Source organism: Typopeltis vanoorti, chromosome 18 (assembly GCF_054136105.1).
Source record: "Typopeltis vanoorti isolate ZY-2024b chromosome 18, IOZ_Tvanoo_1.0, whole genome shotgun sequence".
Classification (NCBI taxonomy): domain Eukaryota; kingdom Metazoa; phylum Arthropoda; class Arachnida; order Uropygi; family Thelyphonidae; genus Typopeltis; species Typopeltis vanoorti.
The window spans coordinates 56,090,931-56,667,646 of NC_143566.1; the positions used below are offsets into that span (position 1 = coordinate 56,090,931).

A 576,716-nucleotide genomic window follows, 5' to 3' on the forward strand; every position below is an offset into this window, starting at 1 on the left:
AAAGGATAATTAATGTATTATTATTAGTAATAATAATCAGAGTAATAATTTACAATTATAGTTCCCAGTCAGACAAGGTAAATAATATGGATGCATTTGCAGTTTTTCCCTCAAGTTTAGCCAAGTGTTATGATACAGATATACCCAATTAACATGTTCTCATACGATAAAACATTCATTCATTATTTGGGTTTTGGTATTGATAATTAATTATTATTATTACTAAGTAAATTAATAATAAAATAATAATAATTCAATAATAATTATTAATAACAAAATTTATTAATGATAATTTTGGTAATAAGGAATAATGTTAGATGTGGACCGAGACAAAAAAAAATGTTACAATGTACACAAAGACAGTGAAGTACAGTATATGTAATCATGGATGAATATCTATAATGTTATAAATACAGGGACAATGTTCTGTAGATGATATTGGTTAATGTAATGTGATCTGGATGTTAATTGTAATAATAGGATTATAATGTGGCGTTATAATCCCACCGTCGTCGAAATTAGCTTAAGCTGATGTGAAGAGAGCGAGATTATTGTTCACTGTTTGTGTTTTGGTGTATATATGTACACATGGTGTTTTCCTTTAATCTCCTAGGTGGCTGATGAAGCTTAGTCTTTCGGATCTCTGGACGTGATTTACCAATTATGTTGATACCACTTCCATAGTTCTTGTTTTAGTGTTTAAAGATGTGTGCAAGATTTCTTAGAAGAATAGGTATGAGATCCTCTCTCACAGCAAAACCATATCCGTTATTGTAATGCAGAAGGTAGTCGTAGCCGTCGAAGTCGCTGTTTAGTATGACAACATAGTGTTCCAGGTTTGATATGTTTCAAGTTTCATGTTTAGGAATTCGTCAGTGTATCTTGTATATTGGGTATTCAATGCAATTGTGGAAATTTCCTATGAAATTTCTTATGAAGGTGTTCAATGTGTTTGGTCTATTTAAAGGCGATAGCCCGTGTAAAGAACGAACACTTTTAAATGTTTCAGGACAACGTCATTGTCAATTAATAATATAATGCAATTGGGTCATAATGTAACTGGTGCAGGATATGCGATTCTTAGATTTTTAATAACTAACATTTGGGTTTTCGTATTATTTATTAGGATTGAATTGTTATCAGAGCATGCCGTTAATGCATTCAGGTCTTGCTGCGCTTTGGAGAGTGCCATTTTGATGTCTTTGTGGATTGATAGTAGTGAGTTTCGTCTGCACACTGACATATCTGGCTTTGTATAGGAAATTATGAATATCATTTATGTATATGTTGAAAAAAAGGTGGGCGATAAAATATTGCACACTGAGGAATTCCGTGTTCGGTTTAAATACCTGTGCTATGGGTTAGCATTTTGTTACCTGGATTCTGTTTGTCAGATAATTCCTGAACCATAAGTGTAGCTTTCCGTGAATTCCAACGGGGTGTAATTTGTTCAGTAATATTTGATGGTTGAGAGTATCGGATATTTTCTGTTTAGATCTAACAGTATAACATGGCGGATTGATTTTTATCGAGAACTTTCTATGTGGTGTCAGTAATATCTTCTAATAAGATGATTATTTTTTTTTAATCCGTATTGTTTCGGAAAGATTGCATTGTATTTATATAAGTAGTTTTTAATCTGATGTGTATGATTTTTTTTTCTAGTTTTGAGATGACAAATAATTTAGCAATTAGTCTCTGGTTTTATATGCCATTTCTTTAATCCACGGGGGTAAAAGAGTAGAGCGATGTAATTACTGCTGTGTTTAGTTTTCTAGTGATAATACTCGTATCGAATATTGCATTGGTCGATTCAAAAGTACCGGATGTAGCTGGTCAAAATGTGTTATAAGGCATTTTAGCTCGATGTCTACTCCTGGGATAGTTTTGTAGTTTAAATGCAAGAGAGCATCTTTCTATTCGAGTTTGGTGACTATTGGAAAAAATACGGTTTGTTGCTGACTGTGGGTTCGCTTTTGAATGGTATAATACTATTTACAAAGTTACGGTCGAAGAATTCTGCGAAGAGCTGTGGTTCCGTATCTTGGCTGAAGTTTTTAGAAATGAAGTCTTACAAATATGTTTTGTATTTTCTGTCAAGAAATTCGTTGAGTCGACTATTTCTTTCATACTGCCACTGTATGCTGAAAATTTCCAAAAGTAGTAATTTCGTTTGGCTTTGCGTATGTTGGCTATTAGTTGGTTTCTTTGCATGCACATATAATGTATGTCGTGGGTATCACGGTGATTTTTTAATCTCTTCCACAGATAGTTCTTGATGACGGTATTGTTTAGTATTTCGTTATTTATCCAGGGTTTTACGTCTGTTTGCTTTCTTTTCTTTAAATGTTTCGTTCAAATTTTGTATATCTCTGTAAGACGGAGGAGCAAGTTTTCATGTAATAATAATAATAATAAATAACAAAAATAATTACACAATAAATAAAAAATAAAAAAATATAGCTGAGTATTGAAATAAATCAGGATAAAGTGCGAAAGCATTTTTGAAAGTGTGAAATGTTACAGCATGGAGGAACGGGGGGGGGTGTTTTTTATGTAATTTCACCCATGAAAGGTTGCAAACCTATAGTATATTAGTACCATGGGTGAACTGAGGGATTACCATTATATATTTAATTTATTTCTTAAAACCTTTTTATTTTCGGCATAACCGAAAACCCTGTTCTAGAGAACAAACATAGAACTTTTTTTAAGCCCTTCAGATTTTCTATAAGCAGGTTTAGGGGTCTCATACAGGGCGATAAAATTCATCTCCCATCTAAATTGAATCTTTTGCTATTTTATCCTTTTACCTGTATGCTGTGAGAAACTAATAGTACAATTTCTTTGTTTGTGGATTTGAGGAGAGTGTTTGCTTCCTAAACTTCCATCCTCTACTCCCCATAGTTGTAATTCTAGTAATAATTTCTTTTTAAATTAAAGAAAATAATATAATCTGGATATAACTTCTTCTGTTATATTCTGTTTAAATATTTCTTCGTTAAAAAAAATATTAAAAAAAATTTTTAAAAAACTGAATTCATTCTTCAGAACATGCGCATGATTACGTGGTACAATTAGCCTAAAAGATCCACATGTTATTTATATTAATGCACTTGGGGATAGAGGGATGCCCCTTGTGGGAATTGCAAGTTTATAGACATATTAATTTATTATGTCCATAAACTGCGTGTCCTCAAGCTCTGGGTTTGCCAATTTTGTGGAAGGTAATACTCTTCTTCTTCTTCGGTATAAGATGATAAGTTGCTTTCAGTTGAAGAGCCCTTATAAAGGACTGCGTTTCAGATGGGATTCAAACTTAGGGCTTTCTCTAACCGAAAGTCAAATACTGCAAAGTCTTCACGACTGTGCTAAGTAGACACTGACAAAAGGCAGTCAGAAGTCCTTCTGCAGTTATTGCTGAGGAATTAGGAGCACTAAAGGCATAACCGTTATTATAAGCTCAATACGGGCTTTGATAAGAAAAAAACTCGATTGTTTTTAACCAAAGTATAGCACCTTCTTATGCTTGAAAAACTATCCCAGTTTTCTATAAATGGTGAACGTATAGACGTGTGTAATATCTTTCAACTGATAGTCGGATGGATAGCAACTTCACTTTCCAAAATCGTTCATTGCCGGTTCGAATCTCACTGGATACAGAAGTTTGTGAATGTCTTTTGGCGGCACATCAATTTTCTCTCTCGGTGTGATGAAAGCTTGCAAAAGACCATGATTGGTAAATGTATTATTTTAAAAGCCTTTCGAAGATAAGTTTGCTACAAAAAATTTGGGATAATGGAAAGAGTGGCTAACAATTTATCTGACTGTACTTCACCCTAGAAATCTTCAATAGAATTCATATCATATGACGAAACAGATAAATGAAGCAGAAGAACGCATGTCCTTGAAACTGACCTCTGCACAATGCGAGCTGTCTGTGATGTCTATTTGCTACAAATATAATCACATGAATAAATAAACAATGGGCATGCTGGGATGGATCTGCTCTATCACAACACACATTAAGTTTGAATTCTGCAACTATGTATATGATAGCCGACTGGTTAATACCAAGAACTAAGTATATTTTGGAATTCATGCTAGAATTCAGACTATTGCTTCCATAGTTATAGTGAGGTGTTATTGAGACACCTCAGTATGCAGTAGCGTCTGAAATCATTCCTTATTTGAAAATATGTCATAAATCGGTGTTCAATCTTTATGTTATATCCTTTTATATGTGACAAATTAGCAGAGGAATCGATAATGTCTAGTCTTGCAGAAATTCATATCACAGACGGGAGGGGTGGTTAATTAAGCAAGTAGTTGCTAAGTGCATATATTCTAACGATAGTTGACTTATATCAGAGGGGATCTAGAAAGTTCTGATAAACACCTAGAACAAAAATGTTTTTTTCATATAAAATTTTTTCATAACTTTGTTTTCATATAAAAAATGTTTTTAAGAAAATATCCTTTCTTTTAGGATATATATAAGAAGACATACAATTAATTCTTGTTTGTTCTAAGTGTTTATCAGAACTTTCCAGATCCCCCCACCTCGTATTCCAGACCCCCCCCCACCTGTTCGTCCAAAAGCTTCTATTAAATTTCAATAGGTCTTATCACTCTTTCAAGAAAGAAACACTTTTATTTTAATTCACTTTAGAAATATTTTTTCCAGGTTTGAAAAATAGGGTGAAAAAAAAATCACGCATAAGAACTAATTCAAAATGCTCTATAGACTATCCAGCGAAAAGACTGCCAAATACTATTCAGGTAGATCTACTTGCCTCAACCTGCATGAGAAGAAACAAAAATTCCCCAAAAGTCAATAAGAAACGGAGATTTGTAAGTGTCTGTAAGAAAATTAATGACACCGAAGGGTATGGCTCAGTGATAAGGACAAAAGCTGTCACTAGAACGGCTAGTAACAGAAGATGTATGTTCGGGAAGATGCATGGTCCAAGAAGATATATGATGGGTGTAGTGTCACCACTGGCACTGCGGTGACGTAGATGGAAACTCAGAGCATCCTTTTATCTTAATGGCTATACGTCTTCACAACTTAGCAGCGTTAAAAGGCCTAACTCACCTTTTGGATAAAGTCCTTCAGAGAAATTGTTTTCATGGGTAGGTTTCCGTCCCCAGTCTGTTGTGGTGTTTAACAGATTATTGTATGTGTAAGAAATCCATTTATTACTTATGACAATGTGGTTATCTTGCCTCAATACTTAAAAAAAAAGCCACTATGCCACCCCTTTATTCTGTATAACTGGATACACAATTGTTAAGGTTGCTAGCTAGGTCTTTCGCCTGTCACTTTTGTTGAAAGTAATTAAACTGACTTTGTGTCAATGTTACACCTCAGTGACGTGGAGTTGGTGTTATTTGGAATTATTCCAGCAGATAAGGCCATGAAGCGAGAGAATTATTCTGTATGCTTACCAGCATCTTCTAGTCTTATGCAAAGACATAGTGGCGAAACAGACGGATATAATTTATTCATTAATCCTAAAAATCATTTTTTTATAATCCCACAAAGGAAAGGCTGGCAACTATAGCACATTAATACCACACATGGGCCAAAGGTTAGTTGATCCATTACTCATTACTCTACAGATAATACTTGAAATCGTTGTTCAAGTCACATCAGATTTCCAATAAGCAAAGGATGCAGCCTCACACATATAATAGGTTACTATAAACTCAGTAATAATTGAGTGGCCGCCTGCCTAGATTTCAAATTTTCCATGTATTCTTCTACCTTTATACTGTATGCAATCGAGACAAGTTACTATACGATATTTAATATGAAAAGTAAATACTACTGAAGAACAAAATAGAAAATTGGTTGTGTATCTTAAGTATTTCATCGGTGGGCTCAAGAACACCCAAACAAACAATCAGTGCTGGGACTGCTTAAATATTACAATTTAAAGCTTGTAAGGGTTGGGCCCAGCTGAGCTTTCAGGGTCCTTCATTGCAGAACTAGCTTTTCCATATATATATATAATGGGAAATATACAACACTAATATGCTATAGATGCAGAAACCTCTTGTGAAAGGAATCACACACACACACACACACACACACACACACACACACACACACACACACACACACACACACACACACACACACACACACACACACACACACACACACACACACACACACACACACACATCATCATCATCATCATCATCATCATCGCCTTGCTTATTGTAGGCGTGAACATAAAAATACGGAGGTGTCTGTAGAACAGAGCTTTTCCTACTGGGTTCTTATCCAATTTGCTATTGGTTCCAATCTGTCGTGGATGAATCGTCATATAAAATATAAATTAAAAGGTACAAAAAAAGGACTGTTTTGTAATTTGATAAACATAATTTTGCTATATTGCCATATAGTAGTTGTACCATTATGATACGCAGCGTTCAACGTTGTATACTATATTCTTAGAAACTTTGAAAATATTATTTAACAAGTTGAATATATAAATAAAATATAAGTTACATTATTGCATGCGAGAGAAAAATTAAATGAATATTTTTATACACACACGCACGCACAGAGAGAGAGAGAGAGAGAGAGAGAGAGAGAGAGAGAGAAATAACAAAGCAGACTATTCATCCATACATTTCACTAATATAACCAAGTATATGAGATCATTTTCAGCTGTCTGAATAGTTTTATTAGAAAATATACTCTCCTATTATAGATTGTATTTTTTTTTTCACGTTCATGAGACCTCTCGTGTTTAACTTATGGATAGCACAGATCAGTTCTGGTAACCAACCAACAACACTCGAAATACCAGCAGCATATTCTGCTCATTTATAATCCTGTCACTGTGCTCATTTATCCGAACCATCGTTTACCCGAACTTGACATACCAATTAGTTCAACAATTAATGCTCTGTTGCACTAATTTTAACTTCATTTTTCTACTCATTAAAAAAAGTTCATTCACTCGCAAATTAGATGACCAAGCTATTAACTATAAACTTTATGAATTTTTATGCTAATATCCAGCATTATTCCTCATGAAGATAAAATAGATTATTAGTATTCCTTTATTCCGTTTTTGGAATAATAATTAACGGTTTTCTTAGGAAAAACTGACTTTAATGTAAACTACTAACAATGAAAAGTTTTATATGAAATTAGTATATACAGCAGTTAACCCTTGAACAACGAGGGGGTTAGGGCGCCAACCGCCCCGGGTTGTTCGAAAATCCGAGTATAAATTTTGATTCCCCAAAAAATTAATACAGTACTAATATCCTACTGTTGACCGGAAGCCCCTTACCGATAAAATAAACAGTCGATTAACACATATTTTATATGTTATGTGTATTATATACTATATTCTTACAATAAAGTAAGCTAGAGAACAGAAAATCTTATTAATAAAATAATAAGACAAAATACATTTACAGTACTGTACCGTATTTATCGATGCTGTAAGTTTATCGTCTGTTTACAAGATGAATCGTCTGTCTATCAGCTATGATACAAAACACTATGGATGTTATACGTATTACTAACACAAGAGGTATAACGATTCATGCATTGAATAACAAAGCAGCAGCAATATGATTGCTTTATGGTAGCCTAGTGCAATCTCCGCGGCAGCCTAACCTATACACTAATCAATGAATCGTTATAAATATTTTATTTTATTCTAGTTAGATAAATATATTTAACTAATTAATTAATAAGTTAATTTTATGCAGTGATGATGGTTTAATACTGCATGTTTACATTTCTCTCGACTGTGAATGGCGCCATACACGGTCTGTAAGCGGTTGTGTGCGTACGTTTTGATCAATTTTAATATTTTTTATAATAGGTCTGTGTATATTTTATGGTAGTAAATGATAAAATCGTCTAAAATTTCAATAGTTTATATATGCATGCTCTAATGAAAAGAACAAAAAATCCAAACTCCTTTATGTAAAAATCATGAAGAATGAAGGGAGGGAAAAAAGGAATCTTATAAATATAATTCTTTGTTGACATTTGGTTTTGCGAATAAAAATTTGAAACAAAAATACACACATATTAAGGCGGAACTACGAGACGAGATTATTTTTTCCTTCCTGAATACTTCCTCTTCCTGCTTTTAAAATCAAGGTGAGTGTAGCCGATCACATTTAGAAGTGATGGGATTTTCTCTCGCTAAATGTTGCTCAGAGCCACCATAGTGCTTGTCAATATTTCAAACAATGGTCAAAATCAATCTTTCGTAGTACGTTCTTATCCTCAAGCCAAGCCGTAGTAGATTTTGTAGCTCTACAGACCAAATGGAATATTTTCTGGCTACCTCAGAAATCCAATGTGTAGAGGTGGTGGTAGTGGTTCTTCAGCAGACGATGAAATTCGTTTGTCACTTAAAATGATATTCACAAAACATCATCTCCGATTCGGACCCACATACTGTTGGTTAGACAACAGAATCTCTCTTCACTCGGCCAACGAATAAACTGTAAGAAAATAGCAACGAGCATCTCCTACTTTCACGTATTAGGCCTAGTGGCCCGTTACGTTCGTATTAGGCATGGCCTATTACGATTTGAAACCGCGACCACTTCGAGGATAAGATGGTTGGTCATATGCTTCCAAGTGTGTCCTATGTCGGTAGATGCGTGAATATCATTTTAAAAGACCAGATAAAGGTTCTTCACATCTTGGACGGGAATCGAACCGTCCAACGGGCTTCGTCTATACCGACTGAGCTACGGAGGCTCTCAACCAGCATCTACTTACAGTTTACTATTTTCTTATCGCTAGGCTGGTTGCAGCGACTATTGCTTAAAGAAGAAATGTCCACGGTCGGTTTTCAAAAGTTCCGAATCAAAAAAGGTGTTGTTTGGAAATATTGACTGAATGGAGTTTGCGGGCGAAGTCTGTAAGGAATGGTTGATTTCCTGTAGTGTGTGTGTGTGTGTGTGTGTGTGTGTGTGTGTGTGTGTGTGTGTGTGTGTGTGTGTGTGTGTGTGTGTGTGTGTGTGTGTGTGTGTGTGTGTGTGTGTGTGTGTGTGTGTGTGTAAACACTTTATAGGCGAGAAAGGCGTATTTATATTTATGAAGACTTAATCATAACTGCTTTATGATTTATTATAACACTTAAGCAACCATCTGAACACTATTATCTTTTTTATTTCCCCAATCATTACAGTTTTATACCAGGTCTCAACACTGAAGAAAAATGGGTTTTGGTTTCCCTGGAATCAATGCACAACGGAATAAACGGAAGTGTGCCGCAGCTATTTTTGTAAGCAACTCCAAAGCATTGGACTGTGCTCATCACGATCTACTCTTACATAAAATTTATAGATATGGTATGAGAAGAGTTGCGAATAATGGGTTTAAATCGTATTTAGCAAAAAAAAACACAATTCATTAACTTAGGCAAACACAACAGTGAAATACAAAATATAAAATATGGCGTACTGCAAGGATCAGTATTAGGATCTGTTCTGTTTTTAATCTGCGTAAATGGTCTCTGTGGCTGCAGCTTATTTGGCAAAACACTGTCCTTTGCTGACGACACCGTTCTGATTTATAATGAAGTTAATGTCGATGCATTAGAAGACCAAATAACTGAGGATGTGGCAAAATTCAACATGCTTTCGTAATAATGGCCTCAAAATAAATTTTGATAAAACAAAATATAGGTACTTCAGCTTAACAAATTTTTTCCCTTGTGACCAGTATTGGCAATCGCCCTTGGCTGCACATGTATTTTACGTTTATTCTTATAAATTGTACCTTGCAAATTACATTATCCTGTTTTGTAAATTTTGTCCTGTTTAAGGAAATGAAAGCTCGTTCGTCGATGAATCCGCGGGCAGAATATAACGAATTTTTATTTTATTTTATTTATTTATTTTTAAACCGATCCTTTTGGGAGCCTTGGGCTTTCCGTAACCATCAGTTTTTTCATTGCTTTGGTCGAGTGTGGTCAGAATTATGACCAAATCAACTAAGCCACGAGGTCAAGTGTATTAACCGTGAAAAACTTCTAGTAGTAAAAAGCTCTGCTGAGGTTATTTTACTTGCTTTCAGTCCACAGGACTCTATAGAAGTTCCGTAAGACTTAGATGGAAATAGAGCCCAAGTATTTGAAATCGAATAACTGTTGAAACACAAATCATTTATATACATTAGTTGGTGGAATGATTCAAGGTAAACGATGTGAAATAAAAAATATTTCAAGCCTGCAGTTGTTGCATCAATGGCACATGTCTCATTTAAAGGATGCTTTTTATTGTTGAAAAGAAAGCTAAAATTCACTTTTACCAATTTTAGATCATTGTATGGTTTCGTTTGTTGTAATTCGAAAGTGAACACCGCAGTCATCACAGTTCATGGATCAGAAAATAGAACTCGAGTTTTCCAGAGGTATCGTTGCTATGTCACAAGCGAATTCACCAAGATGGCAAAAAAAAGTGGAGGGATCAGGGTTATAATGGTAACCTGCATGCGAGTGAAATGAATGGAGTCATAATTATGTCTCTGATGCATAATACACAGCAGACAGCATATTTTATAAATTATTCTTAATAACAGCATGTGATTTATTTATGTAGTTTTTACTTACACTTTAATGATAATTTTGCGTATCAGTTAATTAGGAAAGTCAATGTTGTATAGGTTTTTCTTATATTGTTTTTGAAGTCATGTAGTTTTTGTAGTTTCATGTTTTTGTAGTCATTTTGTTTTGTATGAAGATGATCATTCTCATTCGTTGAGAAGCCCAAAAATGTGATGAACAATGGACGTGCTGGGTTCGAACTGAGCAGTACTTTGCTGTAGTCGAATTTTGATCGTTAGGAGTTGGAGGATACGACCACTGTTCCTACACAACGTCTTGCGTAGTTGAAATCTGACGTGTCCATCCAGAAGGGGTTCGTCATAGTAATATTACAGGCCATGTAGAGCCGCTCTTCTGAGCTGGCAGCCACGAGCCAGATTAGTTCTTTAAGATAGGCTAAGTTGAGTATCGATCAGCACAACTGGATTCGAACGATGGGGTGGGGCCACCAGTGCAGCATATGTTTGCCTGTTAGGAGGGTGAAGGAAACGGTGACACTCATTGTTCGTGCTGATGTCCTTCCGCAAGGGTAATCCCGTCTAAAGATCCTGGTTGAATAATTATTTTTTTTTTTTTACAGTTGGCGCAAACCTCAACACCCTTTATTTCTCAAAGGAGTAAGCGGAGTTCCTTTAGCCCTTACTTTTTGAAAATAGCTGGGAGCCGGTCTTCATCCTTCAAGACGTCATTAAAGCGAGCCTAAGCCAGAGAATACGAGAATCAGAGAACTGCGGTCAAAGATAGAAAATCGCCAGTGTTCAATCCAGACTTTTTCAAAATATAAAAGAAATTATTGTTGTGACTTTTAGAAATATGTTTGCATAATATGAAATGTTGACTTGCTGTAACCAAAGTTTTAGAAAAAATAATTTTTTTTTTAGAAATTTATGATATCTGTTTCACTTTAGTTTTGACTCCTTTGTTTACTCAACATTGTACTGAGAAATCTTTTAGAGGTTGTAGAGTGACAATTTGATAAAATATAAAAATACAGTTGACCCTTGAACAACACGGGGGTTAGGGGCGCGGACCCCTCCCGCGTTGTTCGAAAATCCGCGTATAACTTTTGACTCCCCAAAAGCTTAATATTAATATCCTACTGTGACCGGAAGCCCCTTACCGATAACATAAACAGTCGATTAACACATATTTTGTATGTTATGTGTATTGTATACTATATTCTTACAATAAGTAAGCTAGAGAAAAGAAAATCTTATTAATAAAATCATAAGAGAAAATACATTTACAGTACTGTACTATATTTATCGATACCGTAAGTTTACGTCATCTGTTTACAAGATGAATCGCCCGTCTGTCAGTACCTACATCAATATTGTCTTATATGACAATATTGATGTAGGTACTGACAGAATAACAGATACAGGAAGTATTATAGAAGTTCATGATGAAATCCTTCTATATATCTTACAGTACTACTACAAAGACATACTGTATACAGGGTGTCCCAAAATTCACACAAGAAGTAATTTTGATAGAAAACACAGCTTTTAAATTAAAAATTGTAATTTCTTATTGATTCATAAAGTATACAGTATAGGGTTATGCATGAAATAGCATATCGGGTAAATGGCTTCCACGGCTTTGCTGGCACATACGCACTCTTTTGTTGAAATTTTCCATGACCGTTTTGCATAGATGTGGCTGAATTTCGTTGCTACAGCGCTCAATTTCCTCCTTCAAGGCGTGGGTGGTCGTGGGCTTGTTGGCATAAACCTTAGACTTCAAAAAACCCCAAAGAAAAAAGTCCAACGGCGTTAAGTCACATGATCTGGGCGGCCAATTCTGATCACCAAAACGGGAAATTACACGACCAGGAAATGACTCATGCAGTAATTGAATTGTTTCTCGGGCTGTATGGCATGCGTTGAAACCACATGTCGTCCACATCCATATCTTGCAATTTAGGCTCAAAAAACTGGATTATCATGTCGCGATAGCGAGCACCATAACTGTTATTGCCTTACCAGCCGCATTTTCGAAGAAGAATGGGCCGATGATGCCTCCAGCCCAAAATCCGCACCAAACAGTGACACGTTGTGGATGCACTTGTTTCTCAACAATCACTCGTGGATTTTCTGAACCCCAAATGCGACAATTTTGTCAATTAACGAAGCCATCAAGATGAAAATGAGCCTCGTCGCTGAAGATGATTTTGTTCGAAAAATAAGCATCCACTTGTTGTTGTTCCATAATCCATTCAACGAACTCTCTTCGCTGTGTGTGGTCATTTTTAATAACCCTGAACTCTCAGCTGTCACACTGTCATTTTTTTCTCGTTGGCAACACTTTACCGCACAAATGGCGCTAAATTTAAATCTTGCGTGAATTTTGGGACGCCCTGTACAAGATTAATGCAACATTCAGCGATGTTATCAAATCTGATGTGAAAAGACTCTTATCCTCAATGCAGCGTAATACAGAGCTTCCCATTATGCTACATGATTTAACAAATGCCTGTGATTCTCTATCAAAAGATAAACTTCCCAGCATACCCTGCTTATTACTGAGTTTTACCAATCCTTCTGGGAGCAGATTGGACTTTTCTCCATAGGGTATGTGTCGAAGCGACTATCAACGGCTTCCCACCCAGTATGACATCTGTCATTAAGGTTATCCCAAAGAAAGGTGACCTTAAAAAACTAGAAAACTGGGGACCTATCTCCATTATAAACACGACTGTAAGATAATATCAAAAGATTCAAGATCGCTCTAAACGAAATAATACATAAACATTCCAGGACGATCCATCCCCGAAAATCTACACCTCGTAAGGGATCTGATAAGTACAGAACAATAACAATAGAACCATGGGACTCTTGGAATACTAGACGAAGAAAACGCTTTCTACCGCATTGAACATTCCTACTTATTCAGCTGTCTGAAAGCCTTCGGTTTTGGCTTAGGCATCATTCAAGCCTGTATTTTCTGGCATGAAAATAAACAATAGACTCACTATACCATACTATCAATCTTTATATCGGTCTATACCTATACCATACAAGAGAGGTTTTAAAAAAGGCTGTCCTCTTTCTGATTTTCTTTACAGAGTTGCCATAGAACCCTATGGCAACTCTGTTAGCGTAACGGGTTAGCGTAAGCAAACAGGTTGCTTACGCTAACCCGTCCTAATCTCTCTTATCCAGCTCTAACCTTCACAACATATGCTGATGGTGTTACTGTTATAGCCCGCCAAGAAGAGGATTTCTCTAACTTAACAACAGCATGCCAAGAATATCAAGCAGCCTCGGGAGCCAAACCAAATGCACATAAAACTACAAGACTATGGTGCAGTAAATAGAGAAGCTGAACAGTCCTTATGTCTGGCCATTGGTTTGAAGAGAGAAGCAAATACTTGGAAATTGACTTAGGAAATACACTCTTTAATGTGGATAAGAACTGGGATATTCATTAAATATTTCAAGCAAGTGCTGGGAAAGTGGGTGACAGTACGAGCCTCTAATACCATAAAAGGATGGCCAATAATAATCAAGCAAATAGTTACCAGTGCCCTTTGGCATACATTAAAGATTCTTAACCGGTAGTGCAAATTGTCAAGAAAATACAGTCAACTACCTATCAATTTATATGGAACAAAACAAAGGAGACCAAAATTTGATATCCAGTGACTACAGGATAACAATGTTTCGGACTCGATTTTTTCCTTATAACGTTTCTTAAAATTCACATGATCTGATCTGATCCTATGGATTCCTCTCTTTGAGAAGGTTGCACCTGATTACTAGGGAGATAATGACGCAAGGTGATTTCCCGTTGCCTTCCTTGCCGTACTTCTATGACTGTAGCCTGTGTGTTCACGGGGTCCGGTTTGCCTGCCTGCGGGATGAAAACCCCCAGATAAACTGGCGGAAAAAACCCTGCTGTCCACGTCCAAGACATGACTAACTTGGCTATGGCTGAAGAAGATCCTTAAGCTCCTCGCGTCGTCGACGGGAATCGAACCTAGGACACTCCTTCCACAGGTATATGATTGCGAAGCGCAAAGCCACTAAGCACCGCGCGGACTAACATTCACATGATGACACAAAAAAAATGATGAATAAATGTTATTAAAACGTCATATATTTCGATCGATCGATCTGAAAATTAAAGAAACATTAGAGAGAAATTACCTAATGGCACTGAAAATTCAGTGACAGTAGATAATAAAATACAAGGTAGAACAAGAACAATACAGAAATACAGAAACAAAACAGCGCAAAGCAAAAACTGATGAAACATAGCATTATTAGCTAGTACTTGTCTTATTACTTTTAAAAAAAAAAAAATTCATTATGTGTGATTAGACAAAGACTCCTATATCTTTGAAAGTGAGCGGCAGTCGTTCCGATTCACTTCTGAAGATGGAGCAAGGCTTCAGCGCGTTATTTAAATAAACGTTCGAATTTATGTCAACACCGATGGAGTAGACGTGTTTCGAACCATAACATATTGTGATGGTATCCATTCCAGGATGTGCAAGGCCAGATTTCCCATTGATGATGTAGGACTGCTGTCGTATTCTTTTCTCACGGGACGTCCAGTTTGGCCGAAATAAGAGAGGTAACAGACGCCAGGAAGAGCCAGAAGGAGGCTAGTACTTAATAATACAATTACAGTATAATACAGCCTACCTGGAGTGTCACATTAATAACAAATTGATCCATTCGTCTCGATAAATTACAGCCCTGCGGCTATCTGCATTCAGATAGCCACATATCAGCAACATCTGCATTCAGAAGAAGAAGATCTCAATCTTGTACATGGACAGCCAAGAAATCATTCAATCTGCACCTACATTATCTCTCCATCACTGTGAAAGTAGTGATTTACAACTTTTATCTTCAGCAGACAAGAGGTAAGACGACACAATACCTTCAGTGAGAGAGGCAGCTGACCTCCTGCTTAGATTCCTCAAACAAAAAGGTAAGAAGCCATCTTCTCCATGAGCATCATCACCACAAGGAGAACAACACCTTTGATCTCTTCCACAAACATTGGAATAAAAGGAATAAATTCCTGGCTGAGCTGGGCGTGAGCATCGCTATCTATCTTTCAACTTGGCAGTTCCCCCTCCAAAAAAAAGGGGTAAGAGGAGATTTTCCTGCTTATTTAATGGACTAAAGTGATGTGAACGATGATTCTAAAATTGACTTTATCATTTCTATCAACCGTGTAATTTTATTTTATTTACCAATCAATGCCAGTCTATCTTTGTACATAAGATTGTTATTTTTAATAAAATAATAGACAAATAAAAATATCAACGATTATTGCAATTCTGTAAATAGAGGAGACTGCAGAGCAGTTTAGAGATGATTTCGATTCTGATGATGAGGCCACTCAGATTCATTAATTTTCAATGTAGAACAGTTTTGCATTGTAAGCACAATCGCTTACGGAAGGAGGAGGAGGAGGAGGAGGAGGAGAATGAGAAGACGCGGCGTGGGCTGGGGGAGAGAGAATATTTCACGATTTTTCCTGCAAATGAAGTTTCAAAATAATGTGTTTGAAAATGATTAATGAATCGAATTACAATGTTAATAGCCGTTTAGATTTAATGTACTATATTTATCAAAAGCAAACACGCGCTGAGCCAAAATATATTACCAAAATATCTTTATATCAAATATTATTAGTAGAGCAAAATAAAACAATTCATCTAATCAAAGTGAGTAATCTCTGCTCCTTATGGAGAGTAAAACGCTTCACATAAGTTCTAGAGAGAGAGATGGTTGTATAATCAAGTAATACTTGGCCAGAGCATAATCCCGAAACCAAATATCTGTTGTTGAATTTCTTTAGTTTTCGCCAAATTTATAAGAATATTTTGATTAATATCAATTTTTATATGGAGTAGGGAACTGATTGGCTCTGAGTATAACTGCATTCCCTTCGACCCACTAAATTGATTGAATTTTTCTCAAAATGTACGAAATTTCGATCAATTTATTTCTACCAATAATTTTTATACATAAAGAGAGTTGCCCAAGATGAATACGCAGATTAACTCGGTGCGATCACCTTTATCTCTGTACGGATTAACTTCCCGCTTTCTGCTTAATTCATTTCGGAAGAAAAAGAAGAAGAAAAGAAGAAGAGTCTTGTTTCTGATGAAACTAAGATAGTTTTAAGAAATATGGGCGCAAATGTTTGCATCCAATCTAGGGAAAACATATTAAAAAAATTCGCAGAACTGATTTTTACAATAAAAAATTAGTATCCTGTTTGGAAAGCATGCTCACTTCCGACAAACTTGACTTCTGAAATAAGATGATACGCTGAAGCGACTTTTAGTAGCAACAACGAAGACTAAAACTAAAAAAAAAAGCGAAGATAATCTGGACTCTAAGGTGAATTTATTTAATTTTACAAGTAAAAGACTTCGAAGTATATATGTTTTCAAACTTGATATATTAACAAAATACACTAGTGATTGTGACAATTTTTCGAGCCGAAATTCCAACAGATTTCTAAATATTTGGATAATTTGTTGCCATACTAGAATGCATCAAATCCTCTACAAAAAAAAAAAAAAAAAAAAAAAACTGCACTAATGACGTTGGTGCTTGAGATTACAGAAAACGAGCTGCATTTTTTGACTACTGCCACTGGCAGCTTTTCTATTACGACATCATTGCACCTATTGATGCTGATCACCCGAGGCAAATGAGCATTACTGAAAGGCGGTGCCAATCGAAAGATGAATACAGCGCTGAATAATCCTCGCCTGTGATTGCTATTCTAACATGAAGGCGTGCAGTTATACTCCAAGGTAAGCAATTCACTACTTCGTAGAAAGTTTTTTAACTTGGGTATATACTATGTTAAAGATACCAAGCAATTTTATAAGCTAGGTTTTAATCCCTTTTCCCAAGTAAGCAAACAGACAAGGCAAGTTTGCGCCTGAACATAGTCCACGTCTGAGGCAACTCGTAGTAAAGGTGGAGTAAGCTCCGATCACTTTCCTTAGTATTTTCCCCTAATGCAATCGAAACCGGACTGGGTAGTGGCCCTTGCCTTTAATGCATAGAATTATACATTCCGCAAGGGGATGTGCTTTGCAATAGGGGAAAATACTAAGGAGAGTGATCGGAGCTTACTCCATCTTTACCACGAGTTGCCTCAGACTTGAAGTATGTTGAGGCGCAAACTTGACTTACTTGTCTGTTTGCTTACTTGGGAAAAAGGATTAAAATCTAGCTTATAAAATTGCTTGGTATCTTTAACAATTCACTACTTCATATAAAAACGGATATTAATCAAAACATTCTTATAAATACGGTGAAAACTAAATAACCTTAACAGCAAACATTTGGTTTCGGGATTATGCCAGAACCAAACGTGAAATACAAGTATTGCATAATTATTCAGCAATCTCTCTCTCTCTCTCTCTATTTATTTATTATACATATAAAATATATGCAAAAAAAAATCAGAGCTATCAATATTTCTAATTTCACATACATTCTGCATACTCAGTTATCTGCATCAACCGTCAGACAGTAAATGCTAGACACGTGCCGTGAAAAACTCTCTGTTATTAATTATATATTGGGTTTTATCCTTTATCCAAGTGTAAGCAAACAAAGTTTGCGCCTGAAGTACTTTTAGGAGTGGGGCAACTTGTGGTAAAGGTGGTATAAGTTCTCATCACTTGCCTTAGTATCTCCCATAATGCAAAGCACATCTCCTTGCGGACATGTATAATGCTATGCATTAAGGGAAGGGTCACTACGCAGATCGGTTTCGACCTTTATTGAGGTCTCATCAGTGGGAGCAAGACCCAGAAGTGGTGATACTAAGGTGGAAGTAATGGAGAAGTCATATTTACCTATACGAGTTGCAAAAGGGTCTGGGTCTAGCTCCCACTGATGACACCTGAATAAAGGTCGAAACCGGTCTGGGTAGTGGCCCTTCCCTTAATGCATAGTATTATACATGTCCGCAAGGAGATGTGCTTTGCATTATGGGAGATACTAAGGCAAGTGATGAGAACTTATGAGTTGCCACCTTTACCACGAGTTGTCCGACTCCTTAAAGTACTTCAGACGCAAAATATGTTTGCTTACACTTGGATAAAGGATAAAACCCAATATATAATTAGTAGCATAGCCAAGTGAAAAAAACTTCCATAAACTCTCTGTTGTCTTTCAAATTTCCTAATTATTTCGAAAAGGTCCACGAAGTGATCTTAATGTTATAAGTTAAAACTTGTCACTTGGAGTCAACAAAAAAATAATAAAATAAAAATAAATGGATCTCCAATAAGAATTTCAAAGCGAACGGAAACATTTCGGCAATCATCTAATGGAGTTTGAGCATCAATTTTGCTGTTTGAGTCTTCAAAATGCTGCATTTTGTAATAAACGAAATAAGTTCATGAGTAGAACAGAATGTGTTGAATAAGTTTGCATCATTGGTGCTATTTGTAATACAAATAAATCTAGCGTATGACAGTTAAAACATCTAGAGTACATATTATCCCCATGTGTGTGTGTGTGGTTGTGTGTGTGTGTGTGTGTGTGATTTTGGCCCCCTTATAATGGAAATAAAACCGGGGCACTGTGGTCTTTACCAACTTTGGAATTTAGTTTTACTTCTTTATTACATAGGAAGTTTTTATTGCTTATTTCAAAATGAGCAAAGACAGAGAACAACAACTTTTTTCTAAAATATATGTTTATCTCTGTCTTTGCTCATTTTGAAATAATATCAAAAACTGGATCATGTTCAAACGAACAGAATCCTATTTCTCAGAAATAGTTATAAAGTGCCGCTTTATTAATTGGAAACACTTTAATAAAATATTGTGATTCATTTATGATATCTCATTGTTTCAGATATATACTTCCTTCCTTCCTGTTAAAAATGCTACATTTTTTTACACCCATCTCTAGGAGCGTGATAAGAATTACCCTTAAAATAATCAGCAAAGTATTAAATGAAGTTAACGAATGCCTGCAGACACACACTATTAACTACGAACTAAAAAGTGGTTTTTCAATATTTTGTGTGAATTTCACATTAACTTGAAAAATAAGCAATAAAAACTTCCTACGTAATAAAGAAGTAAAACTAAATTCCAAAGATGGCAAAGACCACAGTGCCCGGTTTTATTTCCAGGAGTTACCTAGGTCCACTTATCACTGAGCATAGATAAATGGACAAATGTATGTTGTTCATACAATTTTCTTGCTGTCGACCGATTCCAGTGAATGAACTCAGGCGGAAAACGAAACTGTAGTCCTCCTCTCCCTTCCCCCCATCATTTCCTCCCTCGGCGCTAAATTTTATTGTCGCCATGGTAACGACGAGAGTGGAGGATACCGTAAAGGAGACGAAACTATTCGAACAACACTGAAATATAGTGATGTTTACCTTTCGGAGATAGCCACAGCGTGAAGCTTGTGAGACTGCAGATTCGGCAGGCGCAGTATTGATGATAAGAGCGAGCGAGAGAGAGAGAGAGAGAGAGTCATATCGAACTCCAACGACCGAAAAGACGATTGAAGTTGTTATTTGCGCATTTCTCGCAGGAATACCAAAACGTATTCCAAGTGCACAAAAGCCCTCGTGGGTAATAAGCGAAGTCACCAACTACAGCAATATTTAAGTCGGAATTTATTTCGACGCAAAGACTAGTTTCATTTAAAAAAAAAAAAAAAAAGTTTATATCCATGAATTTGGTTACTGCATATTGTACAGTTAGGTACGTCCTACTTTATAAATGCACTTCACCTCTCTAAAGCACCGATATTAACGCTATTAAAATAATGGCAACGGACATCATGTTTTTATCTGCTGTTGCGCGTGCCAGAAGGTAGATGGAACACGTTCTTGCTCAACGGCCATAAAATAGAACTTGAGTAAACAAAGACGTCAAAGCCAAAATGACCAAAGTCTAAACCTTGCACCAATTCACAATGGGATTTCTGCAAAAACTGGCGCCCGATTATTTTTCTGGGTGTATAAATTGCTTTCATTATTTCGTTGTGGGAGAGAAACCAACACACACCTCATTTTATGTTAGTCTAACTCCACCTCAGTTGAAAAGAACAGTTTCGGATTCTAAATATCTCCAATAAAAGCTTAATATATAAATTATAATTCATGTGTGATTACTGTTAGATGGTAGATGATTTTCATCTCCGATGTAACACCACTACTTGCTCATTAGAAGCCTGAAATGACATGACAGGCTATATTTGGTGTCTAGAACGGAGTTTCCATTTATATAACTTTAGAATTCATCCATACTACTAAATACGTTTTGAATTTTCCGAAGTGCGATTGTTATAAAAAAAAAAGCATGATGAAAGCAACAAGGTTCTTTATCTTCTTTACAAAGATCATATTCGATCGATGCTCTAGGCAACATTTGAAAATTACTTCCCACCCCAAACGTTACTTCTCAGAAATGAATCGTATTTACAATGTTCACAAGAAGAATAAGATTAAAACGTGTTTTATGTAAAATTACATACTTAGGCAAACCAGTATAATTTTTCGCTTTGATAAGCACAAAAAAAAACCATGCTATGTATACATAATTTTGCAATATCATTCGCAGCTGAAATATGCCGATCCTGAGCTAAGGATTCTTATTTTTATTATTCTATTTTTAATTTAACCAAAGCTCCATTCATACAATGTCATAGTAAACAGAGAAAAATTAAAAACGAAACAGAATAAAAATACGCATCGATATTCAGAAAACATTTCTAAAGCAGGATGTTTTGTAATGGATAACAGCAAGATGCCCACCCATAGAGTTTAAACGCAAAATACAGGGTGGCCATAAAATAACTTTTCCTCTTCGGAGGCATCTGTAGCTAAAACCAATAAACGGAATGAGACCAAATTTTATATTGAGACTTTTGAAGGCATTGGGGAGATGATTTCCGCGAAAAAAATATTTAGTACCAAAAGTCGCCGATAGCGGAAATTTTGGCGCTGGTGGAGCCGAAAACAAGCGGATAATTACATTAAAGGCAGATAAAATGGAATAATAACATTTCGACGGTGTAAGCGACAGCGTCACTCATTCCAGCTGGATATCTGGCGCGTTACAATGATAATAATAATAATAATAATAATTAAACTAAAACAACAACTTGCGAGAGAAACAGAAATTAAAGTAGTGATTGAACTCACAGGAAATAATATTTTTCGGGCGAGACCTCCATTTGGGCAAGAAACGTTAGCGTGAAGGTCATGCGCTTATCATAATCTGCGGTAGTTAGTGCTTGCACACGACTGAACTTATACGGATAGAAGTGAAGCATTTTCCGTAAGATTTTACAGAATGTACCATAAGCCATATCAAGTTTGCGAGCTATGGCACGAGCGCTTGGACCAGTACTGGTCCATGTGTCGTCGAACACCGCAGTAGCAACGTCTGTTACTGTCTCTTCTTGCACTGCTTTCCGTCTTCTGCCAGGTCTAACTCCTAGTGATCCAGTTTCTTCAAACTTCTTAATCATAGCTCTCAGTGCTACAGCTGACATAGGACCTGTATGCAGGTTATGAAGCCTTCTAAATTCCCGAAGGGCCACTACGGCATTGCACTGTTTAAGGTAAAACAACTTAACAAGTGAAGCACGCTGAGGCAACGTAGGACATATTGAGCACAATTCCTCAGTGAGAATAACTGCCTGAACGTTCCCAATCCCTTTTCCTTTTTAAGTGGAATTGGTCGCGCTGCTGTCACATACGCACAGTAAAATTTGCATAATCCTTTTTACCTGCGTTTACTGCAAATATTTGACTGCTTTCGGCTCCGCCAGCGCCAAAATTTCCCCTATCGGCGACTTTGGTACTAAATCTTTTTTTCGTGGAATTCATCTCCGCATGCCCTCGAAAGTCTCATTCCGTGTATTAGTTTTAGCTACAGATACCTCCAAAGAGGGAAAGTTAATTTATGGCCACCCTGTATATAACACGGAAAGAGGAATTTTGAATTTTCTGATATTAAAATATCTTTGGGATAGCAATAGTTTGTTGTAATGCATTAACATTAAAGGTTTCGATTATTGAGTATGTATGACAGCTGATCAAAAGTATAGAGTGAGAGCACGCAGCAAATCCAGTAATCCTTTTATTGCTCGACGCATTTCTAATAGGCACAGTTGGCAAGTTGTATTCAGCAGGTTGCATGTTATAGCGCTGTCTTGAAATCGTTTCCCCTTTAGGAAACAGGAAGAAGTTGCATGGGGCCAATTCAGGTGATTAAACTGGAACATTTGGCATTATTAAGTTAGCCGTAAGGCCGTTATTATGCCTATTAATTATGTTATTCTGGCCGGTTTGCCAGAATTTTCGGGAATGAAAATCCCATGTTTCAAGCCAAATAAGAGTAAGATGGATGCGGAGTACTAAAGGGATCCTGTTTTGGGTTAACAATTAGCCCAAGCACTCAGACCGTGTTGTTGTGGTGCAGAACAACAACACGGTCTGAGTTGTTGTGGTGGTGCAGAAGAAACCAGATGCCAGAAATTGCATCTCGCAGATATTGAAGAATAGTTCTGTAGAAAGTCATTCATGGACTGGCTATGAGGGAAAAATTCCTGATGCACAGGACCCTCCACGTCAAAAAAAAAAAAAAAAAGAGAGAGAGAGAGAGAGAGAGGGGGAACAGCGGCGCTTCGATATATGATCACTCTCAACGTCTTCAAATGATCCAACGTCGTTTTTTCGACGCATGTTCGTTAATATTGACTAATAATAATATCTCATTCTGCCAATGACGCTAATGTTATTAAGTTTCTGGCGCGGGTTTAACTTTTAAATTTGTGATGCCGAAATATCATATTAATGTCGGAATAATGAATGTGAAATCGGGAAAGTGCCAAGAATTCAGGCACGTCAAGCCACCCTTATTAAAACTATCACTCCATATTCATTGCTTGCCTATTCCAGGTTCCAGCTGTGTTTGATAAACACCAATGCTCTACAACACCCCCCCCCCCGCAACAACCCACTCACCCACACACACAAATACAAAGCGAATGTAGCATCTTTATTAATTTTCAACCATTCCTAAATGCAATTATTAAAAATAATGATGTGCTATCCATATTACACACGTAAAAAATATGCTAAATATCTTTGCATCTCTCGTGTATCTCTTGAATAACCTATGAATGCAAATGAAAACATATTGGCAGGTTTACAGCATTTATAATTCTTTTTTTCCTTCCGAATTTAACTCGCGAATTTCTTTCTAAAGGAAACTAATTAAGACGCACGCGCCTGATGTAATCATTACGGAGTTAGATGTGATATGCAAAACAGAGTTGATTATTTCAGAAGAAGGAACGCCTGCTTCACTATTCAATTTGTCACATTAACAGTCAATATACCTTTGGGCCGTTTTCGTGAATTTCTTTTAGAACGAAAAGCTGCTGGAAAACAGAGATAAATAATCAAAATCTCTTTAAACTAAAGCCATGCGAAACGGGAAGTAACTCCGGGCAACATTTGTAATTTCGACACTTTTTACATACAGACAACATTTGTCTGACATCAGTCAAACTATCATTTTGTTATCTTAAGAAAAAAATGTTTTCATCATCCAATATCGCTACTGTGGAAAACTTACACTAAACGAGTCAGGTTGTATTATCTAAAACATCAAAAGGAGGTCATCCCTATTGCTTTGGCAATAATCAAGTCGAAAAGTGTTCTGTTGATTGTTCTTTCTGTAAAGCAGCAATGACGCGAACTTCTGCCTTTTTCTTTCTTTCTTATCTTTCTTCGCACTTTTGGTTCATTTTCTTTCACCCCTATCTTTCCCCATCCATACATGCAGAACTATCGATTGAGGCCACGAGCAGAAAGTACCAACACTGTTGATGCTGTGCTCATCATAGCAGTGCACGCCGAAGGGAAACTAACACAACAGCTTGCAGACATAATCATCACTGTTCCCATGACGGCAGTAGAGCTGATTGAAGCAAGATTTCCCGATATACCTTTGTTTCCACTTGTATAGGAAATGTAGAATTATTTCTTCTCGGCGAATGTTTTCCTTTCTGTGTTTTCTTCGAATTGTAGACATTTGTTTATTTTAAGTAAGACTTCTTCGCACATTGGTTATTTATAAATAACTACATGCTTGCAGTATTATTTTTTCTAGAGGTCACAGTGCTCAATATTTTCAGAATAGCCTGGTACAAAGGTCATACTGAGAAAATTGAACACACACTCACACACTGGTCTCGTAGATGTAGAAGCTTCAGTAGTAGCAACTAGAAATATCTAGTAATATATTGTTATTTGGAGGGGGGGGGATATAATAAGCCTGATGCTAAAATATGATCATCTGTCCTCTGTTTCATTGGTGATGACGGAATTGTATATTTTACGTCACATATTTTATTCGACAAAAACAAATAAATGCTTATATAGACAGCTCGGATAGGTTTTTGACTGGAATAAAAAGAAAAGCTGAATAAGCACAGGCATAACGGCAATAAAACAAAACAAACTATAAATCAAGAAAATGTGACAAATAAATTTTTTTTTGTTAACTCACAAATTTAGTGACAAGTGATAAAGGAATGACCTCCGTGTGAGTTGCGCTCTGATATATTAGCAGCTGGCTGCACGATATTTAACAAATTTAAACATCACTTTCATCCAATTACTTGGAAATTAAAGACAAACCTCGTGATTTATTCGAGACTGAGTTCAAAGTGATATCCAGGATGATTTTTTTTCCCCAAAAATATCCTCATTCCAGGCAAAGCTCTTTTAGGGATGCATTTTTTTTTAATAACTTTTGAAAATTACTTGTAAAAAAATATTTACCATTTAAAAAAAATAAAAGTTGTATATTAGTTGCATTACTCTATATTAAGAATACTGACTTTAATTATAAGTTAATTCTAAAAATGTCATTATAATAATTCATGCACCTTAAAAAGAAAGAGGACGGGGAAAATATGCAACTTATTGAGAAGTGACGCCAGTTAAAAGCTCTGTGAATTTCTGCTTTAGTGAAAGAATTAAGAATCCTAAAACCTTCCTTATAATAAACCACTACTGCCTCATTCAGAAAAAGGAATGCCAGATTTACATAAGTTACACTATTATTACATTTCTCCCACGTACACTAGTTTCTGACAATGATTCCAATGCCACTTCAGGCATCCAATAAGCATGGTGTTTTGTCACATCGGAAGGATGAAAATCATCTACTGTTGAGCTGAACTATCGTCGTCATCATCTCTTATAACACAAATATGAAAATGATTCAAGAAGTTTATGTGGGCATATACTTTTATGACAGTACAGTTACCAAACAACCTAATGAAATGCGATCTGTAAGCTTATAAATAAAGCGATATCCCTGACACCAAAGAGTAAATTGCGCTAAATACATAAAGACTTATAAGAGTCGTTTTGTCCGTCCGTCCGACGATATGCAAGTAATTCCAGACTCTGGCACGATGGATTTTTCATATTTAGTAAATACGTACAAAAACGTGTTTAAGACTTTTCAATTTGGTTTAAAACCAACCCAGGCTTCAAGAGCTTCAAACGATTCTTTTTTTATGTTTCATTATAATTACACTTTGATCGAAAAACAATTTGAAATAATAATAATAACCTTGCATATACATATATTATTATTATTATTATTACTACTACACAGAGGGCACTGTGTAGGCAGACGGATGCACGCAAGCTGTTATCGCTGCTCCCGTTTTTATAGGTTTAAAGTGGTTTTAACTCATGTTTTTAATTTGAAAGTGCTGCTATTTAATTCTTCTAGTCACGCTGAAGACAGGGACGTTTAAATCATCAAACTCGGCTAAGTAATATCCAAATTTTCAGTGCTGAAAGTCATAGAGTGAACTGCTGTCACCAACCAACAAAGGACGTCACCATTTTAAAAGTCGCACTACAGTCGCTAACGGGAAGAAAGTTTAAAGGTCACCGAGACAGTCAAGCACAAGGTCAAGCACAATGAGCTGTAACAAGTGCAATAAGAGCCATTAAGCGACGAAGGGGACGGCCGCATTGTTCTGGATGTGGCAAAAGACAACACTACTAATGCTCTCGGATCTCAGAAAGCACGTGGTAAGCAAAAGGAGCCACGAAACGGACCGAATGGTGCTGTCTACAATGCCGTGAGAAAATGAAGAACAAAGAACATACACCAAAGAAAAGCAACGACATACATCAAGGTAAGCCACTTCCTTATCCTAAAATTACAGATGACTCTGATACATTCAAACTCATGGTTAAAGACTTGCCAAATACACACATGGAACAAATCAACAAACAATTTGAGGAGTATGAACATTACATACAGTTTAATAACGTGACCTCTGAAGAAATGTTAGGAACCATGCGAGAAATAAAGACAAAATTAACAGTAGCGATAGAAACACAAGAAACACTCAAGAGCGAAAATGAAGAATTGAGGAAAGAGGTAAACACACTCAAGTGTCAAATGGAGCATATGCTACAAAAAGAAAGAAAAAACGAACTTCAAATTGAGGGAATAACAAAAGAAAAGACAGAAGATTAATTGGCAGAAGACAATTGGCATTCAAGTCGCAACTACAGACATCGCCTCTATTAACCGAGGCCCACAAAAAACAAAGAAAGACTGCTACCAATCATCGCTCGTTTTACCAGCAGAAGTCTGAGAGACTCCATTCTTGCAGCAAGCAAGAAAACAAGGCCGACAACATCGATCCTAACTGACAAGAAACTCCCAACACCAATCTATATAACTGAAAACTGGACTGCATACTTTTAAAATCTTTTATACCAAGCAAGGAAGACAAAAACAGAGAAAAATTACAAGTTCCTGTGGACTAAGGATTCACAGGTAACACTGGCTTACATTGATAACACAGCTCAACTACACCATGACAAACATAGATGCGCTAATACTGACCGAAGTTGTAATAAACGACACAGAAATTTGCGCATACAACATTAATAATTACCAAACCTACAACTTATGTAGACCAAACAAAAGAGGAAGTGGCATCATGGCATTTATCAAAGAAAAATACAATGTGACTGAAAAACAAACTCATTTCGAACATGCGGAAACACTAATTTTGGAAATCACAAATAGCCACAAACATAGTATCAAATACACAATAAACATAATATACAGAACTCAGCTTTCTTCAAGAGCTAGAAGCATGGCTAAGCGGCATCGAACCTCTTACAACACATAGGCTGATCCTAATAGGAGACATTAATATAAATACTCTTGACCACGCTTCTTCAACCACTAACACATCCCTTGATATACTAAGTCGGTACAACATAAACCCTACCTTTAACTCCCCAACAAGAGAAGAAATACTCAACAATTCATTAACACAATCATGCATTGATCATATCAACATATGGGCTCCCATCCATACATATACATCATCAGTAATTAATGTCAAAATTGCCGATCACTACTTTGTTTTAACTTTGTTTTATTACGTTACCTATCCCCCCCCCCTTCCCATCACCACAAAAGTCGACAAAACTCGATCATATTAAAAAGCATTGTCGATAACCATGTGAAAAATACAGACTGAAATTGCCTACTTAAAATAAATGATCCTGTAGCATTATATGAGAATTTCCAACTAAAGTTCACAGAAATATACAAAAAGCAACAAAGCCTACACAAACGAGGCGACAAACAGACAACGATCCATGGATAAATGACGACATACTAAATAGTATTACTGTAAAAGAAAATCTATGGAAAAAACTAAAAAAGTCACCTAATAGCACACATTTACAAACTTTATACAAAAACACAAGAAATCAACTAACAACAAAAATTCATAGGACAAAAATACACTACTACTTCCAAAAATTCATGGAATACAACGACAAAATGAAGCAAATATGGGCTACTCTCAACGAATTAGTAACTCGAAAAAAGAAAACTTCAGCACAAGATTTTATTGCAAAAAGTTTCGGTCAGGACACAAACAAAGAGGAACTAGCAGACTCATTCAATCATGCTTTCACAAACAACATCACACAACTCAAAAAAGACAATCTACCACCGATCAACAAAAAACTACACCTACACAAAGTCAACAACAAACAATGTATTTTCCACCCGTAACAAAACAGGAACTGAAAGAAGCACTCTTACAACTAAAACCAAAGACCACTCCAGGAATAGACAAAATAAGACTCACAAACCTTTTAATACACTTTGAAAAAATAAATCGAATACCTTTGAGACTCGTGAACATGATATTCGACACTGGCATTATTCCACAACAACTAAAAATTGCAATAATTACGCCAATTTACAAACATGGTAAAAGAAACGATACTCAGAACTACAGCTACCCTACCAGTCATCTCAAAAATTCTAGAAAAAAATAACACACACCAGACTACAGAACTATTTACAGAAGTACAACATCATCTCACAAAATACGGCCTTCAAAAAAAGAAAAAGCACCATCACATTATTAGAAGACATCGCCGACGCAATAAATAAAGCTCTCGACAAAAACAAGTACGCCGTCCTTATACTGCTTGACTTAACCAAAGCATTTGATTTGAAACACTTGAACATGACATACTACTCACCAAACTATACTCAATAGGTATAAGGAACACAGCATATACCTATTGAGGGATACAGCATACATAGGAACTACCTCTCAAACAGAACACAAGTAACAAAAATAGGTACATGTCACAGCCGGTGTATACAAATAAAACACGGTGTACCTCAAGGCGCCATATTATCACCCACTCTATTCAACATATACATTAACGATGTTCACAACATGGCCATAAGAAATCAAATATTTCAATGCGCAGATGACACAGCACTACTAGCAGTCCACACAGACATCAACACGGCTCTCTCGGACAAAACATATAGACATCAACACGGACAAAACATATAGAATACCTACATACCAAACTCCGGATCATCGCATCAAAACTCTTCCAAGTAAAAGCACAACAAGACCTAAATGAAATCACAACATACCTCTACCAAAACGCAATTGTAATCAACGGCACCAAAACACAGACGTTGATAATACACAACCCAAGAATCATGCGCTCCGCACCACTATCGATACACTGTCACACATACCGCTGCATTAACAACAAAAAAACCTGCCAATGTCCCGAAATCAAACCTGTAACACATGCAAAATACCTTGGTCTCTACATAGATTTCCACTTTAAATGGACAAAACATATAGAATACCTACATACCAAACTCCGTATCATCGCATCAAAACTCTTCCAAGTAAAAGACATTATTCCATCTAACATAAAAAAAAAACACCTATATCACGGTATCTGCGAATCCTTACTCAGATATGGTATAACAGTCTATGCAAAGACATCAAACAGCCACCTAACAAAATTAGAAATATTGCATAGGAAAATTGTGTCAACAGTGATTTGGAGACCTAATACGCAACAACCAATATCCGACCAGCACATGACGATACACAGAATCTTGAGCATTAAAAATCTGAAACACTACATAACATTAACAAGGAATTACTTCAACATCACCTATCGAAACAACAAAGACACATATCGTATAAAACGACCTACAACAACTCTCTACATCCTTACACCCTTCAAAACTGATACAGTTCTTTTGTGAGATCACATTAGATCACAAGTGAGATCTTTTGTGAGATCACAAGAAATCTACAGAACATTAAAACACGAAGTCTGGAAAATATACCAACAAAGTTAATATAGCATTAACAAGAGCAAGCGTGAATTTCAAGACCGAATTCGTCCCTGCATTTGATACACTTGAACATGTCATACTACTCACCTATATACACATCACCAATCACCAGCATCCAATGCCTACATCCCATCCGTAAACAGTAACAACAACAACATAAATAGCGAAGGCTAATCCCACTCTCTTCATAAAAGCTAACCCAAGCTTCGAAGTAGGTGGGATTAATCCGCCTCATTCATCTATACGTAATCCTCACAAGCAAAGACTGCAGATTATGTAACAAAACATACGTCAGTAAGGTGTATAACAATAATGAAGATACTGATAACATTATTCAGATAAGCTTTGCAAAGCTTCGAGGAAGAAGCCACCCAAAGAAACAAGTAAATATTATAATCGATTTAATAAAAAAATAATCATTGTAAATTTAAATGAATCATTGTAAATATGAATGTGAAAAAAGATGTAAAACACATTGTTAATATCATTATTTATGCAATTTAAATAAGATATTTTCCTAGCATTCTGTACTGTAAAAAAATAAAAAAAATAATAAAATTATATAGATAGACAGATAATTGTGTAATCTGTCCTGTCTAACTGAACTATAACTGATTATAAACTATTACTAAAATCGTTATTATTATTAATAACGCACGAATTGTTGAACTATAATTGTTGAACTTGCGCACTGTACAAAGTATGCGATAAATTGGAATCTGAATTGAACTACAAGTGAAAAAATTGTAGTATTATCTTTAAATTGCATGTAATTATATTAAATTGTATGTATTATATAAATGTGTATTACATGTATTATATAAATATGTGTATTATATGTATTATATAAATTGTATGTATAATTAAATTGTGTGTATATGTATATAATTTATTTGACAGATAATAAAGAAAAAATAAAAAAAATTTAAAAATATTATTCATTTTCAATAATAGGCCTAGTGACCTGTTACGGTCTCTTCCCATCTTCTCAAAGGCCGTCTTCTATTCCTTTCTCCCTTGAGGTCGATATCTCTGTATCTCCCTGCGGAGTCTTCCTTCACTCATTCTTTTTTTATTATTATTATTAAGTACATATAATAAACAAGAAGGAAGAAAGAAAAAAACATGGATAACTCAAGAGGTAATCAATCTTATTGATGAAAGAAGAACATGGAAAAGAGGAGCAAATGAAGAAGAAAAGTTAAGATATAAAACTTTGGATAAAAGTATCAAACAGTTATGTAAAAGATTGAAAGAAAACTGGATAAATAAGCAGTGCACTGAGATAGAAGAATTACAAAATAGGAACAAAACCAGAGAAGCATTCCTGAAAGTGAAAGAACTTAATAGAAAAGTAAAATGCACAGTCTAATAACATCAAGGACAAAGATGGAAACATACTCATTGATAAGGAAAAGATAAATGGAAGATGGGTGGAGTACTTATCAGATCTCTATGATGATGATATTGGTAACACGTTAGATGATTAACGACACCTTAAGTTAAACATAAAAACAGATACCACTCTACCCACAAGAAAGGAGGTAGAATACGTAATTAAGAATCTTCCTAATAATAAATCCCCGGGGTGTGATAATATTCCGGCTGAGCTGCTGAAAGCTTTGACTGGCAATAATAACAACTATTTAGTGGAATCCATTCAGGACATCTATAAAACAATACAATTGCCTGAAGTTTTTACAACATCTATCTGCATACCAATTCCAAAGAAACATAATGCACAAAATTGTGAGGATTACAGAACTGTGAGCCTAATATCACATGCATCTAAAATTATTTTAACCATCGTTAACAAACAAATTGAAAGAGCCATAAGCGGTGAATTGAGTGAACAACAGAAAGGCTTCAGAAGAGGAATGGGAACCATTAATGCTATCCTGGAACTAAAAACACTAATAGAAAAACACTTGAAAGAAATAGGAACATTTACATATGCTTCATAGATTTTCAGAAGGCTTTTGACCAGGTAAAAAATAATAAACTGTTCAATATATTAGATAAATTAGACATAGATGATCATGTACTTTAGATTATAAAAATGATTTACACCAAACAGAAAATGCAGCTGATTAACTCTGAGACCTCTGAAGTGAAAATAAAAAGAGGAGGTAGACAAGGTTGTATCCTTTCACCAAATCTATTTAATATCTATAGTGAGACAGTGATGAAAAAGATTGAAAAAAAAAAAACAGGAATTAGTATCAATGGTATAAAATACAACAATCTTAGATATGCTGATGATTCTAATAGCAGAAAACAGAAACAAATTAATCAAATTACCGCAGCTACTAATTGAAGAAGGTAAAGAATTTGGATTAGATATTAATGCAAAAGAAAACCAAATTTATGAAAACCTCAAAAGAAATCAGATGAGCCAGAAATATGAAAAATGAACACACACAACAGAATACAAATATTTAGGCACCTACTTTACTGCAGATGGAAAGCAAGATAAAGAAATAAAAATAAGAACAACAGCCATAGCTAAAGATGCATTCTGAAAAAATAAAGATCTGCTCAGAAGTTCTGTGCGTATCGAGACAAAGAAAAGAATGATAAGAACATTCACATATGGAAGTGAGACCTGGATGTTCAAGAAGAGAGTAAGGCAACAGATAATGGCCTTTGAAATGTGGTGCTATAGGAGAGCTCTGAAAATCCCATGGACAGAACATGTGACAAATACAGATGTCCTACAGAGAACGAGAACACAGAAATCGTTATCACAGGAAATGATCCAGAGAAAGATGATATTGGCAGGATATGTACTGAGAGGTTCAGCAGGACAGAGGACACTAACAGTTTTAGAAGGAAAAATTATGGGAAAAGGATCAAGAGGCAAAAAACGAAGGACATGGCTTGAAGATATAAGATCATGGACAGGATCACATGGCTATGCAGAAACAAAAAGGAAAGCCACCAACAGAGAGAACTGGAAGGACATGGTGCTGCACCCTCTCACTGAGGAGCTACATGAAGAAGTACATATGCCAAAAATGAATGGCTATACATTCAGTTGTAATAACGGATGGTATCACTAAACAATAATGTTGTTGCGAAACGTACCTTTTTTATGAATGCGATCATTTCCTTATTTGAACATTTTCTAATTAATACGTTTACATGTATAACTCATAGTTAACATCCTTATTAACAGGCCTGTACTGGAAACAACTCAGAAACATTACAAGAAAGGCGTGAGGTGTCTTGATAAACACATTTGCCAACATCACACTATTATTATTATTATTATTATTATTATTATTATTATTATTATTATTATTATTATTACAGGCAACTCCAAGAAGTCATTAGTCTCATTGAGGGAGGCCCTAAACATCATATCAAAAACAACATTCGCACAGTATCTATCATACTTTGCTTTGAACTCATTTACAGTCATGTCACCCACAACAAACTCGAGCAGCTTATTCCACTCATTCACCACTCTCCGAGTAAAAAACCTAGTTCTAACATCCTTGCTAACTAAACTCTTGCTCAGTTTCCATGGATGGCCCCTAGTTCTCTCATCACCAGACCTGTTCTGGAAAATTTCCTCTGAATTAATCTTCAAATTAATGTAAAAACCCTTCAGCAATTTGAATGTCTCAATCATAACACTCCTTTTCCGCTTATAAACCAATTTCCTTTTCTCGTAAGGTTCATTCCATAGACCAGCTATCATCTTGGTCACTCGCCTCTGGATCCTCTCTACCTCCTCCCCATCAAGAATAAACCCAGGGTCACAGATCTAGGCACAGTAGTCAAGATGGGGTCTTATCAAGGCTCGATAAAGAGGGACAATAACTTGCTTATCTCTGCTCGTCAAAGTATTCTTCAGTAACCAAGCGATCTGATGAACTGATTAGCCACTTTTGCTATGTGCCCCCTAAACGTCAACTCCCTATCCACCAACACACCCAAATCTCTGGCTTCGTCAACCTCCTGGAGTACAGTTCCACCAATGTGATATACTGCTGCTAATTTTTTCACCCCAATATGCATAACCTTACACTTTGCTACAAACCGACATCCATTCTCATTAGCCCAGACTGCTAATCTGTCCAAATCATCTTGCAAAATTTTGACATCATGTGCACTCACTATTGCTCTACCCAACTTTGCATCATCAGCAAATAAATGAACAGTTCCTCTCAGATCCTTTCCTATATCATTAATGAACAAATTAAATAGCAGTGGTCCAAGAACAGAATCCTGCAGCACACCACTAGTGACACGCCTTCTTTTGGACTCCACTCCTGAATAAACTACTCTCTGATATCTCTCATCAACCACCCTCCTATCCATCTCACAACCTATATCCATCCCCATGTGCTGCGGTTTAGTGATTAGAATTCCATGTGGTATCCTGCCAAAGGCCTTAGCAAACTCCAGCAGTATCACTGTAAATCCATTATCCAGTTCAGCAGTCACTGTATTATAAAACGTGAGCAAATTACTGAGGCATGATGTATACCCTTCACAAAACCATGCTGTCCTCCATACAGTATCCCATTTTCATCTATCTATTCCTGTATTTTCCACTTGACTAATATCTCCAAAACCTTGACAATGATTCCTGATATGATATGCTGATTTGTAGGTAATTTGCAACAGTAGTCTTGAACCTCCTTTATGCAATGGAACTATTTTCCCCTATTTCTACCCCCTGGGGACTAACCCAAAACTGAGACTTAAATTAAACAATATGGTCAAGGGAATTGACAATTCCTTTGCCGCTTCCCGTAAGACTCGAGCTGGTATACCATCCAATCCCACAGATGTATTTACATTAAGGTTCTGTAATATACTATTCACCTCCATTTCATTCACTTCAATTCCTGTATCAGCCATTCGTTCTCTCATTTCTGCAATATTACAGCCTGGATGATATACTCTTGCAAAGTGTTCGCTTAGTAATTCTATTTCATCTTATTCAGTTACTTCCCTGCCATCGGCATTCCTTAGAATCATTTTGTCGTATACATTTTTTTCTTTTACTTGCAGCATATCGAAAGAACTGTTTGGGATATCACTTTAGCTTGCATTGCTAATTTCCTTTCATCTGCTTTTGCTTTTCTTACCACACTAGTTACCATTCTGGCCTGTGCTTTATACTGTTCGTGTGCTTGCAGATCACCTTTCTCCTTAAATTTCATCCACAATTGTTTCTTTTTTTGCAGCTCAAGCTTAATGGTGTTATTCATCCATTTAACTCCCACTTGATTTTCTCTCCGGACTCTAGGTATCCAGTCAGCCATAACCTCTTGTAAATGCTCCTTGACCACTTCCCATGCACTATCAACATCCAGCTCTTGCAGTTTAACATGCCATGGCATTGATCCAAGCCATCTCCTAAGCTCGTCATACTTACCAGCCCTGTAATTCCATATGTACTCTATTTTAATTGAAAATTCCACACACCACTTTCCAGGTCAAGACCTTATGATCACTCTTACAAATTGGTGGCAATATGGTCATATTCATAACAGTCAATTTCTCAGATGCAATTACTAGGTCAAGCACTCTCGAACCCCTAGTATATTCCGCTACATGCTGTCTTAGGTAGTTATCCCTTAGTAACTGCATAAGATTCATTTCCTTCCTCCCATTTGTCCTCTTCTCCCTCCAATCAATGTTACCATAGTTGAAATCCCCCCATAATAATCACATATCATCTACTCATTCAGTCTATTTGCCTATGCATACTGTCTCCATCATCTATTCCATCGTCTGGTCTATAGCTGCATTCAACTGTAAATTTTGTTCTGCTGACCTCAATCCCACACCAGATAGCCTCGAATGTGCTATAAATATAAATGTGTTGAAACAGAAGTTGCTTCCGACATTTGCCTACTTAGATAAAAAAAAAAAAGCAGGTAGGTAAATAGATAATGCCAATGGCCGCGGCCTTCTAGTTATTATTAAACTACTATTAACCAGTAGCATACCTCACGTATCATATGATTTGCAAACTAAACCTTATCCTGTAATACTGTTTGATTTCTCAAAGGAAGTAGTTGAAACTCTTTTAGTCCTAATTAACTTTGGAAATTAATCAGCAGATTTAAAGCCTTTAGTGATTACCAATTATTGTATTCGTTGCTACCGATAACTTTTGAGATTTCAGGTCAAGAACACAGCAGGCAACTACCACCGTCTCTTAATCCCAAACTCTAACTGGTATGGCTGCTTGAAATAATAGGAATTATAATGTAGATTTTTCTAAGATGCGGGGTTAAATATCTGGGAGAAAATAAAAAAAAAGAAAACTGTTTACCAGCCAAAGATCGGCTAACAAAACGTTCCGCTAGTCGATGAACTGTATAAATTGTGATTACCTGTATAAATTTGTAATCAGGCGGGAAGAATTAATCCGCTAACTTTGATCCGCCACAATATATCATATTATAATAGACTTCTTTACATAAAAAACTTCTAGTTCTCTAAAATATTTCTCTTATGCACAGGAATACCTCCTGGATATTCCCTTAGCTTGTTAGTTCGAGTCAAACAACAAATTCACCCGTTACTATAGTGAAAAATAAGTTTCCGGTCTGTGCAGATGACGATAATATTTCTCCATTTATCCCGTCATTGACTTGTGTATACTTTCTGCGGGGGTCAGCTCCTTTTAGCCTTCAAAATGTAACGCTTACGAAAGATAATCCGATAAAGAATCCGTTTATTTTTCACTTCATCCCATTCAAAAGCTTTTCTGTCTCGACTCCCAGAGGTATATAGAACTTGGGTAAAATTCCGTCAGAATGGCGCGTGCAAGGGTCGATGGATAGGAATTAAATTTGTATGTCTGTCAGCAAATACAAAGAACGCTGCAGGGTACTGGTCCTATAAATGAAAGCAACTTTTCGATATAGTCTCAAGAAAAATAAATCTGTCACCGGAGGGAGGAGTAAGTGTGAAATATGACAATCTTTTGTCGGTGAAATGAACGCAGTGGCTCACCTTGTCAAGAGGTGGTGAACATCTTTTAAAAAATAAACTCTTCTCGACTAAATTCTCTTAAATTTATCGTATACATCTCCTGGTAAGAAAATTAGATGCCATACTTTCAGGAATCGTTTTTTTTTTTTCTACATGAGCCTATGGGGATACAGGCTCAGGCTCTTGGGCTCGAATTTAAAATGATCCATCCCGAAAGTGTAAATATTCCAATTTAATTTTTAGTTCATTATTTGTAATGAGATATTTTCAAACGTTAATAGTTTAATAAATGTCCCTGAAATAATGTTAAACCTGATTCCCTTGAAGATGACTCTGCCTATTCGATAGAAAATCGGAAGAATACTTAAAATGATCAGATGTTATTCTTGATATCTTAAGGACAAAGTGAATAAGAAATATGGACAAAACATATATATATATAACTTATTTCATAAAAGGTCATATTCTTAATACCACAGAATGTAGGAAAATTATATGAGTGTCAAAAGAGCATCACAAAAGTGTATGAAAGAAATGGTTAGAAGGTGAGTAATATAAAATGCTGGATGAGATTGAAGAACTTTTTAGGATGAAGCGTTTTCTGATGTCCGGCAGTCGACTAATGCCTCTAATTTAGAGGCAAGTTCAATCTATATGGATTCGACCCATACACATATGAAGTCAGGCAGTCGTCTTAAACTACTCGTTTTAGAGGAAACAGAAAAGACTTCTTTTGTGGTGTCTGCGGTGGTAACCATCGAATCTTCATGGTGCTACGATAAGATGAATTCAGTATGCTTGAAGAGCACAACTGGAGGAGCTAGAAAGCAAAAACCACTACGTATAGTAACGGATCATTCATATTTCCCACACCTCTTCCATGTTAAGCCAACTAATATCACTGAAAGGTTGACAAAAGTTCTCTGCGTATTTAAACAACATTCCAAAATATATTTCTATCTTGAAAGCGAGCGACAGCGTCTTCTTTTTCATACATGACCATGTTCTTCATCACTGAGCCAGATATCCCCCGTCAGTTATTCACCTAAGGTATGTAGGATGTAATAAAAGTTGGTACACGCATGCCAAGTCGACACACGCGCACACAGCATTTAGATGAAAAGCTTATTATTAGTAAAGAATTCACAATTTTGTGTAAAATGTGTGGACAAAACAGATAAATCTAGCCAGTTTGTATGTTTTGTTGGATGAAATACTCTGCTCCCCCCCCCCTCTTCATCACACCGGCTAATTCGCGTTTAGATGAAAAACACTCAGAGATTATTTGAATCCTAGAACGGAATTTGAACCAGGATCTTTTTTAACCACAGGCCATCGTTGTTAACGACTGAGCTATGGAAGCTCGTTTCTGTTCTTTCATTTATAAATGAAAGAACAGAATATTCTGCGTTGTCTGCTAAATAAAAAGTTTCAAGGTTTTGAAATAAATCAAGGCAATTATATGTAGTAAATTTAATAGATTACTGTATATTAATTTAAATAAATCGTCTAATAATATGTGTATATATATATATATATGTATATATATATATATATATATATATATATATATATATATATATATATATATATATATATATATATATATATATTGGAAATCACTAGGCAACCAGACCCATAACACCAATAGCTAAGGCACATAGCTACGATGATTTTCGTTATTGGCCAGAGTATGGTAGATAACTGCCGCCAATTTGTGATCTTCAATCATGAAACAAATACTCTATTACTCTCTGAATTAGTGTGATTTGAACGGTCGATTTTTTTGATATGCGAGATTAAAACCCCGAGTTTCCAGGATTGTACTGCTTTGGAATTACGGCTGAAGAAATTAAAAATGTCGTGCGTTTTTCTAGACGGTGTGCCTTCTATGAGGGATGAAAAATCCGAGTCTGTGTGGGAAGGAATCAACTAACTTAGGCTTTAAAAAGGCGACTATATCGAGTCTATTGTATAATGGTCTTTCTTCTCGTGGTCTAGAATTATGCTGTAAGAAACGTTGCCAGAAGCCTACACGGGCAATTCTGTCGATTCACAAGAGATATCAAATGCAAGTTACACATTCGGAGAATTCCTCATCTTCGAAGCAATTATATATGTATAAAATTAATTATAAGAAGTAATTCATATTCATTGATGTGGTTCGCCAAACGCCGGAGATTTTAGTGGTGATCACAGATTCCGAAGATGATGAAAGTCCAAAGCTGGAATTCACCGTTTTAAACCCAAAAATATAGGAACCTAGATAGGAACCACTTCCTATGTAGAGAAGGCACTCTGTCTACGCGTATTTATATCGTTTCACGTGAAATTTAATGAGAAATTCGCGTAATTGGAGGAAAACCGGTATTTCGTTTTACTATAAATATTAATGAACAGCATTAATAATTGACAAATGGATCGTATAGCCTAAAAATCAATCGTTGAAATTTATCGAAAATGCTATTATTATTATTAGTGGACACCTCTAGGGAGTCCAAGGACTCATGGAGGGAGGGCACCTACACCACAACTTCTTCTCCGCCATTCAATCACCAACTAACTGCAAGTACACCAACGCCATCTACCGCCGACCACCACTGGTCTTTCCACAGACAATCACAAACATCCATGCCCACGGCGGGATTCGAACCCGCAGCTTTTGGGTTGGAGAGCGGATACGCTATCCACTCGGCCAACCAGGCCGGTATTAATATTATCATAGGTACATATATCTCTCTGAAGGTGTCATGTAAAGAAACTCATCGCGGGATTATTATTATTATTATTAAACGGTGACATTATTCTTATCGCCATTGTTAACAGATTTATACATTTGAAAACTGATTAACAAGTAAAATTAGAAAATATAAAATAACTCAGTGATAATATTAAAACACTGATATATATCAAGTTTGATTCTTGATAACATAGTTGTAAGCTGTCTTGTATACAATTAGGCTTAGAAAAGAAACTCTGTAAGCGATGTTTTTTTTTTTTTTTTTTGTGCCACTGGCGCGTATTTCTATTCAAATAATAAGTAAGTAGTTCTAGCAGTTACAAACAGTGGTCTCGTAGCGTGTACACATATATCACTATTACGAATATCGCTTCTGTCATGGAACGTTAATCCCGGGACATTTTTCCGCTGCAAGGAATAATTTTTCACTTTGCTCACATGTCTCAGTGGAAAGGTGCACAAAGAAACTCTTCCGAACTTGATAAGTTCAATAAATCACAGTGTCTTAGCTTACGGCGATAAACACACACACACAACTACTTAAACGGAAACAAACGTATACCAAAATCTGGCAAGTAAAGGAAAAATTCAGTTTCATGAACATAAAAGTATTTGTAGCTAGCTACAAGTAAATGTTGATTGTCATTTGGTACACTTCGTTTCTTACAAAAACGCAAGCGCCATCGAGGCACAAACTTGGGAATGAGTTAAGAAATAAAAATGGTTGTTATTGTTCTGGATTATGCTGAGTAAGCTAAGCCCATCGGATAGTATATTAGCCTGTCAACTGCGTGTGTTCTCATATGTCTATCTGCCTGAGGTAAGGAGACTGCTAAACTGTGTGGAACAGAATAATGCACAATAAAAACAGTAAATTTGCAAGTGCTATATTTAACATAGCACCTGAGGTTCGCCATTTTACTTCCTTACAGGAGAATAGTATGTGACGTAATGCAAAGTCATACTTCTTGACGACTCCTGAAAATTCACAAAAAATATAAAAGAGAAAAAAATGGAAGACATTATTTAATACTGCAATCAAAGAAATAAGGTTGTGAGCCACGTGTATAATGTCACAATCACTACACGAGATTCGAACCCAAAGAGCCTCCGTAGTTCAGTCGGTATAGACAAAGTCCTTTTTTCGGAAAGACCTGGGTTCGATTGCCGTCAGTGACGAGAGGAACCTTTATCTGGTGTCTTTCGACTAAAGGTGAGTTAGCCGGTCTTATACGGAAGTGGAGGGTTTTTCACCCGAAACTCAGGTTTTTCGTCTCTCAGAACAGACAAACCAGCCCGTGAACACACACACGGATCTACAGCCATAAAATATATACTTAATCCCTCATTAGGAGGGCTCAACCAGTCCTAAGGAACGGCGAAGGAAAGGAAGAAATCCCACACGAATAAATAAATAAATAAATTCGAACCCAAGGGACCAGTCGGTTTCTTCAAAACTGCGCCAAATAGACATTTGGTTGCTAATAAACTACCGTATACAAATCAAATGATGAAATTACATTTATAATAACATGATTCAAAAGAATGGAATTGTATTGTGGGTGGGTAGTTTAATGAAATCATTATCGCGGATTTTAAAGGTAAGGTTGAACATTACTCAGATCTCTGCTCCTCAAACCTCAGAGTAATGTTCACAGTACTTCTTTTGTGCTTGTTTGAAACATTTCTGTCTTATTTTCAGGTATCAGGTCGCTAAGTCGTTGTTTGTCTGTTGGTAGGCTCCAACTTATATCTCTGTAAATGATCCCATGTATTCTGAACTGGAACATTATAGGATGAATCAAGATATACTACGCAGTTGACAAATTTTAAACAAGTTGGATCCATTTGAATCCACTATTTAAGTGAGATGCGCGTTTTTCTAAACAATTACATTCATATTAATGAAAATGTGAGGATTACTTACTATAAATAATTAATCGTTTTTCAACGACAAATATTTCGTATTTAAGTAAGTGAATGATTAATATTACCTTATAAGGAGTTGAATTAAAGTTATTTACCGACCTGGTTGGCCGAGCGCTTAGCATATGCGCTCGCCAACCAACACGTCACGGAGTCGAAACCTACCAGGAACAGGTTTCGAAATACACATACACACTGTAAGTACAGTGTATACGTGTTTGGATAAAATATCAAAATTATGGTAAAAATTAAAAAAAAATTAAACATGAAACAATATTGTTTATTATCGATAAAATTATACAGTTTAGTATAATTCAAAATTACTTAAAAATTACTATAACAAATGTTATGCCTTTAATTGTAATGTCCAAATATTTAAAGAGACGGAGTAAACAGGATAAGCACTACGAACATCTACTACTTGCGCAAACTGCATATAAACAACAGTGGAACTGTGCGACGGACAGTGCCGCATTACGCTAATAGCTCGCATCTAACTATGAAGTGCATATGCTTGCGCGTAGTAGTATGACACTGTGCTGCTAGCGTCCTTTGCCCTCCTAAGCGCTATAAAATGGATTTTTATTATTTTTTATACAAAATAAGAGAATTGAATAGGATTATTGATGATCAAATTAAATATTACAAGCAAATATAAATAAATTAATAAATATATTTATATATCGAGAAAAATTGGGGGTGCTACAGTTCCGTAGCGCCTATGCACGAGCCGCCCCTGAAAGGGATCCTCTTCATTTGGGGGACGGAGAGGAAATGCCCCTTGGACGCCTTTTTCTGGGCTCTGATAAGGGGGGAAGGGGATTTTACTAATATCATACCAAATAAATGTTGCGATGCAAACGATCTAAAAAGAAAAGAATGTTAAGGGGTGAACTAGCATAGCATGTACAATGTATATTTTCTGACAATTCTAAGATATTCTAAGAAAAAGCGAGGCCGTTAAAAAACCGCTAAACAGAATGAAATTCTCTCTCTCTCTTTTGCGCCTGAAAATGTTCAGGCGCAAACTTAATTGCTTTGCTTACTTGGGAGAAGGAGTAAAAAAACCAAGTTTATAAAATTACTTGGTATCCTTAATATATATTATACCCAAGGTAAAAAACTTTTCACACACACGTACGCGCGCGCACACACACACACACACACACATATATATATATATATATATACCTCCAACCACTCAGTAGTTGTACGAGTCCGATGACAGCAAGGTCTTGTTGAAAGATGGCATTACGGTCGGGGTAGACCTCCTGCAGATAGGGATGGAGATGATCGTTGGCTAACAGGTCCCTGTAGCGTTCGCCATTCAGTGTTTGTGGGATGATAACCATCAGATCTAGGGTGTGCCAGAAAAAAGCTCCCCAGACCATAACACCACCTCCTCCATCGGCCTGTTGAAACCCACTGTGCAACCCGGGGATAGGGCTTCATGTTATTAACGCCAAATACGAACCCGGCCATCAGCATGGTGGAGAAGGAAATGGGACTCATCACTCCAGACGACCTTCTTCCATCTGGCGAAGGTCTGTCGCCACCTTGGCCCATGCGAGGAGTTGTTTACGATGCCTAGCCGTCATCATGGGTACCCTTGTTGGTCTCCGGCTGCGGAACCACAAGAGAAGCAAGGTACGGTGCATGGTGCATGTGGAAATAGGTCGCACTTTCCCGCTGTTGTACTGGTGGGTGAGCTGTGTGACTGTTGCACATCGTTGATGAGATACCAGTCGTAACACCCGACGCTCACCTCTAGTACGGGAGCAACCAACAAGTGCGGCTGTTTCCGAAATACTGGCACCTGCCCTCTGGGCCCCAAGTATTCCTGCGGTCAAATTGGTACGGTGCTATGTTTCCCCATTACTGGCAATCGTTTACTGATTATGTACAAAGGATACGTGTGCCCATTTATAGTAGCCGCATGTGACATTGGTATCACGTGGTACTTCGTTATCCTGCCGAATATGTAAATTGGGGGGGAGGGGGTCCTAATGCAAAGATAACTCACTGTATATATATATATATATACACCTGGTCGTCGTCCGTACTTACGACCACAAAAAAATAAATAATAAATTAATGAATAAATTAATAATGAATCACGCAGCTGCGCGTACGATAACTATGGGATACGATAGTTATCGTACGATAACCCGCGTACGATAACTATCTCTCACATACACTCAGTCGCTTTCAAGCATCTGTTGTGTGTGGTGTATTAATTAAAATTTTACTGAAATACTACCCATAAAATGTCTAGTAAAACGAAAATGCCTTCATCTACAGATACGCCAGCTAAGAAGTCAAGGAAAACTATTGATTTAGAGTGTAAAATGAAAGTTATCCAGAAGTATGAAGGCGGAAAGAAAGTGCATACGATAGCACGTGACTTGAAGTTATCACATTCCACGATATCGACGATACTTAAGGACAAAGAAAGAATTCGGGAAGTTGTGAAAGGTTCCGCACCTATGAAGTCTACAATTTTAACCAAACAACGACAGGGACTCATCCATGAAATGGAGAAATTGTTGTTTATGTGGATTTATGTAGAAGATTTAATACAGAAAAATTCACCCGTGAGACTTTGCACAGTGCAAGCGAAGGCTAGAAGTCTGTTTCTGAGTTTAAAATCACCCACAAGAGACGATTACGCAGAAGATTTTCAGGCTAGTACTGGATGGTTTAAGCGTTTTAAAAAAGATTTGCTTTGCATAATGTACGTGTCACAGGAGAAGCAGGAAGTGCAGATGAAGATGAAACCCAAACATTCGTTGATAGTTTCGACTCTTTAATCAAAGAAGAAGGTTATCTACCGGAACAAATATTTAACGTACAGTAGATGAAACCGGCTTACAATGGAAACGCATGCCTAATCGTTTCCATTGTAAGTACGTACATACACCAAGAAGCAAAAAGGATGCCAGGATTCAAAGCTTTTAAGGATCGGTTGACTTTGTTGCTTGGTGGGAATGCCGCGTTTTAAGCTGAAGCCTTTTCTCATTTATCGTTCAGAAAACCCTCGTACATTTAAGCACATCAACAAGCACACACTGCCCGTTTACTACCGTTCGAACCCTAAAGCTTGGATGACTGAAGCACTGTTCGAAGACTGGTTCATGAACTGCTTTATTCCCCAGGCTCGTGAATATTGTGCGGAGAGAGAGGTATCCCTTTCAAGATTTTATTGATTATGGACAATGTCCATGGCCACCCTCCTCATCTGGACGACCTTCAACATGATGTTAGGGTAGTTTTTATGCCACCTAACACAACCGCTCTCATTCAACCCACGGATCAGGGTGCTATTTCAGCATTCAAGGCTCACTACCTCAGAACGACATTCGCACAAGCCATCGAAGCGATAGATTTTGATGCTGATTTATCTTCGCGAGACTATTGGAAGCAGTACAACATTCTTCAGTGTATCAAGAATATTTCGACGGCATGGGAATGTGTAACAAAGAATTGTATGTCGAGAATTTGGAAAAAGTGTCTAAAATATTATGGAATACATTTGAAGGAATTGAAAAAGGAGAGGAACTGGAAGTGATTACAGAAAAAATAGTTAAACTTGCAAAAAATCTTAAATTAGAATGTGAAATTGAAGACGTAGAGGAGTTGCTAGATTGTGAAATAAAATAACTTTCGGATGAAGAGTTGATTGAATTGGAAGCACAGAGAGTGTCAGAAGAAAAAGCGAGAGAGGAAGAAGAGAAAGAAGAAGAGGAGCCAGAAAAGAAATTCACTGCAAAGAGTTTATCAGATTCTTTTTCGCAACTGAATAAAGCTCTCGCCAGTTTCGAAGCAATGGATCCTAATGTCGAACGATTCACAAAGGTTGAACGTATCATTCAAGATGCTGTGCGTTGTTATCGTGAGATATATGAAAAAAAGAAACAAACTGTTCAAACAAAGCTTAGCATGTTCCTCATCAAGAGAACATCTCCTACCTCAATCCAAAAACATGACCCTGACGATCCACAACCCAGCACAAGCAAAGATTAAAAATTGATTTTGTAAATTTCATTTGTATTGATTTTTACATTAATTTTAGGTTGTATTTTTGTGTTTACAGTGCAGTATGTACAGTATTATTTTTCACATTATGTACAATATACATAATTATAAATTTAAAAGATTATAAAAATAAATTATAAAGATGATAATAAGATTAGAAAGGTTAAAGAATACTGTTAATAAATATATGGACATACGACCAGTCAGCCAAAACGGAAGTTGGTCGTAAGTCGACGACCAAGTGTATATATACATACATAGGACACACCGGGAAGCATAGGACTAACCACCTTATTCTCGAGGCGGTGGCGGTTTTGAATCGTAATAGGCCATGCCTAATACGAACGTAACAGGCCACCAGGCCTAATATACGTATAAGGAGGAGGAAGAAAGAGTATGTGGCTAATGCTATTGTCTTGCTTGATTGTTTTGTATGCTTTGGGCTTTGTGTTGTAATGATCATGAGAGCGTAATGTTGTGAGATAATATCACGTGTAGAAAAGGATGAGCACGCTTCAGCTACGGGATCAGCTGAATTGTCATATGAGGATTAACAACCGTAAAATTATTTTAATCAAAGTACTAGAGGAAATAAAAAAATAGCCTACAGTTGGTGTACTTGAAGCCTTATAGTTCGCAAAGGAACTGGAATAGAGAAAAGTAGAGTGATATGAAACTTTCTGGGGAATAGAATGGCTTTGTTAAAGAGATCTTGTGCCATACACTCATTTCATAATAACGTGACAAATGACATAGATAAGTACAGAGACTGCGCAGTGATATTACTGGTCTCTGTCAAGAATTTAACAGAATGCTGTGCTATAGATCATTACACAAATTAGAGAAGTAAGAAGTGGGTAATGAGATAGTGGCATGGATAACGATGGTTATCTGATAGATATCAAACAACACCATATAGAGAAACAGTCAAAGAGAATGGAGGTGACAAGTAGAGTGTCAAAGGTCTCTGCACCTGTGCCATGTCAATTTGCATATTATTACCGATAATGTGGATATGAATGGGAGGTATACGGCTGGACCGGGTTGTTGTTTATGAATTAAGACCGAAGCAATTAAGGCGATGATGCCCGTGTATTACGTCCGTTAATCGCGTGTGTTCTTCTGGCAGGTTTGCCGGTTTTTACGGGATGAAAAAAGAGGTCCATAAGCGAATGAAACCAGCTAACTCACTTTCGGTTGAAAAGGGGTGTACATTGATAAGAAATGACTCCAGCACAGTATCACTTCAAGATGACTGGATTGGATTAGTAGCGCGGGAATAAGTTGATGGATATCATTAAATGGTAATCAGGGTAGGATTTTCCACTTTGGTGAAGAAACTACAAGCTATATGTCTTGAGGAGGCTGAAGAAAGTGGTACTTAGATGTAATGGTTATCAAGGAGTTGAATCTCTGGCATCTGGTCATAAAGACAACCCAAACCATAACTATACATAGTGCGCTGACGAGGAGAAATTAAAAAAAAAAAAAAAAAACATCCTTTTCGTAAGGCTTTGATTTTACAGTATCCGCAATATTATGCTCATGTCTCGTTGCCTGTGTTTGATGTAGATGCAAAACAGCAGTGAAGAGAATGCGGAGGTGAACAAACCAAGAATTACTCCATTCCAGTGTCTTGATGCTATCAAGAAAAGAGGGAATACGACAGTATCATAGTTTGTTGAAGGGATTTAATAGGACAGATTTTTTAATACATGCTAGAAGAAGAAAGAACGCGGGATCAACCTTGGAAGTTGAGTAAAAGTAGTTAGCAATGGATGAAGTGTAGATTTCCCCATGGTGAGTGTACTGACGGTGATTATAACTGTTAAGAGAGGTAAGGCTGGCATTTTATGAGACAAATCCACAATGAGTCCTGGACTACAACGGCAGTGCCTGGTTAATGTTCATAATGCAATTCTGCAATTCTCTTGTCATAGCAGACTTCCATTATATGCAGGTCATATGGCAAGCGATTTTGTTTTGCATAAAACTCAGCATCAGCAGCCAGGGTGTGTCGGGAGGAGGGAACTGGGGTGTTCTTACGATTTCGAAGCATTCCTTTAAATTCTTAAAAGCTCAAATTATATTACAACACTTTAAATTCATGATATGCAATTACTGTTAGGTAAAATTAACAAAATTCCAAAGAATTCTTAGATAAAGCCCCTCTTAACTGCAGCCCAGAAAAACTACTGAGTTCAGTATTATATTTCTCCACAGCCCCTCCCCTCCGTTACAGTCAAGGAACACGCGGTATTTGCTCTTCACTGGAAAGAACAGGGTTTGAATCCTCTCAGAATGGGAGGAATCTTTATAAGAAGGTTTTATTTGTTTATATAACTGAAAGTGATTTAGTTATGTCTCATAAGAGGAAAGGAGAATTTTCTCTCAACCAAACCAGTGGGATAACAATAATAGCATATAATATACGCCTCCTAGCGTTAGCTGCTTCGGGAGTGGTTACAACCAGTACTTTCCCACATCCACATACACGAACGAAAGAAAGAAGGGAATTAAAAAAAATAATAAATAAATAAATAAAACTTGACTGTATCTGTAGATTGTCCCTCCATTAGTGAAATTCGGTTAGCTCCCCCCGTTATACTGACGTAGTTGTTTCAAATAGCAAACTCACAGCTTGTCTGGATGCGTGCTGCCATCTAGCAGCGAATGCTCGCACACTTGAAAGGAAAACATCATACATCAAATTATTAATACAGTACTCCTCGCGGAAAACATGTTCTGAAAAACGACGAGCGGATCGGTAACAGATGGGTAATAAAGATGATAAAGATGGGTTGTTCATCAAATTAAGATCAATTCAAGAGATCAAAGAAAAATAAAGAAATACAACATTTATTGCGAAAGGCACAACAAGATAAGAACAGGGAGGGAAAAAAGAAAGGGGAAAAAAAAGAAAATCCAATTCCTTAGGAATAAGTAACTTTTTTTTTTAATTTGAAATTCAAACATGAATCTTCTGTACCGAGTGTAAAGGACTTAACAGTAAACCAACAACAAAAAAAAAGTCAAGATTAAGTTTCTGAACGATTATTAACCCGGATGATTTCAGATATTAAAAAAATATTTCTTTCCTTTTTATTTATTTATTTTCTACTTCAAAACGAGTGGAAAGCTTCTCCACTCACTAATCCACAAACTGTGGTTTCGAATCTCACTGTAGGCACGTCGCTGTTTGTGAATGTCTGTAGGTAGTAGACGAATTTTATCGTACGATATGAAACCACACCCTGCATTCTGGAGGTCTGAAGAGCCTTCGAGTGTTTAAGAGTTTAGGGATTATCTAACCGTCATCCACTCATGGCACTTAATGTAGCATAACTTTGCAACCTTGTGACAATGGCAGAGGGTTAAAGTTACTGTTTGAAAGGTGAAAGGAACATTTTCTCTCGTCTTTCAAAATTCACAAATTATTTCTCAGATTTATTTTTCTATATGAGGTAGGGAAGAGTTGCCTAATGCGTACCGGTTGCCTAAATCGTACTTTAGATATTTTTCATAAACCAATTAATATAAGCGGTATCTAGCGGCTGGCACATAAACTAAATGACTAGTCTGTATTGTAGGAAAAAAGTTGAGAAGTTACATTGTGATTTTCATGAGTTACTAAGGTCGAAAAAAAATCAGGTAAGTTCAATGTAAAATTTGACTTTATTTATTTATATAGATGATATTGATCGAATAATAACATTTCACGGTACGTTACTAGAGTTTTTTGATACTAGACTTGTTATATTGTTTTCAATATTTGTTTTATAAAAACCATTTAACTCTTGTTAAGGTTATGTTAGGTTTTTTTTTTTTACGAAATGCATGGTACCACTGTAGTGTTTCTAAAATCGTACTGATACGATTTACGACATTACATGTACATTTTTATTACATACCACACACAGATTACAGCCCCTGGATGTTGGTGTATTTGGTCCCATGCAAACATACTACGAACAATCTCTTGACCAGTGGATGATAAATCATGCAGGCCAAAACATTACTCAGTTACATCAGTATGATGTAACTGAAATAATAACTGCAGCTTATTATAGAGCTGCATCTGTTGGAAATGTAGTGAATGCTTTTAAAAGTAGTGGATGCTGGCCAGTTAATCCTCTCGCTTTTGGTGATGCAGATTTTGTTCCTAGTAATATTTTAGTACATGAGGAAAATGTTGAAAAAAATTCTCAAAACGATATTGCGTTTTCCGAAAATGAGTTAAATGAGACTGAAACCGAAGATCCTCAGATTGCAATTGAATCCGGCACTGTAGAAATTAATGAGATGGATGAATCAAAAGAGAATATTCAACCTAGTTCTTCTTTAAAAGTTCCTATTGCCGAAATATCACCAATTCCAACAAATACTGGTAAGAACCGACGAACAGCTCAACCAGCAACGTGCTCATTAGTAGCCCTCAAAAAATTAGTTGAAGCTCTGAAAGAAAAGAACCTAGCAAATATTGATTCTATGAGCAAGAAGTTGCAACATCTAAAGAATGCCTCCAAAGGACTTTAAAAACATTGGAGTTCTGATAAAGTTCATTTTAACGCTCCATCAACAAGTACCGCTTCAGCAATTAATATATCCGTAAATGAAGAAGAGTGGGTTATGCTTCCTTTGTCGATAAGCACGTTTAGAAAATATGATTCAATGCGTTACTTGCAAGTTATGTGTTCATGAAAGTTGTGATGGTGTACTGAAAGAGGACAAAATATATTACTGCCCCAAATGCGATTTATAAAAATCCGTAAACATTTTGTAATTTTTCAATTTTGTTTAAAATAAATTGACTTTCTAGAGTAAGTTTCATATTACTGTCATTTCCTTATTCACAACTATTAGGTACGATTTTGGAAACAGACCAGTACGATTCAGGCACCGGGTTTCCTAAATGTACCGATTGCGGGGTCATAAAAAAAACGTTTAAAACACTTGCAAAAAACGAAAAAACGTGCTAAAAATACAGACATGAGATGCATAAGGAATCAATTTGTAGAAACAAACATGATTTATCATTTAAAAGCATATTGGGCAATAAATATGTCAAAAATGTCTTAAGTAGTACGATTTGGGCAACTCTCCCCTATGACATTTTAATTCCCGGAACGACCGCGTAGTGTCGCCCGTGTGGTGATTACGTTGGAGTCACGTGAGTAATCGTGTTTGTACGTTTTAACTAATGCGTGCATAAACCTCTAACCATTTGATAGTTGGCTACTGCAAAAACAACAGAGATCTGCGTGTAAACTTTGGCGCAAAAATTTGTGATCAAAATTTTGAGCAGCGTGTTAAATCAAATTTTGTGTGAAAATCGACAAAAACTGCTACTGAAACGTTGGAACTGTTGAAAGTGGCATATGGTGTAGATGCTTTGAAAAAGTCGATTGTCTTTGAGTGGCATAAGCGATTCAAAGTAGGGCGAGAAGATGTAAACGACGACCATGGAAGTGGGCAGCCAAAAACAAAAATGACGGACGCAAATGTGAAGAGAGCGCGAGATTTGGTACGGTCTGACAGACGATGAAGTGTGCGATTAATGGCTGAAGATGACTTGCATATGAATCGAGAAGCAGTCAGGATAAGCCATTAATCGCACACTTCATCGTCTGTGCGATGAAGTGTGCGATTAATGCAAATAAGCACATTTCCGAGAGTAATTACGGGTGACGAAACCCGGTGATTCCAGTACGATCCCGAAACAAAACGCCAGAGCATACAGTGGAAAACCCCGAGTTCGCCACATCCGAAAAAAGCACGCATGTCACCTTCGTTAGATCAAGCATGCTGGTGTGCTTCTTTGATCACAAGCGGATAGTCACTATGAATTCAATGAACAGGGACAAACGGTCAGCCAACCATGCTATCTAGAGGTGCTGAAAAGATTACGAGATTCTATTCGGAGAAAAATACCTGAATTGTGGCCTGACAAGTGGATCATCCATCACGACAATGCGCCAAGCCGTAGTGCGCTCATCGTGAGAGAGTTTCTGGCCAAAAAATCGATTACCGAATTAGGTCATCCTGCTTATTCACCCAACTTAGTTTCCTGTGATTTCTGGCTGTTTCCAAAATTAAAGGCTGCGTTAAAAGGACGAAGATTTTCTGACATCGCTGATATCCAGCATAATGTGATAAAGGAACTCAACAGTATTCTGGAAAAAGAGTTCCAGACCTGTTTCCAAAAATGTGAACACCGCATTAACCAGTGTATAAATGCACAAGGGGACCACTTCGAAGGCGACAGTAGCCACAGATAGTGCAGTTTTATAGTTCCGAACGTAGATTTTTTATAGGTGGATTCCGGAAATTAAATTGTCACACCTCGTACAGTTTATGAACACATAGTGGAAATGCATAATGAATCTTCAGTCATTCTATTTTTAATTAAACTCACATTGAATGCATGCTTAGTTTTTGATATTAGATTTAAGTTTCAAATATAAAACATATGTTTAAAATAAATTTAAAGTAAGAAAAATAAATTCTTTGAATTTCTGAAACTTTTGAAAATGTAGTACATATTTTACGTTCTCTCTGCTGATGTACTCTGTACAGCACTACACAGCTCTGTACTTTCACGTCTTTTATACTGAATCACGTGATATTTTCCCTAAAATCCCACAAATAAAGCCAATACTATCACGGAAAGAGTCGATGAAAAACAAAACTGTTTAATTCAACAAGTTTTCCATCAATTGTACAACAGTTCTATTTATGGAAGTTTATATTTAAGGAATCACTCTGTTAAGATTATGCTTAACAGCAAACCGCCATGGAGTCAAAAGACTCACAAAGCTAATCAAACTGTGTTTTGAATTCATTCAATATGTCCGCATTCACCACACTGTCAGGCAATGCATCCCACTCGTCAAGCACTCTCCTTACAGAGAACCTGCTCCTCACATCCTCTTTATACAGTTTTTAGATTAGCCTTGTTCTATCTCCTTCTCCCATTCTATTAAAACTTTTTTCCCGCATGAACCCAGTAACAACTCCTTACAACATAAACGTTTCAATCATATCCCCTCTCCTCCTCCTATTCACGAGGTTTGGCACACTGGATTTCCTCAATCTGTCTTCATGCCCCACATTCCAAAGACCAGTTACCACCTTAAATGTTCTCTGGACCCTTTCCAATATACCCTCATCCTAATGAAAACCAGGTGATAAAATCTGCGCACTTTCTAATATAACTTTTCTAAACGAAAACATTTTTATTCTTGATGAAGTTATGCCATAGAACATAGGAAACTTGTTGATTTAAACAATTTTTACTTATTTTCTCCTTTTGAGTTCATACCGAAAATGATGCCATGAACAATGGATCTCACCACAGAAGCTTAATATATGTTAAAAATAATTATTGACAAAGTCAATCAACTTATATCAACAATTCGATTACCGTAAATGCATTCAATTAAAATAGTGAATTTGCCTTACTGTAAAAAATCACTCTTTATAAGCTACAATTGATATAAACAGAAAGAAACGAAATTTGAGAAATTTGAAACGATAAATAAATAATTAGAATTTACTTGATTACATAAATGCTCAAGGAGACTTGTCCTAATAAGAGAGAAGTTCAGTGGATGCAACAAAAGGAATTCTGTATAATTCGAAGTGCCCAAACAAACGTTTCTAAGGAAGGAAATTAGTAGCGATTATTAAAATTAAATGGGGTGAATGGGAATGAACCAAAAACGAATAAAGACAAAATAAAATAAATAACACGATGATAACAACATGAAATAAAATTACACTTAAAAGGCAGACCGAGATGTTGGAAAAACTCTCTTAAAAACAAGATGATTGTAAAATGGAAAACATCCAAAAATAGGTAAGAAATAGAAATGGGCAGAAAACAAAGCAGGATTTGCTTCTTTCTAATATTGAAAGGAGTAAATTGGGCAAAAGGTAGTGCATGGACAAGTTTCGTGACGGGGAGGCCAAACAGTAATAACAAGCCAAGGGTGGAATCGCTAATGAGCGACATTTCTTAATTTTGAGGTTTCTATGACAAGGCTTCTAACATTCACGGGGAGTAGAAATAATTTAATTGCTAAAATTAATTTAACTGCTTATCACTAATTAAAAGGAGGGCAAACAAAAAAAGTTTGGTAGCAACTAATTTTTTGCTACCAAAATAAAATATAAATTCTCTCATTTTATTCCCTGAAGAGAGTCAGGCAGACGTCTTTCAGTGCTAGTCTTGGAAATAAGACGAACCTTAGTCATCACCAGCAGTTTTGAGTTCACAGCTATCGATAATTTTAAATACTACAAAAACAAAAACGTTTTTGTAGTCCGCGGCTAAAATCGAATTTATAGTGGTTTTAATTTTGTGGTTTAGCATTAATCTTATTATTATGTTACATTACACGTGAACGTCTATACAGTTCAAAGGCTCATTGCAGAGGCCCATACTAATTAATTCACACAATACTTATAATTATCATTCCTTTCTCTCACAATGAGTGTGATGCATTTTCATACGGAGGAAGGGGGGGGGGAAGATCACGAATCCCACTCATTCGTCACCCACCAAACAAACAAATGTAGTCCTCACACCCGTGTTAATCAGACTCTTATGATCTCTTTTTTTTTTTCCTATCTTGTCATGTATTCAAAAATTTCTTCAACATCTATTCCGTGAAATCCCTTTCTAACTTTCTATCGTAATCTCTAATTTCCGCCTATCAACTAAACTTTGTAACTCATAAACTTCCAGTTGCTAATGTGGTTACTAATCTCTGGATCCATTTCAACATTTCCGCATTTCCAAGAAAGTCAGACGACCAAATCTGTGCGCAGTGATTCTGATGTGGCTGTATCAAAGCCTCAGAGATAGAGAGAGAAAGAACTTCTTATCTGACTTGTTAGTTAGCTCTTCAACAGATGTTGAAGAGCTAACTAACAAGTCCTTTGAGCTATTTAGTCCACTTCTGCAATGCCACTTTTAAGTCTCCGCTTCATCAATTTCTTGGATCCCAATTCCATCAATGAAACACCACTTGTAATCTTTTCATCCCAAAGTGCATCATTTTACCCTTTGCTGCCCCAAAACAACAACCATTATGAATAGTGGCGTTACATGAAATTTAATTTAAAGAAAAAAAAGGAGGGGGAAACTATCAAAAATATATTGAACACTTTGTAAGAAAGAGTAGGCATTTTATATCTATCTATCTATTCCCTTCTGCCATACGGCCATGGGGGGGGGGGGGGAGGGTAGCTATATGCTACCATACTAAGTAGTTGATTATGAGCAAGGTGGTTTCCCGTTGCCTTCCTTGCCGTACTATATCCTATGGCTGTATCCTGTGTTCACGGGGCCGGTTTGCCTGCTTGCGGGATGAAAATCCCAGATAAACTGGCGAAAAAAACTCTGCTGTCCACGCCCAAGACCAGCTAACTTGGCTATGGCTGAGGAAGATCCTTAAGCTCCTTACGTCGTCGAGGGTAATCGAACCTAGGACACTCCTTCCCTAGGCATATGGTTGCGAAGCGCATAGCCACTAGGCCAGTGATGGCGAACCTTTTTACCCAGGTCTGTCAAACTTTTTTTTTTATTGACGTTGTTGATGTGTCACTTGCATACATGCATTATAAATGTAACAACATAATCATAGATGGTAACTTATGCATATCATATTAGGCTATTTATTTAATAGGACATTGATATAAAATCTATGAATTCATATTATACAATTAATTTAATAAACTGAAATTACAAACTTACATTACATTTAATGACTTTTCTGTTGCTGACTACTGGTAGAAAGTTCTTTCAATGAACAAACCTACCTTCGCCTTAACTGAAAGCGATCTTACACGATTTATCGCAGTTTTTTCATCAGAATACCAATATTTTTCAACATCCAAGGTGTGTCACCCCCAAGTGTGTATGTGCTGACACGCGTGTCATAGGTTCGCCATCACTGCACTAGGCTAACCGCGCGGACCTGGCCTTTTATACATAAAACTAAATTAAGTCTCATACCATATGAACTGCCAGAAATCATTGCATAACATCTCCATGGAGTCCAAGAGCTCATCGCAGAAAGGCAATCTATCCGCACAATCAACTTACAACACTACTTACTCCTCCGCCTACATACACTACGCCATCTGCCGCCCGGCCGGCTAATAGTATTTCTGTTAATTGAGTTTGTTGTGTGGCTGATTTTCCTATATTTAGGAAGAAAAACTCGAGATTCCAGAAGAAAAAACCCTGCTTCCTACTTAAGCGATCCACTAACATAACTCACTTTCAACTGAGAAACCCCATACACAGAGGCCTTTGATGCAAAGTCATCTGCCTCTGTAGTAGGTCCTCACCTTACGACGGAGTTATACATATGTGTGTGTGTGTGTGTGTGTGTGTGTGTGTGTAGTATGTGCTTCCGTCGAAACCAAAACCAAAATCCAGGGAGGGGAGAAATCGATTTCAGAACACATTAGAAACCAATAATTAGGGTAATTCTATATTTGGTTCGTATATTTAAACTAACATAATAGCAGCGCCTGCTTAATTGGTAGCTCAATAGTGGAATGAAAATTCACCCTGCCCCCCAACTGTACAGACCCAAACGATATCCTTCTTCCTAAAAAGACATAGTACGCAGCTGCAAGCCAAACAAAAGTACCATAGAAAATAGACGTCGTAAGTCCAGAACTGACTGTACATGGAGCCTAGTCGTGAAGATACTTCAAGTGTATTTGCTTACACTTAGATAAACGATTAAACAAGAATATAATTTCTCGGCAAGTTCAATTTAATATAAAGATTTGCATATAAACTCGGGTCATTTCTAATTCAAGATATGCATGTCCAAAACACGTCGTTCTTCCAACTTCGCTATATCTCTTATGCTGAAAACGTAATTTGAATATTTCTGCACTGCATGTATGCAGCGAAAATGTAATATTAACAGTAAACATTCATTTAGGGTTAACTGTGATAAAAAATGAAGTAAATAAAAATAAACAATAAATTCTCTACCCAACTTTTTATTTTCCAACGAGAGTGGGCAGTACTCTATCCCTAATTTTCTGCAAACGGGTTCGCTGTTATCAAAATTTATTATCAGGTATGCACAGGGTTATTGTTTTCTTAAATTCTTCTGATTCAGAGATAAGCGAAAAAAAAATCGATTTATTTTTATTTTTTAAAAATGCATATTATATAATAGAAAACAGCAGACACAAAACATGTAATAATACTACTACCACTAACACCAATATTAATAATAATAATAATAATATTTACAAATATTTTCCAGTCTACATAAAAAAAAAAAAAAGTCTGAATGAGTAGAAATGACATGCGTCATTTTAAAACGCGGTGAATATAAAATTCCAATCTTAACCTCATTGCTAAAATCATGACTAACGAGCAACGTATCAGGGTTTAAGCAACGAAAAGATTAACTCAAATACAGCTATTCTTTGCATTACTTACCTTAGTCGCTGCTGTCAAAAGGCATACCGTGCAAGTTTGCAATTTGTTTATTAATGATAATTTAATAAGTATACCAAATATGTCTTTAACATTTCAAAAATTCTTCTTTCTGGAATAATCACACAAGTATAAGTTAATTATAGACAGTAATTATATTACTAATAGATGTCGCTCGCAAAGATGTTTAATTTCGAAGAGCCAAAAATAAATATTTCGCTATAAAATTGAGGAAAAAAAAAAAAAAAGAAGACGGATTGCGAGGAGGTCACATGACAGAAAATAGTGTATGATTTTATTGACTATCACTTGAAAAAAAAAAAAAGGTTTGTTAGCATCATTCATCAGGTTTGAATTTTCCCTCATGATTCCCCAGTTTTCACAAATGTTTAAATTAAATCAGCTAGTTTAAAACCTTTTTTGTTGTTAACTAAATTATGGCACAGATCATGCTAAACAAAAATAAATAAAATCTACGAAATTATGACATTTTGAACAATATTTTTATGGAAAATTTAGCTGTTATGCCCCCTTAAAACTTCACCTTGAAAACCTTGAAGAAAATTATGACCATAATAGCACAAACATATTCAAGCATTCTCAGTAAAGACCTGTATGTTTGTTTATAACGAGTGCTTTTAAGTTTCCTGATAACCGTTTCAAACTATCAGTGCTCATCAGAGACTAGGCAAAAATCTGAAACGGGAAAGGGTAAAAATTCTCTATTTAATTCCATAATAATCCCATGACAGAAAGTTAATGAACTCTTAGTACGTACATAAATAATACTATAGAATATATATATAGCTTAAAAGGCATCAGTATATAAGTTAAATTACGAATAGTAAGGATATTATAAGGTGAGATTTCTGAGGCAAGAAAGATCTCTGTTTTTCTAATAAATATTTTTAATAATTTCAATGTTTTAATACCTAATAAATTTCTGTTTTGTACCATTTTTTTTTACCTTCCAACACCTAAAAAGTACTATTAGTGTTTATCTCCCCATCACCAATCAGATGCAAATATAATTTATCAGTAGGCAACTCCTGGTCAAGCATGTTTTTCTGAGTATGTTTTGTTTTCTGATGTTACAAAGAGTATTACAGACTAGATGCACGGTTTACTTGTCCGACAAGGTCACGTTCAACAAAATAATACACTATGAGTGATTCGTATAGCTTCATTTGCCGACTTAGTTATCCGAGTAAATTTTAAGTAGGAATCAGTGTACGATTCCTACAAGGTGGTCTGAAACGTTCTCGGCCTAACAATGAAATAACGAATTTATAATTTCAAAATTATTTTTCAACATAATTTCCCTTAAGACTAATACATTTATTCAAGCGATGCTCCAGCACCATTATACCGTCTGTGTAGTGATTCTCAGTAAGATATGCAAAATACCGCTCTACAGCTGCAATCACCTCTTGATTCATAGAAAAACGCTGAAAAACGAGGAAGAGTTTTAGTTTTGGGAAGAGACAGAAGTCAGAGGGAGCCAAATCTGAGGAATAGGGAAGATGTTCCAACAATTCATAGTGCAGATCCCTTAATATTTCCATTGCCAAAACACCTTTGTGAGCAGGTGCATTGTCCTGATGAAAGCTGATTTTTTTTTCTTCTGCAAACTGGGCCTTTTCTCACGAATTTTTTGTCGTCTGGTTAAAAAATCTGAATAATATTCCCCAATTATTGTTTTACTCTTTTTAAGATAATCAATAAACCAAATGTCTTTAGCATCCCAAAATACCTATGCCATGACTTTTCCTGCTGATGGAACCACCTTTGTCTTCTTTGGCGCTGAACAACCAGCTTCTGTCCACTGTTTTGACTGCTGTTTGGATTCTAGTATGTAATAGTGAATCCAAGTCTCATCCATAGTAATAAATCGAGACACATCAAATCAGTTTTATTTTTGTTAAAACGCTCCAAGCACTGTTCAGAGATTTTCATGTGAGTTCGTTTTTAATCTGCTGTGAGCAAGCGCGTCACCCATCTTGCGCAAAGCTTTTCATATGTAATTCTTCATGCAATATATCATTCACATTCTTTTGAAAATGCCTATAGTCTCAGCAATTTCACGCACTGACTCGCAGGTCAACCAATACCATATCGTACACTTGATCAATGATTTCTGGTATTATTATACTTTTTTGGACATCTCTTCATGTGCATCACCTTCAAGGCTAAGGTCACGTTTAAACTCGGCAGCCCATTTCTTAATTGTCGAAAACGAAGGAGAAGAGTTCCCATAAACTTTTATGAACTTCGTATGAATTTCTTTTGCCGTTAAACCTTCTTTTGCAAAGAATTTTATAACCGAATGATACTCAATTTTATCCACTTCAAGGAAACAGACATTTATGCTTCAGACAGTTGTATAAAACCAACTACTTGATAGAAAGACTTGCAGTTTCACACAGATGCTTATGACAGATGTACCAACTTAGAAAAAAAAAACATCTTGCGATAATGTTGCCATCTATGTTCGAGACCGAGAACTTTTCAGATTAACCTCGTATGTAACAAAACGAATAGTTAAATATTTATTTGCAGGCGTAGACTTCTGTGGCTAATTGGTTCAAAAGATATATTTCGGTGACTACACCATACGTTTTATTATTCAGTTATACAAAATACTGAAATAATAGTTCCGACAAGTTTCGTAAATCATAGGATGTACATCTTCAGGGGGTAAATAGTATAACTTAAAGTTTAAACAAATATACCATCCAGAGGTGTTTCGGATACTGATTACATTCTAAAACAATTAAGATTTTAAAAGCAGCTTCCAATCAACCATTTCTTCCTGCACAAGTTTCTTATATTCAAGAGTTTCATTCAATCTTGCATTTTGATTTTCTTAAGCACTCTAAATTCTTCAACACCCACCTACTACTTGTTCTTTTTTCCAGTCATTTTCCTTCAACGGCTCGTTTTCTCCTGATCTTTCGCTTCTCATTCTGTTAAATTGACCATCTGAGATTAGCTCTCCTTATGCATTCTTGAATATTAATAATAGCCACTTATTTTCTGATAGATCTTTTTAATATGGTTCTGCCAATCATATCACCTATTCATTTCTGTAATGTAATTTTCTTCAAAATTTTCATATATATGATCTTCATCTGCTTTTATTTACCAGTTGAAGCTAGTCTTCTCTCTGAACTCTTTTCATCTCTGCTACTCAACATCCTTCTCGAATTGAGCAATCCACTTCACAACCTTTACAATACGTTCTCAAAACTTCGAATCCCTTTCTACAATCTCTAAATTCATTTGCTTCGTCCACTCTCTTCAGTATGTTAAACCAAGAGAATCTGCAGTCTCCATCTGTGGATCTTTAAGATCAAAACCTTACACTTAGCTACATTAAAATAATATCGCCATTTATTTTCCTATCTTTCCTGCTTATTCAAATCCTCCTGAAGAGCTAAATTAGCACTAATAACTTTTTTCTCAATAACATGGGGAACTGTTATGAACCACTGAATACCTCCCCGAACAGTAACAGGCCTAGCACTGAGCCATGTGGAACCCACTTGTAACCTTCCTTCTGCCAGATACTGCTCATCAATATACAACTCTTTGATATCTATTAGAAAGCCATTTTCCAATCCAATAACTCAGTATTTAATCCAAGTTATAACTTAAATGCTAAAATTAGTATTGTGTTTATCTTGATGTTATCATTCTATGCTAAATTTTCTACTTCTTCTGCTAAGATTTGTTTGACTTGTAAAAGTCCACATTATTATTAGACAAGCATCTTCGTGAAGTCTGACAATTCCATCACCAAAGGCCCACACAACCCACCATTCCCACAATGCCCATCACATATCGCTTTAAACTTATTCATTGCTGAAGCACTCATGACTGCCTCTGACAAATTTTCTAATTCACCACTCTCCAAGCAAATAAATCAATAAGTAAAAATAGCTCTCATGAGCTAATTTTACTTGCAACATATCCTCTAAATTTCAAGTTAATGTCAACTATTACTCCCCCATGCAGACACACCTGAGGCCCATACTAATCATCATTCACACAATAACAATCATATGGCACTTTAAACTTATTTCCTATAAAGCACTCATTACTACTAATTTGCCACTCTCCAGTGGCATACCCAGAATCTTTCTTGCCCGCCTTTCCGTCCGCCTCCAAAGAAAAACACATCTGTTTTAACTTTCAATGCATTTTATTTTAAATTCTGCAGCATTTAACATTTATGTATTGATCAATAATTACTTTGTCAAATTTATCTTGCTGGCACAATTATTTTCTGTAGAAAGCATGGATAAATTATTATTATTATTATTATTATTATTTCAGGAAACTCCAAGGAGTAGAGAGACTCATCGAGGGAGACCCTAACATCATGTCAAGAACAACTATTCGACATCCACACAGTATCTATCATATCTCGCCTTGAACTCATTCATGGTCATAGCACCCACAACAGACACTGGCAGCTTATTCCACTCATTCACCACTCTCCAAGTAAAAAACCTAGCTCTAACACCCCTGCTAACCACATTCCTGCCCAGCTTCCATGTAGGCCCCTAGTCCTCCCACCACCAGTCCTATTCTCAAAAATATCTTCTGGATTAATCTTATAGAAACCCTTTGGTAATTTGAATATCTTAATCATATCACCCCTTTTCCACCTATCAACCAATTTTTGCAACCCACAAATCTTCAATCTGTTCTCATAAGGTTCATTCCACAGACCTGCCACCATCTTGTTCACTCATCTCTGGATCCTCTCCACCTCCTCCCCATCAAGAAGAAACCCTGGCGCCCATATCTGGGTATAGTATTCCAGATGGGGTCTTATCAAGGCTCGATATAGAGGAACAATAACATGTTTGTCTGTGCTTGTTAAAGTATTTTTCAGTAACCAAGTGATTTGATGACCTGATTTAGCCACTCTTGCAATGTTCCCCCTAAACTTCAACTCCCTATCCACCAACACTCCCAAATGCCTGGCCTCATCAATTTCCTGGAGTATGGTTCAACCAATGTGATATACTGCTGCTAATCTTTTCACTCCAAAAGTATAACCTTACACTTTGCCACATTAAATTGACATCCATTTTCCCTAGCCCAGTCCTCAAAACTATCCAAATCATCATGCAAAATTTTGACATCCTGCACACTCACAATTGCTCTACCCAACTTTGTATCATCAGCAAACAACTGAACAGTTCCTCTCAGATCCTTTCCTATATCGTTAATGAACAAATTTGAAAAGTAGTGGTCCAAGAACAGAACCCTGCAGCACACCACTAGTCACTAGCTGTCTTTTGGACTCCACTCCTGAATAAGCCACCCTCTGGTATCTCTCCTTCACCCACCCTCCTATCCATCTCGCCAACTCTATATCCATCCCCATCTGCTCCAGTTTACTGATTAGAGTAACATGTGGTATCCTGTCAAAGGCCTTGGCAAGGTCCAGTAGAATCACTGTAAACCCATTACCCTTATCCAGTTCAGCCGTCACTGTGTTATAAAACGTGAGCAAGTTACTGAGGCATGATCTACACTTCACAAAACCATGTTGTCCCCCATACAGTATCCCATTTTCATCTATCCAGTCCTGTATTCTTCTCTTGACTAATTTCTCCAAGACCTTGACAACAATTCCTGATATGCTAATTGGTCGGTAATTTACAACAGTAGTCTTGGAACCTCCTTTATGCAGTGGAACTATTTTCCCCTCCTTCCACCCCCTCGTGACTAACCCAGACCCGAGACCCAGATTAAACAAAATAATCAAGGGTACTGACAATTCTTTAGCCGCTTCACGTACGACACAAACTGGTATATCATCCAATCTCACAGACAGATGTACTGACATTGAGGTTTTGCAATAGACTACTCACTTCCACCTCATTCACCACAATTCCTGTATAATCTATTGGTTCATTCATTCCTGCAATGTCACCACCTGGATGATATACTCTTGCAAAGAGAGGACCTCCCCCTCCCCTTTCTTGGTACACGACTGCCACTTTCCAAACAAAATTCTTGCCACATACACAAACTTCTAGTAGGAATTAACCTTGTCCTCTCCCCCTCATGTCATGCATTGAAAATTTTCTTCTGCATTGAACTATAACACTCCTTTAGTAATGTTTGATCATATACCTATTTTTACCACTTTTGCAACACATCCTTTGAACGTCAACTTAATGCCCTACCACACGCACCAAATCAGTAGCTTCATCAATCTTACACTTTGTTACATTGAAATGGCATTTATATCATCCTTTGCCCATTTTTACCTCAGCTTTATTAACTATCCTCTACAATTTAGCATCATAAAGTGGGTTATTCGGAATTATGAGCAGAGAAAGAGTACACCTTAGCAAAACTGGGCTTCAGCTTTGTTGTGAGGCCAGTGTATTGTCTGTTAATTGTGTATATTCTCTCACCAGTTTGCCTGTTCTGTAGGATGAAGTCCTCACATCTCAGTGGAAGACCAGCTTCAGTGGAAAAGTTCTATAGACGTTCTTTGTCTTAGAATTCCAACCAAGTCTGTCAAGCAATACCCCTTAATTGAATCATCAACAAACCATCCCTGAATTCATTTAGTGCATGGAAAGTTCTGAAAAAGTTGCCTAAATAATATGGTATTTATTATTATCATTCCTGACACCTCCAAGGAGTCCGAAGACTCATCATGGGAGGACACCTACAACTGTCTCAACCACTACACCGAACCTCTACTACGAATTATCTCCATCAACGGCATCTACTGCCCACCTCCACCACCACTCTAACTAATATTCTATGTCTGTATGCGTGTATTCTGAAGGGCCGATTTGTCTGTATGCGTGATGAAAAACCCAAGTTTCCGGGAGGAAAAAACCTGCTATTCAAATAATATAGTATTTGAATGTTTCCCCAGAGTTCAAAGAACAAATAGAGTGGTACAACCTAATAAGGTTGCACACCCAACAAGTGATCCATAAAAAGTGAATGACATGGAATGAATATCATGAAAATAAGGGCAAAAGGAGTTATGAAACATATAAAGTGCTGGCCAGAAAAGTTATTAGTATTGTATGGAAAGCTAAGCAGCACTGTGTTTACCAGTGTCATATTGCTATGCACGCAAGCATATGCACGTCATAGTGATATGAGCGCTATTAACATAATGCGGCACTGTCCGTCACGCAGTTCCACTGTTGTTTATACGCAGTTTGCACTAGTAGTAGTGTTCGCAGTACTTATTGTGTTTACTCCGTCTCTTTAAATATTTGGATATTACAATTAAATCCTTTAATTGTAATGTCCAAGAATTGTAAATCCATTTCTTTAATTACAATTAAAGGAATGGACTTTATTTTAAAGTAATTTTGAATTATACTAAACTATATAATTTTATCGATAATGAACAATATTTTTTCATGTGTATTTTTTTAAAAATTTTTACCATACTTTTGATATTTTATCCAGACACATATACACTGTACTTACAGCGTGTATGTATATTTGGAAAGTTGAGCACCCCCACGATTTCAAGACACGAGCTGCCACTAGAATGTTGCAATGCAAGTAAAAGAAAGAAAAAAAAAATGAATGTTGTAGAATAACTTTACTGAATGTACACAATATCCTTGTCAGAAGCAACTGTTAAAATAATGAGTGCTTACTTTGTAAGATCTTTGTAAGTGTATGTAGTAACATATTGCACAGTTGGATGAAAAGATAGAGATGCATAAGAAGGTTCTAGCACTGTCGGTGCCAGGTTATTTTGAGCCCCTTATTTCATAAACTAAAATATTTCTAATTGATATTAAACAAAATAAAATTGTCTTTCAGGTTAAATTAATATGTAAATTAATAGGGCTTTTTTTATTTTCTTTTTTAATTTGTTATAATTCATTTACAAAAAAAAGTTATAAAATACCAAAATTTAATATTTTAAAATATTTATCTTAACTGAATTTTAAATAGCAGTAAGTTCGAATCATTTAGGTAAGGAACAAAAAGAACCAAGAGTTAAATAGAAAAATAGTGTGATGTGTGAGGGATAAGGAAAAAGAATCGATACCTAAATCATATATCACTATTCAATTTTGATATTTTAGTAAAGTATGAATAAAGCATAGCTTAAAGTTTTGTGCCCCTTCATGGCTTGCACCCTAGGCGGTTGCCTAGTTTGCAGAGCCGGGCCCTAGGTTCTAGAGCTGTTGAATAACCTTTATAAAACCTCGGCAACAGGGACAGATGGGATATCAGCAAACTGAAAGTTTTTCCACTTGCTAATACTATAAATTAAAGATGGCAAGAAATGATATTCTTGGTTTAATCGCTTATCCAAGTGTAAGCAAACAAAGTTTGTGAGTGAAGTAACTTCACGACTGGGCAACTTGTATATAGAGGACTTCATGACTAATGACTTTTGGCTATTTGTATATGGAAATACAGTATATGACTTTTGTATTACTTCAATCTTGGTATCACTTCTAAGTCTGGATCCTGCTTATGCAACATAAATAATGGCAAAAAACATTCTGGGTAGTGACCCTTCCCATAATGCATAGCATTATATGTCTGTAAGGGGTGCTTATGCATCATGGGATACTAAGGCAAGCAATGTGAAGTCATTAGCCTCTTATATGAGTTGTCCAATGAAGTTACTTCACATGCAAACTTTGTTTGCTTACACTTGGATAAAGGATTAAACCAAGAATATAATTTCTTGGCATCCTTAATTTTATGGAATATCTGCACATATGCTAAAGGAATGTTCAGCTGAACTGGCTAAGCCTTAACACATTTTAATAATTAAAGAGTTTCTCAGGAGATATCCTATGGGAATAAAAGAATGTATAATAGTTCTGTAGTACAAAGGCAGTGCAAAAAATCACTGTGTCTAACTACTGACTTATCAGTATATCTGGACTGGTGGTGAAGATTTTAGAGAAGTTGTATATATCAGAAATGGATTGACAACAAGCTATACTTTGCAAGAAACAGCAAGGATTTATATATATATCCAATTACTTCACTTTAACATAATACAGATTTTGGAACCAGTGGTGTAGGAATTGAAATTAAAAATAATAATTTTTGCTCTGGCTCGATGAGATTGAATTATATGGACAGTCTGGCAGAAACGTAAAAAGCTGCAACATTAGGGCACACTGGAAGACTGTATGAGATGACAAGAAAAATATGCTCTGAATAAAAGAAACAAGTAAATGCTATAAGTTATAAAGATGGTTTTCTGCTAATTGAAGAGGATGAGATTGTTTGAAGATGGAAAGAACACTTTGATGAAATTTTAAAGATAGAAACCAATATAATGACATAATTAGAAGTTAAATATGGAAGAAACTCTTGCAAGCATAATTTACATTAGAACCTATATCTAAAAATGAAATAATGAACATAATAGAGAAAATGAGAAGTAGAAAGGCTTTAGGCAATAATATAGTAATGAAAATGCTTAAGACAACTAAAATAACTAAGATAAACTAGTCAACTTTCTACAGAACTAAAGAAACTACAGATCTTTAACAATGTGCTAGAGACTGAAAAGATACCTAAATGGTGGAAAAAAGCAATGATAATTATAATCCCTAAGAAAGGAGATCTCACTAGATGTGAGAATTGGAGGGGAATTAGTCTGCTGTCACAGTACCTGCAAAACTTTTCTGTAAAATAATGATAAATAGGATTAAAAATGAAGTAGAAAAGATATTAAGGAATAAACAAATCGTAAGACTTGCATCAAACAGCTGAAATGGATGGTCTTAAAATAAATATGACCAAAACCAAAGTTCTTAAACTAAACAACAAATGCCACAAAGAAATCAAAATAAATTAGCATGCTATAGAAGAAGTTAAAAATTTTACATACTGGGGACCAAATATATATACTGAAGGTGGACTGACTGGGATATGATGCAAAGACTGACAAAAGCTAATACTGCTTTAGAAAGTTAAACAATATATGGAAATTTTCAAAATATCATAATAAAACAAAAATATGGATCTTCAGCAATGTTAAGGCTGTATTATTATATGAATCAGAGACATGGAAGCTGACTAAAAAAAAGGAAGCTAAATTAAAGTTTTCAAACAAAATGTCTGTAAAATATTAAAAATATTTTTGCTCCAATGTATAACATACAATGACCTATATAAGCTGACTTAACAAAAACGTATCACCAATGAAATAAAAAAAATGCAGATAGAAATGGATTGGACACATACTGAGAATGGAGAGCAGAGAGATTCCTATAGTGGCTTTGATATGGATCTTGGAAGGGGAAACAGAAAAGGCCTAACCTGGCAGAGAATGACAAAAATGGAAAGAATGGCTGGCTAGAAGAGCTGGAGAGAAACTGAAGTAGTGGCTCAGGATAGAGATATCTGGAAGAAATCTCTGTCCTGAGATTTGATTCATGGATCTTGGCATGTGTCATGAGACATGACGAGGATAAGTAAGAAAAATATAACTGAATAAAATCTAGATTTTAGATTTAGAATCTCTACTGAATTTGCTTATCTATCTCAATTTCAGTTTCAATTAGATCACTTTTAGTGCCAAAATTAGATAAAACAGCATTATAGAACAGAGTAACAGCAGCAGCCTGACCTGGCAGAGAGTTCTAAATAACTTGAATGTTATTTAGAGAGCTCTAAATAACATTCAAGCTGTGATAAAGATATCCCTGTATGGTAAATGCTATTACAAAACACAACTTTTTTTCTCAATCATTTCCTTACTTATTTTTATATTAAAATCCATTCTTAATTTCTTGTCTATCCTCTTGAAGTAAACTATATATCATCATTTTTCCCCCCCATATAAATCTTTTATTCTTTTCTAGCAAGCAGACTTCATCTAAACTTCTATCCTTTATTTTTCACTGTCATTTTCTATCATCATTGTGATATTTGTTTTGTAAAATGTTGATGTGTCATTGCTCATATCATACTACACATCATTAAATGGCAACTACACACACACACAACACAATTCTCAATAGTAGATGATACATAATTTTTTACAGTTTGCATGCAAAGGCACCTATACATTATAAAACTTAGAGTCCTATTTAAAAAAAAAAAAAAGAGATGGAGAAATGTAGAGTTCTTAGGAACTATGGATGCCTTAACACAGAAAACTCGTGCACATTAAAATATATTCTCCATTGATTATTGAATGGCATTTTCAATTTATATTTTGACATTGAAGTGTTCTCCTTCAGTTGATCATTCATGATACATATCAGCTACACATCACATATATACTCTAAGTGTTTATTAATTATATGGTCGTGGGAACTTTTTTTAATGCACTTAGTGCAGGAAACAAGTATCTTAAATCAATCAGTTATATTACATGAACATTTGTATGAATAAAATATTAACAATCATTGTGGTAAAAAATATATATGATCGAAGAAGATTTATTATTTCTATACGAAAATTTACTTTGATTCAATTATTCTTTGAGAAATACAAGTTGAAATTCTGTCATAACCATTATGGAATAATATATGTAAAATAGAATATCAAAACCAATTTAACACAATTATTTTTTTAGTACTTAATATTGGTTAGTAAAGCTTAATGGAATATAGAGCTACTATATTAAGTAGTATTAAGTGAGATTTTATCAACCTACAAAATCATTTAAATAAATTTATTAGCTCGTGGGTTGATAATATTGGGGTAGTTCTATGTTCTTAAGCTTTGCACCAAATATGAAGTATTGTGAAAAAGGAGCTGTGTGAACTTATGTTCAGAAATCCTAATTTTCATTATTTTTTTTTATATATATATATACTGACATGCTGAAGGAATAATATAGTACTAATAATTACAAACCAGGAATATAACTGTGGTGCAAAAGTTTATAGTACTTGAAGAAATTAAAATTACTGCAACTTTTAGCTCCAGTTCAGCACAGGTAAACCTAGACCTCTAAAACAGAGCATTTCTCAAAATTCAGAAAGAAATAGGTATGCAGCCATTTTCAAACTCTGCAAGTTTTTTAAAATCATAAAAGGATGTATGTATATTACATATTTTGTAGGTGCACTTAAAGAACTTTTAACTCTTTCATGTGTGTACATGAATATTTTGTAGGTAGACTCTGGAAGTATACCTGGATTTCCACTTCATCAGAATGCACAATTTAGTTAATCAATCCATTATGAAACTCAAGAAATAAGTTCTCCCACTTTATTATATTTACAAATGATCAGACTTTTTAGTATTGTATAATAAATGCAAAAGTCCCAAAAATCAAAGTACAAGTATTGTCACTTTCAGTAATGACAGTCACATAGACAGCATGGGCTAATCCAAAGTGAAGAAGGGACAATAATGCAAATTGGGAATATTGTAAAAAACAAATATCTGTCAACGACTTCAGCAATCAATTTATGGTCAATTACATCTACAGGACTAATTTATTAATTGCTATGCTGCTCCTTTCCTGTAACAAGCATGAACAAACAACAAACTTCATTTCTGGAAATAATTAAAATCCATTTAAAAAAATATGCATTGATTGGGTGTAGGGAGTGCAAAACATTTTCACATGCTGCTTTCTATTTTTATAAAGCTTCAAATTACTCAGAAAAAAACTTTCTCCACTATAGGGAACATGCAGTATCAGAAAACTCATTTATGAGAGTTTTAGTGCTTCTATTTTGAAAATACGACAATAAAAGCAATAAGAAAGCTTTTTTTGTTTTTCTTCTTTTCAAGATACAGAGATAGTAACAAAGAATATATGAAATTTTCACAAACCAGAAAATCACAATTCATATGCTATTTTGTTGACTACATAGTAAACTGGAAAAAGTGGTGTACGCATAAACAAGTTTTGAAGGATCTGAATCTAGAGAGATTTTAAAAAATCTTTTCTAAAAAATAAAAGATGTAATGAATGCAAAGTCAGAGGCTGTAGCCTAGATCAATTTGTGCAGCTTTTGAGCTTGTTACTTATGCTACAACACTGTGTTGTATTCTCTTTTTAGCTAAAGCACTGCATTATTCTCAAAAGATGTCAACATCATGCTTTCCTATATATATATATATATATCATCATCATCATCAAATTCCTGCCATGTACCCTCAAGGGGTGTACAGGATATGACAGTACTACATGAAAAAATTACATCATTACTAACTTCCTATCTACAATTTTCCTCCAAATCAGTCTGTTACTTGTCAAGACTCCAACATTATCAGATCTTATATTTCTATCGTCTAAGGCACTTTGTACCGTATCAATCCACCTATATCTTGGTCTTCCTCTGGGTCGTTTTCCTGCCAACCTGGCAGAGAACACTTGTTTTGCTAATCTTTCCTCTCCCATTCTATTTAACTGACCATACCATCTGAGATTAGCTCTGCTAACGCATTCCTGGATGCTGACAATGTCAAGTTCTTTCCTAATATCCTCATTTTTAATATGATATTGCCATTGATGCCATCTGTTCACGCCTCTAATCTTTCTCAGGACTGTCATATCTGCGGTCTCTAGTCTTTGGTCAAGTGTTTTACTTCTGACCCAGCTCTCAGATCCATAAGTTAAAATTGGTTTGAACACTGTCTTGTATACAGCTAATTTAGTGTTCCGACTAATTTCTTTCTTATTCCATATGAATTTATTCAATTGACTTCCCACCATACCAGCTTTGCTGATTCTGTTGTCTATTTCTATATTTAGTTTACCATCTTCAGTAAAAATTGTGCCTAAGTAGCTGAAATGTTTTACTTGTTCCACAGGTTCTCCATTCACAACACAGTTGACATTTTCAATGATTCTGCCTATTTTCATTGTCTTTGTCTTTTTATTGCTGACCTTCATACCATATCTATTACAACAGCTATTCAATTTAGTCAGAGAATCTCGCAGACTTGTAGCGGATTTATTTAGAAGTATAACATCATCCGCATAAAGCAAAGAGCTGACATTAACATCTCCAATTTTGATATCAGGTTTAATACCACATTCCTTCATAATGTGATCCATATAGATAATGAATAACAGAGGGGATAATGTACATCCTTGTCTCACACCAGATTTAACATTAAACCATCTTCCTGTACTTCCTTCAATTCTAACTGCTGACTTATAACTCAAATAAAGACTAAGTATTGCTTGATATAATGCCCCACTTACACCATATAACTGCAGCGTATTGAATAGCTTCTCTCTTGGCACCTTGTCATATGCCTTTTCCAAATCGACAAAACTTAAATACAGATCTTTGTTATATTCCCATGCTTTCTCGACTATTTGTCGTAAAGTGAAGATCTGATCCTGACAGCCTCTATTTGGCCTGAATCCAGCTTGTTCTTCACCAAGCTTTTCTTCCACAATTCTTCTCAACCGTTTCTCAAGTATACCTGCATAGATCTTGCCAGGAACACTCAGTAGGGAAATACCTCTGTAATTCTCACATTCAGTTTTATTTCCCTTTTTATATATGGGTACTATGAGAGCTATACTCCAATCATCGGGAATTCGTCCCTCTGTCCAGGCTTTCTGAACTATGCTGTGCAGCCACTGTAAGACTCTTATACCACCATACTTCAGCATTTCTGGTCGAATATCATCTACTCCTGCTGCCTTTCCACATTTCAAGCCTTTGATGGCTTTTTCTACTTCAAGTATGGATATGTATTCCTGACTGCATGCCTGGTCAGTGTTTTTTATCACTGTGCTGTCATCACTGCTTGTTTCATTTAGCAGTTTTTCAAAGTAATTACTCCATACTTCAAGGATATCTTTTTCTCCTGTTTTCATTTCACCTTTATCATCTCTAATTCCTTTTACAGCACTCTTTTCTCCATTCCTAAGCTTCTTCAACAACCTCCAGAATATTTTGCCACCTTCTTGATATTTATTTTCTATATTCTTGCCAAAGTCCTCCCATGACTTTTGTTTAGCAAGTTTTACAAACTGTTTAGCTTTCTTACATTTGTCTCTGTATTCTGTAAGAGTAAAAGCTGACTTATTTGCCAGGAACTTTTGATATGCTTTCTTCTTTTCCTTCACTGCCTCTTTAACTTCCTGTGTCCACCAGGGAGTTCTGATTTTTTTATCCTTGCACACAACCTCACCACATGCCTCTCTGGCAGAATCAATCAATGTTTCCTTCAGAGTTTGCCACTGAATCTCCAAGGTTTGAGTCCTGTTCTCAAACTCTTTCATTTTCTTTTCAATAATATTTCTGTATTTTAGTCTACAATTCACATCTGAGAGCTGCTCAACTTTTATTCGCTTTAAAACTTTCTTACACGTTATTCTTTTCAATATGAAATTCAATTTTATCCTGCTCAAGACTAAATAGTGATCACTTCCAATTTCAAATCCTCTGTACACTCTGGTGTCCTGCACCAGGGAGAAAACATCACTATCAACAATAACATAGTCAATGAGACTTTTCTTATTCCTAGCCTCTTCTCTCCATGTGAATTTGTGCACATTTTTATGTTGGAACATGGTGTTAGTAATAACCAGTCCATGTCCTGAGCAGAAATCCAACAGATATTTGCCATTATTATTAGCTTTGCTCTTTTCTCCAAATTTTCCCAAAATATTTTTGTATGTCTCACAATCATTTCCTACTCTGCTATTTAGATCCCCAACAAGGACCAACTTTTCCTTTTTCATTGTGCCAGTTGCTTTTTCTAAAGCCTCAAAAAATTCCTCCACTTCTACCTTAGTAGAACCTTCTGTGGGACCATAGGCACAAATAAGTCTCATTTTCCAGTTCCCCACATTACTCTACTTGAGACTGACTGCCATTCAAGAAGATTAGCCTCGTATTTTGTGTTGAATACTATGGCTACTCCTTCTTTTCCTTGATTGTCATTGCCTGAATATAACATTTTGTATTTATTGCTCAGAAAGATCTCACCAGTTTTGGTCTTTTTTGTTTCAGTCACATACACAAGAAGTTACAAAATCTATAACACAAGTGCTATATATGTATGCGTAAATAGTAAACAAGAAAGAAGAACCTGTAGATGCATTTGTTGAAAATGCTAGAAGTTTTAGTCCTTTGGGAAAATGGTGTGAGAAAGGTTGTTCCAAAAAACAAAGTAGATGGAATAAAAGAAGAGGATGAAAAGTTGGTCGTTTTTGGTTAAGTTGCACAGTGAGCTGTGTTGACCACTACTGTACATGTTTTTACATGCTTAAAGAAAAGATAAGGAGGAGGAATGATAGTGGCCACTTTGGTGAGGCATCCATGAAAATACTTGTGGAACAGGCACAAGGAAGAAATAGAACGTCCATGACAAAGTGATTGGAGTAATTCTGTGAGGGATGAGTCATATATTAACCTGATTACCTTCTTGATAGAATTAATAAATTTTATAGAAGTTTTGGTTGCATCAACAAAATCATGAAAATGGTATTCTGAGGTAAATAGAATTTGGAATTTTTATAGTTAGTAGTTGTTGAGGTGAGAAGTAGTAGATTGAACAAAATGATAGGTTGTGTTGATGGTAGTAGATAGCAGTAGTTGGTTGGTTGGCTGGTTGATTTGGATTTTTAAGGCCAGAGCAATTCAGGCTATGAGGCAGTGTATTATGCCTATTAAAAGCATGTGTGTGTGTAGTTGGAGAATTAAGTATGAGAGACAGTGAGTTGTATGTGATGCAGTAGAGTACACTCCCATCATGATTCTGTGGACTTCTTTGAAATGTCATGTAATCATTATTATGGGCGATTCCAGGGAGTCCTTAGACTCATCGAGGGAGGGCCTAAACACCATGTCCACACAACTATACGACATTCTCACAGTATCTATCATACCTTGCCTTGAACTCACTCACTGTCATAGTACCCACAACAGACCCTGGCAGCTTATTCCACTCATTTACCACTCTAAAAGTAAAGAACCCAGCTCTAACACCCCTGCTAACCACACTCTTGCCCAGCTTCCATAGGTGACCCTAGTTCTCCCACCACCATCCTGATCTCAAAAATATCCTCTGAATTAATCCTATAGAAACCTTTTAGCAATTTGAATGTATCAATCATATCTCACCTTTTCTGCATATCAACTAATTTCTGCAACCCACAAATCTTCAACCTGTTCTCATAAGGTTCATTCCATGGACCTGCTATCATCTTGGTCACTCGCCTCTGGATCCTCTCCACCTCCTCCCCATCAAGAAGAAACCTAGGTGACCAAATCTGGGCACAGTCGAGATGAGGTCTTATCAAGGCTCAATACAGAGGTACAATAACTTGCTTGTCTCTGCTCGTCAAAGTATTTTTCAACAACCAAGTGAGTTGATGGAGCTGATTTAGCTACTTTTGCAATGTGTCCCCTAAACTTCATCTCCCTATTCACCAACACTCCCAAGTTCCTGGCCTCATCAATCTCCTGGAGTACAGTTCCACCAATGTGGTATACTGCTGCTAATCTTTTCACCCCAAAATGCATAACCTTACATTTTGTCACATTAAATTGTCATCCATTCTCCTTAGCCCAGAACTCCAATCTATCCAAGTCGTCCTGCAAGATTTTGACATCTTCTGCATTCACTATTGCCCTACCCACCTTTGCATCATCAGCAAACAAATGAACTGTTCATCTTAGATCCTTCCCTATATCGTTAATGAACAAATTAAACAGCAGTGGTCCAAGAACAGAACTCTGCAGCACACCACTAGTCACAAGCCATCTTTTGGGCTCTACTCCTGAATAAACTACTCTGATATCTCTTCATCAACCACCCACCTATCCATCTCACAAACCCTATATCCATTCCCATGTTGTAGTTTACAGATTAGAATTCCATGTGGTATCCTGTCAAATGCCTTAGCCAGGTCCAGCAGTATCATTGTAAGCCCATTACCCTTATCCAGTTCAGTCGTCATTGTGTTATAAAACTTGAGCAAGTTACTGAGGCATGATCTACCCTTCACCAAGCCATGCTGTTCCCCATACAGTATCCCATTTTCATCTATCCAATCCTGTATTCTTCTCTTGACTAGTTTCTCCAAGACCTTGACAACGACTCCTGATATGCTGATTGGTCGGTAATTTGCAATAGTCTTGGATCCTGCTTTATGCAGTGGAACTATTTTCCCCTCTTTTCACACCTTCGGGACTAAACCAGACCCGAGAGTCAGATTAAACAACATGGTCAAGGGCACTGATAATTCTTTAGCAGCTTCACGTAAGACCCATGCCGGTAGACCATCCAATCCCACAGATGTACTCACATTAAGATTCTGTAATAGACTATTCACCTTCATTCATCACAATTCCCATAGAAACTAATGGTTCCTTCATTTTTTCAATGTCACCACCTGGATGATATACTCTTGCAAAGTGCTCACTCAGTAATTCCACTATATCGACTGATTCAGTGACCTCCTTAACATCGGCATTCCTTAAAATCATTCTGCCATGTATAGTTTTTTTTTTGCTTGCAGCATATTGAAAGACTGTTTGGGATTCTCTTTAGCTTGCATAGCTACTTTCCTTTTAATCCACTTTTGCTTTTTTTACCACACTCGTTACCCTTCTGGCCTGTGCTTTATACCGTTCGTGTGCCTGCAGGTCACCTTTCTCTTTAAATTCCCTCCACAGTTGTTTCTTTTTTTTGCAGCTCAAGCATAATGGTGTTATTCATTCATTTAACCCCTACTTGTTTTACTATTCGGACCCCAGGTATACAATCAGCCATAACCTCCTGTAATTGCTCCTTGACCACTTCCCATGCTCTATCGACATCCAGCCCTTGCAGTTTTACATGCCATGGCACTGAACCAAGCAATCTCCTAAGGTTCTCATACTTGCCAGCACAGTAATTCCACATATACCCTGTCTTAATTGAAAATTCCACACCTTTAGCCACCTCCCAGATCACTCTCACCAATAGGTAGCAATATGGTCATATTCATTACAGTCAAATTCTCAGATGCTATTACCAGGTTAAGCACTCTCAAACCCCTAGTATTTTCAATTACATGCTGTCTCAGATAGTTATCCCTTAATAATTGAATAAAATCCAGTTCCTTCCTCACATGTGTCCTCTCCTCCTTCCAATCAATGTTACCATAGTTGAAATCCCCATAATAATTACCCTCCTTCCACTTATTGCTACTATTTGCTTATGCAGACTTTCTCCACCATCTATTCCATCACCTGGTCTATAGCAGCACCCAACTGTATATTTTTTCTGCCAGTCTCAATGTCACACCAAATAGCCTCAAATGAGCTGTTTTCACTATCCTGCAATACAACTTCAATTCTCCTTGGCTGCAGTTCATCACCTATCATCAATAACACTCCCCCCCCCCCACCATTTTATTCTCTGTCCCTCCAAAACACACTATAACCTACACATTCTATCCCGCTAACTATATCATCTTCCATCAGCCATGTTTCACTAATGCCAATAACCTGTGGCCAGGAAGAGCCAATCAAGGCCAAAAATTCTTCCTTCTTTTCCTAATACTCCTAACATTAGTATACATGAAATGCAGAAGTCCCTTTGTCCCACCCCTATCTTGATGCGTTATTCTAACTATCCCATTCTGATTTCTTGTCCTCAGTACTAGCTCGGGTACATTATATACATTCTTACACTCAACTGTCTCACTGATGTCCGCATATCCACCCGCCCCCCTCTTTGGTAGTTCTCGTTTCCCTGGTTCTGCATCCATTTTCACTTCATTCAGCAACACTTTTTCTAGTCTCTGCTCACCAAATCCATTCAAATGCAGGCCATCCATCTTGTATAAATCCTTTTGTCCATCAAACTCATTCCACACGTCCACGAATTCTACACCACACTGTCTGCACAACCTGCGTATAGTCATTTGCAATTATGGCCCTCCTCCTAAACTCCTCTCTGTCATACTGCGGCAACAGACTCACCACCCTAACTCTGTCACTCTTTTCTTTCGCTACCTTTAACAATACTTTCAAGTCCTCGCTCATAAAAAATGTATCTCCTTTCAATTCATTCGTACCCGCCACAACTATCAATTCTTTCGCCCTCTGTTTTTGCGCTCTAATACTCTCACTTACATCCTTAAATTTCGCACCCGGTAAGTACAATTTAGTTAAACTCCCATCTATCACTCCTCTTAATAACGAGTCACCACACTCTTTCCTTAATTTCAGAAACTCTCCCACTCTTATGCTTATTTAATGAGAACAATAATAACAGATATCGAGTTTTTAGGCGGTGAGGTGGCTTAATAGATGCAATGTATTTATGCCAATAAAGCTAGAGGTTAAATCAGCACAAGAAAGGAAATCTCTTCTTGACTAGAGATATGAGTATAGAAATCCCATACTTCCCGGTTTGCCCGGGATAGTCCCGGTTTGCCCGGGATAGTCCCGGTTTTATTACTTCTGTTCCAGTGTTTAGCGTCCCGATATGTTTAGCTCGGGACTCTAAATTTCCCGGATTTTTTAGAATAAAAAAATATTAACATTTCTAATAAGAATAAGTACAAGTCGTAATATTTTTGGGTGCTATAAAAATTTATGTTTACAAAACAAAAAGCAGAGACATATTTATTTTGTAGTTCGGTGAATTACCTGAATGTTAGAATTTTGGGAAAATGATTTAGTTCCATACATTTTATTCAGCCAGAGAAAAGAATGTCAGAATGAGGGAGACAGTTGCCCAACTGTATGTTTAACTAATCGCGACTACGGCATCTATTTTGTTCGTCTGGTCAGCCGTAAATTTTTAGCAATCTTTTGTCTCAAGCTTAGTTGCATAGCATACAATATCCGTTTCTCATTGGTCGACATGTTTTTGAATATTAACGCACCACGATAGTTCATTTTCTTTCAACCAATGAGAAACATTTCGGACCGTTGGATATCGTACGCTATGCAAACTAAGCTTCACACGTCAGGAGCTAAATTGTTTTTATATAGCTACAGGGTTTGTGATATAACCTAGTTTTGAACTGTTCATTTTGTATTCTTGCAAAAAAAAAAAAAAAAAAAATCATCTAACGCCTTTTTATTCCCGTATACGGGGAGTAGGCGAGGCCATTTAGCCCTATCTAACTTTTGGAGACTGAGTGGGCAGTTCAATCTCCACTGGTACCAATCAGAGGTAGATGGCCCAAGGCTATCACTAATTAAGCGGTACACAGTGAAGAGAGACGGCTCAGATGTGCCGCCATCTCGTGGTCCCTAACCCTAACACAATATATTTAATGTCCGAAATAATGTGGGTTCTACGGTCGATTTTCTTGAGTTTACGGGACGAAAAACCCGAGTTTCCGGGAGGAAAAACCCGAGTTTCCGGGAGGAAAAACCCGCTTGCCCGTGCCAGAGATCGACTAACTCGGGAACCGGTCAAAAAAAGGCTTAGAAAAATTTCCTCTAGTCGCTGACTAGACTCGAAACCAAGTCTTCCTTCATGCGGCCAAGCGCCGTGGTGTGTAAACGCCACATCCACTGAGCTACATTCTCATATTAATTGTGAATATCGTATTTTTTAAATTAATAAAGTTATACCGTTTGTTACAAAATGCCCAAAAGAAAGTGTAATTTCAATGAAAAATTGAAAGATCTCTTTATTCTATGTCTTTATATTTCATATACTTATTATTGTTTGATTTAAGTGTAACGTGTTTAAGTATTGTCATCTGTGTTTAAGTGTTATTATTAGATTTCTATTTATTTGACATATGTATAAACATTTATGTTATCTACATTAATAAATCAAATTCAAATAAATATTTAATTTTTTTATTTTAAAATACATAATGTTAAATAATAAAATTTATTTCTCTTAACCCTTAATTCTACAAAATTTATTGTGTCCTGTTTTTTGTTTTCAAAAAATGGGATCCCTATATGAGTATTACTAAAATTATGAGGAAGTGAAGTGAGATCTTATGAGAAGTAAGACAGGGCTATGCTTTGGCAGCAGTGAAAGCGCCCTGGGTTGTCTTCACCTCACTGGAGAATGACAAGATCATGAGTTCTTACAGAATATATGAAGCTTGGGTAATTTCAATTTAAAGTATTTCACAATCAGATAACTTAAGATAATAAGACAATCAGATAATTTCACAATCAGAAAATCTAAAGAAAATCCTAACTGCCATTTGGAAGACTAGTCATGAAGGACAGAAAGCTGGCCAAATACAGATAACTTTGAAAAGAGGCTTCCATGCCAGACCTGATCAAATAGATTTTAAATATCAAGCAACCAGACAAGTTTCTCCAGATATTTCCATTCATTATGCCCAAGGTGGCTAAGGTTAGCTAGTAGGTCAGTTGTGAAGTAAAAGTGGTAGAATCCATGTTCATCACTGATTAATTAGCAGGACTCCAGGTAATAATAAGTTGGCTGTTGATGACATTCTTCATGATTTCCAAAGAAGACTCAAGTGAGAACAACAAGATGATGGTGTGATGACTAACTTTTTTGGGGAAAAAGCTATATATAAGCTTGCTTTTCATATTATTGGGTAGTTGTTAGATATAGAATAGGTATTAATTCTGGAGTAAACAATTTAAGTTAACTGAAGGAGATTCTTTTGATGACCTTCTAGTAATAAAGATCAGATGAGACATGCAGTAAGCTGTTCTTGATATAATGGGAAGTGATTTGCCTTGATCATCTATACTACACTTTGAGAAGATTGATGTTAAGAGCTCTGCTTATCTTTGGGTGGTATTGCTGTAGTATCATCTTGATGTGTGAGAGAGAGTTAAGGGAAAGATGGAAAGGCTGAACTTGCACCCAACAGCCATTGTGAGGGAGCATACAACTGCCATTTGGGTAGGAAGCAGGGTTTAGTGCATCTGATCTATATGAAGCTTACGCTAGTGGCTGCAGAGTAAGCTGAGTGATTAACAGTTGTTTATGGCATGCGTTACATGAGATAAGCTGAATTTTTATCATGCCAAATGTACAGTCAAACAAGTTACACATTTTAGCTGTTTCAGCACAAATTAGTGAGGATGTCAACTTAAATATGGTAATACATAATAACACAAGTAAAGCTTGTATGGCAGGAAGCCAAACTGAATAAATTGATATGGAACAAGAGAGAAATCAGTCAAAAGACCAAACGATCAAAGACTGGAGACCACAGATACAAATCCTATGAAGAAAATTAAGGGAATGAACAGATGATGTTAATAGCAGAACAGTATTAAAAATATCTATCAAAAAAAGAACTTGACATTAATAATATTCAAGAATGCAGAAAAAACAACTAATTTAAGATGGATGGTCACTTAAAATGGGAGATGATGGTTTAACAATACAAATGTTTAAAGTAAAAATGATAGATAAAAAAGACTAAGATATTATTATTGTTATCTGAGATCTCCAGAGAGTCAAGGACTGATCAAGGGAGGTCAGACATTACCCAGCTCATACCTTCCCTTGTGTTCCACGAGGACCAAGTCAACCATATCATTAATTGCATGTGTGTGTGTGTGTGTGTGTGTGTGTGTGTGTGTGTGTGTGTGTGTGCATGCACACATGCGCACGCAATTGCAACAACGAGTTGTTGCAGTTGCTAAAAACTGAATAAATGGGAAGAAGCATACTTTAAATTAGCATTTCTTTTTTGTTTTGCACTGCATTGTATTTGTAAAAAAATAATCAGAAAGAATTTATGGTTGAAGCTATTCAACATTTTCACTGGTGGTCACTACAACCAGTACGAAATATCCTTTAGATATGATTAATAACATCACACTTTAAATATCCAGTGTATCTCAGTCATTTGCTTCAAGCTGTTTTGATACATATGGCAGTGTAGTGTAAGACTAATAAAAGGCTCTTTCTTGACACTTATATTCAAGGTGTGCAAATTATCCTACATATAGCTAGTGTGCCAGAGTGCAAAACTTAAAAATTTCAACATCAAAATTAGCAAAGAGGAATAACTATCCAAAAAGATTTTAAAAAATGTGTATATCAATTATTTCATAATAATGTAAAACATTTTATAACAGATTCTAAAAATGCAAACACAAACATTATCCACAGGCATAAACGTTAATGTTGACAACAATCAGTGACATTCCATATTTCAATTTTTTTTCCATTTTTTTTAAATTTTGTGAAGTGATTTTTAATAAATTAAGGTATACAATTATTAAAAAGTTTTTATAATATGAAGAGATTTATTTCATTATATAATCTAAAAATAATGAAATCCCAAGAATAAGCAGCATTATGCATGCCAAGAATATCTATACCAGTAGCAAAAATTTTATACCTGGAAATATTAATGCAGAAAGGAGATTGAATCAGTGGCGTAGCTAAGAAGGGGGAGCGGTCCACCCCGGGCAGCACTTTTTACGTGAGACAATTTTATTTTTCGACAATTATTCTATGTGTGTTAACTTAGTAATTTCATTACTTAATTAATAATTAGTTTTAAACAACTACTGTATACTTACATTTAAAATAAACAGTGTTTTAATTTCTTTCCCTACGTTGTTTTGACTTTTTGTAGTATTTTTGGTGTGTATTGAGAGGGGCGGCAAACTCAGGGACCGCCCCGGGCGGCAAAAGCTCTAGCTATGCCACTGGCTTGAATACATGCAAGCCACTCTCAGTTTTTCCCATTTATAAGCATATCAAAAAATTTATTCATATTTATCTCCACAGACAATATATATTGACAGTTTATTTAAAAATGCTTATTTCTAGAAAAAAAAAAAAAAAAAAGATTAAACAACTCGCTTTATTATTATTATTCAGGCCTCCATGGAATCAAAAGACTCATCGTGGGAGGTCCTTTCTAAGAAACACAAGTCTATCAAGACTCATTGAAGGGAGGTCTCTCCTAGGAAACACAAAGTCTATCATACCACTCCTTAAACACATTGACCGTTCTCGCTCTCACCACTCTATCAGGCAATGCATTCCATGGTTAAACCACCCTCCATGCAAAGAAACTACTCCTCACCCTCTTGCTCAGTTTCCTTTTGTAACTTCCAGGGATGGCCCCTTGTCATGACTCCTTCCCGCTGTTCAACCAAGCAAAAGAATGCCCCAGTGTCAATGCTGTAGCCACCTCTCAACAATTTAAAAGTCTCAATCATATCTCCTCTTCTATCCACCAAACTCTGCAGTCCACACTCCCTCAGCCAACCCTCATAACTAACATTGTACAGTCCTGACACCATCTTTATTATCTGCCTTTGTACCCTTTCCACAGTTTATCCCCTTTAAATCCTGGGGACCAGATCTGAGAACAATAGTCTAAGTGTAGTCTGATCAGTCTTATACAATGGAATGATAACCATTTTATCTTTGCAGGTCAGTGTCCTTCTCATTATTGCAGCAATCCTCTGTGTTACCTTCACTACCTTTGCAATATGTCCCCTAAATTTCAGGTTTCTATCAATCATCAACCCCAGAATTACATTATGTAATAATGTACATGCAACATCAACCAAAATGGTCTGTGCTTTATCTGAGAAAGAAACTAATCAAATTGTGTATCTGAACATACTAAAAATGTGGTTTTGTTCTACAAATATGAGAAGCAGCATGAATCTAACTGCATTTTTCAGTAAGATGGTGTATATGTCTGCACATTATGCTCAGTTTATGAATATGTTAACTGGACTTTCACCTTTAATGGAAGTTAATTTAGGAATGAACAGGTGTCTGATATGATATATCCACTTCAAAGTCAAGATATAACATGTGATAATTCACTTTTTTAAAATTCATTTATGAATATTAAATGTACATTTTTTGAGGTTAGTTCCTTTTTTTTGTGAAAAAAGAGGAATTCCTGAGAATCAAAACAATCTCATGGCTATAACCCATCCAATGAAATCAGAATTTGGGATAATGATCGACTGTCAGTTAACATTCCTTGTCCAACTTTTTTTTTTTTCTTTAATATAATGTGATCATGAAAACAAAATTTTTTCATAAGGGAATAAAGACCAAAATTTCACTATTTATGTTTATAACTCTGAATTCTTGTACAATTTAAAACACAATAAAAAAAAAAAAACAAACTCAATTAACACAATAGCAATTAACAACTTTAACATTTAACCACTTGCATTTAGCCATCCTTCATATCACATTAAATTAGTTTTATTAAATAACAAAACATCTATAGCTGTTTTAATTTTATTAACAATTTGAATTAAAAAAATTCATAGTACATTTTTATGTTTATGAAAGTTAAAAGCTAGTTTCACAATGCATTACACACAGGAGATGAAAAGTAAATTATTTTGGAAATGATATTTTGCTTCATTACTTTTCTTTTATTCAACATTATACATAACATAGTATAACCAATGTTATTATTATTAAAAGTAAAAATTCTGTAGAAATGAATGGTAGTATTTTGGAAAGAATAACCTTCAATAAGACTGCACTGAAGAAATTTAATATAAACCCATTTCTTAACTTGTGCACATACAAGGATTCAAGAAATCAATTATACAGTATATTATACAAGTATAATCAAATATCAGAATTCATAAAGTATTTAAATTGAAAATTAAAGCATGAGGAAAATTAATCTAAGTTAGTAAATATGACTAGACATATTTGACAAATTTACTAAATCTGATATGAAACAACTTTCCCTGATATAGGCCCAAATATGTAGATTATGCCTAAAATTTTTTAGGCATTTCTACATATAATCTTTCATAAAGAGCGAAGTGTTTTACCAATATTTTTTCTATATAATAATAATAATCAACAGTTTAGGAAATTAGAATTCATCTAAATCATGTAACAAAAAATTTTCTTAATGCATGAAATATCTAATTAAAAATTATTTTAAAAATAACATTATTTTATAATATGTTTTTGATCTTCTTTACAAAAATAACAAATTTTCAAAATCGTTACGTTTGAATTCAGTACTAGTCCTTAATTGATGATAAACTGTCTAGAGTTTTAAGTGCATAAATATTCCGGTTTTTTTTTTAATTATTCTTTTTATTTTTATCAATTTTCCCACAATATTTTTAAAATGACTATAAAATCATGATGCTAAATATCACCTTCTATAAGCCATATTATTTTCTTTTGAAGTTTTTATCAGTAAATGTATCACAAAAGTAGAAAGTTATCACATATTCAAAATGTCAACATATTAAATTTCATCACCCAAAAAATTTCCAGCATCTCTGAAGAAACTAGCAAACCACCTACTTGCAGAAGGACTAAGCCATATTATACACATCAAATAATATTCAAAAAATCCTAAAATAGCACCAACAACTACATCACCAATATAGTGACGACCCAACATCACTCTAGAAGCACATGTACTAACAGCCCACAAAAATAACAGAGGATGCAGAATGTATATTGATGGACAGTTACTAATCATTATATATACCAGCATAATTACTCTTGATGTATGTCCTGATGGGCAAGACATCTTATCAACAGCCAATGTCAAAAACATATCTGGTTCATTGAGTGCAGGCCTCTTTCTCCGGAAGAGAGATTTTAAAATTGCAACAAATATAATGTCAAGAAGCAAGGCTGTAATAAAAAAAAAGGATTCCAAGTTAATTTGTTGAACATATTAGAGTCAACAAAAGTGAATAGGTCAATAATTTAGTAAAAAATGTGTTACTCTCTATGGCAACACTGTAACCTCATAGCTCTCATACTATTAACTACATAGATATTAAATACCCATGTGTGTGTGTGTGTATCAAATCTCCCATTAAACAAGGAACAACAAAAGCTAATCAGTATTTCTGGTAGGAAGTCCAGATTAAGAAACCAAAAGGGAGGAAAGAAAGAGATTCTATTTCACATTTTCTTCATTTCTACTGATGAAAAGATATAATTTCAATAAACTATTGGCAAAAGATCTTTATTGTCAGAAGAAGAAAGATTTCACTAATAATACCTAGATGTCCAGGCAAGATTATATGTTTCATCTCATAATGACTTACACCTCTAGTCTAGTACAAACATATCACATCCTCAGTCTCCAAAAAGACTAGTGCAATTTTGTTGCCCTTTCCTCTTGTTTTTCCGTTTACAGCTAACCACAGTTCCTAAATCTGCCTAATCTTAGAATATTATTATTATTCCTAACACCTTCAAGGAGTCCAAAGACTTCATGACTTATTTTTCACGGTATTAACAACACCACAAACACTTTTATCAACAAAGTTGTTTTATTAATGCTAATATTTCGCTGATTTTCAACTCAGCATCATCAGAGCACAACACACATGTAAACGCGACAGTGAGTGAGTGAACAATATAATTGCAAAAGACCAAAGATCTAAAGTCCTATTTTTGGCGCCCTCTAATGGAAAAAAAAAAAAAAAACAGCAGTTATCCAGGAGTTTTTCTTAGGATAACCGTCTCCCAAATTTTCGGCAAATTAACGCAACCATATTTGTTAAGGTTGGGAGAATTCTTCAAAGCCATTGCTGACTCAAAAAATAATCTTTCAGATCTATAACGACTCCTAAATAGCAAATTCGTTTTCCTCCATCTAATCCTGTGTGAAGGAGTGTCCAAAGCGTGGTCTGCCAGTCTCGACTTGCCATAGTAATAGTAGCGAATGTATCTTTCATGTCCTTCCAGGCGAATGTTCACTGATCTTCCTGTTTGCCCATAACAGGCCAAGTCACAGTCACATGGAACTTCATACACTCCTGGGTGTGCTAAAGGGTGAAGTTTATCCTTTGGCGAGCAGATCAGAGTTGCCAGCTTGACATGAGGTTTGAAGGTGGTGCGAAGGCCATGTTTCAACAATACTTTGGCTATCTTTTCCGATGTACCTCAGATATAGGGAATAGAAATGGTCATGTTGTATTCTTGTGTATTAGGGGAGGGCAGAGTAATGGGCCTATGTAGTATTTTATCTATTTTGTAGGGATTGTAGCCGTTGGCTAAGAACGTATGGTGCAGGTACTGGAGTTCAGAGGTCAGAGATGTATCGGTAGAACAAATGGCTCTGGCTCTGTGTGTAAGTGTTTTTAAAATGCCATACTGTTGGACTGGATGATGATGTGATTGTTTATGTAGGTATCTTCCTGTGTGTGTATGCTTTCTGTAAATAGAAAAAGATAGTGATCCATCTGAAAGGCAGGTGACTAATGTGTCAAGAAATGGTAAACAGTTATTTGATTCTTTTTCTACTGTGAAGTGAATTTTGGGGTGTTGGCTGTTTAGGTAGGTGACAAAAGCATCCAAAGTGTCTTGTCCATGGGGCCAGATGGCAAACACATCATCTACATAGCGCAACCACACTTGTGGCTTTTATGTAGCTGTGGTAAGTACTTTGTTTTCAAAGTGTTCCATGTAAAAATTTGCTAACGGGGGAGAGAGGGGGGAACCCATAGCAGTACCATTAATCTGTTTGTAGAATTTCTCCCCCCCATGTAAAGTAACCTGCATTCATGGTAAATTGAAATAATTCAAAAATATCTGGGGGAAATTTAGACTTGATTAAATCAAGAGTGTCTATAAGTCTATAAATAACTGCCCTAAAAAAGTTATATAATAATAAAAATATTATTATTACAAAAGCCGATAAAGGAAATGCAACAGCTATCATGAATAAAGAAGAGTATAACAGAAAAATGCAAGGTCTCATATGTGACAGTTCCACATATCAAATTATACATCGAGACCCTACGATGTCGCAAAAGAAAAAAGTCCGAAAATTACTGAAAAAAGTGACATCATGGCCCAAAGAAATCATCAGGAAAATAAAACCAATTCATGTTAAAACATCCCGTATTTATGGATTACCAAAAATCCACAAAACTAATATTCCCCTACGCCCCATAGTTGATAGCATAGATAGTCCCATATATAAACTGGCCCGGCATTTAGCTAAGTCGCTTGCCCCTCTTACTGGCAACTCCTCTACTTTTGTAAAAAATTCAATCCATTTCAAAACACTGGTTAAAAATCTAATCCTAAAAAATTCAGACATTATGGTTAGTTTCGATGTCACCTCCTTATTTATCAATGTACCACTTATAGACACTCTTGATTTAATCAAGTCTAAATTTCACCCAGATATTTTTGAATTATTTCAATTTACCATGAATGCAGGTTACTTTACATGGGGGGGAGGAATTATACAAACAGATCAATGGTACTGCTATGGGTTCCCCCCCCCTCTCTCCCCCATTAGCAAATTTTTACATGGAACACTTTGAAAACAAAGTACTTACCACAGCTACATACAAGCCACAAGTGTGGTTGCGCTATGTAGATGATGTGTTTGCCATCTGGCCCCATGGACAAGACACTTTGGATGCTTTTGTCACCTACCTAAACAGCCAACACCCCAAAATTCACTTCACAGTAGAAAAAGAATCAAATAACTGTTTACCATTTCTTGACACATTAGTCACCTGCCTTTCAGATGGATCACTATTTTTTTCTATTTACAGAAAGCCTACACACAGGAAGATACCTACATAAACAATCACATCATCATCCAGTCCAACAGTATGGCATTTTAAAAACACTTACACACAGAGCCAGAGCCATTTGTTCTAATGATACAGCTCTGGCCACTGAACTCCAGTACCTGCACCATACGTTCTCAGCCAACGGCTACAATCCCTACAAAATAAATAAAATAGTACATAGGCCCATTACTCTACCCTCCCCTAATACACAAGAATACAACATGATCATTTCTATTCCCTATATCAGAGGTACATCGGAAAAGATAGCCAAAGTATTGTTGAAACATGGCCTTCACGCCACCTTCAAACCTCATGTCAAGCTGGCAACTCTGATCCGCTCACCTAAGGATAAACTTCACCCTTTAGCACACCCAGGAGTGTATGAAGTTCCATGTGACTGTGACTTGGCCTGTTATGGGCAAACAGGAAGATCAGTAAACATCCGCCTGGAAGAACATGAAAGATACATTCGCTACTATTACTATGGCAAGTCAGGACTGGCAGACCACGCTTTGGACACTCCTTCACACAGGATTAGTTGGAGGAAAACGAATGTGCTATTTAGGAGTCGTTATAGATCTGAAAGATTATTTTTTGAGTCAGCAATGGCTTTGAAGAATTCACCCAAACTTAACAAATATGGTTGCATTAATTTGCCAAAAATTTGGGAGACGGTTATCCTAAGAAAAACTCCTGGATAACTGCTGTTTTTTTTTTTTTTTTTTTCCGTTAGAGAGCGCCAAAAATAGGACTTTAGATCTTTGGTCTTTTGCAATTATATGTTTTACTCACTCACAGTCGCGTTTACATGTGTGTTGTGCTCTGGTGATGCTGAGTTGAAAATCAGCGAAATATTAGCGTTAATAAAACATCTTTGTTGATAAAAGTGTTTGTGGTGTTGTTAATACCGTGAAAAATAAGTCATGAATAACCATCAACACCTAAGCTTATCTGTTAGATTGAGTTCGAAGACTCATTGCGGGAGGATACCTACAACTGTCTTAGAATATTATTCTTGCATCTGAATACTGCACCCCAACATTTCTAAAAATTCTTCACATTATCTAAAAGAAAGAAAGAAGGCATCAGTTAATCAGATTGATTAGCTGATGCCCTCTCCTCTCTCTCTAATTCATTCTTTTACAGAGGCTCTGCCTTTTCTATTTTTAAGACGCTGTTCAGTTTATGATCAACATCTATGTACAGCCCACCTTCAAACCAAATGAACCAATTTCATGTCCTCCTGTTTCACTCCATAATACCTTCATCCAGTGAAAGAGTCTTCCTTACATTGTTTGTATGGATTACAATCCCATCTCTTCAAGTAAAACATCAACTTAACCCCTTACCATACATGCCACTGATGTGTGCCATAAGTTTTTCAATCTCTCATGTGTGTATAGGGAGAGGTAATATAAAAAAACTTAATCTAATGCTATATTACCATATAAAGATACATTCTACATAAAGGTCATTTTATACTTTTTTTTTCTAGTGCTGCATCCCATGGTTCCTCATTCACCAACTTCTGCTTCAATAGATAAAAACCACTCTGAAAGGGATATACTTTCAAAATACTGCAATATACAACCGCATAAGACATTAACAACTGCAAGCTATCAAACAGCCTACCAGAAGTGCAATTAACAATAGGGCTGCTCAGAATAGTAATTTGAAGGACATAATTCAAAGCAATTTTTATATGCTTTAATTCCCTATATTTCACTTACCTGAAATAGCTCCTTCAAAGAACTAGAACGTGACAAGGAAGAGGGCAGGAGGTGCTGTTGATTACAGAAGGTGAATTATGTCCACGCAAAGTAAAGATGCAAAATGTAAATAGTGGCAGTGGTTTTGAGTTGGTATGGTGTGAGATAGAGGTTGACAGGAAGAGAGAGAGTTAGATGGATCCTACTAGGCAAGAGAATGTGGAGGGTGGTGATGAAAAAATGTATAAGCAACTTGGGTTAGTGAACAAAGGAAGGGCGATGTTAATTATGGCAGTATAGTTTGGAATGAAGATATGGTATCTGGCTGTAAGGAAAATGAATTTCTCGAGTTCTTGAGAGACACTTATCTCAGGCAATATATGAAGGAGAACACACGAAGATCGAGAGGTTTAGATCTGTTCATTTCATCAGAGAATGTGATTGTGAGTGGGGTTTTGCATTTTCCTCCAATTGGTGAGAGTGATCATGAAGTGATCACCTGGATTGTGACTAGCCATATGAAGACTTGTGAGGAAAGGATATATGCAAAAGTACAAGGCTGGTGATTATGAAACGCTTAGGAGTTATAGCATGGAATGAGGTGTTAAGCAGAAGGGAGATAAATGCTGCGTGGGAATTGACCAAATGATATTTAACAACATTGATGTGCAAATGTATTCTAAAGGTCAAAAGACTGAATAAAGTAGAGGTCAAATGTATGAATAAGGGCATTAAGCATGAAATTTGGAAAAAGATACTATGCAGGCAGCACAAGATGAATAATAGCAGCAATCAATTGCATGAGGGTGATTTGATTGGTAAGAACAGCAAAACTACAGTATTAGCAGAAATTAGCAAATCAGGCCAAGAAAAACCCTAGAGAGTTTTTCAGATATGTGGCAAGTAATAGAAGGAAGAATAATTAGTAAGATGATGTTAATGGATGAAAATGGTAGAATGGTAAGTGCCATAGAAGACATCATGGAGGTATTCAGTGAGCAATTTATAAGGGTTGGAAGTTTTTTCCCACTTGGTTAGACTATAATAAATTTAGTTTAATCCTTTATCCAAATGTAAGCATACAAAGTTTGCACCTGAAGTATCTTCAGGACTGAGGCAACTAGTGGTAAAGGTGGACTAAGCTCTCATCACTAGTCTTAGTATCTCCCATAATGCAAAGCACATCTCCTTGCAGATATGTATAATGCTATGCATTAAGGGATGGGCCACTATCCAGACCGGTTTTGACTTTATTGAGGTCTCATCAGTGGGAGCCAGACCCAGAGGTGGTGATACTAAGATGGAAGTAATGGAGAAGTCATTTTTTACTTATACAAGTTGCCAAAAAGTGCAAACTTTGTTTGCTTACACTTGGATAAAGGATTAAACTAAATTTATTATAGTCTAACCAAGTGAGGAAAAAAAAAAGCTTCCAACATCTTTCCTCTAAATCCAGAGTAATTTAATAATAAGGTGAGACACCTTTTGGCAACTCGTATAGGTAAATATGACTTCTCCATTATTTCCACCTTGGTATCACAACCTCTGGGTCTGGCTCCCACTAAGGACCTCAATAAAGGTCAAAACTGGTCTGGGTAGTGCCCCTTCCCTTAATGCATAGCATTATACATGTCCGCAAGGAGATTTTCTTTGCAATATGGGAGATATTAAGACAAATGATAAGAGCTTAGTCCACCTTTACCACGAGTTGCCTCAGTCCTGAAGATACTGAGGTGCAAACTTTGTTTGCTTACACTTGGATAAAGGATTAAACTAAATTTGTTATAATTTATAAGGGTGTTTCAGGATGAAATAATGAAAAATTCAAGTGCAGAGTACATAGGAGAGGACGGTTTAATTGTGAGTGAACAGGAGGTATGAGGAAATAAATAAACTTGATGTCAATAAGGTGATAGGGTTTGATGACACATCTCACCACGTGTCTTAAGGGAATGTTCCAGGGAATTAGCAGTAGTGCTGGCATGCCTGTTTAATAAGTCTTACAACAGGTTCCAAGAGAGTGGAAAGAAGGTAAAATTGTTCTGCTGCATAAAGGTGGTGATAAGGCTGTGGCTACAAATTATAGGCCAATTTGTATATCCCGAGTTATGTGGGATTGGATAACCAACTTTTGAGTTGGATCAGTGACTGGCTGTCAGATAGGTATAAGAAAGTTATATATAGAGGTGCAGTATCCTGAAAGAGGAAGGTCACTAGTGGTGTGCCACAGGGGACAGTTTTCAGACCATTGTTGTTCAATTTGCATATTTATGATATTGGGATGAGTTTAACTGAAGATATCTAGCTGTTTGCAGATGATGCAAAATTGGGGAGAGCAATGCAGATGTTATGGCCCTATAGGAAGACTTGAATAGATTGTATGAATGGGCAAGTATATGGAACTATCAGTTCAATGTTGAAGGGTAAAGTTTTGAAATTTGATAAACAATGGTGGGATAATACAAAGTATACACTTAGTGGGGAAACTTTAAATGGGGGAAAAGAGGAGATGAGGGATCTGGGAGTGGTGATGGACAAGGATCTGAAATTCAGGAGCCACATTGCACAAGTTGTGAAGTTGCCACATTGGATAATGGTAATGATGCAGAGAACCCTGATGTGCAGAAATAAAGAGGTTATGATTCCATTGTATACGGCTTAACACGGATTATTGTGCACAGATTTGGTCATCGGGTTTTCATGGTGATGAGGACATATTAGAATGGGTCCAGAGGTGGTCAGTGTCCTTGGAATAGGGAATATGAAGACATTACAAGAATTTAAACTGCAAAGCCTCATAAATAGCAAGAGAAGGGGAAATATGATTAAAACATATAAGTTAGTCAAGGGTTGTTTTATCAGGTTGACATGGAAGAAATATTTCATAAAATGGGAGAGGGGGATAGAACAAGAGGCCATTCCTGGAAACTGTATAAGAAGGATGTAGGCAAAGGAGTGAGGAGTAGGCACTTTGCATGGAGAGTGGTTGATGAGTGGAATGCATTTTGAATGTAAACCCATCGATTCAATTTATTCAGTTGGATGAGATTTGTATGTAATGGTGTGTACCTCCCACAATGAGTCTGACTCCATCTGACCTCTATGGAGTCAGAGATTGAGTACCATAAAAATTATTATTAATAATAATTTTATTATTAATTTAATTTATTATTAAAATTATTAATAATGATAATTTTTATGATACTCAAAGAAAAATCTGAAGAGTAATACTAACTGAAACGAAAGAACTACATGAAAACATAAAATTAGCAAGTATTGGACTGAATAAATGGAAAGATTATTTTCATAATATAATCAAAAAAATGATATTTATGAAAAGGATAACATAACTTTTGAAATAACAGAAAAGATGTTGAAAAAATCTAAGGAACTAAAAAACCAAAAATCAGCTGGGATCCAAAATGAACTATTAAAATATGGTGGTGGTGGGGGAAACAATTAGTAAAAGAAATACATGATATATTAAATATGATATTTAAAATAAAAAAAACACCAGACTGGTGAAAGAATCTAAAATATCAATCATCAAAAAAGGAGACAGGACAAATCCAGGGAACTACAGAGGAATAAAGCTGCTTTGCAAAACATTAAAATTATGCACAAATACATTTGGAATATACTAAATAATTTGAGTAAATTATCTGATGAGCAACAAGGATTTAGGAAAAACAGATCAACAATAGATGCCATATTTATAGTAAAGTAAACAATAGAGGTCTGCGTGGTTAGCCTAGTGGCTGTGAGCTTTGCAACCATATGCCTGGAGAAGGAGTGTCCTAGGTTTGATTCCTGTCAGAGACATGAGGAGCTCAAGGATCTTCCTCGGCCATAACCAAGTTAGCCGGTCTTGGGCATGGGTAGTAGGGTTTTCCCCCCAGTTTAGCTGGGGTTTTTTCATCCCGCAAGCAGGCAAATCGGCCCTGTGAACACACACACAGACCACAGTCATGAATACCTCCACTATTGATGCAGCAGAGGAGTGGTGTGCTGGCTGCATTATTTCACCATGACTCCTCATTAGGAGGAGACCCAACCCGTCTGAATCAGATGGACGGTAGAGATAGATAGATAGAAATAATAGAGAAGTCAATGGAATACAGAGCAAGAAGAAAGAAAGGTATTACAGATGACATAACAGATGCATATTACATGAAGTAAGGCATGGTCCAGCATTAGGTACCTTGGGTTTGCCATTCCTGCACTCACTAATATTAATCCTTGAGGGAGATACTGCACTAGAAATATATTGGTCTATAATTTGCTGCATCAGTTCTAACCCCATTCTTGTATAATGGAATTATCTTCCTCTCCTTCCACTCATCAAGAATCATATATGTGCAGAGACTCAAGTGAACAACCAGGTCGGGGACATGGCTAACTGTCTTACACATTCCTTCTATACCCATGCAACTTTAATTGCTGTGCTCAACTGTGCCCACTCTTGAAATAGTTTTAATACCTCTAACTCATCCACCTCTATTCTTTCATCCAGTTCTGCTCTCCTCCCCACATTCAGAAAGCTAATGCATCTGCCAAGAATATATACTTGACTACAGTGAACACTTAAAAGCAGTCATTTCTAGTGCCTCTTATACTTTCCTACCATCCACATTCATTATATTATTCTTCCACAATCATTCTTCTTTTTGCCTACTACACACTGATAAAATTCATTCAGATTTTCCTTGGCCTGCTGAAAGGCCAAGGAAATGGCCATCACTCTGGTTTGATCTTTATACTGTTCATGAGACTCATCATTCATCACTCTTCTCATTATATCAGATCCAATGTTGCCTCTAATTTTTTGCTATGAGTGTGCGCAGAAATTTGTGTGTGTGTGCGCGCGCAAAATTTGCCTTCTTTTGAAAAGTATGTGCGCACCCATACGAGTCACCATACTGATCATTTAAGCAAAAAAGTTAAAAGATTTTAGTTCACTCTTTACCTTCTGGTGTCAATGGGACGTCAGCCAGGTCACCCCAACTCCCCACCGTGTTCCCACACATGGCAGTAGCCTCCCCAGTAAACAGTCGGAAATCACAATTCACAAGCCTTGGGCAGGACTCAATCCGAGGACTTTGCGCATGCAAGGCCAACACGATACCGACTGTACTAGATAGGATTCTAAGTGTGTGTATTATTACCATCACCAAGTAAGTTGTGTGACATCAATCACAGAGCTAACATAAATATTTTATATGTATTTAATATTGATCTGATTAGAAGTAAGAAATAAAGTAAGAAAAAAAGAACACTAGTGACTGATTGCCTTTAATTAAATTTTCTAACTTTGCAAATAACTCTAAACATACATAATAAAATATTCCCATTTCTAATTCTACCTTGTTAAACATTCATAATAAGCCATTACTAATTCTCATCTTGTTTAGTTCTAGCTTTATTTTTCTCTCTCTTCCATCTTTTGGCATTCACCCACTCTTTATACACATTATCTAAATTAATTGAATTTCCATATAATTGGTAACTTTTCACTCTCATTAGCATATCCAAATGACATTCTCCTAAACGGTTTCCAAGTTAGTTTTTTATTTGATTCATTAGACTAAAACCTCGCTCACAGTCTTCACTAGATGCAAGGAAGGGTCCTCCAATATCCATCAACTTTGCCAAATCACAAAACTGCTCGTTTTGAAGAGCAAATACAGTCATTTGTGTAAAATTTGATATCATTTTGCATTTAATTTTTTCTTGTGCCGAAAATTTGAAATCATTAAACTGACTAATTATTTCTGTAGTAGTATCATCCAGAAAATCATGATATTTAAGACAAAGGGAATTACCATGTTCACTACCAAATGAGAAATCACAATGTGAAATAGAGGAGATATCAAACACTGACCATTCTTGTATCTCAATCTCACAGAATCTGTCCTCTAAATGTGCACATAAACAATTTATAAAATTTAACAGGGACTTAGTATCTACTGGTTCAGTCTCTTCTTGTTTAAGTAAAGCATTTACTCTGTCACTCCAGCAAGCATCACCTTCTAAATACTGATTCCTGATTTTGTTAATCTTTCCTCTGTCAAAATGATGACTGTCTAGTGGTATAAGGTTACTCCTTTGTAAGATTTTGCAAAGGAACCATTTCTTCAAAAACATCAATTAAAACATTAACAGCTACTTTGAATGTCATGTTAGTTAATTTATTGTGACAATAATTAACCACAGGATCATTTGATTTGTCTTTTTCAAAATATGTGATCAGTCCTTCATAGTTTCTTATTATTGCCTGTAATTCAAAATGTCTGGATAGCCACTGCACTTCATTGAGTGGTCTGAAGGCAATAGCTGCATTTTCAGACACTCGACAATTTCTTTAAATTCATGTCTTTTCACTGTGGAACAAGAAAAGAGTGTGTACACTGTTCTCATTAATGTATCAATATCTCTGATTAGTTTAATTTCCTTCCACGTATCACAGATCCCCAGATCCTCACGGTGAGCTAGACAGTGTAACTGGACAAGATGTGGAACTTCTAATTTAAGTTTTGCAGCGATACCATTAACTTTGCCCAGCATCACTGCAGCTCCATCAGAGGTAAGCATCACCATTTTTTGGAGATCAAGTTTCTTTTCTTGATAAAACTGTTTAATAGCTAACACAATGGAGAAGGCATCACATGCCTACAACTGAATTATTCCAGCAAAAAATATGTTTTATATTCATTACAATCTTTAGGTCTAAACTTAAAATAGAGAATGAGACATTTGTTAACAGTTATAGCAGTGCTTTCATCAATGGTTAAGGTGTGGAAATTTGCAGATGCCATTTGCTCAAACATGTCATTTTCAACAATTAAATTGATTGTTTCCAGAAATTCAAACGCATAATTTTTGCTTTGCCAGCTGTCTGGGAGTTGAACATACTTTTCCATATGTTCATTAATATGTTGAACTGAAAGTGAAGAGTTATTCATCTTAACAACTAATAAGACACTGTAAATAAGAACTTTAATCTACTCTGGGTTTGATCGTTTTCTCTCTCAGTCATCTGAACTTTCACGCAGCATACGCAGTACTCCTGTAGCTGGCAATGAACAATTTTGATGCCTAAGTTTGTGTACACCATCCAGATGTATTTTACTTGTCAAATGGCATTTCAAAAAGTCCAACTTCCAAGTTACATCAAACTTCTTCCCATTAGCAAAATCCCATTAGAAAATGAGAGAAAAAGGCTGTGGGTTCAAATCCCGCCATGAATGTTTGTATTGTCTGTGAAAATACTAGTAGTGGACAGTAGATATCATTGGTTTGCTGTAGTTGGTGGACTGAGTGGAGACGGAGAGTTGTAGAGTAGATGCTTTCCCTCAATGAGAGTTTGGACTCCCTGGAGGTGTCACATAATAATAATAAAGGATTAAATAAGAATATAATTTCTTGGTATCTTTAATTTAAATGCTGTTGTTAATATCTTTGATCTTCCTTATAGACAGTGAGTAACTATAATATTTTGACCCTCTGCAATAAGTTTTTTTTTTAGCAAACTCCTTTGCAGTTGAATGACCTCTTGAGCATTTAAATGTTTTAACAAAATTTTATTATTTATTATTTATTTTTTTTTTGTGGCATGACAATTATAGAAATGTATTCTTGCACTGAACTACTATCTTCTGAAATGGGCTGGTTATTCTATATGGAAAAATGACTCCATATCTACATAGAACAGTCCTGATCCTTTGCCAGTCCATAATATAAAATATTATAGCAAATTCTAATAGTCGACTGCATTTACCTGATGTTTTAATTATTTTGTCCACCTCTTCAAGTATTCATTTTTGCTAGTATAATTTCTATATTAAACTACAATTTATAAATTTTATAATATCATGCCAACATTACTTGACAAAGATATGCAAAATATTACAAAAAATTTCAATATTCAGATTTTATCTTAAATATAACATGGTTTCATCATAAAATATTTCAGATTTCATTAGCTACAAAAAAATAAAATGGCATACATGGTCATCTTAAATTTCTATGCTTCAAAAACATCCACTCACCGATGAAGATACAACTGATCATATTGGTTTCCATCACCAATTTAAAAATATTGCTAACAAAAGATATGGAACTTTATATATCAATGAAAATAATATGGTAATATAGCAAAATACTGGGTTAACGTTAGGCTCTTAGTCATATCTTGCCTGTACATTTCTTTCGTGTACTCACTTTTTTTTTTTTTTTAGGAAATACTCATGCTCTCCCAAGAACAGAACATTGTCCTCCATTCAGATGGCCCCTCATCACTACCCACATTATTCAGTACTCGATTCCAGCATGAGGAATCGAGTACTTTTAAATACCATTTCCTTTAAATCTAAGTTATTTGTTTATAGTAAAATTTTATATATTTGTTTCCTGTAGACCAAGAGAAATGGAAAAATAACCAGGGTGAGAACCCACATATTTTCTATATGCATATAAGTATTATAACAATTAATTCTGTGTTCACACACTGGTTTGCATGTTTTAAAGGATGAAAAAGTTTATCACACATCACAAACTGGCTAATTCAGACTTGATTAGAAAGGCACAGAAAATAATTCCTTGTATCCTGAAGAAGCTTCAATCTGGAATTTTCAAACTCACAATATATATCCTTCTTCAGAGCATTCATTAAGATTGAAAGCTATAGTCCAACAATGAACTGAAAAATAAAAATTATGGCTATCATCACATGTACCACTATTATAATGCCAAACACAATCTGTAAGAGACCAACTACATAAGAGAGAAATATACACCTAATTATGATTTGAATTGCCTTAACATCTACAGTACAATGGAACAGTGAGCAGGATTATAAGGGATTCCAGTGGATATTAATGGAATGCAAATACTTGGCCATTTCTTCTTGCTGAGTCAATGGAAGAAGAGAAAGGATTGGATTGTTGTGACTTAAGGCCAATGCAACTAAGGCTGCAAGGCCAGTGTATTGTGTCCATTAATTGCATTCATTTTTCTAGCTAGTTGAGGGATAAAACATTCAAGAGGAGGATAAAACCTTTCCATCTCCATATGAGATCAGCTAAAGTCACTAATAAGATTACATCCTAGACTGTATTCAAATCCAGATTTTTCCAGTTGAAGGGCATCACTGTTAATGACTAAGGCTGCAGAAACTCGGAAGAGAATTGAAGCCAGATGGAGATGTACATAGAAGAGTCAACAATTTTGCTACTGGAAAAGTTAAATTACTGCAATGTCTAGACTTCAGGAAAACTGAGTGCTGTGCTATTTTGGTGAGGAACAATAAAAATAGCAAACAAAACTGACTAAATGAGCCAAGGAAATTTTGTTGGAGGGAAAACTTGGCTGCCTTGAGCTGAGGCTAACTATGTGAGATTCAGCTAAAAGCTCAGAAAATCATGACATTTTCCTAAACAGGATTTAAATCCAGGATTTTCCAGTAAGGAATATTACATGCAATGATCTTTTGCTAATTTACGTATATAATACATTCTTCTAAATCATAACTTAATCATAATTACACTTACCAATTAATATATTCATGAAAAATGCTTCTGTCTCACTGTTATTGGAAAACCAAAGAACTATCATGCAAAGCGAAAGCCAAGGAATTCCATGGCAGGAGATTTCAAGACCTTTTAGATATGGCCGTAGATAAGCTAGCTGCGATTCTTTTGATGCACACACACTACAAGCAGCACTTAGTTTCATGTCCAGCTGTCGAAGAAGCTTGATGAATGAAGGCATTTTTTCAAGTTTGTTGCTGATTTCTGTATTTGTCATCTTCTTGGTTTAATGATGAATTTATTTTTTATACAATGAATTCTATAAAGAACATATGAAAAAATTAATATATGAAAAATATTCACAGCATTACATTATCTAAAACAGCCACCTTTACTGAATTACTATCATAATAAACTTCATTCAAACTTTATTTACAAATTATGCCAATTCAACAATAACTTGCAACCCCCACCCAGGTAATGACAAACAAGCAAGAATACAAAGGTGCAGTTATTTTTCCTCATATCCAAGCATGTAACAGACAAAATTTATGGAATACTTCAATACTTCATCGTTCTCCCTCCCCCATCCAAGAGCTTAAACTTTTTGCATTCTTCTAAACCATCTCATCCACTCCTTAACCCTTTAACTGCTGAGAATGTATTATTACGGGCTCGGAAATACACGCCTGCTTTGCTGAGCCCATGTGTGTGTGTGTGTGTGTGTGTACACACACACACATGGTTGGCATGCCTCTTATATTCAGACAATTTTTTAGTATGGAAAGAATCGTCGTAAGATATTCAAACTTCGCAGGTAGGTTCCTCCATCTATTGCAAACCAATTGAAGTTTATTTGACTTGGGTTTCTGTCCTTGTATGACATCTAAAGAGAAAAATTTGAACTGGTGCAACTAATCATATGCAGCACGATGCATAAACCATGTAACTGCGAGGATTTCAGCGATGTCACAATATGGCGTCTACCAGTAAATATCTGCGTTATCTTACTGATGATCAAATTGATGAACTGTTACTATGAATGGTCACTTCTGTTGAATGTATGAGAAAAACTATGAAGTGGTACAAAAAACTATTTTTCCACCTTCTGGATATGACCATACTAAATTCCCACTGTCTCTATAATGATTTGGAAAAAACAAAATTAGCAGACTACCAACTCATGCTTATCAGGGAAATAATTCAACTACCATATCCCCAGAACAACAGAGAGGTTGAAAGGACATCCATCACCTGGAGATCAACCACTGCATCTCAAAGAAAGGCATTTCCCTTCTCTTGTACCTTCTACTGAGAAGAAGAAGAATGCAGCTCGGGTGCTAAATTTCTAAGATTTTTTGCGACTTTTGATATCTAATTCCATTAGTACCAAAAGTCGCCAAAAGGGAATTTTGGCACTGGCAGAGCCGAAAGCAGTCAAGTATTTGCAGTAAACGAAGGTAAAAAGGATTATGCAAATTTTACTGTACATACACATTACTTATAATTAGAAGTGTATATAGCCAACTTTAATGTAATAAAGCAGTGCCATCAATTCCACTTAAAAAGTGAAATTTCAGTAATGCATTTCAGTAATGAGAGGGTTATCAGTCAGTTCTTTCTGATGCCATGGCCCACTCAATCCCCGGACATCACTCCATGTGACTTTGGGCTGTGTGGGGGGTATATGAAATCCGTTACGTATGTTGGTGGTGTTCCCAACTTTCATGTCTCGAAAGAGAACATAAAATGGGCTGTTATGAACATCCAATCCGACTCCTTATGCTCAGCTATAGAGTATGTCGCACACTGGATGCAATTTGTTGTACACAAGAAAGGTCAGCCCATTGAAAATCATGTATGTGGTCCAGGGGACCCTGATTGTAATGAATAAAACATTATTTCCTGTGAGTTCAATCACTATATTAATTTCTGTGTCTCTCGCAAGTTGTTGTTTTAGTTTAATTCTTATTATTCTTATTATCATTGTAACATGTCACATATCTAGCTGGAATGAGGGGGCTGTCGCTTACACTGTCGAAGTGTTATTATTCCATTTTATCTGCCTTTAATGTAATTATCCGCTTTGTTTTTGGCTCTGCCAGCGCCAAAATTTCCCCTATCAGCGACTTTTGGTACTAAATCTTTTTTTCGCAGAAATCATCTTCCCATGCCTTCAAAAGTCTCAATATAGAATTTGATCTCATTCCGTTTATTGGTTTTAGCTACAGATGCCTCCAAAGAAGGAAAGTTATTTTATGACCATCCTGTATATTTTGATTAATTTCTACATAAATTAATGTGTGTAATTTGCATAATCAAGCGGACACCCTCGATTATGCAAATTTTATAAAACACTATTATTGCCATTTTTGTAAGTGAACAAGTGTACATCAAGAATGTATGATGCTGTCTGGACTTCTTACTTCAATAAGAATTTTAATTGATTTTATTTATAAATTTTTTGCTAAATTAATTCAGCACATGGGAGAATGTCAGTAGAATATAAAATCAGCAGTTAAAGGGTTAAACACCATGGGTTTAAAAAACCACTGTTCATGAAGCATGATATGTAGGACAAACAAGGCAATTTGGAAAGATCCCCATGTCAGAACATGTTAAAGATGTGGAAAAGAAGATAAATCAAAAATCCAAATTAGCTTATACTATCAAACAAAGCAACAAAGTCATTGTAAAATCTCTTATGGTGAAACATAGAAATATTTTTTACCTATATCGATTTTACATGGGCCATAAAATACTTATAATTAGAAGTGTATATAGCCAACTTTAATGTAATAAATTTTGTACTATAATGTAAGAATAACTGAATGTAGAACCACAAGCATTTGTAACAAAAATGATCAGACAGGATTAAGCTAGTAAATTATAGACGTTTTGCTGCCAAAACCTAGCGTAAGCATGGGTGACGTCAGTTCGCTTCCAGAAAATCTGGGAAGTTTTAGAAGGTAAGCCAAGGGACGTCCAATGATATAAAAGGCAGAGATTGGGGTGGCAATCTCTCTCTCTCCCTCTCTTTTTTTTTGTTTTTTGTTCCTGTAGAAAGCTTTTTGGGGAGGAGAAGAGACAGAGTCCTGCGCGCGAGTTGTCCGGAGATCGTTAGCAGGAGAGGTCGTATTTTCAAGGTATCCTTCCAAGGTATTCTTCGACGAATGTACAGATCCAAGTGCATGCTGATTTGTCGCAGCCGGAGCAGTTTCTAACATCATGGAGAAATACATTATTTGTCCTAGGAAGGAAATTGCAAGATGACTACCATCGGATAGTACCCGATCACAGCTGTTGTGCAAGACTGAGAAAGGAACCAGCAAAATTCACTCTTAACCTTTTAGGATCCAGGAGTGTGCATGATATTGTGAGCTTGTAAGTAAATTGCCTTATGTTAATAGCGTCTAGATTGTGTGTATAGACGATAGATGTTGATTCTGTTTAACTAATGGCATAATGTGTTGAAGAGGTCAGAAAGCCCGAACGCGAGTTTGAATGTCCTTAAAAGAATACTGTAAACTTGAATAGTGCTTGTGTTACATAATGCTTAGAATGTGTATAATATAATTTTGCCTTATATTAACAGGATAGAGAGCAGGGATATGTTTGTTAGAAATCCATCCATGTGTCTACTAAGTTGAGTGTGAAACGTTTCTTTGTTTAGTACCTTAAGTGAATTGTCTTACCGAATATGTAGAGAGTCAGGCACGTGATATGTCCCATTACCTTTGTATATTAATTGTCTTAGTTAAAATAAACATGTTCGGTTTTGTTAATAGCTTGCCTGATCTTTGTTCACCAATGCACTGTCTCACAAAAAAAAATAATCGAACTTGTGTGACCAAAGTGAAGTAAGTAACCACCACGACTGAGTAATTCGGAATTGCTTGAGACACGGATTGATTTAAGGGTTATTATATGTGCTTAGCTAAATTATTCTCATGTATGTAAAAGAAATAAAAATTCTTTTACACAATCCTTAATTGTGCAGTTCTTAACAAAAATAAATTTTTAAGGATTAATTCACTTGAATTATAGCAACCTAGATTGAGGAATTTGCTCCATACAAAGGCTTTTCCACAGTCGATGTTACTAGCACGTGTAAGAGTATACTTTACGACACTGAAAGAGGGGGGGGGGCAAGCTAAGTAGATTACGAACGGACTAAAATAGCATAATAGTATTATAAGTGAGCTTAAGATTAGAGCATAGAGGCATTTTTGTATTAGCTCAAGCACACTCGAAAATAACGAAGTAAGAGGGGAGATACATACATATATATATATATATAACATAAAAATAAATATTACAAATGGCGCAATTCGACATAATAATAAAATAATAATTAATAATTATTACATCATTGTGTACTAAGGCAGAAATCAGAAATACCATTTATGGACAATAACTGATGGTCAGAAACTTCAAGGAAGCTTCAGAAATGCTATATATACTTATTCAATGCACTAAAAACTAAGGGATCATCCTACATCAAGTATTATGTATCAAGTATCCTACATCACATACACACATCATCATACTGTGTCTTAAACACACTCAAACTCCTTGCAGACACCACACTCTCAGGCAAGGCATTCCAATCATTCACAACTCTGCACGAAAAAAACCTGCCTCTCACTCCCCTACTCACACCCTCTTTATACAGTTTCCAGGGATGACCTCTGGTTCTCCCCTGATCTCCCACTATTCTCTGTAGAACTTCTCCACCATTGATCCTATAACAACCACTTACCAACTTGTGGGTCTCTATCCACCAGACTCTGCAAATTACCTCTTCCCAATCTTTCCTCATACTCGACATTCCAGAGGTCAGAAACTACCTTAGTCAGTTGCCTTTGGACGCTTTCCAACATCTCTTCATCCTTCTGAAAACCCGGTGACCAAATCTGGGCACAATAATCCATGTGTGGCCTAATCAAAGCCTTATACAACGGAACAAGAATCTCCCTACTTTTACAATTCAGTGTCCTCCACATCATTTCCAGAAGCCTTTGTGCTGTCCTCACAATTTTGGCAATGTGTCCCCTAAATTTTAGATCCTTATCCACTATCACCCCCAGATCTCTTATTTCCTCTACCTCCAATAATATATTCTCACCAAGCATAAATTCTGCATCCCATCTTTGTTTTCCAAATTTTAAAACCTTGCATTTTGCAACATTGAACTCACATCCCCATTTCAGTGCCCAATCACTCGATTTATTCAAGTCTTCTTGTAAGGCCACAACATCTTCACTACTCTTTATGGTTCGTTCCAACTTTGCATCATCTGCAAACAACTGAATATCTCCATCCAAATCTTTGCCAATATCATTAATATACAAGTTAAATAGTAATGGCCCTAAAACAGACCCCTGAGGCAGTCCACTAGTGACTTTCCTTTTCATGGATATCGCACCCCCATACACAACTTGTTGATACCTATCAGATAGCCAGTCTCCAATCCAATGCACTAATCTAATATCCAACCCCATCTGCTCTAGTTTAACTGTCAACTTATCATAAGGTACTCTATCAAAAGCCTCTGCAAAATCCAAGTATATTACTGTGCATCCCTCCCCTCTGTCCAAGGAAGCAGTCACTTTATTGTAATAAATAAGTAGATTACTAAAACATGACCTCTCTTTAGCAAATCCATGCTGTCCAGCAAAGATAATACCATTGTTGTCAACCCAACTCTGGATCCTAGTTCTCACAAGCTTCTCCAACAACTTAACCACAACACCTGACACACAGATAGGTCTAGTTTGATGCTTGAGTTCAATCACCTAATGCTGGTCATCATTCATCAAAAATCATATGCATACTGACCTTGCATATGATATGTTAAGTTTTGAAACATGAAAATACCAGCTAAGTACATGCACTACTGTAACCTCACGTGAGGTTATATATGCACATGAAATACCCTCACATGAAATTTTGTTGTATCGTGTTCATTTTTACAAGTTTTGTCTAAAGAAAATATATATAAGGAATTATCAATGTTTATAAAATTATTCAATTCTTTTATATGTAATAACTTTGTTAAAAAACTTTGTGTTATTCAAATTGCCATCATGTGAGTTGTGGTATATATCTCGTGGCTAACATGACTCCAAGATGAGTATGCACACTAGTTTTGATACCTTAAGTCTTGCACATAGTAGGTATAAGACTTAAGATATCAAAGCTTTTGCTTCAGGAAGAAAGAGGTCTTTTTCTTCCCTGGGATCGTCACTATGTAAAGTCTACTACCAGTCATCAGAACGTCTAACACGAGGAAGTCCGCACATGTTGTCAGTGAAAGCTTGGCGGTAAGGAAATATGGTCGTTGGCAAGATGGATATTCATCAGCGAAAAGGCAATTGAGTTCAGCCATGTCGTACACCCAGGAAAGGAACTCTGAGGATAAAAGGAAATCGGCAACCAAGACAAAGAAATTGGTGGGAAGGACAAAACAGGTAGACAACAAGAAGAAAAGGGACTTTATCACTAGGACAAGAAAACGAATAACGACTGTCTTGCAAGAATGAATTCTATGGACATTAACTCATCGTAAAAATGAGTAATAGCTCCAAATTAATGCAAATTACGTGTTCTTGTTCCCTGTTCAGTAATGCTAATATCATCATGTTTAGGAAGTGGCACTTACGTCCTCTGTGCTTGGTCGCTTGAAGTTAGACTTAAGTTCAAGTCTAGTCACCGCTTGGAGGAACTTTATCTAAGCCTTTCTTTGACCGGTTCCCAAGTTAATCGATCTCTGGCACAGGCAAGTGGGTTTTTCCTCCTGGAAACTTGGGTTTTTCATCCCGTAAACTCAAGAAAATCAACTGTAGTAGTCACATTATTTCAGAAAATAACATCTTGTTGGGTTAGGTACCAAGAGATGGCAGCACTTGTTTGCCAGCCTCTTCATCGGTGGATTTTATAATTAGTGATAGACATGGGCCAGCTAACTTTGATTGGCTACTGGTGGAGATTGAATTGCCCATTCAGTCTCCAAAAGCTAAATAGGGTATAAAGGCCTTGCCCAAAGGACTAGGCCTTTATACCCTATCTAACTTTTGGAGACTCCCTATAAGGGAATAAAAGGCATCAGCTGACAGCTGATAAGTCGGTGGACTATTAAGTATAGTGAACCTTGATTAATATTAACTGAGCTCACGCTTGTCATGCCTAAGTGTTTATAAGTAGAATTGTGTCATAAATTGTTCTAGACTGTAGATGAGATATAAGAATGAATTGTGAAGAATTTAGGAAACTTGAGATGGCTAAATGTGGATTTTTCAGTAAAGAAGGGTTTCATGTGGAATTACAGAACTGGAAACAAAAAATCGATTGGAGTGGTACCGTGGAAGGATATACTTCAGGGAGAAAAGTTAATAGTGCATGGGAAGCGGTAAAGGGATGTTTGAAAGAACAAATAGCTGACTGCATACAAAGAGTTAAGAGATTAATCAACTGGGAATTAAATGGAAGAGTTACAGCATTAAGTAGGAGTTAAAAAGAAAGAAAAGCATGTGGAAGAGATTCAAAGAGGATTTACAAAATCTAGATGCGAATACTGCTATGGGTTCAGATGGGATAGCAGCTCGTGTATTACGAGAATATACTAGAGAATTGGTAGTGCCCTTGACTAGATTATTCAACCTGCATCTCAGCTCAGACAGAGTCTCACGAGAATGGAAGAAGATGAAAATAGTTCCATTGCATAAAGGAGGTTTCAGCATTAAGGATAACATTTCAGGAGCAGTGGTCAAAGTAATGGAGAACTTATTTAAAAACAAAATTCAGGAATAGGCAGATAAGAATGGGATATTCTATGGGGAACAGCATGACTTTGTGAAGGGTAAGTCATACTTCAGTAACTTACTCACTTTGTATAATAACGTGACAGCAGAGTTGGATAAAGGTAATGGCTACACAGTGATATTATTCGACTTCACTTCACAAAGGCATTTGACAGGATACTGCATGGAATCCTAATATATAAATTACATCAAATGGTTATGGACATAAAGTTGGTGATTTGGATAAGAGAGTGGTTGTTGGAGAGATACCAGACTATAGTTTATTCAGGAGCAGAGTCCTGTCAGAGCTTGTGACTAGTGGCATGCCACAGGACTCTGAACTTGGGCCACTACTATTTAATGTGTTCACTAATGATACAGGAAATGATCTGAGGGGAAATATTCAGTTGCTTTGCAGATGGCGAAAAATTAGGTACAGCAATAGTCAATAAATATGATACTGATATTTTACAGGATGATTAAAATATCTGAGGGGAAATACTGAGAATCTCAACAATGCCAGTTATGTCAACATCAGTAATTATTTAATTCTTCTGCTTCTTTGCTTATACTGATGGTGCCTATCCTCAATTCTACTGGTGGTAATTTGAATTTGTTCCAGCAGTAGTCAGTGTTTCTCATTTCCTGACATTCTTGTTTAATTCCAGCTAAACAGGAATTAAAATACATAAGAATGGGATTCTTGTTTAATTCCTGTTTAACCAGATGATGCCTCACTGGCATGACATTTCATCATGTTGTACCATCATTTTGTTTTTAGTTTAAGCCAATAAAATAATGGAGAAGGTTATCAACAGTCAGCTTTCCCAACACCTAAGAAATGTTATCTAATTAGTGACCATGAGTATGGATTTTGCCACTCCAAATTCACAGGAAATATCCTGACCTCACTCTCATTTAGATTCATTTCATGGGAAGGTTTGGAGAAACCTGTGCTGTTGCAATTGACAACACCAAGGCATTAAAAAGGGTCTGGCATCAAGTGCTTCTCAACAAGCTATCATCGTATGGACTGAATTCATCCTTGTGTAAATCAATCACCAGTTTTCTCTCAGATTGATCCCTATGTGTGATATGTTCTCTCCTCAGATTTTTCTATCAATGCTGGTGTCAAGGCTCTATCATTTCACCCACCCTCTTCCTACTCATGATAAGCCTTGCAGTGCTCAAATATCTCATGCTCCAAGATCATCTATAATAAGTTTCCTGACCACTGATCTTCACAGTATCCTTGATTGGAGTGAAATCAACCTAGTCAACTTCAATGCTTCTAAAATGCAGTTTTTTTTTGTTTTCCCATAAAAAAAAAAGACCTCAGATCTTCTCCACTTACTTTTGATAATGCTGAGCTCAACAGTCGAGACCAAATCTCTCTTCTCAGACTGACTCTTACTCCAAACCTTTCCAGGCAAAATCATATAATTTCTATAGCATCAACAGCTCACAAAAAAGTTGGCATCCTTTTCCAGTCAAGACAGTACTTCTCTTCTGAACAGTACTTACTCTATACAATCAAATTAAACCAAAATTGGAATACTGCTCTCGTGGATGGGGAGTGCACCAAAGACCTCCCTAAGCTGTTCAGAAAAGGGGAGTACAGTTGATAAATGACACTTCTCTTACGGATTCTCTTCAGCCACTATCCCACAGAAGATCAGCTTCTGCATTGTGTCTCTTCTACAAATACTTCCATGGCCACTGTTTAGCAGAACTAGCATCCATTATGCCTCATATTTCTGCCAGATCTACAGGAACTTGTATTATAGCTGCTCAGCATCCTTTTACAGTTAAACTGCATATTCACCAAATCTACTACTCCCAGTCATCTTTTTCCTTCCACCTCAATTCTGTGGAACAGTCTCCCTCATGAAGCATTTCCAAAGGTCTAGAATCTTCAACAGTTCAAGAAGAATATCAACAGATTACTGTATTCCTGACCCCACCCTTACATGGCATCTGTTTGTTATGGGCTCTTCTGCCTTTCATGTGGATATTAAAAAATATATTAAAAGAAAGATATTAAAAAATAAAAATAAAGTCTCAAAATGCTGGCCCATCCTTGTTCATTCAGTATCCAGGTGGATGGATACCAACTAAGGGTATGCACTGCACCATGACAAGATAAGAATTGGACATCAGGTCAGAAACCCCAGCCATCTCTACATCTCTCCTTTTCCTATTTATCTAGCTTTAATCTTTAGGAACTCATAATGTTAAATTCAGATATAATAAGGAATAAGGAAAAGGGCCAGTTTGCCTATTCTGAGGGAAGAAAAACCCGAGTTTCCAGGTGAAAAAAAAACCCTCTATGCTACAAATGCCATTAAAAACTCATACCTATACAATATGCTCTGGCACTGCTTTGACTGATATTAAAGTAGAGTAAATCTTTTTTCGTTGAAAAGATCAGAGTATTACATTTGGTGTTGAGTTCTTTAGTCCCTTTAGATATATTGTTGTGCTGTCATTTGGAATATAAGTTTGAGTAAAAATCACTTTTATTAGTAAATTGAAGAGCATAAAATCCAAGCAACACAATCCAGCTAACCCATCTTTAGTCAAAAGAGACCAGATAAAGGTTCCCTGTGTCAGTGATGGAAATCGAACCCAGGTCTTTCTGACCAAAGGGCTTCATCTATACTGACTGAGGTACAGAGGCTCACGAGATTAATACTGAGACAATTTTTCAGAACAGGTCTGGTGGTGGGAGAACTGGGGGTCATCCATGGAAAATGAGCAAGAGAATGTTGGAACTAGAATTTTTTGCATAAAGAGTGATCAATGAGTGGAATGGATTGCCACAGTTGTGGATGCCATAACTATGAATAAAATCAAAGCAAAGTATGATAGATACTGCACGAATGTTGGATAGTGCTTGTCATAATGTTTGGGGGCTGCCTTGATGAGTCTAAGGACTCCATGGAGTAGCCTGTAATAATAATAATAATTTATCTAGTTTTGCATCAAAACGTGGATGTTGGTGAGAAAAGCCACCATGGATTGAAAGTAGCAAAACCCATATTAATGGTCAAGGATTAACTGACCATTAATATGGATTTTAATATGAACTTCACCACCATCCAGGTGGTGAAGGCGATACTTGGTTTTCTCCACTGTTTCCAAGAAAAGTGAGATAAAGACAATGCAATAACTGCTTGATGGCTGACAACCATCTCTACTCTCTATTACGTATAAATGGTATAAAGTGCAGGCCAGAAGGGTAACGAGTGTGGTAAAAACAGCAAAAGCCGATTATGAAAGGAAACTAGCTATGCAAGCAAAAGAGAATCCCAAACAGTTCTTTCAATATGCTGCAAGCAAGAAAAAAACTGTACATGGCAAAATAATTTTAAGGAATGACGATGGTAAAAAAGTCACTGAACCAGTAGATATAGTGGAATTACTGAGCACGCACTTTGCAAAAGTATATCATCCAGGTAGCGACATTGAAAAAATGAAGGAACCATTAGTTTATACGGGAATTGTGATGAATGAAGTGGATGTGAATAGTCTATTACAGAACCTTAATGTGAATACATCTATGGGATTGGATGGTATACCGGCACAGGTCTTGCGTGAAGTGGCTAAGGAATTATCAGTGACCTTGACCATGTTGTTTAATCTGAGTCTCAGGTCTGGTTTTGTCCAGAAGGTGTGGAAAGAGGGGAAAATAGTTTCACTACATAAAGGAGGATCCAAGACAATGGTGGCAAATTACCGACCGATCAGCATATCAGGAGTCGTTGTCAAGGTCTTGGAGAAAGTAGTAAAGGGAAAAATACAGGAATGGATTGATGAAAACGAGATACTGTACAGGGGACAGCATGGCTTTTTGAATGGTAGATCATGCTTCAGTAACTTGAGAACTGGATAAGGGAGATGGGTTTACAGTGATACTGCTGGACCTGGCAAAAGTGTTTGACAGGATACCACATGGAATTCTAATCCATAAACTACAACATACGGGAATGGATATAGGGTTGGTGAGATGGATAGGTGCGTGGTTGATGGAGAGATATCAAAGAGTAGTTTATTTAGGAGCAGAGTCCAAAAGACGGCCTGTGACTAGTGGTGTGCCTCAGGGTTCTGTTCTTGGACCACTGCTGTTTAATCTGTTCATTAACGATATAGGGAAGGATCTAAGTGGAACAGTTCATTTGTTCGCTGATGATGCAAAGTTGGGTAGGGCGATAGTGAATGCAGAAGATGTCAAAGTCTTGCAGGATGACTTAGATAGATTGGAGTTCTGGGCTAAGGAGAATGGATGTCAATTTAATGTGACAAAATGTAAGGTTATGCATTTTGGGGTGAAAAGATTAGCAGCAGTATACCACATTGGTGGAACTGTACTCCAAGAGACTGATGAGGCCAGGGACTTGGGAGTGTTGGTGGATAGAGAGATGAAGTTTAGTGGACACATTGCAAAAGTAGCTAAATCAGCTCATCAACTCACTTGGTTGTTGAAAAATACCTTGATGAGCAGAGACAAGCAAGTTATTGTACCTCTGTACTGAGCCCTGATAAGACCTCATCTCGACTACTGTGCCCAGATTTGGTCGCCTCGGTTCCTTCTTGATGGGGAGGAGGTGGAGAGGATCCAGAGGCGAGTGACTAAGATGATAGCAGGTCTATGGAATGAACCATATGAGAACAGGTTGAAGATTTGTGGGTTGCAAAAACTAGCTGATAGGCGGAAAAGGGGAGATATGATTGAGACATTCAAATTGCTAAAAGGATTCTATAGGATTAATTCAGAGGATATTTTTGAGATCAGGACTGGTGGTGGGAGAACTAGGGGACACCTATGGAAGCTGGGAAAGAGTGTGGTTAGCAGGGGTGTTAGAGCTGGGTTCTTTACTTTTAGAGTGGTAAATGAGTGGAATAAGCTGGCAGAGTCTGTTGTGGGTGCTATGACAGTGAGCGAGTTCAAGGCAAGGTATGATAGATACTGTGAGAATGTCGAATAGTTGTGTGGACATGATGTTTAGGGCCTCCCTCGATGAGTCTAAGGACTCCCTGGAGTAGCCCAAAATAATAATAATAATATTATTATGGATTAAATACATGCTTGTTTCCATGTTGTAGGATTAATCAATGCTGAGTGAGTATGAAAGACTGTAAAGATGATATAGGATGGGTATTAATTCTGAATTGTGTTGCTTGGATCTTATGCTCCTCAATTTACTATTAAAAGTGATTTTTATCCAAACTTATATTCCAAATGACAGCACAACAATATATCTAAAGGGACTAAAGAACTCAACACCAAAATGTAAATTACTCTGATCTTTTCAACAAAAAACTTTTACTCTACTTTATTATCTGCCAAAGCAGTGCCAGAGCATATTGTATAGGTATGAGTTTTTAATGGCAACTGTAGCATAACAAAGTTTATTAGATGCAAATTCACAAGGATTATTCAACTTGTGATTATGATGATGCACAGATGATGATCAATTATTTTCAGGTTAAAAGATTTGCAATAATAAAAATTATTATTTATTCTTTTGAATATGTGTGTCTAATAAACATTGTACAGATATGCCTACAGCACTAACTAAACATTTCTCCTCCTCTTCATCCATGCCCTCCACTGCTGTGTTATGGAATAGTCTGCCATCTTATGTGTTTTTCCCAAGGAATATAATCCACAGCTCTTAAATATTAATCCACTGTACTAATGTACTATATAGTTGGACGACAAATGAGAGACCAAGGAGTCCCCCTCATTTGTGGTCCTGAGAGACACTTCTGGGCATGGTAGAAGAAGGTGAATCCATTTCATGGGATCAGTGTTTATTATTACATGTTGGAAAATTAGCTTTTCTTTTATGAACATTCTAGTTTTTAGGGTGGTAACTATATTGCTTGTATAACAGTTGGAAAATTTTACGTATAAAGCACGTGATTTCACGTGTTGGTAACAAATTCGTACATTTCTTATTCTTTTTTTTTTCCCATTCAACACGAATTGACTCTTCTTGGCACTCTGCCAGCTATGGTTCTCTTGTGGAACTGTATGGAGACTATAGGTTAACTAACCTCTCGTGGATGGATTCTCCATAAAAAAATTCTGAAAAGCAAGTTTTAAGCATAAATAAGGAAATGCTATCTCTAGTATCTGAGCAATTCAAGGATTCTTCTGATGTATTTTTAAGAATGACTTGAGGAGAATGTAATGAGCTGCTCTTAGCACAGTGGGGTATTTGTCTTGGTCATCTAAGCAGGACTTGAAGGATAATACCAGGAGGTCAGCCTCGTCTTTGAATAATGCATGAGAGGTGGAAACACAGATCAGCAGAAGCTGTGACCCTGGCAAGAGATGTTGCCTACCATTTAAACAGGAGGCAAATCTCAGGTATTTAGTTCTTTCATATTCAGATCTGGATTTGCTGCTCTTTTTTATAGCTACTACACACTACAGTGTAGGCTGAGTTTTAGTTTCTTTGTAATATGACAATCTTTATTTTATTTTTTTTTCTCCCCTTGCTCCACTTGTTGGTAAACCAACTTGAACAGTAGTTAATTTTTGAGTGGAATGGGAGATGAAAGTCTTCATCTCCCAGTACTGAAATTAAGGATATTTCAGTTATTTGGGCAGAGCAGACATTTGAATCAAAAGAGCAAAAACAGTGACAGCTCACAGAAAGGAGCAAGAGAAATCATAGAGATATCTCATTTGGAATCATTAAAGTGCTTGAAAATATAGATTGAAAATGACTGATGAAGGTTGTTCCACAGAAAAGGAAACTTGAATGAGGTTGTGGTCAAAATTAACTGGAGGAGAGCTGATGTTTCCACAATATATCTCGAAGACAAACAAGTTACGAAGAGATCAAAAGAGTTAGAATAGTAGAGATGATTATATGGCATTCTGGTAAACAGTTTCTGGACAATTTTGAAAGCTCAGTGCTGACCAGAAAATACTTCAGTATCTCTTCCACTTTTAATGAAACGCAAGCAAGTACACATTATTGTTAAAGACAGGTAATAACATGATATAATAAATGAGAAAAGGAGTTCAAGGCTTTTATCATGCTCCCTCCAAGGAAATCAGGCAGTCAAGGTTTTTATGTTTATATGATAATAAATTATTTTCAATATTAATAATTATTTCATCAAAATGAAATAATAATAAAATAAAATAAAAAAATTTCCATTAAGATATTAAACTTTCTCCTACTGTGAATTTGAACACTCTCCTTTTTGTTGATGATGAAATAATAATTACAAATTCTGAAAATAACTTACAGAAAGATATTTCAAATTTAAATGAAATAGCCAAAGATCATGGTCAAATGATAATATCAACAGAAAAATCAAAAACAATGGCCTTTACAGGACAAGTTCCAATAACAACTAAAATAGTAATAGATAATAATAAATTTAGTTTAATCCTTTATCCAGGTGTGAGCAAACAAAGTTTGTGCCTGAAAATATCTTCAGGACTAGGGTAAGGTAGTACAACACCAGGCAACTCGTACAAAGGTGGCCAAGCTACCAACTCTCCTATCTCAGTATCTCCCATAATGCAAAACCCATCTCCTTGCGGATATGTATAATCAGAACCGGTGCTAGGGTCTTTGCTGCCCGCATGCAATTTCTATCTCAGCGCCCCTGTAATGATCTGGGGATGTGTGGTTCTTTTATGATAATAAAAATTTAAATTATTTGAAATTTCTTAAATAAATTTTGACAGAACAGCCACACATTGGTTCACTAAATGTAACGAACCGGGGGGTGTTGACTAGGCAGGATAATCGTTAAAAACCCAAATATTCAAAAAATTCTCAAAAGTTTTGCAAATTTTGATAAAGCCACTTCACTTTAATCATTGAATATAATAATACAGGGATTATAGCCTTCTCACAGACCCAAATCGCTAACAAAATTAAAATGAATTTTAATTAAAGTTAAAATTTGTTTGAACTAAAGTTTAAAAAATTCTTGCATTTTACAAGTTACTAAATTCTTAGTAACTTGTAAAAAATTTTTATAAGTGGAACAACCTTTCAGGAAAATAAAAACAGAATTCAGAAATAACTAGAACATTTAATATAAGTATTCAAAAAATAACATCTTCACAGAATAACAGAAAATAAATTAAATTACATAAATATACTTGAAATTTTTTAAATTAAAATTTTAAGGTTTTTGAATTTCATATTCACATGAAAAAGATGGCACACCTTTTGGCAACTCCTATAGGTAAAGATGACCTCGCCATAGCTTCTGCCTGGTATCTCCACTTCTGGGCCTGGCTCCCACTGACGAGACCTCAATAAAGGTCTAAACCAGTATGGGTAGTGGCCCTTCCCTTAATGCATAACATTATACATATCTGCAAGGAGATGAGTTTTGCACTATGGGAGATACTGAGATAGGAGTGTTGGTAGCTTGGCCACCTTTGCTACGAGTTGCACTACCTTACCCGAGTCCTGAAGATATTTTCGGGCGCAAACTTTGTTTGCTCACACTTGGATAAAGGATTAAACTAAATTTATTATAGTCTAACCAAGTGAAAAATAAACTTTCAACATCTTTCTCTAAATTCATAGTAATAAATAAGATTTTGAAAATTTATTTTTCACTTGGTTAGACTATAATAAATTTAGTTTAATTTATTGTTACGAATTCATTGTTATTATTAGACTTTAGAGTGTTAACTGGTAGATTAAACATGGCGGTGGCTTTGTCATTCCATGACTTTAACTTAGATTTCAGTCGTTTCGTTAAGTGTGAGGCATGTTATATGTATTCTTTCGATTACATAAATGATTTGTGGATGTTTAGGGAGGATGGAAGGAGGGTGTGTGCAAAGTGTGACCTGAACGAGGAATTGATGAATGCAAATATGAAATTGATGACAGAAAGTGTTAGTAGCGAGAATGTCGCAGGGAAAATGAGTGCACATTCGAAAGAGAGGCGAAAGAATGTCAAAAAATCAGTAAAAAAAGAAAACAAGTGATTTAAAAACCGTAATGGATGTTAATAAGGACGAAAGTGAGGCAAGAGTGGCAGAAGAAAACGAAAGTGAGAGAACAAATGAAACTGGAAACGGCATGATGCAGGAATCAAAAGTGGAAAAAATCGAAAAAATGAATGATAGCGAAAGTCGGACTTTCGCTATCATTCGATTCCTGCATCCAATGAGCCCCTGATTCCCTGGAGATCTCTCTTAATAATAATAATGGTAATATTTCACACAAACACATTGTTTGAAAACTATTTAATTTAGCATCCTGTTTCTTTGTCAATTTATAAGTCTCTGATCCATATAATAATGTGGCCTTGACATTACTGTCAAAGATCTTTATTTGGATGATTTCCATATATTATTCAATCTTCTAAAAGCACTATCGGCTTTTGTCAATCTTTGTGTTATATCCCTGTCAGATCCACCTTCAGCATCAACATTAGCCCACACGTATGTAAAAATTCATAACTTCTACTTAATTTGTTCAATTTCTTTCTGGCATTTCTTGTTCAACTTAATAACTTTTGTTTTTGCCATATATATATATATATATATATATATATATATATAAATATAAATAATATATATATAAATAATATATATGTATAAATAATATACATATATATATATATATATATATATGTGTGTGTATATTATTGGCACCGCTTCACCAAGCATCAACCTCCACAAGCTGCCAGCAGAACCACTTCTCTCCCTGGGCAAGGCACCCACTAAAGGGCCCCAAAGGACATATCAGTAGAGGCCAACCATAGGCAGGCATATAATGGAATACAGTGATCAAAACTACATCAGCAGAACCCACATCCATGGAAGCCAGACCTAGAAGAGATACAAAGGTTGAAGTAATGCAGAAGTCATGTATATTCCATATGCAAGTAGTGTAGTGAAAAGATATCACACCCTATTATTAGAAAATCTGGATTACAGCAAGTTGTAGAAAGTTTTTTTCACTTGATTATAAAGTAAGGTATAATAAATTAATAATTATAAATTAATAAAATTTAATTATAAATTACATTTTTTTTTAAAAAGTGAAGAAATTATATTCTTGTTTAATCTTTTATCCAAGTGTAAGCAAAAAGTTTGCATGTGAAGTTTCTTCATGACTAGGCTACTCGTATATTGAAGCTAATGACTTCACATTAATTGTATTAATATTCCTGAATGGAGCCTCTGTAGCTCAGTCAGTATAGATGAAGCCCTTTGATTAGAAAGACCTGGGTTCGATTCCCATCCATGATGCGAGGAACCTTTACCATGTTTTTCGACTAAAGGTGAGTTAGCCAGTCTCATATGTAAGAAGAAGGTTCTTCCCCTCAGAAACTCGAGTTTTTCATCCCTCAAAACAGACAAACTTGTTCTATGAACACACACATCTACAGTCATAAATACTTAGGGCAAGGAAGGCAATGGGAAATCACTGTTTCATAATTATTTCCTGGTAAATAGCATATTGCAATCCAACCAACCATAAGGTTGAGGCCTAAAAACACATTTCTTAATGTAAGGCACACATCCTTTTGAGTGTGTATAATGCTATGAACTGTGAAGAAATTTCACACACAAACTTTGTTTGCTTACCTGGATAAAGGATTAATCAAGAATAGAATTTCTTGGCTTTTTTAACTGAATTTAAAACCAAGTTAAAAAAACTTTCTACTTTCTTTATGCATTTCTTTTATTATTCTCCAGCTTTAATAATTCCATCTCTCTTTTAATACAATGAGTCCTTGGACCCATTGGAGGTTACAAAATAATACTGAAAGGTTCAGCAAAATCTATAAAATTTAGGTATAAGGAGGTTTCCAATTCTACCTTGGTTCAGTGATATTCCTTACAGTAAAAAATGAAATGTACAGTTCAGATGAAACATCTGTTTTAAAATAAACTTGCTCATGCCTTAATATCTTTTCTATTTCCCTTTTAATCCTATTTAATAAATGTGTTACAAAAAATTCCATAGTGACAGTAGATAAGTTTTCTTTCACATTCAGTGAGACCCCTCCCCCTTTTCATTGGAATTATGGTTATCATTGCTTTTTCCATTGTTTGGATATCTTTTTATTCATCAGCACATTATTAAATTTAATTAAGTAATAAAAGAACTAAATTAAATTAAATTTAGTGGTTAAACACTTCTATGGCTATATTATCATTACCACATGCTTTTCACCTTCTCTATTAAGTTCATTATGTCATTTTTAGATACTGGCTACAGTGTAATATTTAAATCCATAACCACATGGGGCGCCTCCATTATTTTATTATTATTAGACACCTCCAGGGAGTCCAAAGACTCATCGAGGGAGGGCACCTCTGCTCTGCTCGACAGCTCTGACTCCACCACTCAATCCACAAACTAAGCAACCACACCAAAGCCATCTACCATTAAAATGATACTAACATTTCCACAGACAATCACAAACATCCATGCCATGGCAGGATTCAAGCCCACAGCCTTTTACCTGGAGAGCGGATATGCTAACCACTCGGCCAGCCAGGCTGGCTAATTATTGAACCTCTTATGTCAGTTAAATTGTTTTCTACATTTAAAAGCTCATCAAAGTGCTCTCATCTATCAACAATCTTATCCTTTTCAGTGCAGCACATCACTTATATCCATTATGGCATTTACTTTCTCTCATCTTTCAAAGCACATTTTCTTGTCACTTCATACAATTTTCCAATATGGCCTTTTCTATTAACAGCCTTCTGTGCTTCTTTTACCATGATGACAATGTAATTCTAAGTTCTCTTGCTGATCCTTTATGTAACTTTTCTTTCTCTATAATTTCTCAAATGAATTCCTGTAATTCTCTGACATTTTGCATTTGTAGTCAGTATTTAATGCTTATCTTCTTTAAGTTTCCAGATCCTGTTTCATAACTAATTTCTAATGTTCTTTCCTTTCATTGTATCAAAACAATCTCTTACCACCATGTTAAATATTATCCTAAAAGTTTCCTTCTGTCATGAGAGAGATTTCCATATCCTTTCGGTGTAGTGGTGGAGACAGTTGTAGGTGTCCTCCCGCGATGAGTCTTCAGACTCCTTGGAGGTGTCACGAATAATAATAATAATGTTTTCTGGGCTTTCTTCTTTCTCACTTTCTAGTTTCACATTCTTCAAATTTTGAAATTGATTCTTTATCATAACACAAAAAATTTCCTTCATTTCATTCATTTTTAATTTATACAGTATATATCTTATCCTTCTGTTTTGATTCAATTTTCTTATTCCTAAAGAGCTTTAATTTAAGTTAAGCAATGATCATAACCTACACTAGCTCCTCACCTTACTTTAACATCTAAGTGTAGGCTTTTAAAGCCACCCTTGATTGAAAAGTAAGAAAGAAAAGCCAAAATTGTAAGAAACAAAAGCCAAAGTGTGATCACACTTTGGCTTTCATTTCTACCATCTAGTGATATCCAGGTCATTTTATATATTTTTTTTAATGTTGAATTAAGCTTCCTCTTCTGATCTGATTTTCTTTTTCAGCCATTTCCGGCCATAGTTGACTTTGCAGGCATTGCTTACAAAGTATTCTTGGTGAGATTTTTACAGGGTAGTTCACATTGCTTTCCCCAATCTCCCAATTTTTATCCGGGCTCAGGACTGGCATACAGCTGGTATGTATTCATGACTGTAATCCATATGCATTCACAGGGCCAGTTTGCCTGTTCTGGGGGACGAAAAACCTGAGTTTTCTGGGTGAAAAAAACACCCCACTTCCGTATGAGACTGGCTAACTCACCTTTAGTCAAAAGAGACCAGATTAAGGTCCCTCACATCACTGACGGGAATCAAACCCAGGTCTTTCTGACTAAAGGGCTTCGTCTATACTGACTGAGCTACGGAGGTTCAGCTTCCTCTTAACACAAGATTATTCATTTCACAAAATACTACCAGTAAATTACCATTCTCATTTCTTTCTTTTAAGGTTACACGGTGGTCAGCATTCATAGATAAGAATTTATGGAGATACAACACACGTGTTAGAATAATTACTTTACTTATCATTAAGAAAGTAACATTAAGAATTTAGACCTCTGTGTTGAGGTCATCATCAGGAAAACATACATATGTACAGGATATAAGGTACATGACATTACACTACACAAAAAGCAAGACGAATCTAAATGTTTGTTGTCCACCAAGAATGATGGATTAATTATTCCAAGAATTTGGAGGCCCCATATAGCACCCAAAACAACCCCAAACAGAAGAAAATCTTAATACGAGAGGACTTTAGAAATTGTTTAATGTAGTTCTGTTTGTTTTTTCCATCAGAGGTCAGGATAGGGTAAATGATTAACAAACGTTTAAATTCATCTTATTTTGTATAGTGTAGTGTCATGTAGCTAGTACCCCGTAAATACGTATGTTTTCCTGATAATGACCTCAATGCAGAGGTGAAAACATCGAATGTTACTTTCTTAATGATAAGTAAAGTAATATTTTAATATGTGTTGACTCCATAAATTCATTATGAATTCTCATTTCTTTGACCATGTGCTTCATTACTTACTGTTCTCTCATCTTCATTATTATTATTTATTTTGTTTTATTTTTTGCCAACCTTGACATTCACATCACACATAATAATCATGTGTATGATATTCGTTTTATATAATTATATAATTAATCACATAAGATCTCCCTTACATCAACATCTTCAGTTTATTGGTGCATAATTCTGTATGATGATTAATTTAATACAGCCTGAACATAATATAGCCATTATTATTTGATTACTTATAGGTTTCCAGTTTACCAAGCTTTTACTTGTGTGAATACAATATTTAATATTCATCTACAGCGTTACTTTTCTAAAACCTGTCCATCTTAGTTCACTAATTCCTAAAATTTCAATTCTTCACTGTCTCATTTCCCTAATAAGTTATGTCTTTCCAGTTTGAAACTTAATTTTAACTTTCCATGTCGAAATTTGTTTTTTTTGTTTAGGTGGAAAGTGGTAACCTCAGCTGTTTCAAAGGTTACTGTAGTAGACATTAAACTTGAAACTTCATCCATGCATTATCCCGTTGCCAAGTTAAACAGCAACTATCTGGAATCCTGCTGGTTGTCATACCCAATATGCGGTATATTAGGTGACATGGACTCTCGGTTTCAATAATTAGGAAATTTTATGGGTAAGGTTGCATCCAACCTTACTATTTTATGTGGGCTTGACAGCGGCATGGCAAAGCTCATCATAGACCATTAAAAATTACAATAGACAGATTTTTTTTTTTTTTTTTTTTTTTTGTACTTGTAACAATTACGCCAATTCTGCTATAATAATCAATTATATTGTCCCAGCAAAGATTGGTAGAGCCTCTGCTACTAATGGCTCGCAAAAAACTTAAGCACGTTTGAGTGCGGTTAATAGTTGGAAGGGAAACAATCGTGTTGGCACACTCTCCCAAGATGAGTCTTTGGACTCCCAGGAGGTGTCACATAATAATAATATCTAATATTTAGTGCATGTAATTAGAAATATAAACTGTGTTATACTGAAATTAAAGTATTTCGAGATTTTTATTTTATTTCATTTATTTTTTATTTTCTGAAATATTGATAGGAAGGCCATGCATTTTACTTACGTTAACGGAATTGGCCGAATAGAACACTTCGTGTCTTATTTCGAAGTTAAACACATAGTAGTCTACACATCAAAACGTCCCCTTTTTTTTTTTCAAACCTTTCGCTGTCTTTATCGCAACCACTACGGTTACACCTCTTCGACTAGTGATATCGTGCTATGACTTACTCTCATAGTGCAAAACGTGTTTCTTACCTTTGCCCATGAATTGAAAAACTTCCTTCTTAGAAAGGAAGTAAATTATACTAATCCTAGTTATCGCTTATCGCCACTTCTCTTAAGACTTTCAAGTTGAATAAAACTTCCTTCTTTGGGAAGCGAATAACCACTGTACACCGCGTATTACCAAGGCAACTTATCAGTGTTTGCCAAAATGTGTGCGTGTGTGAGCGCGCGCGAGTTAATATAATACTGTATATATATATATATATATATTTTTTTTAAACACAATATATACACACTATTTTTTAATGAAGCCAATTGTTAAAGGTGGCATATTTTTTAAATTAACTTTTTTGTTATTATTATTATTTAAGCAAAGCGGCAAATTGGCTAAGCGAACATACGCAATATACAGGGGATCAAAAGACTACTAGTCGGACGATAGATGGCGATGTGTGTAAATAAGGAAGACTGCCATCCCATTTTAATGGAATTATCCCCTTTTTTTTTTTTCAGCCACTGATTCCATTGTCCAGAGAAATGCAAACAGGATGTCAAATGTCCCGTATTTAAAAACACACGTCTCTCGTTTTTCTTATTTTTTTGACGTGATTGTGATTACGTCTTTAAATTCAGAACAGTACTAGGGGGAGGGGACGAAAAGTTGAGTGTAACGAAATCATTCGATAAAGTTTGGCTTAATAATTTCTAAAGTATTAAAGGTCGCCAAACGAAACTTATATAGTTCGCCAACCGTTTGTAGGTCTCTCCTTGGCAGTTTGCCAAGAATAGTTGATTCATGCTGAAGGGGAGAAAGAAATGAAAGATGTACGAATTGGTCGCCAACATGCGAAATCACGTGCTTTCTTGTCTGTCGCTGTAGTAGTATATACTAGATTGATTTTTGTTATCGCTTTTTTGCATTCTTTTTTTATTATTAATTTGTATGATGGATCCAGTACAGTCAACAAGTTCTGTTGTTAAACGTTTCAGTAGCGCTTGCAAACGAATATTGAATAATGTGCTGACATTCTGCGAAAAGAATCGTCAGAAGGCCGTCTCCTTGTTCCCCTTTCTCAAGTCATAAAACGTGCAAGTGCAATTGCGGGCGTATCGGGTCTAATGTTAAAAGAATTCGTAGGGAATCAAAAGATGAAAAAAAAAAAAATCAGCTAACGCATTTTTTATTCCCGTATATACGAGAGTAGGCGAGGCCATTTAGCCCTATCTAACTTTTGGAGACTGAGTGGGCAGTTCAATCTCCACTGGTACCCAATCAGAGACAGATGGCCCAAGGCTATCACTAATTAAGCGGTACGCAGTGAAGAGAGGCGGCTCAAATGTGCCGCCATCTCGTGGTCTCTAACCCTAACACAATATATTTAATGTCTGAAATAATGTGGGTTCTACGGTCGATTTTCTTGAATTTACAGGACGAAAAACCCGAGTTTCCGGGAGGAAAAACCTGCTTGCCCGTGCCAGAGATCGACTAACTCGGGAACCGGTCGAAAAAAGGCTTAGAAAAATTTCCTCTAGTCGCCGACTAGACTCGAAACCAAGACTTCCTTCGTGCGGCCTAGCGCGGTGGTGTGCAAACGCCACATCCACTGAGCTACACAGCCAAATTTTAAATCTCCTTAAAAAAAAAAAAAAAGCGCCATAGAAAGAAAACCATCGAAACCGTAGCTTTAAATGATTTTGATGTAGACGTTATAAGAAGAACTATTCACGAATTTTACGTGGTCGAAAAAAGAGTGCTAACTGTTCCGAAATTGATTTCTGTGCTTAAAGAAAAAATTACTTTTCCTTGGAAAAGAGACACTTTAAGGAAAATACTTCATGAAATCAGATTTTGTTTTAAAAAGTCCCAGAATAAAATGAAACTCATCATGGAGTGAAGTGACATTGTTTCATCTAGAACGCAGTATTTGAGAGCAATAAGACGTTTCAGGGCCGATTGTGTATCTAGATGAAACTTTGATTGATAGTAATTTAACTTATGGAAAATGTTGGCAGACTAAAGAAGAATGTGGAGTGCTACAAACCGGAAATGCCTCGCGGCGCATAATAATTTTGTGTGCGGGTGGAGAAATGTTTTTTTTTTACCGAATTCAAACTTACTATACAAAGCCAATTCAACTACTGGAGATTACCATGGGCAAATGAATTCTACGATCTTCGAAAAGTGGGCAGAAGAAAAACTGATTCCAAACCTTCCTAAAAATGCTGTTGTTATAATTGATAACTCTTCATATCACTCTATTCGATTAAACAAAATTCCAAATTGGTCTAATAAGAAGTAAGTTCTTATGGATTGGCTCTCTGCAAATAACATTACTCATTCCCCAGATATGCGAAAAATTGAATTGCTTAATTTGGTCAAAAAAGAAACTCGCCCACAACTAAACTATTTAAATTCGATACGATGCTCAAAGAGCATGGATTTCTAGCTTTGAGGCTACCACCATATCATTGCATATTAATCCTATTGAGTATGTTTGGGCAGAAGTGAAAAGTTTCATTCGCCATCGCAACGTATACTGGGGATATTGACATATCGAAACTTTTTAAGCTTTCAGAACAGGCGATTGAAAGTATTACAGTTCAAAACTGGGGAAAATATTGCTCTCATGTCACCTCATTAGAAAATATGTATTGGGACAGAGACGGACTTATCGAAGAATTATGCGAACCTTTGGTGATCAGTTTAAGTGAAAGTGATAGCGATTCGGACACCGATTTAGATGACTCTGAAGATTAAAAGGATTTGATAATGGTATTTTATCCAACTTTTTTTTTGCATAGGTTAAATCACAAGTCATAAATAATTAATCGGTTTAGGACATTAAAGGGTCTCAGTTCTCTCAACTGTAAGTTTAGAATATCTAAGTTCATTTGAAAAAATTTCTGTTTTTCTGTATAATTATTTTTATTTTAGAGAAAACTTTCTTAAAAATAAACTCGTAAACTTCCACTCAGTATAACTCCGCACTCTGTAGTGTCAATCAACAGCTCTCGTCAAGATCTATCGATTTAACATATAATTCTTAAATTTCGATACAGTGTTGGTGAAGAAAATGTGGATTGAAGTTGAAAACCTGTAGAAATTTCACAATGTTCGCCTATACTCCCGGAAAGCCAGCCAGAAATATGCCGAACGCATACGACGGGAAAGAGCAGCTCCTGAGCTTTCCAATAATATCCCAATGTCTGGGTCGGAACGAATACGGAAGTATCGGGAGCGAAAGAAATTGGAAGCAGTGCGGCACGCGGCTGAGCACGAATGGATGTAAATGACGTAAGCGACTTATGCCACCGCTTCTGAAGATGGATTGAAAGAAATGGATGTGGGTTTCGGAAGATCGGTGACAATGGAAGTGCATTGGAGGTCTGCGAGCCCGCTTGTGCCATTACTATTCACACATCGCAAGGAGGCACTTTCGATCGAGTCGTCTTTCAGTGCGACAAGTCCCAACAAAATCAACTGATGTACTTTGCGCTGAGCAGAGTCACTTTTATCGACGGGCTGTATTTGAGTAACGAGAGAGACGATTATAAATTTTATCACGGTTACGGAAATTCAGCATCCCGACGAATACGAGAGAATGAAGAAACACCACTTGCCGACGCTGGTTAACCGAGTGGACAGTTTCTGTGGTTGACGATCGTTGACTGCTGCGATCATAAAGAGGTCCAAATATTAAATACGTAGATGATGATCATGACAACGGCGTAAACTCACGGCTGGGAGTCTTACTTGTCTCAGCGATCAGCGCACAGAGTTTGGTAGAGCACGCCGAAGATATCGAAACTGAGTCCATTATGAACAGATCCGACTACTTGGTCATCAGTGAAACCTGGATGGATGATACCACACCTGTGAATGTATCTGGTTTCGAACTTAAAGCACGTAAGAATACAGCCATAGAAAGGCGACGCAATCAACCGTCCACTTCGTCGTCATCGTCCAAACGCACCGCCGGTGGAGTCACCATATACAGGAACCTCAACAGCTTCACCGATTATCAACGTATCGTTACTATTGATGTCTGTCGCAAGCTTGGAGTCGAAGAACCATCAGTGGTAGATATATTCCTGGACAACGTAACAATCAACTGTGTATCTATATTTGTCCTCGGAGCTGTGTACATTCATCCTTCACGGTCAGCGATAGAATGTTGTATCTATCGATCCCTGCTGCAATACTCGAAAAGCATAAAGAAAATAATCCGCAGTATCGAGCCAGACCTGCATACGCCCATCATCATCACTGGTGACTTCAATATCGATGTGTCACAAAACCGATCATTGCAGGACTTTATGGAACGCGAGTTTAATCACACTTAAGTTCAGACCACGCTAAGTAACACATTGATTTGACTTTCTCCAGAAAATTTGGATGTATCTTGTCTACCGTTTGTATCTTACTTCTCTTACCATAAACCTATGATAAATAAAATTATAATCGATTATTAATCTTGTTTTCATTTATTTACACTTCCGAACACATATATAATCCGCTAGCGTGACGTATTCACGTAAAACCCCTCCGACCGGGTTCCGACACAGCCACATCCTTTTCTCTTTTAGCAAAGAGGTTTACCCTATTCCATTCGGGTGGCTTCCACATAGTTTCCACAAGTGGTATTGTATTGCACACAAGGGCGACTTTCTTGTCCGTAACATGGCTTCACTATAGACATCTGGGAATGAATTGTAGTATTTTTTTTCGGTGTTTTTCAAAGAATTGATGTGTTGGTGGTGATGAAAACTCAGTAAACATTATTTAAAAGGTTTAGTAATTATAAATTCAGTCCGCGCGGTTAGCCTAGTGGCTTTGCGCTTCGCAACCATATGACTGGGAAGGGTGTGTCCCAGGTTCGATTTCCGTCGAAGACGTGAGGAATTTGAGGATCTTCCTCAGCCACCAAGTTAGCCGGTCTTGGGTGCGGGCAGTAAGGTTTTTTCCGCCGTTTATCTGGCGTTTTTCATCCCGCAAGCAGGAAAACCGGCTCCGTGAACATACGCCTATACAGCCAGAAATATATCCCCCCCCCCCAGCGGCAGACTAGGCGACAGGTCGGTTGGGAGTGGTACTAATAAGTAGTCGCATCTATGTAACACGCGGACACTGCAGAGGAAGCGGGAATAACGCGTAGTGAAAGAAGAAGTAATTATAAATTCAATTTGTTGAAAATGGTCGTGCGATGTCCAAGCGAGAGTGTAGCTTCACGGGTACATTGAAACAAGAATTCCCTTTCCTACTCGAAAGTCATAACGTTAATGGTAAAGTGTTATACACTGTTTATAAAGAGTTGACTTTTCTATTCAACATGGTGGTCGTTCACATATTACATAGCAAGGAGTAAACTAACTTCTTTCAGGACAAAACGAGATGTAAATGAATGGAAACGTCCTCGTTGTACAAGGACGGCTAGCTTTCTATAGTATCATGTCAATTGGTACCATCATATGAAACTTAATCTCAAAGAGATTGAGATGTGCAATAACAAAAATATGAAGGAACAGTAGTCAATGTATTAGCTCCTTTTGCATTTCATGATATTATTATTATATCTTCATATATAACTTTTCAAGCAGATACATATAAATAGTTAAATCTACACCTTGCTCGCGATGGGTACTGAAACAAAACCATTGAAACCACTGCCATCTATTATCATGCTGGCCTGGTTGGCCGAGAGGTTAGCTTATCCGCTTTACAGCAAAACGGCTGTGGGTTCGAATCCCACCGTCGGAATGGATGTTTGTGATTGTCTGTGAAAATAAAATGGTTGTAGGCAGTAGATGGCGTTGGTGTAAATGATGATGGCAGTTGCTGTTTGCTGTAGTTGGCGGAGATGGAGAGTTGTGGAGTGCATGCCTTCTCTCCATGAGTCTGTGGACTCCTTTGAGGCGTCACGTACGTCGAACTGAACAGACAAAAAAATACAGGTGAGTCCCGTAATTTCAACTCTTTAAATAAACTAATAGAAAACGGTATAGAGACTATAAAAGCCAGCTTAGTAGATCTTGTGCAAGAACTCTTTGACAAACAGAACGAACAAGTAACAAAAAAATCTAGCGAATATGAAGATTTGGTCAAACATAATAATTTAGTAGTGATAGAATTGTTGCAAACGGTAAAAGACATTAAAATCAGCATTAACGCACTCACTGACAGGCAACACAATTCAGTGAAGGAGACATCCGAACTCCGTCAAGAACTTCATTCTCTAAAACTACAATACGAACGTTTAAATCAGCAACAACAAAAAGATCTTCTCATAAACGGTCTTCCTAAAACTGCACCTACAAAAAATCTCAGAGAGGTAGTTTTAAAATTAGGCCATGCAATTGATATCTCCCCTACAGCTTAACGACATTCAGACCGTAAATCGGATTACTAGGAAGAGCAAAAACCAAGGCTTGCCACGACCTGCACCAGTCATAGTTCGTCTTACAAGCAAGTCCACAAAATCTCATAACAGCCAGTAGACAGAAAAAAAACAGTTGCCAAGGGTTTGAACGCATTGCAAGACTATACGCCAATCTTCCTATCCGAATATTTAACACCATGTAACCAGAATCTGTTGTTGGATCAGAGATGCTAAGATATTCATGAAAAAGTCACAAAATTCAAAGCCGATACAAATTAAAAGCTCAGAAGACATACAAAGGCTGCCACAGTTATAAAAAAAAAGTCTCCTAACTAGTTGAAAAAGAAGACCACACTAAAAAAGAATGTGAACCATCAAGACAGACACGATAACACCGGGATATATCGGCAAATTCACTTCAATCAACCTTTCAGATCATTCGTTTGACCTCCCAAACATCAGTCTACTTCCAACACAGCAATCAAATAAAAAAAAAAAATGCGTTTGTGTGTGTGTGTGAAGATTGATTTACTCGGTTGTCATGCATATTAAAAAAAAATGAAAGAAAAGAACTGAATGACTTCAACCGATTGAAATGGAAAAAACAGTTTATTAGTACTACACAACTAGTTTCAGCTTTTTAACAGCCTTCGTCAGGTGCACATTATAAAAGAAATAACCAATAAACATGGAGGAAAAAACTGTAAACATCACGGAAAGTAAATGTATATATTTAACGTTAAAACGTTGAAGTCAACGTATTCAAAGCTGTTCCCTCGTTGGCTACATTGTTATTCGTGTGCGTGCGTATAGCATCTCGTGAGCGCCAGTATTTGATCACATCAGAATGACAGTCTGAAAGGTTGTAGCTTAGGTTGTTGTTTAGATGTACAGAGTTGAGGATGATTTCCTTAGATTCTATAATATTCCTTTCCAATTCGTCATGGCAAACTGAAAATGTTAGATTTGTCCCAAAGGATTGTATGGCTATAGTTTTCTTCATCAGAATTGGCTGAAAACAGAACATGGCTAGATAAAGCACTGGCACTTGTCCTCTTGTAAGCGATGTCTCTCTTGTGCTCCTCAATGCATAACGCGATTGACGTATCTGTTTGGCCAAAGTAAGGAATGTCACAGTCACACCAGATCTGATAAACATTAAGATATTTAAGATTATGATGACCAGGTTTTGGATGGCTTACTAGAGAACGGATTTTTGGAAGAGGAGTAAATAAAGTTCTTATGTTGTAATTTTTAAGAATCTTGGCTAATTTGGGAGAAACAGAGCTTATGTGTGGTATAGAGATATTACCTTTTACATTATTCGTCTCTTCATTATGGCGACCAACAGGATTAAATAGGAATTCTTTAGTAATTTTTTGGGAATATCCATTTAGTCCAAAAGTAGATCTAAGAAAATTGATTTCTTTATGAAGTTTAATCGGGTCATCAAGAAGAGAGCGAGCTCTATGTCCCAAAGTAGAAATTATTCCAAATTTCTGAGGAGGATAATGATGGGATTGACTATGGAGATATTTGTTGGTGTGGGTAGGTTTCCTGTAGATCGAGATTTTTAGTTTTTCATAAGAACGGGTCAGTTTGACGTCTAAAAAAGGAAGGAAACCATTAGCTTCAATCTCAGCCGTAAATTTAATATTTGGGTGTTGACCATTTAGATGTTCAAGGAATTTTAGGAGAGATTCAGCCATGGCTCCAAATTAGGAAAATGTCAACATATCGTTTCCAAATTCTTGGTTTTAAGGGATAGGAAGAGATGGCTTTAACTTCCAAATCTTCAAGATAAATGTTGGCAAGTACAGGAGATAAAGGATTACCCATACCAAAACCATGATTTTGTTTATAGATGGTATCCTGAAATTAAAAGTATCCTGGCTTCATGCAATGAGTAAGTAAGGCTAAGATCTTTTTAGATAATTTATCCTTGAGTAGTACTAGAACTTCGTCTGTAGGAACATTTGTGAACAAGGAGACCATGTCAAAGCTAGCCATGATTTAATCTTCCTTGCCAATAATATCTTTAATATATGACACAAATTCTGCAGAGTTATACATTATCTAAATATATAATGTCTTTTCTTCTGCGACGCCTTTGTATATTGCACACTTCGCACTCGCCACCAGCCGGGCCTGATGGTGTATCAGTGATGGCTATTAATTTAATTTCTCGCATATACAGTACTCACATGCACTGTAGGTGCCAAGTATTTTGCGCCGTAGGTAAATTTTACAAGTGAACCCCTTATTTCATAAACTAAAATGTTTCTAATTGACATTAAACAAAATAAAATTGTCTTTCAGGTTAAATTAAGAGGTAAATTAATAGGGCTTTTTTTTTCTTTTTTAATTAATTTGATAAATCTCTGTTATAATTCATTTACAAAAAAAAAAAAAAAAAAAAAAAAAAGTTATAAAATACCGAAATTTAATATTTTAAAATGTTAACGTTTTAAAATATTTATCTTAACTGAATTTTAAATAGCGGTAAGTTCAAATCATTTAGGTAAGGAACAAAAAAGAACCAAGAGTTAAATAGTAAAATAGTGTGATGTGTGAGGAATAAGGAAAAAGAATCAATACCTAAATGTACATATCACTATTTAATTATCAAAATTTTAGTATCAAAAATATTAATATCAAAATTTTAGTAAAGTATGAATAAAGCATAAATAATGCATAAATGAATATAAATAATGCATAAATAAATAGCATAAATGAATAAAGCATAAAACAGAATAAATCAATAAAGCAGGTTTTTCCTCCCGGAAACTCGGGTTTTTCGTTCTGTAAATTCAAGAAAATCGACCGTAGAACCCAAATTATTTCCGACATTAAATATATTGTGTTAGGGTTAGAGACCACGAGATGGCGGCACATTTGAGCCGTCTCTCCTCACTGCGTACTGCTTAATTAGTGATAGCCTTGGGCCATCTGTCTCTGATTGGGTACCAGTGGAGATTGAACTGCCCACTCAGTCTCCAAAAGTTAGATAGGGCTAAATGGCCTCGCCTACTCCCGTATATACGGGAATAAAAAGGCGTTAGCTGATTTTTTTTTTTTTTTTGATTTTTGAATAAAGCATATCTCGAAGTTTTGCGCCTCATCATGGCTTGTGCCCTAGACAGGTGCCTAGTTTGCCTAAATGGTAGCGTCGGCCCTGCTCACATGCTTACTTCTAGTCGAATAAATTCTGGAATTCGCTGGGAGAAAAAAAAAAAAAAAGCCTAGAAAGAGATCCTCTAATTATATCTAGAAGGTCGTTCTTCTACAGATTTAGCATGATGCGAGTTCCTGAGATGATGGTGGCATATATATATATATATATTTTTTTTTAATTTTTACATTTATGAAAAGATAACATAAAATAAATGGCAGCAATCCAAAGAGAGAGAGGGGAGTTAAAATATTTCTTACCTTATTCAAGTAATCATTGTTATTTTCTTGTTTTCCTTAGGATACGTACAAAGTAATCTTGTAGTATTCCATCAAATGTCTTTAAAAAGTGTAAGTTCACCAAGTTCAGCATCTCCTGAACTCAGTCTGGGAAGTTGCCACAATATTTCGTCATCTTTTAGCAAGATCTAAGTTCGGATCCAGTCTATAATGCTAGGAAGGTATTATGGACTTTATATAGCCTTTTTGCAGAATTGAAACGTAAGTAGATTTTATTAAAATTAATACAATGAAACACTTCTTGTTAGTCGTTTAGAATAATCATCCTCGGTATTCACAGGTCCTTAAGATACATAACCTCCCCAGCCTGATTTTTATAACCATAATGTGAGGATCAGGGGATTCATATTAATTGCATCTGTTCTCTTGACAGGACAAAAACCTGAGTTATGAGAGGTAAAACCCTGCAACTTCTGAATGAGATGACTAATTCAGATTCAAGTAATGATTACAGATAAAGACATTTTCACATAAAGATTGTTCAATAACTAGACAGGATGTGAACTGTGGTCTTTCTAAGAGGACATAATCGAATTTAAGTGGCTACAGAGGCTCTCCGTTAAAAATGCTTTTAAAATTTTCACTCAAGTATAAAAGGTTAAGGCCTGTGCAGCTCAGCAGAAGTGGGGCTTGAATCCTCTGTCCTAGGCTGTCCAAAGACTAGACTTAAGTCTAGTCGGCGACTGGCGGAACTTTTTCTAAGCCTTTCTGCGACCTGTTCCCGAGTAAGTCGATTTCTGGCAGCGGTAAGCAGGCTCTTTCTCCCATAAAGTCGTTTTTCTTCCCATAAACTCAAGAAAATCGAATACAGAACCCACATTATTTCAGACAGTAACACATGCTGTTAGGATTAGTTACCAAGAAATTGCAGCATTTGTTTGCCAATCTCTTCATCTGTTGCCGCTAATAATTAGTGACAGTCATGGGCCAGCTCTCTTATTGGCTACCAGTGGAGATTGAACTGCTCATTGAAGTCTCCAGAAAAAAAAAGCTAGATAGAATTAAAAGGCTTCACCTACTTCCTATAAGGCAGTGTTTCTCAAACATCAGATATCAGCGAACCCCCTTCTTAAATTAAATTTTCATTATTACGAAATATCCCCTCATCAAAATAATAATAAATAAATAAAGTATATTTCATTGTAAATGTCTATTTTATTTGAATTTATATGTTCATGTAAACAAAAAATATGATTTCTTTTTAATAGAACAAAATTTGGAATTGGTTCCTCTTCATTTCCCGTCTATGAAAATCCACATTTCAAGTAATTCATATCATATTTATGAAGAATTTTCTTCTTCTTCCTAGTTGGTTCTCTAGAGATGTCAGACGACACACCCTTATCAATTTCATATGATCCAGACACAATATCAACGTTTTCTTGTTGCTTACAGCTACTTGTATTTGCTATATTGCTCTCTTTTTTACGTTTTATATATCCAGTAGGAGAATTCATACATAATTTATTCAGAAATATATACGTTTAAAATATTTTTTTCTTAATGATTCAATGCGTTAATGATGCATAGCGGAAAATTGCCACGTACCCCCGGGGGTCCACGTACCACACTTTGAGAAACACTCCTATAAGGGAATGAGCCTCTGTGGAGCCCTTTGGTTGGAAAAACCTGGGTTCGATTCCCAACCATAACATAAAGTCTTGAAGTTGGGGATACATCGATGGGAGGCTGCATACTCAATTGAAGGAGCTGTAGTGGAGGAAGTAGGGGAGACAAAAGATCTGGGGGTTATGATTGATAGAAAACTGAAATTCAGGGAGCATAGTGCTAAGATGGTGAAGGTAACCCAGAGGATTGCTGCAATACTAAGAAAGACGCTGACCTGCAGAGATAAAAGAGTTATCAGTCTATTGTATAAGACTCTGATCAGACCACATTTAGTCTATTGTTCTCAAATTTGGTCCTCAGGATTTGAAGGGGATAAATTAACTGTGGAAAGGATGCAGAAGACGAAGAGGTGATAGGATCGAGACTTTTAAAGTGTTGAGAGGCAGGTACAGGATTGACACTGGGGAGTTCTTTCACTTGGTGGAACAGTAAGAAGGGGTGATGACAAGGGGTTATCCCTGGAAGTTATGAAAGGAAGCTGTGAGCAAGAGGGTGAGGAGTGGTTTCTTTGATTGGAGGGTGGTTGAACCGTGGAATGCATTGCCTGATAGAGTGGTTAGACACTGCGTTTCCTACAAAGGTCCTCCCACAGTGGGTCTCTTGACTCCATGGAGGCCTGAATAATAATGTGAAGACCCTTTATCTGGTCTCTTTCAACTAAAGGTAAGTTAGCCAGTCTCATTACGGAGGTAAAGGGCTTTTTCACCTGGAAACTAGGATTTTTTTGTTCCTCAGTACAGGCAAACCAGCCCCACAAACATATGGATCTACAGTCATAAAATACGTACCTAGTCCTTCACTAAGACAGCTCAACTAAATAAATATAAGGGAATATGAGGCATTGGCTGATTATTTATTTAAGTACCAAAGGTATCTTCAATCTGCATTCAAAAAAATTATGCACATATACATAACCAAAGAATCAATAATGGAAACATGTCAGTCAGACATAAATAATGTAGCGATAGCTCATTCCAAACTGTTCTAATGTACTAACAATGTTTTTCTATGCAGTATATTTAATGCCAAAGTAATAAAACAAAAATAAATGAGATGTGTGAAGAATAATTTTCCATAAGGAGTGCAGGCAGAGTTCCTCCAGTCCTCATTTCCTGAAGATAACTTGGTAGTCAGTCTTTGAGCCTTTCCTGATATTGAGCCCAAGTCATCATTGAACAAAGGATTTTGGTAAAGAATACGATCGACAACTGCCACCATCTTGTGCCTCCCAACCGTGGCACTTATAGTGTGTAATAACAGTGATTAACCAAGGCCTATAAAAAGTTTCTCTAGTGAACGATTAGATACGAACCTTTAATCTTTCTTCAGTCATCCTAGCACTATGGATGTAAACGTCGTTCTCGCAGCGCTAAAGTATGTGATGAATTTAGTAGTCTATAAGTTTCTCATGACTGACGGAGGATAGACCACATGTATAAGTAATTTGATAGATGCCAGGATAAGCCAAAGGGGGAAAACTCTGTCTTTTGTGGAGCTTAGAAATGAAGCAAGTTAATTAATCAGACAAAAGGCCATTCTGATACCAATGAAACCAAGAGATATTCGATGATTTGTTTAGAGACATCTTTGCCACATGGGGGAGCGATACAGTTGCTTCTTGAGAGACAACAAAAGAGAAACTTCGTAACTGTTAATGGCATATTGACAAATGACTCAGTGAAGCTAGCAGACACAAGGGTAATTTTGATAAACTACATTTTTTGTAGTAACTTCTAAGGTCTTCTGTTGTTTAATTTTTCTTTATAGGACCTTTCATCTGAAGTGAGTTAGCACATTTCATAAAGAGGTTAGCAGTGCTTTATCCTCCAGGAAACTTGTTTTTTTTCCATAAAAACAAATGGCCAAAAGAACAGACATAATAAACTAACTTAACATACTAACATGCATTTAACAGACATAATAAACTAACTTAACAGTTTTGGTTCCCTCTACTATAAATTAAATCATATGACTTTCTGTTCAATACAATTTTATATTATTGCAAAATTGCATAAATAAAACTTTAATAAACTCAAACTCTCTCTCTCTTCCAGGCATTCACATAGCACTGTTTCTCTTGTGGGTGGGTGGGGGGGATAAACCCCACCAGAAGAAAGGGCCATCATAGGTTCAATTGTAATCAGCAACTAGAAAAGAACCTAGAATTCCTAGGCATTTTTACATCCAGTTTCTGAGTGTCTTTGGCAAGGGCAAGCAGAAATTTTTTTTTTCTCCAAGAAATTCTGAATTTTAACTTGCATCTGAGACAAACCAACACTATTTCAGACAACAGTACTCGTAATAATTTCAAGACCATGAGTAGTGGCAGCTGACTATCATCCTCTCACCCGAGTGCCTATAAAATCATCGAAAGCCATGACTCAGTTTTCAGTTACAACTAAGGCTGGATACATTTGCCCCTTTCTCATTTCTGAAAAGTTAGTTAGGGTTAAAAGAACTCCACTTACTTCTATTTGGTGCATAAAAAGGTATCACAGGATTTCTTTCTTTTTAACTCTCTTCCAAAAAATATTCCTATCCTGACTTCACCAAAATCTTTCACATCATTTCAGAAACCCAAAGTGATCAGAAATACTGAGATCTTAGTTTTAGTATTCTTCAAGAGCTTACACAGCTAATGCTTAAGCAATGATCACTTCATTATTCTCCAGTTGGGTGAGGATGCCCTTGTGAATTTCCCTGTTACCAAATGCAATCATAGTTTATTCCTTGCAAGATAAATTTCATTTCACTTTCCCTTCCATGATGATATCCAGATTCACAAGAAAGATCAGATATCTCATTGTGGACTGATATACCCCTAGCCTTTCCTGGTACAAACACATCACATCCATAGCCTCCTCAACCTCCAAAAAGCTTAGTGAGCTCTTCTCTTCAAGATACTACTTTGCTGTATGGCTAATACTGTGCCACAAATCCACTCAACCTTAAAGTACTCTTCTCACATTTGCATAATGTGATGGATGATGCTATCCATCGTTTTGGCTGATTGACAGACAGCAATACGATCAGGATAATCTGATTGACAGATGATCCCCCTTTACAGACTCACTTCAGAATTTCTCAAAGATGTTTTGTTCTGTTTCTTCTATAGCGATTTTCTGCTGAACTGACTTCCACCATCCCCCCCACCCCACATGCAAATGGACTAATCAATATCACTTCACTGTCCTGCTTCATGCCTATTTAGTTAGCCTTTCATCTTCCTTTTTCATTCCATCTACCTCTACAAAACCATCTGCACTCTGCTCACACGTGGCAGTGATATCCCAGAAGTTTGTAGCCTATCATGTGTATGGGGTTGATATAAAGAAAAACTGATATAGAGGCAAAGGTTTCTTTTGCGCTTTCATTCAACAATCATCGTGATATCTCTTTTGGTGCTACTATATGTTATTTAATCTGACAGTAAGATGTGAAGTGCACTATTAATAATGAACGTTTCATACTTCAAACAATTACCTATTTGCAGCCTCTCAACAATCTGTTCAGTGGCGGCTCGTGGCTTGAAATCGTAGGGATGCTGCAACTTTCGAAATATACATACACACGCTAAGTACAGTGTATACGTGTTTGGATAAAATATCAAAATTATGATAAATATTTAAAAAAAAAAATTATGAATGAAATAATATAGTTTATTATCAATAAAATTATACACTTTGGTATAATTCAAAATTATTTAAAAATACAATAAATTCTTCTTTTGTTTCATGAAAAAATATTGTTTATCATCTATAAAATTATAGTTTAGTATAATTCAAAATTATTTAAAAATAAAATCCATTCCTTTAATTGTAATCAAAGGAATGGATTTATAATTTTTGGACATTACAATTAAAGGATTTAATTGTAATGTCCAAATATTTATAGAGACGGAGAAAACACGATAAGTACTACGAACACTCTACTACTGATGCAAACTGCATATAAACAACAGTGGAACTGCGCAACGGACAGTGCCGCATTACGCTAATAGCTCGAATCTCACTATGACATGCATATGCTTCCGCGCATAGCAATATGACACTGCGGTAAACACAGTGCTGCTAGCGTCCTTTGTCCTCCTAAGTGCTAAAAGATGAATTTTTATTATTTTTTATACAAAATAAGAGAATGTATGGGATTGTTGATGATAAAATTAAATATTACAAGCAAATATAAATTAATAAATATATTTACATATCGAGAACATTTGAGGGTCGTGCAGTTCCGCAGTGCCTATGCACGAGCCACCCCTGCATCTATTGCTACTTTTATATCTATCGATATTAACTACAAGGATGCCTCACTTGGCATCTTAATCTGTTTAACTGAAGTTTCAAGAAAATACTTTAAGAGTACTGTTTTTCCTTTCCTCCATGCCATTTTCATTTCACCAAGCAATTTGATTATAAATTGCTCCAGTTATCACATTAAAAACAGACTTCATGGGTAGTGACCCTTCTCATTATGCAGCATGTTACACGTCCCAAAAGGTGTGTGTTTTGCATTATGGGTTACATATTAAGGCAAGTGATATACAGTCATTAGCCTCTACATACAAGTAGCTCAGACGTGAATATATTTCACATGAAAAACTTTGTTTTGCTTCCTTGAGTAAAGGATTAAAAACCAAGTATACAATTTCTTGGTATGTTTAATGTATCATAGAACAAAGATAAAAAAAAAATTTCAACAATGCATCTGTTATTATCTCCTCTCCTGTATTTCTATTATTATTATTGTTATTACAGGCAACTCCAAGGAGTAGATAGACTCATTGAGGGAGGCCCTAACATCATGTCAAGTACAACTATTTGACATTCACACAGTATCTGTCATACCTCGCCTTGAACTCATTCACGGTCATAGCACCCAAAACAGACTCTGGCAGCTTATTCCACACATTCACCATTCTCCAAGTAAAAAACCTAGCTCTAACACCCTTGCTAACCACATTTTTGCCCAGCTTCCATGTATGGCCCCTAGTCCTCCCACCACCACCACCAGTGCTATTCTCAAAAATATCTTCTGAATTAATCTTATAGAAACCCTTCTGTAATTTGAATGTCTCAATCATATCACCCCTTTCCCACCTATCAATCAATTTTTGCAACCCAAAAATCATCAACCTGTTCTCATAAGTTTCAGTCCATAGATCTGCTATCATCTTGGTCACTCATCTCTGGATCCTCTCCTCCACCTCCTCCCCATCAAGAAGAAACCCTGGTGCCCATATCTGGGCCCAGTAGTCTAGATGGGCTCGATACAGAGGAACAATAACCTGTTTGTCTCTGCTTGTTAAAGTATTTTTCAGCAACCAAGTGATTTGATGAGCTGATTTAGTCACTCTTGCGATGTGCCCCCTAAACTTCAACTCCCTATCCACCAAAACTCCCACATTCTTGGCCTCATCAATCTCCTGGAATATGGTTCCACCAATGTGATATGCTGCTGCTAATCTTTTCACCACAAAATGCATAATTTTTTGCCACATTAAATTGACAACCATACTCCTTAGCCCATTCCTCCAAACTATCCTGCAAAATTTTGACATCCTGTGCACTCACTATTGCTCTACCCAACTATCTAAGGTTCATTCCATCATCAGCAAACAAATGAACACTTCCTCTCAGATCTTTCCTATATCGTTAATGAACAAAGTGAACAGTAGTGGTCCAAGAACAGAACCCTGCGGCACACCACTAGCCACAGGCTGTCTTTTGGACTCTACTCCTGAGTAAACCACTCTCTGATATCTCTCCGTCAACCACCCTCCTATCCATCTCACCAACCCTATGTCCATTCCCATATGCTGCAGTTTACTGATTAGAATTCCATGTGATATCCTTTCAAAGGCCTTAGCAAGGTCTAGTAGAATCATCGTAAACCCATTACCCTTATCCAGTTCAGCCATCACTTTGGTATAAAATGTGAGGAAGTTACTTAGACATGATCAACCCTTCACAAAACCATTCTGTCCCCCATACAGTATCCCATTTTCATCTATCCAATCCTGTATTTTCCTCTTCACTATTTTCTCCAAGACCTTGACAACGATTCCTGATCAGTCGGTAATTTACAACAGCAGTCTTGGAACCTCAGTTATGCAGTGGAACTATTTTCCCCTCTTTCCATCCCCTCTGGACTAACCCAGACCCGAGACTCAAATTAAACAAAATGGTCAAGGGCACTGACAATTCTTTAACCGCTTCACGTACGACACGACCTAGTATACCATTAAATCCCACAGATGTAATGAAATTGAGGTTTTGTAATAACTATTCACCTTGACTTCATTCACCACAATTCCCATATAAGCTATTGGTTCATTCATTCCTGCAATGTCACCACCAGTATGATATACTCTTACAAAGTGCTTGCTTAGTAATTTTACTATATCAAATGACTCAGTTACCTCCCTACCATCTGCATTCTTTAAAATCATTCTGCCATATACATTTTTTCTTTTACTCACAACACATTGAAAAAACTGTTTGGGGTTCTCTTTAGCCTGCATGACTAATGTTCTTTCATAATCCGCTTTTGTTTTTCTTACCACACTCGTTACCCTTCTGGCCTGCACTTTATACTGTTCATGTGACTGCCAGTCACCGTTCTCCTTACATTCCCTCCACAGTTGTTTCATTTTTTTGCAGCTCAAGCTTAATGGTGTTATTCATCCATTTAACCCCTACTTGATTTATTATTTGGACTCTAGATATACAGTCAGCCATTGCCTCCTGCAAACACTTCTTAACTGCCTCCCATGCACTATCAACATCCAGCCCATGCAGTTTTACATGCCATGGCACTGAACCAATCAAACTCCTAACCTTGTCATACTTACCAACCCGATAATTCCACATGTACCCTGTCTTAATTGCAAATTCCACACCTTTAGCCACCTCCCAAATCAAGACACTATGATTACTCTCACCAATTGGTGGAAACGTGGTCATATTCATTACAGCCAAATTTTCAGATGTAATTACTAGGTCAAGCACTCTCTGACCCCTAGTATTTTCCATTACATGCTGTCGCAGATAGTTATCCCTTAATAACTGCATAAAATCCAATTCCTTCCTTCCATGTGTCCTCTCCTCCTTCCAGTCAATGTCACCATAGTTGAAATCTCCCTTAATAATTACCTTCCTTCCACTCTAATAATAAATTTAGTTTAATCCTTTATCCAAGTGTGAGCAAACAAAGTTTGCATCTGAAAATATCTTCACTACTGAGGTAAGGTAGTACAACACCGGGAAACTCGTAGCAAAGGTGGACCAAGCTAACATTACTCCTATCTCAATATCTCCTATAATCCAAAACACATCTCCTTGCGAATATGTATAACGTTATGCATTAAGGGAAGGGCCACTATCCAGACTAGTTTCGACCTTTATTGAGGTCTCATCAGTGGGAGCCAGGCCCAGAAGTGGAGATACCAGGCAGAAAAGAAAAAGGTTGCAAAAAGGTGTGCCACCTTTTTATTAAATTACTCTGGATTTAGAGAAAGATGTTGAAAGTTTATTTTTCACTTGGTTAGACTATAATAAATTTAATTTAATCCTTTTTTCAAGTGTGAGCAAAATATCTTCAGGATTGGGGTAAGGTAGTACAACACCGGGAAACTTGTAGCAAAGGTGGACCAAGCTAACATCACTCTTATCTCAGTATCTCTCATAATGCAAAACACATCTCCTTGCGAATATGTATAATGTTATGCATTAAGAGAAGGGTCATTACCCAGACTAGTTTCGACCTTATTGAGGTCTCTTCAGTGGGAGCCAGGCCCAGAAGTAGAGATTAATTTAATAAAAAGATGGCACACCTTTTTTCAACTCCTATAGGTGAAGATGACCTCGCCATTGCTTCTACCTGGTATCTCCACTTCTGGGACTGGCTCCCACTGTAGAGACTTCAATAAAGGTCGTAACTAGTCTGGGTAGTGGCCCTTCCCTTAATGCATAACGTTATACATATCCGCAAGGAGATGTGTTTTGCATTATGGGAGATACTGAGATAGGAGTGATGTTAGCTCGGTCCACCTTTGCTACGAGTTGCCCGGTGTTGTACTACCTTACCCGAGTCCTGAAGATATATTCAGGACTCGGGTAAGGTAGTACAACACAAACTTTGTTTGCTCACACTTGGATAAAGGATTAAACTAAATTTATTATAGTCTAACCAAGTGAAAAATAAACTTTCAACCTCCTTCCACTCATTTCTTCTATTTGCTTATGCATACCATCTCCACCATCTATTCCATTACCTGGTCTATAGCAGCACCCAACTGTATATTTTGTTCTTCTAGTCTCAATCTCATACCAAATAGCCTCAAACGTGCTCTTTTCTCTATCCTGCAGTGCCACTTCTATTCTCCTCAGCTGCAGCTCATCAGCTATCATCAATAACACTCCTCCCCCCCCCCATTTTATTCTCCCTGTCACTCCTGAACACACCATATCCCTCACATTCAATCCCAGTAGCTATATCATCTTCTGTCAGCCATGTTTCACTAATGCCAATAACCTGTGGCCTGGAAGTGCCAACCAAGGCCAAAAATTCTTCCTTCTTGTTCCTAATACTTCTGGCATTAGTCTACATGAATTTCAGAAGCCCATTTTTCCCATCCCTATTTTGATGCCTTATACTGACTATCCCATTCTGATTTGTTGTCCTTCGTACTTGCTCGAGCATATTACACACACATTCATACACTCTACTGTCTCCCTAAAGTCTGCATATCTATTCCCCCCCCCTTAGTAACTCCAGTTTTCCTGATTCTGCACATCCACTTCATTCAACAATCTGAAATTCATTCAAATGTAAACCATCCATCTTATATAAATCCTTTCGCCCATTGAACTCACTCCACACATCCACAAATTCCATACCACTCCTCCTGCATAATCCGCGCATAAAGTCATTAGCAATTTTGGCCCTCCTTCTATACTCTTCGCTGTCATACTGCGGTAACAGACTCACCATCCTAACTCTCTCACTCTTCTCTTTTGCTACCTCAAGTAATTCCTTCAATGTTATGGATGATGGTACAATAGTATGCCATAAGGAAAGATCATTATCTAATCTAAAGTATGTCTCCTATAGGCACAAACAAACTGGCTGATGCTTCTGCAGGAGAATCTCAATATTATCTTGTTTTGGCAGAATCTGCAGTAATTCCATTGTAAGTTTTATGTTGATGTTTAGGTCCATCTGTAGCTTCTGATTTTGGGAGGGCTTTGCTATAAATGTCTCAAGTCTATTTTGCATACCTATTCTTTTGAGCGTATAATAATGTCCAGTGTGGAATCCTGTCAAATGCCTTAGCAAAATTTATCCATTTCTCTTATCCAACTTTACAGTCACCACTATAAAATGGGAACAAACTGTTAAAGCAAAACTTACTGACATGCTGACATACAGAAGATCAAGGTGCCATCCATCCTCCTCTGAATGCAGATCCTGATTAGCCTCTCTTCAACACCTTAATGGCTACTTCAGAGATACTCATTAGTCTATAATTGATTGCTTCTGTCCTAGTTTCACTCCTTTACGATGGAATTATCTTTTAACCATTAGTAATAGTGCTCACAAGTTGAATAACCATGGCAGAGGCACTGCTAATTTTCTTGTATATTCCTTCAGCACACTTGCTGATTCCCATGCCATATATTCAAATTAAGCTATTGCAGAGAACTAATTAGTCAGCTTCTAATTATACCTTACTAAAGTGATTGCTTCACAATTTTCTGCTATTTCTAAAGCTTCTAACACTTTCCTGACTTCAGCACAAACTGAAGTATTATTTCATGGCCATTTTCAAATCCTTTCATGTACCAAATACATGCCTGTCACTCTCATAGCCAGTTTTTTTGGTCAAGATTGCCCCACATTGATGGCTATAAAAAAAAAAATATAAAAAAAAATGTCATGAAATGACCACATGGTGGGAGGAAAGAAGTAGTAGAGCCACATAGCTGTTTATGGTGTCAAAGCATGGGTGTCCAGTTACTGCAATTAACTAGGACAAAACAAAATCTCCAAGTGAATTTCACAATCCATAATTAAAGAAAATGTATTTTTTTTAATATATATTAACTGTGGAAAGGGTACAGAGAGGGGATAACGAAGATGGTTTCAGGACTGTACAATGTTAGTTATGAGGATCGGCTGAGGGAATGTGGACTGCAGAGTTTGGTAGATAAAAGAAGGAGAGGTGATATGACTGAGGCTTTTAGACTGTTGAGAGGTAGTTAGAGGGTTAACACTTGGGAGTTCTTTCACTTGGTGGAACAGCAGGAAGGAGCGATAACAAAGGGCCCATTCCTGGAAGCTGTGAATAAGAGAGAGTGAGGAGTGGTTTCTTTGCATGAAGCATGGCTGAATAATGGAATGCATTTCCTGATAGAGTGGCGAGAGCAAGAACGGTCAATGAGTTCAAGGAGTGGTGTGATAGATTTTGTCTTTCTTAGGAAGGACCTAAGAAATTATGATGATGAATCTTTTGATTCATCATCATAATGAATCTCCTCCCATGATGAATCTTTTGACTCCATGGAGGCCTGAATAATATAAACATTACCTAAATCGTTCCTTTAATGTTGCTTTTATAATCTATCCATATTAAGGTCATTAAAATAACAACATATAATGATGTTATTTATTTTCATGGTATTGATGATAACACAGAACGATAAGAAAATAATATTTATCCACTTATTTGCTGATAACTTCGTATAACAGTGGGACTAGTTTAAAAAAAATAATTGTAATGTGGATTTATCATGTTTCATCAAGACTCGCGTTTTAATTACATGTAAAAAAAAAAAAGTCTGTGACCTTTCCTTTTTCAAGGAAGTTAAAATAAACATAACTGCGATTGGATTAATAATAATAATAGAAAAAAAAACACTTAAAAAAATCTAACCAAAAAAATGTTAACGTATTTTTTGGAATCCTGTCCAAACACAAAATAATATTCAGACACAACGATCCATTGTATTTGAATAAATCAAAAAAAAAAAAGTTAACTCAGTCTGCAAATTTTCAGCTCTACACCTCCCACCCCCCCTCTTTCAGCTTGTTAAATGATAGTGTTTTATAAAAATCTCTTCTGTTTTTAGATGCACTAATTTTGCTCTTCTGAAACAAATTCACTACTATGTTTTCTATTTTTGTGTGTCAGAAACTAGATAAACAACTATTCATCAATTCATAAAGTTACAGTGAATCACTGCAAGTTCATTCTTAATAATAAATATTATTCAACTGTTCTGAAATCCTAAAACATCTGTACATCTATGAGTGCATTCCTTGATGCACAACAGAATTTTTGCTTGCATCTCTTTCCCACTATGATGCTAGCAACATGATATATCTTTCTATCTAACATAAAGATGAACACGGCTCTTTCTTTGAGCTTGAAAAAATAAACTCGGTTAATATTCTACTTAATGTCCATTGCTTGACAACTTGTGGGTTCAGCATTTTACTTTAAAACTGTTGACAGAAATCTAACCCAGGACACTACTTTCCCAGGCATATGGTTGCAAGGCACACAGCTAACTCGGCTAACTGCGCATACCTCATCATCATTAGTGTATGAGCATAATCACAAGGTGAAGCTAGAACAAAGAATATTAATTAATCCTATTTACAGAACTGAGTTACATGCCACCTAGTGAATGGTTACAATCAAATAAGATTCTAATTAAATTTATTTAAATAAATAAATTAGAAGCATTATATTAAAAAAAATTAGAATGGGGAATACACACTATTGCTTGCAATTTATGAGGATGCGACTCTCCCAGATAGACAGTTATTCCAATTTAAGTTTGGGCAGTGTAAAAGTGCTTCAGAACCCTCTTCAAATAACCACTCAAACTTAAACCTGCACTGATGTAAAAGGAAGTGTTGGACCATAGAATGTCATGGCTAGTGCTCACTCCTTGCTGAACAAGACTCAGCATGGAGTGGACACAGACAAAACGTTGTATCATCTAACAAGATGAAAGAGGGCTGTATGTGTATAGTAGGTTTGCAGGACGAGTTAGTTTTTTTTTTTTTTTTTGGTTTATTCAAATGCAATGGATGGTTATGTCTGAATATTATCCAAAACAGGTAAACTGGAAAAATGGAGGTAAGTACTGGAAGAGAGAGAGGTATGAGGCTCAGTAGAAGTAAGACAGAGTGAATGTGTTGCAAAATGGATGGTGGCCAAGAGACAGATCTGGAGCTGGAAAGAAATATCAAGAAAGTAGAAAGTATTTTACCTTGGGGATAATAAATGTTAAAGATACCAAGCTATTTTAAACCCTAGTTTTACTCCATTTCCCAAGTAAGCAAACAGACAAATAAGTCAAGTTTGCGCCTGTAAGTCTAGCTGACCCTGCATGTAGTGCAAGACCAAGGCAACTCATGGTAAAAGTAGAATAAGCTCTGCTCACTAATCTTAATATTTACCCTTAATGCAAAGCACATCTCCTGGAGGAGATGTATGATGCTTTGTATTAAAGGCAAGGGGCCACTACCCAGACCTGTTTCAACCTTTATTGAGATGTATTTAAGTAAAGACCTCTCTAAAAATTAGGACGATTCCTAGACCACTCCATAGTGGCCGAAAGACCGTCCAACTCAGCGACAGACTCACTGCGTCACCAAGAAGAACTTCTCAGCGTTGGCTCTACCCAGTGGCAGGCTCACCCCACCACCAACCAGAGCCATAATCTCAGCAGTGGCCCTACTCAGAGACAGGCAAAAACCTATTCCCAAGCAGAGCCTCTCAAAGCCAGCCCCCCACCAGTTCCGACCCCTATTGAGGTCTCATCAGTGGGAGCCAGGCTAGAAATACTAAGATTTTAGTAATACAGAGCTTATAAGTATTTTACCAGAACAAGTTACCATAAGGTGTTTTAACCTTATTAAATAAAAATCTCAGGAGGAGATATAAATGTAGAAAGTATTTTACCTTGGGTATAATAAATGTTAAAGATACCAAGCTATTTAAAACCTGGTTTTACTCCATTTCCCAAGTAAGCAAACAGACAAATAAGTCAAGCTTGCACCTGCAAGTGTTGCAAGTCTAGCTGATCCTGCACGTAGTGCAAGACCAAGGCAACTCATGGTAAAAGTAGAATAAGCTCTGATCACTAATCTTAATATTTACCCTTAATGCAAAGCACATCTCCTGGAGGAGATGTATGATGATTTGTATTAAAGGCAAGGGGCCACTACCCAAACCGGTTTCGACCTTTATTAAGGTCTCATCAGTGGGAGCCAGGAAATACCAAGGTTTTAGTAATACAGAGCTTATAAGTATTTTACCAGAACAAGTTATCATAAGGTGTTTTAACACCTTATAACTTAAAGAGAGGATTCAGAGACGAGCATCCAAGATAGTGCCAGGTCTGTGGAATATTCCCTACAAGGACAGGTTGAAGGTTTGTGGATTACAAAGTTTAGTTGACAGGCAGAAAAGACGGGGCATGATAGAAACCATTAAAATGGTTTTATAAAATTGATGCAAGTGAAATTTTTCAATGCATGACAAATAGAGAAATAGGGGCCACCTATGGAAGTTGCATAAGAGTGTGGTTAGGGCACATACTCTACAACTCTCCATCTCTGCTGCTTCCATCAGTCTCCATCATCTACACCAACACCATCCAATCACCACTAGTATTTTTTGTCTGTAAATTGCGTGCCTGAAGGCTGATTTGCCTGTATGCGGGATGTAAAACCCGAGTTTCTGGGAGAAAAAACCATGCTATCTCCATATGAGATGAGATTGGTTAATTCACCTTCAACTGAAAAAAAAAAAAATTTTTATATATATATATATAAGATTCCTCCTGTCACAATGAGAATCGAATCGAAATTAGGCCTTTTCCAACCAATGGGCGCAATGTATCGTAATTTTTCCAATTATGCTACTGAGGTGCTAATTGGATAGTAACTACGTAGGCTGTTCAATAAGTTATAAGACTATATTTATACAGAAAACAGATTACCTTTAATCGCCATCATTTACATGGTCTTTTTCGAAGTAACTACCGTGAGACGCGATGCATTTGTCCCAACGTTGCGTCCACTTCTTAAACACATGTAAAAGTCCGTTTTTTGAGAGTTCTTTCAAAACCGCTCCACAGCTTTTACACATGCTTTGTTGCTTTCGAAATGGCGGCCTCTTAGTGGTTTCTTGAGCTGACGAAACAGCCAGAAATCGCATGGTGCGAGATCAGGACTGTAAAGAGGGTGTGGTAGGATTTCTATGTTGTTCTTCTGCAAAACATCCACCTACACAACCAGCAACATATGACCTTGCATTATCATAGTGCAATAAGAAGCCATTCTTCAGCAATGGACGCTTCCTTTTGATTTGCTGTACCATTGTCCGTAAAACATCCGCATAGTATGAGCCACTTACAGTATTCCCGGGTTCTACAGCATGTTGGTAAACAATGCCTTCGTAGTCAAAAAACATTATGGTAATAACTTTACCAGCCGATTTTACAGTTTTTGCTTTCTTGAGGGTAGGCGAAGATGGATGCTTCCATTCACTGCTTTGTTGTTTCATTGTAGGGTCATAGTGATACAGCCAAGTTATGTAATGATGCGTTTTAAGAAGTTGTCGCCTTCTTGTTCCAGTCTTTCTTTCCATTCTGTGCACACATCCACTCGATGCTGCATTTACTCCGGTGTCAAGAGTTTGGGAATCCATCGGGTACAAACACGTTTCAGTCCCAAATGTTCAGCCATGATTGAGTGAACACTTCCCACAGAAATATTCAGGACAACATGCAGCTGGCGTACTGTAATTCTGCGATCCTCCTTGATGATAATCGCTGCTGTGTTGATCATTGTCTCTGTGATGGACGTTGAAGGTCTTCCCTCACGTTCAAGATCTTCCACATTTTGCCTTCCTTCCTTAAAAGTTTTATGCTGGCGAAAAACACTTGCCCTCGACATTGCTTCATCGTGGAAAGCTTCGCGTATCATGTTAAAAGTGTCCGATGCCGATTTTTGCAAACACACACAAAATTTAATCGCATAATGCTGTTCCAAGGACGCTTCCATTTCGACGACTGGTTGCGGCTCGTAGGCACGCCGAAACAAGCTTGCATTTAGTCACATGACACTCTGGCACATCAGTCCGTATACGCCATCTATCATCCTCTTTTGTTAATATAGACAGCAACAACATTTCTTTATTCCACAGAAATTAATATTGTGATGAGTGGTTTCGCAACAGTAAAATTAGTCTTATTACTTATTGAACAGCCCTCATATATCAGGGTATTTACCATATCTCTTGAGTATTTACAAGGAATCCACCCTTGAGAACAAGTACGGAATATTCTTTTTTTTTTTTTTCTTTTAACTAAAATAAAGGATAATGTACAATGAAATTCAAAATACACCAAACTATGAAGTTAAAATTTTATTCTATTATAATATACAGAGATTTGGAATGTGTAACAATTCTATGTATGTATATATATATTACATAAATATATATGTATTTATATTGTATATGTATGTACATATATATCTCTATATATGTATGTATAAGTTAATAGTTCATGTGCATACATATAAAGAGATTAAAACATGTCACAATGTACAGAAAAACGATTTAAAACAATTACAATATTTTCACAACACTAATATAGCTCCACTTATCACAGCATTTCCTAAGACAGCTCTCAGGAAAAGAAACACCATTCACAACATGAAAGACTTTCGCTGTTGAATAGGAAAACAAAATACAGTAAAGCACATGTTATCTGAACACTCAATTCTTAGTATCTAGATAAAACTAAAAACTAGTCAAGTCTGTGATCACACTGTGTGACCATTGCAGATCTAATCAGTTCCTAAGTTGCAACTGAGTGGCTGAAAAATGTGTGATTTACTGTAATCAGTTTATTTACCATAAATGATTCATAATGAAAATAAATATTAATGTTCTTTGTTTATTAAGAGTAACAAATAAGGAAGTAATTCTGAATACAGTATTATCAGTATCTGAATACAGTACTTTTTATTTGAGCAATGTTTATTTTCAAGGAATATTATGTCTTTGCTCCTGAAAGATAGAGGTTGAGTATTTAAATTTACTTTAACATGTGCTAAAGACATTTAAAACAATATAAGCATAAAAACATCATGCTGCACCATCATATTATTTGTGGAAGAAAATGGCATTAAACCTGATATTAGAATTGGAGATATCAAACTTAGCTCTTTGCTTTATGCAAATGATGATGCGTAACTCTTCAAAACATCCACCAGTGCAAGTCTCCAAAATCAGCAATAAAAAGACAAACTATGAAAATAAACAGGAACATAGAAAACTTCAGCTGCATTCTGAATGGAGAATATATATATAGAAGAAGTGAAATATTTTGGCTATTTAGGCACTGTTTTCAGTGAAGATGACAAGTTAAATCTGGAAACAGATGGACAACAGAATAAGCAAAGCTGGTTTGGTGGGGAGCCAGCTGAATAAAAATAAGAGAGAAGTTCGCCAAAGCACTAACCTTAACAGTATACAAGGTGTTTTAATTTTAAGCCATGGATGTGATAGTTGGGTTAGAAATAAAGCACTTGATCAAAAATCACAGATATCAGCATTCTTAGAAAAATTAAGGGTCTGAACACACGGCTCAATGGCAGAATCATGTTAAAAATGAAGACATTAGAAAGGAACTTGACAATGATTGCATTCAAGTATATGTGAGCATGGTTAAAAACGTGTTTGATACCGAGATGGCAGGAAAAAGACCCAGAAAATGACCAAGATCTAGGTGGATTGATTCAGTCAGAAGTGCCTTAGAAGAATGAAATGTTAGATTCAACAATATTGTAGTGCTAACAAGTAATAGATTTGGAATAAAACTGTTGATAGGAGTTTAAATTATTAATAATATCCTATCAACAACCTAATCTTCCAAACACCTCTTGAGGGTACACTTGGGAAATTGATGATGTATAAAAACAAATCAAAGTACAAATATTAAAGCAAATTTGAATCAGCATATTCATTCTATTGTTCTGCTCATCAAGGAATTTTTGTATTTATGTTAAAATGAACAAAGAAAAGTAGAATATAATAGCTGTTCCTGAAACTGTGTAATGAAACTCAGTAGGGATAGGTTAAGAAAATTTATCATGTAATATAAGTATAATGAAGGAAGAAACTGAAACACACAATAGCACCTAAGAAACCAAAACTTGACAATATTAGGTATATGATATATGATGCCAAAATTTTCAGTTTTAAAAATCCAAATGAATTTCAGCTAAGTAGGCATTTTGTGCTGTTATTTCACATAAAAAAAGTGATCAACATCAATTTCAACCAAAACTCTGTAACAACCAAGGCTATGAGGCCAGTTTTAATATGTCTGTTAATTGTGTGTGTTCTAATGGCCGGTTTGCCTGCATTGCAGGATGAAAAACCAGTTTCCAGGAGGAAAAACCCTGCCACCTCCGTATGAGATGGGCTAACTCACCTTCAGTTGAAAAGTCCTGATAAAAATTATGGAAACAACTACTATGTTAGAGAAACTTCAGTTTAATCATTTTAACCTTCACATTAAGATCATCTGGAGTATACACATATACACAAAGCAACAAGCTGCACTACAATCTACATGGTATGCAAAAGTTACATTGATTTGGTCAATTGTTAAAACTATTGGAGGGAAAAAGAAACCTTACTACATCAAAGCTAGAGTCCTGTTATTATTATGTATTGGTTACAAAAATAAAAAAAACTAGAGAGCAACATGTTCATACAAAAGTTATATAAGTATACATATAAATTAAAACAGTTTGGATGATGGCCAATAAAAGCTGAAATAATTACCTAGAGTCAGGGTTTCTGGAAAACTTGAACTAAGTGGTCTGAATGTGTGCCATCCAAATTCTTGAAATTTTTATGCCACCATTATTTTTAAGATTACGATGGTTGATCAAAATTTCACAGGCTTCTTTAAATTTCCATTCACACCAAGTTTTTGTATGATGTACAGAACATGTACTTTTCCAATCAATTTGGTGTAGGGTGTTAAGAGTGTGATCTGAGAGGCCTGCATCACAAAAATTGTTAAATTTATTTATTTTTAATTTATTAATTATTAATTTATAAATTAATTTATTTTTATAACCAAATAGATAATAACACAGGACTCTAGCTTTAATGTAAGGTTTTTCCCCCACCAGAGGTCAGGCCAATAGCTTCAAGACCAAATCAAAATAACTTTAGCAATACCATGTAGACTGTAGTGTGTATACTCCAGATGAGGACCTTAATGTGAAGGTCGAAATGTCAGGTGATTATTTTGGTTTATATTAAACTGAAGTTTTACTCTAACACGGTAGTTGTTTCCATAATTTTAATGACGAATTCAGATCACTATGTAACCATGAAGGAAAGGATCCAGATAAAGATTTTTCATGTCCTAGAACAGCCATTGACTAATCCACCTATTCAAGACAGGTATTACTGACAGGGAAAGTGTTATCAATGAAGTAAAGTTTGGAACAGTCAATAAGTAGTTCATGAAAACTGACTTCACTTTCTTCAGATTTTGCTAGCTTTTCCACAGCCACGTAGGGAGGGGGAATTATTATAGAAATGCATACAACTATGCTGTTCCATTTGTACTACCTTACTAAGACTTTTCCATTTAAGTTCTACACAGTATAAGATAGTAAGCATAACTGTCTTCAGTGATAAGTAACTTTGAATTTTAAAAGAAAATCAAATTTGTCACCAATTTTGGTTGGTGGAAATCAGATCACAAGGCAACCACAAACATTAGATAGAGTTTTAAGGTAAATGAGTCTCAGAAAAGTGATCAATAGGTGACTACTGCAGTTGTGAATAATGCCACAGGACTCATTTCAAATTTATATATAATGAAATTGAAGAAAAGATCATTTCAGATTTAGTTAACAAAAATTATGCCTCTCCCACTTTGTTTTTAAATGGAAATTATTAGAAGTTTGTCTCTCTCCATTGTAGGCATCAACTGCTGATTTAAAGAACTGCACTGAAGGGGGCAACATTACAATAATCATTGATTATCAGATCATTACAAAATTGTAGACCGAAATAAACTTGAATGTGTGCCTAACAACTTTTGCTCAGGTAAACTTTCCTACATTCTCACCAAAATTTTGAGTCGTTCTTAGTTTTAATGGCACCCGAAACATAGTAATCAGGAGTGTAACACATTAGACACAGTATTTTACTGAAAATTAGCACAAAAATATTTCGTGCTGATAGTACATCATTAGTGTTGAACAAACAAGCAATTTAAAACAAAATGCAAGGAAAATGAAAACAACTGGTTAACCTATAACATCCAGTGCTACATGCTATTTTCCAATGAACAGAAATTTGTAATTTTTTAGAACTATTTTTTCCAGTATAAAACCACAAAGACATCAAATAGAAACTATGTTCTTGTTCTGACTAGTTTTGGGAAATACACTATTTCACGCATCAGGAAAGAACATAAATAAAAGCTGTAACTGATATCTATATCAGTTACTGCTCCTGAAAATTATCTGAACATGTTTAAACAATGGAAAGATTGAATTTGCTATTATTCTGGCTGATGGTTTGTACTGGTACATATAAAATGTGTCGGGATGGATTAAGGAAGACCAGAGGATGTAAAATCGTCCTTTATTTTTTGTTACACTGTAGAGGATGCTTCATTTCAGCTGATTCTTTGAATGCTTTTGAGTTAAAAAGGTAATCAATGTGGAGCATTTCAGTTTGTTGCAATTCTACTTGGTGTTTTGTTTCTGTTGTATGTGCTGCCAGCCGTGATTTGTGCTTACTTTCATTCTCAACGTCCTTGAAGTGTTCGGTGTATCTCACCAGATTTGTCCTATGTAGCGTAGACCACAACTGCAACTGATCTTGTAAACACCTGTTTTTTTATATGGCAGATGTGGAGATTTAGGAGGTCTCAAGTATTTGGAGATTTTGTTGATTGGATAAAAGGCGACTTTTAAGTTTTGTTGGAGAAGCAATTTTACTCTTATCTGTAAATGATTGTATATATGGAAGAATCACTGCTCCTTTGTATTCTTAGTTTTTTTTTTTTTTAATCATTTTGGAGGCTGAAATAGAATTTTCTTCGACTAATGCTCTGTGGTAGCTATTTTTTTGGAAGGACAGAATTAAGATACTGTAGGTCTTGGTTTCTTTTATCTATGTTGGTGGAAATTCTGTAGGCTCTACTGCATAAGGAACAAATGATGCCTATTTTTTTGTGCTGGGTGGTGATGAGAAGTTGCATATAGGTAATGTCCTGTGTCAGTTGGTTTCCTGTAGACTGAGGAGATGGATGTGTTTTGTTCTGCTATCAAAATTAGTGTATCCAAAAACAACAAAGACTTATTTCTTTCCAATTTAACTGTAAATTTAATTTGAAAATGAATGCTGTTCAGGAAGGTGGTGAAATCTTCTAATTGTGTAAGAGTGCAAGGCCAGATGATAAAAATATCATCAACATATCTTTACCAAATTTTTGGTTATGTTCCTTGATGTAGGAAAGCTGTTTTTTAAACCAATCCATGAATAGGCCAGCTAACATAGGAGAAAGGGGGGGGGGGGAGCCCATTGCTAGTCCTTTCTGTTAAAAAAAAATTCTTCAAATCTGAAAAAAAGTACTGTTGATACAGCATTTAAAAAAAGGTCCACCGTGTCTGGCAGGCCAATGTCTGGAAGTAATTGTATGGCTTCTATTCTTGGAGCATTAGTGAAAAGATTTACTATGTCCAGACTTGCAATTATATCAGTAGAAGCCAGTGATGTATGATATTTTCTATGACATGTATGGTTTCAGTAGGTTTGCTAGATGCTTAGATAGTAAAGAAGTTGGAGAGTATTGCATCAACAATTGGTCTCAATGGCAAATCTTGTTTATGCACCTTTGGGACTCCATATATTCTAGGAACAAGAGTATGTCTAGTTCAAGGCTTTTTTTTTTTTTTTTGTTACATCAGACCAGTTCAGCACATTTTTTATTAGGTTACTGGTTTTATTATGGAAATATCCTGTGGGATCTCATTCTAACTTTTCATAGGTATTTGTGTCTCCTAGAAATGCCACTACTGCAAAAGCAAAACTTTTGCCTTTGTTTCTAGCTGGTGTTTACCAGACTCCTTGTAGGTATAATCTAACATACTTTGGACAGACAAGCCATTCCATGAAGAAAACGATTGGTGAATATCAGTACTACATTGAGCACTTTAACCATATCACTTTAATGTAGATCTCTAACAATGAGTCTTTCGACTGTATAGAAATACCCACATGATAACCCTATAAAAAAGGCTCCAAGATATGCAAGACCAATTAAGAGTGGTGGTTAAGGTATTAGAAAAGTTGATTAATGGTAGAATTCAGGAACGGGTGGATAAGAATATAATATTCTATGGTGAACAGCATGGTTTTGTAAAAGACAGTTCTTGCTTAGCAGTTTACTCACACTTCATGAGAGAACAGCTGAATTAGATAAGAGAAATGGGTAAAACAGTGATACTGATGAATTTAGAAAATCATATATCAGAATACTTCATGGGGAAAACTATTACAAAAGTGGAACAAATGGGAATGAAGCTAATGGTATGGATAAAAGCAAAGGTGGCTGACAGACACCAGAGTGGTGGAGCAGAATCTAGAAGAATGAGGGTAAGTAGTAGGGTGACTTAAAGTACTAGGGCCATTACTGTTCAATGTGTATATTAAGATATGAGAAATGATTTGGGATGGGAGTATTCAAGTTGTCTGCTGATTATGCAAAACTGGGAAAGGCAATAGTGTATGATTTAAATAAATTGGCAGTGTAGACAAAGGATAATGGTTGTCAATTTTACATGGCAAAGAATAAGGATTTGCACTTTGGGATGAAAAGATTACATACTGTGTATTGCAATGATGGTGCTGGATTGCAGGAAATTATGATGCTAGGGATTTAGGGGTGTTGTAAACAGAGAGTTGAAGTTTAGAGGACATATTGAAAAGATGGCAAAATAACTTAAAAAGATTACTTGGATGTTGAAGAACACATTGACAAGCAGAGATAGGATGATTATAATCCATCTTTATAAGGCTATGACACAGCAGCATCATGACTACTGTGCACAGATTTGATTAGCTGGATTTCTTGGGAATGAAGAGGTGGTGGAGAGTAACCAGAGACGAGTGACCAAGCTGGTGACAGGTTTCTGGAATGCTCCCTATGAGGATAGGTTGAAGGTGTGTGTGGGTTTAAAAAGTTTAGTTGAGAGGAAGAACAGAGGGAACAAGACAGAAACTTATAAGTTACTAAAAAGAGTCTATAAAATTGATAGAAAAGAAATTTTTTTAGATGATGAGCAGGTAGAGAACTAAGGGTGACTGTTAGAAAATGTATAAGAGTGTGGTTAGTAAAATGTATGGACTAGATTTTTTGCTTGGAGTTGATGAATGACTGGAATGGATTGTCCAAGGTAATTGAGTGCTTGACAGTGAATGAATTTAAGGAGAGGTATGAAAGATATCATGTGAATAATGGTTAGTGTGGGTCTTCCACAATGAGTCTTCTGACTCCATGGAGATACTTATATAATAATAATACCACCACCCTCAAAAGTTGAGTCTCACACATGGTATATACTGAACATAGTATCTTCTGGAACAATCTTGACTATGGAAGCAGTTTTAAACATGAACACCTTTTCAGAGAAACTTCAGAGTCCTTGTAACAGTCTGAATTTTAGAGGACATTGGTTGTTATGTTTAAAACTGTAATGATTACCTCTCTATCCTGAAAGTTTAGCCGATTCTTATCCTAAGTAAATTATTATTTGATAATTATCCTAGCACATGACACTTGCTGTTATAGGTTAACTGACTGTTGTATTTGCCTTATATTATGTCTGTTTTTGAATTGCTTGTTAGTTTCTATATGAAGTACATACCTGCTAATTTTCAATAAAGTACTGTATCTAATATATTTCATCCTTGTTTTGAGTTATTCTAGCAAATAATATTTTAATTGTATCACATAAATGTCTGACATAATGAATGTCTCAGATCAGTAAGTTCATTTCTAATTATTCTGTATATTTGTATAAATACACAAGATTGCAGTTCACAAAGGAATAATTAGCAGCATAGTAATTTTGGAATCTTTTACCATGCTATTAACTTGGTAAAAGAACCCACTCTAACAAGAAACTAAAGCCATCAAATCATTTTTTTTTTTTGGAATTTGCTTTCCAAATGACATTAAGTAAAACAAATCAGCATGTTACAATGCCATCTGGAAGGGGGGGGGGGGAGAGTCATCCTAATAAAAGATTAATTAGAAGTTTTGATTAAAACTAGTACTTAAAAGTACAAAACCAAACAATATAGTTACTTATATCATACATAAATTCCATTTATGCAACTTCAAGGGAAAATACTTCTTGTATATGCTTAGTTCGAACTATAAAAAGACCTGATCATTGCAACATGGAAGCTGATTTTATAAGCTAGTAAAAATACCGAACCACTACTATGAACTGCTGTTAGTTCTAGTTGTATCAGAACTATATAGAGATCTATGAGATACTTTCTTGTTCAAAATAAGACATTTTTGTTCAGTTTAGATTTGCTCTTCAAAATTTCTACTGTTTCTCTATGACTTATCTATTGAGTTTATTGTTCAGGCAGATATTGAACTTCCATTTCTTCCAGATTGTTCTCAGGTCTAATGTCCTTTCTCACGTGAATATTAAAAATCAAACGTAAACCATCAAAACAAATTTAGTAAACTGGATTTTCCTAATTGTTTTCACAGAAGGGATTAGAAAATTTTATATACTTAGTGATAAACATTAGTATTACTATCAATTTTCTAATCCCTTCTTGTATGAGGAGTACTCTTCCCCTTGAGAGAGAATGCATTTTTGTCATAACCAATTCTGAAAAAAAGATTTCAGCTTCTAAATAAATCATTTAATTAATGCTAGAATAGTGAATTCTCCTAAAACACAACTCTCAGTTGTTTGGAGCAATTAATTATCTGTTAATTCATTACAGAAAGTTTGTTATTAAATTCTATTATATGATGAGACATTGTCCTAGTGAAAATCATGGTTAAAAAATCTTCATAGTAAATCTTATCACAATAGTTTTATTGCGATAGGTTTATTTTCATTATTTATATTTCTCTGATTTAACTGTAAAATCACTAGAAACTTGGAATCTTCAGCACTTTGAAAAGCATAGACCTATACATAACTGAAAATTCTCTTAAAATATTTAGTCACGTGTGCTCTAATAAATAAACATTAAACATGCTTTATAGCTGTTATTGTCAAGCACTTCATTCCTTATGATTGCTAACAGCTGCTTTATGATAGTAACTGTTTGCTTATACACAAAATTTCTTCTCCAAAATATTAAGTACACAACATTATCTTTCTAATAACAAATTTCATACACAGCATTAAAGGAAGATTTACAGTTGGATAATACATTAATGAAACATGCATAAAAATAATTAGTAATAATGTGTAAGACTGGGTTTATTAGTTTTATCATTCATAATGATAGAACTAATAAACATTTTAATGAAATCAGAATGATTAGTTTATAATGCACCTGATATATATATATTAATGACAGAAAAATAAATAAAAAATTACATAAAATACTGAAATATTACTGATAATGTGAATATTTAAGCAGTAACTTAAAACCATCCTATAACAATCACAATCTTAATATATGAAAGGAGAAAAGAGTAAAGGGAGGGAGAAAGCAAAAATGAGAAGAGTAAGATGAGTCCATATACATTTGAGTCCTAATTAATATTTCTAAGTGTTTAAAACTGAAAAATTGCATAAAACTTCTTTAGGTATGAGAGAAAGAAATTAGTAAACATATTGGTTGCAAATTAAATTAAACTTGCCAAGAAAGAAATAAAGAAAGACAATTTATATTCCTAATTATATTCTTGTTTAAACAACTTTTATCCAAGTATATAAACAAAACAAAAAATTACTTCACACACAAACTCTGTTTGCTTACACTTTGATAAAACAAGAATATAATTTCTTGGCAAGTTTAATCCAACCAGTAAATGCTTAAAATGGTGACAAGAAATATGTAGAATTCTGATGATTTAATTATATCTAAATCATGATATAATTCCACATTTGTTGTTGCCGTGCCAATCTTTTAGTATCTGTCTATTAATTCCTTTTCTTGCATCTGATAAAAGTCTCATGCAATTAAGACGAAACTGGTTGTGTTTCTGAATAAACTAGTTATTTTTTAATTCTACTGGTTATTGTCTAATTAACTGTTGCGGTCATGCCCACACACACACTTATGTTTTTTTTTTGTTTCTTTTTACAATAAATTCAGATTATATCATCAAAAGAATGATAAATAAAGAGAAGAGGGAATTCTAACCAGAATCAATTCACTGCAAAACTTTTAATTTTAATTTGCTGTTTTATTAAGAGATCATGTACCCAAACAAAAACATTCTTATTATTATCAGGATAATAAGAATACTTCTTATATAAGATGTAGTTAATATCTCCTATTCACTGTAAGAGATCTTAACTCTGTGACTATTTTGTTGTGCCTTAAACATCACCCTTCAACAATGCATTTCATTGATCTACCATTCTGAAATTTAATAACTATTTGTTACCCCTTTATTAATGACTTCTTTATACAACTTCTGAAGATTACCCATTGTTCTGCAAATGTCAAAATACAAATTTGGGATTTAAGTTACCTTCAAAATTTATGCATATATCAGACAATACTGATATATGCATAAATTCTGAATATCTTTTTGAATAGATTTTGAAATTTGATACTCACTACTGCAATCACTATTATAACAAACTTGCTCCTATAATAAATTACTGAAGGGTTCTGACTAAAGTCCCATAAGTTTTATATTATAAAGAAAATTCACTATAGTAATTAAAATGAATTATTTCTATGTTCCCTAAGAGTCTGCTATAGTACAAATACTGGAACTGAATAAGAGTCATTTAGACAATGAAAGCAATGATAAAGACATTAAAAATGAGAAACTAATTCAGATTTATACCTTAAACATAGCTGAATTGAAAAATAAAATGTTAATTAACTTAAGTACAGTTCTGTGTTTGCTATTTAGTTGTTACTGAAGAAAGGGAAACAATTAACTTCATGGATGGCTATATTAATATATATAAGATTTCTCTTGCATGCATAGCTGGTTCTAGAGGAAAGGTTCAAGGGAAACTTTCCCTAGAACTTGCAGTCTTCACACTCTCAAAAAAGTAATATACAATTTCTAAAATTAGATACAGTACACATTACTTTTTTTCCCTTTAGAAATAAATTTATAAGTTTCACCTATTATATGCTGGATTTTCATGTCTAACAATATTATTATTATTATTTGACACCTCCAGAGAGTCCAAAGACTCATTGTGGGAGGACACCTCCTTTATAACTCTGTCTCCACCACTCACTCCACCAACTGACCGTAACTTCACCAACACCATCTGCCGCCGATAACAACTTCCACAGACAATCACGAGCATCCATGCCCACGGTGGGATTCGAACCCACAGCCTTTTGGCTGGAGAGCAGATACACTAACCACTCAGCCAACCAGGCCAGCACACATATGAAGCACAAAATTATTTTCCTACAATATAGAATAGCATAGATATGAACTTGTCAACTTATTTAGCTGGAAATCTTTAATTTCTTTATCATCAATTATTTTTAATCTGGAAAAAATACCCTATTTGTTTCGTCTCACTTAATTTCTTTCCCCCCAAATACTCAAGACAATGACAGGGTTGTGGAATATTTGCTCTTATTTCACATTTACTGAGATGAAACAAGTAGGGCATTTTTCCTAAAAAAGAAATTGGCTAAGGCTAGCTTTTCTTGCAAAAGTTATCAAAACATATACACACCAAATATAGTTGTGGAAATTTTTGAACTTTTTAACATTTGTTATAACAGTTAACTGAACTAATTTTTCAGCAGGAGCTAATTATAACTAATTTTTACCTGGAGGAGTTTTTTTTTGTCATATAAATTTATTTTAAAGGTAATATGCAATGGCCTATGCAATTTAAGTACTGACTGTTCAAAGAAATGCATATTCTGAATGCTAGAATTCAAAAAAAATATATACAACAGTTAAGAACTATTTACACTCAGAATAATTTATATTAAATATATGATCAGCAGCAAGTGTAATTAAAATACAAAGAATCAGTTATATGCAGTCATTTATGAAATTATATATACACAGTTGCAAATGATAAAAAGAATAAAAGATAAAACTAGATGGAAAATGTAGTCAGCATGCACTCTCTCTCTCTCTCTTTCTGTACACAAAAATTACTGCATTAATTTTAATTTACAGTATATGCTGCTGCAAAAACTGATGAAATTATGGAACAAGATGTAAATTGAGAGTGATGATAACATTCTTTAGTAATTTATAATAAAGAAATAAAAAATATGAGCAACAGTTTTAAAAGACATTTAACAACTCTATAAACAAGCTTTCACTGGTTTTTTAAACCTGAATAACAGTCATTCACGTTGTGATGATAAACTTTTACAATCATAACAGTACTAACTTTCAGATAAGATCTTCTAAAATATGATATATATATATATAGCTTTCTTCCTTCAGTAACTTCTCTTTATACACCATTAAGTACAGAATCGCTTTAGCATAATCTACTCTGCTGTTTCAAACTTCATTCACACTTTAAGAACATCAAACTTTCAAAGATGTTCATGGATGAAGTATATAATGTATAATGAAGTGATTCACAAGCAATATTCATGGACTAGTTACTAAATTATGTTCTTCTTGATGAGAATGAGGCCGTAGAAGATGGTTACCTCTGGGAGGAACTGTTGGACTTGACTTAAATGAGAATCCACTTATGTCAGGATTTGTATGCAATGGTGATGGCTCTGGTGAGGGCAGCGGTGTAACTTGAGGAGAGGGAGTTAGATGATCTTTGGCACGTAGACTTCTGAGAGCAGAATGTACCCGAAAGTGCAGAATTGTTTCCAAAGGATACCCGTGATAATTATGCCTGTAAAAATAGACAGTATTTATTTTTTTAATCATAAAAATCAGAAATATAATAAAAATTAACTACAGGTGGTCTCGAGTTTACACTGTTTCAGTATAATGTTAACAAGCAAGAAACAATTTCATTTTATATTGATATCTCTGAGAACTGAATGGGAAATAGCATTCTCGTATTCTACTGTATCATTAAAATACTGTATTTTTTAAAATACAGTCCACAAAAAAAAATAAGTTTTTTTTTTTTTAGTATTATTATTTGAAATACTTAAGATTTAATAAGTTTGAACAATGTCTAGTGTAAGTATTTATGAATATTTATTATTACAGTATTTATTTATTCCAATATATTCATTTATATATATATATATATATATATATATATATCTACTCTGCTATAAAATGATAAGCTGAAATTGGAAACGGATGTGATGTCGGCTTGAAACGGATGTAGGCTGTAATGTTTTTGTGTAACATTTTTTGCAACGTTTTTGTCAAGTTATTTGAAACGTTTTGAAACTCAGGGGCTACCCTGAGTGTCGAGTCTTCAAAATTCGAGTCACCGGAATTCAAGGAGAACCGGCCTACCAGTCAGGAACATGGGGGGGGGGGGGGGGAAGAGCCCCATAGTATGTGTGTGTGTGTGTGTGTGTGTGTGTGTATAAAGACAAGCTCGACACAAATGAAATTCAAAAAATGCAATTAAGAAAAAGAACATTTCAACTCTTCTGGAAAATATTCAAACTTAACATATGAAGCTCTTGAATGATGGTAAATATTGTAGAATGTCTAATATTGCAAATTTACAATTAACAATGGGTACTTCCTAAGAAAGAAGCTTATTTCAAAAGTCTTCAAAAGAGAGAGAGAGGGGGGGAAACAAGAAAGAGAATGTCAAAGAAAGTGAAAAGATTCTAATAATGAATTATTAAAAGTATCTTTATATAAAGGAGCAGATAATTACACTTCAAAAAAAAATGTGTGTATATATATATGTGTGTGTGTGTTTGAAGGGGGGAAGTATAGAATTACAGCTGAAGCAACTAAAAAAAAAAAATTAAAACTATCTGCATTAGAGTTGCATTTTAAGGATTTCATTATGGCATTGAATAAGCTCAACTTATTTTCTGCAATGAAGTGAATAATATTTTATCTATTTAGTGTAAAAAAGATTTTTTTTTTTTTATTATTAAATTACCATCTAAGAAAGCAAAATTTATGAAAGTAATAAATTATTACACTCAATATTTCAGCCTTCATGTTGCAGTCATCTTTAGAAGTATATGTACAAAACATACTGACACTTAAGCTCATAACATGTTACCAGTAATTTAAGAATGTGTAGTGAGTGAGATGCTGCTTGGAGATTGATCATGAGCTATTTAACAGCAGCAATGTCAGAATGTATTCCAAAGGTGAACAGGTTAAATAAGATAGGAGTAAAATGGATGAATGACGGGATTAAGCATTGAAATCTGCTTTGGAGGCAACACAAGATAAATGTTGGTAATAATCAGTTGCATGAAGAGTACAAAGAGGAGGCTAGGAAAGTGACTCAGTTGGTAAAGAGATTAGGGTATTTCATTTCTGTGAATGCAACATCATGAGAAGTTGGTGTATAGAAGGTAAGGTGATGGATAAACGGATGAAAAGTGGACAGAAGGTACATGAGGAATTAAGTAAACTTGATGTTAATAAGGCAATAGGACTTAAAAATATATCACTATGTGTCTTGAAGGGATGCTATATGGAATTAACAGCATCCTTGGCATACCAATTTAACATGAACCTTGCAACAGGGTAAAATCCAAAGGAGTGGATAGTGGGAAAACTTGTTTCACTTCAACAAAGAGGAAGACAAGACTGAAGCTATAAATTAGAGGAAAATCTGTATGTCTGGATTTTTTATGAAAGTATAAGAGAGGTTGATGAGGACTAGGATTCAGAATTGGGTTCATAATAGCTGTATTCTCTATGATGTCAGCATGGGTTTGTTAGGATGACATGTTTTAGCAACCTGCTTATATACTACAAGGTGATGAGTTCAATGGATAAGGGAGAAGTATACACAGTTAAATACTTTAATTTTTCAAAGGCCTTTGATAGAGTGCTACAAGACAAACTGGTAACTAAACTGGAATTGAAACACATGGGATTGGATAAGAGACTAGCAAGTTGGACAGGTGACTGGCTGTCAGATAGGTAACAGCAGGTTGTAGATGGGGGAGTTATATCCCAAAAGAGGAAGTTCAGTAGTGGGGTGCCACAGGGGGTCTGTTTTGAGGTTATTATTGTTTAACTTGTATGTTAATGATATTGGGACAGGCTTAACTGGATATGCAGCCATTTGCTGATGATGCAAAGTTTAATGTTGCTAGGTACAAAGTCTTAAAATTTGATAGGCTAGGTTATGATGAAGAGGATACAATTAATGGAGCCCACAATCTTTGTTCCAGTGGAACCGCCCTCACTACTGAGCTTAACCACATACACAGCACTTTCCTCTCCAATGGCTACAGCGATCACAGTATCAAAAAAATAATCAACTCCTCCCCCATTCCCCGTCTTTCTCGTCAACAAGAATTTAAAAATGCCATCACCATACCCTACATCCGTGGCACATCCGAAAAAATAGCCAAGATACTAAAACAGTACAATCTACACACAGCATATAAGCCCCACCGCAAACTGGCTACCCTTATCCGTTCTACGAAAGATCAGCTCCCTCCTCTCTCTCTGCCTGGAGTTTACAAAGTACCCTGTTCCTGTAAGCTGGCGTACTTTGGACAGACAGGCAGATCAGCATCCATCCGTCTAGAGGAACACAAGTTTTACATCTTCAAACAACTATGGCCATTCAGGCTTGGCTGACCATGTTTTGGACACCACCCACAGGGTATCATGGAAGAAAACCACCATGCTCCACCACAGCAAATTCAAGAAAGAGAGACTTTTCTTAGAAGCAGCAGCAGCTCTCAAAAACCAACCAAATCTCAATAAATATGGTTGCATTAAGCTTCCGAAGATTTGGGAAACACTCATCACCAGAGTTCCACCTTACATTCCAGGCCACCTACTACTGCCCTTAGAGGGCGCTCTACCTAGATAGGACTTTAGTGTCACTCACGTGGTTGGGCTTAGTATTGTTTGTTATTTGTGTATATGTTACATTAATTGTTTTTGTAATCCCCGTAGATGTCCTAGTGACTAGGACGAAATATAGGAAGTATTAAATTCTATTTTAATTCTTTTTGAGTGTTGTAAAAAATCCATTAAGCCTCCAACATGATGTCCTCACAGCACTTAAGCCTCTACATACGTAATGCCAATAACCTATGGCCAGGAAGAGCCAACCAATGCCAAAAATTCTTCCTTCTTGTTCCTAATACTCCTGGCATTAGTATACATGAAGTGCAGAAACCTGTTAGTCCCACCCCTATCTCGATGCCTTATACTAACTATCCCATTCTGATTTGTTGTCCTTCGTGGTTTTTATGTCCTCTAGCTCAGGCATATCGTACACATTCTTACAATCAACTGCCACCCCACCCAATAGCTCCAGTTTCCCTGATTCTGCACATCCACTTTCACTTCATTCAGCAACACTTTTTCCAGTCTCTGCACACCAAATCCATTCAGATGCAAACCATCCATCTTGAATAAGTCCTTCGCCCATCAAACTCCACGCCACTCCTCCTGCATAATCTGCGCATAAAGTCATTTGCAATTATGGCCCTCCTTCTCAACTCTTCTCTGTCATACCAAGGCAACAGACTCACTATCTTAACTCTCTCACTCTTTTCTTTTGCTACTTCTAGTAATTCCTTCAGGTCCTCTCTCATAGCAAATTTATCACCTTTTAAATCGTTCGTTCCTGCCACTACTATCATTTCTTTCACCCTCTGCTTTTGCACTCTAATAGCCTCACTTACATCCTTAATGATCCTAAATATGCTGATCACTATGAAAATGCTATGCTTTTGGAGTTGTGCTGGCTGGGATCTTTTGATTTATTAAACAAATGGTGGAAAAAACTTCCTCTAATAACTTAAGATAATTATATTTAGGATGCGATAGTTTCTTATTTATTTATTTTGCCAATGTGAATTATGCTCACAAGGCAGTTAAGTATATAGTTCATATGCTCAGTCAAAGCATCTCCAAATGGCAACCTGCAACTTGGAATTTTGAATAAAAATTTATGCTGTCTAAAAGAGAACAATTTCTACTTGATGATCTCTCTCTCTTTCACAGTGGTTTTTATAGATAGATCAATGAGCACTGTTCAGCAGAAGTGGATCTGCAAGCTCTATTATAACATGGGCCACAGTGGCCAACATCCATTTGCTGTTCAATTGCTTATCACTCACTCCTTCCCTCCTTCATGGAACCTGCTACTCCCATTCAGCTTTCATTCCATTGACATATGTTCTCTGGAACAAAACCTTCCCTATGAAATATTCTCAAAGACTACAATCTCCAACACACTTCAAACCAACAGATTCCTCATATCTTTAACTCTTACCTTATACAGGATCATTATGCTATAAGTTCTTCAACCTCTTCTGTGTGGAAGTGATATAATAGAGAAAAAAAATACAACTGAAGTAAAGGTTATAGCAGCAATTCCCCAAACTTTTCCGACAATGGAACACTTCACAAATCCTGAAATTTTCATGGAACACCTTGGTTATTTTGCAATGTATTAATTAATGATTAATACAGTACAGTTAATTAGTAATTAATTAAACATAAAGCATCATTAAATTAATTTGTGCTGATTTTCATTGGCATATCCCATTCTGATCACCAAAAATTTATAATATTATAAGTACTTAAGAGTGAATGCAGACTTTTTCTCCTGTGTGCTGGTAGTTTTCCCCTCCTTTTGTACATCCTGGAGATCGCTTTGTAGGCTGGTGGTGGATGATTCACTATCTGTTGCATCACAAACACCTTCAATAAGAGATTTCTTAACACCAAAATTAAACAAAGTCCCTTGTCTCTTATTCATATTAAAATTTAAATCTCCGGGCCTATTACTTTTAAAAAATCACGTCACTACGGTTTTGAAACTTTCACCTTACAATACGAACTTGTGAAGAAAGTATTCAGTATTACTAGATTTGAGAACCGGATACAGACTACCTTGATCTTCAATTTTAGTGGAAAAATTTTCTTTATACTTCTCTTGCTGATTGTTTACTAACATTTGCAACACAGATGTTATTTCTTTAAGTTTTGAGAACAGAGGATACGCTGCCCATTGTTGTAATCAGCGTGCAGGCAATTTTTATGATCAGTCATAAACAGTGGTATTCTCTTTCCCAATTGTTGAAAGATTTCGATGTGTGAAAATTAATGATAATTCATGAATATTTCCATGTTTAAAAATATGCCGTTTGGTCACTAACATTTGCCATACAGATGTCATTTCCTTCAGTTTTGAGAAAAGAGGATACGCCGTCCATTGTTATAATCCGCTTGCAGGCAATTTTTTTTGACCAGTCATAAACAGCAGTATTCCCTTTCCCAAATGTTGAAAAGTTTCGATGTGTGAAAATTAACAATAATTCATGAATACTTCCACATTTAAAAATACATGGATTGGTCACTAACATTTGCTACACAGATGTTATTAGGAGTTCTGGATTTGAGCTTTGACATATTCACGAATATTATTCTCCTCAGAATATTTACACTATAAAATATTTATTCATGAAAAATGCATAGAAAACTAAAATGACAAATTCCAGGAGAACTTCTCGCAGAACACTTATTCACCTTCCACAGAACAGTTTGGAAAACCCTGGGTTAGAGTATTATATATATATTAACTGCATATGGCTCACAGGTTGATGTATCTGTTTTTCAGGATGAAAAAGAAGGGAGTGAAAATGTTAACTATATATGAGAGTGGCTAACTCATATAGAGATTTCAGGATTTCAATTTGCATCTTTTCATCTAAAAAGCAAGAGTGGAGATGGCCTTGCAAATGTACTATGGAGGTGCTTGGAATAGGGGAAAGAGACAGAGAAAACATGGTATATAGTAATTGCTGTAATGGGTAACAGCAAACATATAACCCCATAAAGATGTCCATAGTACCAGCCAGGTTTAAAAATTATCAGTCTTGGCTTTAAGATTTTTCACCTGATTTTGGAATTTATAGGAAGGTCATTGTTTATGAGAGATTCAACAATAAATACTTACCTTCTACTAACTAGGAGTGACAAAAGGTTGAATTGCTACAAAATGGTCTGGTTGGCCAAGTTGATAGAGCTTCTGCTCTCCAACCAATAGATTACAGTTTAGAATCCAACTATATACATGGATGTTCATGAATTCCTTTAGTGTAATAGCACAAACCTGATTACTTATCTGAGGCCAAAGTGGCTTGTAAAAGTTCAATGTCTGATCTCCAGAGGATTATCTAACTCTTAATCCAACCAAAGAACTAATGTACAAGAAATTTCATAATCTTCTATGGATAAAATTCACATTAAAAGCTGCTTTTATTTAACCTTTTTTTTTATTTAGACTATCAATCTAAGTGTGACATTTGCAAGAAATAAATTTTTAAAAATGAATCAGTTAAGAAGTCAATATGGATATTTAATAACTTTTTTAAAACTATCAGAAACTAAATGCTAGTGATGATCATTCATAACTGTTGCATTAAGCCAAATATGAAACAAATGGAAAACTGCAGTGAAAGACCAAAGCCAAAAAAAATCGCAGCCAAAGATCCGAGGATTGTGAACTTTTGTGCTCAACTTGGATAAATGATGAAAACAAGCATATAAGTTATTTTCAAGTCTAATTTACTTTCAGACAACACAGCAAAAAAGCTTGCTACATCCTCTTATTCAGAGCCCTGCAATAACATGGTGATACCATTCTGCTACTTCTAAATGGAAATATGATTTGTCACTGATTGAACTTCAGATCCAGCACCTACTGATGCAAATGATTGGAGTATTCCAGATGATACTTTTCTATATATGGTTGGCCAAGTTCTCTTTAAGTATAAAGTATAATGGGTCTGGTTCAAGGCTATCTGGTGAAAAGATATGATGTTACAAAGCTACTGAAAGATCAGCGATTTTTGTTCATTTATTGAGTGTTTTCTTAGATTAATTGATGTATATTTACACCAGTAGGTGTATAGGATTCTAACTTTGATGTAGTGAGGTTGTTTTTTTTTCTTTTTTTTTCACCAGAGGTCAGGCCAATAGTTGTAATGGTTGGTCAGTAACTTAGCATGACATGCAGATTGTAGTGCAGCTTGTTTCTTTGTATATATGTGTATACTCCAGATGATGACCTTAATATGAAGGTCGAAACATTGAGTGTTTATTTTGGTTTATATTAAACTAAAGTTTTTTAACACAGTAGTTGTTTTCATAATTTTCATGATGCATGAAGGAAATGTATATTTAGTATGTTACTGTAGTTTTTTTAGTGTATTTATTGTACTAACGCATTTAATAACATAATTGTAAAATTATTGCTAGTTTTTAACAGTCTTAAGAATGGTCTTTTGTCACAACAGGCAGTGTTTAAAGTGCAAGTTAAGGTTGTTATTACTGAAAAGAACCTTTGTCCTGATAAGCAGTGATGATGATCACATAACCGAAGATGATCTGACATTGGATATATCCTGATTAAAAGAAATTATAAAATCTCTCTCTATGTTCACTGGGCATCTACAGATGCCATATGGTCACTCCGATGCTTGGTGATGTGCCACACCAGGCCTCATCATGTAGTCCTGTTGTTTGCTTTTCTGGCAGCCTCAACTCTCTAAAGATCAGTCACTCCACACACACACACACACACACACACACACACACACACACACACACACACACCATCCATCCATCTCGTTGATGGTCTACCCCTGCCTCTTTTTCCAGGAACTTTACCTTCTATTACTGTTCTGAGAAGTCCCTCTTCCATCCTTTCTATGTGTCCAAAATATTTTAACTTTCTTCTGTCGATATCCTTAAGGAGCCTTAAAGTTCTACTGATCATTTCTAATACCCATTCATTTGTACGCCTTTCACAGTATATGATATCCTCAGCAGTCTTCTGTAACACCACATCTCAAAGGCAGATATCCATTTCTTATCTGACTTCTTTAGGTTCCAAGTCTCACATCAACAAGTCACTGTTAGAAAAACAACTGAATCCAAAATCCTGAACTTTGTTCCCATGGAGATAGATCTATCCTTCCAGATTTTAGACAGGTCTCTGACTGTCGTTTTAGCCATTCCTAACCTTTTCCTGGCATCTTCTGAACAGCAATTCTTCACATTAATAATGGATCCCAGGTACTCAAACTTGCTGACATTCTCAATTCTTTCTCCATTAAGGTACACTTGTTGTTTCTCAAGAGCTTCTCTGTTTGATTTCCCTTGAGAACCATAATCTTTGTCTTGCTAGGAATGAGTTGAAGTCCTCTTTATTACTGATCTTGTTAACTTTGTCAAGAATTAGTTCTAGTTCTTCCATGTCATTACAAAGGAGTACTGTATCATCAGCATACCTCAGATTACTAATCAATCTACCTCCTATCCTAATTTCTGTCCTGAGCTCATCCAATGCTTCATGCATGATGTCCTCCGTATATATACTAAACAAGTGAGGAGAAAGTAAATATCCTTGCCTAACTCCTTTTCCAACTTGAAGCCAGTCAGTCAATCCACACCTGTTCTTACCGTGGCTTCTTGCTCCTTAAAATCAATCAGAAAACTGAAAACAGTGAAAAAACTTTTAATGAAACTTAGATGGCATAAGAAAAAGGATCAAAAAAGAATAGGGAAAAAAGTGGTGAGCATGGAAATAATAACAACAATGGGGTAAATCAATTAAAATCTAAGAAAAAGGCAATATGGTAATTCAATACAATGATTCAATCATAAAATTTGCACTTGCTAAGGGAGTCACTATTTCTAGCTTTCAAGGGGAAAAAATTAAAGATATGACAAAAGTAACAGAAAAGAATATAGTTGGTAGTTCTTTTTGAACTAATAATTTAAGTAGTAACAAATATAGTATGAGAGAGGATATGAAAGGTCTATCGTACCTGGGTAGGTTTGCAACCCACACACACACACACACACAGCAGTACAGTTAAGGACAATTTATTTATTTATTCGTATGGAGTTCCCTCCCTTATCTCCTCCATCCCTATTGGGGAGAGTTGAGCCCCCTAATGGGGGGGTTAAGTATTTATGGCTGTAGATCAGTGTGTGTGTGTGTGTGTGTGTGTGTGTGTGTGTTGATAGCAAATGGTTCAATATGCAGGCTGTGTAGATGATATGGAGTGTGTTTGATGGCAGAAAAGACTTGTATAAGAGACGGCCTACATTTGAATGGATTTGGCATCAGGAGCCTGTAAAAATTACTTATTGGGATGAGACCTAATTAAGAGAGTCAGGGAAACTAGATCATGGGAGGAATGGAAAAAATGTGTGTGAAAGATCAGCTATGGTATGCAGAAGCAATAAAGAATGGGTTTAAATATGGTTATACATCTGGCAAAGGGAGGAAATATACACTTTGGGTTCAGACCTTTTAAGTGTGTCTGGGAAGGGAAAAGAGAAAGTTCTACAACAAGGCCAAAGATCGCATATCAAATTATAAGAAAAAACCAGATGGTAATGTGATACATACATATGCCAGGAGCATCAGAAACAAAGGGATTAAATTCATTGCTTTATTGAATATACATTGTGGCCTAAGATTGTTGGCAATAGTGGAATTATTACAATCAAATATTATAACTGGGATTAAGCATAAAGGGTATAGTATTTTTAGGAATGAAAGAAGAGATAGGAGAGGAGGGAGGGGAGTGCTAGTAATGATATCAGATGACTTAAGTTCAGTTAGGGTAGAAACACATGAAAACAATAATGGTAATAATGTCCCATGTAGCAGTGAGTTTGAGGCTATCTGGTGTGAGGTGGAGGCTAACAGGATGAAATATATGGTGGGGTGTTGCTAGAGACCTAGTGGTTCAGTTGCAGGGGGACGATGAAGTGCAGTGAAAATTTACCCTGATGGGTGCTAAATTGACCCTTACAGTTAACTTGACTGAATAAAATAAATTTATATCATGAAAAATCTCATTAAAAGAAAGAAGAAGAATTTACTGAGTTCTTGTGAGACAACTTTCTCAAGCAGCATGCAAAAGAAGGAACTCTAGGTCAAAGAGTGTTAGATTTGTTCATAATGTCAGAGGGAGTCTCTGTTAAGAATATGACTGTTTTATTACCAGTTGGTGACAGTGATCATGCTGCACTTTCCAGGGAGGTAGCTAATTATGGTGATGTTCCAGTTAGGACAAGTTACATACATGCTGAACTACAAAGCTGGAAATTATGATTAACTTAGCAGAATACTATCTCTGGTCTGATGGTATCAGTTACTGAATGGGAAAAATATCAGCAATGCATGGGAATCTTTGAAAAAGTGCTTAAATAAGGCAGTATCTGAACATATCCCTAGAGTTTGAAGAATAAACAGGATGAGAATGAAATGGATGTGCAACCTTATTAAACAAGAGATCCATAAGAAAAAAATTATGTGAAAGATATATCATGAGAATAAGAGTGGTGAGTAGGAGTTATAAAATATATAAAGTGCAAGCCAGAAGAGTAACAAGTATTTTGCAGAAAGCTAAATTGTAGTAATAAGAAATTGGCTATGTGCCAATTTCTTTTCATACTCCATGCAGGTTAAAGGTAATCCAAAAGAATTTTATTGTTATGCCACAAGTAAAAGAAAGAATGAATGTGAAAGAATAACTTTACTGAATGAAGATGATACTCTAGTATCAGAAGCTAATGAAATTGTTCAATTAATGAGTGCTCACTATGCTAAGATTTATCAACTGGGTGTAACATGATGTATAAGGCTATTAGTACATTAGGTGAACAGTTAGAGATGCATGAGAATGAGGTTGAAGAGCTGTTGCATAGCCTGGATAAGAATTTGACAATACAGGCAGATGGAATATCAGCACATATGCTAAAGGTATGTTCAGCCAAATTGACTAGACTTTTCACATGTTTGTATAACTTGCGTCAGCTCAGTAAAGATACTACAGGAATGTATGATAGTTCCATTGTACGAGGGTGGTGCAAAAGCCTGTGTGTGTGTGTGTGTGTGTGTGTGTGTGTGTGTGTGTGTGTGTGTGTGTGTGTGTGTGTGTGTGTGTGTGTGTGTGTGCAACTACTGACCTATCAGGTTTTGGGCTATAGTGGTAAAGATTTTAAAGAAGTTGGTAAGAACTCACAAATAAAAATGGGTACACAGACAAGTTATACTCTGCAAGGAACAGCACGAGTTCACTAAAGGAAGGTCATGTTATAAGTGGATGGTCGACAGATATCAAAAATTGGTATACGGTGGATTTGCATCTGCTAGATTTAAGGTGACCAATAATGTACCCCACGGTTCAGTCCTTGGGCTACCGTTGTTCAATCTATACATTAATGACATTAAGAAGAGTCTAACAGGAAATGAGCCCCCATAGCTCAGTCAGTATAGTTTTTTCACAGAGAAACTGGGTGAAAAAACTATACTGAGTTTTCTGGGGGTTTTTATCCACCAGAACAGGCAAACCGGCCCCGTGAACACACACAAATTACAGTCAGGAATACCTAATACCCAGCCATAGGTAAGATGATTCGTTAGCTAAGCCAGTCCTGAGCCTGGATAAAACTGGAGGGGGAGGGATTAAGTTGGGCCTGTAAAAAAGGGCCTCATGGCCATTGTATCATCATACACTAAATAAACAAATAATAATAACAGGAAATGTACAATTGTTTGCTGTGGATGTAAAGTTAGGCATGGCAATCAAGGTGATTTGTTGGAAATTTGGGTAAATTAAAATGGCTATCAGTTTAATGATAGCAAGTGTAAAGTTATGCACTTTGGAGTGATGAGGTTTCCAATGGCATATTATATTAGCAGGTTTATGTTATAAGAAACTGATGAGACTAGGGATTATTATTATTATTATTATTATTTCGGGCAGCTCCAAGGAGTCAACAGACTCATCGAGGGAGGCCCTAACATCATGTCAAGAACAATTATTCGACATTCACACAGTATCTATCATACCTTGCCTTGAACTCATTCACGGTCATAGCACCCACAACAGACTCTGGCAGCTTATTCCACTCATTCACCACTCTCAAAGTAAAATACCTAGCTCTAACACCCCTGCTAACCACATTCTTGCCCAGCTTCCATGTATGGCCCCTTGTACTCCCACCACCAGTCCTATTCTCAAAAATATCTTCTGGATTAATCCTATAGAAACCCTTCAGTAATTTGAATGTCTCAATCATATCACCCCTTTTCTGCCTATCAACCAATTTTTGCAACCCACAAATCTTCAACCTGTTTTCATAAGGTTCATTCCACAGACCTGCTATCATCTTGGTCACTCGTCTCTGGATCCTCTCCACCTCCTCCCCATCAAGAAGAAACCCTGGTGCCCATATCTGGACACAGCAGTCTAGATGGGGTCTTACCAAGGCTCGATATAGAGGAACAATAACTTGTTTGTCTCTGCTTGTTAAAGTATTTTTCAGCAACCAAGTGATTTGATGAGCTGATTTAGCCACTTTTGCAATGTGCCCCCTAAACTTCAACTCCCTATTCACCAACACTCCCAAATCCCTGGCCTCATCAATCTCCTGGAGTACGGTTCCACCAATGTGATCATGGGTGATACTGCTGCTAATCTTTTCACTCCAAAATGCATAACCTTACACTTTGCCACATTAATTTGACATCCATTTTCCCTAGCCCAGTCCTCCAAACTATCCAAATCATCCTGCAAAATTTTGACATCCTGTGCACTCACAATTGCTCTACCCAACTTTGCATCATCAGCAAACAAGTGAACACTTCCTCTCAGATCCTTTCCTATATCGTTAATGAACAAATTGAAAAGTAGTGGTCCAAGAACAGAACCCTGCAGCACACCACTAGTCACAAGCTGTCTTTTGGACTCCACTCCTGAATAAACCACTCTCTGGTATCTCTCCATGAACCACCCTCCTATCCATCTCACCAACCCTATATCCATCCCCATCTGTTCCAGTTTACTGATTAGAGTTCCATGTGGTATCCTGTCAAAGGCCTTGGCAAGGTCCAGTAGAATCACTGTAAACCAATTATTCTTATCCAGTTCAGCCGGATAAGAATAATTGGTTCAGCTAAGATTGTTGGCAATAGTGGAATTATTACAATCAAATATTATAACTGGGATTAAGCATAAAGGGTATAGTATTTTTAGGAATGAAAGAAGAGATAGGAGAGGAGGGAGGGGAGTGCTAGTAATGATATCAGATGACTTAAGTTCAGTTAGGGTAGAAACACATGAAAACAATAATGGTAATAATGTCCCATGTAGCAGTGAGTTTGAGGCTATCTGGTGTGAGGTGGAGGCTAACAGGATGAAATATATGGTGGGGTGTTGCTAGAGACCTAGTGGTTCAGTTGCAGGGGGACGATGAAGTGCAGTGAAAATTTACCCTGATGGGTGCTAAATTGACCCTTACAGTTAACTTGACTGAATAAAATAAATTTATATCATGAAAAATCTCATTAAAAGAAAGAAGAAGAATTTACTGAGTTCTTGTGAGACAACTTTCTCAAGCAGCATGCAAAAGAAGGAACTCTAGGTCAAAGAGTGTTAGATTTGTTCATAATGTCAGAGGGAGTCTCTGTTAAGAATATGACTTTTATTACCAGTTGGTGACAGTGATCATGCTGCACTTTCCAGGGAGGTAGCTAATTATGGTGATGTTCCAGTTAGGACAAGTTACATACATGCTGAACTACAAAGCTGGAAATTATGATTAACTTAGCAGAATACTATCTCTGGTCTGATGGTATCAGTTACTGAATGGGAAAAATATCAGCAATGCATGGGAATCTTTGAAAAAGTGCTTAAATAAGGCAGTATCTGAACATATCCCTAGAGTTTGAAGAATAAACAGGATGAGAATGAAATGGATGTGCAACCTTATTAAACAAGAGATCCATAAGAAAAAAATTATGTGAAAGATATATCATGAGAATAAGAGTGGTGAGTAGGAGTTATAAAATATATAAAGTGCAAGCCAGAAGAGTAACAAGTATTTTGCAGAAAGCTAAATTGTAGTAATAAGAAATTGGCTATGTGCCAATTTCTTTTCATACTCCATGCAGGTTAAAGGTAATCCAAAAGAATTTTATTGTTATGCCACAAGTAAAAGAAAGAATGAATGTGAAAGAATAACTTTACTGAATGAAGATGATACTCTAGTATCAGAAGCTAATGAAATTGTTCAATTAATGAGTGCTCACTATGCTAAGATTTATCAACTGGGTGTAACATGATGTATAAGGCTATTAGTACATTAGGTGAACAGTTAGAGATGCATGAGAATGAGGTTGAAGAGCTGTTGCATAGCCTGGATAAGAATTTGACAATACAGGCAGATGGAATATCAGCACATATGCTAAAGGTATGTTCAGCCAAATTGACTAGACTTTTCACATGTTTGTATAACTTGCGTCAGCTCAGTAAAGATACTACAGGAATGTATGATAGTTCCATTGTACGAGGGTGGTGCAAAAGCCTGTGTGTGTGTGTGTGTGTGTGTGTGTGTGTGTGTGTGTGTGTGTGTGTGTGTGTGTGTGTGTGTGTGTGTGTGTGTGTGTGTGTGTGTGTGCAACTACTGACCTATCAGGTTTTGGGCTATAGTGGTAAAGATTTTAAAGAAGTTGGTAAGAACTCACAAATAAAAATGGGTACACAGACAAGTTATACTCTGCAAGGAACAGCACGAGTTCACTAAAGGAAGGTCATGTTATAAGTGGATGGTCGACAGATATCAAAAATTGGTATACGGTGGATTTGCATCTGCTAGATTTAAGGTGACCAATAATGTACCCCACGGTTCAGTCCTTGGGCTACCGTTGTTCAATCTATACATTAATGACATTAAGAAGAGTCTAACAGGAAATGAGCCCCCATAGCTCAGTCAGTATAGTTTTTTCACAGAGAAACTGGGTGAAAAAACTATACTGAGTTTTCTGGGGGTTTTTATCCACCAGAACAGGCAAACCGGCCCCGTGAACACACACAAATTACAGTCAGGAATACCTAATACCCAGCCATAGGTAAGATGATTCGTTAGCTAAGCCAGTCCTGAGCCTGGATAAAACTGGAGGGGGAGGGATTAAGTTGGGCCTGTAAAAAAGGGCCTCATGGCCATTGTATCATCATACACTAAATAAACAAATAATAATAACAGGAAATGTACAATTGTTTGCTGTGGATGTAAAGTTAGGCATGGCAATCAAGGTGATTTGTTGGAAATTTGGGTAAATTAAAATGGCTATCAGTTTAATGATAGCAAGTGTAAAGTTATGCACTTTGGAGTGATGAGGTTTCCAATGGCATATTATATTAGCAGGTTTATGTTATAAGAAACTGATGAGACTAGGGATTATTATTATTATTATTATTATTTCGGGCAGCTCCAAGGAGTCAACAGACTCATCGAGGGAGGCCCTAACATCATGTCAAGAACAATTATTCGACATTCACACAGTATCTATCATACCTTGCCTTGAACTCATTCACGGTCATAGCACCCACAACAGACTCTGGCAGCTTATTCCACTCATTCACCACTCTCAAAGTAAAATACCTAGCTCTAACACCCCTGCTAACCACATTCTTGCCCAGCTTCCATGTATGGCCCCTTGTACTCCCACCACCAGTCCTATTCTCAAAAATATCTTCTGGATTAATCCTATAGAAACCCTTCAGTAATTTGAATGTCTCAATCATATCACCCCTTTTCTGCCTATCAACCAATTTTTGCAACCCACAAATCTTCAACCTGTTTTCATAAGGTTCATTCCACAGACCTGCTATCATCTTGGTCACTCGTCTCTGGATCCTCTCCACCTCCTCCCCATCAAGAAGAAACCCTGGTGCCCATATCTGGACACAGCAGTCTAGATGGGGTCTTACCAAGGCTCGATATAGAGGAACAATAACTTGTTTGTCTCTGCTTGTTAAAGTATTTTTCAGCAACCAAGTGATTTGATGAGCTGATTTAGCCACTTTTGCAATGTGCCCCCTAAACTTCAACTCCCTATTCACCAACACTCCCAAATCCCTGGCCTCATCAATCTCCTGGAGTACGGTTCCACCAATGTGATCATGGGTGATACTGCTGCTAATCTTTTCACTCCAAAATGCATAACCTTACACTTTGCCACATTAATTTGACATCCATTTTCCCTAGCCCAGTCCTCCAAACTATCCAAATCATCCTGCAAAATTTTGACATCCTGTGCACTCACAATTGCTCTACCCAACTTTGCATCATCAGCAAACAAGTGAACACTTCCTCTCAGATCCTTTCCTATATCGTTAATGAACAAATTGAAAAGTAGTGGTCCAAGAACAGAACCCTGCAGCACACCACTAGTCACAAGCTGTCTTTTGGACTCCACTCCTGAATAAACCACTCTCTGGTATCTCTCCATGAACCACCCTCCTATCCATCTCACCAACCCTATATCCATCCCCATCTGTTCCAGTTTACTGATTAGAGTTCCATGTGGTATCCTGTCAAAGGCCTTGGCAAGGTCCAGTAGAATCACTGTAAACCAATTATTCTTATCCAGTTCAGCCGGATAAGAATAATTGGTTCAGCTAAGATTGTTGGCAATAGTGGAATTATTACAATCAAATATTATAACTGGGATTAAGCATAAAGGGTATAGTATTTTTAGGAATGAAAGAAGAGATAGGAGAGGAGGGAGGGGAGTGCTAGTAATGATATCAGATGACTTAAGTTCAGTTAGGGTAGAAACACATGAAAACAATAATGGTAATAATGTCCCATGTAGCAGTGAGTTTGAGGCTATCTGGTGTGAGGTGGAGGCTAACAGGATGAAATATATGGTGGGGTGTTGCTAGAGACCTAGTGGTTCAGTTGCAGGGGGACGATGAAGTGCAGTGAAAATTTACCCTGATGGGTGCTAAATTGACCCTTACAGTTAACTTGACTGAATAAAATAAATTTATATCATGAAAAATCTCATTAAAAGAAAGAAGAAGAATTTACTGAGTTCTTGTGAGACAACTTTCTCAAGCAGCATGCAAAAGAAGGAACTCTAGGTCAAAGAGTGTTAGATTTGTTCATAATGTCAGAGGGAGTCTCTGTTAAGAATATGACTGTTTTATTACCAGTTGGTGACAGTGATCATGCTGCACTTTCCAGGGAGGTAGCTAATTATGGTGATGTTCCAGTTAGGACAAGTTACATACATGCTGAACTACAAAGCTGGAAATTATGATTAACTTAGCAGAATACTATCTCTGGTCTGATGGTATCAGTTACTGAATGGGAAAAATATCAGCAATGCATGGGAATCTTTGAAAAAGTGCTTAAATAAGGCAGTATCTGAACATATCCCTAGAGTTTGAAGAATAAACAGGATGAGAATGAAATGGATGTGCAACCTTATTAAACAAGAGATCCATAAGAAAAAAATTATGTGAAAGATATATCATGAGAATAAGAGTGGTGAGTAGGAGTTATAAAATATATAAAGTGCAAGCCAGAAGAGTAACAAGTATTTTGCAGAAAGCTAAATTGTAGTAATAAGAAATTGGCTATGTGCCAATTTCTTTTCATACTCCATGCAGGTTAAAGGTAATCCAAAAGAATTTTATTGTTATGCCACAAGTAAAAGAAAGAATGAATGTGAAAGAATAACTTTACTGAATGAAGATGATACTCTAGTATCAGAAGCTAATGAAATTGTTCAATTAATGAGTGCTCACTATGCTAAGATTTATCAACTGGGTGTAACATGATGTATAAGGCTATTAGTACATTAGGTGAACAGTTAGAGATGCATGAGAATGAGGTTGAAGAGCTGTTGCATAGCCTGGATAAGAATTTGACAATACAGGCAGATGGAATATCAGCACATATGCTAAAGGTATGTTCAGCCAAATTGACTAGACTTTTCACATGTTTGTATAACTTGCGTCAGCTCAGTAAAGATACTACAGGAATGTATGATAGTTCCATTGTACGAGGGTGGTGCAAAAGCCTGTGTGTGTGTGTGTGTGTGTGTGTGTGTGTGTGTGTGTGTGTGTGTGTGTGTGTGTGTGCAACTACTGACCTATCAGGTTTTGGGCTATAGTGGTAAAGATTTTAAAGAAGTTGGTAAGAACTCACAAATAAAAATGGGTACACAGACAAGTTATACTCTGCAAGGAACAGCACGAGTTCACTAAAGGAAGGTCATGTTATAAGTGGATGGTCGACAGATATCAAAAATTGGTATACGGTGGATTTGCATCTGCTAGATTTAAGGTGACCAATAATGTACCCCACGGTTCAGTCCTTGGGCTACCGTTGTTCAATCTATACATTAATGACATTAAGAAGAGTCTAACAGGAAATGAGCCCCCATAGCTCAGTCAGTATAGTTTTTTCACAGAGAAACTGGGTGAAAAAACTATACTGAGTTTTCTGGGGGTTTTTATCCACCAGAACAGGCAAACCGGCCCCGTGAACACACACAAATTACAGTCAGGAATACCTAATACCCAGCCATAGGTAAGATGATTCGTTAGCTAAGCCAGTCCTGAGCCTGGATAAAACTGGAGGGGGAGGGATTAAGTTGGGCCTGTAAAAAAGGGCCTCATGGCCATTGTATCATCATACACTAAATAAACAAATAATAATAACAGGAAATGTACAATTGTTTGCTGTGGATGTAAAGTTAGGCATGGCAATCAAGGTGATTTGTTGGAAATTTGGGTAAATTAAAATGGCTATCAGTTTAATGATAGCAAGTGTAAAGTTATGCACTTTGGAGTGATGAGGTTTCCAATGGCATATTATATTAGCAGGTTTATGTTATAAGAAACTGATGAGACTAGGGATTATTATTATTATTATTATTATTTCGGGCAGCTCCAAGGAGTCAACAGACTCATCGAGGGAGGCCCTAACATCATGTCAAGAACAATTATTCGACATTCACACAGTATCTATCATACCTTGCCTTGAACTCATTCACGGTCATAGCACCCACAACAGACTCTGGCAGCTTATTCCACTCATTCACCACTCTCAAAGTAAAATACCTAGCTCTAACACCCCTGCTAACCACATTCTTGCCCAGCTTCCATGTATGGCCCCTTGTACTCCCACCACCAGTCCTATTCTCAAAAATATCTTCTGGATTAATCCTATAGAAACCCTTCAGTAATTTGAATGTCTCAATCATATCACCCCTTTTCTGCCTATCAACCAATTTTTGCAACCCACAAATCTTCAACCTGTTTTCATAAGGTTCATTCCACAGACCTGCTATCATCTTGGTCACTCGTCTCTGGATCCTCTCCACCTCCTCCCCATCAAGAAGAAACCCTGGTGCCCATATCTGGACACAGCAGTCTAGATGGGGTCTTACCAAGGCTCGATATAGAGGAACAATAACTTGTTTGTCTCTGCTTGTTAAAGTATTTTTCAGCAACCAAGTGATTTGATGAGCTGATTTAGCCACTTTTGCAATGTGCCCCCTAAACTTCAACTCCCTATTCACCAACACTCCCAAATCCCTGGCCTCATCAATCTCCTGGAGTACGGTTCCACCAATGTGATCATGGGTGATACTGCTGCTAATCTTTTCACTCCAAAATGCATAACCTTACACTTTGCCACATTAATTTGACATCCATTTTCCCTAGCCCAGTCCTCCAAACTATCCAAATCATCCTGCAAAATTTTGACATCCTGTGCACTCACAATTGCTCTACCCAACTTTGCATCATCAGCAAACAAGTGAACACTTCCTCTCAGATCCTTTCCTATATCGTTAATGAACAAATTGAAAAGTAGTGGTCCAAGAACAGAACCCTGCAGCACACCACTAGTCACAAGCTGTCTTTTGGACTCCACTCCTGAATAAACCACTCTCTGGTATCTCTCCATGAACCACCCTCCTATCCATCTCACCAACCCTATATCCATCCCCATCTGTTCCAGTTTACTGATTAGAGTTCCATGTGGTATCCTGTCAAAGGCCTTGGCAAGGTCCAGTAGAATCACTGTAAACCAATTATTCTTATCCAGTTCAGCCGGATAAGAATAATTGGTTCAGCTAAGATTGTTGGCAATAGTGGAATTATTACAATCAAATATTATAACTGGGATTAAGCATAAAGGGTATAGTATTTTTAGGAATGAAAGAAGAGATAGGAGAGGAGGGAGGGGAGTGCTAGTAATGATATCAGATGACTTAAGTTCAGTTAGGGTAGAAACACATGAAAACAATAATGGTAATAATGTCCCATGTAGCAGTGAGTTTGAGGCTATCTGGTGTGAGGTGGAGGCTAACAGGATGAAATATATGGTGGGGTGTTGCTAGAGACCTAGTGGTTCAGTTGCAGGGGGACGATGAAGTGCAGTGAAAATTTACCCTGATGGGTGCTAAATTGACCCTTACAGTTAACTTGACTGAATAAAATAAATTTATATCATGAAAAATCTCATTAAAAGAAAGAAGAAGAATTTACTGAGTTCTTGTGAGACAACTTTCTCAAGCAGCATGCAAAAGAAGGAACTCTAGGTCAAAGAGTGTTAGATTTGTTCATAATGTCAGAGGGAGTCTCTGTTAAGAATATGACTTTTATTACCAGTTGGTGACAGTGATCATGCTGCACTTTCCAGGGAGGTAGCTAATTATGGTGATGTTCCAGTTAGGACAAGTTACATACATGCTGAACTACAAAGCTGGAAATTATGATTAACTTAGCAGAATACTATCTCTGGTCTGATGGTATCAGTTACTGAATGGGAAAAATATCAGCAATGCATGGGAATCTTTGAAAAAGTGCTTAAATAAGGCAGTATCTGAACATATCCCTAGAGTTTGAAGAATAAACAGGATGAGAATGAAATTCCAAGACCTTGACAATGATTCCTGATATGCTAATCAGTCGGTAATTTACAACAGCAGTCCTGGAACCTCCATTATGCAGTGGAACTATTTTCCCCTCGGGATTAACCCAGATCCGAGACTCAAATTAAACAAAATGGTCAAGGGTACTGACAATTCTTTAGCTGCTTTATGTACGACACGAGCTGGTATACCATCCAATCCCACAGATGTATTGACATTGAGGTTTTGCAATAGACTACTTACCTCCACTTCATTCACCACAATTCATGTATAATCTATTGGTTCATTCATTTCTGCAATGTCACCACCTGGAAGATATATTCTTGCAAAGTGCTCGCTCAGTAATTCAACTATATCAACTGATTCGGTTACCTGCCTACCATCAGCATTCTTTAAAATCATTCTGCCATATACATTTTTTCTTTTACTTGCAGCATATCAAAAAACTGTTTAGGATTCTCTTTAGCCTGCATGGCCAATGTTCTTTCGTAATCCTTTTTTGCTTTTCTTACCACACTCGTTACTCTTCTGGCCTGCGCTTTATACTGTTCATGTGCCTGTCGGTCACCTTTCTCCTTAAATTCCCTCCATAGTTGTTTCTTTTTATGCAGCTCAAGCTTAATGGTGTTATTCATCCATTTAATCCCTACTTGATTTATTATTCGGACTGTAGTTATACAGTCAGCCACTGCTTCATGCAGACACTTCTTAACCGCCTCTCATGCACTATCAACTTCTAGCCCTTGCGGTTGTACATGGCATGGCACTGAACCAATCAATCTCCTAAGCTTGTCATACTTACCAGCCCAATAATTCCACATGTACCCTGTCTTAATTGTAAATTCCACACTTTTAGCCACCTCCCAAATCAAGACACTCTATGATTACTCTCACCAATTGGTGGAAACGTGGTCATATTCATTACAGCCAAATTCTCAGATGCAATTACCAGGTTAAGCACTCTCTGAGCCTAGTATTTTCCATTACATGCTGTCGCAGATAGTTATCCCTTAATAACCGCATAAAATCCAATTCCTTCCTCCCATGTGTCCTCTCCTCCTTCCAATCAATGTTACTATAGTTGAAATCTCCCATAATAATTACCCTCCTTCCACTCATTTCTTTTATTTGCTTATGCATACTATCTCCACCATCTATTCCATCACCTGGTCTATAGCAGCACCTAACTGTACATTTAGTTCTGCTAGTTTCAATCATACACCAAATAGCATAAAATGTGCTCTTTTCTCTATCCTGCAGTTCCACTTCTATTCTTCTTGGCTGTAGCTCATCAGCTATCATCAATAACACTCCTTCCCCCATTTTATTCTCCCTGTCACTCCTGAACACACTATACCCCTCACATATTCAATCCCACTAGCTGTGTCATCTTCTGTCAGCCATGTTTCACTAATGCCAATAACATGTGGTCTGGAAGTGCCAATCAAGGCCAAAAATTCTTCCTTCTTGTTACTAATACTTCTGGCATTTATATACATGAATTGCAGAAGCCAATTTGTCCCATTCCTATTTTGATGCCTTATACTAATTATACCATTCTGATTCGTGGTCTTTCCTACTCGTTTGGGCATATTACACACATTCACATACTCAACTGTCTCCCTAAAATCTGCGTATCTACCTCCCTCCCCATAATAACTCTAGTTTTGCCCGATTCTGCACATTCACTTCCACTACATTCAACACCTTTTTATGTCTCCGTACACCAATCCATTCAAATGTAAACCATCTATTTTATATAAATCCTTTCGCCCATCGAACTCATTTCACACATCCACAAATTCCACACTACTCATCAAACATAATTCACGCATAAAGTCATTAGCAATTAGTCATTGGCCCTCCTTCTATACTCTTCATTGTCATACTGCGGCAACAGACTTACCATACCTAACTCTCTCACTCTTCTCTTTTGCTACCTCAAGCAATTTCTTCACACCCTCACTCATAACCTTTTTGTTTCCTTTCAAATCATTTGTACCTGCCAAATGGTGGATAGGAATTTGAAGTTCAAAGGTCACATAGCAAAAATTGCAAATATAACTCAGAGGATAATTGCAATGTTGAAGCAGACCTTGACATGTAATGATAAGTAAGTCATTTTTCCATTTTACGATGCCTTGATAAGACCACACCTGGACTACTGTGCACAGATTTGGTCTCTTGGAGGTAGTGATTCGTCTTTAGAGGCAGTGAGTGAATCTAGTGTGAATGAGTTCCAAGGAGCTGTGAAAAAGATGCAAAGAAAAGTGACAAAGATTACACCAGGATTATGATGGAAGATTGCAAGTATGTAGACTGTAGATTCTAGTTAACAGGAGAAAGAGGGGGTGATATGATATGAGGTCTACAAACTTCTGAATGGGTGTTACAGGATAACATTTAATGAAATTTTTCGTTATGTGAAAGGTAGGGAGAGAACACAGGAGGCATCCATAGTAAAGTTTGTTTGCAGTTAAGAAAGGGGTAAAAGATACATTTTTTCTCTCAGAGCAGTGAGTGGAACAGTTTGTCTTTAGAGGTAGGGAGTGCATCTAGTGTGAATGAGTTTAAGGGAAAGTATGACAACTGGCAGGGTGATGTATAGCATCCCTCAACGAGTCCTTGACTTCTTGTAGGGTTCAGATAATAATAATAATAATCTTTTTTTTTTGTTTTTTTTTAAAAAAGGGAAATTATGAAAATAAGTTTTTCTTTTGAAATTTCTTTCCATGCAAATTATTTTTTTTTTATAATGCCCACATTACCATATTTTCAAATTAACGTTATCAGTACCTAATTATTAAAGAACATAAAAAATGTTCTACAGCTCAGCTTCATCCTTCCTTTTACCGTAATCCTTATATGCATTTTTTTTTTGAAGTATTAATGCCACTTTTCAGCTCAAAACTCTAATAAAGAGCTGCTGCTGATGACCAATATATGGCCCTCTCACATTCAAGTCATCTCCACCTTTCTATGGTATACCTTGTTTCCACACAAGTGTACTCAGCAAGCATTGCACAACAAACACATATCTTCCCTAGTTGGAGGAAATGCTGACTAGACAACTACATAATAGTCTTTTATCATGCAGTGAAAGATTACCACTTTGTCGGCTTGCAGCATATTTGGTTGCTAGAGAAAGGGAGTTCCAGTTTCTGTCCCTCCCCTCTTTCAAGAGGGCAGTAGTAAGCCATGCAGGACAATAACAATTTCAGAGGCTTCAAAATCAGCTAGTGGTGATAAATCCTGCTACCACTTAATTTTGCCAGTTCATGACTGGAGGGAGACCAAGTACAGTGGTTTTCAGAGGGAACTGTCAAGGCTGCATGTTAACAGGAGACAGGGTTCCCACTGTGTTGGCAGTATGTGTGCAAGCCTGCCATCTCTTATTGCATGCTTCTGTTCCTTATTATCTAATCCTCCCTCCCCAAATATGATTGATTACAACCCAACAAAACACAATTTTAGTGCAGATTATAAAAATTCTCTCACACATAAAAAATAAAAAAAATAAAATAAAATCCAACCCAAATAAAATAACATAAAATAATAATAATAAAAAAAGAACCAACATTAATTCCTACCAAAAGAAGTTCCATGTCCACTTCAACATTTGTGGCCTTAATAGCAATATAAACTATGTGCATCACCACCTACATTCATTTATCTGATTTAAATCAGAATTAATATTCCTAATAGAATCCCAGCTGACAAAAGCAACTAACACTATCCACCTCAACTGCACAAATTACACAGTTACACAGTTCTTTTCACCACAAGGGTGACACTTGTGCAGTCATCAGAACTGACATCCCATGTCAGACATTGCAAAACCCCAAATCACCCCCCCTTTTTTTTTCTGTCTGCTTTAGCACAAAATTTCTTTATCAAACCAAAGTTCAGTCGGTCAATGTCCTGAACCCCTATATTTCAATGGGGTAAGGACAACCTTGTAGACTTCAATGCCAGTCCCGTATGATCTTTTACAAGAAAGATTCCACATCCCTTTCCCTAACTTCTAATAATACCCTCTATCAATCTCTTAACTCTGATGACTTTTGTGAATACCTATTTCACTATTTATTTCTGTAAGTTGATCATATAGTCATATACAATATTAATATCCTAACAGAGAGATAATATTCCTCAGTGATTTCAGCATTCCTCAATTTGAACTGACTTCCCTTATCCAACTTTACAGACCAAATCAGAAAAGAAGATGAACTGTTTGGAAGTAATGATTCAACACAAATTGTTCACCAACCTACCATATTTCTAGAAGATCTTTGACATGTTTGACCATTAACTTGTCCACATTTCCTTTTCTATAGATCATTTCTCCCAAACAATCTCAGCCTCATGTCTTATGGCATTACAGCAGTGTCAAATTGGGATGATCTTCAAGATTTCTGATTATTGCTTCCATTCATCTGATCCTAGTCTGCTCTGATCTAATAACCAAAATTATTGTAAGATAATATAAACTGGGTTTAATAGGTTGGAGATTTTGATACAGAATGTTAGCCTACTAGTTTTGTCACCTATCTGGTGGCTTCGTCTGGGCAAGATAACTCTATACAAAACAGCTTAAAGAACAAAAACAAGCTTAAATTACAACTTATACATAACCGAAGGATGAAAAATATCAAATTCATATAAACCATTACACGAACACATGGAGCGAGTATATTAGGTTGGTCAGTCATTGTTTAGCAGGTGCGTCCTATAATTGGCTGTGAAGTTGAACTCTGATGTGCTGAGCAATCTTATGAGTGATTTCCAGATGTCACCAAGGATCATCCCTTGGTTTCTGTTTAGCTACCTCTTGAAAGGATCACTACTGCAGCTCCTTTTATTGAGCAGGAGATGTAGTCATCTTCTATGTATGGCATAGTACTTTTATCCCATTCACTATTGTGGTTTGTGTTGGAAAAATGGAAAGCTAAACCAGAATTGTCTTCTCTGTTGTTAATGTCTCTGATATGCTCCTTTTTTTCTTATTTCTAAACTTCTAGAAGTTTGTCATATGTAATTCAATCCGCAAGAACACTGATGTTGTAAACTCCAGGATGTTTGTCGAAATCAATCTTGTCTTTTGGTGACCATAACATACTGCGAACAGTCTTTATTTGTTTGAAAGCAACTCGGATGTCGTGAGGCCTTGGCAGGTTGGCAATTCTTTGTGAAACTGTGCCAGCAAAAGGAATAGAAACAGAAGTCCTGTAATGAGTTTCTTGGGTTTGCTATTGGGAGGGGTGGGGCAAAGAATCCTTTTTAATTTTTCAGGTAACCATTGTTTGTTAATGTTTTGAGGATAAGATCTAATTCGTCTGTTAAAACTGTCATCTCTTATGATACACACTGCTCTGTTTTTTTAGCATGTGTATAATGCTTAACTTTTGTGAAATATGGTGTAAAGAGGCAAAATGCAGGTAATGGTCTGTGTGAGTTGGTTTGCGATATATATCTAGACCAATGCTATTATCCATTTGTTTTTTGATTAATATGTCTAAAAAAAGGAAATTTTTTTCATTTTCAAGTTCTAAGGTGAACTTGATTTTTTTGTGAAACGAGTTAATGGAAGTTAGGAAATCATGTAATTCTGCCTCACTATGTTTCTATATGTCATCGACATATCTCTACCATACTGATGGTTTTGGATCCGTGTGTGACAAGATATCTTTTTCCAACTTTTCCATAAATAAGTCTGTGCATGGAGGAGTTAGAGGACTTCCCACTGCAAGGCCTGACAATTGTTTATAGATCTTTCCGTTCCACTTGAAAAAATTGAAATTTAGACAATGTCTATAAAGCTGAGCGATGTCTTGAGGAAATAGATTGTCTATGAGAGTCACAAGTTCATTTACTAGGACATTCGTAAACAAATAGTGGTCGAAAAAAAAAAACATTAACCAAAATTATTCTTGAAGGAATGAATGCTTTTATTCTATGCTCCCCTCAAAATCCAAGCCCTGGTTCTCCAACAATTGTGCAAGAGCAGTCAAAGTCAAAAATTCTGCATGTGTTTAATGGCTCAAGTCAAAAACTACGATATCTCACTCAGCTTATTCTACAGCTTGTCACATGTTTCCCTTCATAAGATTGGTAAATGTTTTCTCTAATGGAATCCTCTGGTTTTTTTGCAATATTTTAATGTGAATAATAGCAGTGTTAATTCAGAAATCTTCACATGCATTATTCAAAAGAATCTAGACTTTAATGAATGAGACAATAGGTCTACTATAGACCATATTTTTATAGTAGACCTTCCAGGTCTGAAGCCTGCTTAGTCTTCTCCTATTGTCTCATTCATTAATTTCTATTCTGGATTCTATTTTGAATAATGCATGTGAAGATTTCTGCCTGAAAAGTACTGGACATACAATTTACCTAAATAATGAAGTTTTATTGACTTCAAACAAATATTTGATTCCACTAACAGGAACAAAATGATGAACATCTTAAAATCTATGATGTTAGATTCAGAACTACAAATCTTTTATTGTGAATTATTATAAAGATACCAAAGTAACTGTCAAATTTAATAAAATAAAAACAAACAAAATCAAAGTAGAAAAAGACATCATGCAAGTTTTCCACTCTAATCAAATTTATTTACTATCTATCTCTAAGAAATATGCAAATCCACAGCTGAAAAACCAGGTCTACAAATAAATGGCATGAATATCAACCATATTAAATATGTAGACCATATTATTATTCTTGCAAAATCTAAAGCACAATTGGAAAAAAAAAAAATGAAGAGTGCAAAAATTTTGGAATGAAAATAAATCTAAGCAAAACTAAAACAATGAAAATAGGAAGAGATGAGGAAAAAAATTCAATACACTTAAAAAATCATTTACATATTTACATTAAAGCAATTTACATATCTTAGCAGTCTCATTACTAACAACCTCGACAAAATAGAAATACAAAGGATGGTCTAATATGAATAAATTACACAAAATATGGAAAAATAACAGTATTTCCAAAAGCCTCAAACTAAAATACTATAAAATCATTATTATAACTACAGTAAGATATGGAGCCAAGGCACGACCACTCAATCAGAAAGAAATACAGAAAATCACATTATTCAAAATGAAATGCTTACAAAAAATAAATAAGACTTGCGATCAGAACACAAAACAAACGAGTAAGTCAAACATGAATGAAACTATAGAAAAGATATCATAGCTATAATTCTTAAACAGCAAATTAAGATGGTTTGGACACATCCAGAGAATGTCCTTTGAAATGTTACCCAATACAGTCTTGAATGGAACCTTTGGAAAAATAACAGCCAGCCTGGCTAGCCGAGTGGTTAGGTTAGCATATCTGCTCTCCCGTGTGAGCTTAGATGTTCATTATTGTCTGTGAAAATACTAGTGGTGGTGGGCAGTAGATGGCATCGGTGCAGAGGATACAAGTTCACTGTAGTTGGTGGATTGAGTGGTGAAGACAGAGAGTTGTAGAGTAGGTGCACTCCCTTAATGAGTCTTTGGACTCCTTGGAGGTGTCACGTAATAATAATAATAATTGAAGGAAGATGATCAAGAGACAGACCAAAAAGAACTTGGCTACAGTCTTCGAAGGAACAATCACAATTATCGAAAGATGATAGAAATGGCCAGAGATAGAACCAGATGATAAAGAAGAAAAAGAAATTCAGAAATCTGTTTTTTTTTTTTTTTAAACTAGTAATTAAATAATAATTTCTTTAAAAAAAGTTGCACATGGTATTTGCCAGACACAAAAGCATGGATACTTTATTCCAAGGAAACTTTAACTTAATAAGTGCTCATGGTGAGTCTTTATTTCATGAGTTGCAATGAAAAACTGTGTATTAAGCAGAAAATATTTCTCAACAAACTGAAATTTCTTAAAATGTGCAGAACAATATAAGTTTCTAAGAATGAAAAATCAATTTGGAACTAAGAAATTTAACATATATTCATAATAGAGCTCTCTAGCACTTCCACGAGAAAGAATATCCAATATTCGATTTTTTTTTAGCAAAAATAGACAAAAATCTATATGACTGCCATTTGCATTTAGCACTATGCCTTCCAACATATTTGGAATGCAATAGACAGACTCACCTTAGTTAAAGCAATAAAAAAAAAAAGATGTTAACATTAAAAGAAAAAAATTTACCCATCTCATGAAAGAAAAAGTGAAACAATAAACAACGTTACCAGTAGATAAAAAAAAAAAGTAATCTTTCTTTGCATATTCTCTCTCAAATAGAGCAAAATATATTAGCCAAAGGGTTTAATTTTGCTATATCTCCCAAGCACATTCCATCTACTAAAACTCCAAGATTAATAAGCCTGATCAGTTTCTTCTAGTATAATATCACCAATATAATTGGACATTGGATATCTCATTATTACATCAAAGTAAGTAATTTTTTTCATTTCAATTTTCATTTTTTTCTTTCCTTTTGTTCTTTCTTTTTTGAATAAAAGTGTAATTTATAGCTGTATTGATTTTAACAAACATATTTTCTTGAAAAAAAAATCTTTAAAAAAAAAGGCCACAATAGATTTTTTTTTTTTTTTTTTTTACATATTCTTTACTACAAGTTATTTAGTGTACCTTTATAATAGCAACATTTAGATAATTTTTATTAAAAAACAAAAACTGGTCCTCATTGTGAAATTCTCTTATTATGACTTTTTTTTCCTGTCCCAATATCACTGTGAAACAGTGACAAAATAAGTCGACTCCCACTGGAATCGTAATATATAATTTTGCATACTTTCAAATCATTACCTAATTCTGATACTAAAAATTACTGACACTAAATACTGAAATTATTCTACAAATTTTAGTAGAGATCCCAAAATTTCATTCAATTTCACCCAGCAAAAGCAGTTGTTTGTTTCATTTTGCATTGTTTTGATACCAAAACTTATCTCACTTAAAAGATTAAATCTGTTTTATATATTCTAGTAAAGATCTAAATGATAAATTTGAAAAAATTCCATCCAGCCAGAGTGGAGTTTTATATACAATTGGACAGAAAAAACAAATCTAATAGGTAGCAAACATTTTGTGAAATGCACCTAAAAAGAAGGCTAAAGCTTTTGTCTCCCTAGCAAAGGGTATAGAAGAAATATCAAAACACACGACTGACTTACAGTTATAATTACTATTAGTTTCAGCTTAAGTCTCAAGTGCAGCTAGTAATTGTGTAATCCACTATTTTGAAATGTTTTTACATACATGTATTTAAATATATTTTATATAATAACAATTATAATATATTTATGACCTGGCAGGTTCTAACCACTCTTTAGCTTCAGAAGTAGACCCTTGTTCCATCATCATAAAGCCCAATTCAGCCATAGCAAAAGGCACAACATAGATATCCTCTTTTATTCTCTTTTCGCTAAACAAAAGAATATTTAAATAATAATTAATAATATAATAAATAAATTAATATACTACAGTTAACTCTCAATACAGCAAACATTACAACAAATTCACTATAACAAATTACTCAAATGTCCTAACTAAAGTCCATAGGCACAATATTTCTGTACATAACCAGTTCTGTTCAAGTTCCTTGGGCTGGACATGTACCAAGAAATGAACAGTTATGGTTATTTATGAATGCCAGGAGTATCAAGAAATAAGGGAGATGAAACTGTGGCATTGATTAAAGTTTATTTGTCTAAATATAGTTGGAATAAATGAAACATGACTGGATGAGAATGATATCTTGATAAGAATAGAAATGGAAGGATATGTTTTTTTTGTGAGAACAGAAAGGGCAAGAAAGGAAGGGGAAGTGCAGCTGATGACAGTGGAGCAATTATGTCCCCCCACAAAGTTCAGATACAAGGGTCAAAAAGTAGCAGTGGTTTTGAAGTAGTATGGTGTGAGGTGAGGTTCACAGAATGAGTTATTTGGTTGCTATAAGGGAAAGTGGAGAGAAAGAAATGTATACAGAACTTGGCTTAGTGAGCAAGTGAAGGGAAATCATTATGGATGATTTCAATTATGCAATATTGATCAGAATGAAGAGATAGCATCACGGAATAAGGAGAATGAATTTGAGTTCTTTAAGAGACAACAATCTTAGGCAATATGTAAGAGAGTGCACATGAGGGTCAAGAGTATAATAAATTTAGTTTAGTCCTTTATCCAAGTGTAAGCAAATAGAGTTTGCGCCTGAAGTATCTTCAGGACTGAGGCAATTCGTGGTAAAGGTGGACCAAGCTCTCATCACTACTTGTCTTAGTATTTCCCATAATGTAAAGCACATCTCCTTTCGGACATGTATAATGCTATGCATTAAGGGAAGGGCTACTACCCAGACCGGTTTTGACCTTTATTGAGGTCTCATCAGTGGGAGCCACACCCAGCGGTGGTGATATGTGCTTTACATTATGGGAAATACTAAGACAAGTAGTGATGCGAGCTTGGTCCACCTTTACCACGAGTTGCCTCAGTCCTGAAGATACTTCAGGCGCAAACTCTGTTTGCTTACACTTGGATAAAGGATTAAACTAAATTTATTATAGTCTAACCAAGTGGGGGGAAAAAACTTCCAACAGGGTCAAGAGTCTTAGATCTGTTGGATGGAGTTCTGGTTTAAGAAATCTGCTGATTCTAATCTTAATAAATATGATTGTGTTAAACTCCCCAAGAAAATTGGGAAACTTTAATTCTTAGGCCTCCTGTCAAACAGCTAAGTTTAACCAACAGCACTCACAGAGGGTGTCCCCTTCACAGGACTTTAGACTTTTAGTCTAATTTTTTTCCACTTACAGTTTTGAGTGCTTTTACTTTTACAATGTCTCTGCGACAGAAGAAATACAGGATCTAATAAACTTGCATTTTATTGTTCCTCTGTACTGTATTCATTCAATTAAACCTAATAATGATTTTAAACCAGCATAAGCCTAAATACTAGACAATGATTATGCAGTACTGACTTGAGAAATGGCTACATTTAGTGATGCTCCATTCAGAAAAGGTTACGTGCTGAACTATAAAGCATAGAATTATGATAAACTGAGAAGTATATTGGGTTCTGCTCCATGGTATCAGTTGCTAGAATGAAATGATATCAATAATGCATGGCATTTCAAAAATACTAAGAAGATGCAATATCAGAAAGCATCTCTAGAATTTGAAGATATCGTAGGAATGAAATTTCTGTGCAATCTTATTAACCTTCCTACTGGCCGAGGTGGATGAAATAGCCAGACCACCCCAGCATTTTTCATGGATCATCAGCATTCTACCTTTTATCAAGTATTTACCCTCCTCTGCAGTTAATCCCTTAATGGCGATTTTAGAGCCATTAGCGGATTGACTGTGGTGGAGCAACTTTTGTATCACTTGTCTTTACATGTACTGTGTTACTTGGAATTTCCTTTACTGTAGTAGGATATTTGATCTTTTTTTTTTCTTTTTTTTTTTTTTTTTTGCTGCATAATTTATTTATTGTGTCTCTTCCCAAAAATAAAAACGAGTTTCACATCTGCCAAAATAAATAATCAATCCTGAAATGACCACAGATCAGCTTTTGCAATGAATATATTTTAGTATAGTAAATTTCCTTCACTTTACTGACAATATAGATTTTTTTTGCAAATTTTCAAATGTTTGTTTGCATTTAAAATATTTTGTCAAATATTTATATTTTTAAATAACATTTAGTGAAATAAATATGACATTTTGCTTTCTTTCTTTGCAAAATACCTTTATATGGATCATCACATTTCAATTTTAGGAACGATTTTTTTATTTTTTTTATGAACAACAAATGATTATAAACTGCATTACTCAGTTTCTGATTGTGTCTTTTTTTAGTATCAAAAATTCATATCCAATAGTATTTTACCAGAGACACTTCGCCTTCTTTTGCTAAAAACTGCAACAGATTTTTTTTAGGATGAACATTACTATAATATCCAGTGCTTAACCACTGTAGATACGTTGAAAATATAATAGGAAGGATATCCCTGTATGGAATGATTCAAAAGTTATGCTCATTTTTAAGATTTTTTACTGCAACTCCCCCCTCCCCTCCCCTCCTCTCCTGGAACTCAGTTACATGACTACTTTAAATTTATACTGGTTTGAAAGCTTTCAAACAGTATTCAAAATCTCTTATTTCAGTTTACCATTTTGACAAAAGAAATAAAGCAATAATATTGTTACATATTCAAAGCTTCTAATTCTGTACTATTTCTTTGCATCTGAAATCAGCTGTTCAATGGTCTGCTGAAATTATTCTAAGATTTAGAAATAGTATGTTATATTTTCAATATGTAAAACTGCTTATGCATACTACACAAAAGAAAGTTCAGTTATGTTACTTTTGTTTCCTTTTTTAAAAAAAAAAAAAAATCTAAATATTACTACTTCTACTGTTGCTGGTTGCTATTTCTAAAATACGTCTTAGAAATGCTTGACAATAATCCTCTTAGCTGGAGGAAAGGCTAAAGCCTTAGATTACTCTTACTGCTTTTGAGAAACATAAGAGAGAAAGTTCCCCCAGAAGTCACACTAAATTACTTCAAGCAAGAATGTCTTGATTGGTTTTTGGTTGTTGATTTGTAGGCATCATAACAGAAAAAATGACATTTCTTTTACAGGCTGATGTAGTATTTATGCCAAAAATGATTTCTTTATTAAAATAATCAGTTTCACTTTTATTATTGAAAAATTATTTGATACAATTATCTTGAAAAAAGATTTGAATTTTTTAAGAGAAAAGGTGCATATGTGTTACATAATCATTTAATTTTTGGGTTGGTGTGGGGGGGGGGTTATAGACCTATTCAATCTGCAGGCAATTGTTACAAACATAAATCACCTCTGGAACATGCTCATGCAGTTCAGTGTAAAATAGTAGCAAAAGTTTAACTACTTCAATAATGTCACGTATCTAAACTAGAAGAAAATGTTAATATCTGCTGATGTTAGAACTATTACATAAATATTTTTTCTGGCATGAATTCTCTATTAGCTATAATTAATCAAAACTACAAATTTTTGCACTCTTGTATTGACAAAAGACATATGTGCAGTAATTTCTTCTTTCTGCTACAATAAAAAACAAGATAATAACAGAAGAAAAATATGTAGTATTTTCTTTATCATTGGGTGAATTTACAATGTTCTTTCCTTGTATTTTGAAATGAAAGGGCAAATTATTTATCTTACCATTTTTGCCAATAGAAAATCTGCTATAATTATACGAATGACATTTTACCAATTTTCTCCCACAGGAGAATAAAAAAAAAGGCAATAATATTACTAAATCTGTCAAACTTTATTGTAGCAGAAATTTTTAAAATCAAACTTGTTTTGTAATAAAAAAAATATTATTCATGCTACTTTGAAAATTTCTAATCTGTGGCACACACTGCTATGAAAATTTAATAGACAGTTTTGGCAAACTGTATTCTTATTTACAAAAAAAAAACAATCTTACAATAAGCATATTTGAAAAACAGTTACGTTAGGAGAGATTGTGTACACAGAATGTTTCAAAAATTAAGAAATAAAACATCTCAGAGAATCATTTACCCTACTATTCAGAAATCACAGTACCTTAATTATATTTGGAATATAATTAAGGTACTGTGGTGCTCCACGAGACGGAGCACCCTGACTGCGATGCGGTCGAAACTTTGCAAACCGTGGCGTTGCCACGATTCACAAAGTTCATAACAGTTTTCGGGTGTGTGGTAGTGTTGCAGTGGAAGGGGGGGGGGGGTTAAAACTATCAAAGTCAAAATAAAATTCAATTCTATTGTGAAAATATGAAATTTCACATTTGATGCATGCACATATACATATTTTGTATGAGAGAATATATACAAAAGTATCACTTACTTTAAAATTGGAGCAAAATATGTAAACTAGCGGAAAATATATACATATCAATTTAAATCATCAACATCAAATTCCTGATATATACCCTCAATGGGTGAACAGGATATGATAGTACTACATGAAAATTTTACACCATTACTAACTTCCTATCTATAATTTTCCTCCAAATCAGTCTGTTACTTGTAAAGACTCTAATATTATCAGGTCTTATATTTCTGTCTTCTAAGGCACTTTTTACTGTATCAATCCACCTATATCTTGGTCTTCCTCTAGGTCTTTTTACTGCCAACCTGGAAGAGAACACTTGCTTTGCTAATGTTTCCTCTCCCATTCTGTTTAAGTGACCATATCACCTGAGATTAGCTCTGCTGACGCATTCCTGGATGATGACAATGTTAAATTCTTTCCTAATATCCTCGTTTTTAACATGATATTGCCATTGATGCCATCTGTTCATTCCCCTAATCTTTCTCAGGACTCTCATATCTGCGGTCTCTAGTCTTTGGTCAAGTGTTTTACTTCTAACCTAGCTCTCAGATCCATAAGTTAAAATTGGTTTGAACCAGTGATTTTTTTCTGGAAAAAAAGGTGACGGTACTCACCATGAAAATGTTATTACAGCAACTTTCACACTTTTAACATATCCTCCGATACACCCTCGTCGTTTCGCTTTGTGCGCTGCACTCTCTTTAAAATCGTAAATCTTTTTTCTTAATGAAGAAAAGAGATTCTCCAACTTTTGAGATTCTCCAAAATGACTGGTTTTACCATTTGCCCACTCCGCTGAAATTTTCATTCCCATGTGTTTATCGACGACAAGACTTCTGACATCACGACACACTTTACAGTCCAACATTTTATTCTTGACACAGAGCTACTCGTTTCTCTAGCAGAAGTCATTTATATGCAAGAGTGCGAAACATTTGGCCCAATCATTATCAGAATCTACTTCCTGTTGACCACGTGGATCTTCGATCTTGGTTTCGTGATCCTCTTCACCAAGTGTAATTTCAGTGCTAGTTTTCTGTTTTACAGGATCACAAGGAGATTCAACAATTTCTGATAATTCGGCCTTCCTTTTTTTACTCATTGGCATAAAGTAACTATGTACTTATTGTACTCATTTTGAACACTGATTTAACTTAGATTAATTCAAAACTCACATGAACTTGCCTATTGCAGAGTGAATATAGAACTGATAAACTGATATTGGAAGCAATCGGAAGTGAACACAACTTCCTGTTTCTAGTTGCATACCCACCTATGAAACAGGAAAGTAGGGTACCAACTTATGAGTAATCAAAACTGAAAATTCAATTCGTGAACACAGTACCATCTAACGGAATATTTATAATACATTTTGCAATAAATCGCAAATTTTTAAAAACTTAAGAAAAAAGGTGCCGGTACTGAGTATCGTTGCGTACTGCCAGAAAAAAAGCACTGGTTTGAACATTGTCTTGTATACAGCTAATTTAGTGTTCTGGCTAATTTCTCTCTTATTCCATATAAATTTATTCAGTTGACTTTCCTACCATACCAGCTTTGTTGATTCTGTTGTCTATTTCCATATTTAATTTACCATCTTCGCTAAAAATCTTGCCTAAGTAGCTGAAATGTTTTACTTCTTCTATAGGTTCCCCATTCACAATGGAATTGATATTTTCAATGTTTCTGCCTATATTCATTGTCTTTTTAATGCTGACCTTCACATACCATATATATTACAATAATAAATTTAGGTTAATCCTTTATCCAAGTGTGAGCAAACAAAGTTTGTGCCTGAAAGTATCTTCAGGACTGGGTTAAGGTGGTACAACACCAGGGCAACTCGTTGCAAAGGTGGAGTAAGCTACCAGCACTCCTATCTCAGTATCTCCTATAATGCAAAACACATCTCCTTGCGGATATGTCTAATGTTATGCATTAAGGGAAGGGCCACTACCCAGACTAGTTTCGACCTTTATTGAGGTCTCTTCAGTGGGAGCCAGGCCCAAGTGGAGATATCAGGCAGAAGCATTAGCAGGTCATCTCTACCTATAGGAATTGCCAATTGGTGTGCCACACTTTTTTTAATAATTTACTCTGGATTTAGAGAAAGACGTTGAAAGTTTATTTTTCACTTGGTTAGAGTATAATAAATTTAGTTCAATCCTTTATCCAAGTGTGAGCAAACAAAGTTTGCACCTGAAAGTATCTTCAGGACTGGGTTAAGGTGGTACAACACCAGGGCAACTCGTTGCAAAGGTGGAGTAAGCTACCAGCATTCCTATCTCAGTATCTCCTATAATGCAAAACACATCTCCTTGGGGATATGTCTAATGTTATGCATTAAGGGAAGGGCCACCACCCAGACTAGTTTCGACCTTTATTGAGGTCTCTTCAGTGGGAGCCAGGCCCAAGTGGAGATATCAGGCAGAAGCTACAATGACCTGCTAATGCTTCTGCCTGATATCTCCACTTGGGCCTGGCTCCCACTGAAGAGACCTCAATAAAGGTCGAAACTAGTCTGGGTAGTGGCCCTTCCCTTAATGCATAACATTAGACATATCCGCAAGGAGATGTGTTTTGCATTATAGGAGATACTGAGATAGGAGTGCTGGTAGCTTACTCCACCTTTGCAACGAGTTGCCCTGGTGTTGTACCACCTTAACCCAGTCCTGAAGATACTTTCAGGTGCAAACTTTGTTTGCTCACACTTAGATAAAGGATTAAACTAAATTTATTATACTCTAACCAAGTGAAAAATAAACTTTCAATATATTACAATAGTTATTCAATTTAGTCAAGGAATCTTGCAGACTTGTAGTAGATTTATTTAGAAATATAACATCATCTGCATAAAGAAAAGAGCTGAGATTAACACCTCCAATTCTGATATCAAGTTTAATACTACTTTCCTTCATAATGAGATCCATATAGATAATGAATAACAGAGGGGGATAATGTACATCCTTGTCTGACACCAGATTTAACATTAAACCACCTTCCTGTACTTCCTTCATTTCTAACTGCTGATTTACAACTGAAATAAAGACTAAGTATTGCTTGATATAATGCTCCAATAATACCATATAACTGTAGCTTTTTGAATAGCTTCTCTCTTGGAACCATGTCATATGCCTTTTCCAGATCGACAAAACTTAAATACAGATCTTTGTTATATTCCCATGATTTCTCAACTATCTGTCATAAAGTGAAAATCTGATCCTGACAGCCAAGCTTCTCTTCCACAATAATTCTCAACCGTTTCTCAGGAATACTTAATTATATCTTACCAGGAACACTCAGTAATGAAATACCTCTGTAATTCTCACATTCAGTTTTATTTCCCTTTTTACATATAGGTATTATGAGAGCTCTACTCCAATCATCTGGAATTCATTCCTTTGTCAAGGCCTTCTGAACTATGCAGTGTGGCCACTGTAAGAGTTTTATATCTCCATACTTGAGCATTTCTGGTCGAATATCATCTACCCCAGCTCCCTTTCCACATTTCAGACTTTTGATAGCTTTTTTCTACTTCAAGTATGGATATGTATTCCTGATTGCATGCCTGGTCAGTGTTATTTTTTTTATCGAAGTGCTGTCATCAGTGATAGTTTCATTTAGTAAATTTTCGAAGTAATTACTCCATATTTCAAGGATATCTTTATCTCCAGTCTTCATATATCACCTTTATCATCTCTAATTCCTTTTAGAGCACTCCTTCCTCCATTTCTGAACTTCTTCAACAACCTCCACCTTCTTCATATTTATTTTCTATGTTCTTACCAAAGTCTTCGCATGAATTTTGTTTAGCTAGTTTTACACAGTGTTTAGCTTTCTTACATTTGTTTCTGTATTCTCTAAGAGAACAAGATGACTTATTTGCAGGAACTTTTGATATGCTTTCTTCTTTTCCTTCACTGCCTCTTTAACTTCCTGTACCAACCATGGAGTTTTGATTTTTCTATCCTTGCAGACAACCTCACCACATACCTCTCTGGCTGAATCAATCAGTGTTTTCTTCAGGGCTTGCCACAGAATCTCCAAGGTTTGATTCCTGTTCTCAAACTCTTTCATTTTTTCTTCAATAATGGTTGTATATTTTAGTCTACAGATCACATCTGAGAGCTGCTCAACTTCTATTCGCTTTAAAACTTTCTTATATGTTCTTCTTTTCAATATGAAATTCAATTTTATCCTGCTCAAGACTAAATGGTAATCACTTCCAATTTCAAATACTCTGTACACTCTGGTATCCTGCACCAGTGGGAAAATATCACTCTCAACAATAACATAGTCAAATAAGATTTTCTTATTCCTTGCCTCTTCTCTCCATGTGAATTTGTGTACATTTTTATATTGGAACATGGTGTTAGTAATAACCAGTGCATGTCCTGAGCAGAAATCCAACAGGTATTTGCTATTATTATTAGCTTTGCTCGTTTTTCTAAATTTTCCCAAAATATTTTTGTATGTCTGACAATCATTTCCTACTCTGCTGTTTAAATCCCCAACAAGGACCAACTTTTCCTTTTTCATTGTGTCAGTTGCTTTCTCTAAAGCCTCAAAAAAATTCCTGCACTTCTTCCTTAGTAGAACCTTCTGCAGGACCATAGGCACAAATAAGTCTCATTGTCCAGTTCCCCATTCTCATATTTGCCCACATCACTCTATTTGAGACTGCCTGCCATTCAAGAAGATTAGCCTTGTATTTAGTGTTGAATACTATAGCTACTCCATCTTTTCCTTGATTGTCATTTAAAGATCTCACCAGTTTTTGCCTTTTTTTGTTTCAGTCACCCCTATTATTTCGATCTGGTACTTATTCAATTCCTCAGCCAGCTCCATTTCTTTGGCATTAAGGCTTCTTATGTTGATAGTACCGATCTTTAACTCTGGTGATATTGAGTTGGGGTGTGCTTTCAGATTTGTTCAAGTAGCTCACTTTTTGCTGTTCACCCTGGTTCCCTGGCGAAAACAATGGGGGCATTGTTTAACCGGGCGACGCCCCAGCGGGCATGAAATTTTGTCATGTTGTACCATCATTTTGTATATAAGTTTAAGCCAATAAGAATACAATTTGTTCAGCTAAATCCCAAATTGCCAGCCCATCCCCGTCCGTTTATACTTAACAGGGTGCACCACGAGAAGGTGATGATTGGACATTAGGTCAGAAGCCCTGGTCGGTTCTCCACATTCCTTTGAAGGTTATGTGGAGGTCTCCTCTCAGTTATATAGCTTTGACCCTTAAGCACCCCATCAATTTAAATAATAACCAGTTATTTCATTTTGTAAAGACCAATTATACAGGGAAACCAACAAGGTGAAAGTGCAAAGAACAGTAGATTATGATATTTTGAAAAAAAATTAGTGATATGATTAAAGAATTGCATATTATTCTCTATAAAACAAAGTCGTTGAAGAATAATTCACAGATTTCCTTCAGGAAGTCTGAATTATTCTTCGAATGATTTTGAACAAAGATAACATAATCTAGAACGTCGGCAGCCGTTTTTTTTTTTTTTTTAAAATAATATTTCAAATAATTATCATGAATTAACTTCTTTGAAAACAAAGAAAATGTTCTGTCAAGTAAGCAATTAGACGAAATTAGCACAAAAACATTAAACAATGGTTCTCCAAGGTAATGCAATATTCAAGTAAGAAAGTATGCAAAGATTTATATTTTGTCGTGGAATTGAAAACTGTACAATAAAAAGAGAAAATAAAAATAATTTGTATATTTTTAGTCTCTCTAATATAACTAAGAGTCCAGTTGCCCAGCATAAAACAAGGAACTACATTCCTTGTTAGAGAGAACTGAGACTCAGCTTTGCAAGATAATCTGGTTAAGTGTTCTCTATAGCATGAAGGATTATCACACCTTCTAAAGGACAGAACAACCAAATTTCACTTCTTATCCATATGCTTTCAACAGGTGTACTGAATCATATCCAGATTTAGCTGGGTGTATATATACATCCTGGCTGGTTTGAGGGTTAAACCAGAGATTCATAAGAAAAAGATGATGTAAGAAGGAATACAGCAATTCCTCAATTAATGAGTCTAATGCATTCTTTAAAATGGGTGTATTAATCAAAAATGGACTAATCAAATATATTAACCAATGGGAAAAGGTATAATTTGTTCCTCAAATTTCTTTTTTGACCTTCATTTTTTTTTTTTTTTTTTTTTTTTTTTAATAAAAGAATTAGGGTATGTCTCAGGGCCTAGTTAAAGGAAAACCATAAAGCTGAAAGACAAAACATATTCAGAATATAAATTTATTATTCTACTTCTTAACAAAGAATTGAGCTAATGTAGTTTGGCAGGCATTTTATTTCTTTTTTTTTTTTCAAACAAACTGACGGTATAGCCCTATTGCCTTTTCTACTCTTCTGCAAATTTTACTACTTCTCTCTTTATCAGGGTCAGCCTCTATGCATTGCTGTTTAAAAACTTTGAGTGTACGAAAAATATTTTCAAATTGATTCTGTGAAATCTCTTTTGGCTGTCAGTGGTTAAATTTTCTCCATATTTTTCAATATCTTCCTGATGTCCATCTAAATTTAGTAGATCGGAATCACTCAAATTCCTCAGAATGAGATTTAATTAACCTCTTGGACATTATCAAAACCTAGTTCATGCTAGATGTTGGCAACTTCCTCAACAACATTATCCATTTCATTTGAAAAGCCTTTAAAATCATTTGCACAATGTGGAAGAATGTGCTTCCAAATGGCTCGCATATTGCTAGCAGTAATTTCGTTCGACTTTGCGACATTATAACCAGGTTGAGATTTCTCCGATTTGGCCAGAAAAGTCTTGGAAGGCATTCGCTTCCAAAAAAGCCAGTTTCACCAACATTAAATATTTGTTAGTCACAATAGCCTCCTTCATCCACAATTTTCTTCAAAATCTCTGGATAATTTGCAGCCACCTCCTTATCTCACTTGTGGTTTCGCCTGTGATTCGAACATTATGTAGGCTATTTTTCTTTTTGAAATGCTCAAACCACCCAGCACTATCATGGAATTCTTCTTCTTTTCCATCTTTGATAGCCCTTTCAAGGTTGCAAAGACACTTAATGCTTTTGATTTAACAAGGTCAGTGCTTGGAAGTTTATTTTTCACTTGGTTAGACTATAATAAATTTAGTTTAATCCTTTATCCAAGTGTAAGCAAACAAAGTTTGCACCTGAAAATATCTTCAGGACAAATCTCTCATCACTCCTTGTGACAATATCTCATCACTCCTTGTTTCAGTATCTCCCATAATGCTCGGATTGCCTGGTGTTGCACTACCTTACCTCAGTCCTGAAGATATTTTCAGGCGCAAACTTTGTTTGCTTACACTAGGATAAAGGATTAAACAAAATTTATTAAGGTTAGTGCTTAGTGGGATCCATTTTGGCTACAATCTTCGATCCATGTAGAAAGAAGTCTCTCTAATTCAATCATTATAATACTTTTGAGTTCAAGTGGTCTACATGCATGATAAACTTGAAGCAGCCTTACCTTTCTCTTTGTATTCAGCAGATTTGCTTAAAATTGCTCTTATAGTTGATTTGCCCATTTTGTGTTCTTTTCCTGTCTCTATCTTTGCTGTGGATTTGTCTTGTTCATTTTTCTTTATTATTTCAAGTTTTTCTTCCAATGAGATTACTTTTTAAATCTTTTTCACACTTCCACTTTTTTTTGCTCACTAATTCTTTTACTCATGATTAAAGTTGGGAAAATACTTTAAAATGAAACAGTAAGGAAAAAAATTGCAAAGGACGCACAAGATACGATCAGCAAAATGTTATGTAATTAGCAGATTTTATTGCATAAATTTTGGCAGTAAATATGAAACATAGTATACATGGAAATAGTGTAGTATGCCATTAAAAAATAACTTTGTAAAATGTTTTAAATCGATAACTAAATTATTTCATCCTGGTGAGTGAATTTTTAAAATAGTCAACCATAAAAAAATGTATAGATAGAAAATTTTTTAAATCTGTAACATTTATTTTTAAGATGTATATAGGCTCACTAATCGAATTTCAGAGGCGAATTAATTGCATTTGGGCATAGAGAAAAAAGATGCACTAATTGAAAATGCATTAATCAAGGGATTGCTGTACTGTGTTCATATGGCTGATGTCAGCTACAAAAATTATAAGACGTAGGCCAGAAGAGTTAGAAGAATTGTATAGCAAGCTAAGTGTGAGTAGGAAAAGAAACCGGAGACGGGAGTGTTCAACTAATGAGTGCCAATTTTGCTGAAGGTTATCAACCCAGTGTATACAATATGGTGCTGAACTCTATCTCTTCACTGGATAAAAAAACTCAGGTGTATGAAGAGGTACTATAGCAATTGCAAAAATGGAAAATAAGAATTCAGTGTAGGTAAGTGCGGATTGGACATCTGCATGGATGCTAAAAGAGTGTACAGGTGAACTGGCTGCCTTTGACCAGCTGTATAATTTGAGCCTTAAACAGGGAAGACTCCACAGAAGTGAAAAGAACATATGATATAGTTCTTAATGATTAACATATGATTAAGTATAGCGAGATGTCCAATGACATTAGTGGAATTATGCTAGAAAAAACTGATCAGGCTAGGTATCTTGGAGTTTTCATTGCACAAGGGTAGTGCAAAGTCTGATATATCTAACTATCAACCTATTGATATCTCTGGAGTAGTGGTGAAGATTTTAGAAAAGTTGGTAAGAGTTGGTTGCTCTGTTGGCCCATGTAGAAATGAGCCAACAAAGAATCTGTATTTTGCAGTAAACAGTATGGATTTATTGTCATGTCTGAGCAACTTACTCAAATTTTATAATAATGTTACCAATAAGTGAGACAAGGGGAATGGATACACCATGATACTTTCGGACTTTGCTAAGACTTTTGATATACAATATGAAAGAGCTATTATATAAATTGGAGCATATCAGACTGGATTATACAGTATTAGTGCAGATGAGAGGATGGCTGACTAACAGATATCAAGAAGTGGTGTATGGGAAGGGTGGGAGGGAAAATTCAGCAAGATTTAAGTATGGCAAGATGTCCAATGACATTAGTGGAATTATGCTAGAAGAAACTGATCAGGCTAGGTATCTTGGAGTTTTAGTAGGTAGGATGTTGAAGTTCAAGGGACATATAGCAAAGATTGCAAATATAACTTAGACGATAATTGCAATACTGAAATAAACCTTGACATGTATGGATAAGGAAGTAATTTGCCTCTTTACAAACCTTTAATACAATCTCACCTGGATTACTGTGGCCAGATCTTCTGGTATCCTAGTTTCTGTGGCGATGCTGATACACTTGCGGGGGGTGCAAAATAATATGTGAAAAATGAAATATTGACTATGGATGCAGATTATGAAGACAGATTGAGAATTTATGGACTGTAAATACCAGCAAATAGGAGGAAGAGGGGTGTTATGATAGAGACCTAAAAACTTCTGAAAAGGTCATTGAGTATAGTAGATGGAATTTCTCATTTTATGGAAAATGGGATGAGGACAAGAGGGTATCTAAAGAAGCTGAGAAATGCAGTCAAGAAGGGGGGGGGGGCTGAAAGCTAGATTTTTCTCTCATAGATTGGAATGGATTGTGTTTGGAAGTGGTGAGTGCAGGTGGTGTGAATGAATACAAGAAAAGAATGAGTGATATGTGGCCTTTATCAATGAGTCCTTGGCTCCCTGAAGGCCTCTCTTAATAATAATTTATTTGTTTTTTAAAATATTATCAATGCCAGTGAAGTATATATACATATATATCAATATCTACTAATATTTCTATTTTGTGATTATACCACTGTATAATCACAATATATACAATAATATCAAAAGAAAACAAAGGCAATCATTTCAATCAGTAGTTCCTCCATCTTGTCTAGGAGTATAGAATTGCACTTATGCTATTATGATTAATCACTGACCTATCTTTTTACTTATATTTATTACAGCTATATTTTCAAATTTATTACATCACTGCATTGCTAGTTTATTTGCAATTTGTATCATCAATCAATTCAATGAATTTGCAATTAATTTTAAACTGGTGCTAAACATTATTGTTTACGTAATTAATAATTTCTATTCTTATTTTACTACAGGTCAATCTTCAAAAATAAACTCAATGTATACAGGAAAACCACAGCCATTGTTCCCTTCATAAATAATCAGACACTTTCTTTTTTATATCATAGGACATTTTCATATATTTCAGTCTCAAAGTCTCTAGATACATCACCAGGTATGGAAATACAGATTTTGCATAAAGCTTGACAATTCTTTATTTTACCTCTTTACTTGGTTGAACCATAGAATGCAATGCATTCTATGGTTCAACCACCCTTCATGCAAAGAAACCACTCCTCACCCTCTTGCTCAAAGCTTCCTTTCATAACTTCCAGGGATGGCCAATGTTCTCACTCCTTCCAACTGTTCAACCAAGCGAAACAACTCCCCAGTGTTAACCCTGTAACTACCTCTCAACAGTTTAAAAGTCTCAATCATATCACCTCTCCTTCTTCTATCTACCAAACTCTGCAGTCTACATTCCCTCAGGCTGTCTTCATAACTAATATTGTACAGTCCTGATACCATCTTTGTTATCTGCCTCTGCACCCTTTCCAGTTAATTTTTCCCCTTCAAATCCTGGGGACCAAATTTGAGAACAATAGTCCAAGTGTGGTCTGATAGTGGCTTTATACAATGAAATTACAACCCTTATCTCTGCAGGTCAGTGTCCTTCTCAGTATTGCAACAATCCTCTGAGTTACCTTCACTATCTTTGCAATATGTTCCCTGAATTTCAGGTTTCTATCAATCATCACCCCCCAAATCCTCTACTTCCTCCAGTACAGTTCCTCCAATGGAGTATGTAGCCTCCTATCAATGTATGCCAAACTTCAAGACTTTACAAACTGCATTAAACTGACACCCCCATTTATTTGCCCAACTTTACAGTTATTCAAATCCTCTTGCAGGGCTACCATATCTGCACTATTACTAATAACCCTTACCAACTTCACATCATCTGTAAACAAATGAATATCTCTCTGCAATCCACTGACAATGTCATTGATATAAAGGTTAAACAATACAGGTCCGAGTACTGTGTACTGTGGGACCTCGCTTGTAACCTTCTGTCTCATTGATATCCCCCCCTACACAATTGTCTGATACCTATCAGATAGCCAATCCTGAATCCAGTTCACTAAACTGACATCTAAACCCATGTGCTGCAACTTAAATATCACCTTATCATATGGTACTTTGTCAAATGTCTTTGTAAAATAAAAAAAAAATGGCAGAATATGCCTATTCCCCTCATCAACTGCTCTTGTCACTTTATTATAAAAGGCAATCATATTACTAAAGTAAGAGTGCTGCACCTTAACAAATCCATGTGGACTCTCACAGATAACATTACCCTTATCTGCCCAATGCTGTATATGTTCCCTCACTAATTTCTCCAAGATCTTAACTACTGATGAAACACAAACTGGTCTATAATTTGACAATACCAGTCTGCTACCACCATTATGTAATGGCACTATCTTATCCACCTTCCATTCCTTGAAAAGCCAAGTCAAGGTGTAGCAAAATTCCATCCAGTCCCACTATTCCTACCATTCCAGGATGAAATACCCCAATAAAGTGTTCAATGAACAACTCCACTATGTCCTTTGCATCATCAAAAATTCCAATTTTTATCCAACAACATCATTCTTTCACAATCATTTCTCCTCCTATTGGCCACATAGCTAAAAAATTCCTTAGGATTTCTTTGGATCTCAGGACCAATCTCTTCTCATATTCCATTTTGTCTTCCTTATCATACTAGTCACTCTCCTGGCCTGAGTCTTATATTCTTCATGCATCTGCTCACCACCACCCCTCTCCTTATATCGCTTCTAATAATTCCACATACATTCCTTTCTCTTTAATACCCTCACATGTCTATTCATGTTTCAAGTCAAAATCATATGGTCACTCTCTCCAACTGGGGAAAGAGATGCCATCTCAGTTATAAACAGCTCTTCTGATGCTATGAACAAATCCAAAACTCTTGAACCTCATGTTCCTTCTACTACATGTTGCCTAAGACATTTGCCCTCAAGAATTCTAGAAATTCCATTCCCTTATTACTACAAGCAGTTTCCTCCTCCCAATTTATACTGCTGTAGTTAAAATCTCCCATAACAATCATTCTTCTTGCACTCCAAGCTCAACTGCCTAAACATATCCTGCTCCTCACCTTCTATGCTCCCTGGCTTGTAGCAACAACCCACTAAATATCCTGTCTTGCCTACCTCACACCATATGCTTTCAAAACCATTGGCACCACTGCCCTCCAAATCCTCCACCCTGATAGGACATAAGTCATCACTTATCATAAGCAGTACTCCATCACTGCGTTTTCACCTTCCTGTCAAAAAATGCTATAACCTGCTACTTCTATTCCTGTTAGTATATTATTTTCCATCAACCACATCTGAAATCTCAATAATCTTTGGACGGGCTGATGCTATCAGCACCACCAATTCATCTCCTTTATTCCAGATACTCTTGACATTAGTATAAAGAATAAAAATATCACTGTTTCTATACCTATCCCCTCCATCCAGACTCCACTGGATTCAGTATTACACGATGTATTCCCCCTTCTCCAAGCATTCTCACAAGAAGCCACCCCTGTTACCATTTGCCCCGATAATTCCAGTTTCCCTGCATTGACACACTGACTCGTTCAGAGAATAGAAATCTCTCCAGATGCCTATGTCCTTCCTCATTCAAATGCAAATGGTCTCTTGCATACAGTTGCTTTCTGTCCTCAAATGCCTTTCAAGCATCCATGTGCTCCATTCTTCCTATCATACCATTCATTATTAATGCTATTCTCCTCAACTGTTCATTATCATATCAAACCTGGGCAATACACACACACACACACACTTTCTTTCATCTCTGAGTCTTCTTCTATACAACCTCAAGCATGAACCTCAGATCTCTTGCCACCTGATTCACACTGCCTCTCAAGTCATTTGTGCCCACATCCACCCTTTCAACCCCAATTAATTGCCATAGCCACACTTTCTATCATTCCTCCAGGCAAACACTCCTCAGGCATTCTGTCTTGAACACCATGGATCATTGAATCTCCATACTTCACAACTCTTACCACTCTGTTCCTTCCTTGCTCACCTGCATCCCTTCATTCTCTCTTCTCTAACACTTTCTTTGTTCCCATACTTACCTGCTGTCCTGGCATCTCTCTCTCTATCCCTGGTTCCAGCACTCTCAGATTTTTCTCATTCCCTCTTTTCTGCTGTTTCTATTGTCTCCTCTTCTATCATACCCATAATTCTCTCTCTCTCCCCTGCTCTAATTCACTTTACATTCATTACTTCCATTCACTTAATCTCTTCTTTCAGTCATCTATTCTCTCTCTCTGCAAGCTACCCACTCTTGCTTGCCAGTCATCCTTCCATCTAAGGCCATCTCTGAAAACTTCAGAATGATTCAGACTTTCATACTCTTCACTTTTATTTTTTCATTTACATTCCGTCCATTATCCTCAACCTCTATCAACACTACTTGTCTCTCTCTCTAGGTTTGTATTTTCCTGCCTCTGATGCAACACTGCTGAGGACTGTCATACTAATCTCCAACTTGCAAAGTTCTTCCCATTTCCTACATATTCCACATATATGCACTCATTAATCTCTCACCTGCAAACATATCCAACTGCTGGGATGCATAAGGGTTAAAGCTGTATAACTGAGAGAAGACCACCACATAGCTTTTAAAGGAATGTGGAGAACCGACCAGGGCTTCTGACCTAATGTCCAATCCTCACCTTCTCGTGGTGCACCCTGTTGGGTATCTACTTGGATACTGAACGAACGAGGATGGGCTGGCAATTTCGGATTTAGCCGACCAAATTGTATTCTTATTGGTTAAACCAAAATAAAAAAATGATGGTACAACATGACAAAATTTCATGCTGGCTGGAGCGTTGCCTATTTAAACAAGGCCCATGTTGTTTTTTCCAGGTAACCAGGGCGAACAGCGAAAAGTCAGCTACTGGAACAAATCTGAAAACAAACCCCAACTCAACATCACCAGAGTTAAAGATCGGTACTATCAACATAAGAAGCCTGAAAGGCAAAGAAATGGAGCTAGCCGAGGAATTAGATAAGTACCAGATCGACATAATAGGGGTGACTGAAACAAAAAAGACCAAAACTGGTGAAATCTTTCTGAGCAATAAATACAAAATGTTATATTCAGGCAATGACAATCAAGGAAAAGAAGGAGTAGCCATAGTATTCAACACAAAATACGAGGCTAATCTTCTTGGGCAGTCAGTCTCAAGTAGAATGATGTAGGTAAATATCAAAATGGGGAACTGGACAATGAGACTTATTTGTGCGTATGGTCCCACAGAAGGTTCTACTAAGGTAGAAGTAGAGGAATTTTTTGAGGTTTTAGAAAAAGCAACTGACACAATGAAAAAGGAAAAGTTGGTCCTTGTTGGGGATCTAAATAGCAGAGTACGAAATGATTGTGAGACATACAAAAATATTTTGGGAAAATTTAGAGAAAAGAGCAAAACTAATAATAATGGCAAATATCTGTTGGGTATCTGCTCAGGACATGGAGTGGTTATTACTAACACCATGTTCCAACATAAAAATGTGCACAAATTCACATGGAGAGAAGAGGCTAGGAATAAGAAAAGTCTCATTGATTATGTTATTGTTGATAGTGATGTTTTCTCCCTGTTGATAGTGATGTTTTCTCTGTGCAGGACACCAGAGTGTACAGAGGATTTGAAATTGGAAGTGATCACTATTTAGTCTTGAGCAGGATAAAATTGAATTTCATATTGAAAAGAATAACATGTAAGAAAGTTTTAAAGCGAATAAAAGTTGAGCAGCTCTCAGATGTGAACTGCAGACTAAAATACACAAAGATTATTGAAGAAAAAAAATGAAAGAGTTTGAGAACAGGAATCAAACCTTGGAGATTCAGTGGCAAACTCTGAAGAAAACACTGATTGATTCTGTCAGAGAGGCATGTGGTGAGGTTGTCTGCAAGGATAAAAAAATCAGAACTCCCTGGTGGACACAGGAAGTTAAAGAGACAGTGAAGGAAAATAAGAAAGCATATCAAAAGTTCCTGTCAAATAAGTCAGCTTGTGCTCTTAGAGAATACAGATTATCCTCACCCTCTATCAACAAATGCAAGACAAATGCAAGAATGCTAAACACTGTGTAAAACTAGCTAAACAAAAGTCATGGAGGACTTTAGCAAGAACATAGAAAATAAATATCAAGAAGGTGGCAAGATATTCTGGAGGTTGTTGAAGAAGCTTAGAAATGCAGGAAAGAGTGCTGTAAAAGGAGTTAGAGATGATAAAGGTGACATGAAAACAGGAGAAAAAGATATCCTTGAAGTATGGAGTAATTACTTTGAAAAACTGCTAAATGAAACGAGCAGTGATGATAGCACAGTGGTAAAAAACACTGACCAGGCATGCAGTCAGGAATACATATCCATACTTGAAGTAGAAAAAAAAGACATCAAAGGCTTGAAATGTGGAAAAGCAGCAGGAGTAGATGATATTCGACCAGAAATGCTGAAGTATGGTGGTATAAGAGTCTTACAGTGGCTGCACTGCATAGTTCAGAAAGCCTGGACAGAGGGACGAATTCCCGATGAATGGAGTAGAGCTCTAATAGTGCCCATATATAAAAAGGGAAATAAAACTGAATGTGAGAATTACAGAGGTATTTCCCTACTGAGTGTTCCTGGCAAGATCTATGCAAGTATTCTTGAGAAACGGTTGAGAAGAATTGTGGAAGAAAAGCTTGGTGAAGAACAAGCTGGATTCAGGCCAAATAGAGGCTGTCAGGATCAGATCTTCACTTTACGACAAATAATCGAGGAAGCATGGGAATATAACAAAGATCTGTATTTAAGTTTTGTCGATTTGGAAAAGGCATATGACAAGGTGCCAAGAGAGAAGCTATTCAATACGCTACAGTTATATGGTGTCAATGGGGCATTATATCAAGCAATACTTAGTCTTTATTTGAGTTGTAAGTCAGCTGAAGGAAGTACAGGAAGGTGGTTTAATGTTAAATCTGGTGTGAGACAAGGATGTACATTATCCCCTCTGTTATTCATTATCTATATGGATCACATTATGAAGGAAAGTGGTATTAAACATGATATCAAAATTGGAGATGTTAATGTCAGCTCTTTGCTTTATGCAGATGATGTTATACTTCTAAATAAATCCGCTACAAGTCTGCAAGATTCTCTGACTAAATTGAGTAGCTGTTGTAATTGGTATGGTATGGTATGAAGGTCAGCAATAAAAAGACAAAGACAATGAAAATAGGCAGAATCATAGAAAATGTCAACTGTGTTGTGAATGGAGAACCTGTGGAAAACAAGTAAAACATTTCAGCTACTTAGGCAAGATTTTTACTGAAGATGGTAAATTAAATATGGAAATAGACAACAGAATCAACAAAGCTGGTATTGTAGGAAGTCAACTGAATAAATTCATATGGAATAAGAGAGGAATTAGTCGGAACACTAAATTAGCTGTATACAAGACAGTGTTCAAACCAGTTTTAACTTATGGATCTGAGAGCTGGGTCAGAAGTAAAACACTTGACCAAAGACTAGAGACCACAGATATGAGAGTCCTGAGAAAGATTATAGGCGTGAACAGATGACATTAATGGCAATATCATATTAAAAACGAGGATATTAGGAAAGAACTTGACATTGTCAGCATCCAAGAATGCGTTAGCAGAGCTAATCTCAGGTGGTATGGTCACTTAAACAGAATAGGCGAGGAAAGATTAGCAAAACAAGTGTTCTCTGCCAGGTTGGCAGCAAAACGACCCAGAGGAAGACCAAGATATAGGTGGATTGATACGGTACAAAGTGCCTTAGACGATAGAAATATAAGATCTGATATTGTTGGAGTCTTGACAAGTAACAGACTGATTTGGAGGAAAATCGTAGATAGGAAGTTAGTAATGATGTAATTTTTTTTCAAGTAGTACTATCATATCCTGTACACCCCTTGTGGGTACATGGCAGGAATTTGATGATGATGATGATGGGATGCATATAAGCCACAAGCGCCGCATACCACAAAATCCCATAGTATGCTTTGCAAAATGTAGTCCTTAAATGAGGGAAGACTTGGTGATAAGCCATTAATAGACTGAGGCCGCCATCATTCAAATAGTGCACTAAGAATCAAGTACTAAAAACTACTACAACTATACTAAAAAGTTTGTTTTTAAGTAGAATTTCACCAATGCAAATTACTTTATGTCATGTTATTTAAAGTAGAAAACTCTAATAAAAATAAAGAAAGCTTATCTTTTTCTTCTCTGCTACCTCTGAATGCATCCGACTCTGACTTCGCCCTCTCGGTAAGATTAAACCAGGAGTAAAACACATTATAAACAACAAAAAAACTAAACTCCAATAACAACTACTAAAGGATTCTTGTATCAAACGGAATAAAAATGTAGCAAAATTTGCAACAAACAGCCACACTAATATAGTGATTAAGCATTACATGCTTTTGGTAACTTTAGTCTCACTTACACCAATTATGTTAACAAGGGTACAGGTGTATTTCCTTTACTAGCTCATTTTCTTCTCTGTTATTGCTTCTTTTTCAGATAGTGGCTATCTTCAATTCAGATATAGTTAGGATTTTTCCAGTAGCTTTTTTGCTGTTTACCTTGTTGCAGATGAAAACAGAGAAAGGACATAGTATAATCAGGCAACACCCTATTTATACAATACAAAATCCTAGGTTGGCAACTTGTTCAACATTCAAATGAGCACGTAGTAACAGGATTCACTGCAGGAAAGTGAGAATCAGACATGGGGGGAGGGGAATCAGGAGTTCCTGTTTTTTTATTCTTTCTCTGCTATCTCGGTTTGATTAAGTGACTGCACACAAGCATCAGTGATGAGGAATTTTAAAACAATATTAAAGGCAGATTCAAAAGAAATGATGACATGACTGTGCATTTTTCAAAGTCCAGGTTCAACACTAGAAAAAGTGTGTCCAGAATTATGATAGATACAAAGAACACTAACTGCAGGTAAGTATGTTCTAATATCTGTATTTATACAATTTACTTTAGTATTTCTGGTTTTATTCAAAAACATGCAATACTTTTTTCAATCATGAAACTGATTTGTGTAAGTTATTTTTTGCAAAGGATAGGAAGAAGGTAAAGTCTCACAGGAAGGAGGAAAAGCCTCATTGAGTAAGCCTATGTGGCAACATTTTTATATGTTCGGTATTTTCTGTTTCCAACAGAATAAAAGTGTTCCATTATTATATATAACATCTCAAATTCATAACAGACAAATGTTGCAGAATAGATCCATATAAAGAACTAAACTAAATTAAAATTATCAAAGAAAAACAGGGGGGGGGGAATATAAAAAGAAAGAAAAAATGCACTTACAGCGATAAAATTTCTTTAAAGCATTCCTCCGCCTGCAGAGGACGACCAAGACATTTAAAACACATACCACGAAGTAACATTGCAAGGCAGTAATCATCTAAAAGGTTATCTTCATTTCCTATAATGAGACAAATTTGGCAATTTGTTACTATAAATTTTACAAATTAATTATTACTACTAGCACTGGACCTCCATGGAAAAAACAGACTCATCTCATAATAACTAAATACTTAAGGAATTGACAGCTTACACTAGAAATATAAATTAAATCAACTTTAATATATACTTTCCGATATTTCAGCAACATCACGTTGCCATCTTCATGGGAACTTAAAATAAAGACATGTGCACACAAGTACTACATAACAGCAAATGAGAAACGAAGCGAGCAAGCTACCATTTTACTAAAGTCCTGATGGTGTCCCCCTGGTGGGCTATATTAGGTGTTCTTAGCCTTTGGGCTGAAGTTCTTCTGATATATGTTTCCCAAATTTGGGGAAGTCTCATGCATCCAAATTTGTTGAGGTTTAGCATGTTCCTAAGGGGTGAGGATGATTCCATGAATAGTCTTTCATATTTGAACTTGCTGCAGTGTATTACTGTGGCTTTCTTCCACCTTATTCTGTCGCGAGTATCCAGAGCATGGTCTGCAAGCTCAGAGTGGCTGTACTGGTGAAATCGGATGTAGTCCTTGTGTTCTGAGATTCTGATATTTGCTGTCCTGCCTGTTTGGCCAAAGTAGGACAATTTACAGCTGCAAGGGACCTGGTATACACCATGTAGGTCTAGGGGAAGTGGTTGGTCTTTAGTGGAGCAGATAAGGGATGCCAATTTTCTATATGGTCTGTAACAAGAGGTCAAGTCATGTTTTTTTAGGATTGTGTTGATTTTTTCTGAGGTACATTGGATGTAGGAAATGGTGATGGATTTAGAGTAATCTTTTTTGTGAAGGGGGGGGAGGTGGGTTGTGGCTAACTGGCTAACTGGTATTAGTATTTATTGGATTTTTTTTTTTGGGGGGGGGGGGGGGGGTAGCCATAGACTGAGAAAGTGTTAAAGATGTGATTCAGTTCAGTGGTTATGGCTTGGTCATTTGAACAGATTAGTTTTGCACTGTTGAATAGTGTCTTAATAACACCATATTATTGTGAGGATGGGGGGGGGGGGGGGTATTGTTGGTGAACATATGTGCCTGAATGGGTGGGTTTTCTATAAACTGAGAAAACCAAGGTTCCATCAGGTCGGTGGGTGACTAGTGTGTCTAGGAAGGGGAGGCTATTGTTTTTCTCTTTTTCCAGGGTGAACTTGATTCTAGGGTGTTCGTTGTTTAAGTGTGTTAAGAAGAAGAGGAGTGTATCCGGGCCATGTGGCCAAATAGCGAACACATCATCAATGTAGCAACGCCATATGGGAGGTTTTTTGTGGGGCAGAGTTTTTAAGGCTTTCTCTTCAAAAGTCTCCACAAAGAAGTTGGCCAAGGGTGGGGAAAGTGGTGAACCCATGGCTGTCCCCTCCATCTGTTTGTAGAATTTTTCCTGCCAAAGAAATAGCCTGAGTTCTTTGTGAACTGAAATAGGGCTGAGATATCAGGAGGAAATTTAGCTTGGATTAGGCGCTCTAAGGTTTCTTTGAGGGGGACATTTCTGAATAAGGAGGAGACGTCGAAACTGACCATTATATTGGAGTATAAGGTTTTCTATACTGGCTTTGAAGTGGGCTGAGTTTTTTTATGTGTGATGGTGTGTTGCCAGTATAGTGTGAGAGCGCTTTGGCTAAATATTTAGCTAGTCTGTAAGTGGAGGAAATCAATGCCATCCTATTTCAGTTCACAAAGAACTCAGGCTATTTCGTTTGGCAGGAAAAATTCTACAAACAGATGGAGGGGACAGCCATGGGTTCACCACTTTCCCCACCCTTGGCCAACTTCTTTATGGAGACTTTTGAAGAGAAAGCCTTAAAAACTCTGCCCCACAAAAAACCCTCCCATATGGCGTTGCTACATTGATGATGTGTTCGCTATTTGGCCACATGGCCCGGATACACTCCTCCTCTTCTTCTTAACACACTTAAACAACGAACACCCTAGAATCAAGTTCACCCTGGAAAAAGAGAAAAACAATAGCCTCCCCTTCCTAGACACACTAGTCACCCACCAACTTGATGGAACTTTGGTTTTCTCAGTTTATAGAAAACCCCACCCATACAGGCATATATATTCACCAACAATCCCCCCCCCCCTCCTCACAATAATATGGTGTTATTAAGACACTATTCAACAGTGCAAAACTAATCTGTTCAAATGACCAAGCCATAACCACTGAAACTGAATCACATCTTTAACACTTTCTCGGTCTATGGCTACCCCCCCCCCCCCCAAAAAAAAAAAAATCCAAAAAATACTAATACCAGTTAGCCACAACCCCACCTCCCCCTTCACAAAAGAGATTACTCTAAATCCATCACCATTCCCTACATCCAATGTACCTCAGAAAAAATCAACACAATCCTAAAAAAACATGACTTGACCTCTTGTTACAGACCATATAGAAAATTGGCATCCCTTATCTGCTCCACTAAAGACCAACCACTTCCCCTAGACCTACATGGTGTATACCAGGTCCCTTGCAGCTGTAAATTGTCCTACTTTGGCCAAACAGGCAGGACAGCAAATATCAGAATCTCAGAACACAAGGACTACATCCGATTTCACCAGTACAGCCACTCTGAGCTTGCAGACCATGCTCTGGATACTCGCGACAGAATAAGGTGGAAGAAAGCCACAGTAATACACTGCAGCAAGTTCAAATATGAAAGACTATTCATGGAATCATCCTCACCCCTTAGGAACATGCTAAACCTCAACAAATTTGGATGCATGAGACTTCCCCAAATTTGGGAAACATATATCAGAAGAACTTCAGCCCAAAGGCCAAGAACACCTAATATAGCCACCACGGGGCACCATCGGGACTTTAGTAAAATGATAGCTTGCTCGCTTCGTTTCTCATTTGCTGTTATGTAGTACTTGCATGCATGCGTCTTTATCTTAAGTTCCCATGAAGATGGCTATGTGACGTTGCCAAAATATCGGAAAGTATATATTAAAGTTGATTTAATTTATATTTCTAGTGTACGCTTTCAATTCCTTAAGTATTTTATCATGTTTAACCAGCGTATAAGCCTTTCTACAAGAATAGACTCATCTCAATTTAAAATACAATGACACAAAGTGTCATGTTATACTTAAATTCATCCACTTTTCATATCACCATAAACTTTGACAATGCATTCTACTCGCCACCACCACTCTAAGTAAAAAAATCAACACCTAATCTGCTTTTTATCATATTCTTATACTACTTCCAGAGATGTTAAACTCTTGCCCTTCATTCTAAGCATAATCCTTACTTTTGCATTCAAGTCCCCTAAAAAGTAAAGTATGTTTCTCGTTGGTAGGCAGTCCAAAACAGTCTGTAAGTTTTCATAGAATTCCTCACTCTCTTCATCAGGCTTACCTGAGTGGGGTGCAAAAACTACAACGATTAATAAATTATTAGGATGAGCCTTAAGTCTAATACATAGTATCCTGTTATTAATGGGGTTATAATAAGCAGGGTTCTTGCCTGAACTGTATTCAGTATCACGGCTACCCCATGATGCTTTGAGTCACCTCCTGAATAAACAACTAGTTTACCATCCTGTCTTTGATGTGACCTTCTTCATTCCATCTGGACTCTAATTCCTAGGATATCAATTTTATACCTCTCCATCTCTTTACAGATAATCTCAAGAGTATCAATCTGTAGACCCGAACATTTCATGTGCTTATGCTTATGTAAAATTCCCTTCTAAGATTAATCCTATCCCTTCTATGTTCCTCATTCACAATATTACTGACTTTTGTTGGAGACTGATGTACTTCTCAAACAGCACTCTCTGTCTAAGCCCTGAACACAGCTCTGTTTATTCTGTGCGACAACCGATGCAGCACGAGATGTATTATAAGGCACAACCATATTAACATTCTGGAGTGAAGTCACTGCAAGAAAAAAGTAATAAGATTGCAGACGCCCTTTGCACATATCTGGGAAGTTTTGTTCCCCAATTCATCCCACGATGGCCAGGTGGGTTGGGGCTTCTACCAACTAGGTGAAGCAGCAGACTCCCACAGCATAAGGTGAAATGAAATAGCAAAATAGGAAAGATTCAACCCTATCCCTCAAAAACTCTAAAAGCATTGGGGGGGAAGGAGCAAGAAGAAAAGAAAGAAGGAAAGATTGTATTCAGAAGAGATATATTATGTCTTTTCTATGGGTATTTCCATGGATGCTGTTCCAGTGAACTGGCACCACTATTCCTCCACTTCCCTCTAATTATGAACAAACATAGGCATTGGTCAACATCCATATATTGTTCAGGCTCACTGAAACAACTTCTCATTCTCTTCCTTCATTCCATATACCTCTGTTCTTTGGAACAATCTTTCCCATACTTTTTGCCCAATGAATATAATCTCCAATTCCTCAAGTAACACAAATAGATTTCTTCACACCGAATGATCACTTGCTTAAAAACACAGCACTGCCGTGTTATAGGTCTTGAGACCTATGTATTGGATTGGTATAAAAAACTGTCTTTTTTACTAAATAATTTAAGGAAATTACAACGTAAACTAGGATATACATTAAAATAAATTTTAATATACTTCAATATTTCAGCAACTTCACGTTGCCATCTTCACGGAACTTAAGAACAAGACACATGCACGCAGGCACAACAAACAATAAGTGAGAAAGAAGCAGGAAGCTATTATTTCACCTAAATTACTGATGGTGCCCCCTAGCGGGCAATGTTGATATTCTTGGGCGATTGGGCTGAAGGTCTTCTGATGTAGATTTCCCAAATTTGAGGCAGTCTCATGCAGTCAAATTTGTTGAGGTTTGGATTGTTTCTTAGGGCTGAAGCTGATTCCATGAAAACCCTTTCATATTTGTATTTACTACGTATTTATTATCGTGACTTTCTTCCACTGTATTCTATGGCAGGTATCCAGCACATGGTCAGCAAGACCAGAGTGGCTGTATTGGTGGAACCAGATGTAGTCCTGAAATTCTGATATTTGCTGTCTTGCCTGTTTGGCCAAAAGTAGGACAGTTTACAGCTGAAAGGGACCTGGTATACAATACACCAGGTAGGTCTGGGGGGGGGGGGAGAGGTTGGTCTTTAGTAGAGCGGATAAGAGATGCCAATTTTTTATATGGTCTGTAACAAGAAGTTAAGTCATGTTTTTTTAGGATTTTTGTAATTTTTTCCGAGGTGCCTCGGATATAGGGTATGGTGATGGATTTAGAGTAATCCTTGTTGGGGGGTTACTGGGTTCAATATTTTTGGGATTTTTTTTGGGGGGGGGGGGGGTAGCAATTGGCTGAGAAAGTGTTGAGAATGTGGTTTAGTTCTGTGGTTAGGGCATTGTTGTTTGAACAGATAAATTTAGCCCTGTTGTGTAGTGTCTTAATGACTCCATATTGTTGCAAGGAGGGGTAGTGGGACTGTTGGTGAATGTATCTGCCTGTATGGGTTGGTTTTCTATAGACTGAGAAAACCAAAGTTCCATCATGCTAGCGGGTGACTAGTGTGTATAAGAAAGGGAGGCAGTTGTTTTTTTCCTTTTCCAGGGCGAATTTGATTCTGGGGTGTTGGTTGTTTAAGTGTGTTAGGAAGAGAGGAGTGCATCGGAGCATGTGGCCAAACAGCGAACACATCATCAACATAGCGAAGCCAAATGGTAAGTTTTTGTGGGGCAGAGTTTTTAAGGCTTCAAAAATCTCCATAAAGAAGTTGGCCAAGGATGGGGAAAGTGGTGAACCCATGGCTGTCCCCTCTATTTGTTTGTAGAATTTTTCCTGCCAAACGAAATAGTTTGAGTTCATTGTGAACTGAAATAGAGCTGTGATATCGGGAGGAAATTTAGCTTGGATTAGCTCTAAGAATTCTTTGAGTGGGACATTTGTGAATAAGGCGGAGACATCAAAACCGACCATTACGTCAGTGTGCTTGAATGTAAGGTTTTCTATGCTGGCTTTGAAGTGGGCTGAGTTTTTTTATGTGTGAAGGTGTGTTGCCAGTATAGTGTGAGAGAGCTTTGGCCAAATGTTTAGCTAGTTTGTATGTGGGGGAATCAATGCCATCCACTATGGGACGTAATGGTACATTTTCCTTATGTATTTTTGGGAGTCCATAAATACGGGGGGGATATGTAGTTAAATGGTTTTAATTTGTTAGTGATTTCCACAGGTCAAGAAGTGACCTTCTTAAGGAGCCTGTGGAGTTTTCTAATTTGTGAGTTGGTGGGATTGTACTTGATAGGGAGGTAAGTAGCCCGATCTAACAATAGAGCTTTCAGCTTACCTGTGTAATCCTTTTGGTTAAGCAATACTGTAGGGTTCCCTTTATCAGTTTTGGTGATTATTATTTCCTTGTTTTTCTTTAATTCTAGTAGAGATTTAATTTCCTTACTGGGCATGTTGGCTTTTGGTGGTTTAGCTTTGGTCAGAACACAAGCAAAAAAAAAACAATGTCATTAAAGTAAATGACTCTAGCTCATGTAAATTTTTTATTATGCCATATTATTTTAGTACAGAATGATGATTTAAATTAATATTTAGTTAATATTAACAAAATGTGGTGTGTGGGGGGCAGACTTACTTACAGAAATCCTATATAGAAAAACATCTGTTTTTTGTGCCATGATGTCAAAGCTGACTAATATAGTCCCATTTTTTAGTTTGCAGTTAATTATTTGAAATAGACAGGGTTTTAACATGTAATGAAGCATCTTAAGAGTTGTCTTAGGTGACAAATTAATAGCAATTCCCTATTGCCTCTCATAATAATCAGTTTGCTAACTCTTCTTGGGATCTGTTGGTGCTCAGTGTTTTTCTTTAGTCAAAATTTTATTATTATTATTATTATTGAGATACTGTCTTTGCTGTTGTAAAAATAAAGACCAATCAAGGTGAATGTTATTGGCAACTTCATTGGGTAACTAAGAAAAGCAAACTTGAAGAGCATGTGCTCATGTGTAGGATGATGAAGAAAAATCACTGAAGAAGTCACTTCAAAAGTAAAAGACTATTCTAGGAATCGGTATATGTTCTATAGAACACTCCTAATTTAAACAAATTTGGCTGCAAAAAAAAGCTACCAGATTTCAGAGACTGTCATTCTCTGCCAAAAAAAAAAAAACACTATCACTGTTTGACTATGTCCTTTGGCAGAAGGCAGTTATGACATTTGAACACTAGCCTGAGTATTTCATGCTCTTGCTCATTTCTGAATTGTATGCCTTAACAATTGCTCTAACCATTGGAATGTCTCAGGAACTAGAAACAAAATACTGATAAATTATTTGCTTCTTTTACCTTATTTTTATGCAAAGCTAATCAACTTTCCTAGTTTTATATATGAACATAAGTTTAAATATACAGTACATACTTAATACTATTTAATGATCTGCCTACTACTACTCTCTGCAACTAGATCATTAGCCTTCTCTCCAGTCATTCATCACATGGTATGGTGGATGGCTTCTCTCTCCAGATTTTCCTGCCAATCATGTAGTACCCTTATAGCACTTTCACATCTAATCTATCTTCTAAATATAAATAACCTTCACTGATTCTAGTGCACTTCATTGCTCTTCTTCATTTCACAAATCTTACAATGATCAATCATCCCAAATATCAACATCATCAATAATGATCACAAACTGATCTTCTTGCCATTATTCAATTGGTTAGTAGGGACAAGTTTGTCATAATCTCAATGCTAACAAAATGTGCTCCTGTGTTATTTCTTGGAAGAAAGTTCTCACTTCACCTTACCTTTGATAATATCCAGATCTTCAGACCAAATCAAATTTATCTTCTTTAGCTGAATTATACTGCTAAGCTATCCTGATACAATCACATCACATCACAACCTCTTTAGTCTCCAAAAAACAGGGAGATTGAAGAATTTACACCCAAGAAACCACTTCTCACTTCAAAACTGATAATACTATATAATTCCTCAATACATCAATGCCTTGGATTGTTGTTTACACATCAATGGTAGTGGATAAAAAAAAAAACTTTCTAAAAATATTTGATGCTATCCAAAAGAGGGCTCTCTGATTAACTCAAATCATGTAGACATTGTTTCTGTCTTATGCCTCTTCTTCTATGGATATTTTTTTCATCGGCCATCCTCCACTAAACTGGGCACCATTATTTTCCTCTATTTTCTTTTGAGTATGAAAGAAAATGAGCAGCTTTGGTCAACATGAATTTACTGTTCAACTTCAAATCTACCAAATCAACTTCTCATTCTCCTGTTTCATTCTATCTAGATCTGTTCTTTGGAATAATTTTCCTCATAGAATATCCTAAAAATATAACCAATTGTTCAAGAAACAAGTCAATAGTATAGCTTACCTCTGGCATATATGCAATAATGTACTATAGATTTTGCAATCTCTTATATGGTGAGAACTGTGCTTCTGGTAGAGGAATGGACCAAAATACATGTGTCGGTTTATCTATTTTTAGTGGTAAACTACTTACGTGAATGAATTTTAACACCGAGATTGAAATTTCTAAAAGTAAGGGGTTACGAGACATTTATTCATTCATAAAGCATCCATATAACTTCTACAATGTGACACTCTCAGACATGTTGCATACAACATATGAGTGTATCACAGAGAGAGAGAGAGAGAGAGAGATAGTATAATATCTAATCAGTTCAATATTTTTAGAACACAATTATGAAAATTAAATATAAGGAACTGTTTACCTTTTGGTCCTGGAACTTTAGGCAAAGTTTTATCAATAAGAGAAAGAATATTTTCTGCTAACTCAGGTGAGTTTGCGATCATAGGAAAGCTATTCCAAATATATATAAGTTCCTGTACAAATATAAATAAATAAATATGTGTGTGCATGTAAGTTTTTTTAAATAAAAAAACAATTGATTTAACTGCCCAAAATATTACAGATTCACATGTCCAGTTTTTAAGAACACTAAATGCTATAAGCAAAGTATTACATTGATTTCCTTTGAAACTTAATTAGAAATGGAATGCATATAATTTTACTATCAAACAAAATTAATTATAAGGTCTACCTGCTTTACTAATCCCCACCCCAACCTAATACACACACACACACACACACACACACACACACACACACACACACACACACACATTCCTGGAGTCATCTGATCAACAATATCCAATAATATAGTATTGCATTTGTCTATGCTGTATGGCATATTTTAAATTACTGTCAGCCCTAATAAATAGCCAAACAGTATATACTATTTTACACTTGCAAAAACTGGTGAAATTTGTAGATCCTTATAAGTAATTCTGTTTATAATAAGTTCTGAACATTCCAAATTGTTATCAGTTTCACTGTTACTACTGTAGCATGCAAAAAAGTACTTGTGCTTTTTGAAAAATACAACTTTTAGATTAACTAATATTTCAAAAGATGACAGCGAAATGAATTTCTATATGACAAAAATATTAAGCAAAATGCTGTTTGAGTCATTAAATGTCAAACATTTAAAGATGCAATCAAATCATTTTCCAAGATATCATTCCTTCTGAATATTAGTTCCATATAAAATACTCTCCCCCCCCTCACTTCTATAAACAATTGTTTTATTGCATTAGTTGTTCAAAAATCATGGTCTTGGGCCACAACGTTTTTGGAATTTAAAGTGATCACTTCAAAATAAATAAATACTGAAAGACAAAATGTTTTATGTGAAATATACAGTAGCAGCAACTTGTTATGCAGGAGTGATAAGCAGTGTGAATAGCGGTGTTCATTAGAAACATTGCAAGCTTACATTAACCTCCACTCATATTTCACTGAAGCATCAATGGTGTGTGTGTGTGTGTGTGTAAAATGTGAATTTCTTCAGGAAAGCTTTTAAAAAGGCAGTACTTTTCAGGACTAGTTCATCTCATTTTGAGTGATTGAGTGTCATCTACAGCTACATTACATTTTATATCACTACATTATAAATAATCCAAATTTTTATTCTTCCTGTTATTATTCCAGTCTATGCATATTTTTGGTTTTTGTTCTTGTTCCTTTAAAAACATTCCTGTAAGTGTAATAAACTTCTTTTGTTCTCTTCACAAAATATTAAAAATAATGAAAGTAGTTGATACAAAAAATTAGTCAATATAAAATAATAAATACAATTCCATCTAAAAAACAATGTAGCATTGCTAATTGCCTTGTACCATCATCTACCTTAAATTCAACAGTCGTGAAGAAGAAAGAAATCCGAGAACAAAACAATGGCGTCCATTCATGGGGAAAGGGGGGGGGGAGGTAAAACAGAAGAGAATCAACTTTGTGAGGTAGAAAGCACCCTCTTCACTTGGTACCAGCAGGTATGAGCCTCAATATTGCAGCTGATAATATATCTCGAAGAAAAAAGATAGTCTAATTTAGACCCTTCTATTTTTATTAATATTAGAGTGTAAAGTTATGCATTTTGGCATGGTGAGATATCTAATTGAATATTATGATGGGAAACTGCATATACAAAACAGAAGAATATTCTGTTTTGTATATGCAGATGATAATAATTGCAATGTTAAAACAAACACTGATGTATAAAGATATGGAAGTCATTTTGCCTCTTTATAAGGCCTTGATATGACTGCACCTGGACTGCTCTGTGCAGATTTCATCTTCTCATAGGTTTTGGAGGGGATAAAGAAGCTGTAGAATGTAAAAAGTTATAAAGATGATATCGTGATTATGAAATGCAAATTACAAGGATAGATTGAGAGCATGTGGACTGAAGACATTGGTAGACAAGATAAAGAGGGGGGGGGATGATACAATAGAAGTATATAAACTTTTGAGAGGACATTATAGAATATCAGCTGACAAAATTTTTCTTTATATAAAAAGTGAGGGGAGGACAAGGAGGCATTTGTGGAAGTTACGTTTGTGTACAGTTAAGAAAGGGGTGAGCTAGATTTTTTTCTCACAGACCTGTGAGCAAGATATGATTACAAGTGGAATAGTTTGCCTGCTGAAATATGAATGCATCTAGTGTTAAGAGAAGGTATGACAGCTGGTGTGGGTGCCACTTGACTCCCTGGAGTTTTAATAATAATTTTGCATGCAGTTTCAATTATTTTATATTTTTGCTATTTACAGCTAAGTTTAAATTTCAGTTCAAGAAAACTGTTAATTAACTCAAAATGAAATCCTGAGAAACAAAACTGCTCAAGGCATATCCAAGGAGTCCAAAAACTCATCATAGCAGGCCTACATTAATCATTATTAACTCAATGCTGTTCTTACTTGAGATCTGCATAAGAATCCAAACAGATGTATATTTCATTAATTCTTTTATATATATGAGATAACACTTATTTTCATTGCATAAATTATAAAAAATATATGGAAACATTCATGATTAGCATTTATTTCCCAAAAAGATTCCATGTAGCCAACTTTAACATATCAAATCACGAACCTCCTAATATTAATTATAAATTCTCAATTATTTCAAGATAATAAGAAAAGTAATCTTTTATCAATGACTGGAGCAATAAATAGGAAATGAAATTAGTTTAAGTTGCGTGGCATTTTAAATTAGCTAAAATTTTAAGATCTAAATTTTTCTAAAAACTTATTGCATAAACATGTTACTGTAGACAGTGATAACTTCACAAAGTTCACGACACAACAGTATATAGGGGATTAAAAACAGAAAGCGATCACCATGTAGTTTTGAGCAAGATAAAAACTGAAATCTTGTCAAATGCCTTTGAATAGTCCAGCAGTGTTACCAATTAATCATTTCCATTATTCAACTCCATTATCACTTTATTATAAAAAAGTAAGTAAATTAATAAGGCAAGACCTACCCTTCACAAAACCATGTTGTGTCTGATAAAGTATCATATTCCTATCCACCCACTTTTGAATTCTGTCTTTCTCCAATTTGTCCAATACTTTAATCAACACTCCTGAGATGTTGATTGGCTTATAATATGCTACCTCTATCTTTGAGCTTCTTTTAATACATCTCAGGAGTCTGACAAGATTTCACACAGAACTCTGTTGCATAAATTGGAGCAAATTGAGATGGATATGAATCTGGTAATTTGGATTAGAGGGTGGCTGATTGACAGATATCAAAGAGTGGTTTATGAAGAAGTTCAGTCCAGAAGGCAAGTGATGTACCACAGGGCTCAGCACTTGGTTCTCTGTTGTTTAATTTGTATATCAATGATAGAGGAAATGATCTGACAGGAAAGATTCAGTTGTTTGCTGATAATGCTAAACTGGGAAGAGCAATGATAAATGAAGGTGATGCAGAGATCCTGCAGGAAGACTTAAAAGATTAGCAGTAAAAGCAAAGGTAAATGGCTACCAGCTTAATGTAGCCAAGTTAAGATGATGATTTTTGGGAATAGATCACAAGCCGTGCACTATATTGATGGAACTGAGCCACAGAATTAAAGCAGCTAGGGACTTGTGGGTAATTGTGAACAATGAGTTGAAGTTTACAGGGCATACTGCAAAGGTAACCAAAATAGCACATCAAATTATGTGGTTGTGAAGAACATACTAACAAGCAGGAATAGAGAGGTTATTATTCCCCTATATAATACTTAATAAAGCCACAGCTGGACTACTGCATGTAAATCTAAACACACAGATTCTGTTGGGATGAAGAAGTGATGGGGAGAGGATCCAGAGGTAAGTGACAAAGATTGTGCATGGCTACAGAATGCTCCCTATGAGAATATATTGATGATCTGTGGGCTTCAAAAACTAGCTGACAGGTGAAAAAGAGGAGACATGAAGAAGCATTTAAGTTATTAAAGGAGTTTTTATAGAAGTGACACTGTAGACTTCTTTTTCTGTACATGGAAGGAAGGGAAAGAACAATAGGGGATGGGTCATTTTGTGTAAGAGTTTGGTTAGCAAGGATGGAATGGGTTGCCTGGCGTGGTTGTGAGTGCTTCATCGGTGATGAGTTTTAAGGAGAGGTATGATAGGCACATTAGCTTTTTCAATTACAATCTGAATTATTTCGGCAACAACCTAACCAAGTGGCATGTGTTTAACACAGTTGTAATTTGTGCTCTGATTATACTGATTAGAAAACTAGCGAAATACCAACAAGTTCAATAAATTATTTTTTTTTTCTTCTGGTGTTGTTTATGTTGTGAAGCACTAGATTCTACATAAATAAATCAGAATAAGGCTCATAGATTTATTTTTTAAAAAAAATCAGACAAACTTCAACATATTTGCCATCAGTTAGCTGACAAACATTGTCAGGAAAAGTAGTAGAGAACAAACAATAACATCTGAATATGTTAACAATTTTTTCGCTCTCCAAACAAACAAAAAAACACTAGCACCATCATGGAGCCATTACCTTTAGCCATTCTCAACTGTTATTACTATTATAAGAAGGGTGTAACCTCCCTCTCAAAATGTTATATTTGTGTCCACCCATTCCTGAATTTGCATTTAATAAATTTCTTCAATACTTTTACCACCACTCAAGAGCTGCTGATCATTCTATAGTTTGCTACCTCTGTCTTTTGGTTTCCTTTATGACAATGTTTCTCAAAGTGTGGTACACGTTCCCTTAGGGGTATGGCAATAGTCTTCGGGTGGAGGGACAGGGGTATGAGGCACTTTTTTTTTTTCAAAATTTTCAAATTTTTATTACTTTTTTTTGTTTTTTTACATACATATACATATATATATATATATATATATATATCCTTGTCTTCATATTGTTGAGGGTAAATGCAGGTCTCTTTTATAATTAATTTTTCAGTAATTAAAAAAAAAAAAAATAAAGGAAATTTTAAACAAAATGTATCTCCTACTTTAAATTGACTAACCTTCTTTAGGGCTGTGTCTGGCTGATGGCACGGTCGCCTCCCAGTGACTTTAAAAATAAGTCAAAGAGTTAAACCACACAGTCGGAACTCTCCACTAAATTTCAGAATCATTCATATCTTAAAATGTAACGGCCATCAGCAATTCTTTCAAAACCCATATACCCACCTATACATGTATAATTGTGTTTATATCGCAAGTTGTGACAGAGGTACAAGCTGTTCTAAAGACATGGATAATTCTCTCTCTAGATAGATATTAATTACTATTAATATCTATCTTTTGTATTTCTTAAACCCTTTAATATAGAAAACTAGTTAAAAATGGTATGTTTGAAATACACAAGAGAAAACAGTGAAGGAAATGAAAATGATTGTGAGAAAGAACATGATGTATCAGTATCCAATAGTTGTAATGAAAGTAATGAGTATGAGCCATTAATTTATTTTAACACAAATGTTAAAAAATAAATGTCTTTATAATCCATGTTTGAATAAAATATTATTACACCTTCACCCAAACTGCTTTGTTTGATAAGGAATACTTCAGAATATTACAAAAATTCTGAAGTCGTACACAGGGGCTGAAAATTTGGGAAACATTGCTTTATGAAATGGAACAATTCTTCCTTCTATCAATAGTTCCAGAGAGGTTACCAAGATGATTACATGTCTGTAGAATGTCCACTATGAAAACAGAATGAAGGCATTTGGGTTTGCAAATTTTAATTACCAGGCAGAAAAGAGTGGACATGATAGACAAGTTAATGAGTTCCATAAGACAAACAGAAAAGAAAAAAAAAAAATCATTATATGAATAAAAGGGTTACTCCTGGAAGTTCTATAAGAGCGGTTAGTAAAGGATGGGTATTGTGAATAATGGTTAGTGTGAGTAGCCTGTGATAAGTCTTCTGACTCTACAGAGATGCCTGTGTAATGATAATGATTATTATTTATCCCTTCTTTCTATTATAAAGAGTACTATTATATAGTACTCTTTCTTTCATTTCTAGGTTTCTTCATTAACTTCCAGAATATTCTGCCACCTTCCTAATAATTATCTTCTATGTGGATGGGGGCTGGAAAGTTCTGATAAACACCTAGAACAAAAATGATATTAAAGCAATTGATATAACCTTAAGAAAGAACATACTAGTAAGAGTTATGAAGGTAACTTATGTTCTTATATCTTTGTATGTTCTTTCTTGTGGTTATATCAGCTGCTTTTATATCATTTTTGTTCTAGATGTTTATCAGAACTTTCTACCCCCTCCCCCAATATATGCTTACCCAAAGCTTCCCAAGACCTTGTTTAGTTTCTTTTATACATAGTTTAGATTTCTTACATTTTCTTTGTATTCTCTCAGGGCACCTGCTGACTCATTTAGGAACTAGCAATAAGCTTTCTTCTTTTCCAGAACACTGACTATTGAAGTTCAGATTTTTCTATCTTGCAAACCACTTCACTACATGACATCTTGATAGAAACACAATTTTCTTCCAAGTCTGCCACTGTATTTCCAAGATTTGATTCTTGTTTTCAGATCCTTTCATTTTTTATGAACAACATTTCTATGCTGCTGGAACATGATATACAAACAAAAATCAAACAGTTCTTATTCATGATTATTAGCCTTTTTATTTTCTTTTAATGTTCCTCAAACCAACTTTTCTAACAATTTTTTTCCAAAAATTTGTTAGTAGTACCTTCTGTGGGACCATGAATTTAATGACCAATTATTCATTTTTAATTTTCGAGTCAGATCATAGCTTAGTTATTGCCAATATCAAACTGATACTCAAAATTCAAGAGAAGGCATAATTCCAGAGTCAGAGAGATATGGAAAATCCAGCAAGGAAACAGGGAAGGTATATAGTAATGTGCTCAAAAAAAAAGGAACTTTAATCCAGCATGAAAAAAGAACCAGAAGATACAAACGAAGTGGTGTCCACAATCAAAAAGGCAGTGGTGGAGGAACTGATCACAGAGACACAGAGAAGCCAAAGAAGAGATGGATTTCTCAATGGATATTGAAACTAATTCAAGAAAAAAAGAATGTTAAAGATTGGGGAAGGAGATATTCCCTGGAAGTGGAAGAATGGCACAGAGTGAAATGCAATGAAATAAAAAAGATAGGGAGACAAGGCAAATTGCTCAGAGGAACAATTTGCCCAGAATATCAACAAAAACTATGATCAATACATAACAAGAGAAGTATACAAGGTGTTGAGAAATCTCAACAAGAAATAGAACCAAAAGCAAAGAACCATGAAGGTTCTTTGCTTTTGGTTCTATTATATGGTTATATAAAAGAACCAAACCATATTTTATATGGTTATATAAAAGAATCTTGAATACAGATGTGTATTCAAGATGAATACAGAATAATGTATTCATTATTCTGTATTCATCTTATGAATGCAGAATTCAGGGAGGGGAGGGTGACCAAGATACAGTTGCATTCTATATAATAGAGCTTCCCAAACTTCTGGATGTCAGGGCCACCGTTGGAAAAATTAAAATATTACACAGCCCCCCCTCAGAAATAAAACGCAATATACACATATTATTATAATATTTATTGTATTTATATTCAATACAAAACATACACAGCGAATATTGCAAAAATCAAATGAAAATATTACATTTTTAGCATCTTACATAAACATTTGACATGGCACATTATCTCATATTTTTATAGAGATAGATATATTGTTATTGTACATTTGTAGTACAAGCACATGAAACGTAAAATGACTGGTAATAAAGAAAGAATTAAAAACATTAAAGAAGTTTAATAACAATTTAATGTGATGAATGTATTTCAATACTGATACACAAAAAATCAATATCAGGTGAAATATTTGAAACTGCAATTCTTAGATTTCTGCTTTGAAATGAAACTTATATGAATAAGCATATATTTACTAATATTCATTAAGTGCCGAAATATGCAGGAAGCAAAATTTGTGAACCCTCACCAAAGTGTGATTTTTTTTTCATTAAAATATAAAAAATAACAAAAAAGAAATAATAAAAATTAAATACGTTTCTTTTAAGATAAAAAAAAAAATCTACTTAGTTTTAAAACATTTTCAATTTGTTTTCATTATTTCACAGCCCCCCTCAACAAAACCTATGGCCCCCAAAGGGACTGTGGCCCACAGTTTGGGAAGCACTGATATATGGCACAGGGAACAAAGGGGGGGGGGGGGGGGAGAGAGATAATATTGATCAGACTTTTCCTCTGTGATATATTTAGGGAAGAGGATGTAAAAGCAGTAGTGTCTGAAGAGTCACAAAAGTCTCAGGAACAATGAAATCACTGAAAAGAAGCTGAACTATGGTGCAAGATAATGACAGAGGAACTATACCAGATACTATACATACATATATAGCGGATTATACAATGGATCAGCAGGAATTCAATCTTCTGCTACTTCAGGAATAGTCTAAAATCTGTCTTGCTCTCTGACACTGCCATAAGTCATCATCATAATCAAATTCCTGATATATAAACTCAAGGGGTGTACGGGATATGATAGTACAACATGAAAAATTACATCATTACTAACTTCCTATCTGCAATTTTCCTCCAAATCAGTCTGTTACCTATCAAGACTAACATTATCAGATCTAATATTTCTATCTTCTAAGGCACTTTTTACTGTATCAATCCACCTATATCTTGGTCTTCCTCTGGATCTTTTTCCTGCCAACCTGGCAGAGAACACTTGCTTTGCTAATCATTCCTCTCCCATTCTGTTTAAGTGACCATACCATCTGAGATTAGCTCTGATGCATTCCTGGATGCTGACAATGTCAAGTTCTTTCCTAATATTCTCGTTTTTAATATGATATTGCCAGTGATGCCATCTGTTCACGCCTCTAATCTTTCTCAGGACTCTCGTATCTGTGGTCTCTAGTCTTTGGTCAAATGTTTTACTTCTGACCCAGCTCTCAGATCCATAAGTTAAAACTGGTTTGAACATTGTCTTGTATACAGCTAATTTAGTGTTCCGACTAATTCCTCTCTTATTCCATATGAATTTATTCAATTGACTTCCTACAATACCAGCTTTGTTGATTCTGTTGTCTATTTCCATATTTAATTTACCATCTTCACTAAAAATCGTGCCTAAGTAGATGAAATGTTTTACTCCATTCTATAGGTTCTCCATTCACAATGCAGCTGATATTTTCAATGCTTCTGCCTATTTTCATTATCTTTGTCTTGTTATTGCTGACCTTCATACCATATCAATCACAACAGTTATTCAATTTAATCAGGGAATCTTGCAGACTAGTAGTGGATTTATTTAGAAGTATAACATCATCCGCATAAAGCAAAGAGCTGACATTAACATCTCCAATTTTGATATCAGGTTTAATACCACTTTCCTTCATAATGTGATCCATATAGATAACGAATAACAGAGGGGATAACGTACATCCTTGTCTGACACCAGATTTAACATTAAACCACCTTCCTGTACTTCCTTCAATTCTAACTGTTGACTTACAACTCAAATAAAGACTAAGTATTGCTTGATATAATGTCCCACTGACACCATATAACTGCGTTTCGAATAGCTTCTCTCTTGGCACCTTCTCCAGGTCTACAAAACTTAAATAAAGTTCCTTGTTATATTCCCCCTGCCCTCAACTATTTCTAGTAAAGTGAAAATTTGATCCTGACAGCCTCTATTTGGATTGAATCCAACTTGTTCTCTGCCAAGCTTCTCTTTCATAATCCTTCTCAATCGTTTCTCAAGTATACTGGCATAAATCCTATCAGGAACACTCAGTAGAGAAACACCTCTGTACATTATGGAAAATTATAGAGACAACTACCATGTTAGAGAAAAACTTTAGTTTAATATAAACCAAAATCAACTCGATGTTTTGACCTTCATATCAAGGTCATCATCTGGAGCATACACATATATATGCGTATATATATATATAAATATATATATATGTGTATGCTCCTTGTTTTTTTAGCTTGTTTCTCTCTCTCTCTCTCTATATATATATACAGAGAAACAAGCTGCACTAAAATCTACATGGTTTGCTAATGTTACTGACCAATCATTACAACAATTATTGGCCTAACTCCTGGTGAAAAAGGGAAAAAAAAAAAAACTTTACTACAAAGCTAGAGTCCTATTATTATTATTATCTATTGGGTTACAATAGTTAATAATAATAATACTGAGTATTCCTGATAGGATTTATGTCAGTATACTTGAGAAACGATTGAGAAGGATTATGAAAGAAAAGCTTCGTGAAGAACAAGCTGGATTCAGTCCAAATAGAGGCTGTCAGGATCAAATTTTCACTTTACGACAAATAGCTGAAGTCGTGGGAATATAACAATGAACTTTATTTAAGTTTTGTAAACCTGGAGAAGGTGCCAAGAGAGAGAAGCTATTCGAAATGCTACAGTTATATGGTGTTAATAGGGCATTATATCAAGCAATTCTTAGTCTTTATTTGAGTTGTAAGTCAGCAGTTAGAATGGCCGTGTGGTTAGCCTAGTGGTTATGCGCTTTGCAACCATATGCCTGAGGAAAGAGTGTCCTAGGTTCGATTTCCTGTCGACAATGTGAGGAGCTAAAGGATCTTCCTCGGCTATAGCCAAGTTAGCCAGTCTTGTGCATGGACAGCAGGGTTTTTCCAGCAGTTTATCTGGGGTTTTTCATCCCGCAAGCAGGCAAACCGGCCGGGAACACACGGACCTACAGCCATAAAAACCCTCCATGAGGGGTCTCAACTCGCTCCAGTAGGGATGGGGGAGAAATAAGGAGGAAACTCCATACGAATAAATAAATAAAAATAAATCTAAAGTAATGCTTTAGATGGTCTTCAATGATGCACCTACTTGCCTTTAAAGTTGTCACCGATATGTGGACCTTGCAAAGAAGTACTCTGAAATTCAATAGCATTGAATTACCTACTCCTGCTGCGCTTTTCAATGTTACATACTGATGGATTGTATTTCTGCATGTGCTTTTGTATCCAGAGTAATGTGTGGCACATCGATATCCCTTTAGAGTATACAAAAAGGTCGCAGGAAAGGAGGGAATGGTTTTTATGAAAAACCATGATTTTTTTGTATTTTTTTTTTTTTTTTTAAAAATCATGGTGCTGTATAACTATTTCATTGAACTAAACATTTTTATCAGTCACAACTGACATAAAAATATATATATATATAAATTTTAATCAGTCTAACGATATGGTAAAATCTGTATATCACTCTCCCACACATGCCACTTTCAAAAGTATTCAGACAATATCACAAACAATAGTGATATACAAAGCAGTCCTAAAAGTGCACACAGGCAAGACATATCAACTTATTTCAAATGAGTTATGTTGGGCAAAATGACTTTCAGGGTGATTTTTACTGCTATTGCTGGTAATCTTCAGTGGAGGCCAGTGCAGGGCAACTGCAACCAATGAACCAGTTCTGATGTTTTAGAAAGAGAGAGAAAGAGAGAGACAATAACAATACAACAGTGAAGAAATAATCTGGTATAACAATGTAATTATAGATAGGTAAATAGTCAACAAACAGTCATAAGGATGCAACATTGTCACACCAAACATAACAGCAATATGAGTTGGTATATTTAGAATTTATATTGGAGCAACTAAGATGGATGAGCTGCCACTGTATTATATAAATTAATTCTCTGTGTTCTGAAACTGGATTGTCTTTTATGAAATGGAAAAATAATTGTTTCCAAATCAAAGCAAAATCCTGCTACTTTGTTCGAGGTGAATTAACTTAGTCTTGGACAAAAAAGCCTAGAAAAAGCTCATCTGGATAAGTCACGTTGTGTTTTCCTCAAGTTCTAACAGCTTTTTTTAGAGAACACCTACAGATTATAACCTACTGGCATGTATCATTCCAGAGGTATAGCTATAAAAGGATATTCTGTTTAGTTCATGACCTAAAGCACAAGTTTAAGACCAAATTGCATGTCAAAGACATGAATGGAGCAAAACTAAGAGAAGAGGTAGGAATCAAAAACAGATGAAAAGAGTACTGTGAAAAATTTTACAGCAAGAGAATAAGGAAATCTGGAGGAGCTCTCTCACCAAGAAAATTTCAATTTGGAACCTCCTCCACTTAAAATTTCAACCTGAGGTTGAAAGGGCAATTAAACAGCAGCTTAACAACAATAAGGCACAAAGTGCAGATGAAATTCAAAAAGAGTTAAGGCCACAGGGAATGGAGAGATAAGAGTGTTTCATAAATTGATTACAAGAATATGAGAGACAGAATCATGGCCAAGAGATTGGAAGATGTCAGTTTTCATACCACCGGCCAAGAAGGTAGATATGAAGGATTGAAACAACTATAGAACTATTAATTTAATATCTCATGCAAGCAAGATTTTATTAAAAATCATTCTATATAGGATTGAGTCCAAAGTTGAGGCAGAGATGTCTGAGGAACAAGCAAGTTTTAAAAAAGAAAAGGATACCAGAGATCAGATTCTTTGCCTTAGACAGATAACTGAAAACTGTAAAGAATTTAGACTCCCTATGATAATATATTTCATAAACTACGCCAAAGATTTTGACTGTGTTCAGCATATGAAACTGTGTGAGATAATAAAAATAATGGGGAGTCTAAATTCTTTATACTTTTCAATCAGGTTGATTGAAAAGTATTATCAGGTGGATAGCTAACTTGTACAGTGAGCAAGAAGTCATGGTGTTAGATTAACTGATTGGCAAGGGAGTTAGGCAAGGTTGCCTACTTTCTCCTCATCTGCTTAGTATGCATGCATCACTGAATGAGCTTAGCATAGAAACTGGATAGTACTCTATCATCAGCGCACCTCAGTAATCTGAGGTATGCAGATGATACAGTACTCCGTTGTAATGACAAGGAAGAACTAGGACAAATTCTTTGAGAAAGTTCATGAGATCACTAAGAACAGAGGACTTAGATTTAATCCTAGCAAGACAAAAATTATGGTTCTCAAAGGAAATATATGCAGGGAAGATCCTGGGAAACAAGTGTACCTTAACAGAGAAAGAAACGAATTGCTGTTCAGAAGACATCAGAAGAAGATTAGGAATGGCTAAAACAACACTCAAAGATTTGTCTAAAATCTGAAAGGAGGAATCTATCCCCACAGCAACAAAGCTGAGGATTCTAAATGCAGATGTTTTTTCCCAACAGTGACTAATGGATGTGAGACTTGGAATCTAAAGATATCTAACAGGAAAAATATAGTCACTTTTGAGATGTGGTGTTACAGAAGACTGTTAAGGATGTCATATACTGAAAGGCAGTCAAATGAATGGGTGACAGAAAGGACTGGTAGAACTTTAAGACTCATTAAAGTTCCTGCAAAAAGAGGAAGGAGGTAGATCCTCAATGAAATGGATAGTGTAAAGATGAAGCCTCCACAAAAGTTTACAACAAGACCACATGGCAAGGAATGGTATGGCACATCACTAAGGGATGGAGTGACCATACAGCATCCATCTGATGATATTCAATGAATAGATGGATGGATGTATTAATCATAGTGGTAAAAATCCTGATGATAAAGTCCAAAGCATATGAAGTAATCCATCACCACACTTCATTATATACTGATGTATTGATGTACATTTTCATTAAGTGACATATACAACTGACAATGTATTGATTTAATCATTTTCTAACAATTTCTTACTACTTTATAATTGGATAATTCTTTGGAAATCCTTGTGGGTGCCAAAAGGATAATTCTCTGTGCCATAATGCACGGCCTTTAGATAGAAAATCAGAGAATAACATTATATGATATTGCCTTGACTGCTAGAGAATACATAGTTCAAGTCTCATAGGACATTGTGGAATGAGCTATTATGATAAATCGACCTGCAATCAACATGCAACTGTAACACGAAATACTATCTGCTATCAAATATTGATATGTCTTCCTAAAAGTACCGTGGTGATCAAGTCAGGATGTAGACCAGACGTTATTTTCTAAACAAATACTTCTTTGATATCTACTGTTTGCCCACACACACACAAAACAAACAAACAATAAATAAATAAAATGTTCCTTTAAAAGACTTCAAATAATCACTTACAACTGCAGGAAGCAGCAATTTGCAATCCTGAGAGAAAAATTTCTGAGATTTTCGAACAACATACTTTTCTAAGGGAATAGATTTTCCAGCCAATCTCTGTTTCAAACCTGGAACTTTTCTGAAATGTAAGTGATTTTCATAGTAAGATATCTACAAAATCGTTATTTTCAAAATGGTGATTTTTTTTTCTTGCAGACAGTGCCTTAAAAGTGTAACTTAGCACCCACACAAAAATAGTTGCCGTTTGTTTTATTCTTTGACTGTGCACTGTGCATTCATGTATTGACAGAAAGTAAACAAACAATAATTTTAATGCTTCCTTTAGAACAGGGGTCTCCAAACTATGGCCCATGGGTCAGATGCAGCCTGCGATATGATTTTATCTGGCCCGCCAATTGGACTAATTTTTCAATAAGAATCCGCAAAAAAAAACATGGGGTGCTGATAGATTTCAAATGCATTAATTAAAATTGTGTTCAAAATATATTCCCGAATAGCAAAATGTAACCGTAATCCAAGTTACGGTCTTTCTGACTGTAAAAGGTCGGTTAAAATGGACTAACAAAGAAAAAAAATTTTAAAGAATTCAAAACGAAATAAAAAAGTTACATCCGAATAAACTTTTTTTTATCAACAAAAAAAACTTATGTCGCACGAAATAAGAACATTTAAAAAAGTCGGTAAAAACATAATTAAAATGAACTAACAAGCAAAAAACGAAATAAAAACAAAAATTTCCCGATCTGTATTCATTGACAAAAAACTCGAAGTTATACGAAATTAAAAAAAAGTTACATGTAACTTGTCAGTGTATATTCAGTTGAAAAACTAACGACTAGCAAAAATTTGCTGATAGTGTTCGTTGTAATTAATATACGATAATTTAATCTCACATACTCTGTAATCAGTTTTTATCTGCTTTCAATAAAACTCATATATCTAGTTCTAGAGTTTTTATTACTATGGCCTGCCGAACAGTGCTGAAGTGCCCAATGTGGCCCTCACGGCGAAAAGTTTGGAAACCACTGCTTTAGAACAATGAAATTTAAAAGTCACACTTTTAGTAACAGGAATTTACTCAGGTATTCTAAGAACCTGCTACAGAATATTACATTATATTGATAACCTCATAGAAAAAACTTCCCAGAGAAAAAACTCCAAAATTGTAATGACTGTTTTAGTGAATGATACAATATGAGCCCAAACATTAAGTAATAATTCTAGTAGTCCACTGATATTATGGCTAGCTTGTTCAGGAATAAGCTAAGCTAACTAAATTAAGTTACTACAGTGAGAGTAGAGTTAAATATCCAACCATGTAACAGAAAAAAGGAGATAATACAAAACACAACATTATTGGGACCAAGATAAAAAGCATCATATTTCCTACAAAGATTGCATACAAAAATTCAAAGAAGCCATAGAGATAACATACACCCACATGCATAATAACAAAAACCAAGGCTGATTCCTAACTATATGTGATCAGACTTATACACTTCGATGTGAAGAAAATGGGATAAATCTCATTATGTGCTTCAGGAATAAGTTAACAGCTGAACTGTTAACTTATTCCTGAAGAAGCTGGTCATAGCACCAGAAAGACACATATTGTGTCATTTCTCTAAACACAATGAATAACAATCAGGAATCTCCATATGAATGTGATACATGTTACAGTATGCTGTACTGGAGTTGCCAACAGTCAGTTAATTTTCATAACCACATTTAAAATTCAAAGAAGGCTAACCTTTTTGTATACCTCTCTCTCTCTTTCTCAAATACATATATACATAGTATATGCTCTCAGGATTAATTACTAATTCCCTTCTTAATCAACTCATGTTGTAAAAGTCTACTAGTAATACTAACATGGAACTAGAGAGAGAGAGAGAGAAAGAGAGAGAGAGAGACCAATTCCAAAATAAGTAAGAATGAATATTTTCAGCCTATCTTTATTAAAAAGCTAATAATCTATGAAGAAAATACTTGTGTCAAAATCTTCATTCATATATAATTACTCATCGTAAATATTTTATAATATTTTAGAGTTTTTATTTTAACCTATAATACTAGAACACCGGAGCATCAAAAGCATGTAAAATGGACAAGCTGCAGGTGAGGATGGTTCTAGCTGAGTTTCTAAAAGCCTGTGGGGAAGTGATCTACAAGATCTTGGCAAAATGTTTAACCATGCATGAAGAAAATGACATAAAGGGCAAAGTTCGCTGTTATTTCTGATGCACAGAAAACGTAAAGTACAATTGACAAAAACTTGAACAATTGATGCATTAGTCTACTAGTGGTGATTTACAAAGTGTTTACAAAAGTCTTGGCTCATAGAATTTATGCAATGCTAGACCTTGCACAGCCAAAAAGAACAGGCAGGTTTTCCAAATGACTTTAGCACACCTGTCCATACTCCAATTGGAAAACAGACTAAATGGTGTAATGAATGCCAACGACCATTTATGTCTTGGTTTTATTGTGCAATGCTTAAGGCACTATAAAACCAACAGGTGGAGGAGATATATATATATATAAGGACTATCAAATCGGCATACACTAATACAACAGTAGCAATTCATTTCAATGGAAACATATCTAATGTGGAAATACATAGGTATAAGGCAAGGGCAACACAATATCTCCAAAACTATTCAAAGCATGTTTAGAAGAAATATTCAAACTTCTTGATTGGGAAGAAAAGGTCTGAAGATAAATGGGAAATATTTAAGTCATTTATGCTTTGCAGATGAACAATTATCTTTACTTCAAGTTTCACATGAACTACAGACTCATATTTGAGAACTCCAAATTGCTAGCAAAAACAGCTGGCTTAAAGATAAACCATAAAGAAGACCCAAGTTATTTTCAATAGCTATGTGCAACCAGAAATAAAAATCAAAGACAATGAAACCAAAGAAGTGAATCGTTACATATACTCAGGATAATGGATATCAATGGATCAAAATACCATGGAAGATGTCAAAGGACAAATAATGGCTTGGACAGAAAGCAACTGGAAAATTACGGTCAATATTCAAAAGCAAATTATCACTATGCCTAAAAAAGAAAAGTTTTGAAATAATACATGCTCCCTATATTGACATTTTGCTTTGAAACAGGATAATAAACACAAAGAAAACTAAGAACAACACAATTTAGTATGGATCACAAAAGAATACTTAGCTCAGAAATGAAACTACATACATATCATGACATTAAAGAAAGAGTGAAATGAAACATCTGAAGTGGCAGAGGATTGGACATTGCTTGAAGACAAGACCAACAATAGGCAAAAGAAGTAATGGAAATTCCATTGGAGGAAAAATGACCAGAACACTGAACATAATCATGATGGATTTGCGAATTCATCAGATTTGCAGGAGTGGTATAGGGAAGAAAAGCCACTAACAGTCAGAGTAATTTTGGAAAGATTTATCAAGCAGTGGATTGATAATGGCTGACAATGGCTAAACACTCAAACACCAATTAACTAATAAAATTTTCATTGATAAATGGAATTAGTTACACACATAATGTGGTATCACAAGTATGTGTATCATACATATCAGATTAACATAGTCAATATTATTTTACTACACTGCACTAGGTTTGAATTACATTCGATTTAATTTAATTTGTTAGAGATTTAGGATGGCTCTGTTAACTTCTTACACATAAAACAACACTTTAAATTTCAGTGTTCTGAATGAAATAAATTCATATCCTTACGTTTTTTTAACCAGCAGTATTTTCTTTTTTTTTATCTGTCAATATATACCTCCATACACAAAACAAACAGCAGAATGTGGTCACCTTTTAATTTTTTTTCATGCATCTCCCACCCATGAAAGATTGTAAACTTGTAGTATATCTGCAACATAGGTAGACTAAGGATTTTTTTAAATAATTTTTTTATTTATTTATTTTTGTATTTTTTGACATGTCTACAAATCCTGCTAGAAAGACCCAATAAAGAACTTTTTCAAGTCATTTGAGGTCTCCAAATAAGTAAGTTGGTGGTCTCATGAAAGGCAATGAAATTCATTTCTCACCTAAAGACAATCACAAACATCCATGCCCACAGCTTGCTGGAGAGAAAGTACATTAACCAATCTAACCAATCAATCTAATTCTAAGAGCCATGTTTCATAATTATATTTCTTAACCAATGAAGCTAGATTCTACAATATGGTGGAAAAAAAAAAAAAAAAACCTGAATAACTATAACAATATATGTTATAAAGTAAAGATTTATTAGCAAAGAAATACATGTTTACACATGATATCTCTACATCCATAACCATCAGTGAAATCTCGGTCAAAGCATTAACAACAGCGGATACAGCAGATTATGTGCTCGAAAAATGGGCACCTTGTCTTTCAAGATAGGTTTCACTGCATGCAAAGATTCTCTGTCATCTTGGAGAACAAGGGTTGGGATAGCTGAACAAATCATGTAATTTCATCCCTTAGTTCATCAAGGTTTGAATGCAGGTCATGGTAGAATACCCATTCCTTCAACATACCCCAAACAAAGGCATCAAGTGATGTCAGATCAGGAGAACGTGAAGGGTAAGAGAATTCTGTAAACCTCAAAATGAGCCTCCCAGGGAAGTGTTCTGATAAATGGGCTCTGGGATCAAGTAACGTGCGACAGGTTGCTGTGTAATGTTGGAATACCTGTGCACAAAATGTAATGTTTTTTGTATGACACATTCTATGCAAATCCTTGGGTAAATGGAACCAACACATTCTCGATGTAGCGCTCACTATTCAAGGTCATGGTTACACCACCCTCTTCAATGAAGTAGGACCCAATTATGCCATGGCCAGAAAGCACAAACCATGCATTGACCCTCTCACTGTGAAGAGATTTCTCTTGGACAAATTCAGGTCTTGAGAAACCAAGAAACCTGTAGGTTCGTCTGCTTACATGACCGCTTATATGGAAATGCACTTTGTCTGAGAACCAGACATTATGGAGGAAGGATGGGTCTTCATAGACATTGGTTAGCGCTTGTGCACAGTATTCCCACTGTGCAGCACAATCTGTTTCTGTTAAACACTGACTCACCTGAATTAGGTACGAAAAAACACCCAGCTCCTTAAGGATTCTCTTTTTTTTGAAAATAATGCTATTCTGAATTATTTTCAAATATATTTTTAATGTTCAGCTCATTAGACTAATAAGTCAGAAGTCACCACCGGAATTTGCTTTGGTTTCTTTGGGATAGTGATAAACATAGATTTGAGCCAATCTGGTGGAAATTTGCCACTTTCATATATTTTATTGAACAGTTTTTCAAGAAATTTGATGTTATCTGGTTCTATTAATTTTAAAAATTCTGTTTGCACACCATCTGGTCCACTGGCTTTTCCTGCTTTACTTGATCTTATAGCATTCTCTATTTCACATTTCAGAATTGCCGGTCATTGTATGTTATCTCTTATAGTTATAGGTTTGTCTATTATCACTGAAGAGTTCTGTTACATATTTTATCCAAATCTGTGCTTTATTCTCTTCTCCTAAAACTAATTTTCCACTTTCGTCTCTTAGAGACACCGTTTGCTTTTTTCTGAGTTTTCCAGAAATTTCGTTGATTTTCTTATACAGATTGAAATAGTCATGTTTCTTCTGAAGCAGTTCAATCTTGGTACATAAATTTTTCATCCAATTTTCCTTTGCTTCTTTTATTTTTTTTCTTGATGATATTATGTTTCTGTATATTTGGTTAGGTCTTTGTTTTTGTACATTCTTTGTGTATCAATAAGAGAAAGATTCTCATTTGTCATCCATTCCTGTTGTTTTACATTATTCACATAACCTACTTCTTCAATACTTGTTACGATGGCATTCATTAAGCTATTCCAAAGAGATTCCACTCTTTCATTTTATTCTATGTTAATCTCTTGTAATCGCAGGTTAAGCTGTGTCTTGGCTCATTTATTTTCAGCTCTTTTATTTTTTTTATATCAATTTTCTTTTTCTTCTTTTGTGATTTTTTTGGCTGATTTCAGTCTAAGTTTTTGTAATAATAAAGGTAATGGCTACACCACGATACTGCTTGACTTTGCACAAGGCATTTTTTTGACAGAATACCACATGGAAAACTATTACAAAAACTGGAGAACTGGAGAAAGTGGAGAACCCATGGCTGTCCCCTCTATTAATAGAGGGGACAGCCATGGGTTCTCCACTTTCCCCACCCTTGGCCAACTTTTATATGGAGACTTTTGAAGAGAAAGCCTTAAACGCTACCCCACAAAAACCAACCATTTGGCTTTGCTATGTTGATGATCTGTTCGCTATTTGGCCACATGGCTCCGATGCACTCCTCTCTTTCCTAACACACTTAAACAACCAACACCCCAGAATCAAATTCACCCTGGAAGAAGAAAAAAAACAACAGCCTTCCTTTCTTAGATACACTAGTCACCTGCCAGCCTGATGGAACCTTGGTTTTATCAGTCTATAAAAAACTCACCCATACAGGCAGATACATTCTGCCAACAATCCCACCACCCCCTCCTTGCAACAATATGGAGTCATTAAAACACTACACAACAGGGGTAAACTTATCTGTTCAAATGACAATGCCCAAACTACAGAACTAAACCACATTATTCTCAACACTTTCTCAGTCAATGGCTACCCCCCCCAAAAAAAAATCCAAAAAATATTGAAACCAGTAAACCACAACCCCCCCCCCCCCCTCACAACAAGGATTACTCTAAATCCATCACCATACCCTATATCTGAGGCACCTCGGAAAAAATTACAAAAATCCTAAAAAAACATGACCTGACTTCTTGTTACAGAATATATAAAATATTGGCATCCCTTATCTGCTCTACTAAAGACCAACCTCCCCCACCCCCTTAGACCTACCTGGTGTATTGTATACCAGGTCCCTTGCAGCTGTAAACTGTCCTACTTTGGCCAAACAGGCAAGACAGCAAATATCAGAATTTCAGAACACAAGGACTACATCTGGTTCCACCAATACAGCCACTCTGGTCTTGCTGACCATGTGCTGGATACCTGCCATAGAATACGGTGGAAGAAAGCCACGATAATAAATAGTAGTAAATACAAATATGAAAGGGTTTCCATGGAATCAGCTTCAGCCCTAAGAAACAATCCAAACCTCAACAAATTTGGCTGCATGAGACTGCCTCAAATTTGGGAAACCTACATCAGAAGACCTTCAGCCCAATTGCCCAAGAATACCAACATTGCCAGCTAGGGGTACCATCAAGACTTTAGGAGAAATAACAGCTTCCTGCTTCTTCCTCACTTACTGTTTATTGTGCCTGCGTGCACATGTCTTGTTCTTAAGTTCCTTGAAAATGGCAACGTGACGTTGCCGAAATATTGAAGTATATTAAAATTTATTTTAATGTATTAGTTGATGTTGTAATTTCCTTAAATTATTTAGTAAAAAAAAAAGAAACTTAAGATATGAAAGGGGTTTCATTTTATAAAACTGATGCAAGTGAAATATTTAATATATGACAAATAGTCAGAGAACTAGGAACTATCTGTAGAAGTTGAGTAAAATGTGGTTAGTAGGGGTGCGTGGGCCAAATTTTTTGTGTGGAGAGCGTGAGGGAAAGGATTGCTAGAATTGGTTGCGAGTTTCTTAATAGTGAATGGATTCAAGGAGTGGCATGATAGGATTTGTGTGTATAGTTCGCCCACCGATTAGAGGTCCCTCGACACTTCTGCTCATGTCAGAAAAAGGAGAATCCATTCCGATAATAGGATAATTAATCTGTCTTCTGGGATGTGTTTGTTTATTATTACAGGTCGGAAAATTTAGCTTTTCTTTTACGAACAAAAGTTTTTAAAGTGTAACTATTTTGTTTGTATAACAGTTGGAAAAATGTACGTAGAGTATTAACAAAATTAAAAAAGGTACAGCATAAAACAAAAATTTAACTAAGTTTATTTTTAAGAAAGTTTTCTATAAAATAAAAATAATTATACAGAAAAACAGAAATTTTTTCAAATGAACTTAGATATTCTAAACTTACAGTTGGAGTCACTTTAATGTCCTAAACTGATTTATGACTTGTTGTGACTCTTTTAACAAACCCATGCAAAAAAAGGCTGGAAAAAAATACCATTATCAAATTCTTTTAAGCGTCATAGTCATCTGAATCGGTGTCCGAATCGCCATCACTTTCACTTAAACTGATCACCAAAGGTTCGCATAATTCTTCGATAATTCCGTCTCTGTCCCAATACATATTTTCCAATGAGGTGACATGAAAGCAATATTTTATTGGGGAAAATACTGTAATACTTTCAATCGCCTGTTCTGAAAGCTTAAAAAGTTTCGACATGTCAATATCTCCAGTTACGTTGCGATGGCGAATGAAACTTTTCACTTCTACCCAAACATACTCAATAGCATTAATATCGCAATGATATGGTGGCAGCCTCAAAGTTAGAAATCCATGCTCTTTGAGAATCGTGTCGAATTTAAATAGTTTAGTTGTGGGCGAGTTTCTTTTGATCAAATTAAGCAATTCAATTTTTCGCATATCTGAGGAATGAGAAATGTTATTTGCAGAGAGCCAATCCATAAGAACTTGCTTCTTATTAGACCAATTTGGAACTTTGTTTAATCGAATAAGGTGATATGAAGCGTTATCAATTATAACAACAGCATTTTTAGGAAAGTTTTGAATCAGTTTTTCTTCCGCCCATTTTTCGAAGATCGTAGAATTCATTTGCCTATGGTAATTGGCTTTGTATAGTAAGTTTGAATTCGGTAAAAAACCCATTTCTCCACCCGCACACAAAATTATTATGCGCCACGAGGCATTTCCGGTTTGTAGCACTCCACATTCTTCTTTAGACCGCCAACATTTTCCATAAGTTAAATTACTATCAATCCAAGTTTCATCTAGATACACAATCGGTCTTTTCTCCTCCCTGAAATGTCTTATTGCTCTCAAATACTGCGTTCTAGATAAAACAATGTCACTTCGCTCCATAATAAGTTTCCTTTTATTCTGGGACTTTTTAAAACAAAATCCGATTTCACGAAGTATTTTCCTTAAAGTTTTTCTTTTCCAAGGAAAATTAATTTTTTCTTTAAGCACAGGAATTAATTTCGGAACAGTTGGCACTCTTCTCTTGACCACGTAAAATTCGTGAATAGTTCTTCTTATGACGTCTATCAAAATCATTCAAAGCTATGGTTTTGATGGTTTTCTTTAATCTGGCGCTTTTTTTTTTTAGGAGATTTAAATTTTGGCTTACCTTCACCTTTTGATTCCCTACGAATTCTTTTAACAGTCGGCCCCAATATGCCCGCAATTGCATTTGCACGTTTTATGACTTCAGAAAGGGGAACAAGGAGACTATTCTTTTTTTGCAGAATGTCAGCACATTATTCAATATTCTTTTGCAAGAGCTACTGAAACATTTAACAATTGAACTTGTTGACTGTACTGGATCCATCATACAAATTAATAATAAAAAAAAAAAATGCAAAAAGCGACAACAAAAATCAAGCTAGTACTACTACAGCGACAGACAAGAAAGCATGTGATTTCGCATGTTGGCGACCAATTCGTACATCCTCCATTTCTTTCTTCCCTTCAGCATGAATCAACTATTCTTGGCAAAATGCCAAGGAGAGATCTACAAACGGTGGGCGAACTATATGATGGTTGATTTAGGTCTCCCACAATGAGTCTCTGGCCTCCATGGAGATGCAGTAAATAATAATAATAATTTATAACTACAGAGATGACCCAAAAGTATTCAAAATTATGTCTTTATAACAGTATGTCAATAAACAACTGTATCTGTTCTGCATATGTATACTAAATAAAGAAACTGTTCTTGCAAGTGAAATATCTGACTTTTTTTTTTTTAATTGTTGAAAATGAGTGGCCAAAATTGGATCTAATTTTGGTCACTCAAGATTTTTCCAGTTTGAACTTATGCCAGAATACTGTGAAAAGGAACTGATTCATTCAAAAAATTCAAAACTCATGATATGATCATCCAGAATGAGAATAGACTGCAAGAGAGAGAGAGAGAGAGAGAGAGAGATGTAATCCTGATTCACATCAAGTTGTTGAAACCAAATTAATAAGTACTTGTCAATTGTTAGCTAATATAGTAAGGAAATAGAAATCCTGCAAAGCACTGTCTTCATATCAGCAAGGCCAACAGAAGCTTCAAAACATTCTTCATACCATCACCCATATCCTATGTGGCAAAAAAAGTGTCTGAACACCAGTGCTGTTTAGATAATGCTGCATTTATTGCAAAATTAATATGGAGTTGGCCCACCTTTGGTCATAATTACATTGTGCACTCTCCTTGGCACACTTTTAATGAGATGCTGGTAACTAGTTGCAGATATATTTTTCCATTTTTCCTGCAAAGCAGTGGTCAGTTTAGACACAGAGTTTGGACGTGTCATTCTAACCTGAATCCAACTTTCAAGTTCATTCCAAAGGGCCTCTGTAGGATTGAGGTTAGGGCTTTGATTATTCTAGATGTCTGGAAGAATTACTTCGAAAGACTACTAAATGAAACAAGCAGTGTCAACATGATGGTAGAAACTCTCAACAGGAATGCAGTCAGGAATACATATCCATACTTAAAGTAGAAAAAGTAATCAAAATCCTAAAATGTGGAAAGGCAGCTGGAGAAATTCAGCCAGAAATGCTCAAAAATAGAGGTATAAAGGTTTCACAGTGGCTGCATTGCATAATTCAGAAGGCCCAATCAGAGAGTCAAATTCCAGATGATTGAAGCACAGATCTCATAGTACCCATCTATAAAAAGGGAAATAAAACTGAATGTGAGAATTATAGAGGCATTTCCTACTGAGTATTCCTGGTAAGATTTATGCAAATATACTTGAGAAACGGATAAGAAAAATTGTGGAAGGAAAGCTGGGTGAAGAACAAGCCGGATTCAGGCCAAATACAGGTGTCAGGATCAGATTTTCACATTAAGACAAACAGTTGGGAAATCTTGGTAATATAACAAGGATTTGTATTTAAGTTTTGCTGAGCTGAAGTGCCAAGAGGAAGCTCTTCAAAACGCTATAGTTATATGGCATAAATGGGACATTATATCAAACATTATGTAGTCTTTATTTAAGCAGTAAGTCAGCAGTTACACTTGCACTTGAAGAAGGTAAAGGAAGACGGTTTGAAGTAAAATCAGGTTTGCGACAAGGGTGCACATTATCTCAACTGTTATTATCTATATGGATCACATTATGAAGGAAAGTGGTATTAAATCTGATATCAAAATTGGCAATGTTAATCTTAGCTCTTTACTTTATGCAAAAGAGGTTATACTCCTGAATAAATCCAGTGCAAGTCTGCAAGATTCGCTGAATAAATTGAATAACTGTTGTAATAAATTTGGTATGAAAATCAGCAATAAAAAGACAAAGAATGAAAATAGGCAAAAACATTGAAACCATCAACTGTATCCTGAATGGTGAACCTATAGAACAAGTAAACATTTCAACTATTTAGGTACAATTTTTGGTTACGATGGTACATTAAACATAGAAACAGACAACAGAATCAGTAAAGCTAATATGGTAAGAAGTCAGCTGAATAAATTTATATGGAATAAGAAAGAAATTAGTCAAAACACTAAATTAGCTGTATACAAGACAGTGTTGAAACCAATTTTAACTTATGGATCTAAGAGCTGATCTAAAATCTTGGTCACTCAAGATTTTTCCAGTTTGAACTTATGACAGAATACTGTGAAAAGGAACTGATTCATTCAAAAAATTCAAAATTCATGATATGATCATCCAGAATGAGAATGGACTGCAAGAGAGAGAGAGAGAGAGAGAGAGAGATGTAATCCTGACTCACATCAAGTTGTTGAAACCAAATTAATAAGTACTTGTCAATTGTTAGCTAATATAGTAAGGAAATAGTCAATTAATCAAGGGTCTCCCATGATAAGTTTTATGACTTCATGGAGATACTCTATATAATAATAATATTACTCATCTTTGACATGAAGCTTACTATAGTATAATAAACATATTACATCCATAGCCTCCTCAGCTCAAAAAGATACATTAAATATAGAAATAAGCAACAGAATCAGTAAAGCTAATATGGTAAGAAGTCAGCTGAATAAATTTATATGGAATAAGAAAGAAATTAGTCAAAACACTAAATTAGCTGTATACAAGACAGTGTTGAAACCAATTTTAACTTATGGATCTAAGAGCTGGGTTAGAAATAAAACACTTGATCAAAGACCGGAGACCTTTGATATGAGAGTTACGAGAAAGATTAGTGGAGTGAACAGATGGAATCAATGGCAGTATCACATTAAAAATGAGGATATTAGAAAAGAACTTGCCACTGTTAGCATTCAGGAATGTGATAAGAGCAAATCGCAGGTGGTAATGGACACTTAAACAGATGAAAAGACCCAGAGGAAGACCAAAATGTAAATGGATTGATATAGTAAAAAGTGCCTTAAAAGACAGAAATATGAGATCTGATAATATTGGAATCTTGACAGATAAACAGATTCATTTAGAGGAAAATTGTTGAATGGAAGTTAATAATGGTGTAACAGTTTCATGTATATTATCATAATTATCCCTATACACATCAGGAATTTGATGACAATGATGATGATGATAATAATGAGAGTGGTGAATGAATGGAATGGATTGCCAGAGGTAGTAGTGAGTGGCATGATGGTGAATGAGTTTAAGGAGAAGTATGATAAGTATTGTGTGAATAATGGTTGGTGTGTGTCTCCCATGATAAGTTTTATGACTTCATGGAAATACTCTATATAATAATAATATTACTCATCTTTGACATGAAGCTTACTATAGTATAATAAACATATTACATCCATAGCCTCCTCAGCACAAAAAGCTCCTTCCCCAAAGCAGTACACTTTTGCTCAACTTCTAACAAAACCTTTCTCAGAATTCTTGATTGTTATGGAAGAGGACATTTTGCCTAACAGGTGATCTCACTTTCATAGACTCCCTCCAGCCAATTTCTCATAAATGCTTGGTTTCTGCTTTATGCTTTTTTCATAGCTACTTTCATGAACATTGTTCCATTGAACTACCAATACCATTTCTCCACTTTCATCAACTCTGCCTGACTCTTTTCTTTAGAAGAGCCTTCATACTGCTTTTCCCAATGAATGAAATCCCCAGCTTTTCAAGAAAGTTAATAGTTCCTTCTTTCTCATTGGCCACTTGGACACACACACACACAACCACTGTGTTACCTCTCATGTGTGAGTGAGATTAATATAAAACAAAATGAATGAGGAGAAATGCTAGGCATGAATTCTAAGCATGAATTCTGAATAATGATTAACAGTCACTCTCAACTGCTTTCCCGACTAGATGAAGTGCACAAGTTCAGATTCATGTTTACTTGGACAGCACTTATCCTTTGAAATTTACTTTAGACCATTATCTTAAATTCTCGTAGACAGGCTTATATGTTGGTTATGCATTTCTAAATCACTTAGGGAATTGAACAATGTAGATCCGAATATAAATTAAATTATACTTTAATAAATATTTCCGATATTTCAGCAACGTTACGTTGCCATTTTCAAAAGGAACTTACAAAAAGGCACGTGCACGCAGGCACTACAACACAGTAACTGAGAATGAAGGTATGAAGGTATGAAGCTATCGGTCTCCTAGAAGTCCTGATGGTGCCCCCTAACGGGCTAAGTAGGTGTTCTTGGCCGTTGGGCTGAAGGTCTGCAGATGTATGCCTCCCAAATTTGAGGCAGTTGCATACAACCAAATTTGTTGAGGTTTGGGGAGTTTCTTAGGGCTGAGGCTGATTCCATAAATAGTCTTTCGAATTTGTATTTGCTATGGTGTATTACTGTAGCTTTCTTCCACCGTATTCTGTGGTGTGTATCCAGAGCGTAGTCTGCAAGACCAGAATGGCTGTACTTGTGAAACCAGATGTAGTCCTTGTGTTCAGAAATTCTAATATTCGCCGTCCTGCCTGTTTGGCCAAAGTACGACAGTTTACAACTGCAAGAGACCTGGTATATACCAGGTAGGTCTAGGGGAAGTGGTTGGTCTTTGGTGGAGCAAATAAGGGATGCCAATTTTCTGTAAGGCCTGTAACAGGAGGTGAGGTTGTGTTTTTTTAGAATATTGGTAATTTTTTCCAAGGTGCCTCGGATGTAGTGAATGGTGATGGATTTAGAGTAATCTCTGTTGTGGAGGGGGGGGGGGCTGTGGTTTGTAGGTTTTAATATTTTTTGGATTTTTTTTTGGAGGGGGGGGGGGGTTTGCCATTGGCTGAGAAAGTGTTGAGGATGTGATTTAGTTCAGTGTTTAGGGTCATGTCGTTACAACAGATTAGTTTTGCCCTGTTGTATAGTGTTTTCACCACTCCATATTGTTGTGAAGGGGGGGGGGGATTGTTGGTGAATGTATCTGCCTGTATGGGTGGGTTTTCTATAAACTGAGAAAACCAACGTTCCATCAGGCTGGCGGGTGACTAGTGTGTCTAGGAAAGGGAGGCTGTTGTTTTCCTCTTTTTCCAGGGTGAACTTGATTCTGGAGTGTTGGTTGTTTAAGTATGTAAGGAAGGAGAGGAGTGTTTCAGAGCCATGTGGCCAAATAGCGAACACATCATCAACATTGATGATGTGTTCGCTATTTGGCCACATGGCTCTGAAAATTCTAAAAAAACATGACCTCACCTCCTGTTACAGGCCTCACAGAAAATTGGCATCCCTTATTCGCTCCACCAAAGACCAACCACTTCCCCTAGACCTACCTGGTGTATACCAAGTCCCTTGCAGTTGTAAACTGTCGTACTTTGGCCAAACAGACAGGACAGCGAATATCAGAATTTCTGAACACAAGGACTACATCCGGTTTCACAAGTACAGCCATTCTGGTCTTGCAGACCACGCTCTGGATGCATGCCACAGAATACGGTGGAAGAAAGCTACAGCAATACACCGTAGCAAATACAAATTCGAAAGACTATTTATGGAATCAGCCCACGCTCTGGATGCATGCCACAGAATACGGTGGAAGAAAGCTACAGTAATACACCATAGCAAATACAAATTCGAAAGACTATTTATGGAATCAGCCTCAGCCCTAAGAAACTCCCCAAACCTCAACAAATTTGGTTGCATGTGACTGCCTCAAATTTGGGAGGCATACATCAGCAGACCTTCAGCCCAACGGCCAAGAACACCTACTTAGCCTGCTAGAGGGCACCATCAGGACTTCTAGGAGAACGATAGCTTCATACCTTCATTCTCAGTTACTGTGTTGTAGTGCATGCGTGCATGTGCCTTTTTGTAAGTTCCTTTTAAAAATGGCAACGTGACGTTGCCGAAATATCGGAAATATTTATTAAAGTATAATTTAATTTATATTCGGATCTACATTGTTCAATTCCCTAAGTGATTTAGGAAAGAAAAAAAAAACATTATCTTAAATATCAGTAATAATCTCAAATTTTTTCGTGTATATTTGCTACACCCCTGAAATTCTGAGGAGATTTCTTTCTGTTGATAAAATATCAATTAAGTTTGTCTATTTGATCGCTGAGGTGCTAGAGGTATTACCACCTTTCATACGTGTAGTTAATATAATAAAATACTAATAATAAATGAAAAATTTATCATGTGTGATAATGACTGTATAGTGAGTAGGATAATATCTGATCCTCTCAGTCTATATTTAATGATACATAATTATTAAACTGAATGTTATTAAATGTAAAGTGAGTTTTATTAAAACTAACTCTCCATCCTAATAACTGATTACTTGGAATAGCTGGCTTCAGGCTGGGTAGGGGAGGAAGTTGAAACTATGAAATTTCAATGAAAGTTGAAACTGTCACTAAAAACAAATAATCATAAACTGCAAATAATGGGCACTGGCTGAATTACTTTTCATATATCAAATTTCTTTTTATTTTATAATTTCTTTTTTTTTCTGTGCATGTGAGTATTACAAATGACTTCTGAATAATCGGGTTTCAAAGTGTGTGAAAATAAAAACTAAACAAAAGTAATTATTTACCTCATGAGTTCACTAATTTCTTCTTTTAATTCTGGCTGACCATCATCCATTATCATATACAAAACAGAAGCATGTACATAAGTATAAATAGCTGGAGACCAGCGACATTCTCTCCGTAAAATGTCTGAACATTTTGCAGCTTCCTTCCAATCACACTTGAAACTGAGAAACACATTAAATTCTTTAAGAATTAATTGAAGTTTTAAGCAGTTATTTTTCAATATTAATATACATGAACAGATGAAAAATCCTTTATAAAATAAATTATACATTTGTTTAGAATTAACAAATATTCATTTATTTTAATTAAGTAATTACTTGACAGTTGGGTTACTAACTACATTATGAAATAATAAAAGATATGACAATTTCCTACTTATTAAAGAGATCTATTATAATAATAATAATCATAAAGTCAAATGACTAATTATCCATTCATCATCCTCTCAAGAAAATGCATTCCACTCCATCATTGCTCATATGATGAATAAACTGAACAAGTAACCTCTTACTTGTCCACTACTTTTTACTCAACTTCAGATGGATCCCTGATTATAATTTTCTTTTCTTCTCCCTGCTGGAAGATCTCTGCATTTATTCTACATATCCTCACCAACTTGTTCATATTATATCATATCTCTCCATATTGCTTTTCATCTATCAAGTTCTGATTTATTCTTTTACATCAGATCATTTTACATCATTTTAGTTACTCATTTCTGAATCTTCTCCTTGCCAAAGAAGGCGCTGGTCTTTTTAATCAGGCATTATCTAGTGAAACAAGACCAATACTTTTTTTTTTGAAAAAAAAGTGAGATATTGGAAGAAACTAAAACTTAGCATCAACAGAATTCCAGATAAGCACGATCAATGTAAGAATCAACAAAAAGAAGTGAAACTAGCAGATAAATTGGAGAAGTAACATGTTGACATAATCCACATTACCAAACTTAAATTAACCAAACTCTTCTAATTATCAGCTAAGAAATGTTATATTCAAGCAATAATGATCAAGTAAAAGCGAGTAGCAGATACAGTACACATTAAAGAAAATTATCTTCTTGAATGGAAGGCAATTTTAACTAGCGATATTAGAAACCTCAAAATGCAGAACTGGATAAACTTATTAGTGCCTATGGTCCAAGAGAAAGTTCTTCTAGGAAGAAAGGGAGAAATATTTTGAATCATTAGAAAAGGTAGCTAACAATGAAAAAAGAAAAGTTGGTCCCAGTCAGTGATCTGAACAGCAGAGTGAGAATTGAATACCAGAGGTAGAGAAATGCATTGGGAAAATTAGGGAGAAGAGCAAAGTCAATAATAATGGTAACTACCTAATGGATTTCTGTTCAGGACATGGATTAGTCACTAATAAATCCATGTTCCAACATAAAGACATATGCAAATTCACATGGAAAGAATTAACATAAATGCATATTAATTTGTGCACCTTGTGCCATCGTCTTCACATTATGAAGATGGCTCAAGAAATGAGAAAGTATCATTAACTATGTTTTGTTGATAGTGATATCTTCATCAGGATGCAAGAGTATACAGAATATCTGAAATAGGAAGTGATCATTATTTGGTTTTGAGCAGGATAAATATGAGTATCATATAGAAAAGAAACATATATAAGAGTTTTAAAAAAAAGGAATGAAAGTTGAGCAACTCTCAGAGGGCTCAAACATGCAAATATTATTTTAAAAAACAATAATTAAATCTTGAAAACTCAGTGTCAGACTGAAAAAAAATTTACTGATTCAGCAAGAGAGGTATGCAGAAAATGTCTGCAAGGATAGAAAAAATGAGAATTGCAATGAAAAAGTTATAAAGAGGAATTCCTGGAAAAGAAGGAAGCATACCAAAAAATTTGCTAGCAAGTAATTCAAGAATGTAGGCTTTCTGAAAATACAGAGAGGGAAAAAACAGAAAAAGAAAAACAATGTGTAAAAAGTAGCTAAACAAAAGTCATGGGAAGATTGGTAAGAATAATGAAGACATACGAGAGTGGTCTGAAAAGTTCTCAGCCTTGACCATAGATGGCAACACTATTAGCAAGATTTTTTTTCTAAGTTGGTACATCTGTCATAAGCATCCATGTGAAACTGCAAGTCATTCTATCAAGTAGTTTGTTTTATACAGCTGTCTGAAGCAAAAGTGCTGTCTGTATCACTTGAAATGGATAAAATTGAGAATCATGCGGTCATAAAATTCTTTGTAAAAGAAGGCTTAATGCCAAAAGAAATTCATTCAAGTTCATACAAGTTTATGGGCACTCTTCTCCTTCGTTTTTGACAATTAAGAAATGAGTTTAAACGTGGCTGTACCAGACTTAAAGATGATCCACGTGAAGGACGTTCAAAAAGTGTAACAACACCAGAAATCATTGATCAAGTGCACGATATGGTATTGGATGACGGTGAGTCAAAGTACATGAAATTGCTGAGACTATAGGCATTTCAAAAGAATGTGTAGGATATATTTTGCATGAAGAATTGCAAATGAAAAAGCTTTGCATAAGATGGGTGCCGAGCTTGCTCGCAGCAGATCAAAAACACACTCGAATGAAAATCTCTGAACAGTGCTTGGAGAGTTTTAACAAGAATAAAACTAATTTTGTTTTAACTAAACTTTAAAACTAAACTTGGATTCACCATTACACACCAGAATCCAAACAGCAGTCAAAAGAGTAGATAGAAGCCGGTTGTTCAGTGCCAAAAAAAGACAAAGTCAGTTCCATCAGCAGGAAAGGTCATGCATGGCACTGGTGTTTTGGGATGCTTAAGGCATTTTGTTTATTAATCATCTTGAAAAGGGTACAACAATAACCAGAGAAGATTATTCTGATCTTTTAACCAGACTAGATGAAAAAATTTGTGAGGAAAAGACCCAGTTTGCAGAAGAAAAAATCATCTTTCATCAGGACAATGCACCTTTCCACAAAAGTGTTTTGGCAATGGGGAAAATTAAGAAATCTGCACCATGAATTGTTGGAATATCCACCCTATTCTCCAGATTTGGCTCCCTCTGACTTCTATCTCTTCCTCTCTGGTCAGCGTTTTTCTTTGAATCAAGAGGTGATTGCAGCTGTAGAGGGATATTTTTCAGTGGTATCCCTTCACTACAGGGACGGGATAATGGCGCTGGAGCATCGCTGGAATAAATGTATTAGTCTAAAGGGAGATTATGTTCAAAAAATAAAATAATTTTGAAGTTATAAATTCGTTTCTTCATTGTTAGGCCGAGAACATTTCAGCCCACTCTCGTACATATTTCTAATGATAGAATATAAGCAAAAGTATCACTTACTTTAAAATTGGAGCATAATATCTGAACTAGCAGAAAATATATACAGATTAATTTAAATCATAACCGTTAATTTCATTTTGTAATGACCAATTATACAAGGAAACCAAGAAGGTAAAAGTGCAAAGAACGATATAAAGAAAAAAAATTTAGTGATATGATTAAAGAATTTCATGTTATTCTCTATAAAGCAAAGTAGCCCAAGCGTGTCCTTCAGGATATCTGTGAAGTATTCTTCGAAATATGATTTTGAACAAAAATAAAGATAACATAATCTGATACGTCGGCAGCCGGGTTTCTTTTATATAATATTTCAAATAATTATCATATTTTAATCGTGAATTAATTTCTTCAAGCACAAAGAAAATGTTTTGTCGAGTAAGCGATTAGAAAAAATTAGTGCAAAAAAATTAAAAATGAAATTGGTTCTCCAAGGTAAGGCAATATTTAAGTGAAGAAACTATGCAAGGATCTTCATTTTGTCCAGGCATTAAAATTGTATTGTACAATAAAAAGAGAAAACAAAAATAAAAATAATTTCTATATTTTTAGTCTATCCAATATAACTAAGAACCAGTTACCCAGCATAGAACAAGGAACTGCGTTTCTTGTTATAGGCAACTGAGACACTGTTACGAACGTGAGATCATCTGATTAAGTGTTCTCTTCAACGTGAGAGATTATCACACCTTTGAAAGGACATGATGGCCCAATTGCACTTCTTATCCATGTTCTTTCGGTCATCTGAATCGTATCCAGATGTAGCTGGATGTCTATAGACGTCCTGGCCAGTTGTGGGACTAAACTATATTTCTTCCCTAAACTTCCTACTTTTTAGAATGTCATCTCCATTCTAATTAATGCAAAAGCTGTTCTATTATTCTTCTCAATTCAACTTCCTCTTCGGAAGTACAAACTTCGCACAACCTCATTACTGCCTGATGAGGTAAGCAATGCGGTGACACAAAAGTTGCTTGTTGTAAACAAGACTTTAATGGCAAAAAAAACTGTCATCAGAAAGTTCAATATTTTCTTCTCTCAAGTTTACATTACAGAAATAAAAAAATTAAATTATTAGAGGTGAGATCTTTTGGCAAAAAAATATCGCAATTTATTGTGATAGGCATATTATTAATTATTACTGTGCTTATTAATAACCACAGTAATAATTAGTGGAGATTTTCTCCACAGGGTATCCCCTTTCTGGATTTACACATCCAAAGAAAAGAAGATGGTACCATCTCCACTTCTATCGCAAGCCGACGTTTTCAGGTCGTTACATTCACAGTTCTTCTGCTCATCATCCATCTCAAAAATTTGGCATCATTAAATCATTAGTAACCAGAGCACACAGATTCTGCTCCTCTGAAGAATCTCTAAACAAAGAATTGAAAATAATCAAAAATACAGCCATACTAAATGGATACAATCTTAAAACAACTCAAAAAATCATCAGTCACTTCCCACACACATCAACCTAGACAAGAACAAGCCCATAGGATTCCCGTACCTTATGTCGAAGGCATCTCCGAACATCTTTAAAAAATTATGAAGAAATACAAACTTGCTACCACCTACAAACCAATCAACCAGATCTATAACTTGTTACCTTCTCCTAAAGACCAACTCTCACCTCTGATGCTGCCTGGCATGTACAAGGTTCCATGCTCTTGTAAATTATCTTACTACGGACAGAGAGGTAGATCTGTTCATAAATGCATTTCGGAACATCGAGACCATATCCATCTTATCAAACCACAGAAATCTGGCCTCGCACAACACGAAGTTAAAAACCCAAACCAACGGATCCATTGGAAAAAAGACCAAACTTCTACATAGTTCTTTATATAAACATGAACGTTTATATAAAGAAAGTGCTGAAGCCTTGCCTCACAGACCAAATCTAAACTGTAATGACGTTCTTGCTATTCCTAAAGTATGGGAAGTTGTCATACAAAATTGTGTAAAATAATAATTTTTTTGTATATGTTATCTTATTTTAATATATTTCCCCCCCCCTCCAGATATATTTTAATTTAATTCTATAACATACTACTGCATGTATATTGGGATTCCAATATAATCATGCACCCCTAACTGTATGTTATTCCTAGTATTGTTTGAATTAACTGTACTGAGGATGTTCTTTGATACTTAGAATGAAATATTTACTTATTAAAACTTATTACTGTGGTTATTACGTGTGCTTGTTTAGTCATAAATATCGCAATGAAACAGTTTGCAACAGGCCATAAGCATACAAAGATTTCCCTTATATATAACATTATTAAAGAAATTTCTGATTACAAGAAATAGTGCATTTTTTGCTATATAAGTTTAGGAAATGTTCACACACATGGTAAATAATAAAATTAAAAGCTATCCTTTCCATTTTATTCATATATTTATTCAAAATCGGCCATCGCTAAAAAAAAATAATAATGCAAGATAATCTGATATTGCTAAACAGCAGATATCCTACAGGTTGATATAGTGTTTTACATCTTTCAAGGATAAGACTTGCTTCAATGACGAATCTTTATCTGGTTCCAAAGAACTCATGTCATTGACACTGGGTACAGAGTTATTTGGAACCATACAAAGATTCAGCAAGGCTGGACTTGTCAGATTCTAAAAATGCAATACAGTCTTGATGTTCTTGGATTCTAATCAAAACAGAGCTGCCAGTTTGTCCAAAACAACAAACACGATATGAGCAGGGTACATGATAGTTATCTAGTAAGGAAAGATGGTAACGTATCCTTTGTAGATGGGTAAGAAGACAGTTCCAAGCTGGTTTGAAGGGAGTATACACACTGAATTTGTGAAGAATCCATTCTATTTGTTCAGAGGTTCTTTTAAGGTATGGTATTGAATTCTTGTGCTGTTGGATGGTAGTCTGGTTGACAAATAATAATTACCAATAATTTTTTGAATGGATTTTGTTGTAATCATTAGATATTGGTTTGTTTGTTTTTAATTTTATCCAATTGATCTAACAAAAGGGAATCAGAAAAACAGATCATATGAGCTCTATGTACAAGACTCTTGATAATACCCATCTTCTGTGATGAATGAAGGTGTGAACATGGCAGAACAATTTGTTCAAATAAATTGAAGGAACAGCAATGGATAGTCCTATCTCACCAGCTTTAGCTGATTATTTTATGGAGCATCTAGAAAATCAATTCTTGCACTTTTCCTTAACCTTGTATATGGCTGCAACTCTGAGTGGGACCAGACTGCTCTTTGTACTCCTGTGTTTAAATTCACTATTGAACATGAATCCAACAACTGCCTGCCCCTTTTTTGGATACCTTAATAATTTGAAATCTTACAGGTCATGTTAAATTTTCAGTTTATTGAAAATTAATCTTTACTAACAGATACATTCACTCATCCTCACACCATCATTCATCACAGTAGACAGGTATTATAAATAGTGTCTTGTACACAGAGCTCATATGATCTGCTCTTCTGATTCCCTTTTATTAGATGAATAAATAAAACAATATTATGGCTAATAGATACGTGAAATTACTATTAATAATTATCATCCATCAACCAGGCTACAATATGATATGAAAAGAATTTGAATAACCTACCTTAAAGGAACCTGTGAACCAAAAATAACATGGATTCTAAGCAAATTCAATTTAAATTTCAATCTTCCTTCAAAGCAGTTCGAAAACTGTCTTCTTCCTTGCCATCAACAAAGAATACATTACAGCCTCTCTCCTTACCATGTAGTTATTAAGCGTCCCACTCATATTATCCAAGAACATCAAGGCTATATTGCATTTTTGGAATCTGACAAGTCTGGCCTTGCTTTTCATGCAATTTACACTAGGCACAGAGTTCTTTGAAACCAGAAAAAGCTTCTACATTGAAGCAGGTTTAAATTTGATCATCTTTTCCTTGAAACATGTAAAATGCTATAAAATTATCTAATCTTAATTAATCTGAGTATGGAAACTTTTACAGCTGGAATTTGAACTCTAATAAGTGTAATCTTATCAACTCAGCTGAGAAATGAGCTTGGTAAGCACATGTTACATTACTAATTCTAATGATTATTGTGTTTTGAATGTAGTTACTAGTCTAATGATGTTACACTGGATAAAACATATTGAAGTTTTTGAATAAAATTCTATATTTTTTCTACATGTCGTATAAGTATCTATAAATATTCTAGCAATTACTCTGAAAGTCTATTATATGAAACAAGTAGTAACAGTACAGTGGTTGTAAATATCCAAGATGCATGCAATCAGGAGCATATTGCTGGCCTGGTTGGCCAAGTGGTTAGCGTATCCACTCTCCAGTCAAAAGGCTGCGGGTTCGAATTCTGCCGTAGGCTTGGATGTTTGTGATTGCCTGTGAAAATGCTAGTGGTAGTGATGGACGATAGGTGGTGTTGGTGCAGTTGTGGTTCATTGTAGTTGGTGGAGATAGAGAGTTGTAGAATAGGTGCCCTCCCTCGATGAGTCCTTGGCCTCCCTGGAGGTGTCAAATAATAATAATATATCAATACTTAGGATAAAATAAATAAATAAATATTATCAAAAGTCTGAAATGTGGAAATCTGTAGTGGACGATATTCAATCTGAAATGCTCAAATATGGATGTATAAAAGTTTTCTAGTTCTACACTGTATAATTCTGAAGGCCTTCTCAGAATGTTGAATTCTGGATGACTGGAGTAGTGCTCTCATAGTACTAAGTGTTCTGGTAAGATTTATAGAAGCATACTTAAGAGGCTAAGAAAAATTGTAGAAGAGAAGGGAATTTGCAGAAGAACAAACTGGGTTCAGGACATAAAGAGGTTTTCAGGATCAATTTCACTTTAAGACAAACAGTCAAGTAATCATGAGAATATAACAAGGATCTGTATTTAAATATTTTAATAATTTAAATGTTTTAATGTTATGATATGGAAAAATGTGATATGTTGTCGTATGACAAGGCACAAGAGAAAACTTGTTCAAAATCAAGCAATACAGTTGATATTTAAGTTATAAGTCGGCAGTCAGAATTGAAGAATATATGTAACTTATTTTATTAACAACACCAAACAAACTCAGTGCCATAATTACACTTTCCCAAGGCAGGCAGGCAGGCAGAGGGCAAGGCACTAGAGTACTCCAGCATCCACCTTATTGTTTGGCACCCTTAAATTGGCCCTAATTTTTTTGGGGCCCCCAGCTAGAGCCTCTTGCACCTGTGTGCATAAGTATGGCTCTGAATGAACTATTTTATAAAAAAAAGAAGAAAAAAAAGGCTTATATTTTGCTGGATTTCAAACCAGAATCTTCAGAGCACAAAGCAGCATGTTATAGTTTACATGCAACAATAAGTGAGTGAAACAATTCAATAACAATGAGTAAGTGAAACAAAAGATCTAAAGTCCTAATTTGATAGCCTCTAATGATGCAAAAAAAGGAAAGTACAGGGTGGCCATAAAATAATTTTCCCTCTTTGGAGGCATCTGTAGCTAAAACCAATAAATGGAATGAGACCATTTATATTGAGATTTTTGAAGGCATGGGGAGATGATTTCGCAAAAAAAAGATTTAGTACCAAAAGTCGACTTAGGGGAAATTTTGGCGCTGGCAGAGCCGAAAACAAGCAGATAATTACATTAAAGGCAGATAAAATGAGAGCTATGGCACGAGCCCTTGGACCAGTACTGGTCCCTGTGTCGTCAAACACTGCAGTAGCAACGTCTGTTACTGTTTCTTCTTGCACTGCTTTCCGTCCTCTGTCAGGTCTAACTCCTAGTGATCCATTTTCTTCAAACTTCTTAATCATAGCTCTCAGTGCTACAGCTGACATAGGACCTGTAAGGAGGTTATGAAGCCTCCTAAATTCCCGAAGTGCCGCTACGGCATTGCAATGTTTAAGGTAAAACAACGTAAGTAAAGCACGCTGAGGCAAGGTAAGATGCATATTGAGCACAATTCGTCGTCATTCGAATAACTGCTTGAAAGTTCCCAATCCGTTTTTAAGTAGAATTGGTGGAGCTGCTATCATGTACGACAGTAAAATTTGCATAATCCTTTTCACCTGCATTTACTGCAAATATTTGACTCCTTTCGGCTCCGCCAGCACCAAAATTTCCCCTCTCGATGCCTTTTGGTACTAATTTTTTTTTTTTTTTTTTTTTTTTTTTGCAGAATTCATCTCCCCATGCCTTCAAAAGTCTCAATATAAAATTTGGTCTCATTCCGTTTATTGGTTTTAGCTACAGATGCCTCCAAAGAGGGAAAGTTATTTTATGGCCACCCTATATTACAGCTATGTGGGAGATGATCTTAAGTTAACAGTCTCCCAACTTTTTGGCAAACTGCCAAGACACTTTGGCATCTAAAGTGTCTTGTCCATGGTGCCAAATGGCAAACACATTATCAACAAAGTGTAACCACACTAGGGGCTATTATGTAACCATGGTAAGTGTTTTGTTTTCAAAGTGTTCCATGTAAAAGTAAGCTAAAGGGGAAGAGAGGGAAGGGGACCCATAGCAGTACCGTTAATTCACGCTTTCTTTATGTGCTATTTTTCCGAAAATAAAATTTTAAAAAAATCCAATGAATAGCATCTGGAAAATGACAGGCAGTAAGTCTAAAGAGTTGGACTAGTTCTAGGATGACCACAAGTAGTCTGCATTTTCCAACATGAAGGGTCTATTCATTCAAATCTGAAACCAACGAGCTTCTTTGGATTATTGCCCTGATTTTTGACACAGGATATACAAATTCCTGTTTCCAAAAATTAAGGACTCCCTATACAGGAACAAATAGGCGTTAGCTGATTTATTTATTTATTTATTTTTTTTTTAATTAAGGAAGCAAGAGAAAAATTACAAAACTTAAGAACTGTGTGGTGAATTTTCATGCAATTTGGTGAAAAGCAGTGACATGAAATGCGAGAGAAACACCCACAAAAATTATAAATAAATAGTTTAATTCAAATGGGTACATGAAAACAAGTCAAAAACAGGAGTTCAAAATGCAAGACTATCAAAGTGCCTCAAATAAAGAATGTGGTCACCCCTCACAGCAATACAGCACTTGTAATAATGTTTCATACTGTTTATAATAGTATCCAGGAGCTCAGTTGGTAATAACAACCATTGCTCGTGCAAAGCTCTCCTAATTCTCCTCAAGGTTTTGGAGAGAATGGTTGAGAGAAGCAACATGTCTACCTAGAGCATCCATGAGATGCTCAATAGGATTCAGGTCAGAAGATCTGGCTGGCCAGTTCATGCATATGATAATCTCTTCTTGATGATATTGATCCATAAGTTTCACTTGATGAGGAATGGGCATCTCCCCTATCGCACCTGCACACAGATAAATGAAGGGATCCTTGGACATCTTACATGCCATACAAACTTTGGATCATAACTCTAGAATGTTTCATTTAGCAGAATCACAGGAGATTAAATGTCAAACAATGTACAATCTGTATTTTTATTTACTGTTTTCCAATAAATCAGTGTGTGTGTATACAGACCCACATACCCATTATGTTGAGAAAATATGGATACCTTATATGTCATGAAAACTTTGGTTCCTACCAAATGCAAATATTCAAGGAGCTATATAAATTAAGTGGATATTAAATTCAACAATATTTCAAAGGCTAGGGCAACTTTTGGTATGGTGGTGAGTGTATTCCCGTAAGCTCTCTGATCAAATTTTGCACGAAACTTTTATAGTTTCTGTATTCGGATTTGAAATAATTTTGGATTTAATATCCACTTAATTTATATAATTTTGCATTGCCGAAGTGAAACTTTTTGGCTCTTTTAAATATTCAAGGAGTGTTTGCACAAGTCTGGTAATAAAGGTGCCATGTTCAGATGAGGGGTGCTTAAGGGTCAAGCTATATAACTGAGAGGATACCTCCACACAGCCTTTAAGGAAATGTGGAGAACCGATCAGAGCTTCTGACCTACTGTCCAATCTTCACCTTCTCATGGTGCACCCTGTTGAGTATCTACTTGTATACTGAAGGAACGAGGATGGGCTGGCCATTTGGGATTTAGCCGACCAAATTGTATTCTTATTGGTTAAACCAAAATAAAAAATTATGGTACAACATGACAGAATTTCATGCCGACTGGAGCATCACCTGGTTAAACAAGGACCCCGTTGTTTTCACCAGAGAACCAGGGCAAACAGTGAAAAGTCAGCTACTGGTACAAAACCTAAAACCCACCCCAACTCAACATCACCAGAGTTAAAGATCGGTACTATCAACATAAGAAGCCTGAATGGCAAAGAAATGGAGCTAGCTGAGGAATTAGATAAGTACCAGATCGAAATAATAGGGGTGACTGAAACAAAAAAGGCAAAAACTGGTAAGATCTTTCTGAGCAATAAATACAAAATGTTATATTCAGGCAATGACAATCAAGGAAAAGAAGGAGTAGCCATGGTATTCAACACAAAATATGAGGCTAATCTTCTTGAATGGCAGGCAGTCTCGAGTAGAGTAATGTGGGCAAATATCAGAATGGGGAACTGGACAATGAGACTTATTTGTGCCTATGGTCCCACAGAAGGTTCTACTAAGGTAGAAGTAGAGGAATTTTTTGAGGTTTTAGAAAAAGCAACTGACACAATGAAAAAGGAAAAGTTGGTCCTTGTTGGGGATCTAAATAGCAGAGTACGAAATGATTGTGAGACATACAAAAATATTTCGGGAAAATTTGGAGAAAAGAGCAAAGCTAATAATAATGGCAAATATCTGTTGGATTTCTCCTCAGGACATGGACTGGTTATTACTAACACCATGTTCCAACATAAAAATGTGCACAAATTCACATGGAGAGAAGAGGCTAGGAATAAGAAAAGTCTCATTGACTATGTTATTGTTGATAGTGATGTTTTCTCCCTGGTGCAGGACACTAGAGTGTACAGAGGATTTGAAATTGGAAGTGATCACTATTTAGTCTTGAGCAGGATAAAATTGAATTTCATATTGAAAAGAATAACATATAAGAAAGTTTTAAAGCGAATAAAAGTTGAGCAGCTCTCAGATGTGAACTGTAGACTAAAATGCACAAAGATTATTGAAGAAAAAATGAAAAAGTTTGAGAACAGGAATCAAACCTTGGAGATTCAATAGATAACTCTGAAGAAAATTGATTGATTCTGCCAGAAAGGCATGTGGTGAGTTGTCTGTAAGGATAAAAAAATCAGAACCCCCTGGTGGACACAGGAAGTTAAAGAGGCAGTGAAGGAAAAGAAGAAAGCATATCAAAAGTTCCTGTCAAATAAGTCAGCTTGTGCTCTTAGAGAATATAGAGACAAAGGCAAGAATGCTAAACACTGTGTAAAACTAGCTAAACAAAAGTCATGAGAGGACTTTGGCAAGAATATAGAAAATAAATATCAAGAAGGTGGCAAAATATTCTGGAGGTTATTGAAGAAGCTTAGGAATGGAGGAAAGAGTGCTGTAAAAGGAGTTAGAGATGATAAAGGTGACATGAAAACAGGAGAAAAAGATATCCTTGAAGTATGGAGTAATTACTTTGAAAAACTGCTAAATGAAACAAGCAGTGATGATAGCACAGTGGTAAAAAACACTGACCAGGCATGCAGTCAGGAATACATATCCATACTTGAAGTAGAAAAAAAAGAAATCAAAGGCTTGAAATGTGGAAAGGCAGCAGGAGTAGATGATATTCGACCAGAAATGCTGAAGTATGGTGGTATAAGAGTATTACATTGGCCACTGCATAGTTCAGAAAGCTTGGACAGAGGGACGAATTCCCGATGATTGGAGTAGGGGTCTCATAGTACCCATATATAAAAAAGGAAATAAAACAATGTGAAAATTACAGAGGTATTTCTGTAATGAGTGTTCATGGCAAGATCTATGTAAGTACACTTAAGAAACGGTTGAGAAGAATTGTGGAAGAAAAGCTTGGTGAAGGTGGATTCAGGCCAAATAGAGGCTGTCAGGATCACATCTTCACTTCATGATAAATAGTTGAGAAAGCATGGGAATATAACAAAGATCTGTATTTAAGTTTTGTTGATTTGGAAAAGGCATATGACAAGGTCCCAAGAGAGAAGCTATTCAATACGTTACAGTTATATGGTATCAATGGGGCATTATATCAAGCAATACTTAGTCTATATTTGAGTTGTAAGTCAGCAGTTAGAATTGAAGGAAATACAGGAAGGTGGTTTAATGTTAAATCTGGTGTGAGACAAGGATGTACATTATCCCCTCTGTTATTCATTATCTATATGGATCACAATATGAAGGAAAGTAGTATTAAACATGATATCAAAATTGGAGATGTTAATCTCAGCTCTTTGCTTTATGCAGACGATGTTATACTTCTAAATAAATCTGCTACAAGTCTGCAAGATTCTCTGACTAAATTGAATAGCTGTTGTAATAGATATGGTATGAAGGTCAGCAATAAAAAGACAACAACAACAATGAAAATAGGCAAAATCATCGAAAATGTCAACTGTGTTGTGAATGGAGAACCTGTGGAACAAGTCAAACATTTCAGCTTTACTGAAGATGGCGAATTAAATATAGAAATAGACAACAGAATCAGCAAAGCTGGTAGGAAGTCAATTGAATAAGTTCATATGGAATAAGAGAGAAATTAGTTGGAACACTAAATTAGCTGTATACAAGACAGTGTTCAAACCAGTTTTAACTTAGGATCTGAGAGCTGTGTCAGAAGTAAAACACTTGACCAAAGACTTGAGACTGCAGATATGAAAGTCCTGAGAAAGATTATAGGTGTGAACAGATGGCATCAATGGCAATATCATATTAAAAACGAGGATATTAGGAAAGAACTTGACATTGTTTACAATGTCAAGTTCTTAGCATCCAGGAATGCGTTAGCAGAGCTAATCTCAGGTGGTATGGTCACTTAAACAGAATGGGCGAAGAAAGATTAGCAAAAACAAGTGTTCTCTGCCAGGTTGTCAGCAAAACGACCCAGAGGAAGACCGAGATATAGGTGGATTGATACGGTATAAAGTGCCTTAGACGATAGAAATATAAGATCTGATAATGTGGGAGTCTTGACAAGTAACAGACTGATTTGGAGGATAATTGTATATAGGAAGTTAGTAATGATGTAATTTTTTTCATGTAGTACTATCATATCCTGTACACCTCTTGAGGGTACATGGCAGGAATTTGATGATGAAAAAGAGGGATAATGTGAATTAAATTTTAAGCCTTACTTAAGCTATGTAAAATATATTGTGAGTCATCATAAAGCTGTAAAGTATTAATTCCTGGAAGGCCTAAAGCTACACGTGTACAGAGTAACACTGGCGGGTATAGCTTATTCGGAAAATCATGAAACCATGTATTCCATGAAGCCGAGTATATCAGCGTCGTAGAAATGAAGGATAAGCCAAAGGGTGAAATTAGTAAGGATCATGTGCAAAAGGGGTATAAAGGAGTAGGAGTATAAAAGGGGATTGAGCCTGGAACACAAGGAATTCTCTTGATCTCTTGTGGTATCGTTTTCCTGTTGGGTGGTTCGAAAGTTGGCGGGCAGTTTCACGTATGAGGGGGGGGGGGGAGTCTGTGATGTCGGGCAGCGAGCATTCTAAAGAAATGAAGCTGGATTCTATGCAAATCTGAAGGTAAAAATTCCAGTCCTAGCAGAATCAGGTTGTCGCTGAAAAGCCCCCATCGAGTTGTTCCTGAAACGCAAAGATTTTGAGTCCGTTTCTAGCAGAAAGAATGAAGATAGCATAACCCCTACGTTGCCGTATAGAGAGCCAAAATAGATGAGAAATATCTAGACAAACACGTGGTGCAGAAGGATGCAGAAAAAGTCGGTAAGGTGCTATTGCTCTAATTTTGTGTGAATGTTCATTAGAAGAAAGAAGATTGTTTACGATTGTGAAATTAAGAACTTTATAGTAAGGAACTCTGTGGATAGTCACTATTTAGAAAGTTAACCTCGTTTGTGAGTAAGAAGAATTGTTTAGGAGAGATCTTTTGTAACCTGCATGTGATAGGATTAACTTGATGCGATATGAAAGGTAGAATTTAGTGTCTCGGTAACATTAGAATGGTTGATAGTTTGTTCTTACGAGTAATACTGCTAGAAGGAATTTAGCTTAACTTATTATCATTTGATTTATACCCCAATGTGTAATTACTGTGTTTAGCATGCCTTATAAGTTTTAATTAGTTCGAATGTATTAACACATTCGAACTATTCAAATTTTCGAGTTTATTTAGAATACTAAATAAACTCGAAAGTTCGAGTTTATTTAGAATTGAACATAATTAAGTGTATGAGTTTGTATTGTGTTTTAGATATTCCAATAAACATGTCATATTTTCCTGAACCTGAGTCATGCCTGATTACGATTCCAAATTACCACTTATAAAAATAGAACCTATTTTGGCGGGAAGGATTTAGAGAGTGAATATAAAATATAGATTTAGGCAGTTAAAATAAGATATTGTGTAGGTAAGAAAGCTAAGACTCTAGTATTTTATCCCTGAGCAAGGATCTTTTCTGCTATAGGATACTGGCTGGCACAGCAAAATATAAATTTGCCAGTATCCGAAGAGGAAACACTCCTAGATATAAAAATAAGATAAAGTAAGAGAAGAAAGAATAAATCATCATCATCATACGTATCAAGGATTTAGGCTTAGTATGGCCTGTTCCGGCCTTAGAAGTCATCGTTGAATCGTTTAAGAGGACGTCCTGGTTTTCTTTTTCCTAATGGCTTGTACTTTAAAGCTTGTTTTGGTAATCTTTCTGTTTTCATTCATTGAACGTGTTCCATCCATCTATGTTTATATTTTTTAATTTTTTCAATTACTGGTTCTTGGTTTAATTCTTTCATAATATCTTCGTTTCTTTTGTGATCAAATAGGGTATACTTTGCAGTTTTTCTCATAAACTTCATTTCTGCTGTTGTTAATCTTTTTGTTTTATTGTCCAGATTTCGCTTCCATACGTTAAGACCGGTAGGGCTAATGTATTGTATACTTTTAGCCTGGTTTGTTTTTGAACTAGGTTTGGTTTAAATATAGAGTTAATTACTCCTGTTATTTTTAAATATTTTGCAATTTTTATGTTTATATCTTTTTCATTTTCATAAGTGATCATACATCCTAGGTAGTTAAATGAATTCACCTGTTCTAAGATCTTGTTAGCTAATACTACTTTAGTTCTTGCTGGATCTTGTCCTTTAAAGGCCATAGTTTTTGATTTTTCCATTGATATTATCTCTCAGGGGACCCTGTAACCCCTAGAGAGCGCGTGCCCTGGGTGGCGGATAGGGGAGCCCACCATGTGTGTGTGTGTGTGTGTGTGTGTGTGTGTACATGCGCGTGCGTGTGTGCGTATATATATATATGGTGGGGTGGTCCGAATATACTGAATAAGGACTCGTGGACCAACAGGGCGATAAGGGGCAATCATCTTGATTGTGAGGGAAGTGGCACTCCCATGGACCCCTAGCTGGATCTATCCTCTCCTTCTTCTACTTTGAGGAAGACCCACTTACTTTAATCTTTCCTATAAGGCCTTTTCAGCCAACTCTTCTTACTTCATGACCCTTGTGCTATTAGAGTACTCGAGGGCCATGGGGTCTTTTCATTTCTGGCCTTACAATTATGTCCTCTCTATAAACCTTACTATATTTCTTCTATAATCTACTCTTTCCCCTTCAATATACCCTATTCCTCCTATGGGTTTAAATTCGGAAGAAGGTGAGTTCAGAAGCCTTAAGGTAGCAGCCCTACCACTGAACTATTCCATCGTAAGGCTAGTCCCCTGACATGGAGAACATAACCATACTTGTAAGCTGACAGAAAAAGATAATCGGATTGAATCTATGGGAAACGACCCTGGAATGGAAAGAAAAGGGAAAACGAAAATGGAAACGACAAAATATAATACACATAGCAAACTGGAATATAAGAGGAATAGCACATAAAGAAATAGAATTAGACCAGTTATTAAATGGAAGAAATTTTAAAATAGCAGTAATCACTGAAACAAAAAAGAAATTAAAAGGAACTATGAGAACTGAAAATTTTAATGTGATATACAGTGGAGTCGACAGAGACCAAAGAGCACAAGCAGGAGTCATGATTTGGATTCATAACTCCCTTTCAAAACAGTTAAAACATTATAAATTATGGAATGAAAGAATAATAGAAGCTAGAATAAAAATAGATAGAGGCTATTTAACAATAATTGGTTTATATGCCCCAGAAGGAGGAAGAGAACAGGATAATATTGATTTTTATAATCAGCTACAAAACATATATAATAAAATAAATAAAAATGATTACATAATTTTAGCAGGAGACTTAAATGCAAGAATTGGAAACACGAAAAAAAAAGAATAAATAATGAAAGTAAATATATAACAATGGAAAAAGTCAGTAGGATTAATTGAATAAGGTTTTTTTTAAATGAGAAACAAAAACTAATCAAGTAATAAATTAAATAGAACAACTTTTTTTAACACTAATAATAATGGCAAATACCTGTTAGATTTCTGCTGAGGACATGTACTGGTTATTACTAACACCATGTTCCAACATAAGAATATGCACAAATTCACATTGAGAGAAGAGGAAAGGAATAAGAAAAGTCTCACTGACTATGTTATTGTTGATAATGATGTTTTCTCCCTGGTGCAGTATACCAGAGTGTACAGGGGGTTTGAAATTGGAAGTGATCACCATTTAGTCTTGAGCAGGATAAAATTGAATTTCATATTGAAAAGAAGAACATGTAAGAAAGTTTTAAAGCAAATAAAAGTTGGCAGCTCTCAGATGTGAACTGCAGACTAAAATACACAAACATTATTCAGAAAAAATGAAAGAGTTTAAGAACAGGAACCAAACCTTGGAGATTCGGTGGCAAGCCCTGAAGAAAACACTGATTGATTCAGGCAGAGGTGCACGTGGTGAGATTGTCTGTAAGGAAAGAAAAATCAGAACTCCATGGTGGACACAAGAAGTTAAAGAGGCAGAGAAAGAAAAGAAGAAAGCATATCAATAGTTCCTGTCAAATAAGTCGGCTTGTGCTCTCAGAGAATACAGAGACAAATGTAAGAAAGCTAAACACTGTGTAAAACTAGCTAAACAAAAGTCATAGGAAGACTTGGGTAAGAACATAGAAAAGAAATATCAAGAAGGTGGCAAGATATTCTGGAGGTTGTTGAAGAAGCTCAGAAAGAGGAAAGAGTGCTGTAAAAGGAATTAGAGATGATAAAGGTGACATGAAAACTGGAGAAAAAGATTACTTTGAAAAATTGCTAAATGAAACAAGCAGTGATGGCAGCACAGTAGTAAAAAACACTGACCATGCATGAAGTCAGGAATACATATCCATACTTGAAGTAGAAAAAGAAATAAAAAGTCTGAAATGTCGAAAGGCAGCAGGAGTAGATGATATTCAACCAGAAATGCTCAAGCATGGAGGTATAAAAGTCTTATAGTGGATGCACTGCATAGTTCAGAAGGCTTATATATATATATATATAAAAAAAAAAAAGGGAAATAAAACTGAATGTGAGAAATACAGAAATATTTCTCTACTGAGTGTTCCTGGTAAGATATATGAAAGTATACTTGAGAAGGATTGTGGAAGGGAGGCTTGGTGAAGATTCAAGCTGGATTCAAGCCAAATAGAGGCTGTCAAGATCAGATTTTCACTTTATGACAGATAGTTGAGAAATCATGGGAATATAACAAAGAACTGTATTTAAATTTTGTAGATCTGGAAAAAACAAGAGAGAAGCTATTCGAAATGCTACAGTTATATAGTGTCAATGGGACATTATATCAAGCAATACTTAGTCTTTATTTGAGTTGTAAGTCAGCAGTTAGAATTGAAGGAAGTACAGGAAGGTGGTTTAATGTTAAATCTGGTGTCAGACAAGGATGCACATCATCCACTCAGTTATTCATTATCTATATGGATCGCATTAAGATAGAAAGTGTATTAAAACTTATATCAAAATTGGGGATGTTAATCTCAGCTCTTTGCTTTATGCAGATGATGTTATACTTCTAAATAAATCCACTACAAGTCTGCAAGATTCCCTTACTAAATTGAATAACTGTTGTAATAGATATGGTATGAAGGTCAGCAATAAGAAGACAAAGATGATGAAAATAGGCAGAAGCATTGAAATTATCAACTTTCTTGAATGTGAACTTATAGAGCAAGTAAAACATTTCAGCTACTTAGGCAAAATTTTTAGTGACGATGGCAAATTAAATATGAAAATAGAAACAGAATCAACAAAGCTGATATAGTAGGAAGTCAACTGAATAAATTTATATGGAATAAGAGAGAAATTAGCTAAAACACTAAATTAGCTGTATACAAGACAGTATTCAAGCCAATTTTAACTTATGGATCTGAAAACTGGATCAGAAGTAAAAACCCTTGACCAAAGACTAGAGACTGCAGATATGAGACTCCTGAGAAAGATTAGGTGCACGAACAGATGGCATCAATGGCAATATCATATTAAAAATGAGGATATTAGGAAAGAACTTGTTATTGCGAGCATCCAGGAATGCGTTAGCACAGCCATTTGAATTATTATTGTGGGAAGTAGGAAGTTAGTAATGATGTAAATTTTTCATGTAGTACTACCATACCCTGTACACCCCTTTAGGGTATATATCAGGAATTTGATGATGATGCTCAGCTGAACTGACAGACTTCCGTGGTAGTTGGGAATCAAATCTCAGTGATCTTTCAGTCCATGACATTGCTACCCATCTCAGTATACCAAAATCCACCATTGCTTGTCATTCATAGATAGAAAGTTGATGGTACTACCACAGCTGAAAAATGCTCTGGGAGTCCACTGATTCTCACTGACCAAGATCAATGACCTTTGTCTCAAAATGTTCAAGCATCTCACACGTCATGAGCAGTGGACCTTGAAGCCAACCCAGAAAAATGCTGTGGAGACATCTGTCAGCATTAGAACTGTCTGCAGAGAGTTGCATGCCTTAGGTTACCATGGCAAAGCTGTGGCTGTGAATAAGTCACACTATTCATGGACTGTAGATGATTAAAAAAAAAAGGGTTCTGTGGAGCAACAAATCACACTTGTAAATGTTGAATGCGATGATCATTTTTGGATCTGGAGATCACCTGGGAACAGTTCGGGCAGGACTGCATCATTCAAACTGTCGTGTTTGGTGGAGACTTGGTAATGGTATGGGGATGTTTCAGTTGGATGGGGCTTGGTCCATTGGTGGACGTGCCCAAAACCATGACGTCTGATGGCTACCTGGACAACTTCATGCTTCCGAAGCTGTGGAAGAACTTTGGTGGTGCCCCATTCATGTTTCAGCACAATAAATACTCCATGTCATACTGCACTACTTTGAAGTGTTGGACTGGCCAGCTCAGAGTTCAGACCTCAATCCCATCAAACATCTTCAATACAAATTACAATGCTGAATTCGCTACAGACTATAGTGGCCATCATCAGCAATGAGGGTAGCTGGTGCAAAGAATGGAAGAATATTCCTGTTGTAATGTATCAGAAGCAGTTGAAAGCATGCCCCAAAAGATTGTTGCAGTTAATTAAGGCCAAAGGTAGTACTAGAAATTAATTAAAACTTTGACAACTAGGTATCCAAATACTTTTTTTTTTTCAACATAGTGTGTGTGTGTGTGGGGGGGGGGGTTATATAGTAATGCACTGTTTACATATTATGTTTGCATGAAGTGCTAATTTTTAATGAAGTGAATTTATTTCATTGTAATTTATTTTGACTAAAATTAGTACTATATATTTAAAAATACTTATTTAGTTGACTGAATATGTGAGTTTTTACTGTTTTCAAAAAAAGCAATGTGAAGATAACATATAATGGAAAGCAGGTTTCTTTTACATCACAAATGAAGTGGAACTGGAAGTATTGCGCACACTGGAGTATATGTGAATAAAAAGAACACAGTAAACAGTTGGAGAGAGAGAGAGAGAGAGAGATACACAGATACGTAGTGATATTGAAGAGTTGTTTTGGAACAAGTGAGAAAAAAATTCCATTAGCAGCAGTCTTTCAGATTGAAAGATGTTTTGAAATAACAGTTGTGGAAGAAAGTTATAGGAACTTTGGAACTTGATAAATGAAGTTTCTCATATAAGAAGAGAAATGTTTATCAGATATTAACAGTTCCATTAGTAGAGTAATGATTTAATGGCTGTTTTGGGAAATAGATAGAGCTAGTTAATTTTTAAATGTTTGATCATTGGAAATCCTTCATACATGAAGCAGAAAAAGATTGTGAATCTTGACAATGAAAGTAGAAATGTTTTTGTAGGATTTTTCTACAAGGCATTAAAAGAGGAATGCCAGATAGTGTTTGAATTTGAAACTTTTATTGTCAAGTTTGAAGTTTTCGTATATCTAAGAACAAGTAATCTACAGTTATTTCCAAGATAAAGTGGTTTTCAAGAGAAAATTGTTTCTGCCAAAGGAATAAAGAATCTGTTTCTTCCAAGAGAGGTCCAGATGCAGTTAAGACGCATAATGTTCTTTTTAGCTAGTATATTTTGGGCCCAAAAATCAGATAAGATATGATTTGTTTATCTTTTGATATTTAAGATAAGTTTGTTGTTGAAATAAAGTTCTGAATATTGTATAACATTTTTTTAAATTGTGTCTTAATATTATTATTAAACTGTTCTTTGTTTTTGTATATTGAAGCGTTCTTGAGAATAGACAGTAAACTATTATAGCAAATTACATATATCTACGATCTCACTTGAGTCTTAGATTTCAGTATAGAAAATCTGATGCCACCTGCAAACTATTTTTACAATAAGTGCAATGGACAAGATTTAATAGTTGCACACTTATTCACAATGGTGAAATCCACGACAGGATTAAATAAATAAATGATAACTTAAACTTTTTACAAATAATAAAATGTTTTAAAAACTTCTTCACTATCCTTCTGTACTTATTTTCTTTCCTATGCACTGCAGAGAAAGAAAAAAAAAAACTGAAGAGAGACTGAAATAGAGAGCCAAAAGGCTTCACTTCGGCGATGCAAAATTATTCAAATTAAGTGGATATTGGATCCAACATTATTTCAAATATTTTCTAAGCCGACATTATTTCATAATTTCAAAGCCGAATATAAGAGTTTCTCTATTCGGCTTTGAAATAATGTTGGATTCAATATCCACTTAATTTGAATAAACTGAAGAAAGACCTTAAAGTTAATTTTGGGTGGAATGCTCAGAAATGGAAGGCACTTATCATGTTCTATTTAAAGCGAAAATTTAATTCTTGTATGAAGTAATTCCACTTAAACAAAATGAGACAAAAAAGGTTAGCAAAACGGATACTTGTTAATAAGATAACAGAAAAAAAAAAAAAAAGAAAGAAAAAAAAAGAGGAAGACCAAGTTCTATGTAGATTAATGCAGTTAGAAGTGCTTTAGAAGATCAACATATGATATCTACAATACTGGAGTCTTGATAATAGACTAATTTCAAGGAAAATTTAATATTAAGTTAATAATAATGTAAACTTTTCATGCAGTTCTATACAAAGATGCACTCTCATTGGAAAGACTCAGGTTTAAGAGCAAAAAGTTCATTTACCAGGATTTTTCAACTGAAAGAGAGTTAACTGGTCTCATAAAGAGATAGCCGGATTTTACTGATGGAAACTGGGGTTTTCATCCTGCTAAAGAAGTTATAAGAACACATGCAATTTACAGTTACAGAAGATAATGCAAAGAATTAATCACTATATCATAAGTAGAATCAGCTCTTTAAGAAGTGGAAGTTACTTGACTTCTTAGAAACCTGATTTCAGTGACTTTTAGGTTTCAATTATCCCAGCCTCATCAAGGAGTGTAAAGCATCCTGTACACTCCTTGAAGAGGGGGTACTTATTATTATTATTATTGTACGGGTACCGGAGTCCAAAGACTCATCGTGGGAGACCGAAACTATCTACACAATCTATCATACCTCTCCTTGAACCCGTTAACAGACAAATAACTCACAACTGATTCTGGCAACCCATTCCACTCATTCACAATGCTCTAAGCAAAAAATTTAGTCCTCATACCCATACTAATCACAACCTTATTCAACTTCCAGGGATGAACCCCTTCTTATGGCCCCTATAGCCAAGTGCTGAAGCCTATCCCCAACATAACTCCTATATAACTCTTTAAGCAATTTAAATGTTTCTATCAACCAACTTCTGCAACCCACATATCCTCAATCTATCCTCACAGGGAACATTCCACAGACTACTCATCATCTTGGGCACTCATCTCTGAATCTTCTCCACTGCTTCTTCATCCTCAAAAAAAACCAGGAGACCACACCTAAGTACAGTAATCCAGATGTGGACGTATCAAGGCCTCATGAAGAGGTATAACAACTTCCTTATCTCTACATGTTAGTGCGTTCTTCAATAGCCAAGTAATCATATGGACTACCTAAGCAATATTTCCTCTAAATTTTAACTCTCTGTCTACCACCTCTCCTAAATCTCTATCTTCATCGGTTTCCTGGAGTACAGTGCCATTAATGTGGTACACACATTGCAATCTATTTATCCCAAAATGCATAATTTTACATTTCTCCACATTAAACTGCTACCCATTATCTTTTGCCCATACTAACAGCCTATTAAAATCATTATGCACGCTCTCCACATCATGTTAATTATATTACTCTACCTAATTTTGCATCATCAGCAAACAATTGAATATTTTCTTTCAAGTTATTTCCTATATCATTTATGCACAAATTAAACAGTAGTGGTTCTAGCAATGAATCTTGCTGCACACCACTAGTCACCTACTCTCTTCTAGATCCTGCTCCTCCATATACCATTTTTTTTTATATTTATCCAGCAGCCACTCGCTTATCCACGTAATCAGTGTCATGTCCATCCCCCATTTGTTATAATTTGCATAACACAGTTCCATGTAGTATTCTGTTTAAAGCCTCTGCAAAACCCAGCAGAATTATTGAGTAGCCATTTCCCTTATTCAACACAGCTTACTCTATTATAAAACTTTAGTAAATTAGAAAGGCATGACTGACTCTTTACAAAGCCATGTTGCCGCTCATACAGTATCATATTTTTTATCCACCCATCCTTGAATTTTACCACCATGCCTGAGATACTGATTGGCTATTGCTGCTGTAGTCTTAGAATCTCCCTTATGCAAGGGAGGTTCTAAGTCCTCTTTTCACTCCCTTGGAACTCTACCAGAGCTGAGATTTAAATTAAAGAGACTAGTCAGAGGCACTGTCAGTTTCCTTGCATATTTTCACAAAACCAGAGCTGAATTTAAAATGAGATTCTGCAATATCCTAAGAACCTCTAATTCATCCACCTCTGTTCCTGCATCAGTGTCTATCCCATATGTTACAGTAGTAACCTCACTTAGATGATATACCCTTGCAAAGTGATCACTCAATAACTTTACTATTTTACTGCTTCTGTTATCTCGTGACGATCACCATTTGTTAAGGTTAATTTTCCATAGTCATTCTTCCTCTTACTTGCTATGTAACGAAAGAACTTTTTGGAATTTACTTTGGCCTTCTCAGCTAGATTCTTCTCTTAATCTTATTTTGCCTTCTTTGCCATGCTGGTCACCTTTCTCCTTATATACCCTGTAGAGCATTTTCTTCTTCTGCAGGTTATGCTTAATGATATTACTCATCCATCTAACTCCTACCTGATTAACCCCTTCTTACCTTAGGTATACAATATTACTTCCCCTAGATGCCCCCTAACTATCTCACTTGCACCACACATCGTTGTGTTGCTGGGCTTTTTTGCCATGGTAAATCTTCAAGCTTCCTTCTAAGCCTGTCACAATCACCTGCTTTGTACTTACACATATACCACTTCTGGACAGAATTATCATTATTACAGGCGACTCCAGGGAGTCCTTAGACTCATCAAGGGAGGCCCTAAACATCATGTCCACACAACTATACAACATTCTCACAGTATCTATCACACCTTGCCTTGAACTCACTCACCGTCATAGCACCCACAACAGACTCTGGCAGCTCATTCCACTCATTTACCACTTTAAAAGAACCCAGCTCTAACAGCCTTGCTAACCACACTCTTGCCCAGCTTCCATAGGTGTCCCCTAGTTCTCCCATCACCAGTCCTGATCTCAAAAATATCCTCTGAATCAATCCTATAGAAACCCTTTAGAAATTTGAATGTCTCAATCATATCGCCCCTTTTCCGCCTATCAACTAATTTCTGCAACCCACAAATCTTCAACCTGTTCTCATAAGGTTCATTCCATAGACCTGCTATCATCTTGGTCACTTGCCTCTGATCCTCTCCACCTCTTCCCCATTAAGAAGAAACCTAGGTGACCAAATCTGGGCACAGTAGTCGAGATGAGGTCTTATCAAGGCTCGGTATTGTATGACTCCTGATATTGTACAGAGGTACAATAACTTGCTTGTCTCTGCTCATCAAAGTATTTTTCAACAACCAAGTGAGTTGATTTAGCCACTTTTGCAATGTGCCCCCCTAAACTTCATCTCCCTATCTGCCAACACTTCCAACTCCCTGGCCTCATCAATCTCCTGGAGTACAGTTCCACCAATGTGGTATACTGCTGCTAATCATTTCACCTCAAAATGCATAACCTTACATTTTGTCACATTAAATTGACATCTATTCTCCTTAGCCCAGAACTCCAATCTATCCAAGTCTTCCTGCATGATTTTGACAACTTCTACATTCACTATTGCCCTACACAACTTTGCATCATCAGGATCTAAGAGGAACAAATGTACCTCTTAGATCCTTCCCTATATCGTTAATGAACAAATTAAACAGCAGTGGTCAAAGAACAGAACCCTGTGGCACACCACTAGTCAAAAGCCGTCTTTTGGACTCTACTCCTGAATAAACTACTCTCTGATATCTCTCCATCAACCACAAACCTATCCATTTCACAAACCCTATATCCATTCCCATATGTTGTAGTTTATGGATTAGAATTCCATGTGGTATCCTGTCAAATGCCTTAGCCAGATCCAGCAGTATCACTGTAAACCCATTACCCTTATCCAGTTCAGCCGTCACTGTGTTATAAAACTCGAGCAAGTTACTGACGCATGATCTACCCTTCACAAAGCCATGCTGTCCCCTACTGTACAGTATCTCATTTTCATCAATCCATTCCTGTATTTTTCCCTTGACTACTTTCTCCAAGACCTTGACAACGACTCCTGATATGCTGATCGTTCGGTAATTTGCAACAGTAGTCTTGGATCCTCCTTTGTGCAGTTGAACTATTTTCCCCTCTATCCACACCTTCGGGACTAAACCAGACCCGAGACTCGGATTAAACAACATGATCAAGGGCACCGATAATTCTTTAGCCGCTTCACGTAAGACCCGTGCCGGTAGACCATCCAATCCCACAGATGTATTCACATTAAGATTCTGTAATAGATTATTCACCTCCATTCTTTCCTTCATTCATCACAATTCCCATAGAAACTAATGGTTCCTTCATTTTTTCAATGTCACCACCTGGATGATATACTCTTGCAAAGTGCTCACTCAGTAATTCCACTATATCGACTGATTCAGTGAGCTCCTTAACATTGGCATTCCTTAAAATCATTCTGCCATGTATAGTTTTTTTTTTGCTTGCAGCATATTGAAAGACTGTTTGGGATTCTCTTTAGCTTGCATAGCTAGTTTCCTTTCATAATCCACTTTTGCTTTTTTTACCACACTCGTTACCCTTCTGGCCTGTGCTTTATACCGTTCGTGTGCCTGCAGGTCACCTTTCTCTTTAAATTCCCTCCACAGTTGTTTCTTTTTTTGCAACTTAATGGTGTTATTCATTCATTTAACCCCTACTTGTTTTACTATTCAGACCCTAGGTATACAATCAGCCATAACCTCCTGTAAATGCTCCTTGACCACTTCCCATGCTCTATCGACATCCAGCCCTTGCAGTTTTATATGCATTGCACTGATCCAAGCAATCTCCTAAGCTTGTCATACTTGCCAGCAAGGTAATTCCACATATACCATGTCTTAATCGAAAATTCCACATCTTTAGCCACCTCCCAGGTCAAGACCTTATGATTACTCTCACCAATAGGTGGCAACATGATCATATTCATTATAGTCAAAATCTCAGATGCTACTACCAGATCAAGCACTCTCAAATCCCTAGTATTTTCAATTACATGCTGTTTCAGATAGTTATCCCTTAATAACTGAATAAAATCCATTTGCTTCCTCACATGTGTCCTCTCCTCCTTCCAATCAATATTACCATAGTTGAAATCCCCCATAATAATTACCATCCTTCCACTCATTTCATCAATTTGTTTTACATACTATCTCCACCATCTATTCCATCACCTGGTCTATAGCAGCACCCAACTATATATTTTATTCTGCCAGTCTTAATCTCATACCAAATAGCCTCAAATGAGCTCTTTTCACTATCCTACAATACAACTTCAATTCTCTTTGGCTGCAGTTCATCAGCTATCATCAATAACACTCCTCCCCCCATTTTATTCTCTCTGTCCCTCCTGAACACACCATACCCTAGACATTCTATCCCACTAACTATAACATCTTCCATCAGCCATGTTTCACTAATGACAATAACCTGTGGTCAGGAAGAGAATGTGGTCGGGAAATCACTCCCCACAAATAATTCCTCATTTTTTTCATCATTTAAACCATTTTCTCTCTCTGTATAGTTGATTGCACTTTCTTTGATCACCGCTCTCATTGCCATCTTGTACAACATCACAATTCCCTATCAAGCCACTATTTTCTCACATTCTGGCTTTCTTCAATCATAACTATTTCACGACCTGACACATACTTCAATTCCTCACTTTGCTTACACTTTTTGCACATTCTCCCACCACTATTACTTTCTATCCAAACTCCAGCCTCCTTCGGGAATGCATACATCCCACACACATCACATTGGACAAACTCCCTCACATTACAGTTTTTGAACAAAGGCGTCGTATTTTTGGACGCCATTATCTTACGTCGCATTGCCGCCATGTGCTCTTCTATGTTAAAATATTAATTTAAATAAAACAGAATTCACACCAAAATCACACAGACACAACAAGCTACCAAAAATAAACAATACTACGTTAAAATTTAAACCAATATTCCAATTTTCACTCAAAATTATACTCTTAGCTTTTGGGAGGTCCCTGAAAACGCTACACACTATGTAGCCCTCTGGCGGCAACTATCAATCCTCATGTTCCTCAATATTCCTCATGTTCAGCAATCTCCCAAGTCAAGACTGCATGGTAACTTTACCTCCAATCGGAGGCAATGTGGCCAACCCTGGTTATGAATATGAATGGCCCAATTCTATGACCACCTCCAATACTCCCTCATCCCGAGCCCCCTCCATCACATGTTGCCTCAAGTAATTATTATTATCATTATTCATGACACCTCCAAGGAGTCCGAAGACTCATCGCGGGAGGACACCTACAACTGTCTCAACCACTACACCGAACCTCTACTACGAATCATCTCCATCAACACCATCTACTGCACACCTCCACCACATCTCAGTAAGTGTATAAATTCCATTTCTTTTCTGCTCTGTGATCTTTCTTTCTTAAAATCTATATCTCCATAGTCAAAGTCCCCCTTAATAATCCCTCAATCTGCACTCATTGTACTAATTTGCTGATGTACATCAGTGGTCTGAAAATTTCTCGGCCTAACAATGAAAAAACGAATTTATAATTTCAAAATTATGTTTATTTTTCAACATAATCTCCCTCAAGACTAATACATTTATTCCAGCGATACTCTAGTGCCATTATCCCATTCTTGTAGTGGTTTTCAGTAAGATCTACAAAATACCTCTCTACAGCTGCAATCACCTCTTGATTCAAAGAAAAACACTGATCAGCGAGGAAAAGTATTAGTTCTGGGAAGAGACAGAAATGAGAGGGAGCCAGATCTGGTGAATAGGGTAGATGTTCCAACAATTCATAGTGCAGATCCTTTAATTTTCCCATTGTCAAAACACCTTTGTGGGCAGGTGCATTGTCCTAATGAAAGATGATTTTTTTCTTCTGCATAACGGGTCTTTTCTCACGAATTTTTTTGTCTAGTGTGGTTAAAAGAGTGGAATAATATTCCCGGTTATTGTTTTACCCTTTTCGAGATAATTAATAAACAAAATGCCTTTAGCATCCCAAAATACACCGATGCCATGACCTTTCCTGTTGATGGAACCGACTTTGTCTTCTTCGGCGCTGAACAACCAGCTTCTGTCCACTGTTTTGACTGCTGTTTGGATTCTGGTGTGTAACAGTGAATCCAAGTCTCATCCATAGTAATAAATTGACACACAAAATCAGTTTTATTCTTGTTTAAATGCTCCAAGCACTGTTCAGAGATTTTCATGAAAGTGCGTTTTTGATCTGCTATGAGCAAGCGCGGCACCCATCTTGCACAAAGCTTTTTCATTTGCATTCTTCATGCAAAATATATCCTACACATTCTTTTGAAATGCCCATGGTCTCAGCAATTTCACGCACTTTGACCTGCCAGTCATCCAATACCATATTGTGCACATATCAATGATTTCTGGTGTTGTTACACTTTTCGGATGTCCTTCATGTGGATTATCTTCAAGGCTGGTACGGCTGCATTTAAACTCGACAGCCCATTTCTTAATTGTCAAAAATGAAGGAGAAGAGTGCCTATATACTTTTATGAACTTTGAATGAATGTTTTTTTGGCACAACCTTCTTTTAGAAAGAATTTTATAACCGTACGATACTCAATTTTATCTATTTCAAGTGATACAGACAACACTTTGGCTTCCGACAGCTTCTATAAAAAAAAAAAAACTACTTGATAGAATGACTTGCAATTCACATCGATGATTATGACAGATGTGCCAACTTAGAAAAAAAAAAAAAAAACCTTGCAGATTGTGTTGTCATTTATGGTTGAGGCTGACTTAGACCACCCACGTATGTCTTCCAGATCATCCTTGGATTCTGCTGGTCTATAGCAGCAACAGCTGTTTATTTTGTCTTACAGCTGTTACATCCTCCTATTCTTTTTGGCTGCAATTCATCTGCTATCAGCAGCAGCAGCAGTAACCCTTTGCCCCATCGTATCTTCTCTGTCTTCCTTGAAAATACTAAACTCTTCGCATTCTCTCCTTGCAACTATAGCATCTATTCACCTATACCACCCTATTTGCTTAACTTTTTCTAAATATGAGCATCAGAATGCTCGGTGAACAAAGCTCTCTCTAGACACTTAACACCAAAACCATTTAGATGCAAATCCATCAGCATTATACAAGGAGTAGGTTGATAATTATTCAGCATCTCTTTGACAAAATTTTGCTTAGTGCATAGTTATCAACAATGTGCTAGAATTTAATTAGACAAAAACTCAGAAAGAATACAAAAACTATTAATCTCTGAAGAAAATAATATTCCACTTACCAATTACACCATAAAAGTTCCCAATAACAGAGGTAATGAAATTGTTTCCACTCCTGTTGCACATTGATACTTTTCTGGTACGTTATAATTGCCTAGTAAACATAACACTTATCACTTAACGTTTTTGGCATTACAAATGATATTAATATGACAAAATAATATAAGTAAATATTTTACAAAAATACTAAAGTTTTATTTTTTCCTCTTTAGAAAAGATACTTTAACTCATACATGAATATGTAAGTGTGATATATGAAACTTATGTGTTACAAATTAACTTAAGTCCCTTCTGTAATTATAATCACATCCAAATAAAGTTCATTCACAACAGTTGGAATAAATCCAATTTCTTTACTTTATGTGAATCCCATCCAGAAAAGCTTTAAACACACAGTACACTAATATAGCTATGGGAACTATGGGACAGATAATCTGAAAGATTTTGGATATTTTAGCATTTCAGTTTTATTTCAAACCAGGTTTTGGTGCCTTTCCAGTTAATTCTGTGATAGGTTTGAAATGTATGGTCTGACAGGCCTGTTTTTACCAGAGTGGAATAATATAATGTGGTGTCGATGTTCATCTTTTCTTGCACCCTGTTTCCTGCCGCCCGCATGCAATTTCTATCTAAGCGCCCCTGTAACGACCCAGGTGGTTCTTCTAAGATAATAAAAATTTAAATTATTTGAAATTTCTTAAATAAATTTTGATAGAACAGCCACGTGTTGGTTCACTAAATGTAACGAACCGGGTGTGTTGACTAGGCAGGATAATCGTTAAAAACCTGAATATTCAAAAGTTATTCTCAAAAGTTAAAGCAAATTTCAATAAAGCCACTTCATTTTAATCGTTGAATATAATGATACAGGGATTATAGCCTTCTCACCGACCCAAATCTCTAACAAAATTAAAATGAATTTTAATTAAAGTTAAAATTTATTTGAACTAAAGTTTAAAAAATTCTTGCATTTTACTAAATTCTTAGTAACTTTTAAAAATTATTAAAATTTTTTACAAGTGTAACTATCTTTTAGTAAAATATATAAAAGAAACTAAAGATAGATAAGAAAATAAGAAAAGAATTCAGAAATAATTAGACCATTTAATATAAGTATTCAAAAAATAAAATCTTTACAGAATAACAGAAAATAAATTAATTTACATAAATATACTTGAAATTTGTTTATAAAAATTTTAGGGGTTTTTGATTTCATATTCACAAAATTAGAAATAATGGTCTTAATGTCTAATTCTGCACATATATAATTTTAAATGGCAATTAACGGCAAACTAACAAGTCTTTTTTGTGACATACTTGTTCTTAAGTAGGTTTTAATCAATTTCAACTTGGAAAAGGAACGTTCACCGCTTGCTACACTAACAGGTAAGGTTAATAGTACAGTCATACCCCGAAGTTAAGCGGTAGGTGGGACCAACAAAAAGCGCATAAGTCGAATTCGCGTAACTCGGGTATAATTTTGCATACAAACATACAAAATATTAGTTAATTGGGACCAAAGGTTTACAAAAACGCCTACAATTTTTAAGAAATATAATCATAATTGTAGTTTTTCATACATAAAAAAAAAGAAAGTTATTTCGATGTCAATGGTTTCATAAAATCTAATAGATTCATCTGACAGCATAATGTCTTTTTCTTGTCACGCAAAATTTTTTCATAGCAAGCTAATGATTATTTTATTCCTTACCTTGTGGCTAACGAGGAACAAAATTAAATTCTGTTCCTCGTTAGAATCTATGTCCTCCAAAATCTGTAAACCTTTCTTTTACGATTGTTCTTACTGTGGATTCCTGTAGATCAAATTTCTTTGCTAGCTCACAAATTTTCATTCTGCCTTCAAAATCCTTAAAAATGTTGAGTTTTGTTTCCAAAGTCAATGTTTTTCATTTCTTGCTAGCTGTAGAAGAATCGGACTTGCTTCCTTTGGACGACATTATTATTTTTTATGTGATAAAATTTTTTTTTATCAAGAACGTAACATTAAACTATTTAAAATAAAGAGCTAATAGGCTTCATTTCAGCGATGTAAAACATTATTTAAATTAAGGGGATATTAAATCCCACATTGTTTTAAAACCGAATAAGAAACTCAAAGATCGAAATCAAAGAGTTTCATGCCATATATAGTATAACTATAAACGTATCAACGACTACTAGCATAGGCTAAAGCACGTAATTCAAGTACGTAGTACAAACTAGGGTAACTCTTTGCAAAGGTGGAGAAAGTTCTGTTCGCTATTCTTAGTGTTTTCCATAATGTAAAATCCATCTCCTACGAGATGTATGATGTTATACATTATGGTGGGAGGTCACTACCCAGACCGGTTTTGATCTTTATTGAGATCTCATCAGTGAGTAGCTAGACCAAAGTATAATACTAAGGGTATAGTGAAAAGAACTTATACACTCTGCTATACGAGTTGTCAAAAAGGTGCACCCATAAATTATTTAAAATAAAGAGCCAATAGGCTTCATTTCGGCGATGTAAAACATTATTTAAATTAAGGAGATATTAAATCCCACATTGTTTTAAAACCGAATAAGAAATTCAAAGATCGGAATCAAAGAGTTTCATGCCGAATATAGTATAACTATAAACGTATCGGCGACTACTAGCATAAGCTAAAGCACGTAGTTCAATACGTAATACAAATTAGGGCAACTCGTTGCAAAGGTGCTTTAGCTTACGCTTGTAGTCGCCGAACTCTCATGTTTGTAGATTCTCTTACAAACATAAGAGAATGAAAAGAAATTGTATATTTCTTGAATAATTGCAAAGAAACTAATTGTATATTCACTTTGGCTGCATCGTTAATGATTAAATTTAGAGTATGTGCAGCACATGGCATGTAAAAAGCTTAAGGATTTTTGTTCAAAAGCAAATTTTGGAGTCCATATTTTTTCCCTTTCATATTTGTCCCATTGTCATACCCTTGACCTCACATCTTCAATGGGAATGTTCCATTTGTTCCATTATTGTTTGTTGTACATAAACCATGTCCTGTGGAATCTGATACATCTGCAAAACCTAAAAAGTTTTCCCTGATCTTGACAATTCCATTGTCACAGGAAATAAAGCGAATAATAATAGTGATTTGTTCTGTTTTACTTGCATCAGGTGTGCAGTTAAAATAATGGAATAATATTTAGATTTTCGAATTGATAATAACCCTAATTGCATTACTTAAAGTTTCCAATATTTCATTTTGACTGTCTTTACTCGAATAGTGTAACCTATTGTTTCGTTGTAGGGCCCTTTCAATATGATTTTCCATAACGGGATCAAACTTTGCAAACAGTTCGACTAATTTTAAAAATTTGCCGTTATTCCTTTCATATAATTTACCAGATGATCTGCAAAAAGCTAAATTTCGGCTACCAAAGAATTTTATAATTTTTCAATCAAGCTCTAAAACAATATTTCTTTTCCATTTCATACATGCTTTGAGTCTGGCAATCAATAGTAGTTTTGTTTTTTAAGTTTTTATCAAGTTCCTTCCATTTCAAGAAATTTTTCATGTGAGTTAAACTAGTCTCATATCTATGAAAAATTGTACTTAAATTTCTCCAATTGTTATAACCTTCTACAAGACCACTCGATTCAGTAGGTGCGAAAAGTTTGCAACAAAAGCAAAAAACAGAATTTAAAGTTTTCGGAATAAATGAGTCATGTTCTTGGCATGAGCTCCCCGTTTTCCATTTTTCTATTATAATACGTGTTGCTAAATTTACGACCATATGTATCTCTAGGATATATTATATTTTTCTTTTGAACAGGCCCCATTTCAATTAAAACAACTGATAATTTTTCATCAATATTTCCCCATTCACCTGGATCTTCTAAATTTACAGAGACTAACAATGTGTTAGTTTCGTGGTCAACTACAACTAAATCTTCTCCTAACTGTTTTTCACTGAAAACCTGCATCTTGTTATCTTGTTCAATAGTTGCAATAGTACTTTCATGCAACTGGATGATGTATCAACTCTGATTTCTGATCTATCAAGTGGGTTACAATCTGCATCAGATTATTTTAATATTTTAACAAATTTATTAAGAGCCCCAGTTTGTTTCTTAATATCTGCTTCTTTCGCAGCATGACGCTTACAATTTTGTGCACACTGGATAACTTTTTAATTCCATTTCTATTTTATACCCACAAGAAATTATTACACAACACGACACACACAAGAAACAATAGTCTGCACTGCACTACTGTCAGTAGTGCAGTGCAGACTATTGTCATTACTGTGACATTGCGATGTCATTACTGTGACATCGCAATGTCACAGTAATGACAGGATAGCAACAGTAGTGTGACATTGTAAACTTTTATTATTATTTAACTTTGTATACCTGTAATTTCTATTAATTACTTGCGATGTCTTTTTTCTTTACTTTATACTTTATTCTCCGTTATTCTAATGTAGCTGTGCACGCTTTCTCTCTCTCTCTCTCTCTCTCTCTCAGAATCTCTCGTCTATATTATTACGTGCTATGTTTACAAGTCAAATAACATTTATTTACATTACTATGAAATGTACATGAATTTAAACATTATGAAGATTGCTTTCTCTATCCTTCTATAAAAACTCTTTAGCAAAATTTAGAACCTTTTTTCTTCAACTTTAAATACTTTCTTTAACACAAAAAGTTATCTACTCAGTTTACAAATTTTACTTATTAAACTCCAAGCTTACTCGCAAAGAAGTTACCTAAATCTCTCTGTTAAGTTATGATTCTCTTAAGGACACTTCTTAACCTTATTGAACATAAAACATATATCTTAAAAGTCTTTCTAATACAACTAGAAGAGGAATTATATAAAAGTTTTGAACTTACAAAGGCTCTGTATCTCACAATCAGTCAAAAGTCTTTCACTAAAAGTTCCATGGCAATTCTTTCATCTCAGATCTTCATCTGGAATTTTGGCTTCAGCTATATCTCAGCAGGAGCGTAGCGGAACTTGTACAAATCTGGAAAAATATTATTCTCCCACGGCGAAAAGAAAAACTTACGAGTGAAGGTACTTCGGGAAATTTGCCTCGCCTTTTCTCCTCTACTTGGGCTTGCTGAAAATGCCTGGACGACTCCGTCTCAAGTAGCCTGAATTGCCGCCTCCAATAAAAAATGAAACTGCCATCAACTGTCAATCAGCATCCCTCTCTGGACTGGAAACTTTTCTCTTCTACAGCGTTTGGGACTTCTCCTTTCGGTAATTTGAAAGCCCTGTCTGTGACCTAGAAGTCATTTCTCTCTAGCAACGTCTCAAACCAAGAAGCTCCTTTCTGGAAGCGGAAAACTCCTCTCAACCAATGTCTGGATCTGAGCAGCTCTGTCTCTCTTCGGCAACATATGGGACCGCGCAGCTTTAGCAATGTCTGGAACCAGGCAGCCTCCGGGACCGAGCAGCCTCTCCTCTCTCTGTGGACGTCTCTGGAACTGGGCCCCCCTCTACTTCTGCAGCAATCTCTGAATCCGGGCAGCCCCTTCTGTTTGATTCAATTCCTTTTTATTATGCCTCCTCTGAGACTTTGCATGAAGTTTGACAACCCCCCAAAGAATCAGTATGATTCTTTCATCTTAAGTTTCAAGTTCAGCATGCCTTTTCTTTTCCTCCGCTTTCTTTTAATTGTAAGTTGCCGGCCATCAGAAAGTTATTTAAACCTTTCTGACTGACTTAGCAGATGTTTACACTTAGAGCCTGCAAGCCTTTCTCATACAAACAAATTTTAATAACAATCTTTCTAATGCCGCCATGTAGATCTATTACATGCAGCTTCGGCGATAAAAACATTGCCTTTGTTTTTAACACTCTAACATATTCTTATTAAAGTAGTATATACAGTTAACTTCTGGAGTATTATTTACAATAACATCTAAAACAAACTATACAGAGACAAACAAAGTTTATTTTTACAATATTCACATGAGACTTAACCTAAATAAACAATCGAATGTAATGTGCTTTGGAATATTTAAGCTACAATCGAGTTTTTACAGTAACTACATAACCATATGACTGGTTATGTAGCAACAAACGTTTTGTATGAAAATTCGTTTCTGCACATAAAACTGTTCACCGTATCACTTTAGATTCTGCAGGCAAGAATCTAACCTTTACATTTAGCCTGCTCTCACTGCAAAATTATAAACAGCCAGCAATATACAATATTTTTTAATTTTTATTCAGTGTATCTGGCCTTATTTATTTTAATATTGATCATTCTAAGAATTTTGTTTTTATGATAAAAATTTTGTTTCTTAAAAATGAACTTATGAACTGTGCCCAGCGGTGGTGCCCCCTTCGTAGCAAGACCCGCATGCTCTGAATGCCCGCTTCCGCCAGCCCTGGTTGCAGGTACACTGAATTTTGTAAATTCCTGGGTGAGCAAAGTATGGAAGAGGATCTTTGAATGAGCTCAGTAATTAAGTAAATTCCTTAATTTTGCAGGAGGTTTGAAGATTGCCTTCAAACTGGCTTAGACTTGAAAGTATATCAAATTTCCAAAGGACAGGTCCGGCCTGTCGCTGGGTATGTCTAGTGATAGGGTTACTATCTAATGCCTTTGGACAGGCAGCTCATAAATATTATTTAAAAAAAACTAATTATATAATATTTAAGCCACATAGTTTTTTGATAAATTTTCCAGAGTTCTGCATGGAAAGTTATTTTAAGGCTGAAAGTAGGACAATTATTATTATGTGACACCTCCAATGAGTCCAAAGACTCATTGAGGAAGGAACCTACTCTCCAACTACTCTACACTAACTACAGTGAATCGCCACTACCATCATCCCACACCAATGCCATTTACTGCCCACCACCACCACAACTCATTTTTTTTGTGGTGCAAATTGTGTGTATTCTCAGGGCCAATTTGTCTATATGTAGGAGGAAAAACCAGAGTTTCCAGGAGAAAAAACCCTACTATCTCCATATGAGATTGGCTCACTCACCTTCACTGGGGAAAAAAAAAACATATAAAGATTCCTCTCATCATGACAAGAAGCGAACTTGGTGCAATCGAAGGGACCAACGTACAGTTGTTCTTCCAATTGCGCTATGTAGAAGTACTCCAGCAATTTCTTTAAACAGATACTTGTATTTATGGAAATATCTATATACTAACTTAGTATCATTCCAAAGGATCCTGTGGCTAGTATTAGTAATCCCACACATTACTAGACTAGATTTGTTGGTTTCTGGGACGGAGACAACATAGGATTGATGTTCAGATATGTGTACAGAAACAGACAGGCCCGTTTGTCCAAAGTAGAATAACTGGCAGTTGCATGGGATTGAATAGCAACAAAGGTGAAATTTTATCTTTTGGAGATGGTATCATAGAGCTGATTGAATTAATAGGCTTAAATGTAGTAGAGATATTGAACTTCTTTAAGATACAAGAGATGTGCTCTGAAATGCTCTTCTTGTTCAGTATATATAAGGTATCACTATCAATAATAACATGGTCAATGAGACTTTTCTTATTTCTCGTGTCTTCTCTCCACGTGAACTTGTGCACATTTTTATGTTGTTAAAAGTGGTGTTAGTAATGACTAGTCCAAAACCTGAGCAAAAATCTAATAGATACTTCCCATTATTATTAGCCTTGCCTCTTTCTCCAAAATTTCTCGAAACATTTCTATATGCCTGGTGAAGTTCACTTCCTACTGCACTGTTCAGATTTCCAACGGTGTTTCAATATTCTTCCTTGGCAGGAAGAATATTGACAGTGCATTTTCTTTATGTCAACTGCCTGCTCCAGTGACTCAAAAAATTCTTCCACTTCTTCCTTAGGAGAAGCTTCTGTGGAACTACAGACACAAATAAGCTTAACTGTCTATTTCTCCATTTAGAAGTTGCCCACATAACTCTACTTGAAACTGCCTTCAAATCAAGAAGTTTATCTTCATATTTGGTGTTGAATGCTACCACTACTCCTTCCTTTCCTTTCCTTGATCATTACTGCCCAAATAGTAAGATCTCGCTTGTATGTCTTCTTTGTTTCTACAAGTTCGATTTCCTTTCCATTCTTCTTCTAGCTGTTCAAGTTTCTTCCAGTAGCTGGTATCAGGAGTCTTGAAAACCAATAACTGGTATGAGACCTAACACAGAGAGTCAGGCAAACTAAATTATAATGGGAGGAATGGTGATAATATGTTTGTAAGAGTGACATGTTATGTAACTGTGTTAACACGTTCGCTGCCAACTACGATACTCGTAGTTCGTACATGAGCTTCACAAGCCAACTACAAGTATACTCGTATGTCGATTTACCGACCTCCTATGCCAAACACTAATTAACACTTAGTATAATTACGTTAATTTGGACCCTTGGATTCTGAATAAAGCAGAGAGCATGTCAGGGGGCTTGATAGAAGCAAAATAATTTCAACTTAAATATAGTATATTATATATGTGCCTCAGAGGCCAACTACGAGTATACGCGTATGTCGATTATCAACCTCTTATACCAAGCGCGAGCTAATCCGTAGTAAACACGTTGTAAATCAATTTAAAACTGATAAAATCAATAAAAATTATAAAATGAAATCAATAAAATAAAAACCAATTTATTCAAATTACAAATGATACACTTTAAAACAATTTTCCACGCAAAATGGTGGTTTTTCCTGGCAAACAGGACAATAATTACGTGTTTCGCGTTGTTTCTTTCGTGTACATACTCAGCATGGCTTTGTCCGCGAATATTTTTTCCTGCTGATATTCTGTGATGCTGTAAGCTCATCCATTCCAACAAAAAACTGAGATAAATTGATCTCTAAATTTTAACGCAGTCATTGCGTTTCCAGTAATTATATTATAAAATTTATGCGCATTTTGAATGTATATATCAAAAATGCGTATTGCCAGTTTCTTTGGCCATCTAATTGTCTTATGTAAGGGAGAATAATAAGAAAGCATGTGATCAGAAAGATCGATGCCTGACATACCCAAATTATAGTCCCTAACGATATTTGGTTTTAATTGAATTTTACCATTCCGATTTTTTGCTTCATCCATTTCAAATTTGTGCATATTTGAAATGGAAAGAACTTCCCTCTTATCCTTCCATTTACAATGATGAATTCATTAAATTCATCATCGTTCATATTAGCATAAGCTTCTAATTCATTATCAGTAAGTTTTCTTTTACTGGTCCTGTCGAAACTGAAGGTTTTTAGGGACTAGATGCAATAAACACATTCTTCAGTGCATGTAATATATGGTTGGGGGTGATACGAGATTACTCATAGTTGGCGTATGAAACAAAATTCTGCCTGATAAGCCGGCTACAAGATTACTCGTAGTTACCTTGAAGACGCGAAAGCGCTTGGGAATAAACTATGCCCAAGTAGCATGGCAGTGAACGTGTTAATAACGGGAATAGATATTATCATGTAAATAATTACAAGGGGAGAGAGATTTTGACATTGTGTTCATCTGGTCTGAACCCATCAAATGTGTGTAAAGATGTCTGCATATATAAGGCACTAGAGAAGAACAGATCTGCAAGTTGTCCAACTGTGTCAGACTACAGACAGGAGTATACAAAAGAACAATGGAGGTAGCTTATTATGTTTGTACACAAATGCTAGGAGTATCAGAAACAACAGGGGTAGTTTGCTGAATTGTAGACATTAGTGAGACCTGGCTAACAGAATCAGACATTAACTGGTATCGAGTGAAGGGTACAGTATTTTTAGGAAGGATAGACAGGATAGGAGAAGAGGAGGCATGCTGCTAATGATACTGGATGACCTGAAACCAATTAGTGTTGAGACCTATGATTGTAATATTAGTAACAGCGTTTCTTGTGGCAGTGAGTTTGAAGCCATCTGGTGTGAGGTGGAATCTAACAAGATCAAATATATAGTGGGGTATTGTTACAGACCTGGTAGATCGGTTGCTAGTTATGAAGAAATACATCACCAAATAAAAGTGATTGGTGTAAAAACAAAAAGGTAATAATAATGGGGAACTTTAATTATCCAAACATTGATTGGATAGCAGTAAAATCTCAAGAGAAAAATGAAACTGAATTTATTCAGTTGTTGCAACAACTTCCTCAAGCACCTATGACAGAAGGAACACAAGGTCAAAGAGTGTTAGATTTGATTGTAGTGTCAGAGAGTGTTTCAGTTAGAAATGTAACTATTCTGCCTCTGGTTGGTGACAGAGAACATGCAGTATTCACTTGGAAAGAGGCTACATTTATGAATCTTTCATTCAGAAAAGGTTACATGCTGAACTACAAAGCAGAAAATTATGACCAACTGAGGAATATATATTGAGTTCAATGCAATGGTATTGGTTGCTGGATGGGAAGAATATTCAAGGTCAAAGAGTGTTAGATTTGATTGTAGTGTCAGAGAGTGTTTCAGTTAGAAATGTAACTATTCTGCCTCTGGTTGGTGACAGAGAACATGCAGTATTCACTTGGAAAGAGGCTACATTTATGAATCTTTCATTCAGAAAAGGTTACATGCTGAACTACAAAGCAGAAAATTATGACCAACTGAGGAATATATATTGAGTTCAATGCAATGGTATTGGTTGCTGGATGGGAAGAATATTGATAATGCATGGGAAGCATTTAAAAAATACGATATCAGAATGTGTTCTGAGAGTTTGAAGAATAAATAAGGTAGGAGTCAAATGGATGTATAATCTTATCAAGTAAGAGATTGCTAAGAAAAGGACGATGTGGAAGGAATACCGTGTGCATAAGAATGATGTCCATTATGAAATTATAAATAACAGGCCAGAAAAGTCACAACTGTTGTACAGAAAGTTAAGTCTGAGAATGAAAAGAAACTTGCTCTGCAAGCTAAAGACAACCCCAAAGAATTAATTACATGCAGCATAGTGATAAAATTATCACTATGCTGCATGTAATTAATTCTTTGGGGTTGTCTTTAGCTTGCAGATTTAGGTTGTCTTTAGCAAGCTAAAGACAACCCGAAAGAATTAATTACATGCAGCATAGTGATAATTTTATCACTATGCTGCAAGTAAAAGGAAGAATGAATTTGAAAGAATAACTACTGAATGTAGATGGTACAAGGGTGACAGATGCAGAAACGATTGTTCAACAAATGAGTGCCCATTTTGTTAAAAGCTATCACTGGGATTATTGTGTAGGCTCCTTTAGTCATTCATATATCTAAACACCTATTATATATCTTACATATTATTAATTATTTTGTTGCTGCCATCAGCATGCAAAATGGCTTCCATTACATTGCTTCTTCCATTAGTTGAAGAATACTGAAGATAATAACCAACTTCAATACAAAGAATTCACAGCAACCACAGTAGCATGTCACTGAAATAGCAGAACAGTTAAGGAAGCAAAAAGTTACAATGCAAAGTTATTTTAACCTACCTCATTCACTTCTCCCTTCAGCTGCTTCAGACGTCCATAAAAGAAAACAAAGAGGGCAGCCTAAAATCAGTAGTATACTTTATTCATTCTCTGTGACAGAGGTACAAATATACAAAAAGCTACAACCATGTAATCAAACTAAGAGAAAAAAATCACTTAAATTACTATATTTTTGTACATATGATGAGAGCAACTTCAAGAATGAAAAAGATACGTATCAAATATGAAACCAAAAATTACAAAAGGTAATCCCTTAAATAATATTATACACTTTCCAGTAATGAATATAACAACTCATTAGTTTTAGAACCGTTCATGTTATTTTAATGATTATTTTAAATATACAGAACCAGCTCTCAAATCAAAATTTACAGTACTGCAATTATATCAATGAAAAATGTAATAGTAATTTAATACACTGTCAATCATAAAAGAAATTAATATATTCCATAAGGTGCATTCTATATATTGTTAATTACATTCCTATTGATAATATGAACAATATTCACCCGGGACTTGTATACTGACTCTTCAGCTAGACAGCTAAACAGTACTCAGCTATTAAGTATACTAATCCCCGTGCAAATGAATGGAGAATAGACGCATGTGCTCCCCAGGATGTACCAGCCAGCTTGTTAAGAATATTATTCCTTATTCTCAGTTTAGAAGCAGTGTTTGTAAGATGCTGATTATTAAGTGACAAATATCAAAAAATAATGCATGGGCGATGTGAGTCTACAAGATATCAGATGACTAGTGGTGTAACCCCATAGAACAGTCCTTTGTCATTTCATCTTTACAATAATTATACTGAGAAGGATTTAACAGGTAACATCCAGCTATTTTCTGATGATGAAAAAGATTAGAAGAATAATCAGGAATGTAAATAACATGCAGTACTTGCAAAATGATTTGCATAAGATGGCTATCAGTTCAAATGTTAGTAAATGTAAAGTTATGTACTTGGCTGTAATGAGATATCAAATGTCATATTATATTGGCAGGATTATGCTGGAGAAACTGACCAGGGATCTTGGAGTTTTAGTAGACAGGAAATTGAAATTCAGGGGTCAACTAGCAAAAATTGCAAATACAAATTCAGAGGATAACTGCAATGTTGAAATGAACACTAATGTAAAAATAAGGAAGTCATTCTGCTTCTTTATAAGGCTTTGATACAGCCACATCTGGACTGCTCTACTCAGATCTGGTTTCCCAGTTTCTGGGGTGATGGAAATACAGTGAAGAGGGATTGCAAAGGAGAGCATTAAAGATGATATCTCAATCTCTACTTATAAGTCTACATTGTGGAATGTAGACTATAAGTAGAGATTGAGAATTTCTGGATTGCACACTAGAAGACTGGACAAAAAGGGGTGATCTGATAAAGATCTACAAACTTGAAAGTGTTATACAGAATACCAGTAGATGAAATTTTTTATTTTATAGAGGAGTGGGAAAAGGACAAGAGGGCATCCATGGAAGTTGAGAATGAATGCAGTCAAGAAAGAAGTGAGAGGTAGATTTTTTGTTCATAGAGTGGTGCATGACTGGAATTGCTTACCTTTGAATGTTGTGAGTGCAAATAGCATGCATGAAAAAATTCAGTAGAAGGTATAACATGGAGTGAGTGATTATTTGGCCTTCCTCAATGAATCCCTGACTCCATTAAGATCTCTTGTAATAATAATAATATTCTCATCCTCTTAAAAACAAGCTGAAAAGTATGTACACAGTAACCCACATGTTGCCTGATTAAGATTAAAATAAATACAGTCAAGAAAGGGAGGTGAGAGGTAGATTTTTTTTTTTCCCCTCATGGAATAGCACTAGACTGGAATGGCTTGTCTTTAGATGTTATGAGTGCAACAGAATGAATGAATTCAAGAGAAGGTATGGTGTTATATAAGTGATCATGCAGCCTCCCTTGAGGAGTCCCGGACTCCCAGGAGGGCTCTTGTAATAATAATATTATTCTCATCTACTTAAAACACAAAGTGAACAGATGTGTACACAGTAATCTACATGTGGATGATCAAGATTCTCTACAACAGAACCATAATTTTTTACTTTACACAGCAAGGTCCTCACAATTTCTGAAAGGTGACCCCCTTATGGTTTAGGTCCATGCATACCATCATTCTTCTATCAAATGCCTTGGTTTGATTCAAAGGCATTTGATATAATCTGGCATCACGGGCTTATCACAGTAAACTCCAATCTCATGGTAGATGTTTGACCACTGTGTGTCAAACATCTACCAGTATGTCTTCTTTCCTTTGTAATCAAAATAACACTTTTCTCACAGGTTGTTCAGGATTGTAATAGTGGAAGGTGAGCTCTCTCTTCAGATTTTCCTATTAATACAGATATTCCTCAGGGCTGTGTTATTTCACCCACCTTCATCATCATATAGGAATGAAAAGCTCTCACTGGCCTCAAACCCTATTCCTAGTTTTTGCTGACAATAATACTCTCCACTCATCCTACACATGTCACAAACCTTGCAGTGGTCAAACATCTAAAGTTTCAAGCATCACCTACAAGTGTCGTAAACACTGACTTCCACACCATCTTTTAATGGGGCTATAACTACCTCATCACTTTCAATGCTTCCAAAACAGTTTTGTCTTTTTTCTCACAAAAAAGGACATAGTTCTCCCCTTACCTTTGATAACTCGACTTAAGAGTCAAGAACGAGGGTGGTCGGAAAAGTTCTCAGCCTAACAATAAAAAAACGAATTTATAATTTCAAATTATTTTTTATTTTTTCCAGTGATGCTCCAGCACCATTATCCCATCCCCTGTAGTGGTTCTCACTAAGATCTGCAAAATATCCCTCTACAGTCACTTCTTGATTCAAAGAAAAACGCTGACCAGCAAGGAAGAGATTTAGTTTTGGGAAGAGATAGAAGTCAGAGGGAGCCAAATCTGGAGAATAGGGTTGATGTTCCAACAATTCACAGTGCAGATCCCTTAATTTTCCCATTGCCAAAACACCTTTGTGGACAGGTGCACTGTCCTGATGAAAGATGATTTTTTTTTTTCCCTGCAAACTGGGTCTTTCTCACGAATTTCTTCGTCTAGTCTAGTTAAAAGATCAGAATAATATTCCCCAGTTATTGTTTTACCCTTTTCAAGATAATTAATAAACAAAATGCCTTTAGCATCCCAAAACACCAATGCCATGACCCTTCCTGCTGATGGAACCGACTATGTCTTCTTTGGTGCTGAACAAACCAGATTCTGTTCACTGTTTTGATTGCTGTTTGGATTCTGGTGTGTAATGGTGAATCCAAGTCTCATTCATAGTAACAAATCAATGCAAAAAATCAGTTTTATGCTTGTTAAAACGCTCCAAGCACTGTTCAGAGATTTTCATGTGAGTGTGTTTTTGATCTGCTGTGAGCAAGCATGGCACTCATCTTGTGCCATGCTTGCTCACAGCAAGCTTTTTCTTTTGCAATTCTTCATGCAAAATATATCCTACACGTACTTTTGAAATATCTATAGTCACAGCAATTTCAGACACTATGACTCACCGATCATATCATCCAATATCATATCGTGCACTTGATCAATGATTTCTGGTGTTGTTATATTGTTTTTGAACATCTTTCATGTGGATCATCTTCAAGGCTGGTATGCCCACGTCTGAACTCGGTAGCCCATTTCTTAATTGTCTAAAACAAAGGAGAAGTGTGCCCATAAACTTTTATGAACTTCGAATGAATTTCTTTTGGCGTTAATCCTCCTTTTACAAAGAATTTTATAACCTCACAATATTCAATTTTATCTATTTCAAGGGATACAGACAACACTTTTGCTTCAGACAGTTGTATAAAATAAACTACTTGATAGAATGACTTGCAATTTCACATGGATGTTTATGACAGATGTACCAACTTATAAAAAAAAAATCTTGCCGATAGTGTTGCCATCTATGGTCGAGGCCGAGAACTTTTCAGACCACCTTCACATAACTCCGAATGACTCTTACTCCTAACCTTTTTTTATTATTATTATTATTATTATTATTTTTGGGCTACTCCAGGGAGTCCTTAGACTAATCGAGGGAGGCCCTAAACATTGTCCACACAACTATACGACATTCTCACAGTATCTATCATACCTTGCCTTGAACTCACTCACCGTCATAGCACCCACAACAGACTCTGGCAGCTCATTCCACTCATTTACCACTCTAAAAGTAAAGAACCCAGCTCTAACACCACTACTAACCACACTCTTGCCCAGCTTCCATAGGTGTCCCCTAGTTCTCCCACCACCAGTTCTGATCTCAAAAATATCCTCTGAATTAATCTTATAGAATTCTTTTAGCAATTTGAATGTCTCAATCATATCTCCCCTTTTCCACCTATCAACCAGTTTCTGCAACCCACAAATCTTCAACCTGTTCTCATATGGTTCATTCCATAGACCTGCTATCATCTTAGTCACTCGCCTCTGGATCCTCTCCACCTCCTCCCCATTGAGAAGGAACCGAGGTGACCAAATCTCGGCACAGTAGTCAAGATGAGGTCTTATCAAGGCTCGGTACAGAGGCACAATAACTTGCTTGTCTCTGCTCGTCAAGGTATTTTTCAACAACCAAGTGAGTTGATGAGCTGATTTAGCTACTTTCGCAATGTGCCCCCTAAACTTCATCTCCCTATCCACCAACACTCCCAAGTCCCTGGCCTCATCAATCTCTTGGAGTACAGTTCCACCCATGTGGTATACTGCTGCTAATCTTTTCACCCCAAAATGCATAACCTTACATTTTGTCACGTTAAATTGACATCCATTCTCCTTAGCCCAGAACTCCAATCTATCTAAGTCATCCTGCAAGACTTTGACATCTTCTGCATTCACTATCGCCCTCCCCAACTTTGCATCATCAGTGAACAAATGAACTGTTCCACTTAGATCCTTCCCTATATCATTAATGAACAGATTAAACAACAGTGGTCCAAGAACAGAACCCTGCGGCACCCCACTAGTCACAGGCCGTCTTTTGGACTTTACTCCTGAATAAACCACTCTTTGATATCTCTCCATCAACCACCAACCTATCTATCTCACCAACCCTATATCAATTCCCATATGTCGTAGTTTACGGATTAGAATTCCATGTGGTATCCTGTCAAACGCCTTTGCCAGGTCCAGCAGTATCACTGTAAACCCATTTCCCTTATCCAGTTCAGCCGTCACCTTGTTATAAAACTTGAGCAAGTTACTCAGGCATGATCTACCCTTTACAAAGCCATGCTGTCCCCTCCCTGTACAGTATCTCATTTTCATCAATCCATTCCTGTATTTTTCTATTGACTACTTTCTCCAAGACCTTGACAACGACTCCTGATATGCTGATCGGTCGGTAATTTGCAACCATAGTCTAGGATCCTCCTTTATGCAGTGAAACTATTTTCCCCTCTTTCCACGCCTTCGGGACTAAACCAGACCCGAGACTCAGATTAAACAACATAGTCAAGGGCACTGATAATTCCTTAGCCGCTTCACGCAAGACCCGTGCCGGTATACCATCCAATCCCACACATGTATTCACATTAAGGTTCTGTAATAGACTATTCCTTCCACTTCATTCATCACAATTCCCATATAAACTAATGGCTCCTTCATTTTTTCAATGTCACCACCTGGATGATATACCTTTGCAAAGTGCACGCTCAGTAACTCCACTATATCGTTCAGTGACCTCCTTACCATCGTCATTCCTTAAAATCATTTTGCCATGTACAGTTTTTTCTTGCTTGCAGCATATTGAAAGAACTGTTTGGGATTCTCTTTTGCTTGCATAGCTAGTTTCCTTTCATAATCGGCTTTTGCTGTTTTTACCAAACTCGTTACCCTTCTGGCCTGCACTTTATACCGTTCGTGTGCCTGCAAGTCACCTCTTTCTTTAAATTCCCTCCACCGTTGTTTCTTTTTTTGCAGCTCAAGCTTAATGGTGTTATTCATCCATTTAACCCCTACTTGATTTACTATTCGGACCCTAGGTATACAATCAGTCATAACCTCCTGTAAATGCTCCTTGACCACTTCCCATGCTCTATCGACGTCCAGCCCTTGCAGTTGTACATGCCATGGCACTGATCCAAGCAATCTCCTAAGCTTGTCATACTTGCCAGCATGGTAATTTCACATATACCCTGTCTTAATTAAAAATTCCACACCTTTAGCGACCTCCCAGGTCAAGACCTTATGATCACTCTCACCAATAGGTGGCAACATGGTCATATTCATTACAGTCAAATTGTGAGATGCTATTACCAGGTCAAGCACTCTCACACCCCTAGTATTTTCAATTACATGCTGTCTCAGATAGTTATCCCTTAATAATTGAATAAAATCCATTTCCATCCTCACATGTGTCTTCTCCTCCTTCCAATCAATGTTACTATAGTTAAAATCCCCCATAATAATTACCCTCCTTCCACTCATTTCCTTTCCTTGCATAATCGCATCATGTGTGTGTGTGAGAGACACATCCTCAACATCCTTTTCACTCAAGATGTTACTTTTCATCTGCCCAGTTATTTAGTCTGTACAAATCCACCCAAATTTTGGAATGCTGCTCTCACAATTGTGATGGTGAACCTAAAATCACACACTCTTTCTTCTGCCATTATCTCACAGATGGTCATCTTTTGCAGTGTATCTCTTCTATGGATATTTTCATGAGCACTGTTCAGTAGAACTAGCATCCATTATGCACTACTGTATAATGTATGCATCCATTATTGCCATTTAATCTACAGCAAAACAAGCTATGGCTGCTCAACACCTTTTACACTTTTGCTGACTACCAAACCTGCTACTCCCAAGTCATCTTTTATTCCACCTACCTATGCTTTGAAAGAGTCATTGTAATGAAGTATCTCTCAAGGACTACAACTTTCAGCTTTTCAAAATAAATAAGAACATATTACTTTGCTTATAATCTCGATAACCTTGATACAGACCTTGCAGCCTCTCGTGTGGAAGTAATACAAAAAAAATTCTCATATCCCTAATTTCCTCCACCTCAAAATTTCCTTCCCAACTACTGCATCCCATTCACCAACTTCACAATGAAATGGAACTCCACTTGCACATTCTAATCAGATCCTGCAAGGTCACATATGCTCCACTAGCTCTCTCTAATTTTGAATCATCTGCCAACAACTACATATCTTCATTTAAATTGCTTTCAATATCAAATAATATACAAGTTAAACAGTAATGGCTTCAAGTAATATATTAAGTTTACTTAATTCCTCATATACCTCCTGTTTCACATGCCAACCAGAATACCAGATAACCCTAACTACTTCACAAACACCCTAGATCTCTTCCTCACCAATGATCCTTCCAAATACACAGTGAATGTAGTGGGCCCCTAGGTAATTCTGACCACAATTTAGTTCTTGTCTCCACCTCATGCACCTCACTCCCACACAAGAGTAGCTTGGCATTATAACAGTGCAAAGTGGAACAGTCTCAGTGACTTCTATGCCTCAATAGTCCAATAATAGCTGGAAACAACAGTCCAACCATCCCCATGGTTGGACTATTGTTTTTAGCCTTCTAAGCCAAGCATATGCACTGAACACATTAATGAAGTTATCTTTACTGGCATGGAAACATACATTCCCCACACTACTCTCCTTTGACACATCTTTTGGAGAACCCTGGTTCTCCAAAAGATGTGTCAAAGCTGTACAAATAAAAAATCAAGCATACCACAACTGGCTTACATCAAGTACTCCATCCTCATTTAGTGCTTATACTCAAGCCTGAAAGAAAACTATCAATGCTTCTGAAACATAGTTTGAAAGAGCAAAAAGCAGGAAACTTGCAGCCTGTCCAAACGGAAGTCAAGCCTTTTGGTCTCTTACAAAGCAATTGGTCATAACTTTTTCCTAACATTATTCTCACCCTATCATACCCAGATGGCTCTATTGCAACATCAACCACAGAAAAAGTCAATCTTCTGGCTTCACACTTTGCTTCCATGCATGTATAACTGACTGCGGTAAACACCCCCCCCTCCAACCATTCCAGATGCCCAACATGCAATACCCTATATCCTTTTGCCAGAAAGCGATCACAAAAATATTGTTCAAATTACACTCAAAAAAGTCTTCTAGCCATAATGGCATTCCTCCAATTGTCATGAAGGTTTATGCACTAGAACTAACTCCTATCCTATGTCACCTGTTTATATTCTCTTAAACCACTAGTATCTATCCCACAGCCTGGAAACTGGCCAATGTTCAACCCATTCCCAAGAAGGATGACAAATCACTGTCATCAAACTACTGCTCTCTATCTCACTCACCTCAGTCCTGTCTAAAGTAATGGAGAGAACCATCAATTCCCAACCCTTAAACTACCTTGAAGGCATAAGGGTTCCTTATGCTTTCACCATTCAACTGACTCTACTACACAAATCACCTCACAACCTATGGAACATCAACCACCACCACCACCCTCACTCCAAGCCCTCCAATGGAATTCAGATAACCTGCCAATTTCAATCTCGGCTCTGCCTTATTTCTCAGAAAAAAGAACGATTTTCTCCCAGCATTACCTTTGACAACACTCAAATTTCCAAATGAAATTTGATGAGATTCAAGATCAGATGAGATTCAAGATGAAATTTCTCTTCTTGGAATCACCCTGACATCAAGCCTCTCCTGATATAAACACATCACAACCATTGTCTCCTCACTTCTAAAAATAGCAGGATTTCTCTTTCACTCAAAATGTTACTTCACCTCTGAACAGCTGTTAATCTTATACAAATTCTCCCAGCTAATGAATACTGTTCTCACATTTGGAGTGGAGGCACCTCCCTCCGTTCCCTCGAAATGCTCGACTCAATACAGAGGATGGCAATTAGATTGATTAATAACTCATCTCTTACCAACTCACTTCTCTTACTTTCAACACAGGTGTTTAAAGGTTTCTGCAATATGTGTATTCTATAAATATTTCCATGACAAGTGTCACATGACATAGCATCAATAATTTCCCAACTCAGTACTAAGTTTGCTGGAACATGTGCAGCTGCCACTCAAATCCCCTCACAGAACAAGTTCCTTTACCTCCTCCACAATCTCTGCTACTGCTGTCAGGGCTGTGCTTACACTTTTCTCGAGGTGGGAAAGGGTCCAAGGCACTAGAGTGCTTTCGGGCCCTTAAATTGTCCCTAAATTTTCAGGGCCCCCCAGCTAAACCCTCATGCACCTATGCATAAGTACGACCCTGACTGCTGTATTGTGGAACAGTCTTCTCCCTTATGTGTTTCCCAATGAATACAATATATATATATAGGCTTTTAAATCAAATGTAAATAAGTTTCTCCTTTCCCTACCCATGTATGGGCTCAACATAAAAGCTCCACTGAAAACCATACTCCTCTCAAAAATACTGCCACTATATCCTCCTTTAATCTCTACTTTGTGCAAGCATAATTCATCCTGTTATCATCCTGCAAGTTGAATTCCCAATGATTGGAATAGAGCTCTCATAATTCCTATTTACAAAAAAGGGAATAAAACTGAATGTGAGAATTACAGAGGAATTTCTCAACTAAGTGTCCAGGTAACATTTATGCAAGCATACTTGAAAAGAGGTTGAGAAAGATTGTGGAAGAGAAACTTAGAGAAGAACAAGCTGGGTTCAGGCCAAATAAAGGTTGTCAAGATCAGATTTTCACATGAAGACAAATAAATAGCTGAAAAATCGTGGGAATATGATCTGTACTTAAGTTTTGTAGATCCGGAAAAGGCATATGACAAGTAGCTCAGAAAAAAGCTTTTCAAAACACTTTTTCAAAACACAATTATATGGGGTAAATGGAACATTACAAAGAGCAATATATAGTCTATATTTAAGTTGTAAGTCAGCAGTTAGAAATGAAGGAAATACAGGAAGATAATTTCATGCAAAATCAGAGGTAAGACAAGAATGCATATTATCTCCACTCCTATTCATCACCTATATGGATCACATTATAAAGGAAAGTGTTATTCAACCTGATATCAAAACTGGAGATGTCTAACAAACTATCTGCTTTATGCAGACGATGTACTCCTAAGCAAATCTAGTGCAAGTCTCCAAGATTCTATAACTAAATTGAATAACAGCCATAGCAAATCTGGCATGAAAATCAGCAATAAAAAGACCAAAACTATGAAAATAAGCAGAACTACATTCTGAATGGAGAGCCTACAGAACAAGTAAAATCCTTCAGCTATTTAGGCACAGTTTTTAGTGAAGATGGTAGGTTAAATCTGGAAATAGACAACAGAATAAGCAAAGTTGGCATGGTGGGTAGCCAGCTGAATAAATTTCTATGGAATAAGAGAGAAATTAGCCAAAACACAAAACTAGCAGTATACAAAACAGTGTTCAAACCGGTTTTAAGTTATGGATCTGCAGTTGGATTAGAAATAAAGCACTTGATCAAAGACCAGGGACCAGAGATATGGGGCTTCTCAGAAAAATTAGTGAACCGATGGCATCAATGGCAGAATCATATTAAAAATTAAGAGATTAAAAAGGAACTTGACATTATTAGCATCAAGAATGTGTCAGCAGAGCTAATCTAAGGTGGTATGGTCACTTAAATAGAATGGTATTTGATGTCAAGATGGCAGGAAAGAGACCAAGAGGAAGACCAAGGTCTAGGCAGATTGATTCAGTCAGAAGTAATAATCACCACTGAGGAACTGAGGTAGAACCATGTAACTTACACATTATTCTACATATTCTTCATGAAGTGTTATATACTTGTTACAATGCTGCTGCTGCATCATTTGGAATCCTCTGAGAAAAAAGTCTTTCCCTTGTTCAGTCCTCAGTTGCAGATATTACTTTATCTGTGGTAAATTTTGTTCCTTTCTAGTGTTCTTTTAAATTTGGGAACAGGAAATAGTCAGATGGGGCGAGATCTGGCAAATAGCGTGGGAGGCAGACACTGAAAGCCCAAGTTGTGTATTGTCTTTTGGGTTTCATAAGCAGTGTGAGGAGGTGCGTTATCCTGCGAAAGCAACACACCTCTGCTCAGTTTCCAGCAGCATTTTTCCTTCGGTAGTACCTCCTTCAATTCCTTGAATAAACTGTTGCTGTAACAGTTTCACATTTTTTTAAGGTATTTGGGATTACACTATCCATACCCAAAAGACAATGGCTGGATTTGAATTCAGAACTTCTTTGAATGTGGAGAACCTTTGTGTCTCCACTCCACTGACTGTTGTCTGGTCTGAGTAATAATGATGAAGCCATGTTTCATCAATAGTCACAATATGAGTACAAAAATTTGCACCTGATGTCTCAAAATGAACCAAAATCCTTTGAGATGACAGCACACATTCTCTCTTTGGTTGGCATTCAAACATTTGGGGAACCACTTTGTTGAGAGCATCTGCACATTCAGATGTTGGTGGATAAAGACTCCAACTCATTCCCTGGATATCTCCAGAGTCTTTGCAATGTTTTTGGCTGGTATTCATCTATCATCAAGGATCATGGCATGCACTATATCAATGTTTTCAGGTGTGATTGCAGTGGAAGATCTTCCTGACCTGGGGGCATCTATTGTCTGAGGATGCCCAGTTTTAAACGACCACCCATCTGGCAACTATTGGATGTGCTGAGGCAGTCACCTAAAGTCTCACACAAAATTCGGTAAATTTCAGCACATAAACCTTGATGACAGCCTGCACCTCTGTATCTTCAAATTTCCTCAAAATCTCTGACATGTCTTCTTATGTATCCTAAAAGAAAAAAAAAACAAATTATTAAAATTTGATGAAGCATGAGAGGTTAAAAGATTTTAAAATATATGTTCTTTCTTGTGGTTATATCAGTTGCTTTAATATCATTTTTGTTCTAGATTTTTATCAGAACTTTTCACCACCTCACTCTCACATGATAATATTGGAGGTGCTCACAAGTAATAGATTGATTTGGAGAAAAATTGTTGATAGGAGATTAATAATAATGTAAACTTAATTGTAGTACTGTCATTGTAACCTGAACACCCCTTGAGGGTACATATCAGTAAATTCATGATGATAATCATCCTGCAAGCCATCTCCCTGTCTTTCCAATCCTCATGAAAAATATCATATCCGTTCATTTATATTCCCATCAAGTACAGTGGTATCTCGCTAATCCGAACCCTCCAGTAATCGGAATTGCGGTTTGAAAGAAAAAAGTTTTATTTATTACGTGTTATTATTTTGTGTACTATTATTTTTATTTAATAATTATTATTTTAACTATTATTATTTATTTTATTATTATTACAGTACAGTATTTTTTCATACTGTCAATTGTACGGCTATAATGGAAGCCTATTTTGATTTATGTGTGTTCACGTATGCTTTTTTATACCGTACAGCACGTAACTGTATTGTCGGCATGAATCACAAATATATACAAAAAGAGGAAATTCAAAACGTGCATAATTAAAAATATAAATACAGATGTTACGGAATGGATTACAGGTAGAACCAAAAGTGAATTTGAAATCAAATCAGATGCTAAAATTATACACATGACACTACAGAATGAATTAGAAGACGATGAAGAACTCGAAGAAAAAAAAGTAAAACATGAAGAGGAACCTGACAGTTTTAATAAGTGTATAGAATGTGCTTAGCAGACTGATATGCCATTTCCCACAATTTTATTGCTAATGCAGCTCCGAGAAGAAGCACTCGAAAAACGTTTAGCTTCCAAGAAGCAAAAGAAAATCGGTAACTTTTTACAAAGAAATAAAAAACTTTTTTGTTAATTTGTGAAACTTTTTTTTGTGTTGTGCACAAGAAAGTGATATTTTTTATGCAAATTAAGTTATGTACTGAATTATGCAATTTTATTAAATCAGAATCCTCAACAATACACATATATACAAATTAAATTTTTTACTAAACTAAACTTCTGTACTGTATTATTTTTTTTTGTTTAACATTACAGTACAGTAGCTTTTTTCTATCAGTTAATTTATTTACAGAATTAAATTGATGTACCATTAGAATCTGATTATTTTTGTCTTAAACGCTAGTTATTGTCATCTCTTGGAGGAAAATTCACTAATCCGAACTTTTCCCTAATCCGAACCAGCACGGTGTTTATTAGTTCGGATTAGCGAGATACCACTGTATATACAATTCTCATCCAACCATGTTTCACGTATTTCTAATTATTCCAACAACAGTCAATCCATGCAACATCACCTTGTTCATTTCATACTTCTGACATTCATAAAAAAACACAGCAATTCACTTTGGTGTATTTATGTCACTTTTCGGTTGCAACTTCTTCGCACCTACCCATGGACACTTGTCTTTGTTGCCACCAACCCATAATTTTACCTAAATTCTATTTCTCTGATTGCAACTCAGGCCATCCCACTCCTATGCTGACCAGTTTCATAAATACATTTATTAGTCCTTCCAGAATACACTCTTCTTACAATGCCACCCTCTAGACTTCACTCCTGCTGTGTTCCTATCAATCTTGTACTCCTGTTCTCTCATTCTCATGCCACACTATGCTCCTCTAAATTCATAAACACTGCAATTTTACTTGTCCTACTCTCCTGCTCTTTCACATCACTTATTGCTTCTTATGATCTCCTGTTCACATCACTCAATACTCTACACTGCAACAACAGCTTCTTCAGCTGACTCACACCAAATTCATTAAACTGTAATCCTACACTTTACACAATTCTATTCATTCTGTGCCTTAGTTACTCTCTGGACTTGCACCGCAAATTTCAAAATATTGAACTTATTAAGACTATAATAACAACTAAGCCACCTGGTTGGCTGAGTGGTTAGTGTATCCATTCTCCAGTCAAGAGGCTGCAGATTCGAATCCCACCAAAGTCATGGATGTTTGTGATTGTCCTACTAACCAATTACCATATGTGCTGCTGTGTCCTGGCTCAGTATGGCCTTCAATGTCTTTCCAATATGTGCTGCTGTGTCCTGGCTTAGTATGGCCTTCAATATCTTTCCCCGTAAAAATCAAATAAAATAAATAAATAACAACCAAACTCATCTCTCCAAAAGAAAAATAAATTTAAATCTTCCTAAATAAACCTGATATTAGTACCATTCCTTATAATGCTCTCCAACTTTGCATATTCAACAACTAAATAATTCCCCTCAGTCCATGTGAAATATCCTCAAGAAATAAAACTAACAATAATGGTTTTACTTTCATGTTTTTTGGGAATATTTTTCCCCATAACACATAACTTACTGATATATTTCATGTAACCAATCTCTTGTCTATTTCACTAATCCATTAGATATCTCCATCTCCCTCAACTTATATGCCAACTTATTCTGCAGTAATCTGACAAATGCTGTCAGGAAAACTAAGAATATCACTGTATGCATCTCACTTATCTAGCCATGTGTTTTTACAAAATGCAACTCTGCACTAATTGCAGCAGACTGCTAAAGTAAGAACCATTATAAATCAATGATGATGATCAGGAGAAAACATGCCTATTAACTCAATCCTATATTCCAGAGACTTAATATCTCCAATACACTAATTATAACTGAGATATTCACAAATTGGGCTATAACAGGAAAGTCCTGTTTTGTCACCACTCATGTGCAGTGATTCTATTGTGCTTCTCTTCCACTCTTTCAGGGGTGGGTCACAAAAAGAGTAGAAAGAAAGCACAATATTGAATTATTCTCATCAAACAACAGCTCAAGAGCACTCTTTTGCACATTCCACAAAAATATGCAGTGATCCCAACCTCACAGTCTTATTAATATCAAGGCTATTAAACACCATAATACACCATTCTCTCTCTCTCTCTCTCTGTAGCATTCAAGGATTTGCTGGGCAAAGCCCAGCATCCTTTCTGGGCTTTGCACAATATTCTCAGCATGAAATTATGCACAGCAGCTACTATGCTATATGTAAAGTATATTTTCCAACTGAAATAAATTTTATACAGGAATGAATGTCTTTTTCCCCCACCTCCTCAAAAGACCTTGATTTTACTTTATATTTTATTGAGATAGATATCCTTACTGCATAATGTATCAGTGTGTGAACAATACTGTTACACTTTTTTTTTTTTTTTGTTTACTTTAACTTTTTCCTCACTTTTTAGTGAGTAAAAGTTTTTTTATTATTTTGACAACAAATGAATATCTAAAGAGCTAGTGAATTAAAGAAATCATAAGAAACTCTTGACAATTAAATTTTTTATTTACGCATACACACAGAGCAGATGCTAGCTATAATGAACCCATAGAGACCAGAGAAATAGTATGTTACAGTGAAAGGTCTGCTATAGCGAATTTAAGGGGAAAATACTGATGTCCCCTCCCCCCTACTTCATTTCAATCACACAAAAGAAATAGCAGGAAACAGAAGATATGGCAGAAACAAGGAAATTGTAGTCTGACAACAAAATACAACCTTACATTTCTCTCTCTTGCAAAAAAAAAATCTAAAGAAAAAAATTCCAGCTCTCTGTACAACAAGAAGTCAAAAGAGGAAATTTCCATAGCCAAAAGATAGTCATCATTAATCATCAGTCAACATTAAAGTACAAGCATATTAATTTACACCAAATTATTGCATGTGGCTTAAAGAAACCTTTGTCAGATTCATAGAGGAAAAAACACCTTCCTATGTTTCCTACAGCAAATTTCTGCGTAGGTGGTAGTAAGGAAAACTTAAAGAGAGAGAGAGAGGAAAACTTAAAAGCATTACATTCAAATTGATTTTCCATGCAAACACAGCAAATAAGTGGCACAATTCACTCCATCTGTTTAAGGCTCCCTGAATTACATGGATGTTTGTGATTTCTGTGGAAATACTAGTGGTGGTGGGTGGTAGATGGCATTGGTGTGCTTGTGGTTGTTGATGGATTTGAGCAGTGGAGAAAGAGAGCTGTAGAGCAGGTGCCCTCCCTCGATGAGTTCTTGGACTCCTTGGACCCCTCCAAGGAGTCCAAGGAAAAAACTTGTAACTACTGATTTGAAAATATGCAGAGTATACTCTTTAGGAAATACATAAGAAAGCTTGCTCTGATGAATATGGAGTTAAATGGTGAAGAGGTAGGCAATAGCCACTTCTTGTTTTAATAAATTCAGAACAGAGAGAGAGAGAGACGGAGCATCATCGAATGCTCTGTAGTCAACTGCTCATTCTGATGAGCAGTGACTACACAAGCAGCCAAAACTAAGTATTTGTTTGAAATAAAGAAGAACAAACTAATGTGTGGATTTCTTCTATGAATTACTGTTTCAATGATTTGTGGTTTTTCATGGAACTGTGATTAAATATATTCAAACTGCTTTTTCTTTTCCTTTTTTTTGATAAATTTTCTGCACACCTATAATAAATAAGCAGTTAGTATTGGTATTCACATCACTTTATGCTTACTGATTTCTACAATGTAGTTAGTGCTATATTCATAGTACCAACCGTGTTTTAGAACCATATACTGCACAAATTATCAAATCTAAAAAAACAAGATAACAAAAAAAGTAAATAAAATTATTTACCCCCCCCCCCCTTTTGCTTGCCATAATAATAAGATGTGAATTTATCATATCAGAGGCAAACAAAATTTTCCTGGTGATTATTACAACTAATAAAAATCAATATTTACCTCAGGATACTTCTCTAACATTTCAATCAGAATTCTTTCAGAACACTCGATATCACCATCACCACTTCCTACAACAAGAAAATTAAGGAAAAATTGTAGATTTTTTTTGCTGTTGTTAAATAAAGGACTAAAATAAATCTAATGGTCAATCATACCTATTAAATTAACTCATTTTCTTATGAAAACTTAAATTGTTGAAACAATAGTTGTACTCGAGAACAACGTTGTGGCTCTTTTTCTTCCCCCATTCCTTCCATGTAATGGAAGAAATGGGAATGTACCAGAAAGAGCTTTAGGTAAGAAATCTCCAAGATTAGTAATATCCCTGCCAAAATCTCTACTGTGAATTGCTAATTTCTTCTGGAGAAGCAATTGCTGAGCCAAATCCGTTAAAAGTGTTTTATGTACATTTTCATATTTTCTATTGTTTGTTCAGCATATTTTCAATTTTTTACATTTTCCAATTTTACCACAAACAATGCTAAAAAGAAGTAAAATTCAAAAGGCTTCATGTCTGGCAAAAAATAATGGTCAAAATAGTATAAATGAGAAAACTGGAGTTGGAAAGCAAAAAAAAAAGTGTACATTTTATATGTCTCAAATCTTGGACATTATCATATCATTTGTTACTGCAAACAAATATTTAGTGAAAGAACTATAAATTCACATGTATGCCACAGTAATTAATTTTTTAATAATATGTAAATATTTCATCTTAAGTATCATAAAACATCATCAGTAGTACAGTTATTAAACAACAATAGGAATTATTCAAAAAAAAAAAAAAAAAAAAAAAAAAACGGTGCATATGCTTACATTGGAATCCCTCTATGTATACAGTAGTGTATTTAAGGATTAAATACTATTGAACTGTAATTAAATTAAAATATGACTGATACATTTATTTTATACAGCTGAGGATAACAACTTCCCAGACTTTTGGGAAAGTGAGACAATTGTTACAGTTAAGATGATGCCTTATGATACTTAAGACAAAATATTTACACACTATTAAAAAGTTAATTACTGTGGCATACATGTGAATTTATAGTTATGAATACTCCACAGGTTTCTCTATATAAGAAAATTTAAGTGAAAGAAAATGAAAGAATTTCTGCCTTTGCATACTTGTTTGCATTCCACTACTCTCTCTCTCCGATGACACCTTTATCCATAAGAAAATAAAAACATGTATTCCTAATTTCTTTTCCCCTTCCTATAGAACTAATATGAAAGTTATGTTGATAAACCCCAAAGCTTTTTGGCACATATAGCACCCTAACACACATTACATCATATTTTAAATTCATTTTATTGCAAGTTTCTTTAGAGCTTCAGCATGTGTAAAATGGAAATAATACTGAATGAAGGTGTTTCAAGAAATAAACACTACATCATACATAAAAATATGTACTTTTTGTGCATATATGGGGGGGGTTGAATATGAAAAGAGCATATCATTTGAATTCTCACATGGTCACAAGATATTACATAAATGTCAAATCATGTGAATTACTGTACTGGTATTAATTCACCACATGGCAGAAGCAACTCAAGGCATTATTAACTCCAAAGGTGGTGCAAAAAGCCATCATATGTTATGACAATAATGATAATAATACATGGTTACTACACTAATTCTTATGAGTAACAAAAGATAACTGATACTGGATTTAACAGGTCATGAAAATATAAATGGTTAAACCAACTAGTCATTGGCACATATGCTAGTGACTTCTGGGTTAGGAAGAACAAAAAAAAATGCAGTAAGGGGTGAACATGAACCATTACATAATTAAAATTGAATTAAAATTAAAACAAAAGGAAAAAAGTCTAAAAGAAATAGTCTAATTTCCAAACTTCTAGATGTCTGCCCTATGTAAGCAACACTCCAAGAACATGGAATATTGTAACTCCAGGATGTTTGCTGAAAAGGTTGTGGTCTTTAGGTGAATGTACAATAATAGAGCTAGTATAGTCACAATGGGCTTGAAAGCCACTCTTATGTCATGAGATTTCAGGAAACTGGTGATTTTGAGAGAGTCTACCAATATAAGGGGTGGAAACTGAGGCTCTGTAGCAAATATCAGGAATTTGTTGTGGAGCAAGAGTAAAGAATAGTATTCTTTATACCATTTTCCTAGAATATCCATTGCTCACCAGTAATAGAAAAGAATGTAATTCTTTTTTTAGTATTTCTTCATCTCCTATAATAGAGATCACTTTTTTTCAGTGTATGTATAATATCTAATTTTTGCAATATATAGTGTGATATATATAGAAGTTAAAGAGGATATTAGGTCTGAGGAAGATGGTTCATTTGAGGCTGTCTGGTGTGGGATAAGACAAATAGGACAAAATACATTGCTGGGTGCTGCTATAGACCAGGAGGTCCACAGGAAGATATAGATGCCATGTAATGGCAAATCAGAACAATGAGTGTAGGTCAAGCAATTATTATGGGAGACTAACTATAGAAACATCAATTGGATGGAGGAGAAGAGGTATAGCAAGATAGATGTGAGATTAATACAATTGCTAAGGGATAATTACATGAAACAACATGTTATAGAAGGTACAAGGGATTTGAGGTTCTAGGATCTGATAACAATATCAGATGTATCCATAACCAAGGTAGACCCTCTGCCTCCAACTGGGAAGAGTGACCATGTTGTCTTGTTCTGGGAAGTTGCTAAACACATGGAGTTCTCTGTCAAGAAGGGGTTTATGTTCAACTATAAGGCTGCTGATTATGAGAGACTCGGGAGTCATCTTGGAACAGTGTCATGGCTTGAGAAGCTACAAGGAAGAATGTCAGTAGTGCACAGCAAGTGAAAAGAGATTGCTTGAGGATAGCAGTATCAGACTGCATACCAAAGGTCAGGAGGATATAACAAGCTGGAATTAAGTGGATGAGTAGGGCTATAAAGCAAGAGCTGCAAAAAAAGAAAACACTGTGAAGGTAATATAAAGAAAACAGTTATCAGCATACTCAAGAGTAGTAGAGAGCGCAAGCAAGAAGGGTGCCAATATGGTAAGGAAGGCCAAATCAGACTATGAGAGAGAATTAGCCAAACAGGTCAAAGTAAACTCCCAAGAGTTTTTTGTTACGTAGCAAGTAAGAGGAAAAATGACTATGGCAGAATGACTTTAAACAAATGCTTGAGGTGACTAAGCCAAAAGAAATAGTTTAGTTGCTGAGTGATCATTTTGCAAAAGGTATATCATCCAGATTTTACAGACACAAATCAAAATTGAGGTAGATGAACATGAAATGTGCAGCATATTAAAAATTTGAATGTGAACACATCAGTGGGACTGGATGGAATATCAGCCCATCTACTATGTGAATGAGCAAGAGAATTGGCATTCCCTCTGACAAAGTTGTTTAATCTAAGTCTCATCTCTGGCAGTGTTCCAAGTAAGGGGAAAGAGAGTAAGATAGTACCATTGTATAAATGTGGCTAGATAGAGGTAGCAAACTACAGACCAATTAATATATCGGGAGTGGTTGTTAAAGTATTGGAAAAGTTGGTGAAATGTAAAATACAACAGTGGATAGGCCTGTGATACTTCTATAGTGGGCAGCACAGCTTTGTAAAGGGTAGCTCCTGTCTTATTAACTTATTCACATTTTATAATAAATGTGGCAGTAAAACTGGATGAAGGTAATTGCCACACCATGTGGTATTTTCCATTTGCCAAGGGAAAATACCACAAGGAAAACTCTTACATAAACTGGAGAGGATGGAAATGGATATGAGGCTAGTAGCATGGATAGAGGGATGGCTGATGGACAGACACCAGAGAGTAGTATATAGTGGGGTGGAGTCTGGGAGAATGAAAGTGACTAGTGGAGTACCACAGGGTTCGGTACTAGTGCCACTATTCTTTAATTTGCATGTCAATGACATGGAGAAAGATTTAAGAGGGGATATTCAGTTGTTTGCTGATGATGCAAAACTGAGGAGAGCAATTGTTGATAATGGTGATGTAGATATCCTGCAAGATGATTTAAATAAACTGGCATTGCGGGCAAAGGATAATGATTGTCAATTTAATGTTGCAAAATGCGAAGTTATGCACTTTGGGTTGAAAAGGTCATATGGTGTATCATACTGACAGTATTGGTTTGCAGGAAAGTGATGAGGCTATGGACTTAGGGATATGGTGGACAAAGAGTTCAAGTTCAGAGGGAATATTGCAAAAGCTGGAAATATAGCTCAACGAATTACTTGGATGTTGAAAAACAAGTAAAGATAAGGAAGTTATTATCCCTCTTTATAAGGCTATGATTTGGCCATATCTTGACTACTGCACACAGATTTTGTTGTCACCTGGGTTTCTTGGGGACCAGGAGGTGGTCGAAAAAATTCAGAGATGAGTGACCAAGATGGCGACACGTCTGTGGAATACCCCCTATGAGGATGGGTTGAAGGTTTGTGGGTTACAAAGTTTAGTTGATAGGCAGAAAAGTGGGACATGATAAAAACTTTTAAGATATTAAAGGGATTTTATAAAATTGATGCAAATGAAATATTTCAATATATGACAAATAGTCAGAGAACTAGGGACCATCTATGGAAGTTATGTAAAAGTGTGGTTAGTAAGGGTGTGCGGGCCAAATTTTTTTGAGTATAGAGTGGCAAGTGAGTGGACTGGATTGCTAGAATTGGTTGTGAGTTCCCTGATAGTGAATGGATTCAAGGAGAGGTATGATAGGAATTGTGTGTGTGATGATTGATTTGAGTCTCCCGTGTTGAGTCTCCGGACCCCCATGGAGATGCTGTAAACAATAATAATGGTGCAATGAAGAGAAATGTAATGACCTGTACGAGTGGGACTACAGTATATGCTAAGAGAAAGAGGTCTCCTTCTGCTTTTTTTCAAAATTAAAACTTCTAGAAAAAATGCGAATTTTCCCTCATTTTCAAGTTTTAAAGTTAATTTAAATTTATAATGAAGGGAGTTAATAGACGAAAGAAAATTGCATATCTTAGCCACACTGTGTTTCCAGATTATAAATATGTCATCTACATATCTCTACCAAAGTGACTGTTTTGGATTTGTAGATAGCAGGAAATCTTTTTCAAAGTTTTCCATGAATAAGTCAGAACATGGAAGAGATAGAAAGCTTCCCATTGAAAGGCCAGATAGTTGTTTGTAGATTTTCCCATTCAATCGGAAATAATTGAAGGTGAGACAATGTTTAAATAGTTGAGAGATATCAGGAGGGGACAGATCATCTACAAGTGCAATAACTTTGCCTACAGGAATATTTATGAACATAAATACAATATTTAGACTAGCTAGAATGTCTGTTTACAGAAAAACTAGAACTATTTATTTACCAAGTATTGGAGTTTTTTTTTGATGGAGTCCATGTGTCTGATGTGGTCCTTCAGATGAGTAGCCAGATGTTTTGAAAACATGCCATGTTATCAAAACATATTAACTTCACGTGATTACTGCACTAATACTTGTGAGTTCTAGATCACCTGCTGCAAAGTCCTAATCATGCATCCAATGATTTCCATCTCTCTCTCTCTCTGGACTACTAAAGGAGCAATGGCCAGCAAGTGATATGGCTGTGCAGCATACTGTAATTTTCTAACGGATTTTTATTTTTTTTTTTTATGTCAAGCCCATACATGAGAGGTTGGTTGATCAACCTATAGTACATTAGTACCATATGTGTAGTGGGTTGTGAAAGGAGGAACTTGTTTACATTTGTAAATGATAATATTTGGTTTACCGATCAAGTGTTGATCAATTTTATTAACTGAACCAACTAGTTTCGCCACACTTATCTGTTGGCATCTTCAAGGCACTTACATATAGGTTTAAACTTTAATACAAACTACAGAAAGTTCCTCAGCAACAGCTAGCTGATCTTGTATGTGTTCGATACGTGTTTCACTCACGTTCAACACTATTTTATTTGTAATTATTCTAGTCAGTTTTTTACAGTTATTCTTGTCAGTTTTGCAGTTACGCATAATTGTAAGATTGTTTAAACCTATATGTAAGTGCCCTGAAGATGCCAACAGATAAGTGTGGCGAAACTAGTTGGTTCGGTTAATAAAACTGATCAACACTTGATCGGTAAACCAAATATTATTATTTACTAATTTATGATCAAGAAAATAACCTTCATGATGTTTACATTTGATTTGAAACACTGTATACTGTATTCCTTGGGAAACACAACAGGAGGAAGACTGTTCCACAATACAGCAGCTGCAGGGATGAAGGAAGAGGAAAAGAAACTTGTTCTATTTGTTTCAAGGTGCACTGTGAAGAGATGATGAGCAGTAGCTGCATGTGTTCCAACAAGCTTAGTACTAAGTGTGGGAATTATTGATGTTATTTCAGATGAACATTTCCCATGGAAATATTTGTAGAATATACATATTGCAAAAATCAAGCATCTGTGAGATTGCAACCAAATGATTGCACTTGATATCAATTTCTTCTATGTCAGAAAAGATAATACCTTGGCACCACAGGCAAGACAAATATATCAACAACTTTGGCTTATGTGGAAAGGTGATGTGTACAAAAGTCAGCTTTTGTATAACAGATACATCTACATCAGAATAAACTCCTTCATGATAACAGTGATTGCTACCATGTTTTGAAACATCTTCACAGAATTATAATGTCATATCTATCTCAAACTCGCATTTTTTTTTCATATATAGAAAGAAAATTCTTTAATACTGAAGTAATTATGGTTTTTCCTTCATATTGTTTATGAAATAATGTAATGCTAGTACACACACTTTTTCACAAACTATTATGTAAATGAAATGGAAATGTGAATTTCACAATAACAGGCCTACTACAAGGCAAATGAAAATTATAAGCAGCAAGCCAGAAGATTCACAACTATTGTACAGAAAGAGAAGTCTGAGTATAAAAAGAAACTGGCTCTGCAAGCTAAAGAAGACCAAACCAAAGAATTTTATTACTATGCTGTAAATAAAAGAAAGAATGAATATGAAAGAAAAACTCTACTGAATACAGATGGTGCAAGGGTGACAGATGCAGAAGAGATTGTTCAACAAATGAGTGCCCATTTCGCTAAAAGCTACGAACCTGGTGTATGCAACATTGTGCTCACTACTAACTCTTCAGTGAATAAAGAAACTCAGGTGTTATGAGGAGGAGGTATTAGAGCTGTTGCACAAACTGAATAAGGATTCAGAAACAGGAACTGAAAAGATATCACATGGATGCTAAAAGAGTGTTCAGCTGAACTGATACTCTTTTAACCAGGCTATATAATTTCAGTCTCAGAACAGGGAAGATTCCACACGAGTGGAAAAAATGTATGGTAATCCTGTTGCACAAGGACTGATGCATCCAAATATTGACTTATTAGTATCTCTGGAGTGGTGGTGGTGGCGAAGATTTTAGGAAAGTTGCATTCAGAAATGGGTTGACAGAGAGTCTGTACTTTGCAATGAACAGCATGGATTTACTAAGGTAAGGTTCATGTTTTAGCAACTTGCTCACATTCTATAATAATGTTACCATTGAGACAGACAAGGGGAATGGCTATTCCATTACACTTTTGGATTATGCTAACACTTTTGACAGAACACAGCATGGACGACTGTTGCATAAATTGGAGAACATGGTTTGGGTTATAAAATATTAGTGTAGATAAGTGGATGGCTGACTGAAATAACAAAGAGTGGTATATGGGGGATGTGAATTTATAAGATTTAAGGTAACCAGTGGTGTACCACAAGGATCAGTCCTTCCTTGGTCCATTGTTATTCAATCTGTACATTAATGACATCAGGAAGGAATTGACAGGTGACATACAGCTATTTGCTGATGATGCAAAGATAAGCAGAGTAATCAGGAATGTGACTGATAATCAGTACTTGCAGAATGATTTGAATATGCTGGAAATGTGGTCATGGAAAAATGTCTGTCAGTTCAATGTTAGTAAATGTAAAGTCATGCACTTCAGTGAGATTAGATATGCAATGTCATATTATATGTTGGTGAGATTATGCTAGAAGAAATTGATCAGGCTAGGGAATACTGGAATTTTAGTTGACAACAAGTTGAAGTTCAAAGGTCATATAGGAAAGATTGCAAATACAACTTAGAGGACAACTGCAATAATGAAGCAAACTTCTACATGTAAAGATAAGGAAGTCATTTTGCCTATTGACAAGGCATTGATAAGACTTCACTTGGACTAGTGTACACAAGTCTGGTCTCCTTGTTTCCTGTGGTGATTATGACAGAGTGGAGAGAAGGATTGTGGAATACTGATTATGAAGACAGATTGAGAATTTAGAGAATGCTGATGCTAGCAAACAGGAGAAAGAAGAGTGACATGATTGAGACTTACAAACTTCTGAAAGATTCGTATAGGATTTCAGTTAATGGAATTTTTCATTTTATGGAGGTTGAGGAAAGGACAAGAGGGCATCCTTGGAAGCTGAGAAGGAATGCTATCAAGAAAAGAGTGAGATCTACACAGTCCTGCCATAAATACTGTTAAAACTTCTGCGCACGCACGCACACACCCGTGCTGCCCACAGAATTGCGCAAGCCCAGTTCCATTGGGTGCTGTGTGCAGCCAACATTCTCATGTTTATTAGTAGAGAGAGTTTTCTAGTTCTATGGGTTAACATGCTGTTGGGAGATTATGAGAACCATGTAGCTGTAATAGCACTTCACAAGGTTGGAATACAGACACCTGTTATTTCAACACACCAAAAACACTCTGTATCAGTGGGATGCTTGTGTATCAGACTATTAACTATTATAATGATGCAGAAGACATATCTGAATACCAAAGAACAGGTCAACCATGCTGCGTTAGGATGCAATGGCTTTGTGAGGGTTGGTAATCCTGTGAGAATGCAGAAAGTGATGTCACGAGAGACAAACATTTTTCAGAGAACTGTGTCACGTGTACTAAGTGATGACCTGGGGTAAGAATCTATTGTTATTCAATTAGACACTTCCTAACACCACAACATACGTGGCAGAGGGTGATAAAATCAAAGGCACTTCTCCAGCGGTAAGTGATGAAAGGACACAGATATCCTCTTCACAGATGAGAAGATTTTCAACCATTGATAATTCGATTAACTGCAAAAACGATTCTGTATGCCTTGAATGGTCATACAGAATCTGTGATAGCACCGAAGAGAGGTCATCACCCCATGTCAGTGATAATTTGGTGGGGGGGGGGGGGGGCAATCTATTGGAGGGTATCTATTTCTGCAAGAAAGGGGTCAAAACCTCCACTAAAGTGTATCAAGACACCGTGCTGGAACCTGTGGTAATGGCCCCTGAACAACACCTTGTTTCATGGTAGGCAGTAGACCTTCCAACAGGACTCAGCCTCTACACACAAGGCAATGACCACACAACAATGGTTGGAGGCAAATGTGTTCAACCACATATCACTGTCTGATTGGCCTTATAGAAGTCCCAATCTGAATCTGTTGGACTTCAAATTGTGGTCAGAGAGTAGCCTGCACCCCAGCATTGCCAACTTGAAGGTGGATTTAGAGTGAGCAGTGGCAGCATTACCATTTGATCTTGTGCATGCCACCATTGATATCTGGCCTCAAAGACTTTAGGTGCGTATGAAAGCAAACAGGGGACATTTTGAATTGAGTGCTGCTATATGCACATTATACATGTGATTTGTGTGTGCTGAAAGCTGTAAATCAGAGGTTGGCAACTGGCAGCCTGCAAAAGGTTAACCTAGCACATGGTCCATATGCTGAATTATTTAAATAATACATTTTATAAGATAAACAATAAATTAAAAATAATTTTATACCCATACTTCATAATATCGGCATGCAAACTGGCATGAGTCAACCGTGTGAGTCATGTGTGGGGATAACCAGGCGACTTCATCTGACGAAAACCGAGATTTTGGCGCACTTTGTCAGTCGCGTTCCCTGCTTCATATTTTAATATAATTCAATAATATCAACTGTTATTTTCAGAGGATATATATTTCTTAAAAATAATTTCAAAAATTGGTTCAAGAAAACGTAAAATTGCTGATGAAGGAAAAAGGTTTAATGATGAATGGAACAGCAAGCACTTCTTTATTGGAAATGAGGATAATCCCCTTTGTCTTATTTGTAATAAAACTATTGCTGTTATAAAAGAATATAACATCAGATGTCATTACGAGAATATCGTACTTTATCTCGTAATCTCAAACTTTAAATATTTCTGTGTTTTTTAAGATTGATATAATAAAACTGATAACTTAAAAAGTATTGTTTTTCAAATCTTAATTAAATGCTCGTGGCCCGATTATTAAAAAAAAAGTTTAATGTCGCCCGCAAGTCTGAAAAGGTTGCTGACCCCTGCTGTAAATGATTTACTGATAGATTAGAAGTTTATGCACTGTTCAAGTTGTAACAGTATTTATGGTTAGACTAGGTAGATTTTTCTCTCATAGAGTGGTGCATGATTGGAATAGATTGCCATTGCATGTTGTATGTGCAAGTAGTGTGAATAAAATCAAGAGCAAGTATGACAGCTGGTGAGTATAGTATGTGGCTCTAGATGAGTCCTTAACTCCCTGAAGGTCTCTTAAAAATAATAATCTGCAGTTAATTCATGTGCCTAATGATTACTGCACTTTATTAACAACTACATGAGAACCCAACTATTTCTAAAAAATTTCTGGAATCTTTTTCTGCTATATATCCATCATGAGAATGTATTGAACATATTTCTTAACACATCCCTGCTATGAATTCACATACCTAACAATTACTGCAGTTTTAAGCACTCAAAATGCTTATGCCATGTTTTAACAATTGCTGCACATCTTTTATTAGTATACAGTTGATCCTTGAACAAAATGGGTTTGAACCATGTGGGTCCACTTATATGTGGATTTTTTTTTTTTTTAAATAAATAAATTACGGAAATAAACAAATATATTGGAAAAATTTTTGAACAATTTTAAAAAACTTGCAGACAAACCATGTAGCTTAGAAATATTTAAAAAATTAAGAAAAAGTTAGGTATGTCACAAATGCATAAAATATATGTAGATACTAATCTATTTTATCATTTACTACCATAAAATATACACAAATCTATTATAAAAAGTTAAAATTTATCAAAACTTATGCATATAAATACTTAGACCATACATGGTGCCATTCGCAGTCAAGAGAAATGTAAACAAATGTAAAGATGCAGTATCAAATCATAACTGCATAAAATTAACTGTTAAATTTTTAGTTAAATTTAACAGTTAAATTAGTTAAATTTAATTCATTAATTAGCATAAAAATAAAAATTTTATAACGATTCATTTATTAGTGTATAAGTTACGGTTAAAGTGATAAATCCGGTTATTAATAATTACAGGTTATTATTAATAACTACCAGTTAAAGTGAATAATTTACAAGAATTAATCACTTTAACCGGTTCAAGTGAATAATTCCTAGAGGAGTCTGGTAAATGTAATAAAAACATGTTTATAGGTTTTATATATAGATTTTCATTCTCAATAAAAATTATAACCACTTAGGTTAGGTTAGTTTATAATGAAAAAAGTAAGGAAAATACTTCTTTTGCACTCAATGAAATCAGAAATCATTATAAACTAACCTACCCTAACCTTTATCGGTTGGAAATCATTATAAATTAACCTAACCTTTATTGATTAGGTTAGTTTATAATGAAAAAAGTAAAAAGTAAGGAAAGTACTTCTTTTGCACTCAATGAAATCAGAAATCATTATAAACTAACCTAACCTGGATGTCGTATGTCGAACTACAGTGTCGTAGTTTGTTGTGGGAAGATGAATGGGGATAATAGATAAACGTCATTGCTGTACCTCTTTCCTCATCAATGGAGAAAAACATTGATCAGTTCCTCTCTGATTTATCTATAATCCCCATTCATCTGTACACAATCATTAAGTTCAGCCCACAACAACGTTTATCTTTCATGCCCATGACAAACTACGACTACACTCGACATGTGACATCCAGGTTAGTTTAGGTCAGTTTAGGTTAGGTTATGTTAGTTTATGATTTTTGATTTCATTGAGTGCAAAAGAAGTATTTTCCTTACTTTTTTCATTATAAACTAACCTAACCTAACCTAAACTAACCTAACCAATAAAGCATTTTTGAAAATTATGGAGACAACTGCCATGTTTGAATAAAAACTTTAGTTTAATATAACTAAAATCTACATTCGACGTTTCGACCTTTATGTCAAGTTCATCTTCTGGAGCATACAACTATATACAGAAAACAAGCTACACTACAATCAAATGGTTTGTTAAAGACACTGACCAATTGCTACAACAATTGTTGGCCTGACCTCTGGTGGAAAAAAAAAATTATACATCAACGCTAGAGTCCTAATATTAGTGTTATCTGTTGGTTTTAGAAAAACATTGGGCACAACAACAAGTATCTATCTATATACATATATTAACATCATGTACATTCCAGCCAGTTGGTATGGAATGGTTTCTAATACTAGCTGAAGATTGGCTAGAGTCCTGACTTATGCTGGATCTTATATATTAAGTAGGCTGAATGTGTGCCATCCAGATCCTTGGACTTTTCATGCCATCTTTGTTGTTTATATTTGGGTGGTTTATCAGGTATTTTTATGATATAAAGAGCGGGTGCTTTTCCAGTTGATTTGGTGTAAGGTGTTGAGTGCGTGGTCTGAGAGGCCTGCTTCACCTCTCAGACCACGCACTCAACACCTTACACCAAATCAACTGGAAAAGCACCCGCTCTTTATACCGCACAAACACCTGGTATGAAAGGAAATTTAAGGAAGCCTGCAAAATCCTGATATCAAGTAACTGGCAAGTGCAGACAGCTTGGATAGCACCTTATCATGCTCAACAAAACCTTCTTCTAGAAAACTGATGCAAATGAAAAAAGCTGAAAGCAATTTATGATCAGCATCTTGAAGCCAACAATACCAGCAAGCTTCATGACCTCACTGCTCATTATAATGATTCATGGTTTAAACAACACCAAGAAAGGAAAAAATACATTATTATACTCACTAATATTTCACTGGTTTTCTACCTAGAATCATCAGAGCCCAACTGTCATCATCATCATGTGTATTAAGGATTTAGGCCTAGCATGGCCTGTTCCGGCCTTAGAAATCATCGTTGAATCATTTAAGAGGACGTCCTGGTTTTCTTTTTCCTGATGGCTTGTACTTTAAGGCTTGTTTTGGTAATCTTTCTGTTTTCATTCTTTGAACGTGTTCCATCCATTTGTTTATATTTTTTAATTTTTTATATTACTGGTTCTTGGTTTAATTCTTTCATAATTTCTTCATTTCTTTTGTGATCAAATAGGGTATACTTTGCAGTTTTTCTCATAAACCTCATTTCTGCTGTTGTTAATCTTTGTCTTTTTGTTTTATTGTCCACATTTCGCTTCCATACATTAAGATCTATAGGGCTAATGTATTGTAGAATCATCAGAGACCAACTGTAACCATGACAGACTAATTACTAAAGTAATTACTAAAATAAAGAGCCAAAAGGCTTCAGTTCAGTGATGCAAAATTACATAAGCAAAGTGAATATAAAATCAAGCAAAGTCAAATGTAGAAACTATGAAAGTTTCATAATTTGACCAGAGTGCTTGCGGGAATACATTCCTCAGCATTTATGAGTTACCTTAGTGTGGACTAGTTAAAAGACACAGGAAGTTGCCCAAGCGTCTATATATTCACCTTTTATTAGTCCTTTGGATAAGGTTTCACTGGCCTGATAGCTGTTTCGAACTGGTTGGTTCTCTTCAGAGACCAGGCAGAAACCTTAAGAGAACAGAAATTCTCATTCAATACTAAGGAACTTGAAATGTCAGAAATGTATTTTTCATAAGCGAACTCTTGGTCGGTGCATAAAAGTAATTACTAAAATAAAGAGCCAAAAGGCTTCAGTTCGGTGATGCAAAATTACATAAGCAAAATGGATATTAGATCCAGCATTATTTTAAAGCCGAACGTAGAAACTATGAAAGTTTCAGAAGTTGACCAGAGAGCTTAAGCGAATACGTTCCTCAGCATTCACGAGTTGCCTTAAAAGACATAGGCGCTACCCAAGCATCTATATATTCCCCTTTTATTAGTCCATTCTGATAAGGTTTCACTGGCCTGACAGCTGTTTCGAACTGGTTGGTTCTCTTCAGAGACCAGGTAGAAACCTTAAGAGAGCAAAAATCTCATTCAGTATTAAGTACTCTCATTAAGTACTAACTAAACTAAGTAATTGTGGAAAATAATTTAAATTGTAACTGACAACAGAACTAATGTCCATGCATAGCACCATGTGGGTGCCCTAAAGTTAACTTAGAGAAGTCAGGCTATCAGGTCTTAAAATGATAGTTTTCCAGATCTTTGGTAAATAAATACAACCATACTTGTTAAGGTTGGAGAGTGCTTCAGAGCTGATGTTGATTCCAAAAGTAGTCTCTCAAACCTATAATGACTTCTATGTAATATACATGTTTTCGAACTCAACTTACCATACAGATGATGGCAGATGTAATTTTTGAGTGGCAACTTATTACCTGGTGGCCTACCAATTAATTAGCAATCATTAATATAAATTTTCCACAAGTGCTCCACAGTAAATCTTGTAGCCAGCATTATTCACCTTTGGATATAAGTCATGGAAAGGCTTGGAGAAGCTCATGCTCATTCTTGACATTTCCAGAGAATTTGAAACTGTCAGTTTCCTCTTCGATCATCTGCTAAGTGCCGTGATGTACGGTTTCTTTCCTTCAGATTTTGCAAACAAAGACAGGGTACTCAAGAACTCTGTAATCTTTCTCTTACATTAATGACTTTTTTTCACTTAAACTGAAATCTTATTCAGGTTCTGATGATGAATTTAATTCCTTTTTAAAAAAAAAAAAAAAAAATTATGAAAACTATTATGTCAACTATGAATAATCAAGTGGGCTAAACTCATAGCACTTCATTTATTTAAAGTGAATGTTACTTCTACATGTAGAAGTAACTGAATATTCTACATGTTTTTCATTGTTTTTTTTTTGGCTGATAGCATCTTCATAAAGATATTTAACACAAACAAAACAGATCAAACGTTTCCAACTGTGTCGTTATTTTTTATAAATTTAAAGATTAGAATGACAGTTTAGTCACACATATGATTACACATTATGCAAAGTTCTGTGCATTGTAAAACCTTGTATTACTGTTCATCTTTCTGAAAAACTGCAAAGATAATTCAATAATACCTGATTTTCTGGGAGAAAAAAAAAAATGCATTCTGCAAAAGTAAGAAGGATTTATATGAATGAAAGTTTTGCTCTGCTATGAGGAGAAATACAAAAATCCAGATCGGATCTGTTCTCCACTGAAAGTTCTAAAGAATGCAATATCCACGAACATATGGAATGATATAGACTACATTCCAAGAAGGTTTCGAAAGTCGAAAAAGATTGTCCAGAAAATTCAAACATTTATACAATAGTACATAAAAATGCCAATTCTCTAGCGACTATAAAATTTGTATTGAATTTTTTTAAACTCTAATTTTACTGAAATAGACGCTTCAGTTTTAAGCAAAGCCTTTGGTTATGCCATTATCTTTAGACACATTACAACGTTCGATATCATAGCAAGTACTGAAAAAGCCACTTAGTTTCTATTACATGATGAATATGATGAAGCATTAACCACAAGCTTCATTAGTGCTTCCTTTTTTATTACAAAAAAGTCATCTACCAAAAAGCAACATTACAGCATTAGGGAAGAGCACTTTAAGAAAGTTATATGACAATGATAAATCAGACAAAGGAAATTCAACAGTCATTTTAAATAGTGCAGATTATGACAACAAGATCACTTCTGTTTCTGGACTGTTCCACATTTAGAAATGGACTATGATCTCACTTTGTTGTCAGTCTTAAAAACTAATGATATGATCGCTAATACATTTGAATTTACAGTTCTCAAAAAAAAAAAAAAAAAATTAAGGCACCTGATCACTCCCAGAGTATGAAGTGCTTAAAACAGCATAAAAGTTCTCTCACACATTCTCATATCACACAGACTGACACACTGTCTAGTCATAATACTTTATTCACATTGATATATTACAGCATGCCGAGTACCTCCAATTAGTCTACTCCAATGTATCCAAGTATAATTTTTTTTTTTTTTTTACTCCCATCCACAGAGGGTTTAATAAGCAAACATATAGTACATTAGTACTGTGGATAGGCTCTTTTTTTTTTCCTATTTTTATTCATTTTATATATATATATATATATATATATATATATATATATATATATATATATTTTTTTTTTTTTGTATTTTTTTTTTTTAGATAATCTGGAAACCCTACTCTAAAGATCAAACATGAAACCATTTCAGGCCTTCAGGAAGTGAGGTGTCATTCTGATACTGCATGATGGAATTCATCTTCCACTTAAAGACAACCACAAATACCTATATGCATGTTGTTGAATCCACAGCCTGTCAGTTGGCGAGCAGGTATGCTAACCACTTCTCCAACCAGAACAGCAATTACCAGACATCCAAAATATCTTTCTTCAGTTATGTCATTTTTTCATCTCTGATTCCTAATACAGTACTTTTTCTTCCAATTTTTAAACTTTTTCAATAGCCTCCAGAACCTTCCTACCCCCCCCCATGATATTTATCTTTTAGATTCTTACTAAAGTCTTCATGCAACTTCTGTTTAGCTACTCTTACATACAGCTTAGCTTTATTTTTCTCTGCATTCTTTCAGGGCACCTGCTAGTTATGAACTTTTGATTTGCTTTCTTCTTTTCCTGGATTGTCTCTATAACTTATTGAGTACACCATGAAATTTGAATATTTCTATCCCTGCAAACAACTTTCACCTCATACTTCCCTGGATGAATCAGTTTTCTTCAAAGTTCCCAGGTTTGGGGGTGCTTAAGGGTCAGGGGTGCTTAAGGGTCAAAGCTGTATAACTGAGAATAGACCTCCACATAGCCTTTAAAAGGAATGCAGAGAACCGACCAGGGCTTCTGACCTAATGTCCAATCCTCACCTCCTCGTGGTGCACCCTGTTGGGTATCTACTTGGATACTGAACGAACGAGAATGGGCTGGCAATTTGGGATTTAGCCGACCAAATTGTATTCTTATTGAAGGAGTAGCCATAGTATTCAACACAAAATACGAGGCTAATCTTCTTGAATGGCAGTCAGTCTCAAGTAGAGTAATGTGGGCAAATATGAGAATGGGGAACTGAACAATGAGACTTATTTGTGCCTATGGTCCCACAGAATGTTCTACTAAGGTAGAAGTGGAGGGATTTTTTTTTTGAGGCTTTAGAAAAAGCAACTGACACAATGAAAAAGGAAAAGTTGGCCCTTGTTGGGGATCTAAATAGCAGAGTAGGAAATGATTGTGAGACATACAAAAATATTTTAGGAAAATTTGAAGAAAAGAGCAAAGCTAATAATAATGGCAAATATCTGTTGGATTTCTGCTCAGGACATGGACTGGTTATTACTAACACCATGTTCCAACATAAAAATGTGCACAAATTCACATGGAGAGAAGAGGCTAGGAATAAGAAAAGTCTCATTGACTATGTTATTGTTGATAGTGATGTTTTCTCCCTGGTGCAGGACACCAGAGTGTACAGAGGATTTGAAATTGGAAGTGATCACTATTTAGTCTTGGGCAGGATAAAATTGGATTTCATATTGAAAAGAATAATATGTAAGAAGGTTTTAAAGCGAATAAAAGTTGAGTAGCTCTCAGATGAACTGTAGACTAAAATACACAAAGATTATTGAAGAAAAAATGAAAGAGTTTGAGAACAGGAATCAAACCTTGGAGATTCAAACTCTGAAGAAAACATTGATTGATTCTGCCAGAGAGGCATGTGGTGAGGTTGTCTGCAAGGATAAAAAAATCAGAACTCTCTGGTGGACACAGGAAGTTAAACAGACAGTGAAGGAAAAGAAGAAAGCATATCAAAAGTTCCTGTCAAATAAGTCAGCTTGTGCTCTTAGAGAATATAGAGACAAATGCAAGAATGCTAAACACTGTGTAAAACTAGCTAAGCAAAAGTCATGGGAGGACTTTGGCAAGAATATAGAAAATAAATATCAAGAAGGTGGCAAAATATTCTGGAGGTTGTTGAAGAAGCTTAGGAATGGAGGAAAGAGTGCTGTAAAAGGAGTTAGAGATGATAAAGGTGACATGAAAACTGGAGAAAAAGATATCCTTGAAGTATGGAGTAATTACTTTGAAAAACTGCTAAATGAAACAAGCAGTGATGACAGCACAGTGGTAAAAAACATTGACCAGGCATGCAGTCAGGAATACATATCCATACTTGAAGTAGAAAAAGCCATCAAAGGCTTGAAATGTGGAAAGGCAGCTGGGGTAGATGATATTCCACCAAAAATGCTGAAGTATGGTGGTTAAAGAGTCTTACAGTGGCTGCACTGCATAGTTCAGAAAGCCAGGACAGAGGGACGACTTCCTGATGATTGGAGTAGAGCTCTCATAGTACCCATATATAAAAAGGGAAATAAAACTGAATGTGATTATTACAGAGGTATTTCCCTACTGAGTGTTCCTGGCAAGATCTATGCAAGTATACTTGAGAAACAGTTGAGAAGAATTGTGGAAGAAAAGCTTGGTGAAGAACAAGCTGGATTCAGGCCAAACAGAGGCTGTCAGGATCAGATCTTCACTTTACGACAAATAGTCGAGAAAGCATGGGAATATAACAAAGATCTGTATTTAAGTTTTGTTGATTTGGAAAAGGCATATGACAAGGTGCCAGGAGAGAAGCTATTCAATACGCTACAGCTATATGGTGTCAATGGGGCTTTATATCAAGCAATATTTACTCTTTATTTGAGTTGTAAGTCAGCAGTTAGAATTGAAGGAAGTACAGGAAGGTGGTTTAATGTTAAATCTGGTGTGAGACAAGGATGTACATTATCCCCTCTGTTATTCATTATCTATATGGATCACATTATGAAGAAAATTGGTATTAAACATGATATCAGAATTGGAGATGTTAATATCAGCTCTTTGCTTTATGCGGATGATGTCATACTTCTAAATAAATCCGCTTCAAGTCTGCAAGATTCTCTGACTAAATTGAGTAGCTGTTGTAATTAGTATGGTATGAAGGTCAGCAATAAAAAGACAAAGACAATGAAAATAGGAAGAATCATTGAAAATGTCAACTGTGTTGTGAATGGAGAACCTGTGGAACAAGTAAAACATTTCAGCTACTTAGGCACGATTTTTACTGAAGATGGTAAATTAAATATAGAAATAGACAACAGAATCAGCAAAACTGGTATGGTGGGAAGTCAATTGAATAAATTCATATGGAATAAGAGAGAAATTAGTCAGAACACTAAATTTTCATGTATACAAGACAGTGTTCAAACCAGTTTTAACTTATGGATCTGAGAGCTGGATCAGAAGTAAAACACTTGACCAAAGATATGAGGTCCTGAGAAAGATTATAGGCATGAACAGATGGCATCAATGGCAATATCATATTAAAAACGAGGATATTAGGAAAGAACTTGACATTGTCAGCATCCAGGAATGCATTAACAGAGCTAATCTCAGGTGGTATGGTCACCTAAACAGAATGGGCGAGGAAAGATTAGCAAAGCAAGTGTTCTCTGCCAGGTTGGCAGCAAAACGACCCAGTGGAAGACCAAGATATAGGTGGATTGATACGGTACAAAGTGCCTTAGACGATAGAAATATAAGAACTGATATTGTTGGAGTCTTGACAAGTAACAGACTGATTTGGAGGAAAATTGTAGATAGGAAGTTAGTAATGATATAATTTTTTCATGTAGTACTATCATATCCTGTACACCCCTTGTGGGTACATGGCAGGAATTTGATGATGATGGTTCTTGTTGTCAAACTATTTCATTTTTTCTCTGAAAATATTTGTATATTTGAATATACAATTCATTTCTAAAAGCTTCTCAACTTTGTTTCTTTTTAAAACTTTATAATTTTTTTTCTTTTCAACAGGATATTCATTTTTATCTTTCCATTCATTCATTTACACCATGAACTAGTGTAAAGATATTATTATCACCAATGACACAGTTAATAAAATTTTTCTTATTTCTTGTTCTCCCCTTTGCGAATTTGTGTCTATCTTTATGATGGATCATAGCAGTAGTGGTTTCTAAACTATGGCCAAGGCACTGCAGTGAGCTCAGGTGCATCGTAGGATATTTTAAATTTTTAAGAAAAACAGCAATGCTCAACATTTGTTGGACACCATGCAAACTACTAGCTCAAAGCAATTCACAGTTTCAACATTAGATCACACTACATTTCTTTTGATGATGTTCTCAAATGTTTGAGATATGTTTTTGGTTACTTGTACTTTCAGCTACACCAATAACTTCTTGAACTTCAAGAACACATGCAATTTAGATGGTGTTGTGTGTGTAGATGATGATGATGGTAGTGGTGGTTCAATGTAGTTGGTGGATTAAGTGGTGGGGATAGGGTTGTAGAGTAGAGTGGCCTCCCCTGATGAGTCCTTGGAGGTTCAGATAATAATAAACTTTGTTTTTTTTAGCAAAGTTCAGTGAATTATTTTGTTCATTTTTAGTCCTTGTGAACAAAAATGGAAAGATTTTTGAACATAAGTGTGGGAGTGAAGAAAAGAATTACTAACCACAAGCCAGACACAAATTTGAGGAGAAACTGAAATATCAGAAATATGATGAAATAGAACAGAAATAAATCTTTCAATTTATGTGTATTATTTTTTCAACAGAATACTAAGATTTTTAAGTTTTTAGAACACAAATACTTAAGTAGTTCGAACCTAATTACTTAAGAACTCTTAGGTATTTCTTTTAGCCTAGAGGTACCAACTTTCTCCCATTATTAGCTTTGCTCTTTTCTCCAAATTTCCAAAAATATTTCTATATGCCTGGTATTCTTTTCCTACTCTACTGTTCTAATCTCCAACAGTACCAGCTTTTCCTTCAGATGTTTTCTCTAATGACTCAAAAAATTCCATCACCTCTTCTTAGAAGAAGTGGAGAAATTCTTTTCAGGAAGAATTCTTCTCCATGATCCCACAGCTGTGGGATTACAGGCAGAAATAAGTCCAATTGTTCTTCATTATGAAATTTGCCCACATAAACTACTTGAAACTGACCATCATTTAATAAGCTCGTCTTCATTTAGTGTTGAATGGTGCAGCTCCCCTCTTTCCTTTACTTGATTATTGCCTACATACATTAGCTATTTGCAGAATTTCACCTGGTTTTAGTCTTATTCATCTCAGTACACTAATTATGGCATGATACTTCTCTAATTCTTTTGCCGAGTATTCTTCTTTTACACTGATACTTCTTAGAGTGATGATGCCTGTCTTAAGTTCTGCTGACTATGAGTATGTTCTTGATGAAAAGAGCATCAGTCTTATAGTATATGCAGTTCAGAAATAAATGGAGAGACCTAGTAATGGAAGAATTAGACCTAAATGGTCCATTAAGCTGTTGAAGTAGAGAAGAATAGAGGTAATGTTAAAAATAGGGGTTATATTCTCAACAACGGAATTTAACCATAGCAATGTTAAATAAAGGTCAACAAAACAATAGAAGCATAGCATAGGTAACATACCAACCAACTTGATAGCAATCACATAACACACTGACAAAAGTCCTCCTCTCAGCTACAATGCATGACATCAATAGCTGAATCCTACTGTGACCTTATTGGCTCATTGCCAAAACAAAATGACACCTAATTAGCTCTCTAAACACTCATGCTCATTGGCTACATTCAAATGAAGGAAAGCTACTTCATATCAACCAAAGCAAGTTGTGCTTTTTTTTTTCTGGTTATTTGGCTATAACTTTTCATAGAATACAGATAATTGAACAAACTTCATTGCATTGCATTCTTGATTAAATTATCTTTCCATTGTGGAAACCTTTTCCAAAAGTTTCCATAATTTTGGCCACTAGTGTAGCTTTTTAAGGAATGTGGAAAACTGACCAAGGTTTCAGACCTAATGTTCAAGGTCTGAAGCAGGTATCTACTCAGATACTAAATGAACAAAGATGGACTGACAATTTGGTATTTAGCAACCAAACTGTTCTTATTGGCTGAAACCAAAAATAATACAAAATAATGAAACTTCATTCCTGCCAGAGTATCACTCAATTAAGCAAGGCATCCTGCAGTTTTTATTAGAGAACCAGATTGAACAAAAAAAGTCAGCTACATGAACAAACTTCAAATCATCATCAGAAGACTTCAGGATTGGCATCATAAATGTAAACTGCATTAAAGTGAAAGAAGCAGGACTGCCAGAAGATGTGAGGAAGTGCCAGATTAATATAAATGGCGTTACTGAAATAAAGAAAACAAAATCAGAGGAAACTATTCTAAATAACAAATACAAACTTTATATTAAGAAAATAATGATCACGGAAAGGAAGAAGTATCTATAATCTTTAACACTAGAGTGATGTGGAAAAACATGCAAATGGGGAATTCAACAATGCAACCTATTTGTGCCTATGGTTCAACAAAAGATTCTAATAAGGAAGAAGCAGAGGAAACATTCGAGTCATTGAAGAAGATAGATGATACAAAAAAAAAAGGAAAAGTTGGACCAGAAGGCAATGGACTTTATACATTTACTGAGATAACTACTTGAAGCAGAATGTGACAGAAGGGACTCAGGATACGAGTGTGTGCGCGCGTTGGATCTTGATGTAGGATCACAAGATCTGTCCATAACTGAAGTGGCTACATTATCTACGATTGAGGAAAGTGAACATGTGGTCTTGACTTGGGAGGTATCAAAATATTTGGAAATTCTAGTTAAGGTGTATACGTGGAACTACAAAGCAGGTGATTATGACATACTTAGGAAACTGCTTAAAAAAAAAAAAAAAAAAGAGAGGAGAGGAGAAAAACTGCTGGCATTTGAAATGAAATGCTTAAGAAAAATAAATAGAACAAATTGGATAGAAAAGAAAACAAACATCATCACAGTCATACAAGAACTATTGTATAAAAAGACAATAATAGAAAAAATTAGAAAACAACAACTGAGATGGTTTGGACACACTGTATGCATGGACACAGACAGACTTCCTAACGTCCTAATCAATACTTTTCCAACTGAAAAAAGAAGACCCAGAAGACCAAAAATTACCTGGCAGAAATTAATAAAGAACATCTCAGGATGCAGAACATATAAGGAACTTTTTCGAACAGCAAGGAATAGACTGGAAGATCCTGCTCAAGAGAAGACTCAACCCGTCTTAGACAGAAAAGAAGAAGACGAAGGCTGCTTGAAGCAGTCCCATGACCTAAAGATCTCTAAGAGAAGGACATTCACAATGCATGGGGAACAGTCAAGAGATATCTTTGGAGGAAGCACTATCGCACTGTATACCCAAGGTCAGGAGGGTAAATCAGGTAGGAGTTAGATGGATGAGTACTATCATTAAGCATGAGCTGCAAACAAAGAAGATGTTCTGGAGGGTATACAAAGAGACAGGTGACCAGTTAACATGAACAATACAAGGATCAGGCAAGAAAGATGATCAGTATGGTAAGGAAGGCAAAATCAGATTATGAGAAAAAATGAAACAAGCAGGTGAAAGAAAATCCCAAAGTTTTCTTTGGTATATGGCAAATAGGATGAAGAATGACCATGGAAGGATAACTTTAATGGGTTCAGATATAGAGATGTAATGGAGACAGATGAAACTGTTGAGCTATTGAATGATCGTTTGAATGATTTGAATGACTGAATTTGAAATTTGAATTGGATGATTATGCAAGGGCATAATCATCCAAGTGAAGATGGATGATCATACCCTTGCACAGAGGTGACAGGGACTGATGTGAGAACAGAGATTGAAGAATTGGAGGTACTTAGGATATTGCAAAATCTGATTGCAAATACAGCTGTGGGACTGGATGGGATCACCAGTTCCCTGCACATTTTCGTAAAATGTGAGCCGATGATCCCATCCAGTCCCACAACTGTATTTGCATTCAGATTTTGCAATATCCTAAGTACCTCCAATTCTTCAGCCTCAGTTCTCACATCAGTCCCTGTCACCTCTGTGCAAAGTCCCAAGGAAGTCGAACGAAGGCAAAATAATTCCTTTACATAAAGGAGGAATAAGTCTGTAATAGCAATTACAGAACAATTGGTATCTCATGGATGGGAGGGGGGGGGGTACAAGTACTGGAAAAGTTGGTCAAAAAGACAATTCAGGAATAGGTGGATAAGAATATGATACTCTATGAGGAGCAACATGGCTTCGGGAATGCCTTAGCAATCCACTAACTTTTCATAATAGAGTGACAACTGAGTTGGATGATGATACTGCTGGATTTTGCAAAGCATTTGACAGGATACCACATGAAACTCTGTTATACAAATTGCAACAAATGGGGCTGGATAGGAAACTGGTGATATGGATAAAAAGGTTGCTGATGTGCAGATACCATAAAGTAGTATATGGAGGAGCAGAACACAGGTGATTAGTGGTGTGCTGCAGGGCTCTGTGCTTGGACTACTGCTGTTTAATTTGTACATAAATGATATGGGAAATAATCTGACAGAGATATTCAGTTGTTTGCCGATGATGAAAAGCTGGGTAGAATAGTAGGTGGAAAAGTATGAAGTTATGTATTTTGGGATACAAAGCTTACAGGTGTGTATTACAGAAGGAATGATACTCCAGGAAATTGGTGAAGCCAGGAATTTGAAGATATTAGTAGATAGAGAACTGAAGTTTAGAAGGCATATTTCTAAAGTAATCAGGATTGCCAGGATTACTTGGTTACTGAAAAACATACAAGCAGAGATAGGAGAATTATCGTTCTTCTTTATAAAGCCTTGATATGACCACATCTGGATTACTGTGCACAAGTCTGATCGCCTGGGTTTCTTAGGAATGAGGAAGTGGTGAAGAGGATCCAGAAGCAGCCCAACATGGTCTGTGGAATGCTCCCTATGAGGATAGACTGAAGTTTTTTGTATTGTAAAAGTTGGTTAATAGGTGAAAAAGTGGGGAGGGGGGGATATGACAGAAACATTTAAATTACTTAAAAAAGGCTTTTATAGGATTGATGCAGGGGAAATGTTTCAGCATTTAATTACAGACAACAGAACAAGAGGTCATTCGTGGAAGTTGCATAATAGTGTGGTTAGCATGGGCATGAGGATTTAATTTTTTTTTACTGAGAGAGTCTGAATCAGTCATGAGTACTTTGTCTGTTAATGGTTTCAAGGAGAAGTACGACAGATATTGTGGTGATAGTTTAAGCCACCCACGATGAGTCTTGGGATTCCATGGAGATGTCCATGCAATAATAATAATAATAATCTGAAAAAAAAATAGAGCAAATCTAATACTAATATTAAGTAGTTTCTGAAATTCTGTTCAGGCCACTGAATAGTCATTACTAATATGTTAAAGTATAAAGATGTGCAGAAATTCACATGGAGAAAAGACAAAAATAAGATGTCTCATTGGCTATGTTATTGTTAGCAATATCTTCACTCTAACCTCCATGCTATCCACATTCTTACCTAACTGTCAGGGATGACTTCCTATTCTATTCCCTACAGCCAAGTGCTGAAACATATCCCCTGCATCAATCCTATAAAAGCCTTTAAGTAACTTAAATGTTTCTATCATATCCTATCCCCTCTCCTTTTTCACCTATCATCCAACTTTTGCAATCTATCCTCATAGGGAGCATTCTACAGACCACTTACCATCTTGGTCACTTGGCTCTGGATCTTCTCCACCACTTTCTCATCCCCAAGAAACCCAGGTGAACAAACCCAAGCACAGTAATCCAGATGTGCTCATATCTAGGCTTTATAAAGAGGAATGATAACTCTAGAATGCAATAATATACAAGCGATCTCAAATAGGAAGATTCGCCCTTTAGTTTTGAGCAGGATAAAAAAGAATATCACACTGAAAAGAAAAGTTTAAGTTTTTAAAAAGAATCAGAATCAAGCAGTTTTCAGAAATAAACTGTAGACTCAAATGTACAATTTTTCAAGGAAAAAAACGAACATATCTGAAGACAACTCGATAATACTGATTAGTTTAGCCAGTGCAGACATGTACTAAAGTTGTCTGCAAAGATAGAAAAATGAGCAACTTCATGGTGAACTCAAGAAGTTAAAAAAGCAGTTATGGAAAAGAAGAAAGCATATCAAAAGTTCCTAGCATATTAAGCATATCAAAAGCTTAATACAGCATGTGCTGAGAGAGAGAATACAGAGAAAAATATAATGAAGTGAAGCAGTATGTAAAAGTAGCTAAACAAAAAGACTTGCAAATAATTTGGTAAAATATAGAAGTTAATATCAGGGAGGTGGCAAAATGTTCTGGAGGCTATTGAAAAATGGAGTAAGTGTACAGTATTAGGAATTAGAGATGATGAAGGTAACATGAAAACTGAAAATAAAGATATCCTAAATTTTGAGGTTATTATTTTGAAAGACTTAAATGAAACAATAAGTAACAGAAAAGTGGTAAAAAACATTCAAGAGGAATGCAATCAGGAGCAGATGATATTCCACAAGAAATGCTCAAATACGGAAGAATAAAAGTTTTAGCATTGCTGTACTGCATAACCCAGAATAAATGGTCAGAAGTTCAAATTCCAGATGAGTAGAATAAAACTTCCATAGTATCCATCTGTATAAAGGAAAATATAAGTAAAATGTGAAAATTACAAAAGAAGGAATGTCCTCACTAAGTGTTCCAGGTAAGATTTATGAAAGTATACTTGAGAAGAAGCTAAGAAAAACTGTGAAGTAAACTGTGTAGAAGAACAAGCTGATTTCAGGTCGAACAGAGGTTATTAGGATCAGACACTGTGAGAATAACAATCTGTACTTTAGTTCTGGAAAAGGTATATGACAAGGTGCCAAGATAAAAGCTATTCAAAATGCTACAATTCCATGGAGTAAATGGGACATCATATTGAGCAATACTTAGTTTGTAATGTGAGTTGTAGATCAAGTTAGAATTGAAAAAGATACAAGAAGATGGTTTAATGATAAATTAAGTGTGAGACAAGAGTGCACAACATTATCTCCACTGTTATTCATTACTGATAAACACATTATGAAGGAAAGTGATGATATGCCTGATATCAAAATTGGAGATGTTCAATTCACCTGTTTACTTTATGCAGGTGTTATACGGTGTTATACTTCTTAGAAATTATAGAAACAACTATGTGTTAGAGTAAAACTTCCATTTAATATAAACCAAAATAATCACTTGATGTTTCAACCTTCACATAAAGGTTATCATCTGGAGTATACACATATATACAAAGAAACAAGCTGCACTACAATCTACATGGTATATTAAAGATGCTGGTCAACCATTAAAACTATTGGCCTGACCTCTGATGAAAAAAAAAAAAACTTATTACATCAAAGCTAGAGTCCTGTTATTAATATTATTTATTAGGTTACAAAATTAAATTAAGCTAGAGAGCAACATGTTCACACTCACACAAACGTTACCCATATAAGTATACATATAAATTAAAACAAACCAGTATGGATAGTGGCCAATAAAAAGGCAAAAAATTGCATAAAGTCAGCGTTTACTGGAAAACTGAACTAAGTGGACTGAATGTGTGCCATCCAAATTCTTAGGATTTTTATGCCACCATTATTGTTAAGATTAGGGCAGTTAATCAAAATTTCAGAGGCTTCTTTAAATTTCCATTCAGACCAGTGAATATGATGTAAAGAACAAGTACTTTTCCAATCACCTATCAACTTGAGAACTATAATCCATTAAGAAAAACAACTGCAAAATTACTTAAGTCTGTCACTTCTTGGCTGTGGGACACTGTTAAAATACTAATACCCCATTACACCCACTCTCCCAGAATATATGGTGTCCCCAAGGTACAAAAACATAACGTTCCACTTCAGCTGATAGTTGAGGGTATCGTTCACTCAAAGAGTTGGCAGGTCATTTCCCGTCCCTTCCTATATAAAGAACACACAACACTTCGTAAACAAAATTAAAAGCATAACACTTGGCAAAGATGATTTATTAATCAGTTTTGATGTTTCTGCCCCTTTCATAAATCTTAATCAGTGACACATGGATAGTGGATGACACAATTCTTCTCTTACAAAACAAATTTCAGCCCAACATTATGGCTCTCTTTACCCATGTACTACATTCCGGTTACTTCATATGGCAAAATAGTTTTTACCTGCAAAAAGAAGGTACAGCCATGGACTCACCATGATTCCCCCCCCCCTCAATTGCTAACTTTTATATGGAAGCTTTTGAGCAACATGCTCTAGATTCCTTTACTTTAAAACCTACAGTTTAATTTAGATACATTGACAATGTTTTCATTATCTGGCCACATGGCAACCAAACGTTAAGCATATTCCTTAGCCACCTGAACAAACAACATGAACACATATCAGAAATTGAAAATCAAAACTCACTTCCTTTCCTTAATATACCGGTCACACATCTTCTATCAGGTAGTCTATTCTTCACTGTTTACCGCAAACCTACATATATCGGGCAATATATACAATGCTTACTTATATGACCACCCTTCGCAAAACTTTGAGTCATTAACACCCTCAAAAACAGAGCTATAACAATTTGCTCTAGTGAACAAGCTCTTAAACAAGAATTACAAATTATTGGCAACACATTTATAAATAATGGCTATAGCAAAAATACTATTAATAAAGTTCTTCATAAAATTTCATAAAAAAATAATATAGATTACAATAAAACCATAGCTATCCTATATATTTCAGAAAAAATTAATAGAATTCTACACCATTATAATCTTAATGCCACTTTTAAACTACCTATAAAATTAAAAAACATATTCAACTCCTCTAAGGATCCTCTTTCCCCCATTGGCTCACTCTGCAGTTTATTGTATCTATTGCTGTAATTTACCTTATATTGAGGAAACTGGATGAACAATCTCTAACCATAAAAAAGAACAAAAAAGACACGTTAAATTTAACAAATTTGGCAAAACAGGCCTCTCAGATTGCGCTCTTAACACCCTATACCAAACTGATTGGAAAAGTACTTGTTCTTTACATCATACAAAAACCTATGAACAGAAATTTAGATAAGCCTGTGAAATTTTGATTAACCGCCCTAATCTTAACAATAATGGTGACATAAAAATACCAAGAATTTAGTTCTTCAGGTTTTCCAGCAAGCCCTGACTTTAGTAGTTGAAGCAATTTTTTAGCTTTTATTGGCCACCATCCATACTGGTTCCTTTTAATTTATATGTATACTTATATGAGTAACTTTTTTCTGTGAACATGTTGCTCTCTAACTTAATTTAATTTTGTGACCTAACAGATAATAATAACAGGACTCTAGCTTTGTGTAGAAAGTTTTTTTTTTTTTCCCACCAGAGGTCAAGCGAATGGTTTTAAAGTTGACCAGTAACTTTAGCATACCATGTAGTTTGTAATGCAGCTTGTTTCTTTATATATATATGTGTATACTTTAGATGATGACCTATGTGAAGGTCAAAACATAGAATGATTATTTTGGTTTATATTAAACTGAAGTTTTACTCTAACACGGTAGTTGTTTCCATAATTTTTAAGATGTATTCTGATCACCGGCATGTCAATAGCATTCCCTAACTAAACTGAATAATTGCAGTAATGAATTTGATATGAAAATCAACAATAAATAAAAAGACAAAGACTATGAATATAAACAGGACCTGAAAGCATCAGACATGCTGAATGGAGAATCTATAGATCAAGTAAAAACTTTCAGCTATTTTGGCACAATTTTTAGTGAAGATTAAATCTGTAAACAGACAGAATTAGCAAAATTGGCATGATAGGGAATAAACTGAATAAATTTATATTGAGATAAGAAAGAAAGTCAAAACAGTAAACTACAGTATACTAGACAGTGTTCAAACCAATTTTCAACCTATGGATTTGAAAACCATTCAAAGACCGGACATCACAGATATAAGAGTTATTAGTAAAACTAAAGGAATAAACAGATGATATGAATATCAGAGCCATATTAAAAATGAGAATAAGGAAGAAACTTGACACTGCTATTCAGGAATGTGTGATTAAAGCTAATCTAAAGTGATACGGCTGCTTAAACTGAATGGGAGAAGCTTAAAAATGGAGAAAAGAGTATTGTAAAAAGAATCAGAGATGATAAATGTGACATGAAAATTGAAGATAAATATATTTAGAAGTCTGAAGTAATTACTTTGAAAGACTGCTAAATGAAACAAGCAGTCTTGATGATAACCAGGGATTGAAATAAATTTCCGAAGAACAAGTCCTTTTTGATCCCTAGACAATCATTGTAGAAATATCTTTTTTCTTTTTGTAAATATATTTCTATCCTATTGAAACAATTGATGTTTAGGTTTGAGATATCTATCATTGAGGATTTAAGCCAGAGGAGCAAAATTTTTTTAGCTGTTTTAAATCGTTTCGGTTTGGAGCAAATAATTTCTCTCTCAGACAATATTGCTCCGCCTGAAAAAACATGTTTATATATACACATTCCCGCCACTGAATTAGAAATCATAAGCAGATGTATGTAAACATCACTTACATAGTGTATATGCAAAATACTTAGTCTTGTGCATCACCATGTGTTCTAGGCAACTATTTAAGATTGCTGCTGATCAGTAACCATCAAGAGTGTTGATCACAATGAACATTTAATGAAGGCTGTTCCCGATCCACATCTCACCAAACTATGTGTAGGGAACTAAAAAGGAAAGGTATTGGCAGCCGCATGCCTATGTAAAATTAAAGTTTCTAATTCAGTAGCTGGTGAGTGTGTGTGTGTCATGGATTTAACACACATGTGCACACACAGCTTATATCTTCTGTACAAATAAAACTTTTCTTTTATTTCCATAAATTTAAATGATCAATATTCTTTTTACTTATTAATAGTAACAACAGATAACAAAATACTATTTTTACATTATTTTTTTTTCACTATAACAATTCTTAAATTCCTGAATGTTCAAAAAATAAATTTACATAAAAATAAATAAATATATGTTTTTTGTTTTGTTTTTTCTGATGGAGCATTATTTTCTGAGAGTGAAATTTTTTGATCCAAACCAGAAATATAATTTCCAGATAGATTAAAAAATTCACAATAACAAAAAAATTTCTATCTGGGATTATCAATTCATGTGATTAGAAAAATTAAAGTTCCTTATGAATTGCTTCAAAATGAACATTTTATTTTGATTCAAAACAATTTCAACCCCTGATGGTAACACTCACCAGGAATAAATATCAATACTTGAAGTAGGAAAGAGCCATCAAAAATCTAAAATATGAAGAGGCAGCTAGGGTAGATGATATGCAAATCAGAAATGCTCAAATATGGAGTTATAAAAGTTTCACAGTGGCTATGCTGCATAATTCAGAAGGCTTGGTCAGAGGGTCAAATTCCAGATGATTGAAGTTTGGCTCTCATTGTACCCATCTATAAAAAGGGAAATAAAACTGAATATGAGAATTACAGAGGAATTTCCCTAGTGAGGGTTTTTGGTAAAATTTATGCAAGTATACTTGAGTGGAATAATTTGCCGCTAAGGGTAGTGAGTGCATCTAGTATAAATGAATTTAAGGGAAGATATGATAGCTGGGTTGGGTCTTCCGCGATGAGTTCTTGACTCCCTGGAGGGCTCAGATAATTACTAAGAAAAACTATGAAAGGGAAGCTTGGAGAAGAACAAGTTGGATTCAGGACAAATAGAGGTTATCAAGCTCAAATTTTCACTTTAAGAAAAGTAGTGGAGAAGTCTCGGGAGGCTTTGGGATGTCTTAATATTCCCAAGTGTTCAGAAAACTTGGGAATATACAAAGGATCTATATTTAAGTTTTGTAGGCATATGACAAAGTGCCAAGAGAAAAGCTATTCAAAACACTACAGTTATATGATGTAAAAATGGTATCAAGTAGGTATCAAGTCTGCAGTTAGAAGATACAGGAAGAAGATGGATGGGAGGAAATGGATGGAGGTACAGGAAGATGGATTGATGTTAAATCAGGTGAGACAGTGTGTACATTATCCCATTAGTATTCATCATCTATATGGATGATTATACTACAAAAGAAAGAATTAAACCAGATATCAAAACTAGTCATTAAGATTATTCATATTTGGTCTTTGTATATTTAATAAACACAAAACTTATTCTTATATAAGACCATCTGTTTAATACAACTATGTACAAGAACGCCTACTAGTTTCGCTAGCCTACTGTCTAGCTTTGTCAAGACTAAAAATGGTGAACAAAAAAATAATAAATGTAAAAAAAAAAAAAGAACTAATACAGAACCGTTTACAATGGTTAGTACACCAAATTTAACAGCTCATGTGACAATGTGGGCATGTAGCGAGATGCTTCAGTTATTATTGTGAACACGCGTAACATAGTTTTTAGCTGTAGTTCCGCTATACTTAATGAATTAATCAGATTTTTCCATGTGTCTTTCAATACTGCTTGTTGATTTCGGTTGAGGGTTGTTTCCTGTTCATAGGACCACTGATGCTTCTTTGAATATTCTGGATCTGTAAGCATCCTCTATATATGGTAGAGCTGTTTTCCCAATCTATCACATGGCGTGGTTAGAAGTTGAGAAGTGATGTGCCAAGCCTGAGGTATCCGCTCTGTTGTGATTAACATCCCCCACGTGTTCTTTCTCTCTAATTTCCAGGTTTCTTAAAGTTTGGCCTATGTAGGAAAGACCACAAGTGCATAGAATTCTATAAACACCTGCATATTTAAAAAATGGAATGATCTTAAAAATTGTCTAATGGTTGTAGTTGGTTTGAACACAACTCTGATGTTGTAAGGCTTTAAAATTCTGGCTATTCTGGTGGAGACTGAACTAACATAGGGAATGACAACTGATGGAACGTACTGAGTAGCTATTCTATGTTGTTGGAGATTATTTTTATAAAGCAATTTACTGATTATGTTAGAAGGTTAACCATTTTGAGTAAGCATTTTTGATATTTGAGAAAGTTCAGTACGAACATCTTCATCTGTGACTACGTTTTGGGCTCTATTCCGTAACATATGGATGATGCTGTATTTTTGTGTATGATGATGATGATTGGAAGTAAAATGCAGATAATGTTCAGTATCTGTTAGCTTTTTATATATAATAAGTTTAAAATTATCATTCTCTTGTCTTTTGACCAGAATGTCTAAAAAAGATAATTGTTGATTGTTTACCAATTCCAAAGTAAATTTGGTTTTGTTATGAAGCGAGTTGATTTTATCTAAAAACACATGTAAGCTTTCTATTTTTTCTTTCCAAATGATAAAAACATCATCAATGTATCTCCAGCAGATTGATGGTTTTGGAACAATGTTGGCTAGAATTTCATTCTCTAGTTTTTCCAGGAACAAATCCGCACGTGGACAGGGAACTGCCCATGGTCAGACCCTCAAATTGTTGATAAACGATGTTGTTGACTTTAAAGAAATTGGACTTCAGGCAGCGAATGAAGAGTTGCGTGATATCTCTAGGAAAGAGATCCTTTATAATGTTAATGACCTCCTCAACTGGAACGTTCGTGAATAAGGAGACCACATCCAAACTGGCCATTATGTCTATTTTTGAAAGTCTAACGTTCTTGAGTTTCTCGACAAAGTGTTGAGAGTTCTTCAAATAAGACTCTGTTTGTCTGATTTTTCCTTTAAGTAGGTTGGCAAGGTGTTTTGCTAATAGATAAATGGGGGAGAATCTGCCATCAACGATCGGACGCAGTGGAACTTCTTCATGTACTTTGGGAGCACCATAGAGGGGGAGGTGTTATTGGATGTGAAGATTTAAGTTTTCTTTTTAACTCTTCAGGCCAACTATTCATGTTCCGAATTAGAAGGTTTGTCTCGTTATGGTTAGTCATAGTTGGATCTTTGTTAAGTATTTTGTATGTGGAACGGTCTGATAGTAAATTATTGATCTTACTAATATAATCTCTGGAGTTTAAAATGACTGTGGTGTTCCCTTTGTCCACCTTAGTAATTATTATATCTTTGTTCCTTTGCAAGTTGCGAATAGTCTTTCTATCGTAGGGAGTGGTTTTGCTGTGGCAAGGATGATAGTGCTTTGGAATCTAATAACATTAGCTATAACCTCCGGGAGAGGATAAAGACCTTTTTCAATACCACAAATAAAGTCCATTCTAGGTATGTGTCTGGGAGCAATCGAAAAGTTGAACCCTTTGTTTAGAATTTCGGATTCTTGTTTAAAAAGGCAGTAATGTGACATGTTAAAAATCACTCTATCATCTGGGAAACAGTTATTACAATTGTATTTCTTCTTATAAAGTTCTTCAATTTTTTTTACTTTGGAATTGGAAAACAATCAACAACTACCTTTTTTAGACATTCTGGTCAAAAGACAAAAGAATGTTCATTTTAAACTTACTACATATAAAAAGCCAACAGATACTGGACAGTATCTGCATTCTACTTCCAATCATCATCATCATACACAAAAATACAGCATCATCCATAGATTCCAAAGCACTATCATCCTTGCCACAGCAAAACCACCCAAACTAAATACAACTCCCTACAACAGAAAGGCTATTCGCAACTTGCAAAGGAACAAAGATATAATAATTACTAATGCAGACAAAGGGAACTCCACAGTCATTTTAAACTATAGAGATTATACTAGTAAGATCAATAATTTACTATCACACCACTAATTTAATATCAGAGGCTATAGCTCATGTTATTAGATTCCAAAGCACTATCATCCTTGCCACAGCAAAACCACTCCCTACGATAGAAAGGCTATGCACAACTTGCAAAGGAACGAAGATATAATAATTACTAAGATGGACAAAGGGAACTCCACAGTCATTTTAAACTATAGAGATTATACTAGTAAGATCAATAATTTACTATCACACCACTAATTTAATATCAGAGGCTATAGCTCATGTTATTAGATTCCAAAGCACTATCATCCTTGCCACAGCAAAACCACTCCCTACGATAGAAAGGCTATGCACAACTTGCAAAGGAACAAAGATATAATAATTACTAAGATGGACAAAGGGAACACCACAGTCATTTTAAACTCGAGATTATATTAGTAAGATCAATAATTTACTATCAGACCGTTCCACATACAAAATACTTAACAAAGATCCAACTATGACTAACCATAACGAGACAAACCTTCTAATTCGGAAAATGAATAGTTGGCCTGAAGAGTTAAAAAGAAAACTTAAATCTTCACATCCAATAACATCTCCCCTCTATGGTGCTCCCAAAGTACATAAAGAAGAAGTTCCACTGCGTCCGATCGTTGATGGCAGATTCTCCCCCACTTATCTATTAGCAAAACACCTTGCCAACCTACTTAAAGGAAAAATCAGACAAACAGAGTCTTATTTGAAGAACTCTCAACACTTTGTCGAGAAACTCAAGAACGTTAGACTTTCAAAAATAGACATAATGGCCAGTTTGGATGTGGTCTCCTTATTCACGAACGTTCCAGTTGAGGAGGTCATTAACATTATAAAGGATCTCTTTCCTAGAGATATCACACAACTCTTCAATCACTGCCTGAAGTCCAATTTCTTTAAAGTCAACAACATCGTTTATCAACAATTTGAGGGTCTGGCCATGGGCAGTTCCCTGTCCACGTGCAATTTTGTTCCTGGAAAAACTTGAGAATGAAATTCTAGCCAACATTGTTCCAAAACCATCAATCTGCTGGAGATACATTGATGATGTTTTTATCATTTGGAAAGAAAAAATAGAAAGCTTACATGTGTTTTTAGATAAAATCAACTCGCTTCATAACAAAACCAAATTTACTTTGGAATTGGAAAACAATCAACAACTACCTTTTTTAGACATTTTGGTCAAAAGACAAGAGAATGATAATTTTAAACTTACTATATATAAAAAGCTAACAGATACTGAACAGTATCTGCATTTTACTTCCAATCATCATCATCATACACAAAAATACAGCATCATCCATATGTTACGGAATAGAGCCCAAAACGTAGTCACAGATGAAGATGTTCGTACTGAACTTTCTCAAATATCAAAAATGCTTACTCAAAATGGTTAACCTTCTAACATAATCAGTAAATTGCTTTATAAAAATAATCTCCAACAACATAGAATAGCTACTCAGTACGTTCCATCAGTTGTCATTCCCTATGTTAGTTCAGTCTCCACCAGAATAGCCAGAATTTTAAAGCCTTACAACATCAGAGTTGTGTTCAAACCAACTACAACCATTTGACAATTTTTAAGATCACCTAAAGATAGGGTTCCATTTTTCAAATATGCAGGTGTTTATAGAATTCCATGAACTTGTGGTCTTTCCTACATAGGCCAAACTTCAAGAAACCTGGAAATTAGACAGAAAGAACACGTTGGGGATGTTAATCACAACAGAGTGGATAACTCAGGCTTGGCGCATCACTTCTCAACTTCTAACCACGCGATAGATTGGGAAAAACAGCTCTACCATATATAGAGGATGATTACAGATCCAGAATATTCAAAGCAGCAGCAGTGGTCTTACGAACAGGAACTATTTCTTTGGATTCTAGAATTTGTCTTTCAAATTCATCCTTGCATATATATAAACGAAAGAAATAGTTCTGGACCCTTCACACTTGAACAACAATCTAAGCTACAATTTGCCTGATTCCCATAGCGCAATAATCCAATACTGGCACTCTAAAATTAGCTGTCACACACATTCAACTCATGCCAACAGTAGCACGTGGTCACCTATTCAAATATGACTGTTACTATTCTGCTTCTTTTTTATTAAGCTGGAAAGTCCGTGTTTTTTACCTTGTTATTTTTATAAGTCTTATGTTATTTCTTACTCACCGGAAGAAGTTGGAACACTGATGAAATTAGTTGCGATTTATTAAAGTTTTTTGTTATAGTTTCCTGGGTTCTAGTCAGTTGAATTTTAATATATATATAGTACTATCATATATCAGCTCTTTACTTTAAGCAGATGCTATACTTCTAAATAAATCCAGTAGAAGTCTGCTGGATTCTCTAAGTGAATTGAGTAACTGGGGTAATAAATTTGGTATGAAAATCAGCAATAAAAACACAAAGACATTGAAAATAGGCAAAAACATTTAAAACATCAACTGCATTCTGAATGGAGAAGCTATAAAACATTTCAGTTATTTAGGCACGATTTTTAATGGAGATGGCAAATTAAAATGAAAATAGACAGCAGAATTAGCAAAGCTAGTAGGAAATCAAATGAATAAATTTCTATGGAATAAGAGAGAAATTGTTGAAACCCTAAACTAGCTTTGCTGTATAACTGAGTTTATACAGCAAATTTATGCTGTACCCCTATAAATTCAAATCAAATTTTAACTTATGGGGGTGCTTAAGGGTCAAAGCAGTATAACTGAGAGGAGACCTCCACATAGCCTTTAACGGAATGCGGAGAACCGACCAGGGCTTCTGATTTAATGTCCAATCCTCACCTTCTCGTGCACCCTGTTGGGTATCTACTTGGATACTGAACGAACGAGGATGGGCTGGCAATTTGGGATTTAGCCGACCAAATTGTATTCTTATTGGTTAAACCAAAATAAAAAATGATGGTACAACATGACAAAATTTCATGCTGGCTGGGGCGTCGCCCGGTTAAACAAGGCCCCCGTTGTTTTCGCCAGGGAACCAGGGCGAACAGCGAAAAGTCAGCTACTGGAACAAATCTGAAAACAAACCCCAACTCAACATCACCAGAGTTAAAGATCGATACTATCAACGTAAGAAGCCTGAATGGCAAAGAAATGGAGCTAGCTGAGGAATTAGATAAGTACCAGATTGACATAATAGGGGTGACTGAAACAAAAAAGACCAAAACTGGCGAGATCTTTCTCAGCAATAAATACAAAATGTTATATTCAGGCAATGACAATCAAGGAAAGGAAGCAGTAGCCCTAGTATTCAACACAAAATACGAGGCTAATCTTCTTGAATGGCAGTCAGTCTCAAGTAGAGTAATGTGGGTAAATATGAGAATGGGGAACTGGACAATGAGACTTATTTGTGCCTATGGTCCCACAGAAGGTTCTACTAAGGTAGAATTGGAGGAATTTTTTGACACTTTAGAAAAAGCAACTGACACAATGAAAAATGAAAAGTTGGTCCTTGTTGGGGATCTAAATAGCAGAGTAAAAATGATTGCGAGACATACAAAAATATTTTGGGAAAATTTGGAGAAAAGAGCAAAGCTAATAATAATGGCAAATATCTGTTGGATTTCTGCTGAGGACATTTAATGGTTATTACTAACACCATGTTCCAACATAAAAATGTGCACAAATTCACATTCAGATAAGAGGCTAGGAATAAGAAAAGTCTCATTGACTATGTTATTGTTGATAGTGATGTTTTCTCCCTGGTGCAGGACACCAGAGTGTACAGAGGATTTGAAATTGGAAGTGATCACTATTTAGTCTTGAGCAGGATAAAATTGAATTTCATATTGAAAAGAATAACATGTAAGAAAGTTTTAAAGCGAATAAAAGTTGAGTAGCTCTCAGATGTGAACTGCAGACTAAAATACACAAAGATTATTGAAGAAGAAAAAATGAAAGAGTTTGAGAACAGGAATCAAATCTTGGAGATTCAGTGGCAAACTCTGAAGAAAACACTGATTGATTCTGCCAGAGAGGCATGTGGTGAGGTTGTCTGTAAGGATAAAAAAATCAGAACTCCCTGTTGGACACAGGAAGTTAAAGAGGCAGTGAAGGAAAAGAAGAAAGCATATCAAAAGTTCCTGTCAAATAAGTCAGCTTGTGCTCTTAGAGAATATAGAGACAAATGCAAGAATGCTAAACACTGTGTAAAACTAGCTAAACAAAAGTCATGGGAGGATTTTGGCAAGAATATAGAAAATAAATATCAAGAAGGTGGCAAAATATTCTGGAGGTTGTTGAAGAAGCTTAAGAATGGAGGAAAGAGTGCTGTAAAAGGAATTAGAGATGATAAAGGTGACATGAAAATGGGAGAAAAAGATATCCTTGAAGTATGGAGTAATTACTTTGAAAAACTGCTAAATGAAACAAGCAGTGATGACAGCACAGTGGTAAAAAACATTGACCAGGCATGCTGTCAGGAATACATATCCATACTTGAAGTAGAAAAAGCCATCAAAGGCTTGAAATGTGGAAAGGCAGCTGGAGTAGATGATATTCCACCAAAAATGCTGAAGTATGGTGGTATAAGAGTCTTACAGTGGCTGCACTGCATAGTTCAGAAAGCATGGACAGAGGGACGAATTCCCGATGATTGGAGTAGAGCTCTCATAGTACCCATATATAAAAAGGGAAATAAAACTGCATGTGAGAATTACAGAGGTATTTCCCTACTGAGTGTTCCTGGCAAGATCTATGCAAGTATACTTGAGAAACAGTTGAGAAGAATTGTGGAAGAAAAGCTTGGTGAAGAACAAGCTGGATTCAGGCCAAATAGAGGCTGTCAGGATCAGATCTTCACTTTACGACAAATAGTTGAGAAAGCATGGGAATATAACAAATATCTGTATTTAAGTTTTGTCGATTTGGAAAAGGCATATGACAAGGTGAAAAGAGAGAAGCTATTCAATACGCTGTAGTTATATTGTGTCAATGGGGCATTATATCAAGCAATACTTAATCTTTATTTGAGTTGTAAGTCAGTAGTTAGAATTGAAGGAAGTACAGGAAGATGGTTTAATGTTAAATCTGGTGTGAGACAAGGATGTACATTATCCCCTCTGTTATTCATTATCTATATGGATCACATTATGAAGGAAAGTGGTATTAAACATGATATCAAAATTGAAGATGTTAATGTCAGCTATTTGCTTTATGCAGACGATGTTATACTTCTAAATAAATCTGCTACAAGTCTGCAAGATTCTCTGACTAAATTGAATAGCTGTTGTAATAGATATGGTATGAAGGTCAGCAATAAAAAGACAAAGACAATGAAAATAGGCAGAATCATTGAAAATGTCAACTGTGTTGTGAATGGAGAATTTTACCTGTGGAACAAGTAAAACATTTCGGCTATTTAGGCACGATTTTTACTGAAGATGGTAAATTAAATATAGAAATAGACAACAGAATCAGCAAAGTGGGTATGGTAGGAAGTCAATTGAATAAATTCATATGGAATAAGAGAGAAATTAGTCGGAACACTAAATTAGCTGTATACAAGACAGTGTTCAAACCAATTTTATCTTAAGGATCTGAGAGCTGGGTCAGAAGTAAAACACTTGACCAAAGACTAGAGACCACAGATATGAGAGTCCTGAGAAAGATTATAGGCGTGAACAGATGGCATCAATGGCAATATCATATTAAAAACGAGGATATTAGGAAAGAACTTGACATTGTCAGCATCCAGGAATGTGTTAGCAGAGCTAATCTCAGGTGGTATGGTCACTTAAACAGAATGGACGAGGAAAGATTAGCAAAACAAGTGTTCTCTGCTAGGTTGGCAGCAAAACGACCCAGAGGAAGACTAAGATATAGGTGGATTGATACGGTACAAAGTGCTTTAGACGATAGAAACATAAGATCTGATAATGTTGGAGTCTTGACAAGTAACAGACTGATTTGGAGGAAAATTGTAGATAGGAAATTAATAGTGATGTAATTTTTTTCATGTAGTACTATCATATCCTGTACACCCCTTGAGAGTACATGGCAGGAATTTGATGATGATGATGATTTTAACTTATGGATCAGAGAACAGAGTTGGAAATAAAACACTTGATTAAAGACTACAGAGCTCAAATATGAGAGTTATTGGAGATATGCCATCTCTTCACTCCACATGATTAGTGGAGTGAAGAGATGGCATCAATGGTAGTATGATATTAAAAATCATGATATTAGTAAAGAACTTGACATTGTTAGCATTCAGGAATGTATATTAGTACAGCTAATTTCAGGTGGTATGGTAACAAACAGAATGAGAGAGGAAAGGTTATCAAAACAAGTGTTCTTTACCAGGACAAAGATCCAGAGAAAGGCAAGGTTCTAGGTGGATTGATAAAGTAAAAAGTGCTTTAGAAGAGAGAAATATAAGAGCTGATATTAAAGATACCAAGCAATTTTATAAGTTAGGTTTTAATCCTTTTTTCCCAACTGAAGCGAACAGACAAATAAGTCAACTTGCGCCTGAACGTAGTTCAAGTCTGAGGCAACTCGTAGTAAAGGTGGAAGAAGCTCCAATCACTTTCCTTTGTATTTCCCCCTAATGCAAAGCACATCCCCTTTCGGAGATGCTATGCATTAAAGGCAAGGGCCACTACCCAGACCGGTTTCGACCTTTATTGAGGTCTCGTCAGTGGGAGCCAGACCCATAAATGTGAAGGGTGAAGTGAGGCAGAGCTCATAGATTTTACTGAAACAAGTTGCCACAAGGTGTTTTGACCTTATTAAATAAAAATCTCAGAATGAGAGTAAGATGTAGAAAGTTTTTTTAACTGGGGTATACTATGTTAAAGTGATTGGAGCTTACTCCATCTTTACTACGAATAGCCTCAGACTTGAACTACGTTCAGGAGCAAACTTGACTTATTTGTCTGTTTGCTTCACTTGGGAAAAAAGGATTAAAATATAGCTTATAAAATTGATTGGTATCTTTAACATAGCATACCCAAGTTAAAAAACTTTCTACATAAGATCTGATAATATTGGAGTCAACAGATAACAAATTAATTTGGAGGAAAATTGTTCATATGAAGTTAGCAATGATGTAACTTTTTCATTTAGTACTATCATAATATAGAGCAAATACTGACAGTGGTTTGAAGCAGTATGGTGTGAATTGGAAGTGGACAGAATGAAATGTTTAGTAGGGTGTTGCTATAGAACTGGTAATGTGAAAGATAGTGAGAAGGAAATGTTTAGGCAATTGATGGCTAATAAGAAAACGATCATTATGGGCAATTTCCATTATGGTAACAGAGACTAGAAAGATGAGACAGCATCAGGAACCAAAGAGAATGAATTTCTTGAGTTTTTAAGGTACAACTACCTGAAACAGAATCACTATTTTCCGTCATTAAACCAATCACAAAGAAGTCAAAAAGAAATTGCTTTAATTCAACTAGTTTCATGAAAAAACTGTTTCACTTCATCCGAAAATAACATAAATAAATTAAAAAACTACAAGCAAAGTAATAACAGTTAACATTTCTAGTGAAGAATATTTGAAAACATTTAAACAATGGAGTATTCATTCGCCTGTTATGCTGGTTCGTGGGTTGCTGTATACTGCTGGTATATACTAGTCTGCCGTGATGGATTAAAGAGGACCAGATCTGAGGCAAAATCATCCCCTTTTTTTTTTTTTTTTTTGTTACACTGTAGTGGATTGTCAGTCGTCATTTCAGCTGATTCTTTGAATACTCTTAAGTAAAAGTAGTAATCGATGTTAAGCATTTGGCAAACATGTATCTGTTGTATGTGCTGCAAGCCCTGATTTGTGCTTCTTTCATTCTCAACATTCTTGATGTGTTCCAATCGGTGTATCTCTCCAGATCTGTCAGTTTGTCCTATATAGTGTAGTCCACAACTGCAATGATCTTGTAGATACTTGGTTTTTTAAGTGACTGATGTGGTGGTGGTTTAGGAGATTTCAGATGACCAGAAATTTTATTGGTTGGGAAGAAAGCGACTTTTAGATTTTTTTTGGCAAAGCAATCTTGATATTTTATCTGTGATTGATTGTATATATGAGAGAATCACTGCTTCTTTATATTTGTGGTTTATTTATTCTTTGTTTTGGGAGGATGAGATAGAATTTTTTCAACTAATATTCTGCTGTTGCCATTTTCTGGAAGGATAGAATTAAAATACTGTAGCTTTTGGTATCTTTTATCTATATTCATGGAAATTCTGTAGACTCTATCACATAAGGAATGGATGACGCCTATTTTTTGTGCTGGGTGGTGATGAGAAGTTGCACATAGATAACGTCCGATCTTAATTGGTTTCCTGCAGACTGAGAAGTTGAGTGCGTTTTGCTCTGACATGAAAAATAATATATCTAAAAATGGTAAAGACCTATTTCTTTCTAATTCAACTGTGAATTTGATTTGATGATGAATGTTGTTCAAGAAAGTAACAAAATCTTCCAAAAAGGTAGCAGAACTGAGCCAGATGATAAAAATATCGACATATTTTTGCCAAATTTTTGGTTGTTTCTTGATACTGAAAGGATATTTTTTCAATTTCCTATGTTTGCTGAATAGGTGAGCAAACATAGGAGAGAGGCAAGAGACCATAGCTAATCTTTCTTTCAATTGAAAAAAAAATCTTATTCAAATTTGAAAAAAGTGCTATTAATGCAATGTTTTAAAAGGTCCACTGTGTCTAGTGAGAAAATTTCCTGAAGTGCTTGCATGATTTTCATTCTTGGAATATTTGTGAAAAATTTACTATGTTTAGGCTTGCAGTTATATTTGTAGGAGCCAATGTGATGCCTATGATATTTTCTATGAATGTATTGTGTTTTTAACATAGAAGGATGTTTGCCTGATGTGAGGTTTGAGTAGATTTGCCAGATGTTTAGATAATAAGAAATCGAAGAGAATCTTGCATTAACAATTGTCTCAATGACAAATTTTGTTTATGCAGTTTAGGGACTCGATATATTCTAGGTACAAGAGGATGTCTAGATTCCAGGTTTTTATTATTTTTTTAGACTAATTCAGTATATTTTTTATTCAATTATTGGTTTCATTACGGAAATATCCTATGGGATCTCATTCTAACTTTCCATAGATGTTTGTGTCTTCTAGAAGTGATTTCATCTTTTCCACGTATTCTGTGGAGCTCAAAACAACTAAGTTAAGCAGTATGTATCAGAGGCCACACATTGTTCAAGAGTCTTGGATTTAATTATCTCATCAAAAGCTACTGTTATAAATGAAGTGTCACATCTTTCTTCAGTTGGTGAAAGTGACATATCAGGACTTTTGTGAGAAAGGGTTATATGTGAAGCTATAAGGCATGTGATTATTTCAAACTCAGAAGGCAGCTTGCAACTATATCATGGAATGAAGAATTGGATGGGAAGGAAATCAATGCTGCCTGGTCTATACAGAGGAAATATCTGGCAGATGCATTGACAGTTTATTCCAAAGGTCAGGAGATTAAATAAGGTAAATGTAAAATGGATAAGTGAAGAGGTGAAGCATGCAATTAGGAAGAAAAAGGCATTATGGAGGTGGCACAAGATGAGTGGCGATAATCAGTTACATGAGAAGTACAAAGAGCAAGCAAGGAAGGTGACTCGCTTGATAAGGGTAGCAAAAGTGCAGAATGAGCAGCAGTTAGCAAATGAGGCTAAAAGAAATCCTAGAGAGTTTTTTCAATATGTGGTCAGCAGAAGATAGAATGATTATATGAGGATGATGCTGATCACTGATAATGGGAGAATGAGTAGAGGTGTTTAATGAGCAGTTCATTAGATCCTTGTGACTGGAACATAATGCAGAACTTGAGAGCAGTGGGAATGAAAAAGAAACCAATGATGGTGAATGAGGAGGAGGTATATGAGGAATTGAGTAAAGTTGATATCGACAAAGCCATGGGACTTGATGGCATATCACTATGTATCTTGAGGGAATGTTCCATGGATTTATTATTATTATTATTATTATTTGACACCTCCAGGGAGTCCATAGACTCATCGAGGGAGGGCACCTGCTCTACAGCTCTCTACCACTCAATCCACCAACTACAACTATCTGCAATTACACCAATGCCATCTACTGCCGATCACCACCACTAGTTTCTCCACAGACAATCGCAAACATCCATGCCCATAGTGAGATTTGAACCTGCAGCCTTTTGGCTGGAGAGCGGATACATTAACCACTCAGCCAGCCAGGACGGCAACAGCTTTAACAACAACAACAACAACAGCTTTAACTTACATTTTTAACATGAATCTTCGATAGAGGAAGCCTTAGTGTTATCATACCTTTTAAGATGGCAAAATTGTTTGGCATCATAAAAGGTATGATAACACTAAGGCTTCGAATTATAGGCCACTCTGCTTGTCTGAAGTTGCCCTTAGATATTGGAGAAGATAGTGAGGACAAGGATTCAGAACTGGGTTGACAGCAGCAGAATTCTCTTTAATGGACAGCATAGTTTTGCTGAAGGAAGATTGTGTTTTAGTAATCTGCTTACTTATTAAAATAGGGTAACAAATGCATTAGACAAGGGGGATGCATATACAATGGTATATTTAGATTTTGGGAAGGTTTTCAATAGATTGCCATATGACAAATTAGTAGTTAAATTATCTGTCTGATAGGTATCAGCAGATTGTGTATGGAGAAGTAATATACCAGAAGAGGAAAGTTACTAGTAACATGTCCCAGGGGAGGCTGTTTTGGGACCAATGTTGTTTAATTTGGATGTAAATGACAATGTTGTTTAAATGGTGATATACAGCTGTTTGCAGATGATGCAAAGTTGAGGAGAGTTATGAGAAGTATAGCATATGCTGAAGCTTTGCAAGAGGACCTAAACAGACTGTCTGAATGGGCAAGTGTGTAGGGGGATGTCAGTTTAATGTAGCAAAGTGTAAGGTTTTTAAAATTTGAGAAGCAAACATGGGATGCAGAGTATAGGATTGGTGGGGATATTTTAGAGGAGGTGGAGGAGATGAAAAATCTAGGGGTGATGGTGGATAGGGACTTGAAATTTCATTGACATTTTGCTAAAATTGTGAGGGCGATACAGCAGATTATGGGAATGAGAGCACAGATGTGTAAAAGTAAGGATGTTTTGATTATATTGTACAAGACTGTTCAGGGCACATATGGATTACTGTGCACAGATTTGGTCACCTGCTTTTACAAAGGATGATGAGATAGTGGAAAGAGTTCATCAGAGACAATCGACTAAGTTGATTTCTGGTCTCTGGAAAATGGAATATGAGGACAGATTGAGAGAATGCAAATTACAGAGGCTAGTTGATAAAAGGAAGATGGGAGACATGATCAAGTTGTATAAATTGGTAAAGGGTAATTACCAGATTAACGTGGATGAGATTTTTCATAGCATATCTGGAGATAAGAGCCTCCATAGCTCAGTCAGTATAGACGAAACCCTTTGGATGGAAAGACCTGGGTTCAATTTCCATTCAATTCTCATATGGAAGTAGAGGGAGTTTTTCACACGGAAACTCGGGTATTTAATCTGAACAGCAAACAAGCTCAGTGAACACACACAGAAACAGCCATGAATACTCACAACAATGTGGAATAGATAAGATCCTCACCATATCATCCTTAGGTTCATAGTCAACCATGAGTCACATCATGGTAGTCAACCTCCTGGCTAAAGACAACACATGATGATCTGGAGACAGGGAGAGAACAAGAGGCCAACCCTTGAAGATGTATAAGGTGGGTGTAAGGTGGCGAGGAGTAGATTTTTTGCATGGAGAGTGGTAGGTGATTGGAATGCATTCCATGAGAGTATGGTGAGTGCAAGGACAGTGAATGCATTTAAGTCAAGGTAAGATGAGCCGTGTAGGTGAGAGTGGAACCTCCTGTGATGAGTTTCTTGACTCCATGGAGGTCTGTTGGTAATAATAATATATCCTGTACATCTTGAGGATAGATGCCAGGAATATGATGATGTGTTTTCACCTAAACCACATTTCCATCTGTTTGGAATAAACTAATATGCCATTGCCAGCCAGAGCTGTCAGTGGCATATTAGTTTCTTAACCTTCATAGATGCTTGTTGAACCAGCTTGCAAGTTTGTGAAGGGAACAACTTGAGTTACATCCTTTACCCCTCAAAAACAACTGTCTGAGTCTTTCTTTCTTAAATAAATTAAATGATGCATGACAGATCATTCAACCATGATGAGCAACTGATTTATTATTTAAATAGTTCTTTAAGTTTTTCAGTGGAAAGTAATTCCCAACAACAAATTTAAGAGAACAATTTTATATAAATAAAAGAATACTATATTTGTTTTCATTTTCATTCTGATTATTAAAAATATGTTAAGTATACCAGTAAATGTTATTATCATCATCATCAATTTCCTGACATTTACCCTTAAGGGATGTACAGGATATGATAGTATTACATGAAAAATTTACATCATTACTAACTTCCTATCCGCAATTTTCCTCAAAATCAATCTGTTACCTGTCAAGACTCCAACATTGTCAGATCTTATATTTCAATCTTCTAAGGCACTTTTTACCGTATCAATACATCTATATCTTGATCTACCTCTGGGTTTTTTTTTTGCTGCCAACCTGGCAGAGAACACTTGTTTTGCTAATCTGTCCTCTCCCATTCTGTTTAAGTGACCTTACTACCTGAGATTAGCTCTGCTAACACATTCCTGAAGGCTAACAATGTCAAGTTCTTTCCTAATATCCTTGTTTTTAATATGATATTGCCATCGATGCCATCTGTTCATGCCCCTAATCTTTCTCAGGACTCTCATATCTGTGGTCTCTAGCCTTTGATCAAGTGTTTTACTTCTAACCCAGCTCTCAGATCCATAAGTTAAAATTGGTTTAAACACTGTCTTGTATACCGCAAATTTAGTGTTTTGACTAATTTCTCTCTTATTCCATATACTTTATTTAGTTGACTTCCTACCATACCAGCTTTATTGATTCTGTTGTCTATTTCCATATTTAATTTACCATCTTCACTAAAAATCTTATTTTAATTAAATTACGATTTTTAAATCTTAATTTAATTTACCATCTTCACATAAAGCAAAGAGCTGACATTAACATCTCCAATTTTGATATCAGGTTGAGTGCTACTTTTCTTCACCATGTGGTCCATATAGATAATGAATAACAGCAGGGATAAGGGACATCCTTGTCTGACACCAGATTTAATGTTAAACCATCTTCCTGTACTTCCTTCAATTGTAACTGCTGACTTACAACTCAAATTAAGACTAAGAATTGCTTGATATGATGCCCCAACTGACACCATTCAACTGTAGCATTTTGAATAGTTTTTCTCTTGGCACCTTGTCATATGCCTTCTCCAGATCTACAAAACTTAAATACAGATCCTTGTTATATTCCCACGAATTCTTAACTATTTGTGATAAAGTGAAAATTTGATCCTGACAGCCTCTATTTAGACTGAATCCAGCTTGTTCTTCACCAAGCTTCGCTTCCATAATTCTTCTCAATCGTTTCTCAAGTATACTGGCATAAATCTTACCAGGAACACTCAGTAGAGAAATGTCTATGTAATTCTCACATTGTTTTATTTCCATTTTTATACATGGGTACTATGAGAGCTCTACCCCAATCATCTGGAATTCGTTCCTCTGTCCAGGAACTCTGAAATATGCAGTGCAGCCACTGTAAGACTTTTATATCCCCACACTTGAGCATTTCTTGTCAAATATCATCTATTCCAGCTGCCTTTCCACATTTCAGACTTTTGATGGTTTTTTCTACTTCAAGTATGTATATGTATTCTTGATATCTTTTTCTCCAGTTTTCATATCACCTTTATCATCTCTAATTCCTTTTACAGCATTCTTTCCTCCATTTCTGAGCTTCTTCAACAATCTCCAGAATATCTTCCCACCTTCTTCATGTTTATTTTCTATGTTCTTACCAAAGTCTTCCCATGGATTTTGTTTAGCTAGTTTTTATACAGTGTTTAGCTTTCTTACTTTTGTCTCTGTATTCTCTAAGCACACAAGCTCACTTATTTGCCAGGAACTTTTGGTATGCTTTCTTCTTTTCCTTCACTACCTCTTTAACTTCTTGTGCCCACATAAAGTCCTGATTTTTCTATCCTTGCAGACAACCTCACCACATGCTGGCTGAACCAATCAATGTTTTCTTCAGAGCTTGCCACTGAATCTCCAAGGTTTGATTCCTGTTAACGCTTTCATTTTTTTCTTGAATAATGTTTGTGTATTTTAGTCTACAGTTCACATCTGAGAGCTGCTCAACTTTTATTCGCTTTAAAACTTTCTTACATATTCTTCTTTTCAATGTGAAATTCAATTTTATCCTGCTCAGGACTAAATGGTGATCACTTCCAATTTCAAATCCTCTGTACACTCTAGTGTCCTGCATCAGAGCAAAAATATCACTATAAACAATAACATAGTCAATGAGACTTTTCTTATTCCTTGCCTCTTCTCTCCATGTGAATTTGTGCACATTTTTATGTTGGAACATGGTGTTAGTAATAACCAGTCCATGTCCTGAGCAGAAATCCAACAGATGTTTGCCATTATTATTAACTTTGCTCTTTTCTCCAAATTTTCCCAAAATATTTTTTGTATGTCTCACAATCATTTCCTACTCAGCTATTTAGATCCCCAACAAGACCAACTTTTCATTTTTCATTGTGTCAGCTGCTTTCTCTAAATCCTCAAAAAATTTCTTCACTTCTACCTTAGTAAAACCTTCTGTGGGACCATAGGCACAAATAAATCTCATTGTCCAGTTCCCCATTTTGATATTTACCCACATCATTCTACTTGAAATTGCCTGCCATTCATGAAGATTAGCCTTGTATTTAGCATTGAATACTATGGCTACTACTTCTTTTCCTTGATTATCATTGCCTGAATATAACATTTTGTATTTATTGCTCAGGAACATCTCAGCAGTTTATGTCTTTTTTATTTTAGTCACTCATATTATGTCGATCTGGTACTTATCTAATTCCTCAGCTAGCAGCATTTCTTTGCCATTCAGGCTTATGCTGATAGTACTGATCTTTAACTCTGGTGATATTGAGTTAGGGTGCGTTTTAGGATTTGATCGAGTAGCTGACTTTTCGCTTTGCTCTGTGGCGAAAACAGGGGCCTTGTTTAACCAGGCGGCTAAAACAGAATTTCAACCCCAGCCGGATTGAAATTCTGTCATGTTGTACCATCATTTAATATTGTGGTTTAAGCCAATAAGAATACAATCTGGTTGGCTAAATCCCAAATTTCCAATTCATCCTCATTCTTTCAGTATTTAGGTAGAGACCTAACAGGGTGCAACATGAGAAGGTGAGGATTGGGCATTAGGTTAGAAGCCCTGGTCAGTTCTCTGCATTCCTCTAAAGACTATGTGGATGTCTCCTCTCAGTTATACAGCTTTGACCCTTAAGCACCCTGTAAATGTTATTATATTAAGAATATTTGCTGTTAAGTTTATATTGTAAGATTTACAAATCTAAAAACAAACTGAACATTTTACACAAGATTACAGAAATTATGTTAATAGTTAAAATACAAACATACAACCAATAAACTGATATAAATTAAGCCTATAATATATATAATAATGTATGTATAAAGATAAGCTAATACATTCCTTCTCTCCTCTCCCTATTCACATGTAGCACTGGTGTATTATAGAGTCTGTTACTTCTTATGTGGGGAGCATTATAACAAAATAATGTTGGTATATTGATTAATACGTTTATTAATTTCATTTACTTATTAGTTATCTTCAGCAGAATTCTTTAGCATTTTCTTATTCACCAACATCCTTATAATTAAACATTTTAATCACTTACCAAAAATATAAGTAACAATTGTATGGTAAGCAACAAGGATGAGGGCACACAACGGAGAACGAAGACTGTCTTTAATAGCATATCCTTCTTCCAGTTCTTTTAATCCCAAAACCTTAAAATATAAACATAAATTTATATTTCATTATAAAACTATAGCAGTACATCAAGGATCTGCTTATTTACTTTAGTATAAATTAAAACAGCATCTTCAGCTTGGCAAATATTAACACTGATTTTCCTGAAGAAAAATCACTGTTAATATTTGCCTGTATACTTCTAGCATATCCATGAACCCATATTAATATATTCGATTTCTTATTATACGCATGGTCAGAAGCTATTTTTATACATTACTAATAGGTGGCATTACTGTTAACATGGTAATGTTAGATGGTATTGGCCATGTTGTCAGAATAGCTGAGCTCTCTTTCAAAAACTATGCATTTTGGAGAAAAGTATTTTAACATGGATTAGATAACCAAAAATTTGGACACACATACATACATACATGAACAACAGAACTATCAAGATTTCCTTCACATACGCAGAGATATTATAGGCAACCTTTGAATCCTCTGTTAATATTATATACTTTTTTTTTATTAAAACACAGCAAAAAAATTTGTATAACAAGTAGTATCCAGGTTTCCTTTCAAGTGAATAATATATTTAACAAAACCAAAGGTCATCACAAGTGAAATAGATTCCAAATCAATTTCTACCATCAAACTTCACAGGTAGAATAATGCACTCAGGCATAGATGTTCCCCAAGCATCCATCCCAGTAACAGCTTTGTCCATTGCTATTAGAAAATTTGTAACATGATTCAGTGCTTCATATCACAGACTTCCAGTACCCTATGGAGTAGTCACAAAGTTCTTTACATCACTATAGTGTTGATTGTCATGACTGATGTTTGGCTTGTGTACAGCTGCCCTTCTGCAGAAAACAAGGCTGAAGTCTTTTTAGGTAGTGTTGTACTACTATCAGATGACCAAAATGTTTGTACAAGTTTTGAAAAGTTAATTTAACAAAATTAACTTTTCAAATTAACATATGTGGAATAGATGACACTTATCCATCAATGTACTACAAAAGCATAAATGATACTGATACAGTGTATCAGTATCATTTATGTACTATTACATACAAAAATACATTTATGTATTTTGTACTGTGTTCACTGCGTGAACACAGTACAAAAATGGTTTGAATGATCTACAGCTAGTATCATCCATTATACACTTCTACTCTGCAAAACTTGGCAGCACAACTGCAGCAAATTCATAAGGTACTGCTCCAAAAAAAAAAAAAAAAAACAGTTCCTTCCAAACAGTTCACTGCAGTTTACCAGTCTGCACAGGTAAACTGCAGTGGCATTGTTTCTTTACACAATGCAAAACCTAACATAGCACAAGTGACTACAGCTAGCTCCACAACCATAGTTGGGAAATTTTATTCCACTCTCCGCATTCCCTAGACATCTTGCCCTCTGCTTATCACTGAACAATCATAAGCCAACTGGCAATTTTAAAACTGAGAAGCACTGGAAACAGAGTGGAATAATTTTTATGTGGACTCCACTAAGCAGTTCAGGGATTTAACAAGGAAGGGACATCTCCAAGTCATACAATACCAAAAAATTTATATCTTTCCTTGCACACACACACACACACACATTCACTATATGCATGAGAAAAACTGGATCTCCACACCTTTATTCAGATTCCAGAGATAGCCCCAAATTCTTTTGATTCCATCTCCCTCTCCCCACACCACCTGTCACAAACTGCTAAATTTCACTTGTATCTATACTATAAGATCTCCTTAGCATCTTATATGTTTCTACTATATCACCTCTCCCTTGTCTATTTCTCAAACTTTGAAGACTACATTCCCTCAATATGACCTCATATTGAGGGAATGTGGTTTTCAAATGTATTATGGGAAGGACCACTAGAAATTATATATTCTTGGTTTTCATCCTTTCATACCTGTATATTGAAAATATATGACTTCAGCATTATGTCAATCTTAGTATCTCTTCTGGGTCTAGCTCTCACTGATGAGACCTCGATAAAGGTCGTAACCAGTCTGGGTAGTGGCCCTTCCCATAATACATTGCATTATACATGTCCATAAGGATATGTGCTTTACAATATGGAATACTAAGGCATTTGATGTGAAGACATTAGTCCCTATATACAAGTAACTATATTTGCATACACTTGAATAAAGGATAAAATTGAGATATAATTTCTTGGCATCTTTAATTTATAGTATAACCGAGTGAAAAAACTTTCAACATCTTCCTGTCTGTAATACAAGCCAACTTGCATACATCTGTACAAGTTGGGAAAAACAATCGCCCATGTGCGAAATGGCTTGGTAGATTCCAGAAATACTGGTATATCCATTTCCCTTATTCTATATTACTGTCAATCCATAAACTTGTATCTCACTGGGAAAAGGTTATTTTTCCAAATAAAGCATTTTTTGTTCATTCTTATGAATATTTTAATTTTATCATTAAAAAACCACACAAACTTTGTTTGCTTAGCTGATACTAACCTCAACCCCTGTATAAAATCTTTGAACTCTACAGTTTCCACACTGGACTAAGATTTCCATACCACCCTTCCAAGCACAATGATTTCTTGGTTAGCTTCTTGTGCATTGCTTGGCTGAAATAGTGCCCTTATATTTCTACCAACTGATAACATTGCCTACCGTGGATTTTCAGTGGTACAGTCTTTCAACACTGACACCTGTGGATAGAATTGATATGGTATCCTATAATAACACTTCTCAAATCCATTAAGTTCTTCTCCATATGACATTGACAGAATACAAATGTACTATCTACTCTAGGAATATATGTGTTTAAATACCACATATAATGACAAAAATATACATCTTAGAATGTTTCATTCAAAATCTGGGAGCGTCCTAGTACTTATTTTGCCACAGTAGTCATACAATTTATTTTGCCACAGCATTATCAAAACATCAGTCTGAACATCAAATATGAGCATAATTCACTGCTTTATGCTTGTGTATTGCAAGTGAGATGTCAGTGATGTTTTGTAGAAACCAACATATGAAAAGCTAATAAATTATTCTTACAGATGTACATATACTCAACACTACTTCACCTTATGAGCCATAGTTATTAGCAATAGCTCAATTTGTTTTTGTGGAATTTAAAACACAATTAAAAAATAACATTACAAATATACTTTGGAAATCAATAAGCAATGTCTATAATGACAAAATCCTGACTGTGACATTTCTTATATAGAAAAGTGAGACTTCCATCTTTATAACTGTAAGTGACACTATCGTAGATTCAGATGTGCAGACTTTTTTTTTTTTTTTTTTTTTTTTTGCCAAACTGGAAGTGCACTTATTCACTGCTATAGTGACAAACTAGGTAATGTCAAAAGTTTATTTTTCACTTGGTTAGAGTATAATAAAATTAGTTTAATCCTTTATCCAAGTGTGAGCAAACAAAATTTGCACCTGAAAGTATCTTCAGGACTGGGGTAAGGTGGTACATGGTACAACACCGGGGCAATTCATTGCAAAGGTGGAGCAAGCTACCAACACTCCTATCTCAGTATCTCCTATAATGCAAAACACATCTCCTTGCGGATATGTCTAATGTTATGCATTAAGGGAAGGGCCACTACCCAGACTAGTTTCGACCTTTATTGAGGTCTCTTCAGTGGGAGCCAGGCCCAAGTGGAGATACCAAGCAGAAGCATTAGCAGGTCATCTCTACCTATAGGAGTTGCCAAATGGTGTGCCACCCTTTTTTAATAAATTACTCTGGATTTAGAGAAAGATGTTGAAAGTTTATTTTTCACTTGGTTAGAGTATAATAAAATTAGTTTAATCCTTTATCCAAGTGTGAGCAAACAAAGTTTGTGCCTGAAAGTATCTTCAGGACTGGGGTAAAGTGGTACAACAACGGGCAACTCCTTGCAAAGGTGGAGCAAGCTACCAACACTCCTATCTCAGTATCTCCCATAATGCAAAACACATCTCCTTGCGGATATGTATAATGTTATGCATTAAGGGAAGGTAGTGGCCTTAATGCATAGGAGATACTGAGATAGGAGTGTTGGTATCTTGCTCCACCTTTGCAACGAATTGCCCTGGTGTTGTACCACCTTACCCCAGTCCTGAAGATACTTTCAGGTGCAAACTTTGTTTGCTCCCACTTGGATAAAGGAATAAACTAATTTTATTATAAGTAATGTCAATATTTTATATCCTGCAATCATCACTGAAAATAGAGACTATTCTTTTATAGTCTCCATATATAAAATTGTGCATTGCCATAATGAAGGCTTTTGGTTCTTTATTTTAATAAATATTCTTTTATATCCTTTTTTTTTTCTTTTTGTGATTGGTGATGTGTGCCTGTCTTTTTCTTCTGTACACACAAGTAGGTTAGTGAATGGCACATTGGCACATCCAGAAAGGAAGGGAACCTGTTCACATTTAGTTCCAGTGTGAACTGAATCTTTGGATGGATGCTTTCAACTTTTTTTGTTCATAAAACAGACCTTTTTGTAGCCTATGGTAATATGCTAGTAGGACTGGATACTATTAATTAAAAGAACACAGGTATTAACCACAGTGAAAATTATTTAATTGTAAATATTTCATCCTAAGTATCTCAGAACATCATCAGTATTGTAGTTTAAAACAATAATAGGAATAACATACAAACCTATCAACCAAATTTACAACTTGTTACCTTCTCCTAAGGACAAACTCTCACCTTTGATGTTGCCTGGCATTTATGAGATTCCATGCTCATGCAAATTGTCTTACTTTGGACAGACAGGTAGGTCTGTTCAGAAATGCATCTCGGAACATCAAGACCACATTCGTCTTTTTAAACCACAGAAATCTGACCTCTCTCAACACGGAATTGAAAATCCAAACCATAGGATCCATTGGGAAAAGTCTAAACTTTTACATAGATCTTTATATAAACATGAATGTTTATACAAAGAAAGTCCTGAAGCCCTACTACACAAACCAAACTTAAACTGCAACGACGTTCTTACTATTCCTAAAGTATGGGAAATTGTCATACAAAATTGTGTTAAATAATTTTTTTTTTTTTTTACTTCTGTAACACGTTACGCACATTTAATGAGATTCTATTGTAATCATGCGCCCTAACTGTATGTTATTCCTATTATTGTTTTAAACTACTGTACTGATGATGTCCTAAGATACTCAGGATGAAATATTTACAATTAAATAATTTTCACTGTGGTTAATGTGTGTTCTTTTAATTATGATCACACCACAGGTTTCGTTATTTAAAAAATGGATACTATTAGTCTGGTCAAACATTCCTTTAAAAATAATATCATGAGGGGGAACTCCAACAAGGACACTGTCTACATCTTAGGTGATGGAGAATTTCACCCAGTGTGATGCCACTGCCTCACTTATTGGGTGCTTGAAGTGGCTTGCAAAAGTTCCAAGTTTGTCTCCAGTCTCTTGACTATAGCACAGTTGCTGAACCAGGTCACAGTTGCAAAAAAATGAAAAAAAAAACTATAAGAACTAATAAAAAAAAAGTCCTTAACCCACCCATGGTACTGATGTGTTACAGGTCCAGTTGTGAAAGTCACATGAAGAAAAAAAAAAAAAAAAAAAAACCCCTAGACACAGTAAGCCTATTCCAATACCTCCTTAACAACAGCTTTTTTTATATATACTAATGCTTAATGGTATAACCAACATCAAGAGGAAAAATATACTACTAAACTTGCTAATATGTCACTGGTTTTCTACCCAGCATCATCACAGAACAATGATAACTGTGACAGCACTGAACCAAGTAATTCTAGAAACAATTTAAATTGTAAATGACACCTGATGTCTTAAATGGTGCCCTCTATGAGTCAGGTAACTACAAAGTTAATTTAGAAAAGTCTAGCTATTAGGTCTTAAAATGATAGTCTACCAGATTTCTGAAAAGTTAATACAACTATACTTGGAGAAGAATGATGAAATCTGAAATGAATGAGGCAGGATAGGCAAGCTGGGTAGAAGCAATCACAACTGCAAGGGACAGAGGCAGATGGAAAACGAGCATTGCAGCCTTATGTGCCAGTAGGCATGGAAAGCACTGATGATTGATGATGAATGCAACCATACTGGTTGAGATTGGGAGAGTGCTTCATAGGGATGCTGATTCTAAGAATAACTTTCCAGACCTGTAAAACCCTCTATATAATATAGATCTTTTTCTCCACCTGATCCTATGTGAAGGAGTATCCAAAGCACATGCTGCCAATCCCAAGTTGCCATACAGATGATCTCAGATGTAACTTTTATGATCTTCAAGATGGATGTTAACTGATCTACCAGTCTGCACAAAGTGAGCTAACCTGCAGGCACAAAGAACTTTATACACTCCTGGATGTTCAAGAGGATGCAATTGACCTTTAGGAGAATGTATAAAAGTAGCTAGCTGAATGAAAGGTTTGAAATGTTATGCAGTTAATAATTGCAAAAAACTGAGCTATTTTTTCTGATGTATCCTTAATGTATGGAATGGGAATGGTTTTGCTGTGATCCTGTTGTGTTGGGAGTAAGAGGGATGGGGCAGGAGAGTGCATGCAATCTTTTGTCTATTTTATATAGGCTGTAGCTACTGGCTAAAAAGGTGTTGCGAAGGTTCCTCAACTCAGTTTCAAGGGCTATGTCATTTAAACAAACAGCCCTGGCTCAGTGAGTAAGCATTTTGATGATGATCACACTGTTGAGAAGGATAATGGTGTGTTTATGTAAATTTACACCAGCCTGGTTGGCCGAGTGGTTAGCATACCTGCTCTCTAACTAACAGGCTGCAGGTTCGAATCCCACCATGGCATGGACGTTTGTGATTGTCACTAAGGTGAAAGATGAATGTGTCATTGCTAAGTGTGAGACCACTACCCTGCTTATTGGAGACCTGAAGTGGCTTGAAAAAGTTTGGTCTCTAAAGCAGGATTTCCAGCATATGTAAAAGAAATAAATGAAAATACAAAATATATATATATATATATATATTATATTTACGGCTATTTTGCCTGCTTCTGTTTAGGAGTGCCCCTGTTTAAATGTCACTGGCTTTTTACTTACGGATTTTTAGGACATTGGAGATGTATATTTACCAATAAGTATATGTATATGTACCATAAAGGAAGAGAAATTTACACATACCTTTTTTTCTGGGTGTTGTGGTTTTTCTTTTTTCTGCGATGTCCAAACTACTGTGTGTTGGGGGGGGGGGGGGATTAGGCAATGTGGGAGAATTAAAATAGAAATGGAAAAACCTGGGTTTTTTGAATAATATATATATATATACACATATATATTATATTATTAGGGATGGGCAGAGCATTTTTTATATTTATATAGGGTGGGAAAGGGTGAAAGGAGTTTAAAACAGCAACTGATTTTTTAGAGGGTGGGGAGGTTGACAGGGGTGCGGTCCGTTTCGACTATGCTTGGTCGTCATCTGAACACATGGGGGGGAAGTGGATGCAATGTCAGGTCGGTTAGGTGCTTCTGCTTTTGACGTGTTTGTGTTATCGCCTATTGGTCAGGGTTGTGACCTCAATTTTATGTTGTGAAGTTTCCAAACCTCAGAGATTATGTAGGGCCTGTGGACGTTGATAGAGTTCGTGTCACATTTTATGGGTATTGTTTCCGATATTCTAAGCATTGTCTCATTGAGTCTTGTCTGTCTACGATGATGGCCTTGTCAATCTGCAAGGTATGTTTTTGTTCAAGGACGTGAACAGCTATTTCTGTTTTTCCTGTGCTTTGTATTCGATTTTTCTTTTTGATGCACCATTTTTTAGTGTTTAAATGTTCTGGAATGGGGATGTTAAAATCGTGGAAGTGTTCTTGTAGTCTTGCCCATAAAGATCTGATGGTACAACCTGTGCAGGTGATATCACAGTCTTTTTGGCAGGGAAATTTGTAGACTACGTTGTGGTGGTGTTCAAATATTTCTTTTTGTGTGTGAGATTTAGTGGGTTTTAGGAGATTTGCCAATTTTTGGTTTTTGGTGAATACCAGTTTGTAGTCAGTATGTTTGAAGATGTATTTATAGGCTTTGTATGTGTTTTGGGTGTATGGTAGTTCGATAATTTTTTGTGTTGGGAAGTTTATTTTGGTACTTGGGTTGTTTTGGCGGTTTTGGGCTGTCCTGTTTGCGTAATTTATTAGTTGTGTAGGATAGTTGCGATTTTTGAAGATCTGTGTTAGTTTTTTTATTTCTGCGTTTAGATTACTCTGATTGGTTGAAAATTTGTAGGCATTTACGAATTGTGATAAGATGACCGATTTTTTTAACAAAATATGGACGGTATGAGTGGAAATGGAGGTAGTTTCCGATATGTGAGGGTTTGTAGTATACGTTCGTGGCTATTTTGTTGTATGTTCTGATTAATGTCAAGTTTCACAAATTGATGGATTTGTTCTGTTCGGTTTCTATGGTGAATTTTAGTCTGTTGCTGTAACTGTTTAGGAACGCTTTTAAGGTGGTGATGTGTATAGGATTTCCAATGCACAGAATATCGTCCACATATCTGCCATAAAAGGTGATGCCAGGGGGAGGAGGGAGGATGTAGTAGGAGTGATTCTATGTGTGCTAGGAATAATTCCGCTAGTTGTCCACTGATGTTTTGGCCCATGGGGAGTCCGAGGATTTGAATGTACATGTTGTTGTTGAACTTGAAGTTTGCCGAGATTATTAGTTTTATTAAGTTAATAATGTCATTCGGCATTAGTTTAGTACGAGAGTGTAGGGTGTGGTCTTCTGTGAGTAGTGTGTGTACAATGTCTAAAGTTCTGGGGACGTCCACGTTGGTGTATAAAGAGGCCGCATCCAATGAAGTGAGGATGTCTTCCTGGGATAGGGTTAGGTTTTTATTTTTTTGAAAAGGTCGTCTGTGTTTTTTATCATGAAGTTAGACATTGTAATTAATGGTTTGAGAAGTTTCGCTACGAATTTTGATAAAGGTGCTGTGGTGGTGTTTTTGTAGGGGACTATTGGCCTCATCGGGTACCAGTCTTTGTAGACAGACAAGTACTCGTAGACAAACAACACAATGAAACAATGTCGGAAATCTTAGAATATTGGAAACAATAGCCATAAAATGTGATGCGAACTCTATAAACTTCCACAAGCCCTACATAATCTCCGAGGTTTGGAAGCTTCACAACATAAAATTGAGGTCACAACCCTGACCAATAGGCGATAACACAAACACTTCAAAAGCAGAAGCACCTAACCGACCTGACATAGCATCCACTTCCCCCATGTGTTCAGACGACGACCAAGCAAAGTTGAAACGGACCGCACCCCGTCAACCCCCTCTAAAAATCAGTTGCTGTTTTAAACCCCTTTCACCCTTTCCCACCCTATATAAATATAAAAAACGCTCCACCCATCCCTAATAATATAATACAATATATATATATATATATATACAGGGTGTCCCAAAATTCATGCAAGAAGTAATTTTTAATTAAAAATTTAATTTTTAATCACCTTTTAATTAAAAAGGTTTTTAATTAAAAATTGTAATTTCTTATTGATTCATAAAGTATACAGTATAGGGTTACGCATGGAATAGCATATCGAGTAAATGGCCTCCAACACTTATGCTGGTACATACGCACTCTTTTGTCGAAATTTTCCATGACCGTTTTGTATAAATGTGGCTGAATTTTGTTGATTCAGCGCTCAATTTCGTCCTTTAAGGCGTGGGTGGTTGTGGGCTTGTTGGCACAAACCTTAGACTTCAAAAAACCCCAAAGAAAAAAGTCCAATGGCGTTAAGTCACATGATCTGGGCGGCCAATTCTGATCACCAAAACGAGAAATTACACGACCAGGAAATGACTCATGCAGTAATTGAATAGTTTCTCGGGCTGTATGGCATGTGGCACCGTCTTGTTGAAACTACATGTCGTCCACATCCATATCTTGCAATTTAGGTACAAAAAACTGGATTATCATGTCGTTATTGCCTTACCAGCCGCATTTTCGAAGAAGAATGGACCGATGATGCCTCCAGCCCAAAATCCGCACCAAACAGTGACACATTGTGGATGCATTTGTTTCTCAACAATCACTCGTGGAATTTCTGAACCCCAAATGCGACAATTTTGTCGATTAATGAAGCCATCAAGATGAAAATGAGCCTCATCGCTGAAGATGATTTTGTTCGATAAATAAGCATCCACTTGTTGTTCCATAATCCATTCAACGAACTCTCTTCGCTGTGTGTGGTGAGTAGGCTTCAGTTCTCGAGTCAATTGAACTTTGTAAGCATAAAGATGCAAATCTTTCGTGAGAATACGCTGTAGAGAGCTTCTCGAAATGCCCAATTCAAGACCACGGTGCCGAATTGATGTTCCTGGACTCTCAGCAACACTCTCCCGAACTGCTTCGATGTTTTCTGTTGAACGACTTGTTGAAGGACAGCCAGAGTGTATAAGATCACTAATTGATCCAGTTTCCTTGAATTTTTTAATTAATCTTTTCACAGTTGATGAAGTTAAATCACTATTCCGACCATATTTTGTACGAAAATTGAGTACTGTAGCTGCCAAAAACCTTCATTATTTTTAAAATATTGCTCCACAATGAAAATGCGTTGTTCTTTCGTGTAGCACTCCATTTTTAATAACCCTGACCTGTCAGCTGTCACGCTGTCTTTTTTTTTCTCGTTGGCAACACTTTACTGCACAAATGGCGCTAAATTGAAATCTTGCGTGAATTTTGGAACACCCTGTATTATTCAAAAAACCCGGGTTTTTCCATTTCTATTTTAATTCTCCCACATTGCCTAATACCCCACCCCAACACACAGCAGTTTGGACATCGCAGAAAGAAGAAAAGCCACAACACCCAGAAAAAGGTACGTGTAAATTTCTCTTCCTTTATGCTACATATATTTATTGGTAAATATACATCTACAATGCCCTAAAAATCCGTGAGTAAAAAGCCAGTGACATTTAAACAGTGGCACCCCTAAACAGAAGCAGGCAAAATAGCCATAAATATAATAGTTTGTTAAGAGGAGCAACATGGGAGTTTTCCCAGAAATAATATCCATAATATATATACACACACACACACACACACACACAGTGGTATCTCGCTAATCCGAACCTCTTTAGTCCGAACCCTCCAGTAATCTGAACTGCAGTTTGAAAGAAAACAAAAGTTTTATTTATTACGTATTATTATTTTGTGTACTATTATTTTTATTTAATAATTATTATTTTAACTATTATTATTTATTTTATTATTATTATTATTACAGTAGTGTATTTTTTTACATACTGTCGATTGTACATTATACTGGAGGCCTATTTTGATTTCTTGTGTGTGTTCACGTTTGCTTTTTTATTACAGTATGTACTGTATTGTAGGCATGAATCACAAATATACACAAAAAGAGGAAATTTAAAATGTGCATAATTTGGTTAACAACATAAATCCAGATGTTGAAATTTCACAAACAGATATCACGGAATACAGGTAGAACCGAAAGTGAATTCGAAATTAAATCAGATGCTGAAATTATAATTACAGAATTGAATTAGAAGACGATGATGACGATGAAGAACTCGAAGAAAAAAAAGTAAAACATGAAGAGGCAGCTGATAGTTTTAATGTGTGTATAGAATGTGCTAAGCAGAATGATGATACACCATTCCACAAAAGTGTGTTGCTAATGCAGTTCCGAGAAGAAGTTCAAAAAAAGTTTAACTTCCAAGAAGCAAAAGAAAATCAATGACTTTTTTAAAGAAATAAAAAAACTTTTTTTCGTGTTATTTTATGAAACTTTTTTTGTGTTGTGTACAAGAAAGTGATATTTTTTATGCAAATTAAGTTATGTACTGAACCAAGCAATTTTATTAAATCAGAATCCTCAACAATATAGGTACATGCAAATTAATTTTTTTACTATAATAAACTCGTGTACTGTATTATTTTTTTGTTTTACATTACAGTACAGTAGCTTTTTCTATCAGTTACTTCATTTATTTACAGAGTTAAATTGATGTACCATTAGAATCTGATTATTTTTGTCTTAAACGCTAGTTATTGTCGTCTCTTGGGGGGGGAGGGGTCGCTAATCCGAATGTTTCGCTAATCCGAACGAGCACGGTTTTTATTAGTTCAGATTAGCGAGATACCACTGTACAGGTATCCCTCGATTAACGTGGTTAATTAATCCCTCGATGTTACCGCGTATATCAAAATCGCGTTAATCAAATCTAATAATCAACGGTAAAAATTACAATTCGTCCATGATCGATTACTGTATTAATAATTCGTTTTATATGCTACTCTTTATGGAAAGATAAAAAAATGAATGCAAAGTAAATGTTTAATAAATACTTGTACCTACATTATTTACTGCAATTTTTTTTTTTATCAAAAGAAGTTATCAAGCGTCATTTGAACAGTTTCAGTTTTTTTCTTATCGGCATAAATTCTACAATAACAAGCAATATGACTCTCCAGACCTCGGCAAACAAGCAATAAACCATAAAGAAAAAACACTGCAAATATAATACATAATGGTACAAATTAAGTGGATATTGAATCCAATATTATTTCATAGCCGAATATAGAAACTACAAGAGTTTCCTGTCGAATATATAGAAACTAAAAGTAAAGTTTCGGCAGATACAAGCAAAAGCAACTCGTAGTAAAGGTGGAGTAAGCTCCAGATCACTTTCCTTAGTATTTTCCATAAATGTAAAGCACATCTCCTAGAGGATATGTATGATAAATATTGAATCCAACATTATTTCTTAGCCGAATATAGAAACTACAAGAGTTTCCTGCCGAATATATAGAAACTACAAGAGTTTCCTGCCGAATATATAGAAACTAAAAGTTTCGGCGAATGCAAACTCCAGACTCAGATCACTTTCCTTAGTATTTTCCATAATGTAAAGCACATCTCCTAGAGGAGATGTATGATAAATAAGCCTTTGGCTCTCTATTTCAGTAATACATGATGGTTTATTTATTTTCAGTTACAATCTAGAAATTATTGAACAAAGAATAAAAAATTAAAAAAAAAAAAAAAACTAAACCATACTATGCTGACATCGGAGGTAGCGGTATCTCTCAGATACGATTTACTGTCAAATATCACAAACCTTTACATAACATGTGTTAAACCAAACTGCCAGCAAAAACAGTGCGGAATATCACTCGTGACATATGAATGCACAGCTACTCATGACCTCCAAGCTATACACTGAATTGTGTAAGTACAGTATATTTATATTAAACATTTTGCATGTATCTGTCAGATCAGCTGCGAGCTCCACAGGGTTAAAGGTGCATTAATCAAAACTCTTGCTGCGTATATCAAGGGATTGCCGCAATTAATTTAGACACGTTAATCAAATCCCACGTTAAGTAAAACTGCGTTTAGCAAGGGATACCTGTATGTATATGTGTGTGTGTGTGTGTGTGTGTGTGTATTTCTATCCCACCCACAGGACAAAATGTACTATAGGTTTACAAATAGCCTTTCATGAATGGGAGCAACATAAAAAAAAAAAAAATACCTACCAGTATGAGTGGGTTTTCTGTAGATGGAAAAGGATGAGCCATTAAGAAGTCATGTCACTAGTGTATTTAAAAAGAGGAGACTACTATTATTTCTTTTTTATATGGTGAAGTTTATTTTAGAATGTCGGCTGTTAAGATGTGTCAAAAATGTATCTAATGTGACTAGACTGAAGATTACGATCTTCAGAGCACAAAGCAGCATGTTATAGTTTATATGCGACAATGAGTAAGTGAAACAATTCAAATCGTAACAGACAAAAGATCTAAAGAGTCCTAATTTGGCATCCTCTAAATCATAGACCATGAGGCCAAACAGCAAATGCATCATAACTTATTTTAAATGGTATTAACAACACCAAACAAACTATTTTAAAAAAAAGATGTTTATTAAATGGCTTATTCTTCTTATTATTATTATTACCTGACACCTCCAGGGAGTCCAAAGACTCATCAAGGGAGGGCACCTACTCTACAACTCTGTCTCCACCACTCAATCCACCAACTACAACAAACTGCAACCACACCAATGCCATCTACCACCTGCCGTCACCACCACCACTACCCCTAGTATTTTCACAGACAATCACAAACATCTATGCCCACAGCAGGATTCGAAACCGTAGCCTTCTGGCTGGAGAGCAGATACGCTAATCACTCAACCAACCAGGCCAGCAGTTCACCGAATTTCAAATTACCATCTTCAGAGCACAAAGCAGCATGTTATAGTTTATATGCGACAATGAGTAAGTGAAACAATTCAAATTTTAACAGACAAAAGATCTAAAGAGTCCTAATTTGACATCCTCTAATGTTGTAAAACAGAAGAAGCATCACGGCTATATAGGAGTTGATCTTATGATAAGTCTCCTGAATTTTTGGTAAATTTTAGATTAGCAAACACATCATCATAGAGTAGCCAAACTGTTGGTTTCTGTGCGGCTGTGTTGAGAGAGTGGCTTTCAGGCTTTCAAAATGCTCCGGATAGAAGTTTGCTTGGGGGGGGGGGGGGGGGGGAACCATAGCAGTCCCATCTAGCTGTTCGCATATTTTTTCTTTCCATAGGAAATAACCTACATATGTGGTGAATCTGAATAATTTGGTTGTTGGGGGGGGGGCTTAATAAGGTCAAGAGAAAGGTACACAGTGAAAATTGAAGTGATAATAACAGTGACCATGATGTCAGAATCTGTCAGAGTTAAATTTTCTATTAATGTTTTTTTAAAGTTCAAAGAATAGATGAGAGTTGCTTGTAAAGGAGGAAAGTGATTTGGATGAATGTTTAGCTGGTTTGTAGATGAGGGACTGTCTATGCTACCTACTATTGGATGAAAGGTAATGGGTTTGTGAATTTTAGGGACCCCATATATCCAAAGTGGTTTCAAGTTTTTTGGCCATTTCTTTAGGTCAGGATGTAATGTTTTTTTAATAATTTATGCACCATTTTCCTTTTGGGATTTTGTAAGATCCCAATCTATGATCTGATAAGTGGAGGAGTCTTTAAGAAGTTGAGGCAACTCTCCCCCATCTATTAAAAATTCTTTGCACTTTAAAACATTAATAGAAAATTGTCTTAGTATCCCATAATGCAAAGTACACACCCCCTTCAGATATGTATAATGGCATTATTGGAAAGGCAACTACCCACACTGGTAGTGGCCATTCCCTTTTGTCCTTTATTGAAGTCTCATCAGTGGGAGCTAGATACAGAAGAGATAACCAAGGTTGAAGTAATGCAGAAGTGTATTGAATTATACACATCTGAAAGGGTGTGTGCTTTGCATTATGGGATACCAAGGCAATTGGTGTGAAGTCATTAACCTCTATATACAAGTATCCCAGTCATGAAGATACTTAATGTGCAAACATCATTTGCTTACACTTGAATAAAGGATTAAACCAAGAATATAATTTCTTGGCATCTTCAACTCATCCATTGTGAATGTGATAAGACCAGAAATAAAATAAAATTACAATCCCATACCATCTGTATACAAAACTGTAGAGGAGAAATGACAGCACAAACCAAAGCTATATATAATTAAAGGTCACTTGTAATCCATGCACTAGGTGCACACAGACATTACTTTTGAACATTCCTCATATTTTTCAATATTGCCAAATCTGTTACTACAAGGAAACTACCATTAATTCTGTAGCACAATAATTTAAGGTATATTTGCTAACTTCCTTATCACTTAATAAAATAATTATGATGATGCTAAATAACTGGCCAAACCTGTTTTAAAAAAAATCAGGATCACAGAAATCAACCCACATGATTATGACTGCATAAAACAGCCACAAAATTGTGTGAATGTTAAACAACTGATTTTATTCAAATGGAAAATACTTACCCTGTTTCCAGAAAAGCCAATAAATTCCAAAAGCTTCAGAACTCGTGATGGCAGCTGAGAAATCATCTAAAAGAATTAAATAAAACATAAAAAACTAAAGAAGATAATGCTGAATAATTTCTATCCAAATGCATAAATGAATTTATATCTGAAGCTTCAAAGAATTCAAGCATCCAAGTGTTCAAAACAAAGTATTATATGAAGTAGATAATCAAGGCATCAATAATGCAATATCACATGTGAATTTATGTAAACTGTTGATTACATCACTCCTATTAATATCATAAGATCCCACAATAATGTACCTGAGGATATATATATATATCCTCAGGTAGGGTTTAATGATATTATATATATATATATATATATATAATAATATCATTAAACCCTTGCACATTATCATATTATCATAAAATATATATATATATATATATGACAGAATGATCATTGACTCGGTTAACATACATAGTTTTATGAAAAAAATTGAATGACTAGAACCGAGATTTAATTAAAAAGGTTTTAATATAAACACACTACTAGTTTCGGCCTGTAACAGCCTTCTTCAGGTGACATTATAAAAGAAAAAACACTAAACATTGAGGGTTAAAAGACTATGAACATCATAGACAGTCTTTATACATAATCAATTATGTATAAAGACTGTCTATGATGTTCATAGTCTTTTAACCCTCAATGTTTAGTGTTTTTTCTTTTATAATGTCACCTGAAGAAGGCTGTTACAGGCCGAAACTAGTAGTGTGTTTATATTAAAACCTTTTTAATTAAATCTCGGTTCTAGTCATTCAATTTTTTTACAGTCTTTATACATAATCAATTATGTATAAAGACTGTCTATGATGTTCATAGTCTTTTAACCCTCAATGTTTAGTGTTTTTTCTTTTATAATGTCACCTGAAGAAGGCTGTTACAGGCCGAAACTAGTAGTGTGTTTATATTAAAACCTTTTTAATTAAATCTCGGTTCTAGTCATTCAATTTTTTTCATAAAAATATATATATATAATATATATAATATTATTAAACCCTTGCACACTTTTTATTGTAAATTTTGATGTTATTTATTTATTTTTTTACTATACACTTGTCTTTATATATAAGTGTATTATATATATATATATATATATATGATTAGTACTATTAACGGGTTTTAAGTCAGTTAATTTAGAAAAATGAATATATATATATATATGATTAGTACTATTAACGGGTTATTTATTTATTTTTTTACTATACACTTGTCTTTATATATATATATATATATATATATATGATTAGTACTATTAACGGGTTTTAAGTCAGTTAATTTAGAAAAATGAATATATATATATATATATATATATATATATATAGTTATTATACATAAGTATCGTTATTATATGCAAGACAAAAAATAATGAACTCTAGATGTGATCATCATTATCCAATCATTATCAAGTGGTTAGCATATCCACTCTCTAGCCAAAAGGCTGCAGGTTTGAATCCTGCTGTGGACATGGATGTTTATGATTGTCTGTGAAAATACTAGTGGTGGTGGGAGGTAGATGGCATTGATGTAGATGATGATTGTAGTTGCGGTTCACTGTAGTTGGTGGATTGAGTGGTGGAGACAGAATTGTAGAGTAGGTGCCCTCACTCAATGAGTCCCTTGGACTCCCTGGAGGTGTCACATAATGATAATAATTATCAATTTCCTGATAGGGACCCTCAAGGGAGTGTTCATGCTACTATGATAGCACTACCTGATTAAGTTCACATTATTATTCACCTCTTATCAGCAATTTTCCTCCCAACAATGATGCATATAAAATTTCATGCTGCTAAGGCACTTCTGTCTGAATCAATCCACCTACACCTTGGTCTTCCTCTGGGTCTCCTTCCTGCCATCAAACATCTGTTTTGTTAACATTTCCTCTTCTTCTTTGCTAACCTTTCCAATATCTTCTTTAATATGATTTTGCCATCGATACCACCTGTTCAATCTCCTAATTTTTTTCAGTAACTCTTACATCTGTGTTCTCTAGTCTTTGATCAAGTGCTTTATTTCTAACCCAACTCTCAGAGAGCCATAACTCAAATATGGTTTGAACACTCTTGTATACTACTAGTTTGGTGTTGTTGCTAATTTCTCTCTTATTCCCATTCTATTTAAGTGACCATACTACCTTACATTAGCTCTACTCATACGTTCTTGAATGGCAACAATATCCTGTTCCTTTCCAATATCTTCTTTAATGTGATTTTGCCATTGATACCACCTGTTTGCTCTCCTAATTTTTCTCAGTAACTCATCAATCAAGTGCTTTATTTTTAACCCAACTCACAGAGAGCCATAACTCAAATCTAGTTTGAACACTCTTGTATACTGCTAGTTTGTTGTTGTTATTTTTTCTCTTATTCCATACAAATTTATTCAACTGGCTAACTTACCATACCAGCTTTGATTATTTTGTTGTCCATTTCCAAATTTAATTTGGAAATTTAGGAACAATAAAAACTGTGCCTAAATTGCTGAAATATTTTACTTGTTCTATAGGCTCTATTCAGAAGCAGCTTAATTGTCCTATGTTCCTGCCGATTTTCATAGTTTTGATTCTTTTGATTTTCATGTCAAATTTGTTTCAGGTATTATGCAAATTAGATAGTGAATGCTAAGACTGGATGTATTTAGGTGTACAACCTCATCTGCATCAAACAATGAGCTAACGCTGATATCTCCGATTTTAATTATTTCCAATATTTATTCTTAATAAAAATAATTATTATATGGGGTAGTCCATAATAATTATTATCAGGGGCTACTTCATGGAATCCTTAACTCATCAAGGAGAACACAAACATCATGCCAAGAACTATCCAACATTTTGCCCAGTATATATCATACTTTGCTTTCAATTCATTCACAGTTGTGGCACCTACAACAGACTCTGTCAATCCATTCCACTCATTCACTACCCTCCATACAAAAAAAACTAGTTCTAATACCTTTGCTAACTACACTCTTGCTCAGTTTCCAAGGATGGTCCCTACTTCTCCCACCACCAGACCTGTTCTAAAATATTTCCTCTATATTAATCTTTAAAAAACAAAAATCAGGAATTTGTAGGTCTCAATCACATAACATCTCTTTTCTGCCTGTCAACCAATTTCTGCAACCCCCAAATCTTCAACCTGTTCTTGTAAAGTTCATTCCATAGACCTTCTATCATCTTAGTCACTTGCCTCTTGATCCTCTTCCTCAACCAAGAAACCCAGGTGACCAGATCTGCATGCAGTAGTCAAGATTGGGTCTTATTAAGGCTCAATAAAGAGGAATGATAACCTTGTCTCTGCTCATCAAAGTATTCTTAAGTAACCAAGTAATCCGATGAGTTCCTTTAGCGACTTTTGCTATATGCCCTCTAAACTTCACCCCCTCCCTATCCACCAACATTCCCAAATCTCTGGGTTCGTCAATTTCTTGGAGTACAGTTCCCATCAAGGTGGTATACAGCTGGTAATCTTTTCACCCCCCAAAATGCATAACCTTACACTTTTTCCACATTAACTGACATCCATTCTCCTTTGCCCAAACTCCAAGTCTATTCAAATCATCCTGCAAAATTGTAATATATTACCTGTATTAAGTATTGCTCAACTCAAATTTTCATCATCATCGACAAACAACTGAACAGTTCCTCTCAGATCCTCTCCTATATCATTAATGTACAAATTAAACAGTAACAGCCCAAGAACAAGCCATATGACATGCCACTAGTCACATGCCCTCTTCTAAATTCTACCTCCTGAACAAACTACTCTCTGATAACTCTCCATCAATCACCTTGTTATCTACCTCATCAACCCCATATCCATCCCCATGTGCTGCAGTTTACTGATTAGAATTCCATGAAGTATCCTGTCAAAGGCTTTTGCAAAATCCAGCAGTATCACTGTAAACTAATTACATTTAACCAACTCAGCTCTTACTGTATTATAAAACATGAACAAGTTACTGAGGCATGACCTGCTCTTCACAAAACCATGTTGCCCCCCCCCATACAGTATCCCATTTCCATCTATCTATTCCTGTGTTTTGCTCTTGACCAACTTCTCCAGCACCTTCACAACAACTCCTGATATGCTGATTGGTCAGTAATTTGTTAGATCAATCTTAGAGCCGCCTTTATACAGTGGAACTATTTTCTCCTTTTTTCCACCAATTTGGGACTAACCCAGAGCTGAGACTTAGATTAAACAATGTGGTCAAAAGGCAACAACAAATCCCTAGCACCTTCACGTAAAACTCAAGCTAGTATACCATCTAATCCCATAGCTGTATTCTCATCAAGGCTCTGTAATATGCTATACCCTATATTTTACTTAAGTTCCCATACAAGTCTTTGCCTCTTTCGTTATTGCAATATCTCCACCTGAATGACATACTCTTGAAAAATGTTTACTTTGTAATTCTACTATTTTGACACTGATTCAGTTACCTCCCTGCCATCTGCATATTAAAATCATTCTAGTATAAACATTCTTCCTTTTACTTACAACATATGAAATAAACCATTTGGGATTATCTTTGTCCTACAGTTCTAATTTCCTTTAACAGTCTGCTTTTGCCTTTCTACCTGTGCTTTGTACTACTCATGTGCCTGCTGGTCACCTTTTTCCTTGAATTCCCTCCACAATTTTTTTCTTTTTTTGTAGCTCCAGTTTAATGGTTGTATTTGTCCATTTAACTCCCACATGATTTACTCTCCTGACTCTAGATATGCAGTGTGCCATTATTTCCCTCAAACACTCCTTTAGTCATGTCTCACTAATGCAAATGAGCTTTGGCCAGGATGAACTAATCAATGCCCAAAACTTCTCCCCCTAGTTTAGAATTCTCCTAGCATTAGTGTACATAAAGTATGAAAGCCCCTTAGGCCCTCTGCTATCCTGACGCTTTATACTTACTATCCCATTCTGGTTTGTTACCAGTAGTAATGACTTAGGCATTTCATGCACATTCTTACACTCAACTGTTTCACTGATATCTGTATATTCACTCAATAGCTTCCTTCCCAGAAGTTCTAGTTTCCCTGATTTTGCACATCCACTTTGACTTCATTCAACAACACCTTTTCCAGACTCTGAACACCAAAGTCATTCCGATGCAAACCAATTATATACGTGCTTTCACCTGTCAAACTCACTCCACGCATCCACAAACTTCACATTATTTCTCCTGTATAAACTATGCATCGAGTCATTTGCTAGTATGGACCTCCTTCTCAGCTTTACTCTGTCATACCACAGCAACAGATTCACTATCTTAACTTCCTCACTTTTTTTTTTGCTATGTCCTGTAACTCTTTCACTCCTCCTTCATGCCATACTTTTCTCCTTTCAAATCACTCTTTCCAGCCAAACATCAGGTTTAATTACTAGGCTTAATGCCACTTTCTTTCATAATGCAATCCATAGATGATGAATAACAGTGGAAATAATGTGCATCCTTGTCTTACACATGCTTTTGAGCTTCCTTAGCTCAATCGGTTTCGACGATGCTGTTTGGCTGAAAAGAACTGGGTTCGAATCCCATGTAGGACACGAAGAACCTTTATCAGGGCTTTTCAACTAAAGGTGAGTTAGCCAGCCTCATATGGAGGGAGAGGGTTTTCCTCTTGGAAATTCTGGTTTTTAATCCTTCAGAACAGGCAAACCAACTATTAGAACACACACAGTTAATATACATAATACACTGGCCTCATAGCCCATGAGTTGCTTCAACCGTAAATCGAAATAAACCAAACACTGCTTTTACATCAAACCCTCTTCCTGTACTGCCTTCAATTCTAACTGCTGACTTAAAATTTAAATATAGATTATGCATTGCTCTGTATAATGTTCCATTTACTCCATATAAGTATTTGAAAAGGCTTTTCTCAGGGCATCTTGTCATATGACTTTTTCAGATCTACAAAACTTATGCAGAGATCACTGTCACATTCCAATGATTCTCAACTATTTGTCATAAACTGAAAATATGACTTTGACAACTTCTATTTGGCCTAAACTCAGCATGTTCTTCTCCAAGTTTCTCTTTCATGATTTTTTGGAACCTCTTTTCAAGTATGCTTGCATAAATCTTACCTGGAACACTTGGTAGATAAATTCTTCTACAATTCTCACATTCAGTTTTATTCCTTTTTTTTTTTTTTTTTATAGATGGGAACTATGAGAGCTTTACTCCAGAGCTTCCCAAACTGGGGGCCGTTAGTTTTGTTGAGGGGGCCGTGAAATAATGAAAACAAATTTAAAATGTTTTAAAACTAAGTAAACATATTTAATTTTTGTGTGGAATTTTTTCTTGACTATTATGTATATAACTATTACACTTTTTTTATAATGTGAGTCAAGTAGCTTTTTATTTTATCGTCCTATATGTTTCACCAATTTTTTCTATCGGCATCTTCAGGGAATACAAACTAGTAAGCTATATGAAGGTAACAGACTAGGTTATAACTGATGGTTCTAATTCATACAAAAAATTAGTATTGTGCGAGACAATGCGCTTGTCTCAGGAACGCGATTTATTCGTTATAGCTCATGATGTAATTGTCATGAAAGTTCATTTCTTTGATGTTTAATGATCTGATTACAGCTTTCCAAATTTCTGGTAAGGTTAGACCTTGATTCTTGTTTAGGTTTTCAGTTTTACGGGCGACTGTAGCCGCTTCCTCTAAGGTGCTTGAATGGTAGGTAGTTATCTTCTATATAGGGCATAAGGCTCTTATCCCACTCAGTGTGATGGTTGGTAGAGGCAAAGTGGCAAGAAAGGCCTGAAATGTCTTGTCTGTTGTTCTGACATATCCTATGTGTTCTTTCTTTCTCGTTTCAAAGCTTCTAGAGATCTGACCTACGTAACTAATACCACATGAGCAAGGTATATTATATACTCCAGAGTACTGGTAGAATGGATGAGGGTCTTTCGGTGATCTTAAAAATTTCTGAATAGTGTTGATTGGCTTGAATGCTACTCTGATATTATAATTACATCATTAGCCATAACGAATAAATCACGTTCCCGAGACACGTGCATTGTCTCACACAATACTAATTTTTTGTATAAATTACAACCATCAGTTATAACCTAGTCTGTTACCTTCATATAGCTTACTAGTTTGTATTCCCTGAAGATGCCAATAGAAAAATTGGCGAAACATGGACAATAAAATAAAAAGCTACTTGACTAACATTATAAAAAAAGTGTAATAGTTATATTTAATTTTTATTATTTCTTTTTTTTCCCCATCACATTAAATTGTTATTAAACTTCTTTTATGTTTTTAATTCTTACTTTGTTTATTACTAATCGTTTTACGTTTTGTGCTTGTACTACAAATGTACAATAACAATATATCTATTTATATAAAAATATAAGATAATGTGCCATGTCAAATGTGTATGTGAGATGCTAAAAATGTAATATTTGCATTTGATTTTTGCAATATTCATTGTGTATGTTTATACTGAATATAAATACAGTAAATATTATAATAATATGTCTGTATTACAATTTTTTTTTTTTTTTTTTTTTTCAATGAGGGTTCATGAAATATTTTAATTTTTCCAAAGGCACCTTTCATCCATAAGTTTGGGAAGAACTGCTCTACTCCAATTATCTGGAATTCAACCTTCTAACCAGGCCCTCTGAATTATGCAGTGCAGCCAATGCAAAACTTTTTTTATCTCCATTTTTAAGCATTTCTGGTCAAATATTACTTACCAGCTTCCAGCCTTTCTACATTTCAAGTTTTTGATGGCTGTTTCTACCTCAAGTAGTGACATGTACTCTGGTTTGCATTCCTCTTGAAAACTTTCTACTATTCTGTCACTACTTGTTTCATTTAACAGTCTTTCAAAGTAATTCACACTCTTTATCTTTAGGTTTGATGTCAACATACTTCTTTCTCCATTTCTAATCTTTTTCAATAGCCTCCAGAACATTTTGATACCTTCCTGATATTTGTTTTCTATATTCTTACTAAAGTCTTTCCATGACTTTGTTTAGCTACTTTTACAAATAACTTAGCTCTCTTACATTTTTCTCTGTATTCTTTCACAACATCTGCCAACTTACTTACTAGGAACTTTCAGTATGCTTTCTTCTTGTCAAGGACTGCTTCTTTAACATCTTGTATCCACTGTATTGTTGTTATTTTTCTATCCTTGCAGACAACTTCACCACATACCTCCATAGCTGAATCAATCAGTTCAGAATAGTACAGTACTAATCCTAACCTAAATTGGAGCATACCCAGTAAAGCCACCATTCATTACAATTAGGTAAATGTCAACATTTATATTTTTTTCCTACTTTTTTTTTGTCCCAGTTGAATCTTCATGATAAGTCTAGATAAAATGTATAAGTTAATTCTATGTGGATAATTAAAAATTTTATAGAAGCAAATGCATAAAAATGTAGACTTTCCTAGAATGCTAACTTTCTACTAAAATATGACAAATTTAAAATGATATCACAGATATAACACATACACAGCTGGATTAAATTTATATATATATATATATGAAGAATTGAATGACTAGAACCGAGATTTAAGTAAAAAGGTTTTAATATAAAAACACTACTAGTTTTGGCCTGTAACAGCCTTCATCAGGTGACATTATAAAAGAAAGAAAAAACACTAAACACTGAAGGTTAAAAGACTATGAACAACATAGAGAGTCTCTATACGTAATTAGCATGAAAACGTTGTAGTTATTTAAAGCTGTTCTTTCGTTTGTTGCATTGTTGGGAGAGTGCATGCTTGCAGCATCACGTGAACGCCAGTACATGATTACAGCTGAATGACTAACTTATTAAAAACAACAACTGAATTATCCCAAAACGTGCGCTCATCTCTACGCTCTCTCCATATGCTAATTCCTCGCATACGTGGTGTTCCTAAAATCCATAAAGAGAACACCCCATTATGCCCAATTGTAGAAGGTATCAATTCTCTGATGTACAATCTTTCAAAATATCTTGCCAAATACCTAAAACGTTTTTCAGGCAAGTCACCATCCTTTATCAAGAACACTACAGAATTTGTTACATACATCAAGGATATTACAGTTAATGAAGATGACATCATGGCTAGCTTGGACATAACTTCTTTGTTCACTAATGTCCCAACAGATGAAGTCCTAACATTACTCAAGGATAAGTTATCCAAAAAAAAATTTTAGCCTTGCTTACACATTGCATCAGGTCCGGTTACTTCAAATTTCAAGATAATATATACAAACAAAATCATGGACTGGCTATGGGTAATCCTTTATACCCTGTACTCGCAAATATTTACTTAGAAGATTTTGAAACCAAGGCTATCTCTTCCTTTAACACCTAAAGTTTGGAAATGCTATGTAGATGATGTCTTCATTATTTGGAGCCATGGACATGAATCCCTTATGGTTTTCCTCAAACATCTCAATAGCTGACATCAAAGTATTATGTTTACTGCCGAGCTTGAAACGAATAATTCCTCGTCTTTGCTTGATGTCAAACTGACTCGCTCTTCTGGTAAACTCAAAACATCGATATATAGAAAGTCCACACACATAGCAACAGATATCTGCATAGTCAGTCCCATCGGTTCCCTCCTCATAAGCTTGGAATAATTTCCACCTTGGGACATAGAGCCCGTTCTCTTCTGGATGACCAAAACGAACTTCTTACAGAAATAAACCATCTGAAAATTTCTTTCGAAGTTAATGGATATTCCAAGAGAATAATTGAAAAATTCCTTCTTAATCCTCCTAGACATCACTCAGAAGAAACAAATAGATTCAAAGGCAATATATATATACATTCCTTACATAAGTACAGTATCACATAAATTAGCAAAAGTTCTAAGAAAATACAATATCAGAACCTTGTTCACTCTACTTCCAAAGATCCATTTCTTAATAAGCCACCCAAAACCTTGTCATCATCAACTCAAATACCCTGGTGTATATAAAATATTGTGTGATTGCGATATTCCTTATTTTGGGCAGACAGACAAATCTGTCGAATTGCATATGGAAGAACACATGAGGGACATTACTTACAAGAGATAGCGAGCCAGTGCATTATCAAGTCATATCCTTTTCTCGACTAATCCTAATGATGAAAACCAAAGTCACAAAGTCTGCTGGGAAAAATCTACTAACATCTTCCGTTGCAATGATGAACTAGAGAGAAAAATCGTGGAATCTAGAGTAAATCATCTTCAATCCTGTTCATCTAAATAATAACTTCAGCTACAACCTCCCAGATAGTCATTCAGCTGTAATCATGTACTGGCGTTCACATGATGCTGCAAGCATGCACTCTCCCAATAATGCAACAAACAAAAGAACAGCTTTAAATACAACTACAACGTTTTCATGCTAATTATGTATAGAGACTCTCTATGTTGTTCATAGGCTTTTAACCTTCAGTGTTTAGTGTTTTTTCTTTCTTTTATAATGTCACCTGATGAAGGCTGTTACAGGCCGAAACTAGTAGTGTTTTTATATTAAAACCTTTTTACTTAAATCTCGGTTCTAGTCATTCAATTCTTCATAAAAATATGTATGTTAACCGAGTTAATGATCATTCTTTCATATGAAAATCCTGTTAATGGAGTAAAACCAGGTTTAAAATAGCTTGGTATCTTTAACACATATATATATATATAAAGATCAGTCAACATTCCTCAATAGGAAAATATATGGAGCTAGTCCAACTCCCTCTCGTATGTCTCTGCATTATCAGCATATTCTTGGTATTGTATTCTTAGGTGCAAAGAATAACCCTTGTGGTTTTCAATTTTTTTGTGATGAGCATCCGATGCTATAATGCACCATTTCTGTATGAACAGTATATATAGTATAACACTTGACCAGTCGCGCACTCAGGATTTAATCTTGGGGGAAAAAGAGTTGAATAAATAAAAATATTTTTAATGCAAATTCAATAAAATTCATTAAGTGATTATAAAAATTTATTTAAAGAATAAAATCCAATTTTCTTTTCACAAAGCTCTTGAATTACTTCAGTCATGGTTACATTAATCTCTCTGTGTATATATAGCCAATCAAAGCCAGTCCGTTCAATTGTGATTGTGCCACGGTAGATCTTAAATAGGTTTTTAAAAGGTGTAAGGCAGAAAATGACCTTTCACTGACGCATGTTGTTACCAGAAGCATTGCAAATATTTTTAATAAGTTATAGATGTTAGAATATATCATTTTGTCACACTTCAAAACTGCAATGGCATTTTTGCATGGAGCTATTTAACAGTTTTCAAATTTTTATACCACAACTTGAGCTTGGGAAAACGAAGTAGCGCTAGGTCCACCCGAGCACTACTTCGCCTTTTGTTCACAGTGGCCTCGATTCCCGAGAACTATAGGTTATTCCCCACCTTATGTGACTGCTAATTCATAAGTAGTATAGAAATAGCAGACACAACACAACATAAATAAAAAAATGAATTTTACTTAGGAAAAGATTTTTGGAAAATTTTCTAGTGTTTTTTTTTTTTCCCTTTTTCTTTGGGCAATCCCTAGATGTGCGAGCAGTATTTTTTTTAATACTGATCCACACATGAGAGGTCGAGGAATCTATAAGCACATCAGTGATGTCTGTGGGGTGCAGATGGAGACTGAGATAGAAATTTATTGATGGTGTTCTTTTTTAAAGCATTGCAGGTTGTAGTTGTTTGGGAATATTTCATGAGGAAGGCTGTTCCAGAGGACAGATGCAGATGGAATAAAAGAGTAAGAGGAGAAGCAGATTTAATATGTTTGCAGTTGCACAGTAAAGGGATGCTGGACAGCTGCTGTTCTTGTATTAACAAGTGCAACAAAAAGTGGAGGAATGATGGTTGCTAATTCACTGAATAAGTAACCATGGAAGTACCTGTAGAACAGACACAGAAATAATGTGCCTGTGAGATAGAGGTTGAAGTATGGGATCATCTATGGGCCTAATTGCTCACCTCTGGACAGCATCAAGGATTTAAAGAGAAGTTTTAGCTTCACCACCCCAAACATGTGAGCAGTATTCTAAACATGTGCATATTCAAGGGATTTATATATAGTTAAGAGTTGGTTTGGTGTAAAATAGGCTCTTCAACGAAAAAGAATTCCAAATTTCTTGGATGCTGAGGAGGCTATTGATGTGATGTGTTTATGCCAGGAAAGACTGCAAGTAAACGTTAGTCTATGAAAGAGATCTGATCTTGTCTGGTGATTTGTGTATTACTAAGGGTAAGCGTAGGTGAGCTGGGATTGCTTTTGCGAGATCTCAGCTCACAATGACATCCTTTATAGATGTCGATGTGAGCCAAAAGTGATGAAACCATAAACATGTAATTACAAAAACGGGTGGACCAGCATATCAACATATGCTTTTCCTCCTGGCACTCAAAAACATCATTCCAGAAACTTTTGAGCATACTTTGTATATTTCGATATATTATTTTAGTGTAAACATTTTTTTTTCCCTTTTTTATGTATATAACATTTTCCTTCTCAATTTATTTTACTTCTTTTTCTTCAGCTTATTATAAATAAAACTCATTAATTTGAATCGTTACTGTGCCTTTGAATTGATTTGTTCCTGAAAAATGAAATGTTCATGGGGTATATGGTGGTACAATAATGGATAATTTTCTCCTTGTCACGTAGCCTATAAATTTACATGATCATATTCTGGCATCATACTAACTTAATCAAGCACAATACATTACATATAATTACTTAATAGTTAATTCCTCTTCCACAAAACTAGAAAATTAAATACCTCAGAGCTGAGAAAAGAAATCATATATGTTAATATGTTAATTTAATATATGATATATTTAAAAAATGTATTAATATATAAACTGACTTACCAAGTTAAAAGTTCCAACTCCCATACGTACACCACTTTCAAAATGACGCTTTCTGCATAGGTTGTCCCATGTTCTACCCTCTATTATATGCATACATTCTCTAAAGTAAAACAATATGAAAGGAATATTTTATAATGCAGCTATCAATTGATATTTGCATATTTAAATGTTTAAGAGTGTGATAAAAGAAGTATATTAAACAATATTAACACAGTGATTGCCATAATGTTAAAGGTATTTGCAAAGAGATCCTTTAAACATGTTAATATTGGAAGCCAACCACAGTGCACTGCTTGCTCTATAACACAATCAGTCAGGACTATTCTGTAATACATGTCACCTCATGGTATGTGGTGTGGCACTGTTCCCTAATTCTGCTGACATCATTTGATGGTTGACATGACAGTTAAAGTGTGAAATTCTCATACCAAGTACAATAAATGAAATGTAAAATAAATAACATTAATATAAGTTGAACAGAGAGAGAGAATAAATAAAAATAAATGCTACAATCATTACATAAGCATTCATAAGAATCTAAGTGTTATAAAAATGAAAACCAATGCAAAAAATATTTCAAAATATGAGTTCTTTAACATTAAATGTAAACCAAAGATTTTCTAAATCACAGGTGTTACCCAACAAAAACATACACAAATCTGAAATCAATCAAACAAACACAAACTTAAAGATTGCGGGAAAAATTTTACTAGCAAAAAGGAGCATGACCATTATGAAGCGCAAAAGAAGTGTAGAAAATACTAGGAAATAATAAAATAAATGTATAAACAAGCAAACTACATAAACAATACAGTCAAATATGAGAAGCATAGTTTAGAACATAATTTACATTTCTAAAACCCAAGAGAAAAAGTGTATTGAAAATATCCCTAGAGGAAACCAGAGGTGTCAACATATAAATTAAAAATCACAAAGAATTGATGATCCTCAGCTATGCACTGATAAAATAATTTTATTCTGTAAAAGGAATATTATCACAGAAGGATATTATATCAAAGAATATTAAGGATATTATCACAGTATATTATTCTGTGAAATACTATATCACAGAATAATATTCTGTGAATATTGGACATGTCAAACTTAGTTCTTTGCTTAATGCAGATGATGTACTACTAAACAAATCTAGTGCTAGCCTCCAGGATTCTCTAACTCAATTGAATAACAGCTGTAGCAAATTTGGCATGAAAATATATATATAAAAAACTATGAAAATAGACAGGAACATGAAGCTTCAACTGCATTCTGAATGGAAATCCTGTAAAACAAGTAAAATATTTCAGGCACAGCTTTTAGTGAAGATGGAAAGTCAAATCTGGAACATAATAAGAAAAGCTGATACAGTGAGTAGCCAGCTGAATAAACGTATATGAAATAAGAGAGAAATTAGCAAAAACGTCAAACTAGCAATACACAAGACAGTGTTCAAACCAGTTTTGAATTATGGATCTGAAAATTGGGTTAAGAAATAAAATGCTTGATCAAAGAATAGAGACCACAGATATAAGGGTTCTATGGTCTGAACAGATGGAATCAATTGCAGAATCATATTAAAAATTACGATATTATAAAGGAACTTTACATTCTTAGCAAATAGAATGGTTGAGGAAAGGTTAGCAAAACAGGTGTTTGATGCCAAGATCGCATGAAAGAGACCTAAAGGAAGACCAAGGTCTAGGTGGACTGATTCAGTCAGAAGTGCCTTAGAAGCACAAAATGTTAGATATGATAATATTGGAGTATTCATGAGTAATAGACTAATTTGGAGGAAAATTGTTGATAGAGATTAAAAATAATGTAACCTTAATCACATAGTGCTGTCATAGTAACCTTAAGGGTATATATCAGAAAACTGATGATGAAGTTTAAGAAATCTATAAATAGGATGGAAACATCCTAAGTGCAGATTTAGATCAGTGAAGACTATGTAGAGTACTTCACCTGATTAATTTTCACTAATATCTGCACTGTGTGTATCCATACTGAAGACAGAAAGGTAACAGGGCACACCTTTCACTGGAAAGTGACTTAGGTTTAAATCTGACCATGATATTAGGAATCCTTGCAAGGTACCTTTGATAACTAGAATCATGTAGAGGCATCACAGTTTTTCCCTCACAGAAAGCATTTTTCATCCTATGGAAAAGCAAACACCAGCCTGTGAATATGCACTCTTTACAGAATAGCATATGAGGAATAAGGACTAGTCATCCTACTCCATTGGATTGGGCACAATATATGCCTACAATTATGCCAAAAAAGCATAAAAGATTTTAACATTAGATCTCCATGGAGTTAAGATTTGCTATGGATGATGTAGAGAATTTTGTGGATTGGGAAACATACTGAAAGTTTATGTCTGTATATATGCCACATGGAGACTTGTTTCTTGAACACTCACTTGAACACTATTTTTTCCATGTACATTATGACACACTTCTTCATAAGAGTGAAATAAACTAAACTAATATTACATTACCCCCCCCCCACTCTTCCAATATGCAGTGAAAGTGATACCCCTCAATGATATACCATTCTCACTGTAGGGGACCCTGGACCCTCCCCCCATTTGAGAATACAGCAGCAAAATGGTTCCGCAGGCCGGCCGCTAGTTAGTACAAGAAACCAAACCAGTTAGTAATGAATCTGGAGGCTTCCCGATCAGCTAGTGTCAAATCCTGCAACCACATATTTTGCCAGTTAAAGACTGGAGGAAGACCAAATACTGTGGCTGCACGGGGAACTGTCAAGGTCACATATTGACAGGAGACTGAGTTCCCTCTGTGGGCAGTATGCTTGCAAGTCTATCCCTTCTCACTCCATGTCCCACTTTCTTTTTATCTCTTCTTCCTCAAATACAATAGACCACAACCCAAAGAAATGCGATTTACTACAGACCTCAAAAATTCTTTTTTGAGGTCTGCAGTAATTTTTGTAGTACACTTCTTTTTGCCACAAGGGCGGCACTTGTGCATTCATCAAAACCACCCAACATAACCTGCCAGAGACTGCAAATCCCTGAATCCCCACTGTTTGATCTGCTTTGGTTCAAGATTTCCCTACCAAATCAACCTGCCCTTTTCATATGCTCTCTCTCTCTCACTCTCCAAACTCTGTCAACCACTCTGACTTCTTCAACTATCGCTCTCTAAAGCATGACTTCCTGCAGTCGAAATACCCCAATAGTGAGATCATCCTTGTTGGGGACTTCAATGTCAACAACTCTTAAGGCCTCTCTTCTCCAGTTTTGCTGATCAAGCAGGCAGGGATGCTGAGGTGTTTGCTATCAGCAATGACCTATCTCAGATCATCAATATTCCTACCAAATACCTAACAATCCCCTCCAATTTGTCAACACTTGACCTCTTCCTAACAAGCTCCCCTTCCAATATACTGCGATTGTCAGTTCTCCTCTTGGCAACTTGGACAACAACCTCATACAAGTCTCTTTTTCCACTGAACAATCTTCACCCACCAGTTCCCAGTCTCATGTCCTTTGGCACTATACGGGTGTCAACTGGAAAAACCTCTATAACTTTTATTCCTTCTTCCCATGGTCCAACTACTGCTTCAGTTCTTCTGATCCAAACACCTGCTCAGACCAAACAACAGAAATTATCCTCACAGAAATGAAGGTTTCATCCCAAATTCCACTCCAAATTCTCAGCCACTATCCAAGCCTTGATTCTCAAAAAAAAAAAGTGTGCTAATGTTGTAAAGGAAAAAACCTCTGCTTACCACAAATAGCTCAAGACCAAAACTCCAGCTGCTCACTCTGCCTATACTGCAGCCTGTAAAAGAATCATCACCAAGTTCGAGTCAGACTTTGACAGGACCAAATGCTGCAAACTCACCCAAAAGTCACTCTTTCTGGTCCCTTGCCAAGTCCAACAGGCACAACTGCTGTCTACTTAGGTTTCCACCACTCTCACATCTGGATGGTACTGTAATTATCTCACCTAAAGACAAGGTCAACTTAGTGGCATCACTCTTCTCTTCCAATTCCTGCGTTGATGACCTGGGCAAAGTTCCCTCCACTCCACCAAGAATGACTCCCTTCATTTCACCCATAGTCTTCTGACAAAAAGAAATCTGGCAAATCCTTAATAACTTGAACACAAAGCATCTGGTAGTATCCGTATCCAACCTATTGTGTTAAAGCATTGTGTCGCCCAAAACCTATCCTTTATTGCCTCTTCAATCTATTCTATTCAACTAGCATCTACCCTACAACATAGAAACAGATCCACATCTGGCCCATCCCAAAGAAATGTGTTAAACAACAACCAATGAATTACCATCCAATTGGTCTCACTTCTGTTCTCTCTAAAATTATGGAGAAGGTCATCAACATAACCAACTCTTGAACAACCTAGAGACATACCAACTAATCAGTGATGAGCAGTATGGATTCCACTACTCATGATCTACAGCTGATCTTACTTTACCACCCACCTCTGGACTGAAGCCATGGAAAAATTTGGAGAAACTCACATAGTTGCCCTAGACATTTCAAAGGCATTTGATCAGGTTTGGCCCAGTGGTCTACTTAACAAACTGCCATCCTATGGTCTCCCTTCCACAAGAGCAACTGCTAACCAACAACAACCTTTTACAGTCCATCTTTAAACTCACCAAACCAAAGGGGAAGGCAGAGTGGGGGAGACTGTTTGGAACAGTCTCCCCCACTCTGCCTTCCCCAAAAATTACAACCCTCAGCTATTCAAGTAAAATGTGACCAGATTCCTCCTTTTCTTCTATTTCTCTCGCTCATACACAGCACTAGTATACTATAGGTCTTGTGCCCTTTTGTGTGTGAATCATACATACAATTCTCCATTTACACGGTAGATTGGTTCCAGAAAGAATGTGTAAAAAAGAATACAGCGCATATTAAAAAATAGTATGGTTCCAGATGTGAAAATGGATACGAACAATAATTATTTTCAAACAAAACATGAAAAGCATTGAATAAAACTCTATTTAATTTTAATCGAATATTTTTTATTTTAAATACTTTAGTATATACATATCTTTCTTAAAGGACAGTGTGTTACTAATAAAGCAGAAATCTGAAAAGAACCAAATAAACCCGCGCATATGGTTATTAGTTAAATTTTATTCTCCGTCAATTTCTGACAATAGCCACATTCTTTTGTATGAGACTGAGACTGGAATTAAATCACTTCCATCACTTGAAACACTTTGGCCGTCCTGTTCATACTGCAATGGTAAAACGCTTTCTTCAGTAAAAGGAACTAAATTAGCACTAATTTCCAATTTTTTTTACCACAAATTCTGTAATTAATCATTGAGATCCTGTTTTGACTAGATCTTTGTATAATTCTTCATATCACACCATACATGACTTCAGTTCACATTTAAACTGTTCAGTTTGTTCAGTATTTGGATCATGTGTAAGAAAATGACTTGGCAATTTACTAGCCATTTGAAGCCTTCTTTAATTAAATCTTGTAGTGAGTGGAATCTCTTCATCATCACTTTTTTCATCGAGATTCTCAAGGACAGCTTCTATTATTTCGTCATCACTAACAGCTTTAGCAATCATCAATTCTTCAATGTCTGGAGACGAAAAATCATCAAATCCTTCTCCGCCAATTGCATGTGCTAATCTGGTGATATTGGAATATTCAGTTGTATGCAAAAGGTGATGCAAGGTGACTGTACTAGCACCTTATCTGTTTTTAATATGCTTGGACTACATCTTCCGGACCATTAACACAGAAGATTTTGGTTTTAACATTAAAACATCCACCCACACCATGCACATAACTGATCTTAGCTTTGCTGATGATGTTGTACTTATTGTTGATACAGAACTAACAAATGCACAAAAAACATCTCAGTCTACTAGAGGCACAGGCTAAACTTATTGGTCTGCAGATCGACATCCAAAAGTCCAAAGTATTCTCAATAGGATGTGAAATCTTTATACTTCCTATCAACAATAAACCCTTAGAAAGAGTAAAGGACTTTCAATACCTTGGATCGTGCATCAGCAATACAGAAATTGATATCAGAAAACGTAAACAGCTGGCTCTAGTCTTCCATAACAAATTCCGCCCCATCTGGAAATCATCATTAGTATTATTAAAGACAAAATTAAGACTATACCATGCAACCAGTAGATCCATCTCCTTGTATGGTTCTCAAACCTGGACAATAAGCACCAAAAAACTACATATCTAATTAACTCCTTTGGAACTACATGTCTCAGACTGATCCTTGGATACACCTAGATGGACCGCATCACTAACTCTGCAGTGCTAAATCTGGCTAAGCAAGAAACACTTGTGAGTATAATCAAAAAACTACAACTCGGACATCCTGAAGTCTCGCCCTTTTTTGGAATCCCTCATCCTGTACAAACCAGAAGATGGCAAACGCAGTAGAGGAAGATCGTGCAAACAATTTTGGCAATACATATGTGAAACCATCATTAGGCTGAACTGCAAAACTCCATCAGACATCTACCAATTAGCTCAAGATAGAGAGACTTGGAAGACCATAATTTGCAATATTTAATTTTTAACATAAATCTCTTTTCTCTTTTCATATTGTATCATACTGTATATAAACTATGTATGTTGTTGTGTCCCAATTTACAATTATTAGGCTTGTAACTATCCTTACATGTGAAACTCTACTTGTCTTTGTCCAAATCTTATTTATATATGAGATATCACCCAAATACAAATATTCAAGCTTCTTCTTCCCTTAGTGTCCCTAAATATTTATTTTATACTGCGCCTTTCAGGACATTTAGTTTAAGATATAAAATTTAAAAACAAGGAGCAATTACCAAAATATGTCTGAGTGTGAAACTAATATGCAGTCGTGACCTTTATCTCTTAACTTAACCCCCCCGCGCGCGATTAGGTTCGTACATTGTTACAAGTGGTGCATTGAACGGCAATCTCAGACAACTGTATTTTCAATGAACAAAAGTTTATTGAACTCTTAAACATGGTACAATTCATTCTTTATCAAATAAAACTCAATTCGATACTAAGAATATATAATACAAATTTTCATTAGCTAAACACAAGTATTAGGTTAAGATCCTACATGAGAATTGTGATCATATCGCCATAACAGATTCTAGACATACAAACAAGTATAATCCTAGAACTAGTTGATCCTCTGTCTAACCCCTTACTGGTTTGATCATGCTATAATTCTGTATTTTCTAGGACATATATAATCAGTTACTCTAATTTTCTCACTAAGACAATATGGATTAAAATTATCCTTTCGCTGAGCTAATACACACTTTTGACCTTTAAACCTCTCTTAATTAAAATACAATGTACATGCATAAATCTCTAGGCACATGAATTACGTATTAATTAATAATAACAAGCTCGTTTTTATTCTAGTTTGACATGTACTCCAAGTCCTTGTATAATTCTCATTAATCCTCTCAACTGTTCAGTAATTGAACAATGACTACAGTTACATATGATTTGAATTGACACGAGATTTTACAGTACCTTTTGACTTGGGTCTTCTACACTGGTCTCTACCTTTTTCCGATGTTTTACCTTCCTAGGACGAACTCTTCTATAACTTATCGTTCTTAAGTTCTTTTAGCACTAAGATGGGCTTTCACAATCTTTACCTTACATTCTTCAATCAAGGACATACATAGGATCATCTATTCTATGGCTGTGAAATTCACGACATGGGCACCGACTCCTTTATAGAATTTTTCTCGTTACGATCACTGGACGATGAAACACACTGACATTATCTTCTCTCTTTTTAACTAAATGGTGTCCCTCGTTTCTTACAATAGGAACAAGGAATCGAAATCCCGCACACTTTGTTTCCTTATTGTGTCGGATGGAGAAAACTCCTAACCCGTCACTCAGGAAAACCGCGTGAGACCTACCCGAAGACTCTCATGAAGAAAAATTCCGAGGAAAAAAAGTCCTTGTGGGGGAGGGGGGGGGGGGTCCTAACCCTTTTATACAATGGCCCCTACCAGCACCTCCTTCAATTTCTTTTCTTCCCCCCTTACTGGAGTCGATTTCACTGACCAATTAGAGTGGCATTTTTCTGTCAAAACATCATGCAGTCCGTGTGCATGCGACTGACACATGACGAAGTCTCAATTCGGGAATTATGACCTTGAGCTTTGGTTTTTGTTTAAGCTAACCTCTATGTCATCTATACTAAATTAATCCCCTTTCCAAAATTTTCTAAGAATTAACTCGAATCTTTAATCTCTTATTTCAAGTGTAAAAACTAGCCTCTCACATACAAAATTCTATGACTAATCTTCTTTGCTTTACTTAACCTTATTTTATCATATCACAACTGTAATAAATTTCCCTTCTTTTTTTTATTTAGTTCAACAAACAATTTCGTCTATATTTTTCACTTGGATGCAAGTATGTTTTTCTTTCTTTTTATTTTTTGTATTCATTACTTTCAAATGCTTTTAACGATATCTGCTTACGAACAAGCTTGCTTACTTAGTTATCTATACAGGGTTTTTATTTCTTCTCTTGTTACATCATGATAACTGAAAATTTCACATTCTTAAGTTATCAGGGTGAAACAATGTATGCACACAAAAGGTACAGGGTTTTTCTTTTCACACATTCTGGCCAAGTAGCTTTCCAGCATGCATTTAAAGTTGATGGTTTCAATTCTGATAACTCCAACTTAGCAAATTTGATGCAATCCAAAATAGAAAATTTCTTCCACACATCAAAAACTGTCAGGAAATTGTCTTCATCTAGTTTACCCAAAATGTATTCAAATGTTATTCTTATGTAGTATGTTTTGAAGGTAGCGATCACACCCTGGTCTAGTGGTTGTATTAAGGATGTTGTATTAGGTGGCAGAAAATAAAATTCCACATTCGGGTGTTCTAAAACAGGATGGCCAGGTGCTTCGTCTATAATCAATCAAACTTTTAAGTCCAGATTTTTTTTTGCATAAAATAGTATTTAACTTCTGGAACAAAACATTGATGGAACCATTCATTGAAAATTTCTTTTGTAACCCAACTTTTTTGTTTACCTTCCAGTGCACTGATAACGTTAAAATCTCCACCTTTCATTGTCTGCGGTCTCAGGGATTGACTAATGAGTAATGGTTTTAATATATGATCTCCTGAAGCATTGTTGCAAAATAATAGTCACACGATCCTTAGCTGCTTTAAAGCCACCAACACTTTTTTGTGATTTCGCTATATAAGTTCTACTTGGCATTTTTTTCCAAAAACTGGACTCATCTGCATTAAAAACTTGATCAGGAGTGTAGCCACCATTCTCAATAATTTTGGACAGTTTTGGCATTCCCTAGCTGCCAGCTTATCTGCAGATGTGGCTTCTCTTTATTTTTATATTATGAAGCGTGTATCTTTTGAGAAATTTTGTAAGCCAACCAGTGTTTAGAAAAATCACAATTGTTGTTGGATATTGTTGGCTTCTTTTCCTGAATCTGTTTGTGCAACCGTAATGCTTTCTGTTTGATGACATTTCCATCTAAAGGTATTCCTTTTTGTGAAGCAATCTTCTATCCACATCACTAGGGCCTTTTTCATCTTCATTTGTATAACGTCTCTCGTATACAATGATGACTTGGCATCAAATTTTGTTCCATAAGGAACAGATTTTCTAATGGCCTCTTCATTTTTCTTAATCGTTCTCATGGTAGCTTCATTCAATCCAAAATATTTCCCAAAGGATGTTGAACCTTCTCCAGCTGCTAAACGATCTAAAATTTGGATCCTAGTTTCTAAAAAAAATAACTATTTTCTTCATCTTCTGTCTAACTGAATTATCTGACATCATGATTAATGGGGTAATGTTACGAAAATATCTGAAAATAATCAATAATTAATTTTACTAATTTGATATTAAGTGTACAAAACTTCAAAATTTAATACATACCTGTATGACTATAGCATGAAAGTTTACATATGTACTGTTCTAGGAAATGATAATTATAATGGAAATACTCTTTTTAACAGAATTGAATTCAAACAAAAATTTTAAAAATAAGCACTATTTGAACTGTGTTGAATCAAAATATTATTATTACGGGTGACTCCAGGGAGTCCTTAGACTCGTCAAGGGATGAGTCTAAGGACTCCCTCATCCAATCCCACAGATGTATTCACATCAAGGTTCTGTAATAGCCTATTCACCTCCACTTCATTCATCACAATTCCTGTATAAACTAATGGTTCCTTCATTTTTTCAATGTCACCACCTGGATGATATACTCTTGCAAAGTGCTCGCTCAGTAATTCCACTACATCGACTGATTCAGTGACCTCCTTACCATCGGCATTCCTTAAAATCATTCTGCCTTGTACAGTTTTTTTTTTTGCTTGCAGCATATTGAAAGAACTGTTTGGGATTCTCTTTAGCTTGCATAGCTAGTTTCCTTTCATAATCAGCTTTTGCTTTTTTTTTACCACACTCGTTACCCTTCTGGCCTGCGCTTTATACTGTTCATGTGCCTACAGGTTACCTTTCTCTTTAAATTCCCTCCACAGTTTTTTTTTTTTGCAGCTCAAGCTTAATGATGTTATTCATCCATTTAACCCCTACTTGTTTTACTATTCGGACCCTAGGTTATACAATCAGCCATAACCTCCTGTAAATGCTCCTTGACCACTCCCCATGCTCTATTGACATCCAGCCCTTGCAGTTTTACATGCCATGGCACTGATCCAAGCAATCTCATAAGCTTGTCATACTTGCCAGCATGGTAATTCCACATATACCCTGTCTTAATCGAAAATTCCACATCTTTAGCCACCTCCCAGGTCAAGACCTTATGATTACTCTCACCAATAGGTGGCAACATGGTCATATTCATTACAGTCAAATTCTCAGATGCTATTACCAGGTTAAAGCACTCTCAAACCCCTAGTATTTTCAATTACATGCTGTCTCAGATAGTTATCGCTTAATAATTGAATAAAATCCATTTGCTTCCTCACATGTGTCCTCTCCTCCTTCCAATCAATGTTACCATAGTTGAAATCCCCCATAATAATTACCCTCCTTCCACTCATTTCATCAATTTGTTTATGCATACTATCTCCACCATCTATTCCATCACCTGGTCTATAGCAGCACACAACTGTATATTTTGTTCTGCCAGTCTCAATCTCACACCAAATAGCTTCAAATGAGCTCTTTTCACTATTCTGCAATACAACTTCAATTTTCCTTGGCTGCAGTTCATCAGCTATCATCAATAACACTCCTCCCCCCCATTTTATTCTCTCTGTCCCTCCTAAACACACTATAACCTACATATTCTATCCCACTAACTATATCATCTTCTGTCAGCCATGTTTCACTAATGCCAATAACCTGTGGCCAGGAAGAGTCAATCAAGGCCAAAAATTCTTCCTTCTTTTTCCTAATACTCCTGGCATTAGTATACATGACATGCAGAGGTCCCTTTGTCCCACCCTTATCTTGATGCATTATTGTAATTATCCCATTCCGATTTCTTGTCCTTAGTACTGGCTCGGGTACATTATATACATTCTTACACTCAACTGTCTCACTGATGTCTGCATATTCACTTTCCCCCCCTCCTGGGTAGTTCGAGTTTCCCTGGTTCTGCACATCCATTTTCACTTCATTCAGCAACACTTTTTCAAGTCTCTGCACACCAAATCCATTCAAATGCAGGCCGTCCATCTTGTATAAATCCTATCGCCCATCAAACTCATTCCACACCACACCGTCTGCATAACTTGCGCATAAAGTCATTTGTGATTATGGCTCTCCTTCTAAACTCCTCTCTGTTGTACCGTGGCAACAGACTAACCATCCTAACTCTGTCACTCTTTTCTTTTGCTACCTTTAACAATACGTTCAAGTCCTCTCTCATAAAAAATTTATCTCCTTTCAATTCATTCGTACCCGCCACAACTATCAATTCTTTCACCCTCTCTTTTTGCGCAGGTTATGCATATTTGCATAACCTGCGCAAAACAAAACAATTCTATTTTTACTGTGTAAAAATAGAATTGTTTTGTTTTCTAAACCATGTTATTTTGAAATCATGTAAAAAAAAAAGCTGTGAAAAAAAGAGAATTAGCTTTGTGTGTGTGTGTGTAAATAAACACTGAGTGTTGTTGTTGCAACAACCAAGGTAACTATCAGTCATACAGAATATTTGAAAAGACTAACAAAGTTTATGTGAACATGTTCACATTAAATTATAATACACAAGAAATCATACTCTTGTTTTTAATCCTTTACCCAAGAACAAGCAAAGTTTGGACATGAAGTATCTTCAAGACTAGACTGCTTGTATATTGAGACTATTGACCTCACACTAATTGCCTTAGCATCTAATAATGCACAGCATATTTCCTTTCTGACATGTACATGTATATTGCTATACATTATGGGAAGGATCACTACCCAAACTAGTTTTTACCTTCTTTTCACTGGGAGTTAGATTCGTGGAGACAATGAAAGCTAAATCAATGAGCAGTGATATGTTTCTACATATGAGACAAAGTGCTATTTTTAAAACAAGTGAAGCTTTAAATGTTAAAAAAAAAAAGTATGGAAAGCTGTAATTTTAAGCGGTTGTAGCACAACCAATGTGGAAAATATTTTCACAGTATTTATTCATTGGAGTCTTTGAGAAAACAAATACACAACTTCAAGAACTTTCAATTTCTACATCATCTAAATTACTACAGAGAAAAAAAATATAGAGAGAGGCTTGGCAAAAAACTTCCGTGTCAAAATGAATTTGGATAACTGAATCACTTTAAGCAACATAATGTTACTTAAAGTTAGTTCAGTTATCCAAATACTGTTATTGATGTACATTTTTGGACATGAATGAAATTTAATGTTAAAAGGTATGCAGTGAATGATACATTAAACACAGTGGATTACTCTATCTACTATAACACTTATAGATTAAAATTTATAAAAATGTAGTGTAAATTAATTTCATTAAATTGAAAGAGATCTGGTCAGAGAAAGCCCTGTGAAGCAATGTACCTTAATGGAAAAATAATTGAGGTCAGTAAATTTGGGTATTTAGAATCCATCAGAAAAAGATTAGGAATGGCTAGGACAATAACCAAAGAAGTCAGTATGGAAAGATGGATCCATTGCTTCAATAATGAAGGTTATGATTCTGATGTTTTTTCCAGTAGACACTTATGGATGCAAAAGCTGAAAGCTAAAGACATCTAATAGGAAAAGGACAGCTGCTTTTGAGATAAGGTGTTACAGCCGTTGAAACTCTCTTATATACAGAAAGGCAGATAAAAACACAGTTGTTTTTAGAGGATCAGTAGAGGTTTAAACTCCAAGAGTTTTGACAGAAGCAAAAATACAGTCAAAATAACGAGGGGTTAAGGCACCTAGATAAAGGAAAAGTGGCAGATTTTCAATGAAATGGATGATGTATCAGGTGTGACAGGTCTTCAGAGAGTTAAACTTTTGAGAAATGCAATGAATACAGTATGCCTGGAAAGATGCATTGCACATCAGATATAGAATGGCCATACAGCATTTGTTGATATCTAATGAAATTATGTTAACTAAGATAATGCATTCATTCAATTTCCTACAAGACATATTACACGAATATTACAATGTGTGTGATTAAAAAATTTAATGATGAAGCTGAGAGATACCAAAATAGAAAAAATACTATTCATTATGTGAGCACACAACTAGTTTTGTCTTCTTAGACTTCATCAGGTGCATAACATGAAAAAAAGAAACAAAAACATATACATTACAAGAGGCAGTGATTGATCCAGTGATTTGTTCCAGATCACTGGATGGATGACAGAATCTTCCTCGTTAGGGCAAGGAGAATTAAAAACGTGATTAGATAGTGCACTGGCTCTAGTTCTGCTGCTATACATGATGTCTCTCATATGTTCCATACACAACTCAAAGGATTCCTTCATTTGACTAAAATAGGGAACACTGCAATTACACCAGAGACAATAAACTCTAGGATATTTTAGCTATCATGTTTCGGTTTAGGTGTACCAAGTAAGGAACGGAGTTTGGCTGGAGGAGTAAAAGAAGTGCGGATTTTAAATTTCTTGAGAATTTTAGCTAACAGCAGCCTATGAACAGTCTGTGTAGGGTAACCATTTTTCTGAAAGCTTGTAAGAAGGAACTATAGTTCTTTAGTGATCTCTTGTTCACTAAGAAGGGAGGGAGGGAGCACATTTACCTAATGCAGAAATGATGCCAAGTTTTTAGGACAGATAATGATAAGATTGTGCATGAAAATATCTGTTGTTATGTGTAGGTTTTTCTATAAATCAAGATCTTCAGTTTGTCAAAAACAGGAGTGAATTTGACATCTACGAACGGGAGAGAAGAGTTAACTTCCAATTCCAAGGTAAATTGTATTCTTCAGTGTTCATAGTTGAAATGGTTTAGGATCCCCTGTAAAGAATCTGGTCCATGGCTCCAAATTAAGAAAACATCAGCATATCTTTCCCATAACCCTGGCTTTACTGGGAAGGAAATGATTGCTTATTCTGCAAAGCTTTCTAAATATAAATTTGCTAATATAGACGATAATGGATTGCCCATGGACAAGCCAAAGTTCTGTTTGTAGACAGTATTTTTAAACAGAAAGTAGTAACCAGAATTTATGCAATGGGATCAGAAGTGGCAAAACATTTTTGATAACTTTATATATATATATAAACACACACACACACACAATTCTTACTTGTAAGAGCTGTAGCAAGATCTTATTCGCAAACCACCCTTTACAAAATTCACTAAACTTTGGTCTTCAACGAATGTTAACACAGCAATTTGCAGCAAACACTCTGCATAACACAACTCTGCATGAACTTCCTCTGTAGAGAAAAGAAATGATGTACATTTAAAACAATACTTAAATCAATAAATATAAGAACTGTTCAAAAACAAGACAAAAACTGATCGACTGTTTTGAACATTTCATTTCTGTTCTCACTATAATGTAAGTGTCATGTCAGTGTAATCGTATTTCAGATAAACAGGCTGTTCTGTGGAAAAGAGGATTCCGAACATTAAGACTATATGAGATTAATCAAATCGCATATCATACTTAACTGTGCAAAATAATCCATGGTATTATTACACTTATTATCATCATCATCTACAACATTTTGGCATTCGCAACTATCCTTATATCTGACTGCCGCTACTGCACAGATAAGTAAGTCCTCTGCTTTTTAAATCTGTTTTCAAATTTAGCTGAGAACACAACACAATACAATATATTGCAAAACATATATAATCTCCAATTAATTAGTTATTAAAGTAGTTTCATTTCTTGTACTTGAATATTCAGATTTCGGTAGTTGTAGTGATTCAGTATGAATCACTACTATAGAATAAATTACAGAAACAGGAATAAAATTAAGTATTTACAACATGATAACATGATGTTTTGCCAGCTCAAGCTAGAATTATCAAAGGCATTTTTAGGGTACACACTCAACAGCAATGAGAATTACAATGACCTCCAGAATAAAGACAATAACATGCATGAACGGTGACAGTGGTGCTCTCTGCGGTGATATTTTGCAATTATTGCTGATGGGTGGATAGGGCAGTGCACCAAAATTTATGCAGAATTACCATCATTTCATAACAAATATCATGAGAATAACAATGAGAGGAGTTATGAAATATATAAAACTCAGGCAAGAAAAGTAACGAGCACTGTGCAGAAAGCTAAATCGGAGTATGAAAAGAAATTGGCTAAGCAAGCTAAAGGCAATTCAAAAAAATTTGACGTTATGCCTCAAGAAAAAGAAAGAATGAATGTGGAAGAATAACTTTATTGAATGCAGATGGTACTCTAGCAGAAACTAATGAGATTGTTCAATTAATGAGTGCTCACTTTGATAAGATATATCAACCAAGTGTATGTAATACGTGCACAGTGCTACTTTTACATTGGATGAAGAATTAGAGGTGCATGAAAATGAGTTAGAAGATTTGCTGCATAACCTGGATAAGAATTTGTCAATAGAGACAGATGGAATATCAGTAAGTTTGCTAAAGGAATGTTCAGCCAAATTGGCTAGGCCTTTCACATGTTTGTATAACTCGAGTCTCAGGAATGACACTCAAAGAAATGATTGTGGAAGAATGACATTGTGTGGGATAAAAATGGGAATAGAGTGAACAATTCCACTATACAAAGGACATAGTGGAATTGTTCAATGAACACTTTATTGGAGTATTTCATCCTGCAGAAGTAAATTTTAATACTAGAGGGATAGGGCAGGTTCGAGGTTTAGAGGTGCAGGAGGAGAGTGTGTTCCAAATACTGAGTACTCTGGATGTCAGTAAAGCTGTGGGACTGGATGGTATTTCACCACGAGTTTTGAGAGAATGTGCTAAAGAACTGACAGCTCCTTTGACCTGACTTTCCAATGAAAGTCTGGCTATGGGAATGGAAGGAAGATAAGATAGTGCCATTGCATAAGGGCAGAAGCAGACTGGATGTGTCTAATTATAGGCTAGTTTGTGTGTGTCATCATTAGTAAGAGGCTGTATACAGCGTTGAACAGATGAGGGTAATGTTATCTGTGAGAGTCAACATGGATTTGTGAAGGGGTGCTCTTGTTTTAGTAATATGCTAGCCTTTTATAATAAAGTTACAAGAGCAATAGATGAGGGAAAGGCATATACTGCCATTTTCTTGGATTTAGCAAAGGCATTTGACAGGGTGCCACATGATAAGCTGATATTTAAGTTGCAGCACATGGATTTGGATGTCAGGTTGGTCAACTGGATTCAGGATTGGTTGTCTGATAGGCATCAGAGAGTTGTGTATGGTGGGGCAGTTTCAAGGATGCAGAGGGTTACAAGTGGGGTCCCACAGGGACCAGTATTGGAAACCTATATTGTTTAACCTTTATATCAATGACATTGTCAGTGGATTGCAGGGGGATATTCAGTTGTTTGCAGATGATGTGAAGCTGGGAAGGGTTATTAGTAATAGTGCAGATGTGGTAGCCCTGCAAGAGGATTTGAATAAACTAGACAGATGGGCAAATGAATGGAGGTATCAGTTTAACGCAGCAAAATGTAAGGTCTTGAGGTTTGGGACACATCGATGGGACGCTGCATACTCTATTGGAGGAGCTATACTGGAGGAAGTATGGGAGACAAGAGATCAGGGGTTGATGATTGATAGAAACCTGAAATTTAGGAGACATATTGCAAAGATGGTGAAGGTAACACAGAGGATTGCTGCAATAATGAGAAGTATGCTGACCTGCAGAGATAAAACAGTTATCATTCCGTTGTATAAGATCCTGATCAGACCACACTTAGACTATTGTTCTCAGATTTGGTCCCCAGGATTTGAAGGGGATAAATTAACTGTGGAAAGGGTACAAAGGCAGATAACAAAGATGGTTTCAAGACTGTACAATGTTAGTTATGAGGATCGGCTGAGGGAATGTGGACTGAAGAGTTTGGTGGATAGAAAGAGGAGAGGTGATATGATTGAGACTTTTAAACTATTGAGAGGTGGTTGCAGGGGTGACACTGGGGAGTTCTTTCGCTTGGTTGAACAGCAGGAAGGAATGATGACCAAGCAAAAGAGGGTGAGTGGTTTCTTTGCATGGAGGGTGGTTGAACCATGGAATGCATTGCCTGATAGTGGTGAGAGCGAGAACAATCAATGAGTTTAAGGAGTGGTATGATAGACTTTGTGCTTCCTAGGTGAGACCTCCCATGATGAGTCTTGATAGACTGTGTTTCCTAGGAAGGACCTCCCGCGATGAGTCTTGACTCCATGGAGGTCTGAATAATAATAATACCACAGGAATGAAAGGAATGTATGATAGTTCCATTGTACAAGTGTGGTGCAAAAACTGATGTGTAATTACTGATGTTACACATCAGTAGTGAAGTTGGTAAGAGCTTGCATAGAGAAATGGGTAGACAAATAAGCTATACTCTGCAATGAGCAGCATAGGTTTACTAAAATAAGGTCATGTTTTAGCAAGTTGCTCATATTTTATAACAGTGGCCAAATTTGATAAAGGGAATGGATACACTATGATAATGTTGGATTTTTCAAAGGCATTTGATAGGATACAACATAGAAGGCTATTGCATAAACTTGAGAATATGGTATTGGAATATAAACTCTTCACTTGGATCATTGGATGGTTGACAGACAGATATCAAAAAGTGGTATACGGTGGATGTGAATCTACCAGATATAAGGTGACCAGTAGTGTATCTCAGGATCCGGTTCTTAAGTCATTGTTGTTGTTGAATCTATACATTAATGGCATTAGAATGGGTTTAACAGGAGGGTACAATTGTTGGCTGATGATGCAAAGATAGGCAGGGCAATCAGTGATGCTTCTGATATCCAGGATTTACGAAATGATTTGAATAGGCTGAAAATTTGGGCAAACGAAAATGGCTATCAGTTTAATGTTGGTAAGTGTAAAATTATGCACTTTGGTGCAATGAGAATTCCAGCGGCATATTATATGCTACAAGAAACTGATGAGGCTAGGGATCTTGGTGTAATCGTTGATAGGAATTTGAAGTTCATAGGTCACAGCAAAAGTTGCAAAAACAACTCAGAGGATCAGTGGCATAGCAAGAACTTTTGCTGCTCGAGGCAGTCCTGAGTTTGCTGCCCCTCTCAATACACACCAAAAATACTACAAAAAAGTCAAAACGACGTATAGGAAAATACATTAAAACACTGTTTATTCTGACTGTTAATAATGGTTCAATAAAATCCAAAGAAAATGTCTCATATTCACTATGTTTATGTTTATTTTAGTTGTAAGTAGAGTTGTTAAAAACTAATTATTAATTAAGTAACAAAAATGACTAAGTTAACATAAATAAAAGAATTGTCGAAGAATAAAATTGTGTCTCAATTGAAATGTGCCATACCCAAAAAAGTGCCGCCCAGGACGGACCACCCCCCCTCCGCTCTTCCCTAGCTACACCACTCCAGAAGATAATTGCGATGTTGAAGCAAATCTTGACTCATAAGGATAAAGGAGTCATTTTGCTTCTTTATAAGGCTTTGATAAGATTACACCTAGATCACTGTGTGCAGATTTGATCTCCCAGGTTCTGAGGTGATAAAGAAACTGTGCAAAGAAGAGTTACGAAGATTATATCAGGATTATGGGATTTAGATTATGAAGACAGATTGTGAGTATGTGGATTAAGGACTGTTCAACAGGAGAAAGAGGGGTGATATGATAGATGTCTATAAACTTCTGAATGGGTGTTATATGATAATGTCTGATGAAATTTTTTGTTACATGGAAGGCAGGAAGAGAAGGTGGGAAGGGGCATCCATGGAAGTTAAGTTTGTTCACAGTCAAAAAAGGGGTAAAGACACTCAGCGAGTGGAATAGTTTGCCTTTAAGGGTAATGAGTGTATCTAGTGTGAATGAATTTAAGAGAAGGTATAACAGCTGGTTTGGGTGATGTATAGCCTCTTTTGATGAGTCCTTTACCCCCTGAAGATCTCAGATAATAATAACCTCTGTAGTAGCTTCACTTTTTTCACACCTGATGAAATGGTCTTCATCCAAAGCATGTTATGTACTTTTATCTGTCCACACGGAACATATATGTCCTTTATTTCTAGTAATGACGGTTACTGTACTTCTACTCTCCACTGAGTGCACAATTTAAAATGATAATGCTAGCTTGAGCTGGTGAAGTGTCGGGATGTAAATCTTAATTTAGTTATTATGAGGAGGGGGCTGAAAAGTTCTGATAAACACCTAGAACAAAAATTATATTAAAGCAATTGATATAACCACAAGAAAGAAAATATCTTAAAGCCCTTTATCCCCCATGTTTCATCAAATTGTAATAATTTTCTTTTTCTTTTAGGATATACAAGAAGACAATTGATTAATTTTTGTTCAAGCTGTTTATCAGAACTTTTCAGTCTCCTCCCCTCATAAATTAGTTATTTCATTCCTGTTTATAGATAATTTATTCCAGAAATTCAACGAAGTTTCGTTCCTTATTATAGTTAATGTGCTTCACCAGAATTATCCTCATCTTTATCATTTTTATCCTGATTATTGATTACACCATATTAATTTTTTTGCTAACACATTCTTGAATACTAATAATGTTATAGTCTTGTTACCATTATTCCTTCCCTCCTCTTTTTACCTTGCAGTGTTGAGGATTTTCTACATTTAACCGCTACCATATCAAGGATAAGGAGGTTAGCCCTATGCCTTCCAGTGTATCCTGTCTGTAGATGCATGTGTTCACAGGCCAGTTTGCCTGTTCTGGGGAACAAAAAAAACCTGAGTTTCCAGGTGAAAAACCACCTACCTCCGTATGAGACTGGCTAACTCACCTTTAGTTGAAAGAAACCAGATAAAGGTGCTCACATCACTGACGGGAATCAAACTCATGTCTTTCCAATTAAAGGGTGTCATCTATGCTGACTGAGCTATGGAGGCTAATGTTATGTCTAATATTCAGTTGTTTTGAAATTACAGCAGAAGTAATATATAAGAACAGCATATTATGGCCGTAAATTGCATGTTTCTTCAGGTCAGTGAAGTTGAAAAACCCTGCAACCTATATATGAGCTAGCGGTATCAGGATTTTTCCTGCCTAAGTGACATTTAAATAAAGAAACCTTATAAAAGATAAAGGTTCTGTGTGTCCCAGGCCGAATTTGAAACCTAATATTGTAACTGGGCCAATACTGATTGAGCCACAATATTGGGTATTTTGATGGATTTCTTTAATCCATATAAATTCACTGAACTAGCATCCTATCCTACTTATTACCTATTTCCATATTTAATATGCCATATTAGCAAAATATGATGCATAAATGGCTAACACATTTTACGTAATTTATACATTTAATATTTCATTTTTAATTAATATTACATTAATATGAGTAGATAATTAAATTTCTTTTTAATGTTGATTTTCATATGAAATTTTGCACAACTTATCTGGTTTGAATCTTGAAAATCTGTAGCAGCTGCACAACAGCCATTCTCAACCAAGAATCACCTGGCATTATAAGAATGCAAATTGGGTAGATCTCAGACTTCTATGCCTTATTCCTTTAGCTGGATTATTGCTTTCAGCCTTCAGACCCAAGCACATGCATCAAATGCATCACTGAAGTAATCCTCTCTGGAGTGGAAGAAAGTGTTCCCCATTCCATGCTAACTTTCCATTACCTAAGTAAACTTTAGTTAATGGAAGATCCACCAAAAGGCTGTACAAATGTCAACCCAAGCATGCTGCAACTGGTTATCATCAAGAACTTCTCCCCTTCTCACCACTTACAGTAAACCCCAAAAAAGCTGCAAGACAATCATTGATGCATCAAAAACTGATTTCCAAAGAGCCAAAAAAAGCAGGAAACTTGCATCGTGCCTAAATGATAGCTGTGAATTTCAGTCACTTGTGAAACCAACTGGCCACAACTTTTGCCAAACACTGCTGTCTTCCACCAGTACTGCACACAGAAGAATATACTGCACCATAACATAGAAAAAGCCACTCTCTTGACATCATACTTTCCTCAAATGCCTGCATAAATGATTTTGGTAAATGTTCCCAAACAACCAACACTCAATACCAACTCTGACCTTTCATCAGTAAGTAATTAGAAAAATCCTGTCCATAGATGCCAAAAAAACCCTTGCCCTTGAGTGCATGAATACCTTGAAGATTTGCAGTAAAGAGTTTACTCTTATTCTCTGTCACCTTTCTATGCTCTCTTACTCCACTGTCATCTATTTTAACTTTGGAAATTAGCCCATGTCCAACTTATTCCCAGGAAGGGAGATAGATCCATGCCATCAAACTATCTCCTAATCTCTCTCACCTCAGTACTCTCAAAAGTAATGGAGAAAATCATCAACATCGAACTCCTACAATAACTTGAAAGTGGTCAACTAATAAACGACCAATGGTATGAATTTCACCAGAGTGATCATTTCACCATTCAACAGAGGATCTGCTCATCTTTTTCACCTATCTTTAGATAAACACGAAAAGTTTGGCGAATCCAAAGTAGGTGCACTATATATGTCCTAGTATTAGCACTGTTTGTGTGACTAAAGTTTGAGTAATCCAGAAACCAAACATGAAACCTTTTCATGCCACTTCAGGTTTCCAATAAACAGAGTGGTTGTCTTGCACTTGGTGATAGGCACAAATAAGTCTCATTGTCCAATTCCCCATTCTGATATTTGCCCACATTACTCTACTTGAGACTGCCTGCCATTCAAGAAGATTAGCCTCATATTTTGTGTTGAATACTATGGTGACTCCTTCTTTTCCTTGATTGTCATTTCCTGAATATAACATTTTGATAAATATTCATGCCACAGGGGAATTCCTAGCTGAATCCACTCTTCACATGGGTAATAATGCTACTGCATAATTCTCAGTCCAGATCTGAATTTCAGTGCACAGATCTTGTCAAATGAATATATGGATGATAAGGATATATTAGAGAGAATTCAGAGGCAAGTGATTAAGACAGCTTTAGGACTTTGCAAAGCTAGATAAGAGGACAGAGTGAAGGAATATACTCTGTGGAGCTTGATAGATAGAAGAGGTAATATGATTTAGAAATAAGTTGGTTGAAGAACCAATTAGATTACCTAACAAACTGAAAACACAAGTATTTTACAAGAAATAAATTTTAGAAGAAATCAGTATACAATGATGTCTTTGTTAGTTGGGTGAAAATTCCATACAAATAAATCTTTTCACTTCAATTGCCATTGTCATTTCTTCTAAAAAAAAAAAAAAACCCTATTAGATAGATATTGTAGGAGAAATTCTGCTTAGGGTAAAGACAGTGGGAGGGAAAAAGTACACCATTTGTGGTATAATGAAGTGAAAAAATATTTTGTGGAATGAAAAACCGTGAATATATAGTCACAAGACAAAAGAATACTTGAATGCTTGGAGTCTTGGGAGTCCAAGTATTCAAGCAATGTTAGGTAAAAACATTAAAAACTTCAACATTAATTACCTTCTGTAAAGTGATTATAGTCTGGTCTTTTAATAATTTTTGTCACATAATTCATTGCTGTCTTTCTTCTGCGCCTGTTACACACATCAACTGCCTGCTTTAATGCTTCCATGGCTTTTTCAATTTCAGCCTGAAAAATACATTTAGATTAGTTATGATTATTTATTAAGAGTATGTGAACTCTTAATAAATAGTTATTAACTTCTGTAAGAGTGATTCTATTTAACAAGTTCACATGGGACGCGACACAAATAATGTCGTTCAGAACTCACCCGCGGAGCAGTATGTGACAAATCTTCTCGTACTTCTGGATTACCATCTGCTGAACACATAACAAATCATTACATATGCTTTCTAGAGAAACCAAAGTTATGTTAGATGGGAAAATACTTTTTGCTTTCCAGTTATAGAATTTTTCTTAATTATCAGTGAATTATATAACTGTTTATTCATTTGAAATTCTAAAGGTGTAGGTAGGCTACGAAGACAGTTCCCAAATGTTAGTTTTACACAAAAATTCTATCAAAAAAAATTTAAACTAGCCTGTCAATATATATATAATTGGACCACTGCTAATACAGAAAGTGAAATAAACAAAACATGTAAAAAAAAAAAAAAAAAAAAAAAAAAAAGGAAAGTTGCAATTCTACACAAAATAAAGGAATAACGTTTGACATCTGAACATAGTGCTGCTTGTGGCAAAAAATGGAATCAAGCTGCTCTGAAATTTATAATTCAGTTATGCGAGATACTTTGTGGTTTGAATAATATGGAGTCACTATATATATATCTCATCTCATCTTCTTTATGAGATATATATATAATGACTCCATATTATTCAAACCACAAAGTATCTCGCATAACTGAATTATAAATTTCAGAGCAGCTTGATTCCATTTTTTGCCACAAGCAGCAATATGTCCAGATGTCAAACGTTATTCCTTTATTTTGTGTAGAATTGCAACTTTCCTTTTCTTTTTTTTTTTTACATGTTTTGTTTATTTCACTTTCTGTATTAGCAGTGGTCCAATTAAAGTATACTGTAAAAGTTTAAAAGGCATGAAGACTAACGTGAAACTTTTTTTTTATTTCTTTTATACTTATGTTAAATGTAGTAGTCGGACATTTCTGAGTAGGTTACCATTGTGCTAAGAGCATAAAATATGAGGAGAAACAAAAACAAAACCCTAAGAAAATTAATAACTGGATATACTTTATTACTTATTCAAAATATTTAAATTAGTTTAATAAAGCAATCATTATAATATAAACACTCGATACGTGGACTTTTTCAATTGAAGGTGAGTCAGTCGATCACGTATGGAGGTAGCAGGGTTTTTCCTCCCAGAAACTCAGGTTTTTCATCCCACATACAGACAAATCGGCCCTTCAGAACACACGCAATTTACAGACAAAAAATACTAGTGGTGGTGAGCGGTAGATGGCGTTGATGGAGATGATTGGTAGTAGAGGTTTGGTGTAGTGGTGGATACAGTTGCATAGAAGATGTCCTCCCACGTTGAGTCTTCAGACTCCTTGGAGGTGTCACGAATAATAATAATAATATTCTGATAGCTGGTTATTTATTTGTCAATAGCTAATGAGAATATATTGAGGCACAAGTTGCTTCAAAGTGGCTGGTATTGTTTTGTACATATTTTGTTTAATTGGTTAAAACTATATTGCAGTTGTTGTTATTATTATTGCACAGCTACCTCCATGGAGTCTTAAGACTCACTGTGGAAGACCCAAACTATAAACGCAATATCTATTGGACCTCTCCTTGAAACCATTAACAAACAAAACACTCACAAATGATTTAGGCGATCCATTACATTCATTCATTCATCACTCTCCAAGCAACAAATATAGTCCTCATGCCATGCGTTTCTATCATATCCACCACCCTTCTTTTTTTCTTTTTTTTTTCACCAATCAACCAACTTCTGCGATCCACAATCCCTCAATCTATCCTCATATGAAGCATTCCATAGACCACTCACCATCTTGGTCACCCACCTCTGGATTCTCTCCACCACCATTTCCTCATTCCCAAGAAAGCCAGGTGATCAAACCCAAGCACAGTAATCCAGATGTGCTCATATCAAGGCTTTATAAATAAAAATTATAACTCCTTTATCTCTACTTGTTAGTGTGTTCTTCAATAACCAAGTAATACTGTGAACTACCTTGACTACTTCGGCAATATGCCCTCTATACTTCAACTTTCTATCTACTACTACTACTCCCAAATACCTGGCTTTATCAATTTCCTGAAGTACAGTTCCCTCAGTGTAATACAAACCTGTAATATTTGTATCCCAAAATGCATAACTTTACATTTTTTCCACATTAAATTAACATCCATTATATTTTGTCCATATTCTCAGCCTATTTACATCACCTTGATTAATTACTATTCTACCCAACTTTGCATCATCAGCAAACAACCATATATCTCCTGTCAGATTATTTCCTAGATCATTTATGTACAAATTAAACAGCAGTGGTCCAAGCACTGAGTCCTGCAGCACACCACTAATCACCTGCCTTCTCCTGTAATCTGCTCCTCCATATACTACTTTTTGGTATCTGTCTAACAGCCACCCTTTTATCCATATCACCAGTTTCCTATCCATCCCCAATTGTTGCAGTTTGCATAACAGAGTTCCATGTGGTATCCTGTCAAACGCCTTTGCAAAATCCAGCAGTATCTTCGTGTAGCCATTCCTTTTAACCAACTCATCTGTCACTCAATTATAAAAAGTTAGTAGATCACTAAGGCATGATTGACTTCACAAAGCTGTGCTGTCCTTCAGAGCATCATATTCTTATCCATCCATTCTTGAATTCTCTTTTTGACCAACTTTTCCAGTACTTTTACTACCACTCCTGAGATACTAAGTGATTTATAATTTGCTGCCACAGATTTAGATTCTCTTATGCAAAGGAATTATTTTGTCCTGCTTCCACTCTCTTGTGACTTTGCAAGAGCTGAGACTTAAATTAAACAGCCTAGTTGACGTCATTGCCAGTTCTGTTGCACATTCTCTTAAAAGGCAAGCCAATATCACATCCAATCCCACAGCTGTATTTGCACTCAGCTTCTGCAATACCTCCAGTTTTCATCAACCTCTGTTCTCATCAGTGCCTGTTACCTCTGTCATAACAATATCTTCACTTGGATGATATACCCTTGCAAAACGGTCACTGAGTAGCTCAACAATTTCATCTGCCTCCATTACATCTCTGTATCTGCACCCATTAAAGTTATCCTTCCATAGTCATTTATCATCATATTTGCCACATACTGAAGAAACTTTTGGGGATTTTCTTTCACCTGTTTGGCTAATTTCTTCTCATAATCTGATTTTGCCTTCCTTACCATACTGATCATCTTTCTTGCCTAATCCTTGTACTTTTCATGAGTTAGCTGGTCATCTGTCTCCTTATATATCCTCCAGAACATTCTTTGTTTTGCAGCTCATGCTTAATGATAGTACTCATCCATCAAACCCCTACCCGATTTACCCTCCAGACATTGGGTACTCCCCTATGCATTATGAACATCCCTTGCAAATCTTTATGCCATGGTACTGCTTCAAGCTGCCTCCTAAGCGTATCATAATCACCTGCCTTGTAGTTCCACATATATACCTTCTAAACTAGAATTTCCACATATTTTGATACCTCCTAAGTCAAGACCACATGTTCACTTTCTTCAATCAGAGGCTTCTGTAGCAAATAGAAAACACTTTTTTTTTAGAATCAGCAGCAGATTTTAAAAAACAATCTAATCTAAATAAATATGGTGGTTTTAAAATTCCCAAGATTTCGAAAACATTAATTCTTAAACCTCCCACATAACAGTCAAGGCTAGTCACAACAGCACCAATAAAGGGAAGCTCTCGTAGGACCTGAGGCTTCTAGGTTAACTTCTTTCACATTGTTTTTGCATATGAATACAATTTTAATACTGTATCCCTGAAGATATCTATGACAGACTAAATATAAGAACTATTAAATGTGTTTAAATTACTTATTTGTGATCTATTCATTCCATTAAACTTAACTGAATCTAAACCAGCACCTAAGCCTTAATACTCAATACAATATTTAATTAAAGCATTGTTTAATATTGATTCAACATTTTCTGGGTAACATATCACACAATATTAAATTAAAAAATCTTCAAACAGTCATAATTTTTTTAGTTAAAAAAAGAAGAAAAAAAAAAAAAACTAGGTTCAAATCTCATCCAGGATGGAAGAAATCATTCTAACTGAAAGTGAATGAGCCAGTTATCCATATAAAAGCAGCAGAGTAATTCCTCCTAGATAAATGGATTTTTTCATTCCATGATAGTCAAAAGCAGCAAGAGAACACATGTAATTAACAGACACCTTACAGCCTTAGCTGTTTCAGCATAATCCCCCATTTAGATGGTAGATGATTTTCATCATCCAGTGGGAGACCACAGCACTACTTATTGAAGGCCAAAGTAGCATGAAAAAAGTACATCTCTACCCAAAGAGTTCCTAGATTATCTAATTCTCATTCCACGTACTATAGGTTTCGAACCTTTTTATGGAGTGGGAATGACATTAAAAAACTAATCAAATCAATAATTTTCAAAGAACCATATGAATGAAAAAAAATGCCTATAATCAAATTTGGTTACCTTCAGCCAATTACTATAACTTGAATAGGTGTCTTTGAAAAAGAAAATATATATATATATATATACACTTCAATTTTTGAGAGCTATGTTCTGTTGGGTTCTTCAATGAAATAAAATATGGCAGATGAATAATATATAACCTGGAACTGAAATTGGAAGTTGAATTTGGATATGATTCCTGTAATAACAGTAGTTGGTAACTCTACTTAGCTTAAAAAGTCTAATACACATTGATGCAAAGCTATGAGAGTGAAATTGAGTGAAAGGGATATGAATGAAGGCAAAAGGAATATTTTATGTTTAAGGAGTGAGAACAGGTGAAGGAGAGACAAGGCAAAATTGAAGTGTAGCAGAGAAATCACAAATCAAATTGCAAGGTTATGTAGAGTCTAACTGTAAAGAAAATTTGAGTTGGAAAATATGGCAAACAACACATGGAATGTAGCAAATTGTGTATGAAAATGAGAGGGAGGGGAAAAAAAGAGAAAACATAGTTGAACAAGAGATAAAATAGCATGGAGATTCTATATCATGGATGTGTTTAATGAAAGAATGATTAAAGGACAATTTTTCAGGAATACAGATTCAAGATGTATCTGAAAGTGTAAAAGATGTAAAAAGCTTTTAATTTTTTAAGAAATGACACGTATACTAGAATATTAATTAAAAACTTTAATTAATACCTTCCTATATTTCAGCAACGTTACATTGCTGCACCCCCTAGTGGGCTAAATTAGGTTGTCTTGGCTGTTCAGCAGATGATCTTAAAATGTAAGCTTCCAAATTTGGGGCAGTCTCATGTACCCAAATTTATTGAAATTTGGAAAGTTTTTGAAAGCTGAGATAGATTCGACAAATAGTCTTTCATACTTGTATTTGCTGCAGTGTAATAGTGTGGCCTTCTCCCAGCGTATCCTGTTGTGGGTGTCCAAAGCATGGTCAGCAAGTCCCGAGTGGCTGTATTGGTAGAACTGGATGTAGCCCTTGTGTACAGATATCTTGATATTGGCTGTCTTGCCTGTTTGGCCATAGTAGGACAGTATTACAAATGCAAGGGACCTGGTATACTCCTGGTAGGTCTAGGGGATGTAGCTGGTCTTTGGTGAAGCAGATAAGAGATGCCAATTTCTTATGTGGTCTGTAACTAGTCGTAAGGTCATATTTCCTTAGGATTTATGGAATAAATATGAAATGGTGATAGATTTTGAGTAATCTCTGCTTTGAGGGGAGGAAGGTTGCAGTCCATGGTTTTAATATTTTTTTTTTGGAGGGGAGGTTGTAGCCATTTGCTAAGAAAGTGTTATGATGTGGTCAAGTTCAGTAGTTAGGGCTGTTATCTGAACAGATTAATTTTGCACTATTCTATAGGGTTTTATAATCCATATTGTTGGATGGAGGTGACTGCTGGTGAATGTACCTACCTGTATGTGTAGGTTTTCTGTAAAGGGAGAATGCTAGGGATCCATCAGGCTGGTGTGTAATCAGAGTATCTTGGAATGGGAGACTGTTGTTTTTGTTTTCCTTTTCCAAGGTAAACTGGATCCTGGAGTGTTGATTGTTTATGTGTTAAGAAACTGTGGAGTGTATCCAGGCCATGAGACCAAATGAAGAACACATGATCCACATAGTGTAGCCAGACAGTGGGTTTATGTTGGGCAGAGTTTAAGACTTTTTCTTCAAAGGTCTTCATAAAGAAGTTGGTCAGGAGTGGGGGGGGGAGAGAGAGAGAGAGAGGAGAACCCATGGCTGCCCCCTCTGTTTGTAGAATTTTCCTTGTCTTGGACAAGGCCTAAGGTATCTTTGAATGGGACATTGTAAATAAGAAATAGATATCAAAACTGACCATTATGTCAGTGTGTTGGAGTGAGAGGTTTTCTATACTAGCTTTAAAGTGGGCAGAGTTTTTTATGTGTGAAGATGTGTTGCCAGTATATTGTGTGAGCACTTTGGCTAAATGTTTGGCTAATTTATATGTGGATGAATCAATAATGCCATCCATGATGGGACGTAATGGTACATTCTGTTTGTAGATTTTTGGTAATCCACAAATCTGGGAGTGGGGGGGGGGGGGGTCTAGAGTTATAAGGTTTTTGTCTGTTTGTAACCTCCACATGATAAGGAGTCTATGCAGTGCTCTGATTTGTGTGCTTGTGGGATCATAGTCTATAGGGAGGGAGGTAGAACTATCTGAAAGTAAAGAGGCAAGCTTACCTGAATAATCTGATTGGATTAAAACCATAGTGGCATTTCCCTCATCTGCTTTGGTGATTATTATTCTGTTGTTGCTTTTTATCTCTCGCAGAGCTTCAAAATAATGAAAATAATCAAAATAATGAATTAATGAAATATCATTATTTCCTCTGCTGGAATTTTCTCAGGTGCTATTGCAAAGTTATGGCCACATGCCAGTGCACTAATTGTTTCAGGGTAATAGAAGATAGGTTCATTACCATATTGTGAGGTTTGGAAGCAGAGTTTTTTTGTAGACTTTCAAATTTCTTAATGTGCCTACACTGTATTCTTTGAAATTCTCTATCTGCTGAAGTGTTTGAGATGTCAGAAAGGATCATCCAAAGGTCAACGTTAAGTATCGTGGCAAGCTCTGCTTCTAGCACATGGATAGCATTGTTAGTGTCGGCCAGGAGAACGTTGGTGGTGGCAATCTGCTTCTGTAAAAATGACCACTGATGATGGCAACGTAACACTGCCAAAATATAGGAAGGTATTGATTCAAGTTTTTTAATTAATATTCTAGTATACATTGTCATTTCCTGAAAAATTAAAAGCTATATATAACCAATGTATAAGCTTATCTACAAGAAAAAATGTAGCTGGAGACAATGAAAGAGCTGATTATATTAGTAAAGGATGAATTACTTAAAAGAAGATAAGCTAGATATGAGAAAGACAGGAAAAGAATTGTTGTTTACACAAACTAACCAGTCTCTCATGCACCTAACCCTAAATTCTTTCAAATGCAGTACATCCCACCTACAAATCTGATAGATTAAAATTACTACACATTTTCACAATCCAAACCATTCATAGGCTTCACCACGTTGCATCTGAAAAATCCTATGAACTGTTTTATTTGTTATCATAAGCCTTCTTATGTTGCCAATGTATAGCAAACCAGATTTTCACTCTCATTTTTCTTTTTCAAGACCGAGTCTGCCCTTATATATATGTATGTTAAAGATACCAAGCTATTTTAAATATACATATATTATACCCAAAGTAAAAAAACTATATGTATGTTAAAGATACCAAGCTATTTTAAATATACATATATTATACCCAAGGTAAAAAACTCTCTACATCTATCTCTCATCCTGAGATTTTTATTTAATAAGGTCAAAGCACCTTATGGTAACTTGTTTTGGTAAAATATTTATAAGCTCTGTATTACTTAAAACTTAGTATTTCTTAGCCTGGCTCCCACTGACAAGACCTCAATAAAGGTCGAAACCAGTCTGGGTAGTGGCCCCTTGCCTTTAATACATAGCATCACACATAGCTTCCAGGAGATGTGCTTTTCATTAAGGGTAAATATTAAGAATAGTGATCAGAGCTTATTCCACCTTTACCACGAGTTGCACTACCTGCAGGGTCAGCTAGACTTGTAACACTTGCAGGTGCAAACTTGACTGACTTGTCCGTTTGCTTACTTGGGAAACGGAGTAAAAAACCAGGTTTATATTTAAAATAGCTTGGTATCTTTAACATACATATATTATACCCAAGGTAAAAAACTCTACATACATATATATATATATACATACACACACACACACACACACACACACACACACACATATAGATGAGAGGTCGAGGGACCCATCAGTGGCATGTGTGAAGTGCAGAAGAGGACTGAGATAGAAGTTTATTAATGTCTTTGTCTGCGTGGTTAGCCTAGTGGCTATGCACTTCACAACCATATGCCTGGGGAAGGAGTGTCCTAGGTTCGATTCCTGTCGACGCAGTGAGGAGCTTAAAGATCTTCCTCAGCCATAGCCAAGTTAGCTAGTCTTGGGCGTGGACAGCAGGGTTTTCCCACCAGTTTATCTGGAGTTTTTCATCCCACAAGCAGGCAAACCAGTCCAGTGAACACACACGGATTACAGTCAGGAATACTGACCCAGCCATAGGTCTGATTTGTGAGCTATGCCGGTTCTGGAGCCCGGATAAAATTTGGGGGGGGACTGAGAAGGTGCCATAACTCCCTGTAAAGGGGAGTCACGGCTGTGTATCATCATATGATTATTATTATTATTATTAACATCTTTTTTTGAAGAGTTGCAGTTGTAGTTGTTTGGGAATAATTCTTGAGGAAGGCTGTTCCAGGACAGAAGCAGACAGAATAAAAAAGAATGAATAGAAGCAGGTTCGGTATTTTTGCAGTTGCACAGTAAAGAGGGCAGTTGCACCAAGGCACTCCAGCATTGGTGGTGAATTAACAGGCACAACAGAAAGTGGAGGAATGATGGCTGCCAATTCACTGAAGCAGTGACCATGGAAGTACCTGTAGAAGAGACACAGTACTAAATTGCTGTGAGATAGGGGTCGAAATGAATTCTGTAATGAGCCTAATTGCATGATTCTGGATGGAATCAAGGATTTTAAGGGAAGTTTTAGTGCACCAACCCAAACATGAGAAGTATTCTAAACATGGATGGATTTGGGATTTGTATACAGTGACAAGTTGGTTGGGTGTAAAATAGGCTGTTGAACAAAAGAGAATACCAAGTTTCTTGGATGCTGAGGAGGTCACTGATATGATGTGTTTATGCCAGGAAAGACTGGAGGTAAACATCAGTCCAAGCAAAGAGATATAATCTTGTCCAGATTGTATATTACTTGTATATTACTGAGGGTAAGGATAGGCAAGCTGGGATCTCTTTTGCATGAGAAAAGGCAAGACTATTTTGATGGCATTGAACATAAGGTTGTACTTATCCCATTGGAGGATAGTAACAACGTTTAAGGCACTAGTTGTAGATGATCTTGTAGCCTGGGATATCAGATGACCGCATGGTTTGTCAATTGAACAGGATGGGTGGAAAGTATTGTCTGCCAAGCTGTGGATGGGATTAGTGCTTACTGTGTGTGTAGATCATTTAAATACACAGAGCCTTGAGGCACTCCAGCATTGGTGGTGAAGCTCAAAGAGAGGAAGCCATTTACCATGACTTGCAGAGAAGCAAGAAAGCTAGCTACCCAATTACAGATGATGGCAGGGAGACCAAAGAATGGTAATTTGTTTAGTAGGCCTCAATGCCACACATGGTTGAAAGCTTTGGAAATGTCAAGGGCGACAGCACAGGTTTCTCTGAACCTTTCGTGATAATTGTCTAGGGGTGAGTGATGTAAGCTACAAGGTGAGCTGTGGATCTTGAATGGTGGAATCTGTACTGGTGGTATGAGTGTTAAGCTCTAGGGCACAATGTTTGAGAACAACTGGAGAAATACCATCAAGACCAGGAAACGTTTTAGTATCCAAGTTATTTAGTAGTTTTCTGATGACATTTTTGTCAAAAAAATATAGAAGGCATACAATGTTTGGATTCCTGTATAGTAGGAGGTAATTTCCCTTGATCGTCTATACAGGAAGTCAGCTTTATCTTTGGGTGAAGTAAGAGTGATCAGGATAAGACAGAAGTGGAAGTGCAGGAATACTTGAAGTTCCATCCGATGGCCTTAGCAAGCAACCAGAAGGCATGACTTCATTTAGACAGGAGGCAAGTTTTCTGCTGGTGGTGTTTATAAAATTGGATTTGGATCTCCTGGTGACTGATTTCCATGCTTTGATATAGGCAGTGTATGAAGCTGGAGTTCTGGATGCAGTAAGTTGACTTTTTTTTTCTGATTAAGGTCTTTAAAACCCCAATCATAAGTCAGGACTCAGCTCAGGAATGATGGATGCAGATAAGATGCTTTAACAGCACTGTTTATGAGGAGATCTTGTCTGAGTAATTACTCATAGTCAATGCATTTTTTTTATTAATCTCCCTTTCTCAGACTTTAGAGTTTATGCAATAGCATTCATTACATACTACATTTGAACAAAATGGTATGAAAAGCATCTGCATAAAGTGAATAAGATACGAATAAGTGTGAATAAAATGGTATGGAAAGCATCTGAATAAAGTGAATAAGATAATGGATACATGGATAATAATAACAAGGTGGCTAACAGGCATCAGAGAGCAGTATCTGGATAAGAAGATAAGCATAGAAGATGTTTGTCATAGATCTCTGTCCTAGAGCAACTGCTGCTTAATTTGTACGCCAATGGGGTTGGTTGGGTATTTTGAATTACAGCCAAAACAACTAAAGCTATGAGAAAAGTTTAGTTTGTAAACAGATGTTCTTCTGGCAGACTGCATGTTTTACAATATGGCCAGAAGAAACACTGGTTTCTGGAAAGGGGGAGGAGTCCTGCTTTTTAGGAGATTTATTCCTCCCAGCACTTTTGGAAAAAACAGTTGGATTTTTCTGTAAATGAATGTTTCTAGTAAGAAAAATGCCATATCCATATGAGAACAGTTATTTTAAATAACTTGCCTTCAGATAAAAAAAAAAAATGTCGTCCACGTATCTGAACCAAATGTTAGGTTCATGGAGCATTTGGAACAACGTATCTTTGACAACATTACACCCAGACCTAACATTTGGTTCAGATATGTGGATGACATTTTTGCCATATGGGAGGGCACCTCAGAAGAACTACAACAGTTTCTCTCAAAAATTAATGCACTTCATCCAAGGATCCAGTTCACCCTATAAGTAGAAGTAAATAAGCAGTTAGCCTTTCTAGACCTCGTGGTTCTTCGCCAACCAGATGGTTATCTACAATTCACAGTCTATAGGAAAGAGACTCATAAAGGCCAGTACAGCCATGCTTAATCAAATCACCATCCCAGCCAAAAGGTAGGTACTATAAAAACACTAGTTCATAGAGCCAACTCTTTTGTTCTTCAGAAGAACTTTTACAAAAAAGAATTACAGTATATTAATTCCTCCTTCATATCCAATGGCTATAAAAAATCCTTCATAAAAAGAGCTTTAAGTAGTCGTGCTCCAGCATCCTCTTCAAGTACAGAAGAACCTACACGTATACCTATCCCTACACGGGGTTAGCGAACGCATAGCTAAGGTGTTAAAATCATAAATATCTGTGTGGCTTTTCGACCCATCAGAAAAATCTCCACATTCCTAATGCCTCTAAAGGACAAGCTCCCACACCTCAGCTATCCAGGTGTCTACCAGATTCCCTGCTCGTGTGGATTATCATATTTCGGACAAACAGGAAGATCTGCTCAGGTCTGGTTAGAAGAACACCAGTCGCACATCCAGTACCTTGAACCCGAACAGTCTGGAATTGCAGAACATGCCATCAACACCAGACAGAGAGTTGAGTGGAACAAGACAAAAGTCATTCACAAAAGTCGGTTCCTAATGGAACGGCTATACAAAGAAACATGTGAAACATTACTTCACTCCCCTAACCTAAACAGATCCGATGGTCTATGTCTTTCCCCCTTATGGGAGATAGTACTTCATAAAGCAGCAAATCTTTCCTAACATATAATTGTATACACATATATATTTATTAAAAATAAAAAATAAAAAAAATTTTAATTATAATTGAATAATTAAATTGAAATAATTAAAAAAATAAATAAATAATTAAATAAATTTAGGAAATTTAAGCTAAGCTACTTAGGTGGTGCTTTGTGAATATAACAGGTTATTGTTTAATTAGCCTTGTACCTGTACTGATAATGCCTGTGATACTGAGGTGAAAATTCTACAAATAAAGAATAATTTACGAGTTAATTCCGTTAGTATAATAGTTAGTAATTAAAAGATAGTAGAGACAGACTGGTGTAGAAGTTGCAGAAGATGGGATTAGACAGCAGATTGGTAAGAGGGACTGAAGACTGGCTTTCTAAAAGATATCAGCAAGTTGTGCATGATGGAGCAGTGTCTCAGAAAAGGAAGGTGACCAATGCTATTCCTCAGGGTTCTGTTCTTGGGTCCTACTGTTTAACTTATTTGTTAATGATATTTCATGTGGATTGACATGGGATCTTCAGATGTTTGTTGATGATGCAAAGTTAGGTAGAATTATCAAGGAATAATGCTGATGTTAATTCTCTACAGGAAAATTTGAATAGACTTTTAGCATGCACAAACAAGTGGGGTTATAGTTTTAATGTTAATAAATGCAAGGTGTTACACTTTGGGATACAGAGATATAAGGCTACATACTTTTGAGAAATCAGTCAGCAGAGCTGACTGGTTTCTCAAAAGGTGAGATATCCCAAGTGTTTAATCAGTGGAAAAATAAACAATATTGCTTGTCTAAGAAACGTAACTGTGGTCGTAAGATAGTCTGTCAGGAACAAGACCACCATCGTCTGAGAAAGTTTGTACGGACATGTGCAGCAATTGACCAAAACATTTAATGAAGTGAAGGCTGTTCACAACCCATATCTCACCAAAACTATGCACAGGAAGTTAAAGAGGATCAATATTGGCAGTCACATAACTATACGAAACCAGATTTCTATGAAGAAGTGGAAAGTTTGTCTAAAGTGGTGTCAGGAACACCATGAGTGGATTCTGGAAGACTGAAAAAATTCACATTGTCTGACGAGTCACAGTACACCTTATTCTGTACCAACAGTAGACAGGGAGTTTGGTGGGAACCCCATGGAGCAATGAATCCAGCTTGCCTTGTAAGCAAACAAATGAAAGTTCTGGAGATGGTGTCATGTTCTGTTGGTATGGAATGGATCCCCAGATATTGCTGGAAGGTCAGGTGTCCTCTAAATAATATCTGGATATTGTTGCCAATCAAGTCCATCCTACAATGTTGAATTTTTATCCAGAAGGTGATGGTTGTTTCATAAGTGAAAATGCTACTGTTATCGCACAAGAATTGTTCAGCAGTGGTTCAGCGAACAAGACAGCAACTTCCACCATCATCCCTGGTCACCATAAAGGCAGTATCTGAACCCCACTGAGAATGTATGGGACATGTTAGAAAAACAGATCCAGGAGCAAAGTCCACTTCTGTCAAATCTGAGCCAGTTAAAGAACTGTCTGGTGAATACAATTTTATCCATTTCAAGGGATACAGACAACACTTTTGCTTCAGACAGCTGTATAAAATAAACTACTTAATAGAATGACTTGCAATTTCATATGGATGCTTATGATAGATGTACCAACTCAGAAAAAAAAAAATCTTGTCAATAGTGTTGCCATCTATGGTCGAAGCCAAGAACTTTTCAGACCACTCTCACACATTGTTATAAAAACTCAGTATGCGATTGTTAGCACAGGAGAGGTTGTGAATATTACATATACTAATTAATGCCTTCTGAAAGGACTTGTCACAAAGTACAAGTCCTTGGTTTTTATTTAGTGTACTATGTGAGCAAACGACTTCGGAATATCTCATTGAACAATCTGATGAAATTATTCTCTTCTAACACATGGAGGAAGCTTGCCAATTATGCATGATGTTCTGCGAGTTTGCTTTTTCTTCACTCTTGTTCTCAATATTGTTAACATGCTTTTTTTTTATTATTATTTTTATGAATTTTGAAGCTTCTCCTAGTTTGAAAATTACACACACCTTTCCACAATTACAAGGAATCTTGTACACCTCATGATGTTTGTAGAATGGCACACTGTCTTTAGGGAAATTTAGGAAACTTTGTAAGGTATTAACTGGTTTGAAGGTCTGATTAATAATTGAACTATTTTTCTTGATGTGTTGCCAAAATATGGTAAGGAGACTTATTAACTTCTGGGTTATCATAGAACAGTTCATCAGAAAATAAAAGTTCTGTTAGCAAATTTTTTGAGTAGCCATTTTTGAGGAACTGACTAAAGAGGATCTGAAATTCTTCTATTCTTTTAATTTCATCATTTCTGAGTATATTTAAAGCTCTTCTTTTAAATTTTGATGATACCTAATTTTGATAAGGGTGATAGAAAGAACTTGCATGTAGATACCTGTCTGTGTGAGTATGATTACTGTAAGCTTTTTCTAATGCTAACCCTCCTGCAATGTTTTTGTTGACAAGGATATGTAGGAATGGTAATTTAGAATTCTTTTTATTTATAATGTGAATTTAATTTAGTCAGCTATAGTCACGTGATAGCTCACGTGGAGGCTACTGTTACAGGAAGAAATGTGACACATTTCACTTTATTGAAGTCAAAAAAGAACAAAATGGGGCTGGAAAGAACTATTAATGATTTCAAAGCAATTAAATATAGAGCCTGTTAAGCTCGGTGCAAGTGGCATTTGACCGCACGAATGAAGACTTGGGTTCAAATCTAGTCGCCAACTAGAGGAACATTTTCTAAGCCTTTTTTCAACCAGTTCCCAAGTTAATCTATCTTTGGCACTTTCTCCCAGAAATTCGGGTTTTTCGTCCCGTAAACTCAAGAAAATCGATCTGCGAATCTACACTGTTTTCAGACATTAAAAAATATTGTGGTAGGATTAGGGACCACAAGATGGTGGCACTTGTTAGCTGTCTCTTCACTGCATGGCGATTAACTTAGTGATAGCCTTGCTATCTCTGATTGGCTACCAGTGGAAATTGAACTGCCCACTCAGCCTCCAAAAATTAGGTCTAAAATAGACTCACCTAATCCCTACATAGGAATAAAAAGCATTAGCTGATTTTTTTTTTTTTTTTTTTTTTTTTTACAAGCTGGCCTGGTTGGCCGAGTGGTTCAAGTATTTGCTCTCCATCCAAACGGTTGTGGGTTTGAATCCTGCTATGGGCATGGATGTTTGTGAATGTCTGTGTTAGGAAATTTGCAGCCATGGTGAGAAAAGCAAAATCAAATCATGAAAACTTAGCTGAATAGGCCAAAAGAAGTATAAGAGAATTTTATCCTTATGCAGCAAGTAAAAGGAGGAATAATCACAGTGAGTGCAGATAGTAGAAAAGTGTACAATACACAAAAAATAGCCAAGTCATTAGCTGTCTGGATGCTAAGGAGGAAATGGACAAAAGAATAGATAGATGAATTAGAAGTATCAAAGCTGTTACAAGAACTTGCCTCATACAGCATTTGGACATCAGTACAAGTGCTAAAAGAGTATGCAAAAGAGTTAATGCTTCTGATTTGGTAAGATTCAACTTGAGTCTTAGTACATACAGGATTCCTAATGAATGGAAGGAGAGAGTAGGTAATTCCATTATACAAGGATGGAGCTAAGACTGATGCAGTGAATTAGGAACCAATTAGTTTCTGGTGTGGTCACATCAAGGTAACAGACAGGCCAGTTTTGAAATGCATTTAAATGGTGAGTAGACAACACTATCTATGCATAGCATAGATAGCTACCTAGCTAGCTAAACTTAGGTCTTGCTTCAGCAATCTGCTCATATTCTATAACAAAGTGATAGTAGAGTTGGATAACGGAAAGTATACCATGATACTTCTGGATTTTGCTAATGCACTTGACAGGATTCCACATTGGAAGCTGTTACAAAACTCAAAGGGATGGGTATCAGAAAGTGATATGGTATATGAAGTCGTGCTGTCTATGAAGAGGAGGGTAACCACTGATGTACACAGGGTTCTGTATTCTTGTTGAGAGGGTTATACATGATAACTAATAATTAAGGAATTGACAGCATACACCAGAAATATAAATTAAATAAACTTTAATATATACTTCCTGATATTTCGGCAAACGTCACGTTGCCATCTTCTTGGGAACTTATTACAAAGACAAGTGCACACAAGTACTACATAACAGCAAATGAGAACCGAAGCTAGGAAGTTAACGTTTTCCTAAAGTCCTGATGTTGCCCCCTGCGGGCTATATTGGTAGTTCTTGGCCTTTGGGCTGAAATTCTTCTGATAAATGTTTCCCAAATTTTGGGCAGTCTCATGCATCCAAATTTGTTGAGGTTTGGCATGTTCCTAAGGGCTGAGGCTGATTCCATGAATAGTCTTTCATATTTGAACTTGCTGCGGTGTATTACTGTGGCTTTCTTCCATCTTATTCTGTGGCGAGTATCCAGAGCATGGTCTGCAAGCCCAGAGTGGCTGTACTTGTGAAATCGGATGTAATCCTTGTGTTCTGAGATTCTGATATTTGCTGTCCTGCCTGTTTGGCCAAAGTAGGACAGTTTACAGCTGCAAGGGACCTGGTATACACCAGGTAGGTCTAGGGGAGGTGGTTGGTCTTTAGTAGAGAGGATAAGGGATGCCAATTTTCTATGTGGTCTGTAACAGGTGGTCATGTTTTTTCAAGATTTTGTTGATTTTTTCCGAGGTGCCTCGGATGTAGGGAATGGTGATGGATCTAGAGTAATCTTTTTTGTGAAGGGGAAGGGATGGAAGGTTGTGGATAACTGGGTTAAGTATTTTTTGGATTCTTTTGGGATGGGGGTAGCCATTGGCTGAGAAAGTGTCACGGATGGGATTTAGTTCAGTAGTTAGGGGTTGATCATTAGAACAGATTATTTTTGCCCTGTTGAATAGTGTCTTAATAACTCCATATTGTTGTGAAAGGGGGGGATGGGATTGTTGGTGAATGTATCTGCCTGTATGGGTGGATTTTCTATAAACTGAGAAAACCAAGGTTCCATCAGGTTGGCAGGTGACTAGTGTGTCTAGGAAGGGGAGGTTATTGTTTGCCTCTTTTTCCAGGGTGAACCTGATTCTAGGGTGTTGGTTGTTTAAGTGTGTTAGGAAGGAGAGGAGTGAATCTGGGCCATGTGGCCAAATAGCGAACACCTCATCAACGAAGCGAAGCCATAAGGTAGGTTTTTGTGGGGCTGAGTTCAAGGCTTTCTCTTCAAAAGTCCCCATAAAGAAGTTAGCCAAGGGCGGGGAAAGTGGTGAACCCATGGCTGTCCGCTCTATTTGTTTGTAGAATTTTTCCTACCAAACGAAATAGCCTGAGTTCATTGTAAACTGAAATAGGGCTGAGATATCGGGAGGAAATTTAGCTTGGATTAGCTCTAACTTTGAGGGGGACATTCGTGAATAAGGAGGAGACATCAAAACTGACCATTATGTCATTATGTTGGAGTGTAAGGTTTTCTATACTGGCTTTGAAGTGGGCTGAGTTTTTTTATGTGTGATGGCGTGTTACCCGTATAGCGTGAGAGCGCTTTGGCTAAATGCTTGGCTAGTTTTTAAGTGGGGGAATCGATACCATCCACTATGGGACGTAATGGCACATTATCTTTATGTGTTTTTGGGAGCCCATATATGCAGGGGGAGGGGGGGAATCTAGTGGTATAGGGTTTCAGTCTGTTGGTAATCTCCTCAGGCCAAGAAGTGACCTTCTTAAGGAGCCTATGGAGTTTTCTAATTTGAGAGTGGGTGGGATTATATTCAATAGGGAGGTAAGTGGATCGATCTAATAGTAAAGCCTTGAGCTTACCTGTGTAGTAATTAAGATTGAGTATCACATTGGCGTTCCCCTTATCTGCTTTGGAGATCACTATTTCTTTGTTTCTCTTCAATTCTTGTAGTGACTTGTATTCACTAATGGATAAGTTGGATTTCGGAGGCTTTGCTTTTGTGAGAACACAGGCTACATCCAATCTGATATCGTTGGCGATGTGGTTTGGGAGGTGGCGAATCCCGCATTCAATTTAGATCATTAATTCCTCAACCAGTAATTTCTTAGGAGCAATGGCGAAGTTGTGACCACGTGACAGAGCGTTGAGTGCTTCAGGTTAACCGAAGAAAGGTTAACTACAGTGTTGGTTTGTAGTTTAGGTTTGGACGCAGAGTTCTTTATTAATTTATCAAACTTGTTGATATGTCAGCTCCGTATTCATTCGAATTCTTTATTAGCCGTTGTACACAAGACATCATGTAGGACTGACCAAATCTCGTGATTAAGCGTATGTGGAAGCTCATTTTCTAGAGCTAATATAGCTCTGTTTATGTCGGCTAGGGAACCGCGTGTAGCGGTAATTTGCTCCCAAAGTAAAGCCTGGCTCGCCCGGTTGTAGATACGGAGAGCTTTCTGTGAGACGAAGTGGTGTTTAAATTTTACACAGTTAGGGATGACTTGATTATCCCGGCACACAAATACTACATAACAGCAAATGAGAACCGAAGCAAGGAAGTTAACGCTTTCCTAAAGATCCCCCCTGCATATATGGGCTCCCAAAAATACATAAAGATAATGTGCCATTACATCCCATAGTGGATGGCATTGATTCCCCCACTTAAAAACTAGCCAAGCATTTAGCCAAAGCGCTCTCACACTATACTGGCAACACACCATCACACATAAAAAACTCAGCCCACTTCAAAGCCAGTATAAAAAACCTTACACTCCAACATAATGACATAATGGTCAGTTTTGACGTCTCCTCCTTATTCACGAATGTCCCCCTCAAAGAAACCTTAGAGCTAATCCAAGCTAAATTTCCTCCCGATATCTCAGCCCTATTTCAGTTTACAATGAACTCAGGCTATTTCGTTTGGCAGGAAAAATTCTACAACAATGGGTTCACCACCCTTGGCTAACTTCTTTATGGGGACTTTTGAAGAGAAAGCCTTAAACCTACAAAACCCCACAAAAACCAACCTTATGGCTTCGCTACGATGATGATGTGTTCGCTATTTGGCCACATGCCCAGATTCACTACTCTCCTTCCTAACACACTTAAACAACCAACACCCTAGAATCAAGTTCACCCTGGAAAAAGAGGCAAACAATAACCTCCCTTTCCTAGACATACTAGTCACCCGTCAACCTGATGGAAACTCGGTTTTCTCAGTTTATAGAAAACCCACCAATACAGGCAGATGCATTCACCAACAATCCTATCACCCCCCCCCTCACAACAATATGGAGTTAAGACACTATTCAACATGGCAAAAATCGTCTGTTCTAATGATCAAGCCCCAACTACTGAACTAAATCACATCCGTGACACTTTCTCAGCCAATGGCTACCCCCATCCCAAAAGAATACAAAAAATATTTAACCCAGTTATCCACAACCCACCATCCCCTCCCCTTCACAAAAAAAAGATTACTCTAGATCCATCACCATTCCCTACATCCGAGGCACCTCGGAAAAAATCAACAAAATCTTGAAAAAACATGACTTGACCACCTGTTACAGACCACATAGAAAATTGGCATCCACTAAAGACCAACCACTTTCCCAAGACCTACCTGTTGTATACCAGGTCCCTTGCAGCTGTAAACTGTCCTACTTTGGCCAAACAGGCAGGACAGCAAATATCAGATTCTCAGAACACAAGGATTACATCCGATTTCACAAGTACAGCCACTCTGCGCTTGCAGACCACGCTCTGGATACTCGTCACAGAATAAGATGGAAGAAAGCCACAGTAATACACCGCAGAAAGTTCAAATATGAAAGACTATTCATGGAATCAGCCTCAGCCCCAAACCTCAACAAATTTGGATGCATGAGACTGCCCCAAATTTGGGAAACATTTATCAGAAGAACTTCAGCCCAAAGGCCAAGAACAACCAATATAGCCTGCCAGGGGGCACCATCAGGACTTTAGGAAAGCGTTAACTTCCTAGCTTCGGTTCTCATTTGCTGTTATGTAGTACTTGTGTGCACTTGTCTTTGTAATAAGTTCCCAAGAAAGTGACAACAGGGGTGCTTAAGGGTCAAAGTTGTATAACTGAGAGGAGACCTCCACATAGCCTTTAAAGGAATGCAGAGAACCGACCAGGGCTTCTGACCTAATGTCCAATCCTCACCTTCTCGTGGTGCACCCTATTGGGTATCTACTTGGATACTGAACGAACGAGGATGGGCTGGCAATTTGGGATTTAGCCAAACAAATTGTATTCTTATTGGTTAAATCAAAATAAAAAATGATGGTACAACATGACAAAATTTCATGCCGGCTGGGGCGTTGCCCAGTTAAACAAGGCCCCGGTTGTTTTCGCCAGGTAACCAGGGCGAACAGCGAAAAGTCAGCTACTGGAACAAAGCTGAAAACAAACCCCAACTCAACATCACCAGAGTTAAAGATCGGTACTATCAACGTAAGAAGCCTGAATGGCAAAGAAATGGAGTTAGCTGAGGAATTAGATAAGTACCAGATCGACATAATAGGGATGACTGAAACAAAAAAGACCAAAACGGGTGAGATGTTTCCGAGCAATAAATACAAAATGTTATATTCAGGCAATGACAATCAAGGAAAAGAAGGAGTAGCCATAGTATTCAACACAAAATACGAGGCTAATCTTCTTAAATGGCAGTCAGTCTCAAGTAGAGTAATGTGGGCAAATATGAGAATGGGGAACTGAACAATGAGACTTATTTGTGCCTATGCTCCCACAGAATGTTCTACTAAAGAAAAAGCAACTGACACAATGAAAAAGGAAAAGTTGGTCCTTGTTGGGGATCTAAATAGCAGAGTAGGAAATGATTGCGAGACATACAAAAATATTTTGGGAAAATTTGGAGAAAAGAGCAAAGCTAATAATAATGGCAAATATCTGTTGGATTTCTGCTCAGGACATGGACTGGTTATTACTAACACCATGTTCCAACATAAAAATGTGCACAAATTCACGTGGAGAGAAGAGGCAAGGAATAAGAAAAGTCTCATTGACTATGTTATTGTTGATAGTGATGTTTTCTCCCTGGTGCAGGACACCAGAATGTACAGAGGATTTGAAATTGGAAGTGATCACTATTTAGTCTTGAGCAGGATAAAATTGAATTTCATATTGAAAAGAATAACATGTAAGAAAGTTTTAAAGCGAATAAAAGTTGAGCAGCTCTCAGATGTGAACTGTAGACTAAAATACAGAAAGATTATTGAAAAAAAAAATGAAAGAGTTTGAGAACAGGAATCAAACCTTGGAGATTCAGTGGCAAACTCTGAAGAAAACATTGATTGATTCTGCCAGAGAGGCATGTGGTGAGGTTGTGTGCAAGGATAAAAAAATCAGAACTCCCTGGTGGACACAGGAAGTTAAAGAGGCAATGAAGGAAAAGAAGAAAGCATATCAAAAGTTCCTGTTAAATAAGTCAGCTTGTGCACTTAGAGAATATAGAGACAAATGCAAGAATGCTAAACACTGTGTAAAACTAGCTAAACAAAAGTCATGGGAAGACTTTGGCAAGAATATAGAAAATAAATATCAAGAAGGTGGCAAAATATTCTGGAGGTTGTTGAAGAAGCTTAGGAATGGAGAAAAGAATGCTGTAAAAGGAGTTAGAGATGATAAAGGTGACATGAAAACAGTAGAAAAAGATATCCTTGAAGTATGGACTAATTACTTTGAAAAACTGCCTGCTAAATGAAACAAGCAGTGATGACAGCACAGTGGTAAAAAACATTGACCAGGCATGCAGTCAGGAATACATATCCATACTTGAAGTAGAAAAAGCCATCAAAGGGTTGAAATGTGGAAAGGCAGCAGGAGTAGATGATATTCGAACGGAAATGCTGAAGTATGGTGGTATAAAAGTGTTACAGTGGCTGCACTGCATTGTTCAGAAAGCCTGGACAGAGGGACGAATTCCTGATGATTGGATTAGAGCTCTCATAGTACTCATATATAAAAAGGGAAATAAAACTGAATGTGAGAATTACAGAGGTATTTCCCTACTGAGTGTTCCTGGCAAGATCTATGCAAGTATACTTGAGAAACGGTTGAGAAGAATTGTGGAAGAAAAGCTGGGCGAAGAACAATCTAGATTCAGGCCAAATAGAGGCTGTCTGGACAAGATCTTCACTTTACGACAAATAGTCGAGAAAGCATGGGAATATAACAAATATCTGTATTTAAGTTTTGTCGATTTGGAAAAGGCATATGACAAGGTGAAAAGAGAGAAGCTATTCAATACGCTGTAGTTATATTGTGTCAATGGGGCATTATATCAAGCAATACTTAATCTTTATTTGAGTTGTAAGTCAGCAGTTAGAATTGAAGGAAGTACAGGAAGATGGTTTAATGTTAAATCTGGTGTGAGACAAGGATGTACATTAGCCCCTCTGTTATTCATTATCTATATGGATCACATTATGAAGGAAAGTGGTATTAAACATGATATCAGAATTGGAGATGTTAATATCAGCTCTTTGCTTTATGCGGATGATGTTATACTTCTGAATAAATCCGCTACAAGTTTGCAAGATTCTCTGACTAAATTGAATAACTGTTGTAATAGATATGGTATGAAGGTCAGCATTAAAAAGACAAAGATAATGAAAATAGGTAGAATTGTTGAAAATGTCAACTGTGTTGTGAATGGAGAACCTGTGGAACAAGTAAAACATTACAGCTACTTAGGCACGATTTTTACTGAAGATGGTAAATTAAATATAGAAATAGACAACAGAATCAGCAAAGCTGGTATGGTGGGAAGTTAATTGAATAAATTCATATGGAATAAGAGAGATTAGTCGGAACACTAAATTAAATGTATACAAGACAGTGTTCAAACCAGTTTTAACTTATGGATCTGAGAGCTGGGTCAGAAGTAAAATACTTGACCAAAGACTAGAGACTGCAGATATGAGAGGCCTGAGAAAGATTAGAGGTGTGAACAGGTGGCATCAATGGCAATATGATATTAAAAACGAGGATATTAGGAAAGAACTTGCCATTGTCAGCATTCAGGAATGCGTTAGCAGAGCTAATCTCAGGTGGTATGGTCACTTAAATAGAATGGGAGAGAAAAGATTAGCAAAACAAGTGTTCTCTGCCAGGTTGGCAGGAAAATGACCCAGAGGAAGACCAAGATATAGATGGATTGATACGGTACAAAGTGCCTTAGGTGATAGAAATATAAGATCTGATAATGTTGGAGTCTTGACAAGTAACAGACTGATTTGGAGGTAAATTGTAGATAGGAAGTTAATAATGATGTAAGTTTTTCATGTAGTACTATCATATCCTGTACACACCTTGAGGGTTCATGGCAGGAATTTGATGATGAAGATGGCAACGTGAAGTTTGCCGAAATACCAGAAAGTATATATTAAAGTTTATTTAATTTATATTTCTAGTGTACGCTGTCAATTCCTTAATTATTAGTTAACAGGGTTCTGTACTTGGCCAGTTTTGTTTAACATATATATTAATGATGTGGGGAATGTCTTAAGTGTGATATTCAGTTATTTGCTGATAATTCTGAGTTATGGGGAGTGATACCAAGCCTAAAGTTATGCATTTGGTACAGACAACATTAGTAGAGGAGTATATTACTGGGAATGTGTTCAAAACAATCAGTGAAGCTCAGATTATTGTGCGACTACTTGTTGTACCTGCTGTGAGATGCTTGAGGGTTAATGTGAGGCTTGGGGTTATTGTGAATAGCGAGTCCATAATAACCCAAGAGGCGTCACAATGCTATCAGTAACAAGTAACCAAGATGATAACTGGCCAACGGAATTGTGAATATAATTACAGATTGAGAGAATGTGGTCTTCAAAGTTTGAGGAACAGATCAAGAAGAGGAGATAAAACATACAAATTAGTAAGGGGATTTTACAGTATAGATATAAATGAGATTTTTCAGATTAGGAATAGTGGAAGTAGAACTTGGGATGATGGAAGGTGCTTAGTGTGTGGAATAACATTATATGTTGCAAAGACATCTTTAGTAAATGCGTTAATTAGTTATGGTATTTAATTATAAGTGTTGAAATGGGACCTCGTTCAATGAGTCCTTAGACTGAGTGTCACTCATATCTTGTAATACTCACCGATTCCAGTGTAAGCATGGCTTGCATGAATAGAACAGTACTTTTTCCAAGTGCATAATACATACTTGCATGTGCCCTTTAAAGAAAAATTTATTACATAAATAAAAAAAAAATATAAGCAACAAATTTAAATTAACACAGTTCTACATAAAAATGCTCTAACTTGATAAACAGAATTATATTATGTTGATTAAATTAAGCAACTTAAGTTTTATAGCACTATGCAAAAACAAAGTACAGGTAACCCTCGTATAACGCAGTACTTATACAACGCGGTCTACAAATTGTATTAACCCTCGTACAACACGGTACTTATACAACGCAGTTTCGATATAACGTGGTCTACAAATTGCAGTAACCCTTTATCTTTTCATATTTTTTCACCACGTGACTTAAAAATCAAATTTTATCTTCGCTAAATTTGTGATTGCCCGTATCGCACGGTGCATGTAGTTATAAGTAGCAAATTTTATGGGAAATATCCTTTAGCACGCATGTACGTCAATTGTTTACCATATAAAGTGTTAATTATTGTTGAAAGTTGTCTTCGTTTTCTGCCAGGAAAGCACATTAAAAATCATAAGTGTGTTGATCTTCTCAAGCTGAGCACTTCATTTTCTTCTGAGTTGCATACAATATGTAATGCTTTTTTTATGTAAAAAAAAATTATTTCTATAGTAACGGCCACATAGAGGGCTTTTGCGATATGGTTGAAAACGAAATTAGTGAATTAATTGATGGGGAAATAGATTTAAATGAGGAGGAACTGGTACAATTGATAGATGATGTCGAACCAAATGGCGGGGAAAGTTCTGTCGAAGATTCTGATTGTGATGAATCCGTTAAAAAAAATTCAGTTTAAAGAAATTAGCAGAAGGATTGGACTTGGTAAGAAAGTTAGGAAGCTATTTTACAGATAACGACCCCAGAACGGAGGGCTCCGGAAAATTCACGAGACAACTGAACATTTGTTTAGCTCCATATTATGAACTTAATAAAAAATTGCAGCATAGTGGTAAGCGAGGTCTTATTACTGACTTCTTGATAATTAAACCAGCCGAAGTATGCAATAAGAATTATACAAATGAAATCATCACTTGAAATCCAAGAGATTTCAAGTGATGACGACTTCCGGCCACTCGAAAATAAAGAACATCTACGAAATGTTCGTTGTGAAGACAGTGATGACAATTGTAATATGCATTTTATTATGTGCAATGCAGTTTATGTACAATTTGTAATTTTATAAGTTTATACTATATATTTGTTTCATAGTTTATATGTTTTCTTAACTTACATGAATACAAGAATTAAATAAAAATATATTTTTGTTGGGTATGTCATTGTTGTTTATATAATTTATAAAAAAAAACGATTTCAGAACCTAACCCTACATTTTCTATGTAATCTGAGTCTCGCATAATGCAATTTATATAATGCGTTATTTCTATGGAACCTAACATCCGCTTTATACGAGGGTTACCTGTATTTTGATTATGTAAAAATTATAGCTTAACAGCTATTACTGCAGCACAGCAGCAGCTGTAAATTAATTAATTAATTATTTATTTAGTATATGGGGAAAAATACAAGAAATTAATCAGCAAAATTATATACACACTGAGAGTTAACCAATCAATGGCACTATTCGGAAGTAAATGCAAGTTCCTGGGGCCTCCAAGGAAGGTGTGTGTGGGACAGTCATCGGTGATATGATGCATAGTCTGCAGAGCACCACACACATAAAAGGGTGACTGCAAAATTCCCTACAGGTAATAAGTGGGTATAGCAGCCACTGTTCCTAAATCTGTTTAGTTAGCTCCAGAGGTGTAATTATTGGATCTGTAATCAGGCACTCGTTTGTAGTTCATTCTGGAGTCTTCTCCATCAGTCCTGGGGAACATCTGGTGCTTCCACTAGCCATATGGGAGATCTGGAGGTAAGGCAGTGAGCTGGAGAGATATCATATGTATAGGAAGGTACATGTTATTTCTGATTTTCTTTATTTCCATAATGGTAGCTTCTTCCCTTCTGAAGCAAGGAGAGTGATGTGGGAAAGGACAGGTATGATTGAAGAGGAGTAGATCTTAAGGTACCAGAGATGGTTCTCATTGTTATGTTAAACTGTATGCCCACAAGAGTTGTGTGGTGACTTCTGTTCCAAACTGGTGAACAATACTCTGCAACAGGAAAGACCACAGCCAGAGCTGCTGTTCTAAAAGTCGAGGCATTACAACTCCAAGTTCCGCCTGTCAACACACACACACACACACACCAGTGGCATACATGTCCATTTAGGTTGGGTGTGCTGTCATGGTTTATGCAGCCCACACTATAAAATTCACATCAGTTTGACAGTATAATTGCATTTTTATCAATGTATGAAAGTTTTAAGTGCTCATCTTAATTGGTCTAATGCAATTAATTGTAGGATAAATTTGAATACTTTAATTTATCAATTAATTGTAATCAATTCTCCGTTTATAATGTTGTTCCTGACAGATATTTTTAACTTTTTTCAGTAATGTTTTTGGTAAGTTAGACTACAACAAAGTGTAACACCAAGGTAACAAAAGGTTACCTGGATTAGAGTCCTGTTGCGAAGTTTATTTTTAGTTTTCTATGAGCCTCATCGTTATTGAGTTGGAAAGCAGAAACAACGGTTTTGCTGGTAACTTATTACAATATGCTAGAGCAATTACTACTTTGGTCAACTAAAAGATTCCAGCCTGACCTATGGCAAGGGATATAAAAAAATTAAAAGTAAATAAATACAACTTGTACGTAAGTGGAACTACATTGGTTAAGCACTGACAGTTTTAATCTTGCAGGTTTCTGTATCCAATATCAGGTCATTTTGTGCGTGGCTTTTGGAAATTACTAGAATTCTACAGTCCAGTTATAGTTCAACCACAGTTTGTAGGTCTCTGCTTGGCGTCTTACCAAGAATAGTTGATTCATGCTGAAGGGGAGAAAGAAATGAAGGACGTACGAATTGGTCGCCAACACACGAAATCACATGCTTTATAGGTAAAATTTTCCAACTGTTATACAAGCAATAGTCAACTACAATGATCATAAAAGAGAAGTTAATTTTCCGATGTGTAATAATAAACAACTCGTTTCACAATCAGACTGATTACCCTATTATCGGAATGGATTCTCCTCCTGTTGACATGCGCAGAAGTGTCGAAGGGTCTCGAATCTGTGGGCATACTATATTTTGCTCTCATCTTTGTCACCAGGCGTTATGTAGACTGTAGATGGGCCTTCCATTTTCTTGGGACTCTTAAGCCATCATTCTTGTTGAGAATGGGCACTTTTTCAATCAATTTTGTGGCATATTTTGTGCATGATCAGAAAGACTTGATTTTCAACTGACTAAAGTAATAATACTGAAATTATTGACTACATACTGCAGTCAATAATTATTTGGCTTGTGTGTGTGGAATGACACACACACACACACACACACACACCAGTGGCACCACATGCCCATTTAGGTTGGGTGTGCTGTCATGGTTTATGAAGCCCACACCATAAAATTCACGTCAGTTTGACTGTATGATTGCATTTTTATCAACGTATGAAAGTTTTAAGTGCTCATCTTAATTGGTCTAATGCAATTAATTGTAGGATAACTTTGAATACTTTAATTTATCAATTAATTGTAATCAATTCTCTGTAGAGTGGGCAACAAGTGTTTCTTTTAAGATACTGTATATCAGAAAACAATAACGAAGGCGAATGCTATATTTAGTTGGTATATTTGAATTACTCAAAGATGTAAAATTTGGAAGAGGAGGAGGCTTACCTCCTTCAACTACAATAATGATTTCCCATTGTAAATATAGTCAAAAAAGTTATAAATTTATCAAAAATTATATATTAAAAACTTGTCTATATTATATATAAAAACTTGCCTACCATGTCAGTTCACACTTCACACATGTAAAACAGCAACCCACTCATGACAACTGACAATGTTCAATTGGATTGGTTGACACAATAACCAATAACAGCCTCTAGGTGCTATTGTCTGAGCTCACTCTGTCTCACTTTCTGAGAGGTTTAAAACTACTAGAACACTAAGAATTTGACCCACTGCACCCTCTGTACATCTTTTCAAAGGGCTCAAAGGTATGTATTTTTAATGCACACTCGGTTTATTAACACGAATGTGATGCAATGTTTACGCATCAAAAAGTGAAGCATAAGTACACCGTGTTTACTTTAAGGAAAGCTTGGAAACAATTAGGGGAGTCTTTAATGGGAATAAATGCAAAAATATATCGGTGATATTGCTATTTGGTGGATGAGCACCGCACACCCGGAATATTCGCCTCCGATATATATGTATGTGTACATATATACATGCACTATCTACCAATAATTGTCTGAACACTTTAGCAATTTACAACTGATACCAGCAGGTAAACCATAATATTGAGTATGTCCATCTTTGGCTTTGATCACCTCTTGCACCCTTTAAGAGAGCCGATGTGTGGCAGACACACAGGTGGAATGTCTCCATTCCTCTATCAAAGCAGCACTGAGTTCAGCGATAAATCGAGGACATGCTGCTCTGGACCTCAATCGCTGCTCCAATTCATCCCATAAGTGTTCGATGGAATTGAGGTGAGGACTCTGTGCAGCCTAGGGCAGTCATTTAACACCTATCTCTTCATACCATTCCATAACAACTGCAGCTTCGTTGTATGGGGAATTGTCGTCAATAGTAACACAGGTCTGTTCCATAAAAACTCCACAGTGTAGACTGCACCTGATTATCCAGAATATCAAGGTACTGAGCTACCTTCATGGAACCACGGACAATGACCAGTGGTCCCACTCCAAACCAACTAAATGCATCTCACACCATTACTCCTCCACCACCAAACTTTACTGTGGGTACAACAAACTGTGGTAACAAGAGTTCACCAGGCTGTCTTCCCACCCACACCCTGTCATCAGACTGAAAACAGGTGAACCTTGATTCATTGCTCCAGAGTATGGTTTCCACTGGTCAATTGTTCAGTTCACATGCTCTTTGAACCAGGCCAGATGGACTTCACACAATTCAAAAAACAGACAATCCATTTGTACCTACTGTAGCACAGCATCTTGGTATGGTTCCAGTAAACTATGTGTCTAGTTTTGATAGCACAAGAAGCAAGGTCTGAACCTTCAAAATCCAAAAACCTTATATAATAGCTATGTTCTTCGATTCTAATAGTAGCAGAACGGCCGGTCTGTCCAAAATAGCAAAGATGACAAGAACTGGGTATTTGCTAAACACCAGACAAGAATAAAGGTGATAATGTATCTTTGATAGGTGGTAAGAAAGACAACTTCCAGGTGGGTTTGAAGGCGGTGTACAAATTATATCTGCAGAGGGTCCTTGCTATTTGTTCAGATGTTCCTAAGATAGGGTATGCTGATCCTTTAACATCAGATTGCAATCTGGAAGAGGGATATAATTATCAAATATTTTCTGTATCAAAGGCTCACTGTATCTATTAATAGAGTGTGAAGCCATATGCCACCATCTTAATCTGACAGACCATGCTATTTCTAAGTTTTGGGAGGTAATTGCTGCTGTTAACTGTTTATAACTTTTTATATATTTCTTTACTTTAATTATTTAATTAATGCAATATTTATTAATTAAATTGATTAATTAATTATACATCTATTCCCATCTCTGAACTCTAGCAATGTTTCCTCCTAGGGTCGTTGCTATTTGTTCAGATGTTCCTTGAAGATAGGGTATGCTGATCGTTTAACATCAGATTGCAATCTGGAAGAGGGATATAATTATCAAATATTTTCTGTATAAGGTTTCACTTCCATTAAGTAACAGAGTGTGATCCATTAAGTAATAGAGTGTGAAGCCATATGCCACCAATCTGGACAGCTGTGACTGAGATGTCATATTATATGCATGCTGTATGACTCGTTCTTGTATTCAGAATTTAAATGTTGTTACCAGATTTTATCTTCTCCCTGAAAGAAGCTCATGATATATTGAGAAAAATATGTAGGAGTAATAAATTATATTTAGTTTTCTCTTACATGTGTGAAGCAGTTCTTCAAAAAATATAGGAAGTTGACAATCTTTTATGTGGATGGAATTTTACACATACACTGATTTATTGGAAAACAGTAAATAAAAATATAGATTGTACGTTGCTCGACATTTAATCTGTAGTGATAGCTGCTAAATGAAACATTCCAGAGTTATGAGCTCAAATCTAGAATGTAATTTTTTCTGTCTTCTTTCTGAAAGAAGCGCATGATATATTGAGCAAAATATATAGGAGTAATAAATTATATTTAGTTTTCTCTTACATGTGTGAAACTGTTTTTCAAAAAATAGAGTACGTCTTACATGTATGTCTTTATTAAACAACTAGTTGTAAACTTTCATACACATTAGTAACATGAATTTAGGCTGTGGAATTTGTGGATGTGTGGAATGAGTTCGATGGGCGAAAGGATTTATATAAAATGGATGGATTACATCTGAATGGATTTGGTGTGCGGAGACTTGAAAAGGTGTTGTCGAATGTAGTGGAAGTGAAGTTACAGAACCAGGGAAACTAGAGTTATTAAGGGGGGGGGGGAATAGATTTGCAGATTTTAGGAAGACGGTTGAGAGTGTAAATGTGTGTAATATGCCCAAGCAACTAGGAAAGACCACGAATCAGAATGGGATAGTTAGTAAAAGGCATCAAAATAGGGATGGGACAAATCGGCTTCTTCAATTCCTGTATACAAATGCCAGAAGTATTAGGAACAAGAGGGAAGAATTTTTGGCCTTGGTTGGCACTTCCAGATCACAGGTTATTAGCATTAGTGAAACATGGCTGACAGATGATGACACAGCTAGTGGGATTGAATGTGAGGGGTATGGTGTGTTCAGGAGTGACAGGGAGAATAAAATGGGGGAAGGAGTGTTATTGATGATAGCTGATGAGCTACAGCCAAGAAGAATAAACGTGGAACTGCAGGATAGAGAAAAGAGCACATTTGAGGCTATTTGGTGTGAGATTGAAATTAGCAGAACTAAATATACAGTTGGGTGCTGCTATAGACCAGGTGATGAAATAGATGGTGGAGATAGTATGCATAAGCAAATAGAAGAAATGAGTGGAAGGAAGGTAATTATTATGGGAGATTTCAACTATGGTAACATTGATTGGAAGGAGGAGAGGATGCATGGGAGGAAGGAATTGGATTTTATGCGGTTATTAAGGGATAACTATATGCGACAGCATGTAATGGAAAATACTAGGGTTCAGGGAGTGCTTGACCTGGTAATTGCATCTGAGAATTTGACTGTAACAAATATGGCCACGTTGCCGCAAATTGGTGAGAGTGATCACAGGGTCTTGACTTGGACGGTGGCTAAAGGTGTGGATTTTACAATTAAGATGGGGTACATGTGGAATTATCGGGCTGGTAAGTATGACAAGCTTAGGAGACTGATTGGTTCAGTGCCATGGCATGTACAACTGCAAGGGATAGAAGTTGATAGTGCATGGGAGGCAGTAAAGAAGTGTTTGCATGAAGCAATGGCTGACTGTATATCTAGAGTCCAAATAATAAATCAAGTAGGGGTTAAATGGATGAATAACACCATTAAGCTTGAGCTGCAAAAAAAGAAACTATGGAGGGAATTCAAGGAGAAAGGTGACCTGCAGGCACATGAACGGTATAAAGCACAGGCCAGAAGGGTAACGAGTGTGGTAAGAAAAGCAAAAAAGGATTATGAAAGAACATTGGCCATGCAGGCTAAAGAGAATCCTAAACAGTTTTTTAGATATGTAGCAAGTAAAAGGAAAAATGTACATGACAGAATGATTTTAAAGAATGCCGATGGTAGGGAGGTAACTGAATCAGTTGAGGTAGTTGAGTTACTGAGTGAGCACTTTGCAAGAATATATCATCCAGGTGGTGACATTGCAGAAATGAATGAACCAATAGATTATACAGGAATTGTGGTGAATGAAGTGGAGGGGAGTAGTCTATTGCAAAACTTCAATGTCAATACATCTGTGGGATTGGATGGTATACCAGCTCGTGTTGTACATGAAGCGGCTAAAGAATTGTCAGTACCCTTGACCATTTTGTTTAATTTGAGTCTCATGTCTGGGTTAGTCCTGAGGGGGTGGAAAGAGTGGAAAATAGTTCCATTGCATAAAGGAGGTTCCAAGACTGCTGTTGTAAATTACCGACCGATCAACATATCAGGAAACATTGTCAAGGTCTTGGAGAAATTGGTCAAGAGAAGAATACAGGACTGGATAGATGAAAATGGGATACTGTATGGATGACAACATGGTTTTGTGAGGGGTAGATCATGCCTCAGTAACTTGCTCACGTTTTATAACACAGCGACGGCTGAACTGAATAAGGGGAATGGGTTTACAGAGATTCTACTGGACCTTGCCAAGGCCTTTGATAGGATACCACATGTTACTCTAATCAGTAAACTGGATCAGATGGGGATGGATATAGGGTTGGCGAGATGGATAGGAGGGTGGTTGACAGAGAGATAACAGAGAGTGGTTTATTCAGGAGTGGAGTCAAAAAGATGGCTTGTAACTAGTGGTGTGCTGCAGGGTTCTGTTCTTGGACCACTACTTTTCAATTTGTTCATTAACAATATAGGAAAGGATCTGAGAGGAAGTGTTCCCTTGTTTGCTGATGATGCAAAGTTGGGTAGAGCAATTGTGAGTGCACAGGATGTCAAAATTTTGCAGGATGATTTGGATAGTTTGGAGGACTAGGCTAGAGAAAATTAATGTCAATTTAATGTGGCAAAGTGTAAGGTTATGCATTTTGGAGTGAAAAGATTAGCAGCAGTATATCACATTGGTGGAACTATACTCCAGGAGATTGATGAGGCCAGGGATTTGGGAGTGTTAGTGGACAGGGATTTGAAGTTTAGGGGGCACATTGCAAAAGTGGCCAAAACAGCTCATCAAATCACTTCGTTGCTGAAAAATACTTTAACTAGCAGAGACAAACAAGTTATTGTTCCTCTATATTGAGCCATGATAAGACCCACATCTAGACTACTGTGCCCAGATATGGACGCCAGGGTTTCTTCTTGATGGGGAGGAGGTGGAGAGGATCCAGAGACGAGTGACTAAGATGATAGCAGGTCTGTGGAATGAACCTTATGAGAACAGGTTGAAGATTTGTGGGTTGCAAAAATTGGTTGGTAGGCGGAAAAGGGATGATATGGTTGAGACATTCAAATTACTGAAGGGTTTCTATAGGATTAATCCAGAAGATATTTTTGAGAATAGGATTGGTGGTGAGAGGACTAGGGGCCATACATGGAAGCTAGGGAAGATGTGGTGATTAGCAGGGATGTTAGAACTAGATTTTTTACTTGCAGAGTGGTGAATGAGTGGAATATGCTGCCTGTTGTGGTGTTGTTGACTGTGTCTGTTGTGGGTGCTATGACCGTGAATGAGTTCAAGGCGAGATATGACAGATACTGTGTGAATGTCGAATAGTTGCTCTTGACATGATGTTAGGGCCTCCCTGGATGAGTCTATCGACTCCTTGGAGTTGCCGGAGATGATGATGATGATGATGATCATGAATGGGCTAAAGTTTAGCCAATTTGAAAATCCTGCTCTCTAGAAATCAAATGCACAATTTTTTTAAGATACATAAGGCCAATATAAACAGATGGTGGCGTTATATGAGTTGATGAAATCTGTCTTTTAATATTTTAATGTCTTAATTTTATAATGTTCAGGGTATCCCTCGATAATAACTATTTATGGACTGAATGCAGTTACCCATTTAATAATAATAATATATGATATTCCTTTACACAAATTTCCAATGGCTTGGTCTTATTTGTACTGGATTTAAGAGTAGAATGTCTTAAGCACACTGAACAACTGAGAGTAAATGCTTACTCATTTGTGAGGTTAAATCACAACTGGACAAATTCTAGAAAAAAAGTGAAAGTGATAACAACTAATCAGATTTTCAACAATTAAAAAACAAAATAAATACAAAATTATTTTGGGAAAATTTGGAGAAAAGAGCAAAGCTAATAATAATGGCAAATATCTGTTGGATTTCTGCTCAGGACATGGACTGGTTATTACTAACACCATGTTCCAACATAAAAATGTGCACAAATTCACATGGAGAGAAGAGGCTAGGAATAAGAAAAGTCTCATTGACTATGTTATTGTTGATAGTGATGTTTTCTCCCTGGTGCAGGACACCAGAGTGTACAGAGGATTTGAAATTGGAAGTGATCACTATTTAGTCTTGAGCAGGATAAAATTGAATTTCATATTGAAAAGAATAACATGTAAGAAAGTTTTAAAGTGAATAAAAGTTGAGAAGCTCTCAGATGTGAACTGTAGGCTAAAATACACAAAGATTATTGAAGAAAAAATGAAAGAGTTTGAGAACAGAAATCAAACCTTGGGGATTCAGTGGCAAACTCTGAAGAAAACATTGATTGATTCTGCCAGAGAGGCATGTGGTGAGGTTATCTGTAAGGATAAAAAAATCAGAACTCCCTGGTGGACACAGGAAGTTAAAGAGGCAGTGAAGGAAAAGAAGAAAGCATACCAAAAGTTCCTGTCAAATAAGTCAGCTTGTGCTCTTAGAGAATATAGAGACAAATGCAAGAAAGCTAAACACTGTGTAAAACTAGCTAAACAAAAGTCATGGGAAGACTTTGGCAAGAATATAGAAAATAAATATCAAGAAGGTGGCAAATTATTCTGGAGGTTGTTGAAGAAGCTTAAGAATGGAGGAAAGAGTGCTGTAAAAGGAGTTAGAGATGATAAAGGTGACATGAAAACGGGAGAAAAAGATATCCTTGAAGTATGGAGTAATTACTTTGAAAAACTGCTAAATGAAACAAGCAGTGATGACAGCACAGTGGTAAAAAACACTGACCAGGCATGCAGTCAGGAATACATATCCATACTAGAAGTAGAAAAAGCCATCAAAGGCTTGAAATGTGGAAAGGCAGCAGGAGTAGATGATATTCGACCAGAAATGCTGAAGTATGGTGGTATAAGAGTCTTACAGTGGCTGCACTGCATAGTTCAGAAAGCCTGGACAGAGGGACGAATTCCTGATGATTGGATTAGAGCTCTCATAGTACCCATATATAAAAAGGGAAATAAAACTGCATGTGAGAATTACAGAGGTATTTCCATACTGAGTGTTTCTGGCAAGATCTATGCAAGTATACTTGAGAAACGGTTGAGAAGAATTGTGGAAGAAAAGCTTGGTGAAGAACAAGCTGGATTCAGGCCAAATAGAGGCTGTCAGGATCAGATCTTCACTTTACGACAAATAGTCGAGAAAGCATGGGAATATAACCAAGATCTGTATTTAAGTTTTGTCGATCTGGAAAAGGCATATGACAAGGTGCCAAGAGAGAAGCTATTCAATATGCTGCAGTTATATGGTGTCAATGGGGCATTATATCAAGCAATACTTGGTCTTTATTTGAGTTGTAAGTCAGCAGTTAGAATTGAAGGAAGTACAGGAAGATGGTTTAATGTTAAATCTGGTGTGAGACAAGGATGTACATTATCCCCTCTGTTATTCATTATCTATATGGATCACATTATGAAGGAAAGTGGTATTAAACATGATATCAAAATTGGAGATGTTAATGTCAGCTCTTTGCTTTATGCGGATGATGTTATTATTATTATTATTATTATTATTATTCAGGCCTCCAAGGAGTCAAAAGACTCATCGAGGGAGGTCCTTCCTAAGACATAAAGTCTGTCAAGACTCACTGAGGGGAGGTCCCCCCCTGAGAAACACAAAGTCCATCCTACCACTCTTTAAACTCACTGACCGTTCTCGCACCCACCACTCCATCAGGCAACGTATTCCACGGCTCAACCACCCTCCACACAAAGAAACCACTCCTTACCCTCTTGCTCACAGTTTCCTTTCGTAACTTCCAGGGATGGCCTCTTGTCATCACTCCTTCCTGCTGATCAACCAAGCGAAAGAACTCCCCAGTGTCAACCCTGTAACCACCTCTCAACAGTTTAAAAGTCTCAATCATATCACCTCTCCTTCTTCTATCCACCAAACTCTGCAGTCCACATTCTCTCAGCCGATCCTCATAACTATCCTTGTACAGTCCTGAAACCATCTTTGTCATCCGTCTTTGTATCCTTTCCACAATTAATTTATCCCCTTCAAATCCTGGGGACCAAATCTGAGAACAATAGTCCAAGTGTGGTCTGATCAGAGACTTATACAACGGAATGATAACCCTCTTATCTCTGCAGGTCAGTGTCCTCATAATAGCAGCAATCCTCTGTGTTACCTTCACCACCTTTGCAATATGTCCCCTAAACTTCAGGTTTCTATCAATCATCAACCCCAGATCTCTTGTCTCCCCTACTTCCTCCAGTATAACTCCTCCCATAGTGTATGCAGCATCCCATCGATGTTTCCCAAACCTCAAGACCTTACATTTTGCTGCGTTAAACTGACACCTCCATTCATTTGCCCATCTGTCTAGCTTATTTAAATCCTCTTGCAGGGCTACCACATCTGCACTATTACTAATAATCCTTCCCAGCTTCGCATCAGCTGCAAACAACTGAATATCCCCCTGCAATCCACTGGCTATGTCATTGATATAAAGGTTAAACAATATAGGTCCTAGTACTGAGCCCTGTGGGACCCCACTTGTAACCCTCTGCCTCCTGGAAACTGCTCCACCATACACAACTCTCTGATACCTATCAGACAGCCAATCCTGAATCCAGTTGACCAATCTGACATCCAGACCCATGTGCTGCAACTTAAATATCAGCTTATCATGTGGCACCCTGTCAAATGCCTTCGCCAAGTCTAAGAAAATGGCAGTATATGCCTTTCCCTCATCTAATGTTCTTGTAACTTTATCATAAAAGGCTAGCATATTGCCAAAACAAGAGTGCCCCCTTCACAAATCCATGTCGACTCTCGCAGATAGCATTACCCTCATCTGCCCAATGCTGTACACGGTCCTTCACTACTTTCTCCAAGATCTTAACAACTACTGATGACACACAGACTGGCCTATAATTAGACACTTCCAGTCTGTTACCACCCTTATGCAATGGCACTATCTTACCTTCCTTCCATTCCCTGGGCACCTTTGCCAAAGCCAGACTTTCATTGAAAAGCCACGTTAAAGGTACTGTCAATTCCCTAGCACATTCTCTCAAAACTCGTGGCGAAATACCATCCAGTCCCACAGCTTTACTGACATCCAGAGTACTCAGTATCTGAAACACACTCTCCTCCTGTACCTCCAGACCTCATACCAGTCCTATCCCTCTAGCATTAAAACTGACTCCTCTAGGATGAAATACTCCAATAAAGTGTTCATTGAACAATTCCACTATGTCCTCTGCATCAGTCACTCTATTCCCATTTTTATCCCACAATATCATTCTTCCACAGTCATTTCTCCTCCTACTGGCCACATAGCTAAAAAATTCCCTAGGATTTTCTTTGGATCTTAGGGCCAATCTCCTCTCATATTCCAGTTTCGCTTTCCTTACCACACTAGTCACTCTTCTGGCCTGTGTCTTATATTCCTCATGCATCTCTTCACCTATCTCCTTATATCTCTTCCATAGCCTCTTTTTCGCATGCAATTCCTGTTTAATATTGTTTGTCATCCACTTTACTCCAAATTGCGTCCTCTTCTTATACTTCTAAATAAATCTGCTACAAGTCTGCAAGATTCTCTGACTAAATTGAATAGCTGTTGTAATATATGTGGTATGAAAGTCAGCAATAAAAAGACAAAGACAATGAAAATAGACAGAATCATTGAAAATGTCAACTGGGTTGTGAATGGAGAACCTGTGGAACAAGTAAAACATTTCAGCTATTTAGGCACGATTTTTACTGAAGACGGTAAATAAAATATAGAAATAGACAACAGAATCAGCAAAGCTGGTATGGTGGGAAGCCAATTGAATAAATTCATATGGAATAAGAGAGAAATTAGTCGGAACACTAAATTAGCTTTATACAAGACAGTGTTCAAACCAGTTTTAACTTATGGATCTGAGAGCTGAGTCAGAAGTAAAACACTTGACCAAAGACTAGAGACCACAGATATGAGAGTCCTGAGAAAGATTATAGGCGTGAACAGATGACATTAATGGCAATATCATATTAAAAACGAGGATATTAGGAAAGAACTTGACATTGTCAGCATCCAGGAATGCGTTAGCAGAGCTAATCTCAGGTGGTATGGTCACTTAAACAGAATGGGCGAGGAAAGATTAGCAAAAACAAGTGTTCTCTGCCAGGTTGGCAGCAAAACGACCCAGAGGAAGACCAAGATATAGGTGGATTGATACAGTACAAAGTGCTTTAGACGATAGAAATATAAGATCTGATAATGTTGGAGTCTTGACAAGTAACAGACTGATTTGGAGGAAAATTGTAGATAGGAAATTAATAATGTTGTAATTTTTTTCATGTAGTACTATCATATCCTGTACACCCCTTGAGGGTACATGGCAGGAATTTGATGATGATGATGATGATGAAAAAACAAAATAAAATAGAAATGTCAAGGTCAACAGAAACAACTGTAAATAATTTTCTTTTCAGTGTAATTTGCTAAAATCTGCCAGAAATAATAATTAAAAAAACTTTTTCCAAGAGTACATGTATGTGTGTTCATGCAAACACAAAAGCGTATAAGTATGCATTTTAAAACAAACTTACCATGGCATCATCAGTTCTAATGCATCATTAAATCTATTGTGTAGAAAAAGGTCTAATGCTCGTGCAGCCTCTGCAATGGACTGATCGAGTCCAGGCATCTCAGTAGGTTTACTGAAAGAGAGAAATCATAGTAATGTTTTCAGAACACAGTATGAAAAACTGAAAATCTAAATATTTTTAGATTTTTATCTAAAGATGACTACAAGAAAAAATATATCAGAAATGAAGAAATATTTTAAAAGTGTGCCTTAAACCAGTAAATGAACAAATAGGGAAAAAAAGGGTGGGGGTCAGACAAAAGCATGCCAACAGAATGCAAAAAAGAAAGAATAATTAGACAAATAGAAAAATGGAAACCAAATACCAGAAGACAACAAAAATGGCAGAAAGATGAATTGCAATAAATCTATAAGTCTATGATCTAAGTCTTCAATAGACTTCAATAAGTCTATGATCTAAGGTGGAAAATAAAGATTTCAGAAAAAAAATTGTCAATAAGATACTCATAACATTTATATAGGATTATTTTAAATATACATGTAAACACTTGAATATAGCACAGTATGATGCAAAAAAAAAAAAGTACTGAATAACTACAACAATATATGTTTATGCATGATGATATATGCATCCACAACCATTGGTGGAATCTTGGTTGAATAAAGCATTAACGACAGCAGATTACATGCTTGAAATGGGCACCTTGTCTTTCAAGACAGGTTTCGTAGCACATGTGAAGGTATTCTCTGTTCCTTTAGTTCATCAAGGTTTGAAGGCAGGTCATGGAGAAATACCCATTCCTTCAATATATCCCAAATGAAGGCAACAAGTGATGTGAGATTAGGAAAAAGTACAGGGTATACGGAAATTCTGTGAACCTCGAAATCAGCCTCCCGGGGAAGTGTTCTGATAAACAGACTCTAGAATCACATGATGTGTAACAGGTTGCTCTGTCCTGTTGGAATACCTGTGCACGAAATGGAATGTTTTTTGCACGACACATCCTATGCACATCCTGAGTAAACAGGACCAACACATTCTCGATGCAATGTTCGCTATCAAGGTGATGGTTACAACACCTTCTTCAATGAAGTAGTGCCCAATTATGCCATGGCCAGAAACCGCACACCATGTGATTTCTGGCCATGGAGAGATCACCTTCTGGACAAGAAGGTGACCTTCTCACTGTGAAGAGGTTTCTCTTGGACAGATTCAGGTCTTGAGAAACCTATAGGTTTGTCTGTTTACATGACCGCTTAGATGGAAATGTGCTTTGTCCAAGAACCAGACATTATGGAGGAAGAACAGATCTTCATAGACATCCCTCTAATTTTTTGCTGTGAGTGAGTGTGTGCAGAAATTTGTGTGTGCAAAATTTGCCTTCTTTTGAAAAGCATGTGCGCACCCATACGAGTCACCATACTGATCATTTAAGCAAAAAAGTTAAAAGATTTTAGTTCACTCTTTACCTTCTGGTGTCAATGGGACGTCAGCCAGGTTACCCCAACTCCCCACCATGTTCCCATACATGGCAGTAGCCTCCCCAGTAAACAGTCGGAAATCACGATTCACAAGCCTTGGGCAGGACTCGAGCCAGGGACTTCGTGCATGCGAGGCCAACACGATACCGACTGTACTAGATAGGATTCTAAGTGTGTGTATTATTACCATCACCAAGTAAGTTGTGTGACATCAATCACAGAGCTAACATAAATATTTTATATGTATTTAATATTGATCTGACTAGAAGTAAGAAATAAAGTAAAAAAAAAAAGATAACACTAGTGACTGATTGCCATTAATTAAATTTTCTAACTTTGCAAATAACTCTAAACATACATAATAAAATATTCCCATTACTAATTCTCACCTTGTTAAACAATCATAATAAGTCCGTTACTAATTCTCATCTTGTTTAGTTCTAGCTTCTATCAACTTTATTTTTTCTCTCTTCTGTCTTTGGCATTAACCCACTCTTTATACACACTATCTAAATTAATTGAATTTCCATATAATTGGTAAACATCACCATTTTTTGGAGATCAAGTTTCTTTTCTTGATAAACTGTTTAATAGCTAACACAATGGAGGAGGCATCACATGCCTGCAACTGAATTATTCTGCCAAAATATGTTTTATATTCATTACAATCTTTAGGTCTAAACTTAAAATAGAGAATGAGACATTTGTTAACAGTTATAGCAGTGCTTTCATCAATGGTTAAGGTGTGGAAATTTGCAGATGCAATTTGCTGAAACATGTCATTTTCAACAATTAAATTGATTGTTTCCAGAAATTCAAACGCATAATTTTTGCTTCGCCAGCTGTCTGGGAGTTGAACACTTTTCCATATGTTCATTAATATGTTGAACTGAAAATAAAGAGTTATTCATCTTAACAACTAATAAGAACTAATAAGATACTGTCAATAAGAACTTTAATCTGATCTGAGTTTGATCGTTTTCTCTCTCGGTCATCTGAACTTTCATGTATCATATGCAGTACTCCTGTAGTTGGCAATGAACAATTTTGTTGCCTAAGTTTGTGTTCACCATCCAGATGTATTTTACTTGTCAAATGGCATTTCAAAAAGTCCAACTTCCAAGTGACATCAAACTTCTTCCCATTAGCAAAATCCCCAGCAACCTTTGCATCACGACAATAAATACAAACAACACAAATTGTAGCATCATACATAAATATTTCACGCAGCTGAATGTTTATCAACTCATGAGCTTTTGGCGTAGCAGTTTTCACTATTTCATCCAGCCATTCACTTTTAAAGCAGCTAGCAGTTCGTTTTCGCTTCACACCTTTTGCTTCCTTTGAATTTGACATGGTGCATCAGTTTTTTGCAGTTTTGTTATTTGAAAAATGTTTTTTTATTGTTTTTATAAATTAACAAATGTACACTATTCACTGAATAACTTGGCAAGGCAAAAGCTGAACCAACATTAAACATTGCTGGGGGCAACACAAGAGCTAAAAGATATGCCTAGAGGCTAGTTTAATTAACTTGGTTGTATCTCAATGCGTGTACACGAATGTTAGTCTACTATTTTAAAATTCCTTTTAAAAATTAGAGAATTTTGAAACGCTACAATATTTTTAATTGCACTCTAATTTAAGTTTTTAAAAGTATTTAATTATTTTTATTAAAATTATGAAACCATTGTTTTAATTCGTCATGATCTTGAACTAATTTGATCAGCCAATCACGTTTGGGAATTTTCCATGAGTCAGGCCTGAGGTGTAAAAAACTGCATGTCATTCTATATGCTACTCAAAAATTACACATTACACATTTAAGCCATACATCAAATTGCTAGCCTCAAATATGGTTACTATTAATAATTTATAAGTTTTGTGCAACTTTGAGAATGTAATAAAAAATGCGAGGTTATAGGTGTGAGCGTTGTCAAGTTACTGTATTTTTTAAAGAATTTATAGGTTAATGTTTAAGCGGAACTTCATTAATTAATAAATTTTAATTTCATCTCGAAAATCTAGTGTGCGCATATTTTTTGCTTTGTGCGCTAGTTGTAAAACGTGTGCGCGCACACACATGTGCACAGCTTAGAGGGAACATTGCCCAATTGAATGATGTACAAAAAGGCATCCCAGCTGCTTAAGGATTCCCTGTAGTGACTGCATTGGTATCCCAAGTTTTACTGCTGTTCAACGTTGACTGTGTTTTGGAGACTAACACTTGCTATAGCACACAAGTAATTCTCATTTGTGTTAACAGTTTGTGGTCTCCGGAATGCCTTTGCATTGCAGCAGAGCACTCCCAGTATGTCGAAAACTTCTTGATTAAGGTAATGATGATACTGTTGCTTGGGGGTACGCTTACGGAAACTATGAACAAACTGCTCAAAAACATGTTGTAGGCTTGGATCATGTGCTCTATCAATTCTATATGAACAAAAAATAATGCTCAACAATAAGTCTTTTCTTTCAATGTCAACACGATTGCTACAACTACAGCTGAATGTAATGGTGTAGACTCTACACGTACCCTTCTATTAATGTGCAGGCAGTCGGATGGCATATCTCATGGCACATGTACTGAATGGGGGGTGGGGAGTGTCGAAATTCAGTACTGTTTTTTTTTTTTTTTTTCATACCATAGTATGTGCTTATAATTAACAATTTCAGATGATAAAGTCATAAAATATGTAAAACAAATCGAGAACAAACAAAGCTTAGACTAGCATCATTTATTTCACAGGCAAAATTTTAACCACACTATGTGCAGGTTGACAGGAAGACATTTAGTTAGATGTTGCTATAGGCATGAGAATGTGGAGAGTGGTGATGAAGAAATGTATAAACAACTTGGATTAGTGAGCAAAGGAAGGGTAATTATTATGGGTGATTTTAATTATGGCAGTATAGATTGAAATGAAGAGATAGCATTTGGGTATAAGGAAAATGAATTTCTCGAGTTATTGAGAGATAACTATCTCAAATAGCATGTAAAGGAGGGCACATGAGGATCAAGAGTTTTAGATCTGATCATTTCATCAGAGGATGTAATTGTGAGTGGGATTTCACACTTTCCTCCAGTTGGTGAAAGTGATCATGAAGTGACCACCTGGTTGTGCCTAGCCATATGCAAACTTTTATGAGGAGAGGATATTTGTGGAATTATAAAGCTGGTGATTATGACTTAAGAGTGACTCAGTTAGTAAAAAAAAACAAAACTAAGGTACAAGCAGAAATTGACAAACCAGGAGAAGAAAAACCCTAGAGAGTATTTTTAGATGTGTGGCAAGTAGAAGGAAGAATGATCATGGTAAGATGATGTTAATGGATGAAAATGGTAACTGCTGCAGAAGACATTGTTGAGGTATTCAGTGATCAACTTACAAGTGTTTCATCCTGATCGGGGTGGAATCATGAGGACCAAGAGGACATAGGAGAGGATGGCTTAATTATGAGTGAGTAGGAGGTATTTGAAAAATAAATAAACTTGATATCAAAAAGGTGATAGGATGTGATGATGTATCATCAAGCATCTTAAGGAAATGTTCCAGGGAATTGGTAGTAGCATTGGTGTGCCTATTTAATAAGTCTTACAACACACAGGTTCCAAGAAAGTGGAAGCACGGTAAAACTGTTCCACTGCATAAAGGTGGTGATAAGGCTGTAGCTTCAAATTATAGGCCAATCAGTATATCTAGAGTTGTGGTGAAGGTACCTGGAGAGATTGGTGAGAAGTAGGATGCAGAAATGGGTTGATAACAGAAGTATTTTCTGTTATCAGCATGGGTTTGTTGTAAAACATGGGAGATCATGTTTTACTAACTTAGTTACGTACTATAATAAAGTGACAAATATCTTAGACAGGGGAGGTGCATATACAGTGGTGTACTTGGATTTTGCAAAAGCTTTGACAGACTGCCACACAACAAGCTGTTAAATAAAGTGAAACAGATGGGATTGGATAATAGACTGCTGAGTTGGATTAGTGACTGGCTGTTAGATAGGTATCAGAAAGTTGTACGAGCATATGGGGGTGCAGAATACCAAAAGAGGTAGGTCACTAGTGGTGTACCACAGGGAGTCAGTCTTGGGACCATTGTTGTATGTTAATGATATTAGGATCGGTTTAACTAGTGATATGCAGCTGTTTGAAGATGATGTAAAATTGGGGAGAGCAATGCAAAGTCAAGAAGATGTTGCAAAGCGTAAAGTTTTTGAGATTTGGTAAGCAATGATGGGATGCAAAGTATACACTTGATGGAAAGTAGAAGAAATCAGAGATCTAGGTAGACAAGGACCTGAAATTCACTGGCCACATTGCAGAAGTTATAAATATGTCACATCAGATAATGGCAATGATGCAAAGGATATGCAGAAATAGAGAAGTTATGATGCCACTGTATAATGCCTTGGTCAAGCCTCATATAGATTACTGTGCACAGATTTTGTTGCCGGGTTTTCATGGTGACAAGGATATTTTGGAAAGGGTCCAGAGAAGATTCACAAAGGGGATCAAGTGGTCTTTGGAATATGGAGTACGAATGTTGTGAAATGCAAGGTTTTAAAATCAGGAAACAAAGAGGGGATGAAGAATTTACAGAATATATTGTTAGAGGTGGAGGAAATAGATCTTGGGGGTGGATAAAGATATAAAATTTAGAGGACACATTGCCAAAATTGTGAGAACAACACAACAAATTCTGGGAATGATGCAGAGAACACTGACTTGTAAAAGTAAAGAGATTCTTGTTTCACTGTATAAGGCCTTAATTAGTCCACATATGGACTACTATATACAGATAATGTTAGATATGACAATATTGGGGTGCTCACATGTAATAGATTTGGATGAAATTTGTTGATCGGAGATTAATAATAATGTAAACTTAATCACATAGTGCTATCATAGTAACCTGAATACCCCTTGGAGTACATATCAGGAAATTGATGATTTTGTGTGTGTGTGTGTGTGTGTGTGTGTGTGTGTGTGTGTGTGTGTGTGTGTGTGTGTGCGCGCGCGCGCACGCATTTTTAATTAGTCTGCAAAACCCTGCTCTAGACACCAAACATGGAGCTTTTTTCAAATCATTTCGAACCTCTAAATGCTATGCTAAAAGTAATGCTTAATCAAGCTCTAAAAATGAAATAATTATGAATTAAATAAAGTTTGAAATATACTTGAAAATTACAATGAACATATATAAGGTGGCAATTTTCTTGTCCTGCATGAGTGTTTGCAATGCATTTTTTTAAGATGGAAACTTTTTGCATTGAAATAATAAAGCACAATTGCAACAATCATCCAAATATACTCTTTGCATATAAGTACTATATTGATTTGTATGTGCAAATCAGCAAAAAAATATATTCAAAATTGAATAAAAATTTAAGTCTCCAGAAACATATTTTTATGAATAATTAAATCTGCTTCAGATGTACTTTAAAAGTTAAATCAAAACTGTACCAACAAAAAATAATGTGCATGTTAATTGTTTAAAAATGTCTCACATGTTAAGGAATTTACAATTTCATAATACCACACACACAACACTCAAGCACTTACAATTGTCCATCCAATGCATCTTCATATGCCTAAAACAAAATAATAAAAAATAAAGTCAACTAAGAATTTGTATACATATCTGCAAATCAGCCCAGGCAGTGCCTGACTAAAAATAAATACAATGCAATTCACACAATTTTAACAAAGCATAAAATAAGCATAAAAATATTCTTTTGTTGATGCAAATAAAAAAAATAATAATAATCAGCAAAGCTGCTTTTTTATTGGCTGTGATAAAAATTACCTTTGCTTAAACAGTAACATTAACTTGGCCAACTAAATTATTTGTAATAAAGTTCAGCTTATTGACCATAATCAGATCCTACTAGGTCCTTATACATTATAGATGATGTCCTGACTGAATGGATTGAAGAAATTTTGAATTTTCTTTTGTTTAAATAAAATTTATCAATGCAGTTCAAATGGGATTTAAATTCAAATATTTCATTCAATAAATATAACTTCAATATACCAAAACTGCAGGTAATAAGAATCATACAAAAACTGTTACAGTATATAAGTTAAATTTGCAAGAGTATGTAAATCATTACAATAATCAGCAATACAACAGCACTATTACACAATAACATCGATGAGTCTTTTGACTCCTTGGAGGCCTGAATAATAATAATAATAATAACATAAGATTAGATCTTCAATTTTGCAAAAAACACAGCAAAATTACAAACAGGAACAAAATAACAAGTGAATGTCCTCTGGGCATGTCAGGGCAGGGAAACTCAAATTGCATGGGTGAAACACAGTAGGGATAGTCTCAAGTAGCGATAGTGGCTGAGAAATGAGAGGGTGTACACTATATTACAGAGCCAGGTGAAGTATGATGAGAGTAATAATAGATTTAAGAATACCAGCTATGTGCTGGTTTTTCTATATACAAATGCTAGGAGCATTAGGAACAAAGGGAATGAGTTTGCAGCATTGATTGATTCTGTCTCTCCAAAGATCATTGGTTCAATAAAACTTGGTTAACTGAGAAGGATGTTCTAATAGGAATAAAAATTGAAGGATATGGCATATTTCAGCAGGATAGGAAAGGTAAATGTGGTGGTGATGGTGGAGTGTTACTTATGATAAGAGATGAATTGTACCCTCTCAGGGTGGAGAATTACAGTGAAAATTACACTAATGGCTTTGAGAGTATATGGTGCAAGATAGATGTTTATAAGACAAGATATTTAGTGCAATGTTGCTATAGAACAAGGAATACAAATGGTGATGAACAGGAAATGTTCAGGCAAATTAGTTTGGCAAGTGCAAAGGGAGTAATCATTATGGGGAGTTCAACTATATAGTGATATGAAAGCAGAGGAGACAGCATGCAGTAATAAGGGAACTGAATTTTTGAATTTCTTGAGAGACAATTGTCTTGGGCAGCTTGTGGGGGAATGTGAAGATCAAGGATTTTGGATTTGGTCATGGCATCAGAGGATCTTATTGTGACTGAGATGTCATACTTGCCCCCAGTTGGTGAGAGTGGCCATGTAGTCCTGATTTAGAGGATGAATAGACATGTAGAGGTATCAAGGTAGAAGGCATTTATGTGGAATTATAAGGCAGGTGACTACCATAGACTTAGAAACCAGCTTGCAGCAGTACAACAGATGAAAGAATTTGAACAAAGAGGGATCAGTAGGGCGTGGGAGATAGTTAAGAAAAAATTGTTTATAGCAATGGCAGATTGTAACCTCCAGTAAAGAAGACAAAATAATTTAAAAAAAGGAACTACAGATGAAAAAGAGATCATGGAAGACATAAAGAGGGAGGTGATGAACAGTTACATTATATAAGGAATATAAGGCTTAGGCTAGGAAAGTGACTAGTATTGTAAAGAAAGGAAAGAATTCTAGAGGAGACTAATGCTGCAATCCAAGGAGAATCCAAGGAATTTTTTTGCTATGTGGCAAGCAGGAGGAAAAATGATAGCAGATGGATTACTTTGCTGAATGGAGATAGGAATTGGGTGGCCAATGCAGTTGACATGGTTGAGCTATTTAATGATCACTTTATTAGGGTGTTCCATCCTAGTACAGCAAGCTTTATTCCTACAAGGTTAATGAATGATGAAGTGTTAAAACTAAATGAATGAAATGAAGAAAGTCTATTTTAATTCGACTAAATGTCGAATGAAAAAAGCTGAATGTGTTGTGAAACTAGCTGTGCCATTAACTTGGCTGTTTAATGAAAGTCTTGCAATGGGACAGATTCCTGTAGTTCATGGAGAGTAATATTTATGCAGACCAGCATGGAGTTGTTAAATGGTGCTCGTTTTAGTAATCTGGTTACCTTTTACAATAGAGTAACAAGAGCAGTGAATGAGAGAAAGGCATACACTGTCATTTTTTTAGATTTTGCAATGAAAAAGCAATAGCTTTTTCATTGCAAAACCTAAACCTATAGACTGTGAATTAATATAGACCTTAAAGGAAGGAGACTCATACAGGCCAGTACATCCATTCTGAATCACCATCTCAGCCAAAAGGCAGGTACCATAAAAACACTAGTTTAGAGCCCACACCTTTTGTTCTTCAGAAGAACTATTACAAAAAGAATTACAATATATTAATTCCTCCTTCATATCCAATGGTTATAAGAATTCCTTCATAAAAAGAGCTTTAAGTAGTCGTGCTCCAGCATCCTCTTCAAATACAGAAGAACCTACGCGTATACCTATCCCCTCTGTACAAGGCATTAGCGAACGCTTAGCCAAAGTGTTAAAACCACTAAATATATGTGTGGCCTTTAGACCTGTCAGAAAAATCTCCACATTCCTCATGTCTCCAAAGGACAAGCTCCCATATCTCAGCTATCCAGGTGTCTACCAGATTCCCTGCTCATGTGGGCTATCATATTTCGGACAAACAGGAAGATCTGCTCTGATCCGAAATGAAATTTTGGATCAGAGCAGATCCAAAAACATGTGAAACGTTACTTCACTCCCCTAACCTAAACAGATCTGATGGTCTACGTTTTTCCCCCTTGTGTGAGATAGTACTCTATAAATCAGCAAATCTTTCCTAACTTGTAATTGTATACACACATATATATATATATTTATATATATTTAAAAAAAAAAAAAAAAAATTTAAATAAATTTAGGAAATTTAACCTTAGCTACTTAGGTGGCGCTTTGTGAATATAACAGCTATTGTTTAATTAGCCTTTGTACCTATACTGATGATGCCTGTGATACTCAGGTGAAAATTCTACGAATAAAGAATAATTTACGTGAGTTAATTCCGTTATTATATTAATAAGTAATATGTCAACTCATGGTATTTCCTTACTGAAACTTATATTACCAGTACTCTTCAATATATATATATATATATATATATGGAAAAAATTTCAAGGGAGTGGAGGAAAAACAAAATCATAGGAATTAAAATAAGAAATAAAGAATTAACCATCCTTTTGTATGCTGATGATCAAGTTATTTTTGCTGAAAATGAAGACCAATTACAGAAAAATCTACATGCATTGAACAAAACAATAGAATAGTATGACATGAAAATCTCAATAAATAAAACGAAATCAATAGCATTTCAAGGTAAAGAAATTAAAAGATGCAAACTAGCTAGTCATCCCCAACAAAGTAATAGAACAAGTGAACAAATTTAAGTATCTAGGAACATAAGTCCCAATGGAGAAATTGACATTGTATATAAAAAACCAAAAATTCCTAGCAGTCATTGGAACTTTGAATAGACACTTCAATAAACAGATATCTAGAACAACCCAAATAAAACTATATAAAATAATAGCCAAACCAATTCTGAATCCCTGGCAGGCACAAATTGTTTTTGCCATCAGAGGTTGGTCGATTGGTAGAGCCTCTGCTACTAATGGCTCACGATAAAAGTTAAGCAAGTTTGAGCATTCTTAGTAGTTGGAAATAGGATTCAATCGTTCGATGCTGTTGGCACACTCTCCCTTGATGAGTCTTTGGACTCCCTGGAGGTCCAAAGTGTCACATAATAGTAATAATAATAATAATATGGCAGTGAAATATGGACTTGGGGAGAACGAGACAAAAGACAAGTGGAAGCTGCAGAAATGAAGTTCCTAAGACTGCTCACAGGCTTGAAGAATAGACAAGATAAGAAATAAGAAAACAATTATTCATAATTAACATAACAGAAGACATCACAAACTATAGAAAGAACTGGAAAAACCACATTGAAAGAATGAATGAGGATAGATGGCCGAATATTGTCTGAAAATATAAACCAAAGGGACATTGATCAAGAGGAAGACCCAGGAGGAGATGGGCAGAAGACTTTTTAAACCATTAAAAATGTTACAGGCAAACTATAATAAATTTAGTTTAATCCTTTATCCAAGTGTGAGCAAACAAAGTTTGCACCTGAAAGTATCTTCAGGACTGGGGTAAGGTGGTACAACACCGGGAACTCATTGCAAAGGTGGAGCAAGCTAACATCACTCCTATCTCAGTATCTCCCATAATGCAAAACACATCTCCTTGAGGATATGTATAATGTTATGCATTAAGGGAAGGGCCACTACCCAGACTAGTTTCTACCTTTATTAAGGTCTCTTCAAACTTTCAACATCTTTCTCTAAATCCAGAGTAATTTAATAAAAAGGTGGCACACCGTTTGGCAACTCCTATAGGTAGAGATGACCTTGCTAATGCTTCTGCCTAGTATCTCCACTTGGGCCTGGCTCCCACTGAAGAGACCTCAATAAGGTCAAAACTAGTCTGGGTGGTGGCCTTTCCCTTAATGCATAACATCATACATATAGCATTATACATGTTTTACATTATGGGAGATACTGAGATAGAAGTGATGTTAGCTTGCTCCACCTTTGCAACGAGTTGCACGGTGTGTACCACCTTACCCCAGTCCTGAAGATACTTTCAGGCACAAACTTCGTTTGCTCGCACTTGGATAAAGGATTAAACTAAATTTATTATACACTAACCAAGTGAAAAATAAACTTTCATCATCAGTTACAAGCAAACAATTCACATGTTAGGCAATTGTTTGCCTAACATGCGAAGCCAAGAAGAAGATGGCATTTGACAGGGTGGCACGTGACAAGTTGGTTTTTAAGTTGCAACATATGAGTTTGGATTGGATAACAGGTTAGGGGATTGAATTGGTGACTAGCTTTCTGAATGACATCAGAGAATTGTATATGGAAGAGCATTATCAGAGATTAGAGGGGTGCAATCCTAGCTCGCCTCCTCGTGGTGCACCCTGGATAACGCTAAATGAGCTACAGCGACCTTGGCAGCCAGTCTATCCATGGATCACCTGGCTACTAACTACATGCAGCAATCAGAAGTGAATGGTTTGAAGAACCAACTGACTAGAAATCTCAGAGCCCAAGTCCTAATCTATCATCTTAACATCGAAGGAATTTGCAAATCAAAATGTGAATACCTTTCAAAATTCCTTCTTGACCAAAATATAGACATTGTACTCCTCCCGGAAACACATGCTGCTACTGAAGAAGACTTGTACAGAAGAGGGAGGATATACGGCTACCAGCTTGTAGGAGCACCATGCATATGACATAGTGACATGCCCGCAACAACATTGAGCAGATCGAACTTGTTACTGCATCAAGTGATGATGATGTCAGCTTGATCGTGACGAAGTTGGGAAAACTGATACTTGCTAATGTCCACAAGCCACCAAACGTCCAATGGCCTCAACAAGTCCTCCCTCTTTTGAGCCACCCAACTATATATGCGGGAGACTTCAATAGCCACCATGAGTTATGGAAGTATGCTCAGAATGATGAATGCAGCATAGCCCTCACCAACTGGGCTGAGACTTCCAATATCAACTTGGTCTTTGACACTAAACAACGTGGTTCAGATCAGCAGCATGGAGAAGAGACTATAATCCTGACCTCTGCTTCGTCACCTCTAACGAAATGAATGAACCTCTACCTGCTCAAATCAGAGTTCTCGGTGACTTCTCTCACAGCCAACACTAACCAGTCCTCCTTGAAGTGGGCATAAAAATAACTCGTCTGATCAATTCCCCACCCGAGATGGAACCTTCGAAGAGCCGATTGGGAAAAATATGCCATTGACCTTGACAAGTGTGTTCGTTTCATACCTCCTGTACCCAATAATTACAATCTATTTGTAGGAGCTCTCATCTCTAGCTAAAAAACATATCCCTAGGGGGCTACAGAAAGGAGTATATCCCTGGATGGAACGAATGGAGCAAACAGCTCTACGAGAGATTTATGGAGAGCGATGATCTGGAAATCACAGAAGATCTCCTCCACGACTTGGACACAGCAAGACAACAACAACAACGCTGGATCGAAACAGTTGAGGGACTGGACCTCAGGCACTCCAGCAGAAAGGCCTGGAGTGCATTACGGAAGCTAGGAGGCGCTACAACGATGACTACTAAAAAGACAGATGTCACACCAAACTAAGTTGCTAATCACATTACTAGAATCTCGAGATGGCAACGTAATAAAAACCATACCATTAAAGTTAAAAGAGAAACCAGAGACTTGAAGGCAAAACTACAAGATGAATCAGAATATGCAAGACCCTTCAGCGATAAGAAAAATCAATAATGCACTAGCTGATACAAATACGGGAAAGGCCCCAGGGTTTGATGGAGTTCACCAGGAATTTCTTATTCATGCTGGCAAAAATACCAAAAAATGGCTCACCCATTTCTTCTCAGAAATAATGAACATCGTCATGTTGCCAAAGGAATTTAACAGAGCTAAGATCATAGCCCTTCCCAAACCCGGAAAATCAACTGACAATCCACAAAACTATCGTCCAATCGCACTACTTAGCTGCACATATAAATTACTGGAAAGACTACTGTGCAACCGCATAAGCAACACCATCCTTGAACACGTTCCGATAGAACAGGCAGGCAGGCTTTAGGCCCAATCGCAGCTGTTGTGACCAGGTTCTGGCACTGCCATCATACATTGAAGTGGGATTTCAACAAAATCTTAAAACTTCTGTAGTTTTCTTGATTTAACTGCTGCATACGACACCATCTGGAGAGAGGGCATGCTGTATAAACTAATGAAAGTACTACCGTGCCGAAGAACAATACAGTTTATTAATAATATGCTCAGCAATAGATATGTGCGTGTTATCCTTGGAGAAAATATCAGTAATCAAAAAAAACTCAACAACAGTACCACAAGGGCTCAGTACTGGCCCCTCTCTTATTTAACCTATACATAGCTGACCTGCCAGATACAGCATCTAGAAAATTCTGCTATGCAGATGACATAGTGTTAGCCACCAGAAAAATAGAACTAAGATGGACGGAGGAAACTCTCACAAATGACCTTGCTGCTTTGCATAACTACTTTAAAAAAATGGAGACTGCAACCAAGCCAAAGTAAAACTGAAGTGTCAATATTCCATCTCAGCAATAAACTGGCACATGACAAGCTGAATATCTGATTTGGAAACTCAGTTCTACACCATAACAAATATCCTAAATACCTAGGAGTTACACTTGATTGCACTTTATCATATAAGAAACATGCTGAAAACACAGCTGGAAAAATTAGAACCAGAAACAACATCATCCAGAAATTATGTGGCACTTCTTGGGGTGCAGCAGCAACCACATTAAGAACATCGGCACTAGGATTGGTTTTTTTCGGCGGCAGAGTGCTGCGCTCTTGTTTGGCTCAACATCTGCCATACCAAACAAACTGACCGCCAGCTTAACACCACAATGGGACTTATCACTGGAACCATAAAAACAACTCCTATTTACTGACTCCCAATGCCGAGTAACATAATACCACCAAACCTACGAAGACATGATGCTCTACTATGTGAATATGATAAAATACTCAGAAACACTGAATTGCCTATACACAATGACATACTACAGCTACAGCTCAACAGACTGAAATCAAGAAAGCCTCCTCTCTGTGAAGCTAAACACCTGAGAACGACCAACTACAACACCAAAGAACAATGGAAATGAACGTGGAGCATAAATACCAATGCTCAACTCCAAACTTGGTTTGATAGGCATTGTCTCAACATCCCAGGTATGGAACTGAGCCAAAAGACTTGGACAACGCTGAACAGGATTCGCACCAGACATGGAAGATGTGCAAGCTCTCTCTCTCTACAAGTGGGGAAAAATTCCTTCACTGGAATGTGACTGTGGGCACCCGAATCAATCAATTCACAACATCTCTACTGAGTGCAGTCTTTGTGCATTCACAGGCCAAAGAAACGACTTCCTGGAGGCGACACCGCCTGTTATAGACTGGATCAGACAACTTGATATTAACCTATAAGTGTTGTTTGTTGAAAGTATAAGTGTGTCTGTTTTATTCTAATTGTCTGTCACTTACTTTCTATATATTTATTTTGACTAATGTACCTTTATAACTGCATGTAGATTGCCATACGCTAAATAAAAATCAGAGATTAGTGGTGTTCCACAAAGTTCTCTACTAGGACCATTACTGTTCAATCCTCAGGTCAGTGTCTGAATGAATTCAGGTATTTGCAGATGATGTGAAGCTTGGAAGGGGTTATTAGTAACAGTGCCAATGTTTTGGCTCTTCAAGAGAATTTGAATAACCTGGAAGGGCAGGCAAATGAATGGGAATGTCATTATAATGCAGCTTAATATAAGGTTTTAAAATTTGGGAGCCACAAATGGGATGCTTCATGCTCACTTTGTGGAGTTATGCTGGAAGAAGTTTAGGAAGCAAGAGATCTTGGGATGATTGTAGATAGAAATCTGAAGTTCAGAAGACATGTTGCAAGCATTGTGAAGACATCTCAGAAAACTTATGCAATATTGAGGAGGACATTAACACAAAAGATAAAAGTATGGTGGTCCCATTGTACAAAGGTTTGATCAGACCACATCTGGATTTCTTAGTCTAGTGGAAGTGCAAACAGTGGATGAGTTTAAGGAGTGTTATGATAGACTTTGTATTGACTAGTGTTGACTTCCCAAGATGATACTTGTGATTCCATGGAGGTCAAGAAAAGAATAAAATACATTTACATTTAAATACATGATTATAATAAAATTACAATAAAATATATGACATTACATTTCATGCTTGATATAAGTGCAGTAAGTAATTTAAAAAATGATATAAAAAAATTAAAAAAAATTCTAAACAAACACTAAAAACCCTGACTTGTAATTTGCATTTTAACTGAGACATAAGTCAACATTATGAAGAGGAATAAATAGAGAAATAAAGTATCTTCAATGTGATTTGAAAGAAGGAATAGTAGCATAAGTGTACATAACAGATGAAATGGCAGATAAAGTGGCAAGTTGTAGTACTGAAGCAGGGTGTAACTGAACTCCTAGCAAAGTCCATTAAAAGTTACACATTATAAAAACACACACACACATATTATATATATATATATATATATATATATATATATAACAACAGGTAGTGTGAAATCACATTACTTTCCACTAGGGAAAACAACAAAGTCCATCACATTTCAGATTAGAGCAGCAGAGTAATGTTTCAAAACTTTTCTTACACAACATTTCTATAAGGAACTTGCTCTTATGTAAGACTGAGATTTTACTAGCAAACACTGTGTGAGGGTGGGACAGCAAGTTCCACAAGCCCAGACTTTCCAGTTTTCATACTATTTCATGTATTTCTTATATTCATTACAAAGACGAGTAGCCATGGATGACAAAAGCAATAAACTACAGACATTAAGAATATAAAAAACATCAGAAAATACCGACATAGTAAGCTTATCTATTATAAAACCTAAAAATAAAGAACACTTCTAAGACATGATGGATGCAACTTGAAAGTTAAGTGTTCTAAGTATCTTAGCAATGAACTCTGGTCACTTGGACACAAGGAATGGACAATGGATAACCTCCTCTTGAGCAGCTGAAGATGGCATAATTATGTTTGTTTATAGCATTGTTGATGAAAGTATCACTATGGCAATGTAAAAACCATTAGATAGAAAAGTACTTTTATGCCCATCATAGATTTAATGTTATTAAACAATACCAAGAACAATATTTAGAAAAGGTAACTGTTGCATAACTATAAATAATAAATTACACGATAACCACAGTAATTAACTTAAATGAAATAAAAGTACAGATATTTCAAACTGAAATTAACAGTACATCAGTGTAGACAACAAGCAATTCATACAAAATACATAACAGTCGGTGGATTACCAATTAAAAACTGTTGCCGTGTGCTAGAAATTAATAAAGAATATTATTAAAATAAATTATTAAATTCTTATATAACCATCAAAAAATTCTAGCACATGGCAACAGTTTTTAATTGATAATCCACCTACTGTTATGTACCTTGTATTCCATTCCTTTGAATTGCTTGTTGTCTACACTGATGATGTACTGGTAATTTCAGTACAAATATCTGTACTTTTATTTCATTAAAGTTAATTACTGTGGTTATAGTGTAATTTATTATTTATCAATACCAAGAACACAATAAATATGATCTTTATTAAACAGATAATATTGCTATATATTTCAAACCAATATCTTCAAATCAGAATAATTAGTGCTGAAAACAGTTCAAATTGTAACTAACAAAATGACCAATGTTCTAACTTGACAATCTGTAATGGATAAAAAGAAGAATCTTATAGTTGTTAGGCTGGAGTCGGTCTTAAAATGGCCATTTCCCAAGTTTTAGGTAAATGGATGTGGCCATGCTTGTCGAGTTTATGGGATTATTTCACCAACTGCTGATGACTACAAAAATGGTCTCTCCAACTAATGACTCCTAAATAGCATTGTAGTTTTCTTCCATCTAATCCTGTGTGAAAGAGTGTCCAAAGTATGGTCTTTAGTCCTGACCTGCCATAATGATGGTATCAAATGTATTTCTAACATTATCTAAGGCAAATGTTAACAGATTTGCCATCTGTCCATGCAGGCCAACTTACAAGCACAGAGCAGGGCACTTCATACACCCCTGAATGTGATAGAGGATGGAGTTCGTCTTTGGTGATCAAACAATGACTGCTAGTTCAAGGTGTGATTTGAATATGGTGTGGAGATTATATTTATTTAATGTTTTAGTCATCTTTTCAGATGTACCTCAGAAATACATAACCTCTATAGCACAACTAGAAGAACAATGGAACATTGTGCTCTTCGAATGGAAAATAAATTTTTATTGTGATAGGAGGAATATCTTTATATGGGCTTTTTCAATTGAAAGTGAGTTAGCCAATCTCATATGGAGATAGACAGGGGAGAGACATGAGATGTGTGTAACAGGGTAAAGTGCCCTCCTGCTATGAATCCTTTGACTCCTTGGAGGTGTCGCATACTAATAATAACAATAAGAAATAGCAATGCTTTGGTCCTGTGTGTTGCAGAGAGCTGATGGGGTACATAAAGACATCTGTAATCAGATAAGTTAGAATTATCATTTAGAAGATTCTGTTTTGTTGTTGTTATATCCTGTTTGATTCATAATGATATATGTTGGATTCATAATGATATGCAGCATTACCCTTATGAGCTTTAGTTATACAAGAATAAGAGAATCATAACTTCTTTTAGAGGCAGCTATTTCTTGTGACACTGCTGTAGGCAGTTGGTCAAGACTTGTTACACTTTTATGTAGAAAACTTATGCTAATAACAGGAGCATTCAGAACAAGGGTGGGGGGGGCGGAAGAGTTATGATATATTTTCACACAATTGATTACAACACAGAATGATAAGAAAATAATTAATATTTATTATTAACATATTAGCTGATATTTCGCTGGTATTATATCCAGCTTCTTCAGAGTACAAGTACAGTTCGTAACAATACATAAAACAATTTGGTATAACAGTGGGACTACTTTAAAAAATTTTAACGAACATTACAAGGAACTAGTCCTACTTAGGTGCCATCTGTGTTGGAAAAAGAGAGAAAACAAGTATTAATTAGATCTTAAAGTGACTGTCTCACAGATTTTTGGTAAATTTATACAGCCATATTTGTTGAGGTTTGAAGTATGTTTTAAAGCTACTGTTGATTCCAAAATCAATCTCTCTGACTTATACTGACTTCTGTGTAGTTATTTTGTTTTCTTCTATTTGATCCTGTGTGAAGGAGTATCCAAGGCATGCTCTGAAGATGCTGGAAATACCAGAGAAATATCAGCTGATAAGAAAATAATTAATATTTATTAACTTATTGTTCTGTGTTGTAATCAATACCATGAAAATAAATTAACATGTACTACCCACGCATAAGCCTTTCCATGCGAAGGGAGAGAGAGTTTTTGGCATTGGTTAGTTCATCCTGGTCAAAGGCTATTGGCATTAGTGAGATGGCTGACAGAAGGTGATATAGTTAGTGGGATAGAATGTCGAGGGCATAGTGTGTTCAGGGAGGATAGAGAGTAGAGAATGGAGGGGACGGGGAGTGTTATTGATGATAGTTGATGAACTGCAACCAAAGAAAATAGAAGGACAACTGCAGGCCAGTGAAATTAGCACATTTTGAGGCAATCTGGTGTGAGATGGAGTCCAGCAGAACAAAATATACAGCTGAATGCTTCTACAGACCAGGACACAAGATGATGGGAACAGCCTGCATCAGCAAATAAGCTCAATGAGTGGAAGGAGGGTAATTATTATGGGGGATTTCAACTATGGGAATATTGATTGGAAGGAGGAGAGGACACAGGGAAGGAAAGAAATGGAATTTCTGCAGTAACTAAGGAAAAATTACCTGAGCCAGCATGTGATGGAATTTACTAAGGGTTTGAGAATGCTCAATCTAGTAACTGTATCAGAGAATTTGTCTATAACGACAGCCAATGAGATTATTCCAAAAATTAAATACAATAAGAATTACCCTGGGTGACAGAATCGATATTAGAACTTATGAATGAAAGACAAAAAAATAAAAAATAAATACACAACAGTATAAAATACTCAGTAAAATTATAAAATATGACTACAGGAAGGTTAAACAGAGAAAGGATTGTGGAAGAATGACACTGTGGGATAAAAATGGGAATAGAGTGACTGATGCAGAGGACATAATAAAGTTATTCAAAGAGCACTTTATTGGTGTATTTCATCCTGGAGAAGAAGGTTTTAATACTAGAAGGGTAGGGCAGGTACAAGGTTTAGAGATGCAAGAGAAGAGTGTGTTCCAAATACTGAGTACTCTGGATGTCAGTAAAGTAGTGGGACTGGATGGGCTAAAGAACTGACAGCTCCTTTGACCTAGCTTTTCAATGAAAGTCTGGCTACGGGAAAGATACCCAAGGAATGGAAAGAAGGTAAGATAGCGCCATTGCATAAGGGTGGTAGCAGACTGGAAGTGTCTAATTATAGGTCAGTTTGTATGTCATCAGTAGTTGTTGTCATGGAGAAATTAGTGAGGGACTCTATACAGCATTGGATAGATAAGGGTAATGTTATCTGCGAGAATCAACATGGATTTGTTAAGCGGCACGCTTGCTTAAGTAATACGATTGCCTTTTATAATAAATTGACAAGAGCAGTTGATGATCGAAAGGCATACACTGCCATTTGTTTTGGATTTTGCAAAGGCATTTGACAGGGTGCCACATGATAAGCTGATATTTAAGTTACAGCACATGGGTTTAGATGTCATGTTAGTCAACTGGATTCAGGATTCGCTGTCTGATAGGTATCAGAGAGTTGTGTATGGTGAGGCAATATCAAGGAAGCAGAAGGTTACAAGTGGGATCCCACAGGGCTCAGTACTGAGACCTGTATTGTTTAACCTTTATATCAATGACATTGTCAATAGATTGCAAGGGGATATTCAGTTGTTTGCAGATGATGTGAAGCTGAGAAGGATTATTAGAAATAGTACAGATGTGGTGGCCCTGCAAGAGGATTTGAATTAACTAAACAGACAGGCAAATGAATGAGGGTGTCAGTTTAATGCAGCAATATGTAGTCTTGAAGTTTGGGATACATCGATGAGAGGCTGCATACTCGATCGAAGGAGCAGTACTGGAGGAAGTAGGGGAGAAAGAGATCTGGAGGTGATGATTGATAGAAAACTGAAATTCAGGGGTATATTGCAAAGGTGGTGAAGGTAACCCAGAGGACTGCTGCAATACTGAGGATGCTGACCTGCAGAGATAGAAGAGTTATCATTCCATTGTATAAGACCCTGATCAGACCACACTTGGACTATTGTTCTCAAATTTGGTCCCCAGGATTGGGATAAATTAACTGTGGAGAGGGTACAGAGGTGGATAACAAAGATGGTTTAAGGACTGTACAATGTTAATTATGAGGATCGGCTGAGGGAATGTGGACTGCAGAGTTTGGTGGATAGAAGGAGAGGTGTTATGATCGAGACTTTTAAACTGTTGACAGGCAGTTACAGGTTGGACACTGGGGGTTCTTTCACTTGGTGGAGCAGGAAGGAACGATGACAAGGGGCCATCCCTGGAAAGTACAAAGGAAGCTGTGAGCAAGAGGGTGAGGAGAGTGGTATGACAGACTTTGTGTTTCCTAGGAAGGCCCTGCTACGATGAGTCTCGACTCCATGGAGGCCTGAATAATAATAATAATAATAATAATAATAGAGGAATTGGACAAGAAACGCAATAGTAGAGAAATGCATAAGTCAATCCAAGCTCTGACAAATAAAAAGAAAAATTTCAGCCATAATTTTTGTATAAAAGATCAAAATGGAAAAATACTACTAGAAATATGAGATATCATATAAAAGGACAGAAAAAATATGGAAAAGAACTGTTTGACTCTGATCGCACAGACACACCAGATATACAAAATATGGATGGTGAACCAATTACGTATGAAGAAACAGAATAAGCTATATATCAAATCAGGTAAAACACCAAGTCCTGATCAAATCCCTATTGACTTGTTAACAAAATTAAATGAACACACAATTAAAGATTTAAAGATTATATATTTTTAATAATATATATGATACAGGATACATCCCTGATGATCTAAGGAAATCCATCTTTGTTACTATCCCCAAAATTTCAAGAACCTTTGAATGTTCAGAATATAGACTAAGTTTAACGAGCCATGTTATGAAATTACTACTGAGAATAATCCTAGAAAGAATAAAAGGCACTTTTTCAATAGAAACAGAAGACACTCAATCTGGTTTTCAAAAAGACAAAAAGTACAAGAGAAGGAATTTTCAATTTGAAAACATTATGTGAAAGAAGCCTTGATAACCAGAAAAGCATATATCTTTGTTTTATTGATTACATCATCGCGTTTGATTCAATAGATCGCAAGAAATTAATGCATATCCTACAGAATATTGGGAATCTGAAGATGACCTTCAAAACTTGGTCACTGAAATTTACAACAGAAGCTTAGACATGGGATTAATTATTAACCTGAAGAAAACAAACTGCATGATTATATCAAAAGAACCAAAAGAAACTAAATATAACTGTTAACCAAAAGAAATGAACAGGTTCAGTCTTTTATATATTTGGGACAAAATGTTTACAGATGGAGAAATTCCCTTAAAGAAATAAAAAGAAGAATAGAGATAACAAGAAAAGCTTTTATTCATATGAAAACTTTCTAACATCCAGAGACATTAACATAGATAAGAAAAAGATCAATAAAATGCTATATCTGGTCAAGCCTTCTCTACAACAGTGAAACTGACTCTAAATAAAGAAAAACAGAGAAAAAATTAGAAGCTTTTGAAATGTGGACCATCAGAAGAATGTTGAAAATATTATGAACAGAGATAATGAAAAATGAAGATGTTTTAAAGAAAGTAAAAATGAGAAGAACATTAATGAAAATCATTAAAAGAATGAAAACATAATATTTTGGACATCTAACTAGACAAGAAGGCATTCAGAAATTAACATTAGAAGGGAAACTAGATAGAAAAAGAGGGAGAAGTAGACCCAAGAGAATGTGGTTTGAAGACATTAAGGACTGGACTGGCTTGACTTACCATAAATGTTCCAGAGCAGCAAAAGAAAGAAAAAAGTTCTGTGACATGATTACCAACCTCCTTCTAGGGGATGCCACGTGAAGAAGAATATGACTATACTACTGCCAGTTGGTAAGAGCGATCATATAGTCTTGACCTAGGAGGTGGCTAAATGTGTGGAATTTTCAGTTAAGGAGGGGTATATGTGGAATTACAGAACTGGTAAATATGACAAGCTTGGGAGATTGCTTGGATCAGTGCCATGTCATGTGAAACTGCAAGGACTGGATGTTGATAGTGCATGATTACCAATGGGAAGTAGTAAAGGAGTGTTTGAGGAGAGTAATGGCAGACTAGAGCCTCCATAGCTCAGTCGGTATAGATTGAAGCCATTCGGGAATCAAACCCAATCAGATCTGGGTTTGATTCCCGACTATGATGTGAGGAACCTTTATCTGGTCTCATTCAGCTAAAGATGAATTAGCTGGTCTCACATGGAGGTAGAGGGAATTTTTTTCACCCAGAAATTCTTATTTTTTTCCATCAGAACAGGTAAACTGGTGCCATGAACACACACACACACGGATTAACAATTATAGAATATATATATACACATATACCTAATCCCTCACTATGTTCTCCCCAGGACCTTTTGAATGGGCAAACCACCCGGCTGGTTTTACTGACCACCCAGCTAATGTTGTGAATTGACATGGCTAAATAATGAGAAAGAATGGAAAAATAATTTTTGTATACCTGGCTAATGCTTCATTCCACCCGGCTGGTAAAAATTTCTGGGGAGAATACTGCCTCATTAGGAGGGCTAAACCTGCCCCCCCCCCAAAAAAAAAGGGACGGGGAAAAATTGGGGAAAAACCATATGAATAAATAAATGGCAGACTGAATAAATCTCCTGAGTAAATCAGGAGATTTACTCAGGAGAGTAAATCAAGAGGGAGGTAAATGGATGAATACAACCATTAAACTGGAGCTACAAAAAAAGAAAAAATTGTGGAGGGAATTCAAGGAGAAAGGTGACCAGCATGCAGGCACATGACCAATACAAAGCTAAGGCCAAAAGGATAACCAGTGTGGTAAGAAAGGAAAAAGCAGAGTATGAAAGGAAATTAGCAGTACACGCCAAAAATAATTCCAAACAGTTCTTTCGATACATTGCAAATAAAATAAAAAATGTTTACGGTAGAATGATTTTAATGAATGGCCATGGTAGGGAGGTAACTGAATCATTTGAAATAATAGAATTATTAAGTGAGCACTTTGCAAGAGTATATCATCCAGGTAGAAGTAATGAGAAAGGCAAAGACTTACATAGGAATTGAGATAAATGATATGGAGGTGCGTAGCATATTACAGAACCTCGATGTGAATACAGCTATGGGATTAGAGGACATATTAGTTACGAGTTTTACATGAAGGTGCTAGGGAATTGTCGATGCCTTTGACCACATTGTTTAATCTAAAGTACTTGAAATAACACAGTACTTGAAACTGAACTCAGGGACCTTTGCAACACCTTTACAACAAATGGCCACAGCCCATATAAAACAGATCAAATATGACATGCACCCCCTCCTACACCCAACACACACAGGATCATGGCAAAACCATTCCGTATGTTAAGGGTATGCCAGAAAAAATAGCCAAATTCTCTGCAGATATGATCTTCTTACTACTTTCAAACCTTTCATTCAGCTATCTGCTTTCATACATTCTCCTAAAGATTGACTACATCTTCTTGAACATCCTGGAGTGTATAAAGTTCTTTGTGACTACAGTTGAGCCTACTTTGGACACACTGGTAAATCAGTAAACATCTGTCTCTTAGAACACAAAATACTTCCAAAATCATCTGGATTAGCAGACGAGGCTCTGGATACTCCTTCACATAGGATCAAATGGAGAAAAGTATTTACACTGTGCTTGGAAAGAAGTCAACAGACATCCATCATGGGCAAGGTGCATCATACCATGTAACATGTCATGTGTTTGTAGCTGTATAAATTGGAGGAATATAATGCTCCCAAGTCAGTGCAACTGTGTCCAGATGAAATGGCTGTGAGAAGGGAAATTACAGAGTTTGAAAGAGACTTGTGATAGGATGCCATGTTGCAGGTCAATCTGTTTGGCAAATTGTTGACAAATTGGGCATCCCAAGTCAACAATCAGTGATACCATACTGAGATAGAAGTGCAAGGAGTCAACTGCAAGTGCTACCCACAGTGGATGACCCAGCACATTCACCGAACATGATCGTATAGTATTGTACTATGGAAGAACAATATGTAAAAAACGCCATTCGTCGGCCAACACATTCAATGTCGAGTTCCAAGCATTGACTTGAAGGAATCTGCACAAAAACATTCAGAACTGAGGCTCACAACATGGATTTCCATGGTAGGAATGCCCCACGTTACTTAAACCAACATCCAGCATGGTCTTCAGTGGCACAAAAAGCAGGTACAGTGGGATGTGGAAGCTTGGAAAGCTGTGTTATGGAGCGACAAAACATGCTACATTCTCTACTGAGCAGATGGACAAGTGTGGGTATTGTGGATGCCCAGTGAACATCTCTTACCACAGTGTTCAGTCCCAACTATGAAATTCAGAAATGCAGTGTGATGGTATAGACCTGTTATTCTTGATTTGGCCTTAGTCCTCTGTTTGTGGTATGGTTTGTGGACATGAATGTCACCACACTTGACTGGCCTCTACAGAGTCCTGATCTCAACCCTACTAAACATTGGTGGGATGAAATGGAGTGTCGGGTAAGGTATGCCTCATAACAGTTCAGGACCTCGTTACATACCTACAGGAAGAGTAGTCCAAAATTCTCACTGATCCCTATCAAATGCTTGTGGAAAGTATGCCCTGAAAGACTGTTGCAATCATCACAACAAAAGGAGATCTTATTAAGGTGGGTGCAACGGCTGTTTATTCCTCACACTATGGTATCCATTGACTTCTTTCAGTGTATATTATTATTATTAAACAAGACCTCATGGAGTCAAAGACTCATCTAGGAGGTCCTTTTATCTCACACACATCTCATCATACCGGGTCTTAAACACATTCAAACTCCTTGCAGACACCACACTCTCAAGGCAAGGCATTCCAATCATTCACAACTCTGCACGAAAAAAACCTGCCTCTCACTCCCCTACTCACACCCTCTTTATACAGTTTCCAGGTATGACCTCTGGTTCTATCCTGATCTCTCACTATTCTCTGTAGAACTTCTCCACCATTGATCCTATAACAACCCCTTACCAACTTGTAGGTCTCTATCATATCTCCCCTCTTCCTTCTCTCCACTAGACTCTGCAAATTACATCTTTTCAATCTTTCCTCATACTCGACATTCCAGAGGTCAAACTACCTTAGTCAGTCGCCTTTGGACCCTTTCCAACATCTCTTCATCCTTCTGAAAACCAGGTGACCAAATCTGGGCACAATAGTCCATGTGTGGCCTAATCAAAGCCTTATACAATGGAACAAGAATCTCCCTACTTCTACACGTCAGTGTCCTCCTCATCATTCCCAGAAGTCTTTGTGTTGTCTTCACAATTTTGGCGATGTGTCCCCTAAATTTTAGATCCTTATCCACTATCACTCCCAGATCTCTTATTTCCTCTACTTCCAACAATATATTCTCACCAAGCATAAATTCTGCATCCCATCTTTGTTTTCCAAATTTTAAAACCTTACATTTTGCAACATTGAACTCCAATCCCCATTTGCTTGCCCAATCACTCAATTTATTCAAGTCTTCTTGCAAGGCCACAACATCTTCACTACTCTTTATGGTTCGTCCCAACTTTGCATCATCTGCAAACAACTGAATATCTCCATCCAAATCTTCGCCAATATCATTAATATACAAGTTAAATAGTAATGGCCCTAAAACAGATCCCTGAGGCACTCCACTAGTGACTTTCCTTTTCCTGGATATTGCACCCCCATACACAACTTGTTGATACCTATCAGATAGCCAGTCTCCAATCCAATGCACTAATCTAATATCCAACCCCATCTGCTCTAGTTTGACTGTCAACTTATCATGAGGTACTCTATCAAAAGCTTTTGCAAAATCCAAGTATGTTACTGTGTATCCTTCTCCTCTGTCCAAGGAAGCAGTCACTTTATTGTAATAAGTAAGTAGATTACTAAAACACGACCTCCCTTTAGCAAATCCATGCTGTCCATCAAAGATTATACCATTGTTGTCAACCCAACTCTGGATCCTAGTTCTCACAAGCTTCTCCAACAACTTAACCACAACACCTGACACACAGATAGGCCTATAGTTTGATGCTTGAGTTCGATCTCCTCCTTTATGAAATGGCACAATCTTGCCCTCCTTCCACTCTTTAGGGACTTGACCAAGTGCAAGACTCGTATTAAAAAAATATGTCAAGGCAGGTGTCAACTCTCTGGCACATTCCTTCAGAATACGCAGTGATATATTATCAAGTCCCACAGCCTTATTTACATCTAGTTTACTCAATTCCCCAAACACCTCTTGCTCACTTACAGTCAGTCTCTCCTCCCCATCATCAACTGCTCTTAATCTCTCCATGAAGTCACATTCACAAGATTGAAAGATCTTTATGAACTGCTCATTAAGTATCTCCACCACACATTCTGCAACAGCTGTCTTTATACCATTTCCTCCAATCAATGTCATCCTTCCATAATCATTCTTTCTTTTGCTGGCTACATATCGAAAGAACTCCCTAGGATTCTTTTTAGCTTCATTAGCTAACTGCTGTTCATACCTCTCTTTAGCTACTCTCACCAACCAAGTCACTCTCCTTGCCTGGTCTTTGTAGAACTCATGAAATTGGTTACTTCCACTTCTCTTATGCTGCCTCCACAATGCCCTTTTTCTCTGTATTGCATGCTTAATCTCTTTATTCATCCATCTCACACCTAACTTATTTAACCTTCTCACCCGTGGTATACATTTAGACATTGCATCCACTAAATATTTTTTGAAAATCCCCCAATCTGCATTGATCTCTTTTCCAGCTAACTCCTCATTCCATGCTACACCTGCAAGCTGTCTCCTGAGCTCTTCATAATCACCCCCCTTGTAGTTCCACATATACCCTTTTTTCACAGGGGTCCTTGCACTGCTGGCAACCACCCAAGTAATCACCTCATGGTCACTTTCACCAATTGGTGGATGATTTGATACCTCATTGATAATTACATCCTCCGATGAGATGACCAAATCCAAGACCCTTAATCCTCTTGTGCCCTCTGTTACATACTGTCTGAGGTAGTTATCCCTCAAAAACTCAAGAAACTCATTTTCTTTACTTCCAGTTGCTATCTCTTCATTCCAGTCTATATTGCCATAATTAAAATCACCCATAATGATCACCCTTTTCTTATTTGCTTGGCTTATTTGACTATACATTTCACTATCACCACCATCCACATTACCAGGTCTATAACAACATCCCACCAAGTATTTGATTCTATTCACCTCTATCTCACACCATACTGCCTCAAAACCACTGGCCCCATTTCCCTCTTGCATCTCTACCTTGTATGGACATAACTCTTTCTCTATCATCAATAGCACTCCCCCTCCCTTTTTACCCCTTCTATCCTCACGAAACACATCATACCTTTCCATCTCTATTCCTGTCAGGATGTCATCCTCATCTAACCACGTCTCACTTATTCCGACAATCTCTGGGTGCACAGACGCAATTAGTGCAACCATTTCATCCGCCTTGTTTCTTATACTTCTAGCATTGGTATACAAACACAACAACTCATTTCTGGATCTACAGCTAGTTCCACTGATACCACTCACTCGATGTGATCTCTCCATGCTGGACTATGGCCATTTCCCTTTCTGCTTCTTCATTTTAGAACCCTTTGCAATTCCATCTGTTTCCTTTTGATCCCTGATCATCCATTACTTTCCTGCCTACACATTCTCTCACCTCCTCTTGGAGCATCCACCTTTCTCACGCTGTGTATCCCTGTCCACCCTGAGCCTCGCCGTTTCCCTGCTCCTCTTGCACACCCATTCTCTCATTTTCTATACTCATACCACTCACTTCCACATTCATTTCCACTCCTTCAATCTCTCCTGTCTTACTCTCCTGCTCTTCCACATCACTCCCCTCTCGATCTGATTCATTCTCTCTATTCACTTCTCTACCTTCCAGCAGCAGTCTCTCCAAGCGACTCACACCATAACCACTCAAATGCAGTCCATCGCTCCCATACAGCTCACTTCGTCCCTCAAACTCATTCCACACATTAACAAACTGTACTCCCATCTCCTCACACATTTCAGCCAGAATATCATTCAAATTCTTGCTCTCCGCCTCATTTCACCACACTCATACCTAGGCAACACACTGACCACCCTTCCTGTCACACTATTCTCCTTTATCTTTCCAAGCAGTCTCCTGACATTCATTTTGACATGCTCTTTGTTCTCTCTCAAATCATTCGTACCAATTAATACAATTAACTCTTTTGCTCGTTCCTGCCTGATATTCAATGCCTCAATCACTCTACTCATTTTACCACCTGGAAAACATACCTTGTGCATTTTATCCTCTAGCACACCTTTAATAATGGAGTCGCCATACAATGCCACTCGCTCATCTTTTGTTAACTCTTTCATGCCATCATGATTTATTTTAATAGTTTTGACCTGAATTCTCTTAATTTCATTCCGCATCCATTTCATTTCTTGCTTCATCCAATCCAATTCACCTTCTGAACCTCGCGACACATTCACTCTATCATTAAATCTTTCTAACTTTCTAACTCTCGACCCCCCTCTTCTCACTTTCCCTCTCATTCATCCTTCTTTGTTTCCGTACTTTCGGTCCAACATACGTCCAACTTTCACTATCATTCTTCTCACTTTCACTCTCACATATCTTTCTTTGTTTCCGTACTTTCGGACTAACATGCGTCCAACTTTCGCTATCATTCTTCTCACTTTTACTGTCATTCATCTTTCTTTGGTTCAGTACTTTCGTTCCAACATGCGTCCAACTTTCGCCATCAGTCATTCTTTTTTCGCTATCATTCATTCTTTCGATTTTTTTTACTTGCGATTTCTGCACCACGCCATTTCTACTTTCATTCGTTCTCTCAATTTCGTTTCTTTCCGCCTCACTTTCGTCCCTTTTAACATCCGTTACGGTTGTCAAATCGCTCTTTTCTTGTTTCCTGATTTTTTAACATTTTTTCGCCTGTCTTTCTTGCCATCCTTCTCTTTCAAACGTGCACTCGCGACACAATCGGTACTAGCACTTTCTGTCATCAACTTCATATTCGCATTCATCAATTCCTCGTTCAGGTCACATTTCGCACACACCCTTCTTCCATCTGCACTAAACATCCACAAATCATTTATGTAGTCGAAGGAATACATATAACAGACCTCACACTTAACGAACCGACTGAAATCCAAATTAAAATCATGGAATGACAATGCCGCCGCCATTTTTTTTTTTTTTTTTTCCTCTGCAGGTTACTAGGTCTAATATTAACGTTTTCGTATTTAGTTTAAGCAAGAAAAAAAACCCACACTAATAATATCGGTAGCGTACAACGTTTACAGCTGCTCTTACTTAAACAATTACGCATATATACTTAATTATTCCTAGTAAAACTTATCTGAATCAGGAGCTCTTCAAAACACGTTCGTAGCGCTTGACCCACTAGCGCCCCAGAAATCTTTACAGGTCTGAAAAGCTATTCTTAGAATCAGCATCAGCTATGAAGCACTCTCCCAACCTCAACAAGCATAACTGCATTAATTTACCAAACATCTGGGAGACTATCATTTTAAGACGTAAGAGCTGGACTTCTCTAAATTAACTTTATAGTTATCTGACCCATAGAGAGCACCATGTAAGGAGATTAGGTGTCAATTACAATTTAAATTATTTCTACAATTACTTAGTTTAGTGCTTTGTGCCTGTCATGGTTATTATTGTGCTCTGATGATGCTGGGTAGAAAACTAGTAAAATATTAGCGAGTCTAAAAAATGTTTTTATTCCCCCTCTTGGAATTAGTTATACCATTAAGCATTATTATGAATATAACTAGAGTGAAATCAACTTCTAAAATGAAAAAGTAGGACAAACAATGAATTGTTATAAGAAGCTTAGTGTGTACAGATGTGGTGAGGCACAAAAGAAAAGTTTCTTTCCTATTAGCTGCAGCATGTTAGTCCCTCAAAATGCAGATATGTGGCTAAGAAATGGAGAAAGGATTTTTTATATAATTAACCAACTCAACAGTAACTAAAAATTAAAGATGCCAAGAAATTATATTCTTGGTTTAAGTGTAAGCAAACAAATTTTGCACCTGAAGTATTTTCAGGACTGGGCTACTTGGATATAGAAGCTAATGATTTCACATCACTTGCCTTAGTATCCCATAATGCAAAGCACATATCCTTATGGACATGTATAATGCTATGCATTATGGGAAGGGTCACTACCAAGACCAGTTTCGACCTTTATTGAGGTCTCAATAGTGGGAGCCAGACCTAGAGGTAATACCCAGGTTGAAGTAATGAGGAAGTCATATTTTCACATATGAGTAGCCAAAACATCTCACACCTTATTATTAAAATACTCTGAATTAGAGATAGTTGTTGGAAGTTTTTCCACTTGGTTATACTATAAATTAAAGATGCCAAGAAATTATATTCCTGGTTTAATCCTTTATCCAAGGGTAAGCAAAACAAAGTTTGCACCTGAAGTATTTTCAGACTAATTCAATACTTTCTACTTGGAAGATACCAATACATTATAAACACTTCCACATTATTATTATTATTATTACTATTATTATTATTGCACCCTCCATGGAGTCCGCACTCATCGTAGACAGTTCATTCAACTGACAACATATTTATCATACCAAATCTTAAAATCCTTAATACTCCTTACATTAACAACATATTCTGGTAATGTGTTCCATTTGCTGACAATTCTCCATGTAAAATATCTACTCCTCACACTCCTCTTCACCACACTCTAACATAACTTCAAGGGATGGCCTCTGATTTTTCCCCTCAGACCTACTCTTTCTATAATCCCTTCAAACTCTGCAATCCACATCTCTTCGACTTCTCTCCATAGCCAGCATTCCAATCCTGATATTGTCTTAATCACTTGTCTCTGGACCATCTCCAATGTTTCCACATCATAATGAAAACCAGGTGACCAAATCTAAGCACAATAGTCCAACTTCCTTCTTATCATAGCAACACTATGATATACAGCCTTTGCAGCACTTGCAATATGCCCTCTACACTTGTCTACTGTCAACTATCACTCCCAAATCTCCAATTTCATTCACTTCCTGCAGTACAGCACTGTCAATATAGTATGCAGCTTTATATTTCTGTACTCCAAAATGTAAAACTACCATCTCACTCCTTTGTTCAAGTTAAAAGTTTATTCAAATCTTCCTGAATGGAATTGACATCAGTAGTATTGCTTATAATTCTCTCCAACTTTGCATCATCAGCAAAAAACTGAAGATTTCCAGTTAGTCCACATGAATGGGTATGATTCATGACCACTTATGTATTATTATTATTATTACTACTTTACAGCATCTCCATGGAGTCCGGAGGCTCACTGAAGAAGACCCAAATCAACCATCATACATACAAATCAAGTAAAAAAAAGTCAAGATGTGGATGAATCATAGCCTTATAAAAGAGGGTAACAACTTCTTATCTTTACTTGTTAGCATGTTTTTCAACATACAAGTAATTTGTTATTTTACCAACTTTTGCAACATGTCCTCTGAACTTCAACTCTTTGTCCACCATTATCCCCAAGTCCCTAGGCTTATCAATTTCCTGCAAACCAATACCATCAATATGATACACCATATGCAACCTCTTCAACCCAAAGTGTCTAACCTTACATTTTGCAACATTAAATTGACAATCATTATCCTTTGCCCACAATGCCAATTTATTTAAATCATCCTGCAAGATATCTATATCACCTTTATCAACTAACTGGAAGCTGGAAGAAATTCCATGTTTGGTCTCTGAAGGGGGAGAGGGTATCAGTTTGCAAAGTGTTCACTATAATGGCATTTATTAAATAGATTATAACTTAATCTTTTTTTTTTTGTAAGTAAAACCTTGTTTGACACTATTTAATATAATATTTTCTAAAATCGATATTGTTTAAAGAAATTAACATCTACTATATATTAATTAGAAAAAATTATGTAGTAATTAAAGATTAAAATTAAATTTTAAATATATAAAATAAATTATATAATAAAATATAATATAAATATATATAAATTATCAAATTCCTGACATTGTATCCTCAGGGGGACAGGATAATATGATAGTAATACATGAAAAAGTTACATTATTACAAACTTCCTATCAACAATTTTCCTCCAAATTGATCTGTTAATCTATCATTTGTCAATATTCTAACATTATCAGATCTTATGTCTGTCTTCTAAGGCACTTTTTATTGTATCAATCCACCTGCATCTTGATCTTCCTCTGGGAACCATTACTATCCGAGATTAGCTCTGCTAACACATTTCTGAATGGTAATGATAACAAGTTATTTCCTAACATCCTCACTTTTTAATATGATACAATCATTCATGACATCTGTTAGCACTTCTCTAATCTTTCTCAGAACTCTCATATCTGTGGTCTCCAGTCTTTGATTCAATGTTTTATTTCTAACCAAGCTCTTAGATCCATAAGTTAAAATTGGTTTGACCACTCTCTTGTTACAGCTAGTTTAGTGTTTTGGCTAATTTCTCTCTTATTCCATATAAATTTATTCAGTTGACTTCCTACCATACCTGTTTTTCTAATTCTGTTGGCTATTTCCATATTTAATTTGCAGTCTTCACGAAAAATTTTGACTAAGTAGCTGAACTGTTTTACTTGTTCTATAGGTTCTCCATTCTGAATGCAGTTGATGTGGTCAATATTTCTGCTACTTTCATTGGTAAGATGAAGACAATCTTTTTAATACTGATTTTCATACCAAATTTATTACAGCAGTTATTTCATTTAGTTAGGGAATCCTGCAGACTTGAACTGGATTTATTGAGAAGTATAACATCATCTACATAAAGTAAAAAGCTGAGTTGACATCTCCATTTTGATATCAGGTTTAATACCACTTTCCTCCTTTCCTCCATAATGTGATCCATATAAATGATGAATAACAGTGGAGACAGTGTACACATGTCTCATACTTCATTTAATCAAACCATCTGTCCATACTTCTTTCAATTCACTAGACTAAGCACCAAATTAATGTTTTTGAAATAAAACATCAATTTGACGCTTGGTCAAAAGGAACTTATTCCGTTTGGCATGTAGTTCTTTCAAACAAAACTGTAAAAATTTAGATTCCTGCTTGTCTCGATTATTTTATAGGTAGGTTACATTATTATACGTAAAATGACAAACTAATCACCACAACATCAATTTGACAATTCTAACTGATGACTTACAACTCAAATATAGACTATGTACGGCTTGATATAATGTCTCATTAACACCATGTAACTGCAGTTTTGAACAAGCTGGATTTAGGCCAAATTGAGGTTATCAGAATCAGCTTTCCTCCTGGTACCTTGTCATATGCCTTTTCCAGATCCACGAAACTTAAATACAGATCCTTGTTATATTATCATGATTTCTTTACTATTTGTTTTAAAATGAAAATCTAATTCTGACAACCTCAATTTGGCATGAATCCAGCTTCTTCATTTCCACAATTTTTCTCAGTCATTTCTCAAGTATACTTGCATAAATCTTACTACGAACACTTGATAAGGAAATTCCTCTAATTCTCACATTGTTTTATTTCCCCTTTTAATAGTTGGGTACTATGAAAGCTCTACTCCAATCAACTAGAATTCAACCCTCTGACCAGGCTTTTTGAATTATGCAGTGTAAAACTTTTTTAGCTCCATATTTGAACATTTCTGGTTGAATATCATTCCACTCCAGCTGCCTTCCCACATATCAAATTCTTAATGGCTTTTTCTACTTCAAGTATTGATATGTATTCCCGCTGAGTGTTTTCTACCACCATTTTACCACTGACTGTTTCATTTAGCAACCTTTCAAAGTAGTTACTCTAGACCAGGTGTTGTGGTTAAATTGTTGGAGAAGCTTGTGAGAACTAGGATCCAGAGTTGGGTAGACAACAATGGTATAATCTTTGATGGACAGAATGGATTTGCTAAAGGGAGGTCATGTTTTAGTAATCTACTTACTTATTACAATAAAGTGACTGCTTCCTTGGACAGAGGAAGCAATATACTTGGATTTCACAAAAGCTTTTGATAGAGTACCTCATGATAAGTTGACAGTCAAACTAGAGCAGATGGGGTTGGATATTAGATTAGTGCATTGGACTAATCTAATATCCAATTGGACTGGCTATCTGATAGGTATCAACAAGTTATGTATGGGGGTGCAATAGCCAGGAAAAGGAAAGTCACTAGTGGTGTGCCTCAGGGGTCTGTTTTAGGGCCATTACTATTTAACCTGTATATTAATGATATTGGCGAAGATTTGGATGGAGATATTCAGTTGTTTGCAGATGATGCAAATTTGGGATGAACCATAAAGAGTAGTGAAGATGTTGTGGCCTTGCAAGAAGACTTGAATAAATTGAGTGATTAGGCACGGAAATGGGGATGCGAGTTCAATGTTGCAAAATGTAAGGTTTTAAAATTTGGAAAACAAAGATGGGATGCAGAATTTATGCTTGCTGAGAATATATTGTTGGAGGTAGAGGAAATAAGAGATCTTGGGGTGATAGTGGATAAGGATCTAAAATTTAGGGGACACATTGCCAAAATTGTGAAGACAACACAAAGGCTTCTGGGAATGATGTGGAGGACACTGATGTTTAGAAGTAGGGAGATTCCTGTTCCGTTGTATAAGTGTTTGATTAGACCACGCATGGACTATTGTGCCCAGATTTGGTTACCGGGTTTTCAGAAGGATGAAAACATGTTGGAAAGAGTTCAAAGACTAAGGTAGTTTCTGACCTCTGAAATGTTGAGCATGAGGAAAGATTGAGAAGATGTAATTTGCAGAGTCTGGTGGAGAGGAGGAAGAGGGGAGATATGATAGAGACCTACAAGTTGGTAAGGGGTTGTTATAAGATCAATGGTGAAAAATTTCTACAGAGAATAGTGGGAGAACCAGAGGTCATCCCTGGAAACTGTATAAAGAGGGTGTGAGTAGGGAAGTGAGAGGTGGCTTTTTTCCATGCAGAGTTGTGAATGATTGGAATCCCTTGCCCGAGAGTGTGGCATCTGCAAGGAGTTTGAGTGTGTTTAAGGCTCGGTATGATGAGATGTGTGTGTGATAAAAGGACCTCTCAGATGAGTCTTTGACTCCATGAGGTCTTGGGGTAATAATAATAATAATTATCTTTATCTTCAGTTTTCACCTTTATCATCTCTGATTCCTTTTAAAGTACTCTTTCCTCCAGTTCTAAGCTTTTTCAACAGAACAGCCTCCAGAATATTTTGTCACCTTTCTGATTTATTTTCTATGTTCTTAGCAAAGAGTTCTGATGATAGATTTGATATCCTGGTTTTCATGGTGATGAGGATATATTGGACAGGATCCAAAGAAGACTGACTGACCAAGGTAACTGGTCTTTGGGATATGAAGACAGACCAAGGAATGCAGTTTGCAAAGGTGAATAGGAGGAAGAGAAGGGATTTGATTGAGACATTTACGTTGGTAAAGGGTTGTTACCAGGTTAATGGAAAGAAAATGTTCACAGAATGGGAGAACAAAGGTTATATCCCTGGAAGACGTATAAGGAGGGTTTGAGCAGGGGCATAAAGTGCAGGTTCTTTGTATTTCACTAACTAAGCATGGTTTGATGTGGGTTTTGTGTGTAACCGTTTGTACCTCCTATGATGAGTCTTGACTACATGAAGGTCTGGCGTTAATCATAATAATGACTTTTGTTTAGCTAGTTTTACACAGTGTTTTGCTTTCTTACATTTTTCTCTGTATTCTCTAAGTGCACAAGCTGACTTGCTTGCTAAGAACTTTTGATATGCTTTCTCCTTTTCCTTGAATACCTTTTTAACGTTGAGTCCACCATGGAGTTCTAAATTTTCTATCCTTGCAAACAACTTCACCACATGCCTCTCCAGCTGAATCAATCAATGTTTTCTTCAGGGTTTGGTTTTTGTTTTCAAACTCTTTCTATACTGTTGTCTCTTGAGCTAGTGGAAAAACATCACTATTAACAACAACACAGTCAATGAGACTTATTTTTTTACATCATCTTCTTTCCATTTGAATTTGTGCACAATGTTATGTTGAAACTATGTTAGTAATAACTAGTCCATGTCCTGAAGAGACATCTAACAGATATTTACCATTATAAGTTTGGCACTTTTCTCCAAATTTTCCAAAAACATTTCCACACATCTATTAATCGTTTCTTACTCTGCTGTTTAGATCTCCAACAACAAGCAACTTTTCTTTTTTTGTTGTGTCGGCTGCCTTCTCTAAAAAATTCCTTCTTCCTTAGCAGAACCATCTGGACAATGAGACAAAATAGGTCTCATTGTCCAGTTTTCCATTCTGTTATTTGCCCACATCACTCACTACTCATATACATACATATATCTTCAAGGTCCACCTTTCCTTAATTGGGTTGTGGGGGCAACAGCTGCAAGAGGAACTTGCAGCTGTTGGTCACGATCCTCTGCCACCAAGCTCAGGTGTTCTAGTGGGATTCCCAAACATGTCCACCCAAGGTTTTGGATATAATCTATCCAGCGAGTCCTTGGCCTTCCACGTGGCCTCCCACCCTCTGGCTTGGCAAAGAGGGCCTGCTGAGGGAGCCTCATTTGTGGCATTCTGACCAGGTGCCCATACCAACGTAACTGTGATCTCTCAACACAGGGAAGCAGCGGTTGGGTATTGAGGGTTTCCCAAATTTCAGAGCTTCTGACTCTGTCAAGTCTCGTCAGCCCTGCAACGCCTCGAAGGAACCTCATTTCAGCCGCTTGGATTCGTGTCCGCATTCTTTCAGTCATTACCCAACTCTCATGACCATAGGTAAGCATGTTGGAGGCTTAATGGATATTTTTACAACACTTAAAAAGAATTAAAATAGACTTTAATGCTTCCTATATTTCGTCCTAGTCACTAGGACATCTACGGGGATTACAAAAAAATTAATGTAACATATGCACAAATAACAAACAATACTAAGCCCAACCACGTGGGTGACACTAAAGTCCTATCTAGGTAGAGCGCCCTCTAAGGGCAGTAGTAGGTGGCCTGGAATGTAAGGTGGGAACTCTGGTGATGAGTGTTTCCCAAATCTTCGGAAGCTTAATGCACCCATATTTATTGAGATTTGGTTGGTTTTTGAGAGCTGCTGCTGCTGCTTCTAAGAAAAGTCTCTCTTTCTTGAATTTGCTGTGGTGGAGCATGGTGGTTTTCTTCCATGATACTCTGTGGGTGGTGTCCAAAACATGGTCAGCCAAGCCTGAATGGCCATAGTTGTGTTTGAAGATGTAAGACTTGTGTTCCTCTAGACGGATGGATGCTGATCTGCCTGTCTGTCCAAAGTACGCCAGCTTACAGGAACAGGGTACTTTGTAAACTCCAGGCAGAGAGAGAGGAGGGAGCTGATCTTTTGTAGAACGGATAAGGGTAGCCAGTTTGCGGTGGGGCTTGTATGCTGTGTGTAGATTGTATTGTTTTAGTATCTTGGCTATTTTTTCAGATGTGCCACGGATGTAGGGTATGGTGATGGCATTTTTAAAATCTTGTTGACGAGAAGGAAGGGGAATGGGGGAGGAGTTGATTATTTTTTTGATGCTGTGATCGCTGTAGCCATTGGAGAGGAAAGTGCTGTGTATGTGGTTAAGCTCATTAGTGAGGGCAGTTCCACTGGAACAAAGATTGTGGGCTCTCTTGGTAAGAGTTTTAATAATGCCATATTGTTGAGAGGGGTGGTGGTGGGAGAGTTTGTGAATGTATCTGCCTGTGTGTGTGGGTTTTCTGTATACGGTGAAGGTGAGTGTATCATTAGGCAGGCGTGACTAAGATGTCTAGGAAGGGTAAACAATTGATTACCCAATTTTTTTGTAATCCCCGTAGATGTCCTAGTGACTAGGACGAAATATAGGAAGCATTAAAGTCTATTTTAATTCTTTTTAAGTGTTGTAAAAATATCCATTAAGCCTCCAACATGATGTCCTCACAGCACTTAAGCCTCTACACACGTGACCATAGGTAAGGATGGGGACATAGACTGTATTGAAGACAGCCAGCTTTGCCTTCAGGCTTAACTCCTGCTTCAATACTACCGAATGGCCAAGCTCCTGCAATATTGAGCTTGCTAAGCCAATTCGCGTATCTAGCTCTACGTCCCATTTTCCATCATTTGTGAATATGGACCCAAAGTATTTAAACTTCTCCACCTGCCTCATTTGGACTCCACTTACACATAGAGTGCACTGGGATGGTTGTCTTGAGACCACAAATGTTTCAATAAAAGGCCACACTAATCTTCATTCCGGCATCTGCACAAACAGCTACAAACCTATCCAGTGTCCACTGGAGGTCATCTGTGGAAGAGCTAAGCAGAACTAGGTCATCTGCAAAAAGCAGACGTACAATGCTACATCTTCCAATTCTGACATACTCACTGCCTCGGCTGTGCCTATCAATCCAGTCCATAAATATTTTGAAAAGGAGGGGTGACAGAACACACCCTTAGCAGAGGACAATGGAGACTGTGAAAGGTTCAGACTTTGTGCTGTTTACCCTGACACAAAACTCTGGGCATTCATACAGGGACTTGAAGGCAGCTAATAGTTGCCCATCCCCTCCATACTCCAGTACTACTTGCCAAAACTTATCCCGAGGAACCCGGTCATATGTCTTCTCCAAGTCCACAAAACACGTGTACACATTCTTGGCATATTCCCAAGATTTCTCAAAGACTTGCCTTAAAGTGAAGATTTGGTCAGTTGTGCTTCTACCAGGACGAAAGCCACATTGTTCTTCCTGGAACTTTGACTCAACTATGCTCCTGCACCGTCTTTCCAAGCACCTAGCATAAACTTTCCCAGGCAGGCTGAGCAGAGAGATGCCATGATAGTTACTGCAATTCTTCTGGTCTCCCTTCTTGAAGACTGGTATTATTATGCCTGTCTGCCATTGCTTTGGTGCTCGCCCAGATATCCAAGCAGCCTGACACACTCGAGTCAGCCAGAGAACACCGTCTCGATTTAAGGTTTTTAGCATTTCGGGCCAAATTTCATCATCACCAGCAGCCTTGCCGGATTTTGGCGATTTTATTGCTAAATGGACCTCTTCTGCTGTGAGACTAGTCATTGTCCCAATCTGCACCTCTCGGATGTCCACAACTGCTGGGCCACCCGGGTTAAGAAGCTCACAAAGTATTCCCTCCATCTGTGGAGGATATCCTTCTCGGTTGTTAAAAGTGCACCATCAGAGGCCTTAATTGCCCTTGCTGTGCACAATTTCCTCCCTCGAAGGTGGCGGATGGTCTGCCAGAATACTTTTGCATAGAATGAGTCTAATCTTTCTCCAAAGGATTTCCAAGCCTTCTGCTTTGCTGTCTTTACTGCCTCAGCAGCAGCTTTTCGTGCCTCAGCATACCGCAAACGCATCTCAGGTGACCTGACCCTAAGCCATGTTAGGTAGGCCTCCTTTTTTGCCCAGACAGTTTTTTTGACTTCTTGGTTCCATCAAGGTGTCCTTTTCTCACTGCCCGTTGCCATGCCGAGTCGCTTTCTGCCACAGCATGAGAGTGCAGAGGCAGTGACAGCTGTTCTGAACAGCTTCCACTCCTCCTCAACATCTGCAGTATGCTTGGAAATCTCTTTGAACCTGGAGGAAATGTCATCTGCAAAATTCTTCCTCACAGCCTCATTTTCCAATACCTCCCATTTCATGCGGTATAGCTGCTTATGCCTACCAGCGTTGATGGTAGCATCTGGTTTCTGAAGCTGTAGAGTGCACACAACAAGGAGGTGGTCAGTTGACAGTTCTACCCCTCTTCTCACACGAATGGCCAACACTGAGGAAAATAGGTCTGCTGAGACTATAAAGAAGTCAATCAGAGACCTTTGTTCTAGTGTATCCCTGTACCAGGTATACTTATGGACTTCTCAGTGCTGGAAGAAGGTATTCATTATGGACAAGCTGTTAGTACAGCAGAAGTCCAATAATTTCAACCCATTCGCGTTAAGGTCACGGGCGCCGTTCCTCCCAACCACACCCCTCCATGTCTGGTCATCTGTTCCAACATGTGCATTGAAGTCACCCATTAGCAGGACTGATTCCATGTCTGCCACCCTGTCAAAAGCAGCATCCACTTCCTCTAGGAAGGTAGAGTATCCTGACTCCAGATTAGGTGCATAGGCTTGCACCACAGCCGAAATCATGGTTTTTCATCTGAAGCCTTAACACACATAACCGTCCCCCCAATGGGATCCACTCAGCAACACAATCTGACAGCTGGGGGCTTGTGAGTATCCCCACACCTGCCTGAACAGACATTGTCAGGCTCACACCAGAGCCTCTCCTCTTGGAAGAAGAAAGCCCGACTAAGTCTAGCCGGTAGCGCTTGGCTTCCTTGACCAGTTCCAATTCCTTCCCTGTCAGAGAGAAGATGTTCCAGTTGCCTAACGCCATAGTCTGGTGCCATTGTCATTTCCGTCCTTTTGCAGAACCATTTCTTTGCGCTGGCCCTAAACACCTCCCTAAACAGGTCCATTGATGGAGTTTCCTCTAGCAGAGTGCTGAGGAGTGGTGTCTAAGGGAGACTGTAACATATTTTTCAAACGGGTCCCTATGCCTAAAACCCGAACACGTCCCTTGGTAACCCACGCGACGGACGATGGGGTATGAACATTTTTTGATGGCCTGATCATGTTACAGTGTTTGATAATGTCCTGTTAGCACAAGACGAAATGACACAGCAAAATAGGAAAGATTCCCCTCGAATACTCTAATAGCATTCGGGGGAAGGAGCAAGAAGAGAAGAAAGAAAGAAGCAAGGGAGGAAGAGGAGGGACCAGTCTACAGATAATATAACAGATGTATATTACATGAAGTAAGGCATGGTCCAGCATCAAGTACCTCAGGTTTGCCATATGTAATATGGCAAACTACTCATATGTAATGTTAAATACTACAGCTACTCCCTTTTCCCCTGATTGTTATTGCCTGAATATAACATCTTGTATTTGTTGCTTGGAAAGATCACGTTTTGTCTTCTTTGTTTCGGTTACACGTATTATGTCAATCTGGTACTTATCTAATTCTTTTACCAGTTCCATTTTTTTCCATTGAAGCTTCTCATGATGATCCTGAACTCTGCAAATGTTTAATTGGGATTTGATCCAGTAGCTGACTTTTCACTATAGCCCTGGTTGCCTGACAAAAACAATGGGGGCCTTGTTTAACCAGCCAGCACAAATTTCTGTCATGTCATGTCATAATTTTGCATTATGTTAAGTTTAAGCCAATAAGAATATACAATTTGGTTGGATAAATCCGAAATTGCTAGCTGATACTCGTTTGTTCAATACCCAGGTAGATACTTAACAGAGTGCAACAAGGTGAGGATTGGACATTACGTCAGAAACCCTGGTTGGTTGGTTCTTCAGATTCCTTAAAAGGTTATGTAGAAGTTTTCTTCCAGTTATCCAACTTTAACGCTTAAACACCCACAATTTTAGAATTTTTCTCTATTTGATTTGGTGGGTAATGTTCAGGACAGGGGTTTGCAGGCCTGACTGTCCATAATTATAGTAGATGTAGCTCATCAACTTACATAGATCACTACATATATTTAATAAACCACCTTTTAATAAACCTTTAATAAACCACCACTTCTATAACCATTTTGGACAATAAATGAAACACTATTTGGCATCAATAGCATTTTCAGTATTTCAGTATGGAAGTATGGAAACTTCTCCTCCTAAACATCTTCAAAAGGTATCACACCAACTTTAAATATAATGCACATTCAGTATTTCTAAACATTTTGGAACACTGGAAAATTAATTTAAACAGTATCCTAATCTTTCAGGAACTATACTATTGTAGACTATCTCTATGTAATTTAATTTTATGTAGCATTCTGAAATACATGCTGAAACAGTATTAAAGCAAAGCACCTGCTAAATGAAATAATGCCAACAACCATCAATGAATGAAACTAGAATTTAATTAAAAAACCTAAAATATGAAAGTAGAGAACAGTTGGATTTGGACTGAAATCTAATAGGAAATGGAAACAATGAACTTCAGATAAAATAGCAAACTAAATTTCATTTCAACAGATGAAGACACAAAAGTTCTATTCGAAATAGAAAAGAATGATAAACATTAAGAGAATTTGCTCTAGAGTCACAAATGATAATGAAGCCCTGTTGTTAGTTGATGATTGCCATTCATAGTTACAGCTTAAAATTCAAGAGAGGCAAGAGGAGGAATGGGAGGAGGGAGAATGAAGGTGCATTGGATATATCTAGCAAGTACACACAGACTAACAGAATAAAGTTGAACTGCCAAACATTTGAATTTCATTAAAATATTTCAATAAGCACACCTGTATATTATGTAATATTTATTAATTATGAACATATGTTTTACAAATGGTTAAATAAATTAATGACTGCTTCATCCTCAAATTAAGCAGTGCATTATTTCTTTTTCTAATCTAATAATCACTTTTTGACATCTGCTATCCAGGGATAACATTTGGAGCAGCTGTTTATTATGTCTATACAAGTGTTTTTGAGTCAGTTTTCTGTTTGTAATTTTAAATTTAAAAAAAAAAAAAAGTTGAAAGGCATGATATTTAATTATTTACCAGTTAATTTCTGAAATATTATAAGATGTTTCAGAAATTATGAGTGATTTGTTTACAATATTCTCTTCAACTATTTGATCCTCAAAAAATGAACTAATTTTGGGAAGGAAATATTAAAATATGTCAAGGACAGAAGACAAAAGTTTCCCAAACAAAAGGAAGGAAGATACCTATACCCTCAAGGGGTGTACAGGATATGAGTACTACATGAAAAAAGTTGCATCATTACTGACTTCCTATCTACAATTTTCCTCCAAATCAATCTGCTACTTGTCAAGACTCCAACATTATCGGATGTTATATTCTATCTTCTAAGGCACTTTTTACTGCATCAAACCACCTATATCTTGGTCTTCCATTGGGTCTTTTTTCCTTCCAACCTGGTAAGAGAACACTTGTTTCGCCAATACTACTTGCTCTGCTAACAGAGCAGGTAGTATGGTCATTTGATGCCATCTGTTCATGCCCCTAATCTTTCTCAGGACTCTCATATCAGTGGTTTCTAGTCTTTGGTCAAGTGTTTCACTTCTAACCCAGCTCTCAGATCCATAAGTTAAAATTGGTTTGAACACTGTCTTGTAAACAACTAATTCAGTGTTTTGGCTAATTTCTCTCTTATTCCATATAAATTTATTCAGTTGACTGTCTACCATACCAGCTTTGTTGATTCTGTTGTCTATTTCCATATTTAATTTACCATCTTCACTAAAAATTGTTCCTAGGTAGCTGGAATGTTTTACTTGTTCTAAAGATTTTCCATTCACAATGCAGTTGATATTTTTGATGCTTCTCCCATTTTCATTGTCCTTGTTTTTTATGGCTGATTTTCATACTAAATTTATTACAACAGTTATTCAATTTAGTCAGGGAATCTAGCAACTTCTACCAGATTTATTTAGAAGTATAACATCATCTGCATAAAGAAAAGAGCTGATATTAAAATCTCCAATTTTGATATCAGCTTTAATACCACTTTCCTTCATAATGTGATCAATATAGATAATGAATAACAGAGGGGATAATGTACACCCTTGTCTGACACCAGATTGAACATTAAACCATCTTCCTGTACTTCCTTCAATTCTAACTGCTAACTTACAACTCAAATAAAGACTAAGTATTGCATAATACAATGCTCCATTGACACCATATAACTGTAGCATTTTGAATAGCTTCTCTCTTGGCAACCTTGTCATATGCCTTTTCCAGATCAACAAAACTTAAATACAGATCTTTTGTTATATACCCATGATTTCTCAACTATCTGTCATAAATCTGATCCTGACAACCTCTATTTGGCCTGAATCCAGCTTGTTCTTCACCAAGCTTCCCTTCCACAATCCTTCTCAACCGTTTCTCAAGTATACTTGCATATACCTTACAGGAACATTCAATAGAGAAATAGCTCTGTAATTCTCACATTGTTTTATTTCCCTTTTTATATATGGGTATTATGAGAGCTCTACTCCAATCATCTGGAATATGTCCAGACCTTCTGAACTATGTAGTGCAGCCACTGTAAGACTTTTACACCTCCACACGTGAGCATTTCTGGTCGAATATCATCTACTCCCACAACCTTTCCACTGTTCAGGTTTTTGATGAGGGTTTTTTTTTTTTTTTACTACTGTGCTGCCACTGATTGCTATATTTAGGAATTTTTCAAAGTAATTATTCCATACATCAAGAATATCTTTTTTTCTTCAGTTTTCATGTCACCTTTATCATCTCTAATTCCTTTTACAGGAATTAGAGATGATAAAGGTGACTTTTACTCTTTCCTCCATTTCTGAGATTTTTCAACATCCTCCAGAATATCTTGCCACCTTCCTAATATTTATTTTCTGTGTTCTTACCAAAGTCTTCCCATGGCTTCTGTTTAGCTATACATTTGTTTCTGTATTCTCTAAGCGCACAAGCTAACTCATTCACCAGGAACTTTTGATATGCTTTCTTCTTTTCCTTCACTGCCTCTTTAACTTCCTGTGTCCAACCATAGAGTCCTGATTTTTCTATCCTTGCAGACAACCTCACCACATGAATCTCTGGCTGAATCAATGAAAAAAATTGAGATTCAGTGGCAAATCTTCAGGATTTGCCACTGAATCTCGAAAGTTTGGTTCCTGTTCTCAAACTCTTTCATTTTTTTTTTAGAATGATGTTTGTGTATTTAAGTCTACCATTCATATCTGAGAGCTGCTCAATTTTTATTCACTTTCAAACTTTCTTACATGTTCTTCTTTTCAATATGAAATTCAATTTTATCCTGCTTAAGACTAAATGGTGATCACTTCCAATTTCAAATCCTCTGTACACTCATATGTCCTGCTCCAGTTTATTTACTTATTCGTATGGAGTTTCCTCCCTTTTTCTCCCCTGTCCCTATTGGGGCGAGTTGAGCCTCTTCATGGGGGGGTTAAGTATTTATGGCTGTAAATTCGTGTGTGTTCATGGGGCCAGTTCGCCTGCTTGCAGGATGAAAAATGTCAGATAGATAAACTGGCAGAAAAACCCTACTGCCTGCACCCAAGACCGGCTAACTTGGCTATGGCTGAGGAAGATCCTCAAATTCCTCTCATCTTTGATGGGAATCGAACCTGGGACGCTCCTTCCCCAGTCATATGGTTGTGAAGCGCACAGCCACTAGGCTAACTGCGCGGACTCCTGCTCCAGTGAGAAAACATCACTATTAAATAACATAGTCAATGAGCCTTTCTTTATTCCTTGCCTCTTCTATCCATGTGAATTTGTGCACATTTTTTTATGATGGAACATTGTGTTAGCAATACCAGTCCACGTCCTGAACAAAAAAACCAACAGGTATTTGCCATTATTATTAGTTTTGCTCTTTTCTCCAAATTTTCCCAAAATAATTTTGTATGTCTGACAATCATTTCCTACTCTGCTATTTAAATCACCTACAAGGACCAACTTTTCCATTTTCATTGTGTCAGTTGCCTTCTATAAAGCTTAAAAAAAATTCCTCCACTTCTACCTTAGTAGAACCTTCTGTGAGACCATAGGCAGAAATAAGTCTCATTGTCCAGTTCTCCCATTCTGATATTTGCCCACATCACTCTACTTGATATCGTCTGCCATTCAAGAAGATTAGCTTTGTATTTAGTGTTTAATACTATAGCTACTCCTTTTCCCTCAGTATTACTGCCTGAATATAACATTTTGTATTTATTGCTCAGAAAGATCTCACCGGTTTTTGTCTGTTTTGTTTCAGTCACTCCTATTATGTAAATGTGGTACTTATCCAATTCTTTGCCATTCAGGCTTCTTATTGAGAGTACCGATCTTGAACTCTGGTGATGTTGAGTTGGGATGTGTTTCTAGCTTTGTTCCAATAACTCACTTTTTGCTGTTTGCCTAATTCCCTGGCAAAAACAAGTGGGACCTTGAGTGATCCAAACGGGGGATACAGTTTATTTCTATAATAATTTGAAAGGAATTTGTAAAATGGTTTTCAGTGGAAAAGGAAAGAAAGGGATTGTCAATATTTCCAGTGAAGTGGTCAGTTTTTGTTTCAAAGACATTAAGAGTTCTGTTTTGATTTTACAGAAAAAGAGCTCTTGAAAACAAAATAAATAAATAAACAACCAACCAGATAAGCAAAAGTAAATTAATAAGGTGTTAGCAAACTATCTTCCCATTCTTAAAATAGTACCCAATTTTATACTTCCATTTACACTATCATCAGCCTTTTACCAAGAGACTTTAATCCAACAAAAGTAGCAATGAAACAAATTCACAAATCTAGATTCATATTTTACTTTATGATACATGTAACTAGTACTGATTTTTTTTCCCCTTCATGAATTCCTGCTTATGGTATCCTTTATTTGTGTTACACTGTGATCAGCATTCATTTTAGTGAAATTACCGACTACAACCATGTTAGGAATAATTACTTTAATTTCATGATGTTTCAAACCTTCATATTAAGATCATCATCTAAGGTATACACACACACACACATATATATATATACACACACCAAGACAAACAACCAAAGTGACAATGATTTGATCAATCGTTATTCTACTGGTCAGACCTCTAGTGGGGGGGGGGAACTACATCAAAGATAAATTCTGTTCATAACATCATCAGAGAACAGATTCATATAGATAGTTTTAAAACCATACAGCAAAGTAGTGGCTTAATCCATAATTTAATAAGTGTTATATTAGAGTTATGATCCTGGATTGTTCGCAGTCCTAAGAGTTAATTAACTCTTAGGACTGCAAGTAATATATATATATATATATATATATATATATTCTTAACTATTCCCTTCTAAACAACCACTCCTCTCCAAAGAGCATTACATAATTTTGGAAAATCCCTTACATCACAGGATGTTTATATAGACTGTTAGTATAGACTTCATGGATTTTTACATGAAGTCTATACTAACCATTATCATAAAATATATACAGTCTCTCTCTGAACTCATGACCACTACTGGCAGTCCATTTTGCTCATTCACCAATTTCAAGGAAAAAAATCTAGTCCTCATACTTTTGTCAACCACACTTCATATACAACTTCTAAAAAAGTCCCTTTAATAGCCTTTTATGTTCAATAAAACTGCTTTAATAAGTTCATATAGATTCCTATAATATCCTCGCATTTCTGCCTATCCTCAACGGAAACACTTCACAGGCCAGTCACCATTTTTGGTCATTCGCTAACAAATTCTCTTCAAAGCTTCAACATCCCTGAAAAATCCAAGCGACCAAATCTGTGCACAGTAGTCCAGATGTAGCCATATATATATATCCCTCCCACATATGAGAGGTAACACAAGGCCTACAACAAATAAATGATGGGTGTGTAGGTGAGCTGGGTCAGAAGGAGTGTCCTTTAGAAATATTTTGCGAGGGAGACTGTTCCGCACAACTGAGGTGGATGGAATGAAAGACTGGGGGGAGTAGCAAGTCTGGTGAGCATACAGTTAAGACTGCAAAGGGGTGTTGGGTAGCCGTTACTAAAGTTCCTGTAAATTGGACAGAAATGAGAGACATAAAAGATGCTAGTTCTGCAGAAAAGCAACCATGGAAATACCTGTAGAAGAGAATACAATGCATAAACTGTTATATGAGACAGTGGATGAATAGTTCTATGAGAGACATCATTAATTCTTTCAGAATTTTTGGGATGCACCACCCCAAACATGAGAGGAGTATTCCAAGTTAGACAAATTTGATATCTATACAGACTAAGTGACTGGTTAGAAGAGATGTACATCTTGAGCAAAGATAGGATGCCAAGATTTTTGGTAGCTGGGGATGCTACAGAATTGATGAGATTATGTAAGAAAGGCTTGGAGTAAGAATTAGTCCAAGAGAAGAAATCTGGCTTGACTGCTGAGCTAAGCATTATCAAAGTAAGTAAACAAGATTTAAGGCCTTTTTTTGAGAGAAAACAAACAAATCTGTATTTTGAAAGCATTTAAGGTGACTGGATTGTTTTTACCACAATGAAGGATAATGTAGAGATCAGTTCAGAGCACTTCAAGGCTTGTCATATGAGTAGGATGAGTGGAGCATGCCCATCAGCAAAACTATTAATAGGGTTTGCAATCAATGAGAGTAGGTTGTTTATATAAGTCAGAAAGAACGTGGGTGAAATGACAGAGCCCAGATAAGCAATACCTGCATTAATAGAAAAATCTGAAGAGAGAATGCCTTCCACCATTACACAGTGATCGATCTAAGAGAAAACTGGCTATTCAATTACAAAGGGAAGAAGGCAGTCATTTTATGGTAATTTGTTGAGAATGCCAGATCCTATCAAATGCCTTGGAAATGTCAAGTGCCAGCACAGATTTCTTCAAACCTTCTCATGGCATGTATCTAAAGGTGGGTGATGTAGGCCAGATCTCCTGTGGATCTAGATTAGCAAAATCTGCACGTGGTGGTCACTAAATAGCTAACAGTTCTCCAAATATGCCTACTGAATTTCATTTTATTTACTGTTGATCATTTGCAATTCTAGTCTCATCAATTTCTTGCAATCCAGTTTCATCGATGTAATACATAGGCAGCAAAGTATTTTCATTCCAAACTGCCTAACTTTACAATTTTCCATATTAAACTAATAATGAATATCCTATCACTGTGCTATCAGTCTATTTAAATCATCTTGCAGGACCTCTTTATGACTGTTATTAACTACTGTCTTCCCTAGTTATGCATCATCAGCAAATGACTGGATATTTCCAATCAAATTACTAATGTAAAAATTAAATTACTAAAGTATGGAGCCAGGTTACATGCTACTAGTCACCTGCCTTCTCTTGAATTCTATTCTGCTATGCACTAGTTTCTAATTTCCATCCATCAACCATCCTCTTATCTATATCACCATCTTCATATCTCCATTTGATCCAATTTATCTAACAAGGTTCCATTTCACATGGAACGTTGTTAGATAAAAGAAATGGTTTAAAAGTGGCTCACTGTTTAAAGTAAAATGGCTACACCGTTTCCTTTAAAAAGTGAGCAGATTATTAAACCAAGACCTATCCTTCATAAAAATGTTCTTGTTGCCTGTGTCTATTAAATGCATGTTCTTTAGGCTTGTTTTTGAGATGAAAAACTTGATCCACCAGGAAGGGAAACCCAAACCCTTCTGTATGAGACCAATTAAAAAAAAAAAACTTACAAAAAGGTATTTCATATCCTAGAGGGGGATTCAAAGCTAGGTGTTTCCAACCAAAGGGCATTGCTAATACTTAATGAGCTCTCCTTCACAAAACCATATTACATTCCAGATGCCTGTCCAATTCCTAAATCCTACCCTTAACTTTTTCCAACACTTTTACTTTACCACTCCTGAAATATTAAGCAGTCAATAATTGACTGGCTATCTCTGTCCTAGAGCATACTTTATGTAAGAGAACTATTTTGCTCTCTTTCCACTCTCTTGTGAAGCACCCTGCTAGACAAACAGCCTAGTCAAATGCTGCTTCTTGCACCTTCTCAAAACACATGGCAGACATTTCAACCAATCCCATGTAGATTGTATTGCAACCTAAATGCACCCAGTTCATCTACCTCTATTCTGACATCCTTGTCACATTTGTCATTCCAATATCTCCACACTTGGATGATACACCCTCAAAAAATCATCATGCAGTAATTCAACTATCACTTTGTCTATGCAACTAGATCTTTTCATAATTTGGTTCTGCCTTCCCTTATCAAGCTGGTTATCTTTCTTGCCTGCGCTTTGTACTGCTATACAAGCTAATCAATTTTCTCTTTATATTTTCCTCTATAGCATTTTTTTTTCTGTTTAGTAAGATGCTACTCTTTAACTCCTATCTGATTTATCCTCCTGGTCTTATGAAGTCTGATACTATGTCACCTTGACTACTCACTCATGGACTGCTAATATCCTCACTCATGAAGATGAACAAGCATATTTTTCTTCTGATGAACAAGCAGACTGGTAAGACATGGTGAATGTATCAAACAGCACAGCAAATGAATTTAGATATGTATTGTAGGTACTGTGTAAGACAGAACAGATATTCTGAAATGGCTTCTTAGGCCCTGCAGAAGTATTCAATTAGTATTATTATGAACAACAATAACAAAACTGCATATGTTTTCATTAAAATGAGAAAATCTAATGAAAGTTTCAGTAATATTTTATAAGATGGAATCAAATTGATCCATAATATTTATAAATTACACTAAAACTGCTATCTGCATTACACAGACAAAAGTGCATATTAACATTTTTTCTTTCTAGCTCCATTTTCAAAAGGTACAATCTCAGATGCTATGTAAACCATATATAATATGCACACATCCCTTTCTGTTGTGCATATATACAGTGGATTAAAAGAATCCATATGTGCATTGTACAACATAAGATGCACTGCTTTAAGTACAATGCATGGATTGGTCCTGTAGGATAGGAGAAACATAGCATTTCCATACCATAGCATTCCCTTTCACCCATCAAACTCACTCCACACATCCACAAACTCCATATCATTCCTCCTGCATAACGTATGCATCAATTCATTTGCTATTATGGCCCTCCTCCTCAGCTCAACTCTGTCATACTGCAGCAACAGACTTACTATCTTAATTCTCTCACTCTTTTCTTTTGCTACTTTCAATAACTCTTTCATGTCCTCCTCCTTACCATACTTTTCAAATCATTCATTCCAGCCAAAACAATCAACTCTATCACTTTACTCTTTTGTGCTCTAATAGCCTCACTAATATTGTTAATTTTTGCACTTGCAGAATACAATTTTGTCATTCTTTTGCCAATCACACCTCTTAAGATAGAATCAGGTACAAAATTCTTTCATTAATTTTGGCTTGTCTCTTAGCCAAACATTCTCTTCTCTATCCTTTGACTTTGTTATTAGCTGAACCACTCACCAGATTCAGCTGATAAACAGAACTGAACCAGCTCACAGCTTTGTTTTGTAAATCCATGTTAAGATAACAGACTGAAATGATCTTTCCACGCATATTTACATAAGTGCTCCTTTTAAGGGGCGATAGCAGGGGGAAATTAAGCAAGTTCTTCATTTTTGTCAATCTAGCTGTTATATTAGCAGGAGTGATTTTTTTTTTCTACAATATCTCAGCAGTCTTATTAGCTGCATACTCTTTGAAAATAAATTACACAGTTTGACTTACAATACATAGTTAAGATGCTTATTCATAACAATTTTTAAACATTTTCAGACAGATATATTGACTTAAATAAGATGACTTAAAAAGGCATACAAAAACCAAGTAATATTACACAATTAAACATGTAATTCCCCTTTCAAAGTGATAAAAAATATCAGGAAAGTGCTAATTTAATTTTATCCAATGAAATCACTTTTATTCCCTTCCAGTTGTTTATTTATAATGGAGACTCATTTTAAGATTAGCACAACATAAATCACAATCTTATGTAACCATATGCCCTTGAATCAATCCCTCTGGTATAGCAAACATGACTTTAAATCATTGTGTAATATGCTGATTTAAAAATTCTATGCATGTTTCTATTATATAATTTAATATTACTACATATCAAAAAATAACCTAATTCTTTTTAATCATATTTTGTAAGATTTTTTGCTATGTTATTGGGAAAGGAACACTATTAATAATAATTTTTAAAACAAAATCTCAATAAAATATTATTATAATACAGCTATATTGCCTGCTTCAGTAAAAGTTTCAGTGAATGCTATTTAGGCAAAATTGCATCCCCCTATTAAATATGAAATGAATTCATTATTGATTAATTTCAAAACTAATTGATTAATAGTGCAATAACCAAACCAGTGACTAATACATTATGTCAGTTATATAAGTGAAAATGTTAAACATCTTAAAATAAATTATCTTCTGGTTAAACCTGTTTTCTAGTAGGTGCAATACTCTTCATGCTCACGCTGTCATTCATTACTTTCTTTCCACCTTAACAGCTGGGATCAAAACCGGTCAATAACTCTCGTAACAAGTGACATCTCCAGGATGAATCTCAATCTTCCAATCATAAACTGCATATCAAGAATAATTTTAAAGATAACAGACTGAAATGCTCTTACCTCGCATATTTACGTGAGTGCTCCTTTTATGAAGATGGAGGGAATCAAGAAAGGTCTTTATTTTTTTAATATAGTTAAATTAATAGGAGTGGTATTTATTTCACTCTATAATATCTCAGCCAAATGAAGTCTTATTAGCATACCCTTTGAGAATGAAGTACACAGTTTGACTTACGATACAGAAAATACATAAAATATGAACACGAATTCGTATTTCTGATAGTTGTTGCATTTGTTGTTAAAGGCATTCTGAACCTTGAAATATTCATATGCGTCTAATTTTACCGTATATAAATAATAATATCCAAACACGCTGAGAAATATCACCCTACCTCATCATCGCTTTCGCTACCTGCCATCTTTCGACGATTTGAAGCCCTTAGCGACACCTCGTTCTTGCCGTAGGGACCAACTAAGATAATTTCTCTTTGACATTCCAAGCGACTAAATCCCAGGGCGCTAATATTTAGATAGGATATATGAAATGCATATATTAAATAAAATATATACGAAACTCAAACTTACTGTCTAAATAAATAATCGTATATTATCAAAACTAGTAAATAATGCTCGTATAGATTAACAACACTGGCAATAATTCATTAAAAATCCTGGGAAGAAATGCATTTGCAAGTTTCATTTTTACTCAATCAAGACAATTTGGATTATTGAATCACAACTGTAGTCATTTTTATGGAAACAAAATCCTGCTTTTTTTGAGATTCAGTTAATTTCATTTTCGTCAACGCGGTCTGATGAACTCTAACAAATTGATTTGAGAATTTGCCTTCTCTTTTTATCATTAATTCTTGGTAAAGCTTTAACTACAAAAAGTGGAAACATATTCAGAATTTTCTCATACTGATAGATTATACACAAAACTGCATAATGGGGGCGGGTTTGCTTTGCATTTATTTCTAGATGTTACAGTTGGATCAAAGCGACAGGAGAGGAAGTAAGTGCAAAAAATAGCTCAGTTCTGATATACTCCAGATATAAATGTGAACCTGAAATATGCTTTAATATCTTTCCAAATAAAAATTAGGTAACACAGATGAATCTACTAATAAAGAAGTTATCTAAATAAAACCTCTCTCTCACTAACCTCCAGATCCAGAAAGCAAAAGAGACAGAGAAAAATAATATAATACATTATTATAAAGTATAATATGATGGAATTGTGTCATTATATTAATTGGACTGATAAAATGTTTGTTGTTTTGTTCTTATGACTTCACATTTTAATGCGATTAAAAATGATACAAAATAACTGATTAAATTATTATTCGATGTTAAATATCCAACATTATTTCAAAGTCGAATGTATATAAAAACTATGATAGTTTCGTAAATTTTACTGGAGAGTTTATGAGAATACAGTCCTTGTCATCGGAGTTGCTTCAGCTTGTACTACTTAAAAAACTACCAGTTCGAAATAGCTGTCAGGCCAGTGAAACCTTTATTAAATGCATTAATAAAAGAAGGTAGGAAAGTTTGGTCAGCAGTCGTGTTCCTTTAAGTACTACAAGCTAAGGCAACTCCGATGCCGAAGATTGTATTCTCATAAGCTCTCCGGTCAATATACATTCTGCTTTGAAATAATGTTGGATCTTTGATATCCACTGTTTCTATATAATTGATCAAAATAAATTATAAAATCCTTTGACTGGTTGAAGTGGCGTAGGCAGCAAAGTCGATAGTAATAAAAACAAAAATTAAAAAAATACTTTATAGTAATCGACATTTAAAAAATAAAAATAAACGAAAAGCTAGATCAAGTGGTTGTAAAATCTTATCACATTTATAGATTTCTCTATAAAAACGTTAGTGTAGTTCTCACCGTGAAAAAAATAATTTTCCAAATTTCTCTCTCTCGATTTGGAAATTGTACACTTTCAGTAAGGAAATGAACTCATTCAACCTAAAGCAGCCTATCATGACCTTGTCCGAGATCTCGATGCAGAAAGAGCAATGATCTCAAACAAGGTCTTCCCCAGATGGCGTCATTTCTGAATGGTCACACTTAAGCTTGTGGTTTTTCTCGTTTCATGAGTGTGTAAATCTGAATGCTAAATAAAATTGAAAATAAAATCGATTTTATTTTATTCATGTTTGGAGTATGTGATACTCTGTATATATGTGGAGGGGGGGGGCGGAATAAACGATCACGCTTAACCCTCAGCTAAAAGGCGTTCGTGGAACCCCTTGAAAACGTCCAACTCCACGCTCAGCATTCGACTCTTCCCTACTGGGTCGCATACAGAGGGCAGGATTTTCCCTTCCGGAAATTCGAGTTTTTCATCCCGCAAAGTAAACAGAACAGCCATTACAACACAATTAACAGACACAATACACTAGCCTCATAGTCTGGGTTGCTTCGGCCATAAATCCGAATAAACCTCGCACTACTGGGCTTCGTGGTATGAAAGTTCCGCCCATGATGACACTGCTTTTTAATGATGTTTTGAAGAACTCTATTTCCTACTCAGGGCCGCATTTACCATTAGGCGCAAGATGGGGCCTGACTCTCTAGGGGGAGGGGGGTGCCTTATTTTAAAACCTCACTCCTTACAAAGAACAATAAAAAACAGCGTAGTTATAGTTGCAAAATAAAATACTTATTTTTAAATATTAAATTCATAATATAAAAACTAGAAGCTGCTGAAAATTTTGTGAGGCTTCCCGCTTCCATTTGAATTAGAATATAAAACTAACAGGAACTCCTGTATTCCATAAAATGCATGTATGTAAGCGTACCATTTCTTTGCTGGACGTACCAGCAAACCTGAATAATATTCTGTCCACCTGCTGAAAGAACATGGATAATAAGTGTAGTTTGACCGTCATGTCCATTAGAAAGTGCGATAATCCTTCACGCTGAAAAGAACACTTAACTACATTTCCTGGCGTACGTAGTAGCTATGTTCTGTGGCCTTCCGGTTACCGAGCAAACGGCAAGCGTTTCTTGCTTGCCGTTTGCTCGGTAACCGGAATCTTAAGTTATCAGACTAAATACCTATGAGTTATATTCATTTTGCTGCTTGTTTTTATCGTATAATTATAGTTTTTAATGCCAGCGTAAAATAAGAAATCCTTTCATACTTTCGTCATTTCATATTGTATCGCTCTGGAAGATCAATGTCACTATGAATTTTGTTGCTAATTATTTTAATCGCCAATACATTTAAAAATTCTCCAAGAACTCGATTGAAGATAATTATTTTTGTCAAACAATTATTTTATAAATTCATGAAAATCCGAATCTAAAAATGAATACAACCTCCATCTGTTCCAAATTAAGTTTTCTATTTTATTCATAATCTTAGTTCGAAGGTTAGTTATCATACGTAACTTGAATCATATCATGTAATGCATAATTTTTATAACATAATCTGTAGGTTTTTGCATTTCAACTTTCTTGGTTTCCCCCCTAATCACTCACTACAAATCAAAATAAACGGCAGTTATGAAGTCAACTGTTATGTACATATTTTCGGCTAATTTAGATATTATGCAGCAGTTTTGAAGTAGCGATATTTTCCCTACAGTTTATCTTTTGAAACATGTGTAGGTGCATGCATCAAAATGAAATTTTATTTCCAAAATTTTCATAACAAAATTAATTCGCCTTTAATGGCTAACTCCCCCCTCCCAAAATTATCACCACACACACAAATACTGCTAGATAACATGTGCGCACTTTCTTTTTGTTTGAAATCGTTATTTTTCCTAAGTATACTGTTGCAGTTTTAAGCAAAAGACAAAGGCGTAGAATCTCTGATAAAATACCACTGGATATAAATTAAAGACTCACAATCGGAAACCCAGAGTAATGTAGTTTAACACCATTTGTTGTTCATAAAAAAAAATTAAAAAGATCGTTCCTAAAATTGAAATGTGCGACCCATATAATCTTATTTTGCAAGGAAAGGGAGCAAAATGTCATATTTATTTCAATAAATGTTATTTAAAAAATATAAATGTTTGTCATAATATTTCCAATGCAAACAAACATTTTGATCATTTATTTTCGCACATGTGAAATTCGTTTTTATTTGGGAAGAGACACAAATAAGTAAATTGTGCAGCAAAAAAAGGGTCAATCCAAGAAATACAGTGCACATAATTACAATAATCCGTTAACTGCGGGGAGGGGAGGGTAATTGCATTTTAACAGATAGAATGCTGATGAAATTTCATCAGCATTCTTCCTTTTTATAAGGTCAAAGGGATTTTGAGTATATTTGCGAACAGATATATTCAACATAACTTAGCCAGTTTTGTTGTAAAAAGTGCTGCATTTGAAGAAATATTAGCGGCATAATAATAAAATAGCAAAATTCATAATGCTTCAGAATAACTTGATAATTATGATAATATCAAAACAAGATGAGATACATCTGTAGAAATCTATTATTATTATTATTATTATTAGAGTCCGTTTAATTATGAACGCTATAAAGATATACTTAATAAATTTGTATTTTTATGGTTTTAAATAAATAAACTAGTTTCATTTTGTCACAGATGGTTTTCCGCTGGACTACCTGGATTTTTAGACTATTATTCTTATCAATATTGTAAAAACTCGATTGTAGCTTAAATATTCCAAAGCACATTACATCGATTTTTTTATTTAGGTCAAGTCCCATAAGAATGTTGTAAAAAATAGCCTTGTTTGTCTCTGTATATTTTGTATTAGATATTTTTATAAATAGCCCTTTGGAAATTAACTGTTTATACTTCTTTAATGTTTATCGAAAATATTATGTCAAATATTTATATTTTTAAATAATATTTATTGAAATAAATATGTCCTTTTGCTTTCGTCTCTAGCCAAATAGCATTATATGGATTACCACATTTCAGTTTTAGAAACGATTTTTTGTTATTCATAAAGACAAAATAAAAAAAAAATGTTAAAATGCTAAATTGCATTACTCGGTTTCCGATTGTTAGTCTTTTTGGTATCAAAAATGTATATCCAATGATATTTTAGCAGTGATTCTTCGCCTTCGTCTTTTATTTATTTGTATTATGCATATTATGATAATATCCAGTGCATATCCTCGTAGATACGTTGAAAATATAATATGAAAAATATCATATACGGAATGATTCAAATTTTTTGCTCATTTTGAAGACTTTCTAATGCTCCCCCCCCTTATCCTCTCCTGGAACTCATTTGCATAACTACTGTAAATTTCTACAGGTTTGTAAGCTTTTCTAGACAGTATTCAAAATCTACGGCAATCAGGTTGTACTGTGAAGCTTCTAATTCTGTACTATTTATTTGCAATCTAAAACCAGCTGTTCTATTGTCTGCTGAAATTTTGTGAAATTTTAGAAATAATATGCTATATTTTCACCATGCAAAATTGTTTATATGCATACCACACAAAGGAAAGTTCAGTAGTATTATTTTTGTTTGTTTTTTCTTTAAAAAAATCTAAATATTACTTCTTCTGCTGCTGGAAGCTATTTCTGAAATAATCTACGTCTTATAAATACTTGGTAATATCCTCTTTAGCTGGAGGAAAAGCTGAAGGATTATTACTCTCAGCTATTGAGAAAGAAAGGGGAGAACACTAAATACTTGGTAATATCCTCTTTAGCTGGAGGAAAAGCTGAAGGATTATTACTCTCAGCTATTGAGAAAGAAAGGGGAGAACACTAAAGTCGCACTAAATTGCCTCAAGCTGTAGTGCAGAATACATCAAGAATGTCTTGTTTTCTTTTCGATTGTTGATTACAGATATCCTAACAGAAATTTTTGAAAATATGACTGGTGGTGGGAGGACTAGGGGCCATGCATGGAAGCTGGTGTTAGAGCTAGGTTTTTTACTTGGAGAGTGGTGAATGAGTGGAATAAGCTGCCAGAGTCTGTTGTGGGTGCTATGACCGTGAATGAGTTCAAGGCAAGGTATGATAGATACTGTGTCAATGTCGAATAGTTGTTCTTGACATGATGTTAGGGCCTCCCTCGATGAGTCTGTCGACTCCTTGGAGTTGCCCGGAACAATAATAATAATAATAATAATAAATACTGACATTTCGTTTACATGCTTATACAGTACATCATTTATGCCAAAATAATTTCTTAATTTATAATAATCAATTTCACTTTTATTATCGAAAAATTAGAAATTATTTCATACAATTATCTTAAAAATGAGGATCTGAATTATTTTCAAAGAAAATGTGCATATGCGTTTCATAATCTTCTTTTTTTTGAGGGGGGGGTATAGACCTAATTAATCTGAGGATATTTCAGAGAATTTATTTCATAAATCGTTCGCAAGACAACTGTTACAAACGTAAATCACTTGGGGAACATGCCCATTCATTTTAGTGTAAAATAGTAGCAAAGGTTCAGTTACTTTAGATATCTAATCTAGAAGAAAATGTTATGTCTGCTGATATTAGAATCTTGGTGAATAATTTTTCTGACATGATTTCTCTATTCGTTATAATGTGCGTTTCTTGGAAGTGCGTTTCTTGTTATAGGCAAGTGAGAGGCAGCTACGAAAGTGAGATAATCTGATTAACCGTTCTCTTCGAGTTTATCACACCTTCTAATGGACATGACGGTCAAATTGCACTTCTTATCCCGGTTCTTTCAACAGGTGGGCTGAATCATATCCAGATTTAGCTGGACGTCTATAGACTTCCTGGCCGTTGGGGAGGCATTTTGAAACACGTTCCAGTGACAACAGAGGTTTTTTTGTGTGCTGCTGATATTTGTATTAATTATTTGGGTAAGAGCTGTTTCTATATCACATAAATAGAGCATTTGAATTTCAAGTTTATTATTATTTATAAATTAAATTGATTTTTCAGTTCATTTTTTAAGAATATATTAATATAAAGGTAAGAATATATTATTCAATTAATTATTAATCTTATTTTAAAAGAAAACGACTTAGAGAAAATGAAAAACAGCTAAATAGTCAAAAGGGGACAATTTTGTCTTTCTTTCGTTCTGAAAATGAAGAATTTCGTAGAACTGAAGTTGTACTTCACAGTTCTCGGAATGAAAACGAAACATTGGTATCATTATCAGGAGGAGATGAAAGTGAAAATGAAGAACATCAAAATGATGTAGAAAACATAGGAGAGAAAGAAGTAAATGAAACAAATCAAGAGGATTCTAAAGAAAATTTTCAATCGGAGTCTGTACTTACCAGCAAGCCAGCTATCTCTTATCCTACCGATAGCAGTGTGGCCACTTACTATTAATGAACAGTTTATCGAGCATATTTTAATAAATATGCCCCAGAATGTTGGTAAAATCGAAAATTTAAAAAAAAGAATACACAGAACGCAATAGAATATATGTCAGAAATGTAAATGAATCACATTTTTACTGTAAAAAGGCGAATGGAACAAAGGAGAAACGAGAGTGGCTAATTTTTTCAGAAACCAGCAAAGCAATTTACTATTTTGTTTGTAGATTGTTTTCTAAGTCGAATAATAGCTTAATGAAGGGTTTTAATGACTGGGGAAATATAACACGAACCTTATGTGAACACGAGCATTCTACTGAGCATATACGAGCGATGTGCACATATCGCAAAAGAAAATCAAGTTCTGTAAATAGTCGAATTGATTCTGAATTGATCAAACAAATATAATCTGAAGAAAATTATTGGAGAGAGGTTTTAAAAAGAATAATAGCTACCATTAAGTTACTGAGTAAACTAGGGCTAGCATTTAGAGGAAATACAAATGATATATTTTCTGATACTTGCGGAAATTATTTATCGTGTTTACATTATTTAAGTGAATTTGATGATTTTTTAAAACATCATATGAAAATGTAAGCCAGCTGTGGTTCTGGCAGATCAAATTATCTTTCTTACCGTACTTGTGATGAATTCATAGCATTAATAGCTAAAAAAAAAAAAAAGAGAGAGAGAAATATTAATATCAGAAATTAAGGAAGCTGCTTATTTTGCAATAATACTCGATTCAACGCCAGGCATTGCCCATAATGACCAACTAGCTACGATATTTAGGGTTGCCGCAAATTCTGACATTAGAGAAACATTTATCGGGTTCATCAGAATTACACGACACAATTCCTTATATTTAGAAGAGGTAGTATTAAAAAAATTAGAAGAATTATCTTTGGATATAAAAATGTGCAGAGGACAAAGCTATGATAACGCTGCCAATATGAAAGGTATCTATACAGGTTTACAAGCTAGGCTGAAAAAACGTAGTCCCTCTGCACATTATATACCGTGCTCTAGTCATTCCTTAAATTTAATTGGCAACTATGCCGCGGATTCTTGTCCAGAAGCAGTGCAATATTTTTGTTTTATTCAAAATGTATATAATTACTTTTCATCTTCAACAAGAAGATGGGGTATACTCCTTAAACAAAGACTAAGTGAAACGAGGTGATCCGCAAGAACTGACGCTATATTGGCTTTGAAACGTGGATATAAACAAATTAAAGACGCATTACTTGAACTATCCATTTCTCCTCATGAAAAACCTATTTCTAAATTAGAGAGCTCATCATTGGCTGAACATTTTGACAAACCAGAAACAGCAATTTTAATAGTTATGTGGGACAAAATTTTACAACGAATAAATGCTACTAGTAAATCTCTACAAGATCCCGATATGGATTTGTTTTTAGCTAATAATTTGTTACACTCTTTAGTTGGTTTTATTTTAGATATAAGAAATAGTTTTGCTGCTGTAAATGAAGAAGCGAATTTATTAACAGATGAGACAAAATTTAAAGATGAAAAGGAAAGAGTTAAAAAAAAACGAAAAAAAATGAGTGACGAAGTTTCACAATCTAACAATAAGATTATATTACATATTACAACAAAATTTCGTTGTGAACACTTTTAATGTCATTTGCGATAAACTAATTTTGGATATTAATGAAAGAACAAAAAAGCTATTTCGATATATTAGATATGTTTGTCATTTTTTTGAAGGAAGATATAGATCAAGACAAGTACAAGACTAGTATTGATAAAATTTTACAAACTTATGGGACTGATATTGATCCAGAAAAATTTACTGATGAAGTTAAGCAATTTTTAATAATGATAAAGGAAGAAAATTGTTCAATTAAAAATATGTATAAATTTATAAACGATGGGTTAAGGTCTACTTTTCCGAACGTAGAAACAATTTTAAAAATATTTTTGACGATGCCTATTTCAAATGCAAGTGCTGAACGCTCATTTTCAGTGTTGAAACGAATAAAAAATTATTTAAGAAGCAACTTGCACCAAAATAAAACAAGTGACCTGTCGTTATTATGCATTGAATCAGATGTAATGGACTCTATCAATTATGATGAAATTATAGATATATTTGCTAAAACAAAAGCCAGAAAAAAAACTTTTAGTTATTAATTTTTTTATTTAAATTTGAACTGATTTATTTTTATACTTTTTTTTTAAATGCAAATATATGTATACCAATTGTATTGTGTTATTAAAATGAGTTATTATGGAAATGTTGACTTCTATTTTCAATAAACTAAAAAAAATGCTAATTTTTGAGGGCCTCATAATGATGTTGCGCCTCGGGCCTCCAAAAGTATAAATGCGGCCCTGTTCCTACCGTAGGCACTGTGTCCGCAAAAGTAATATAATAGCTGGTAGAAAATGTGTGAATGTTAAAAGAATAATTTTTTATATCTATTAACGCGTGTAGTCCACACACAGCATATATGCTGTAAGTTTTCGAACTCTGGGTGTGTGGAATTAATACGAAAAGGGAGAAAAGGGGGGGGGATGACCAGCGAAATGTATTTCTCTCTCGTTTATATATAATAATCCCAGACGTCATGAAATGTTGTTCAACTTATAGTATATTATAACATTCAAGATACGATGTTTGACATAACGTTAAATAACAATGAACAGACACAGCATTTATGTTAAAAAACGTTTAATTTTCTTGACCAAAAAGCTCTGGAAAAACTTTTATTGGGATTATGTTGATCAAGTGTATATAATAAACTAAGTTATACCAACTAGTTTCACCAACTAAGTCTGTTGGCATATTTAGGGTACATAACTGATGTAAGGCACTAAAAAGAAAAAACTGTTACAAACTAAAATCAACCGATTCCAATTATATTAAATAAAGAACAGAGCGCGTACAATACATTCATAGAGCGTGGATGATCTCACATCTGATAAGGGTCTTCCAGATCACGGGTAAGATTAGTCCTTGGTTCCTGTTAAGGTTTTGTGTACAGCGGGCAACTGTTGTGGCCTCCTTAAAAATCGGAGCGGAAGTCCTCCTTCATGTAAGGAATTGTGCTTCTATCCCATTCTATGGTATGGTTCGTTCTTGAGAAATGAAACGCTAACCCCGATTTTTCTTCTCTGTTATTACTGACGTCACCTATATGTTCTTTTTGCCTAATTTCAAGGCTCCTTGAAGTTTGGCCGATGTAATTCAAGCCGCACGAGCATGGTATGTTATAAACTCCAGCATATTTGGAGAAAGGATGGCTATCTTTTGGAGATCTTAAGAATTGTCTAATCGTTTCTGTGGGTTTAAAGGCCACTCTTATTTTATGTGGTCTAAGGAGTCTAGCAAGCTTATTGGAAAACTGTCCCTAAGTATGGAATGACGATGGTAGAAATATAACGTACATCATCTTGTTGTCTTTGTCGGGGTTCAGAGAAAAGTATCTTGTGGACGAGTCTTCGAGGAAATCCATTCATGGTAAGGTTGGTGGATATCAGGGATAGTTCTTCCTGGAGTTCTTGTTGATCTGTTGTAAGGAGAGAGGCACGGTTCTTCAACATGTGTACAATTCTAAGTTTCTGAGAAATGTGGTGTGAGGAAGTGAAATGTAAATAACGTCCTGTATTGGTAGGTTTGCGGTAAACTGAGAGGTTGATACCACCATTCGGAAGCTTCTTAATTAAAGTGTCCAGAAATGATAATTGGTTATCTTCTTCAAGTTCTAGAGTGAATTTGATTGTATGGTGTAGAGAGTTGATTTTCTTAAGAAAGTCGAACAGGTCATTTTTTGTGTGGTTCCAAACGATATCGTTTGGAACCACAGTTATAGTTTGTAACAGTTTTTTACTTTTTAGTGCCTTACATCAGTTATGTACCCTGAAGATGCCAACAGATTTAGTTGGTGAAACTAGTTGGTATAACTTAGTTCTTTATTATATACACTTGATCAACATAATCCCAATAAAAGTTTTTCCAGACACAGCATTTTTTTTTTTATGTTGCTCCCACTAAAAGGTTATTTTCAAATCTATAGTACATTTGGTACCGTGGATGGGCTAAGGATTTTTTATCTATTTTATATATTTTTTGTATTTTAATTTATTTTTTACATAGTTCGGAAACCCTGCTCTCTGTAGAGTTTTTTTCAATGGAATTCTCTATGGAATTTTTTCAAGCCCCTTCAGGCCTCCAATAAGCGGGGCCTCCACTGGACGATGAAATTTATCTCCCACCTAAAAAACAATCACAAACATCCATGCCCACGGAGGGATTCGAACCCGCAGCTTGTTGGTCGGAAAGCCAGTGCGCTAACTACTTGGCCACCCAGGCTAGCAATACTAGTTTCATAATCACTATACTGGTTTCTGGTTATACTGATTTCATAATCATAGTTACTTTTCAATTAAAGGTGGGTCAGCCGGTCTCATACGGTGGTGGCTCTGACACCCGGGCTTTTGCATCCCGGAAAACAAACAAACCGGCCAAATGAACTTAACACACGTGCACATCAAACATGACCTCATTACCTTAGTAACTTCTTCCATAATTCCAACCAACCATGATGCCATGAGCTAAGCAGGTGTGATACACTACCTTTCCTATTGTGATCACATGAACACCCAACTTATAGTTCATTTATTTCAAGTGCAAATACCTACAAATCACTCCTACATATTCCACTAATTAAGACTACCTATGCTTTCCCGCCAAATCACAAGCTATGGCCATGCAGACATATTGTGAATATGCGACCGCATCGTAAACTGGTGGAAGACTAGAGAAAGTCGAAACAAAAGTACATTGTATTGAATGTCTGTGTAGATTCTATTTATTTATTGGTTGGTTTGCTTTTTTTTTTTTTTTTTTTAAGGAAATATAAAAGAAATTCTTGTATAGCGAGACCTGCGGAGTTTTCATAATTAAATAATCACAAGTCAGCTCCAGTAAAAATATAATAAAATTAATGTTTTACTGTGGCACATATGTGATTGTTTCATTATATAAAAGAAATTGTCACATTCCTATTGAAGTTTTTTTAAATAAAAAAAAAAAAGTTTGAACATCCGCAGTTAAGATTGTACGTATAGATATTCCAGATGTATCGTTCATTTGTGTTACACGATTTGTCAATGAAGCAAATAAATAAATAAATAGAATATTTCTGCCAAACTATTTTATTGTAAAATTATGCAGTTCCCATCGAATACTCTGTACCAATGACAGACAAGAGGCACTCATATTTTATAGGTAACGGATGCTCGCTGAATGGCTGTAGTTTGTGTACAATATTAAAAACAGTTCATGGCTTAGAGTTAGCACATTCTGTACAAAATGTCGCAGGCTGCTGTGTTATCAAGTCAGTTTGTGCGATTGTGGGCGAGTTAGAATACAAGATATCACTTGTGGATGACATCGTTAAATATGGTGAAAGAAATGATAGTGAAAGAAAACAATAATGTCACAAACTGGTGGGAGGGGATAGGAGTATAACAAAAAGAAGTCGTTCATACTTGCCATTGTATATCATCTCAGCTAGGGATTAAGGAAGGGCAGTAGAGGTTTGTGCCAGGAATGCTTGCGCGATCATCAAACCGGAGCATTCATTACAATCTGGCTTATTCACCTCTTTGGTGAACAAGCAAATATCTGATTACCGTTGGAAAGCAGTAGCTGTTGCAGTGAATAAGACTATTGTTTGGAGAGGGAGGCTCGAACGGGCAGATAATCCTTAACGGGAAATTAACGTATGGGAATTTGAAACCATCAGAATCCATGGCAATAGAAAAAAATGGGAGGGAGGGGGGAGAAACTTATGAATGAATTTCGCTTGTGAATTTAAAATAGGATTCCCTCTGATCTAATCTTCGGTCACAAATACTATATTACAGATGTTCCATCTATAATGTAGTAGTAGTTTAAACATTTACACACACACACACACACACACACACTGTGTGTGTGTGTGTGTGAATGTTCAAACAGGAAACCAGGGAACTGTAGGTTTTGGGTATAAGACCTACTCACTTGCTTATGTGAGTATAGTATGAAATCGTAAAAACATGATGTGACACCAAAGGATGATGTAAATATATATATCGTATTTACTCGAATATAAATGAATAAAAAAAAAAACGTTTAAAACTTTAAGAAATAGATAGTAAATGTCGTTTAGTAAATAGATTTAGTTTAAGAAATAGATAATAAATAGATAGTAAATGGCAGTTTCAAATATTTTGGAATTCAGCTGAAGAAAATAAGCATTTCAACTCAACAATCGTCGGCTTGCCTTTGTCGTTGAGTCGCGCGACCTTTTGTTAATACCACACCAATCATATGCATATGAGAAGCTGTCCCTCATGTGGGATAATTTCCACTGACACTTAGAACTTGAAATAGTAAAACAACTTTCGGATGTGAAGACCGTTTTGGGCAATTATTCCTGGTGATCTTATACCTTGTCTACAGCCCTTGGATGTATCGGTCAACAAACCATTTAAGGACTGCGTACAGAAATTCTACATGGAGTGAATGACAGCCAGCGGCTGACTAGACTCTAGCAGAGAAGATTAAGAGACCATCATTAGAGTTGTGCAACTGATATATATATATAGTTTTTTATTTATTTTTACATAGTCCAAAAATCCTGTTCTACAGATCAAAAATGGATCTTTTTCAAGCCACTTCAGGCCTCCAATAAGCGGGTAGGTGGTCTCACGCCGGGCGATGAAATTCATCTCCCACCTAAAGACAATTGCCAAACATCCATAACCATGATAGGATCCTCACCCGTGACCTGCTGGTGGGAGAGTGGGTACTTACCACTCAGTCAACCAGGCAGGCAAAATGAAATAATTTAGAAAGCATTTGAAGTTTTGCCAAGAAGGATAAAAATAATGGCCACCGCCATTATTTACACGCAGCAGAAGAAAACAAAACAAATAATATGAAGAGTGAAAAATGTTCACAACTTGCTTTAATCATCTTTGTGCAATCACTGATAAGAAATTCTATTTCATGCTATGTTGACGTAAGACAAGTGGCTGGAGCTGTTTTAACTTATAAAACTAGGAGAGAACTAAAAGAAGGAAACATGAAAATACTGTATAAAAGTTTTGCAGCATGCTTTATTTGTTCATATGGTAAGGAAAGGGAAATAACCATTTTAAAAGAATTTCGATGAAAGCAGTTTACAATGTTTTCGTATGCAAAATCCTGCTCTTTAAGTCTCAAGCCTCAAGATATATACTGATTTAATCAAAATAAGTACATAGAACTATTTATAATCATTTCTGATGTAATAAAATAATATACAATTCTGAATGAACTAATTTGAAGCCAAGAATCTACTTTTCTGTTAAAAATCTGATGGACTCTTCAATATATTAACATAAACTCTACAACTAGAAAATATTATTCGAATATCTCTCTTGTTACAACAAGCAGTAAATAGCATACTTTCAATATTAATACTCATTAAAAAAAACAAAAAAAAAAACTCTTAAGATTGAAGTGCCCACTCAAGTCTCCAAAAGTTAGGACTAAAACAGCCTCGCCTATTCCCTATAAGGATATAAAAGGCATTAGTGGGATATTATTATCATTATATGATCGGGAGTTGAATTATATATGATTTTCATGCATCCAGTTAGATCTCGTAAAAGGCTGTCTTTGATAATACGATTAATTGTATCAGATGAGATTTCACGATAACAGACTGAATCCATTCCCACATCTGCATTGTTAGCAATTTATATGAGAATAGAACGTTGTCAATATGAAGTGCAATCCACAAGTTTCTGGCAAACAGGTATATAGTAAACAACTGGTTGTGAGTAGTGGCTGTGGGATTATTATTAGTTCGGGCGGAGTCTTAATCATTGCAGATTAAGTTCATTGAGTTCGCGATTAGTTTTCGAAAACAAAGGGAAAGCATGCATAAGAACAGTAGTAAAAGCGGAAAAGTAAACGTAAAATGAGAACTGTAGTAAAATCTTGACGAAACCATGGACAACTAGAATTTGTGCATGTTACAATTAACAAATAAATAATAAGTATTGTTTCAAAAAGCTCTAACAAATACTATCGTTGTTTTGTTTGTTTTCCCCTATGACGAAGGAATTACTTGGTGAATGTTGTCGATTATTAACGCTGCGGAAAGATAAGCATTTTTTTTTTCACATTTTTGCTGATAATAGTGAGTTTATTATATTTATTTGTTTTTATAAGTATGCGAAATAGACTGAGTCATTTAAACTTAAGTGAAACATATTTCCTTGAACTATGTATTGTCGGTACGGCACCTGTGTGTAGAACAATGGCGGCCAAGACGTCTTTTTTGGGGGGTGCGAGCTAAATTTGCATGATTTTGTCCAGTGTAAAATTTGTGAGACGCATTCCTCTCGAAAGTTGAAAGAGTAGTCTCTCAGGCAACAATATCGAAGGTCAGAAAGTAAAAGTGGTTGGGGCCTCAGGGGATGCTACAGTTTCTATATACTAATGCTAGAAGCATTAGGAATAAGAGGAAAGAGTTTTAGACATTGGTTAGTGCAACCTCGCCACAAGTTATATGCATTAGCAGAGGACGTAATTACGGAGAAAGAATGTGGCTGATTTAATATTTTCAAGGAGGACAAATTAGACAGGACAGGGGATGGGGTACTGCTGATTATAGCAGATGAACTGCAGCCAACAAGAGCAGGAGTCAGTCGAGCAGATGAGTTATTTTGATTAATCTGGTGTGGGATTGAGGCCAATAGGACGAAATATAAAACTGGTTGCTGCAATAGGCCAGGGAGGGGTGACAGGAATGATGTAGAAGACACGAAGAAGCAGATTACTACAATAAGTGCAAGTCGAGTAATTATTATGACAGACTTCAACTTCGCTGACACAGATTGGAAGGAGGAAAGATCACATTGCAGGAAGGAAGGAAATGGAATTTATACACTTAGTGAGAGATAATTACCTTTAAGCAGAATGTGATGGATGGAACGTGGGATACGAGAGTGTTGGATCTAGTTATAGGATCAGAAGCCTGTCTATAACTAAGGAGGCTACACTGCCTCCAACTGTGGAAAGTGATCATGTAGTCTTTACCTGGGAGGTAGCAAAACATGTGGAAATTCCAGTTAAGGAGAGGTATATGTGTGGAACTACAAGGCAGGTGATTATGGTACACTTGGAAGGCACCTTGAAGCAGTTCCGTGACGTAAAGGTCTGCAAGGAAAGGATGTTCACAGTGTATCTGAAGGAAGCAATATTACACTGTATACCCAAGGTCAGGATGTAAAATCCGAAAGGAATTAGATGTAGGAGTAGTATCATTAAATATGAACTCCAAAAAAGGGGAAAAAATGGGGGGGGGGAGTATATAAGGAGAGAGGTGACAGGTAACCAGGTAACTCATGAATGCACAAGGGTAAAGTACAAAAAGTGACCAATAGGGTAAGGAAGACAAAATCAGATTATGAGAAGAAATTAGCCGAAATCCCAAAGAGTTTTTCGTTATGCGGCAAGTAGAAGGGGGATTAATTATGGAAGGATAACTTTAATAAGTGCAGATGGTGAAGAGGTGGCAGAGGCAGACGAAATTGTTGAGCTACTGAGTGACCACTTTGCAAGGGTATATCATCAAAGAAATGAAGATATTATGAAAGAACTAAACCAAGAATCGGTAACAGAAAAAATAAAGAAATAAAAACATAAATGGTTGGAACACGTGGAAAGAATGAAAACAGAAAGATTACTAAAAACAAGTATTAAATTACAAACCATTAGGAAAAAGAAAACCAGGACATCCTCTAAAGAGATTCTCTAAATTTAATGATGACTTCTGAGACCGGAACAGGTCATTGTACGCCTAAATCCATGAAAAGTATGATGAATGATACTGTTATGGCAGAGATGACAGGGAACTGATATGAGAACAGAGGTTGATGAACTGGAAGTACTTAAGATATTTTAGAATCTGAATCACCTAGTCACCAGCAGTCCTCTCGCTCCGATACCTTCAAAAATCATCTGAAAGTCTCGAGCTCGGCTATTGTTGGAGGCCAGCTGCCCACAAATTTCCAAAAGTTAGTCTAAATCAGCGTTTGCCAAATTTTTCCTACGGTGGAACACTTCACAAATCATGAAATTTTTAACGGAACATTTGGTTAGAGTCGCAGCATTTTAAACCATTCCAGGCTCATATTAATATTAATTTTGATAATTTTTCACGGAACACTCATTAACTTTCCGCGGAACACAATTTGGGAAATCCTGGTCTAAAGGATCTCTGCATACTCCCTTTGGGGAATAAAGGGGGTCGAAGGATATTAGTATTTTTATTTATAGAATTTAGTATTAGATAATAATCTGAATTGATAGTTTTCGTTTAAAACTCTGGAAGGAAATTTTAGTCAAAACCGATTATAAAATGTATTATAAAATGTATTTTAAAATTTATTTTATGTATAAAAAATAAATATAAAATGTAAAAATAATCACAAAAATGTATAAAAAAAAGAATAAAAAAAAATCAGTGTTCGATTATAGTTGTAAAGTAGAAGTTTGAGAACTAAGAACCTTGTTCATTATGCAGTTCAATTAGTCGCAAATTCCATTTCTTGTAGACAGGGTTTTCGTCTAGAGAAAAGCGAACATTTGAATGGAAATACAAGGAAAAAAAAAAACACTTGGCAAATAAACGGTTTCAGTAAACATATCAATACATAAAATCATACTGATAAAATTTATAGAAATTCTATTGTTGCTTCTTTTTATCATTTATGAGTATTACCGTGTGTTTTTAAAACAGCTTGGCTAACATGACGAAACTAATCCATGCAATGCATGCAAAATGAATTTAGCCAGTTGACTATAGATGAAATAACGTGACGTCACGCCTATGTAGGAAAATAGTTTTGCAATAAATTATGAAGCGTGTTACATTGAATATATGATATTAGTGGATTGTGAAATAAAATCAGACCAAGAGAAAAACTTTATACCTATATTTACTAATCAGCTGCTAGCATAATGAAATTAGATTTATATTACATAATACCACGTAAAGAGGAGGAGGAAAGTATAACTGGTTATATGGTAAGCGAGTTAAGAGATTATGACAAATAAATTTTGAAAGTTCACTGAGGGAAGGGAAACACAGTAGCGGATTATGTTCCTTTGAGGCCCTAGGCGCACTTTTGTTATAAGGCTCTTTATGTAAAAAGTGTTTTTTTATATTAAAAAGACAATAAAATCTTTAAATAATAACAAGTTTTTTTTATTTATTTATAATTATTTATTTAATTTTTCTAGAATTTAAAATTTATTTAATTTTAAATCTGCGAATTGATCGATAATGTTATCATAATTTAACATATTATTTTTAAACATATTATTATTATGTTAACATAATTTAAGAATATAAACGTTCACTAAATTTTTAGAGGCATATTTTTTTTTTGCTATTGTAATTTTTGAGGCCCCTCGAGACGACGAGGCCCTAGGCGCGCCTATTGGGTAATCCGCCACTGGGGAAACATTTAAATTAGTTTAGTCTAGAACACTACTCTCCATGTTGGTAATGATGATACCCTTTGACTGGAAGAAAAAAAAAAAAACTAGGTTTGGATTCTTTGTAGGACATGAAGAATCCTTATTAGCTTTAACTTTACGTAGGTGCGAGATGAATTTCATTGCGGTATGAGACCAACTAGAGCAGTAGTCGTTGGTGTTGTTGCATATACTTGTATATTAGATATGTTTAGTGGTTTCTCCTTTAATCTTCTGCAAGATTACTATTCACACGTTTAAAGTTTATTACACAGCAATTAATGTTTTTTTTTTTTTTTTTTTGGATAAAGAAACCAGTCCTCTCTTGCCTACCGGGGGGGGGGGGAGCACCTGAGTAAAGAAACATTTCATTCCTCTGTTATTAATTCTCCAAAATCTGGCCATCTTGTCTCACATATACCAATAATGGACCATTCATGGCGTATTAGTTCTTGCAGAATTTTGAGTTGATCATGTTGATATAATGATCTAACATTCCATGTTCCAACTATAAATCTGTTTCTCAGATGAAATTCATGTTTAAATATCTTTATATTCATTGAAAAGTCATTATCACCAGTACCACATTTTTCATCAACTCTACTGGTGTCTCCAAACGATGAGTGGTCCTTGTTTGTTCGGGAGACGACCGAGCCGGAACAACATTCTGTAAAATTTCATTCATATTTGTAATTCATATAAGTCATTCATATAAGTCGAGTAAGTAATTAAGGTCAGCTGGTACCCATCTCCACTCCTGTCTTCGCCTGCAAGCATTTAGCTGGACAAAGTGGAACAACCTTCGCGCCTACGATGACCCTATCATGAGCATAATATATGTATTACTCCAGACGCACTTCGCTTGTTCCATCGGATGTCATCCCTCTAACACTGTCTTTATAGATCGGTGAGGTACTTGTTATTGCAAAATGTAAAATAAAACACAAGGAAATACATAGAATAAGGAAGAGAAAATGGAATACTGATCTACCGAAAATCTCAGATATAGAAAATGAATTTAAAAAAGAAACAGATTGCATGCTTAAGATGAATAGAAAGAAAGACTGGACGGTCATTAAGGAAATAACTAAAAGATCAGTACACAAAGTGTTACGATTTAAAATATTACACCCGCGGAACTCTTGGATTAAAAATAATATACTTAATTTAATATAAGATCGAAATAAAGCAAGGAAAAAGCAGACTGTAGAAGACAAGAATAATATTGAAGACTGCAGAGGGCAAAGAGCAATTGCCAAAACTAAGGAACAAGATTAAGGGAGACTGCAAAACAAAGAAAGCAAATGAGAACTTGACAGAAGAAATACACAGAAGTTGAAACATAAATCAAAAACAGGAGGAGATGACAAGGCGTATCGAATAACTGCTGCGCACACCAGCATGTCCAAAATATAAAGATATTGGATGAAGAAATTAAAAAGTGAATTACCTAACGATACTGCAGGAACAGATGAAATACCTGCTGAAATTTTTAAAAAATCTTGGAAATGAATTGTTGGAAAGTACTGCCAGGAGTAAATTGGAGAGAAAAAAAAACAACATGAAGAAGACTTTCGTGAAATAGTGTAGCGCCAACCGAGAATTGAAGAAGACAATCATAGAAGGAAAGATGAAATTCCTGAGACACGTATGGAGAAGTAACGAATGGATCAGAAACGTATTAGAAGGGAAAAAGAAGAAAAAGGCCGAAATATATCGGAAAAGGTACCAAAGAGGAAAGCAGGAAATAAGATAACCTGGAAAAGGGAACTCCTCATAGCGACAGGGACTGTTTCTCAGAATGGTGATAATACACACACACACACACATTGTAATGCAGCAATACAAATAAATAAAGATATTTATTTGTAAATACAGCAATGATAAATAAATAAAATGTTTGAGAAAATTATAATGAAAAAAGATCGCAATGAAAATATTCCCAAGTAGTGAATTCTAAATAGTGAAGCGCTTGCTTATAATCATGGTAACTTTTATGATGCTAGGTATATAGGGAGAAAAAATCGATTCTAGCCTATGACTAGAATCGAATTATAGACCAGACTGGAAGAGAAGGCAATCTCAAGACTGCTATAATTCTAGAATATATAATAGTTGCAAAAGTTAGACTTTTGGACAACAGTAGTATTAAAGACTTGTACCAAAAAAGAATAAAGAACTGGATGACAAATATAAAACAGAATCAGAATATAGAAGAAGAATGGTCAAACCTAAAAACGATAATGACAAAAGCTGCAAAAGAAAGTTTAGGAACAAAGAAAAAGTGGAAAAGAAAAAGAGGCCTTAGGGACTGGGATAATGAAATTAAATGCATTATTGAAGAAAAGAAAAAAGCATATAAAAACTGGCTCAACCTAAAAACAATAGAATCAAAAATCGAATACAGCAGAAAAAAAAGCAATAGCAAAAGCAGCATTCAGGAGAATAAACAGATGGAACAATTTTGTAACAAAATTAGAGAGAGAGAAAGAGAGAGAAAGACTGTACGCTCAAAAGACCTAATGTATATAAAATCCTCAAAGATCTAAGCAATGAAACTAGAGAAAAAGCAGATATTAATACCATTAAAATAGAAAAAGCAGATATTAATACCATTAAAACATCAAAAGCAGCATTCAGGAGAATAAACAGATGGAACAATTTTGTAACAAAATTAGAGAGAGAGAGAGAGACTGTACGCTCAAAAGACCTAATGTATATAAAATCCTCAAAGATCTAAGCAATGAAACTAGAGAAAAAGCAGATATTAATACCATTAAAATAGAAACATAAAATTATTACCAAGATCTATGGTATGATGAAACCATTCAAAACAGAAAACTTTTCTGTAAACACATCTGATAACTTGGAAAACATCACTCTAGAAGAATTAACAGAAGCATTAACCCGAAGCAAAACAGGAAAGACTCCAGGAGAAGACAATATAAACTTGGAACTTATCAAATATGCAGGACTTGAATTCTCACTCAGGTTACTTAACTTTTATAATATGATCTGGAAAAAAGGAAAATGCCCACAAGATTGGACCAAAGTAATAGTTATTCCCATCTACAAAAAAGGACACAAATCTGATTTTAACAATTATCGTGGAATCAGCTTACTTAGTACCTGTTATAAAGTATATGCAAAAATCTTAGCATATAAACTTAAACGTATAGTAGACCCAAAATTAATAGAAGAACAAAATGGATCCAGAAAAGGCAGGTCTTGCATAGACTCTGCATTTACGTTAAAATTATTAATTGTAAAACACAGAGAAATGAACATAGAAACACACGTAGCTTTTATAGATTACACCAAAGCATTTGATAAAATTATCAGAGAAAAACTATGGGAAATCCTAGAAGAATATGAAATACCAAACCAACTCTTTAGAGCCTTATATAATATATATCAAGATAATAAAATATCTGTGAAGTACAATAATTCTACATCAAGCTGGAAACCAATAAATCGAGGAGTACGTCAGGGTTGCCCTCTCTCACCAATTTCATTTAATATATCCGTAGATAAAATCATAAAAGAATGGAAGATAACTAATGAAGGAGGATTCAAGATAAACCGTAACACCAGATTAGTGCTGATGACCAAATAATCCTTGGAAATAATGAAGATGAACTACAAAAATCATTATGGAGTCTAAATAATCTGATAAAAACATATGGTATAGAAATATCAACCGAAAAAACAAAAGTCGTGTCCTTCAAAGGTGCTAATCCAATAAGAAGCAAAATAGTAATAAACAACAAAATAATAGAGCAAGTAAATACATTCAAATATTTAGGTTGCACAATGTCATATGAAAATGAAGCTGATATAGAACCACAGATATCAAACTTTTTAAAAGTAACAGGCATTATAAATAAAATTTTTAAACCCAATTATGTACAAAAACACACATGAATAAGAATCTACAATACAGTAGCTAAACCAACCTTACTTTATGGCAGTGAGATATGAACAATAAAAAAAGCAGATGAAAGAAGAATTGAATCATCTGAAATAAAATTTCTGCGCAGAACTGAAGGAGTCACAATAATGGACAAAATGAAAAGCAGCGAAATCAGAAAAAAAATTGGAATTACAACCTCCCTAAATGAAAGTTATTTGCTATTGAGAAAAATGGAAAGAACACATACTAAGAAAGAATAGTATGGGTGGAAATTCTAAATTACCACCCAAAAGGTACTCGATGCAGAGGAAGACCCTTAAAAAGATGGAATTGAGTCCGAAACAGGCCACTTGGCCTATAAGCCTGGAAAGGAAGAAGAAGAAGAAGAAGAAGATAATAGTTGCACTTGTGTGAATGAGACGATGTGAGAAGCTTTTTTTTTTATGTTGAGACTGTACAAGAGGTATGTGGTTGGTCAACCTATAGTACGTTAGTACCGTGTAGGGGAAGAGAATTGGAAAACGAGGAACCTATTCACGTTGTATTTGAAAGCCTGTGCATTGTATTCCTTTTGGAAACACATGGAAGGGAAGACTGTTCCAAAATACAGCAGCAGTAGGAATGAAGGAAGAAGAGAAAATTGTTCTATCTGTATGAAGTTTGACTGTGAAGGGTTGTTGGGTGGTAGCTGCATGTGTTTCAATGGATTTGATGGGGGGGGGGGAATTATTGATGATGGTTCTGATGAACATTTACCATGGAAATATTTATAGAAGTGCATACACTAGATGACGCCTGTGTGACTGCTCTCTTCTGTACTTCGATGAGTAATTTCAGGAGCTCTTAGAGGCACCTCCCCGGATGTGCGAGCGGTACCCGATGGACAGGCAGATTAGTGATTTGTACAGGGTTAATAGCTATTCGCGGGTAAAGTAATTCCTTGAACGAAAGAGGAATCCTAATTTTTTGGATGCCGAGGAGACAATGCTTGTAATGTATATTTATGCCAAGGGAGTCTTGATGTCAAGGTAATCCCAAGGAGAGAGAGAGAGAGAGAGAGATCTCATCTTTCCTGGAGATTTGGCTATTGTCAAAGATAAGGCCGGGATATGGTTCTTTTTTCTGGGAAATAAGGAAGAACTGTGTTTTGCAGGTATTGAAATTGACAAAATTATCCGAGCCCCATCGAAGAATGGTTTGAAAATCAGAATTTAGGCTTGCATGATGCTGACACAAAATTTAAAACCCAATTCAGTATTTTTCTTAAAACATTCATCCTTAACATAGAAATCTCTTAAGCGGAATTCAATCGTGAATGCAGAGAAAATTCAAAGTATTTGTTCTACGAATTTTCAAATTTTAAAAAATTAAGACTTTAAAACCAACAAAAAAATTAAATAAATAAAATAAGAGAAAAGATCAATGCAATCTATGTGGCAAAACTAAAACCTAATGATGGGAAGGGCATTTTTATCCAACGAGTACTTTGGGTGGGGGTCTGAAATATATATAGTAAAAATTTTCATAGCATACAGTATCCTCATAACCTGGCAGTAATAATCTGATCTAATAATGATCCGTAGTACATATATTTAAGTCTAGGAACCTGCCCAGAGCTTTCGTAAACTATAAGGCTTCCTAATATGTACTCTCAAGGATTATATACAGGATACTATGACAGTTCTACATGAAAATTAAAGCAGTTAGTTTTATGCCTAAATATATATTTTTGTGCATAACTGTAGGTGTTCTCTCAACCGGTTTGCCTGCTTGTGGAATGAGTCCTCTTTCAAAGCCCTGATAAAAGTTTTTCGAGTACTAGACTAGAATCGAGCCCAGGTTTCCAAACCTAGGGCTTCGTAGAAACGAACTGTGGCAATGGCTCTGATAATCTGATCTGATAACAGTAAATCGTTCTTCTAAGTGAATCTCATATGTAAGATTCACATGAAAGGACGGTTAACTTCATTAGTGTCATTAGAAGCGATTATTACAAGAAATATGGGACAGCGAAAGCCACCAGAGTAGTACTAATTTTGGATTCAAATACAGCCTATGATTTTCCATAGTTAATTGTGCAAGGTAGATCTAAAGGTTCGACATCATATACTGGAAAGACAAACAAATGAACATTCATCTCTACAAGATGATTCAACTTTTTCTATTGATTTTTAATGTCATTTAATATTCGTTTTGTACTTTATTACAGCCGATTCTACTATAAGACTTTGTTACAATATAACAAAGTCTTGCCCGACTACATTCATACAGAATATGTTAAAAGAAATTCACTGCAGCAAACTATCTACTATAACCAACTATTTCTTTGGTCTAGATTCATTTAGTATTTTACTGGGTACAACATACAATATGCATCACAAAGAAATCTCAGAAATAATAAAAAAAATTATATATATATATATATAAATGTAAGCATCTACGTATAGAGAAACCTGGCAGCGCTGGATGAGATTAAGGTAGTAGTTTTCCTCCTGTCAACTATTTGCAGCAGGAAAGTAATTTCCTGGGGGAGGGGTGAAAGCTTCAGAAACCGGATAACTCGACAATTAAAAAGGAAGATACATTCTTTATTAATTCGAACCCACTTTAAAACCTAAAGACTACATGTCGTTTTATTTAAATACAAAAAGAACTTTTTAAATAGCGCGCCAACTGGCACAGAGAGCGCGCTGCAGCTACTGAGCGAATCTAGTGGCAGGTTTTGACAACGAACTGCCATTTGCCCCTTCCTCCTATGAGTATTGGTCGTCAAGTCACATCCTGAAGTGAGCACGTGCGTTCGTCGGATTAGTGACAATGAAAGAGCTTGAAGAACGTGTGTGTGTGTGTGTGTGTGTGTGTGTGTGTGTTTTGCGTTTTCCTCCCAATAGTAACCCTACCAGGAAGTAATTTATTCCTACATGCTCCATTGCATACAATGCTTATATTACATGTAGCTTATAAGTACTGATTAACATGTGTGTGTGAAATTTTGCTGCAAACTTAGTAAAAATTTTACAGAGACATTTCAAATTGCTTAACCAAGCATACATACGGGGAGGACTGTATAAGCCGAACGCAGTGCTATGAATGGTTTAAGTGTTTTAAAAAGGAAAGAACGTCGTCGGTGAAGATTCCAGGCCTGGACGACCTTCCACATCAACAGACGACGACCGTGTCGTGAGAGTTTGTGCTTTAATTCGTGGAAATCGTCGTTTAACAGTCCGAGAAGTTGCTGACGAAGTGGGCATCAATATAGGATCTTGCAATCAAATTTTGACGGAAAAACTTCAGATGCGTCGCGTCAGATGCAAAATTCGTGCCGCGTTTGTTGACTGACGATCAGAAAGATATGGCAAAACATCAGACATCCGCTGTGTCCCATCCACCCTATTCTCCGATCATATTCGGTTTGTTGATCATGTTTGATTTCGGTTTGGTTCGAATTACGGTCCAATAAACTTAGGCTATGAAACCAATATATAATGTACTAACTGCATGTGTTCTCTGGCTGTTTTGGCTATCTTACGGTGTAAGAATATCGTTCTCTCACTAGAAGAAAGTCCTGCCCACTCCGTATGAGACCGGTTAATTCACCTTTAGTTAAAAGGTTTTTAAAAGGGGAGTTCTGGGGGAAAAAAGTAGTTATTTCACAAAAATTTAGTTTTTTTCCCCACTGCTAAACTGACAGACTAACTTGTATATTGTTATATACCAGCCTTATTTGCCTTATCGCCTTGGTTGCATCTAATTCGTACTAATTGCATCTATGCTTCTACCATAGAAGGAGAAACTAAAGGTGATAAGGTCTCTCCTATGAGATATGTATATCACACGTCTCATTGGAGAAGTTTCTCTTTAAAAAATGAAATCAACTCATGTTTCGATATGTAAGCTGTTATAAATATCAGTAATCAAGAACCAAAAACGCAAGAAATAGTGATGATCCCAATGGGAGAAAACTAGTAAAATCACTATTGCTGGTGAACTAATAAGTAGAAAGTCTGTCAACCCTATTCTACAGACCAAATTATTTTTTAAAGTCACTTCAGGCATCATAATTAAAGTGGTCTCACACTTATCAGTGAAAATCATCGACCACTTCACAAACATCCACAGTGATATTCGAAACTCACAGCCCCTTTTAGTTGCCAAGAGCCATGTTATCCATTTGGCCACCCATAGATGGTAGCTACCGAATTGTGCACTGAAAAAAAGAAAAACAAATGGGGGGGGGGGACGAAGCATACCACTTATATAAGAAATGGGTGGCATGTGAATATATATATATATATATATATATGTAGAAAGTATTTTTACCTTGGGTATAAATATGTTAAAGATACCAAGCAATTTTAAACCTGGTTTTACTCCATTTCCCAAGGTATCTTTAACATATTTATACCCAAGGTAAAAATACTTTCTACATTTATATCTCCTCCAGAGATTTTTATTTAATAAGGTTAAAACACCTTATGGTAACTTGCTTTGGTGAAATACTTACAAGCTCTGTATTACTAAATCTTGGTATTTCTAGCCTAGCTCCCACTGACGAGACCTCAATAAAGGTCGAAACCGGTCTGGGTAGTGGCCCCTTGCCTTTAATACAAAACATCATACATCCCCTTCTTGGAGATGTGTTTTGGCATTAAGGGTAAATATTAAGATTAGTGATCGGAGCTTGTTCCACCTTTACCACGAGTTTCCCTGGTCTTGCACTACCTGTGGGATCAGTTAGACTTGCATCAATTGCAGGAGCAAACTTGACTTTTAGTCTGTTTGCTTACTTGGGAAATGGAGTAAAACCAGGTTTAAAATTGCTTGGTATCTTTAACATATATACAGGGTATTCGGGATAAATTTGACATATTTATAATTAATTATATTTTTCCGTAAGTTACATGTATTAACACACACTTCTCTTCATTTAAAAGTTTGGACCCTTCTTCATTCACATACAAGATGTCAGAAAGGATGGATAGCTGGAACCCACCTGAATCATGGAAGAGAATAACTTGTATCATGATGATTCGTGCCCGCCATCAAAATAAGGATATTACGACTGCTGCCCAGTGCTCCCTGAATACAGTAAAAACAATCAGGCATGAACTAGAGACTTGCAATGGTGACTACGAGGATGTAGCAAGAAGAAAGATCCCTAGCAGACGATCTGATTGCGTTCGTACAGCAGAATTCCTCGCAAATCTGCAGGAACAGGTGTTGAAGAACCCTGGCATTGGAATTCGGGCTTTGTTCGTGGAGTTGCTAACTGTAGTCAAGCCCTGGATAACAAGGGTAGCCAATGGTAGGCCGTATGTATGGCAGCAGGATTCGGCCCCTTGCCACACCTCTGGGAAAAGTCAAAAATGGTTGTCTGAAAATTTCTACGACTTCACCAGTCCAAATGTTTGGCCTCCAAACTCCCCAGACCTTAACCCCATGGATTATTTTGTATGGGGCGCAGTTGAAAAAGACACCAATCGCACTTCCAGTAATACAAAAGCCCAGTTAATGGATAAAATTAAAACAGTTTTTGCGGCCCTTCCCAGGGAGACTGTAGCATCAGCTTGTTCGAGGTTCCGAAGCAGAATTGAAGCTGTGATCGATGGTTATTTTGAGTAAATCTTGTTGATAGTATTGTAATTAACTCTGCCTGTAATGTTTTTTTGTCAATTCATTAAATTTAATAGATACAAAGAATATTTTCTTTTTCCTTACGAAACTGTCAAATTTATCCCGAACACCCTGTATATATATAGAGAGAGAGAGAGAGATCGCATACCCAAACCAGAATTTTCAGTCAAAATCGTTCGTTTATTATTTTATGGAAAGTAAATGTTAACTTTCAGTATACTGTACCTGTAATACTGAATAAGCCAAACCTTTTCTACACTCGTATTATTGAAGCGATAAATTAAGAAAATGGGTGGTTTTGTTTGAATTTTATGGCCTGTGATCGAGAATTTGAGTTTATAGAAGCAGTTTTCCATGGGCACAAGCAAGAAGTAAATAAGAAAGGAAAAGAAACGTCCTCGTTTAGAATCCAGTCATCTGGATATTTGTCACAGCCGAGGAGCATTCTGACTATTTCAAACCACACGCCTCAGCACCACTGTCCTTCTATGGCCCTAGAACAAGTATTACAATGCAATGACTTAACCGGGTTCAGATATGTGCGTCTGTCTTTGAAGCCGCTATCAGTCTGTAAGAAAGGCAAGATTTTAGGTGGTACTTTTTTGGGGGAGAATCGTTAGTAAAACAAATAACTTGGAAAATATGAATATATGAAAAAAAAAAAAATATATATATATATATATATATATATTAGAATTCATATTTACTCGGTGAAAATTATATGAAAATTAAAAAGTTTTTGTGTATATAATTCTTTGTAGTTGGACACCTGAAGTTGTTTTATCAACGAAACTAATAGTGTTCCTATTAAATCCCATTCTTTACTATTCTCGGTGTTTAGTCATTCAAACTTTTTTAATTTTCATATATATATATATTATTCAACTTGATAAAATATACATTGGAAGATAGGCAACAAAAGGACTATTTACATATTATAAGAATATATTACAGAAAAAAAGGATTTTCATTTTGGATATACAACAGAAAGGAGGCAAATAATACATGAGTGGTAGAGAGGATTTGTCTTGTTAGTAAACAGACTAACCATTACAGTTCAGTATCACTCTTAGCTATCTTTGAGTTGAAGTGTATCGTCGTCGGTAATCCAGAAAAGGGTACCAGAATGAATTTGGCTACAGTTTTTGTTTCTTTGTGATAATCATATTCCAGCAAAAGCCTGCTTTGTAGTTTCCTATGTAAGTTCCTATATGAGGGTTTGTTCCGATTTGATGATTGATTGGTGGTAGTTATTTTTTATGTGCTCAGGGTAGATGAAAGCCTTGGTGAAGATGAAGAGGAAGTTGCATATTCTGTCTGTTCTCTTCTGTATGGATTAAATACCAGTAGTCTTCTTGAGTGCATGTAGTTACAAATGCTAGAGGCAGTATTCAGGGCATAGGTGATCATCACTTTGTTTACAGGACAGATTAGATATGTGTGTGTTCCAAGGTTGCTGGAACTTCGCAGAAGAGACACAGATCCGATTCTCTAGGTTGAAATTTGTGGAGCTTAGTGGGAGTTGGGAAGATGTTGTGCCATAGCCTCCAATGTATGTCGGAATCTGCTTTGGTTCACCTTAATTATATGGAAGATTCCACTGAAAACTGGGAACATGTGCATGTTTGTAAATGAAAGGGATACGAATGAATATGCGAAAGGCGAATTTGGAGGCACTAACATGAGGAAGTGGTCTATTTTCTTGTAGTTGGAAGGAGAATTGGAAATGAGGCTTCTGATGATACAAGATGAAAAGTGGGCTCCCCGCAGTTTCTAGAAGGAATTCGGATTCCTTCAGATTGCATCTGCTGATACTGCTTTTCGGTTTTTGGGTCAGCAGGTCCCTATGATTCTCTTGCCCAGTTCCATGTAGAGAAAAGAAAGTGCTGGCTGGTTGTGAGACTTTTTATGTTTCTATTCGAAAACAGTCGTTCTGTAAGTACGGTTGACTCTTTTAGTCCTGTCAGTGTGTGATGAAGTTCTGTATAGGGCATCTCTGTAAAAATAAGGTAGTTTAGGAGGTAATGCCGCAGAACTGGCCATTCGGAGGATTGTGGACAGTGTAAGCCCTCTGGTGGATGCTTTCATAATGTAATCGAAGGTGGTTACATAAATATGATTGGACTGAAGTGTCTTTAGGAGAAAGATTATTCTGTAAGATGTAATCTTGTTTGTTTTCATGGGAAATCAGGCTCTGACCTCCCTTATTGAGTGGCTTGCAGAGTGCACAGCAAGTTGTCTAGTTAGTATTGTTCTAGAGGAAACAATACTAATTAGGACTCTTCCTCTAAGTGAAGACGTTGAACGTATGCTGTTCCATTTTCTTAGCACCTGTTTAAAGCGGTTGTGCAGTTGTGTCCAGTTCAGCGTATTATATATTTAGGTGTTGCCAAGGTTTACATTTTTAGGTGTTTACAAGGTTTACACCTACGTTTGTCCTTCATTTGACCAGGTACATTCTATCAGAGAATCAGTTCTTCATCAGCACTATCATTTCTTCGTCATTGTCTTATTATTGTGACGTCATCAGCATATGCTGATAAGGCTTATTTTTAGATGTGGTTCTGGTATGCTGGTTCGTCTGGAGATCATGGTGTTCTGTACTCTTTTGAGCCCAGTGTATTACATATGTTAATATTAATTGCGTATGTTTTCTGGTTGGCTTGTCTATTTGCAAAATGAAACGTCAACGTTTCGGTAGGGAAAACCCTTCGGTTCGACTAACTCGGCAGAAGATTCTTATAAAAGTTCCTCTCATCCTTGATGGGATTCGAATCGATCTTTCCGAAGAGAAAATTGTGCTCCTTATGATAGAAGGGCGAGAAGAAAGTCCAGCTTCTCAAAAAAATTAAATACTGTAATATATTTTTCCTTCGAGGAAATCCTCACACATAAATAATATCAATAGTGTTGAAGCCTACATGAAAATAAATATTATACACGCTGCTGTTCTAACGTAATTCAAGCGTTCAGTGCTTAATCTTTCGTCTCTCTTTTGTTTTTTATGTCTGTAAATAAATGGCTGTGGTCTATTTTCTGTATTATGCTTAGAAATGCGTAACTGATTGGGAAAAAAAAAAACATAATAGTAATAATAACGTTTGCTTACGTTAAGAGACTTAAGAGACCTAAACACATGTGACGAAACTACTCGACCATGGAATTCCTCCTCTCTGCCCAAGAGTATCATTTATTAATGCATCGTATCGTGTAATTTCAACCCTCTTATATTGTACGTGTGCTTTCTAGGAAGGCAACCTCCCCTCTTGTAAAACTGCAACAAAACTTATTACTATATAGCGATGGCACATAACAACGTTTGTTGTTGAAAAATAAAAGCAGAAGAAAAAGGTTCTTAAAATAACGACTAGCGCCCAAAAAAATTACCGTACTAAATCGCACAAAATAGGATTTAGACCGACCTCCCCAATTGTAATGTAGGATTTCATCTCTTATTAACAACTTAAATTCAATGTCAAATAGATTCTACAGGTCATAAAAGTAACTAGTATGAAGCCATTCTTATTAGTAATGTTTCTAATTTGACCAAATACATCCTACAGCTTCCTAATTCAAAGAACTGGGATTTCAAGATTAGAATGTCTAGGAAGGTAAATGTTTTAACCATGTTCCTCTTCCTCCTGCTACTACTACTAGAGAAGGATCTGGAGCGATGAACAGATGTATTAGCATCTTGAAAAGGAGTGTCACCTTATTCACAGGTTCAATCCACACTATTATTCTATTTCCTGTAACTTTTAAAATGAAGGTTCCATAGGGTCAGTTGGAATTACGATGGAAGCAATTAAGGCTTATGAAGCCAGCATATCATAGCTCTACTTAAACGAAAATTCTTTATAAAGCTCCTTACGTTCTAGACGAGTTTCAAACAGTAGGGCAAATGCCGTGATGTTCTCACCGCAGCATGGAGGAGGAGACATGAAGGGGTCACCGCACTTACACGTCTTCATACATACATACTTTAGCCTCGTTTACAGAAGAATGTAAGTTTGAATTTATCTCCTCCCGATCGTGTTTTAAAGCCATTTTACAACATTTCTTGTAATCTTTCTTTAATCTTGAATTAAATTTTAGGAACATTGAAATATGAGTGATGATTAGTATTGTACATAGATCGTTTTCCTCATGGCGAATAACTATGGTGCAATAGGAGCACGTGGAGTACTCGTGCCAGGGTCCAATGAAGTTTTATAACAATATGTATTACTGTATTTGATTATTCACAGAAAAATTCGCGCACTGGTTTCACTTATTTTTCGACTTTTCGTGATGCAATACGAAGAATTTACATAAATAAAGCCTAAAAATAAATAAATAAAATAAAATAAAATAAAATAAAATAAATTTAAAAATAAAAAAATAAAACTTTCGTGAGCGGGAGCCACATAAAAATAAGATATTAAAACCTGGCGAAAACATGAAAAGATATATATGTATATAAATGGATTGTCCAAGCGAATTATATCTGTTCCCAATGGATAATATAATACCTAAGTTTTACAGTGAGACAGAAATATGAAGGGAAGAGAGAAAGAGAAGAACGAAAAAACAGAATTAGCATAGTTAAACAATTGCAGTATATTATTAAAGCATATTTAGGCTCGCGATCCAATATTACCAATAGGAATGTTGTGATAGAATCATTAAGGTAACTGCTTATTATTTGATTGAGGAGCACTGCTGAAAATGGTTTTCAATTATTGTTTTTGAATGTGAATTTAAATAAATCTGTATGTATTTAGTGCACAAATGCGAGTGTGCCTGACTACCAGTACTCAAGGAACTCTGAATAAATTGTACACTATACTGCAGGCCAGGGTCGTCGCCAGGTTAGATCGCATCCTGAGGCAAACAATTAAATATCGCCCCTGATGGATTATAAGACAAAAATATAAGAAAATCTCCAATTGCTATTTTGTTTTTATTAAAACAAAATTGAAACATTAATGCAAAACAATTACATAATAATATTAATTAAATGTTTGCTCTAAGGGGATATCGCACAATAAAATTGTTTATAAGCTCTTCTAAATTTAAATTATAGGCTATGCCCGCCTCTATCGATATAGTTGCTAGACCAACCAATCTTTCTTAGGTCGTTGCTGTTCACAAATAATTTTTAATCAGTTTAAGCTTAGAAAAACTTCTTTCCGCACTTAACAGGGATTGTTAGCGTAGCGACGGTGCCTACCTCAATATGGCTGATCGAGCAGCTCTATGCTACACCCTGTCGACGGTACTGCTGCAGGCGTAGCTAGCAAGTCCGCAACTAATAGTAACAAATAAATAAAAACATACATTAGAAAGGTACATTTGTACCTTTCTAATGTATGTTTTCTAATGTATGTACGTGAGCGCGCATAGTTGAATCCAATTTAAGTATTTGACACATATTTAAATTTATTTGTTTAATTCAACTGCGTATTCATGAAAATGCTGCAAACTTAACGCCAAAATTAAAGTAAACTGGATCAGATACATAATGAAACATAATGTTTCCATACTTCGAAACCAAGTTATCTTTATCAATGCCTGCATGAGTGTAATTTATTATTATTATTATTATTATTATTATTATTATTATTGTTGTTGTTGTTCCGGGAAACTCCAAGGAGTCAACAGACTCATCGAGAGAGGCCCTAACATCATGTCAAGAACAACTATTCAACGTTCACACAGTATCTATCATACCTTGCCTTGAACTCATTCACGGTCGTAGCACCCACAACAGACTCTGGAAGCTTATTCCACTCATTCACCACTCTCCAAGTAAAAAACCTAGCTCTAATACCCTTGTCAACCACGCTCTTGCCCAGCTTCCATGCATGGCCCCTAGTCCTCTCACCACCAGTCATATTTTCAAAAATATCTTCTGGATCAATCTTATAAAAACCCTTCAGTAATTTGAATGTCTCAATCATATCACCCCTCCTTCGCCTATCATCCAATTTCTGCAACCCACAAATCCTCAACCTATTCTCATAAGGTTCATTCCACAGACCTGCTATCATCTTGGTCACTCGTCTCTGGACCCTCTCCACTTCCTCCGCATCACGAAGAAACCCTGGTGCCCATAACTAGGCACAGAAGTCCAGATGGGGTCTTATAAAGGCTCGATTCAGAGGAACAACAACTTGTTTGTCTCTGCATGTTAAAGTATTTTTCAGAAGCCAAGGGATTTAGTGCACTGTTTTAGTCACTTTTGCAATGTGTCCCCTAAACTTCAACTCCCTATCCACCAACACTCCCAAATCCCTGGCCTCATCAATCTCCTGGAGTACGGTTCCACCAATGCGATATACTGCTGCTAATCTTTTCACCCCAAAGTGCATAACCTTACACTTTGCCACATTAAATTGACATCCATTTTTCCTAGCCCAGTCATCCAAACTATCCAAATCATCCTGTAAAATTTTGACATCCTGTGCACTCACAATTGCTCTACCCAACTTTGCATCATCAGCAAAGAAGTGAACACTTCCTCTCAAATCCTTTCAAATATCATTGATGAACAAATTGAAAAGCACTGGTCCAAGAACAGAGCCTTACGGCACTCCACTAGTCACAAGACGTCTTTTAGACTCCACTCCTGAATAAACCACTCTCTGGTATCTCTCCTTCAACCATCCTCCTATCCATCTCACCAACCCTATATCTATCCCCATCTGCTCCAGTTTACTGATTAGGGTTCCATGTGGTATCCTATCAAAGGCCTTGGCAAGGTCCAGTGGTATCACTGTAAACCCATTACCCCTATCCAGTTCAGCCGTCACTGTGTTATAAAACGTGAGCAAGTTACTGAGGCATGATCTATCCTTCACAAAACCATGTTGTCCCCCATGCAATATCCCATTTTCATCTATCCAATCCTGTATTCTTTTCTTGACTAATTTCTCTAAGACCTTGACAATGATTCCTGATATGCTAATTGGTCGGTAATTTACAACAGCAGTCTTGGAACCACCTTTATGCAGTGAAACTATTTTCCCCTCTTTCCACCCGCTCGGGACTAACCCAGACCCGAGACTTAGATTAAACAAAATGGTCAAGGGTACTGACAATTCTTTAGCTGCTTCTCGTACAACACGAGCTGGTATACCATCCAATCCCACAGATGTATTGACATTGAGGTTATGCAATAGACTACTCACCTCCACTTCATTCACCACAATTCCCGCATAATCTACTGGTTTATTCGTTTCTGCAATGTCACCACCTGAATGATATATTCTTGCAAAGTGCTCACTCAGTAACTCAACTATCTCAACTGATTCAGTTACCTCCCTACCATCGGCATTCTTTAAAATCATTCTGCCATGTACATTTTTCCTTTTACTTGCTACATATCTAAAAAACTGTTTAGGATTCTCTTTAGCCTGCATGGCCAATGTTCTTTCGTAATCCTTTTTTGCTTTTCTTACCACACTCGTCACCCTTCTGGCCTGCGCTTTATTTCGTTCATGTGCCTGCCGGTCACCTTTCTCCTTAAATTCCCTCCATAGTTGTTTCTTTTTTTGCAGCTCAAGCTTAAAGGTGTTATTCATCCATTTAACCCCTACTTGATTTTTTATTCGGACTCTAGGTATACAGTCAGCCATTGCTTCATGCAAGCACTTCTTAACTACCTCCCATGCACTATCAACTACTAGTCCTTGCAGTTGTACATGCCATGGCACTGAACCAATCAAACTCCTAAGCTTGTCATACTTTCCAGCCCGATAATTCCACATGTACCCTGTCTTAATTGAAAATTCTACATCTTTAGCCACCTCCCAAGTCAAAACCCTATGATCACTCTCACCGATTGATGGCAATGTGGTCATATTTGTTACAGCCAAATCCTCAGATGTAATTCCTAGGTCAAGCACTCTCTGACCCCTAGTATTTTCCATTACATGCTGTCACAGATAGTTATCCCTTAATAACCGCATAAAATCCAATTTCTTCCTCCCGTGTGTCCTCTCCTCACTCCAATCAATGCGACCATTGAAATCTCCCATAATAATCACCCTCCTTCCACTCATTTCTTCTATTTGCTTGTGCATACTGTCACCACCATCTTTTCCATCACCTGGTCTATAGCAGCACCCAATTGTATATTTAGTTCTGCTAGCCACAATCGTACACCAAATGGCCTCAAATGTGCTCTTTTCTCTATCCTGCAATTCAACTTCTATTCTCCTTGGCTGTAGCTCATCAGCTATCATCAACAATACTCCTCCCCCCATTTTATTCTCTCTGTCATTCCTGAACACACTATACCCATCACATTCAATCCCACTGGCTATATCATCTACAGTCAGCCATGTCTCACTAATACCAATAACCTGTGGTCTGGAAGTGCCAACCATGGCCAAAAACTCTTCCTTCTTGTTCCTAATACTCCTAGTATTAGTGTACATGAATTTAAGACCCCCATTAGCCCTAACCCTACCTTGATGCCTTATATTAACTATCCCACTCTGATTTGTTGTCCTTATTTGCTCTGGCATATTATATTCATTCTTACATTCAACTGCCTCCCTAAGGACTGTATATCTATTCCCCCCCCCTTAACAAATCTAGTTTCCCTGAATTGGCACATCCACTACATTCAACAACACTTTCTCAAGTCTTCTTACACCGTAACCATTCAAATGCAAGCCATCCATCTTATACAGATCCTTTCGCCCATCAAACTCACTCCACACGTCCACAAATTCCACACCACTCGTCATACATAACCCACGCATAAAGTCATTCGCAATTATGGCCCTCCTTTTAGACATTTCATCATACCGTGGCAAAAGACTAATCATTCTAACTCTCTCACTCTTTTCTTTTGCTACCTCAAACAATTCATTCAGGTCTTCTATCATTTCCATTTTATCTCCTTTCAAATCATTCGTACCTGCCACAATAATCATTTCTTTCACCCTTTCCTTTAGCTCTCTAATAGACTCGGTTACATCCTTTATGGTCGCACCAGGTTGGTACGATTTTGTCAAATCCTCTACTAACACACCTCGTACTAACGAGTCTCCATACAGCACTCTATCCTTCATTTTGTTCATGTTCACATTCATACGTCTATTTTTCCTGTCATACCTTTTATTATTGGTTGGTTCATTCAGTCGACTTTTGTTCATGCACTCTAGCTGCTGTTTTGCCCTTTCTATTGCACCATTCAACAACGCGATCTCACTCAATGCATCTATCTCATCTTTTTTATTCTCTGAGAAATCATTGATACTATCATTCACACTTTCTATATTCACACTCTCACAATTCTCATGTACAACCTTGCCGTTTCTTGTCATATCCCTATTTTCTTCATTCTGAAGTTTGACAAAAATATCACAGTCACGATCCGAAATACATTTCAATTCCTCATTCTCCCTACATTTTCTACACACATTCAATCTTTTATTATCTTCTGATCGCACTCCGCAAAGCGTACATTTCACAGCTAGTACACTGACTCATTTCTTTTATACTACCGTTCTTTGATAAAGATGGCGAACCATCATTACTGGCCGCCATTTTCCTTCGTACAGATGCCATACTTATTTGCAACGTGTTTTATCAAATTATAAGTTATAACACACCAAAAACACACAAACAGATACACTAAAATACGCAAGGCAAACAAAACTACGCAATATTAAGTAATTTTATCAATGATAACTAAAAATAATACTTATCTTATCAGGAGCTTGCACGAACACTCGCTTATATCTGTGTAATTAAAACTACCTTGTGGAAATGCTATTAATACCATTAATAAAATTAACAGGTGGAAAATGTGGCACACTGTGTTAACTTCCTGACTAATGCTTCACCTAAGTGCAACATTAGGTGAAGGATATCTGGGGGGGATAAGAATAAGTCTCTCTCTCTCTCTCTCTCTCTCTCTCTCATCTCTATATTATGTTATAAGTTAAGCATCAAGTATTGCTATACTGTATTTTAATGCAAAAAGATTGTTTATTTTTTGCAAACGACTAATAAATAATTTTCAGATAATTTTTAAATAATTTAATCTTGCCTCAATGTACTACTTAAGAGGAAGGGACTGAGGGGAAACCGGTTTATCAGCGGAATTTAAAGTTAAAAACAACATGAAATCATCATCGTCATAAATTTTTTATCTACGATCAATTCTTATCAACAGCGTTCTTCCGCATTGTTTTTATTTATCAGAATTCTACTGTAATCTCTTATATCATTTGCAGTTCCCCTTGACTTTTATATTGCATCTTACATTTATGCCCTCTTTTTTACCATTTCGTTCACCATTTTGCTTCAAATGCCTGCTCTTCCAAGTCCAATCTATTTAAATCATAATTGATTGGATTCGGCTCAGTTTATATATTCCCGAATGTCAATAACCCAGAATTTAATTCTTAATATGATTTTGCCATTAACGTTGTTAACGAAACTAAGTAATAAAAATTACCACCTTATGACGGCAATTTCATACTGTTTACATTTTTTATTTTACTGTTCACCATGACATGGTGGATGGCTTCCTCTCTCTCTCTCTCTCTCTCTCTTCAGATTTCTCCCTTCATCAATGCCGGAATATCCTAGGATGCTGTACTTTCTCAAGCTCTTCTTCTTACATACAAAAATGAACTTTTCTCCTGACCTCAGATCTTATCCACAGTTTGCTGATAAAAGTGCATCCTATTGCTTTTCATCTGACGAACCCCCCATAGTGCTCAAATATTTCAATCTTCAACATCTTCCACCAATGAATACTGATTACTTTGCCATTCTCCAGTGGGGTGAGAAAAAGCAGCTCTCCACACATAAGACCAAATTGCTCTTCTCGAGCTATCAACCATTTTGGCCTATCCTAACATAAAAACATGACATCCATAGTCCCAAAACATTTTTTCCTGAATGGCATGTATCCCCCCTTTCTGGATACATGCCATCGAAAGTTTTAGAAAAACCTGGGCACTCATTCTTCAAATTTCCAAAGAATCTGACCGATTTTGCCACAGAGAATTCAACAAAAATGAATTTCTGGCTATCATCTTTTGTAAGTTGATAGCCAGCTTCCTTCTGAATTTGTTTTCCACTGAACTGGCATCCATCATTCCTGCACTTTGTTTCTTTGGCCTGTTAACACAAAACCTTCTACCCCATCATTTCACCTATCTTTATTCGCTGGAACTACTTTCTCCAAGAGCTACAACCGAGCCGTTGAAAAAGAACATAAATAGTTCTTTTCTCTCTCTTAATTCCAGCTTACATATGCATTAATGTGCTGTTAGGTACTGCAATCTTAATTTCATTTGTTAGATCAATATTACAAAATTATGACTCGTAAGTGTCAACGGTTAAAGCTGTCCTTTTATGTAAATCACTTGTCAGCTTTAGTTTCACACCTTAATATTGTGTTTAATTCCGATTTTGTACTGAAGGAACTAATAATTATTTATTCAGTGTTAAGTGATAATTTCAAATCAGCACATTTAAAAAAAAAAAAAGAGAGAAAGAAATCATCCAGTAATGTATATAAAAGAAACACTATTTAAATGCATTAAAAAATTTAACTTTTCCGTAGTATGAATTGTGGTAAGAGAGAGAGAGAGAGAGAGAGAGAGAGAGAGTGTGTGTGTGTGTGTGTGTGTGTGTGTGTGTGTGTGTGTGTGTGTGTGTGTGTGTGTGTGTGTGTGTGTGTGTGTGTGTGTGTGTGTGTGTGTGTGAAAATTGAAGTCTCATGAAAGTTAAATGCCTCCATTTTATCTAGAGTTACTGTCGGCAGTTCCGTGGTATTTTTTATACATTACCAACTTCGTCTTCGTAGCACAACCACTTGAATTCCTTGAGTCATTTTTCTTGAAAGAATGTCTTCATTGTTTTTAGTTGATGACACGACATTTTTCTCCAGGTTTAAACACTTTTCTTTAGTGGGGAGCCAGACTAACGTTTCATGATGTAATGTCAATAAAGTGATCCAGTCTCTGACTCGACTTTGCAGGATAATTGTTTTTTAAATAACAGAAAAGCTTTTGATCATATAATAATCACGTATATAATTACACGAAGCCAGTGGTTCCCAAACTTTTTTGGTTCACGGCGCCCTTATTGTATCAGGATTTTTCCACGGCGCCCAAAGTCAGAACATTGGCCTACTAACGTTGCAGTACGCAGTTGGTAGTTGGTACAGTTATTTCTGTTATTTCAATGAATATATTGGAATATTTCGTGGGGTCCCAGGGCGCCGTGGCGCACAGTTTGGGAACCACTGCACTAAACTATATGTTATGAAGTGTGAAAATAAGCTTAGTTTAATATACATTGCAACTGCATAACCTACTTAAGGCTTAAAGAGGGTGTTGGGATACTGACAGTGAACAAATGAAAATCGGTCTTGTTAATTTTTTTTTTGTCGTTGTTTAATGGTATTATCTCTGATTTTTATAAGAATAGTGATGAATTACAAGTTATGCAAAATAAAATGTTGGAGAATATTTGTCTGTTTATTTCAAAATTAATCTGGGGACGCAGAATAAGTTTTAGTTTATAACAGGGTGAGAGATAAATAGTGCCACCTGTTGTTATAGATAGGTATCACTTCACAACAGTCTTCGAAGGAATTAAAGTATTAAATTAATTACATAAGATACTATCTCCTAGTTGAAAATAAAACTAGTTTATTACATTGATTGGAGGCCGCCCGTGATCAAATAACTTGATAGTGAATTTTTTTTTTTAATGAAAAAAAGTGTAAATTATGCGGTAACTAGACCATAGTATCCATATACGAATTATACGAAACTGTAGGTAGGCTACATAAACAATAACTGTCAGCTGTAGCGTTGCTCAATGTACGAAAATGTTACGCCCTGTCGTCCAATGAATTTATTATTCGATTAAGTTTCCACGTACCGTAACAAATACAGTAGGTTATAAATATGTTAGTGGTTTGGTTGGATTAAACCATGTGAGGCGATCAGAAACCAAATTAGAATTAAACAGATACTTTTTAAAGCCGTTTCGCCAAAAATGCATATCTATTCTAGACTAAGTTTTGGGTGGATTATGTCGAAATTCGGTATCTGTTTATTCTTACAAAAACTTGTCGTGCGATTTCAGTTTCTGTTCTAATCTAACCAGTTGCAGATGCAAAAAAAGGTCAAAGACATTTCGAAATTAATTAATAATTTCGCACGGATGGAGAGAATTTAGTAAATTTGGTATTTAGGATCTCATAAAATTTGGAGTCATTCCAGTCAGACTAGCTTAATGGCAAAATAAGGACAAAAGAAAATTATGTCTAAATCTTCTCCTTAGAGTTTTATGCTCAACCAAGTAAGTAATGTCATAGCATTAAAGGACAGTTTAAATATACCTATACACGAGGGTGGTCTGAAACGTTCTCGGCTTAACAATGAAAAAAACGAATTTATAATTACAAAATTATTTTTATTCTTCAACATAATCTCCCTTAAGACTAATATTTATTCCAATGATGCTCTAGCGCCATTATCCTGTCCCTGTAGTGGTTTTCAGTAGATCTGCAAAATACCCCTCTACAGCTGCAATCATCACTTGATTCGAAGAAAACCGCTAACCAGCGAGGAAACGTTTTAGTTTTGGGAAGCGACAGAATCAGAGGAAGCCAAATCTGGGGAATAGGGTAGATGTTACAATTCATAGTGCAGATCCCTTAATTTTCCCCTTGTCAAAACACCTTTGTGGGCGAGTGTATTGTCCTGATGAAAGACGATTTTTCATCAGGACAATAGCGCCATTATCCTGTCCCTGTAGTGGTTTTCAGTAGATCTGCAAAATACCCCTCTACAGCTGCAATCATCACTTGATTCGAAGAAAAACGCTAACCAGCGAGGAAACGTTTTAGTTTTGGGAAGCGACAGAATCAGAGGAAGCCAAATCTGGGGAATAGGGTAGATGTTACAATTCATAGTGCAGATCCCTTAATTTTCCCCTTGTCAAAACACCTTTGTGGGCGAGTGTATTGTCCTGATGAAAGACGATTTTTTTCTTCTGCAAAACGGGTCTTTTCTCGCGAATTTTTTCGTCTAGTGTGGCTAAAAGATCGGAATAATATTCGCGGTTATTGTTTTACCCTTTTCAAGATAATTAATAAACAAAATGCGTTTAACATCCCAAAACACCGATGCCATGACTTTCCTGTTGATGGAACCGACTTTGTCTTCTTCTTCGGCGCTGAACAACCGGCTTCTGTCCACTGTTTTGACTGCTGTTTGGATTCTGGTGTGTAACAGTGAATCCAAGTCTCATCCATAGTAATAAATCGACGCACAAAATCAGTTTTATTCTTGTTAAAACGCTCCAAGCACTGTTCAGAGATTTTCATGAAAGTGCGTTTTTGATCTGCTATGAGCAAGTGCGGCACCCATCTTGCACAAAGCTTTTTCATTTGCATTCTTCATGCAAAATATATCCTACACATTCTTTTGAAATGCCCATGGTCTCAGTAATTTCATGCACTTCGAACTCGCCGGTCATCCAATACCATATCGTGCACTTGATCAATGATTTCAGGTGTTGTTACACTTTTTGGACGTCCTTCACGTGGATCATCTTCAAGGCTGGTACGTCCACGTTTAAACTCGGCAGCCCATTTATGAACTTCGAATGAATTTCTTTTGGCGTTAAACCTTCTTTTACAAAGAATTTTATAACCGCACAATACTCAATTTTATCCATTTCAAGGGATACAGACAATACTTTTGCTTCAGACAGCTGTATAAAACAAACTACTTGATAGAATGACTTGCAGTTTCACATGGATGCTTATAACAGATGTACCAACCTAGAAAAAAAAACATCTTGATAGTGTTGCCATCTATGGTCGAAGCCGAGAACTTTTCGGCCCACCCTCGTAGTTTGTTAAGTATGTCAAAGCACATCGTCTTTAAAGCTGGCTTGTCTCTTTGTGAGTCCTTATAAAGATTCCTGTTGTCCTAGACGGGATTCAAATCAGTCTTTCCAACAATGGTTGGAAAGACTGATTTGAATCCCGTGATACGAATGAAAGGTTTTTCTCTTCATTACAATTACTGTGATAATGAAAACTTTCACCTATACCAGAATGCTATTACAAAACACATGGTTTTATTATATTTATGATTCTACGTTTATGCTGATTTTTGCTGGTTTATGCTGATTATCTTCATGGATCATTCCATGCCTATTTTTCTTCAGGCTACTAAATTCTTTTGGGTGTTTAATATTTATATATTAGGAGGTCTGGAGCTAAAAGACACCCTAACTACCTATCTCCAACTCCACTTCCGAAGAACTCGAACGCATTATCTGCCAACTTGCATAGTGAAAGGTGATAAAGAATACGAGAGACAATCCACCATCTAATATGCCTCATTTTAACTATTATTACGTGACACCTCCAAACAGTCTAAGTAATCATCGTGGGAGGGCACCCTACTCCACTCAGTACAATTCGCCGTCTGTCCTACTTAATACTCCAACTAACAACACTACCATCAACACACAACGCTATCTACCGCCCATCGCCAATGGTATTTTTGTCTGTAAATTGTGTATGTTCTCTTGGCCGATTTGTCTGTATGTGGGATGAAAAACCCAACTTTCGGGAGGCAAAAACACTGCTACCCCCCACCTCCGGTATGAAAAAGTCATTATACAGAGAGTCCTCTCGTCATAACGAGAATAGAACTCAGGTCTTTTCAATCGAATCCCTTTGTTCTTCTAATTGCGCTACGGAGGCGCAAACTAGTATCGATAGAAACTTGTAAAACTTTGTAAAAGGCACGACGCACGCTAAATACTATTTGGCCTAAAAATATTCATCAAATATTTTCATACCAAAAATAATAAAAGAGCATTTATATAAAATAAAATTGTAACAATACAAACTAACCTATATATAAGGCGAAGAAAGTAAAATAAAATAAAAGAATTGCGAAACGAAGTATAATGCTTGAAATGATTTTTTTCAGCAAAACTATAGGTTGAAATTTTCCACTAGAGAAGACAACATAGATAAATGATCTTTATATAAAATATGAATTAATTAATTGGACACGTAAAACAAACTGACAGAAACAATAATTCGATTAGAAATATGAACTAATTGCATATAATCGATGCATTAATGAGAGAATGAGTTTAAAAAAGGATCAAAAACTTGAAAAAAGTGCAGAAACGATAGCAATAAGACCGTAAAATGCGGTTGGGTGTTTTTTGGTCTGAATTCTAGAATTCTAAATTTTTAGAAAATTATAATATTCTAAAATAATTCTAGAATTATTTTAGAATATTATAACATAAGGATGTCATTATTATTGATGTCATTATAAGGATGTCACATTGAAAGTTGAACTTTTTTTTTTTCGGGAAACATCTTAAAGTACGGGTATATGCATATTTAAAGTATATATGAATCGCCTATCCCGTTGCCAAGTGCATAGTCTCCTCTGTTCAACCAGCATATTACGCATTCAAATTCTATTGTAGCATAAATGTTTGTGTTTGATTATTGGATGGCTGAAATGAGAATATACTCGTAGGCACGTTCCTACAGAGCAATATGCCTAAATTCTCAAACCTTTAAACACGGCATTAATAAGTGCTATACGTTTTTCCAGTCCCTTTCGTGGATATATTGATATTAAACAAAGTTCTGGTCCTTACTAGGTTTCTCATAATTTCGTAATAACTGTATACACTGCTTGTAAAGAAGTTTACGGACACCATAGTGTGAGAGGAACAAACAACCATGGCGCCTACCTTAATAACTATAGGACCTCCTTTCGCTGCGATGACTGCAACAATCCTGCGGGGCATAATTCCCACAAGCGAACGATAGCAATCAATGGAAATTTTGGACCATTCTTCCTGTAGGCATGTAATGAGATCCTGTACTGTTATGATCTCACCGGACACTCCAATTCATCCCACATATGCTCAATAGGGTTGAGATCAGGGCTCTGTGGAGGCCAGTCAAGTGTGGTGACGTTCATGTCCACAATTTCACAGTCACAGCAGCATCAGCCTTTTGAAACGTGCACTGTCTTGCTAAAAGAGACAATGGTCAGTTCCGTAGAACGCCCCAAAAGAGGAAGCAGTGCATTGTCCAGATATCTTTCGGAGTTCAATGTTCGTGACACCACAGAGGTCAGAGGTCAAACCAGGAAAAACAAGAACCAAATGATCACACCGCATCTCCGAATTTCATAGTCGGGGTTACGCACTCTGGTAAGAGACGTTTACAGGGCATCCGCCACACCTACACTTGCCATTTGCGCGTTTATGGGGTGTTGCGTGATTCGTCGCTCCATAACACAGCTTTCAAAGCTTCCATTCCACTGTACTCGCTCTTTGCACCACTGAAGACAACACTGCATGTTGTGGTAATGTAGGGCTTGCATATTGCGGTCTCTTACCATAGGAATCCATGTTGTGAGCCTCGGTTCTAAATGTTTTGGTGTAGATTTGTGTTCAAGTCGATGCCAGTATCTCCGCATTCAACATGTAGGTCGATGGATGGTGGTTTTTACATATTATTCTTCGTAGCATCGTACGGTCACGTTGATGAGTGTGGTGGGGTCGTCCACTGCGGGCAGCACTTGTAGTTGATTCCCTCCGCTTCCATCTCAGTATGGTATCACTGATTGTTGGCCTGGGATAGCTCAGTTTGTCAACAATTTGCCGAACAGATAGACCTACAACGTGGCATACTATCACAACACCTCTTTCAAACTGTGTCAGTTCCCTTCTCGCAGCCATTTCACCTGGTCATAGTTGCACTGATTTGGGAACATCATATTCCTCCACGTTATGCCGACTACAATCACGTGACTCGTTACATGGCGCAATGCACCTTGCCCAGGGTGGGAGGGGGGAGGAGGTATCGGTTGACTTCTTTCCAAGCAGTGTGTGTGTGTGTGTGTGTGTGTGTGTGTGTGAAGAAAGCAAGTTTCATTGTTCTCAGAATTACCAAACGAAACCTGAAGTGCTTTCTCTTATGAACTGAGCTGTTTGCTAAAATAGTTTAAAATTTAATTACTAAATAACTAAATGTTTGGGAAATGTTAAACCCCTTAAATAATATGACTTTATGGTTCATAAGGTTTATTTCATTATGCAAACTTTTTTTTTTGATTATACAATTTTTTTTTACAAATAAAAATCAATACAAATTTTTATATTTATGCCCTAAAAATGTCCGGATAGAAGAAAAGTGAATGCGAGAATACAAAATCCTTAAAGAAGCGAAAAGCATTAACATTAGAAGAGAAGCATGAAGTATTTAGCTTTCGGGAATCTGGAATGAAATGGGTGCAATTTCCACCAAATTTCAGTTGCCTCACTCTACAATAACCACAATATGAAAGAATACATATAAAAAATTAAAGACAGTTGTCCAGGAACCAATTGGGTTTTAAAAGGTGGTGGGGAGAACTACTGTGTTTATATGGTATTTGTTTGTTATATTTTTTTATTTATGTGTTTGTATTAATTTTTAATTTTCGTAGTTTTATTTAATAACACAAATTGCAAATAAACAAATTTCTCATAAAATTACTTATACAGCACTTAAAAATGTCATTTTAAAGATAAATGACATTTAGTAAGTTTAATAATAATAGTAACTACAGTTTAATGAATTCAGTCCACCTTTATAATGGGAGGGAGAAAAATTTCGATCCCATCAATAGAGAATGTGTGCGAATTGCACTTCGAAGTACGAAATGCCACAGAAAATCATAAGCCTTGTCGTAAAAGAAGGTTATAATAAATTCTAATGCCAGTTGTTTGCATGATAGATATTTGCTGCGACCGTTCCAAACTATATCTAGAGTATGACAAGGAAATTTTCCTTATTCATACTGCTACGAAATCATGTTTGGAAACAGGCAAAAATGACAAATATCAAAGAAATATCAGGAAAAATAAATAAAACTTGAGGTGACCCAGATTATGGCAGGACGATGCATGCTAAGCTCATTACAAGAAAAAATAAATAAATATAAAGAAAACGAAATAAATAAAATTTATTATGAAAAATAACCTACCGAATACAATTAAAGTGAAAAAGAAAAATCTAAACTACTTTATCGGCAGACAGAAAAGCAGCTAGATATAAGGATTCAAACAGCAAAAAAGTGCATGTGCTAAACTCAGCATATGCACTTTTTTTTCAAATATTTCATAATGATGCATATATTTCAAAATGAAAAATATTCACTTAGATATAAAAAAGAAAAATATTAAATGCCTGTGTTAAATTGAGCTCTTCTATATGGAGGTTGCTAGTTTTTAAAGAAATACAAAGAAAATTATTATAAACATTCATTATCCGATGTCTACGGGATATACTTCGTAAATAGCAATCCCGAATAATTAGCAAGAACAAAATGGAAAAGAACAAATCTGTAAGATTAACATAGAACTCAGAAGACCGAAATCTGTCATCTAGTCTAGAAATGCAAGCCACAAGGGAAGAAACAATCTGGCCATACTTAAAATATACAAAGGAAATCTTTAATAGAATGTGAGATTTATTCTCACAGTCTATTTCAAAGATTATAAGTGATCGCAGGGTGAATAAATATTAGCTTTTATTCGACAGAAGTATTTATTCTTTAGGATACAGCCTACCAAATTTAAAGCAATAAATCCAGTTTAAAAAAAAAATTAGGGGAACGCTTTATTTGAAAAAAAAAAAAGCATTTAGACATCTCTAAAAGTTGCATTTTCAACCACTTTTGATCAAATTCAGAATACTGTTTTCTTATAGTGCTCAATGTCCTCTGATAACTTCCTTAATCGGAATAAAATGAAGAAAGAACACTTCGTCCGCAGACATCTCTATAAGTCTCAAGTTCAATTGATAGCGACCAAATTTGGGATAGCTATTTCATATGTCGTTTATTCTCTCCTGAAAATATCAGTCCAACTTGACAAAATTGGGGGGGGGGGAGTGTCTAGAGCTGATCGATCACTTCGGAGACATTTCTATTGGGTGCATCATTCAACCAATTTTGACCAAATTTATATTTTAGTTGTTTCATAAAAACTTCAATCTAAACAAAACTGCTAAAGATTCCGATTATTTTACCTACTCCATCTAAAAAAAAAAAAAAATGCGCGCCGAGTACTGAAAATGTAGAAGGTTAGAAGCAGCTACTTGTCTGACTTTTTTTAACTGTCGAGAATGTAACTTCCTCTCTTAAATTCTATCAATATCACAATAAGCCCATATAAAAATGTCAACGAAGTATTTATCTTCTTCTAAATTGTAGGCAACCTCCTTTCCCCTCAGTATTTGGTACCTTTTTTAACATAAGTTTTTTTTTATAAGATAATAATCCTGCCATTAGTAAAGTACATTACATGAACATGGGGTAAGAAAGAAAACTGAGCCAGGCTTTTAAAGGAAACAAACGTTTATTTTATTTTTTTTTATATCCGCCATTTTATGGGTTTTTTAGCTGGTAGGACATGATAATATTAACAGACTATAATAGTAGAAAATTCAAAACAAATACAAATACAAAAAAAAAAAAAAAAAAAAAATTCTCATCTAACTCCTATATTCTTTAAGAAGAGAAAAAAAAATGCAGAGTTTGGTGGATTCTTCAAAAAATTCCAGAAATATATCACTGTTTATATCAAACAGTACTGGCAATTGAAAAATTAGTTATATAATGCATAAACACTAGAGAGAATTTACATCAATGTACATATGTCATTTTGTTTTGTAAGGTATACAACTATGGCTTTATCACATGTTCCTGTAATCAGTGGTCGGCAAAGCGATAACGCTGGTGGCACATAATTTGACCGACTTTAGCTTAACTCTGAAAGCAGGTAGCCATATTTACTAAAGTTGAACAGACTGGATTGCCTTCCAGTTATAACGCAAGACCCAGAAAAAAAGAAGGGGGGGGGGGGTACGAATGTGCCTGTGAAAAACAAACAAGCACATTGTGAAGCATATAATTTGTAATCGTATTGCTAAGGCATTGCGTTGGCTGGGCTGTAATTGGTTAAATGCTTGGCCTATTTTTATGGCAGTTGTGCGGAGTGAGATGCTTCTCTGACTGTAGAATTCCAAAGATTTTGGCAAAAAAAAACAAAACAAAACTAGTGTATATGAAAGAAGAAAATAGTTGTATTGCACAAGAAATGTGCCAAAACAAGTAAGCGAATTAGAGGCCAGTTATTATTTCTGGAATGCTTATTAGTTAGTGTGTCTGTTAGTGGTATATGTTCTCCTCTGGTTTGCCTGTTTTGAGGAATGAAAAACCCTACTTTTCGGACGAGAGAGAAAACTGCCATTTCCACATTCCAAAGGCTAATTCACCTTTATTTAAAAAGGTTATTCACATAGACGCGTCTTTCCATTCAAAGGGTATCGTCGTTACCGATTGAGTTTATTGTGGGGACATGGCTTTGTTAAAAGGAAGTCTTATCCTTGTAATGTACTCATATTTTATAATAATGTAAACTATTGAACTTCATAAATGCAGTAAGTAAACTAATGTTTCTAGACTTTTTCTTCTAAACGCCGGTATGTAGACCTTGTTATTTGAAGAGTAAAATATTTATTTAAAACAACAACAAAAAAAAAATTCTGTTAGTTTCGTAAGTCATAGGACTTACATCGTCAGAAGACAACCGCTAAATTAACTGATTAAGGTATTACATTAACCTAGAAAATATAATTAACATAACATCATGAACGTCAAAAGTAGTAACAGAATGAAAATCGATTAAAATGAATGAAAATAGAATGAAAAGCCAGTTGTGAGTGTAAAGAAAAGAGAACTATTTAATGCTGTCACGTTAGGGGGTGAGTGTCAAGGTCTGATGATGTTAAGTTTTTAACACATGAACACCTAAACTTGGTACAATAACAAGCCTTGGTTTTTGATGCGTCGGGGTGCAGAGCATTTCTGAGGCTTCCTTGAATTTTCTTGCAAAACAACTGCGATCTATACGAATATATGACATTTCTGTTTTTTGCCCATAGTGCCTAATGACTGGTGTATTCTAGTCTGTATTCTCATTTCTTTTCAACATCCTTAATGGGTTCTAACAGACGGATCTCTCTGAAACGCCTTGTCCAATCGACGTAACAAATACCACAAAAGCAATGAATTTTGCAGAGTCTCGGAGGAGTTTTTTTATGGGCGGGTGTGGCAGTTTCGAAAGTTGCAAAAACTGGAAATCTTACAAGGTGAATCATTGCAGGGTGAATCCACTTTAATATCATAACTACGTAGTACTACTGCAGTGGTGTAGCTAGAGCTTTTGCCACCCCTCTCAATACACACCAAAAATACTACAAAAAGTCAAAACTACGTATAGGGAAATAAATTAAAACACTATGTTTATTTTTGAAGTAAAACTTTAATTTCAACATTCTAAAATGTTATATTTCTTGCTTTTCTCTTAATCAGTTTTATTTAGAAAAACTCCTCTCACAACTAGCAACACTTATAGCAATTGTGAGGAAAATTCGCAGTAGTATTACAATATCTGGAACTGAGTTCTCGAGACTGTATTTTAGAATTAGCAAAAGTTCAAAATGGTTCAAAGTGCCGCTCGGGGCGGACCGCCCCCTCTAACTACGCCACTGCACTACTGCAATTTTGTCAGTTACAATTTGGATATAGGATACGATTATAGCCCTTATGAACCTGATATCCTTGGGCCTTGACTATGACACGCACTACGTCACAGAACGTGACGGCACTGACTAGTTCTCTTTCTTTTACGCTCACATTGCTTGATTTAACTGATTTTCATTGTGTTATACTCTTGAAGTTCATAATGTTATGTAATTTATATTTTCTAGCTTTTTTAATCAGTTAATGTAACATCTTTCTCCTGACAATGTTAGTCTTGTGACTTAAGAAAATAGCAGTTTTATTTTGTTCTAAATAACAATTTTATTCTTTGAATAAAGTGGTCTGCATACCGGCGTTTAAGTGAACAGCTACTAAATTACCAAAATCTAAAACTGGTTACTAGACTTTGTAATAGAATACTGCACTCTAGGTTACTGTGTCAATTAGGATGATTTGGAATAGATGATAAGCTGGCGCCATGAATATGAGTTGGAGTGGCTGACTAACAGATATCAAAGAGAAATGTATGATTCGATAGGAGCAGATTCGAAGAAAGTAGGGACAATAAGAAAGGGTATCAATGGGGCTCAGTTCTAGGGCCGCCGCTATTTAACCTATATATTAACAATAATAGAGCCTTCGTAGCTCAGTCAGTATAGACGAAGCCCTTTGGTCGGAAAGATCCGGGTTCCATTCCCGTCGATGACGTGAGGAACCTTTATCTGGTCTCTTTCGACTAAAGATAAGTTAGCCGGTCTCATACAGAGGTAGAGGTTTTTTTCACCCGGAAACTGAGGTTTTTCGTCCCTCAGAACAGGCAAACCGGCCAGTGAACACACACATGGATCTACAGTCAAAAATACATACTTAAAAATCCCTCATCGGAAGGCCCAACTGGTCCTAATGGACAGGTGAAGAAAATTGGTGATATCCCACACGACAACAACAACATTACCAATAATGGTTTGAAGGATAATATCCAGTCGCGTTTTTTTTTTTTTTTTTTTTTTTTTTAACGATCCAAAGTTGGGAAGAGCGATAAAGAATCACTCGGATGTAATATCCCTTCAGGACAATTTAAGAAGCCTAGTATTATGCATGAGCAGAAGGGTATGAAAATGTTTTAAGTATAAAGGTTTGCATGTCTGACTGAGGATACTGGAGTATGTGTTATGCTGGAAGGACTGAGCTCTTAGAGCAGGGGTCTTCAACGCATGATCCGCGGAGTTCTTTGCCGTGGCCAGCCGGCCATTTTGAAACAATAGTACTTAACATTAAAACGCGATCAAATAAATAATAATTTCAATGAAGCCCGCAGGCCACCAAGCTATACTGCGGTACTTAGAACTGTAAGATGCTTTCCAGATTCACAAGGAACACTGTGCATTTGATACTTTACATAAAATCCTATAAAAATAAATATTAAATAGACATGCTTCTTCAGCCATTTACCAGCGCCAAGCGGTACTAAAGTATTAGTACTAACGTCGCAGGTAGATGGCTGAAGCAGTAGTTCGTTAGATTGCGCTGTCTGGTGCCTTCCAGATACATCTCGAAGGTTCTCGATACTTCGTTATTTTCATATAAATACAAGAGGATATCATCCACAGGCAGTTAGTCAGTCAGTCGTGAACAGTGTGATATTCGTGTATAAGCGCATGCAGGTTCGTCGTGTCAGTCATAGTCTATTGTAGTTTTATATTGGCAGACTTTCTTCATTAGTGTGAGACATATTTAGTGGATAATAACTGTTACATGGCCATTTTGGATCATTTTTTGGGTTCACCTTCCATCACTATAGCGTCTACGAGTAAAAGGCGTAAATCAAGTGATTATTATCGGGTTTTTAATGAAAAGTGGACCGATTTGTACTTTTTTGTGCCGATCGACGATAAGCCAGTGTGTTTAATTTGTCGTGAGTCAGTATTAGTATCAAAAGAATAAAATATAAAACGACACCATGAGACAAAACATGAGTCCAATTTCGATCACCTTCAAGGGCGGCTTCGTGTGGACAAAGTGAACCGCCTCCAAATTGATTTAAAATGCCAGCAAGGACATATAAAAGGCAGAAGGAAGAGAGCGAAGCGTGCGTCAAAGTAAGTTATGTAATAGCTGAAAAAACTGCTAAAAAAATCAAAAGCCTTCTTGGACGGCGAGTTTGTGAAAGAGTGTCTCAGTTGCTGGAATATTCTGTACCCAAATAATAAGGAAGTGTTTAAAAAACCGAGTTTGTCTGGGGTAACTGTAGCACACGACGTGTCGAAGAACTTGCCAATGACATTGAAGGAACTTTAAAAAAACGGTCGTCCGAATTTAAGTCATATTCAGTTGCTTTAGATGAGAGAACAGATGTGAAGAATACAGCACAACTGGCTATCTTTGTCCGTGGCATTGATTAACAATTAAATGTGACAGAAGAACTGCTAACGCTCGTACCTATGAAGGAACGACGAAAGGCATTGATATTCTTGGAGCCGCCAAGAAAACGCTCCAGCGTTTCGACCTCAGCTTTCCCAACCTCGAGGGTGTGGTACCTGATGGTGCCCCTGATATGGTGGGAAAGAACGAAGGGTTTGTTGCGCTGCTACGGAAAGAACCGGAATTAGAAGGAAAAGATTTCGTCCATTACCACTGTTTAATCCACCAAGAGAATTTTTGAGCAAAAACTATTAGATTTGAGAATGTCATGAAAGTTATTGTGACTGTCGTAAACATTATTAGGGCAAGAGGTTGAATCATCGTCAATTGCAAGAGTTTTTGACCCAAGAGTGCGAAGCGGATCACGGCGATGTGGTTTATTATAGTGATGTGCGTTGGTTTCTTTAGATTTATTTTCAATGTCATTCAGTGTAAATGCTTCCGAAACCAGGCTAAGTACAAATGGAGCTGCTTGAACTCCAAAACAACTCTTCTTTGTGAGAAAAATTATTCAATGTGCCCTTGCTTATATTTTACAAAGACTACATTTCTGAGGACGCATTCCCTAATCTTCGCCGGCATGCTTTAAAGATGTGCGCTTTATTAGGAAGCACATACTTATGTGAGCAGTTCTTCTCCAGAATGAAGCATGTGAAGTTCAAGACAATAATTCAGATTACGGACCAACATCTCGAGAATACTCTGCGCATAGCGACTTCCAACATTGATGCCAACATCAACAGGCTGGTCAAGGAAAAACAATGCCAAGTTGCCCATTGACATTGTAAAAAATGAATGTTTTCTTCATTAAATTATCTTTTTTCCCTCAAGTATTGATTGTATTTACTTATCATGAACCCGACTCCTACCTATGCTCTTAAAGCTGAGTTTGTTTATTTTTATAGGATTTTATGTAAAGTTTCAAATGCACAGCGTTCCTTGTGAATCTGGAAAGCATCTTACAATTCTAAATACCGCAGTATAGCTTAGTGGCCCGCAGGCTTCATTGAAATTTTTAAGGCAGCCAGCACTGTCTGAAAGGTTGAAGATCCCTGTCTTAGAGATTGAGGAAGCAAGGAATCATCTGGTATGTAGTAGACAAGACGCAATTCAAGAGAGACCTATTGTACAGATGAAAAAGATAATTCAAAGGATAACTGATGTGTTGGTGAGAAGGATGACATTAACAATTAAGGAGAAAAAAGTTGTTTCTCTTTACAAAGCGTTGATTTGTACGTATCTAGAATACAGCTCTGTGTACAAATTGGTTACCCGAGTTTCAATAAGATGTCAAAGCGGTAAAAAAAATCAGAGGCGGATGATAAGATGATAGAATGATATGGACAATGGGAACTTATTTAGGGAGTGAATAAGTTCCCATATTATATCTCATATTATAAGTTCCCATATTATATCCAACTTATATCTCAATCACACAGTGATTGAGATATAAGTTGGTGAAGGATTTGTTGATAAATACGGAGAAAATTTTTTTAATATAATATATATTAGAAGGGAAAAGACAAAAGGGCCATTCTTAGAAGTGGTGTAGGAAGTGAAAGTTTTTTTCACTTAAGTATAAATTAAATTAAAGATGCCAAGAAATGATATTCTATTTTATCCTTTATCTGTTTAAGGAAACAAAGTTGCGCATGAAGTATCTTCACGACTAATCTTCACGATACAAAGGCAATTAATGTTAAAATCATTAGCCTCTATATACAAGTAGCCTAGTCGTGAAGATACTTCATGTTCAAACTTTATTTGCTTACACCTGGATGAAGAATAAAACAAGAATATAATTTCTCGGCATCTCTAATTTAATTAGTGTAGAAATAAGGAGATTATATCGGTCACAAATAGCGTCAGTGTGTGTAAATGGAGAGGAAACAGGAGAATTCCCGGTGGAGAGAAGAGTCAGACAAGGATGCAAGTTATCACCATTATTGTTTAACTTTTATAGTGAACAAATGTTTAGAGAGGCACTTGAGGATGTAGAAGAAGAAATAAAAATAAACGGAAGAATCATTAATAACTTAAGATATACGGATGATGTGGTAGTGATGACAGAAAGTGAAAATGGGTTACAACAAATTATTCAAAGAATTGAAAACTCTTGTAAAGAGTATGGACTAAGAATTAACACAAAAGAGACCAAGATAATGATAATGGGTAGAAAAATAGGAGATAATGTAAAAATAAGATGTGGAGGAAAGATTTCAATATTTAGGTAGTTGGATCTTAGAGAAAGGAACTTCAGAGTTGGACATTAGAAATAGAATAGGCAAAGCTAAATCGGCATTTATGGAAATGAAGAGAATTTTAATAAACAAGAACACTAAAATATGCGTTAGAATTGGAACAGTTAAAGCAACAGTTTGGAGTATTGCAAGTTATGGAAGTGAGTCATGGACACTAAGAAAGAGAGATATGGAAAGAATTGAAATGTGGTGTTATAGAAAGATGGAAAAGATTAGCTATACAGAAAGAATATCAAATCAAGAAGTTTTAAGACGAGTTGGGATGGAAAGAACTGTTAAAGAATATTATGCAAAAAAAAGACTAGATTTGCAGGACATCTTCTGAGAGGTTCTTCGGGACACCTGACAAGAACTACATTACAAGGGAAAGTTGAGGGGAAGAGAAGACGTGGAAGACCAACTAGAGAGTGGTTTAATGACATCGTGGAATGGACTGGTTTAAGACTGATGGAAGCGACAGACAGAGAGAAATGGACAAGAGCTGCTCATCTACTGCAACCCTCTTGCTAGAGGATGCTACCGGACGACGACGACGAGAAATAAGGACGTAAGAAGTAAATTTTTCTCTTGGCAAGCGAGTGGAATAATGTTGACAAAGAAAGTTTAGTGGGCGCACGAACAGTAAATGAGTTTAAAAGAGACAGAGAGACTCCACAGAGATACGCCATCAATAATAATTTTAAAAGTAATTAATCTTGACATTATATATATTATTGATATTATATGAAAGAATATTATTCTTGTCTTTATTTGAATGAAGACTTCATTAATTCCAAAGCACATACCAGTCACTGTCAGATTTATTTCAGTTATTCTCACTAAACTTTATAAATAATGTATCAAAGAAAAATTATGATTAATGTTGTTCCCAAAAAAGATGATTTGTTCAAAATGAAAAAAAATAAAATAAAATAAAATAAAAATATTTCGATCCGCTAAAAGCAACAATGTGAAGATAAATGACAAATCTGTTAACATTCCTTTGTATTTAAAATTTAATTAAGTTAATTTGAAGTTACTCGGTCTCAAGCGGATGTGAAAATTTCTTTATTTTTCCCCAAGAAGCAAGATACGTTTAAAAAATGGAATGGAGCTTGGTGGACTGTGTGGAGATGTCATCTGAGATTCTGTGGAGGTGGCATGTAATAATAATAATAATAATAATAATAATAATAATAATAATAATAATAATAATAATAATAATAATACATTATAGTTTAAAAATATAATTCACTAATATTATGTAAAACGTTTTACACGTATGCCTCGTGAATTGCTATTTTTTTTCCATTCCGAAAATTCTGAAAATTAAAATTTTATTGAAATGAAAATAATGAATATTTATCTTTCTAAATAAATTAATTTGTATTAAATTTGACCTTATTAGGGACGTCTGAAATACGCTAAGCAATGACTTTGCATTAGAAAAATTACTGCTTGATGAAAAATACCAGCGCAGAAGAACGTGGGAATGACCTTTGTTCGTCATGTACTTCATGATTAGATAATAATGTACTGCAACTCAGATGCCTGTGTAGCCCTCGTCCTCGTCGTAAACTTTTATTATGCTAGATAGGCAAAAGAAAGACTCCTATGCATTCAATTCTAATCGGTGACTACAAGACACTTTTTTTAGATCTTTTTCAGCTGGTGTTTCCGAGTTAGTCGATCTTTGGCGCAGGCATTTGAAGTTTCCGGAAACTCAATGTTTTAAATCCGCAGCACAGAAATTTGACAGAACTCGCACTTTCAAACAATAACACAAATTACGATTATTAGAAACACGAGACACACATATCACATTGTCATCACTTGTAAGTTTACAAATCATCAGTTAAAATAACTAGGTAGAAATCTGCTGCCTACCGATTTTCAAAAGCAATGAATAAAAAAGTTTCAAATTTTCAACAAATTTGGAGAACTGAAAAAGAGTTAAAAGATTATTTTTTATATTGCATTCCCATCTCTTTACTAGAATTTCGAAAAACTTTGCTAGCTACTGCCATAGTCTAAGGTTGCTGATAACAGTTAAGAAAATCAGTAATCCTTGTGGTCAGAAAGTTGGAAAACAACGATTTCGATTATTTACTTCGGTCTCTCTCTCTCTCTCTCTCTCTCTTTTTCCAAATTTTGGAATCCTTTCCGGCAAAACTATATTCTGTTTTCTTTCTGTGTCCCCCCCCCCACTGCTTCTTCCTAGAAAACTAATTTATTTAATGCTTGCCTATGAACAAGATTTCGAAGGAACTTAGTCTCGTGTTTATAAATCAAGCCAGTGACGATTTTAATTCTGCATTATCTTATCTGAGAGTGCTTAACGGCCTCTTGGCATTGACCTGCTATACAAGTAGTACGTTTGTGTAGCTTTAAAAGAAATGGTTCAATTATCTCGTATTCTAAAATTCTTCGAATTAAAGAATTTTAGTTTCACTTAAACAAATTCTGCAAAAAAAAAAAAAAAAAAAGTAACTGTTCCTTAAAATTAATATTAAAATTTGTGATTGATCTAATAATACAAGTAGAATGGAAAATTTTGAAAGTGAAACCGCGCAGGGAACAGATCCTAGAAAAATACAGCCAAAGAATATTTTTAAAAATAGTTCATTTCATCAGAAATCCATCGGTACACGATATGTTCCAGGAATCAAATACATAAAATATTTTGCATGATGATAAGCAAGAGTAAATTCAATAGTTAATTCGAGGGAACCTCGTATGAAAATGAAAATGAAAATGGAAATGGAAATGTGAAATATAAAAGTCTAATGAGACAAAAAAAAGTTTCTTCAAGAGAAATATCATGTAGCCATGAAGTATTTGAATATGGATTTAATAAAAGACGCCTTCATTATTGCAACACTTACTAGCAAATACCTTGACAGTATCACGTGTGAATCACATTCACAAAATTATGTAAACCTATAGTGCATTAATAGAGAGAGAGCCCACAAGAGTTAGATAATCAGGAAACCTTGGTCTAGAGACCAAACATGGATCTTTTTTATTCTAGCATTTCAGACCTCTACTAAGCACTAAGAAGAATGATAGTCTTACACCAGGCGACTAAAATCGTTTTATCACCTAAAGATTTTGAAAAACATCCATGCGACATTGAGATTCGAGCCGGCAGTCGGTGTGTATATGTGTGGCATCCTTTTTCAGGCACTCCAGTGAAAACTGAAAGAAAATCAAAATTAAAATAAAAAACATAAAGGACAATTGGAGCCCTTGGGGTTCAAAAAAACACCACAAAGTGATCTCTGTTTATTTGTCCCTAAAGCATTATTTTTAGAAGCATTGTTTTCATCATACTTCATTGACCTCTGGTGAGCAAAAGTATTCCAACATGGTTTCGAATATTTACTGAATTTCAAAAAACAACAAATGTTTTTTTTCGTTTGTAAAAGTGCAAAGCTTCAAAATCATAGTGCATTTGTCGAATGATCACTTTCGATAATTTATATTCCTTTTGGAAGCACAATTGCATAAGCTTAGCAAGAAGCAATGATTATTGTTAAAATAATATAATTATAATAATAAAAATACTTATTTTCATCACATTGTTTGCGATGCGAACGTCTCGAACTCCTGCAATCTTAATGTGATCGTCGCACCACTTCTACTAATAGATTTTTTAAAAAAATGAAACAAGTATCTCTTGTTTATAGCCTATTTATATTTTAATATAAATTATTAATATTTTACTGTCAAAAGTTATGAATGTGATAAATGTTTTGTTTTCTGTTAAGATGTAGCAAAGAATATGGGTAGAGCAAAATGGCATACTGAAAGTATTAAATACAGTACAACAAATTCTAAACCAAGTGAACGCGTCATTAAGGAAAGTCACTAGACTTCGTATGTTGTTATTATTGACAGACAACCGACTATTTCTTTATGCTTTGTAACCAGCAAGTTTCTAACAATTTAATTAAATTCTTCTCCCCTCCCTCCCCTAACAAAAATGTTGGGATTTAATTAAATCAGGAGCTTTGCCAAGGTTTTTGACATTAGAGAAACCTCAAAATTACGAAATCGGTCCCTCTTTAGAGGCTCTCCTCCTGAACTCATGACCCATAAAGAAGAAGGGGGAGCCTTTTTCACTTTTGAAAAAGGCTACCCCTTTCTTTTGTCCCACTTTTTAAATTCTTTCCTATTTGTCCATGTTTTCCTTTCACAATGGTCTTGTTTCCAACATTTCTAGTTCTTACCTTCAAGCTTTGTTTTTTAAGCGTATATTTTTACTTTTAGTTAATCATTATATGACTCTTTTTTTTTTTTTTTCATTTTCAGACGTTAAATCTTTTTATTTTATTTTTTTATTTGGTTTAATTAGTCGTCAGTTCCCTTCCACAAATCTTTCTAGACATTAAAAGGTCGTAAGACCTAAGTGAATTTACGTGACTTTCAATAAGTCCAATTTAGAATTTGATTGAGGTTTTTGAGTTAAATTTTTAATGATTAATTTTAATTTTACATTTCGGAATAGAAAAATAAATATTACTGTCATTAAACTTCAGTTGCTGAAAATGTTATTCACTACTCATTCCAGACTTTTTTGTAGCATTTTTTTTTTTTTCAGAAACTCGGATGAGTTTCCGATAACAGACAAATCGTCCAAAGGACAAACAAAATTAATAACAATAATATATATATATATATATATATATATATATATATATATATATATATATATATATATATATATATATATATATACATGAAAGAATGATCATTAACTCGGTTAACATACATATTTTTATAAACTAGAACCGAGATTTACGTAAAAAGGTTTTAGTATAAAAACACGACTAGTTTCGGCTTGTAACAGCCTTCATCAGGTGACATTATAAAAGAAAGAAAAAAGGAAAAAACACTAAAACACTGAAGCTTAAATAAACTATGAACATCATAGAGAGTCTCTATACATAATTGACACTAAATCGTTGTGGTTGTATTTAAAGCTGTTCTTTCGTTAGTTGTATTGTTGGGAAAGTGCGTGCTAGTAGCATCTCGTGAACGCCAGTACATGATTACAGCTGAATGACAATCTGGGAGGTTGTAGCTCAAGTTACTATTTAGATGAACAGGATTGAAGATGATTTCTCTAGATTCCACGATTTTTCTCTTTAGTTCATCATTGCAACGAAAGATGTTAGTAGATTTTTCCCAGAAGACTTTGTGACTTTGGCTTTCATCATTAGGATTAGCCGAGAAAATGATATGACTTGACATTACTTACAAGAGACAGCGAACCAGTGCATTATTAAGTCATATCCTTTTCTCGGCTAATCCTAATGATGAAAACCAAAGTCACAAAGTCTGCTGGGAAAAATCTACTAACATCTCCCGTTGCAATGATGAACTAAAGAGAAAAATCGTGGAATCTAGAGAAATCATCTTCAATCCTGTTCATCTAAATAATAACTTGAGCTACAACCTCCCAGATTGTCATTCAGCTGTAATCATATACTGGCGTTCACGAGATGCTACTAGCACGCACTTTCCCAACAATACAACTAACGAAGGAATTTAAAGAACAGCTTTAAATACAACCACAACGATTTAGTGTCAATTATGTATAGAGACTCTCTATGATGTTCATAGTTTATTTAAGCTTCAGTGCTTTTTTTTTTCTTTTTTTCTTTCTTTTATAATGTCACCTGATGAAGGCTGTTGCAAGCCGAAACGTCGTGTTTTTATATTAAAACCTTTTTACTTAAATCTCGGTTCTAGTTATTCAATTCTTTATATATATATATATATATATATATATATTAGGATAACCAAGTTATTTTATAAACTTGCTTATTTTAATTCCTAATCCCAAGTATGCAAACAATTAATTAAGTTTGCATACTTGGGATTAGGAGTTAAAATAATCAAGTTTATAAAGTAACTTGATTATCCTAATATACAATATCCCCAAGTTAAAAAATTTATTACATATATATATATATATGTGTGTGTAATATAGTACTGAGAGTGCTGCCGCTGCAACTTTTGACATGGAATTGTCATGTAAAATAATATAAATTATTTAAACACAGATACACCAAGTCATTTCTCAATTCATTTTTTTTAATTAATATAAATATGAAGAAGAACTGGACGTTCGTATTTGTAACTGTCATGATAAGAATAACGCCTGTATATGATATACACATCCCAAAGCACAGACACAGGAATTGATTTTCATAGTTCGAAAGCATTGATACTTCACAGGCATCATCACTGAATATTTGTTAAGATTAAATTTCTTCCATTTGATTTTTTATTGATAATTTTTTATAAAAACTGAATTTTTATATATCCGCGGAGTCCTTCGACGGCTGCAGATTGTGCCTATTGGTTTAAAAGTTCCTGCACACGATAAAAGCATTCACAACAAGTTGGACGCAAGAATGTTGCAGTCGTCCACAATAATCGTAGCTATCAACAGCGTTTTTGTAAATGTGTGATTTTTTTGTCTCCAGTTCTCTTTATAAATTGTAACGTTTTCATATATATATATATAGATATAGATATACATAAAGACCTGGGTTCGATTCTCATCATAATGCGAAAGAACGTTTATGTTTCATTATTATTAACTGAATATGAGTTGGCAGATCTCAACATTGAAGTAACAGAGTTTTCTTCCCAAGAAATTCGGTTTTTCCTCCCGAAAAACATGTAAACTAGCCAGATAATGCACGCAATTACGAGAATTTTTTTTTTCTTCTGTTAATTTTTTTGTCGTCTCCCGCGAAGAGTTTTGAGACCCTCACGGAAATGCTATGTAATAATAATGTTTACTCGGTCATTTATTCGGTTCCTAGAATTTGACCGGTTCTGTTTCATCACTGAATTGTTATGCAGGTGTTGCTAGTTCCGATTTAGTTTTTATACATTACTTTCGTTAACACATAATTTTAGCAGAGCAAAATATAGAAAATAAATAACCAAAACAGCTACCTAATATGCAAAGTTATTCGAATTCTGAAATTTGAGTGAACCAAACCAATAAAAACGAGAATAAAAGTTAGACTCCTAAATGCCCGGTTTTCGTCAAAACATATAGTGCGCTAAGAATGCGAGAGCCAAAACACACTACTTAAAACTAAATCAAATTTTTCCTAAGAAATTAGAATTTTTCCAAAACATACATATTATTATTGTTATGGAATTATTTACCGAGAAATTCTAGTAATCAAAATCCATGAACATTTCGAAAAATCACCGATGCAAGTTAATGGAAAAGCCACGATATTAACAATATTTCAAATTTTTATGTATAATTAAAATTAGTCATATTTTAAACATATCGCAAGAAAATTTGTTTATATTTGGACTGTGACATCGGGAGATGTAAGAGATATGTTTTACAAAACATCATTTCTCAAATATACTGGCAGTATAACTGCAGGTAGATAGAAGTAAAAGAAACGTATCAATTTCAAATTATTTTTAAGTATTAAAATTTCGAAGTTAAGGATCTAAACATAATAAAATATCTAAACACAATACACTTACTTTTCAGCCCATTTATAAAAGTATTCATAAGTTGCTCCAAGCGCCATGACGAACTTTTCGTGTGATATTAAAAGTAAACTCCGGAGTACCACCGTGTACCTCGTGCTATGGTAAAATTGCCTCCTAGGCGATATTTAGTTTCATGAAGGAAGTATAGCGCACTCCAGCGGAAATGCACGAACTGGTGTTATTGGCCTGTTGCTTCGAGAAACAAGTACAATCATTGTGGCAATAAAAAAATGAAGAGCTGCGCATGCGTGGCATTGCAAGATTATCAGGACGTATCTTTTGGCATTTTGAATTCGTAAACGATAATCTACAGTAGCCGGATAGTTACTACCTTTATTCGTTGTAAAACTTGTGCGTTTTAAAAGAAAATCACAACATAATTGCGTCATGTTTTCCACTAAATTCATTATTAGCTTAGACATACCTTGCATATTTGTATAGTTATGATAAATTATAATTTTTTTGCTGTGGGATTATGAGATCATCACTACATTCACCGAGTTTTAGTTGTGTCCTAACTTCACTTACACAGCGCCACTCTGAAATTCAAAGATTTTGCCATGTCATTCATAAACCATATTTACAAAATCGTTTTTATTTCATATTTAGAAACAATACATACATATCTAAACCTTCAATATTTTTTGTTAATGAACAACAAGGACTGTAATGAAAATACAGTACTGACTTAAATCTCATTTAAAAAATAATAATAATTATTAATTTAAATGTTAAACATAAATAAATTAATAATATTAAATCGCACAGTTTAAAATTAAGACAAAATCAGTTTTCTTAAAAACTAGCTTATTTTATATTTAACATGAAAGTAACATATAGCATAATATGAAAAATAAAAAAATAAAAATATTAAGTCACTATTTTAAAATTTCGAACCGATTTCTTATTGCAGTGTACCACACTTCAGATATTACTATTCTACAGTTGGAAGACAGAAAAGAAGAAGAGGACATGGTTTCTGAATTTAGAAATCGATGGCCGAAGTGCAACTTTTATATTTACTTTTAAAAAAGTTTAAACTAATAACTGATCTCATGTTCTCATAAGTAATAGCTTTGAGTAGTGAATTTTGGTTATGTGACAGACGGAGATTGTTTTCGTATTTCTAAAATTAAATATTATTAGTCTAACCAGAGATTTCAAACTCACAGGCCGCATGTAGCGGCTAGCAATAATTGTACTGCCTGCCAATATTTTCTTGACAAATGCAACAGTCCCTCAACGCACTCTGGATATCATTTTTTTTTTTTAATTCTGATTTAAAAAAATATGATTAAAAGAAATTCAAATGCGACTCACGGACGCATGACATCACATGGAATGCAATCTCATCCAATAAGAATTTGATATCTGGCTTGAATCGTATCATAAAATGATGTTTATACTCTACTGTTTATAATGTACGCATCCTAGCTAAGCACGTGTCTGTGCCAGTACTTAAGGCATGAAGCACCGATTAGATGGTCCTATGTTTAGACTCAGTAATGTGCTTAGCTAGGATGCGTAAAGCTATAATGGACAAATTGATTAGAAATAGGATTTTAAAAATATGCTTTATGAAAAAATATTATATACTAGAATGAAGAGAATTAAAAATTGTGGAAGCACATGCAAATTGTTATCTCATGTATCTAGTATCCAGCAATTCATAACTTCCTTTCACTCATATGTATGAAATTCCAGAAGACAAAAGCATACTTAATGTAGATTTGTATATACCAAATAATAAATTTACTATTCAGCATCCGACTTAGAATGAATCATTAGGTACTTGCAACATATGCTGCAACATATAAATCAATAAATCAATAGAAAATTTATTATTTATAGAAATTTAATTAATTTTATAATCGTTAATGTACCATTTATTTATTTCAGTGGTAATATTTATAACATTTTACAAAACTACACCGCTGGGTATCGGGTAATTGGGATAAGACACTGCTTTATCTTGAAATGTGTGTTCAGATTACTTTGCCAGAGTTAAAAAAGCCAGAAAGATTACCAAAACAAGCCTTAAAGTACAAGCCATTAGGAAAAAGAAAACCAGGACGTCCTCTTAAACGATTCAACAATGACTTCTAAGGCCGGAACAGGCCATGCTAGGCCTAAATCCTTGATACGCATGATGATGATGAAAAAAGCCATGTCATTTCAGACTAGAATCATATCAACTAACTTAACGCTGCGCAAAGAAAACGTGCAAAAATTGCTTTCCATGGGATTTGAACATAGATCAGTAAATCAAAAAGCTGCCACAAAATTCCCGGCTACTATGAATTTATTAATATGCACGGCACTTAATGGCATATGCTAGAAGAAAAGTTGAAAAACACTGCCATGCAGCATCTCCTCATTGTAATATTTGCTGGGAGTGTGATCATGATGCTAATCACAGTTAGCTTTGACTGGTACAATGTCCGCATAAAATTAATTTTGGCCCTTTGCAAAATCATCGTTGATAAAGGAAAGTAAGTAGCATAAAATTGCTGGCAAATAAGGAAATTTGTCTGGATTTGGAGTTTTTAACTTTTTAAGTTAAACTTCTCACTGTTGAAGAATGTATATAAATGTGTAGATGGGTAGGTGCGCGCGCGCCTTTCGCCTTCTCTGAATTTAAACAGTTTTAAGAGTGCAGTTGCCAATAAAATCTGTTATGATAATAATATTAATTTACTTGAGAAAGATTTATTAGTCGCAATTTAAGAATAAGAATGCAGACAGTGAAAGTAGAAATGCTATATAGATAATTAATTAATGACTATTTCCAAAAATATTTTCAAGATATAAGTGGCCATTAAAAATCTTAATATCCCTTAACCACGAGTGCGAGTAGAACAGCCCCCTTGAAAAAAGTCTTTGAAACAAATACTTGGAAATCGCCCTATAGTCTTATCAAGTTAATTCCATCTTACAGAGAAATAATCTTTTAATTCAGTCCAGTATGCACAAGGTAACTAATCTGCATATTTTTTTACCACACACGTACATGCTCAAAACTATATGTAAATTTTATGTGAATCACTCAATTTCTTTAGAATCAAACAAGCAAATAGAAATTGCGGAAATTAGGTGAAAAATAAGATTACAAGGCAATGGAGTTGTTAACAAAGTCAGTCCTGGTTATTCTGCTGATTCTTCTACTTAAGAATATTTCAGGTTCAGAATATATACCCTAGGGTCTATAATATCCAGGAAAAGGGAAAACAAAACATAATTTACTATCTCTTTCATCGTTATGTAATCAAGGCAATCGCCACCAGTAAATAAACGACTAGAAAAGGAAGCATCGCACTGACCTAGAAACCAGTTAGCTCTTATATAGAAAATGAGGTCATAGCAGGTCGTGAACCCAAATTTTCATGTTTCAGGGAATGAACTTTTAATTGCTACACAACTTGCAATCATTCACTGTAGATGGCATTGTTTAATTCTGGGTGCTTATGCAAAAAAATTAAAATTGTCAAAAGAGTATACTTAGGTATCCTTTTTGGAATATAATAATTTTCTTTTCTTCCCTCTCTACAAGAATTTTATACTTTTTCATTAATACGTGAGGTAAATTAAAATTTAGGAAATAACTTCAAATTGAAATAAGTACTCGTGTGATTCCTTTATGATTACTGGCAAGTAGTAGAAATATTTGAAGGGAGAACATCATGTCAGCAAAAAGTCCTTTATAATATAATAGACTAAGGGTTGCCTCTCCTTAACCAATATTTACCTGGTCCACGCGACTCGCGATAAAACTTTTAATTTTGCTTTATTTTTAATTTTAACCTGTTTTACCTCCCACTGTGTTGATAAAACACAGAATTCTAAATATGTTGCTTCAATGTCGACCTTAAACTGATATAAATTCTGAACAGAATTTTTTAAATACTTTTCACAAAATGCCTAAGTAATCTCACATCAAATTCGTTTTGTTCATATGCAGATAACCACATCTAGCCAGACGTTACTGAAATTTATGTTTGGATAATATATACTAAAATTTGTTGCCACTCCATTTGTTTAAATCAGATCATTTTAGAGAGAGAGAGAGAAGTTAGTAGAAACGATTAGAAATGATATATAACAATTCCACTCTGTCGCCCACGCTGTATCCCGAAGCATGAAGACAGATTTTTTTTTTTTTTTTTGACGTAATTGACGCACCACTGCAGGTCAGTTTGCAAGTCGGTTCCATTTAACCACAGTTACGCGAATATCTCGAAAACCTGTAGTCCTCGAAGGCCTGTAGTCTGCATCCATTTATCCACAGCTCATAGTACAGCACGTTTTCAGTGGTGATGTATCCATCAAAATTGAACAAGACACCAATGGGCTAACGTATTCTTTACAGAATTAGAGTCGTTTTAGTCTATCCTCCGATTCTAGACGACACCTGATTGGCATTCAAGTGGTACTGCTTACCATCGCGAGAATGTTCTTGAAAGGGATAAATACAGCTGTGCTGAGATCATGATGTGAGGAGGCATTATGCTTAATGAACGCACCGAGCTACAAGTGCTGGAAAATGGGACTATGACTGGTAAACGATATTGCAACGAAGTTCTTCAACGTCATTCGATTGTTCTGTGGTGCTGTAGGCGAAGAATTCATTTTTATGAATGACAAATGCCACATTACATCGTAGACGAGCAGTGGAGATACTTCTGGAGACTGAGGATATTAATCGAATCGAGTGACCAGCACGCTCCCCAGATTTCAACCGCATAGAACACGTTTGTGACGCAATATGGAGACACACTGCAGCTCGAAATTCCCCTCCGAAAAACTAACAAGGCCTTAATCTTGCTCCGAAGAAGGAGCGGACCAGTTTACTTCAAGAACTTCTGAATCGCTTTGTGCTAAGCATGGTACGACATTGTGAGAGCTGCATTGCAGTTCGTGGTGAACATATTCCATCCTGAAATACCTCTGCATAGTTTTCTGTAAGCACTGTGTATTAATTCCTTAACTACGTCCTTAGGAAATTTTTAGCTTTTGCCATAAATTTTTGGTGTAGTATAATTTATTAGTATGTTGGCAATTAATTTATGTCCACATTTGGCTGTAGTCATGAAATTTTTTCACATACAGGTAAAA

General features: G+C 35.9%; 2 protein-coding genes across 4 annotated transcripts; both read right to left on the bottom strand.

Moving 5' to 3' along the window:
• Window positions 1-83,450: 83,450 nt before the first annotated feature.
• Window positions 83,451-122,169, bottom strand: LOC150096683 (polyisoprenoid diphosphate/phosphate phosphohydrolase PLPP6-like). 3 transcript variants are annotated; one of them, XM_090408074.1, is made up of 3 exons: window positions 122,058-122,169; window positions 99,192-99,489; window positions 83,451-85,019 (listed from the first exon to the last, which is right to left on the bottom strand). In XM_090408074.1, the coding sequence occupies exons 2-3, from the start codon at window positions 99,445-99,447 to the stop codon at window positions 84,622-84,624; spliced, it is 654 nt and encodes a 217-aa protein (XP_090264200.1). In that variant the 5' UTR covers window positions 99,448-99,489; window positions 122,058-122,169; the 3' UTR covers window positions 83,451-84,621. The 3 variants fall into 3 exon arrangements, with proteins under 3 accessions (XP_090264200.1, XP_090264199.1, XP_090264198.1); XM_090408073.1 differs by lacking the exon at window positions 122,058-122,169 and adding an exon at window positions 121,792-121,998; XM_090408072.1 differs by lacking the exon at window positions 122,058-122,169 and adding an exon at window positions 121,598-121,781.
• A 38,835-nt stretch (window positions 122,170-161,004) lies between these two features.
• LOC150096684 (tetratricopeptide repeat protein 39B-like) lies at window positions 161,005-461,959 on the bottom strand. The gene is made up of 17 exons (XM_090408472.1): window positions 461,935-461,959; window positions 454,885-454,995; window positions 440,110-440,185; window positions 415,687-415,816; window positions 407,368-407,500; window positions 392,602-392,701; window positions 379,683-379,748; window positions 363,684-363,795; window positions 312,940-313,007; window positions 296,259-296,318; window positions 284,840-284,931; window positions 253,987-254,148; window positions 237,896-238,013; window positions 223,662-223,773; window positions 214,827-214,944; window positions 191,713-191,829; window positions 161,005-161,402 (listed from the first exon to the last, which is right to left on the bottom strand). Exons 2-17 carry the CDS (start codon window positions 454,980-454,982, stop codon window positions 161,141-161,143), a joined length of 1,824 nt encoding a protein of 607 aa, XP_090264598.1. The 5' UTR covers window positions 454,983-454,995; window positions 461,935-461,959; the 3' UTR covers window positions 161,005-161,140.
• Between the last annotated feature and the right edge of the window lie 114,757 nt (window positions 461,960-576,716).

Excerpts from the sequence above, each read along its gene's own strand:
- LOC150096683 (XM_090408074.1), bottom strand. The coding sequence starts at position 99,447 with ATGACAAATACAGAAATCAGCAACAAACTTGAAAAAATGCCTTCATTC. Across the intron at positions 85,020-99,191 it reads TTTCATGAATATATTAATTG|CCTTGCTTCTTGACATTATA; the intron begins GTAAGTGTAATT and ends TTTTTATTACAG.
- LOC150096684 (XM_090408472.1), bottom strand. The coding sequence starts at position 454,982 with ATGCCTGGACTCGATCAGTCCATTGCAGAGGCTGCACGAGCATTAGAC. Across the intron at positions 363,796-379,682 it reads TTGGCTTTTCTGGAAACAGG|GTTTTGGGATTAAAAGAACT; the intron begins GTAAGTATTTTC and ends TTATATTTTAAG. Across the intron at positions 238,014-253,986 it reads GAAATTAGTGAACTCATGAG|AAAAGTTCCAGGTTTGAAAC; the intron begins GTAAATAATTAC and ends CTTACATTTCAG.